The following is a 454,904-nucleotide window of genomic DNA, read 5'->3' as shown; positions in this document are numbered from 1 at the left end:
ATCATCTATATTTTATTGTATACATATCGTCATCTGGTACCCATACATTACATTTTAACTTAAGAAGGAATTAGGTACTTTCTACTTGTATTTTCTACTTGTTTTTATTGAAAAAGATAATTTTAAGTACTTGCAAAAAACAAAAGATAGAAAATGACATCCTTAAAAGTTTTTGTTAAAACACAAGCGCCTAAAGCGGAAACCGCGTAACTCCAAAATTAATAAAATAATTTCACCGTCAGCTGTCATTTCATTGTGTTGTGTTGTGTGGTCTGAATTTGGTGCGTGGCGACACTAGCGATTTTCGAATTTTGGCGTTTCAGATAATAAGTATAATTAATTATGTGTGGTTAGGTTTCGAGTTGTTTTTATTTAAAGATTAGTTATATTACATTGTATTTCAAAAAGTTAAATATATGTTTGTTTTGCTTGTATAAGTTATTTTTCTTTAATATAGGCAAAGTAAGTGATGAAAATCAAGCAATGAAATAATCACCTAGTTCAAGTAATTTGAAATGTTTTTAATTTATTTATTTTTCGTAATTTACTAAAAACAATAAAAACCAGTAGTATAATGACATAATTGTTAACTTTTTTTATAACTTATTAACGTAGAGGCTCCAGCTCCAGTGCCCGACACACCTCCTATAATCAACATTTTCAATCATAATGTCATAGCAATAAAGTTGACAGCAAGGTGTCGAATATTGGGTCTTAACATGTCGATTATTGGGGTGTTTTGTTTTAAAGCATGGTTGAACTATACCAATCTGTTGTCATTATTAGTTCTCCCTATTTACCTCAGTGACCACAGACCGAAGCTAAAGTAAAGCTGGCACTTTAATAAACACCCCGAGGTGTTGGACATTTGGCGGGCGTCGAAGTTTTCGGGGCTTTCTTTAAATTGAAAGTTGTATTTTTTGTATTGTGAAGGTAATTATGGGGTTGTATCGATATAAAACGTGTAATCATACATTTGTGTTATAAATGACAGTTCATGTCGATAAAATTCAGAAGGAATGAGTTAATAATATGTTTAGATTACCTATTATTCAAAACCTCGATTTCAATGGACCGAAACCACACATGGTTAAAAATAATTATATACATCTTTTTTTGTCAGTCGTATGACAAAAAGGATACCTACTGATGTTTTCATATCGAGTGTAATATTAATTTGATATTACATAGTTCCTAATGTCAGTGTGAGCTAATTACTTTGGGAGTAATATTTTTTTTTTTATTGCGTCTCGACTAAAGTCGAGTTTAGTGCTCATTTAAAAGTTTTTCACATTAAGGAATAAGACACCTTTAATATAAAGTACACTATTAGTAGATATACATAACATAACAAATGTGAAATATGTGAATACAAGAAAAACATGTCTCTATAACAATCATGTTTTTTTTTATCGTAACGACTACCAAAAAACACGAGTGATAAATCTACACAAAAAAATTAAACCAAAAATAAAACGCAATCGCAACCTAACCGTCCAATCTCCTAACCTAACGACCAAAAAAACAAATCGGCATGACACATTAACAGCTCATTTGTGTCAGATTATGCACGGTGACCCAACACCTTCCATCAATTAAAAATAACTTAAACTGCCAAGATTATTATTTATTTATTTTTTGTTACACAACTGTTGTAATAAATTTACCCATTTTGGGGTTATGTCTTTTTGTTTTAGCCGCCTTTTGTCACGGTGCCGTTATGGGTCACGGTTACGTAATTCGAATTTGAAATCCGCGATTCTAACGGCATTTTTTATAATCCGAATAAGATTAACCAAATGGGCGACCGTTTTTATTCCATTTGGAAATAGCATTCAAAACATTTTATCGGTATGAATGTGTTACTTAGGGTAAAAACTCAAAGATAAGTGTGGTGTACACGAAGAGAGGCTTCGGACATTCTTAAAAAAATATGTCTGCGGTCTAATTGCCGCCACCAATACAAAATGTATGAAAATCGTTGTGGCAATTAGAGGCAATCGCAGACATATTATCAGAGAATGACCCGCCTATGCTATGCTCAGCAGTAGGGGACAGGAGGCTAAAATGAGGATGAGTAGGTATTTCTGTATACCTAATATTAGGCCACCTCTAATATTTGTAAGGTTGGTTTTATCTCTTTCTTTTATGTGTTGGTAACACTCAAATTAAGTTCAAATACTTGCCATCCACGGCATTCACTAATACATGGCTTGATTTTTATTTTGTTGTCTTTGTTTTTTCGTCAGATTCTGATAAAATCTGGTAAATATAGTTCCCTACTCTGTACAATGTAAGCTCAATTTCACCATATGTCCCAAAGTCTCTTCCTCTGAGAAAACACTATGACATTGACGTAACTCGACGGAAAATTAGATAATTTTGTTACCGATACGTTGTGATTTCGTATTTATTCGTAAAAAGGCAACAATAATAAAATTAAAATCAGCCTACCTACGTTTGAGATTGATTAATACTAACTACGAGTACTTAATTAAATTTTAAGCAAATTACCTAGCAGGTATATTTAGCTCATCTCAATCTTGCTATGTACACTACATTTAATTACGTACGTATTTGAGTATTCAATACTAATTACGTTATTGTTCTGACAAAGGCACTCATTAACGCAAGATAGGTATGTCTATATACATGTAATATAATATTGTCTTCGGTTACCGCGATAGTTACTCATGAAATAAAACTATGAAAACGGATTATATCGCGTATATTGAATTTATAATTCATCCCGACGTTTCGAACTCTTTACAGCGTTCGTGGTCAACGGGTGACTGAGGAAAAATTACAAAATGCAAAAATACCCACATACTAAAATAATGAACAATCATAGACTACAAACTTTAAGGCTGGTTGTACATGCAAAATCGGTTCATAAGGCTAGTTATACACTATAATTATTTTTCAAGTAAAGATATATATTATATACGCGATAAAAAAAACTATGCCGGCTCCAACCCTACACCACGGACCCGAGAAGATTTAATTCCCTCCTAAATTGTAGGAGGGTATCCCAATATGGGACCGGCAACAAACTCGGCGGGACACATCTTTTCAAAACATCAGAATGAACATTTCTTGCCAAGGAGAAGCGTTACATACCCAGAATGCTGCGCGAGGCCATTGAGATTAAGAAATATCCAAACTTTAATAGGGAAGATGGCTTTTCTCTACCACCAGCTTGGGATCCTGTAGTCCACCTGATAAAGGAGCAAGCGAGACATAGACTGTGAGACCGTAGTGTTGGATGATGCTGGACATTCTGATGTTTTGAAAAGATGTGTCCCGCCGAGTTTGTTGCCGGTCCCATATTGGGATACCCTCCTACAATTTAGGAGGGAATTAAATCTTCTCGGGTCCGTGGTGTAGGGTTGGAGCCGGCATAGTTTTTTATCGCGTATATAATATATATCTTTACTTGAAAAATAATTATAGTGTATAACTAGCCTTATGAACCGATTTTGCATGTACAACCAGCCTTAAAGTTTGTAGTCTATGATTGTTCATTATTTTAGTATGTGGGTATTTTTGCATTTTGTAATTTTTCCTCAGTCACCCGTTGACCACGAACGCTGTAAAGAGTTCGAAACGTCGGGATGAATTATAAATTCAATATACGCGATATAATCCGTTTTCATAGTTTTATTTTACATGTAATATGTTAAATACAACATGCAAGTATCATATTTGTAGGTACTTACGTGACGTAAGTAAGGTAGTTTGGGGTTGGCTAGACTTACAATAGTTATTTGTTATACAAGGGTGCAAAGTTGTATTTTACCCGCGAGTGTGGAATTGAAATACGAGCAAGCGAAAGGATTCTATAGTTGAACCACGAGCGAAGCGAGTGGTTCTAAAATAGAATCCTGAGCGTAGCGTTAGCGTTTAGGTAAAGAGTAATATATTACCAGAAAAATCTTCAAACAAAATTTACTTGTATATTTACTTTAATATAATTTATAATTTTAGGTGTTCGCTGCTCTTAGAAAAAATATTGTGTGCAACAGTACCTACCTACATATTTTTTAGGTCTTCAAATTGTCGGGCCTGCTTTTACAAAACTCGACACCGTCTCGTTTGGAACTTCGGCCCTTGTATTTGAAGAGCCCTTGTACCTGTTGCGCAACATACTATTCTGTAGTCGTGTAAAACTGCCCAAAAAAGGGTGTATTGTTTTTAGTAATTGATAATTGAAATTACGCTTATTATACTAGACAGTTTATACTTACCTACCTAAATCAGCTAAATCCTCCAGGGCGTGCCACAGATAAGATAATATAGAATAGTTATTTGTAATACAAGGGTGCAAAGTTGTATTTTACCCGCGAGTGTGGAATTGAAACACGAGCAAGCGAAAGGATTCTATAGTAAAATAGAATCCTGAGCGTAGCGAGTGTTTTAACACACGAGAAGTAAAATACATTTGCACCCGTGTGTAACACAAAACTTTTCCCCTCACTATAGCGAGGAAAGTGCAACATCCATAGGCGTTAGATCATCTTCATCAACTGGAATCACTCATTTTTGTACGATATTATAACAAAAACTCTGGAAATTGTGTACTTTTACGTGAGAAGTTTTTAAGTAAAATTTTTGTTGACAATGTTGACATTTCTGACGTATGAAATGTCAATGATGCGTTTTGAAATTGCATCGACTTAACTTGTGCGTTCAGAATTATATTTAACATAATTATTAAAAAGCAAACGTTTATTATAGAATTTTAAGGTTTATGACTTCAAAACTTTAAATAAAGCTAAATCTGGTATTTTTTATTAGATTCTCAAACCATTTATTTAATGATAATTAATATCGAACGAACCATTATTATGAGCGTTTTACGTTTTGTTATCTGTCAAGCTACTTAAACACGCCCCATCCAAGGTCAATTTACTTTCCCCACTAGTGGATAAAATGCTTTTTTCCCCGCTTGTTTTGAAGGATAAAAGACGGCTTTCCGAGCTAGTGAAGGGAAAATGTTATTTATTTGTCGTTCGTTTATTAATGTAAGTAATACTTACCTAGATCACTTTTCATAAAAAAAGTTGTATTTAAAATACATATTTTATAGCTTTCAGATACTATGCGCCACAACGTGCCCTCTCTCTGAGATGTTCTGTAGTAAGACCAAATTTTAGTTTGATGTCATCATCTAACATTCTTAAAATTTACTAAAAAACCACACCCAAACTGCCAATAACACTGGCCAATACCAAGAATTCTAAATCCGAAAACAACGCGACAAACTACAGAAAAAAACAAACGAAATTCTCCTCAAATTTAGGGTTTAATCAAATTCCTGCGCTAGTATATAATTTACGAAATATTCTAACAATTTTATTCTCAAAGTAATGTCTATGACAATTACTGAGGTATGTTGCCATGTGAAATAAAAAGGCGTAACTTAGTTGGGTATTTTGAGCGTTTTATGATCTTTTGGCTCGCGGCGACGTATGAGACACGCGAGTATGTCGTATGACTCGTACGTTGTAGGCAATTTAGGCGTCAATCTTTACCTGTGGCTCGGTATTATGGTGGTTAGGGTAGTCTTACAATTTGTGAAGTATGGCGCTATTACGGTGTAACTACCTTGTGCTTCATGTTATGGCGGAAGATTAATATAAATTGTTTGAGTATAGTATCTACCTGAGTCGAAGGTGTAGAGCTATAGGTAGATCCAGATTTTCAGTAATTTTTATGTGCATACTGTTGTGATAATTTTACAAGCTTTTATTTCAATTGCAATGTTTGTATCTACATACCTATATATATATGTTCGAGTCAAATCGCGCAAGCTAAATTAGGGCCAACACACATATACACGATACGACGTCGTGTCACGTTGCGACGTGAAACATTGCGACGTCGTGTCGTAGAAAACTACGACGTCGTATCGTGGGCACTATACGACGTCGTAACGTTACACGACGTCGCAATGTGACACGACGTCGCAATGTGACACGACGTCGTGTCGTGTAATTGTGTGTTAGCCCTTAGACCCACTTTCCATTAATCGATTGAGCTGAAAGTTCACAGCATAATATGTACCTAAGAAGGGTGACAATAATAGTAATAATAGTTCATTGGTGACAATATTTTGGAATTCTGAAATAAAACAACACAACCTAATTGTATTGTGCTTGGGTTTGTTAGAATTGGTTAGAACAAGTATTAGTTGTAGTAGTAAAACACTTTATTGTACAAAAAAAGAAAACAAAACTGGAAAAAAAACCGACCAAGTGCGAGTCGGACTCGCGCACCGAGGGTTCCGTACTTTTTAGTATTTGTTGTTATAGCGGCAACAGAAATACATCATCTGTGAAAATTTCAACTGTCTAGCTATCACGGTTCATGAGATACAGCCTGGTGACAGACAGCCGGACAGACGGACAGACGGACAGCGGAGTCTTAGTAATAGGGTCCCGTTTTTACCCTTTGGGTACGGAACCCTAAAAACACTCGTTATTAGTACAAAGGCTTTTAAGGGATCTCTTCCAGTTAACCTTTGACCAATTTGTACCTATGTTTCGTGTCAGACAGACACAGTTGAACCTATTGTACTTATTTCTTCATTTTGTCCAAATGTCAGCGATATATTAGTGCCTCCCATAAATCAGTAATTATTTAAGATAACAACTTGTAACAAAGCTAATATTATGTATAAGTAACATTTTTATACAAATAATGATACATTTGCGGTGGGTTCACAAAACGGTTTATAATTCCGGGGTCCGACCCTAATTAGCCCTCTCGAGGTCTCCTCGCAGAGCAGAGCTACATACTACATACTAGCGACCCGCCCCGTCTTTGCACGGGTTACACAAAACCTTAACAAATTCAAATTATACACCTAAACCTCAAGAATTACTCTGTTGATAGGTGAAAGCCCATGAAAATCCGTTCAGTAGTTTTTGAGTTTATCGCGAACATATTACAGACATACAGACGCGGCGGGGGACTTTGATTTAAAAGGTGTAGTGTAATGGTATCTAGAGCTTAGAGTGCTTACTCCATATTACATACATTGAAAAAATTCTGATTTAAACTTTCACGATTTTTACTCATTATTATTTACAACGACGGGACTAAGCGGGAGGGGTTTTACGCGATTAAGTCCCGTCGTTGTAAATAATAATTAAAAAAAAATTCATTAACAATACGTTTTAAGCGAGCTTTCCGAAAACTTATTTGTAATAAAATTAAAGCTTAATAAGTATTATCTAATAATTTTTAAGCGAGTTTTAAACTTATTAATAATATATTCTACCATACCTCCCATACAATTTATTACTTAATAAGTAAGGACACTGATATATGGAGTGAGCACTCCAATGATCATAACGACCAAAGATTGTCACTCAATCCTAATAATGTATGTAAAAATCTAATGTCAATAAAAAAACAGTGAGGCGCATTTATTCATTATAATATTTTTTTTTCCTTTTTATTAATATGAGTAACGCATGAGTGTATTGGCGCCAACAGTAGGTAAACTTATATGTGTATGACATAACATATTTATAATTTTTTATAGAAAATAATAAATAAAATAAAAATCGTACCTAATAAAAATCTTACCTAAGTTGCATAAAGTTACACTACTTTTGTAATATGTACATAATTATATGTTAAAATTCTACTAAAGTACGGTACCTAAGTCAAAGTAAATCTAAAACCGATAGAGATCCAACCATAGATAATATTAATGTATTTTCTAAAACTAAGTAGATATCTAAACTGAGATTATGAGCGTCAATAACGACCCAAAATACTGAGAACATGATTTTATCAGCATCATTATGCAAAGCGTCATAGCGTCACAACCCATACTTAAGCGGAACAAGCATTAAACTTGCGCTCTTTAGTAAAAAGTTGGGTTACCTCACTTCGGTGGGGTATGGGTTTGGGTAACGTTTTCTATTTAAAGCATTTCTATTTAAAGTTTGAATGAAACATGAATTTTAGAGTTTGGAATTTTTATATTATTTCCACTCAGAATCACGAGCTCTTTCGATCTTTAATACGAAAAAAGTGGCCCCAAAATGTCATACACTTTTTTTTATCCGTTCCGTTACAGTCATAGAAAGTTGTATTGAAAAACAAATGAACCAAAAAAATTGGGGAATTTTTTTTCTCTGTAAAAATGTAAAAAAGCTCGTTCTGAGTGGAAATAATATAAAAATGCCCAATTCTAACACAAAAGTTGGAAGTATAACTTAAAATAGAAATGCCCGTATGCGGGAGAAAGCGTTCACTTAGATTATGGAAAATAAAATGAATTTTAAATAACATTAATCCAAGTGAAAAATGTATAAGTGCGTACAGTCAGAGTCAAAAGTAGGGTACCAATTTAATTAGGTACGCGTATCTCCCATTATCTCAACAAAAAGGAATAATGTCTCTACATGTAGAACAATTAGACTGTGGCAGATACTTTTGAGCGCAATTTGTAGGGATATGGATAATTAGTAGCTGACTGTACTAGACTTCATTGGGCGACAGAAATTAAAGTTCCTCTACCTTATCATCATAACCCTCCTAGCACTCTCCCTACATTTTGTCACGGATCACTTGGAAAGCCTGGAGTCCGCTAGGCACCCTTATCCTAAAGCGAGGGACTAGCAAGAACATGCATGCAATTTACGTTACATTGCTGACTACTAAGGTAAACTGCATTCAAAATGTTTATCAGATACCGCAATGTAATGAAAATTGCATGCAAGTTCTTGCTAGTCTAAACCTCGCTTAATAATTGGCACATGCATTAGTTTTTACGAAAGCGATTGTCATCCTACTTTCCCAGAGGGAAATATAGGCTTCATTGGGATTAGGTTGGTTTCCTCACAATGTTTTCCATCACTGAGAAAAAAAAACCTGTTATTTAGTCATTAAAATGGTCATCTACAGAAACACACTTAGTCTTTTATTTGACAAATTCAATGTTCCTTAATTCTCATTATATCAAATGTAAATTTATTTGAGCAATGAAAGCGGTATCTATATGTACCTACATTATATATCTTACCTACACAAAACGACCTGTTTGACTACACAAAATTACTTAAATAAGTGTAGTTTAGTTTCACGAAAGCATTCACGTTTCCGAATCACGGCCAGTTTCGACTGATATCAATCATAACTGCGGTTTTATACGTTTTGTAAACATCACAAATTATTATAATTCGGTTAAACTGCTGCCCCACTAATCCGATAATGATCGATCCGGGTTTTTGTGTTGTTACATCGATTTTTTGATCGAAATTATAATTTTTGAGATGAAATGGAGACAGGGTGACGGCGCTTTTTAAGACACATTGTAAAAACTTTAATTGTGATAACACTATCGCTTAACCTTTCATATGCGATGGTCAATGATCGTGAGATCAAACCTCGGTTAGATCAGAGAAAAATCGTTCGGAAATGCAAACAGCTGACTAAAAACGTGGTCAAGATCCTCAGATTCAGGATCACAAAAAATGATTTTAAATAGTTCCCTACAACTTGGTGTCTTTTCTGGGTGGTACCTAAATGGTTATGAAATTTGCTGCCAGATGACTCAGATTTCGCAAATGACCGACTTGTGACCGAAAAAAAATTTTTTTTTCAACTACATAGCCTTTTTTTATAGGTGCTAAATGATTTAACATATTTATAGGACGTATTGGAATTAATTGTTCTTAAATTAAATTAATACATGTATAAATGGCTCCACTTTCTTCTAGATCGTGCTCTACATTAAATTCAAAAACTGAATTTACACCAATTTAAAACATATCCACGTCACATCGGCCCGATCGTGGACAATTTGGACCAATCTCTAAGACAATATAATTTGGCTGATTGATCGCTCTGGTCCGCACGCGAGGGAACGGAATTCAAATTTAGAATAGGTTAACTTTTGTTTTTAAATTGGCCCAATTTCAGGTTGTTTCCAGCCAGATGGGGTCAGACGTGTGAAGATCTTAATGCGTGTGAGTTACAAAGTGTACACAACAAAGAGTTGAACAGAACAAAGTAAGGAAGTGTCATTATTACAGGTATATATTTATAGAAATTGTAGGTACATTCAATGATAACATTGCCATACTTTGTCATTACTCATGCAGAGTTAGATTGGTCTGACTCAAAAATACATGTGCTTAAAGGGGCCCACTGACTAACAGTCCGCCGGCCGATATCGGCCTGTCAGTTGTTCGGAACTGTCAAATTTTTGTTCTAACTGACAGGCCGATATCGTCCGGCGGACTGATAGTCAGTGGGCCCCTTAAGAGGTTTTGATGAGAATTTTTATTTTTTCACGACTTCAAAGAGAGAGGCGTTCTCAATTCTTTTTTTTTATCGAGGAAAGCTTTTCTTTGAAAGGGATTTCCAGTTAGCTCCATTGTCATCACATCAAGAGCTGATCCTAGAATTCTAAAGAAATTGTGTACTCTAAGAAAACACCGCTAAATAGAACTGCTGATGACAATACCATTACTTTCACTGGTTTGTAGTCAGTAGGTACTTTTTTGTATGAATGGTAACGGCCCGATTCGAACAATGCTTATAAGAAGTCACAGCTTTTGACACTGACAGATCGGTATCGTACCGCTGTGACTTGTTATAAGCATTGTTCGAATCGGGCCGTAAGTTTATTGTGTGAACGGCACGTTTAACAACCAATTAGTAAGGTGAGGGGCGACGGCGTCCCGCGGTGCGCCTACGCCGCACGCTCAGGGGGGGGACCTACCGGACGCAAAGATCTGGAACCGCGGATCTAATGATATTCATTGGGTGCAGTGTGGGGGGGGGGGGGGGGGGTATGGTATTCATTGGGTGCAATGGGGTTAAAGAATTCTTCCACTACAAAGACGATCTGCCTGGCCTAGTGGGTAGTGAGTAGTGACTGTAGTGAGTAGAGACCCTGCCAATGAAGCCTACCGATGGTCCCGGGCTCGAATCCCGGTAAGGGCATTTATTTGTGTGCTGAGCATAGGTAATTAATTGTTCCTGAGGGTCGACAACGCGCATGTAATATCTCTGGTGTTGCAGGCGTCCATAGGCTACGGTGACTGCTTACCATCAGGCGGGCCGTACGCTTGTTTGCCACCGTCGTAGTATATAAAAAAGTCACTTTCTATGTATCTAAGTATTCTAAGAATGTATTTATCTATTTAAGTATGTCGCCTAGTACGTTTTTCTTAAATTATAAATCTTTACACAATTTTATTTAGCTTCACGGCGTATATTTGTATATGCTACCGTCAAACCCCCATTACGTATTTTCCGCATTATTCAGAGCTATACCATAAGCTTGTTTACCACCATCATGGTATAAAAAAATACAATCGAAGCAAACAATTTGAAGCCATGCCATCGAAATATCAATCACATGTCTGTCACACATCGAAACGAGACGTCGCGAGAAAGTACCGACTTATAAATAAAAAAATATGATAAGACATTCTTACACAAATTGACTAAGCCCGGCCCACAGTAAACTTAAGAAGGCTTGTGTTGTGGGTACTCAGACGACGATGTATAATATATAAATACTAAAAATACATAGGAAACACCCTTGACTCAGGAACAAATATCTGTGCTCATCTCACAAATAAAGGTTCCATAGGCAGGGCCACTACCAACTAAGCCAGATCGGTCGCCGGACTTATGATTCGTGTTCAAGTGGCAAAAGTAGTATTAAAGAGATTCTCTTTAGTAATATTAGCGTCCGACCTAAGTTTTGGTTTCGGTTTCGGCATAAAGAACATGTTTCTGCCGATGCTTCGTTTTCTGCGAAATAACTGAACCTTTTGGCCGCGCTACTGTACTTTCGGTACTTTCGGTAGTGTCCAGCACATGTTTCGGTTTTGATTTCGGTATAAAATCATGCTTCGGCCAAAGGTTCGGTTTCGGTCGAAACTAGAACAAAATCGAACCTGCAAAAAAAAACCCGGTTCCGGTCGGACTCTAGTGTCTAGTATAGCTATATCATTTTATAGGTTAGTTATAGGATTTGCTTAACAAAGACGGATGTAGACAAGTCCAACACTTTCATCCAGCCGTACCGACAATTATCTGAAGTTAGCCCAAATAATGATTTATAGCAACATTACGTCTCGCGAAACTAAACGGACAGATTTCGATATTCCCATCGCGTAACAAATCCAGTACAGTCGATTCTGGGCAACCAGGGTAAATGTGACCTCGAGGCCCATAGGTAGGGAATGCAATACCGGGATACCAGGATTCCGAAATACCGGGATCCCGCATGAAACTTGCGGGATTAATCCCGAAAGTTCTTTACGGAACCTAGATGCATCTGTAGAGAAAGGGGGTAGGGACACGAAAGAGAATTTCGCCTGAATTTGTCTATTTCTTGCTACCTTGTGCATCAATTGAGTAATATTATGAATAAATATTTTTGCTTGTAAATACTGTTAAGTATGTTGGAGACGGTGTATAAAGAGTTTCCAAGTACTTGCAACAGTACCTAGTAGGAAGCTTACGATGTGTGTGGAAGTACTTTTTGAAGGCGGAAGATTCTCAGAGTGCTAGATGCAAGTTGTGTAAAGCAATAATAAGACTGATATAAAATACGTCCCACGTATTTTATATCAGTAATGTTTAATTAATTGTTCTTTAAGAAGTTAAATAAATAACTACTCATCACACTTGCTCGTAAAAGGTGTTATTACACGTAGGCGATGCGGTCCGTAAATCGTAAATTTCGACCCAGGGTTGTAATACATTTTTTCGGTACACTTGCTAGGCGATGCGGTCCATAAATCCTAAATTTAGACCCAGGGCTGTAATGTTAATGTACGTCCGAAATTTGGCAGAAGTTATGTTTTTTTCCCTCTTTTTTCCTCACAAGTGTGATGAAAAGCTAATAGTGTGTGCCACGGTACAGAAATTACGAATTATAAACTGAAATAAATGTCATATACTAAGAAAAAATGACCAAGGCCTCCAGTGCCCCAGGCTGGAATCGAACCAGCGTCCTCTGCTATCGCGGCAGGTGCCTGTGCCATTAAAGTAATTAAAGTATTTTCTGTAAATAATTTAATTTGTTCTAATACTTCTAACAGTGTAGAAATTACGTACTCGTGTTAATTAAGCCTTCGATCATTTCACACTCGTTCGTAAATTATTGTTTACCGCCCTTAACACCATTTGTAAATTTTGTTTTCTTTTTGTTAATACCTTCAAATTTAGTACCAATTCGTAAAATTGTATACTAACTTGCGGGATCCCGCAAATACCGGGATCCCGCGGGACTGAGACTGACAATCCCGCTAAATACCGGGATTGAATTTTTCATACGGGAATGCATTCCCTACCCATAGGCATTGAACTATTATTACTAACGGATAGAACCGATACAGAGACCCCATATTTAGCGCTATGAGTTGCTGCCGTTTTGGCATCAAACCATAGAAGCGGAGCGTAAATCTCGCGACCTAAACGCGTTTACGACGTTTTGGTTGCGTGGTACAGGTTGTGATTGCGACAATTTCATTGTTTAGTATGTCGTCTCTATAGTAATAATAACTCAGTGCCCATAGGGTAGCTTGATATATAGGTACAGTAAAATAATTTAATTTCCTACCCATTTTGGACTTTGTCACAGTGACAATAGTATGAGGTCTATAGCGACTTAGCGACTTTCCTATTGATTGTCACTGTGACAAGGTACAAAATGGGTTGGAAATTAAATAATAGCTTTTTGCTGCTTCTGTGTGCTTTTTGATGTGAGTGATGTGACAGACAGGACAGACAAAGTTACTTTCGCATTTATAATAGGTACCTATTAGGATTACTAACGTGCACAAGGTATATGTAGTAAGGACCCCAACCATTTCCTTCATTCACTTGTCTATTTGCCTCGAATACGCACGAGCGAGGCAGATGACGAAATTTCGGTTTTTGCTGTAGGCCCTCAAGTTTGACTTAAGAGTTGGACTCGCCAAAACTCTGCAAGCAACTGCAACAAAACTTGCGTGCCCGTAATGGGTGCATTAGTACTTGATTTATTGACACGGCTAATATTCGGGATTACCTAACTTTGGTTATTTTGTAAGGGTCGCTCTTTACTCTACTGTTCTGGGCTATAATCGCGAAAATCGAAGTTCGCAAATTGCGGGCATTTTTCTCTGCCACTCAAATTACACCTTCATTCTACTTGATTAAATGAAATTCTATTCTATTCTATTGGAGTAAAAGAGAAAGATCCCCGCAATTTGCGAATTTCGGTTTTCGCGGTAGCCCCTCTGTATTGCGGATTTTTAATGGTACAGTCGCCATCAGCTATATCGTAGCGGCCGAGGTGCTCAAAATATCTGAACACACACACTCTAATGCCTTGACAATAGAGGCGTGTTCAGATATTTGTGAGCACCATGGCCGCTCCGATATATCTGATGGCAAATGTACCAATTTTTGACAACAGACGTTGAAAGTCAACAAATGTCCTCGATGTTAACAGAAGAAAAGATTTTGCAATTATAAACGATTTTAGTACTAGTAGTAGTAGTAATCAATTTATTGTACACAACACAGGTTTACAAAAATAAATTATAGTAATGGAAGTACAAAGGCGAACTTATCCCTATAAGGGATCTCTTCCAGCTAACCTTCGAGTAGATGAGTGGAAAACTATAGCCAGGTCAGATAGAACCACAAAAATGTCAAAAAAATGTTAGAGAAAAATATTTTTATCAATAAAAGGACGAAGGATTGCTTAGCAAAAACAATAACGAATATGATGGAAAAACGCATGATTATAGAGTAAGCTTTGAAAGCTCAGTTGGTCAGTAAAGCGAGCAGGAGGCCAATTGTGATTCAACAACTTGTAACAGTTTTGATTTAGATTTGATACGACCTTGCAGATCACTCAAGCTGATTAATTCACGCGAAATAAAATGAAAGTCGTGCGTGAGATGCGCACCTATCACCAAGACAATCATCAAACTCGTATCAAAACAAGATCAAAATTACGACAAATTGTTAAATCAGAATCCAGCGGCCAGTCGATGTCCTAGAGCAGGGGTCGGCAAACCGCGGCTCGCGAGCCGCATACAGCTCTTTGGACGTACAATTGCGGTTTAAAAAGTCACCCATAAAATTAACTCTTGAGAGTTCTAACACCACTGAAAACAACATTTGCGGCTCTTTGAGCTCCCTAAAACTGGTGATTTCTACTGCATTTGGCTCTTCTTCTCAAAAGTTTGCCGACCCTGTTCTAAAACCATCAGCAAAGAAAAAAAATACTACTTTTTTTTCTTTGTTTCAAATGTTTCAATGAATATAATTTAATTAACGTGCCATTTTACTAAATGCACAAATAATCTTAAACAGCAGTTGGGTTTAACATTATTTAAAGTTATGTAGAAACGAACATGACCCGAATTGACCAATTATTTAGGTTATTTAATAATAAAGATGATTTATTCGGCAGACGCATTATGGCGGATCAAATTACAAATTGGATTAAACCAAACTATTCAGTATTGCAGTTTCGACGAGTAATAAACCACAATCTTAGTCATAACAGAGTATGATTATTAAAAAAATAAGTCAATTAATTATTTCTTGACCTAGCAAAGAATAATAACAAAGGTATTCATTAATATTTGAGTAAATTCTAATATTCATTATTTTTGAGAATATGCAACATGCAACAACCTTCCCACCCTTCAAACCTTCACGAATAGAGTGTACTCCCATCTTAAAATCCGGCAACGCACTTACAAGTTACAACCCCTCTGGTGTTGCGGGTGTCCATGGGCGACGGTAATCGCTTACCATCAGGCGATCTGTCTGCTCGTTTGCCTCCTATATCATAAAAAAAAATTGCAATGTAATATAAGATTTAATATGAAAAAAAAAAAATTACTAAGCTTTTTCAATTGTATCACCGAAAACATCGCATTTTCATTTACTCCATTTTCAAAGTGCAATTCCATAAAAAAATCATTATTTGACATTTTCCCGCCGCCCACTTGCCATCTGCCACTTAAATTTTGAATTTTGATTTGCAACAAAATTTGAGGGGGCGCAATGGAGCGGCCACGCGAGGAATTACATTCGATATTCGAATGTTTAACATTCAAATTCCATATTTTTTTTCACACTGTTTATGAATATGAACTCTATTACGTTTTGCCCAAAGTTGCATTTTCATCTAAATAATTATATAAGATATGAGGTTCCGAAAGTAGGCGTTCGATATACAATTTGCACCGATTTCGCCGGAATCTTTGATGTTTTCGAACGATATTGGGTGTTGTGTTTTAAAAAAGCAAAGGTTGTTTATCGGGTCGGATCGGAGAAAGATTTTTATTGATACTACTTTGTGATAGAGCAGAGTAGGTAAGGTACTTACAACTTCGATTTTAAATGAAGATTTTAGATAGATACCTAACCGGAATGTAAACGAGCGACAATGGCGGCAGATAAACCGTACGCGGTTTTCGTTCGCTGTTTCCAATATTTGTACATAGTATTTTAAGATTGTTTTGGATAAATAAAAAAAAAAAAAAAAAAAAAACGAGCATGAAGGCATAATAGGTAGGTATATGTATTACTTCATGCTCTTTTATACCTATATACACACAGGCGTATAGTTACAGGCGTATTCTGATTTTAATAATTGATTTAAAATTAGATCTGGATTAGATGTGGATCTGATCTGTTAGTGTCAAAAGTGACATTTCTTCAACCAAAAATGTCATATTTGATACTGACAGATCAGATCCATCTCTAACCCAGATCTAATTCTTAAATCTTAACCTATTATTTTTTAAATTTGCCGCTTTTTTTCTACTGACGGTAATGGCTTGACACTTTCACTGTTTCGCACTCTGTTGCTGTAAGCTTAGTCTAAGTCTAAATGACACTATAGCATGCTTAAAAAACAAGTTTTGCCCCTTTCGGAGGGAGAGCTTTATTGCTACAACTCGCCCAAGGAGAAAATAACAAAACTTCTCTAGAAAAAGTAATTGTCCTATGACTTTTAAATTCAGAATGGAACTAAGCCTTGTTTTGATCCGGTTTGCTCAAGTTGCCGTTGTTTTCCATCACTTTCGGGTTTCACAGAGATCAACATAATCCAACTAACCAATTACATTGCTACTCTTAATTAATAAACACAACAAAACATTTTTTACCTATCACATTGCACGAGGCACAGACAATACCTCTTCAGCAGCCACGCGCCAGCCATTAGGGTTGCCAGAGTAAAAAACATTTCGACGCGTGGCGACACTCGATATTCATTTTAGTATGTTGGTAGGTGCCGAATTGGCTTGTTAGTTAACGTGGTACATTTGATATGTTTCAGGTCACACAGAAATGGGATACATTTAATTACGTAGGGGTAGGTTGAAGTGGATAAGTGATCCCTAACATAATAATCTTCAAAAGTTGCGCGCTTTCCGTAACAACAATATTTTAAACATTTTTAAATTATTAAACTTGTTCAGAAAAAAAATCAACCCGCTAAAAGAATTTCCAAATTAAAAAAATAATTAACTACGTACCTAAGTAGATATCTGACGTTATTTATGTGATGATATGGATATTCTTATCAGTAAATTTATCTTTAATAATACGAGATACATGAATCCCCGTAAGTAAGTTTATAAAAGCAACGCGCTTTTGACCCCGTCATAAACGTCCATAGTCTGCGTTATCCATTCGACTCAGTCATCAATTCATCATACACATATTTGTCAACAGTTTATGAAATAAAGCTTATACAGATATAAAAAAACCGGCGTCTCGCTCACACTAACACTTGTGCGGACATGTCTGAGCGGAATGAACGCGCGAATGACAGCTAACTGATATGATTCCAATATCATTCTAATATCGGTTTGATCTCAGTGCACGTCTCTATACCTAAGCTGGTCCTGACAATCTTCTCTATGTTAAGTTGTAATAGTGAACGAATAGTAGCTTTATATTGTTGTTAAATTAATTTATAAAATAAATTAACGCTACGAATAATTGTATTGGTATTTGATATCAGACTTGTGAGCTTTTTTAAACAGGCTTTAGATTCGTCCAGAGACTTTTTATACGACCTCTCCGGCCTCGGCACTGCGCGCGCGCAACCTCTCATTACGCTGATTGATCATCGCTCTGATGAGCGCGGCTAAACACACACATTTACACATCATGTCAATACCAATTAGATGTGTTGTAAGTGACCATCGTTTTAAAATTTTAATACTTGCAGATTTTGCACATTACTATGATTACAATGCATTATTTTATGCATTGTAATCATTATTTACTTTAAATTATTTACAAACTTCTATTTATTTGTTAACTTGTAATGTATACTCTGGCAAGCCAGCTTTGTCAGTAGAAAAAGGTGCCAAATTTGATAAACGTAAGCGCGCAGGATAGATTTTCCATACAATATTTCAAAAAACTCGCCATCAAGAAATAGGGCAGAGACAAAAGAAAAACAAAAATCCCTCGTTGTCCACATCCCTAAATTATGCGTCTGTGCCTATAATTACCCATCCCTAGCGAGGTTTTTTACCGCGCCGTATCGCCAGATCTAATACAACTAATGACAGGATTGGACTGTAAAGTACCTATTAGTTTATGGTGCACCATAGACCACGATTTATTAGGTAATGATAATATTTAGGTTTGATATCGAGTATTTTTTGGGGTGAACACGAAGAGGATTTATTCTTGGTACAAGATTTATGCAAATCATGATTTACTGTCTCAGATTTAAAATAAAAATTTATTATGTATGTACAAAAAATAGGTCCTACCTATTTTTAAAACGATTCAATGCCTCAGATTGTTTTTAATAAAGCCGCTAACCATCTGCTTTAAGCATACATTATGTTTTGTGGCTTAAACAGAACAGATTTAATAATACCTATGTACAGTGAATACGACCATAACTTTAAAACAGGTTCCATACAACTGAAAACCATAGCATCAACGCAACACGGAAAGGCCACAGATAATAACAGAGCGTAAAGAAAACATTATTAATAAAACTCATAGGCCGCCACAGACTAAAAAGACTTGAAAAAAAAGCATGAAAAGAATAAAAGGTCTTTTCATGAGCACCATTCCGGTGAAATTGTGTATGGGCGGCGGGCTGGGTCGTTTATCGTGACGGCCTGAGGGCGCAGCTTACGTTCTGCCGTTCTGCCACTCGCAGCGCCATTAGCCCCGCAATGCAATGATACCGCGTGATGTAAACTATGCAAGTGTGATCGAGATTTGAGTGAATTGTTTAAGGCGTATTGAAATATTTGTGTTTAGAAGTATTTGTTTTATATAAATAAATTTACACAGATCGACGTAGTTCCACAGTAAGCTCAATATGATGGCCTCCTGACCGATTTCGGCCACAGCGACTGTGTGCTGTGGAGTAGGCAATTTTAATTCGCGTTATTGGAGTGTAGCTGATCCACTCTCTGGTGCGCCCTTAGGTGGCTCACGTACCCTTTCTTCTTGCTAAATACTCGAGCACATTTTGGGATTTTTGGGCACGTCAGCGCACCACCTACATAGTTGTAGGGAATTGAGGTTGGCGGCCGAGCCTTAAGGGGCCCACTGACTATCAGTCCGCCGAACGATATCTGACAGGCCGATATCGTCCGGCGGACTGATGTTCAGTGGGCCCTTTAAAGCTCATCTCGTTTTATGTCGAGTTCACTGCGAGCTCAATAATGCTTGTATTGTGTTGTCGGTACTAGAGTAGGGCGCAGTGGAGGAGGAGAATAGGTAGGTTATAGTTATATATAAATACTTATATATCTACGTATATATAGAGAATATTCATAACTCTGGAACATATATTTGAGATAAACAAAACACACAAATACGTTTATTCACAGCCCTGTTTAGATATAATCCTGGTAAGGACGTTTCCTCACCAGGATTCGAAACCTGGACCTCCTGCACAGTGGCCCCGTAGTAGGCCATAAGTCTAGGAAACCCATAGTGACTGGGGTAAAGATTATCTATGGCAAATTATTAGCTAATGGCCATACCACCTGATACTTTATATAGTTTCTAAATTATTTAAGTAGATCTAGTAGATCATTAATTTTCGAACCCTCGGAGTGAGCACATCGACCACGAGTAATTAGCGTTATCAGTGAGACGGTCAAGTGAAAGTTTATTTACGGCACATATTTCGAAATTCTTTAATTGTTATCAATTGCATTTTAGTAGCATGGTATTTATTTAATAAAATCAAATAGCTTGGGGTCTACGTGACCTCTTAATGTTATTAGTACTGAGTATTCACGGTAGCTTTAAAAAGTACGGGGCCATGTGGGGCCAATGACATTATATACATCGTATTGCCCATAAAGCGTAGTTATGGGATCATTGTATTTTGTTTGCACAGTCGTGCCCTACTGGAGGTTATAACCCCTCTACGAATTTCGTAGCACCCTCTACGAAATTTAGTTGTGTTTTTACCAATCTTGAATTATACTTTTTAACGATTTTTGTTTCTTTCCAGGTACTTTGTGCATGTTTTCGAAAATGTTTATATTTGAATTATCGTGCAATGTAACTGGTTTTTGGTCTGAAAAGAAACGCCAGATTCTCCAATCACTTCTACAACTGTTGTCAGACCACGCTGAAAACATCAATGTTGGAAATCTACAAAATGCATAGATAATTTATGCAAACAACTATCAAGATATTGGAAAAATATATCAGATCTCGCAAATATGTCATTGCTAACCATAGTGAATTTATTGATAGATAGTACAATTTTAAAGTGATATAATTCTGGGAATAGAATAAATTCCAAGAAATATAATGATTATGCGTTAGAAACGGCCCGGCAGCTTAAAGTAGAATATGGATGGTATTACATATATGCCAGCTTCTGTTCATAAAGTTAGTTTGTTAGATGTTTGAAATTACTTTTTGAATAATTTTAAGTATTAGTTGATCTAAGTTATTTTATTAAGGTGACAGACGGGGAATATTTTGCGTTGCATAATTTGTACGATATTAGCATCTCTGCAAATATATGTTTTAATTTTAAATATAAATTTTTACATTATGATTGATAAAAACTATTTGTTTTAATATATTGTTGAAGAATATGTTGGAAAACTATTCTTTAATCGTATTTTTATAGCGCTTAAAATTGTATGTATTTCGAATATTTTTTTGTTATCAGCTTGATTTTTTTATGATAAATTAAATCTATTTAATACTGTTTTTTGATTATATCTTAAAACAACAAATACGAACATATTTTTATTTTGAGTGCCGAGAAATCGAGTTTTGACACTTTCTCCATACAAGCCGAACCACCGTGTTTTGCTTCTTAGACAGACCGTCAGGTTTTGTTTGGAAATATTTTTTTACAATCAGCTTGTCCTTAACTGTTTGTAAATACCTAGGTACGAAAATGTTTAATTATATAGGTAATCCCGCATTTTGTAAGTTTTCACAAAAAAATTATATAAATTAGAAAGGTATGTAACTACAAAATCTACAAATGCAAATCCTTTAAAGAACAACACAACCCGTCGGATGGTAAACGATTTCTGTTACCGACCCTTTAAAAGCCTGTTAATTCCCTTTTTGAAGAAACCAAATACGTATTGAGAAAATCTTGGCAAGGAGTTTTTCAGTCTTGATAAAATTAGGTATTTAGAATCCGACTTACTCCTAAGATCGTCCGTTTAAAATTAATACTCAGACCTGTCAGTAGGTATCTGTATTACTGCCTCGACAATCATCATTATATCAGCCCTTTATCGCCCATTGCTGAACACAGGCCTCTCTTCTAGTCCGCCGCTTGTCCCGGTCCTGAGCTAATCTCTTCCATAACAACAATAATGTAAGGTTCTCGACATAATATACTATTAATACATAAAATGGACTCACATACAAGTAAATTTCTCGAACAGTTTCTAGCTGGAGGATAAAATTTTACGACTCAAACGGCAGTAAATAAAATCCAACTGATAGACTCAATGACTAATTATTTAAAAGCTCGTGCCTCGTAACTGCCCGCGCTGCTGCTGCTCGTGCTCTTTCGTGAATGCATTGTACTGTACATAATACCATCCGTCACTGTTCAGACGTAAACCTTATTGCAGTGATATAAGATCCACGGGTCAATAGTCAGTTAATAATTTTACTGTTATTTGTATATTATGTATAGTATAGGGTGTCCAGCGGCCGTTACCATTATTCATACACTTTGGATGACGATAGGAAATAGGAATGAACGAAAAATATAGGTAAATAATAATCGTAAACTTATGCCTGCAGTACTACGTGAAAAGCTTTGGTATAAATTGATATAATTCAATAAAATAGCACGCTGCTCTGCTAAACTACTGTCACTAATCAATCCGCAACGCACAACACTAAAACATCACATCTTCAACTTCATGTAAAAAAAAATTGAAGTTGAGGTTTTTACTTTTGGGTATAGGATAAATAATTAGATTCAATCTGTGCACTGGTAAATTAATCTTTATTTATCCAAATATCGGTCGCACATATTAAGAGGTTGTAAAATGACACTGAAAAATCCATAACTATTTAGTTAATTATAGCGCAAGCTGGAGTATTAGTATTACATTACACAAGTTACACGAGTCCAAACAAGACCATTGGCTAGATAAATTCTGGCTAAGTAGGTGCAATTAAATCAAAGGATCGATCAAATGCCGCAATGTAACGCAAATCGCATGCAACTCTCGGCGAGGTGAGTAGAGGCCCTTCCTGGTAAAGAATCAACTTATTATATATTATATATACGAATGCACAGGCAGCTTAAAATAGCTGATACGTGCATATCAATGTCCTGCACTTGTGTTTTGTCCATTCGTAAAATGTTTTTCTAATCTGTTTTTAAAGGAGTTCACTGAAGGCGCACTGATTACGGATTCGGGCAAACTGTTTCACACTTTCACTACGCGGTTAGACAGGAAGTGTCGTCTTGGGTTGCTACTCTGTGTCCGTGCCCGCTTCAGAGAATGTCCTCTCAGTCTGTCATTCATAATCCGAGTGAAAATGTCACTTAACCCGGGTACTTGTAGTGTCCTGTGAGTATTTTGTATGTTTCTATTAAGTCACCGCGTTGCCTTCGCTGCAATGTCAGATTTGTCCAAATCTATCTCAATTTAAACAGCAATCAGCACCCGACAGCCACAGTCAATAAACACATGTGATTGTGGTGAGGGTGGTGACATCCCTGGCTCCACTTCAAAGGGCGCCGCTTCAATATGCCAGTGCAGTCAGGCATCAGTAGGGCTGTTTGTTTGTAGTGATGTGTCCTATGGTATGAAAAAATTATCGATTTTGATTTTTGGGGAAGTTCTTTTATGATCTCTCCGTGTTGAGTCTTATAGCGTTAGTGTAAGATAACTTTGCACAGACATAAATAGAAGGAAGTCAAGTCACTTAGCAATAAAGTCCAAATCTGACATAAGCGTCATATTTTCATAGAAATTTGACAATAATAAAGACATTGGCATACTATGTTATTGCAAATGCCATGCTCTCTGTAAACCTAAATTCTTACGCCATCAAAGAAAAGATTTGAGAAAAAAAATAGATATATTTTATCTTCATAGTCTAACTAAAACATCGACAATAGATTTCTACTAAGATTATCTCTATCTTCTACATATCTCCTGCCCGAAAATATAATAAGAATCAACAATACAAATAATACAATATTTTCGACACTCTTGTCACTGTTTTCTAAAACATCGACAAAACATTGCTAGGGTTGTCACTCGGCTGTAATTGGGCGCGAAATGAGCCCCAGCCCTTGGTGCATGCTGCAATTAAACAGGCCAAATTGAAAATTAAAATATTTCGAGTGTTGTCGCTAAACCAACTCAAGCAAATCTGCAATTCCAAAATCAATTGAAAAGTTTTAGTATATAGATAAAAACATATTTCAGCGTTTTTTATCCGAACAAAATAATTGATCTAACAAAAATGTTTTTTTATAATATGTACCTACTTATATGCGATAAATATTAAAGTAAGTACCTTTTTTATACTACGTCGGTGGCATACAAACATACGGCCCGCCTGATGGTCAGCAGTCTCCTTAGCCTATGGACGCCTGCAACTCCAGAGGTGGTACATGCGCGTTGCCGACCCTATAACACCTTGACCTCGTTGAGCTTTTATTTTTAATAATATCTAGAATCTGCTATCAGTGACATGTGATTTGTCCTTTAGATAATGGTTAATTGGTAGAGCATTAAGCTTGGTTGCATTCAGTTCGCCGTAAGTTTCAAATATAAGTAATAGGTGAGCTATGAATACCTGAAAAGAATTTGCAGTTTCTGTACTTTGTGACTGGATTTCTAATAATATTGAATATTACTGATGTTGTTTAGGTACAATTTGATATTATAAATGCATGATTTACTATACTAATTATTTTTCACCTACAATTATGTTAGTAAAATAAGAACTTTTAAAGCGGTTTTTTGGAAAATGAATACTAACTGTTTGAATTGTCGAGGGCGCCATCTACTTTTCCTTATTTTGATTAGCTTCTACCCGCCTTCCTTCCCTTTTTTTAACTGATCCATAATCACCCATCTATCTACGCTCCCCTCGGCAGTTCCTAAAAAATCCGTAAAATTAGGTACAAAAATCAAACGCAAAGAATAAAGACATACCAATTCTAATTACATTTCTTTCCCTCTAGAATGTGATAGCTCCATTATATTACCCGACCATTTTAAAAGGTCGTAAGAAGTCATGAAAACCAACGATAGATACGACTTTTTAAATAAATAGAGCAGACTGACCGTAACACTAACGCGACATTTGTTATATTCAGCCAGTTATAGAAACGACTACAATAATCTTGCTGTTCAAAAAACATCTAAGAACCGTTAAGTCAATAATCTAAGGTCGAAAATCGAATGTCTGCGCGTTAATTAAACGCAAAACTCGTTGCCAAAAAAAGGTTTTTTATCGTCCAATTTCGTGGTTAATACGGCGTGTAAATGGGTCCTTTATCGTGCCGTGTTTTAAACATTGTTTGCGTACTACAAGTTTGGGGTGAATACATTAAACAGAATTGATATTCGTGAAATGATACGATAATTAAAATGGGAAAAGTTTAAATTGCAATTGTTTAAGCCTTTGGTGCGTGCTTTTGATGTTTTCGTTGTGTAATTAAATAATGAGGTGTTTTATTTGTGGATAATATTTTAAGCTTTTTGTCACTTGTATACGTATAGAAGCGCTTTATAGCCATAGAAGTGGTTCGATCAATAAGAACCATAAAGTTTTGTTTTCTGTCGCTAAAAGCATGGCGCTGTCAACCCTCGAAGGTCGAAGGCGAGAAACTTTTGTGACAATAGAGTCAATTTGGAATTCTTCTTCCGTGTAGCTTGTTCTGCTGACTGTAGTATATTAAAACTAACCTAGTTCTCATTATCATGTACAGTCAGCAACAGAAGTTGCTAAGCAGGCGAGGTGTTCAAAATGATCTTGACACGATTTTATTGTTAAGAGAATAAGAGCGTGTCAAGGTAATTTTGAACACCTCGCCCGCTTAGCAACTACTGCTGCTGACTATTCCATTTTCTGCTATTAGTCTAATATAAGCCTCTTCCTATCTTTCAACTCTGTGGTAAGTATATCGTTTGTATGTAGGTGTCCAAATCACGCACGTGATAGATGAATGTCGCGGTGGTCTGGACAGCCGAGGGGGACAGGACACTCAGCTCCGTTATAATAATTTTATGAAAGAAATCTAATGAATATTATCCTCACAATTGTATTTTTTTTAATATATTTTAGTACACAACCTAATCATCATCTTCCTCGCGTTGTCCCGGCATTTTTGCCACGGCTCATGGGAGCCTCGGGTCCGCTTGGCAACTAATCCCAAGAATTGGCGTAGGCACTATTTTTTACGAAAGCGACTGCCATCAGACTTTCCAACCAAGAGGGGAAACTAGGCATTGTTGGGATTAGTCCGGTTTCCTCACGATGTTTTCCTTCACCAAAAACCGACTCGTATTTGATGATATTTCGTACATAAGTTCCGAAAACCTCATTGGTACGAGCCGGGGTTTGAACCCGCGACCTCCGGATTGCAAGTCGCACGCTCTTACCGCTAGGCCATCAGCGCTTCCTTAAGTACACAACCTAAATTGTAAAAAAATGAAATTGTAACTTAATTTATCTAATTTAATTTAAATGTTGACGTGGAATATGTATATAATTATATATTATTAATAAATGAGTATGAGTGATACCATTACTTTTTGTATGTCAGAGGTACGTCTACTCTACCTGTCTTTCAACTCTGTCAGTTTGTCTCTATATCTATTTGTAAGTTATCCAAATCACACACGTGACAGATGAATGCTGCTATGGCGCAGACAGCCGAGGGGGACAGGAGACTTATTCGCGAAACATTTCCCGACCGTCTACTTGTCGAAATTTAAGAAATGAACTGTTCAATATAACACTTTAAATTCTCGCGTAATGTACACATATTTTGTGTATAACGGGTCTTACACAATATGATTTAATTATTTTTACCATTCTCCACGTTTCAGCTGGGTTGCATCAGCTGTGGTTACGGATGTGATACGGTGTGTGGCTGGTGTAATCTCGCTAAAACGTCAGAAGGTATTTTTTTTTATATCGCATTAAAACCATTTTAATTGCTTAATAAATGATTCGTCAATTTAAAGACATAAAGACGTCTTATTGAAATTTCCTATTTTTGCAGGTGCTGGTGTTAGTGGCTGATGGTGGCGCTGGAACGGGGTATTTTCTTAAAAGCCTACCGAGTGACTTGCAAGAGAAACACAACTGCAGAAAAAACGTAAGTAGTTCGATAGTATGTAAATATGATAGAAAATAAGTTCAAAAATTTATAAAAGACACTTTAAAAATGAAAGGCTAGACGATTACGATTATAAAACAGACATGTATGGTCGGATGCCTTATGTACAGTCACCATCAGATATATCGGAGCGCCCGAGGTGCTCACAAATATCTGAACACGCCTCTATTGTCAAGGCGTTAGAGTGCGTGTTCAGATATTTTGAGCACCTCGGGCGCTCTGATATATCTGATGCCGACTGTACAGTTAAGTCTGACTTTAAAATTATAATTTAATGTACCTTAATAAAGTGAATAAAAATCTTAGATTTTTGACATGTATGATCTGACTCTATTATTATGTTTTAATCCTATTCAAACGAGCCATATCGGTTTTCGGCCGCTAAAATTCACCATGTGTACATAGATGGCGCTAGTCAGGCGCATGCGCAAGTCGTGATCACCGCGGGCGCTGCTTACGAGCGGCAACCGTGCCGACCAAAGAATATATACCAATATGCAGAATGTCCACTGTCGGGCATCGAATTGAGTTTATTGATATAGGAACTCCTTACCTGTCATTTAATTTTGCCCCCAGAAATCCAGTGTCTGGCCATCTCGTGTGGTACGCGAGGATCGGGAGATCACGGAGGTAAGAGTGGTGTTTGACGCACCTGCAAAGGACATAACGGAGTATTTTGTACTGTAGGTATTAGGTACCCTATACGTGTCGGGCATGCATAGTTTTGCTGCAACTGAAGATGTGGTGGAATACATTCATAAGAAGATTCTCTACGAGCTGAGGGTGTTACAGCCGTCATCGCACAATTCGTGCACTTCAGCTCGTATATGGTGCGCGTACTATGCTTGAATGCAGACTTCTGGCCAAAGGGTGTCTCACTGGGCCCAATCCTACACTGGAACCCCGATGCAGACAATTTATATAATGATTACATTAATACTACTAGCATACTTTAGATTTAAGACTATTGCTGTGCCCTACCAGGGTCCATGTGAAATCTACTATGTATGTACCACCAAATGTAAACCATGGATGCAATAAATAAATTATGAATTATGAATCAGTACGGAACGTTACTTTGAATTACGGTGGATACTATAGTTATTATCCTTGACCTTTTTGGAACAACATGCTTCAGCCACGATAGAAGGTGCAAGAGAATTCGCTTGTTGGTAATGTTCAAAACACCGATTGCTATATATATATATTAAATAGCTTTGAACGAATTCACTCGAAAGGCCAAAACTTGTTTTTTGGAATTCAGATGACAGTTACAAATATAGTGCTAGTTTTAGTACGTATCAAACCATCAGGACCTATTTCGCCTCTACAATAATTTCTACTCTATACCACTCTTTTTCCTACAACACCAACCGCTCCAATACCGTCCAATAATAACCTTTCACTCCTTATCCCATTACCATAAATACCATAATCACTTAACAACTTTTTCATCAATTACCTTCTTTAACTTTGTAATTTCGGATATTGTAGGCGTAATTTGAATGGCAGGTGTATGATGGAGCTGCAAATTGTATGTGGCTACTATGTACTGTATATAGTACATAATGTAATGGGTTCTTGGGAGGAGTTAGCTATGAAAGGTAGTACTTATTGGAACCTGTTCCTAGATCATGTTGAAAGGCTGAAGGTCTGGAAGGGATACTCTTACGAATTAACTATTCTACTATAATTAGTAAATACGCCTACGATCTAGCCCCTTTTTAATAGATTGGCGAAAAAAGAGAGGTGGAGCGTGTCCAGCGGCAGATTTCCGATTTAGATTAAAAAGCGAAAACATAATATCAAAACTATTTATTTTTATGAAAAGGAGATGTAAGGGAATTTAATTTTATGAAGCTCACATTGAAAAAGTTGAACAGCGCGTACAAGCACGACAAGCGGCGACGCGACACAGCGACAGCTGGTTCCGTTCAGGGGTTCGAATTCGAATCTCATCCGAATCTACGGAGGCACCTCACTAGTTAGGTTAGGCAGAATCTGCCATATTATTTCTATACCTAAACTATAAGGTATGCCCCTAAAAATATATCACTCAAGGCGCTCTGCTATACCAAACAAGTCTAACGGCACGAGTAATTCAACCACGTCTAAATCATATACTACGGACCACCCATTATAAAATCTCCCAACACTATCCATCGATAACTAGAGTTTAACCAAATTTTATCAACAAACTTATCGTAAAGCGATTGCACACCCGCTGGGCCGCTAGATGACGCTAACAGGTGTAACTAACCTTAACTCGTGCCTTTCAAAAGTAAAAAGTCGTAACTAACTGTGAATTTCAACAAAATCTGGCCTTCTCGCAAACACAACAAGCTCCCGAGAACTCGTTGACTGCAGAAAGATCATAAGCGAGTGTAGATTTCAAGCAAGTTCTGCCATTTTGAACTAGAGGGCGCTGTGCAAATTGATTCAGTCTCCTTTGAGTCCCCGCAAGTCTATTTAAGTTATCGTAAGTCATTAACTTCAAAGGATGCTTTTATTTAAGGGAGGTTCGAGTGAAATAAAATGATAAACTGATAAACTACATGAAACACTATTACGAGGCCTGAGTGTAACCCCAGCCCGGGGCACTGGAGGCCTTGGTCACTTTTTCTTTCGTATGTGACATCTATTTCATAAGAGAGATAGTTACAATAGATTATACTATCTGAAACAGCCTTAGTTATAGCTAGCTTCGCCATGTAAGATCTTTCAGTAGTAGTAGACGACAGTTTATACTGAAAAATCTAGTTGTAAAATCTAGTCTCCTCGTCAATACATCCTAAAAGATTAGAAAGAAGGACTTTACCCACTCTAGCCATGTTAAGTATGTACCTGTTTTTACGAAAGGGATCGTCATCTAATCAAATTTTTTAACCAAAAGGAGAACCAGGTGTTGTTGGAAATATTACAAAATAGATTCTAAATTAAAAGACGGTGAATAAAAACTTTGAAAGACCTTTAAAATGCAGTTATCATCCAAACGTGACCTATTACCAACAGGCAGAATCCCACGCATCCAAACCAAAAATTAACGTCAACATTGCACTCGTAATGTTGGTATGATTGGTCTCCGCTGCCGTCTTCTACCGAATGTACTAATTGGTGTTTTCATTGTCTTGCGGCTATCATGCCCTAGCCGCACAGCACACGACTACCCCGCGGCATGCTTTAGGTTAAAACGCTCTGGAAAATTGTACGACTTTAACACATTACAATAAAGTCCAAATTTGATTGATAAGGATCTTTAATTCGAAAGTGCGTAGTGCATCAAATTTGTTTATGCGAGCGGATAAACATTTTTAATATGTTGCTTCGTGCAGAGTTTGCCTTAAGGAGCAGCAAAAATAAGTTTGTATTTTTAAATTAGGAACAATTTTGATGAACTCGCGAATTCCATGAGTTTTGAGATGTTTTGCGTTCCATACCACGCAATTGCTGCGTACTTTAAGCGTGCCGTTTCTTTCTTTCTTTTGTTGTTTTCAAGTAATGGGGAGAGAAGATTTCGAGTGTTTTTTTCGGAAATGCCTTAGGGCGGGCGTGCACGAACCTAAGGCTCTGTAATTAGACGGTTTATTAGGTTGTTTGGTTAAACGTGTGAATGTAGCCTAATGTATGTCGTGACGTCAAGATCTGAATTAATGTCGGGGTTTGTTGATTCCCGCCTACGTCTTGCTTTATAACTCCAGTAATAAATGATTAACTGAAGTAAAATTCATGTTAAACAGATCAAATAAGACCTTAGTTCTTATTCATACAATATTCTAATTCCGATCTACCAAAATAAAATTAGGTATGCTTGAGGTGTTTAAAGTTTTCAAATAGTTTTTGTGACATTTTCATGTTTAAGGTTTTTCATTGGTTGCTTCAAAGCAGGCCGTACGCTTTTGTGCGACCATTGTGGTGCCTAATTGTTTGTATTTTGGTAGGAAAATTACCTAAAGATTGATACATATAACAAATCTGGTAGGTATTATTTTATTATATACATAAATATAGGTAGGCACGTAGGGCACGTACATAAAGCGTATACCTATTGAACAAAACTCAATCGAGTCAAAATGCGATTTAGATAAAAATCCTACCAATGATGCCTCTGAGGCATACAACAAAAAAATCTTGGTAGTTTATATTTTGTGAGACAAAAGCAACATGAAAATTCCTTTAAGTTTCCAGTGTGCCCCAGTTTTGCTACTGAGTACTGACCTTATTAAAATATTGCCTTAAATTTTAATAACAAATCTTCCGTGAGACACAGACATATTAAATATATTAATAACGGGTCAAACACGTATTTTAAGTCGAAAAACGTTCGACATGTTTCACTCCGTACCGAGGAGTGTCATCAGGAGCTTGCGTTGACGGTGACGGAGTGAAATATGTCGAGCGTTTTTCGACTTAAAATACGTGAGTGACCCGTTGTTAATATATTTAATTATGCCTTAAATTTCAAAAATGATTATACAACATATTAATTATCAAAAATAAGTACAATAAAAGCAAGATACAAGAAAAGCTAAATAAGAATATGTATTACACATGAATAAACTAAACATAAATTATTATGCAGGACCAATCTCAACATTTGTCGCATCGCAAGCCCTTGAACTTGATAAAATTATTAAAACTTATCTATGTATTTTCGATAATCAACCAAACAGAAAACACCTTCAAGCTCGAACACTATAAATAAATTCAACAAACTAAATTTAGTGTACCTAATTCCATCCCACCTTAAGAAACCCAATTTTCCTCGCAAAATAAACTTAAGCGCAAACCTCGTTTCCGGCTCCGCCGGGCGCGCAAATTGTTATTTCCGGTCGGTCCGTTTCCGCTTCCGCCAATACAGGTGGCGCCACTATTTAGTTTGCGCCGCCACTTCCGGGAGAATGGCGAGTTTACAGGTTGCAGGTTTATATTCGAAGAGTATTGGAACTTTTCTAGAATTGAAGAATTTTCTGGTGTTTTGTAGATTTGTTTTATACGTGGTGGACCAAAAATATGTTGTTTTTTTCTGCGGCAAATGATTGATAATTGAAAATGAAAATAAAAAAAGTGTGAGGCAAAAAACATTACATCAAAAAAGTGACAGTGGTCCCCAAACTAAGCCTGTATCTCGGGAACCATGATGAACCAACTTTGACATACGTTTGTGTATCAAAGCTATAGGAGTATATTTTGGAAATAATGCGTTTGTTTAAATGAAATGTGTAGTTTTAATTACATTTTTGTAAAAGATTGTTGAGGCACCCTGTACAAAAATTCGGTTTCTGGTCGGTGAGAATTTTAATATAAAGATATTACAGAGAGTAGAAGTCTTGTACGTTCTTTGAATAACAATTTTTAGAAACGAAAACTAGAAGCAGAGATATATAGTTGGTCAAACCAAATTGGCAGTAAATAAGAACAAAAAAAAACTATACTCATCCTTTTCTTTTGGGTGCTAGTACTAGTGTAAGTAAGACAAAGGTAGTATGATTCTCTCTGTCTTTGTTTGAAATGAGACAGTCCTTTGACAAACTATATGTATACATATAGGTTACGTAAATGTCCATGTCAAGTTTATAAGCATGTAATTTAAAATTAGAAATTCGATTGTATGGGAGTGGCTTTTTGGCGGCGGGTTCGTGTAACTCTTAATTAGTTTTCGTTAATACCCTTCCTGTACGGTATGGAACCCTAAAAAACAATGAAAATTGGATAACAATCCATAAACCTGAAGTAATCGTAAAAAAAGACTGACTGTCACTCATAGACTCCTTAATATGCAACAATTCAATCCGTAATATGCGTACAAGGTGGCGCAAAAATACGTTACCAATTTTTTTTTTATAATTTTCTTACAAAATGTAATAACTTTGTAAAATTATCAACAATATGCACTTTAAGTACGCGTTAGCGTTACGCACCTACAAAAGCTGCGACGTCACCAGTCATATTCAAATTGTAAACACAAAATTGCGCTTTTTATGTACAAAATATATCTATCCACCAAAGAAAAAAATCTACAACATAACAAAAATCGGCCTAATATTTTGATTTATTTAGTTATTTAGTAGGTAAAGTGATCCGTGGATAAAGATACCTGTAATTCCATTTAGGGCAGAATATTTTAAGAAAATGTACAAAGGTCCCGTGGGGCGGTATTGTAATTATTTTCCCTGAAAAAGTTTCGCGTTACGATTTGTTTTGGGGTCGACAGAATAATATGGATAAGATCATAGAAAAATAAGTACTTAATATTTAAGTGCTCACTCCATACATGTATTTTCTTATTTAATAATAATAATTTGTTTGGGAGGTTCAGTTAAATTTATGATTGATAAGTTTTTAACTTGCTTAAAATTTATACCTACTTATTAAGCTTGAATCTTATAATATGAATAAGTTTTCGCTAAGATTATAGTATAAAATTTTATATAAATGATTTTTTATCTATGTATGGAGAAACCACTCTAAAGCAGCGTACCTATTTGAACTCTTATTTCTAAATCTATCTTATCCTTGTATATCTTTCCTAATCAACTTCCTGTCGTTACCAAAACTTTCCATGTATCCGCCCAACCTTTCGGTCCGAATCTCCGTACTTATAATAACATTTTTTACATTTATGAGAACGCCCATGGACTTTCATATTTTTCATCACAATATAAAGTTAAGGTAGAAGTCCGAGTGATCGGCAGTGTTCCAGTATATTTCATCTCGTCACTACTTTGAAAAAAAAATCGTATCTTGTTCTGTCAGTCAAAAGAAAAATGTCTATATAAAGGATGCATACAGATTTTACGAGTATTAACTGCTTAATAAAATTTTGTTTATGAAGAAGGGAGATCATGTTTTGCGATAGTATGTTTAATAAATATTGTTTATTGTTTTCTATATTATCTTATCTGTGGCACGCCCTGGAGGATTTAGCTGATTTAGGTAGGTAAGTAATAACTGTCTAGCATAATAAGCGTAATTTGAATTATCAATTACCAAAGATTACTAAAAACAATACACCCTTTTCTTGGGCAGTCGTGTATAAACTACAATAGTATGCAGTTGCGCAACACAAGGGCAGAAGTTAAGAAGCAAAAGCAGGCCCGACAATTTGAAGACCTAAAAAATATGTAGGTAGGTACTGTTTCACACAATATTTTTTCTAAGAGCAGCGAACACCTAAAATTATAAATTATATTAAAGCAAATATACAAGTAAATTTTGTATGAAGATTTTTCTGGTAACAAATTACTCTTTACCTAAGCCAAAACTTGGAAACCTATTATGAAGTCCCTTTGTCACTTACATTCGTTATTTTAATGTAAAATTTTGATTAAACTAAGTTTAGTGGTAACGAATTTTATACATATACATAATACAAAACCGCGTATTTTGTGTACAGTAGAGAAAAAAATTGGAAAGCCCTGATACCAATATTGTATTATAACTTTATCATCCCTACATTACACATGCATGTAACCATTAGTATAACCTAATGACCATTAGTCATATTAACGCCATGGACTAATTACCCTAACCACCAGATCAATATCTCCCCTCTCTATTAGCCCTCCTTGTCTAAACAGCATGACGGAAAGGCTAAACGACATGAACATGCAACCATTTGATGAAGGTCCCGATTTTGGAGATAATACTCATAATAGGCATACATTATGAGATTTGCATATTTCTGCAGTACCTACCTTAGGTTAAAATTTGTTAGGGGAAATTTGTTTGACCTGTTTGTTTGATATTTTTTCTTGAAAGTTGCGATTTTGGAGAAAATGAGATTGAGGAAGACAACCAGCAGCAAAAGTTGATGGGTCGGATGTTCAAAATGATCTGCACACGCTTTTACTTTACAGATTTGGTAGGTTCAGCGTTTTAGGACCACCCCACAGCGTCTACCGAGCGTCGGCGTGTGATGAGTTATGTTTTGTGGATGTTGCTAATAATGTAAGTATAAATAGGTAACGCTTTTCTAAATAAAAGTCAGTATCTACGCAATACTTGTGTTGTTTACTTGCTGCCCTACTTCCCGCTCCACAGGCGTCAAGTCAACTCTATGGCTGCTGATCGACGCAACATTGGCACAATTGCGCAGCGACGCCATTTTCCATAGCGCTGACTAGACGCTGACGCTCAACAGACGCTGGTGGCGCTCTTAAGGTTAGAATTTGTATGGAGATGACACCTGTCACCGTTCCCTTCGTGTTTGAAAAATACTATAAATGTGTGTTTAGATTTAGATAATTTCTACACTCGGTCCACTAAGCCACTTTTAAGTTTATGCTAAGGTACCACAGAACTTTACCTACATTTAAACTATATCTTATACGGAGTTATCATACGGGGGACTTTAAGAGATAACAAAAGCATAGTTCTGGGACATACCCACGGAATTAATGCTGGCAGATGTCTTGACAAAACCACTGCCCAGCATAAAACATAACAAATGTATAACTGGTCTGGGATTGACAGGTGTGATTTTCTTGCTTATTATAAAAATTGTATTTACTTACGTGATGATTTATTATTTATGTGCAACCTAAACGCCGGACCCCTATGCGCTGCTCTGCCGTAACCCGGACAAGTTACATATATCTTTGGTATACCTAATCAAATGATTCAAGTGTATGCAACTCTCAAGCTGTACCCAACCTCCAGGCGTCGTTGTCTATGCTTCCATCTGCCTCGCCCCGGGACCATAGCCACTCACATATCGCCAGTGCATGTATTCTTAACGTATGCGAGTGTTGGACTCGGAATTATCAGTGTATTATAATCTCTGGTTCGATTAATAACTAATAGTGGGTCTCTAATCGAAACTACTATATTCAATTAGAATCAGAAAAATATATAAATAAAAATACTATTTCGTACCGTACGCTCACTTAAAAAATGGCATCTGCATCTGTCCAACCCTACTGTTCAATGGGACAATTTAGCTAGTATCAAGATAGGGAGAGCAAAATATGTCGATTTGGCCAATATCAAAAGTGGCCAATATATAGTGGCTATTTATAAAGTCCAATAGCAAAGCGATAGTTGGATATAAACAGCCAAGACGGACTGCCGGGTGCTAAACTTCCAAAAAATGTTACATATAACTGAAACACACCCAACTTGTCAGTATAGAATAAAGAGCGAAATTCAAATTTTCTATGGGACGTCAACTCTTTGCGCCTACATATTTAAAATTTGCCGCTTTTTTCTACTGACGGAAATAGCTTGACAGACTTTATATTTTAATATTAAAAGTGTCGTAGGGTACAATCATTTGACGAGAGAGGAAAGTTTAATTTTAAGCTGGCCCACAAGAGTCGATCGTTCAATTTATTCATCCAGCCAGTACGGCACCCGCGGGCGTGCCGTGCGTGCCGGCTTTATAATTTGTAATTTACTGCTCGTTATGTTGGTAACAGTGGTATCCAGATTTAAGAATCTGTAGCGTGGTGGTTTTTTTTAAAGGACACGAAAGGAGCTTCGTATAGAGTGACAGGTGGAACAAGATTTTTTTAGGAAAAGCAAAGAAAATATTTTTTGAAATTCTCCCTGCTTACGTCGTATTCCTCATTGCTGAGGAACGTGATTCCCTCGACGGGAGATCAAATCCTTTTTGATGATTCTCCTCCATCATTGTTTATCCTTGGCGTTGTGGAGCATCATGTAGCTTGGTGTCAAGAGTTGGGCGCATTCGGTCAGACCGTCTGGTTGGACTGCGACCTCTCGGTCTCTTTCCATCGACCCTCCAAGTAATCATCGTTCGAGGTTATGTCCGTCTTTCCGGGCAAACCCCTAAGTATAATAAAATCACAGAGAGACATAATATATCTATACATACAAAGTGATATAGACACCAGACAGAAAACAAAAGTGCACTATATGCCTCCGAATCTGGCATCTCGAATAAAAGGACGGCCATTATTTGTGGCGGGCCCGCGGCGCGGATATTTTCAAAATAATAATTAAACGGATACATTTATTATGCGCCGCATATGTAATGCATGTACAGGATGGTCCACTATGTTTTTATTAAAATGTGGTAGCATAAAAAGGGAAACGTCATAATAGCGTTTTAGAGAAGTAAGACGCAACTAAGTGTTGCACATTGCACATAGTCTAACCAACTAAATTTTCATTAAAAAAGTGAATTTGAAGTGAACGGAAATTTGTACCGATTAGAATAAGCTTTTCCAGCAAATTGGCTACGTACAGAGATCAAGTAATTTAGATCACATTTGCATTGGACAAAATTCATAACAACAACAACAAAATTAATATTCAGTGGGCACCAGGACCTCAGCGAACTAAGTAAGGGACCAAGTACCTTTAGGATCATTTTCAGATAGGTATTACCTAGTTATCTGAAAATGTGCCTGAAGCTTAGTGGGTAATGTAAAGTACCTACCTGAGTAACGTTTTTGACACAAAATATGTTGAAATGGCCCTATTTTGTAAAGTCTAACTGTGTCGAAATTGGTATATTACATCTAACAAATTGAACGTTTATAAAATTTCTAGCAGGTTAATTCTAACGTACATTTAGCTATCGTGCGTCTCGCCCGCATCAATACATGTACGGACAGGTACGAGCGAAATGCACGATGTCTGAATTACATCATTCAGATCAGACCAGTGTAAATACGTTCGAATTGGCCTGTTAGGCTCAAAGTTGACTTTTTAGCAGCGACTAACAATAATGTAATGCTGCGATCCTCAGTAAATAATTTACAAGTTAACAAGTCTCTGCAGACGAGGATTGTATACTGCAGTTACATTAGGGCGCACGAGCGAGCGGGCGGACCAGCTCAGTTCCCGCTCCTAGGCATATAATGCAGTCGCTGTGGCAGAAATTGGTCAAGAGAGGAGAGAAAGAGAGACAAGTTAGTCTGGTTTAAGACTTATCTAAAGTTAGAAACCCCCTGTAGACGGATTTCCTCATCAGCGCGGCAGCTGAGCGCGCGGCCCGCGGCGCATACGCAAAAAAAACGCAGCCGCATACGCTTATACGGCCGTGTGCAGTATGGCTTTGCGTTGGTAGAGACGTAGAGAAGCTACATATATACAAAGTGTTGGGAGATTATAAGTGACGAAGCAAGGCATGGGAAACGTGTCATGTTTTGAGCTCAATTATGAAGTTTTCGAGGCTTTTGAAATATAAAATTTATATGAAAATATAATGACACTCCCTCACTTTGTTCTGCTCAAGTAGGTGCAAAGTTAGTCCGTCTAACTCTATTATTTTACTTTCCCTCGAGAACCGACCGATATGGCCTAAGAACAAACTTTTATGACGGTGAACGCATATCGTCGCTATACTTACTCAATCTCATATATGCAACAACATTTGATGGAAATGTCGCTTTTCTTTCATTCGGAATACGGGTGTTTTTGTCATCAAATAAGTGTTGCAGATACGAGGTTGAGTACGAGTAAGTATAGCGGCGATATATTATATACGTTGCTGGCAAGTAGCAGTGTATGTATCAGTCACTCTACCCTAAAAAACTTGTAATAAACTGTCTCCCTTTCCCAGTTTTAGCTGGTTTATGAACAACTGCCGCTTAGACAAAGATACTCGTAGTAACATCGCATCGCATGATGAAAGCGAAAGGGGCGCTTACCCTTCCACTGTAGAGTTACGAGGTTATAGAGATAACTTATTGTTTTTGTCGAGGATGTAGAGATTACTTATCATTACTAAGATTAATAAAAGGTGCATCACCTTATTGCTTATTCATATAGGTTTTTGGGCAAGTTTAGAGTTAGAGCGTTTTTACTTTGTGCAATTGATATCGGATCCGGTCCCTTGGAGAAAAACAGCTGCCAGAGTTTAATAAATGAATAAATACCTAATTATTTTCATTGTAATTTTACGTGAAGCCCGTGAAGGGGTTCGTAATTTTTTTGGAGTTTTCATTTCACCACTTCGTCGCCATGCATGATTTAGTCTCCATGCCAGCTTGCCAGCATGCAGCTTTCTAGCAATAACGATCAGTCGATCACGGAGCAAAGCCGCGAACGGACAGACAGATGGACATGGTGAAACTCTAAAGGTCCTCGTTCACTACGGAATTCTAAAAAAAGTACCTATAAAATAAAACTATGAAAACGGATTATATCGTGTATATTCACCCGTTGACTACGAACGCTGTAAAGGGTTCGAAACGTCGGGATGTATTATAAATTCAATATACGCGGTATAATCCGTTTTCATAGTTTTTATTTTATGAGTAACTATCGCGGTAACCGAAGACAGTATTAAAAGTACCTATACTTTTTAATTATAACACTTAGCATTACCCGGAATATGATAGTGGTAAAATCGCTGTTGGCCACTTCTATGCTTGCATAGGTCTCCTCGGTAGGTGCAGGGCTTTGTTACGGATCAATAGAAGGCTTAAATAACAACCCATTCACATTGTGCCGCGTATTGAACAGTCGCTCGAAAATTACTTTCATGGTGGTTCGAGATAGAAAGAGAGAGAGACTCGCCGTGACTCGTAACTCGGGCGGCCGATCGGTAGAGGCATCTGGCATTGGTAGAGGCTGAGTTACAGATGTAGTGCATAATTATTTTCCATCGTATTTTCACGGAAACGTTACGAAAATGTCTTGCTGTTTCTGTCAGTGTCGGTACAAAGAGTACTGAGGTTGACTCAAGTAGCATGACAAATACGAACGTTTCCGAGAAAATACGATGGAAAAGAACTATGCACTACATCTGAGAGCAACTGCGTTTACAAAGTAGTGATGATCTAAACTTACGTCAATAGCATTAGAGGCTTTAGGGTGTCAGAAATCGGGCATTAGAAAAGTATCGGCCGCGTTAAGCGCAAGGAAGACGACGCCATGGTGAGATTTGTCTTTCAGGGCAGTGGATGGTTAGTTAGTTAGTTAGTTAGTTTTGCTGGGCATTTTCCGCAACTCGACATCCAATGTACCTATTTTGCGTGAAACGAGGTAGCGCTACTCTAACCACCCCAGCTCCTCCACGAAGCCTAGCAAGGTCTTCAGGTTGCTAGTTGCTTCCTTTAGTGTGCATGGATTCCCTAGGTATTTGCTCCTTTATACTTCTAAATGGTACTAGATTGTCCCTCAATGCGATGGACAGACCATTCACGGTTCTCATTGGGTCACCCTTAAGTACTCGGGAAAAGTATTAAATAGAGAAGCATGGCGGAAAACGGTCAAAAAGTTTCTACAACGATTTCAATGACCACGAATGTAAGTACACGACTAAGAAGAAGAAAGTATCTACGAAGTTATACCTCCCTACTACTTATATGTAGATCGTGTCATTCATAATAACGCGTAAATTTGTCAAATGTAATCTTTTATAGCATGACAATAGTTACGAGCCAATGCACGCGTTTTCGTAAATGAAACGATCTCTAGTTATCTAGAAATAATCGTGTCAAATTAAAGCGCCGTATTTGTAGGATCTGAAATGTTTTACACCAGGCCAATAACAGAGACACTCAGCTAAGACGGAATATCAGCAGTCTAATTAAAAACAAGGATTGTCCTTAATTTATTTCGCTTCATGTAAACACTGTTTAAAAAAAACGAACTAAAATTCGTATTAACTCTTTGTCCATATTAAACCACAAGTTTTTGGAAGAGCCACTATAAAATGGCCTCTATTTTCGATGGTATTTATTTAACGTGAATTCTTCACGCTTTCGCTGTAAATCCTAATAGCGTTTTATACAGCGCACGTGTTTGTGATTATGGACATCAAAATGTAGAGAACAAACTTAGGACTTCATTCCGAAATAAATAACTTGGCTTAAGACAGTTGAGATGTTTAAATAACATTTCGTTTGAAGTTATGAAACACAGTAAATTCCATTTTCATATTTTACTTGAATAAACGTTGACATTTGTAATTTATACAAAATATTAATCAAAATAACATCGTGGAACGAAACGTACCTAACGTATTTGTAGTTATCTAAAAATATGCCGACGTAGCTATACGCGTAGAGATTCGAAATTCGAAAAACGCATGTGTGCGTGGAACGCTCCGTGTTTTGTTTGTAGTGCGAATGTGTGCGTGAGTTTTCCTCGTGTTGACGTGTTTGTGTGTGTGTGTGTGCCCCGCCCCGAGCGACCAAGACGGCGCCCTCGGTGTAGCCGCGGGGGTTGACACTGGAAAAGGGTGAAAGTGACATTTTTGAAAATGGTTTTTGTAATTTCTTGTAATTTACTTGCAAATAGAGACTTATTATTTTTATAGTTTTTTTTATAATCAAATTGAAGTAGGTACTCGATCTTTACTAAGCTAGGTACGTAAAGTAGGTACTAATACTAATACTTATCTCGTATTTGTTTCCAACACATATGTGTATCCATATCTCATAGGAAAACTTGCTAGGCAGATAGTGTACTAAAATGTAGCTATAGGTAGATAGTGCGATGTTGATTAGGTTAATAGGTACCCTGATCTGACAGTGTTCGGCCAAACTTCAGCCACTGTATGACAGTATATTTTGACTTCTAACTGTTATTATTAATGTTAGTTCTTCTCATTGGTGTGATTGTATGTGGCTTCATATTCCCGGTTTTGATTACTAAACAGTTCAATCTTGTCTTGCATAATAGTCGTTAATCAGTCTCCGAAATAGTTCCGACATTCCGACAGTCCCATACTGATTAAAAATACTTTTTCTGACATTATTTGTCTTCACTCTTCATGCATGCATGGTATGAGACTTTTAAGGGTCCCCGACAAGCTCGGTTCTGCATACAAACGTAGTTACGCTCTGAAACTTGGTACTTACAATATGATAAGGTAAATCTATGTCTATAATTCACGTTCAAGCGTATGCTGCGCAAGTATTTGTCTGAAAGATGTAAGTAATGTTTCACAGTAGGTACATGTATAAGTATATATGTAGATATGTATGTAAGTGTATCATACAAAGTATATGTTTAAGTTTATGATTTAAATATAATAGGTATACTATAATTAGTATTTAATTTGTAAATAGTAGGTATTAATTATTTTCAAATACAGTACAAAGCCTGCACCAACAAACGTCTCTTTTTGGCCCAGTGGTTGACTGGTAGAGAATGCCTTAAGGCATTAAGTCCACCATTTGTACTTATTTTATGTGCAATAAAGTATAAATAAATAAATAAATAATTAGTTTATGTAACTTCCGATACCATAGTAAAAAAAATATAGCGAATTCATACAAAATTTGTTTTAACTCTATTTCGTTTGTTTTATAAACTGGAGCTATATTTATAAACTAATTATAGATATACCTCATGTCATTGTATGTGCAGTTTCATTACAATCCAACACGTAGTTTTATTTAAAATGAGAACGAAACTCCGTTTGTATGGGAAGGTGAAATTCTGCCGAGCTTGCCGGGGACTCTTAAAAGTGGAAACTGTGTACAAACAGACGAGATACAACTATGTACTAACACAAAATCTAAGCTAGAGCAATGTCACTTCTCTTGACTAGAGTACGACACTTGAAAATGGATATAGTAAAATTTTCAGCATCCCAGCTACGTGCTTCTGCGGAAAGCGCGTCACCGTTTACAGTAGACATAGGGCGGGCTACTGTTCACAGCCTGCGGCCTTCCTGACCAATCACAGCGCTTCGAGCCATATCGCTGTCCCTTGCTCGCGCACCTAAAATCCCATCCGGTCATCTTTTTCACTCCCCCCGGCGAAAATCCTAAGAACAAGCACTTGTCATACGATAATTAACTTTTGAACATGACAATAAAGTTCAATTTTCAGTGTCAATGCCCTAGTCACTTCAGGCGTTATGTAATCGCAGTAATGTTTATTTGATATCGAGCGTCAGGCGACGATTTTCAAGTTCAGATTTCGCTTTCATACGACTTTGAACCCTATGATTCCATTTTCAAAGTTGAATATTAAAAATGTAGCTTAGAAACGTATTTACGTGTGCAATGCTGGCATTTTCATTGTTACAATTTCGAACACGGTTGCCGCGCATTCTAACATAAACCCAATTTCGTTAAATTTAAAGTTGATTTTAGATTATATTGGGCGGTACGTGTAGCTTTTTAATTTCAGCTAGGGTTGTGCCTCGGGGCAAAGCTATTTGCGATGACAATTCGCGAGCGCCGAACGAAATATGCCTTTTATTCGTACTGGGTACGGATTACGCTCTAAAACGGAATTGGTGTCGCTGTTGGAATTTGCAACTAAACCTATTTGCAGACGCTTTTATGCTTTAGATCCTACCTAACTTCATCTCTACCTATAAAATACCTACAGGAACTTTTTACTTAGTGAACTTGGGTTGTATAAAAACTTAGTTCACGATAGAGTTCATATCTAAATCCAATGTAAGTTTTTATTCATACGCAGAGATTTGATGTTTACCCAGTGGCGTAGCTAGGTATGGGCGAAGTGGGCCTTCGCCCACGGCCTCGCGCCGCAAGGGGGCCACGCGCGAGGCCCCTTCAGGACAGTGAAAGGGTCTCGCAGATGCCATTTCGCCCACGGCTAGATTAGTTCACGCTACGCCACTACTTTTACCAATGTTTGCTACTTATGCCTACTTAGGCAAACGAGCAGACGAATCGCCGTAGGTATTTTAAGCGATTACCGTCGCCCATTGACACTCGTAGCACCAGATGGGTTGTAAGTGCGTTACCGGATTTTAATATGGGAGTACGCTCTTTTCTTAAAGGTTTAAAAGTCGTATCGATCCGAAAATACCGCGGCCAATAGTTCATTCTTCAGCTATAGCTGCAGCGCGAGGCAGGAAGTTTCTGGAGAAACGAACAGTTGAGGACTGCCAACCATCTAGTTGTGAAGATGATGATAGTTGTGTATTTAGTTCAAATTCTTCAGATATTCCTTGCTGCTTGCTTTCATAAAACTCCATGGCTAAAACTTCATCAAAACCCGAAAGCTTGAGGTTTTATAGGGTCATTAATTAGATACAACCACTATCTCTTTATGGCCACTGATTTGGACTTGAATTAGGTTAGGTACAATCGTACATCAGTCACTCCCAGTGAGTGCTTTGATTAACATCCTTTACGAGCAAATGTCATGATAAAACTGAATCAACATACAAATTCGGCCTTTTTTTTCGCAAGGTCTTGAATCTTTGAAGCTGAATTTCGACGTCCTACGTCCATCCGTCAACATTCTACGAACCAGCCTCCGCCGTTCGCAAGGCTTAGAAGGTCATGACGGAAGCTGAATATTTATTGTTGAGGAATCGAAATGAATTAAATAAGTACCTGCACACTGCAGCCGATTGTGAATTTACTTCTGACTGTGTCACCTGCATAACCTGCATTCATGGCTGGTATACTTAGTAGGTAGGTAGGTAGGTGTTTGGGCACTATATTTGCATCTTGATATATAAATTTATTGGAACAAATTAAATAAAAATATAGTAACAAAACTTATAAACTAAACGTAACTAAAATATACTACCTATCCTAAACCTTAACTAAAATAAAAATTCACCCCTCGGTAAGGTGCCGTAGATGCTGGCAGCATTACCCCGCTGAATTGCAATACTAATGCGCTGTGCGAGGAAGCTGCCAGCCCTACGATCCCCAGTCACATCCACCAGCCTCTTTGATAATGCTCCGAAAAATTTCAGGGCACCGGGACCCCACGGGCCGAGTGTTTCCACACCAAAAGGGGTAAAAAGATATTCTTGGCCGACACAGCTGTACATGGCCCTTTTTCTCCGCTCAGCCGCATCCGCAGCCGCACCCGATAAGACGGAAGTGCCATGAAGATGGGACGGGGCTAGTGTATCCACGCAAGTAGCGTCCCACACCAACACCCGCCCCATCTCCCACGGAATCAATGACATTCCGTCCGGCCTCTTACCATCGTCCCTGAGGACGCCGGAAGGCTCCAGCAAAGCCGGCACGTTAGCGCTGACGAGCGCGCGTCGCAAGATGTCGTTGAGAGACGAGTGCCTGGAGAAACGCCCCGCACTCTTCTGGCACGAAAGCCCGTGGTGGCCTTGCATATCGACATCAGCACCACAAGGGCACCGGTGAGGAGCACAGACACGGACACCCAGCCGCAAACAGGTTGCCACGCGCATGGTGTTGGGTTCCAAAAAAGTACCGGTGTGCACCGAAGGAAAAGCGTGCAACCAGGCCCCGGCCTCTTTAGTCCCCACCGCCAAGAGTCTGGCACGTTCTGAACCAGTGCTGTGGCTAAGAAGGTCGTCGTACAGAATTTTGGACTGGACGTCATCCCAGGCCCTCTGTGATTCCAGATTCTCGGGCAATTCTTTGCCCGGGCAGGCAATAGACCAGGCGTTCTTGGCCTCCGCTAAGCCAACAGTCTCATAGTTTGATGGGAAATCCCGTAGTATCTTACCTATGAGAACTGCCGTGCTATAAACAGAAGACAAAAACGCCGGTGCGGAGACGCTCGAAATCTTGCGTACCCCTAGCCCACCGTATCGAATTGGAAGAGACGCTTGGGTCCACGATTCTTCGGCCAGCTGTAAATTCAAAACTGATTCCAAAGTTGCTTTAATCATGCTATCCACTGGTGTCAATAAACTTTGGAATTTAGTTAAAGGACAGCAGCGGAGCACATACGTCAATTTGGGTACAAAGAGACAGAACCTCATTATGGTAATAGCGAAATGAGGGCTAATTTCAAGAAGATGACTCTCATACCTTTGAAATTTAAGGACGGTATCCGAAATAAATCCCTGAAAAGACTCTTCAAAAATTGGGTATCCCAATAGGTGAAGTGAGCTTCTGTCAACTACCTTAATACCCGGCATCATGTCGTCGAACTTTTGCTTCACATCTTCCGAACGTAAAGATTCATTCCGAGTAAAAAGTTCGCACTTAGCAAAGTTAAGATCTAATCCAATGGAATGAAACTTAGAAACTACGTCCGACAGATCCGAGAGCACGGTCTCTAAGTCACCGCCTAAGGTTCCATCGTCCAAATACCACACATTGAATTTGGATTTCAAATTTTGAATTATGCGGTTCACGGCCAAACTGAAAATTGCTGGACCGAGTGGGTCGCCTTGTTGGCAACCGACCTCTGAGGATAAAACTTTTTCATGGTAAAGCAATTTTGTAGGGACTGCATAACAAAGGAGAAGATAATTGAAAATTTCCGGGACATTATTCTTAACCTCCGCAAGCAAAGCGTCTCTATTAACTGCATTAAACGCATTCCTAACGTCAATTTTGACCAGAACATCGCAGGGCCCGCAGGAAAGGTATGTGCGCAAAGCATGGACGGCAGCTTCACAGCCTCCCCTCACACCGAAACCAAGCTGGACTGGCTCAAAAAGAGGCCGTAACTTGGACGTTACATGTCTTACAGCAATTTTCGAGGCTAGACGTCTAAGTGTAGTACCAACGGCAATTGGTCTAACCCCACCATCCTTTTTTGTTAAGGCGATTAGGTTTGCCCCGTATAAAATCGGAACTATGTCGGGGTTTACCTTACCGAGATACATGAAATTGATTAATTTAGTAATTGAATCGATTAAACGCTCCCCCGCGTCACCCACGTAATGAGTCGTGAGATCTTTTAAATGCTGGGGTGAAAGCCCGTCCAGACCTGCCGCAGAACCTGCTTTGAAAGATGAAATTCCGTCTATGACATCCTTATTTTTTATTTGCAAGCAGGCTTGGTCTGCCAAGGGAAGGTCAAAAAAATAAGGTGTAGTGGGACCTGCGGGATGTTTTTCTTGTAATGACACAAGGGTGTCTGGGGTGTCTGGAGATAGTACATCACTCGAGAATAGAAGACGAGCAGCACCCTTCAGGTCACCGTCGCTAATCTTAGCCTCAACATTTTTTTTACGGTTGAACGCCGAGAAGGTTTTATTATTGCTTTCAGGTAGAGATGGCTGGTTAGAACAGTTGTTCTTAATCTTCTGTGTAAGCGATATCTTAGTACCATCATCCCGAACATGGAGGGTATGATACACAAAAAGCAAAAGGTGATGCCAGTCCTCCGTAGAGTTATTTTCGGTGCACTGATCTATTAAACGAGATAAGTGCGAGGCGACGGAAATTCGAGCCCCACGGGGTATTCTCTTTACAACTCTAGTGCTCGACTTTAACTGACTAAGGAGAACGTGAAGAGGAGTGACCACCTGACAAGACGGGGAAATGGAGGACGGCGTGGTGGATGAACTGTTATCAAGAGGCGCTGCATTTTGACTGAGGCACTGTCTGTGGACTTTAGTGATGTGTATATTAAGGCCTTTAATAGTTTTAAAAGATTTTTGGCATAAATAACAATTGTGGTTTTCCTGTGAGCTAGCAACGGGCTGTGTTGCAGCCTGCATTCCAAGAATAGGTAAAACAAAATGCACTGAACACTACAGTACAAGCTAGAAATATAAAACAATTCTAAAAATACCTGGATCTACTAAAAACTAAAACGTACGTGATGTCAAAGTATCTAACGCATATAGGTAACATATATATAGTTTAAAACAATACCAAAGATCTGCAGTTGTAGAGGTATCTACCTAATTCCAATCATTAACGGTAAGAAAACCTACTTCTCAAAACCGTTAAATTAAATTATTTACAACCGTGTACATTAGACGTTAAAAAAGAAACACTAAGTACAACACGAGATGATAATAGACTTATTCAGTGGATCTATTAATAAAAGTGCTTGTTGTCTTCCACACAAAGTACCAATAGTAACCTAATTTATTCACTGGACACTGTCCTAATGCTGCACGGCGGGGTACGTTGGCACGCTAGATATTTAGTTTCTCACACGTTTCTCATAAACTGTGGTCAGTAGCAAGGCCAAATTCATAAGTAAACATTACAAATTTTTGGTTTTACTGTTTGTTTATTTTCTGTATGACAAAACTGATTAACTGACATTTCTTGTGTCAAACGGGCCATGCAGCGGCGCTCCTTTTAGGCTAGGCCTGCACTCTGCAGCCTGCGGCCTCCGCGTAGAAATTGTAGCCGCTATGCAATGACTATAAATTTTCCAATTTATTTAACAAAAGATTTGTAGTTATATATTAAATTAAATATTTTTCTCGATGAAACTGATTTCAGTATCGTGTTTACCCGTTGCTGATATTATATTATATTATATTATATTATTTGCATCTTAGATATAAATACATAAGTACCATAATAACTGTACCTTGTCTTACATTCGGTTTTGCGTTACGACTTATTTTAAAGAAGTTTGTCATAAAAAAAACTTTCGTGCATGGCCGCCTTCAGTATCAATTCGCAACGCTCTTTCATTACGCGTCACCATCACAATACTACAAAAACTTTTTCCCAACACTACAATACCAAAACCATCCGAAGTGGCGCTGTTTGCTAAATGCTAATATACGATTTTGAAAATATATGAGACATCATTAGTTCCAAAATTTGCCACCAGCACGTTTAACATTGTGGAGTTTTGAAAAAACACACCGATCGAGTTGTAAATACGTTTTTTTTAATAAATACTCCCACACACTGCCAATACTTTTTTTGTATTGAAAATGTTTGTTCAACCAGCATCAATAGATACAAAAGATGAAATCGAGTGCAGAATCAATCGATTCTCTGAAGGGTTGTTTTGGCAGATTTTTTTAATGGATGAATCCATCTTTTAAAGATACGGTTCAAGTGGTTGGCAAACTTTTTCTTTGTTAGTTTTTATAAGACTTATGGAGGTTAAAATATTTCGCGGATAAACAAGTTATCCAGTGTACAGTGAAATTATTATAAAAGGGGTTTTAATGCCCTTGCCGGGATTTGAACTCAGGACCATCGGCTTCATAGGCAGAGCATACGTTTAAGTAGTAAAATAACCTACTCCCTTAAAATAGCCTACTACCTGAAGTAATTTTAATAGACTCTTTTATGTGTGAGACCAAAAGCTAATATGGAGTGTAACTATTATTAGATCAAAATATTATTTTGGCGGTTTTCATTAACTTCTGTCAAATCTATCAAACATTGATAATCGTTTGTCCCAATCTGTCATTTTGACATTTCTATTTGTTAGAAAAAATCAAATTTTACGGGGTATGTAAGAGGTTGTTTTATGTATGTATACCTAAGGGGGTTTGAAAACGTTCTCTTGAAGAACGTTAAAATTTAAAATACCTATATGCTAAGAGATCTCCGAGTCTGGTATTACTCAGTTATTTATCGCCCATATAAACCATCAAAGCACCCTCGACCACCCCCGACCCCCGAAATCAGACCACGTTGTTATTCCAAATTACATTTTTGCCAACTTTTTACTTCTTTGGGGGAGCTTGTTTGCCGATTCTATAATAGAAACGAAACATTGGAATGAAAAGAAAGCCAACTTCCTTTAATCTCTTAAACAAGGCAAAACAAACCCTAAAGTCTTAAACATAAAGTGGTTATGACGGTAAATATAAGATGGTCCGTATTATGTTATTCCGAAAAGTGGAGTTTTGAATCTGACAGGTTTATTAATTTTCGTATTTTTTCTGGTTAAGGAATTGTACTTTTTTCATTACTGGACTTGTAATGTTTCCGCGGGTATTTGTGGAGGTATTTAACTTTGGATTTGTTATCAAATATGTTGGAGTTGGTTTGAATTAAGGTTCCGTAGTTTTAGGTTAGTGGAATATAAGTTAGTTCTAGGGAATCAATACCTACTTAACTAAATGCTGGAAGTGCTGGAATTTTGACTTTGTTTAAAAGTTTGACTTTGTCTCTGTTGAAAAAACTACACAATTTGCTAAGAAAAGAAACTTAAAAATAAAAACCATCTTACGTTTTTTCGGTGGAATACTTTCGATCTTCCTACTTCATAGATGTATAATTGAATTGTTCGCAATCGTGAAATCTCAATCCCCGTGGTAAAGCACTGAGCTTCATACTCGTTCCTTATCCATTTTAAACAAGATCTCTAACTTCATATATTTGTTAATAATATAAGGGTCAACATATGCTAGGAACGTACCTACAGTCAAAACGTTTTTGAGGTAGCAGGTTGTCAAATAAATACCTGAAGTGTGACGAATACCGTAACGAAGTCGTGACGAAAAAGGTTTTGAAGTTTGTAAGCAATGAAGAAAGTTGCAAAAAATATGAGCTTTTATTCGATTGACCTGTAGTTTTGTAACCAAATAATGAATGCACGTGTTTTTTTATACAAACAAACATACTTAAAGGGATTTGTCTCGCTGAAATTCACGACATCATTTGAGGAGTGTCTTTTCAAAAGGATTTATTTCTCTATGAAAACCATACAAAAATAAGCCTTGTGAAAAGACATAAAAGCCTTATTGTGCAAAAGGTGGGTTTTTTCGATAGCGAATGTATGAAAATTGTAAGGGGGAAATTCAAAGGGCTAGTGAGGGTAACGGCACTTTTCAGCCCGGCAAGGCGGCAACATCGGGTTTCTAGTCTAGGAGCGTAGGAACAGGAACCCCACTACAAGGATCAGAAGTCAAACTGCGGTTCGCAATTTTTGTAAACGGAACTTCACTGAGAGACAGACTGTGCTCAAATAATTAAACATGTTTGAGGACAAACCGTTTCACACTCCTTCTTAAGGAAGCGTAAACCTTGACCTTCCGATGTTCACACCGGTAGCGTGCGCGCAGTATGGTGTCGCCACCCGGCGCGCACGCAGCTTATCGTAATAAAAGGTCGCATGTTTATAATTATGGATTTTAAAGCCTTAGTTTAGACCATTCAGTTTTAAAGTAATCTCTCTCTCGGTTTATGTAAAGAATATAGATGATGCAAGAATGTTTCGTATGTTAAAGTGTTTAGCATAGAGACACAAGGTTCAATTTTGTCTGATTGCCACACATTAATGTCTTTTTTTGTTTCAAGCTGTTAAACAGGCTCTGCACGAGCAGACAAGCTGCTGTACTGTATGGAATGTGGGGTAAGATGATATACATACAATACATACTCGTACCATTCAGATATTAAAGATCATTTAGAATTTAGAATCGAACGCTCGCTGTCTAGTCTAAAGATTTGATTGAAACAAGTACCTAAAATATACTTTTTTTAAATCAAATAGATATGTTTCATTTGGGGTCCCTTTGTTTGACATAATTATTTAAAATCATAATGTAATGATTGTCATATTATCATTAGTCATAATTCTGAAACCGTTAACTTTTCAGGATTTTCCTCGGGTTATCCTATAGATAGGTTAGGTTAGGTTAGGTTTGTTTTATGGCAATCCTGAAAAGTTACGCGTTTCTGAGAAAAACCAAATTATGACTAATGATTATATGACAATCATTACATTATGACTTTCAATAATTATGTCAAACAATAGAGACCCGTTTCATTTCTATACATAAATTACTATAATTACATTGTATGGAAATCTCCACATATTATGATTCGTCCTTGCACAGTAACATGTGTTTTAACAACTTGACACCGAACCCTCAAATCAGAAACCGTTTAAAGAACAAACACTCCTGTTAATTGCCCGCCATGTTTAACGCGCCGTTTGACAGCTAATTTCAGCAAATAACGCCATCTGTTTCGAGCCGTAAAAAACTAGTGCATGCATAATTTATTGGGGGTAGTGACGCGCGGTAATGTCGATAAGTGTTGCGTCTAGTGCTTAGCTCGTAGTATTTTGTGAAGCCAGGAGTTTTAGCCTGCTGAATAAATCGGTAGCGGACTGTAAAGACTATTTTAATTACTGTAGTTACAAAGATAATCTAAGAGTTTTGAATGATTCACGGTTAGTTTCACTAGACTTATATTTTACCTTGACACCCACCCACTATTTTCAGTCACCCGTGAACATGATGCATGTAACTGCGTCAAAATATCGGGAGCTCATAAATAATACAAAAGGTAATCACGGTATAAACCCCGGTCAATATAAGTCTAAAGATATTTTTTTTTTTACTGAAAACACATTTACATGACCTTACAGTATAAAACTAATGCGCCATGAAAGTTAATTAAATTTAAATTACAACTAGTACTATGGTATATTTACAACACTAAATTACTACAGTTGAGCACCTATCATCCATCCTCTCACAAAACCTCAGACATTCACTGCACACAGCCGTCCATCGCCACGCAAACATATCGCAGTCAGTAGCTGATGTCAGGAGCGCATTCAATAGTGTGAGAGCACGAAGAAGTGGCGAGTTCTTACGCAAGACAGTGCGAGCCACCGGCACTGCCAACAAGTCGCGTCGGCGGGGCCTGAGAGCCATCCTGGGAACGTCAGGGACAAAAAGTCGTACCAGGCGGCACACCAGCTCTGGGCAGTCTGACTCGCCACGCAGGACCCGTAAAGCCGTAGTCAATAAAGAAAAGTTTCGCCTGACCTCTAACGTATACCTCTAAAATAATCTTAATCTATTTCGACGCGACCCGATATGTGTGCGTTCCGCGAGCCGTTATTTTCGATTCTGACGTCCCCCCGTGGACCGGCCCCCGGGCCCGTTGACGGCTAACCGGTCCGGTGACGTGACGGTGGACGTCATCGCTGTTGCTGTGGAGTTAATTTGATGCGGCGGCGGGTTTGTCGCCAACAATAAGCTTGTTTATAACGACAAGCACTCACTTTAGTGATCCTTACTTCGCTTTGGTCGGTGTATAAAAATTGTAGTTAGTATAATCGTACTTTCACAAACATTTGAAGAATATAATTACGCGATAAGACCGCCTGTTGTTACCTCAATCCAATTGTCTTTATTTGTTTCTGTTCTTGTTCTGTAAACTGTATGAGGTGTGCAATAAAGTATATTGTATTGTATTGTAAGCGTGAAATGGGTACAAGATTATCCTAGTTCAGGCGTATGTAACCGGATGCGTCTTCCTTACATTCTAGGAAATTTGAAATTTCTGTGCAGTAGTTATACTCATATTTGAATGAAATGTATTAATTTCGTTCGCGCTCGATTTCGTTTAGATCTTCACACAATACAATTATTTGCTGTTTCGCATACTTAACTTTGATTTTCAATAAAAGGTCTTAGAACGATGCGATTAATTTCTTGCGGTTTCAGTCTAATTTCTTGTGGTTTCAGTCTTGCAAGTGCGTGCGCTTATGAAGCATATCGTGCGTTACACTTTTTGCAGTTCTGAAACCGCAAGAAATTAATCGCAGTGCGTTCTAAGCCTAACTCATTGCCGACTCGATAAGACTATTTGTTGTCCCATCCCTACCGATCTTCTATAACTTCTTGAAACAGTGACAGATGTCCGCCGGCGGCGCGCTGAATGAGATATTCATGCATGGCACCATACATTACATACATACATCAAGGCTATACTTCATACACGCATGCATACATTTCAGATTTTACGTGGTTTCCAATATTTCCTATAACTATAGGGGTTAACTTGAATTTTTGCGTGACTATGTAATAACATAATAATTTAGTATAACCATTGACAGTCAAGTTAAGTTGCAGTATTGTTATATACCTATAGAGTAGAATTTTTATTTTAATATTTATTTAAGATCTATCGACAGTTCGACACACGATTAAAAATAAAAATATAATATGTATATGGAGAAATGATTTTTTTATTTGTATTTATTATTTTTATATAAATTATTAATTTTTTATACTACGTCGGTGGCAAACAAGCATACGGCCCGCCTGATGTTAAGCAGTCTCCGTAGCCTATGTACGCCTGCAACTCCAGAGGATAAATTTTCAGAGGAGAATTCCAGAGAAGGAATTTTTTTTTAATATGATTTTGACCCATGTTCTTTAACTGATATGTGATAAAATTGTTAAATAACAAACGAAACCGTCAACGCCATCTAGCCGAGAATAGGCCAAAGGTTGGTATTGGAGGTAGCGCCATCCGTGTGAGAATCAAATTTTCTTGATATCCGAGGCACGTTTTTTCCTTAGACTATTCATACGGAGTTATATAGATAGGTCTTTGACTATACGCACGTATAGTGTCAATTATAAACATAATTCATATAAGAATATTTTTCAAACCCACCCTGCTTCCTCACCAGCACATTAATATTATATCAGTAGGATTTCGCAAATTGCCAACGCATACCTGCCCCTTGCCCGGTCGGTTCGGGTAGGGTTGATCAAATGATCACTGTGATTAAACGTGTTCGGACCGCGTTATGCAATACTGGACAATCCATACGCAATCAATAGTTAAATTTGATTAGATTTGGACTCCCAATCCCATGTATATGTAATGGTCGGAAAGTCTTACAACCTCCTGTTTTGGACGGACAGAGGCTGACTCGTGAAGCAGTAAGTAGAATATATTTTTTTAAAGTTGTGCTTAAATAAAAAAATAAAATAAAATAAAAATTATTTATTCAGTATCTTAATTAAATTACATTGTCTGATGGTGCCTCTTTTTAAGTAATATAAATACTTGTGTTAAGAGAACAACGCTCTTGTACATGTTGTAACTTAAAGTAAACGTTATATAATAAAAGGTTGGTTTATATAAATTTAAAACATTTGGATTAGACGCGCTGAAGGCGTCAATAAAAGGTTTACGACATAAAATAATAAGTAGAGGTAGATTAATGTATAAGTTCCATCACAATGCATTCTCAATGCATCCACATCCACAACCACAATGTATGCAGTGTTAACAACTACCAAGTCTACCTGAATGGGCTGAATAAAGAACACAAACTCAGTAGAAAAAGGCGCGACATTCAAATTGTCTATGGGAAGTCAACTCTTTGCGCCTACATTTTTTTTAATTTGCCGCCTTTTTCTACTGACTGATGTGACTACTATAAAAACACAAACCAAAATATTTGATAGTTAATAATTATTCCCAAAAAGGTGTAAAATGTATTGATAGGCGCAATATTACATACCGCGATCCCCAATAACTTATTCACGACGTTTTTAATCGGCGCGGCATTATTCTTTCGCTCGTCGCTTTGACATATTGTTGATTGGGGTTGGGAAGTGACAGCTTTCCTATTGCGGTCAAAAGGGTGCTCATAAGTACTAAGGGCTGATATGAACTCCCATAGAACCGCAGAATTCTAAAGAAAGTGAAATTGAAATCATGTTCGGGAGAAGTATCATCCTCATAAGTAAAGTTATTTAATCGAATTTAACCCATTATTATTTATTTGACGTGGTATAAAATAAAATACGTACCGGCCAACAACATCATTAATGTCTCTACCATGTTTATTTTCGATATTATTGTGAGCCTACAACTAATTAAATGGCTCTATGTAGCAAGAATATAATAATATAATACTTTACTGCGTTGAATTGTTATACAGCGAATTCATAATAGCCTTAAGTGCAGTGCCATAAACCCTATTGGGCACTGGCGCTTAAGTCCTTTAGGCGAATTGCCGCCATTTTTAAAAAAAATACAAAAAACGAAACGACAGAAAAATTGTTTCTTACTACTCAAAAAATTTCACGACATTTGTTAAGAAATGTGACCTGCAGAGGAGAACATCCGGACATAAGAAAACATTTTTGTCCAAGCTGAAACGGAGACCTTCGCTAACGCTCGGTCAATGTGATATGGACGTTATACCACCTCGTATCTCGTAGGAATATTACTAGAAATTCCATTTAACTAACCATTACAAAAAGATAAAGTGCCTAACATATCGCATGCCACGCGTATCTTAACGTACACTGTAAATCGTATAAAATAGACATTACAAAATGCCAGTACACTGTGTTGCAACAAATTGTGTACACGTGTCGCTCCGAGCTTACACGCTACCGACGCATGCTGTGAACGTTTTTTTGCAAGCAAGTGTAATAATTAATTTCGAGATTGCAGTTATTTTGAGCAGATGTTCTCGTTCTTGGATATTTAATTTGTGAATTAAACCGGATTTTTCTTTGCAAAAGAGTCTTAATCGGTTTGTCTCTATTTGACAACCCTCAGGTCACAAGGTTTTACTCACTTTCTTGGCTCCATTGACCATTTACATATAATACATATAGGGACCAAAATAGGTAAGGTCAGAAAAAAAAATATGAAAGCTATGTTTAAGTTCAAATTAATCTGTCTACTGAAATCGACTTAGGACCTTAGAGCTGAGCTTGACGTCGATATCGACATGCGTGAATGGGGTTGGCAACTGTCAAAGGTTTGCATAGATGGCGCCATCATAGCTTGCCCCTTCTTCTATGAGATTTGGCTTAAAGGGCTGGCATCCAGGGCATTAAATTCCATTTAAAAAACCAAAACTTGACACAATTGTGGGAATTGACAGGGCAAGCTATGCTGGCGCCATCTGCTAAATAATTCGACCGGCCCCCCATTGCAAACAGTTGCGTGACAGAGCTAGAACTATATTACTATATTAGACACTGCTATTTTGTTTACAATCACAACATTCTCAAACAAAAATAAGGCCACGCAAGACCAGAACAGACAATTTAACTTATTTTAAAGTAATATTGATTTAAATGAACTTTTTACGATGTAGGAGGCAAACGAGCAGACTAATCTCCTGATGGTAAGCGATTACCGTAGCCCATGGACACCTACACCACCAGAGGAGATGGAATTTGCCGGACTTTAAGATGGGAATACGCCCGCTTCTCCGTCGTCGGTAAAATTGCGTGCTACAAGGGTATTGGAAGGTAGGTAGGTGACATCTTTATGATTATCTGTGAGTAATTGAATTACAAGATGGCGTCCCGTTAAACCGCTCTGCGTGCTACGGTACGCAGCAAGAGATCAGATGCATAGTATTTATACATATAATTACTTGCTTTTTGCCTACGACTTCGTCCGTCTAGAATTTGCCAACCTCTAGTATAGAACTTGTCTCTAGAAACCATTTCAATTACATTTAAAATGCCCCAAATGACACTACCCTTCACAGTCAAGTATAATGACAATTGAAAAAATCTTCAACTTAATATGAAAACAAATCGCGCGTCACGTCTGCCAACGCAACGGACGTAGGGCCATAATCCCACAAAGCTTGTCGTCTGCACTTGCACGCTTTTGATCTCTACTCTGTGGCACTTTCGATAACCGAACGACGTAAATGTCACAATTTTCACTACAATATACGACGTTTTTCTTTTCTACTCCGTGGCATGCTCTCCATGCCAGAACGACGTAACTGCCATGCGTTTTAGTACGAGATATGACGTTTTGAAAGACAGGAAAGAGTGCTTTTAAATTAATTTCAAATTCAAACTTGTGTAATGCCAGTCACATTTAGATTATTGTTTATATTAGGTTTGTCTTCGGATTTCAAACTTGCATATGTCTACTTAAATAAGACTTCAATCAAATAACAATGTTCAAATATAGGTAGCTAAATTGAAATCGCGAAGCGTCTGGTTGACGTAACTGGTGACCGAAGAGCTGGCGGCTTTCTCGCACAACGTATCAGCATTGCGATACAGCGGGGAAATGCCGCCAGCATCCTTGGTACAATGCCTCAAGGGCCTATTTTAGATTTAAGCTAGTTATTAATTTCGTTTACGTAGTACCACTGTATATATCTTGTATGTAATTAAATGTTTATTTAAAGGTTCTTTTCTGGAGTGTTGGAAAGTAGCTGCAGTGGTTCCCGTTCATAAAGGAGGTGACAAGAGCTGCCCCGGGAATTATCGCCCTATTTCTCTTCTCAGCAGTCTATCTAAAATGCTGGAAAAGATTATTAATAATCAACTAATCAATTTCCTTGAATCAGAACACCTGCTCTCCCAAAGACAATATGGTTTTCGAAAAAACAGATCTTCTGAACAAGCCGCCACCTTACTAGTTAACCTTGTTTCTTCCTATCTTGACAGAGGAGAAACCTGCGTGGGAATTTTCCTAGATCTGGCTAAGGCATTTGATACTGTCTCAATACCGATATTGCTAAGGAAGCTTGAACTGTTAGGCATTCGCGGTATCGCATGGAACTGGTTCAAAAGCTACCTTACAAACCGGCAGCAGTGTGTAAGACTTGGCACTTTAGTCAGTGACTCAGCTCCGATAACCTTCGGTGTCCCGCAGGGAAGCATCCTCGGTCCCACTCTTTTTCTGATCTACCTCAATGACTTAATTTCTCTGCCCGTCAATCAGGCAGAAATTATCTGCTACGCAGACGATACTGCTCTGCTGTTTCACGATGTGTCCTGGGAACGATGTTTTGCGGTAGCTGAGACAGGTTTGTCTGTGATTACCAAATGGCTCGCTAACAACCTGCTCTCACTTAATATTTCAAAAACAAAATACTTATGCTTTCATAAAACGGCTTCTTCTGCCCCCAGCTCCCGGCCAGATCTCAAGTTTTCTCGTGCCAATGCAGACGTCGATTCAGCCAGTCACTCGAGTAGAGTTTTCGGTGTTGTTAGTAATTGTACCACCATAAAGTATCTGGGCGTTACGCTTGATGAAAATCTTAATTTCAAAAAACACATCGAAATAATGTCTACTAGAGTCAGAAAGGTGATATTTATTATGAAGCTGCTACGAAATTCTGCTACGAGGGAATTGCTTAAGATTGTATACACTTCGATATGCGAATCCATCCTGTCTTACTGCATTGGCGTGTGGGGTGGCTCCACTAGCTCTGCACTACTGCCTCTCGAAAGGGCCCAAAGGTTTGTGCTCAAGGTCATGCTTGGGAAGCCTCGGTGGTTTTCAACGGTCACCCTTTATAAAGACGCGGATGTTCTTAGTGTGAGACAATTATTGATCCTACGAGTTGCAACTCACGTGCATCGAAAAACTATAAATTCCGAAGAATATCTTACCCTAATCCGTAATCGAATCTTCAAAGTTCCTACTCCCATCACAAAATCCGCATTCGCGAGGCGTTTGCCTAACTCCCTGCATCCTTATATTTACAATACAGTAGTAAAGGCCTGCAACATATCTAAAAAGTCTCCTCTTGAAGCAAAATTCGTAATTAAGAACTGGTTGAAAGGTCTTAACTATAGTCAAACTGAAATGCTGCTGAAGGTCGTCACCTAATCACTTACGTATGCTAACAATCTCTGTAGCCTTAATACATGCGCAACCCAACACACACTCACACACATACACACACACACACACACACACTTACACACACACACACACACACACAGAGAGAGACAAAGTTTTTTCTTTAATTTTCTTTCTTTAAATTACTTAATTTCTTTAATTATTACTTCTATTAATGTCACCTAGTTTTTTACTTAACCTTTGGTTGTTTAATGCGAACCCGGCTACCACGTGACAGGCATTGCCTAGTGTGGGGCCACTGGATATTGTCGAATATTATTAAGGTTTTTTCTTTTAAATAAATATATTCTTCTTCTTATTCTTATTCTAGGTAGCTAATTAAAAAATCATACACCTAAATTGCAACTTACGACCCCTTTTCAATGTTAGTCAAAAATACAAATATACTTCTTACTTCAGTTGCTCTCTTTAGTGTGCCTCGCCAAGATGCCAATCGTTTGCGTCGTAGCGAACGAAACTGTAATCTCTCCACCACTCTTTCATATTAATGCGACAGAAACAATAGCGTTTCGTTCGCTACTGAGCGTAAACGGTTGGCATCTTGGCTCGGCACCCTGAAATACTAGTTCGTTATCATATTTACCCGTACTGAGATTTGAGATTTTTGCAGATTTCCGCAACCCGACGACTGGCGCCTATTTTGCGTGAAAGCGTACAACTGAAATCTTGTTTCTACATCTACACTTTTCCGTAAAAAAGAGGAAAAGAAGGTACTCCGTGCTTAGTCTTGGTCTGTCCTTAAGAGTTACGCCGCGCAATGTCCGGCTAAAATATTCAGGGGCCATTAGACAGGTTGCGCATTGTTCCTGCAAGTCTAGTGCTTGTGACACAGATTATATAATATCTTAACAGATATGTTACTCTGAAACGAAAGGCCACGTAAAACTTACGTCATTACCAAATTATAACTATTAAATTCAAAATTTAAAAATCTCCTACATTATATGCTAGCATTTTATGCCAAAGTTGCCTTTCATAATTTTGGAAAAGAGCTATTTCAAACTGCTGGTTCGATTTCTATGTATGAAACATAGATAAGAATATCCGCAAGAAAACTCGCTTTCACGTAAAAAAATCGCATCGAAATCGGCCCATCTGTTGGAGAGCTACGATGCCACAGACAGACAGACATTGGAGTCAAACATATAACACCCTTGTTCTTGCTTCTGGGGTTAAAAATGGAGTTGGGGGCATATGTTGCTACTGTTTCCAGGCAGAATGATGGAATGGAATGGTGGACAAAAATGTCGGCTGACGCCTGGCGTCCGTTGGCTCATTGGGTGGACGACATTTGGAAGATTGCGGGTCACTTCTGGATAAGATTAGCTGGACCGATGTAGGTACTAGAAGAGAGGCCTATGCCCACCAATGGGCGTTAAATGGCTGATGTGATCATGAAACAAAATGGTAATTCTAAAGATCTGTTAGAAGACTATCAATGGCGATGCGATGCAGTTAAAACACACAAAAGTGCAACTAGAATTTAAACTGCACAATTGAAGCGAATAAGTAAATTTTAAAGGTGTAATATGTGACGTCCTCAACTTGTATATTGAGCCACTTTTGGGACTAGGTAGGCATCTCGCGTATATGGGGGACGCCGGAGCGGAGTCCTGTAGTGGGATTTATATAGGCCGAATTATTTTTATTTTTTAGACAAATTAGGGCCGGCTCGATGTCTGCTGTGTCGCCTCTGATGGATGCTTACGTAATCTACGCTCGCGAGCAAACAGATCTTTCAAAAGCTCGCTGCAGAAAAGCGAACAGTAGTCGTAAGTAAACATGACATGTTGCATATTGTGCGCCGTGTGTAAGCTTTTTGTGTATAAGAAATATACCTATAGATGGGTTGAAAAAGAATAGAAAAGTTTTTTAAAACAAAAAAGTGAAGAAGGTAACTATTTGATATTATTTGCTTAGCTACCAACTTCTGCTGGTGGGCATTTTCCTCACGATCTTACAAGTTTTATAGTCTTGTTACACTGCTTTTCTGAGTTTATTAACCAATAGGTAACCTAAGAAGATAATAAACACCTGTAAAACACACGTACACTAGTAACTGCCCTGTCCAAACACAGCTTCCTCAGTGTTGCCATCATTAAAATTAAAACATCCAAATAACATTAATACGTTCGCTCTGCGCCGTCTGAGCGCAGCATGGCGCCATTTAAAAAAAAGTTTACCCTAAGATCCTTTACAAACCCAAGCAGATATATACTTTATGCTATTACAACAAGGTTTAATTTTCAATGGATTCTTTATTGTGATTACGTTGTCTATGTTAAGTAAGGTAAACGCAGCATGGTGTCGCCGCTCGGTGCGAAAATTATAACCATCGGACCGCACAAATCAATATAACCTTAACACTCTGTCACAGAGGTTTTTGTTAGGTTTATTTACGTTGTAAAGTTCGAGTAGTCTGATGGGGTAGTCAACGCGTGATTTATGTGCCAGCGTAAGTAACACTGAAAATAAAATGAGTGCTTTAACGGAGAGGAGTGAGAGGACTTCATGGTTATTGGCGTGTCAACATTATGACTTCTGTGTTGTGTTACAATAATTAAGCGAAATGAGTCATGGTGTTGACTGATTTGACTAAGACAATTTGCATTTGATATCACTATTCGACTACCTACTTGACCGACTCAGTAATAAATTTACTTATTTTTACGATAGGTACATACGATAATCGTTTATGATTACTGATTAGATTAGAGAGATCGCATTTCACCTCTGTAGATCTATGAAAATAAAACATTTCAAACATTATTTCATTTAAAAATTGTTTTAGATTGATTATGATGACAGATCCCATACAACGCTGCTCCACCAATTATTTCCCGAAGGATCTGTATAACAAGCTCAACTTTTCACAAACGCTCATTTACCGCCCTCTGGTCGACAAATAATTCAATAATGGTCGATTGCCAAAATGACTGTCCCCGTCCGCACCCTAAAGAATTAACGCCAACTTTATGCTAATGGCATATAAGAGCGATTTTTTTAAAGGTTGTGGTGTGATCAGACTGTGAAGGTGATGTTTGGATTTAGATTGCACCATCATTATTATACTGCTGCAATTTTGAAGAGCGATATTACTGCCGACTGCATTGCTGCCGATAGTATCAAAAATCCGGGCAACTACATCGATTTTGACATTTGCGGCAGTAATGCACTCGGCAGCAATGTCGCGCTGCAATACTGTTGCAGTTGACTACATTACCTACTGCAGGAAATGTTAAAATTTTCATTTTATCGATAAATTTATATCTCTATATAAACCTTACTCTCTTACTCTATTTATACCTCTGTATATTAAGATCCCTGGGTGCCTACTGCCTAGCCAAGGTGACAACCTGCGCTACGATAAAGAAATGCTTTGTCTCTCTATCACTCTTCCATATTAGAGCAACAGTGACAGTTGCGTTTCCTTCGCTACGGTAGTACTATTAGTTATTCTGTGCTACTTCGGAGCGTAAATGGTCTGAAAACCAGCGCCGGGCATCTCGGCCCGGCACACGCTGAGACTGGAAACCCTTTGCCCAATTGATTGTACTTACTTATAAATTAATAATTGTTTTTTCTTGTTTTTGTTTTATGTAACTTTATTTTATTTTCTTTTGTACTTTTATTTCATTTTCTTTTGTACTTGATAATGTGGCAATAAACAATTCTTATTCTTATTCTAAATGATTGGCATCATGTTGACTACGAAGCCAGGTCTGCCTGAGATGTCTCGGGGTTAGGGCCGGCGTAGCTTTATTTGACGTTCATAAGCGCATTGTAATATGCCTACTTGAATAATAAACTATCTTCATCTTTGTCAACTAGTCCATTTTCAATAAGCAATTATAATCACGTCCCAATATCAAAGGTTGAATAAAACAAGGTTGTAAGTGCCCATACAATTCATAGTAGGTACCTAACTTGAGACCTTTTTATAGCAAGTGTGGTGTAATGAGCAAACCATTGTTATCACCCTTGTGGCTAGGGTAGATGCGACTGTTTTAAGTACAAATCTATAACGAATTCGTTTTTTGTTCGATAAGTATGGGTGCTGATTTAGTTCGAGGGTGTTTTGAACTATTTAACGGCGATAAATAACTAGGTAGGCATGACCCTCGTGCCATGGAAGATGGGACGGCCGACGGTTTGGGACGCAACCTGTGCCGATACCCTAGCGCTATCCCATCTCCATGGCACCGCAGTGAAGGCTGGTTCGGCTGCCAATTCGGCCGAGCTCCTCAAGCGGCGCAAGTATGCAACCATAAATAGTGGTTGCATATTTGAGCCGTTTGGGGTTGAAACTATGGGGCCTTGGGAGCAAAGCGCCCTTAGGGTTTTTAAGGAATGTAGCCGCAGGTTAATAGAGTTGACGCGTGACCAGAGGGCTGGGTCATATCTAGCACAGCGGATCAGCATTGCCATACAACGTGGCAATGCTGCCAGCCTTCTGGGCACGCTGCCAATAGACGGTGATTTGGGGCAAATTTTCTATTTATAGTTTATTTTTAAGTTTACTTTTTAATTTAGTTTGTTATTTTGATTTTAATTCTTTTTAGAAAAACAATATATGTAATAAATTTTACAATAAATAAATAAATAGTACTAGGTAGGTACTAAGTATATGGACTTTTGTGAATTAATAAAATTATTAGAAGACAAAAGATCGACCTAGTCCTACAGAAGGCTTAGATAGGCTTGTTATGTAGGTACTAGACGACGATACCTAATATAAAATAGTTTATGTTATATTCTAATTACTTAAAAATAAAAAATTAAGAACTAAAAATTTTAAAAATGCATATGTATGACTCTTCATTAACAGTTGGATAAGACAAGAGCTCCAAGACTCGTTATTTTTAAATATGGCTCTTAACAAACAATGACTCAGACAGGAGCAGGCCTGTATCGGCTCACTTGGAACCAAATAACTACACTTGATTAGGGAACCCGCCCTCACGTCACCAGGGGGAGAGTAGGGATGCGCTATATCGATAAAAATAATTTAAAACACCGAACGAGAGTACATGGCTAAGTTGTAGCCACTACTACCTACTTGATTAGAAACCCTCACGTCACACAGGGGAGAGCACGGATGCGCTATATCGATAAATATATTCAAAAAAGCAAAAACTAACAACTCGTTCACGACACTTCAGAGAAAAATAAGGGAAATCTATATCGATAAAAATAACTCAAAAGAGGTTGACGATACTTAGCTAAGTGGTAAAATCCCTTACGTCACACCATAAATAAAACTCAAAGCCTCTAGACAGAATTCGAAGGACTCCAGACTAAAATGAGAATAGCTGGCTCGCGTCTCGCGTCACAGAGAGAATCGGAATATGGATGAGCTAGGTTTTGTTTGTACCTATCGATTTTTGTTATTGCTTTGTATAATGTTTTTTTTTTATATTACGTCGGTGGCAAACAAGCATACGGCCCGCCTGATGTTAAGCAGTCTCCATAGCCTATGTACGCCTGCAACTCCAGAGGAGTTACATGCGCGTTGCCGACCCTAACACTCCTCTCCCTCGAGCTCTGGCAACCTTACTCACCGGCAGGAACACAACACTATTAGTAGGGTCTAGTGTTATTTGGCTGCGGTTTTCTGTAAGGTCTGCTCTAGATCTGGAATGACATCCGCTGTCCTGTGCCCTACCACACAAAGCGAGATGTCATTCACAGTGCTCATACCTCTCTTTTGGACGTAGTTTAAGGACATACCCGGGATAAGGATATGTCCTGTGCCTATGCCCACTAAGTATTAAATATACTCATGGAGCTATTTAGTTTTATGTAGCGTTTATATATTAAACTTATTGTTACAATACAATGTATTACTTATTTAAATAGTGTAAGTACATAGTTGCGTTTAAATTAGACAAATTAACTAAATGTGTCCCATCACTAACACTGGACAATTGCTTGTCTAAAATATTATTTAGACATTATTTAATGTTCTTTGATCATCAAAGAGCTTCATTTATTTTATGAAACGCTAAAGTGTATTTTTCTAAGCCATTAAGTAAGATAATTAGCTTTTTATTTAGATATAGTTAGCTAACAGTTACTGTGGAATGACCCCTTAAATGGTTTAATAATACCTAGAATTAGCTATTGTTTGCGACGGCAAAATTTTCCTATTGTGTTAAAATCCTGGTGCGAAATAGTTATTTGTTTTACAAGGGTGCAAAGTTGTATTTTACCCGCGAGTGTGGAATTGAAACACGAGCAAGCGAAAGGATTCGATAGTTGAACCACGAGCGAAGCGAGTGGTTCTAAAATAGAATCCTGAGCGTAGCAAGTGTTTCAACACACGAGAAGTAAAATACATTTGCGCCCGTGTGTAACACAAAACTTTTCACCTCACTATAGCGAGGAAAGTGCAACATCCACAGGCGTTATATCATCTTCATCACTGAAATCACTCATTTTTTACGATATTATATAAAGTGGGTTGAAGTACTTTGCAATCTATGAATGGTATTGAAGTTTGCGAGGCAAGTTCCTGTTTTTTGAGTAAAAAAGATGCAACGCATTGTGTAGTTATGTCTCTTAAGCCATATTATATGCATGGGATAAGTTTAAGTAAAAATAGTAGATTGTTAAGCCAAGGGACGAAAGGCACTCATTCCTGCCAAGGTAACTTGGCGCTCGAACGCAGTGAGAGCGCCAATAGTCCGAGGCTGAATGATACTTGTTACTCGAGGTAAACACTCGAGGAAAGTAAAGTACGTGTTTTTTTTAGAAACATGACTAGTATAATTTTTATAGCATTTCTTGAGGGTACTTTCAATTAACCATTTAGGTAAAAGTATCTTTATTTATGGAATGGGGCGTTATATATCAGAATGGAAATTGTATGTACAATAATAATTTTGTGTAATTGTACAAATCCATTTAAAACCAAAATTTCAATTCCTTATCGTAAAAAAATAAAAAAATCGTATTTGGAAAGTAAAATGCTCTAGTGCAGAAACGTATCACTTTCTGCACACCTTTTAGAACAACAATGACCCTCTTTCAGGCATGAGAAATGAACATAAATGAAATAATTTATCTTGAAAAGTGTATGCGATTAGAAATGTACGAGACATCTGTAACAATTAAGTAATCCCTGATATTCGAAACAACTTTCCAAAAATAGTTATTTGTTATACAAGGGTGCAAAGTTGTATTTTACCCGCGAGTGTTTCAACACACGAGAAGTAAAATACATTGGCACCCGTGTGTAACACAAAACTTTTCACCTCACTATAGCGAGGAAAGTGCAACATCCACAGGCGTTAGATCATCTTCATCACTGAAATCACTCATTTTTTTACGATATTATAACAAAAAACTCTGGAAATTCTGTATTTTTACGTGAGAAGTTTTTAAGTAAAATTTTTGTTGACAATGTTGACATTTCTGACGTATGAAATGTCAATGATGCGTTTTGAAATTGCATCGACTCAACTTGTGCGTTCAGAATTATATTTAACATCATTATTAAAAAACAAACGTTTCTTATGGAACTTTAAGGTTTATGAAATTATGACATAAAATCATTAAATAAAGCTAAATTTGGTATTTTTTATTAGATTCTCAAACCATTTGTTTAATGATAATTAATATCAAACGAATCATTATTATAAGCGTTTTACGTTTTGTTATCTGTCAAGCTACTTAAACACGCTCCATCCAAGGTCAAATTACTTTCCCCACTAGTGGATAAAATGCGTTTTTCCCCGCTTGTTTTAAAGGATAAAAACAACTTTCCGAGCTAGTGAGGGGAAAAATATATTCATACATTCAGATCTATGGCATAACTCACTCAATATTGTGATTTTGTGTGTTAGCCACGTCAAATTAACCCAAATATGGGCAATCAGGGGAAATAATTCATGTAGTTTTGTAAATTGGTACAATTATACCTCGTGGTGTCCAGATGAACATACTAAGTCTTCGGGGGTGGGGGGTGTGCTGAGGGTGAAGGATGGTAGAAGGTACTTTTCTTGAGATTTTTGCTCATATTTGGAATATCTGTACGAATAGCATTATAATTACTTCGGACAAAAGTCTCAACATAACATTGTCTACAAATTAGGTCATTTTTTAGGGTTCCGTACCCAAAGGGTAAAAACGGGACCCTATTTATATTATGAGAATAAATATCTAAATCTAAAAAATCTAAATCTATTACTAAGACTCCGCTGTCCGTCTGTCGGTCTGTCTGTCCGTCTGTCTGTCACCAGGCTGTATCTCATGAACCGTGGTAGTTAGACAGTTGAAATTTTTACAGATGATGTATTTCTGTTGCCGCTATAACAACAAATACTAAAAACAGAATAATATAAATATTTAAATGGGGCTCCCATACAACAAACGTGATTTTTTTTGCTGTTTTTTTCCGTAATGGTACGGAACCCTTCGTGCGCGAGTCCGACTCGCACTTGGCCGGTTTTTTTATTATTTTTACTCTACGATCAATACTTTAGGAGCTACAGGCTGTTTAAGTTAACAAAGTGATAAAAAAATAGACTATTTAAGAAAACGTCGTTTTTTCGTAGTTGTTCATCATAACTCAAATTTTTTGTTTAGAATAAGCAAGCGTAGTCACCTGCTGATCAAAAATAAAAATAAACGGGCCAAGAGCATGTCGGACATGCTCAGATTGCTCAGTGTAGGGTTCCGTAGTTACCCGTCCTCCGTCAAAATATACTTTTTGCAAACTCAAAAATGGCTTAACAGATCAAGTTCGCTATAGTCTTCCTTGATAGTCTTTAATAAGCTTTACTTTTACTACTTTTTCCATATTTTTTGGACCCATGCACGACACGTAATTATAATGCTATTCGTACAGATATTAGAGATGTAAGCAAAATCTGAAAAAGGTACCTTCAACCCCCTCTACACCCTCGTCACACCCCCCACCCCCAAGGACTTTTAGTATTTTCATCTGGACACCATAAGGTACGAACAATTTACAAAACTACACGAATCTCCTGATTTTATTAATTTTCTTGAACTATGTGTAATATCGTATAGGTTGAAAGTTTTTGCTGGACATAGAATGATGAAATGAAAACGTTCGAAACTAAAGATACGCTAGAACGTATAATTACCCATATAATCTATAAATTGTATATACAGATGTCAATCACAATGAAAAAATCAACGATGATCAACTCTGGTCAACGTGGGACTCGAACCCACATCCTTGGATTGCCGGTCCAATGCGCAATTGGTAACGCATTGGACCGGCAATCCAAGGATGTGGGTTCGAGTCCCACGTTGACCAGAGTTGATCATCGTTGATTTTTTCATTGTGATTGACATCTGTATATACAATTTATAGATTGTAATAATGTGGTACGTCCCACAATAAAAAAAAGGAAAAATTTATTACCCATATACTCGTGTTCGATGTCATCGGTTAGCACACAAAATATTAGTTATTAATGCATCGAAAGAGCAAACTTTTTGTTTATGTTGCGAGATCTTCGAGTGAACATTTTTGCTAACCAAAAATTCTAAAATAGAAATTAACACGATCCAAACACGAAAACAAACTTCTCATATGGAAGATAGTCGGACATAGATAGGTAACTCTGCATGGCATTTGAAAAGACAAAGTGTGGAATGTCATAACTATCGTGTAGGTACTAGGTAGGTACTGTGTGCTCATGCTCACTAAGGTGCACACGAGAAACCCGAAAGATTTTAACCACGCATTTCTGAGGCCAAAATAAGGAAAAAATATATATGAGATTAGGTTAATTTTGCCAAAAAAAATTTTTTTCTTCACTGAGTAACAATAAAAAATTGTTTTTATGAATTAGTATTATACTTCAACACACCCGACTTGTCAGTTTCAAAAGTCGCGAAATTCAAATTGTCTATTGGAGATCAACTTCACTCTAAATATTTTTTTTATTAACTGCCTATTTCTACTGACAAATTTGCTGTGCCTAAGTATGGATAACAGGGTTACAAAGGGTTGTTTGACATTAATTATTGAAAGTCATAATGTAATGATTGTCAGATTATCATTACATTAGTCATAATTCTGAAACCTTACTTTACCTAAATTTTCAGGATTTTCGTAAGGTTATCCTAAAGATAGGTTAGGCTTGTTTTATAGCAATCTCGAATAGTTACGTGTTTCTGAGAAGAACCAAATTATGACTAAAGAAAATGCGGAAAAACAATACATTATTACTTATTGGCTGGGCCATGGTGCGCCGAGGCCAAAAAGCTGGTCAGGGAGATCGGGCGTCGGTTGAGGGACAGAGGCTGTGACCCCCGTGCTGGATCTTACCTGGTCCAACAAATATCCTTAGCCATTCAGCGTGGCAACGCAGCGGGCATATTTGGAACATTTGGGCCAGGTAGGGAACAGTTCGGGACTTAAAAGGAAATTTTTGACGGGACTAGTTTGTGATTAATAAGTTTTTATATACTAAGTGTTTAGTTTAGGTTTAATAGGTTAGTTTTAATTTTATAATATTGTAATTTTATTTATTATAATAATAAACTTGACCAATTATTACTTAAAACTTTATGGGAAACAATAGAGACCCTTGGATAAATCTGAAACTAGGCGAATTCCAGAACCATTAAAAAGGACATTTTAGTCTATAATAATTATGACCAGGAATCAGGAATACACTGATAAATCTTTCGGGTTCCTCGTAAACACGTTGTATGAAAGTTCGTGTTTAAGTTACTAAGGTATAAGTATATAGGTATTTATGGAGGTTAACCTTAGAAGGTTGTTAGAAACTCGGCTGTTGTTCCAAAAGTCTGAGATTGCGAACTCCACCAACTTTTAATGATAACAACGACCTGATGAATTAATATTTGTTGGAACAATATACGAAACCATTTTGGTTATTAAACATATTATGTAACGTTAAAGTTTATTGTTATCTATCTTCTGCCCGCGGCTTTGTCTGCATAGAATTAGTATTTCCATATACCACTTACAGAGTAAATCCTCAAATTCCCCACTTTTATGCATGCAAAACAATATTTTGATGCGCAAAAACCTCATGATCATCATGCCATTAAGATCCGCGTATACCACACCACAGAAAACAAAACCTGCCCGGCGAAATGCCTGAAATTTCCGAACGCGCCCAAATTGCCTGGCCGTATGCATGGAATGCCTTGAACAGAAAAAAAAGTATTTGGAGCGAAAAAGTCGTGATAGTTATTCGAAAAAAGAACGCGCGGTTATTACTGGCACGCGAGCTCAGTCGCGCGCCGGCCGGGGCGTCGTTCACACCGTATATTTAATTTATATTTAATTTAATTTATAATTTCTTTATTAAGATAACTAGGATCCATTGGGGTTAGGTACATGGTGACTTAAAATCTATTGTTAATATTTAAAATACTAATTAAATTAAATTAATTAAAAAATTTACAGTAAATTAAATGAATGGAATTTTTTTTACATGTATATGCATGTAATTTTATGTCAATTGGTATATGCAGTTTCAGTGACGTAATATGGGGTGACCGTTCATTTTGAACATGAAAGGTATTGAAGCGCTTTGGACGACCTCGTCGTCGATCGTCGAAAAAACTTGTTATTTAAAGTACATAGGTACCTATGAAATGAGGGTTGATTTTTCACAAAGCTTCTTTGTGAGTGCGTGAAAACTCGGATCTCAGGTACCTTGCTAGATCGGTTGTTCGTATTTGTAAGCCTATATGTTGTACACGTCATCTAAATTTGTAGAGCAGGGTTGTGAGAGAAAACAGATTTCCGAAAACTCCGATTCAGTTTGGGCAAAAATGCCCGGATGTTCTTCTCTATAATCCGCATTTATCTACCGATTCTCGTGAAATTCTGTAAGCAAGTTCAATAAAAATTACAATTATTTCGACTCATGCCACCGTGACCGGATGGCCGAGCGGTCTAGGCATCTGTCGCGTAAACAGGGGACGCTGATTCTATTCCAGCTCTAGCCACTGGAGGCCTTGGTCATTTTTTCGTTCGTATATGACAATTATCTCGTTTTATTAATATATAGCTTTTCGTCGATTCAGTTTGACATTTTTCAAAAGTTTCTTGTTGTCGTGTTCGGCACGGTGTAACGGTCCCGTCGTGACCGCCTCGAGCTGATGACAGCCGAGTACCTGCGCCACTTGCTTTACCGCTCCAGAGGGCATTGGATAGACTAAGCTTCGACAGATCGACTAGGCTGGCTTTGTTACCTAATAATAGTGGCAAAAGTGACGTTTTTGGTTTGCTTGTAAAAATGACACTTGACACTGACATATCAGTATCGTATCGATGTGGCATCTTATAAGCATTGTTCGAATCAGGCCGTTTGTCTGTTTAAAAACAACCTGTACAAGCCATGCCCCGTGTGGCAGCACTTCGTGATGGCCGCGAGCCGCCACGCCTTCGGCTCCGGATCGCCAAATTACATACGACTTATGGTGATAGTGAATAACATACGATACCTTCCTAAGCCATAGGGGGCATAAGGAGTCAGCAAGTTCAAAGTGCCATTCACATTATGCATTATTTTTTTACTTTTCTCGATACAGAAATGAGCCATAGGGACTTAAGAAGCAAGGAAACAGGATTATAATATACGTCGCAGACCGTCTATTATGAATTTATGACGGCTGTGTTTGATGTAATGTCAAGTATTGAAATAGTCTATGCTTGAGTGTGTTTGGCTGCGATACAGTCACTTTTATTTGAATGACCCGAACAGCTGCTTTAATGGATTGGTTCCTGGCTGATTCTGATGACAGCCCGAAAGGGGCTGGCACGCTGAGAGGAACCGTCAGTCAGATTTTAATTGGAAACTGTGACAGTCAACCTCACTACATTCCTATAATTTATATTTTTCTGAATTGTAACGTTTTAGCTATAGCATTCATCGAGTATCATTAGTCTACGTGACCGTTCATCTATCTCTGATGAAAATAGATAATAATTTATGACTTTTTCCCTGTAAAAAGTTTTTTTTTTTATTGAAAATTTAACAAAAATTATAACATTATAAGTACCTTAATCTAATGTTCGCCAAACTGTGAAACAGTTTGTTGGCGGTGCGCTCTAAAATAATCTTAAACTAAATAGGTACACTAAAATTAAGTAATCAGTTAAGTAGTTAGGTATAGCATTAGGAACATACTTATACGTAGGTATCTTAAATCTATCATGCGAGACGGTATTAACTGTCCATGCGTAGATCCTATCTCGTCCACGTTCAGTAACAATTATATAAAACTTTATTTACTTATTTAGCAACCGAAAAATAGAATCAATAGTAAGTAGGATATGTATATATTGCACAAACATTTGGTTGGAGTCGCATAAAAAAGGTTTTCCCCTCACTAGCTCGGAAAGTTATCTTTTGTCCTTTAAAACAAGTGGGGAAAAACGCATTTTATCCACTAGTGGGGAAAGTAATTTGACCTTGGATGGAGCGTGTTTAAGTAGCTTGACAGATAACAAAACGTAAAACACTCATAATAATGATTCGTTTGATATTAATTATCATTAAACAAATGGTTTGAGAATCTAATAAAAAATACCAAATTTAGTTTTATTTAATGATTTTATGTCATAAACCTTAAAGTTCCATAAGAAACGTTTGTTTTTTAATAATGATGTTAAATATAATTCTGAACGCACAAGTTGAGTCGATGCAATTTCAAAACGCATCATTGACATTTCATACGTCAGAAATGTCAACATTGTCAACAAAATTTTTACTTAAAAACTTCTCACGTAAAAATACAGAATTTCCAGAGTTTTTTGTTATAATATCGTAAAAAAATGAGTGATTTCAGTGATGAAGATGATCTAACGCCTGTGGATGTTGCACTTTCCTCGCTATAGTGAGGTGAAAAGTTTTGTGTTACACACGGGTGCAAATGTATTTTACTTCTCGTGTGTTGAAACACTCGCGCGTAAAATACAACTTTGCACCCTTGTATAACAAATAACTATTTTTGGAAAGTTGTTTCGTATATCAGGAATTACTTAATCGTTACAGATGTCTCGTACATTTCTATTCGCATACACTTTTCAAGATAAATTATTTTATTTATTTTCATTTCTCATGCCTCATGCCTGAAAGAGGGTCATTGTTGTTCTAAAAGGTGTGCAGAAAGTGATACGTTTCTGCACTAGAGCATTTTACTTTCCAAATACGATTTTTTTATTTTTTTAACGATAAAGAATTGAAATTTTGGTTTTAAATGGATTTGTACAATTACACAAAATTATTATTGTACATACAATTTCCATTCTGATATATAACGCCCCATTCCATAAATAAAGATACTTTTACCTAAATGGTTAATTGAAAGTACCCTCAAGAAATGCTATAGAAATTATACTAGTCATGTTTCTAAAAAAAAACACGTATTTTACTTTCCTCGAGTGTTTAACTCGAGTGACAAGCATCATTCAGCCTCGGACTATTGGCGCTCTCACTGCGTTCGAGCGCCAAGTTACCTTGGCAGGAATGAGTGCCTTTCATCCCTTGGCTTAACAATCTACTATTTTTACTTAAACTTATCCCATGCATATAATATGGCTTAAGAGACATAACTACACAATGCGTAGAATCTTTTTTACTCAAAAAACAGGAACTTGCCTCGCAAACTTCAATACCATTCATAGATTGCAAAGTACTTCAACCCACTCTGAACTATATCGTCTCAACCGTCTTCAAACCACCTTCAAACATAATACCTATACGCCTTTTCAAAATTAGACCAGCCATAGAGTTCATTGTAACCCAAATTATTATAGGGGGTGAGATTGTCTTCCAATATGCGTTCTCTGCCAAACCAAATACCTCGAGGCGACGTCGCCCCAACCGCTACCCTATAAAAAACCCAATGCTGGCTGGAATATGTTCCAATTAAAAATATAGAACTCCTTTTTTGAATTCGACGGTTGCGCTGCGGGTGGCGAAAACTGAAAACAATGGTTTTGAGGGTTTCCGTGCGTGTTCTTGAGATTTTCTGCTAATTTTGAGTGTTTTAAGGGTTGTCGGTATTTTAAAACTATTATGTAATGCCCTCTGTATTGTCGATCGATGTAGTAGGTACTTCAAAAGGATTTGCAAGGAAACCAGATTTTATTGGCTATTTGTTGGCTAACACTGCTGAATACTGTTTTTTATTAATCTGGTATCGTCTCCATACTACGGTTAAAAGATAGACTATTCTTGTGGTTATTTATTTCAATAGAAAAAGGTAATACTTATACATTGGCCTATAAAATCCTAGTCTTATTTCTTAAATTACTTGCATATTCCTATTTTTAATTTTTAGTCAGAAGATTCTATTAGGTAATCTTTAAATACTTTTTACGGTATTATCAAACTATAATTATAAAAACAACGATACAACGATGCTCTTACCTGATATGATTTAACGAAATACATTACCTTCCAATACCAACCCCATCGAAATTCAAATTTCGATTGAAAACTAAATCCATAGACAAAAAAAAACAAGATACCAAATTCAAAATCCCCTTGCACTCAATTGGCCCCGGGATATTTGCTCTGGAAACACAGAGGATTACTACGAATGTTCATTACCTAATGGAGGGCTAGTTTTGGATTATTTCTTACATTTATTTATTACACATGCGATGGGGATCGTTTTGTTACGATGAAAGGTTTAATACGAACTGTGATGGCAAAATTCAGTAACTAATTATTTGAGCCACTCACATGATTCTGGCAGGTAGTTCCAACATTACGCACCTCAATAATGAACTAAAATATGTCATAAAATTCAACTAATCCAATAATAATGATCTTGGGACTACCAATGTAAATAAGCTAAGACTATAGGCCTACCAATGTAAATAACCTACGTTATAACATATAATTTTTTGCACGATTTATGACTTTAACTATAAAACTCCCGTGAGACTCAAACATATTAGATTATTTTAAACCGGGTCACTCACGTATTATTAAGTCGAATAGCTCGACATGTTTCGGCGCCTTCGACCAATGAAGACGTGTCGTGTCTCCGTGAAGACGGTCCTCGTAAATTGGACCGAAACATGTCGAGCTATTCGACTTAATAATACGTGAGTGACCTGGTTTAAAATAATCTAATAGATTTATGACTTAGCTGATTATTCATTGACATAGAAATAACAGTAATTGAATATGACACATGTACTTACACGACTCAATAATAAATATGTCAAACATGTCTTCAATAGATTATCATGTAAACGACTTTATATTAAACGTGCGTCATGTAAGTATACGTGGTTGTGTGCCTACATCAACAGGCAAATTCGAGTTTTAGTTATTAGATCTGTTTCCAATATGATACTGATATGATACTGATCTCTCAGTGTCAAAAGGGAAGTTTTTAGTTGAAGAAATGTCAGTTTTGACATCTGTCGATCAGTATCATATTGGAAATATATCTAATAACTAAAACTCGCATTGGCCTTTATCCTGTTGTTATAATCGATCGATGTTCGACTTTGTTTATTTCCAAGATAGTGACACAACGAACATTGCTATTTACTTTAACACTAACTAGGTGTATTTTTATTACAATGCGTTTTGAGTGCGGAAAACTAGTTAATTTACGTTACGTTTTGGGCCGATTTATATTTCGTTGTCATTTTTCGTCAAATCCTTAGAAGATCCTTTCTTACGGCCCAACTCGAACAATGCGTATAAGAAGTCGCAGCGCTACAATACCGATCTGTCAGTGTCAAAACACTCAAAAGTGTCATTTCTTCAACCAAAAAACGTCACTTGACACTGACAGATCGGTATCGAACCGCTGTGACTTTTTATAAGCATAGTTCGGATCGGGCTTTTAGAAGACCTTGTCGAACTCGGCGCCGACGACTGGACAGAAACGGCTTTGGATAGAGAAGCATGGCGGATTTTCGTGTCGGAGGCCAAAATCAGCAATAAATTTTCGTCAGATTTCTATAAGATTTGGTGAATAAATAGAGTATTTTGTACAATTATAAGGGCAATTTCATCGTGAGTTTAAAAATATTCCCTTGAGTTACAAAAAATATGGAATTTTCGCAACTCAACCAAAAATTATACATTCACTTGTTTTAGCGCCACTTGCACCATCCCACTAACCCGGGGTTAACCCGTTAAAATAAGAAAAACTATGATTTTATTATACCCATTACTGAACCTAAGTGTGAGTGAGTATGTTTATAGCGTTGAAAATACTAAACCAGTCTCGAAAAACGAGGTGTCAACCAATTTAAGTTTGTTACCGGGTGCGAGTAGTGAGACGTATCACTTTAACCGACTTTCAAAGAGGGGGTTCTGAGCGCAAAAAAAAACGTAGGCGCGGGTTATGCTCTTAAGTTCTTGTTATTGATTAATATTCACTGTTGTATGATGATCTATGATTATATAAATTGTAAAATTATACTGCATAGATTGCAGGTTAGATGCATAATTTTGTAATTATTTTAACATCGATAGCATCTTGGTATCTTAAGCATCTATTACATTACGTGTCATTATGTGCTTTAAGTAGGTATCATGTTATAGTTATATATAGTATAGGTATGTCTATTATATATTGAGGCCAGTAGAGACCACATTCTACATCATACTTCTCATGCAATTCGATGATAAATAAAATAAAACCATTTGTAGATAAATAGAGCATTTACAAAAAAAAACCCTAAACATCATTAAATGCCATAACATTATTTTTCATCAGCAGTTCGAATTTACAAATTTTGTCCGAGAACGGCGAGAACAAATGCACGAATTAGATAAAAAAAACTGGCCATGTGCGACTCGCGCAAAAGGGTTCCGTAACATTACGCAAACAACGGCAAAAAAATCACGTGCGTTGTATGGGAGCCCCACTTAAATATTTATTTTATTCTGTTTTTAGTATTTGTTTGTTGTTATAGCGGCAACAGAAATACATCATCTGTGAAAATTTCAACTGTCTAGCTATCACGGTTCATGAGATACAATACAGCTAGGGGACAGACAGACGGACGGACGGACGGAGTCTTAGTAATAGAGTCCCGTTTTTACCCTTTGGGTACGGAACCCTAAAAACAAAGATACCGAAAAAATCTACTTTTTGAAATCGGGTTAAAATTATGTAATGCCGGCTGTAGAAGGGAGCAGCATGTACACACTCGTTCTCGGTCTGTCTCGGGGTCTCTCGACGAGTGTGTACAGCCCGCCTCATTATTTGTAGAATAGGTTCTATCAATTCTGACCGCAGATATAGGTACGTAGTTACGTACTCATACAGTCATAACTGCCTTTCTGACTATACAATTTTCAAATCAGCAAAAAACCCCCACGAAATTAAAGTCCACTTAAATTCGATTTAACCCCAGACCTAGGTCATAATCATTGAACTGTCTAATGACTTTAATGACAGCTAATGACGGAACTTAGCCGATGACAGGTTGCGGCCATACAGCATGTCATTTTTGCGTTAAAAATGCAAAATGACAGGTTGTGTTGAGTGTGGGGGTATTCGTAGGAAGTATATGCTCCATTTTTTAAACATTGTAAAAGGTGCTAATTTCGTGACTTACTTGAACACGATGAATAAAATTTCAGGTTTCTTTAAAAGTTAGCTAAAGTGCTAGCGGTAAATATTTGTTCATTGTTTTATACACAATTATTTATTGTATGCATAACTCGTTCGCATCTTTCCTGTCGAAATCGCAAAGTTAAGAGAATCTGAAGCTGTTATCTAAAGGTATTTTTATATAAGTACATTTATAGATATTTTAACGATTTCTTCATGAAGATCTTTAAAGCTTAGATGACGTAAGGCGTAGTTCATTTTTATCGATCCCGCCCCGAAGCCCACGCTTATTGCCGATAGATGGCGCGATTAGATTAGCTATGATTTATCTCAGGCTTTCACTGGATCCGTTAGATTTTGCTCGTTCAAAATTATTTTCACGTTGCTATATCCTACATAGGATTCGTATAAATATAAAAGGCATTTCGGCATTGGTGACAATCACAACAAAGAGAAACAGAACATTAAATGCGCATCACGACATGGTCTATCCAACTCAGCACGATGCGATGTTGTATAGCATCATATGAAACCAGCACTGGTTTTCGCCAGGGACATATATTATATCTAGTTCCTACCAGTAAATAAAGAAAGTTGGCAGGCTCGGGAAGATGAGCAATATTTTTCTACTGATCGGAAATCGCAAGAAAAAAGGGAAATCTTCTTTAGAACAGCAATTTGACTTCGTTGTAGGTTGCAGAAAGATCAGGGATCGCCTGCCTCACATTATTAAATGGCCGCTTGTGTCACACTCAGATGACAACCCCTTGTTCCCAGGCCCTTGTCAACTGTTGCTACTAGATTATTATTTTTAATACAGTTGCTCAAAAAGTGCTACTTTTCGTGGCTGTTTAGCGTGCGGAAAGTTGGTTTTCGCGAACTAATGCTTTTTACTTTTTTAATTTTTTAAAATTTTTACTTGTTCCAATTCATGACTACTTATTGATGAGTGTTAATATTAGTTTCCTTTAAACGTCGTAATCAACATAAAAACCAACTGTTAATGTAAGAATACGAAAAATATGCATATTTCATATTTTATTACTCACCTCTTCATCATTATAAGTATTATAACACGTTTATTTTTTAATGTTGAAAAACCGTGAATGGAACGGAACGCCTGTCAAAGAAGAGGTGTATTTTCTTACTGCAAGAATGTTTTAAGTTTCCAAAGGCAACATTAGATATTGTTTTTATAAATATACGATACACAAATAATCATAAATAACGATATTTAGCTAATAATAGTACAATGTTTTAATATTTACAATTGTTTTTGTCTTATAGAACATGCATTTGAAAAAAAAAAACTTTCATTGAAGTGGGTTCAATAATAATAACAAAATCTATTCTAGTCGAATAAAAGCTAGAAAAACACTTCTTCATAATGTCAATGTCAATGATGTCACAGAATTAATAATATAAAAGTTTCGAATTCTGTTCCTTACTTGTTTTTCTTATTTTTTCGCAACTGTATTAAAAAACGTCGTTCGATACACGTGCGGAAATGTCATTACTTCACGAGTACCGAGATATCTTGCCACGAGCCATTTCCGCACTAGCATCGAAATGTACTATTATGCAATGATTCCAAATAAGCTTTACGCCCAAAGCTAATACAAAGTTTCAGCCGTGCAAGTATCTGTATCTATATTGTATCCAGACTAGCAATGCGTAAGTTGCATAACATTCTCAAATTTATCCAAAATTTCTTGAAACTCATGAGAAAATTTTCATGCAAGTTTCCACTTAGAAAGTTCCCGATCAGAATTGGGATTATTATTCTTAACTCTGATGGTGGTTTCATTAACATTTACGTCACTCATTTACTCTCATTAGCGTCATCATATTTCAAGTGTCATAGAATCGAATCGCAACTGTAATAATAACAAGATTTGGCAATAAACGGCAGAAAATTTACCGAGAATATTTCATGGAAACTTAGCAAAATTATCTTTGGCACATTCCTAATAGAAAGATAAATAGAAGATTACATGTCTGAAGCCAACGCTAAGCTAGGTTTACATAATGTGTTTATACCGCATGTAATTTGATTATGGTAACTGAGGTATAATTTACCCAAATTAGATCAACAATTAACTGATATTAAATACTAAATTACATCTTAACATTAGTACAAACCATCAATAAACTAATTTCAATTTTATATAAAGATAATTGTAAGTATAATAATTGCAATGTGTAGAAATGGCATAATTTCTTCAATAGTTCATTGCCTATACAACCTTTTGCCAGTTTTAGTGCTAACTTGCGTAATGACGTAAGTACATTTGAATGTCTACGCAATACTAGGCCGTAAAGACACTAGCAAAGAGTACAATCGTGTAAATGTATAAGTGGACTTGGTCGTTGGCGTCCACGTAACTATTTTCAAGTGCGTGTAATGCGCTCAATATGTTAATACGAACGTACGGTGTCATTAAAATTGATAGATAATGTACAGTCTATGACAGAAGTGGTTTATATAACACTAGTGTTATTCCTCGACTTTCATTTATTTATTTTGTTTGACAATCGATGCCTTCAAATCTAGTACCTACATGTACCAAAAATCAACGGTGTGCAAAAAATCAAACCTACTGTAAAGGTCCCATCCAGGATCCAACCTGCACTGATATAGCAGGGGTAAAAGAAGGGACCTAAATGTAAGTGCCTATATTAACGAAACAGATCAGAGTCCAACTGGGGAAGTACCTCCAGACCTCCACCTTACAGATCACCGCAGCCATATAACACTAGACCCTACTCATAAGTGTTGTGTTTCTGCCGGTGAGTAAGGTTGCCAGAGCTCAACGAGGGTGCGGAGTGTTAGGGTCGGCAACGCGCATGTAGTTGCCTGGAGTTGCAGGCGTCCATAGGCTACGATGACCGCTTACGTGCCGTATCGTATACTTGTTTGCCACCGATGTAGTATAAAAAAATCTGAGTGCATAGATATGAAATCACAAACAACTTTTAAAATTGCATTTTTGTCAGTGACATTACCAAATTGTTTACACATATTTTAGTGGACTGTACGCCCACTGCGGTACCACAGTCTATAAAACAATACAGTGATTCGACGAAGCCGTCTAGACAGGGCAATCGTGCGGGGTGCGAGGGGCGAGGGGTGTACCGCGCGCACCCGAGCTGCATACATTCGCCATTGTTACTATTGTTAATTTGTTAGTAGCTCGGTACACGTCAAAGTCATCGGTCCACTGTATGCTTTTTACACTGTGACGGTACTGATAGACATACCTGTATGAACGGTTACACCACGTATACTGTGAAGCTAAACGACTACTTTTAAATAGGTTAACTGGCATTTTATTACAGAAATATAGGAGCTCAGTAGCTCAATAATTTCCCTAAAGATTTTCTATACGGAGAAAAAGGTGGTAAAAGATTTTCCTCTAAAAAGTGTTAAAGCTAACAATACAACTTGGTTATGCAGATTGCACTTAAAAGAAGAGGCTTTTAAAAAAGGAGTAAATATATAAAAAAATCGCAACCATACACTTGACACGAATCGTAAACAAAGAATAGTTGTCAAAGGCGTTATTTGTTTAAACCTTATTCCCGAAATTGTATTATTAGAACTATTTCAATAGACACCTCTGACACCTGAAAAATGATTCCAACTTCAAAAAACAACAGACAAGAACCCAGTACAAGTAGTCGCGCATGCGCCTCGAGCGGGCGCGCGCGCCGATATCAGCTAATAATCGACCGGCGACCGTTACACATGTCAACTGTTAACCTGTCGTAAACCTTATTGCAACGGTTTAAGGTCCATCGATAGGCAGCTGTGTTAGTATGTAGTATGTAGCTATCAATGCTGACATCTTTGTTTCGAATTTAGAAAGTTTCATGGGAAAATTTAGGCCTATATTTTAACTATGGGGACAAGATGTTATGAACACAGTCTTCATCTTATACTTTATCGTGAACGAGCTTAACGTCCGCTCGGCAACCTAATCCTAAGAGCTTAGAAGGAATACATAAAACGGTTTTTTTTTTCGTGGTCGTTTTCGTTAATTTTGTTCTTTGACGTCAGTTAAAAATACGATACAAACACTGAAAGGAATGATTGCATAACAGTATTAACAAAATATTTTGTTACTAGGTACTGTTTATCCAAAAATTCTGACTGACCAGCCAACAGGTTGGTTTGTTACACAACGAAATCAGTTTTTTAGATATTGATCAAAATTATTTTTTTCATTATTTAAGTTCAGTTATTTTCTGAATACCTCAACGAGTTCGGCAATTTTTTTTTCTGTGTGATGTGTTTATCTTAAGAGGCCGTAGTCGATTTTGGAGCAAAAATGTAAAATTGATAGATTTAGTCGTTCAAATTATACACGTTATGTTACGTAATATCTAAATAACAAGTATTGATTTCTATTAGCACGTCTTCTCATCTTGCCTTTTAATAATGAGGTCGCGAACGTGCGTCACCGGTAATGCATGAAGAAAAGAGGCAGTTTTTAAAAATTCATCAAAAAATCATGGTGGTAAATTATACAAATTGATGAGCTTAACGTCCGCTCGGCAACCTAATCCTAAGAGCTTAGAAGGAATACATAAAACGGTTTTTTTTTTCGTGGTCGTTTTCGTTAATTTTGTTCTTTGACGTCAGTTAAAAATACGATACAAACACTGAAAGGAATGATTGCATAACAGTATTAACAAAATATTTTGTTACTAGGTACTGTTTATCCAAAAATTCTGACTGACCAGCCAACAGGTTGGTTTGTTACACAACGAAATCAGTTTTTTAGATATTGATCAAAATTATTTTTTTCATTATTTAAGTTCAGTTATTTTCTGAATACCTCAACGAGTTCGGCAATTTTTTTTTCTGTGTGATGTGTTTATCTTAAGAGGCCGTAGTCGATTTTGGAGCAAAAATGTAAAATTGATAGATTTAGTCGTTCAAATTATACACGTTATGTTACGTAATATCTAAATAACAAGTATTGATTTCTATTAGCACGTCTTCTCATCTTGCCTTTTAATAATGAGGTCGCGAACGTGCGTCACCGGTAATGCATGAAGAAAAGAGGCAGTTTTTAAAAATTCATCAAAAAATCATGGTGGTAAATTATACAAATTGATGTATAAGAATAGGTTCAGCAAATGTTGTAGTTTGTTTAAGTATCAAAATTACGTTGAAAATAAGTCGATTTTCAGAGAAATTGTCACTTGTTTTGAAGTAATTTCTGGATAAAATTGATTTCGTCTAACTTTCATTTACACTACTTCAAAGTCATAATAATAAAAATGTAGTCTGATAAACGTCAAGTACAGGATATGTGTAATACAAAATTACCATGTTTAGCCGTCCAAACTTTACGTAATTTACAAATAAGAGCGAAAAATCCAGTGCTTTACGCGCGTTTACCTAAACGTCTATCAGAAAAGCAAACATTACTAATTTTGTGAGTCTGTTTTCAAAAAATTGATCTGATAAAAGGTAAGATAAGAAGACGTGCTAATAGAAACCAGTACTTGTTATTTCAATTAGGTAACAAAAGATGTAAAATTTCACGGACTAAATCTATCAATTTTACATTTTTGCGACTAAAATCGACACCGTTTAAAAAAATACGTTAAAGCAAAATAGATCCAAGAAATAAAACAGATTTACCAGGCTCCACCAACCCCTAGAAATCCTCTTTCAAATAAGATTTTAATTAACAATCTGCAAATACTTTTGTTTCTCGAACAAGGGTAAATTTATTTGTAGATTTTCCTTAAAAAAGCTTAACTTTTCAGCAGATTAAACAATTACATTAAGAGAGATTTACAGCTGACCCAAGTTTTTTAGGAATAGATGGCATTAAATGATAAAGCTGCCTGCTCTAGCAGAAATTTTGTATCGACTTTTTTTCCTGTGCAGTGATACAAGGACCCCAGGCCCGATTCGAACTCTGAGATACCTCAAATATTACATCTAGATACGATATGGACTAGATATGTCAGTGTTTCATAAAGTTAGGCAGTTGAAAGAGTTGAAACGCTTCGATTGACGATAACCTAGATTTCTAGAGTTCCGTACCCAAAGGGTAAACAGTGTAAACACGGGACCCTATTACTAAGACTCCTCTGTCCGTCTGTCTGTCTGTCTGTACCAGGCTGTATCTCATGAACCGTGGTAGCTAGACAGTTGAAATTTTCACAGATGATGTAATACTGTTGCCGCTATAACAACAAATACAAAAAAATACGGAACCCTCGGCGGGCGAGTCAGCCTTGCACTTGTGGTTTTATAATTTAGTAAATAGATTAAGTTAGCCTTTTAGTACTAAAACGAAGGTTATTTATTACGACGGGAAGATGTGGATAAAGTATTATGGAAATACATAATGGCTCCTAGAGCCCGATTCAGATAAAACAACTTATTATGGTTTTGACACGACCTTGAAGATAAGCTCTTGGATATAAGCTATAGGATAGAGCAGCATAGTTAATATTGTAACTACAGTAAATTCATCTATCGACACACTTTAAAACTAAAAATGAAGATTTATAAAAATACGATAAAATGTATTTTGGACAATTTTTTTTTTATTTGCATTAATTTTTTTTATGATTGTGACCCATGTTCTTTCACTGATATGCGTTAAAAATTGTTAAATAACAAACGAAACCGAAACGAAACGGTTTCGTTGCGCCATCTGATCGAGAATCAAATTTTCGTGATTTTCGAGGCACGTTTTTTCCTTAGACTGTATTCACTGTATCCATCTATTACGGAGTTATATCTATCTTTGCTCTTGGTGATTGGCGCGCAACTCACTAATTTTTCACTTCATGTCGCAGCGTGAGCTAACTTCAAGGTCGTATTGAAAAATGAAAATGAATAAAATATTTATTTGCGCATACATAAATGGGTTTTAGAGTATTGAATATACATGAAGGCGAGGTTGCATGCATACAGCGGTACTTTTATATAGAACAGTATAAAGAGGGATCCCCAAACTAGGCACAGCCTGTATCTTGGGCGATTAATAAAAAAACTGGATTAAAAAAGTATGCCTAAAGATAAAGATAGGTGCTAATATTTAACCTTAGCTACAGGGATTTACGTTAGTTAGTCTGTCAGTCAAGTTTCTTATGATTAAGTGTAAGTATACAGGTGACCTTAGCCATTGGACAAACCCTGAAATCCCACGTAGGGTTACTTCTCAGGAATGCTCTAACGTAAATATTATTATTTTTATTAGAACAAAAGATAAAAAAATAAATTTTCAAAAAAAAAAATCCAATGATCGACAACAAAAGAAACACAGTGTATTAATCATTGGCAGTGTTTTTGACAACTTGTTACAAATTTTGCGGCAATGATGACATTTGTCTAAACTTCTAAAGTCAGAATCTTACTAATGTCATACATCAAAAAAATCTTCGTAACCGCTACACCGGTTGTTATGATACTTGGTACTCGTATACTGATTCTAAATACCTTAATGCATATGTACATTTCGGCTTTACCCAATGGCTAAGGACACCCTGTATACAACGGGTAGTTATGTAACATAGAGTACTACTTCATATGGGCAGAAATTGAGACTTGTGGCCGTGATGAGTATTTAAATAAGATTAAAACCATAACGAGTTGCTGAAGCTGAACTGGGCACATAGAATGGAAAGTTGTGGCCTGTAACCCGCAGTGTGACCCTTGTGGCCTAGGCAATAGCTTTGGTTCTGGAAACTACTATTATAATATTTATCAGTGATTACTATGTTTACCTAAGTACAGAATTATCGATTGGCAAAGGTACTTTAAAAGGGTGCTGTAGGTATTTTACAAGCTTTTTATTAATTTGCAATGTACCCTATGTAAGTATGTAACTATGTTTGTCCGGGTCAAATCTTGCAAGTTAGATTTGACCCACTTCCCGGTATCTAATGAAGCTGAAAATTTGCATACATATGTAAGTCGGGTGACAATGCAATATTATGGTACCATCGAGCTGGTCCGATGATGATGGAGAGGAGGTGGCCATAGGAACTCTGTGATAAACTGATAAAACAACGCAACCTAATCATGTTTGGGGTTTTTAGAATTGTCTCGATGAGCATTAGTTGCGTGTGGAAAGAAAAGTACAATCAGCACAGTGTACCAAAAATGAAATTTTTGCCAAAAACTTATTGCCTTTTCGTTTATTGACAACGGAAAAATAAAATTTACTAAGTATAGGAAAAAAATTGGGCCAAACGGCCGTCACCACAACATGTTAATTAATTTAGATAATAATTAATTTCCAACATCTCTTTATTATTAAATTGGTATTATCTTGTGGATCCTGCATGTTTGGGTGCTTGTGTTATTGACCGTGCGTTAGCGAAGGTCTCCGTTTCAGCTTGGACAATAGTTATTTGTTATACAAGGGTGCAAAGTTGTATTTTACCCGCGAGTGTGGAATTGAAACACGAGCAAGCGAAAGGATTCTATAGTTGAACCACGAGCGAAGCGAGTGGTTCTAAAATAGAATCCGGAGCGTAGCGAGTGTTTCAACACACGAGAAGTAAAATACATTTGCACCCGTGTGTAACACAAAACTTTTCCCGTCACTATAGCGAGGAACGTGCAACATCCACAGACGTTAGATCATCTTCATCACTGGAATCACTTATTTTTTTACGATATTATAACAGAAAACACTGGAAATTCTGATTTTTACGTGAGTCTTCTTCTTCTTTTAAAATTATGGCTTCAGCCCAGTGGGACTATTTCGCCAGTATCAAGGTATTAAGAGGTTTAAAAACTACAAAAATGTGAGAAAAATTTTGTTGACAATGTTGACATTTTTGTTCTGACGTATGAAATGTCACGCATGCGTTTTGAAATTGCATCGACTTAACTTGTGCGTTCAGATTATATTTAACATAATTATTAAAAAACAAACGTTTATTATGGAATTTTAAGGTTTATGACTTAAAATCATTAAATAAAGCTAAATTTGGTATTTTTTATTAGATTCTCAAACCATTTTTTTAATGATAATTAATATCGAACGAACCATTATTATGAGCGTTTTACGTTTTGTTATCTGTCAAGCTACTTAAACACGCTCCATCCAAGGTCAAATTACTTTCCCCACTAGTGGATAAAATGCGTTTTTCCCCGCTTGTTTTAAAGGATAAAAGACGGCTTTCCGAGCTAGTGAGGGGAAAAAATGTTTTCGTATGTCCGGATGTTTTCGTCTACAGATCGCGTTTCTCAACCGATTCTCGTGAAATTTTGTGAGCAGGCTCAAGAATTAAATGTTTTTTTTTTTATTCAGTTTCCGGAAATTTTACAAAATGACAAAGCCATAGGGGTTCGCGAGGTCTACAGCTCAGGAGACCCATTAGTTGTATATTTTTTATAAGAATATAACAAGGTCAAATATTAGTAATTTGCTAATTTAAAATGTCCATGATTGTACTATAAAAAGAAAACAGTTAATTAATTACCGTGTGAATCCCACGCACCTTAAAATCAGTGCTGTCAACATAAAAAACAAATAAACAAGAACGTTACAAATCCAAAGTTTTGAAAAACGCGTGAATCGTGATGGGCGGTGCTATTTCTTTTAATAACCACAGAGCGGTACTATTAATGACAGGGACAGCGTTTGGAGCTTTTTCTGGCCATTTCTCTTTTGTTTATGGTTAATGATGAAAACAGTGTTTTGTTTATTAGAGTCTGTGCGGAAACAGAAGAGTCGTGAAATGTATGGGCCCAGTACGTTCCACGACTCTTCTGCTTCCGCACAGACTAAGCATTTGAAATCATAGTACTGACAATATTTTAATAGAGCTACCTTCGCATGGAATATTTTAACCATATTATATAATCGCAGAAGTTGGAATGAACTGATATCTTTATTATTTTGCCTATACATTAAAGTTATATCTATTATACTAGCTACATATCACTTCTAAAACTAAACTAGTGCTTGTAAATTTTTTTAAACATAACGTCATATAAACTAATAGCAACAGAATCGGGACAAGCTAACTCTACATAACATTTGCAATGAAAAAGTGTGGCATTGTCATCATTCATGTCAAATTTCTATGAAAATATACCGTTTATAATGACACTCGCACATGCACATTGTTCTGTTCAAAGTCGGTGCAAACTTTGCACCGCAAAGTTAGCCTACATACTCTACCTATATGACACGCTATTTGTATTTGTAGGATATGTCAAGGTTTTAGGCTTACAAAGATAAAATTGTGAATTAAAATCGAAACGTATCTCTACCTATATTTTTTTGCTGCTTTACGTAAAAATGAATTACCGAACGTAAAATCTTGATAATACAATAAAATAAAAAAGTCATTAAGATACACTTGCACATCGTGAATTGATTAACAGTATTGACCTTAAAAAAACGAATTGTTTCTAAGAAGCTCTGTCCGCAAATCAACACTTACGTAAAATAAATATTAAAAGAAACACTTTGGCGCCACAACAGCGCCAACATGCCGACAAGGGGCAGGATTCGAAATTTAAAGATCCCATCTTAATCCATTATTAATCATTCTAATAACAAAACTTCAGTATTTTTTATATAACTACAAAATTAATTAACGAGACGACCGTAGGAACGTTTTTATTTTACGAAACGATTTTGCAAGGAAAGTTTAATTTAATCTCTTAGTACCAGAGCATATATTAATTAATTTATTTTTGTTTTTATGTAAGTATCGTATCATTACAGTAGTAGCATTGTATCGTGTTCTTAGTAATTACTTGTGTTTACTTGTATGGTGTTACATTACTTGCTGAATTAGTTTTTATAATTTTAAAACTAACACGAGACTTATTAAACATATTAATAACGGGTCACTCACGTATTTCAAGTCGAAAACGCTCGACATGTTTCACTCCGTACCAAGGAGCGTCATCAGGAGCTTGCGTCGAAACATGTCGAGCGTTTTCGACTTAAAATACGTGAGTGACCCGTTATTAATATGTTTAATATGTCTGCGTCTCACACAAGTTTTGTTAACACGGGACTTAATCACGTACAAACTTACGTTTATTTATGGCCTGACGTTTCGAACGTGACGTTACGTTCGTGGTCACAGGCAGACTGGCGAGGAATTAGTTTTTATAAGCGAGATGCAAACACAACAATAACACATGAAGACCCTTTTTTCGCCCGAATTGACTTCAAGGCAGCGTTCCACTGCTGAACGAAAATGCATCAACAGAAATTACAAATTGAGATAATATTTATAAGTTTCGAACAGGCCTCAAGGCGGCGTTCCTCTACGTTTTTGTTCCGAATGCGCGTTTCTGAACGCACCCCATAAATTATTTCACCTAATCGTCCCTAATTGGGACGTGTCGTAGTCGTGACCCAACTTAACCTCAGGTCGAACTGTAGACTTCAGAACGCACGATCACATTTCAAAAAATTTGGGGCTTTTGGTTAAAAGGGTATAAGCCAAGTTTGAACATTGTTTTAAACAAACATGGTGGAATTTCTATGTTTAAATATGATAAGGAATTTAATCAAGTGATTTTACTGAAAAAGTATAGCTAAATAATATTCATGAATCGTTTCTCTACTTAAAATTAACTTACTTGCATTCAAATGAGGTATTTAATTTCATCAACATTAACAATAAAAAACTGGCCAACTGCGAGTGGGACTCTTCCACCGAGGGTTCCGTACTTTTTAGTATTTGTTGTTATAGCGGCAACAGAAATACATCATCTGTCAAAATTTTAACTGTCTAGCTATCACGGTTCATGAGATACAGCCTGCTGACAGACAGACGGACATAGCGGAGTCTTAGTAATAGGGTCCCGTTTTTACCCTTTAAGTACGGAACCCTAAATACTATCAAAACTCGCAACAGCCTATTCAGTTTTATTTTTTCATTTTTTTTTCTGGTCGTCACTCGTTTCTACCTACTACATATCCACTTCCTTTTCCCAATTTTTTATAAGGTAGTTTTCTGGATATTATAACACTTCTCTACTCTATGGTTGTTCCAAAATAAGAACACAATAATGCAAACATAATGATACGTGGCGCGAGACCGAACTTTTAATTTTGGAACGTTAACGTAAACCGTAATTATCGTTTAAATATAAGGATAAAGTTATAAATGCCGCTTTTTTCTCCATTTAGCTTTATAGATTTGGAAATTAGTGGTTTTATAGTTTTTGTGACGTGTTTAATGGTCTCAAAGTCAAGTTTGTTTTAGATTTAGCTTGTGTGTGGTAAAGTTACACGTGTAATCTATCATTGGTAATTAGCATACCGTCCATGAATTGAAAATAAAAGATTTCAGAGTTATTATTATTAGATCTGCTAATTTTACTTTCGACAGTTTTGCTAACAGTTTCTGTTTTATTAAGAGCTTTATAATCAAGTTCTGTTTTATTGTTATTTTGATCATAGGTATTATCATGGTAATGAATGTCATGATGGGTAGGTATTATAATATAAAGCTAGTTTTATGGTATTTATTTATGCCTGAATATTAATATGATTCATTTAATTTCTAGTCTTTCATACTCAGCCTTGAACTTAGATATATCTACATACCCACTAAAATGACTAAAACGTGATCATGTTCACAGACGATAAACGCGCGACCATCATAGGCCCACTAGAGAAGCCACATTCGACAAGTTTTAATCACAGTTCGTCAAATGACTTACTGCCAACCAGTAACCACCGCCGATAGGATATACCTAACCATGAAACTTTTACTGGACCTATAAGTGTATTTTTTTAATACAGTTGCTCAAAAAGTGCTACTTTACGTAGCTGTTTAGCGTGTGGAAAGTTGTTTTTCGCAAACTAGTGCTTTTTACTTTTCCAATTTTTTTAAATTTATTCTTGTTCCAATTCATGACTACTTAATGATGAGTGTTAATATTAGTTTCCTTTAAACGTCGTAATTAACATAAAAACCTACTATTAATGAAAGAATACGAAAATATACATATTTTATATTTTATTACTTACCTCTTCATCATTAACACGTCAATTTTTTATATATATTGAATATTGAAAAACCGTTCTTAATAAGTTGTCTGAATGGAACGGAACGCCTGTCAAAGAAGAGGCGTTTTTTCTTTCTGCTTTAAGTTACCAAAGGCAACATTCGATAGTTTTTATAAATGTACGATACACAAATAATCGTAATTAACGATATTTGGGTAATAATAGTACAATGTTTTATATTTACATTTGTTTCTGTCTTATAGAACATGCATTTAAAAAAAACTTTCATTGAAGTGGGTTCAATAATAATAACACCCAGCTATAAAAACACCTCTTCATAATGTCAATGTCAATGGTGACATCATTACAGAATTAATAATATGAAAGTTTTGAATACCTTACTTGTTGTTTTTCTTATTTTTTCGCAACTGTATTGAAAAACGTCGTTTGATACACGTGCGGAAATGTCATTCTTCACTCGTCCCGAGCCTTGCCACTCGCCTGCGGCTCGTGGCAAGATATCTCGGTACTCGTGGAGTAATGACATACTTTCCGCACTAGCATCGAAATGTACTATTCTGGACCAGCCTAAGGTGCTGTCGATGGTTAGAAGGTTATCAATTAATAACTGGGCACCCTGTATACCAGTTTATATATTCATTATACCTACTTTAAGAGTTAGCCATAATTATAAGAAAAATAACGATACCCTGTTTAAAAATTTAGGTCCTTAGTTACAGTATTTTTTGGAAAAATTTCTACCTGCTACGACAGTATTAATATGACATTTATTCTTTCTAAATGTCACCCTATCTCAAACTGAAGGGAACATTCAAATACCCTCATTTAACTAAATCAGGCGATCAAAAACACCGCATCAAACGCTATCGGTCATCAACGAATAATCTGCATAACTGCATTCCGCGCTGTCGCGGGTTCGAATCCCGTGGGGGTCCTATCGAACCATTCCGTACAACCATTAAAAAAATATTATGACACTTGAGTAATACACTTAAATATCAACCTTATTTTATTGAGATAGAGTTGAGTTTACGTGGACTGACTGGTGGTTATAGTAGGGTGAAGTCACGTATAACGGACCCCAAAGTTATTATATGCAAATAATAGGAATAATGTAGGGTTTTGCCCTATTCCGTGTTTTATCTACTTATCTGTGAAATGGCTCAATTAGCAACGCGCACGGTCCCGGGTTCGACTCCGGAATATTCATTATTATTTAAATAGGACTTATGTCGCATTGTTACAGTTTAAAAAAGTCGTAAATCATCAAATCATTTGATGACTTAGGTTTATTTTGTTTTGTTATAGTAAAATTATTGCTCGTTTTATAGTAAAAGTTAAAATTGCGGTTTTATCGGCATTGGTATGGAATATGCTAAATGATTTATCGCGGTATAATAAGTAGCGATAAGGTAAAGGGTAAGTTTGAGTATATTTAGATTTTTGATATGAACAGAAATGCATTTTTAATACAAATCTTGTTAGCATATATTACAGATAAAAAAGTTAAGTACTGTGTTTAATTTATATGTATTTAACTAGCTATACGATCACTTGATCTTCAATTTTTTTCCTCCAAATTGAAATACAGATGATATTTAAATGTCTGTCTGTGGCACTGTAGCTCTTAAACCTTCTTAAACTGAACCGAAGCGCTGGTTTTTAGACACATTTTATCAAAAATTATTCATGCGTTTCATTGCACTGGGGTTCTTTATTACTTTCATTTATTGGAGGCTAAGAGTAAGAAGAGTGTACTTAATTAAGTAAAATAATAAATATGAATTCATTCTAATAATTAGTTATACTACCTAGTGATTTCTTACATTTGTACGCCCAACGCCTAAGGTCTAAAAAACCTATGCTAATATACCTATATAACTCCAAATTGGCGTAAGCTCAGTACTTATTTCTCAAAATAAAAATCACGATTTACGAAATTTAAAATTACTAAATTCCGATCACAAAAATAAAAACTCAAGTTCCAAGACTCTATTGAGGTATCCCTTTACAGTTTTCCACTAGTTTACCCGTTCACACACAACTGACCGCCATTTTAATTTAGTGACATCAAAAAGCTCGAAGAGCATAGACAATTTATCGCGCGAGCGATCTCTGCTCTGTGGTCGTATTGCTTGCGAGTGTCGTTTACAGGAAAGGAAACCCAGTGAATCTTGACCTCGAGGCACATTGCATATGCTCTGGACGGACATTGTCTTTATAAGTAGCAAAGATAGATATAACTCCGTAATAGATGGATACAGTCTAAGGAAAAAACGTGCCTCGAAAATCACGAAAATTTGATTCTCGATCAGATGGCGCCACTAGTTTTGGCCTACTCTCGTATAGAGGGCGTTGACGGTTTCGTTTGTTATTTATAATTTCATCGCATATCAGTGAAAGAACATGGGTCAAAATCATATAAAAATAATTAATGCAAATAAAAAAATCATTTATCCATATTTAAATACATTTTATCGTATTTTTATAAATCTTCATTTTTAGTTTTAAAGTGTGTCGACAGATGGCAGTGAATTTACTGGGGTTACAAAATTTACTATGACAGTACCGCTCTAGTATAAGTTACTCTATGTAAGTAGGTACACTGACGGCGCGATTCGGAAAATGAATTAGAGATTCACTAGATATGAAATAGTAAAAGATATGTGACATTCCACGGCAAAAGGTACCTTATGGCGGCTAGCGCTTACGTAGCATAGCGCCGCAATAATTTGATTGGAGCGGCGTTAATAATAGCGTAAGCGCCAACCGCCATAAGGTACCTTTACCCGTGGGACGTCACATATCTTTATTATTTCATATCTAGTGAATCTGTAATTCATTTCCCGAATCGTGCCATGAGGGTATAAATATGAAATCTATGTCAAAATCAAGATCATATTTTAAAATAGAGTATGCTCATAAAAAGTTTGTGTATCAAGCTTACAGGCTCAATAAAAATTTACGCGACTAAAATTCAGCAGTCATTATTTTCAAATTAAAAGAAGTTTATATTAGATATGTAGGTACATATTAATACAAAGGGGCAAAGTTGTTGTTCGAAATATGGAATCTTGAGCGTTGCGAGGGTTTCAAGGCACGACGGTTAAACAAATTTTGCCACCAAGTGAAACAAAACTTTTCACCACACCAATACAAGGAAAATACTAACTGTAAAATATCAAACAAAAACAAAGGAAATCGATTCAAAATGAATGTGTGAAATATTAATCATTCAAAATCATCATTTAAAACTAAAAGTAAATTAGGACTAACCTCGAAATCTCTAGAACAGTCCTGAAATTAAGTATGTATGTTAATTAAAGGTTTTTTCATGTCCACAATATTTGACATTTGGGAACCTCGAGTAATCGCAGCCATCCTGGAGAAATTAGCGTTTTACTCTAAACTACGTACGTTCTACGTTCTCTGTAAAAATATGATGTAAGGCAACATTATATTATAGCTTATTAAATTCTACACAAAAAAGTGCTAGATATCTTTGCGGAAAAAACACATCTTGTTAAAGAAAATAATTGCAGAATCCAAATTTAGCGCTTATACCCTTTCAGGGGATATCCTCTTAATAGGAAACTTGGAGGAATATGAATTTCACTTTTGTCTATACATTTGCGACTTAAACAGAAAGTACTTTAAATACTGATAATCAGTACACCCTGTAGCTCAGGATACTGGACGGATTTTTTAAAATGACGTTTCAGTAGATTCCTCTTGCCCTTCACAACTTGTTTACACTTGTTTTATTAAAGAAAAATCAATACACTCCTCCTAGAGGTTCCCTATTATGTCACATTACATATTTTATTTACCTACAGGTGTGAATGTAGCCAATCTTTGAGAAAAACCATCAAAGTTCATCTGGCTAGCCCGAATCCTTCTTATTCTTTAAAAAAATGGTTTTCATTGATGATCTTGCCAACGTAAAAAGTGTGCTTGTTGTTCGGTAGTTGCTTTTACTAAAGTGATAGCTATACTTTACAAAACAGCCAAGATGGATTACAGGTTTATTTATAACAAGTTACCGGATCGTTTTAAAGACATGGATCTTAAACTATTCAAGTCAAACACAAAAATGTGGCTTATAGAAAAATGTTTTTACTGTGTTAATGATTATTTAAGTTAGTCATAAGTATGTGTAGTATTTAGATAAATATGTAAATATATGTGTTGCAAATGTATGTACACCTGAAAAGGTAAAGTCTCAGTGTAACTGAACATGTAATTGTATATTCGACCTGCAATGTAACCTGATTCTTATATACAATAAAAACTAACTAACTAACTAACAGGGTGTTGACTAAAACATTGTTAACCGCGCTTTAAGACTAATTCTTCATTAGCTGCACACTTCTGTTAGTTCATTGCATAAAAAGCTATCAAAATCGAGACAAGTTCGCCTTTTTGAAGTTCAGCCGGATATCCCGCCCGTGTTTTGTAAGTTATCGGAATGACAGTTTATTATCTGCTCTGTGGTCACGTGACAGCCGGCGGAGGCACGCGGCCATGTTTGCCCAGTGATGCCCTTTATTAAAGCAGTCAAGGATCGGCTTCGGGAACTAGCAATAATAGGCGGTAGGTAGACTGAGTGTTGCTGCTGCCCCATTTCCATTCCCCGGCTGCAACCATAGATACAAGTAGTTATAGACATGAAACCGAGTGACCAGGGGTAAGAGAAAGACATATTGTATGATTGACAGTTTCATGTATGGCAGCATAATCCTATTGCGGGATTTTTTCTCTTTCACTCTTATAAATTTCGGTATTTCGCCATAGTTTCCTTGCTGATGCCATAACCCGACCATGAAAAAATGCCCGGTCGGTGATAAAGACAAAGCATGGCACTATTTTCTCTTTCCTCTTATAGCTTCCCAAATTAACATCTCAAAAATAAGAAAATGAAAACACTACCTATAGTTATAGGGCCCCGTACTAATCAAACTATCATGGGAATAAAATTACCAAACGAAATTGGCCAAAAATAAGCTCCTGCCGAGTAAATAATACGTAAAGTGAATAGTAATCTCGATACATATTCATGGCGTAATCCTCTCTGTCAACATGCCGCCAATTTTGAGTGACACTTGACATTTGACAAAGAGCCAGAGGGAATGGATGCGGCAGTTTTTCTATGGCGGGGGCGGGGGCGAACATTATGTATTCTTTGCATCAAGTGCGGCGCGCCGCGTTTCGGATCGAGCAACGGCACTAGTAAGTATATACATACAGCAACACTCTCAACTGTCCATCAGTGGACCTTATGCCTTTTGTAATAAGGTTTACGAACTGTCAGTTAACAGTGTGGAAGATGGTACCTAAGCTTCATTGGGGTAACTTCGAAAGCGGAATAAAGTTTGAAAAAGAAATTTATATTTTAGCCATACTTACGCTACTGGCACGCTTATCATGGCATCTTGCTTAATGTTGCTACAAGAAAGTAACGTGTTTCTGGTTAAGTAGTAATTAGCTCTTTTTAAACTATTAACCCGCTTTCAAAGTTACCTCAATGCACTCTACGGCTAACCACGGCTACTAATAACAATAGCAAACGGATGAAAGGTCACATACTAAATAACGGCAACAGCTGACGTTACAGATTCACGTCAAACAAATGGTATGTATGGAAACGTACACTCAGGTAAATGCACTCCTATGCTAAAAGTATGGTTCAATTTTTAACGTTGATTATTGACGAGGCTATTTTAACTATACTTGTTACATTTATTTTCGATCTTAGATAATATATTAATGCTTTTTCTATAACAGATCATTCATCTTCTTCGCGTTGTATCGGCTTTTTTCCACGGCTAATAGGAGCTTGAGGTCCGCTCGACAACTAATCCCAAGAATTGGCGTTGTTAGTTGCCAAAGCGGACCCCAGGCTCCCATGAGCCGTGTCAAACAACAGGGGCAACGCTAGAAATATGATAAATACGGCCTGATTCGAAATTTCTTCAACCAAAAAACGTCACTTTTGACAATGACAGATCGGTATCATACCGCTACGACTTCTCAGAAACATTGTTCGAATCGGGCCGATAGCCAGTTGCCGCATCCACCCCACACACATCCCCCAAATGAGCAAGGGCTCTCGAGTGTTGATTTTTGTTCTCAGCGCCATATGAATTTCTCCCGGGACTCGTAAGCCGGTTACCGTGGTGGGAAATTAGCTGCCCCTTGTGTCGGATGATCGGGCTGCTCCGATCATCTAGGATGCAGTAGATAAGTTCTTATGGACAGACTTTTATGCAGACCAAGATGTGGGCGTATACTAGTGATTAACACAATTATTATTAATTATTAATAGCCGATATAATGTCCCACTGCTGGGCAAAGGCCCCCTTCAATCCATCCGGCTCGATTTTGAGCAATCTCCGGCCAGCCCTTAAGATATACATCCAGATCACCCCGCCTCTCCGCCGAGCAGGCGGCGATTAATACAATATTGTTAAAAAATAATCGACAATCTCATTTTTATTCACAACGACGAGACTTAATCGCGTAAAATAAGTTTTAAATTTACCTCCGACGTTTCGAGGACGGCGTTGTCCCCGTGGCCTCGGAAAATCTTTAAACAAATGTCATAATCATTTTAGTAAGAATCAAAACGGTCATACCTAACCCAAAACCTACTTCTCGTCAGTATCCTACAATCTCTAGGGTGACTATTAGGTGTATGCTGTCGGCATGCACTTTACTTATATCGCCTCGGCAACCATAATGAAATTAACGATACTTTTTTTTTATAATGATTATACTGTTTGGCCTCACCTGGGGCCAGTTACAGCTTGCGGTATGAGTGATCAGCGTCGCGGTCTGAAGGGCGGCGACACTGCCAAGAAAGAAGGAGAGAGAGAGAAAGTATGGAATACGACCTTCAAGAATAGAGCGTAACCTACTCCCATTTGACTCCCATAAAGTCCTGCAACATATTTATGGCCCCTCTGGTATTGAAGGTGATCATGGGCGACAGTAGGTAAATGCTTTCCATCTGGTGAATCATTCTGTTCGTTTGCCATATCATAAAAAAAATGTATTCAATGAAATCTCAATCCAAACTCGATTAATAGACGAAACGTACAATTAACTTTTAATCGTCCCGATTGTTACATTATTATACCTATAGTTGACAGCAGCCTAGGGCCAAATACTAAGTGCCTCGATGAAATGATTGAATTATTAAACTTATAATTCTATAGTTTCCTCATAATATGGTGATTGATGTTGTGAAATTGACCTCAAATTTATAAATGAATGAAAGTTTCATTCATGCATAATTATTAATTCACTTTAGTAGATGTGCGTAAACCGAAATCAGCGTGTAATGACGTTACAGTTTTGTCTTAAGACTGTCTAAGTAGTGACTCTACCCTCTGCCTTTCTTTCAACTCTGTATTGAAAATGTGCTTAACCCTTTTCTTAACCTAGCAGAGCAAAAATAATGCTCTTAGAAAAAACTAAAAAGAGGGTATACAATAATATAGGTATCTTGTACGATAAATTGCCAAGAAATGGGTTAAAATATGAAGAATACAATAAAATTATGGTTGTAGGTACTAATTAATGGTTTCCCGAGCTTTAGACCAGTATAATAGAGGAAAAAGCTAAGCGATTTGAAAACGCAAGACTTAGGGACTTATGGACTTACTTTGATGCACTATTGTCTTCATGAAGAAACCATGTAAAAAATAAACATATGTTCAGTTCACTTGATCACAAAAACACTAAGCACACTCACTGACACATGACACTTAATATTCTCGGTTTTTATAACAAAATCCGATAGTCCCTAAAAACGATAATTTGAAACAAAATTATAACACAATGAATACGAAATAATTAGATATTATTAGCAAATCACAAATTCTAATAACTGACATTCTTTTTAAAGTCAAGGCGGCAGATGGCATATGATATTTTTCACCCCTAAGGCGGCCGAGCAAAGAGTATAAATAGTAAGTATAGTTTGTCAAAGGACTGTCTCATTTCATAGACATAGAATCATACTATCTTTGTCTTACACTAGTACTAGCTCCCAAAAAAGGGATGTGAATAATTTTCCTGGTTGTTACTAACTGACAAATTGGTTTGACCAACTATATATAGAAACGGCCGAGTCACGTCACGTAGTCAGTACAAGCTTTACAGGCGACACTAGCGACAGTGTGAAAGCACCATTATGTCATTATACTCAGTGTATTGTGAAAATATGATGTTTACAGATATAACAATGGCATTTCCATACTTTGTCGGCGCAAAGTCATTACGCGAAACTCTGCGTGTGGGGCGCCACTACCACAATCTGAGGGTCTATCGAAATTTCGTTATCTAACATCTCTGTCACTCTTGCATATTCGAGCGATAAAGAGGCAGATAGCGAAATTTTGAATTTGCGTTTCCCGGTAGGTCCTCTGTAAACAAACCGCCTTGATGCATCAATGTCATATTTTATTATCTCTGAAAATTTGTCAAAAACCTGTTAAAGGTGCAGTATGTATAAGTTACTCTATGGTTTACTAAAAAGGCTAGTGCTGAACTCTGATGGCAGAACATTGCAGTAATATCCCCTATTAGATGAACTATCACTTAGGTTAATTCGTTCAGTAGTTAAATTTCCAATTTAGTTATACGGCCCGATTCGAACAATGATTATAAGAAGTCACAGCGGTCAGATACCGATAACAAATGTGACTTTTAACACTGACTTCTTATTACAGCATTGTTCGAATCGAACCGATAGTTACTACAAATTAATAACCGCATGCCTTAAAAGCGGTTTTCCTATACCTGCGTAAAATATAGTATTACGCGGTACCTAACCTATCGTAAACAACGCACGCCTGCAGCGTGTACAGATTACCTCAGTAATAATATACAAATTACAGAATAAATAACATACTACCACAACTACATAAGTAATAGTGGTAATACTGACATGTTAACAGCTGTTGGATCTCCGAATAAATAAACAAATAAATAAATACTACTGCACTTTATCAATTTACGACGCTGATAATGTGAAACATCTTCCAGATCTTCTAGTGAATCTAGGTTCCTAAGTTACGAGTGTTACGACAAATGGAACGTGTCAAGTTCCCTAAAAGTGGCAGCAACATTCGACTAGAATAGTCTCCACATCTTAGTCTCATACCGAAGGTACTAACTAGCGTCAGGCTAACCTAACTAAGCTGACTGCACCGTGCTAGATAGTAATGATAACAGATATTAAACGTTATAATTTCATAGCAGTTTGCCGATTATGATAACACTTCCACACTCTGTTATTAATCAAGATGCAGAGTAAGCTTAGCCTTTACATGATCGTTGAATCTAAACATGAACCTATCCGACACGGCCATTCATACGTACAAGCTGCACAAGAAAACCTGCTACCATACATATATCTCGGATAACATAAAATTCAGAGCATAAAACTCACCAATCTACCATCTTACAGCAACGATCGTCATTATACAACTTTTGAACATTAGAGCAGCACCGACATACGGATTAGCAATATGAAAGAATGAGAGAAAAGATGTGAAATACGGGGTAATGCTGCACGCGGCTTATTAATATTCCGAAATGAATGTTGCCAGTCGCCTGAGGGGATTTTGGTTTATATTTTTATATTAGGGCTTGATAGTCGATAAAAATGTTAATTATCGACAGTCGATACATGGCACTAACTAAAGGGTCTAGAGTTTTTTACTTAAAAAACTGTTGAAATAAATTGTTGAAAAGAGAAAGTCTGAGGAAGAATTTAGGTAGGTTTGTAAAAATATTATTAGAAATGACAAGTACCGGTAAGATCCTATAGTATCTACCTATTATACAAGCACTTTTGAAAACTGCGATTGTTATTGGCGTTTAATTTTGCTTAGTCTTTTTTAAATTGATTTTTAATGTACTATAAACGCTCGTTCGTGCTAACGATATTATCTGCCACAAAACAAATATTGATACGAATTCTTTTTCAGAATAACTAGACGGAACACGAAAATTATTTCAGATGAAAATGGACGTGTAATTCTTGCAGTTTATGTACAATACATAAACTGCTGAGTACACACACATTTGCATTACATGTTCTACTGACTTGTAACTTTGAAACTACTGAGCCTGTTTATGAAGTCAATCAATTCCTATTAATAGTTCGGGTTTTAATTATGTACTTACCTCCTTCATATAGAACCGACTCTCATTCCCAAAATAAGTTAAAAGATCTATACAAAAACTAACAGTCAGTAATTGAATCAATTGTTACACTTGGCTAAAAAAGTATTAGAATAGGTACCTACTATCGACACTAGTACCGATAGCGCTCGTCCCTAGGCCGGTGGCTGCGCGCGCGCCGCGGGCGCGTCCGTTTTCTTATTACACTGGCAACACCGGCTCGTCTCGTGCCATACACCACCACCGAGCTATTACTGTACACACTTTATTTATTCCAAATAATAATAATTCAGCCTATATATGTCACACGGCAAAACACAGGCGTCCTTTCATACTCGAGCGAGAGGGATTGGGCTGTAATGCCCACGCTGGCCCAAAGCGGGTTGAAAGCTTCTCAATCTTTACATCATTCTTCGAATTTCTTCGCGAAAAGTAAGTCAATCAATTGCCTCAATTTAGGATGAATTTCAAAAACTAACCCCCCGAAAAATACATGCGCAAGAAACTCGGAGGGACATTGAAAAAGAATATATAGATAAAATCTTACAAATACGTAGCGTGCGGATGTATGCGGGATTCTACACTGCCGAATTGCGATTGCAAATGGTAAATATATATGTGTGGTAGGGCTCAGCACAGCGGATGTCATTCCAGATCTAGAGCAGAGCCCAACTGGGGAAGTACCTCCATCTTACAGAAAACCGCAGCCAAGTAACACTAGACCTAGTGTTGTGTTCCTGCCGGTGAGTAAGGTTGCCAGAGCTTAACGAGGGAGAGGGGTGTTAGGGTCAGCAACGCGCATGTAGCTTCTCTGGAGTTGCAGGCGTACAATAGGCTAAGGAGACTGCTTAACACCAGGCGGGCCGTATGCTTGTTTGCCACCGACGTAGTTGTAAACTCATTGGTAAGATAATGGTAGATTTATCTATAGTGTAGCCTTTCCCATTACAATAAATGTATTATCGGACAAAGCACCGGAAATGGGGTTTTATTGCGCGGATGCAGAAATGGCAGATATAAATCAATGCTCAGTTAATCACATACACTGGAATATAAACAAATAAACTTGCATAAGTAATTAATTCAATACATAAGGGTACGAGAATATATACAAACATATATGTAAGCTGCAATAAAAATTACCCGTGATAAAAACTATTTATCTTATGTTCATCCCCCGTGAGTCAAAAATATCTCCCCATCAAATTTCATCTAAATCGATTCAGTTATATGGTAATAACTAATAACTAAGATAACAAACAAACATTCTGAATTGACATTTATTTAAAATATTAAGATAAGAAGGGATACTTTAATAGTAACCCGGGCTCGTTGAATGCCTGCAACCGTCTTGAAAATTAAGACCCATAAATACGACCAGCAGGCAGGAACGTTTTCGCATAAGGCTCGTTTTGGCCGCCCTCCACGATCTCTTGGTACATGCAAGTGGTAGTGTCTTGTCCAATAAGAATTTGAGGTTTCCGATTTTCAGCACGCAAATAGTTTTTTTATACGGTCTAGGTACTTGTGGTTACTGCACTTAACAAGTCCTAGATTTTGTACAGGTAAGTCCAGATTGCTTGCACTACGCGCAGTTAAGTTGTGTTCAGCGGTGAGGTGGAATGGCTGGTTCAGTAAGGCGAGGAAGGAAAGCCCGTCTTGTGGTCACAATTTATTATATTTAAGGCACAATATTTTAAGCACTTGTAAGGTGAATGTGAAGTATAGATACAACTGTTATCCGTTTACATGGAAACAGGAAAAAGTAAAATAACAGTGTAAAAAGGAGTTAATACATAATATTACGAGTATGTTCTGTTGGACTTGCCAACAAGTTGCATATTCTCCCGTCACTATTAGATAGCGAACAGTCGATCATTTGTGTTTCGCACTTTACTTCTGAATTGACCCAAGCGCCGTGCACATTAAAACACTGTCGGCGCCCGCGCAGCCCCGAGCGCTCCGCGAGTACCGCGCTTATAAAAGACACGCTGCTTCTATCATCAAGCATACAGGTCGTTTTTATTTTACCGTTTAAATACATTTATTTACATACAAGATATATACAGTGGTACTACGTAAACGAAATTAATAACTAGCTTAAATCTAAAATAGGCCCTTGAGGCATTGTACCAAGGATACCGTTAGGTCCATGAAGTGTCCGACACTTCTACGACGTTATTAGGAGTCGAGCGCGAACTTTGACCCGATATACCTACCAGAGAATCATACTCGTACGACCGTTGTGTTGCCTACCGTGTGGATACAGGGACCTGCATTTTTGCAAAAAAGTGAGAATGAGTACCCACAAAATATTTTGAACGCCGACGTAAACGTTACGTATAAAATATACTCAAGCGCAGACGTTCTCCGAAGAAATCCTGAAACTGAAAAATGGATTAAGTATAGGTACTTACCTAAAACAAGTAGATTACTTATAGGTACCTTATCGCCTACCTTATATTATATTATACCTCGACGAACACGAAGTCCTACGCCTCGGAGGCCGCATCGACGCGCGACGCCGCTGCTGAAGTCCGACCTGAAATAAAAGATTAGAACCGACATTTAAAAATGTTACAAAAAAAAATGCAATCTATGTAGAATAAGGAAATGTAAACAAGAAATCCCACGAATGGGAGACTTAGCGATTGCCCGCGTTGCTCATCATCAGCGCGCCTTTACCTAAACTGGCGCTGACCTCTTCGGGCCTCTAGAAGTAACTGTGGGAAGAGGAAGACAAAAGAGGTACGGAGTTTTGTTTACATGTTTAACAGTTAGGGCAGTGCACATCGAAATAGTCAACTCACTTACCTCCGACTCTACTCCTTACCTCATTTTTGGCCGCTGCAGTACCTATACTCAGATAATGGTACCAATATTCGAATATGTACTGTGTATTGTTCTTTATAGCTTAAATAAAACCATTAATTTAACCATTTTTATTGGATAAAACCACTATAAACTAAAACAAAGCTGTGCCGTCACATCTCAGACTAGGTGTCCGCTTACCATCAGACGACACAGCAAGCCTCCTTGGTAGAAAAGATATTAAAATCCGTTGGCGCCGTAAACGTAAAAATCCGCCCACTCGGGCCGTCAGTCGTGGCGAAAGTCACGACAGCCCAAACCTAACCTAGCGCCGAAATGATAGCCCGGCCCGCCAAATTAGTCAGCTAATTTGAGCCTCAACTCACACCGAATATATATTGCTTGTCTCTTTATCAGTTTTATCACATCAAGCTTTGCGTTCGGAGCAGAGAGCCTTTCGCGAACACCGAAATTCGCAAATTGCGGGCATCTTTCACTTTTACTCTAACTAAGGCGTAATTAGTTTGACAAAAAAAATGCCCGCAATTTTCGAACTTAGGTGCTCGCACTCACGGATCAGCAGGTTGTAACCCGGAAAGAAATGCCGTAAGTGAAACTTAGAGTGATGCCAGTCAAGAGGAAGGTTTATATTATATGTATAATTTGTAAAGGTTTTGTATAAATTAGTTGAACTACCCGTGCGGCCGGAGTGGGTCGCTAGTGTACTATAAGAGATCCTATTTAACAGTAATCCTATACACAACTTTGGGAACAAATCAAATCAAATCAATTTTAAATAGTCACACTACTACATATAAATAAAACTGAAATAGATGTCATACCTATATTAAAGAAAAAGTGACTAAGCCCTCCAGTGGTGAAGGCCGGATATTCCAACCGGCGTCTTTACCATTTTACCTTTTGGCCTTTACCACTGGAGGGCTTTGTCACTTTTTATATGACATCTATTTCATAGTACGTCATAGTACGACCATAGTACGTCAAAGTTAAAATTGTTGTTATTAGATAGGTTCTTCATATTTAAATGCCTGCTACAGGTAAGCATCTATGACCTTATTTCAATGATGGGGCGACATATTCGTTCACTCGAAAAAGCCCTTTAATAAAGATAAAAAAAAAAAAAAAAAAAACAATGATAGCCTAAATTGCGGCCTTACATATTTTTTCTTTTATGTTATAAAGGCACGACTTGGTTATATTACTTAAATAGAAAATCGACTCGCAATACTCGCAATCAATGGAATAATTATCTTCTAGGTATTAAATTTTTGTACAGATAATTAATGTCGTTACCGGGTCTAAATTTCATTAAGTATTTTACCTTGTTTCCGACGTTTCTGCTAGGTTGGTTGCACTAGCTGTGGACACGGAAGACTGACGTCCCAGCAATATGTCAATTGAGATATTGACCGCTATTATTAAATTCACTTCCCAAGACTGACTGGCCTTATTCGGTGTGAGGACGGTCGCATTTAAGACATTCCTCCAGATTTAGGCGCTATTCCGCAGTTCCCATAGGACCGGCATGTCACGCGATTGTTGGTATTTGTACGGTGACCACATTTTACGTAGACTTATATTGACCGGGATATAGACCGTGATTATCATTTGTATTATTTGTGAGCTCCCGATATTTCGACGCAGTTACATGCATCATGTTCACGGGTGACTGAAGATAGCGGGTGGGTGTCAAAGTTGTGTAGACAGCGCTCGGTCTACCCTCATTCTTGCGCGTCGGCTGCGTTCGCTTTCAACGTTCGCATTCACACTTGTTGGTCTATATCCCGGTCAATATAAGTCTAGTGAAACTAACCGTGAATCATTCAAAACTCACATTTTACGTGTTGTGTACAAGTGTACCTATTCCCTATACTACTAAAAAGGCTAGCGCTGCACTCTGGTGGCAGAACATTGCAGTAATATCCCCTATAAGCTGCAGATAATTGCGTTGTAAGTTGTAACAAGCCAATGGGTTTAATCTATAAAAAAATATTTTTTCAGATTTTCTATTAGTCATTAGTCTATAGTTGGTCAAACCAAATTGTCAGTAAATAAGAACAAAAGAAACTATACTCATCCTTTGTTCTTGGGTGCTAGTACTAGTGTAAGACAAAGATAGTATGATTCTCTCTGTTTTTGAAATGAGACAGTCCCTTGACAAACTATAGTTACATACTTAACTATAATCAATAAAATCAATTCCCAATAAATAAAAAATGGTCACTGGCACTCGAATCCGCTGGACTTAAAATTAGTCGAAACAAAACCGAGTACATGCAGTGCTCCTATTCGGTAGCCAACCAACACCAAACTGTCAGTTTACAGGACCAGCCACTAAGCAAAGTCGACCATTTTAAATACCTGGGATCTGTTGTTTCAAACGACGGAACAATCGACGCTGATATCAGTAATAACATATACTAATCTATGGCTGATATAACCCACCGAATTAACACTGGCTGGATGAAGTGGCGGGAATTATCGAGCGTACTATGTGACAACAGAATGCCAGTGCGCATAAAGGGAAAAATATATAAAACGGCTGTGAGCCCCGCCCTTACATACGGTGCTGAATGCTGGCCAGTGAAAAAAGTCCATACCACTAAAGTGCATACGACGGAGATGAAGATGCTGAGATGGGCGGGAGGTGTCACCTTGTTAGACAGGGTCAGAAATGAGTTCATCCGTGGCAGTTTTAAAGTCAGACCCATTGAGGAGAAACTCGCCTAAACCCGTCTAAGGTGGTATGGACACGTAATGAGGAGACCCGAGGATCATATGACCAGAAAGGTCCTCAGTATAAACACCGGTCCGAGGAATCCCGGTAGACCCCTTCAAACTTGGATGTCTGTCATCAACAATGACCTAAAGAAAGCCCAAATCAACGACACGACGACCCAGAACCGAAGAGTGTGGCGAAGATTGACGAGGAGAGCCGACCCCAAATGAAATGGGACGTGGCTAGGCAAAGAGAGAGAGAATAAATAAAAAATGGTATTATATTTTGTTTATCCCGATGTTGTTTACCTCATGGCAGCAGCAGTGTCGTGTGCGTATGTTAATAAGGCATGTGTCGTGGCCTTAATAACATGATTACATATTATTGCTTGTCACAGATTGATGCGGGATTAGGTTCGTCATGTACTTAAGGTGAAATTCCAAATGCGACTGCATTGCACCGATTACTGTTTTAGAGCTATTATGTATTTAAAATTTAATGCCTTTTATCGCAATTCAAAACTGGGGCTAAGTAATGTTGGTAATGTCAACACGGAACTGACTTTATTTAGGTACCTACTCGTAAATATTGATGGGAAGGTGTCGAACTATAATTATAAATGCATTTAATTACCGTCGTAATTACCATATAATTTTATAGTATTCAAACTCGATGGGTAGGTGGGTGGATGTCATTTCAATACAGTTTTGCGAAATTTGGTGTTTTTAAGTTATAAATTATGGCAAAGATAGATATAACTACGTAATAGATGTTTACAGTCTAAGGAAAAAACGTGCCTCGAAAATCAAGAAAATTTGATTCTCGTTCAGAGGGCGCCACTAGTTTTGGCCCACTGTCGTATAGATGGCGTTGACTGTTTCGTTTGTTATTTAACAATTTTAACGCATATCAGTAAAAGAACATGGGTCAAAATCATAAAAATAATTAATCCATTTAAAAAAAACATTTATCCATATTTAAATACATATTATCGTATTTTTATAAATCTTAATTTTTAGTTTTAAAGTGTGTCGACAGATGGCAGTGAATTTACTGGGGTTACAAAATTTACTATGACAGTAACGCTCTAGTTTATGGAGATGACACCTGCCACCCAACCAGTTTGAAAAATAATATAGGGAGGCAATAACCTAGTTCTCAAATTTCATCAATTCTCAATAGTCCTTAGTGTTCTTACACCCTAGCGGGTGCGTACCATCAAATGGCAAGGCATACGGGCAAGAGCAGCATTCGCTACGTGGACCACGTATTATAAGGGCCTTATATCTTAAGTAAAGTGTCAAAAGGCCCTCTACGTGTTGGCTTCGGCTCTGCGCACGCGTCCGTGTCGGCCGACAAGCACCAACACACCACCTACCACCTCGACGGCTGAGTTGGAGCCATAGCCGCCCGCCGTCGCCCCCTACTCCTCTTCAGCGCTGCCGAGTGGCACCCACCTGCTCCGGACCCTCGACCAGCCAGGGCAGTACCGGATCTCGGGTGCAAATTTAGACGGGCCTTGACCATTCTTAAATTTAGTTTTTTTTTTATAAATATTTAATTTTGTTGACGAGTTGGTAGTACTTTATTTACTTTCGCTACCAACATTGAGACTTAACTTCCTAAAACGTTACATTGGATGAGAAAACGACAACAAAATTAATAATGGCCCAAGAAATAACTCAAATAACCGTCTGCCGCAGCAGCAGCCGCCGCAGCGCCAGTCAGCCGTCAGTCAGTATTTATTGTAAATGCAATTTCATAAAAATGTCTAATGATCATGTATCATGTGTGTGTGTGTGTACCTAAATAAATGTCTATTATTTACGAACAGCATTGTTAATTGGGGATTTAAGTAACATATAAAACCACTAACGACAACTTGTAAGAATGTAAACTTAATGTTCAACTTTTGGTTCAACTAACGAATAAGTTATAGAGATATTTTTATCAGACCCGATATAATAAACTACGGTCTATCGGACATCTACGATGCCTATAATGACAGAGTTTAGCCCGTTCCGAATCAAACCGGCCAATAAGATTATATCGGTTTATTCTGACTCATAGCGTAATGATAGGTTGTAACCACCATTATTAGATATATACTTTGTATTCATTTTATTGCTCTCAAACGATTTCTCGAAAATGGTCTAATTTTTGCCGTGGAAACAAGCGATCACGTTTATGGGTTTAATGTGGCTGTAACGCCTTATTGTTTTGTGGGAATCGATTTACAACTTGTAATTTGGTAACATTTGGCGCCTGGTTGAGTTTTTTAAAAAAAGATCATCAATTTTATTTAGACAATCTGGTTTGGGTTTACACTTATTTACGCCATCTGTTGTTGAATAGCGGAGTGAATGAGTGACTTATAAAATACCTACTATTAGAGCCATCTACTGTTGAGTAGCGTAATAAAATTTAAGACAAATATTACCATAGATGGCGCTATCACAGTAGGATGTTGTAATTCATATATATTTTATTTATATTTTAGAATTTACTGATAAAATTATTGAGTTGTTTAATTGTAACAGACTATCGGATTGTTTTATTAATATACCCTTAAATAATTATATAAATTGCTCCTGTATTTTAACTGGCACGTTTTGTTCTTTGTTTTTACTTTTAAATTGACACTGAGGGTGCAAGCTGCAATCTGTCAATGTCAAACTAACGCAAAAGCAGTTTTCGCTTGTCATCATCAATAGTTTACTTTATTACAATAAATTTACAATGGCTCTCGAATCATTATGCCGTTTGGGTGACAAAATCAATTTGAGGCCCGCTGACTCGCTCGCTTCCTTCCAAAACGATGTTATTGGATACACAAGCAACTTCTTCGCCAGCGCTCAGCTCGCAGCCCCGCCGTTCTCTAACGTAAGGTTATCTTGCCGAAAATCGTGTATTTATGTTATTATTATGTACTTCACAACTAAAACTTTAATTATAATGTTTTCAGCCTGCACAGACGCTAGCTAGCTTCAACCGGAAAGATGAGACTGGACGTGAAATCAAAATCAACTTTGACCACGGCACCACCACTCTGGGTTTCCGCTACAAGGTGAGATTTTAAAACTTTCCTGTAATATTTATCTATTTTTTAGGTTTTTATCAAATCCTACAAGTTTCATGTTACCCCTATGTTCCAATTTAGCTGTCATGATGTGTAGGACAAAGAATGAAATATTTTTGCATTTTAATCCGGTCTAGTGATGGACACAAGTAGTAGTAAAATCAGCAATAAAACAATCCCGTCCCATTAAGTTTCCTCATTAGTGTTATCTAGATGAATTGACACTTTTTTGGTCAGAGTATAGCAAAAGGGGCCCCATTTTAGGACATAGAAATTTTTCATAAAAAAATTTTTTTTTCTCATTTTTGCAACTTTTTTTGATTAGAACTTTAAAGAACACATTAAAATAAGCATCTTTTATTGATTACAATTTTTTGATTAACTTGCCCGTTTAAGAACTACAGCGGTCCAAAGGGGGCGCATATGTCCCAGACGCTTTTTTCCCCAAAGAGTAATATTTCCGAGAACAAGCCCTTCTTACCCTGAGCCGACGGAGCCCCGCTACGCGGGGCTCCTATTTCTGGGCGGTTTGCCCTTCGGGCATCTGAAGCTACCTAACGAACCTAACCTACCTATCTATCGACTTAGTGTGACTATCGTGAAAACATTACTCTTTGGGGAAAAAAGCGACTGTGACATACGCGTGTGATTAAATTAACTACTGAAAAAATTAACGCCTGGTTAAAAAGCAGAATGGAGAAAAACGTTATTTTTTTTCATCGTAAATTTTCTAAGTGTCTGGCTCCTTAGTAATCCCATGGCCGAACTCGCAACTTCAGATCGCTCTAGTTCCTAAATGATCAAGTTTATAAAAAAACTTCTCTCAATAAGAGGCTTATTTTAATGATTACTTGAAAATAAAAAAATAAAAAGGAGCAAAAATGCAAAAAAAAATTTTGCTCGTAAATTTTCTAAGTCCTAAAATCGGGCCCCTTTTGCTATACCCCAACCACTTTTTTAATAAAAAAAAACTCAAAAAATCATCAATTGTCTTTTTTACTAAGGGACAAAATATGCTTAAATATGTCTTTTGGTAAAAAATCTGGTTTGTTCTATTTGTAGCAATATTACCCTGTCGTCTGACTTTGACTTTAGACCCCAGTCGAAAGCAGTTTTATTAAAATCTAAAGAAAGCTGCTTTTCGACTGTGAATTAGTTCGGGTGGCAAAAAAAATCGTCAACTAATCTGGGGTGGCCCACATGGGTGGGGAGCGAGAGACAAGGGCAACAAATAATTGGCTGGAGATATCAGTTCTGGGTAGATGACAAGTTAATGATACATGTGATGAATACTACATATTTTAATTTGGCCATACTAAAGCCAAAAGAACAGTCTATTTTGGTTGGCAGCACATTAAAAGTATAAAACAACCTACATTTTTTTACAAACCATAGAACTCAAATTCAAAAACCGGCCAAGTGCGAGTCGGACTCGCCCACTGAGGGTTCCGTACTTTTTAGTATTTGTTATAGCGGCAACAGAAATACATCATATGTGAATATTTCAACTGTCTATTTCGGTTCATGAGATACAGCCTGGTGACAGTCAGACTGACAGTGGAGGCTTAGTAATAGGGTCCCGTTTTTACCCTTTGGGTACGGAACCCTAAAAATGTAGCCATTACTGAAGCTAACAATTTTGATACATCTTTTTAAAACTTACTGTAGAACTTTAAAAGAAGTAGGTTAGGTTGCCTTTTATTATTATTATAGCATCTTTGTTTCCATACTCTTTTCAATTATTTAGTTTCTACTTTTAGTTTTTAAATTTGGTTAAAATATGTTTTGTTTCTGTTGTTGATGAACTGATGATGTAACTGATGTATATTAATAGGGTGGAGTGCTGCTGGCCGTAGACTCCCGAGCCACCGGTGGCCAGTTCATTGGCTCTCAGACTATGAAGAAGATTGTGGAGATCAATGACTACTTGCTAGGTAAATATTTTTTTGTATTTTTGATAGCTACCATTAACGTTCTAACCGCCCAAGATGTCACTGACGCGTGCGGCTACAATAGCAACCTTTGTGCATTCGGACAAAGATCACAATGAAGCACTGCATTCATACGGTTAAGGGCATCCCACTATAATGTTGCTTACGAAATGCTTTCGCATTTTTGGCAATTACAGCTTTTGCGTGTTTATCACAAATATTTGTACCGAGTTATGGATGTTATCTATTAGGGCCATGGTACACTGCGTTTTTCATTCCACAACTCTGTTTATCCTGAAAGTAGGTCATTGTTGTTCTACGAAGTGTGCAGAAATGTATGTTTCTTCACTAGAGCATTTTACATTCCAAGTTTTTTTATAAATAGCAATTAAACTTGGTTTTAAATGGATTTGTTGTACAATTTCAATTCTGATATTTAACTCGCCATTCCATAAATAACAATACTTTTAACTAAATTCTATTACTTCCAGAAATACTAGAAAGGGTGAAAGGTTAGGTAGGATGTGAGGGCGCCAATAATCCGAGACTGAAATGAGTGCCTTTTACCCCTTGGTTAACAATCTACTATTATGTCAGGTACCCTGGCCGGAGGCGCCGCCGACTGCGTGTACTGGGACCGAGTGCTCGCCAAGCAATGCCGTCTGTACGAGCTGCGCAACCGAGAGCGAATCTCCGTGGCCGCCGCCAGCAAACTCATGGCCAACATGGTGTACAACTATAAAGGCATGGGGCTCAGCATGGGCATGATGCTGGCCGGATACGACAAGAGGGTAAGTCTCACTGAACACTCCATCGCAGCAAACTTTTTTTTTTACATGGTTATCAGAGTCGGCCGGACGAAATCCGTCCCCCGGCCCTATTTCTCTTTACCCTAAAGAAGTTTACAGACTGCACCTTCTTGGAGGTACTATTTAATACTATTTACGATACAAGTGCGGAAAGTAGGAAATTCGCAACGAGTGGTGATAAATTAAAACACGACCGAATGTAGTGTTTTAAATCGGCACTAGTTGCTAATTACCTATTCGCACGTGTATCGTACAACGTTTTACAGTAAATATGGCCCTTTAAATTTTCGACATAGGCGCGGAAAGTGCTTATTCCCGCACTAGTACGGGAAAGTAGCACCATATGTACTACAAAAAGCAGCAGACCCTATTTTGAGGAACACGGGATACTGCCATTGCCGTGCCAGTATATCCTATCATTAGCCATATATGCGTGGAAATATAAATATTTATTTAAGGAACCAAATAGTGTCCGGAGAAAATATCAGCTTGTTATCCCCCCTTCCAAAACAAAAATGCTATCCAATAGCCCACAATATACAGCAATCCGGATATACAATAAACTGCCAAACAAAATCAAGTCGCACAATAATTATAAATTATTTTATAAGGCAATCAAGGAATTTTTGTTACACAAATGCTATTATTCTTTAAATGATTTCTTAAATGATAATTTGGAATAAATTGAATTTCATAATAATAATGTAAAAATTTGTAATTGTAAAAATATTAATATTGGGATAATTTTATGATAAATTATAATTTAATATAATTTAAGCTGGTGAATAATGTATAGCTGTTAAAATATAATTTAGACTAAGTATTATTTAAGTAACTATGTTGCTATGCCCTAACGGGTGCATGTTGTAACCTAAGATATAAATAAGACCTAATGTAAACACATGTATGCAATAAATGATATGACTATGACTATGACTAAAATCAGATTATGTTTAAAATGGCCGCCGTCTTGAATTTCCAAATTTTTTTTTTTCAATCGTTTACATACATACAAAGTAGCAATTCTATTATGGCTCTAAGGCTATCGTCTTCTGCAAGATGCTTGCTAAACCTCTAACTTTTTATATTTCCACAGGGCCCCCAACTGTACTATGTAGACAGCGAAGGCACCCGCACCACAGGCAAGGTGTTCTCCGTGGGCTCAGGGTCCGTCTACGCGTTCGGTGTGCTGGACTCGGGGTACCATTGGGACCTCAGTGACGTGGAGGCGCAAGGTATTTCCACAGGACCCAGATTATATGTGCCTTTCCTTCAGAGAAGGGTCCTTACGCACATAGAGCATTAGGACCCTTTTCTTATCATACTCATAAATCATCGGCTAAGCTCGTTGCCCGTAGCTCGCGATAACATACGTTTTATAGCAAGTTTTTTCTTCTATTTAGGGATCAGTTTTATCACGTTCCCTGTCCGGGTGCCCCCAATTTGTGACTTTGTCATATCATTTGGTATGGGTACAGTAAACGTGTTAACCTTTGAAATAAAAAATAATATTTCCTCAGAGCTCGGTCGGCGTTCGATCTACCACGCGACGCACCGCGACGCGTACTCGGGCGGCATCATCCGCGTGTACCACATGAACCAGGACGGCTGGGTCAACATCTCCAACGAGGACTGCTCCGAGCTTCACTACAAGTATCAGGCCGAGAAGGGGCTTAAGGAATAATAAATTGTGCTTTTTAATTATATTGTTAGTTTTATTCAGTCCCCCAATACAGTTTAAAAGGCGGGTCCGCAAAGAGTGACGCGGACGGGACGGCGGAGACGTAGTGCCTCGCGCGAGGCACGTTTCCATCACAGGCCGAGTTCGTTTCGAGGCGGCTCGTTCTGTATGGACGCCTATTAGACATGCCAATGCAATCCAAGAAGCAAACCAGGCTACAGTCTATACAGGGCTAAAAAATAAGTGCATTCTAGTTGCCAGGGAGGTTTTGTAATTATACTGAGCAACTTTTATTATGGGACCAGCCACGAAATCGCGAAAAAAAAATTACCCTCCCATAGAAAATGGACCAGCCAAAATGTATGAAACAGCCAAATTTTTTTTCGCGATTTCGGGGTTGGTCCCATAATAAAAGTTGCTCAGTATAATCATCCACAAACCTCCCTGTCAACGGGAATGCACTTATTTTTTTGCCACGTTGTATAATCAAGGTTTATTTTATCTCATTTAATTTATCAAGTGGATTCTGTTTTATCAGAAATAAGGTAAGCGATCTTGACGTGTCCTTTTATTAAAAATCACTTGAAAAATAAGTCCCAGCAAAATATGTTACAATGGGGTTGGCCGGTCGAAGTGTTTAGCAGATGGCGCCAGCATAGCTTGCCCTGTCAATCCCAAGAATTGTCAAATTTTTGTTTTTTTTAATGCTCTGGATGCCAGCCCTTTGAGCCAAATCTCATAGAAAAAGGGGCAAGCTATGATGGCGCCATCTCTGCAAAGCTTTGACAGTTGCCAACTCAAAGAGTAGTATAATTGTGCCAACTCCATTATAAATCATATACGACCTTATACATTGTTTTGCGTTCATAATGAATATAAACCAATTTTTGAAGCGTTTTTCAATAAAAAGACACGTCAAGATTGTTTACCTTTTTTCTATTGCGAAATAAAGCGAACTATAGACGGACCTGTGTCCGTCTTAGTAATAGGGTCCCGTTTTTACCCTTTGGATACGGAACCCTAAAAAGGAGCAAGGTACAACAAAACCAAAAGTACTTAGAATAAGTATTTATTTAGACCATTTTCCTCAAGAGTTCATTGATCTTGTCCTCCCGGTTGCCGAAGTCGCCGCCGTCCACGTAATGGATGGTCTTCTTGCGCCAGCCGCCCGTCGGGTTGTTCAGCTTGAAGGGCCACAGGAAGTTGCTGGCGTACTGTGGAACACAAACTAATTTAGTACAGGATAAAAAAATATTACTAGGTTCTACATTAAAGCTCTCCAAACGGACTCTACGTGTTGGATCTATATCCCCAATTTATAGGCCCGTGAAATCCAAAATGGAGAAACAAAACGATAATACTAGTCTCCTACCATAGCCCAACATCCAGTCCATCCAACTTGCAAATCAATAACCTTAGTTCCCATTGCAGCAGAAAAGTGCTGCACTGAATAGTCTTTGCACCTGTCGGGGACCATCTCCGGATGTTGCATATTATGCGCTCTGGGATGGTATCCGCAACGTGTATCCCTTGCTTTTAGATTAAATTGTCTTAAAGGGCCTCTGCGCTGTTGGCTTCGGCCCCACGCACGCCTCCCAAAGGTCCCGAGATATGGAAGACATACAAATAATCATAATAAACATCGTGAGGAACCCGGACCCCGAAAAGGCCTAGTTTACCCTCTGGGTTGGAAGTTCAGATGGCAGTCGCTATCGTTAAAACTAGTACCTGCGCCAATTCTTGGGATTAGCTGCAAAGCGGACCCTAGGCTCCCATGAGCCGTGGCAAAATGCCGGGACAATGCGAGGAAGATGAAGATGAGCAGTCCAGTGCGAAGGACCTCAGTTTTTTCTATGTTTCAACTCAATGTTCAAAATTATGAATGTTCGAACGCTAGGAAAGTAGACTCCGCATGTGGCGGGGCTCCATAGGGGCGCTCGGGTGCTCTGCGCTCCAAAATGCCAAGCTACATACTGATGTAGGCGGCTCGAGCGGAGCGCATACTCTAAGGAAAGGGGACGACCGTATTCTCCATACAAACGTTCCCCAAATTTCCTCTTTGAATTTTTTCGATTTATTATTTCATTGTAAGAATTAGGAGCGAAAAAATTGAAAATGCTCCTAACTTTAATGATAATTAAAAATTCGGAAGAAAAAACAACCGAAGGGGTATAGTAAATATTTTCAATGATATTGATACCTAGAGAGGAAAATAAGGACTATGTTTGTATGGAAAGGCGATTTCGCCCAGTCGTCCATTTCCGTTTTAGGGCCACCCCACACTAGCGTCTCCCGAGTGTCGTCGTCTAGTTAACTCTATGGCTGCTGCTCGACGCAACGTTGGCGCAACTGCGCAGCGACGCCATTTTCCACAGCACGTTCAAAAGTCGCTAGCGTGGGGTGGTGGCCCTTGAGGAAGAAACTGGCGACCAATGGCTTCAGTGGTCGGTTACCTTGAACTTGTCACCGACGGTGAAGATCTCGTGGATGAGGTCCTCTACGCAGATGATGTTGTTGTTTTTGCCGAGCTTGTCCTCGATGATCTTGTTGCTGGTGATGGGCACGCGCTGGCCGTTGATCTTGGCGAACCCGCGCTTGTAGATCAGCTGATGACAACATTTTATAGTGAGAATGAGTAAGAGTACCTTGACAGTATTTAAAAAGTATTGTCAGATATGGACTATTTTAACCTCGCTAGGTCCACATAGACCGAGCTACCTCGCGAGGAGAATGCCGCGCGAAGCAGCTCGGTCGGTGGAGACGTGCCTCGCTCGAGGCAATGCGTTTACTCGGCCCGAGGCACGCCTACACAAACCGAGCTGCTGCGCGGGAATTTCCTCCAGCTCGTTTTGTGCGGACATTTAAATTTGTTTTTTGTTTGATTCATTTACGCTTTATTCTTATTAATTTGAATATGAGAATAGATTATTAGGAAGCTCAACCAATTGAAGATAATTTTACCTCTCGGACACTCTTGAGGTTGGGGTATCCCCAGGTGATGTAGGGCTCGGCGATGCGCATCATGTTGACGGTGGCCTTGTTGAGGCGCACGAACACGCCGTTGTTGATCTGCCTCAGTCTGAACAGCTGCAGGACTTTGCGGACCTGTGTACAGTTCAAAAATTGGTTGCTTACATTCCATGTCATGTTAAACTCCATAGACATAGATTAAATTGCCAATCCAAAGATGGCACGGATACAAGGGGACAACCAATTTTAGATGGAGAACAGCTTACAGACAAGTTACTGTCAAAAATATTTTTTTGATACATGCTTTTATTGCCGACTACTTTGTCTCCTATGCATGTCTATCAAAAGATACTTCTCGAGATCTTTCTAATGAGCCTAAACTCAATGTGCTTATGTTTTTCTATCGTAGAGTTCCTTTGGCCACGATCAGCTCAATTTAACTTGAAGCACATATATGCGGTGAAGCTAAATAAATGTGTGTAATAATAACAAACGAATTAGCGATCTATTGCTTGATATGAATTGTCGGTCACAGTTGAATCAATCTAGCTAGGTCAACTGATATCCTTATAATTCAATTCAATGGTCGAAACTCGTCAACCTGTTGAAAAATTGTATCGTCTGGACGAGATATTACAGACTGAAGAAACCATTCTTACAAATAATGAGTTATTCCAATTCCAATTAGTAACATGCTTTATTATATTGATCAACAATCTTCATAACATATTTCTGATAAGTAAAATAACAGTTAAATAAGAATAGAAAATGTTTGAGTGCTAGGAAAGTTGTCACCGCATGTTGCAGGACACCATAGGGGCACTCGAATCACTCTGCGCTGCCAATGTGCCACCTCCACACAGAATGGAGGAGGCTCGTGCGGAGCGCATTTTGAAAAGCTATGACTATATATTATATAAGATAAAAATATGACAGAACAAAATGAAACTTTGACTGGCCAAAGGAGAAGACGAGTAACAACTAACCATTGATGATAATGAATTAATGATGCTCTCAAAGACACATTCTTTTCTATGGAATTTAACCAATCTTGTCATTTTGACCAAAAGCAGGATGAATGGGACATTGGGACATTAAACTGTAATTTTAGCATCTGGGATAGCATTATGGTGTTTTTTTTTTTTGATGAGTCAAAAGTAGAGTTCATTTACGTCAATACTGGAGCGAATTTGAAAGTTGGGAGTAAAGATACTGTACTGACCTTGGGGGAAACCTGGTTGATACCGCGGATACGGATGACGAAGGCGAGCTTGGCTTCGCCGGGCACGTAGTAGTTGCCGCGGTTGCGCGCCTGGAACACGAACAGTTTATCATCTACTTCCCGATACGAATAAATATATAGATTATAGACAGAAATAAGATGCGTAAAGTAGTGATAGGGATGGTGACAAATGTTGGATGTAATAGAAAATGAAAAATAAATCACAATAAATTAAATATTATGAGCAATTCTTGTATATTTATATATTTCGGAAATCTTGGAAACGGCTCTAACGATTTCGATGAAATTTGCTATATGGGGGTTTTCGGGGGCGAAAAATCAATCAATCTAGGTTTAATCTTTGGGTAAACGTTTTGCTCCGTCTCCCAAATATTATGGAATAAAGGCTTATTTAATTTTAGTATAAACTATGTACGAGCGCTAGGAAAGTTGACACCGCATGGCGCGGGGCACCATAGGGGCGCTCAAATCACTGTGTGCTCCAAAATGCCAAACTACACACAAGTGCAGCCGGCTCGTGCGGAGCAAAATTGTAAAAGGTCAAAACAAAAAAAAATCTTACAATAAAATTTGAACTTGCTTTTAAAATGAAGTCATTTGTTTTAATTACAAATTTTTGAGGATGAATTATTATAAATTAGTTATACTATACAAAATAATTCCATTTTACCAAGCATTAGTAAAGGTCTCCATTTCGGCTTTGGCAAAATATGCTTTTATGTTCAGATTTTCTCTGCATTTTGCATTTCTTAACCAATTCTCATGAAATTTTGTGAAGTTTGATAGATCGGTTTTTTATAAAATGTTCAAAACGGCAGCCCTAAAGCCAACCAACCAGCAACAGCTTCTATTTAGACAAAGTTGTGGGCACAGGTGAGTATTTTTTTAAATATTATACATACCTGTCTGACTAGCCTGATCTCATCACGCTCCCTGATGCGGTATTCCTTAACATACTGTTCTGCCCTTTTGAAGATCTCCTTCTTCTTCTTGATGGCTGCTGAACGCCTCTTGATCGTGACCTGCATACAAATTTGAGACTTAGGATTGTATGATTAAGGTAAGGTTTGGTATGAATATGGGTAGGAATCAGATTAGAAGATTGACAGCATCATTATCAGATGAACTATGCCTTTAAATTGTGTATCATCATGTAAACAATATTATTCAATACATCTGTAATATCAAATCAAAAGAACTAATATGTTCTTCTTTAAACTACACAAACACAGTAAGTAATCAAAATAAATCCACAACACACATACTAATGTGTGTACACTTGTAAAAAAATTGTCTAAACAAGAATGACCTATAGTCCGCCGAAATGATATAGGTTAACCTTTCGTATGTGCATGTCAAAAAATTGCCATATAAATAGCAATTGTGACAACTTCATGTTTAAATTGAATATTCAACTGGACATATGGAGCAGATCTGCTCCTAAGCAAACGAAAGGTTAAATTACAATATGTGTTATTTGTATGTACCTGTACGCGTCTAGCGCGTTGAGCATCCCTCCTCTTGCGGTGCTTTAGCACAGACTCAGGGACGGCAGGCAGCTTCTTGCTGTCTTCCTTGCCCTTCACGGGCTTCTTCTCGGCCACAGCCTTCTTCTGTGTCGTGGCAACCATCGTGCTGAAAACATTATGGGACTTGTGAGATTTAATGGGATGATGTGTTTATAGAATGAAAACTGTTGACAAAAATACTGATAAGTACTAGGCTAGACGTGGCTGCCAGACACAGTAACGTTTGAAACGGCTAATAGAAAATAATCGTAGCAGTTTAAAATTTAGTTTGGAGTCATTTAGAAGCATGGAACTGAGGGTGTTTTTATAGTAAAATCGATGAAACATCCTTAATAAATTTGACTTTCAGAATCTAAACAAGAACTGTGTTAACATTTTACGATAGTTTTCGTAATATTTCTGCAATGATAGTTCGATAAAGTATTATCGTGCTATTGGCGTGACAACATTGTTTTTAGGTTAGGTTAAATTATGTGGTGCATTTCATGATAGCATCCAAGGTATGCAATTAAATATTACTAGAATATAAAATATCACAGGCAGCTGATAAAAGTAAGAAAGGCATAAATTTCAAAAACAAAAATCTTAAAAAATAAGTTTTTCAGAGGCGGCATGTCATCCATCCGCATAATCCGACGAAGTTTTAGGGCACTTTTCAACGATTACACATTATTTATTGCATAAACAGGCACTGGTGATTACATTCTAACGGTTATAGGATTATAATTTACTCGATTAATTACAAAATTAATAAATATTTAACAACCTGCGAAGTAAAACTCCACGCGGCACGTGTGTCAAATTATCAAAAGAAAGACAGATCAGAAATCATAGACAAGATAGATTTCCTGCGTCGGCCATTTTGAAACTATTGTTTTGTATGGCAATATTATAAAGAAGTTAGTGCTGCGAACGCGAGTGTGGAGTCGATTTCGCTGATTAGCGAACTAGACTCCACACTCGCGTTCGCGGCTTGGCGCCGCGATTCGCACACGAGTGTGGAGGGCCCTTTAAAATAAATAGATAAACCTTTAATTAAAAAATAAAACAAAACCAAAATACCTAACTTAATTTCATTTCTTTTTAAAAGAAGGGGAACCGCCATCTAAAACCTGACCCACTGAAAAGCACAAACTAATTTTTATATACTGGGGTAGCGACATCTGGTGTGAAGTAGGGGTACTGATAATTCCACTACTCGGCGGTAGATGTCGACTACGAAATAACTCGTTTTGGGTAATAAAACTAATGTATAAGTTACCACCGTTACCACTTTCTTTACTTATTTCTCTATGGCGCCATTTAGTTCGCGCGTAAGTGTTTTATTTGTAAATATAGGTAGAATTACATTGGTGGTCAATTTACATATGTACAGTTTCACTATATTTTACCAATTGGCGTACAAAAACATTGAACTTAACTTGTGAATAAATCTACACATAAAAAAAACTAGAGTATCGGTTTTTTTGGTTTTTATTTGAACTTAGACCTAGGGATTAGCTCGAAGACTTGAGGTAGTCTTTGAGTACGTCAAGCGCTGGCGTCTCCTCACCGAAGTCCTGCAATCAAATAAAAAAGTTTGAGCAAACAAGTTTTTCAACATACCATTGGATGAGACGAAGAAAGAGATACTAATTGATCATGAATCAGACAAGATCTTTTTAACTTTGGTGTAGGTTGAGCTCACATTTTTGCAAGTGGCAACATAACCATACGCTGTTAAGCCTTGGTCTCCGGTTTACGTTGAATGCTCCAAACGTCACATTGTCAGAAAATTACTTTCTACGCAGCATAAGGCGTGACACAGAGACCAAAACCTAGCAGCCCCAATTTCATACTTATTACAAGAAACCATACAGGAAATGTTGCTGTATTCTCGTACGGCATCAACGGCATACGGCGTTCCTTCATTGGGCGTTTTTATGTCATAAAAGGCTTGTACGAGCGACTGGAAAGTACGCAATGCAAAAGCAAGCCACTATAGTGATCGCTCGCTTGATTTCGCGCTAAGAATCGGCACTAAAGACGAGCTGACGTCAATAGCGCTCGCGCTTAGCGCATTTTCGTCTTATACACTATCAAGTGTACACAACTGTACTCTTCTGTAGCCTAATTTAGGGTCGGTTGCACCACACAGCCTGTCACCGTTAAAGGAATTTTCATAGTCCTCTGCTGAGTGATGTTGATCAGTCTGACAAGTGTGGTTGGTGCAATTGGCCCTTAGTCTCAGGTGGCGTTTTCGATTTAATTTTTTTTTTTCAAAGGATAAGGATATTTATACCTTTATAGAAAATACTGCCAAAATAAAGTTTTGAGCTAACCACATTATTTATGATTTTTGTTAAAACGAACCGAAAAATCCAGCATGGACATCATACATTTGTTACTAAGTGTTTTATACCAATTGTACTTCATTTGCGATAATAATTGCTAGAAGCAGAAAAAGCCGCCCCCCCGTGAGGAATTTGCTGCGTGAAGCAGGCTCGAACTGTGTAGACGTGACTCGCGCGTCCCATAGAATCGCATGAGTCAATTCTACAACTCCAGACTGACTTTCTACGCGCACATATATTTTTGTGAAGCGACTCGTTCTATATGGATCTGCCTAATGGCGTTCGACCCGGGCGGCTAAAACGCTTGAAGATTCGCTCGCTCACCTTGATGACGACGCACGAGCAGCCGACGATCTTCCTGGCCTTGCCGTCCTTGTCGATCTTGCACAGACCCGCCCACTCTCCCAGCTTCTTGTTGTTGTCCACCTACAACACCAAAACGTGTATTTGTTAAGTGTTAAGTAATTGTTTTTAATAAAATTGCAAAATCGTTTAGCATTTTATAGACCAGCCAGACCAAAGCGTCACTCCAGTTCCCTGAGTGTAGATATGCGAGCCGCGCCGGCTAGCCGCCGCCATGAAGAGGTGGCGCGCCGCCGCCGCCGCCGGCCTTTTCGAAATTCGCGCCGCGACAGCATTATCAAACTCACCCGCGATTGGCCAGCGCAAAATTTTTTTAAAGCCGTACGGTACCGTTTACCAGATTTAGAAAAAGAAGCCGATTCCCAAGTGCAATACTTTCGTTTACTTGAAAAGCCAGCGCGCACTTTCGAAGATGATAAAAATGACCCTATTTCTGATGAAGAAAAGGAACAGGATTTATTTACCCAAAACGATGGACAGCATCGGGTTGGCGGGTTGGATAATCCAATCCAATTAAACTTGGATCACGTTCCAAGTATTAAATTAGCAACACCAACACGTTGGCATAGCGTACTTGAAATGCTCAAGAGCATGATCCACTGCTGCAATCGCAGAAAGCTTGCACCTTGAATGTGGCATTGGTTTTCAAGTCCGAAATAAAGGATGTGTTGAATTCTATCCCAGAAGACGAAACCTTTATCATAATGCTGTCCTTGAAAAGCAATATGATGAAGCAAGTTGACAAGAGGTTCCCTACAACAAAAGCAACCATAGCAACAGCTCTGCTAGACTACGGGTTCATGGGACTGACGGAGATAGACGTGTATCTTGAAAAGCATAATATGACTCGTGCATCATTTCTGGCTGGGTATTTTAAGGATATTGTGGAAACCAGTGACAGCGAGACTACTCAAGCAGTAGTTCCTAGCACTAGTACTGTCCCTGTCCGTAAAACAAAGGACACAAGCTCTTCTCAGCTGTTGTTAAAGTTAGCCAAGAAGCATTGCTCTTACAACAGTATTGGCTTTCAAAACGAAGATGCTATTGATTAAGAAACTCGGAAATATCTAGCAGCTGACGGTCCCACTGAACTTGATGATGTCGACCTGCTATCTTTTTGAAAATAAAAAAGAACAACCTCTTTTCCGTTGCTGTCAACTTTGGCTAGAGCGATGCTTTGTGTCCCTGCCACAAGCTCACCGAGAGATCGGGTATTTTCTGTTGCGGGACTAGTGCTCACGGCAAAAAGATCACGCCTGATGCCCCAGCGTGTCAATAAAATTATATTTATCCACGATAATTATCGTGTGTGCAAAGACTGCTGCAGTGTGTGCAGACGCAGACGACTAAATAATTTAAAAACGTATAATTGATTCATGTATTCTTTTATTTTTACAACAATGATCAATCGTTAAGTCATCAACATCATTCGAATATTCTTTATCATAGTCAGATTGTCTAAACTGTTAGTATGGCTTGATTTCAGCCTAAAAGTTAGATTAGGGTAGAAATCAACAACGAGCCGCCGGCTAGACGCCGCCGCCGCGAAAATTTTGCCGGCGCGCCGCCGCCGACTGTTTCGCACCCGGCTCGCATGTCTACCCGAGTGTTAAATTGCTTGCGTTGCGAAACGAAACATTTTCTGAATTATTTACTTAAAACAATGTAGAGTAGAATTCATCATTTTCTCCTTTTCTATAATCAGTCTCACAATATCATATCAACACACCTTTGAAAAGACTCCTTAAAATTAATCTTTTTCAACAAACACATCCTAACGTATTTAGAGACATTCAAAAGAATGCCATAGCGTAATAGAATAAAAAAGAATTTTACTTTTTGTTATTGAATTAGATAAGACCAAGTTCTAATCTACTGGTAAGGTGCATTTAAAAAAAAACCGGCCAAGTGCGAGTCGGAGTCGCGGTCCAAGGGTTCCGACATTACACAATTTAAACAATGTATTTTTTATGCGAAATGTCTTTAAAAAACCCGTAGGGGTCGGATCCGAAACTAAGTAATTGAGTGATTGACTGCACTTTTCTAATAGGTTTTCCGGTGATCTATAGGTAAAGCTCTATTTTGTGTATTTTTTTCAAATTTTTTGAGCTAGTAGTTTCGGAGATAAAGGGGGGGGGGGGGGGGAATGGTAATATTTTGCCTATTTTCTTGAATAACTTCTAAACTATTTATCTTAAAATTATAAAAAAATATACTTGAGATTCTTACAATGAGCTCTTTCATTTGATATGTAACACGATATAGTTTGACAATTTTTTTTTTTTTCTCATTTACCCCCCAAAAGTGGCCCCGGTGTTTTAAATTAATTTGTTTGTCCATCTTTGGGTCACAAACTTACATATGTGTACCAAATTTCAACTTAATTGGTCCAGTAGTTTCGGAGAAAATAGACTGTGACAGACGGACGGACAGACAGACAGACAGACAGACAGATGCGCGAGTGATCCTATAAGGGTTCCGTTTTTTCCTTTTGAGGTACGGAACCCTAAAAATGATGAAATACTACGCGCATGTTTGAGTGCTAGGAAAGTTGACACCGCATATGCGGGGCACCATAGGGGCACTCAGTTTGCTCTGCGCTCCAAAAAGCCGAACCCTGCAAGTGACAGGGCTGACTCGTGCGGAGCGCATATATTACTTATGATTCTAAGTTCCAACACATTATGATATATTTTATGGGAAATGTGCAAGTTCCTAAGATTTTCAATCTACAAAATAAGATATGACCTGATAGTAGTATAGTTTTCTTTATATTAATTTTATTACCTCTTGAAGAAAAACGCCAAATATTTGATTTAATTTAATCAGTGCAAGATGCATACCCACAAAATTTTATAATACTCTGGCTAGTTATTATAAATCACGGAGTAATAATAAATAATAGATAGAGATAGTAATAAATTGCTGGTACCTAGGTTTACGAATTACTTTGGCCAAAGATGTAGAAAATATTTAATCCCTATGATCTGTAACGAGTTGCCGTCGGATTTAAAGACCACAAGGATGACAAAACAAACATTTAAAAAGAAATTAAGTTACTTTTTATTAAATAAAATAAAGGGTCAAATACATTACAATACATAACCCTTATAATACATTACATTTGTAAACTGTACGCTCAGATTGGAAAGTTAACCCCTTACTTCATGTCAAAAATAAAATAAGTATTTGGTTAAAAGTAAACTTTAATAGCTAAAAACATAACAACCATATAAGGCTGCGCATGCAGTAAAGGGTTAAGTAGGTAAGTTTAGGTTTAAGATAAAGTTAAGTTGCATATCAACTGCTAACACAAACGCAAAGGAGCCTCGTCTGCCAACAAACCACTGTGTGGTTTGGCAGAAGAAAATATGTATTTAGTTGTAAGTAAGATCTTTGAATAAACGTTTATTTATTTATTTATTTTTTTTATAAAGACAATTGTTCTAGAGAATATAGAGTATGAATTAAAAAATGAAGAAAAAAGTTCTAGCTCTGAGGATTTTCAAACTAATTATACAGGATGTCCCAGAAGTACCAAGTCACAGTGACACAGGAGGTAGGTCAACTTAAGAGAAACCTAACCAGCCTAACATGACCCCAGTAAAAGTTGCACGGTTTTCGAGTTATTACCGAAAAAAAATTGAGAATTTTTCCATTTGTTTAAACATCTTTAGTACAGCATTGATAACTCGAAAACCATGCAACTTTTACTGGGGTCATGTTCGGCTGGGCGGCATGCCTAACTGCATTACTCCACGTAAAAAAAAATGTTCTGGGACACCTGTATATGAATATATACAGTCAATAGAGGGTTGTTTCGTTTTTAAATTTGCAAAACCTTTCAGATACTTCCCGCCTTCCAGGGACCACCAGTTGTCCCACAAAGTGCTAAGACCCACTGATCTGATAATACATAGAACATAGTTACCTTGACAAGTGGGATCTGGTGCTCATTGCACAGAGCCTGCACCAGCTTCTTGTAAGCAGCCTCGTCACAGTTCTCGGCCAGCACGCATAGGACAGCTTGCCTCCTGTCAATAGATAATGATAATTCATTTATTAGTTTGGCCTGAAAATTTTTTTCCCAATTTTGACTAGTCCCTACATGATTCACAATCATGGATAGTTTGGTTCTGTGTCAAACAACCCACGCATTCCCTAGAGATTGCACACGATGGTCCAGTCGATACCTCACTAATCAATAATAGTTCGTATAGTCCATTGGAGCATAGCCTGAAGAGGTCCAGATGGTAAAAGAAAACAAAGACAGCCATCGGCACGCTGGGCTGACGACATAGTTAAGGGGGTGGGGGCCAACTGGGTATGGGAGGCCCAAAATCAAGAGAGGTGGAAGATTCTGGAAGAGGCCTATACCTCATAAGAGGGTTCTGGTGAGATTTTTTCATATCCCAGAGACTAAAGTATTGCAAATAAGTTTATATTCATATTTACCCAGAAATAAAAGTCAAGTATTTTTTTTTTGTAAACTGTAGCACAATTGGGAGGCCACAACCTTGCAGGACACAAGAACTGTGGTACTATGTATGTGCGTTAATGTTGGCAACGGAATGGACCAGTAACCACTGATGTAGTCACTGATATTTCCACACAGTGTGAAACTAAAACAGCACCACACTGAGTGAATGTTTAGGAGGCTTCCAATGCCATGAATTTCTTCAATCTATTTTTTATCTATCAGCTAATTTCTTTTGTTTTACAAATATTTATATGGATACTTTTTCACATTGCATCCTTTTATTGCACATACTTCTTCACATTGCATCCATATTCTTGCACCTAAAGCTTTGGTTTCCTAGGAAAGCGGTGTCATCATTGTGCGACCAAAATATACCATTGTATGAATGGATCCACAAGTTAACATATAATGTAAATGAAATTAAATACTATTCAAAAATACCATATTGTCCACCCAAAAAAGTAATAAAGAAAGACAAAAGGGCACAGGTAAACCTCCGGCTTTCCACTAATACAATATCAGCAAAGAATCAATATATTCAATTCTAAACTAAACAATGTTATATTCTGTCATTTTTAGATCCCTGAGAGTAGAGGGGTTAACTATAAGTAAGGCTCGGAACCGGTTATTTTGAAAAACCCAAAATAGCCGAATAATTTTAATTATTTTATGCTATTTACGTAGGACTGAATCGTATATTTAGGTAACAACTTCGTATTATTCAATTGTCCCATTAAAAATGAAATAATAAACCAAAGAACGAAAAAGAACATAATAATACCGGTATTTTTGTATAAAAAACCGGTTCCGAGCCTTGACTATAAGTACCATAACTCAATGTCACTTACTTGTCAAGGGCCTTAGCAGCCTCATGGAGGCCGTGGACGAGGCCTCCGTGGATGAGGGCAGTCTTCAGCACCTCCTGAAGGGCGGTGTTCACGTCCATGGCGCCGCCGCTCAGGACGGGGTTATTGGGTACCTCACTGGAATATAGTTGTTGTTATAGGTTGATAATGTAATCGTTTTCAATCACTAGGTAGGAAAGGGGAAAAGGAAGAATTAGGTAGCTTTAGCCTTAAAACATTACAGAAAGTAATTGAGAAATGATATTAGTATAGGGTTTTTTTTTACTATGAAAGGATTAGCCTACTCCTGAAAGTAGTTTTAATGAATCTAAGTACATAAACAAAAATGTAGTTATAGGATTAAGCAATGAAATTCTGAGTGATACATGCAATCAGATGAAACTTTTGAAACATGAAACGGCGTTGAGCATTAAGGTTATCCTAAAAATTTTAGGTTATGTTGATGTACTGTTTATTAAAGAAATATGTCGAATTATGCCCGAAATTTTAAAGCTGAAGATGGATAAAGGGTTTTTATTCCCTTGAAAGGGTATAATTAATGGAAAGAAAGTAAATAAAAGTCAAAACAATGGGTACTTACACTTCAACATCAGCCATGGTTTATGACGATTAAACGACCTGAAATATGAAACGTATTGGATAGAATAGCGTTGTAACATTTCTAGATTATATTCACACTCACTTTAAATCAAATGATCACAATAATAATCCTCGATATGAAAAATAGCACAGCGAAACGTTTGACACTTTACCTTTCGTACCGGAAAAGACTTCAAAAGACGCCCTCTGGCGTTGACAAACCGAAACTAATTTGACGTTTCTGACGTTTATTATACACACTAACGCCTAAGGCCAGGATTACACTTGTAAGTTTTACTTACGTAAGTAGGGACTGGTAGGGACACAGCTGTACTACAGAATGAGATATGAATATCGTTCAACAAATCATCATCAGCATCATTCGTTGCTCATTCTAGCAAATAGCTTTGTCCCTACTTACGTAAGTAAAACTTATAAGTGTAATCCTGGCCTAAGGGTGCGGCGCATCGTGACCTTGGTGCGGTGCGGTAGTGTGTTAGCTTTAAAACGTTCCATTTCTCGGCAACTATAAGTATAATCTTTCACAAAACCACGAAAGAGGTCAAATAATAGACCTATGCTACATACTTCACTCAGTTAAGTTAAAAATTGAGTCCTAAAACATCTAGTTTGCTCTGAATATTATTATGAAGTGTTGGAAACAAGAATTTTTCGAATGGAAAAGTTTCCAGTGTCGATAATTGCGTTCCGTTTCAGACTTTCATTGAGGCTGATTGCTGGCTATAATTATGACATATACATTAAGAAAAAATAATAATGTTAAATTGAAAATCAAAGAGCATATAATCACTACGTTGAAAATATAACCTCGAAATCGGGAAATGTTTATAAGATTTAACTTACTTATTTTAACGAAATAATTACTTCATGTAAACGTTTTTATTATTAAGTGTTTTGTTCTATTGCCGCCTGAGATGGGTGCTTTAGCGACAAAAGCCCTACGTCCCTTAAAATCATTCAACATTGAAAATCGAGCACATCGGGTAATATCGAAAGAAAAACCAACACCGGCCCCGAGATATGCGGCTAACCTGGAGGATCTAAAGCGGGCTATGGAGTCTGACCCTAATCTAGATGAGAAACTTGACAAAAAAGATCCAGGGCTCGACACAAGATTGAAGAATGTTTATGTAACTTCTCATGGGAAGCCAGAAGACGACGTTACTCGAGAAAAACAGAACCCGACCAGGCCATTACCCCAAGACCGTGGCCTAGTTGAAGACTTCGATTATGGCTTCAAAGAACCAGAGAGAGTTAAATATGGATGCACAACACTCAGAAACGCTGTAGAGTTCATTTCAGCGCATCAAATTGACCCTAAAGAAGTGACAGCAGCTAAAATAGCGCTCCAATACAAACTGAAGGAGGAAGATGTAGAAAATATACTTAAATATTTTAAAACTTATGAAGTTTATCTACCAGAAACAAAGAAATCAGCGGCCATGTTTGCTGGACCTGCTACCTTAAGGAAACAGTTGTATAAAGAAGATATAAAAGAAATTGAAGGAGAGGTTCAGAAGAAACCTGATAAAGAGAGCAGCTTCTTTAAATATGAGATAAAAAATGAAAACAAGGGCAGATAATTTACATAGAATAGGTAATTAATTCATTTTGTTGTTACAATTATTTTTGCAGGTCACATAAGAAAAAAAATCCACTTGTTACCACTAAGTTGGTTTGGCGCTGTTGCAGCAAATTTAAATAAATATTAAGCATATGCGGCACGCAGCTATCGTGAACGCTACTCATGCACTGTTAGTGCTTGAAAATGGGGACCTAGGCTCTCCGAAACATATCCCGTGAGTGACTCATGAGTTCAACTGTAAAATAAGCTTAATTCCACACGAGATTACCAAATTCAAGGCAAATTATCCTATTCTGTAGTTATCCAGTACTATACTTTATTCTGTGAATATATTGGGCTCTTGTATTAGAACAAAGAGTTTTAGATCCTTGTAAATGACTCATATTTATTTGTTGCTACTTGCAAAATAATTTCTATAAAATAATTTATAAAACTAATGTGATTTAGATTTAGTCAAATAATTAAAAAAAATTGTTTTCCAAAGATATTTATTTTATTATAAACTAAGACCCTTAGTTTCTAAGTTTTACTAATTATAAATATTATAATTACGTGGAAGTCTGTAACCCAGGCCAAGGGTGATACGCCACCGACATAGTATATATTTTATCATAGTCAGGGGTTAGTTCCAAATCACAAAACATTATATTGATCCCTGAAAATCACTGAATTATCTCTATCCCAAACAATTCACAACACACTTCTAAATCCATGTTTCTTTGGCATTGAATTCAAATGACCAGTAATTCTGCGACCGTCTAGCACATACGCTTTGACATGATGAAAACAGAAAACTTAGTGGGTCAAAATTCTTTTCTTTGTCTTTAGTTTTTTTTTTGTCTGTTGTAATAAATTCCCTTTGAACATATATTTCATATTTTTAGTGGAAACTGTATTATTCATTTTAATGTATACTATGCACAATAATGTGGGCTACCGTTTTTGTGCTCACCAGTTGGCGCCACTGTAGATGTAGGTCCAGAAAAACAGATTTCAAAATTCTTCTATGCTTTATTTTATAAAATCAATACGTTCTAATATACACAAAGGTATTTTAACGTCTAAATGTGGTATTTTTTCAACCTGTTTAATTTTGCATATATTTTAGTTGGCACTTTTTTTAACCACTAACATTTATTGAGCTATATCTATTGTTTACCATGATTAATCAAATATGGACAAAGATTTACCATAATTATGAATAAGGTGTGAAAATTCCCAATAAAAAAGCTTGAAACCCCCAAAACAATCTACACTAGCGCCCCTAGCGGCGAAATTAAACGCGGTAGCCCTCATTGTAAGCTGTTTGTTTCCCAAATGAAGAAAAATAAAATGTCATATAAAAAAATCGGTGAATGTATTGGCATACGTTGTGCTGTGATGCTGTGTAAATATATTTAATTAATTATTTTAATTCATTACGTGTCCATGCAATTTTAAAAGCTCTGTAGGAATATTCAATTCAATTCAAATATTTAATTCAGGCGAATGCCCATATAATTTGTTAGTAATACAATTAAATATGCTAATGTTAGTAAATACACATTAAATTACAAATAAAAATATACACATAACATTTAACTATTTACATAATGAAGACTGCCACATTCCAAGCACTACCGCTGTACATGCAACAGCATCCAGTGGTGCTGGAACGGGCAGTCTAGCCTCTCGGCCAGCACACGCAACAAACTGTTGGAGCTACCGCGCAACCGCCGCATCAGTGAGGCAGTACGCTTACGCATTATGGCGTGGAATCCATCTGTTCGAGCCTCCGCAAACATACCTGATGCACTGCAGAAGCGCGGCAGACCCAACAGTATCCTAAACCCATTATTATATTGTACTCTCAAGGTGTTGAGAGTACTCTGCGTATATCTTACCCACAGGCTGCACGTGTAGAAGCTCTGGCAGTAAGCCTTAAACAATGTTATTTTGACTTCTTTTGTACACCGTGCAAACCTGCGGGCAAGCATATTACAACGCACAGCCATGGAGCGTCTCTCCCTTTCCACGTCTATGCCATCTGAGAGGTCCGCAGTCACCCAATGGCCCAAGTATTTGAACTCTGAAACTTGTTTGAGTTCACTGCCGTACAAGTAGACGGGGGGTACTGTCAGATATGCTATCTGTGGATATATACTCTTTGACAGCTAAGTCATGGCGGCTAAGCTTGTACTTAATTATATCTTTAATAATTAATACAAACGTGTTTACTATCAAGAACTGTTTTATTTAAAATATAAAATATATAACATTGTGGTTATGTATTGTGACTGCCGCCGGCGCCGCCGCCGCCGCCGCCCCCGCCTCCGCCGCCGGCGCCGCCGCCTCCGCCTCAAGCCGGGCCCTTAAGCGGCGGCGCCTAAACCAGCCGGACACCTAATATTTCTATTATTATTATTCAGGTATCCGGCTGGTTTAGGCGCCGCCGCTTAAGGGCGCCGCCGCCTCCGCCGGCGCCGCCGCCTCCGCCGCCGGCGCTGCCGCCTCCGCCTCAAGCCGGGCCCTTAAGCGGCGGCGCCTAAACCAGCCTGACACCTAATATTTCTATTACAGGTGTCAGGCTGGTTTAGGCGCCGCCGCCGCCTCAAGCCGGGCCCTTAAGCGGCGGCGCCTAAACCAGCCTGACACCTGTAATAGAAATATTAGAAATAAGACCATACTTAGCATACAATCTATTAGAGTGTAGATTAGGCTAAGTCTGTAAATAGTTTTTGTAATATCTTTTTTGAAATAAACAGTTTAAATTTTAATTTTTTTTTTACCTGAAATCGAACATCAATCATCGGCTCGTGGCAAGATATCTCGGTACTTTCCGCACTAGCATCGAAATGTACTATTTACACCTTGGATTAACACACAGGCTACTTCTTAACCGCGGGTAACACCGCGGAGCGCAGCTAGTATATTAAAAAGAAGTAAGACAAGGGTAAAGAGAGAAAAATACATTTGTTTTACTTAATAATAAATAAATGAATTATGACCGCCCTTGGCCCGCAGGATTTTATAAGGATTGAGCGAGGAATCTCTCAGGGCGACAGTTCGAGTCCTTTGTGGGTTCTGCCTAGCTCCAAATGGCATTGCTGTATGATACGAATGTCATACTGTTTCCCCATAGCAAACGGACTAATTATAGAGCCTACAATTAGAAGGTATAATACCTGGGTACATGGGCGTAGGCACGGTGGGGCAAGGTGGGGCAGTTGCCCCACCCTGTTCTCGGAACCCAAGGTAAGAATTTTTAAGCAAAAAACGCCACATACACCTCACCAACCATTCAAAATGAAATAATTGGTTTGTGCGGGGATGTCATTAGAGATGATATCACAGTCGACGTAAAGAACGCACGCGCCTATAGTATCCTAGCAGACGAGAGCAGCGACATATCAGGGAAAGAGCAACTTTCAATTGGTATCCGATTCTTTGATGAAGAAAAGATGCTTGTTCGTGAAGAATTTTTAGGTTTTGTGGAATTGACGGCCAAAAATCTATAGCTTCTGCTATCGATAAATTTCATAACAAATATAGATCTAAGTCCAAAAAAGTGCGTAGGACAAGGGTATGACAGCTGTTCCACTATGGCAGGAAAGGATGGTGGTGTTCAGAAAACTACAAGAAAAATATACAAAGGCACAGTATTTGCACTGCTCCAGTCACAAATTGATTTAGTTGTGCACGACTTAAACCAAGTAGTAGGAATACGAAATACTGTCACCACAATAAAATAAATAATAAGATTCTTTCGAGAATCACCCCTTTGTCGAAAATGCATACCCAATATACCAATGTTCTGTGAAACCCGTTGGTCCCAGAAATATAAAAGTATTGCCATTTTCAAGGAGCACTATGTAGGTGGTCAGGGCACTTTTAATACTGTCAAAAGAGGGTAACAATGCAACCAGAAAATCTGCTTTTCAATTGCATTGTGCAGCTATACAAATACTGAGTTTATTATTAGTGTTTGCCTAATTGCAAAATATTCCGCAATGCTGCAACCGGTGGTAAATACTCTGCAGTCAAAAAGTATAAACTTGTTTCAGTGTGCAAACCATACCAAAAAAATAACTGACAACATGAAAAAACACCGTGAAAATGCCGAAGTTCAAAGCCAAAGTTTAATAGCCGAAGCAGAATCAATCGCCGACGATCTTGATATAGATTTTAGAACGCCACCGCCACGGATTGCAAATAGGCAGACACATCGTGCTAATCCTCCGGCACAGACACCTAGCGAGTTTTGGCACAGATCATTGATGATTCCTTACCTAGATTCTTTAATTATGTCTCTAGAGCAGCGTTTTTCTGAGAGCAATTCACCAGCGTATTCACTACTAACATTACACCCGCACCTAATGCTTCAAAAGCCTTATGAATAATTAAAAAAAAAATGGAATGTGCTTGTAATTATTACAACAAGTGGGTTTCTTGGTGAAGCTGAACTTTGGAATGACACGTGGAAGCAAAAAAAATTGGCACAGAGTGAACTGAAGGAAATTGATTTAGTTGCGCTAATTGAAGAGACATAGCTGTTCTTTTCCACCATAAGACAAACGCTTACTATATTAATTGCACAACCCTGCACAACATGCACTATCGAAAGGTCATTTAGTACTTAACGAAGGGTAAAAACTTGGTGTAGATCAACAATGACAGAAAACCGTCTTGTCGGCCTCTGCATGATGAGTGTGCATGGAAAGGGTTCAGGAAGCAAAAAATAAATTTTAAATAAATTTGAAATCGAAATTATAGCTAGATTTAGTATAAACTCTCGCAGGTTATAATTAAAATAAGGTGTAGTGTAGTAAATAAAAAGCCTATGGTCGGAAACCACCACTTAGTTTATTTACTTCTGCCCCACCCTTTAAAAAAGTCTGGCTACGCCCATGCCTGGGTAGGTGTCAGCCCGGTACGGCGGGCCGCGGCGGCGACCTCGCCGCGGTCCGGCCTTTCTTTGATTTGGTATGCCCTGGAAACAAAAACACAATTTAAAGGGGCCCACTGACTACCAGTCCGCCTGCAGTCTCAGATCGTATCGGGCGGCCTGCAGTCCTAGACCAATAACGTCCACACACATAAAGGTGGCCACTGACTATCAGTCCGCCGGACGATATTGGCCTGTCAGTTAGAACAAAAATTTGACAGTTCCGAACAACTGACAGGCCATATCGTCCAGCCACCGTCCGGCGGACTGATAGTCAGTGGGCACCTTTAGCGATTATTGCCTGCCGGCAATGGCCTGCTGTAACCTCTGCGACTACAGACTATCAGTTGAGAGTCGTCAGTTTTCCGCCGTACGGCCGCCCACCGGCAATCGTCTGATATAAGTTTGACAGGTCCCTACAAATTGACAGTTCGCCAGACGATATCGATTGTCAGTTAATCGCAACAGGCCACACATTAACAGTTCTATTTTAGATTTCGGACTGACGATGGACTGACGACTCTTACATTCCGGTCAGCATCAACAGATATCTGCCGGACAGTCCGTGGCCTGCAAGCCAGTTAAACACACACTATCAGATAGCCGGCCGGCGGCCTGTTGACCGTCATCTCGTGTCAGTCGAGCGCCTTCAGTTTTATGTTTTTCAACTTGTTTAATTTTTTCAGCAAAATGGACAACAAACCTAATTGTCTGCTACAGTGAAACCTGGTTAATTGGTTACCTCGATAAATGGAAAACCTCAATTTTAGTTACATGAAATTTTATTTTATTTTTTATATTATTTTCGTCTCCGTACGCATAAAATCCATAATAATATTATCAATACGAAAGTGTGTCTATGTGTCTGTCTGTCTGTCTGTCTGTTACCTCTTCACGCTTAAACCGCTGAACCGATTTTGTTGAAATTTGGTATAGGGGTAGTTGGAGTCCCGGGGAAGGGCATTGGATACTTTTTATTCCAGAACTCACCCCTTAAAGGGTGAAAGGGGGTGGAAATTTGTATGGGGAATCAATAACCGCTGTACCGATTAAGATGAAATTAGGTATGGACATAGTTGGAGTCCTAGGGAATTGGAAAGGAAAGCCTCATCGCAGTTATTTGTTATACAAGGGTGCAAAGTTGTATTTTACCCGCGAGTGTGGAATTGAAACACGAGTAAGTTCGCTCGTGGTTCAACTATAGAATCCTGAGCGTAGCGAGTGTTTCGACACACGAGAAGTAAAATACATTTGCACCCGTGTGTAACACAAAACTTTTCCCCTCACTATAGCGAGGAAAGTGCAACATCCACAGGCGTTAGATCATCTTCATCACTGGAATCACTCATTTTTGTACGATATTATAACAAAAACTGGAAATTCGGTATTTTTACGTGAGTTTTTAAGTAAAAATTTTGTTGACAATGTTGACATTTCTGACGTATGAAATGTCAATGATGCGTTTTGAAATTGCATCGACTCAACTCGTGCGTTCAGAATTATATTTAACATCATTATTAAAAAACAAACGTTTCTTATGGAACTTTAAGGTTTATGACATAAAATAATTAAATAAAGCTAAATTTGGTATTTTTTATTAGAGCTTGAGAAGCCATTTGTTTAATGATAATTAATATCGAATGAACCATTATTATGAGCGTTTTACGTTTTGTTATCTGTCAAGCTACTTAAACACGCTCCATCCAAGGTCAAATTACTTTCCCCACTAGTGGATAAAATGCGTGACTTCCGGTTCGAGCGCCATCTTGATAGTTAGCATCGTGATTAATTACTTTGTTTTTTGCTCATTAATATTGTTTAAAGTGTAATATCGATAGCTTATTATACAGTAAACTAATGTGGTAGTGTGCAGTGAATGGAGAATTAATTTTGAAGCGCGTTAACCACCATCTTGGAGTCAACGGCCGGTAGTCCACGTGCTTCTTGTAAAGTCTAGCTATCGATTTACAAGAGCTAACAAATCACCGTACACTGTCTTGTACAACCGTACAATTTTTGTCGTTTTTAAACCTCTTAATACCTTGATACTGGCGAAATAGCCCCACTGGGCTGAAGCCATAATTTGAAAAGAAGAAGAAGAAGAAGAGCCTTGTGAAGAATAGGCTTGAGTGGATCTTGGAATCTAGAGGAATCATATCTTCCTCCCAGTTTGGGTTTCGTAGAGGCATGGGTACTATGGATAGCCTGAGTATACTTACTTCTGTTATTCGTACTGCATTTTCTAGGCGTGAATACGTTGTAGGTGTATTCCTTGATGTAACGTCTGCATACGACAATGTTCAGCTATCGATACTCAGGCAGAAAATGCTACAACTGAGTCTGCCGATTCTTCAACCGATCAAGCATCTACACGGACTGGATCAAGTTCTGATACTGAAATTCTGCTCCCACAACCTTGATGCTGGCAAAATTGTCCCAATGGACAGATGCCATAAGAACCAAAAACTGAACTGAACTGGATAAAATGCGTTTTTCCCCGCTTGTTTTAAAGGATAAAAGACAACTTTCCGAGCTAGTGAGGGGAAAAATTAGTTCTAATGAAATTCCGCACCATGGCGCGTGTTTATAGTCAAATTTGAACACTTACAGTTCTAACTGCGCTACGGCGAGCGCCGGTAGTCGCGGCGGCATTTCGTCTGAAATGGGAAGAACATACAACTTTTTTAGAAATTTGTAAGGCGCCATCCTTAAAAATTAAAAAGTTAAAACATTGCAGTCTCGATTTCGGGACTGCAATGTTGCATACAAATTCCATTATTTGTCGAGTTCCAAACTTTTTAAAGTTGAAATGGTCATATCAAATGAAGGCATAGGTCCATTAAACAGCCACACAGATGATCAGTATTATTATTCTAATGTTGGTACTGCGACTATTTACCTGTCTCAAATAGGTTGGCGCATTTTCGGCAGAAAAATACACTTCGTTTTTTCTGTGAAAATATATACGTAAGAACGTAGCTTCTGTAAAATATTTCTATTATATTTGTATTTATTGCGCCATTTTTGAGAAAAGCACTATATATGACTCGGCAGGAAGGCTACTTGCTGGCTTCGGATTCAATTAAACGGACTCCCAAGGTCGTCCATTTAAAACGAATCCTCAGCCAGCAACGAATTATCAGGCACTTACCGTATCAATAAGCTGTCCTTTCACGGGATTTCTTGGCAAATCAGAACAATACAAATACACTTATCAGTTACTTACGCCTGTCAATCGGCAGTAATTAATTATTGTATTATAATTAACAGTATGAGATCATATGAGATGAGCGCTGCGGCGACCATATGATTTCGTTCATTTGTTTCTTGACGGTTTGAAAATCGATTTTTTTGCTTTTTTGTTGCATTTGACCTCTACGTAGGATGTAATCCATAAAAATGAAGACAAGAAACTCCTTCCGGTATCAAATTCGTGTTGTTTCTGTATTTACTAAATTTTAAAAAGAGAGGTGTATATATATAGAGACAGACAGACATTGGCGTCATATTATTTTCCAAAATGATGTAAACATGAATCTAGTATAACTGGATCGGTCATGAGGGGTGGGGGAAAATGACCGAACGGGATAGTCTTATCTATCTTTCAGTAGGAGTAGCAGAGAAAGCGCTGTTATTGTTTGTCCTTGTCATAGTTTCACTTTTCCACCGCTGCCACAACCGAGGTTGTGGCAAACAAATAAGTACGTGACATGTCATGTTTGTTCGTTGCTTGTTTAATTATCGTTGTTTTGTATGAAATTGTGCTTTCTCTTATGAAATATAGTGATGGTTAGCATTTTGAATGCTTGAACTTTGATAAAATACTGGTGAATTGTTCTATAATCGTAATAAATAGCCGCTCTGAGCAAAAATATGAGATCATAACCTTTCACACGTAAGTACGGTATTTTACACCTTCCTCTTAACGCAATATGTGAGAATAACATCGTAAAATTACGTTACACTCAAAGCAATGTAGAATCAAAGGATTTCAATAAAAATATCACAATTATTTACGCAAATTAACAAAACATTATTTGTAAAATTATCCGCCCAAATTACGTAGGTAGGTAGGAGTCTGAGGTCAGCCATTTTTAAACTTCTTCTTAATTTAGCTGCATAACAATCATGTTAGGGATACCAGATGAAAATATCATAATTTTATGGGTAATTTTGACCTCGAAGTTTTTTCGTACTTCTAATTCCAAAAAATAAATAAACAAATGTTGTGAAGATTAAATGTGGTGTACATTAATTGGTGTGATTGCGATTTGTGATTTCTTTAAATTAGAAGCCATAATACATTTTATTTTACGTTTTATTTACTAAACATGTTTAGTTTTGTACCACCTGCGCGAATTATAGGAGGTATTTCATTGTTTATACGCCTAAAAAGGTCGGCCCATTGACATTTTATTTAACAATTTTTTAATACCGTCAAACAAGCTAACTTTGCCTCCAGGGTAATCGCCCCAACGTGATATCAAATATTGGGGTAATTTTTACCAATATGGTATCCCCACGTTTATGACGTCATCTATGTCTATCCCTTACGGGCGCACGCGTATAGCTGGTCTATGTAATGCTAGGTCTATGGATGTAAACCATTTTTGGCATAAAATTTTGTTGGCATATAGCGTATATTAGGGCGTTTTTAAAAACTCTAAGAACAAGTTAAACTACTTTCTATGAAAAGATTTTAATTTGAGTTTTTAGGGTTCCGTACGTAACGGGCAAAAACGGGACCCTATTACTAAGACTCCGCTGTTTGTCTGTCTGTCTGTCACCAGGCTGTATCACATGAACCGTGATAGCTCTACTAGAGACCGTTGAAATTTTCACAGATGACGTATTTTTGTTGCCGCTATAACAACAAGTACTAAAAACAGAATAAAATAAATATTTAAGCTACCATACAACATACAACAAACGTGATTTTTTTGCCGTTTTTTGCGTAATGGTACGGAACCCTTTGTGCGCGAGTCCGACTCGCACTTGGCCGGTTTTTTACATGTAGACAAGACACTACGAAATAAATGTCATATACAAAGAAAAAAATGACTAAGACCTCCAGTGGCCAGGGCCGGCTGGAAACGACCCACCGTCAGTAATAACATATACTTATCTATCACTTATGTGCCTGGAGGCCTTGGTAATATTTGTTTCGTTTATCGTTTAAAAAAATTTAATTGAATAATCATAGTTATGTACATAGTTATGTAATATATAGTTATATTATTAATGTAAGCCATGTTCAAAAGCGGAATAAACTGCACGAAATACTTTGATAAGTATATTGTAGTAAAGTAAAACAAGAATCGTAAATAATGTCCTTTATTCTTTGATTTTAAAAGCTTGTAAACAACAACTAATAAGAAAAATATTTATTTCAGAGTTGGGTCATAAGTTATAAGCAAGAAATTTTGGGATATTTATAATATTTACAGTACAAAATGTCTTTAAAAGCTTTGCAACATTTGTTTCCTAAGGAACACATTTTTTTCAACAATCATTTGACTCATCTGCTGACGTATAACAAACATAAATTAAAGCCAGATATTGATACCTCTACTCTACCGCCCCGTAAACAATAAAATAACCCACACGGTGTGGGTGTGGGTTATTTTATTGTGGTGTGGGTTGTGGGCTGTGGGCCACACCTAAATATATCATAAATAAACATTCGTGAATTCGAACAAGTGCATTGATAGCTTCTTTTATAGAGCGGAGCGTCCGGCTTGAAGTGTTCCAAGTCTTGTGTTCAAATCCCGTTCGCATTTCATACTCGTATATTAACTTTAATATATAGAAATTGGGTAATTGGCCATCTGGCCAATATCCTACTAACCCGGAGTTTAAACGGTTAAACCTCCCTGTGCCTAATTGTACTGGTAACTTTGGTTATTCCAGGTTTAACCGGTTAAACCGGAGTGAAGAGCGGAGTGAAACAATTTTTGTTTTAGATGGCAGACAATTACATCTCAAATTGCATTAGGGTATGCCCAATATAGTGTTAACAGTAGTTTACAGTGAGTTTACAAATTTAACAAAAGTTTTAAAATAAAAGAGGCTATAATATAAATAATGATTTCCTGTTGTTTACATTTGATATCATTTGTAAGAGTTTATAAATTTACAAATGACGAAGAAAGGTGAAAATTTCAGTAAGTAAGGTTGCGTGTAAGGAAATACGGTAATCCCAATCGTGTTTATGCGTTTACAAATACTACTATCATATTAGTAACAGTTTCCAAAAGATTTACGAGTTATTAAGAGTAATTAGTATTCTCAATTAGCTATTAACCATATATATGCGACTCAGTATATGTTCCTCCCTTGTTGCACAAATAATTATGACATTATTTGTAGTCATTCGATTGCGAACCGTTATTGTTATTGTTGAGATGCGCTTTTGTTTGAAGTATGATGATAATGTTGCCGCTAAGGATGTCGTGTTAAGGGTTAAGCGAGGGTCTCCGGAGGCGGCGGCGCCATGCAGTTCCCGTCGGGGTACCGCTTCTTGAAGGCCGCGATCAGCTCGGGGTCCACCAGCCTCACGCCGTCCACTTGGTTGCCTAGTGTTATCCTGCACAGACAAGTTTTTATTACGTTACTTTGTAAAATAAAAAACTTATTGTTGAAATTGGAAATTATTGAGACTGTACACATTGGACGTCGACATCTTATGGGCTAAATCATGAAGTTAAACATGACACTACGCCAATAAGTAGGTGCTGCCCTCTACATATTAGGCACACTCCCTTGGGCGCGGTATGCCAACTTTTGGCCTAAATGGTAAAGTTAAAGTTGACTTACCAGTTAGGTTGCACATTGTGTGGTCGGCCGAACAGCTCCATTTTCCTCGTACCGGGACTTAGCCTCTCTGTAACACACACAAGTAAACATTTTAATTAAAAACGATTCATTTTTTATAACACACTTTTAGTTTCACTGAGTATATTTGTATATTTATGAGTGCTTCAAATCTTGTAACTTGGTTGAAATTTAGAGTTTTTCCGTTATAAGGATGATAAAGCAATAATATGCTGACATTGAGCTGATCTGATGATGCAGGAAAGTAACCAAAGGAACTCCTCAGTGGAAAAATACAAACTAATCGAGTTTAGGCTCATTAGAAACGCATCGAGAAGTACTTGATGGAAATTCAAATGAAAATAAGTACAGTCAGAAACGCGCATGTGACACCCTTAAGTTAGCAATATCCATAGACTACGAAGACCGCTTAGCGTTGCTTGTTAGTCTCCATAGGCTACTGTGGCCAAAACAGATAAAAAAAAATTGTCCTAAAACTGAATTTAGCAAGGAGAAGGTACCAGGGCCTCATGAGTTACGAGGAGGTGTTGTTGACCGGCTTAAGACACAATGTGCTATTTGGTTGGGGTGTCAAATGTATACATTTTGTGAGCTCACCAATAATGCCGTATATCTCGTCTGGCTTGTGGCTAGTGGCTCTGACTTCGGCGACGATGACGTCACAGTCCAGCCCGCGATTCAGGTTGTCCGGATCGCCTTTCATTCCAACCTACAATAAAAAAAGGTAAATAAGTTTAAATAAAAATAAATCACTCATCTTGACGATTCGCGTTAGCCTCGGCGGTCTCGGTGCGAGCCGAGAAGCGAGAAAGAGATATCGCTTTCTCGCTCTTACTTAAGGGTGCGTCGCACAATGATCTTGGTGCGGTGCGCTGTGCGCTGGTGTGTTACGGCCTTAAATGGTCCTTATTAAGTGATCACACTCACTAGACAGTGCTCCTTGCCGTGGTTGAGCCAGTGTCCTGTGCGTCCCGTTCGTATGATCCTCTGTAGCTGGTTAGTCTTCACCCAGATCAGTTCGTCTACGCGTTCGTAGCCCCACAATTTAAGACATTCGCGACCCAGCTCCATAGCTCTGAAAAGACAGAACACTGATACAATTCTAGACCCCTTAATATGATTAATATTAGGGATAGGCCCCATAATTATGTTAACAACGGCCGCCATGTTTTAAATCTTTTTTTTCTTAAGTTATTGACACCAGGTTCATACACTATAAATACATACAAATTTGGTTTAGTTACATAATAACACGCTAGATGGCGCTGTACATTTACATGTACTAAAAATCTTGAATCACGCTCACGATGTAAAGATTTTCGATTGGTATATTATTCAGACTTATTTAAACCAAAGAGGATATAATAAGATAGAGCGGTACTGTCATAGTAAATTTTGTAACCACTGTAAATTCACTGCCATCTATCGACATACTTTAAACCTAAAATGAAGATTTATAAAAATACGTTAAAATGTATTTAAATATGGATAAATGATTTTTTTTATTTGCATTAATAATTTTTATATGATTTTGACCCATTTTCTTACACTGATATGCGTTAAAATTATAAATTACAAACGAAACCGTCAACGCCCTCTATACGAGAGCAGGCCAATACTAGTGGCGTCATCTGATCGAGAATCAAATTTTCGTGATTTTCGGGGCACGTTTTTTCCTTAGGCTGTATCCATCTATTACGGAGTTATATCTATCTTTGTTTAAACTTATGATGATGACAGTGATTGTGATGGGATATTAAATACGCTTTCGTTCTGACGAACCTGCCAGTGACCCATAAGAATATAAGCCCCTTATCTTGTAGCTGGGGCACCCCGAGGCATCGCATCTCGTCGTCAGACATGGTGCCGTAAGGCAACTCCATGTGGATGTCCCACGGTGGGTCCGCCATTATCACTGCGAATTTTCCTGCGACAAATGACATTTGTTATAGCTTCCTGCGGGGTTGGAAAATCAGATAGCAGTAGTTTTTGCAATAGTGCGGCTATTATTAAAAATAGGTTGTCATGCGGACTCAAGATCCCTTAGGAAGATGTATTACCTAAAAACGTCATGTCTAGATACCGCAAATCGCACTGTAGCCACTGTGGGGGCGTCAATGTTAAAACACCATCTGGTTTGGGCGCCACCTGCACTCCTGAAAAATAAAATAAAAATACATTGAAATAGAGAAATCCAATAAAAAACTCGTCGTAAAACTTCTCTTTTACATTAACGTGATCGTTGTAATATTAAATTAAAAATAACGACAATGCATAGATTTTTATATTACCCAATCTAATGACACATTAATTACGACACATATGTCCCAACAATAAAATAATATCAACACAATGGTGCGGGCGTCAGGGCTATGCCAAGTTTCATTATGAAAAGTCCTGTTACTTTTAGTTTGTAGTCATACCATTTGGTGAATTCTTCTGTAGCGCGTCGGTGGTTTTGGTCGCCGTAACGTTTGGGTCGCTGTTGTCAACCTCGTAATGAACATATCTGAAACCATAAACAGAAAATTGAAGTGTAAATTTACTTGCCAACTTATGTTCATAGTTGATCAAATAAGGACTTAGTGTTATCTTTTTTTAGAGCGTTTTTAGGGTTCCGTACCCAAAGGGTAAAAACGGGACCGTATTACTAACAACAAGTTCAAGAGTCAAGGAGGTAACTATTATTACGTTAGCCAGTCTTTCTCAGAGACCACGGGGAAAATGCCATCCTCTAAACTGCAGAGGAAGTAATTTTAAAACTTAATTATACGCGATTAAGTCCCGTTTTGTAGTTAATAAAGTTGTTTTTGACCAACAAGTAACTGGTAAATATAATTTTTTTCCGGGCAACTAATTGGAAAGTCTGATAAAAGCCGAAGTTTGATTCCATAAACAACGCACCAGCGTGCCAGCACGTTATAACAGCGTTTTTTAGGGTTCCGTACCCAAAGGGTAAAACGGGACCCTATTACTAAGACTCCGCTGTCCGTCTGTCTGTCTGTCACCAGGCTGTATCTCATAAACCGTTATAGCTAGATAGTTGAAATTTTCACAGATGATGTATTTCTGTTGCCGCTATAACAACAAATACTAAAAAGTACGGAACCCTCGGTGCGCGAGTCCGACTCGCACTTGGCCGGTTTTTTTTTACTGTCATCCATTAATAACATCACACGTTTAGGGGGAAGGAGGGGGTCCAGAAAACGTGACATGTTGTGACAAGGGGAATCCACAAACTTAGTGACGTCACTAACTTCATCTGTAACCAAAATTTTGATTATATTTTTTTATTCGCCGTACAGTTATAAATTATAAATAACGAGTTTTTTGATAATCGTTTCTATTTTTGTAATTTTTCTTATAATCGGATTTGTGTTATAAAATTTCTAATATTTCTTTTTCCGAAATATTTTTAATTAAAATAATAATACCTACTTAATTAGAATTGCCGACTTCGTTAAAAAACAAAATTGCCAAAGTGACGTCACACTAGGGGGGAGGGGTTTGGCTAATGTAACCAAGTGTGACAAGGAGGGGGGAGGGGTCTAAAAACCTAGAAATTGATGTGACGTAATTAATGGATGAGCCTTTGGTTTACAGTAAGGGTCAACAAATTCAAAAAGTACACGGATCAAGCTATCCTCATTGGTAATATGATTAATTAGTCATTATTTCTGATTTAATAAAATCATGTGCCAGGCATAACATTATGAAATGATACTGGGTTTAGGGTTCGTTTTTTATTCTTTTGGGTATGGATATAAGTGTTAAGGGGCAGAGAGACCATAGTCGCGTTTAAAGAACATATCTTTCTACCAATAAACGCGTCAATTATATGCCTGCAGTTAGCCATCTGGCCTACCTATTTGGCACAGTCGAAATCAACGCTACATTGTAAGACTATCTGTGGACTTACAGCTGTTAGCTGAGCTGATCATTAACCCACTTAATTTTGTGGTTTTTTTTACTGACTTGCAGCTGTCCATACGGAAGCAGGTATTGAGAAAGGAACAGTCGCGGAGAGCCTCGTCGGTGTGTTCTTGTATGATCTTCTTAAAGTGCAACTTCTTGCAGGCGCCATCTTGTTATACTCTAGCTATGTTACAACATTATGTTTGTCCTATCATGTCGATATACAATACGCATCCATCATACGCTTGCAAGCAATCTTGTTGTACCTATCTAATTAGCGCAGTCGGTAGGATCTAATATGAAACAGTGTGTTCCGTAACGGATGAACTAATTTGAGTGCGTTTGTCAATATAAATTATTGTCTGTCGAGATGGTTCTTAGGTTTTAAACCACTAAGTACACGGCGCTGATGAAATTTTTTTGGGGTTTTTTTACTTACTTGCAACTGTCCATGTGGAAGCAGGTATTTAGAAAGGAGCAGTCTCCGAGCGACTCGTCTGTGTGTGCTTGTATGATCTTCTTGAAGTGCAGTTTCTTGCAGGCGCCATCTTGTCGTTGGGAGGTGGCGCGCGCGCACTCGGCCCGGGTGCCGTGCGGGCAGAATTCCATTACTTGAGCGCCTAAATCATAAAAAATACTAAAACCGGCCAAGTGCGAGTCGGACTCGCGCAAAATTACGCAAAAAACGGCAAAAAATCAGTTTTCTTGTATAGGAGCCCCACTTAAATATTTATTTTATTCTGTTTTTAGTATTTGTTGTTATAGCGGCAACAGATATACATCATTTGTGAAAATTTCAACTGTCTAGCTATCACGGTTTGTGAGATACAGCCTGGTGACAGACGGACAGACAGACAGCGGAGTCTTAGTAATAGGGTCCCGTTTTACCCTTTGGGTACGGAACCCTAAAAAACGCTGTTATAACGTGCTGGCACGCTGGTGCGTTGTTTATGGAATCAAACTTCGGCTTTTATCAGACGTTCCAATTAGTTGCCCGGAAAAAAATTATATTTACCAGTTACTTGTTGGTCAAAAACAACTTTATTAACTACAAAACGGGACTTAATCGCGTATAATTAAGTTTTAAAATTACTTCCTCCGCAGTTTAGAGGATGGCATTTTTCCCGTGGTCTCTGAGAAAGACTGGCTAACGTAATAATAGTTACCTCCTTGACTCTTGAACTTGTCGGCCAAAGATTTCTCCTTAGCTGTAGGTTTGCTGAGTAGATCCATGATCTCCTCTCCCACTCGCTTCACGGCTTTCTCTCGGCTTGACGGCATAGCCAGTAATGACTGTAACAAACAGTTGTATAATGTCACAGAATAAGTATATAATAATACTACCGTACAGAAGGGAGACTTCCTACAAACCCGAAGTTTGACAGCGGTTCAGGGTCGAATCATGCTGTCCCTCTCTAATATATTGCTCTATCCCTTTCGGCTATTTAGGGTTGTCAAAATTCAAGTCATTACTTTATCTGTTGCCGTGCACGCAAAGGGACGTCAAGTTTTGCCAACCCTAATAATTGCTCGGAGCAATGCTGAACCGAGCGGAGCCGAGTTTTCCCGAAAGGAGGAGTGTCCCCCCACTGATAATGTGTCGCGTAGCGAGTCATTTTACAAGCTTTTATTTAACTTGCCCTGTAGTATGTAAGTTAGTTAGTCGGTCAAATCAAGCTAAATTTGACCCACTTCCCGATTTCCGATTGAGCTGCAAATTTGCCTACATTAAGTCGGGTAACAGTGCTATATTATGGTACCATCGAGTTGATTTGGTGATGGAGACAGAAGGTGGCCATAGGAACTCTGTGATAAAACAACACAACCTAATTGTGTTTGGGGTTTTTTAGAATTGTCTCAATGTGTATTCGTTGCCTGTGGTAAGAGAAGTACAGTCAGCGACAAAAGCTTGTACAAAAAATGAAATTTTTGCCAAAAACATTATATTTTAAATCTTTCTTACTTGTTGGCAGAACGAATGGCCAGCTAACTAGTAATATTTCGTCTATTTTATTAAAACGAGATCTGTATCCATATCCACAGGTACGTTTCTTGCGCGACAAAATTGTGGATCGCTATGTTATTTTCGTCGGTTCACTTTATCTCCACAAGGGCCTAGCGAAGATGACAATCGTTGATAGAATACGACCATAGAAAATTAATTAATGTATGGAAATAGTCACGTGACGTGATTCGTAGGATGTCATTCCAATATATTCATTATTTCTTTTCGTTCGGCGTATGTCCCTAGCCACTATGCGACATCGCCAATTTTTTATTTCAGTTTAAAATAGTTCGGGCTACTTAGTGTTTTTTAGGTTACACATCAGGGCTCGGAACCGGTATTTTTTAAAAACCCCGAAACAGCCGATTATTTTGAATTTTTTTATGCTCATTACGTAGGACTGAATCATGTATTTAGGAAACAATTTTGCATTATTAAAACTTCCCATTAAAAATGAAATTATAAACAAAAGAACGAAAAAGAACGTAATAATACCGGTATTTTTGTATGGAGCAAATACCGGTTTCCGACCTCTGTTACACATTTTAGGTTTCCGTACCCAAAGGGTAAAAACGGGACCCTAATACTAAGACTCCGCTGTCTGTCTGTCTGTCATTAGGCGTGATTTTTTTGCCTTTTTTGCGTAATGGTACGGAACCCTTCGGGCGCGAGTCCGACTCGCACTTGGCCGGTTTTTTAATGGATACTGTGCGAGTGAAACCACCTCATACCATCAAATCTGTGTCTTTCTTTGCAGCCTTCTTTTCTTCTGTAGTATTCTTTGCCTGTTTTGCTTTAGTGCCCTCCTCGGGGGCGTCTTCACCTGCAATAATAACGAAAGGTTAGTTAAAAAAACTATAGGCTAATATCAAATAATTTTAGTTCAATTTCCTTTTGCAAAAGACCCTTTTGGTATTCATCCCATATCAGTAAAACATCTATTTCGATATTATTTTTCTCTGAATGTTGCAACAAAATTGAAGAGGAATAAGAGATTTTTGCGAGAGAGATTTAGCTCATAAAAGTAATTTTAAGAAAGCACATTTTTTTGTACATTTTATACAGGACAATTCGCAATAGGGCCCGGCACGTATTTATTTATTCCAGGGTTATGGCCACAATCCACAGCGGTGGGCTGCAAGAAGTGGCGTAATCTGAATCTCGTGTTCGAATTGGGTTATTGAGGTGGCAACCTTTAAAAGTCTATGCCGCCAAATTTTACAAAACGCGCTACTGAGGGGAACATATAGAGAAAGCATGTAATAATAATAATAATAACCCGCGGGGGCAGCTTGTGACGGTGAGTGGCGACACCGCGGACCTCTATTCCGGAGGGCCCTATCATCTGGCCCTCGCCTCTGTGCTTGGCTTGACTGGCCAGCCAGAGTGGAGTCGCAACAGCGGGACCTATGCTCCAGGTTGGAAGTGTAAAATGTCATAACGCCGGCGGCCTGCTGAACGGATCACCGGGATCTGGCTACCGCAGACTCACCTCTCGACAACCTCGCAACCGCTCTGAAGTGTTGCCCTATTGTCGCACTGTGCGTGCGGCCGTTGTAGGGCCCACTAAATGAGTTGGCGAGTCACCAACTATCTTACACAATTTTGAGACTGATTGTCACGGCAGGTGTCCGCTAGTCTCACCCCATAGCCCATCATCCAGTCCATCCAACATTCAAATCAATAGCCTATGACCTTAGTTCCCATCGCAGCACAAAAGTGCTGCACTGCAATAGTCTTTGCACCTGGCGGGGACCATCTCCGGATGTATCACATTGTGCTTTCGGGGATGGTCTCCGCCACGTGTATCCCTTGCTTTTAGACTAAAGTGTCTTAAAGGGACTCTGTGCTGTTGGCTTCGGCCCCACGTACGCCTTCCAAAGGTCCGGGACCCCATGGTCCCGTGATATGGTAAAGACATACAAATAATAATAATATGATAATAATAATATAATATAAGCCTTTTATTATTATTATTATTATTTAAGCTTTGTTTCTCGCACATCTATTATAAAATTGACTTTTTTTTTGTTATGTTTTTATGATGTGTGATCCCTTGAGGGTAAAAGCCTCCTCCATCTTTTTCCATTTCTCTTTGTCTGTAGCATTGTTCTCCCAAGTATTTCCTGCAATTGCTATGATGTCATCGACCCATCTTTTTCTTTGTTTTCCTGAGTTACGTTTGCCCAGTGGGCCTTTCCATTTGGTTGTTTGTATGGTCCATCTCTTGTCCTTGTATCTAGCCAAATGTCCAGCCCATCTCCATTTTTGTCTTAAACTAAACTGTAGTGCGTCTGTCAGTTTTGTTCTCATCCGGATATCTATGTTTTTTACTTTGTTTATTCTTCTTAGTTTCAATAGGCTTCTTTCCATTGCATGTTGGCATGATAAAATTTTTTCTTTAACTTTCTCGGTGAAGACCCATGTCTGGCATCCGTAGGTTAAACTGGGGAGAATGCAGGAATCCATAACTATTTTCTTTATTTTTAAACTATAGTTTCCTTTTAGGATTTCTTTATGTGACCAGTATTTTCTCCAAGCTATTTTTATCCTTCTTTCCACCTCGTTTATGTTGCTATTGGGGTCAAAGGAAATCATTTTACCTAGGTATACATAGTTATCCACGTATTCTATTTGTTTTCCTTCTACAGTTATACTTTTTTTGTGACTGTTCGTCATAACTTTGGTTTTAGACGCGTTCATGTGTAGGCCCATATAAGCCTTTTATTCAGACAATTTTTTTTTACAATTTGAGAGTTTAAATATTATTGTACATAACTTATCCAGGTATATAATTTAACATAATATTACTGTTTCAGACAACATCGGTTTCGGTTTGGTTTGTATGCTGTTTGGCAAAGGCCTCTTCCATCCCTTTCCATTTTTCCCTGTCTCTCGCCAGTCTGGTCCAATTACATTACATTACAATTAATAACAAAGAACATTCTGTAAGTGGAATATTGTGCCCTAACCACAATCCAAATGATTACCTTTCCTCTTATTAGAGTTCTCCTCCATCAGCGCCGCCAGGACAGCTGCCAGGCGGACCGACTCGGCGCTGACCACTTCAATGCCCACATCGGTACTGCCTTCTGGTCTTTCTCGGATACTGTAAAAATGCAATCGCGAATTTATTTTGTTACCTTTATTTACCGACGTTTTGACACAGGTTTCACTGGTTGTGGTCGCGGCCTGTGTCGAAACGTCGGTAAACTAAATAAATTCGCGATAGACCCGATTATAAATGTGATTAATATGTGTTCTAAACGCGAGAGTTTTAAATGTTATAATAATAATATCATTATTAACCAGACATTTAAATTTTAAAAACCTGCCATATAGTAAATTACTTATTAATACAATCTCTTATGACATTTTACACTAGTGCCCACAATTGTTTTTTACATTTTTCACAGTCAATCAGAACCTGTAAGTGAGTTTTACTGTAATTCAAATCCTACCTAAATGTGTATCACAAAAAACTTTTGTGTATGGGCATTAAAGACAACAGGAGATGAACTGTACACACCTGCTTTATTTAGTCTGTTCACACCCTTATTAAGCGTGAACTCTTTCTTGAACTTCGATATTGTATAACACAGTCCATCTCTAGATGTAGACTAGTTGAAGATGATTAGTGTTAACTTACGTGATAAGTTTCTGTGTGGCAAACTTCTGCAGCAAGCTGGCGACAATCTCAGTGTCAACATCTCCGAGGCCAGGCAAGAGGGCGCTGGCTGTTGCGGGCAGCTGCAGCTGTATGTCTGAGAGCACTTGCAGCAGACGCACCTCCAGGGAAGCTGACGGGACTACAGCTTTCGGCTTGTCTGGAATATTAAAATACTTCTATTTTTTTTATCCTAGTTGAGAAAAAAAAAAGAGTTTTATTGCACGCATTTTAAGTCTCTTAGTAGTTTTCTATGCCTATAGTACTGATAGGTCCAACAGGTAAGGAAATGCCGCGAAGACAGGCCTGCTTGCAATATCGTCGCGAGGCAGCTCTTTGTGTGGACTAGAATAGAATAGAATAGAAATGTTTATTTGCCAGAATACGTTACAATGGGTTAATGGGGCCTAATGGGTTAAAAAATTTGGGAATACAATAAACGTACCTTCATTTTTAGTCGTAACAGCCGCGCCGGCAATCGGCTTCTCTTTTCCCCCCGGCGACCCTTCCGCCTTGTCACCACTCACTAGCGAAGACCCCAGGATATTTTGCCGCTCCTTCTTACGCTTCTCCAACTTCTCCCGTAAGCTGTTCCTCTTGCTTTTCACGGCTTGAATCTCTTCCCAGGCATCAGACATTTTTAATGGGTACAGGTTATGTTGGGAAAAGGAATTAAATTCTGTATAAAATGCGTCAATTTCGGTTAGTTTGATGTTAAACACGGAAATACTTAATTGAAATCGTATGAGATAAGAAAAAACCATTCAATATTAATCATTTTCCTAATTTTATTTTATGACTTTCTTAAATACAAATAAACAAATTCTGACACGGCTTTGGAATAATGTACGGCCATGTGCACCTATGCGGACCAAGTGGTACACGTACACACTGTACACAGAGACGGACCTAGAAAAATACAGTACAGTACAGATTTCACTTCGACTACATGTTAAGGACCCTCCACACTCGTGCGCGAATCGCGGCGCGAAGCCGCGAAGGCGAGTGTGGAGTCTAGTTCGCTAATCAGCGAAATCGACTCCACACTCGCGTTCGCGGCTTCGCGCCGCGTAGTCTGGGACGGCCTTTATTTGTTATCGCGAATATCGCGTTATACTATAGGCACTATAGCTGCGTCGCTTTCGTTCCTAATACCAGGAGACAGATGTAAGTCGAATCTTTGAGCAATTATCATTATAAATAAATAAATCCTGAGGTAAAACCATATTATACTACTCTCTGGGTAAAACCCGGATACAGTTGGTTTGAAATCTGTGGTTTTAGATAAAACAAGAATGAAATGTAGGTTTAAATGAATTAATAGACTTGATTGTTAACGAACACAGAACATAACGTGCTGCCTAGCAGCGCCATGACACACAGAGATATAGAGTGAGAAGCTAATATACCTATCTCACATAGAACATATACAACCTTATTACATTGTTTACAACAGTTTTAGATTCCAAAAAAATAATTAATAAATCTGTATGTCAAATTACAAACGTCTTTAAAATTTTCTTTCATGTAAACTTATTTTATTCGTGTAATTATTTTTCTGTAATAATATATTTAGCTTATTAATTACAAACATGCCTTTTGCGCCGGAATTACGCACTCATTCTCAAAAAGTGAAAACTCTGTATAAAACAGCTATGCGGTTACTTGAGTCGTATCACGTGGCAAAGTATGTCAGCTCGTATTATATATTAGAGTCTGTGCGGATGGTACGGAAAGAGAAGTCATATAATTAATGTATTGGTTTCCTTATATTTCATAACTCTCCTTCCGCACAGACTCCGCTTTTGACCCGCCAACCCGCCTACGACGCTATGACAATACAAGGCTTAAATAATTTAAGTTGTGATTTTACAAGTCTGTATGCATACCCCCTTTAATTTGCTTACTGTTACTACTGTTAAGTACTTCATAATAGTATATTAGTAGTTTATTTATATAATCCATACTAATCCATACTAATATTATAAATACGAAAGTCTGTCTGTCTGTCTGTCTGTCTTTCTGTCTGTGTGTTCCCTCTTCACGCTTAAACCGCTGAACCGATTTAGATGAAATTTGGCATAGAGATAGGTTGAGTCCCTGAGAAGGACATAGGATAGTTTTTATCCCGAAAATCATCCCTTAAGAAAGTAAAAAGCGGGGTGGAATTGAGATAATTAACGAAGTGCCTGCTAATTTGTGTGCATAATATGCTCAAATTTAGATTGTTATGAGATTTTTTCCAGGCGCTATTCTTACTCTAGCTGCAGTTACTAAGTCCACGCAGACGAAGTCGCGGACAAAAGCTAGGATTATAAATGCGAAAGTCTGTCTGTCTGTCTTTCTGTCTGTGTGTTCCCTCTTCACGCTTAAACTGCTGAACCGATTTAGATGAAATTTGGCATAGAGATAGGTTGAGTCCCTGAGAAGGACATAGGATAGTTTTTATCCCGAAAATCATCCCTGAAGAAAGTAAAAAGCGGGGTGGAAATGAGATAATTAACGAAGTGCCTGCTAATTTGTGTGCATAATATGCTCAAACTTAGATTGCTATGAGATATTTTCCAGGCGCTATTCTTACTCTAGCTGCGGTTACTAAGTCCACGCAGACGAAGTCGCGGGCAAAAGCTAGTAATCCATATCTCCCTTGTTGCACGTTTTCAGATTTGTCATACGATATCATCAGGTTATTCTGAGAGCAGAGTTTGATAAGAACCGGGCTGTATGTGACCCGAAAGAGCAACGGCGCTTATTGTGGGTGGGAGAGCATGAAGTATTTCAGAAGAAAAATCCTTTACCACCGGCTCGATGTAAGCTGACTTTGGTATCTTAGTGCAAACATAAATAAAATTGTACTTATTCATTTTGGTAGATGTATGTAGTTTCGTCCGTTGCAGGGCCTACCAGTTTCGTAATTTAAATTGCAGTTTATAGTGTATATTCTTCAATAAGGTGTTAAATATAATATGAACAAACGAAATTGTAGCTTAGATTATAGATACACCAAAAACACCTAGCCTAGGCTGAATAACCTAGCCTAGTCATGTGATTTCAATTTGTTTAAATAAATAAGTAGGCCAATAATAAATATTATAAGGCAATCCCAAATAAAACCCCACCCACAGAGCCCCACGGTAAACTCATAAAGGCTTGTGTTGTGTGAGGCTTATGCCGTTCTTCTGTCAAATAAGGCTTCTGAAACAGTTATTAGCTTCCGCTCGATCATTTAAAAAAATATGAGAGAGCAATTCGATATTATGTCTACATTAGACCTATATATTTTTTTTTTATATTTTAAAACTAAGAGCTGGGGGCAGCGCACATGGATTACAGAATAAACTTGTTGTTCATTTTTTTAGTTCCATACTCTCAGGGGATAGCAGCAGGAGTAGCATACGGGCGTGAAATAGAACCTCCCGACTGGGTCCTGGACTACTGGCATCCATTGGAAAAGGCGCAATATCCTGAATATTTCAATAAACGCGAATGTAGAAAAAAGGAGTATATTAAGTACTGGGAGAAAGGAGTGATACGTTAAATGTTATTAGATTTTCGCATGAATACATGTTGTGTTAGTTTATCTGTTTATTTATTTCATGGATTTGATTAACAATGATTAGTTGGTATTTGTATATTATTAGGGAAGGTACCCAGAAACCCAGAGGTACTTTGTAGAGCCTATACACACTATAGTCTGGCAAACACAACTTGTCAGTAGGAACCAGGAAAACTATACTCATCCCTTTCTTTTCGGTGCTAGCGTAAGACAAAGACAGCATGAATCTCTCCATTTATTTTTGAAATGAGACAATCTTAGGCCAAACTATACATAATTATAGTTTGTCAAAGGACTGTCTCGTTTCAAACATAAACAAAGAGAATCATACTGTCTTTGTCTTACACTAGCACCCAAAAGAAAAAGATGAGTATAAATTAAAAACTGTAATAGATGTCATATATTAAAGAAAAAGTGACGAAGCCCTCCAGTGGTGAAGGCCGGATTCGAACCGGCGTCTTTACCTATCGCGGCTAACGCCATGAACCCCTAGGCCACCCCGCCACGGCGGTGCCCGTCCGAATTTCTCGACTATATGCCATCTTAGTAAGATGAGTATAGTTTTTTTTGTTCTTATTTACTGACAATTTGGTTTGACCAACTATATTAATTTGACTAATGTAAATGTACGATCAAGTATTGTTATGGTCGTGCATTATTAACTGACAACCGAGCTGTCAAGTTTCTGTCAGTGCGCTGTCAATGTCATGTTCACGTTGATTTTCATTCCATTTTACTGTGCCGTGTACATTTTCGCGTGACTTTATCAAGGATTTATCAGTGCCATACGCTACAGTGCATTTTCAATCAATACATCACAAATTAAAACAGTAAATAAAAATAAGCTTCCCCGGAACTAAGGAGCTGCCCCCGTAAGTGCGCTGTAACTAAGTTTCAAATTGAAAAAAGTTTTTGGTTAACACTAAAGTTCATGTTTTTCTCAGTTTTAACTGGTGAAAAGAGAGTCATAGCTGTTAAAAATGGCTGAAGGAAGTTCTCAAGAGCCGAAGGAGCCTATGACGGACGAGGAGAGGCTGGCTTTGTGCCAGAAAATGGACCAGGAGCTTGACGATTTCATCAACAGTCTGGAGCGAAAGAGATACACCGATGGATGGTCCGAGGACACGTGGGAGGTACGTTATTTACCGCGAAATAGTTGTAGTAATTACTTTAGGGTTCCTACTATATACAAAAGTTTTCGTTTTTATAGTCAGGGGAAATATGTTGATTTGCATTTGATTTATATTCTCGTATTTTGGTGTTTTTAACTCATTATATTACTTTTATATATTTATCTTTGACTTGGTTTGCTTATCAATAACAGGTTTGTTGATATATCATTTTGTCAATCTCTTGTTTATGCTAGGTAAAGCCCTAGGTCTAATGATAACCCATCGTGTTGGTGGCCTTTGCAAAATAACATTGTCCTAAGTACGCTCAACATCTGCCTTCTTCAATAATACAGGAAGAAATGGACAAACATCCATTCTTCATGAAGACCTTACCAGAGAACGGTGAGATGTCTGCTCTGGCTGAGGGCCTAGCCAAACTGAAGTACGATCCGCAGGAGAACACTGCGCTGGAACTGGCTGCTAACTATAAGGAGGACGGGAACTTCAACTTCCGTCATAAGAACTACCGCTTGGCTGTACTTGGGTATGTAATTTTTTTTTTTTAATAATTATTAAAGAAATGTTTATTATGCCTATTCAAAGTCACCCTTTGAGTTACAAGTGTCCATAGTGTGTGTATAGTGTGTAGTTCAGTGTGTGGTCAAAGTCTGGTTCTGTTGGTAGTAGTAGTTGGTGTTTGTGTTGTTTTTTTTGTGAAACGTTTGATTTGTGTTTTTTTGGTTGCAGCAACTAATGTGTACGGATTTTATTTAGTGTCACTATGTTAATTCTTAAGAATTTTTGATAATTTTAATTATACCTATATATATATATTTTTTTTAATTATTATTAAATGAAGTCAGTAATCAATTATTAATATTTTACCAATTAACTTATTATTTACACCCATGAGGCTGACATGTTCACCTAGAGTGTCCAAAGCCTCCATAAAAACCAGATTAAAAAGAAAAAAAAATAATTATTTAAATCAATTATTTATTTTCCTTACTATTCGTTTAGTTTGGTAACTAGATTGCACCTTTTGGTTTTCTCTGTTGTGCGATACTCTATGTTGTTTACTTCGATGGTACACTAAGCAACACAAGTTTTAGTAAAATTTCGGTGATATTTATGAATTATAATTTAACGAATTGAATTAATTGTAGCTGTAGAACTCTAGTCCAGTTGTGAAGTAATTTCAGATTATTATTTATGTATATGGGTTTTAATTTTAGTTGTATATTTTGACTTATTTTCGTGCAATAATAATTTACATTTTTCTCTTCAACATTGTAGTCGTATACAAAACGACGGGACTTAATCGCGTAAAATAAGTTTTAAATTTACCTCCGACGTTTCGAGGACGGCGTTGTCCCCGTGGTCTCGGAGAAGAGTGGCTAAAGTTGACATCAAAACTTTCTAGGCGCGCGAGTTGAAAAATCGAATATCGTTAGTGTTGTGTGTCGATCCTTGTGCGAAAAACGTTCAAGTTAATAAACAAGACCAAGTGCGGGTAGTTTGAAAAAATCGCGCGCCTAGAAGATGTTGATGTCAACTTTAGCCAGTCTTCTCCGAGACCACGGGGACAAGCCGTTCTCGAAACGTCGGAGGTAAATTTAAAACTTTTTTTACGCGATTAAGTCCCGTCGTTGTGAATAATAATGAGTAAAATTCGTTAGTTTAAATTAGTGTATTGTAGTAGTATTTTGTTATATAATAAATAAAATAAAATAGCCTTTTTTTACTCTTTTTACTCTAGCGGTCTTTGGGTTCGGTACACGAAACGAGCCTACAACGCCCTTCGCATTCAATACAACAACGCTTTCAGAATGCTGCTGAGACTTCCAAAATGGTGCAGTGCATCAGGAATGTTCGCCCAAGCGCACACGGACGATTTTCACGCAATTATGCGTAAAAAAATCACGTCGCTAATGGGTCGCGTAAGGGAAAGTCGAAACAGCATTCTGAAGGTGATTGCTAACAGATTTAGCTGCCCCATAATGTGGCACTGGATGGAGCAGGTTAGGTCTACTTTGACCTATATCAAGTGACCTAATAGGTGTATAAAAAAAAATGTAATTAAAAAATACTTAGTGTAGGTAACTAACATAGCTTTTAAGTTAATGTAACTAACCATATATGGACTTGTGGGTCTGAAATAAAGATATATTTAATTTAATTTTTTTAATATTGTCTTCGGTTACCGCGATAGTTACTCATGAAATAAAACTATGAAAACCCCCGCCACCCGTTCCCCCCCTCCCCCCCCTCCGTTGACCACGAACGCTGTAAAGAGTTCGAAACGTCGGGATGTATTATAAATTCAATATACGCGATATAACCCGTTTTCATAGTTTTATTTCATTAATTTTTTTAATTTAATTTATTTGCAGAACAAATAGTTGCACATTATCTCTCTATTATCTCCCATCTTTTGAATTCCCTGCCAGCTTGCCCTTCGGCAAAGGCCTCCCCCAACCTTCTCCACTCTCTCCGGTCCGTTACCACTCTGCTCCAGGTACGGCCAGCTACCTGCGCGATGTCGTCGCCCCATCTCATTATAGGTTTTTTCGCCTTTCTTTTACCTTCTCTTGGGTACCATTGGGTGACTCGCTTGCTCGATTTTGTTATATAATAGTTTGTAATGCAACGTAAAAGAAACCACCGCGCGTAGTAATAATATGAGTCATGCGCGCTACTTGCTGCGCCCGGTATCGTAGGAACCCGCCTTACCCCGCGCGCGCGCAGCCCGCACAGTCGCCCGCGCCAGGCCTTTATAAGCCACCGCGCGACTCCGGCTCGCTCAGTTTGTCTCGCGCAGCGATCCGATCACATTGAGATGGGACGGAGTAGCTGACTTGACGAGCAAAGCATCGCGACCGCCCGGTATTGCTTCCGTAGCACGGTTCATGCCGGTCAGCCGTGACGTATTTTTCTAAGTGCTAGGACGTACACTTTGTACTTAGGAGTAGTTGCGCTAATCGATACTTCCGTAACACGGGATATCTATTTGGCATTGCACTACGATTCGTATGCATGTTAAATTAAGTAAACCGTAAGGTGTAATAATTAGTTAAAGTCTTTTTTGTTATGTTGTGCCTTTAAATATTTTTATACGCTAAGTCCTATTAGCTTGCCGCTTAATTGTTAGAATCTTAGCTTAGACTCTGTTGCCTTGTTTTCGCATATATTTAATTTTCTAAACGCTTAGCATTATTTTAGTTTAGCCTGCTTTGCAAAATTATATTTGCCTTGTAAACTTTTACTTTGATATTTTCTTCTTCGCTAGCATTGTTTAATGTTAATGTTTGCACAATAATAATTTACGCTTGTTGTATATTGTTTAATTTCGTCAGTTCTCATTGTTAGTACTAGCTTGCCGTACTGTTTTGTTAAAGTTTACTGTGATACATTCGCATCACTACTTTTAGTTTTGTAATTTCTTAGTTTTAGCCAACGCTTGTCATACTGTTCCTATAATATTTACTGTGGTGCGATTTCTTTGACAATAAACGTCTTGAACTCTGCCGTGGTGGTTTCTATATTCGAACCTGCATTATACAATATTATTATTGTTGCTGTTGTTTCAATATTATTATTTTTTAGGTACACGGAAGGCATTAAAGTCAGATGCGATGACGCCGAAATGAACGCATTTTTATACAACAACCGGGCGGCCGCGCAATACTACCTCAAGAACTACCGTTCAGCCCTCGCCGACAGCGAACGAGCCCTATCTTTCAAACTGGACCACGCTAAGGCCCGCCTCAGAGCCGCTAAATGCGCCTTTGAGATTGCTAACTACGAAAAATGCCTTGAACATTGCAATGAACTCCTAAAAGACAACCCTAGCGACACAGACGCTACAGAACTCGTAGCTAAAACTAAAAAAAAAATTGTTATCCAAGCAAGAGATAAACGAAAGCAAGAAAAGCTAGAACAGGTCAAGCGGCAACAAAAAGATGAGGTTGTCAAAGCCATTTTGAAGCGAGGCATTCGCATTGCCAACTGCGATGCAGAAGATGACCTAGATTTGTCCAAGTTAGAGCCTAATATGCCTGGAGCTCATGATAATATGGTGCATTTGGAGAATGGGAAGCTACAGTGGCCGGTGCTGCTTTTTTACCTAGAGCATCTCCTAACGGATTTCATTGTTGATTGCCCGGAGGATGTTCCTTTAGAAACTCAGTTGGCTAAAGTTTTTCCTGCTCCATGGGACACTCAAAACAAATATGGCGTAGATAAAGTAAATGTGTACTCAGAAGGTTATAATAAGCTTCCACATATCATAGATATTTCCATGGATTTAGGAGATATATTGAAAATGAAATATTTTGTGGTGAAAGGTGGGACTCCGGCCTTCATAGTGGTGCCTCGAGGTAGCCAAGTTGAGAAAAAGTTCCTTTCGGGATATTTCCCTTAATCACAGAGTTCGAAGACCAATGTCTTTGATTTGGGCAACTCTTGTTAAAATGGGCCTAAAAGTCGACGTTTATTGGCGTTTAGTGTAGACATGCCTTAAGGCACGTATTCAGTAAAAAAATATTTTTGTTTATAAATGTTTATAAACTTCAAACTTCAACATTTGTTCAGCAAATAGACCACTTTTACACGTCAACATTGTATTTACCACAAAAAAAATCATACATCAACAATTATAACAACTAACTGCATTATGATTACTTTAGAGATGTATAAGGTTTCTTAATGTCGAGTTACATAAAAAAACTGTAATAATAATGTTATAAGAGAGAGTAGACACTATATTTCTAAGATTTTATTTATATATTTACAGTCTATTTGTAATATGTTTATCCATGGATGCGCCATTATTTATCTTGACATAAATATGTTTTTCAATGTGTTTTGACAGCATTCCAAATATATTTAGTAGACCCTGAATCATCAATAAGTAGCTGAATATTTACCTGTTGGTAATAAATAAAACGTTTATTCATATCAAATAATGTTTTGTTATATAATATTGATTTTCATGTTATTAGTAAACATAAAAATGTATAGGTTAAGACGCTCTTACGCACTTGGCAATAAAGTTTGTGATTATATATTTTTGTCTTTTTTAACCGGCTTCAAAAAAGGAGGAGGTACCTCCCTCCATTGAGGCTCCGTCCATTGAGGGTACCAGTACAAAATGTGTGTTTAAAATACAGAATAAAATTAAAATGTATTTTTCTTTAATTTATATTTAAAAAAGTAGATTAGTTACAGGGGTTAGAAGAAAACCAAGAAATGAAGATCATAGATGATAGATGTATATGTTTTTTATCGGAATCGAGAATTTTCGTAACTGAGAATTCTTTATTTATAACTTCTTTAGTTTATTCTATTTGATGCTTGATTTAAAAAGCCCTATTCTAGTCTAGATCGGCAAGTTCCTCCCGCTCGTAATCCTGTTGATGTGGATACACGACTGAACCGGGTGGCACGGCCGCCGCATTGTTGTCCATGTGTATTGAAGTGTACGGGTGGTGTGGCACGGCGCCCATCCATTGAGGATACCAGTATAGACCCTGTGGAAGCGAAATATTGAGTTACTGGAAATTTCAAAGGTGACTAAAATTAAATATTTTATAGACAAGGTTTATATTTAAAATTGTAGAGAGACAAGTCGTATAACATTTTTATAGAAAATGACTCATTTTCATTGTTCTGGAGTGTACTTCTGATCTTAAATTAGAAGCAGAAAAGCAATTATATTTAACGCGATTATGTAAACATCTCCCATAAACTTCAGTTATACAAAAGATGACAATCTTTTGTAAAACCTGTATAGGTACATTCTCACACTCATATACCTACCAATACCTACTCACTACTCATGATAGTCATAATCTTTATAGCAATATCATACCGAATTGTCTGATATCTCAGTGTCACAAAAGACAGCTGTCTCTTGTCAGTGATCTTATTTTGAAATCTACTAGATTTTTCCCGCGATTTCGTCTGCGTGAAATGGTGATGAATGTGAAGATGATAATTGATCGAAAACAGAAACTAAATTACGATAATAAAACTTGCCCATAAATTAAGTACTTTATAGGCTTTTTAACCCTTTTCTAAGCCGCACCTTTTTCCGAAAAATCCAAATATATTCCAATTAATCTAGCTTCGAAGTCACATTTCCCGAAAGTGCAGTCTAATTTGAACTTAAAATCGGAATGTTAAAGTTTAAATTCGATTAATCGTACTATGCCTGGAAAAGGGTCAACATCTGAAAATATACAGCACCTTGTTTCCCGCAGCGTTGCAAGTGAATCGGTCTTCGTGCATGTCCACAGGGTCCAGATAACTCTTGCCGGCGATAGACCCGTAGTTGGGCGGGTACATGAACAGGCAGCCTTCTAGGATATCTGAGACAACATCCAGATCTTAAGTAGGTAAGTGTCACTGAATAGATAGATGTTTGACGAAAGGTCTGGCCTAGTGGGTAGTGACCCTGCCTATGAAGCCGATGGTCCTGGGTTCGAATCCCGGTGAGGACATTTATATGTATGATGAGCACAGATATTTTTGTTCCTGAGTCTTGGGTGTTTTCTATTTATAAACTGAAATAAATGCCATATACTAAGAAAAACGCCTAATTTTTCCTCTGGGTTGAAAGGTCAGATGGCAGTCGCTTTCGTAAAAACTAGTGCCTACATCAATTCTTGGGATTGCTTGTCAAGCGGACCCTAGGTTCCCATGAGCCGTGGCAAAATGCCGGGATAACGCGAGGAAGAAGAGAGATAGAAATGTAGCGGTTTACCATGTAACTAGATAACTTAATGTTATTAAGACAGACTTATGAAGTAAGTCTTCGATTCGCATAACTCTTATAACGATCTCGGAATCGCACTGTTCAAATCTCGGGTTCTTTAAGTCTCGGAATTGACATACCATATCATATTGTAGTTGAAAGAAATCTCAGTTATAATTATACCTTTAGATCTGGATCAGATTGATCTGATTTATGGAAGAATAACATTTTCACCTCAGCAGCTCGAACAAGCCTACTTTCGTCACTCCCTGGAGTGAGGAAAGTGCGACTTTCCTCACTCCAGGGAGTGAAACAATGTAGCTTTTTAATTTAGTGAAGGCCATGAACTTCATACTTTTATTACATTTTTTTTATGGTACGGTACGGTACGGTACGGTACGTTCCGGTACGGTCCGGTCCGGTCCGGTCCGGTCCGGTCCGGTCCGGTCCGGTCCGGTCTCGTCTCGTATCGTATCGTATCGTACATACTATAATACTTTTTTTTTGTTTATTCTGTGTAATTCGAAATACATTTTAACCTTTAATATGTTCTCACTACTGAGGTGAAAAATTATGTGTGCAACACGAGAGCAAAGTTATTTTACATCTCGTGTTTTTGAGTCCCTCGCTACGCTCAAGATTCTACCTTAAAATCACTCGCTTCGCTCGTGATCCAATTATAGAATCTTTCGCTTTCTTGGGACTCAAAATAAACACTCGCAAGAAAAACCAACTTTCCTCTCTTGTTGCACAAATAACTATTTCAGTTCAGTTGAAACAAAACTCCGTATCATAAATATGAAACACTACGACAAATAGAAAATCATTACCTACTTATTTCCAGACTAGTAAAGATTTCGTTTCGTAAGCGTTGTTCTGTAGGTATAGTAAAAATACTGAATCGTTAGTTTTGATACCGCACGAAAGATGACGCTGGTAAATCGTACTTGGTCAACTTACACGGTACAGTGATATTCTCCGGCTCCTCGACTTCTGTGGGTTTGGTGGAGGCCTCCACGTAGGGGGGTACGGGGTCGATACCGCTTCCGGGGTCACCGGGGATCAGGAATGGACCTGAGGGATTTGTGAACATTTTATAGCATCGTCCATAATGTTAACTGACAATAAACCTTATTGTTAAGGATATACAGCCCTTCAAACGTCAATTTAGTGTTGTTATTAGTAATATCCGCAGTAGGTATTTATCAAGTAAGCAACACAGTAATCTTGACGGCGCACGACTTTTGAAGACATAATCACATCTTCGCATTGGATGAAGATTCGCACTCTGCTTCGGTGTGTGAGCGGAGTATCACCATAGTACGTTTTTGTACGTTTTACCTCCATGATGGTTTATGTACCTAATAGTTCCACTCGGGTGGTGGTTGTTGACGTAGACAAGCGGTGTCCCCGCGCGCTCCTTGGTGTAGTATGAGACGCCATTTTTATTGATAATGTACCTAACTTATTAGTTTTACCTCCATAATGGTTGGTATAGTTCCACTCGCAAACGTGGTGGTTGCAGACAAGGGGCGTCCCACGCTCTTTGGTGTAGTATGAGCCTCCATTTGGTATTGTCTGCAAGGCAAATTATACTTAGTTTAAATTGACTTGGAAAACGAGTTTATCATTTGGCACTTATTTAACACTTGGTGAATTAATTTAGTATGAATCGGAAAATAAATTTTGCCTTTCTGTTGCACTTACGTACGGATTTACAAGTTCAACAGAGAGGCAAAACATTGTTCGTGGTTCGCGGAAAGCCCTCTTATTTCCTTTGGAGTCGGATCCTACCGACTGCGCCAAATAGGGCGATATAAAAGACACGATTAGTCTTCTATGGCGGTTTATTCACAACTAAAACAGTAGTCAAACGCAAGCGCCATAATCACATATTTATTAACTTATTAGTCATGCCATAGAGAAAGAAGTAAGCATAGAGTGCTCACACCATTCATCAGTTTTGTTACCAAAACGACTATTATTTTCGTAGTCGACATTTGGCATCGAGTAGCGGAATTATCAGTATAGCTACTTGATACTAGATGTCCCGTGTGTCGCGACTGACGAAACGTGTATTGCTCAACAATTTACAACTAATATTACAAACAGAAGGACCCAGTTGAGAAAGAGGCTGGCTCAACTGGACTCGACTGGAAAGAGCTGGAAGTAGCCGCTCAAGATCGTGATAAATGGAGGATTCTTCTGCGAGCCCTATGTCCCTAATAAGGGATAACAGGAATACATCATCATCATCATTACAAACAGAAGGAGTTGAAAATAGAGTTCCGGTTAATCCAGTTATAATATTAGCTGAAAATTGTTGAGCATATTAGACTTTCCGTTCGTCGCGACATCTATTGTCGAGTGACTACTGATAATTCCGCTACTTGACACTAGATGTTGACTACGAAAATAATAGTACATCAGACCTACACTATAGGTACTACACTACATAATAGTTACAGGTTTTGGCTACACCTATACGAAAATCTTACCAGCAAAAAATCATGATGTCTATACCGCAGGCCCTGTACGTTGAAGTCCAGTATGAACGACCCAGACGCGATGATACAGGACGCTGCCGACAACGGCGGCAGCTTGTACATGACCAGACCGCATTTGACGATGGCTTTCGGGAGTGTGACTACGTCACGCTCTTTTTGAAGGATTTTCTTAAAGGGAAACCTGTTGGGAGAAAGAATTGGGTAAGTATTTCAGACTTCATAGCAAATCTTAGACAAGACAGGTCACTTTCGTTTGGGACAAAATTTAATTTCACCAGAAGGCCTACCAATTTTGTATTTACATGTCTATTGCTCTTGCATATTCGAGCGATAGAGTCCGATAACGAAAATTAGATTTTCGACGTTCTCGGTAGGATATCAGGGATTACGTTTGGGATTTTGGGCCTTGGTACTTATACTAAATTAGTAGATAACTATGTACTGAGGTAGGTATGTTTTATGCAAATTAAGACCAGTTATTTTGTGGCAAGATCCTCTAGCTCTACCAAAAAACTTTGATAGCGAAATGCAGCCAATCTATCAGCATTAATATTGACCATAGCACCAAAGATAGATCCTCCGTAATAGATGGATACAGTCTAAGGAAAAAACGTGCCCAAAAAATCAAGAAATTTTTATTCTCGTTCAGACGGCGCTACTAGCTTTGGCCTACTGTCGTATAGATAGCGTTGACGGTTTCGTTTGTTATTTAACAATTTTAACGCATATCAGTGAAAGCACATGGGTCAAAATCATAAAAATAATTAATGCAAATAAAAAAAATCATTTATCCATATTTGAAATACATTTTATCGTATTTTTATAAATATTTATTTTTAGTTTTAAAGTGTGTCGACAGATGGCAGTGAATTTACTGGGGTTACAAAATTTATTATGACAGTACCGCTCTATGGTTACTCTATGATAGCACCATTATATTAGTTGCTAAGTGAACAAGTTAAATCTTCGTAACCGATAGATGTCGGTAGTGCATAGTGGTTACAAATTTACCTAAAGATACAGATGCCGATGTGGCACTCAAGCCCATGCAAGAAGTTGTCAGTAGGAAACGTGATGCTCGGGTCGTCGATCAGGTAGTATTTCTGCTCATCGTGGTAGTGTAGAAAGCCAAGAAACACGAAGGAGCGATCTTTGCAAAATGGCGCCGGCCCGCGTCCCATGTTATAGATGTCACTGTATAGCTCTGATACGAATATGTACACGTTTTTGCCACAACGGTATTCTGTAAGGAGAATAAAGATTGAATAGAGAAATTGCAGCCCTAAAATTGAAATATAATATGTTTGCAATTAAATAATTAAAGATATAGACCTGTATTTTTTCCAAATTATCGTGTTAAATCGTTGGCCAGTTGGTATAGTAATTATTATTAAATAAACGACATGTTGTTCAATGAATAACATAATGTTTATTATTAATAGAGAATTAAAAAAAACATAGAAAACGTATATAAACGGATAACAGTACCTTGACTCAGGTAGAACTCCATAGGCACCGGGCCGCCCGAGTACGTCGCCTTTCTCTCCGCCGCTATGGAGTTGTGGTTCTCGTACATGCTCAGCATGTTGTCTATGACGTCGTCCAGGGTTATCAAAAGCACCTGTTAATAAATAACTGTAAATAAAGAAAATGAAACCCCCTACGCTATATGCCAATAAAATCAGTCATATTCCGAAAATGACTCACATCATTTTGGAAAAAAACTGATACTCTTCAAACTGCTGGATAATAATGCTGCGTCGGGGTTAAAAAAAGTAGAAACCTTGTAAAAAAACTTTAGGTGTAGACAAAGGTCAGATTGTTAATTAGGAAACGCAAAGTTCCGCAGGTAGATAAGGTAATTTAGGGTTACAACGATAGGGTAGTAATTCAAAGACCTTCTATCTCCAATTTTATCGCTCTTTCTATATTGGTCAGAGAGATATCCATTTGGATAGAGGGTGGAGATGATGATACTTGACAGAGATGATTATTTTTATAGCCGCTAGGAATAGAATAGAATAATATAATTTCATTTAATCAAGTAGGATTTTACAATCTCTTTTGAATCGTCAAAAGTACATTAAAACTAAATTAAAAAATCAATAACATCTTACAAAGTACAACAATTAAAATTTACTACCAATACAAATACATTTCATAATTCATTCATTTACTTATAGAAGGCCATGAATCTTTATCATTAATATACTTTTCGACTGTGTAATATGCCTTATGCAGTAGACCAGATTTAACATATTTTTTAAGTCCAGGAAATGGTAAATCTAGTGCCTCTTGGTAACTTATTATTAGAATTCATTTAATCAACACGTAAGTCTTGTCCTACAGTTATCCATGCGTATACAATTAAACATATTTTACAAACTATTGTGACCGTGTTCTACCAAACACCCTTAAAGGTTACACAAGCACGGTTTTTAAATTAAATACTTAGTGCATATAAATTTAGTACGTATTAACTTGCCTTTAATTCCTTCACATGTAGCTGAATGAAGCGACCCAGATGATCTGTGGCGACGTGCACATGCTCGTTGATTATGTACTAGAAATGGTTAATTTTATTATTATTTATTAAACAGTCAGGCAACAGAACCCTGAAGGAAATAAGGTCGTGAATCAAAACAGTCCCATCAGATTAGTAGAGCGTCTACAGCGCGTGGTTGTTTTATGTGATAAACGCGATGCATTTGACGCACATCATTTTACACCGGATAATCTAATTACCAAACATTGTTTTACGCGGTGATCGCAGCGGTAACCGCAGCGTGAGAAGCAGTGCGTTAAGCGCACGTATCTTCATAGTATGTGACGACGTCTTTTTCACTCTTATTGCGTAGACGTTTTTCGGTTACGGGTTCTGTTTTAGCCGAAATGGCAAAATCGCTACCCTACTATTCAGTATTTGTAAACTTTTTTGGTGACTTATATAGATCCACAGATTGAAAATCACCGGTCTATGGTATGGAGTCAGTACCTGATCTTCAGCAGTCTTGACCTTCATCATCTCCTCCTGATACAGCCACAGATTGTCCAACTTGTCCGTAGGGTCGTGGCCGTAGATTTCGAATGCGTCTATGATCATGGCCAGGGTGAGGTTCTCGCTTATGTCTTGACAGCAGGGGTGGTTGCGGATGTTGTATGGGATCTGGTGGAAAATAAAGGTTAGCTCCATCATGACACTCCTCTTTCCTACTTTTTTAGGGTTCCGTACCCAAAGGGTAAAAACGGGACCCTATTACTAAGACTTCGCTGTCCGTCTGTCTGTCACCAGGCTGTATCTCATGAACCGTGATAACTAGACAGTTGAAATTTTCACAGATGATGTATTTCTGTTGCCGCTATAACGACAAATACTAAAAAAAACCGGCCAAGTGCGAGTCCGACTCGCGTTCCAAGGGTTCCGTACATTAATTTAAACAAGGTATTTTTTATGTGAAATGTAAGTGAAATGTCTTTAAAAAACCCGTAAGGGTCGGATCAAAAACTAAGTAATTAAGTCCGACTCACGTTTGACTACCCATTTCTAATAGGTTTTCCTGTGATCTATAGGTAAAGAACTATTTTGTGTATTTTTTTCAAAATTTTAGACCCAGTAGTTTCGGAGATAAAAGGTAATTTTTGTATATTTTCTTGAATAACTTCTCGGATCTAAAATGTTTATCCTAAAATTATAAAAAATATATATTTGAGTTTCTCACAATGAGCTCTTTCATTTGATATGTAACACGATATAGTTTGAAAAACTTTATTCTTTAATTTTCCCATTTACCCCCCAAAAGTGGTCCCCATGATTAAATTTTATTTGTTTATGTTACATGTCCATCTTTGGGTCACAAACTTACATATGTATACCAAATTTCAACTTAATTGGTCCAGTAGTGTTGCGAACTCCTTTTTGATATGTGTCAAATATTTGAATTTATATTTTTTATGATTTTTACAATCAATGTCACTCTGAAATAAATGGCGAAACGTTTACTGCGTGTTTTCATTAGGGCTATATTTCTGGTAATTTCCAACATCTGGCGACCGTGTTTCAAAATGGAAATGTTACGAAAAGAAAGGAGTATAGCCAGGAGGCTCTTTACAACCGCGAGAAACGAAATAGAATCTCATTTAGAGTCAACCAATATCGACAATATCACCGCGGCCTTTAACAAGCTCCAGCTTCGAGCCGATTCCTTGTTCAACGTTGACCAACGTATAAAAGAACAATGGCTAAAAACGGACGAGATGACTGAAGATGAAATTTATGAAGATTGCATGACCAGCGATAAGTATCAAAGCGACTGGGAGCGTATAAAAGTAATGTACGACAACGTTTCCCGGAAGAACGAACGCAAGAGGAGGTCTCGCAAGTCTAGTGGCAGCGATGTGTCGAATAATACAGACAAATCTCAACCATGTTGTGAGAAGTCAGCATGCAGTTCTGCATGTCATTCAAGACGATTCCGTCTACCGAAATTTGAGTTACGGAAGTTCGACGGCAATACGAAAAATTGGATTGGTTTTGGGTGTCAATTTCAGAAAATCAACGACGACGAATCAATAGACGACGGAGATAAGTTTCAGTACCTATACCAGTGCACTGTTCCAGATACTCCAGCGCGAGAGATCGTCGAGAGCTTTCCGCCGTTGGGAGCTAACTATAAGAAGGCTCTTGAGCAATTGAAGTCCAGGTTTGCACGTGACGAAATGCTAATCGACATTTATGTGCGTGAACTGCTTAATATTGTATTAGCACAGGCAAAAGGTAATACTTCCTATAAATTAGGCCACTTAAACGATAAATTAAATACGCAATTACAAGCACTACAAAGCTTAGGTGTCACTATAGATAAATACGCTGCTTTACTTTTCCCTTTAGTTGAGTCCGCCTTGCCCGAATCTGTTTTACGAGCATGGCAAAGGTCACATGTACTCGAGGAGAAGAGCGACGATAATCTGAACCGGCTTATGCAGTTTCTGAAACGCGAAGTGGAGTCTGAGGAGCGGATCCAGCTCGCGCGCAGCGGTATAGCATCGGGTGACAGTTTGCATCTTAGCGTTTCTACTCAACCCACCGCGGCATGCTTGGTGTCAACGGAAGACGCAGGTAAGAAGATTTGTTGCGTTTGGTGTGAAAAGGCATCGCATAGCAGCTTCGAGTGCTACAAAGCTAACAAGATGTCGTACAAAGCTAGGAAGGATGTGCTAAATAAAAAAGGAGCATGCTTTATTTGTTTAAAAACGGGACATAATTCAAAAAGATGCAAAAATTTTACAAAATGCCTTTTCTGCTCCAAACGTCATTCTGTATTGATGTGCCCTGACATTGAAACGTCAAGTCAAACTGAAAATGAAAAAACTTCAAATGTTGGAACGTCAAACTTAAATAATAACGTAACTCAATATAAGGCTAGTACTACACTGTTGCAAACGTTTATGGCGAATATTATAAGCGATAAGAAATGTATACCGGTACGATGCTTTATTGATTCGGGCGCACAGAAGACTTATTTACGTCGCGATATAATAGAAAGTTTAAATTTGAAGCCTGTTGGCAAAGAAATCGTGTCGAATTGTCTTTTTGGCGGGATCGAAACTAAAAAGGAACTGTTTCATACCTATGAGTTCACTGTAGCAAGCTTGGATAAGAAGTTTCAATGTACAATGAACGCGCGAGACAAGTCTAAGCTCTGCGGGTACGTTCCTCGTTTAAATGTAGATCATGAGATGTTCAAAGAGTTACAGAAACATAATATCACACTGAGCGACGTCGGCGATGCGGCCTCACCTGATATCGGGCTGTTGATCGGCGCAGACCACGCAGGCGTGTTGCTCACGGAGAGTTTCGTGAAACTGAACAATAACCTCGTGGCAATAAAAACTAAATTTGGATAGACGCTTCAAGGACCTATCATGAACGCATGCAGTGTCTTAATGAACGTTATATTGGATAATGAATCCAACTTAAAAGTTGATGAACGAGAAGTTAACATAGAAACTAAGAAAGTAGTGCTCGCTAACAACACTGCATATTATAGTATTTTTCTACGAGTATTTACCCTTATTTACTTCTCTAAATACATTATAGATCTAGCCGGTGCTCTTTTTCTGCGGTCCGGAGGGACGATATGGAAAATTTTAGTCACGTGTTCAGTTTACCGAGCCGTGCATCTGATCAAATCACTGAAGACTGAAGTTTTACTCATGACCCTAAGAAGACTTATCGCAAGACGTGGAAGACTTGACACAATACACACGGATAATGATACTGACTTCCACGGAGCTTATATTAACCTTCTGAAGACTTTCAACGTGAGGAACATTAAGTGGGAATTCAGTCCTCCTGCAGCGCCATGGTGGGAGCGCTTCATACGCTCTATGAAGGACCTTATGAAACAAAACTTACCTTACCAGTGCAACCGTAATTCTCTCAGCAGACGCCGTGGGTATCTTCGTAAGTCGATAGAATATTTAAAAAGGTTCAGAAACGAGTACTACATGGAGATGCTCATACAGAAGGGCAAGGAGAGGGACTCGCATTTAAGGGTAGGTAATGTAGCTTTAATAGATACAGACTCCAAGCTTATTAAGTGGCCTTTAGGGAGGATTATAGGAACTTTTCCAGGCGAGATCTATGAATGTTGCGAACTCCTTTTTGATATGTGTCAAATATTTGAATTTATATTTTTTATGATTTTTACAATCAATGTCACTCTGAAATAAATGGCTAAACGTTTAGGGCGTGTTTTCATTCCGGCTATATCTCTAGTCATTTCCAACAAGTAGTTTCGGAGAATATAGGCTGTGACAGACGGACAGACAGACAGACAAATGCACGAGTGATCCTATAAGGGTTCCGTTTTTTTACCTTTTGAAGTACGGAACCCTAAAAGTACGGAACCCTTGGTGCGCGAGTCCGACTCGCACTTGGCCGGTTTTTTAAACTACGACGATGGTAAACAGTCTCATCTACGTGCCGCCTGATCCCTAGACCTTATATCATAGATGGGGGCGAGATACCTCTTGAATTGCAAGCGTCCAAAGCAGCCATACTCAACCTTTTTTAGGGTTCCGTATTCCGTACCAAAAGGAAAAAACGGAACCCTTATAGGATCACTATATTGTCCGTCCGTCTGTCTATCAAGACCCTTTATCTCGGGAACGCGTAGAGGTATCGTGTTGAAAATAAAACCATATACTCAGGTCTACAGCCCCCTGAAGCTGTGAAAAAATCAAACTTCTATGTTAACGTGAAAATAACGTAAAAAAAAGATACGGCCGTTTATGCCGCAAAAAAGGTATATTTCGAGCCTCAAGGGAATCAAATTTCAAAATTCATAGGGTACTTCCCGTTGACCTACAACAATGAAAGGCAAGTTATATCGTCTTATACTACAAGTAGACGGAAAAATCAGAAAACTATATATTTGTAAACCGATACTACGCACGTACGTAGCACATGCTACGTACGTTTCACACATGCCGTCCACAAAGACGGTTTTTCCTAAGTAGCACCGGGCCGCAAGATGAATTTGTTTAAAGGTGCCGTTCGGATGGCAAGGTTATGTATATGTATACCAGGATCACATGGCGGGCCACCTGAAAAAGCTCCGCAGGTTGAGTATGGTTAGTCCAAAGGCTACTGTGCCTGCTTAACATTATGCAGATTGTATACCCGTTTGCGAACGTGTAAGTAGCTATAAGATTCTTTACCAAAAAAACGGGATTCTAAAAATTGTCTCAGATTTTAAGGCAGCAGTTTCGTTTCACAAAATATTGCATTAGCAAGTCTCATTGCTCTTGGAACGCCCTTTCCAAACCGACCACCCCCTAATTCCCTCGATTTCTCCTAGTTACCATCATCAAATGATGACATTGACACCAATTGTGAAGTATCCAAGAAGTATCAATGATACCTGTCCAGACTGGCCCATTGGCCCATAGTCCCATAGTTGTTAGTCACAATGCAAAAAAAACAAATGTTACCGCCATCTCCATCCAGGTCAGCCATATTACCAGCAGCGCGCACGCGCGAATGCGAGCGTCCATTTTGCCCTCATCTTGAAGAAACTACTGCGCGCGAACATAAAATAATTGGCAATTATTTTACAGCCTTGACCATAACTTTTTATACGTAGATGTAAAATGTCCTTATTTATAATTATTTTAAAATACCTACGTATAATATTTGATTTAACCTTTGGTGTTTTTTATCTTGCCGGATTTTTTACCGACTTCAATAAGGAAGAGGTTTTCAATTTATGTCTTTGTTTTTAGGGTTCCGTACCCAAAGGGTAAAAACGGGACCCTATTACTAAGATTCCGCTGTCCGTCTGTCTGTCTGTCCGTCTGTCTGTCACCAGGCTGTATCTCATGAACCGTGATAGCTAGACAGTTGAAATATTCACAGATGATGTATTTCTGTTGCCGCTATAACAACAAATACTAAAAACTACGGTACGGAACCCTCGGTGCGCGAGTCCGACTCGCACTTTTCCGGTTTTTAGGGTTCCGTACCTCAAAAGGAAAAAACGGAACCCTTATAGGATCACTCGTGCGTCTGTCTGTCTGTCCGTCTGTCACAGCCTATTTTCTCCGAAACTACTGGACCAATTAAGTTGAATTTTGGTACACATATGTAAGTTTGTGACCAAAAGATGGACATGTAACGTAAACATATTAATTTTAAACACGGGGGCCACTTTTGGGGGGTAAATGAGAAAATTAAAAAATAAAGTTTGTCAAATTATATCGTGTTACATATCAAATGAAAGAGCTCATTGTGAGAATCTCAAATATATTTTTTTTTATAATTTTAAAATAAATAGTTTAGAAGTTATTCAAGAGAATAGGCAAAAAATGACCATTCCCCCCCATTATCTCCGAAACTACTGGGTCAAAAATTTTGAAAAAAATACACAAAATAGATCTTTACCTATAGATCATCGGAAAACCTATTAGAAATGTGCAGTCAAGCGTGAGTCGGACTTAATTACTTAGGTTTTGATCCGACCCCTACGGGTTTTTTAAAGACATTTCACATAAAAAATACATTGTTTAAATTGTGTAATATACGGAACCCTTGGAACGCGAGTCCGACTCGCACTTGGCCGGTTTTTTTAATATAATATATGCGCCGTTTCCCCCCGTTTTCGAAGACTTCTAGATCGATTTGGGAAATTATTTTATTTTATTTTTTGATACTAGCTATGTACCTATATAGGTACATGGTGTGGGTGTGGCCTGCAACAGGGGAAATATCACGTTTGTAATAATAGTATTTTATACAATCGTGATATAATAGAGAGCTTTTCAAAAGTTTCGTTGCCTAAGTGAGGTACGAGATTGAAAAGCTTTATTATATCACTATTGTATACAATACTTTTTCTACGAGTCATCTAAAACTTTTTTTTCCTATAAAACCTAAATATCTCAGTAGACAAAATAGTCGCGCGTTTATGTCTTTTCTATGGGAGCGCGGCGGCACGTGATTGGTCAAATTATTTATTGTTGAATACAGCGTATCGAAATATAATATTATAGTTGAGTTGGGAGTCCATACATGAAAAGGATGCAATTATAGTTTGGTATACGAAATCTTAATTCAACCATTACAGTCGACGAGTAGAAAAAGTACGTTTTTAATTTCCTTTTTTGTATGGACTGTTATATTTTTTTTGTAATGTATCTAATTCTAATTTAACATGCTTAATTTTAAGGATTTTCGGGGGAAATGAGAAAGAAAAAAACCGAAGTCGATTAACACTTTATATTTATATTCTTTAAAATACACATTTAGACTTGTAGATTTCATCACAATACATGTATTTAAGTATATTTATACAACATTATTGCACTTGGTTACATTTCTAAATATTCTTGAATTACCTAAAGCGTTGTGGTAACTGTGAACAAATTAAGTATAAGTACAAACGTTTTTTAACGAACTACAAAAAAGATGAGTATAAAATATATACCTACATAATACAGCTTTAATCTTCTGTTGTTTAAATAAATTTATAAATCTTTACCATAGTATCGTAAAGGTTATTCATTTTCGAAAATAAATTAGGAACAAGATATGTTTATAATTTCTCTTGTATGAATCGTCTCCTATGATTTAAATATATGCAGGTAAATTATATTATAAATAAAATAAGCAAAAGATTTTTATTACAACAAAAAAATAAAATCTATTATAACATCAATTTTTTTGTATAAAACAAAAATTCATATGACATTTCATAGAATTTTAGATATTATTGAAAAATCTTTGGATGATGTTTTAATTACAGTTAAATGCAAACTTAAATTACCTATAAAAATAATGATACGACGTATTTAACTTGTTATTTGTTCAGAAGGATAAAAGTGCTCGAGTATTTATGGAAATTACGAATAACCAATTAACCCTCCTCACTGGCCACTACTGCCTTGCTTTTCAAAGTTATAAGGGGCCTATTCAATGGGTATTTACCCTTTATAGGGCACACTTAGATATTATACGGCAAAAATGACCATCATCATCTTTATGGTTTTTTGACTAAATACTACACAAAAATTCAAATCGTCGTATTGATGCAGGTACCTGCATGCATTAGATACGTTGTAACTGCACATGGTAGGGCAAGTTCAATAGAATATGAGTATCATAATGAATATAATGATGGTCAGGTGTCAAAGTGGTTGGTGGCCCCTTTAGGGTATCACCGCATTTTCCAACATCAAATCGGTGTGGTGGTCGTTGTCATCCGTCGAACCGAATGAAGTATTCATCGCTGTTACGGCATGGATATAAGGTATTTTTTGACCGATTTAAACCGTCGATAAATGCTGTGACACCCTTAAAATACCAACCCAACCTTTGGATAAAACCGATGACTGCTATTGCTGCTTTCATCACGGTTATCAACGCTATGTATGTATATCTTTTAAGTCTAGCATCGCAGAATGCGTGTCTAGGCTAGAGACAAGCAACCTTATTCTATTTAGTTATTTATACAAAACGCCAATTTGGAAGCCCTTGGGTTTAATTTTAGGTAAACAGATTGCTTTAATATCTGTTGTGTATTAAAATATCATTGATTTTTCATTATTTTATTGTCTATGTTCTAAAATATAATGAAACTACTCTAAATGTTCAGTAGGCAGTAGGTAGCTAAACATACAAGGTCTCGCCTGCAGTATACATAATACAAGGTCTCGCATGCAACACAAAACTACCTAGTTATAATTTCTCTTTCAACTTTTCTTTATATCGTGTATAAATCAAAATCGATAGATGTGTTTCGGTCAGGCAATAGATTAATAACACGACTTTTGTAGAAAGTTGAAACACAATATTATGTATTTCTATAATACCTAACTATCTGTCCACCTAAAATTGTATTAAGATTTTTCACATACCTCCTCCATTCAAAGTACATAGGTATATAACGTAGCTAACATGTATAATAATTATATTTTCTATAATATAATCAACAACAGTTACTTATAATGGTATGTTGTCATTGGAAGACACGTTACATAATTAAAATTAATAAATTGTATACGTAGCGTTTTTTTAAATCCATTCCAATTTAAATTTGTGTATAATAATATAATGTATAATGTAAATGTGTTTTCTATAATTGATTAAAACTAATCTTTTAAAATAACACTAGGTACCAGTAATAGTGCATTCTTAAAAATAAATCTGGGTATATACCTACTATGTTATTTTTACAAACGTTTGGTTTCGTTTCTGAGATATCTCGAATAAAATGTTCATATATATTTTGTCTGTTCTCATGATTCACTAATATATATTTCGAAATCATAATAGTATTTATATGTTTTTATGTAATAGGTAGTTTACTAATGTAGTTTTATAAGTGTCTTGTAACTAACAATTTATGGATCTCAGCTATCTAAAAATAAATAATTTATTTATTTTTTTATTTTATTTATTTATAATATCAGTAAGGTTTGACACCTTGTATATTTTTGGACAGTGCTCAAAGGTGGACCTATAATCACATCGTTTAGAATGTAAAATGGCCCAAAATGGTCCCGCCAGAAGATCAGCGCTGACTTTCGGGTCAGCATTATGCCGAAGCGAGACCATTTTCGTGGTAAACTTCAACTCCTACCTATTTTATAAATTCCTATAGTTTTAGTTATACTTTTGTATGTAATTTTAGTTTTAAGTTTATCACGAATAAAAAAACATTTGATTCTGATTCTGATTCTGAAAATGTATAAAATTAAATATTAGACTTTCAGATTCAAGTATTGTCGTTGATAATACATTTATGTAAATTTACGTTAATTTACTAGCTGATTCATCTTATTTATTACTAGGAATATACCCATAAATAGGTAGGTATTTCAGTGCCGTGGAGTTCTTTCGTTAATTTCGGTAAATACCGTTTGTTGAATTATGTCTTTAATTCTAATTATATATTGTATAAATGCTGTGAACTTAGTTGTTTTTGGCATTTGGTTCCAAGATATCTCAGTACGTGTATGAAATCGGCGAGAATTCTACGTTTACCTTTTGGCTGCTAGATAAGGAATTCTTGAAGCCAATAAAAATTAGGTAGTACAGTTCCGAAGTCGTTTTAAATATTATCAATATAATTATGTATAATAATATTAATCTGCCTCAAATATCATATAAGCAATTATCAGCTAGTCAGTTTACCAATAATTGGAAGACTTCGTTGTTAAATAACATCGAAATTCAAGCATTTTGGAAGACATTGGATTAGTTAAATATTAACTTCTATTACTTTAATTCCTAACCTTTTAACCATATAATTAATTGGAAGACAACGTGAACAACTTTTGATTACATAAAAATTAGCTTTGCATTCTTAAACACTAAACAGATCTAGAATACAAACATTATCCATCACATCTCTAAATGATTACTCGTTTAAACATTATGAATTATGAACCTTTTCTGCGACAAAACCGTATTTACGAAGTCTGCGATTATCTAAAAATAGTTCAACAATTATCTAAAACTACTTACTCAAAATTAGAACGGAAGACCGATCTGGAAAGCCTTAATCAAAGCTGAACCTGAGTCGTACATGCCGATAACTCCAAAAAGAACTCCTAAACATATGATGAAGTAGTTGTAGGCAACGGTCTGGCTATCCAGGTATGGGCCTTTCAGTTTCAAGTGGAAATAAGCCGGCCATATGAAGCTCAACATCGTACCAGTGAAGCTTCCAATAAAGCCCATCAGAATAGCGAAGTGTGGAATGAATATCGCCATCAAGACTGTGAACATCACAACACCCAGCCGCCAAGCGAGCCCCCACACTTTTAACTCTCCATCCAAAGCGTAAATCACAGGGAAAAGTGTCTTAGGCTTACCCCTAAACAGTGCACGTTCCAACAGATCGCAGGCAGCATAGTACGGTAATGGGTAACTTAGAACGGCTTTGACCACTAGGAAAAAGTTTACAAGTCCCTTAAATCCAGAAGAGCGGAGATTGTTAGTTATAACCTGTTGAGTATCGTTTTGGAAAGTCAGGAAGCACACGTATCCGAACACGGACTTGAAAGCGGCAGCCGCGATGTGTGACCACTTCAACATCCACTCAAACTTGCCCGGATCTTCCATGTTGCCTTCTAGAGTAGGGAGGAATATCTGAGATGTGTAAGAGAACACGATCACACCCAGACTTATCGGGAAGTTCTCAAAATCTAGACTCCATTTGACTTTACCCCAGCCCCAATCTCCGATGTACAAGACACAGTACCCAAGCACAATAGCGTTGATAATTAAGTGGCTCATGGTACACCAGAATGACAGCATACTGACGCTTTGAAGAGATTTCAAGAAACCCAAAGGTAAAAGGAAGATGCCAGTGAGCATCATCCAAGATCGAGTGTCGATGGAGCCATCAGGGAAGGTTCCTATCATCAAATCGCCGCAGACAACGACGTACAGAATGCAGGTCATGACAAGTTCAATAATTTGAGCAATGTTAACGATCCTAGCACCATATTTGCGGCCGAAGCACTCCTTGGCGATGCCGACGTAGGAGTCGCGGACGCGGACGCGTCGTCCCGTGGCCGGGTCGTCTTCGTACAGGCACTCAACGAGGATGCGGCCAGTGTAGCAGCAGATGTGGGCGATGCCGATCATGGCCGCGATGGCCCAGTAGCCGCCTTGGAGAACGGCAAACGGTAGGGATACTACGAACATGCCCTGTGGAAGAAAATAACAATATTAAGTTGGTGTCAATCAGGTCGCTACAAAAGATCTCGGTAATTTGTTTTTCGTGATTAACTTCATTTAAAGAAAGTAAGAAATGTCTACGTTTATTAAAGCTGCAAATTATTCGACAGACCTATTTTCGCGAACTCATTATATGTTCGCGAGTTCAGAGTACCATTTGTCTGTTCTTGCTTTCGAAAAAAAAAATACAATTTTAACTTATTTTAATAATGTTTGTCTGAGTAGATAGTTGTTCCAGTCTATACTTTGTTCCAGAGTTTAAAATTGTCCACTTTATTAAATCACCCAAGTGTTCAATAATATATAGTATCATAAAAGTCCAGGCTGGAACTTTGATGATGATCAGCAATAAAGACAAATTCTGGCAGTGTTTAGTGTGAGTAGATACAGATCCAATAAAGGATAATTTGAAACCCAAACAATAAAAATCAGGAAATATAGTCTTCAACATATATCATTTCCAGACCTACAGCTTGTTGATTTCGAGGAGCGAAGAAAAGTAGACCTTGACAATAAGCGAGATGCCCTGAAGGCCCTGAAGGCAGTAGGTAGTCCCTACAGCCTTAACCTATCACTACGTAGACGGAGTCTTCTCATGTCCTCAGTGCAGAAAAGTACTGCAGACGAAGATTGGCTACTGCAGTCACATGCGGGCGGACCAGCTTAATTCCTACACCTAAGGAATATAATGCAGTCGCTGTGATCGAATTCGGCTAGGATAAAAGACAGAGAGAGGGAGATACCTGAATAGCGTTGGTGACGTTCCAGGCAGCTTGGAACTCGTTGATCTTGCAACCCGGCTTGCCACCGCCTTCTTCAAAACCACCCTCTTCTGATGAAGCATAAAAGTCAACGCTCTGCATACTTTGAGTCCTGAAATTATCAAATTATCAATTTTGTAAGTATACCTAAGGTACTGCTGTAGAAGTCGTTAAACTCCCCATACGGGCTGTTAACATTGTTACAAGACTTGTAGTTGTTGTCCCCAATCCCCATTTGGGAATGTTTGCCATTTTTACTACGTATCAGGAAAACACTGCTAGGAGCTAAGACGTAGCAACTAGAAAAATAGCGTTTTAACGCATTGCACGACAATTATCGTTTTAATATAGATGGCGCTTTTGTAACAAGAGGGCCACGATCAGGTATCCGCTTCCTTTTCGAGGGTTGGACTAGGTAGCCTGTCAAAACTTTTAGCCTAAAGCTATCATGTTAACAAAGCTATCTTCATCTTTCTCGATACGGTAATATAGTAACTAAAATACAAGTGTTAAGGAGAGACTCCTTAGACTTAAAGATTCAATGCCGCTTCTGAGTTTGTGATCGTCGACGATTTGTACAGCGCGCCTTTGGACTGAGTCGAAGGGTCCAAGCTGGCATCCAGGTGCTCCTGCCCAAAGGTGACAGTAGTAGGTTCTGACTTGCGACAAAGAGTGTGGGTGAGAGAAGATATATACCTTGGTGCCTCCTGTTGCGGGTAGGTGTTCTGATAGCTGGTGAATGAGTCCTCAGCCTGCAGTTCTCCGCTGAGAAACGGATTGGTAGGATTCGTCGATTGATACGACGGCGATGTAGTTTCATTCATTGTTGATAGCTCGCAGCTTTCGCCCATATCTGGTAATACAACAAATGTTCATTATAAGAAGAAACAGGTGTTGTCCCTTTAAAAAAAAAAATCTGTGTGTAGGAGGCATAACTAGCCCATGCGCGAATTTCTGGGATTAGATAGCCAAACCGAGATTTTAAACGAGCTTCTTTAAAATCAAATCAAATGAAAATACATTTATATCATTTTACCAGAAGTCCATACATGTTAAAATAAAATAACAATTAAATTCAAATTTCTTTGTAGTTTTAAATGTATGTAAAATGTATAATTTTGGTGCAATAAAGAATATTTACTTACTTACTTACTTACAATTTAAAATAGCACAATAATAATTATTCGAACAACATCAATTCACAAAAATTAAAATGAATGTATTAAAACAGCCACCAAAACAAAAATTTAAATCGCAGTCATTACATTAATTAAACTATTTAGTGTCTACTTACTGTCTTTGTATATGACAGTAATGTTACACATCTTTTCAGCAATGACTTTAAGATGCAACCGGGAAAACTAAAGAAGAGGATGGAAATAGCATAATGCCTACAAGTTAATGCAGGTCAAAATTACGTCGGTCGCACTATAAATAATAGCCCTCATTTACCAGTCGGCTAAAAAAATAAAAACAATGTGAAGTAATTAAATTACATAATTAAGCATGTTTTAATATGAATCTGAAAAACAGTAGTTCTACCGACTGCGCCAGTATAGGTACAGCACACACACTTAAATAACCTTCGGTATACATTTATACCTTTAGCTACACCACCTACACCATGTCATAAGCCCTCTGATGATGCGTTTAAATACTGTAAATTACGACCACCATAAAGATTAAACTGTTTTGTTGCAACAAATTTGACTAAGATGCAACCGGGAAAACTCTAACTAAACTTAAGAGAGGTATGGGCACTGCGAATGACATCTCGCTTTGTGTGGTAGGGCACAGGACAGCGGATGTCATTCCAGATCTAGAGCAGAGCCCAACTGGGGAAGTACCTCCACCTTACAGAAAACCGCAGCCAAATAACACTAGACCCTACTCATAGTGTTGTGTTCCTGCCGGTGAGTAAGGTTGCCAGAGCTCAACGAGGGAGAGGAGTGTTAGGGTCGGCAACGCGCATGTAACTTCTCTGGAGTTGCAGGCGTACATAGGCTACGGAGACTGCTAAAAAAACTCTAGGAAGAAAAGGATGGAAATAACAAACACCTACAAGTTAATGCAGGCCAAAATTACGTCTTCGCACTATGTATACTTACTTAAGGCATTCAGCGTTTCGAAAGTTAAGGGACGTTTTTGCATAATACCGGGTGTTTCCTGTAACAGGAGCAATAAGTTAAGCTGTAGGCTGTACTCCTCAAACTGACCAACATTAGTTCAGCAACTTTTAAAAAAAACCTTGTGTTTTGATTTTTATTACACTTTAAAGTTTATTCTAAGACGCAATGTATTGCAAAATTTGTTATGTTTAAAGGGTGACAAGCAACGTCAAACACACAGATGGCAGCGTACATTGAAAATAATATTTAATTAGTATGAAAAAGGTATAATCTAAAAATTTCATAGTTTTAAAAAGTTGCTGAACAAATGTTGGTCAGTTTGAGGCGCACAGCCTCCATTTTAATTTATTGCTCCTGTTACAGGAAACACCGTGTATAAGACGTCTCCTATTTAATTACGCTATATTTTAATCAAACATGTAGATATCTAATACCTAAGGAATCTAATATCTAGTACCTAAATGCAATCATCTATACAGGGTAGGCATTCCTGCCTGATTAAAAATATCGTGAATCGTCGGATAAAAAGGCTCTTATTATAATGAATTTTTGGACGATTTTCATCTGACATACGAATATGTATTACACGAATACACCTTATATCAATTATCAACATAGATTGGATTTGGATATTTCAACTTGCTTACTACTTCTCGAAACCAAATATCTAATAAAAAATCATTTAGTAGTTTTTTGTTAATAAAGCTTTGGGTCCGCTATTGTACATAATACTTAATGACGTTGTATGACATTCGATTGATTAAGATGAATTTGACTTGATTTATTAATTAATTAAACAAGGAATACCTATTTCGTAACTTAAGCGCTTGTCGCCTCTACGTTACATAATATTTCTTACTCGTATTAAGCTGAACTTGATTACGGTTAATATCATTTGGTTTACTCGGGCTCACGTAGTATAAGTACAAATATGCTGTGTCTTATGTATCTTTAGGTCGCTTCACGAATGATATTCGAAAATTTTGACAGTTCATTACAAATCTCGCTCTAACTTTCATCGATAAGGGCTGGCATGATGTTTATTAACTTTTATTAACAATTACTTTAAGATTTAATGAGTACTCCCTGGATATTAAAGTACTAAGTAGCTTACTAAACTTTGGTTCCGCGGGCATATTTTTAGCTAGCTCAGAATAAAGCACAAATAAATGCCATTACCAGGATTCGAACCCGGGCATCCAGCTTTTCAAGCAAGGCCACAACTCACTTATGTTGTTCGTTACCTATCAAGAGCAAAATGGGACTGTGCAGTAAATACTAATCGAAACATTAAATAAATATCCTAAAACTGTTCTTTCTGTCCGTCTTGTACATTTGTCCATGCTTTTTTAATGGACAATTAGGACAAATTATTTTCTCTCCAGGGAAAAATGGACGGTTTTATGGTAATTAAGTCGATAATGTCACTACCAACAAATTGCAACGACAAATTGGTACCTAATCAGATTGCTTTATCTTATATCAAAATCATACCTTGATTAGCGAATCTAACGGCCTGCGGTGGACGCGGCGGTGGTCCAGCTTTATCAGGCATCTGCTGCCTCACCGTCTGCATTGCCACCTCCAACGCATTCTTGATCGGGGGCAACTTAAACCGACCCAAATTCATCTTGGCTAACTTGGAAGACTGATCAACACTTATATTTTACACTTAATCTAATGGAAGACTTCTTTACTACTCTAACTCTAAGTTTATCCTACCCCGACCGAACGGCCATTTTAGAATTTTCGAACGTTCATTCTTAAACACACTTTACGTTGCCTTCTTAATTCTAACACTTTTATAAATCACTGTGTTTTGTTTTTTTGGGGGTTTTTAAAGGGTTTAGGGTTATTTTTGATTGGGTTTAATCATTTTTTAGGTATTTTACGTGGGTTTAGGCCGCTCGGCAAAGATACTAGGGGCGGAGACTGCGCGATGCTGCGCGCTGGACCGATCGATATCTGCACGTTTTAGGGTGAGATTTAAAAATAACTACACGATTTTGCACTTTATCTCTTTAGACATACGTTTCAGTGTGTAGATATTAATAAACGTGCCTGCACCCGGATTTGAGGGAAAAAGTCAACGTAGTATTAAGCTGACATGCATATACTTGTGCCGTTTTTCTTATGAAGCGAAGGCGTACGTGTGAATTGTGTGATACTCATTGCCTAATGATTTTGCGATTGTTTTCTTGATAGAGCGAATAGGTACAATTGATGTTCAGAAATAAGATTTTTGTCATTAATTTTATTTTTGATAGGTACTAGCTTTTAATCGCTGACTGTACTTTTCTTGCAACAGGCAACTAATATTCATCAAGACAATTCTAACAAACCCAAACGCAATTAGATTGCGTTGTTTTATCACAGAATTCCTATGGCTACCTCCTGTGTCCATCATCAGATGTGTTCGATGCCATAATATTGCATTGTCACCCAACTTACAGTGAAGTTTCAGCTCAATCGAATAGGTAATAAGAAGTGGGTTGACAACTTGCAACACCGAACATACATACATTGCAAATTAAATAAAAGCTTGAAAAAAGAATTGACACATCCGTTTCTTGAAATAAGATTTATTAACTATAGTTACTTTACCTACTTAAGTTAAAAAAAAATACGAACACTAAATAAATAAGTGTTTCAGCATCACTATCACCATCTTTAAAAACAACTCTAACAATATACCTATGTTGGACCCGGGTATGTCCTTAAACTACGTCCAAAAGAGAGGTATGGGCACTGTGAATGACATCTCGCTTTGTGTGGTAGGGCACAGGACAGCTGATGTCATTCCAGATCTAGAGCAGAGCCCAACTGGGGAGGTACCTCCACCTTACAGAAAACCGCAGCCAAATAACACTAGACCCTACTTATAGTGTTGTGTTCCTGCCGGTAAGTAAGGTTGCCAGAGCTCGAGGGAGAGGAGTGTTAGGGTCGGCAACGCGCATGTAACTCCTCTGGAGTTGCAGGCGTACATAGGCTACGGAGCTACAGCTTAACATCAGGCGGTATGCTTGTTTGCCACCGACGTAGTATAAAAAAAATCATAAATTTAGGTTAATTCATACAATTTATTCAATTTATTGTATTCGTAAGTAAGGTAATCTACACTCAATAACTATATGTATAAACAGAATCTTTGCATTTAACTTTCTATACAAAGTGTCCCATAGTCATTGCTCTTGACTGTATGTATACCGCGGTTGTGTAAGTTCGTTAAAAATACACCTTTATTTAATTGATTGACTTTTTTATTGATTGGTCGTTATTGTTAACAAATAGGTGGAAATATTAACGATGATGGAATGATTGCATTCGGCCGCGATATGGCCGAAATCGGCAGAGTGTGGGCCTTTTCCTCTTCTTTACTTTTACTATATTTTGTAAATGTGGTAAGTCCCAAATTACGTATGAGTACTTATAGACAAGGTCATAATAGTAGATTGTGTCACAAGGGAGCAAAATGACATATTTACGGCGAGGGCGTACATTGAATCCTAAACGAAGCGAAAGATTCTATAATAGAATACCGAGAGTAACGAGGGATTCTAAAGTAGAATCCTGAGCGTAGTGAGGGATTCAAGTGTGTTACGCCCAAGATGGAAATAATTTTGCTACCATGTGACACATACTGCTTTTCACATCATCTATGAGGTCACCATGATGTTTAAAAATATTATTTAAACAAAAAATAATGTGCACAAGAATGTAAAAATAGGATCCCTTTGATCCCTCCTAGCAGGGAAGAAAAACCTCTATTTCGAATTGGTGATGTGAAAATATATATACATTCCCCAAGTTTCAAAAATATGTGTACACCCTTACACCTTAGACAATAAAGTCGTGTTCATATATTTTGAGCCATTTGTCTGGATCGATATTTTTGCCTTCAACTGTACAAAATATTATCTGATAGCCTATTTTTCTATTTTTTTCTAACAATAATTTAATGTTAGCACCTATTACGGTTTCTAAAACAGTCAATTTAATTTTAAGTTCAATTTTACGGACATTTCGTTTTCTATGACGGCCTGTCGGGTGATAGGACTGATAGGTGGTCACGTGATGTTTTCTATAGAAAACTAAAGTGTTGGACGCCCTGGCCCGGTCCCGGACCGTTCTAGCGTGTCATCCTTAAGGCAATGTCAACTGATACATTTACGTGTGAACGGCTGACCAACTTGTTGTATTTTAGCACGCATACAATCCAAAGTACCACCCATGCTGTCAAGAACCCGGCGATAATGTGACCCTGGCCATGATAATCGACGCCTTCGAGATCTACGGACATGATCCTACGGACAAGTTGGACCATTTTGCCCATTATCAGCTTCAGATGATGAAGATCAAACGCGCGCCTGATCAGGTGAGAATACAATGAATACAAACTGCCGTGAAGGGGAAGTTACCTATCTACACAGAAAGAAAAACAAAAAAAACCGGACAAGTGCGAGTCGGACTCGCCCACCGAGGGTTCCGTACTAATTTACTAACAGCAAAAACTAATGAGAACACTAAATCTGTGCATCACCGTATATCTTTGAGCTCATTGCTCTCGCTACGCTCGAAATTCTAATTACCTATAGATGCTTTCGCTTGCTCGGGACTCAAACACTCAAAGTTGGAACTAGCAGCAAAATCTGACTTTGCTCTCTTGTTCCAATAATGAATCTGTCTTAATTTATTGGTTGCAGTACATGATCAATGAGTACGTGCACATCGCGGTGGACCACCTTGCCAGGTTCATTCATATGCACGTCAAGGAGCTGAAGGTACCTATCTTTTAATATCCTTCACCATCGACTAATAAAATGAAAAGATCGAGGATGTCTTTACAAAATCCATTCATTTCATTTTAATAGGTATAACCTACCTACTAATATACCTGCCTTGGCTGCCTTGCACCACTAATCCATAAAACTTGCAGGTGCTCCTGATAGCTTTAGAAGACGCGGTAGATAACATGCTAACGATGTACGACAACCACAATGCCATCAAGACGGAGCGCGTTGCCACCTACAATGCGGGTGCAGGTGGCGCTGTGCCTTCAGAGTTCTACCTCAGTCAAGGTAGCAAGACAAACACATTAGGAGCTTAACATAAATTTGACGGGAATATCAAATCCCTATGCTTATCAGACCTGCAAGATCGCATTATTTAAGGAACATGGTCGTCTTCACAAAATACTGTCCATTCGCGGAGTTAATAAAAATACCTAGAAACTTATTTGCAGAATACTACTGCGGCCGCAACGTGTACATCTTCGTGTCGGAGCTGTACAGCGACATATACAACATGGGGCGCGGGCCGGCGCCCTACTGCAAGGGCCGCGGCTTCCACTTCCTCGGCTTCGTACACTTCATGGACGACAACAAGTATTACCTCGAGGAGGACCCGAACATATCCTTTGCAACGGATAATTATTTGCATGGACTCGAGTGCCACCTTGACGTGTGTATCTACAGGTGAGGTCAATACTTAGTTAACAAGATTCCAAAACTTCCTGTAAAGTTTCTGTAGACAGTTCTTAGAAATTTTAAGGGAAAGGTTTCCTTTAAAAAGTGTCCTTTATCCCACCTTTATAAGTAGAGTTTGACAAGCCCGAAATACAGCCTACCTAGATTATGTAATTAACGGCGCTGTCATACTATAATGTCACATAATTAAGAGAACGCTCACAAGGGTGCATCCTCAGCGTCTTTATACTACCAAGTCACTATAAAGAATGATCCACGTTGGAACGGTACCAGTCCGACCCAAGGCACCCTACGCTACAGTTCATCGAAATCCTCGGCCCAGACCTAGACCGTTCCTAGCGTGATTCATCGTTAAAGTGTAATTTATTAAGCAAAGGTTAAACTCTTATTTTAAAAGGATTTAGAGCTCTATTAATAGCAGGCGCAATCGCGCATTCCTATCCTACGCTTCTACAAAGGACGCTTTCTGTTCCACACTATAAATTCTGGCGATCAAGGTGACTTTGTAAAGTACCTACGAGTAATGATCCTCGACAGTAAGCGATAGAGCGAGAATATGATATTTCACTATGCCCTCTCTAACTAATATGCCGAAGGTTTCCGTTCAAGAAAGGCTTGCAGCACGTCCGCGACGTGGTGACGCTACCGAAGGCGCTGGTGAAGTGTGGCACGGAGGTGTACAAGCTGCCGCCGCTCACCGCCGCCTCCTGCATCATCACCTCCGGCTCCTTCATCCTCGACTTCAACATACAGGGCATGCGGTTCCGTCACTTTGATTACATTCTAGTAAGTGAATAGTTTCCCCCTCTCATTGGCCTCGGCATCTTTGCTGATGATAGTTGCTGCGTCTAAGGAGCAATTTAGCAGAGGACAATGGATAAATTTTTCCACTTTTAAATTTATACTATACATTCACCTCGTAGAGTAGTAGAGTTAAAAAACGACATGCATGTCTGCAGTAGGTACCTACCTACATGTTTCATTTTTTTACCTAATTACCTGACACAATTTTCAGATCCTACCCAACGGGCACATATTCTACACGAAGGAAAAGCAAACACCTCTCTTCTGTGACCATCACGTTTGCGAGTGGAACAATACTAATTTCTACGGAGGTCAATGAACTTTTTAAGCCTTTTTCAGTATTCTATATTTATTAACTATAGTTTTACTAAGTATGCAAGTCGTAAGTAGTAAAGGGGAAACATTAGAAGCTCCCGTTTTAAACCGACTCCAAAACTTGAAAGTAGAGATTTTCATTTTGTCGTGCTATTTAAATGTAAATTATTATTCCCGATTTCTTGCTAGGCCAATATGATTTATTTAAATACTTCACCGTTGTCCATTGTCATCAGGGTAAGATCTGATGATGAGATCTTGAAAAAATCGAGGGAATTCTCCAGAGGTACGAGGTACAACTATCGTGATTTTGGGTATTGTTAAAAAGCCTAATTTTGAATTTTGTTTCCGTTACAGGTCCCTTCGCCATCCCAGGTGATCCTGGGACTGGCCTGATGCCGATCCCCCCCTTCTTTGAGCAGACCACATCCCCACCCTTTGCGGACCAGTCCACACCACCATCCGGTGGCCCCTTCGAGAACGTTACCTGTAAGTATTTAAATAAATGTGACGTTCCAAAGGGTAAGGTACCTTATGGCGGCCATAACGTACCTTTACCCGTGGAACGCTACAAATATTTCAAGAATTTTGAGAGATGCTATGAAAAGGAAGTAAGTGAATGATGAGATGACGCCCTTTTTTGGCTTTATTCCATCAGTACTGTTATTGTTTGACCAATTACCTTCTTATCAACGTATGGTACCATCTTTCACACTGTTACTGCTACTGTTACAATTCATACGCAAAGATGAAATTTACTTTTAAGTAGTTCACCGATTGCCAGTAAGTTTTACTGTTAGCAGCCTATGCTCTTCATCACCATCTAAACTCGGCTACCCTTGCAGACTCTCTAGACGGATGCTGGTTCATGTTCCCCCCGAACTACGGGTCCATCGCGGGTATCAGCTACCTGGACCCGCTCACCATCAACGAGTACAGATTCACGTGCCAGGGATCCGGCAACAAGGTACATACTTGTTCATGTGTTGGTTACGACAGTGAGAAGATCAGATGATAAAGCTGGAAGGAAGGTGGATGTCTGTGACGCGTTGAACAACATAAAGTTACTTAAGTTTTTGTACCCGTGTAGGTACATGAGCTAGCTTCAGCAGTAGTAGTTAGTAGTGAAATGGGGTCTCTATTGTTTCCCATATAATTTTAAGTCATAATGTATTGTTTGTCCACATATTCGTTAGTAATAATTTGGTTTGTCTCAGAAACGCGTAACTTTTCAGGATTGCCATAAAACAAACCTAACCTAACCTATTTATACGATAATCTGAGGAAAATCCTGAAAAGTTTCAGAAGTATGACTCATGATAATATGACAATCATTACATTATGACTTTCGATAATTATGTCAAACAAAGGGACCCCAGTGAAATGCTATGAATCCGCTAATGCCGCTAACATTAGGGTTGTCAGAGTTTTACTGTAAGTCATATTTAATAGGTCTTGTCTATTAAAACAATGAGTAATGGTTTGACGATAACGCTGCTGGCAGGTGATTATCACGATCCTCGAAAACAGTTTATTTTTATCTTTTGGTTTCTTTATCAAGCGAATATTTTAAGAGCGATAGACAGGCAAAAAGATGAACTAATGAAGAGGTTGGATGGAGGTAGGTCTACAATGAAATAAATTATCGTAACTGATGTAAAATTTCTTGGAACATCTTCATAGGCATTTTCACCAGGATACAATGTTTCGCAATGACGAACTGTGGTTTAATTCCAGGGCTTATACTGGTACCCGCAATGGATGGGTGCGCCGCCGCACCACCCGTACCCGCAGGCGGGCGATATGCCCAAGCACGAGGAGGGCGGCGGAGACGCCTTCTACCCTCACCAGCAGGGGCCGCAGCCCCCGCCACTTATTGTGCCAAGACTCGCAGATTAGATATAGATGTACAAATTTTTCAACGTCTTGTTTTATTTACTTATTCTTTCATATGGAAAAAAAAAGTGGTGCGTAGCCAACATGCCAATCTTCTACGCTCCGTTGCGAACGAAACGCAACTGTCACTGTCGCAATAATATGGAAGAGTGATATTGAGAGATGACTACCGCTGTGCTACGGAGCGTTAACGATTGGCATGTTGACGAAGCACCCTAAAGTGACCTGAACAATCAAAGAAAAGTTGATGTTTATAAAAGTGGAAGTAAAAATCGTCGCTACATAACGTCGACGACGACGAGGACTACGAGAATATAGCAATCGTTACAGAGATATTGACCTAAATATGGCCTAAAATACGACTTTATGATAAGTACGTGGTATTTAGCATAATGAATGAATGAATGAATGAATATTTTTATTTCGTGTAACACATGGACACATATTTTTATTAGTAGAACCATAGAGTAACTTATACTAGAGCGGTACTGTCATAGTAAATTTTGTAACCCCAGTAAATTCACTGCCATCTGTCGACACACTTTAAAACTAAAAATGAAGATTTATTAAAATACGATAGAATGTATTTAAATATAGATAAATGATTTTTTTTATTTGCATTAATTATTTTTATGATTTTGACCCATGTTCTTTTACTGATATGCGTTAAAATTGTTAAATAACAAACGAAACCGTCAACGCCATCTATACGACTGTAGGCCAAAACTAGTAGCGCCCTCTGAACGAGAATCAAATTTTCTTGATTTTCGAGGCACGTTTTTTCCTTAGACTGTATCCATCTATTACGGAGTTATATCTATCTTTGGTAGAACTTACAAACTAAGGGGTTAATATGTACAACGAACTTAGATTTAAAATAATACCATGCAGATGGGGGAATGCAATCCCTCACAGTGCGACAAGTAGAGACAGTCTACCCTGTCCGCTATCATTCGTAGGATGCTGTTGGGACTGCCACGCACCCGGCGCACCAGGGATGCTGCGCGTGCACGTATAATGCATTTAAAAAAAAGATTATGTCAGACCATGAAATCCATATTCTATTTAGATTAGGCAAGATGCATTATAAGTATGAAATACCTTTTGGACTAACGGCGATGTGTCGGCGATGATAATAGTCCGATCTGGCAGTCCTCACATTTAAGTGCTTATCTAACGTTGATTTTTAAATATGCCTAGTACACATATTTAGTAACATAGGCTTTTGCCCCAAGATTACTTGTTGATGCTGTTATGTTTACGTTAAAGCAAAGTTACGGAGCAAGCGATCTCTCTAGGCATCAAGATCTTTTCTGGATGAGAGATCGCTTTGAATAACCAAGAATACTCGTTAGTTAGTAACTAAATGAGCGCCACACATCCCACTGCCTTTTGGGAGCCACGCTAAAGAATTAACTTCCGATTATTCGCTAGCCCAGGTACAGCCCACGAGACCTTCCGATCTGGCACGCTGAAAGGAAGCGGTAGAGCCGAAAGTCTGGTTCGCGAAAGCCACAGCAGAAACCTAATTTTGGTTTACGCTTTACACGAAATCGGTAAAGGTGCGGCAAGCGGTAGCAGCCGATAAATCGAGATTGCTGAGGTAATCGGAGGATTAAGGATGACTTACGTTAGACCGGGCCGTGACCGGGCCGGAGCTTCGTTTTCTATGGAAAGCATCACGTGATCACCTGTCATGTCATAGAAAAGTAAGCGCTGGAAGCTCCGGCCCGGTCTAACGTGAGTCATCCTTTATAAAATAAAACAAGTTATATTCAAAAATACTCGTATTAAGTCTGCAAGCACAATAAGCGGAGGGGCATAAGTATTGCACAAAGAAACGCGAATCGAATGACTACAAGATAAGGCTTGTGGACCGCGAAGGTTTTTATATTTGAAAAAAAAAAACATTAAAAAAAAAAACAATCTATATTTAGTCTGCTAGCCGTGGTACAATAAGCGGCGGGGGCTGCGGCCCCTGCTGGTGTGGGTAGAAGGTGTCTCCACCGCCCTCCTGGTGCTTGGGCATATCGCCCGCCTGCGGGTACGGGTGGTGCGGCGGCGCGCCCATCCATTGCGGGTACCAGTATAGACCCTGGATTTAAACAGTAGTTAAAGGGGCTGGTCAACTCGCGGGGAAAATACGTGTTAAGGAGCAAGGAGAAGAATATAACCACTAATAAGGAGCTATATCTGTGTTCATGTTCCTTACCCAAAGCATTTCGGCTGTGTGTGTGTTTGTCTAGGGCGACACAAATAGATCGAGCCGCTTCACCTGGCAATTTCCTCGCGAAGTGGCTTATTCTGAATAGACTCATCTAATCATCGTCAATGATTCATGATTAAAATGCTTCCAAAGACAGTTTTAAGCTTTAAGTAACAATTACGATAAGTTGTTGCATTGTATTACAGATTCACCTTCTTTATCCAGTTTTATTAGGTATCAGACAGTTTATCACAACTGATCTTCTCAGTCCTAAGGAACAGAAAACAAGTACATATAATTACCTTGTTGCCGGTGCCCTGGCACGTGAATCTGTACTCGTTGATAGTGAGCGGGTCCAGATAGCTGATGCCCGCGATGGACCCGTAGTTCGGGGGGAACATGAACCAGCATCCGTCTAGAGAATCTGCATAAAACCATAAACCAGTGGCACTTGAATAATCCAATTAAAAAGAAAATCATATAAACTTACAATGTGTCTGAATTGATATTGTTTTTTTGGCCGCAAGCTTAATAAGTTACCAAAACTCCTGACATGTCAGGGAAATTTCTGTCTAGTTAGCCCTATTTTCTGAACTAACACCATTAGTATCATATAATGGTTTTAACTTTTACTATGCTTTTACGGATGCAGCTTCCTTGACTACCAAATTCCAAGAGAAAAACCGGTGTTTAACGGATGCACCGACTTGCAGGTGAAGTTGGCTTGGACCCTAGGATGGTAGGGTAGCCAAGCTAGAGTAGGGCATATATACCCACTGAAATTCCTGAACCCTGGGTTCTAAAGGACTTACTAGGATAAACACTAATATGAGAGATATATGATGGTGGACTTACAGGTAACGTTGCTGGTGTCAAAAGCGTTGTTACCACTTGGAGTGGTATAGGCGTTGGGGGGTAGAGTGCTGGACTCCAACCATGGTGGTATGGGTGATAGACCAGTGCCAGGGTCGCCAGGGATTGTGAAAGGACCTAGTTTTGAAAAGATAATACTATTAATTAAAACAATCAAAAATCAATCAATTAAAATGTCCATGGGGGGTCCCAGCGCGCACAAGTTGTTTGCAGAAATCGCGAAGCGTTTGGTTGACGTAACTGGTGACCGAAGGGCTGGCGGCTTCCTCGCACAACGTATCAACATTACGATACAGCGAGGAAATGCCGCCAGCATCCTTGGTACAATGCCTCAAGGGCCTATTTTAGATTTAAGCTCGTTATTAATTTCGTTTACTTAGTACCACTGTATGTAAAGAAATATATGTTACGTTACCTCCATAAAAGTTGGTGCTGTTCCATTCGCACACGTGGTGGTCGCAGAAGAGAGGGCTATACTTCTCCTTCGTGTAGTATGCCTGCCCGTTCGGTAGGAACTGAACAAATCAACAAGATCAATGTATAGTGGTCCTTTGAACCGGATAGTCCAATATTTAAAGGAGGTAGAAGTTGACTCCATCCAACTAGAACCCTGAAGTACAACTGGGTAGTAAGTAGACAGAGACAAAACTTATTTCCTCTTGTGCCCGAAAGTTAAGGATACTGTAGGTTACATTCTAGTTGTGACTTACATCGTCCAAAATCATTCCACATTCCCAACTTAGTTTTAGGAAGGATCAAAGATTATAGGAATAAAATAAACACACAACTATACATAGAACAACTACTAGTGATTGTCTATGTGTTAATTCCATTAAAAATACCATAGTCGAGAGCGCCATCTACGTTTAGTTTTTATCTGCCTTACCCCGTTCGTGACCGCTTACCAACCATTATGACTTAACTATCAAACTCTCCAAAATAATCAAATTTAACAAACAAAGCTATTGTCCATATCCTTGGATATCCTGGTCAACAACTTACTAGCATGTAGTCGTAGTGGCGGAACCGTATGCCCTGTACGTTGAAGTCGAGGATGAAGGAGCCGGAGGTGATGATGCAGGAGGCGGCGGTGAGCGGCGGCAGCTTGTACACCTCTGTGCCGCACTTCACCAGCGCCTTCGGCAGCGTCACCACGTCGCGGACGTGCTGCAAGCCTTTCTTGAATGGGAACCTGACAAGTTTAAACATTGTTATATTTTACCTACTCAGTCAATCACTGTTGAGGAGCGCGTAAAGTCCACCAAATCAAGTTTACAGTGAGTATATTATATTCGCCCGCGGCCCGATGTTAAAGTGGGACAGAGTCAGTGGCGTTCGGAATTGGAGTGTGCGGAACTGCGGATGCATACCGAAAGTTAAATGGATTGGACTGAATGTAATGAGAATGACGCTAGCTGTGATCGACGATCGTCTATAGGAGTCCAAGTATTGACTTTGAGTAAGGTAGCCGTCAGCACAGCAGGCAGTCATCAATTGGGCATTAGCATGGCAAATCACTAGGACTCGTTTACCTTAGTGGAGATTAATCCAAAGACATACCACGACATACCATAGACCATAGGGTATGTTAAGGCTGGTTAAGGCTTCGGTGGATTTATGAACTACATTTGAAGTAGGTACGGTGCTGCTTCATTATATATGTATAGCATCGCGCATCGCAATTTGCATGTCAGGCTCGTTAGACTCTAATGGGACATAACTGCTGTCTACGTTTTTCTAATCATTTTCTGGTGCTTTATTTCGTGCATAGTGCGTTATCGATCTCACCTGTATATGCAGACTTGAAGATGGCACTCGAGCCCATGCAAATAATTATCAGTAGCAAAGGTCAAGCTCGGGTCTTCCTCGAGATAATACTTGTTGTCATCCATAAAGTGCACGAAGCCGAGGAAATGGAAGCCGCGGCCCTTGCAGTAGGGCGCCGGCCCGCGCCCCATGTTGTAAATGTCGCTGTACAGCTCCGACACGAAGATGTACACGTTGCGACCGCAGTAGTATTCTGCAACCAAGTTCTTATAAAACGAAATGGCGACTAATGACCTATATTATAAAAATATTGTTGCGATGAGTTACGCAAACCCGCAGTGTCAGGGCTGGGAGCCGGCCGCGGAACCGCCGGAACTTGACACGCTTCGGCCAAAACTCTTCCTTGGTGATAAGGTGCGTGATTGTAGGTAAATGCTGCCCATCGTACCAATACTAACCCGGGAACCATCCGCAAACAGACGCATTCGTCAGATGTTGACGCACCTTTAGACATTATTATGCATATGCTGCGTTGTAGGTGGCAACGTGTTCCGTCGTGATGGCGTTGTGGTTGTCGTATATCGTTAGCATGTTGTCTTATCGCGTTGTTGACTATGTGGTAGTATATCAGGCACCTTGACTGAGGTAGAACTCTGAAGGCACGGCGCCGCCTGCACCCGCGTTGTAGGTGGCAACGCGCTCCGTCTTGATGGCGTTGTGGTTGTCATACATCGTTAGCATGTTGTCTATCGCATCTTCCAGTGCTATTAGGAGCACCTGCAAACAATGTTAGTACTTCACCGAGCAGAAAATAAACTTTAATACTCCCAAGTAAGTATTGGTCTATTAATGGCCAGTTCTACCTTCAGCTCCTTGACGTGCATGTGGATGAACCTGCCGAGATGATCCACCGCGATGTGCACGTACTCATTGATCATGTACTGCAACCAATAAACAAAGTTAGTATACACGGTGTGTGTGTGTGTGTGTGTGTGTGTGTGTGTGTGTGTGTGTGTGTGTGTGTGTGTGTGTGTGTGTGTGTGTGTGTGTGTGTGTGTGTGTGTGTGTGTGTGTGTGTGTGTGTGTGTGTGTGTGTGTGTGTGTGTGTGTGTGTGTGTGTGTGTGTGTGTGTGTGTGTGTGCGCGCGCGCGTGTGTGTGTGTATGGTTTTGAGTGAATGTCAAGTTGTATGGTATTAACTGAAGCTTCTTAAGTGCTGATTGCAAAATAAACAATGTCCTGACTGAAAGGAGATCCCTCTATAATACCCATTTCTGGAAATTTTAAATGTCTTCCAATTAAGATTCCTGATACAGGTACAATCCGCTAATTAAATTCGCCATTGATAAGCAGATGACGCCAGCAAAATTCTTGTTTATTTAATGGAATTTTATGCACTGGATGGCAGCCCTTTAAAGCCAAATCTCATAGAACTCAACTAGAGAAAGGGGCGTAACTTCAATGTTCGCGGTAGGCCCTCGAGTATGTACAAAATTAACAAAACACAACCTGATCAGGCGCCTTTTTGATCTTCATCATCTGAAGCTGGTAGTGCGCTAAATGATCCAACTTGTCCGTAGGATCATGTCCGTAGATCTCGAAGGCATCGATTATCATGGCCAAGGTGACGTTCTGGCCTGGTTCTTGGCAACATGGGTGGTTTTTTGGGTCGTATCCCAACTGAAATACAATTACAATACTTAAGTTCATGTTTCGGACTTTTACGGAGGGTAAGACTAAAGTGAGCTATTAGAGTCGATATAATTAACATTACGACCAACCCGAGTAAGACTTTAATTTAAATAACAACTTAACCCCCTCGTAAAACAAATACCATTTTTTTCATTTAAAGATTTAATTACTTCGCGTGTTCATAAAAGCAATTGGTGAAATTACTGAATGAGAATGTGGATGAGTATCTATAACTTAACAACGCGTCTGGCTCCTGTTGAAGCTCCACGTCATAGAGTGAAACTTCATGTAATTTTTAAGTTAAGAAATGTGAATGACCCGTTTTAAAATAAGTATTTACGATTACAACATTTACAACAAAATATTTAAAATCGCTTACTTACCACATTCATAAAACATTGGAAAAGTAAAATAAAGTTAAACACTCTGCCAGTCTCGGCCATAGTCCGCCAAACTGAGAATAAAAGTAAATTGCTCTTTTTATTTTTAATTGCCATTTTAACAACCTATCAAGAAATCAGTTATTTCTTTTAACTAATTGCAACAAGTTGTATTGGTTTTTACCCAAATGATGAAAGGAGGGTAATGCTTTTTGTTCGTATTTTGTGGTAAAGCTTGAACTCGCCAAAATTTGGGCACGTACGATAAAGACAAATATACATTTGTATTTCTCATTAAAAGTATTATCAAGTGTCAGGGTTGTATCGAACAGGGATCAAAAATTGCTCTCTAGTGTGCTACAGGGTCCTACAAGAAATACCGTGTGTACTAAAAGAAAAAAAATAACGATTTTTTATTTTATTTGACGGGTAGGAATATAACAGATGTCAAAAGGGCTATTACGGATGACTCACGTTAGACCGGGCCGTGTCCGGCCCGGAGCTTCCGGCGCTTCGTTTTCTATGGAAAGCATCACGTGATCACCTGTCATGTCATAGAAAAGTAAGCGCCGGAAGCCCCGGGCCGGAGACGGCCCGGTCTAACGTGAGTCATCTTTACTAGGGAAAGTAACACGGCTCTACCAATGTACTGACAAATTTAGTTTCGAGCCCATGCATGCAGCAGTGCTATAGAAGACAATATGATTTGGAGAACGTTTTTGAAAAGTAAATTTTTTTGACAATAAGAGTCTCATGCAATTTTATTATAAGAAAATAAACTACCTATAGATTAAACATTACTATTACGGTTCCCATTACTGGGTCATTTTATCTTCATGTGTAAAATTTATTAGAATAAACAAAATTGTTGTGTGGAACTAGACGAACTAATGAGGGCTACCGCGTTTAATTTCACCGCTAGGGGCGCTAGTGTAGATGAAGGTCATTCAAAATGTCAAATGCATAGAAGTTTTGGGGGTTTCAAGCTTTTTTATCGGGAATTTTCACTCCTTATGGTAAATTTTTGTCCATCTTTGATTAATCATGGTAAACAATAGATATAGTTCAATAAATGTTAGTGATTTAAAAAAGTGCAATCTAAAATATATGCAAAATTAAACATGTTGAAAAAGGAAATTGGAAGGAAGTTGTATATATAGCAACTGGCATTTAGAACTCCGTAAGCGCGATGTAAGTTTCTAACTAATTGCGTTGCATAGAAACCGTGAAAAAATAAGAGGTTGGTAAAATGTATCACAACACAGTATTACTTTATTTACTTTCAGTACAAAGATAATTAAGAAGACATCTTAGAATGCTCACTCCATAGATCGGTTTCGTTACCAAAAAGCTATTACTTTCGTCGTCTACATCTAACGTCAAGTAGCGGAACTCTCAGTACTGCTACTCGACAATAGATGACGCGGCTTGTTCCGTTACGGAGTTGTTGACAGGGCGGGGCGTAGGCAGTGTGGCCAAAAAATAAGTGACGCTGTTACTCGCCACCCGACCGCACTTCAAGGTGCGGTATTGGGTGCTTTGGTTAATCATGAATATGCTCATACAGTGAAAAGTTTTCAATATAAATTTCAGATCTTAAGGGTCTCCGGCAAGCTCGGTTCTCCATACAAACGTAGTTCCGCTCTCATTTTAAAGGGCCCTCCACACTCGTGCGCGAATCGCGGCGCGAAGCCGCGAACGTGAGTGTAGAGTCTAGTTCGCTAATCAGCGAAATCGACTTCACACTCGGGTTCGCGGCATCGCGCCGCGTAGTCTGGAGCGCCCTTAAAACGACTCGCTAGATTGCTCTGAAACTTTGTACTTATAATATATATATATATATATATATATATATCAATAAGGTATATGTATGTCTGTAATTAGTTTATGTAGCTTCAGATACCATAGTTAAAAATTTACAGGGAATTTAAGTTTTTTATACAAAATTAGTTTTTGCTTTATTTCGTTTGTTTTATAAACTGGAGCTATAATAAACTAATTTCAGACCTAGATATACCTCATGTCATTGTATGGTGCAAAGTTTCATTACAATCCAACAAGAAGTTTTAAAATGAGAACGGAACTACGTTTGTATGGGAAGGTGCAATTCGACCAAGCTTGCAGGGCACTAAATTCAGATCCATAAACATTTGGATGATCTGTTGGCAATCGTTAAGGCGGTTCCCTGAGCCAGAAGTCGAAAAATCTCCTTATATGATCATGTTTTTCTAAGAGGCGTTGATATACGTAGACGTGGAAAAAATATATGTAGTTCTTGAGTATATTATCTTTAATAACATAGCTTCCGATACACGAATCATAATCACTTCGCTCAATACAATTAATTACCAAACTAACCTCTAACTCGGTCTTTTCAGTTTTAATCAAACTTTACGCGGTTATTTATTAAGTGATACTATAAACAAAAAAACCGGCCAAGTGCGAGTCGGACTCCCGCACTAAGGGTTCCGTACCATTACACAAAAACGAATACGGCATAAAATCACGTTTGTTGTATGGGAGCCCCACTTAAATATGTCTATGAAATTAAATGTTTTTTTATTTATTTTTTATATTTGAGTTGATTGAATGAAAGGTTTATTATAATTGTGGTTTACGATTTATGACGTATTAAAAAAACTACTTACTAGATCTCGTTCAAGCCAATTTTCGGTGGAAGTTTGCATGGTAATGTACATCATTTTTTTTTTAGTTTTATCATTCTCTAAGTTAAAAGTTACAGGGGGGGGGGGGGGGGCACATTTTACCATTTTGGAAGTGTCTCTCGCGCAAACTATTCAGTTTAGAAAAAAGTGATATTAGAAGCCTCAATATGTGTATGGTCTTACAAAATGATATTGAGGTTTGATGAAAAAAATTTTTTTTGAGTTTCAGTTTTAAGTATGGGAAACCCCCAAAATTATTTGTTTTTTTTTTCTATCTTTGTGTGAAAATCTTAATGCGGTTCACATAATACATCTACTTACCAAGTTTCAACAGTATATAGTTCTTATAGTTTTGGAAAAAAGTGGCTGTGACATACGGACGGACAGACAGACAGACGAATCCATAAGGGTTCCGTTTTTTGCCATTTGGCTACGGAACCCTAAAAATAAGAAAAAACAATTTTAGCTTAAATAGTAATTTGAAAGCTTTCGAATTTCGATATTGTAAGGTAAATAAAAATCGACAAAATTCGATCAAAATGGACACTTGGCTCATATATATATATATATATATATATATATATATGATCTTTCCCGTTATTTCTCCCGAAATGTGACAGTGACAGCGGCAAACCGATGGAACGGCCTTAACGCTCCGTAGTCCGTAGCGTATCGAAGTCATCTCTCTCTATCACTCTTCTATATTAGTGCGACAGTGACAGTTGCGTTTCGTTCGCTACGGAGCGTAAACGTTTACGTTGGCTACGCACTGGAATAGTTCTGTCCTCAGAATAATGACTAAAGCAAAGAAGCCGGGCAAAAATAAAAGCTTGGTAAAAGATATCGTATTCACAACACGTTATTACTTTTTGTCTATGAGTGAGTGAGACAACAATCCGCAAGTTCTTTCGTTTTTTTCAGTATTGTCATAAGATAAACTGAGGGAAATGTCAAATGGTCCTATGTGGTTCTATAATATAATCTAGCCAAATAAAATATATGTTCGTTATTTCACAGGTAGGTGTCAACTGTAACAACTTGACATAGTCGTATTATTTTAGTTGAAATATTTCGGGATGTTTCAGCGGTCATCTTGGTTTATTTTAATTATATTTTTGCTATTCCTGACAGATTGTTGGAAAACGTGCTGAGTTTTTATTTGTAATGGTTTGAAGTTCCCTTTGTGATAATGTCTTGTGTGATCGAGGGCTGTAAATCGCATACAGGAAGAAAAGAAAATACGCACGAACCGATAACCTTTAATCGGTGAGTTTTGTTCAATTTAGAAGAAATTTATTTATAGGACCTGACCCTAAACATAGAAATCGATATGTTGTTTATGTAATTATTACTTGCATTCAAGTCTATATAGATTTTTGCATATATTTTCGAACTTTTCTGCTAAGTATGAAAGGTTATATTTTTGGCATAGTGATGTATCGACCTCAGATCAATAACCTATCGACATTTACAGCTTTCTTATAGTTTGGCCCAGGACTGTCTCATTTTAATTGATGAGTACAGTCAAGGGCATAAATATATATACATTCCCAAAGTCTCAAAAATATGTGTACGCTCAGACAATAAAATCGTGTTCACATATTTTAAGCCATTTGTCTGGATCGATATTTTTGCCTTCGACTGTACCTATAGTTTTCTTTGTTCTTACTTACTGACAGATTGTGTTTGCCAGACTATAGTTTAATACTAAAAACCGGTCAAGTACCGGGTACAGGGACCGTACTTTTTAGTATTTGTTGTTATAGCGGCAACAGAAATACATCATCTGCGAAAATTTCAACTGTCTAGCTATCACGGTTCATGAGATACAGCCTGGTGACAGACAGACGGACAGCGAAGTATTAGTAGTAGGGTCCCGTTTTTACCCTTTGGGTACGGAACCCTAATAAAAAAGACATTAATGATCATTGATGAATGTTCCTTTTATTAATATTGTTGGTCACAAAACTCAACTTTTTATTTCAGATTTCCAAAGGACGAGGAATAGGGGATATTACTGCAATGTTCTGCCACCAGAGTGCAGCACTAGCTTTTTTTAGTGCACCGTAGAGTAACTTATTCATACTCTACCTTTAACAGGTTTTTGACAAGTTTTCAGGGGACCTACCGGAAAACTCGAATCCGAAATTTCGTTATCTAGCTGCCTCTTTATCACTCGAATACGCAAGAGTGACAGAGATGTTAGATAACGAAAGTTCGATTTTCTTGTTTCGCGATAGACCCTCAGATTGTGATAGTGGCGCCACCTACGCCGAGTTTCGCGTAATATTCCCTATTATTAAATAAAAAAAAATATTACACGAACGTTTTTTTTTATTATTTCCTATTTGATACAGTCAGCTGCAGAGAAAAGGTACCTCACGTCCATACTAATTTACAGAACTTTGTATGCAGGGGGGTGCCTTTTCTCTGCAGCTGACTGTACATGACTAGAAACTATACTTAGTCTTTTAGCATTAGAAAAAACGGTAAACTATTTCCACGTGTCTTTTTATTGACAAGTTTTTTTTATAAATATAACAATATTTTACTTATGAAAGCAAAAGTATGTAAATGATCGTATATTATATTTGTTGTGACTTATTTTCAAAGTGTTTTTCGATAAAACGACACGTTAAGATCGCTCGCCTTCTTTCTAATGATAGAAAAACGAGAGGTATAGTTAGACGGTTCTGAGTGGTAGACTGCAAATGAGATAAAAGCTATATTAGGTACATGCATTAATCCTCATATCAGGCGGCTCTTTGATTCCAAGGATTGCATAATTTTTATACTTTTTAATGATTTTTAGAATATGAAAATTATAAAAGTGTAAAAGTTATGCAATCCTTGTATTCCACGCATTTCATTTCATTTCAACGAGCCGCCTGCTACAGATTTCTTGAAATTGCCGCGTTTTTTTCAGGTTCAACTTTCATTAGCCAGACTATTATCAATTTGCCAATTTCGTGATTATTCTTTTACACGGCACATAAACTTATGCATAATTTATCGATATAAAAAGTCGACACAGTTACATCCCTAGCAAATTATCAAACTTATGACACCGTACGTAAATGAGAAATAACAAGCATATATGCATCTCTTTTCGGCACATTATCTAATTCGTAAGGAAGTAAAGTACGGGTATACATATTTGCGAAGCATTTTTGCCTTACTTCTATGCTTTAGTCATTATTCTGAGGTTCTGTCCGTGGTGGCTTTAATGTTGCCAGGCATAAAATCTAGCTGTCAGCGCCACACTACTTTTTAACGAAGAAAAAAAGTTGCCTTAATGTCAACGCAAACAAAACTATGTCAAATTTGTTGTAAATTTCGTGTAACAAAACATACAAAATCAGACCAAATTTAATGTGCAGAAACCCATGTGCCCCTTTTATTTTCATTTTAAGTGAACCTGCTTCATGATGGCTGAAAAGTAAGTATTGCGGAAAATGTTACAAACAAACTATTGTTGATGTCAACATGCTTTTTCTTATCATAAATGCATATTTCTCAGTTTTTAATTGGTTTACTATAATTTATTTTGTAAACAATACCTCAACACATGGTTATTACGAAATTATTAATGATTATGCTGCTTATATTCTAATGTAAGGCCATAAGATTGTATAAATTATCTCAGTCATATCAGTTCATTTTATTATTTACGCTTATTTGTTGTCGAGATAATTTCAACGCTACGGTCAAATGTGATTGTAAATCGCAAAACATAATCATTATCCTTAAGGATAATGATTATGTTAAGAATGCCATTAAGTTTTATTGTTGTTTGTAAGTGGGAAATGTTGTTTGTGAAGTTAAATAGGTCACATATTACTGTAACTAGCTTACGAACTACAGTCTACAGATCAGGATAAAACTAGTACACTGTGCGTATTGCCACGGAGTTTCTTTACTGTTGGTATATAACCTATAATGTTTTTAGTTATTATCAAAATCTATGTTTATTTATTTACTTAAATTAATTATGTTATGGAGAAGCAATAGCTATGTAACTATTTGTAGGAGTCAAGGACTTTTTTTACTGACAAACATGCACAACTACCAAATATTAGATGCTGCTTTATTGTTTTATGTTTAACAGACTACACAACACTGTTTGAAGATTTTAATACTATTATTTTGTTATGTTCTTTCTTTTAATCTTAATGATATTCATTAATTAAAGAAACAACTTTGGCTTTTTCATTGATGCACAAAAATTTTTTTGCATGTTGTTAGTAATTTTCTTATAGCTAGTAGTTAGTGTTAAGTTTGTGTATGTTATTTACTAATTTAATTTAATTTGGACCCCTCTTTGAGTGGAGGCCTCCTCCAATTCTCTCCATTTTTCTTTCCCTGCAGTTTCATGTCATTTTGTAGTGTTTTTCTTCACACAGCACACAGGTTCTTCATTTGTTTTGAAATTGTTTTTTTGTTCAGGTTTCTGTTGTGTAGTTTTTTGTTGTTTAGTTTCGCTGGGATTACTGGTTAGAGTTTTGTTGCGCATGATTTGTTTGTGGTTCTTTCGTTGGAGGGTTGCGGTGGCATAGGCCACACTTTTATTTACTTATTGATAATAACGATACAGCTATCATAACAGTTGCCTGATGCGATAGTGTAGCAAAGTGTAAACTAGAGACATATATTTACGTATATACACCTTCACTGTAACAATTAGGGAAATCATGAATTAACCATATGTGTACTGGGTCAAACTTGGAGGATATAACCAACGGAGGCGCCTTGTCTCTAATTTGTTGTACAAAAAGTGTGCCAATTTTTGCGGGGGAGGGGAACGTCAAATGTATGCGTAACGTCAAAACAGCCATGTCAGATAAACGTCAGTCCATACATTGCGTATGACCATTGGCCGACTATTTTCGACAGAGGGGAATGCCTGTTAACGGCTACTCTGTTTGGTTATATCCTCTAAGCGGTCAAATTGTTATCTTGTGAATGCATTAATAAACTTTATTTCTTTTACTAATTTTTACCATTTTACTTGTCATTGAAAAACCTTTGTGTTGTTCGGCAGGTCTCCTGATGTGCAGGCGAGTGAGCCCGGTACTCCACAAGTAGAGCAGCCGTCTGGTAACTGGTGGGACTCTTGGATCACATCAGCTAAGACCAAGGTTTGTCTCATTTTGTCTTTTAAGGCTCCACATCTTAGACTCCCATAGACTATCGCGTAAGTAACGCAATTTTCGAAGATCTTTGACCCACCCTCACCCCCGTGTACCCCCCTCACCTCAAAGTTACGTAACACCCAAGTTACCGTAAAGTCACAATTATGTTCAGCAAAGTATAATCATAAGATTCATGAAATGAGCGAGCGTGTATGAGGAATGTTATAATGAAAGTGAAGGAAGCGAAAGAGGTAAGTCAGGATCGTAGCAAGTGAAAATCCGTGGTCTCTGCCTACCTCTCCAGGAAATAGGCGTGATTATATGTATCTATGTATTTTATTTAATTTATTTATTATTATTATTAACAATATATTTACCCGGCATTACAGACAAGCCAATACACCGAGAAATTAAACATTGCAGATTACACAGTATACAAACACATGAAATATATATAAGAGACAATTAATGTAAGTGACATTAAACATAAGTGCTGGACAGCCTGTCATCCATCAACTCGCAGAACTTTAAACATTCACGGCACACAGTCGCCCATCTCCAAGCAAACAAGTCACATTCAGGTGCCGATGTCAGGAGCGCATTGAGCAGCGTCAGTGCACGATAGAGCGGCGAATTCCTATGCGACTTAATAAAAAAAACATTGTTACGTAACGCCTTGTTCCATATATTGAGTGAAAAATTCACTTCTTAGTGGAGCTATACAACATTACAAGTAGGTATATAACTATTCTTTATTTACATACAAGATATATACAGTGGTACTACGTAAACGAAATTAATAACTAGCTTAAATCTAAAATAGGCCCTTGAGGCATTGTACCAAGGATGCTGGCGGCATTTCCTCGCTGTATCGCAATGCTGATACGTTGTGCGAGGAAGCCGCCAGCTCTTCGGTCACCAGTTACGTCAACCAGACGCTTCGCGATTTCTGCAAACAACTTATGTGCGCTGGGACCCCATGGACCTAGAGTTTCAACTCCAAATGGTACGAAATGGTACTCTCTACCGAAGCTCTTATATTTATTACGTTTACGCTTAGTAGGTATTATGTTTTAAATTTCAAGGTCGGTCTTTAATAGTTTAGGTGACAACTCACCGTCTACGTCTATAACTATTAATTGGTCAGTAAGTTGTTACTCTGATAGTGACTGGTTGAACTGTAAAAATATGTAAATTACCTATTATAATGTATGTAATATGATTTATTTGTCATTGTTTGTTTCTGTATACAACATATAATTAGTGGCAATATAATCTAATAATACTGTGTAGTATGTAACGATTTGTCTTTGACATTGCTTATTTAGATTTATTTAGTTATTTAATAATCTATTTTATAACGTGAACAAGGTTTAATGCTGAGAAATTTTACATATGAAATTAAATATACCTTAAAGGAAATACAATAGGTAACAAGACTTATAAACGATCATTGAAATTAAGTATAAACTAAGTAAATTAAAAGTAAAAAAATAAATAAATATTTAAATAAAACTTACCCACCTATCTTAAGTCCCCTAAATCTGTCCCTTGCGGAAGGGTGCCGGTAACCTACATAATATAAGGCTGGCTACATTCTTACGCTTAATATAGTTTGTCAAAGGGCTGTCTCATTTCAAACATAGACAGAGAGACTCATACTATCTTTGTCTTACACTAGTACTAGCACCCAAAAGAAAAGGATGAGTATAGTTTTTTCTGTTCTTATTTACTGCCAATTTGGTTTGACCAACTATTGCTATGCTTATTCTTTGGCCATTTATATATCTCTCTCACTCTCATCTTAAAGTTTATCCCAGTTGAATCCTCCATACATGCATGTTGGGCTTTGGAGCCCAATGTCCGGTAAAAATACCTATCATATGTATTAGTTATTAGACTTATTAGTAAATTATCTCTTGCAAATAATACAGGCTGGCAAATAATGTTGCAAACATTCTTGAGTCTATGCTAATTATAATACTGTTCACTTGTTCAAATATGTATTTTTTTTATAACTACTACCTACATATGAGTCATATTGAGTGCATCAAAAAAACGAATTCGGTTTTCCGTGCTCGGCTAGCAACTAGCTAATAACGAAATTAAACGACCACTCAAGGATCAAAAGGAGAGTCCACATAATTGCTTGATGCTTCACTAGACACTGCATTTTAATGGACGTTGCAGGCCGGTGCGCTTGCGCAAATGGCTCGTGATCAAATGTAATTGACAATTTGCGATACGCTTGTCTGAATGTTTATTTATACATATAGTGACTTACTCTAGCAAGGGTTGGGGTGTAGCAAAGGGTCCTAGGACTTGGAAAAAAAATCGTCGCTGTGATGTCAAATTGACACTACTTTTTAGGATTCCGTACCCAAAGGGTAAAAACGGGACCCTATTACTATGACTTCGCTGTCTGTCTGTCTGTCCGTCTGTCACCACTCATGAACCGTGATAGCTAGACAGATTAAATTTTCACAGATAATGTATTTCTGTTGCCGCTATAACAACAAATACTAAAAGTGCAATTAATATTATGCAATAAGAAATTCTGCAAAGTAATATTATGCGAAAAGCAGTATGCCAATAGTATTTCTGCCAAACGATATTGCTACCAAGTAACGTTATGTTATACAAAAATATGTCAAAAAACTTTCTACAACACAATAGGGAACCGTACATTAAAAAAGCGAAGCCTTACTAGGATTGATATCCCTTACATTTCTACATATATTCATGTCATCATTCATTCTGTAAGTATATCATATAAAGAATATGTATAAGTTTATGATTTCGTAGTATTATTATTATTATAGCCCTTTATTCCATAAGAAGTTTTATATGGTTTTTGTATTTGTAATTTAAATGTTATCTTCTATATGGATCCCTCTTTGGGTGTAGGCCTCCTCCAATTTTATCCAATCATCTCTCTGCTTCGCTTTCTCCATCCATTGTTTTCCAGCTGTATGGACTATGTCATCTGCCCACCGTTTTTTTGGTCTTCCTATGGACCGTTTGCCTGCTGGTGCTTTCCATTTAGTGTATGGAATGGATTTCGTAGTAATATAATAATAAAAATAATAATAAATAATAATAATAATTAATTAATATTTAATACTGGGATAATTAGTATTTATTTTGTAAGTACTTATTTTGTAAATAGTAGGTAGCAATTGTCGTTTGAATTTTTCTAGTATTAATCCTGCACCTAACAACCATCTCTTTTTAGCCCAGTGGTTGACTGGTAGAGAATGCCTTATGGCATTAAGTCCGCCATTTGTATTTGTACTTATAATTTTATGTGCAATAAAGTTTAAATAAATAAAATAAATAAATAAATGTATTCCTACTTAAACTGAATGTGTAATATCATCCACCGCTATAAAAATTTCGTAAACGTTAATTTAAAACATATTGAGTCCACTAATGGACAGTTAAGGGTGGTGCAATTAGTAAGTCTTACAGTAAGCAAGGTTATAAGCTAAGTATCTCCGCATACAAATAGGTATGCAGGTGTGTTAAACTAATAGTTTTGCTGTTTCGTTTTTGGTTTGCCGTTCGTATTATATCAATTATATGTCGTAAATCTATCTACTTTTCTTAGGTGTATACAGTCTAGACCTTTGTCCTATCGGAGGTCACAGAATCGTTCAATACGTTCTTAGAAGATTTGGCGAATTGCCAATGTATGTATAATGCCGGCATCAATTCAATAACTTAAGATTTCGCTACGGGGGCCCTTTGTTTGACATAATTATTGAAAGTCATAATGTAATGATTGTCAGATTATCATTAGTCTTAATTCTGAAAGCGTTACCTTATCAGGATTTTCCTAAGGTTATCCTATAGATAGGTTAGTTTAGGTTTGTTTTATGGCAATCCTGAAAAGTTATGACTAACGAAAATATGGATAAACAGTACATTATGACTGCAAACTTTATGGGAAACAATAGAGACCCTTTCGCTACATCTGCCCCATCAATTTTATCCTCCTAAGCTATACAAATGAAAGTCCAAAGAAGTGTGCTATTGAAATTTAAACCTATATAATCTAGAAAATAAAGTTGGCTTTGTTTAGTTTGAAATTTGAATGAAAGAAAACAAATAGAATTCTATTCTATTGGAATATGATTTATATTTCATCAAACTGGATAAGTAATATATACTATTTCCGTGGTTTCTGCCAAAAAATTCATTTCATTTCATTTTCTAGGGTTTCGTACCCAAAGGGTAAAAACGGGACCCTATTACTAAGACTCCTCTGTCCGTCTATCTGTCAACAGGTTGTATCTCATGAACCGTGATAGACAGTTGAAAATTTCACAGATTATGTATTTCTGTGGCCGCTATAACAACAAATACTATAAAGTACGGAACCCTCGGTAGGCGAATCCGACTCGCACTTGTCCGGTTTTTTCAAGTAATGCCGTCATTGTTGCCCCCTGGTACCAGAATAGTATTATGTCATCAGGTATAAATTTTAAACTTGCTTAAAAGAAAGTTCGATATTCAAAAGCACAAAAATTGCCTTGGGTCTTACGAGGTAGAATTAAGGGCGTCGTGTGGACGGCGCGGACGCACGCTGGTGCCATTGTAAGTAAAATCAAGCAATTTAAAAGTGCTTGTTGCTAAGCCTATTTGAATAAAGATTATATTGACTTTGACTTTGAATCCGTCGCACGCGTCCGCGCCATATGAAAAGATTTGTCCCGCCCAGTTTGTTGCCTGTCCCATATTGGGATACCCTCCTCCAATTGAAGGCATGTTTACAAAAACAACATTTTTTGCGGATTTGAGTTTTTGGTATCATAGCATTCGTTTAAGCAGGATCTACACGTAGAGCAAAAGATAGTGTCCAAAAATGACCCCAATTGTCCAAAATCAGTCCCGTAATCAGTTAAGTAAGATAAATCTGTACTTCTCTGATAGAATACAAAACATAATTTCTATTGAAACTTGTTTTATTATATTATAACTAACAAAATTTAACAAAAACAGCATAAGGGACGAACTTATTTTTCAATTTTTTTCCAAAAATACTGGTCTTTGAAATGTGTAATCGTATATTTCAGAACTATTGGCCACTTACTAAAATCACCTACACAATGTTTATGTCCAATAACTAATATATAAGAAGACATTTAGTTTTTTTCGTTTCCTGTAAATTCATGTCTAGTGTAGTTATGTTGTTTTTGTAAACATGCCTTCAATTGAGGGCGGATTTAAATCTTGAGGCAGAGGTGTAGTGTTAGAGCCGGCGTAGCTTTATTTGACGTTCATAAGCGCATTGTAATATGACAAGTTGATTAATAAACTATATTTATCTTTAACCCGCTCACCCGCTCCGTGCAACCGCGTCAACTAGTGGACGCCCTAATTGTGTTAGAAAATTAGGCATCCTGTCCTGCTCCAGAATTGAAATTATTTACTCTTTTTTTATACCACGTCGGTGGCAATCAAGCATACGGCCCGCCTGATGGTAAGCAGTTACCGTAGCCTATGGACGCCTGCAACACCGGAGATATTACACGCGCGTTGCCGACCCTAACACTCCTCTCCCTCGTTGAGCTCTGGCAACCTTACTTACCGGCAGGAACACAACACTATGAGTAGGGTCTAGTGTTACTTTTACCTTTTGTCTTTTAGTTCAGTTCAGCGATGTAAGCATGAATAGGTAACAGACAGAATTAGTTAAGCATGAATAAATTTATAGGCCTGTAATACAAGCAATAATGTAACTAGACTGTACTCCTCATACTGACCAACATTTGTCCAGCGACTTTTAAAAATAACTTGTGTTTTGATTTTTAATACACTAAAGTTTAATAATAAGGCAATGTTTATGTTTAAGGCGTGACAAGCAACGTCAATCACAATGATAATGGCGTACATTGAAGATAATATTTAATTTGTATGAAAAAGAGAAAGTCAGACTTCATAATTTTTAGGGTTCCGTACCCAAAGGGTAAAAACGGGTCCTATTACTAAGACTTCGCTGTCTGTCTGTCTGTCCGTCTGTCAGGCTGTATCTCATAAACCGTCTCATATCTCATATATCTCATAAATAGCTAGACAGTTGAAATGTTCACAGATAATGTATTTCTGGTGCCGCTATAACAAATACTAAAAACAGAATAAAATAGGTACATTGTATGTTGTAGCTTGTAATAAATATTTAAGGGGGGCTCCCATACAACAAACGTGATTTGCCGTTTTTATAGATAATGGTACGGAACCCTTCGTGCGCGAGTCCGACTCGCACTTGGCCGGTTTTTAAAAGTTATTGAACAAAAGTGTCCCCTTTGAGGAGTACAATCTATGTTTTAATTATTTGCTCGTGTCAAAGGCCACACCCGGTATGGACGTATGCACCAATGTTTTTATATCTTAATAATCTTTTTTATGAGCTATATCAAACGATAACGGCTTTATCTTATTTAAACCGTACAATAATATTTACATTGCTATATTGCAGACCCGAAAACAAATTCTCATGATAACAGGAAACACAATCGATTCCTTTAAATAAAAAATCTTAACCTTGGGTGTGTATGGTCTACGCTTAACTAGAAATGTAAAAAGGTGATTAAGCTAAGCTTAAGAAAACCTGTATGATTAAGAGTCCCCGGCAAGCTCGGCTCTCCATACAAACGCAGTTCCGCTCTCATTTTAAAACGACAAGCTAGATTGCTCTGAAACTTTGTAATTACAATAGGATAAGGTATATCTATGTCTGTAATTAGTTTATGTAGCTTCAGATACATTAGTTAAAAAAATACAGCGAATTGAAGATTTCATACAAAAATTTGTTTTTGCTCTATTTCGTTTGTTTTATAAACTGGAGCTATATAAACTAATTTCAGACCTTGTCATTGTATGTGCAAAGTTTCATTACATCTACTAGTTTTAAAATGAGAGCGGAACTACGTTTGTATAGGAAGGTGCAATTTGGCCGAGCTTGCCGGGGCTTCTTAAGACGCTCCGATGTTTGAGTGAGACAGAACGTTATGCGCGTATTATAGCGACATCCCGCTCGCACGTCGCAGCGACGTGCGAGTTGTATGCAGTATGCCATGCGCCTTAAGTTTGCGTTGCGACCTGTACGGCTACCACGACTTTCACACTGACATATGCGCTAATGCCTGTGTAACTTACTTTCTATATAAATCTCGCTCGCACTAATATTTTAGTACGAGCGAGATGCATAGAAAGTAAGTTACGCACACGCTAGCGAATATGTCAGTGTCAAGTCAATGTCAAGCTTGTGGTAAGGCTACAGGTTTTATTTCGCTTCCTCGAACTTCGTACGCGTGTGAACGTAATTTTGACACAATCCGCCCTAAACCAAGGGATGCAGCGGCAATTTATATAGAATCTTCCAAAAAGTTTCGTTTCAAATATGAAGTAGGTAACGTTTTTTGCTGATGTATACTTGATGAAATTAGAAACTACCTCATAATCAGGCATCGTAAACTGCGAGCGAAATCCATTGAAGTACTAGGGTTTGTTAACTTGTTACTTAGTCAAGTCCAAGTACGTCATTTCAATGGATTTCGCTCGCAGTTTACGATGCCTGCTCATAATAGTATTTAATCCTATATTTTTAGGAGATCCTTTAATACCTACTCATTGTTATTTTAACACACAATAACTGACTAAGATTGTATCCCAGGTAGCTTGTCAGTGAGTGGTGTCCGTCGGACATCACTATCACTACATAGTATAAAACTAAGTCGCTTACTGCTGTCTGGATGGATGTCTGTCCCTATGTATGCTTACATCTTTAAAACTACGCAACGGATTTCAATGCGGTTTTTTAATAGATAGAGTGATTCAAGAGGAAGGTTTATACGTATAATAAACCACATCATACATCAGCATTGCACCTGTGCGAAGCCGGGGCGGGTCGCTAGTATCTTATAACCATTCTTCTATTGTATTCCAGTCAGCGGAGGTATACTCTATGGTGAAAAAGGACCTGGACGAGATCGGCTGTGCAGTGAAGAGCGAAGCAAGTCATGTATTCAGCACAACGTCTACGGCACTCGGGAAGACGCTTAAGGTATTATCTAAAACAAGTTTACGTATGAAATATTATTTTAGATTTTTTTCTTCAAACCATTTATCACGTTCGCCACAATACTTTTTTTTCATAATGACAAATAACTTCTGATATATAATTCTTTGTTTCAGCTGGATGAACCTGAATCACCCGCAAATGTGATGAAGAAAAGTCTCAGCACTTTTATTGGTAAGCGTTTTTTTCATAAATAATGTTAAACCACCGGCTATATCAGGAAGCGGCATTAGCAGAGAGGCGTTCACAAAATACAAATAGCTTATTCGCAGTAATATGGTTACATAATGGACTTAAAGTAGGTGTACAAAATTATTCTGCATATCACACCTTTTCTGGCGTGCGAATATTAAATGAAGAACTTAAAATTAAAGGACTAAAACTATCATGCCACTAACTTAACTAATCTTCTTTATGAGCAAATAACTCTTTTATTGAGTAAAATACTCTATGAGTAAGCCATAAGCAACAAAACATTGTCCCTTATTACTACGGTGAAGTGGAATACATATATAAGTGAACGAAAATAAAAATAAATCAGGAGAAATTATGATTATTATTAATACTAATATTTTTCTAGCAAAATGGTTGAATACATCGATAAACCATAAATTTATTGTTATTCAGGACAAGTGAGCACAGTTCTCAACCCTGAACCAGACGACGAAGATGACACGGAGGTCATCTTGTCTTCTGGAGACACCACTATGCTGTCCACGTACAAGGTCAGTTCCACTTTTAGCCGTTATCAACCCCCATGTTTAAAATGAAAAGCAAAAAAAACTTGGAACTTCAAATAGGTGTATTCGGGTACCTACTTCTGAATCAAATCCAAATGTCAGGTAATTCCGAAAGTAACCAAATATTAAATATTATAATGCGAATGAATATGCCGTGTGTATATCAATAGCTCGATAGCTTAACTGTCGAAGTAAAAGTCGGCACTGGGTGCCGTTTGTTTGTTGTTTAATTTCGAGCGCTCGATTTCGTGTGGCTCCCTTCAATATATCTCTACTACTAGGCATTTTAATTCTACTAATAGAATTGAAAATGAGTGTTCAATACCACTAGATTCCCAATTTCTGTTGCTCGTATTTGAAAAATATCAATTCGCCGTTTTTCACAGGTTTTCGAGTGGCGAAATCGAGCGCCCCTTGGTAGAGCTTTTTTTTAAAGTTAATATAATTCGTAGTAACGTTTCTACTTTAGAACCAAATTGAAAACAAATTTCACATTTCAGAAAGAGCTAGAAGCCCTCCAACGTGTAGACGCGACATATCTCGTCCCAGCTTCAAGCCCTGAGCTAGACGCATGGCGTGCCTCCCTCGAGCTGGGTTCGGAGCTGATCTCGCCCGTCTCGGCCGCCAAGCGTCTCGCCGCCAGCCCACTGCTGCGCTCGATGTATGACAAGCTTGTGCCTGATGCCGTCTCTCATGAAGATTTTTGGGAGAGGTAGGTTTGTCTCCGAGTAAGTAGTATGTACTTGTGTGTGCGCGCGTGTGTGTGTGTGTGTTTGCATATGCGGATTGCGCAGCTGCAGCTACATTTATGTTTAACTTTGAACATAATTCATATTGTGCTGTTTTTAAGTAGCTGAAAGAATATTAAAATGTTTATTTTTTGTCAGGTACCTGTTCCGTGTAGCGTTACTGCAGGACCGTTTGGCGGCCGCTGCGCGTCGTCTGCCGGCTACAGATACTGATCCTGTATTGGCGCATTTACCCCGACAACAGACCGACCCTATACAACAGTAAGTAACACTATAACATTTAAAACTTTCGCATTTTGAACACATATGAAAACAATGGGGTTGGCAACTGTCAAAGGTTTGCAGATTTGGCGCCATCATAGCTTGCCCCTTTTTCTATGAGATTTGACTTAAAGAGCTGGCATCCAGGGCATTAAAAAAACAAAAAATTGGCACAATTCTAGGGATTGACAGGGCAAGCTATGCTGGCGCCATCTGCTAATTATTTCGACCGGCCAACCCCATTGTATCGGGGCTATCGCGAATTTATGTTGTTACCTTTATTTCCGACGTTTCGACATTTCTGATTTGACATTTTGCTGGGACTGGGACATCAGATACGCGAATACACCTGCGCCATCACTACATAGTACAAAGTCGCTTTCCGCTGTCTGTCCGTATGTCCCTATGTATGGTTAGATCTTTAAAAGTACTCAACGGATTTAGATGCGGTTTTTTTTAGTAGATCTAGTGATTCAATAGGAAGGTTTATATGTATAATTTGTAAAGGTTTTGTGTAAATTAGTTGAACTACTCGTGCGAAGCCGGGGCGTGTCGCTAGTTTTGAATAATTTCCAAAAAACTTATTCGACAAAAATTCTAAATAATTATTGGACTCGCTCACAAAATTTCACGAGAATCGGTTGAAAACCTGGCAGGAGACCTTCGCTTCCCTCGGTCAATTATAAAAATATGTAGTAATCTCAATTATTATATTTCAGGAGCCCCAAGAAAGTACTATCCGGTGTCGAAACCGAAGTAGAGGACGAACCAAGCGAGCAAACCGAGCCAACCGAGCCTTTGGTACTAGCGGACACTGTGGCTTGGGAGGATGGTGAGTAAGTTATTATCGATGATTTGTTTCGACTAATTATTGATATCAACTAACCGAAGGCCGACATTTCTTCGACGATATCCATGGACATGGCCGTACTGCAACATCATCACCCTGGACTCGGTACCAATTATTAATTATTTCCTCCCAGGAGATAAATCGTAAGGGCGGTGTATCATGAAGCGTTGTGAAGGTTAGCTGCTGCTCCGCTGGTTTTCAGGGACTTTTCTTCTCGTCATGTTGAAACTGATATATTGCTTGAGAGGAAATTAGTCAAAAAACTTTCTGTTGCTGGCTTGTGTTCCACAAGGTTCAAATTTGAATGGCTAATAGTATATTTGGTACGCACTGGCCAATAGGAAAAAACCGGCCAAGTGCGGAAATAAACAGGCAAAAAAATCACGTTTGTTGTTTGGAAGCCCCATTTAAATATTTATATTATTCTGTTTTTAGTATTTGTTGTTATAGCGGCAACAGAAATACATCATCTGTGAAAATTTCAACTGTCTAGCTATCACGGTTCATGAGATACAGCCTGGTGACAGACAGACGGACAGACGGACGGACAGCGGAGTCTTAGTAACCCTTTGGGTACGGAACCCTAAAAAGGACATGAGTACGTTTTTACGTGTAACCTAAAGTTGTACATTCTGTTTCTCACAGAAGACTTCGCGAATGACGTGGAACTGACCGAAGAACAACAAACCCTACTTCTAGAAGAATACGAGAAGGAAATATCCAGCAAGAAGACAAAACAAACCTCGTCCCGCGACCTGGCCAACAACAACGTCAAAAACAACAAGAAAAACACTGGCAACACTAAACAGAAAAATAAAAATGGCGTCAAAGGTAAATCTGACGTTTGTGGAAACGATTTGGTAGAAGACTATTTTGGGGAAAAGGAGGTAAAAGATGATGCTAGCGCCAATTCGGATGAGAGTTGGGAGAAATTTGACATTGACGAGGAAAAAGCTTAATCCGGCCATAGATTAGAATAAATGTGACGTTCCACGGAAAAAGGTACCTTATGGCGGCTGGCGCTTACGTCACAGCACCGCAATAGTATTGTAGCGGCGTTAATAATAGCGTAAATAAGGTACCTTTACCCGGGGGACGTCACAAATATCTTAGCTTTGAATGCCTTGTAAGGTTATTATAGTTGGGTCAAACACTCGCTGCATGCGGATACGTAGTGTGCTCTCTGTCACACCTACCTGAGGCGGGCGGCGTCCTGTCTCTTTTTTAATTGCTTCGTGTGTAACGAGTGTTTAACACAACTATACATGGTTTTACATAAGTTTCAAATGTATTTGAAGATGCCCCTGAACTAGCTATGACAAAAATACAATCATTTTTGTTCACTAATATTCACAGGCTCCGCCATTTTTGAAACTGCAAAAACTGAATTAACAAAAAACACTCTTTTACGGATTTCGCGATTATACTGCCTCACAACCTATAACAACCGTAAGTTATATCGGAAAACTAGTTTGTTATGGATTTTTTCATTAGCGAGAATACGGTAATTAAATATTTTGTAATATATTACAAAATTATATTATGTAGTTTTCGAATTTTACTGACGGCTAATACGGCTATTCTGCGTCGTGGCGCAATATAGCCCTGAAGCGAAGATTCATCAATGCCATTAATAGACTGAGCTAGTTTCGGAAAATGGTACATGATAATAAGCAAGAGCAACGGAAAAAAAATGCTGCCCTGTCATTCTGACCTCCACCTATCAACTGCTGCCAGACGCTTGGATCCAGTGATTAGGATAGTATAGTAAACTAGTGGCTATATGTGACGTTTTCAACCAAAAGGTACCACGTTGTTGGTTGTCGATAAGGTTGATTTCAAATTGAATCTATATGGAAATACCGCCTTATTGACAACGGACAATAAGTACCCTTTTGATTGATAATGACACATATGAGCTGTAGACCTTGCGTTAAGCTTAGAAAGTGTAAAAGTAAAAAATAGTTCGTTGAGTCGTTATAACAGTGAACTCACAATGGTCTTAAGCGCCATAGACGATATTGGCCCTTAAGTCCTTCATGTCAATTGGATCGACAACTTGATTTTATTGAATCATAGAATCTTGTCACAAAATATCATGAGAATCGGTTAAGAATTGCGACCTGTAGAGGAGAACATCCGGACATACGAAAGCAATATGCCCGAGTCAGAACGGAGACCTTCGCTACAACCTTCGCTCTCGACGTCATCACAGAGCGGACACGCCATACATCAAAAATCATTTGCGCTTCTATGTGTGAACGGCACGTCTGTACACACGTCATGCAGCATTGTGTGAGTAAGTTGCTTAAAAACAGTACTGAGCGGCCGGCAAACGGTCGTCAATCTGCTGTCGCGGGGGAGGTAATTCGAATCGGGGCGGGGCGGTGCGTGGCCGTTCTGTATGATAATACTATTACTTATTCTGTAACGTCATGAACCGTTTTCCGAGGTTAGCTCTATATAAAAAAATATAGTTTTTCGATTTCAAACGGGCCCCGAACGGCTTATCCTTTGTCAATTGTTAAGTAAAACGGCGCGTGCTACTACCTGTATAAAAAAATGGTTGGATCGCTTTAACCGGTTAATGAATTACGACTCTATTGTAATTGGAATAAGATTCAAAATGAACTAATGGAAAATGGAATGGCCGTATGGGGCCCGTTTGAAATCGAAAGACCATCACATCCTCTCTCCCTGTTGCATTTATTTTTGCCTGAATTTAAACTTCTTGGTTTAGGCGGTCTTCATGCTGCATACGGATCCGCCCGCCGCTTCGGTGTGCGAGCGGGACGTCGCTACTTGAATCACTGTCTCGCTCACGCACCGAAGCGGCGGGCGCGTCCGCATTAGTAATGTCCGCTTTAGTTAGTAGCCTGCTCTTTCGAATAAATATGTACATACGCAAGTGCGAGTGAGACGAGTATAACAACTATTTGATGCCATTTCTCGTTTTAAGATTTTTGCCCCAAAAATGTAAATGATAGCATAGATGCGTTATTCAAGAATTTATCAATATATATATATATATATTCATAAAGCTTAGCATATCTATGTTAAATTTTTGTCTCTTTCTAATACAAAAATGTTAAAATGACAGATAATTATCCAAATACCCAAGATAGGTTTGAAAGAAATCTGTTATAATTTAAGATTAAATCATGCTTTTGTACCAGCTAAAAACTGTCCTAAATGTAATGCAAATATGCAAAGCAAATTTCTGAAGTGTAAATAATTCTAGGAATTATCGAGTGATGTATTTGTAAAAATCTGCGTCCAAAACCATACTATGTAAATGTAGTAATCGCTATCAATATATCTAATCGGCTAAGGTGCTCATAAATATCTGAATACGTATGTAACATCAAGGGTGCTCAGATGTTTTTGAGCATATTGACTGCATAGGTATATATGAAGGTGATATTGACATGTAAAAGTGTGATAACCGAGTAACTTATCCTTTAGCCGCCCACGAATCAAAATTGAGCCCAATTCGAACGTACATTTTGATATTAAAACGATATCAAAACTAATGGTTCTGTGAGCTGTAGACCTCGCGATAAGTATAGAAAATGTTAAAGTGAAAAATACTTAGTTCATATATACAATTATTGATTGATCATAAACCCTAATTTGATATTCAAGATAATGCATATCTGTAAGTTATAGAAAAAAATCGTAGTTTTTCGCGACATCCTTTCCCACGGCCGACGTGTTGGATTTGCATAGTTCATTGAGTCATTGGTCAGTGAACTCACAATGGTCTTAAGCGCCATAGACGCTAGTGGTGCTTAAACCCTTTATGCCAATGGGGTTGGCAACTGTCAAAGGTTTTCACAGATGGCGCCATCATAGCTTGCCCCTTTTTCTATGAGATTTGGCTTAAAGGGCTGGCATTCAGGGCATTAAAAAAACAAAAATTTGACACAATTCTAAGGGATTGACAGGGCAAGCTATGCTGGCGCCATCTGCTAATTACTTCGACCGGCCAACCCCATTAACGCATCTTGAAAAGTTTCAAATACTGCGGTGTCAGCATGGTTGCATTTTTATCACCTGTCACTATGCCTGTCACTTTCGCACTTACCTATTTGTTAAAACGTGACAGGCGTGGTGACAGGCGATAAAAATGCTACCGTGCTAAGGCCGCTGGATAGACAGAAAAAAAATCTATTTTAATCATAGAATCTGGTTATAAAATTTCACGAGAATCGGTTGAGAATTGCGACCTGTAGAGAACATAAGGACATACGAAAGCAAATTGCCCTAGTTAAAAGGGACACCTTCGCTAACGCATCGGTCAATTATGCCATATCGTTGTCATTCGCGCCTGCATTTCGCTCGTACTTGTCCGTACATGTATTAGCGCGCGCGAGACGTACGGGCGAATCTAGATACCATTTTGATGTTTAAATGTAAGTATGAATTGGCCTTCTTTCCAAGACAATTCCAATTATGAATTGTCACTCAAGATTCAAAATACAATCGAACGGGAGGCCTTTTTAAAGGACTCTGGGCCGCTAGAGGATTGAAATAATTATAAATTATGATATATAAATTATGATATAGATAGTAGTAAGTAGTCTAATAGTAGTATTTCAGCTTTTCTATACGTTCGGTAAGGCAAAGATGCATTGATTGTATAAGATGTATATAATTCAAGAAAATTTCGTGCTTCGAATATGATGGCTGATGTAGATGGCGCTGTACGTCTCCGTACATTATGCAGTAATTTTTGTAGGACTCCTAAGAGCCGCGAAAAACGAAAATCGTGATTTCGTTATCTGCCTCTATCGCACGAACATGAAGAGTGATAGAGAGGCAGATAGGGAAATTCCGGTTTTCGTTTTTCGCATTAAACCCTCTTCCGCCATATTGGTGGGAGTAGGTACAGTCGAAGGCAAAAATATCGATCCAGACAAATGGCTCTAAAATATGTGAACACGACTTTATTGTCTGAGGTGTAAGAGCGTACACATATTTTTTAAACTTTGGGAATGTATATATATTTATGCCCTTGACTGTACATCGCGACGCGCCAGGCGGGTTCTCTGTTCTTAATCGCTTTTCGGTCCTGTGCTGCCCCCTATAGCGTGCACGCTTCCTCGTCGTGCATTGAATTGAATGCGATAACTGGTTGTCAAAAGTTGACGTTTGGCAATCCAGGAACCACTAGGGAAGTCAAACCGGTTTTTAATTGTATGAAAACCGGTTATTAACCGAAATTACATACAAATAAAAACCGGTTTGCATTCCCTAGTATCCACAAAACATGGCGCCATCTATTTAAGCTGAACTCAGGGCCACGATTTTTTCTTAATCATTTACACATCTTATATACTTAATATATATTTGATTAAGGTCTTAGCTAGAAGTCACAATGTAGAATACATAATGTATTTTCGCAGACAATACGTATTTTAAGTTTTTTGGCACCATTAAATTTCAGTGCAATAATTTGGTTTGAAATATCTTTAAATTGTTTAATACATAGATGTAATCAACCGATTGTATGAGTTGACATTAGATTTCGTTATGTTTGTGTAAATTATAATTATTAATATGAATTAAAGTTATTAAAAATCGTATTTTTCATTTTATTTTCTCCTCATAGTGCCATTAATCATCCATATATACAAAGAGGATATATAGAGGAGTTCTGTCATAGTAAATGTTGTAGCAACAGTAAATTCACTGCCATCTATCGACACACGACTGACAGACAGTTTTAAAGGAAACTCAAAATTAATCTGTGAATTAAAAAAAAAAATTTTTCGTTGTTAACGGTTATTTTTCGCCAGATGTAAAAAGAATTACCGGGTCGTGTGCACACTTTTTTTTTGCCAAATTTGACCAAAAGGCCTTCATTTTTTGCTCCATATGACCTCAGGAATGCTGGAGCACATTACATGTAACCAGAGATTTCTTTGCCAGAGATTCCCTCGGTTCAAACTGCCCCACACAGCGCCACCTAGCGGGCGGGGCGCTGCACGACGAGTGACGTCACAGCCGCGAGCGCGCTGATTGAGCGATGAACTTTGCGCGTCGATTTGCCGTATTATTATTAGCTGGATTATCCATTCAGATTTTTTGGTATAGGATGTTTTGAATGGTTGAAATGTTTTTGAACAGTACCACCCTATGGTATTTACTCACATTAAGAGGCCCCGGCAAGCTCGGCCGAATTTCACCTTCCCATATACAAACGAAGTTTCGTTCTCATTTTAGAACTACGGGTTAGATTGTAATGAAACTTTGCACATACAATGGCATGAGGTATATTTAGGTCTGTAATTGGTTTATATAGCTTAAGTTTGTGAAATAAACGAAATAGATCAAAAACAATTTTTGTATGAAAAACAAATTCGGTGTATTTTTTAAACTATGGTATCTGAACCTACATAAACTAATTACAGACATAGATATACCTTATCCTATTGTAAGTACAAAGTTTCAGAGCAAACTAGCTACTCGTTTTAAAAGAGCGTAACTACGTTTGTATGCAGAACCGAGCTTGCCGGGGACCCTTAAAATAGACCGAGCATTAAATGAAGGTTAAGGTACCTACTGTATTTGAGTATGTATTAAGTATATATAACTAGGTCTCGAGCTATTCGAGCAAGTGAATGATTCCAAAATTGAACCACGAGAGTAGCGAGTATTTCGAAAAATGGGATCTTAAGTTGTACGTACGAGGGTTGAGCAAAATGCCTGAGTGAACCACACTTTTTTTCTCCACACAAACTCAAGGAAAATATTAACTGTAAATCATTACAAATCAAATGCAAATTAGTAAATATTTATCATTCAAAATCATCATCACTTAGCTTCTATTTAGTCTAGTTCATCATCATATATAAATTGGCAGTTATAATATTGAACTTTATTGGCATGTATTAAAGTTCAAATTTAAACAAATATTTTTTATGAGCCACCATGAGGAAACAACTCAAACTTTGCATCAGATTATTTTGCCACTCTTGTAGATATAAAATGCAATTTTCTCATTAATTTGTGATGAATAAATTAGCCGAGCTGGTGAAGTGTTTTATTTCACGGGAGTTATTTATTTCGCTCATATAGGCAAAGATAATATATATATAGGTATTTGATATAAGTAGAACCTGTTGTGGTTTTGTTTTTCGCACAGTCAAAGGAACTATCTAAGCCTAAACAGCCAGTATTATGTATTCCAGACATCACCCTGTGCATGCCGGCCGTTATGGCTCGCTCCGTACTTATTAATAACGTGAAGAAAGCACAAAATCTGATCGGCCCGTGCTGTGGGAGTGCTCGGCTTCGTACGGTGGGCGACATTGCACATTTTGTACATTTTATAGTAATCCCTACTAATATTATATATGGGAAAATAACTGTCTATTCGTCTGTCTGTTACCTCATCACACTTTACCAATTTAGATGAAATTTGATAGATAGTTAGAGGCATCATCGTCATTCCACGCAGACAAAGTACTAGTGGGTAATATGAACATGAAATAAATTCGTAGTGTACAGTCGAAGGCAAACATATCGATACAGACAAATGGCTCAAAAATAGGTGAACACGACTTTATTGTCTAAGGTGTACACATATCTTTGAAACTTTGGGAATGTATATATATTTATGCCCTTGACTGTACAAGTGTGTCTTGATGTTAGGTAGGTTAAAAAAGATGGTTGTATTTAGAACTACTTACATGAATATGTCTCATTCGCGTGCCTATTGCACAGAATAACTAATAGTACTACCGTGGGGTCCCGGACCTTTGGGAGGCATGCGTGGGTGCCTAAAAAAATTGAGCCAACAGAATGGAGTGAATTCATGAAACAGATGAGAGGAGTCTGGACGAGACCACAGTAGGTGATAGATGGTTACATATAGACAGTAGGTAAAAACTAACTTTTCGCACTTTTAAAAAGCCTTAAACGCAACGTAAAGTTAAAAAAGCGTAAAATCGTAGTGTGAAACAAATGGCAAGTTATAGTTAAACATACCATAACATACTGAAGAAAACAAAAAAGATTGAAAAAACCGGATCATATCATTAAGTACTTTTATAAACATACATATAATAATAATCTTCTTGGGGTTCTTTTTCTTTGTAATAATTGTAATAATAATGTAGGTATTTATGTTTTGACATCCATCTTGCATACCTATGTACCTAATTGTAACACTGACAATGTATGAAATAAATATGAATATAGTCTGACAAGAAATTGTAGAAAATTGTTGAGGGCCGCCACCTACGTAACTCACATTTTCGACGTAAAATATGCTTAACCATGGCAACAATTTAATTTAGTATGGACTTTTTTTAGTTCCATTTTGTTTAATTTCTACTGTTTTATGTCGTACTATAGTTATCTCCGAAAAAATACCTACTGTAACCCTCAAAATATCCTCAAAAGCTTCAACTTATTTTTTCTAAAAACTTCAGTAAATGTTTACAACAGCACTTGCGCCGCCCACCGTACGCCTTAAACAAACACAGACTATATCGTAGCACCGACATCTCTGTTAAACCTACAACATGATATATTTATAAAAATCCCTCAATACCTTATTGAATTACCCACGCCGAGCGATGGCTCGATAGCGTCTGACGTAAATTAATATTTTGTATGGGGAATTAATGTAATTACTGGAGGGTTTTGCCAAATGAAACGGTTTTTGGGCTGAGAAAGTTCATCGTGGGACCGGGAAGGGATTTTTTCTCCTTATTCCGTAGGTATACCTAATGGTGCGGCAAATTAAAACAATAATAAACAAAACAATAAATGGTTGTGAATTGTAATTTATACTTAAATGTTTAAAGGATCGCGCTAGTGTCGTCAACGCCATCTAGCCGAGCATAGGCCAAAGGTGTGGCGCCATCTATCCGAGAATGACTTTTTCTTGATTTCCGAGGCACGTTTTTTCTTTAGACTGTATTATCTTAAGAACCCATCAACGTGCACAACTAGCGCCGCTGCTAAATAATTGTGATTATTTAAAATTAACGATAGATATTCAACAGGGGGGGCCGCTACGTACTGTATTTTGTATTTAGGTACCTTTTGAATACATTATCATAAATTAATTTTTAACAAGCAGAAACGTCTGCGATCGATGCTATTAAGCTTAGAATAAATTTAAAAGTGGAAAAATTACTGCCTTGGGTGAGACTTGAACTCACGGCCTCTGGATCGATACTCCAGCGCTCTGCCAACTGAGCCACCAAGACCTCACCCATAGTCCCCTAGACCCATATAGTGGGAAGATTTGCTGACTATGGATGAGGTCTTGGTGGCTCAGTTGGCAGAGCGCCGGAGTATCGATCCAGAGGCCGTGAGTTCAAGTCTCACCCAAGGCAGTAATTTTTCCACTTTTAAATTTACATTATCATAGTTTTTACGTTGCTGGATTCGTCGATCTATGAACTCAAAACAAAAACGGCCATTTTAACTTTGGACGCATAGATTGACGAAAAATAAGTGCATTCCCGTTGCCAGGGAGGTTTTGGGATTATACTGAGCAACTTTTACTATGGGACCAACCACGAAAACGCGAAAAAAAAATTCAACCTCCCATAGAAAATGGAACAGCCAAAATGTATGAAACAGCCAAATTTTTCTTCGCGATTTCGGGGTTGGTCCCAACCAAAAACCCTAGTCCGATTGTGAAAGTTACTCAGTATAATCCCAAAACAAATTTTTTTTGGCCACCGAGTACATATATTGAATCTGTGGTCAAGTACGTAGCTTCCGGGGAACATAGTGGGCATAGGCGTGTTGCGAAGTCTGCTTAGCTTAATGGCAATGTCCTTCCTAAACATCACCGACAATCGCATGCGATTTGCAATACATTGCAGCATTTGATTGGTCGATTGAATTCGTTGCTCCTACTTAGCCAGCAATTATGTAAAATTGCATGCTATTTTGTTGCAGGGTCTGTAGAAGCCTTAAGGCAAGGTTCACAACCATCCTCCTTGTACAACTACATTACAAGTATTAATGAACATGTCGGCATTTACTTCCATTTCGCAATTCATTTAAACCTGATTGTGGAAGGTCACGCTTTAAAATATCGTAACGATTGTTTCGGAGTGATCGTTTGGGGCGATTGTAAAAACGTGCGCTATTGCTCGGGTGGGTGTCGGTTAGGGTTTTGAATGGATAAGTTTCTTCTTCTGTAGGTATCCTCGACTCCCGCAAAAAAGCTTACTGGGAACATCGAAAATCAAAATTTTGTTAGGTATCTGCCACTATTACCTATTCTTACGTAGGTATTTGGTGGTAGTCGACTTTTGTTACCTGGATACGCCATACTTTGCTGAAAAAATGTGTATGTATTTTTACTTAGGTAACTATCTACAAGTCTCATCCAACCTCCTACTTTCCGTAGTACCTTGTCCCATCAGATAAAAAAACAAATTCCGAAATGATGGGCGTACGTCGTAGGCGAAGTGTGGGCGCGGGCGCATCCACATGATCCCACCTGATCGCATTGCAACCTGCGGAAGATTCATAAATTTCATAATAGAAACTATTAAGTACATATTAAAATGATTTCGATTTATTACTACACTAAATATTAATATCGTGACTAAAAGTTAGGATTCAGGTTGGCATTTGGTTTGAAGATCGTTAAAATGTTTGAATGATTTAGGTTACTTACCTGATTTTATTGAATGTAGGTACTAAAAGTATGAGGATCGTTTAAATCTATTTAGCCACATTCGCTTTAAATTCATCGCTGTTGTAAACTTAGAATTTATTGAGCTAACTATTTGGCAGCTATAAATATAAACTAATACTTTGCTAATTGCTCCTCAGGATTAATTAACTAGGAATATCTGCAATGCCGACTTTAGCTTTGTGTTTTCGACGTTCTCGAAAACGGTTGCAGTCTTGGGTGTTTTCTATGTATTTATGTATTTGTATATTATATGTATCGTTGTCTGAGTACCCGCAACACAAGCCTTCTTGAGCTTACTGTGGGAGTCAATCTGTGTAAGAATGTCCTGTAATATTTATTTATTTAGTTCGTCTCTGAGGCCGTTAAGCGAGAAACAAAAATTAAATTTCATTATTTGCCCCTCTATCGCTCTTGCAAATTCGAGCGATATAGAGGCAGATGAACAATATGTGATTTTCGTTGTTGTGGCAGTTTGCTTTCCCGAAATAAGATAATAAGACATTATTATTATTAGTTTTTATGGTGCTTTATAAAAAAAAGTTATGCTTAGCCCATATATGCCCATAACTAGTATTTGGTCTGGACTCCTTGAGGTTCTAGGCTCATATCACTCTCCTACTAATTAGCTTCATGCATGATTTTATTTTTATTTTTGGATTCATAATTTATATCGTTGGAACACCGGAAATGATAAAAATACTTTTGTAAACCTTAACATTATTTTATTAAAAAATATTTAAAATGTTGAAAATTTTTGAGCGGTTGTAACGCTCATAATTTTTGGTGCGAATTCGACAGAGCGTGATGACGTCACACGTTGGGCGGCCCAACTGACGTTTGCTACTAATGACACTAATCTGTCGAACGCGTGACGTCACGTGGCGTTTCGAGCGTTTCGCTCACTAGCTTTACGCGGGCAAATTTTTGTACTTTTTATTTATAATTTTAAGTGATTAAATGGTAATTTAAAAACGGAAATGCATTTGTAACATGATATAACGGTAACAAACATCCGAATAAAACACATTTCGTTCAAATATAAACTTCATGCATGAGGCTAATTTTAATGTTAGGAGCGAGTTTTATTCAGTGGGTCAAAAACGATCCAATGGGCATATATGGGTTAACATTAAATTTTTCTAAAAAAAATACATTACATGTTCCTAATCGAATTAATTTGGATTCAACAGTAACATGTTGTCCCTAATGCATTAGGCACGCCTCAAATACATACACTAGGTGCCATATGCGCGATTAACTGTTTTTATTTCTCGACAGAAATTCAAATCACTCATTGCTTGATACGTCACCTTGTGACGGATCGTATCTTTTAAAGCTTACTTTCATTTACTCGAAGCTGTTTACTCATTCATCCAGATTTTATCCAAGGACCAGGGGCATTTTTAAAAACGACACTCATTTCCTCCCGCACACCTATCCATCAACTGGCCAAGTGGCCACTACAAATAGAAGAAAAGTAAAAAGCCAGTTAAGGCCTCTACAGACCAGCAAATTGAGATGGAGATTGAAGAGTTAGAATAGGACAACGTGTCGCTGTCGGAAGGGATATATTGAATAAATGTGACCGACATTATTTTGATTTTTTCACGGATTTTACCAATATATACGTAACGAACGGACGAAACGTTTTGCCTCCTCCTTTTTGGTACGGACGGCTAAGGAATGGAATGTGCTTCCGCCATCTGTATTCCCTGATCAATATGACCTCGGTCTCTTTAAAACAAGAGTGAACAGGCTGTTACTGAACCGGTGTGCTCCATCTTAGGCCCTGTCTTCACTTTCCATCAGGTGTGACTAGGGCCAATCGCCGGTCTGTTTATAATAGAAAGAAAAAAAAAATGTCAAAAGTTTAGAAAATAAAATTATATGTAGGTAAATCTTAATTAAGGAATTAATTTAGAATATAGGTACTTTGAAAAGACATATTTTTGACATACTTTTTAGAAGGTTTAATTTAGAATTGTCTCGATGAGTATTAGTTACACGTGGAAAGAAAAGCACAGTCAGCGGTAAAAGCTTGCAAAAAAAATGAATTTTTTGCCAAAAACATACTTCTTAATTAGATTAGTATATAGTATAAAAACATAGTTGGTTGAAAACCTAATTATCTTTATTTAATTATAATGTAAAAACCGAAATTTATTTATTAAGTCCACAATACATACATACATGTCATGCAAAATAAAACATTACAAAATTTTTAACCTAAACTAGAAACTAACAAACACAAAAACTGTTCACAAAATTTGCCCCGCGCCCCTCCAGACGCAAAGGAGCCCATCACGCTCGCCGTGTTGCCACGTTGAACAGCGATGGACAACCTTTGCAAAAGAAACGACCCGGAGCGAGGGTCATGACCACTCTCCCGCAACCGTCTGCCCACTTCTTGGCCTCAGCACACCAACAGCCAGTGGTTTCCACGGCAAGAGGGACAAATAGGTTGGTTGAAAATGTCGTGGAATCTTCAATTTATGTCCATGTGGAGGTCAGAGCATGGAGGCGAGGCGTAAAATCGCAAGCTAAATTGTATGATGTATAGAGACCCTAACAAATAAAAAGTTCCATATTCAAATCGTGGCTCGCGACGATTAGCATCCAAGATGGCCCCCGATTTTCGGCCAGTGATACTGATTTCAATTTCCTGTGTCGGTTATCGTGAGCCTGTCATCTTAGTTTGACAAATAAGTTCATTTTGATGGGACCCGTGATGGGTGCATGTCATATTTTATTTTATTTGGTACTCGGTAAGGGTTTTTAGCTTTGGTGTTACTTTGAAAACATGTATTTTTATATGCGTTTGAGTCAGACCAAGCTAAGTTGGCAGCGATTTTAATGACACAGACTGTGAAAGTGTTATTTTAAACGTCAAACTTCTATGAAATGATGACGTATAAATAACCCTTGCACAGTCTGTGCTATTAACATTGCTGTCAACAGTATTTGTTTAGTGTGATGGCGCTTACCGTGTATACACGGTACACACATTGTTACAGAGTTACGGTAGCTTCTATAGTATCTGTCAAGCCGTTTCCGTCATTAAAAAAAAGCGGTAATAAAAAAAAAATAGGCGCGAAGGTTTATCGTCCCATAGAAAATTTTAATTTCGCGTCTTTTTTTACTGACAAAGTTGTTTAACCGGCTATACTTGTCAAGTAATTACTTATTTGTTGTACGTTATATAGAGTTAAATGAATCACGATTATTTTGTTGAACAGGTCTCTAAGTGAAATAAAACTATGAAAACGGATTATACGAACGCTGTAAAGAGTTCGAAACGTCGGGATGTATTATAAATTCAATATACGCGATATAATCCGTTTTCATAGTTTTATTTCATGAGTAACTATCGCGGTAACCGAAGACAATATTAGGTCTCTAAGTCATACGAATCAAGGACAGGTTACAAGGCGAATATTCCACAGCTACCTACCTATATTTTGTTTTGTAATTTCGTAGACACCATAAACATAACCTAATGAAGAGGCACATAAAAAAAGATTAAGCCAAGAATTATTAGACAACCGATATTCCTTAAAACTCAAGCTTTCAACCGTGAAACAGTGGCATCATTTCCTATCAAAGTTTTACTACGCATAGGCCGTATCTGCATTAGAAAACCTGTTCAATTATGTGTCTCAACGCATAGGCTTAAGGTTGAAATTAGAATAAGTTTTGAAATTGAGTTACGATAGGTATGTTAAGTGCGGTTAGCTCGCGCGGTTGGCAGCGCCGTATTTACGCTAAAAGGCACCGCTCTTTAATAAACAAATGACGCGCGCGCGGATTTAAGACCGCACGGTGCAATTATTTCTGTTCCTTAGTTCTGTTGTTGTGAACGCACGAATCGTACTGAACCAGTCTGTAAGCGTCCGGAGCTCCGGACGGTTTGTTATTGACAACTTTGACAAGCTTGCTTGAAATTGTATTTGTGCAATTTTAGGCTATAAAAATTCAGTCTGCAGTTGCTGTGCATTTGCTAGAGTCAGAACAAACCAATTGAGCTGCATAATCTTAAAATCCTTTCTAGGGATCACCGTTTCTATAGTAAAAAAGAAAAACATCGCAATTTCAATCAGGACTGGTTTTAAAATCTCATCCACTTGGAATCCAGTCATTCCCTGTTAAATGTAAGCGGAAATGAATATCGCTGGTTAAAAAACCCAATATCGTGTGTTACGTGTCGACCGAGTTCCTTAGTATGCGTTAAAACGTTCAAGTTGATCGTACAGTCCCTCAGATCATAAGGACAATGCTAGTTTTCGAATCGTCGAAGGTAATTTTAAAGCTTAATTATACGCGATTAAGTCCCGTTAAAGTAAATAATACCTAATCAGGAGTCCAATTCAGATTTAAGAACTTGTTAGGGTTTTGATCTTATTTTGATACGATCTTGAAGATCGCCATGCTGATTGGTGCAGGCGAAATGAAATGAAAGTCGTGCGTGAGATGCGGGCCAATCACCAAGACGACCGTTAAGGTCGTATCAAAACCAGTGTCATAATAACTATTACTTAAAATTTATAAAAACCCCTACGCTATACGCCAAAAAAATTAGTTTTATGCCAAAAATGCCTCACATCATTTTGGAAAGAGTTGATAACTACTAATGGATCGATTTCTATTTTTCACGTAAAAAAAACCGCATCGAGATCGGTCCATCCGTTGGAGAGCTACGACGAAACAGTCAGTCAGACAGGCAGACAGACACATTGGCGTCAAATATATAACATATAACACCCCTCTTTTTGCGACGGGGGTTAAAAAAGTTGTTGATCTAAATTATGGCGCCCCCTGACTATCATTTCGCCGGACGATATCGACCTGTCAGTTGTTTGGAACTGTCAAATTTTTGTTCTAACTGACAGGCCGATATCGTCCGGCGGACTGATAGTCAGTGGACCCCTTGCGACTGCTACCTGCCCAGACGAATGCTCGGGTAGCGATGACAAGAATGGCTGATGGCGGCTTCGCTTTCTTCCAATTTTAAGTAGCGAAACATTGACGGTAATAGCCGTTAAAAGTTTCAAGAGACCATAGATCTATAATAAAACTTTTTAAATGGTTGATGCCTAAATAATGATACGTAGATGGAGATGGGCATAAAGTCTGTCACCGAAAAGGGATGAGGAGAAATAGTAAACAAATAAAATATTATAGGACATTATTACACAAATTGAGTAACGGCGCGATTCGGGAAATGAATTAGAGATTCACTAGATATGAAATAGTAAAGATATGTGACGCCCACGGGTAAAGGTACTTTATGGCGGTTGGAGCTTACGCTATTATTAACGCCGCTCCAATTAATATTGGATGGTGCTTACATCGCAAAGCGCCGCAATGATTTGCGACGCTATGCGACGTAAGCGCCAGCCGCCATAAGGTACCTTTTGCCGTGAAATGTCACATATCTTTACTATTTCATATCAAGTGAATCTCTAATCCATTTCACGAATCGCGCCGTAAACCTCACAGTAAGCTCAATAGGGCCTGAACTGTACTTAGACAAGGATATGTACAATAATAAGTATAAATATTTACAAGTACATACTTATATACCTAATACATAGAAAACACCCATGACTCTGAAACAAATATCCGTGCTCGTCACACAAATAAATGCCCTTACCGGGATTTGAACCCAAGACCATCGGCTTCATAGGCAGGGTCACTACCGACGTACCAACTAGACCAGACAGGTCGTCATATATAGGTAGATAAGTAGATACATTAGTACAGTTAACACACAATTGATAAATATTAAATAAAAAATAAAAAAACCCCTACGCTATGATAAGATTTTAAATCATTTTACGACAAAACTGCCTTACAAAATTTTGGAAAAGAGCTCTTCAAACTGCTGGATCGGTTTTTATCAAACATAACTAAGAAACATCGCAAGGAAACTTGCTTTCACGTAAAAAATCCGCATCGAAATCGGTCAATCCGTTTAAGAGCTACGATGCCATAGACATTGACGCCAAACGTATAACAATAACACCCCTCTTTACGGATGGGAAAATCTTAACATGCTATAGGTAATAATGTTTCACGAACAATTAATTAAACAGTAAAACGTACAGATATGTAATATAATTTCTGAATTTACAATATAATTATTATAATTCACGTAAGCACCGACCCCTCAATTAAGCCAAGTCTGAATTTATTTACTCGCCCGGCCCATACGTTCATTAGTTTAGGGCGCTCTGATTTTATTCAAAGATTAGACTCAGTATTTATTTTTCGGGCAAATTACGAATTAATATCAGCGTTATTAATTATACATTTTTGTAAATTGTTATTACCTTAAGCCTTAAACCCGAAATATCCGATTAAAACAACTGCTAAAGGCACTCATAATAATTTAATCTAAGAAATTAAAAAGCTTTAGCGCGGATTTTGTCCTTCTTTCTAAAAGATGGTTCAGAGGGAGGTCTATATTTAGTATTAATTGTTATATCAACAGTGGTACCTTATCCTTGTAAATCGTTTAAGTATAGCGTAATAAGGGATACAAATGTAAACCGTACATACGTAAGTACTTTAACTGCCAAAATGCCTTGCTTTTTATTTTGTTGTAATCAGGTAAAGATATAAAAGAGGTGTGAAACGTTTTGACGTGCGCCGTATGTAATTTTAATGCTTGTTATTATCAACATAATAATCATAGTCGGCGCGCGCCATATTAAATAAATTATATCCATTATACAACAATATAAAAAATGTAATATTTAATCATTATTCAACACTTACTGAAGAAACATCAACGCGTCTCTGAGAAATGTTGAGATGCTCTTTGAAAGAACGAAACGATAAACAATGATTAAAGTAGTAAAATTACCTAGTTACCTTAAATTTTTCGCTATTAAATGTCACAAATTCGCCGCCAAAAAGCCGCTCTCATACAATTAAACTTACGCTCTCATTTTAAACCGATATTAAATCGACATGAACATTTACGTAAACATGTATCTGAGAGTTTCTTTTTTTTTGCCGTTTTTTTTATGAGATCTTTTTTGTCACTTTTGTTTTATTTCTAGTCAGGACTCAGGAGCTAAGGCTGTTTTCGTCGTGTCGTAATTTTTGTGGTAAAACCGTTTATAATTGCGAAATCTTTTCTTGTTTACATCGATGACATTCGACGATTTTCATAGTCTATTGCATAGTCTTGCCCGTAAAATTAATTAGTATCACTGAATATCCGCATCATGGCGAAGGCCAAATAAAATCTTGTCAGTGTATAACTACTAAACCAACAGGCAGAGGCAAGTGTATCTAAGTGGATATAAATCAGGAATAGTTGAAACCGCGTCGTGAGCTACGTAAATAATTAGCGATAGGACTAATTAAACGTAGCTGGCGAGCCGGTGGCACGCGCTAACGGGAGCTTAGTAAACGTTGGTTATTGATGACTCACGGTAGAATGTGACATAATTATATGTTCATTTGTTTAGTGTTAGAGGCAAAGCTAGAGACCGCGTAGTACCACGCACTATCGTCTATCCGGTCGCGCTAAAAACCGAAAACTACTTGATCCCAAACGTCAAACAATGCCACCAGCCTACTGGACAGTTGGACACTACCATCTAGCGCTAAGGTAGCCCTCATTTGCTACCTGTTAATATATACACATATATATTTTTCTTTAATTTGGTGGTGTTTTCATGTTTTTATTTTTTGTTACATTTAATAAATAATATACTCAGGCATGTATATAAATAAACACGTATTGAAGATGAGGACCATAATTGTAGTATTGGACTATATAGTAGAGTAAGACAAAGATAGTATGATTCTCTCTGTCTATGCCTGAAATGAGACAGTCCTTTGACAAACTATAGTTGGTTTTGCGGTATTTAACTGAGGGTACAGCTGGCGCGTGTCACCGGGCGCGCCGAATGCGGCGGTAATGTCCGCGCCGCTTTGCGCGCAGCGAATTTGCCGAGCTGTGCGCCGGACTTTGCTTTACCCCCTTAAGGTTATTTAAAAAGTTTTAAGAGCAATCGCAATGAAAACTATAGTGTAGTCAACCTAATGGTTATGGATATTAATATATCACTAGAAATCAGCGCAAATTTTAAAACTGGAACATCAAAAAGTTGCTGCCCTTGTGCGACAGTAATATAATTTTAATTATCAGTAGATATAAGTAGGTTAAGTTTGTATCTTCAACATAAAACAACAATATATTATACATACGAAGCACGAAAATATGTGCCACCTAAAACTACAACTACAAATAGTTACTAGTACTATAGAATCCATCATCTTTATCGCACTTTTCAAGCCTTTTGGAAAATACATATAGAGTCAGACAATGATACGTTTGCAACGATATTTGATAGCACACGCATTGCGTTATTTTAAACGTCAAACTTTTCTATAGTACTAGTAACTATTAATAGTAGTAGTTTTAGGTGGCACATATTTTAGTGCCATAATCATAATTTCTTAGAAGTTTGACGATTAAAATAACACTTGCACTGCGTGTGCTATCAAAATCGTTGCAGACTTATCTTAGTCTAACTCTAGTAATCTTACTACGCATGTGCTAAAAACTGATCATCGTCGGGCATAGTAATCATAGTATTGAGACTATTGAGAATCAATTACTTACTCACTATTTACCTCTCCATCGCTCTTATGGGTCAAAAACTTTTATAGTATACTCAACTCGTTCCTGTAGATAACACAAAATTTAGGGATTCTAAAGCAATTTTTTACGCTGCACCATTACAGGCGGAATAAATTTTTTTCAGTACTTGGGACTCCAAATAAGAAAAACGGGATATACGTACCAGAGTCGTTAGCTTTTATTGTATTGTCCACAGAAGTTACCTTTTTCTTAAATGTTTTTGACCCAATCATAGACCATAACGTGCTTGCTTTTGTTAAATTTAAAGACAAGGGAAGGGAGCGACTTTGTTAGGATTTCTATAAACTTTACAAAAACGGCGCAGTGTCCGCTCAATACAGTAAGTTAAACAAATGTAACATTCGACTGCAAAACGTAGATTCCCTTAAACCAAACCCACAAGATCCCAAACGCCATACAAAGCCACACTAAAACCATTTTGAATACTTGATAATAAGACCGTAAATAAAACGCGAGCAGATTCAGATCACAGTACTAATACGGATCATTTAATTTTGTGTTATCTCTTAGAGCGCTAAAGTAGTTTTTCGTTTGAGACCCAGAAATGAACTTAAAGGATAAGATTAGATAAGTCTGGACCGTATAAGGGCTGCCAATGGCTCGCTATGTCGTCTATGCTTCTACGCGTTCCATATGTGAAATAATAATGAGATGCATGAAACGCAAGGTTATCTGCCGGTGGGTGAAAATGGAACTAAAGTGGCCTAATCTTGAATATTACTGGGATAGCGAAAGTAGCGCCACTATTGACTAATGATTAGAAACTAATTTTACTACTGACCAGTTGTAATGTCCCTATAGAATCTTTTAATCCTTAATCTTATAAAATTTTGGTCTAAGATTTTTGTAGAGTACCTACTTGATTCTTTTGTGCAAACAAAGACTGAAAACCTCCATACAACAACGAAGCATGCCTCATCATTGATCGAAAAATGTCTAATAACTTATTTACAAGTCAAGTCGTCTTCGACGCTACGGTGGAACACACGCACTACGTAACTATTAAGATACATATAGACTTCTAAATACATATATCAACAAGTGGACATCTTCGCTGATCATTGGCCTAGGCTAACGTCCAGGTGCCTCGCCTACTGTGAGAGTGAATGTATGACCGTACGATAGTGTATATGACTGGGTAACCAATAACGTATTAACAAATTAACTACATTTTGCTAATGTAGCAATTAATTAGCATAGTAGCAAAGTAATTAGCATAGTAGCAAGTGTAATTGGTGTAAACCGTTCCTGTGAATATAAATATAAACAAATATAAAAATAATCAGATTCCGAGAGCCCGATTCCGATTTAACTATTTGTTATGGCTTTGAACTGGTTTTGATACGAGCTTTACGGTTGTCTTGGTGATTGGCGCGCATCTCACTCACGATTTTTACTTCATTTGGCATGCACTAATCAGCGTGAGCGATGTTCAAGTTCGTATCTAAACAAGATCAAAACCATAACAAATTGTTAAATCTGCATTATCATTGAATCGGTTGTTAATCGTTGCCATAGAAAAAAAATATTAATTGAATCGACATCGACATTTTTATTTTACGCTGGTCAATCTGCTCAAATACACTTTACTGACAATTTTTTAATACCTAGGCCGCGAATAAATTGAATTTGCTGCCTTTTTCTACAGACAAGTTCGCTGTGCCACTATTTTGTTTTGCTGTGCTATACCTATTTTTTTTATTTGTTACAAATAAAACTCCTTTTTTATTACATTTATAATGAAAACCTTTAACGACGCATTAGCTGGATGCCTTCCTTGGTATTTTCTATACTAATGCGTACTAGAGCAATTACGCGAGGCTTTTAGGCAGAAATCCTGCGCGCATGTTAATGGCGACGCAGGCGCAAGTTTAAAAGGCGGCGCGCACACGCAGACAGGGCATTGGCTTTTTAATTACCACAGAATAAATAATAGTACTACTGTACAGTAAGGAAGCTTCCTACAAAACCGACGTTTGACAGCGAGTCAGGGACGAATCATGTTGTCTCTTTCTAATGTATGGATCTATCTATTTCGGCTATTTAGGGTTGTCAGAATTCATCTCATTATCTTATCTGTGGTTGTACACGCAAAAGAACGTCAAGTTTTCCAACCTTACTAATTGCTCGTAGCAATGCTGAACCGAACGGAGCCGAAAACGCCCAAACGCTCTAGGTTCCACCCACTGCTATTACTTACTAAATACTAATCAATGTGGTAACAGACCATAGGCTTCACTCCGTATATTTCTATCACATATGGTGTCGTAGAGGACCTTAAGTCCTACTTATATTTATTTATTGGAGAAAAAACAGAACTACGTTTTTATATAAATATATTATTGTAGTAATACATTCTTATATTAAACGGACTTAAATACGAGGATGATGGACAAGTATTTTTACATACAAACAAGCAATATAATCATTTGGTACAATGGGAGTACGATAATAGTGTTGATGACGACTTGACGACACATTACTGCCACTCGCTACTTTTTTTTGATAAGGGGCGATGTTGCAGACAAATTACCCAATTATGCAATCAATATGTTCCCTTATAGGTCGTTTACGAACTTCCTTAGTAACCTCCGCCCCCTGCGAGTGTACACGTCAATATTTTATTTATCGGCGCGCGGTATCTGGCGATATCTCGGGAGCGATACGCGATGGCCACTGGCCAAGTAAATGAGGCCTGGGGACACTGCCGCGGCGAGGTGTACCCTTACAACATAAGACGTATAATGCTGAGAAAACTTAGTTGGTTGCAACCTTTTGAAGTTAAAATATTCACATATTGTGATTTATTTGCTTCTTTATAAGAGATAAAAATAGATAAGTTGACGTAAAACTGCAAAGTTACAGCGTCAAAAGGTAAATTGTGTATAACATGACATCTTTATTTCGCTGTTGTAAGATTATTTTTTTGGGAGCATTCCACAAAAGTGTTGGTTACGAACTCTTGATGCTTTTGAAAATGGTAGGTAGACATACAAAACCAATACCTTAGGGCTCTATGTTTAGTAAGTAACACTGTTTTTAGGGTTCCGTACCCAAAGGGTAAAAACGGGACCCTATTACTAAGACTCCTCTGTCCGTCTGTCCGTCTGTCCGTCTGTGCGTCTGTCCGTCTGTCCGTCTGTCCGTCTGTCTGTCTGTCTGTCGGTCTGTCTGTCACCAGGCTGTATCCCATCAACCGTGATAGCTAGACAGTTGAAATTTTCACAGATGATGTATTTCTGTTACCGCTATAACAACAAATACTAAAATCACAATTAATTGTTAATTAACCCACACGCCCAGATTGCTGACGTTATGAAAAAATTGCAAAAGTAAAACAAATGTTTCATTTCTTACAAAATTTGTGACAGTACTTATGGCGCGACTAGTTAATTCCATGAGAATACCGTTTACGTAAAGCTTAAACCTCGTATGGTAGATACCTTAATCAAATGCGTAAAGCTCGAAAATATACAGCCAATTTGTTAGCCGAGTCAGGCCCAATATAATTTTTCTCAGGATTTTCAGAAGCATTCGCATTGAACGCCCCTACTGTATTTATTTATTTACTCAAGAAACAAACAGTCGTTTATAAACAAATTTACAAAAATATTTCTTAAATTAAGACCTGGAGTTTCCTTATTTTATTTTATTTTATTTATTTGAAAAGCAAACAGAAATAGGTGAGCAGGAGATGAGTTTACAAATACACATTAAGGACATTCACTTATTTCCTTAACAGCTCTCACTAAAAAATGTAATAGAAATATACTACACTTAGACTACTACTAGGGTACTAAATACAGTTATTAATTTACTAACACTAGATTTTGTATATAAATATATTTTATTTGATTGTGTAGTGATGAGTCTGGCGAGTAAGACAGTCTGTAAGCTATTTATCCACATTTCCTGTCGATGTAGATGCGCGGGAGTCGATTTATTGCGTAATTGACTTCCGGCGCATCGCCCGGTGGAGATGTCGCGTAGCTGAAATATTTCATCTGTGTCTCTTTTGAACGCTACTTTTTTACTTAGCTTTTATTTAACTTGCGATGTTTGTATGAATGTAAGTTCGGGCATGTTCGGGTTAAATCTTGCAGGTTAAATTAGACGCACTTCCCCCATTATTCGATTGAGCTGAAACCCTCACAATCACATACATATGTAAATTGCGTGATTGCGTGACCATAGGAGATCTGATATAAAACAGGACAACCTAATTGTTCTTTGGGTTTGTTAGAATTGCTTCCATGAGTATAAGTTAGTTGCCTATTGAAAGAAAAGTACAGTCACTGACAAAAGTACTTCTAAAAATGCTAGGAATCAATTTAAGTTTCATTATATCCCATAGTATAATCATACTGTGTCTGTAGAACACGGCCTCGTTGTAATTTCAGACAGTTGAAATTTTCACAGATGATGTATTTTTGTTGCCGCTATAACAGCAAATACTAAAAACAGAGTAAAATAAAAAAAATAAGTGTGGCTCCCATATAACAAACGTGATTTTTTGCCGTTTTTGCGTAATGGTACGGAACCCTTCGTGCGCGAACCCGACTCGCACTTGGCCGCTTTTTTCTCCTCCATTTGGATCGAAAGATTCGAAAGAGCTGGTGATCCTTAGTAGAAATAACAAACGAATTCCACACCTAAAAAAAGTATAGTGTACAACTTAAAACAAACTGGCCCATGAATGTTATTACCTTATTACATGAAATGAAGGAATTAGTTTCATATCGTTGCGGTTATATAATCAATTTCCATATTATATATCGTATTACCGACTACCAAAACAATTGTCAAGCGTTTTCTTTATCCCGAAATCTATACCCACAGAAACATTATCCTCACAGAATTCAAAATGTACTCTTTATACACACGTATTAAGTCCAAAAAATACACAATTCCTTGTCACCTTTTACTATTGAAGCATCCATCGCGCGTTTTATTCAAAAACGTCATAAGTACACGAACACAAACATTCTATTTTGAAATATAACGCGTTTAAATAAAAATCAAAATAGCGTGTTTTGTGTTGTTATTTCGTTGTTTTATTTGGTGTGACATGTTGCTACTTACCGGAGACATCGGTCCGCGCGCAGCGGGATGCTCAAAGCGCATGCGCGGAGTATTCCCATTCATGCAGTGCGTGCGCGTTCAATACTTAAGAAGAGTGGTCATTTCTCCATACAAACGTACTCTACTCTTTCTTCCGTGGTTTTTGAAACTAGCGTATTGCTTCAGCTAGAATAACGTTTTTTTTTCAAAACATTGCAGTTAATGTAATTGAAGCATTTTTAAATATAGATAGATGAACCGTATAATTTGGCCAAATATTCGGTTCGCATATGATAAAGTCTACGCTCCGCCCGGCACCGGCCCAGCTCCAAAACCCCGAGAGCTTTCAGCTCGAACTTCAAAACCGGTTCGAATGCCTAGCTAGCGACCTGGACGATTACAACGACGGGTTTGTGGAAGCTGTTCATACGGTCGGGTCCAAGTTCTTCAAGACTCGTCGTACAAGAACCAAGAAACTCTCGGACTCCACTCTCAAGCTCATGGAGGTGAGGCGTGAGATGATTCTGCAGTCGTCAGGTGACGTTTGTCGTTATAGGCAGCTCAACAGACGGATCTCGAAGTCTCTGAAGCGAGATATACGCCGATTCAATACTAACAGTATTGAAGAGGCTATCAAGCGCAACAGAGGCTCGAAGGTGTTTGCCAGAGATCTGTCTATTGGCCAAAGCCAACTGACAAAACTGAAGACCGACGACGGCAGGATCATCTCATCCAAACCTGAGCTCTTGGGAGAAGTCGAGAAGTTCTATGGACAGTTATACACAACAACCCGAGCACCCGTCGTGGATCTAGCTAGAGACCCTAGAGCTAGACTAACTCGACACTATACCGAAGATATCCCGGACGTCAGCCTGTACGAGATTAGTATGGCTCTCAAACAACTTAAGAATGGCAAAGCCCCAGGTGATGACGGAATTACGGCCGAACTCCTGAAGGCGGGTGGTAAACCAGTCCTTAAGGCCCTTCAGACGCTGTTTAGTTCCGTCATGCGCGAAGGAAAAACGCCGCAAGCGTGGAACAGAAGTGTGGTGGTGCTCTTCTTCAAAAAAGGTGATAACACCTTGCTGAAGAATTATAGACCCATCTCACTTCTGAGCCATGTCTACAAGCTGTTTTCGAGAGTCATCACGAACCGTCTCGCACGCAGGTTTGACGACTTCCAGCCTCCCGAACAAGCAGGTTTCCGTAAAGGCTATAGTACCGTAGACCACATACATGCGTTGCGGCAGGTTATACAGAAGACTGAGGAATATAACCTCCCCCTTTGCCTTGCATTTGTGGACTACGAGAAAGCCTTCGATTCGATCGAGACTTGGGCTGTGCTGCAGTCTCTCCAAAGGTGCCAAATCGACTACCGGTATATCGAAGTGCTGAAGTGTCTGTACGAAAACGCCACCATGTCCGTCCGACTACAGGGCCAGAGCTCGAAGCCTATTCCGTTGCAGCGGGGAGTCAGACAAGGAGATGTAATCTCCCCAAAGCTGTTCACCGCTGCATTGGAGGATGCCTTTAAGGTTCTGGACTGGAAAGGACGAGGCATCAATGTAAATGGCGAGTACATCACTCACCTTCGGTTTGCCGATGATATCGTAGTCATGGCTGAGACCATGGAGGACCTCAGTGCGATGCTCGCTGATCTCAGCAGAGTATCTGAACGAGTTGGTCTGAAAATGAACATGGACAAGACGAAGATCATGTCTAACGTCCATGTTGTGCCAACTCCCGTATTAATCGGAGGCTCTGCGCTCGAAGTTGTTGACGATTATGTATACCTAGGACAAACAGTCCAGTTAGGTAGGTCCAACTTCGAGAAAGAGGTCACTCGTCGAATCCGACTCGGTTGGGCAGCGTTCGGGAAGCTCCACAGTATCTTTTCGTCCAAATTGCCGCAGTGTCTTAAGTCAAAAGTCTTTGACCAGTGTGTGTTGCCAGTGATGACATACGGATCTGAGACGTGGGCGCTAACGATGGGCCTCATAAGAAGGCTCAAGGTCACGCAAAGGGCAATGGAGAGAGCTATGCTCGGGGTTTCTCTGCGTGATAGAGTCAGAAATGATGATATCCGCAGTAGAACTAGGGTCACCGATATAGCTCGCAGAATTGCAAACCTTAAGTGGCAGTGGGCGGGGCACATTGCTCGCAGAACTGATGGCCGGTGGGGCCGGAAGGTTCTGGAGTGGCGTCCGCGTACCGGAAGACGAACTGCCGGTAGGCCTCCAACGAGATGGAGCGACGACCTGGTGAAAGTCGCGGGAATTCGGTGGTTGCGAGCGGCACAGGATCGGTCGGAGTGGCGAGCCTTGGGGGAGGCCTATGTCCAGCAGTGGACGTCTATCGGCTGACATGATGATGATGATGATGATTCGGTTCGCAAGACCTGAACCGAACATTCGGCCGAATATTCGTATTCGGCATACTCCATATTCGGCCCATCTCTATTTTTAGATATATTGGTAACGGTGTCCTGACACTATGCTGTGGAACGGAAAACTGCTGTTAGGATGCTAACTAAATACGGCCTCCCTACAAAAAGTGTCCGGCGACCGTATTAATGTAATAAGGTAAGATAAGACTTGCCATCGCTCGGTGCTTGGTTAGCTATTGCAATAACACCGCGCGCAGGACACAGTACAAGCTACCGCGATGCGTCTGTCTACCCTACCTACCTACTTATTGATGTATACGTTATACGCCTAATACGCCTATATTTGAGTTTAATATTACTAATGGCTCTGTGAGCTCGCGACTTAGCGAGCATAGCTTAAAATTCAATAAATTTAGCCAGCTGGTGTGGTGAAATAGTAGATTGTTAAGCAAGGGATGAAAGGCACTCATCTTTGCCGAGGTATTTGTCCGAGGCTGAAATGATGCCTTTCACCCGAGTTAAACACTCTACTTTTCATTTCGAATACGAGGAAAATATTTTTTTTAAACATGACTAAGTATAATTTTTTACAGTATTTCTTGAGGGTACTTCCAATTGACAATGTAGGCAAAAGTATCGTTATTAATGGAATGGGGAGTCAAATATCAGAATGGAAATTTTATAACAAATCCATTTAAACTCAAAATTATATTGCTTATTGTAAAAAAAAATACAAAATCGTACTTTGAACGTAAAATGCTCTAGTGCAGACACGTATCATTTTCTGCACACCTTTTAGAACAACAATGACCCTCTTTCAGAGCATGAGAAATGAAATAGTAGATTGTTAACCAAGGGATGAAAGGCAGTCATTTCTGCTGAGGTATTTTTGGCGCTCGAACGCAGTGAGAGCGCCAATAGTCCGAGGCTGAAATGATGCCTTTCACCCGAGTTAAACACTCTACTTTTCATTTCGAATACGAGGAAAGTAAAATGCATGTCTTTTTTAAAACATGACCAAGTATAATTTTTTATAGTATTTTTAGGTACCCTACCTTCGGTTAACAATTTAGGCAAAAGTGTCTCTATTTATAGAATGGAGAGTCAAATATCAGAATGGAAATTGTATAACAAATACATTTAAATTAAAATTTCAATTGCTTATCGTAAAAAAATTCAAAAAATCGTACTTCGAACGTAAAATGCTCTAGTGCAGACACGTATCATTTTCTGCACACCTTTTAGAACAACAATGACCCTCTTTCAGAGCATGAGAAATGAAAAATATATTTATCATCGAACCTGCTCACAAAACGTCACGAGCACATCACAAAGCATTTTTGCCCAAGCTGAAACGGAGACCTTCGCTAACGCTCGGTTAGTTACGGAATTATTCTTAATATTGTGCCGAATGCCTGTCGGGATTATTTTGCGTTGTATAAAGTTCCAAAACGTTAAAAAAAGTATGAAATTAAATAATCGTGCACTTATAGGTATGTATGGAACAATACCTACAGAATCAGCCTTCCGAATGAGGTATGTTTATAAAGTCACATTATATTTACTTTAAAAAAATATGCCTTTTAAAACCAATAAGCACTATGTAGGTATACGTAGATCTCAAAACTTTAGTTTAAAATTTTCATTGAGCTTATTATGACAACCATGTTTGGTATAAAAAACTTACATATCTCAAGCAAACCGTTTTGACAAACACTCCACTGGGCATAAATCAATCGACTTAAATTTATCGATTCAATCGACAACGTAATACCTCTTCAATCCCGGGACAATCGATATCGATAGTATCAATCGGTATCGGTATCGAGTCGATATCGATAGCATCTTGACGGGTACAATCAAAGTACAATTAATTAGGGATATATAGCGGACAATAAGAGATCGACATGTTCAATGATGGGCTTCTATTTGACATGCACGAAAGATATGGCGAAAGGTACTAGCGGTACAAGGTGCAATGTATTGTTTTCTTTGAGGCCTTCTATTAGTTCGTAATGGCGCTCTTTATTATTCGAAAACTGATAAAGAAAGTTGCATTTAATCCACAAGTGGCAAAGTAACTTCGTGAAAATTTAAAGTTTCTACATTCATCTCTGCTACCTATAGTGTACTGTCTACCGATTTCCATATGCGCAGTATAAAGGTAAAACAAGGTATTCTCTGAATATGCGTTTCCTACAGCGTGTGCTACCGTGACACTAAATAACAGTGTCGCCTTCCTTTGCCGACACCGCCGGAGACTTGCTGCGAAAGAGAACCAAGCTTTCCAAATAAGTACCATAAAACACTTGACTATAGTCCAGTACTTCAACTATGGTGTACAAGTTCGACTACAGTTAAGTAGTAGTAGTAGTAAATCACTTTATTGTACAAAACAAAAATTGTTAACATGAAATTCATATAAATTTAGGTACAAGGGCGAGCTTATCTGGGAGGGATTTCTTCCAGCTAACCTTAGACTGAATGAGTGGAAAATTCGAATTAGATAGACAAACTTACAGAACGTACAATAATATTTAAAAAGGAAAACTACAATATTAACGTCTAGGAATAACTAAAATACATCAATAGCATTATGCAATAAAATAAATATGTACTAGCATACATAAATATATAGTACTAAATAAATATATATATATATATATATATATATATATATATATATAATATATAAATAAAATATATATATTAGCACTCAACCAAATCACAGTTCGTGGGAAAGCCAAAGCTTTTTCAGATTAACTACTAGGAGAGATTAAGAGATTAAGTACTAGGAGAGAGCTCGAAATAACGCGCGTTTGAACCCGCACTGTTGCGAGCTCGCTAATAGTTAATAGGTTCCAAAAAATCGACAATGTCACAACTCTCCTCTGTCACAAGTCATTAATTCAACACGTAATTAATTACCGATGGCTTACTGGTAGAGAATGCTATTAGGCATTAAGCCCGCCATTTGTACATTATTTTTGTATTTTGCGCAATAAATAAATGATATTCGAAACCTCAGTGAATAAATAAATATTATAACTAGACTAAGCCTTAAATTAAGCTCAAGAAGACTTGTGTTCGTGGGTACTCGAGTACTCAGATAACGACATAAATTTAATATATTTTTAAGTATCTATATCGTTGTCTGGATACCCTCAACACAAGCCTTCTTGAGCTGACTGTGTGACTAAGTCAATCTGTATAAGAATGTCCTATAATTTAATATTTATTTATAACTATGTAAATATGGGTTTTTAATGAAATGCGATTGCTGGCTCTCCACAGCATACCGCGGTCCATGCTCGCGTCTTTTTGCTCGTGCGTATTTTGGCTCGCATTTATCTCGGCCTATCGGTATCGGCGCGGGCGCATCGCTCTACAGATACCGCTGATTAGCCGATAGCATTTGATAACGTGGCCTTTTTGCTGTCAAAACTTTTAAAAAGTTAGAGCGGTGTAGAGTCAGACCAAGTTAACTCTGCATTTTTTTATACTACGTCGGTGACAAACAAGCATACGGCCCGCCTGGATGGCAAGCAGTCACCGTAGCCTATGGACGCGTGCAACTCCAGAAGTAGAGGCAGAGGTAGTGCGGAATATAAACCCGGATCTTTAGAACTGTTTCGTATTCATAATTATTAGAACCGCAGTTCGACTTCTGATCCTTGTAGTAAGACCAAGCTAAGTCGGCAGCGATTTTAATAGCCCAGACTGTGCAAGTGTTATTTAAACGTCATTATTTCATAGAAGTTTAACGTTTAAAATAACACTTGCACAGTCTGGGCTATCAAAATCGCTGCCAACTTAGCTTGGTGTAACTAGTACGTCGGGTCCCTAAGCTTCAAGAAACCCGATGTTGCCAGGCTGAAAAATGGTGCCGTTACCCCGTTTTATTATGATTTAAAAATCTTATTTTACATCATTTTGATTGCTTTTAGCTCTTGAGCTGTATATTTTAGAACACAATGTATGAACTAATTATACTTAGTATATTATATTTAATCTACTTTTATTTGATACCCCGCACCACATGTATATGTGAAATGCGTAGTTTGGGTGCAATATGCAGTATTTATTTTGCAATATTCGACCGTTTTCCTTAAGTAAAGTAATTTAATTTTAGTACCATTTCGTACCTTGTCACAGTGACAATAGTATGGGGTCCCTAGCGACTTTTATATTGGTTGTCACTGTGACAAGGTACCAAACGCACGGAAATTAAATTATTTGACTGTATCTGTTTTGTCTGTGCTACGAAGGTATGCAAAACGTGTGACCCTGACCTCCTAGCAGGTATACCGGCATATATATATATAGGTATCTACTGAGACAAACTATAGAATAGCGACCACCGTATTCGGTAAAGCTACAACCTTTATTTTCCCATAAAACTTATCGAGACAAACTAAATGTTACCTCCAAGTTCATACCGTACACGACAAAAGAATTGATCTTCATTTGAAAATATATCCTATTTCAAAAGAAGGAAGGTTCGTTTTTGGTTGTTTTTCAAAAGAAGATACAATCTTCCGTTGCCAATGAGTTTACAAATTAAGGACACTAATGGGGTATTTAAAAAATTGTTTAATTGTGTTCGTAGGGCATAGTGTGGATTTCTAAGTGGTTTATAAACTTAATATCGTCTTTGTAAAATTCCAGGACGACATTATCTTATTGGTTTTACCTATGACTTGCAAGGTCAGGGTTTTTCTAACAGTTGGCAAAGTACCACGGGAATAGCTTCAATGTTTACAACTTGAAATCATGGTTATATTGCTTTACAAGGGGGCAAAGATGTTGTTTAACCACTCGTGCTATTTTAATTGATGTCCGAGCAAACAAAGCGAGCGTTGCGAGGGTTTCAAGGTACGAGGGTTAAATAATTTTGCCTCCGAGTGAAACAGAAGTTTTCACCTCACCATCAACGCAAGGAAAATACTAACTGTAAAATATTAAAAAAAAAAACCAAATCGATTCCAAATGAATGTTATTAAATATTTGCCATTCTAAATCATTTACAATTTAATAGTCAATTGTACCAACAAACATAAGAAAACAACTCAAAAAGTGCATTTGATTACTTTGTCTCACATTTAAATAAAATGCAACTTTCTTATCAGTTTTTGAACAATCAAGTCTTTACCAGCTGTTGTGGTGAAAAAGCATATCCACATGTTGACACCGTCTCGCCGAAGAGTCCGAAGACGCTACAGGAAGCGAGGCGACGCGATGCGATCTTACTCGTATTTGTGCGCTGGACTAATGCCGATGCCAGTTATTCACGGCGCCTTCTGTTCACGACCTTAAAAATGCTACGCTATTGTTTTAAAACTAATGATTCTTAGATTCTATCCTTAATCTTAGCGCTTTCTCGGTTGCATCCTGAAAGAATCTGGGATTCGCTCTTGGAAACCTAATGCCAAATTATGGCGCAGGCACTACCGTAAAATTTGCCCACTGCACCAGAATTTGCTCTATAGTTCGAAATAGAAAATTACACTATACTATTAGTTGTGATAGACATAGACACGTCACTTTCTTGTGTTAAATTAGGCCACTATTAACTTAAAACTTGTGACTATAAAATATTTTTCATTTCTCATGCTCTGAAAGAGGGTCATTGTTGTTCTAAAAGGTGTGCAGAAAATGATACGTGTCTGCACTAGAGCATTTTACGTTCCAAGTACGATTTTTTCTATTTTTTCACAATAAGCAATTGAAATTTTGGGTTTAAATTAATTAGTTATAAAATTTCCATTCTGATATAAATATCCATATTCCATAAATAACGATACTTTTGCCTAAATTGTTATTTGAAAGTACCCTCAAGAAATACTATAAAAATGTATACTTAGTCATGTTTTTAAAATAACACATGCATTTTACTTACCTCGTATTCGAAATGAAAAGTAGAGTGTTTAACTCGGGTGAAAGGCATCATTTCAGCCTCGGGCTATTGGCGCTCTCACTGCGTTCGAGCACCAAACAACCTCGGCAGAAATGGGTGCCTTTCATCCCTTGGTTAACAATCTACTATTGGTCTAGTCTATATGTAGACTTAACTACACCACACCACCAACGACCGTATAGCCGTTTTAACAGTTTTATTTTAATGCCGGCCAGCAAATACTGCGCAAATACCTACCATCTTCAAACAAAACGTTCTAAGTAACATGTATTTTGTATTAAGAACTGCCGTTTCGTTGAAAACGAGTAAATTCTTGAATGAACCTTATCAAGAATTATCGTGATCTTTTCTTTTGCGCCTGAGCAGTTATTTTCATCGCTTTTTGAGGGCAAACCAACCATTATAAGTTGGAATCGAGATCTGTCATAGCTATTCGTAACTGGACCTATGTTTATGCTGGTTTTTCAGTAAATGTGTGTATGTTAGGAATAACATCTATGTTTGGAAATATTAAACACAATGGGCGATTAGCTGCTGTTTTGGTTTCATAAAGGTAAAAAGGACATTGGTCTAAGCACGTGTTGTAAATGTACCGATTAGCCTACATTGATACGGTTAGATCTTTTAATTGTGGAAAATTTGCGTAGATTTTATGATAGTTTTAGACATAGATGTAGGTAACTTACATCCATGGTTTTAGAAGTCTATGCCATTTATTTAAATAAAAAGCTGACCATTTTTCACTAATGACCGTATTGATTGATTGATTCATACTTCCTTAGTGCCGTTACCCGTATAGCGTTATGTTTATTCCGGTTTTCGGGGCAAAAACGTACCAGTGTTAGTGATTAATTAAATATCGACTTAAGTGGTATCGATGTCCTTGAACTAAACAATATGAATTAAGAGTGTTAGTTCTATTATTAGATATCTTTCCCATCACGGAACAATGGTGTTCCGGACCTTTGGGAGGCGTTGCGCGGAGCCGAAGCTAACACGTAGAGTTCCTTTTGACACTAATGAAATTTAAGGGGTAAACCGAGCGGATGCTGCCCTTGCCTGTGTCATGGGACGTACGCAGACGCAGGCAGACACCAGGGTGTAAGGACTATTGAGAGTTTATGGAATCTAAAATGAACTAGATTATTGGGTGAAAGCGATGGACTAAGTACTGAGCTATGGGATACAAAACCATTATTAGTATTAGTACTTATTTGCAAACTTCTTTGATCATTTCTTATTGCAACTATAAATACCTAACATCTGACATTGTCAGTCATTCAAATAATAATTAGAATGATATCGAAAAAGTGATTATAATATTTTAAAATTACATAATGGTACTGTCTTACGTCATAATTTTATCGCCATCGACTTAGCAAGTTTCACTTGTCTTCGCACTTTTTAAACGTCAAAAAATGGCACCCGTCAAACCGGGGTATGTTTATTTGTCAAATTTACTGGAGATGTACTAAAAAGTATGGTTTTAACTGTTTTTTGTGAAGTCAGTTTTTATGTGAGGAAAAGATTTCAAAATTTAAAAGAGGTGACACGGCACGAGGGTTAAACAAACTATACCTCACCAATGCGAGAAAAATAAACCAATTAAACGCTATTAAATAACTCACAATTTGCATCAACTACTTACCGCTCTTGTGGATAAAATGTTTCTCACGAGTTTTTATTATAAAGCTAGCGTTTACGTGCTGGTGTAGTGAAAAAACTTGTGTTAACGATAATATTTTGTTAGTTTTTTAGCTATGTACCGCGGAAAATACACATATTATGAGGCCCCTTGCATAATAAAATAGTCCAAGACTACCAGAGAACAGTTTTGCTAGCGACAAAAAAGTGTTTAAAGCACTTTCTGGCCAGTCATTTCCTTTCGATTAGGTGTCTTGTCGCACCAGGGAATTACCATAAGTCCATATTCTTTTTTTCTTTTGACTATTGAATGGATTATTTAAAAAGTTAGAGCGGTTTGACTTTATTTTCATTTCTGAATTTTGAGGCGTACTTATAAATACATAGTTTACGGAGTTCTAAATCGACAAACTAGATCACAAAATTTTGAAACATGTTAAATTAAATAATGTCAACAGACCATACGAGTAAAGTAGTAATAATACTTTATTCTCAAATGTCACATCGCACGACAGGAAACCAGGATATTAATTTCAACCATTATCATATTAGAGTAATTTTCATCAAGACATGTTTTGACGAGCATGATTCATATGAATCACTTAAGTGTTTCAATCATCAAAAATCATCTAGCATCATCACGTACCTGCACACTCATAAATTACATTAAAAATTCCTAAAAAAAGTCCAAAGGACCACCCCTAGCTGTACAAGGATTTTACTCATACTCATCACGAATAAACGTACCATGATAACTTTGCTACTCATAAAATCAATATTAAACTAAAACAGGCTTTAGTCATTCGTAGTAAAGACTAAATATTGCGTTTTGGGCGGTAAATAAAAGTTGGGCATAGACAAAATTCTTCATTTTTATTTTTTTAAATCGAAAGTTTGTCTGGATACGCAGCACGTGCCGAGTCGATTCCCGTTCTTGTCTAAAGCATTTCCTATCGATTTGCATGGAGATATTATTCGGAAGTTAGTAGTTCTGTTTTCTAGTTAGAATAAAATTTTATTGGGCATTCTTATAGGTTTCTGTTTAAAGTGGACTTATGCGTAGATTTATGCATTATCAGATTATTTATTTGAATTTCGTTGTATGCGTATTTATTAGCATTAACTTTTTTTTATTCGTCGACTTTGATGTACGCGATACACGGCTGTCGTGAACGCTGCTCGCACTGTTAGTGCTTGAGAAAGGAGACCTAGGCTCTCCGAAACATATCGCGCGAGTGACTTAAACAATTGAATTTTGTATAGGTACCCAACTAATCGCATAGGTACTTTTCACGATGGGCTCCCAAATCAACTATAATGACTTCTTACAAAACTGTTCGACCAATTACGTGTCGCCAAAGAATATAGAACAAAATACATGTCACTTAACTTCAAACGGGTAAATCCATGTGTCCGATTATGCGATTTTGGTATTATGTTGGTATTAAGAAAAGGTAATAGGGTAGATATTTGCTGAGAGGGCCGAATGGATATACCCGAGTTTGAAGATAAGCGATACACATCAACGCGCTATTATTAAAAGAATAAGAAGTGCGTTGATGTCTTTTGTTCTAATTTTTTATCCACTGAGATACTTACCTAATATTGTTTAATTATTTCACGCAGCGCAAGCCTTCTTGTGCTTACTGTTTGGCTTAGTCAATTAAGGAAGGATGTCCTTAAATATTTATTATTGATATTTATTTAGGTTTTATAGTAGAAAAAGTATTGTATACAATAGAGATATAAAGCAAGCTTCGTGGCCTAAACACGGTACTCGACTGAAAAGGAAAGGTCTCTATATTATATCACGATTGTATAAAACACTATTGTAAGTAGGTACATAATACATTCTTCTAGTCGTCGTTCCCTCAATGCCGAGGATCGTGACATCATCTCCTTCTGTTAAAGACCAGCAGTGGTATCATGGTCGCGTTTTTATCAGTTGTCATGTCATGCGTCACTTTGGCACTTATATACTTGTTAGAACGTGACAAGCATGGTGACAAATGATAAAGAGCCGGCCATCTTAGCCCTTTTGGTTCCTTCATATGCATCTGTTCCTCGCCAAGCGAATGACCACGTGCAATTTTAATTGCATAAGTGCAGTAATTTGAGCACACCATCAAGCAGGCTTTATGTAATATAAGCATGGCGTTTTAAAATGAGAGCGTAACTTCGATTGTATGGCGGCGGCTATGTTCGAGATGAGAGAAATATATAATAATTATATACTTAAAGCTCACAATTCAGTGTATATAAGATGCAAGCACATAAACAGTGGAGCGTGCACTGAAATAAAAATGGCGGCCGCAGTCGTAATGGTCACTAGTGAAACGATAAATATTGAGCTGACCATTGGGTTAGGATCGGACGTAGTAGAAGCTAAGCTAAGATATGCTTAAATTAGCTAACAAATTCGTGTTGATTGTGACATAAGGTCAATGTATAATGTCGGTTACTATGTAATTTTCATTATACATTATGTATAAATACAGAAAAAAAAATGTGGCGAAGACCGGTATATAACATTTTTGGCTGGGTTGGGATTGTTGGGAAGAGTCAAAGGGCAAGAAATTTCGTATTTGTATAAGTACTTCGTATTCGTATTTGTAAAGGTAGAGCTTCGCTCCTTCTGCTGAACTGATCTTCTGTTAGATGTGTCGACGTCAAAAATATGTTTACACTTTTGCACCTTATCCCTTAGTAATAAGGCGAAAAATGTAAACATATCTTTGACGTCGACGTATAAGGGCAAGAGTAAGAAGCGACGAAAGAGCTTGTAGATGGTCATCTCCACATTCCACAAACCAATCTTTATTTATTTTAAACTTTATTGGACTTCAAAAAAGGTACAAATGGCGGACTTAATGCCTCATAGCTTTTTACTAGACATAAAAATATTTTTATTTTATGTGTTTGGGTGGCTACTCCTCAATCGATCAACGGAGCAGCAGCTAACATTAACTAGTGGTCACGATACATCTTCCTTAACCAGTTTGCAAGATATGACCTGGGACCCCGAAAGGAATTGACTACGCAAATTATACCTTGCCCGAGTCTTATTGTGGAGGCTTATTCATTATACTAATACAGTAGAGCGGGCTTAACAAAATAACTGTTTCACAGTTCACAGCTGCAGATCATAGATGAGATGGGTGACAATGCAATATTATGGTACCATCGAGCCGATCTGATGATTGACACAGGAGGTGGTCATAGGAACTCTGTAATAAAACAACGCAACCTAATTGTATTTCGGTTTGTTAGAATTGTCTCGATGAGTATTAGTTGCCTGTTGAAAGAAAAATACAGTTAGCAATAAAAACTTGTATATATAGAAAATGATTTTTTTTAAGAAACTAATTTAAATGTATAATGTGTATGTGTGTTGTTTATGTGTATGTATGCATATCGTTTAGTGTTTCTCCAACTTAACAGCGACAGGAGCGCGGACTGCGCTATAAAGAGATGCGCCTTTGAAGATAGCGCCGATACATTTATAACTCGCCTTTTGCATACCGCGATTCCGTCCTAAAAGACTTTAAACACAAAGACCTAAGCCTTTCGTGCCAACCTTAAAGATATATAATCAGTTTGGACCTTATTTCTTGGTAATACGGGGAAAATTGTGTATATATCTTTGATCCGACTGGTGGCTCTTGAGGCGTTTACTTTGGAGTAAGATGGAAGTTCTATTAGGCTCGTATTGCGTTTACCGGTAGTTAAGATTGCCTGAATTTTCGCATCAATCGTGATGCCTTACGATCTGTAAAGGGTAATAGAATGGTTAGGCTTAGCATTAGTATAGTTTTGTGGTTGTTGTTAAACTTATACATATAAACGTGTTATAACGATAGCGAAATGATACAGAGCAAACTTTTCACTAGATTCCTCATGACATAAATACCCTAATTTCAAATTTATATTTCAAATCTTTATCTCTCTCAAATTATCTCAGCGTTTATCACTTGCTGCTTCGGAGACCTTAGTTTTCCGACTTTTTCTCTCACACTTCACCCGATTTTCGGGATTTTCACTAACCTCCTAAGGCTCATGCTCACTTAAGGCGGTTCCCTGAGCCAGAAGGCGAAAAATCTCCTTATATGATCCTGTTTTTCTAAGAGTTGATATTCGTAGACGTGGAAAAAATATATGTAGTTATTGACTATATTATCTTTAATATCATAGCTTCCGATACACGAATTATGACACTTCGATCGATACAATTAATTCCCAAAGTAACATCTAACTCGGACTTTTAATCCAACTTTACTCGGTTATTTATTATGTGATACCATAAACAAAAAAAGAAGAAAAAACAATCTTAACTTAAATAGTAATTTCATAGCTTTCGAATTTCGATATTGTAGGGTAACGTTTTTAAAATAAATAAAAATCGACAAAATTCGATCAAAATTGCCACTTGGCGCGCATGATCTTTCCCGTTCTTCTTGCGAAATGTGACAGAGACAGCGGCAAACCGATGGAACGGCCTTAATAAATTCGATAATCATATTTAATAATACAATTTTCAATGGGGTTGGCAACTGTCAAAGGTTTGCATAGATAGCGCCATCATAGCTTGCCCTTTTTCTTGGGACACATTTTTTCATATATGAGGCGTGAATGTAAAAATGATTTTGAATAAAATGAGCCCAAGAAGTCATATTTTGAAGACATGAATGAAATTTATATTTTTTTTGGATAACGCTGTTACAACCATACCATAGTTTTACGTTGCCAATCTACCCATGCCGTAAAAGGTGCCTATGTTTTCCTCCGAATTGACTCCAAAATTCGAATTTTAAAATAAGTTTTTATAATTATTATATTGTGGTATGTTGATATATATATACAGGATGGAAAAAATAATGGGCCCTGGAAGGAAAGTGCCTTAAAACCTTAAGTTAGCTTATTTTACTTAAAGGAAACATTCTTTTATTTTTGTAAAGAAACAAATTTGCATTAACATTAACTGTATCGACTTGTAGAATAAAATAGCGTGTTTACTTTTTGGGATTTTTAGTCGGTTCGATTCCCGGGCGAGACAAGCGAATTTAAAAAAATCGTCTAATGCAGTTTTGTTTCTTTTTAAAAATAAAGTAATGTTCTCTTTAAATAAAATGAGCTAACTTAAGGTTTTAAGGCACTTTACCTCCAGGGCCCATAATTTTTTTCCACACTCAATTCAATTCAATTCAATTCAATATATTCTTTATTCAAATAGGCCTAGCAACAAGCACTTTTAAATTGTCAAGTTTTAAATATTACCTTAATCTAAATATCAGAGCAATTTATTGATGCAGTTATTATTATTCTCAAAAACATTGAATTATTATAGATATGTCAAACTTAATAATAAGAATTCACAAAAGGATCGTCAAACACCAAAATTGTATAAAAAATACTAGTCTAGAAACTTTCTAGAATAAAAATCTAAATGTCAAAAAATACAGATTACCTATTATAGGTATTCATTGAATTATCAATTTCATCATTATTAACACTGGATATTATGCCGATTTAAAGTAGACCGTCTACTATCATGATGTAATACATAAATGAGGCTGTGATATAGTTTTACCTCCTTAGTCGTAATACTTTACTAACGCGAATAATGTATAAAAACTGTTGGAACACAATTATCCAGTTGGGAGCAAAGTAGTCACATTTTATTACAGTACTTTTCAGTCCATCCATCCATATTTGTCTGTCTCACTCTACCGTCCGAATAAATTTAATAGTCATTGCACCGTATAAAAAGCACAAATGACAATTTCATTGTCCACCTGTCCGGCTTAATAAAATTTAAATAAGTAAATAAACAGTGCTGCCCCCTACCGACCTTTTGGTGCACCGACACTGCGAATGTCAAAAGTAGTATCCACCATTTTGTGTATATGTAGATATGACTTTATGGTTCCAAGATGGCGGCCAGCGCCAGCGTCGGCTGTCGCATTGTTTTTAGTGGCCATTCATATTTAACTCAAGTCTGAAATAGTTTATTTAAGTGATTTCAATACCAAAGTGCCGCGTTTTCAAGTAGGACTAGATCGGGAACGTTGGAGGGTCTTGAATAATTAGTAATCAAGTTGTCTCAGTGGCAGTAGCATATGGACGCAACATGTGTCTCCATTAACTTGTATCTCTATCTCTATCACTTAAAACTTAAAAGGTTTAATTAAGAATCTATCGGAAACATTCCAAAGATAAGAAGCCGATATTTAGCATGATAGCGTTTGATAACTTCAACGGTATGAAATATGAAATACAGATTTCTGCAATTTAGTAATAGTAGAAATTTTTGTGTAATGCCCTATCGCATTAAGGTAATATATACCTATAGGCCAATTGATGGTATTTTAATTTAGATTTTCTTCCATACGAACTTCCATGAAACCATTTGTCATCTCCGTAGTTCTGAATTTCTGTTATTATACTTACATACCTCGACGCAAGAGCGGTGTTAACCCAGCTAGACTACCACCATGCTGACTCGGGACCATTTCGTGGCTACTAATGTGTTATGTGTTGTTAATTTGCTGCTTCTACTTTTATCCTGTTTTTCATTTACTTGTTGCATTTATAATCTTTGCCACGAACCACGAACAAATAGTTTTCTATTTCTACCTTATCTTCAGAAGAAGATCCGCTGAAGAACCAAGGAAATGCTTGTAGCTTGAAGTTGCCAGCCGATTGCACATAGAACTGATGGCCATTGGGGGTTCCCGTAGAATACCAACTGATTTGTTGCAAGTCGGTGCCAAGCCAAATCATACAAGCATCAACACAGTGTCGAACCGAATGCAGACCCTGATGAGGTTCGTTAAGAAGTTGTCCATTACTTGTTTGGGGGTAGTCAGTAATACTTTTCGCTTAGCACCTTTGCATACAAACTTCTATGCAGGGGGGGGGGGGTAACCTTTTCTCTGCAGCTGACTGTGCCTATTATTGACCGGTATTGTAACTAATTTGCTTGGCACTGACTTCTAACATATAAGTTGCTAGCGCATATAAAAGAGATAATATTTTATTTATTATAATTTTTGGAGTCGTTTTCTTATTTTTAAAAGTATTATTTTTTTATATACGGGTATAACTTTATCTGTAAAGTTCTTTGTAAATAAAAAAGTATTTCAGTATAAGAATAATCAGCTAAGTATTTGTTACATTAATACTTATTATTGACACCAAAATTCCGTTTGCACGCAGCCTGAGGAAATAAAATTAAAAGTGAAATAATTTGCGGGCGGCGCGCCGTAATTATGGGCCTGCCCCGCCCCGCGCATGATGTATGAGCGCGGTTTAGAATCGTAAGTTGTAAGGACACAGGTTTGTTTTTTAGCTGGGGACTAATTTTTATTTGTTGTGATTTGTAAAACACAATCAGGAATTAGAAAATTAGGGCAAGATTTAAAAGTAACTAAGACAAAAAGGCATACAAGTACGAACTAAAAGGATGCCGAATTTGGCTTTATGCTGTCGACATACTATCAGACGAATTCGAACGTAAACTGACATCAGAGTGATATTTTAATCATATTATTTAGTTATCGTTCGTCTCGCCTGCTGCCAATTCATGTACGGACAAGTACGAGTAAAATACACGATGACTAGATGACATCAGTGGTAGATACCTACGTTCGAATTTGGCCTGTTAGAATCGTAAGTTGTAAGGGACACTGGTTTTATTTTTTAGCTGGGGACTAATTTGTAATGATTCGTTTAACACAAAAGGGGCATTCCAGAAAAGTGTCGGGTATGTGACGCTATTGTTTTACACTTCTGATAAAGCTACGAAGCCGATATTAGGCGTGATAACATTTGATAGCTTAGCTTGAAATTCAACTGTATAAAATACAGATTTCTGCACGTTATTAGGATCGCGTCACGTCCCAAATGCCCCAAAACATGAATTAATTAGAAAATTAGGGCAAGTTATAAAAGTAAGACAAGCTAGGCAAAAAAAATCGAACTATAGGGGTCTCGTGTACTGTCATCATCAGTCATGTATGTACTGGTAAATTATAGTTAAATGAACATCCTGTAATCACCATGGTTGCATAAAAAAAAGAAAGAAGTCTTACTATTCGCAGCGTGCAAAGCGTGTGGTGGGGGAAGCCGAAACGATCACAGCGCTCGCTACGGCTAAAAATGAAACCATACGGGCTGAAGGCCTACCGCGAAAAACGAAATTACGCTATCTGCCTCTCTATAGAGTGCGTACATGAACTATAGGAGGCAGCATATTTAGGAGCCGTCAGATTTTTGGCGCGAGGCGTAAATCTGAAGTTTATGTTTCCGATGTAGCCCACAAGATGGCAGAACCTCCTGTGCACAAGAAAACCTACGGGAACGATAGATTGTAGCACTTGCTTTGGCAATGTACATGTTTCCGTTTCCGATTCAGGCCTCAAGATGGCAGACACGCACACGGTCCCTCTTGCATATTCGAGCGATAAACATGCCAAGTCTGTTTCGAATAGGTATTCGATTGGATTCAATTTCACACTAACGCTTACGTCTATCTCGGGTATTGTCCATTGCACTTTATTAAAAGCCTTAAACCAAATAAATGAATTGAGACTATAATTATTTCTCAATCGTTTCTGTCCGCCGGCGTGGGGGCGTCAATACTTTGCGGTACGTGTGAGGTATGGATTCGCAATTTATTGCATAATTGTATGAATTAAGCTGTTTAGCGGAATAAATTTGTTTCTTTATTTTATAATGAGGTAAATGTGCGATTTGATTATTAATATTGATGATAAAATCTTAATTTTATTTTAATATTCATGATGACAACATTAAAACCCAGAATCGCAAACAAGTTTTTCGTTTTTTTTTTACTTAGTTACTTACTTTTTTTAGGTACCTGCTTACCTAAACTTTAGGTACCTAAACTTTCGTTGTCAGATCTGACCTATAGGATATAGTACAACTAGAAAATATTCTATGTTTAGAAAATATTAGTGACGCGAGAGAACTATAACTAGGTATTAAATTAAAAACATTAAAAAACCCCTACGCTATGCCAAAAAAAAAACATTTAATGTCAAAAATGCCTTACACTGTTTTGGTAAAGAGCTAACACTCTTCAAACTGCTGGATCAATTTCTATCAATCATAGCTAAGAATTACCGCGAGGAAACTCGCTTACACGTTAAAAAAACCGGCCATTACACGAAAAAACGGCAAAAAACCACATTTGTTGTATGGGAGCCCCACTTTTTCAGGTACGATTCGTGGCGGTTATTCTATTTAACTAAGGTTATTATTTAAACAAAAAAAATGACGAGGTCTGTTGCGGATATCATCATTGGTATTTTTGGGACGAAGCATGTTGCTGATTTGCATTTGTAGCCACCAGACGAAGCCTGCGTTGCGGATTTTTTACATGTAACTAGATTATTTTCTCAATTTTTGTATTTTTTTTATGTAGTGGGCATAGACGATAATAAAATTAATTTATTACCCACAAATATTTATTTTATTCTGTTTTTAGTATTAGTTGTGCGGCAACACAAAAACAACATCTGTGAAAATTTCAACTGTCTAGCTATCACGGTAAAATTTCAACTGTCTAGCTATCACGGTTCATGAGACATAGCCTGGTGACAGACGGACAGACGAACGGACAGACAGACGGACAGCGAAGTCTTAGTAATAGGGTCCCGTTGCGGTCATCATCGGATGGTGACGAGCTTCACAACAATCACAACACGACGCCATTCGTCTCTGTTGGCTGCCTTCCTGGCACATTTGTGTGCCAACCCATCCACTGCAGCTTTGACCTGGTCTGTCCATCTCATTGGTGGTTTTGTTCGTGGCCTGGTACCATCCACTCTCCCCTGGACCACACGTCGCTCAATAGCCGCATCCCCCAGGCGGCATACATGGCCAAAGGTACATGCGAGATTGCAGATGTGACAGGCGCTGATGATGCCGTGTATTGTATGTACTTATTGTCCGTTTTATCCGAAATGATTTTCAGTTTTTTAATAATACTCGTACCTACTTAGATATTGCTTCAAGAGATGAAGGTCAGCATGGAAAATTTTAAAATAAATGGAAAAGTTAACTTCAAGCAATAATATTAAGCTTAAATAATATGTTTTTATAAAATATTGATGTTTCTCGAGTACGTCAACATATTTGTTCAGTGTTCTTTATGTTAACCTTAGACACCAATAGTTCAGTGACCTGTACGTACATACAGATATTATTATTTCAATATGAATTTTGTTTTTTTTGGAAGCAAATACAAGTATTTTTATTTCTGAAATAATACTATGAAAATGGATTATATCGCGTATATTGAATTTATTATACAATCCGACGTTTCGAACCCTTTACAGCGTTCGTGGTCAACAGGTGACGAACGCTGTAAAGGGTTCGAAACGTCGGGATGTATTATAAATTCAATATAAGCGATATAATCCGTTTTCATAGTTTTATTTCATGAGTAACTGTCGCGGTGACCGAAGACAATATTATATTTTTATTTCTGTTAGACGCGAATTAAATAGTTCTTTTTTAGGGTTCCGTACCCAAAGGGTAAAAACGGGACCTTATTACTATGACTCCGCTGTCCGTCTGTCTGTCTGTCACCAGGCTGTATCTCATGAACCGTGATAGCTAGACAGTTGAAATTTTCACAGATGATGTATTTCTGTTGCCGCTATAACAAATACTAAAAAGTACGGAACCCTCGGTGCGCGAGTCCGCCTCGCACTTGGCCGGTTTTTTATTTTCGACTTTTTTTGTAACTGTGCTAAGAATTATTTAATTTGAATGCTGCAAAAAAATGTATTTTACTAAGATTTCAATATTTTGTTAAATATTGGTTATATTATATATTGTAAACCAGGAGAGCTAATTTAGTACATAAAAAAATATAGGTACCTAAGGTAAACTACCTAAGATTGGCCGTTTAAAGTACTGTCATATGCCATTTTTTTCACTAATTACTGCTTTCTTTAAAAAAAGTTCCAGTGGTTTAAAGACCCAGTCTTAAATAAGTGACTAACTCATACAAAGAGCCCGGTTCAGATTTAACAACTTGTTACGGTTTGGAACTGGTTTTGATACGACTCACGCACGACTTACACTTCATTTCGCATGCACTAATCAGCGTAAGCGATCTTTAAGGTCGTATCAAAATAAGATCAAAGTCGTAACAAGTTGTTGATCTGAGTTGGGATCCAGGACTCGGGTATAAATAAAAGCGACGTAATAAATAAGACAATATTGTAGAATATAAATTTTATTGCTCCTTATAAATTTTCTTAAAAATAGGAAAAACTTAATTTCGCAGTGCGAGTGTCTTTTGTTAAAATTACAATATTAACTAACAAGTTCTAATATTTTAGTACAATATGAGATATTTTAGATCTTACAATTTATACAGATATTCAAACTAATTAAGCTAAAATAAATGATATAAAAATATGCCTTACGAACTAGTATCTACAAGCATATGCTACAAAACCACACTTGAGAAAAAAAAGTACCTACGTAAAAGAAAATAAAGGCAAAAAGGTAAATTTTAATGTGCATCGGGGTAGATTCCAAAAATGTGTAGGTACCTAATTTAGAAAATAATTTGTAACAAGACACAATAATTATACTTAGTCGTATTGGTATATTATATTAATGTATTTTTTTTTAATTTTCAGGTTTTTCAAATTTATCCTAATGCAAAATTCGCAAAGAAAAATTTATAATGTGTGGCTGTAGCATTATTGGAAGAACTGATTTGATTATTCTAGTCAAGTATTTTTTACTACATTTAAAGCAAGAAATCATGGTCAAAAGATTTATTGATTAAGTGATAAAATTAATATACGTCTTTTTTGTTTACCATATTTAAGTATATATATTTCTAACGGGTCACCCTCGCATTTTTGTGAAGTTTGGTCTAAATTTCGTGTGAGACCCATTATAAAAACATAAGATATTAGAATATGTTAAAAAAATGATTATACTTTCGAATTGTCCATATTGAAAGTTTAAAAACTAACTGAATTATGCAATACCTACTATTTAATTTTGAGTTGGAAGTAAATCTTGGCAGACATAAAAAAAATCTGTTAAAAAAATAATCAGTCAAAGAAGTTTTAAAACTAGTAAAAAATACTTTCTCGTCTTAAATTAGAAATTCAACAGAACTCTATTGAGAGTTACATTAATTTAAAAACTAATTTTACCTAAGAAATATACAAAGTGCGACAGCTACAAATAAATAATATTTTACATAGGAATTGCTGTCTCGTAGTGCAAATACAGTTTTAAGGTTATTATGGACATTTTCATAGCACCAATATAATAACCAAGATCACGATTTTAAATCGTTGGCTAACTGCAATATATAGTTTTTCAAAGTTTAAATCAGAATAAAACTTTAGATTACTCGTATTACGGAAGTGTAGTCGTTAAAAAAGTCCATATTTACAAATGCGCTAGGCATTATAGGACCACAAGCCTAATGAGTTTAAATTTATTCCTAAGTGGCCGATTCTCGGCAAAGAATTTTGCGTGAGCGTTGCAAGGTATGCAAGAATTTCTTTTCGGTTCTAGCGAAACAGAATTATAGTTAGACTCAGATTCTATTTCAAATATTTGCACAAATAAATTCTAAATCACTGGTCAACATGCTGCGTCCAACATAAAAAGAAATACTAATTTTATTATAAATATCCAGTATACTTCACGATGGTCGCCTACAACCGGCAATATAATACAAAATCTACATCCTACTTAAATCATACGAAAACTTTATAACGTTTCAGGCATTTACAATTACAAACTAACGCAAGAGTCATAATTCAGAATTTAATTCTTACTAGGAATTTAAACATTGATTCGATCACAAAACTGTGGAAATATACTCTTTGGGCTACTAATAGGAAGGCTGGAGAGGATTAATTGCTGTAGCACGTCTGCCGGACGCCGGCAAGGATGACGCTGAACTCGTCCTCCGTGCGGGCCTCGGCCAGCGCCGCGGCGGGCGCGGGGTACGGGCCCGCGGGCGGCGGCCCGGAGATCACCGACGCGTACGGAGACGGGTACATCCTCTCAGAACAGTATTCAGGCCCTGGCGCCTGCTCCGGGCAGTACGGCGGCCTGTACCCTTGCTGCTGCTGCTCGTATCTATATTGGTGCTGCTCCATCTGCTCTGGAGCATAGTCCAAGTACTTATCGAACTCCCTCGCATCCACATCGGACTCTGGCGAGCCGGTCCTGATCTCAGGCCGCTGGCTCATGAATTGCTCCGATTCCTGATTGGCAGGCGGCTCTTCTGAGAAGTACCCGCCTCCGGTATCGTACTCGGTCTTAGGCTGTTCAGGATAGTGCGATTGCGCGACGTAAGAGTCTTCCGTTTTGTAAATGTGCTCGTACTCGTACGGGTGGTACTGGATGCTGTATTCGGCGTTCATCTGGCCGCTCGGAGCGGACGATACCCTGGGCGTGGACGTGCCTAGCGTCTGCTGGTCTTGGGAGGTTGCCACGGGAGGAAAGAACGTTCCGGTGACGAGAGGCGGCTGCTCCGCTAAAGTCCTTTGCGTGCACATGACGTACATGCCATTAGCCATGCCCATAGCGGCAACAGGAGCCGGGGAGAACGAGCCAGGCGTCCTGTATGTCTTGTAAGGGGAGTAGGAGTCCGACATGGAAGCGTTGATGGCTCTTCGCCGCTCCTCGTACTGGAAGTTCTCTTTCTCATTTTCTACTGGTGACGCGTCAGGGGTAGGGAGCGGGGCTTCGGCCGGGGCGCTCCTCCGTCCTTGGGGTTCCGGTGACCTCGCGGGGGAAGACTCTGGAGTTTGGACGTGGCCGTTGAACTGGTTGGACTGGTAGTCTGACGCAAGGGGGGAGGTTCTGTAAGGCGAGAAGCCGGCGCCCGGGTTGTGGGAGAACCGTGCGTCGGGCGAGTCGGTCGTGGTGGCGTAGGGGGAGCCGAGGGCGGTGGAGGTGGGGGGCGCGCTGGCGGGGGGTGCGGGCTGGTTGGGCCGTGTCTTGTTCTGCTTCCGCCGCCGTGGCCGGTACTTGTAGTTGGGGTGCTCCGTCATGTGAATGACTCGGAGCCTCTCGGCCTCTTCCACGAACGGCCGTCGGTCTTGCGGAGTCAGCGAGCGCCATTTTTTACCTGGAAATAAGAGATTTATTATTAGTGAGGAATACTATCAGCCAAATATACAGGTGCTACGAGATTTAAAATGGACTCTTTTTTCTAAAAGATCTATTATTTATTTTACTACTACCTTCTCAAATATGAATACTATTTGTCTTAATATAATGAGAATAAGAAAGATGTGTTGTATATTTAAGTTTAAACTAGAAATATAATAGAGAACTTTGAGTTTAAACTTTTCTAGCACTTAAATGAATAATTTCTATTGACCGGATACGTCAACACAATATACCGTCAAATGACCTACACTACAGCACTAATCACATATCGTACTTAAAAATAATACTCAGCGTCCGATAAAAATATATCTTCAAATCGATAACATACCAAACGCATCGCGTCTCCAAATGTAAATTGTTTGTTTTGTCAGTAGCCAGCAATGTCCTCTTGATAAATATCCTAAAAGATTGCCCATGATTTTCGATAATTTCTCTATACAACTAACACTTCCATCTCCATTCAATTTTAAGTCTTGTAACTTCAGTATAGAATTGGGATTTGTTTGTTAGAAATATAAGGTTATTTATGATGCGTTCATTGCTGTGTTTCAGAGTTATTTGATAGAACACCACCGTGATTATTTAGCTGCGCCGTGACAGGGCGTCCATTTTATTTTCTATAATATTATTCTCAGTAATCTTGATATGGTGTAATATTCGTAAGCGTGTTATGTTACGTGTTCGCTACTTACATTAATATTGTACGATAGAGCATCTTACAGGTGTTTAGCGGAAAAATGAGTTTAACGGTGATTTGTCGATTAATTGATGGTGTCATTGGTCATATGTCAGAGGTTGAGTTGTAAGAGGTGTTAGAAGTATTTTGCAGGTTTATTAATAATTTTGCGTTGATCTTCGTTATCGACGATTTTGTTAGATAAAATCTATGAGTAATTATGTACAGGGATGGCAAAAAGTATCTAGAATTTGTGTTATTTTTATAGTTATGCGAATCGATTTACACTTATCATCCTTTCACAGCCGTCAAGTTAATTTATCACTCAATTTTTTATATAAAGTTTCAAAATATACATAGTTCCATAGTTTTGCTTTCCAAAACTGTACATTTTTAGATGTTTATACGGAAATATTTAATTTTACGTTGAAATTGCTAAAACTTTATCTAATTCTGAGAAATAAAATTAAATTGGTAATACTCTATTAGGACGCTTTTTAATCTAGGGTAAAGGTCCCTTATCTTGTAGGGAACACTGGCAACTTAGTTAAAGTTAACAGTTTTTGAATAAATACTAAAAGTTGTAATATTGAATGAAAAAGGACGCATTTTGCAAAATACGCTCGTTTGTAGGAATAAGGCCTCTTAAGGAGTCAATGGTTTTTGGGTCGACACTAACTTTATAATAGCGTAGAGAAATATAAGTAAAGAAAGAGTGGTAACTCCATACATCAGTTCTTACCAAAACGCGAGTTATCTAACGTCAAGTAGTGGAATTATCAGTACCGCTACTTGACACCAGATATCACAAGTGTCGCTACTGACGAAAAAAGTACTGCTAAAACAATTTATAACTAATATTACAAGCAGAAAGGTTTAAAAATGGACTAACAGTTAATCCGGTTATAATATTAGCTGAAAATTGTTGAGCATTAGAGTTTTCGTTCATCGCGACATCAATTGTCAACTTGCAGTTCTGATAAATTCCGGTACTTGACGCTAGATGTCGACTATTAATTAACTCGCTTATTGGTAAGAAAACTGATGTATGGAGTTACCACTCTTTCTTTACATATATTTCTCTATGATAATAGTATACTCTGAGCGTGTCAAAACACATGGCATACAGCAAAACACCGACTCCGCGCACCCGGTTTTGCGTACGCGTCTGACAAAAAGTCAGGTAAGTACGCCATTGACTGATGTCAAACGTCATTCTGACAAATGACGGGCCGGCTTCCTGTCGCGCACCCAATGTCCCATTAAAGCCGATGTTTGGTTATCGGCTTGAGCCTTATCAACTATAATTAATGATTTATTAGCTTTATAATTTAACAGATTAAAGGGAGTCGCGTGGGAAATGGGACTTGTTTTTGGGAATTTTAAATATTAAAATAGAATAGAATAGAAATCATTAATTCAGACAACACATCAATACAACACATATATAGCAAATACAAGACAAAGATAAACGAAACAGTAGAAATAGAGATGTGAAGCCGAAATGGTCTCCACTCAGCAATGCAGCTGGCACGACTAGCGTGGTCAACGGCGCTGGTTTTCTGTGGAGCCAGCGGAGTGTGCGGGACAGCATAGTGCGGGACGGGACACGTTGTGGACGACGTGAGATAATAATATTGAGTACTACTAATATAAATATATACATCGAATTTATATATATATATATAGAAGAAACGCTACGCTAAATTTGCAAATACTAGTGATTGACCATAGTCTCACACGGGGGCCTAGCTAAGAGGACAATCGTACATAAACAAAATCCAAACGATAAGAAATGTCACGTGATTATTTTCATTCATTCACGTTTTGTTTGGCGTTTCTATCAATGATTATCACCTTGGCTAGCTAGGACCTCTGATGATTCACCTGACGATGATGAGTTGACACATGATGAGCGGACTTGTGATGTGATGAGTGTTTAGACTAGTAAAATTGTAATTTGTAGCTTTATAAAATCGGGGCCTGTTAATCAATCGGTGATAGAACGGGGAACACCTAGCCTGAGGGTCTACCGCGAACACCTCTGGGTTGCCTGAGGGTCGGCCTCTCTATCGCTTTTGCAAAAATCGAGCGATAGAGAGGCAGGCGCCGATATTTCGATTATCGGTAAGTTCTCTGATTTGTTTTATCATTTTTTTACACCATTCCGCAACTCAACTTGATAGAAGAATTTGATTGATACCTGTCATTTACCAAAGTCGTCCCGAATCCTCGAGCCTGTAGTATGGTTAATGGAGTCAATTTATTTAACGATAACAAACATTCTGACAGTTTGGGTGGTTTTCTACGAATACCTGGGGGTTATGGTGTAACAATAGATTTGAAAAGATATCTGCACTTGGTAAGAATATGAAATAAAACTTTAAAAAAAGTGTGTGCTTGTAATCTTTACGCGCGATTGAAGTAAAACTTCTTTGACGATGACGTTTATCGCTATGTTTGCACTTTGACGTGTGTCCTATTGTGCGTGTGTCACTATTGAGCGTTACTTCCGCAGAAAAAAAATCTGAGTTACCCTCTAGTCGCGCCTAAAGAAGTTTTACTTCAAAAGAAAACCAAATTACCTCGAAAGTGATTAAATATCATATTACCTATTCACATGTGAAAGTCGGTGCAAAGCCAAATAGTTATCAAATATTTAATTACACGAATTAATTTCATAATAATTATGTGTAAAAAACGCGAGAGTTTAAAGTGTTAAATAGTTATCAAGTTAAAAATACCCATATTAAACTGCCAGCACTGCCACCATACTTTTATGTACGTAGTAATATAAATGTACTTCTGAAAGGTTACGAGGCATTAATACTAATGATGTAATAATAGTTATTTACGATACAAGTGCGGAAAAGAGGAAATTCGAAACTAGTGGCGATAAATTAAAACAACCGCAGGGAGTGTTTTAAATCGACACGAGTTGCGAATTACCTTTTCGCACGTGTATCGTACAACGTTTAACAGTACATATGGCCCTTTAAACTTTCGACATATGCAGGAAAAGTGCTCATTCCCGCACTAGTGCGAAAAAGTAGCGCCATATGTACTGTAATATATTTAACTAAACATGTATGTATGTAAACAAGTTTGGGAACAAATCAAATTATTTTATTAAATATTTTGATTTGTGTTTTTTAAATAGTCACACTACTATATATAAATTAAAAACTGTAATAGATGTCATATATTAAAGAAAAAGTGACGAAGCCCTCCAGTGGTCAAAGACGCCTAGTCTTACTAAGATGGCATATAGTCGAGAAATTCGGACGGGCACCGCCGTGGCGGGGTGGCCTAGGGGTTCATGGCGTTAGCCGCGATAGCTAAAGACGCCGGTTCGAATCCGGCCTTCACCACTGGAGGGCTTCGTCACTTTTTCTTTAATATATGACATCTATTACAGATTTTAATGTATGTATGTAAGTTCATTTTTTTTAAGTAGGTAACTCTGTCTGCCTCTGTGTGGGTTTGGGTTGTTACTTGTTACAGTTGTTACCTTTCTACGGCTAAATTACTGGACCTTTACCGGAATCCGAACCCAGGACTTATCAACATTGTGGGCGGGGTATAGTCGAGGTCTTAAATATCAACACGAACAAAGTGCCAAAAGTATGTACACACACACTACCTTAAACCCTCGTATGCTTAGACACGGATCCGGGAATTTAAATGTATTGTTTTAATGTCAAGCTCACTTTTTCAATGATCAAATTAGACAGGCGGCGTACGAGAGGTTATAGTCTTCATCATCTCAAATGACTTTTTCGTCTAAGACGGTAATCTGTTAAAGAAAAGCCATTGTCTCTTTTGTGCTAGCGGCACATTGTGTGTGAGCGCCGTACGCGCCGTGGCATGCGCCTACACACAAATGGCACACAAAGGCCGACGGCTCGCACAAGAGACAATGGCTTTTGTTTAACAGATTAGCGTCTTAGACGAAAAAGTCATTTGAGATAGTGCAGACAGATGCATATATGGGCAATAAAGTGTTACACGAAATATGTATACACGACCCGTGTATACATATTTCTGGCAGTTTGTCCGTGTCGATATTTGATATCTTGACTATACTAGATCCTCAACCACCAATCTAAATAGTCTGTCGTTAGCATAGAATCCAGGAGCCTCCAAAACGAAGAGTTTAATGATAACATTAATGACCCAATCGATCATAATAAAGGGCTCCGTTCCGCTGAGACCCGCCGGATTCGGTCGTTTAAGAAAAGGTTACTTTTTTACATTGTTATCAGTGAATGGAGTTAAAAACTGCCGATTTCTCACTTCAGAGAATTATACCGAAATTATAACTTCAAAAGTTTGACGACATGTCTGGCCTAGTTAAGTGGGCAGTGACCCTGTCTGTGAAGCCGATGGTCCTGGGTTCGAATTCTGGTAAGGGCATTTATTTGTGTGATGAGCACAGATATTTGTTCCTTTGTCATGGGTGTTTTCTATGTATTTAATTTATATTATATATATATATATCGTTGTCTGAGTACCTATAACACAAGCCTCCTTGGGTTTACCGTGGGACAGTCAATCTGTGTAAGAATGTCCTTATAATATTTATGACAGTATAATGTAGTATGTACATACGGGTGCAAAGTGGAACACGATAATATGACACGCGGTGGTCCCGGCTCTCGTTCATCATATCATTAATTAGATCGCAATCTTTATCATTAATTAAATAATGATTAATGATGCGTTCATATTAACAGACTTTTGATATACAAATAGTGATTTAACGTTTTTGTTTAAATTGTTTTAAATCTACTTAGTCCGTTAAATTATATTATAAAATAAATTTTATAATTTTATTCAAACATTATTGCACATAAACTGGTAAAAAGATGGTACAGGTTGATCTTTTTTGCCTTCCAATATTGATCAAATTATCAGTGCCATAACCTATTTTAAAATCTGTCTTGTGGGTGAAACCATTTCTATATTTTAAGCGCTCTATTCTGGACATATTAATTCGTGATATTTATAATAATCTTGTGCAATTGAGGGATGAGAGAAGTGTTTTTGTATATGGTGGAAAAAAACGTACATCTCTATCATAGAATTTAAACCACTGGGTCGATTTTGAATGACTGAGTGAGAATTTGTGCTTTTGTGGCCCGGGTGACATTCCTACAGGCCAATCACCAATTCGAACGTACTAACTGTACTGTACTATCTAACTGATGTCATTCAGTTATCGTTCTTTTACGTACATGTATTGGCGTGGGTGAGACGCACGATAGGTAAATAACATGATTCAAATATCGTTCTGATGTCAGTGTTTTGATAAACCGTATTCCGTAAAGGCTGACTCTAAAAAAATAGTACGGAATTTAATGTCTATGTGAAATAACATCTATTGTAACTCCCTCGTCGACCGCGAGGTGGCGTCGCCGTGGTTTTTCGCCGCAACGGATGCTCCGCGCACGCGCTGCATTCTAAATTCGAACATCCACCGTCCTTCTCCAACTAGAGCGGGCCGTGTAAGGGCATCTCTTTTTAACCATTTTTTTTATTGCATTTCGATTCCGTGTGCGTCATTTATGTCGTTTTTTGTATGATGTAGCGGTTTGTTGCGCTTTTATTGATTTTAAACTAAATCTGTAGCTGTTAAACGGGATTTTGGAATATAAAAGGATTAATACTATTGGTTTCTTATCATAACTTTTCGTAACTGAGTTTGTCTAATCCGTACGAACGAAAAAATAAATTGAAAACCCTTCGTACCTACCTAACTAACCATACATTCATAAGGGCACAGACCATTTCTTTTACAACAGCTATTCTCTAACGCTTAAAATCATTTAACTAAATCAGTTGCAACACAAAATCAATTCCAAGCTTCCCTTTCACATTCACCAGCTATTTTAGTCATCTATAAACAGAAGCAAACTATCTTTTACCGACTGTAAAATAGCTATTTCACGCGTTTCACGTACCAAGGAAAAGGACAGATGCTTTTATGTCACAGATAAAATTTGCTAGAAACATTCAAGGTACAAACTGAAATTACATGTTGGGTCGTAACTATTTTCTTCATCGAAAATGAACTTTACAGTGTAGGTTTTAAGTGCGTTTTTCGCTTGAAAAAAGTGTAGTGCTTAACGCTTTTACTTTGTCTATGGTATTTTTTGTTTCTCGGAACTGCGGACTGCCGAAATGCATAAACCTTTATTCGGTCTTACGCGTATGCTGGCGGAAACGAAAATTTTATATGTTTGACGTGTGGGTTAAGATTCAAGCTTTTTGAGGCTGATTCGTGATATACCTACCTACAGATATAACGTCAGATGACAACCAAAGCTCACTAGTGAATACTACTACGATTTCAGAAACATAGTGAATTTGTACTAGTAATAAAACGAGGTTAATTGTTTATTTATTTTGCAATTAGTGAGTTTTGGTAGTCATCTGACGTAGCTTCAAGATACAATTGAAATAAAATTTTCAATAAACGTGTCTCATTCAGTAAGGATCAAATAGAGCATAGAGCATTTTTTCTCCCGCTGTCCCGCTATCAGCTTCTGCCTAAGCAACCAGTCCTAGTCATATCTTACAACAGATCATCTATAATAAAACTCCATTCATAATTATCACCACACAAGCATTGCATTGTAAGATGCAAATATGACTAATAATTAATTTAAAAACAATAGTACAGTTGACATTATTTAAAAATATCAATTATTATATCAAGTAAAACGTGGTAAAACTAATAAGGCACTATTAAGACGAAAGTGGAGGACCTGTGCTAAATCGAAATCGAGAAAAGTCAAACGTAGGGGCATAGCTATGGTTATATAGCTAATATACATCAAATTATGTAAAAAAAAACAAAATGACAATATCCAGAGAGGAAAATGGGGACTACGTTTGTATGGAGAAGCGGCCGTCCCCTTTCCTCTTAATTGCTAAAACTGATTTCAATCTTTGTTCAAAAGTGCGTGATGTAGTAGAAATAGCATCAAATCTTGGGCAAATGCTTTATCGGCCGGTAATAGTCCGCCTGTGCGGCACCCGCTTTCCGCTCCCGCTTCACCTCCTGCCCTATCCCCCACCAGATCGCCAGTAATAAACCGCCCGCCATAACCGAAGCCCGAGGCATCGCATTGTGATTTTCTTACAACCGTCCCGCCCTTGACGTTTCCACCGGCTTTATAATCTATTTAACGCACGCACTATGCTTTAAAACGCTCAAATATTAAACACGACCTTAGTACAATGTGCACTTACGTCGAAAAGCGTTGCATTTGTATGGGAAAACAGTAATACACGGCTTTAACGCCAATGAGACTAACGTGCCTCCCTGAAAGACACCCATAGTTGAAATTGCTTGATGTGAACGAAAACACAGCTTGTTATTGCAAATTTAATCTTGTTATTACACAATAAGGTTGATATTTAAGCGGATTATTTAGCTAATCTGAAATATTTTCAGCTATACTATAAAGACGTACGTGCCTTTAGTTCCCCGCTGCCATACGCCTTTATGTAGCAGTAAAATGTTATATCATAGTAGAATTTACCGTAAACGTAGAACCTTTGCAAAGTAAAAGTTTAGAAACTGTGGCAAAAAGCCTAAGCTACCTACCGCGTTCTATGCCGTTTTATGGGTTTCGAAGGTTTCGATGGAATGTCCGCAGATTCCTAGGGTGACCATTTATAGGTGATTCAGTGGGGCAAAATTGTAAAGCAAAGTATTTTACGAAGAATGAAGTATTTAAGTCGTTGGTTGTTAAAGGAGTAAAAGTCTTTTAAATTACTAGTGTCACTACCTACTGCATTTTATCTTGTGAGGTAAAGCTATTGTCTGCTGCTTGGTACACGCACGCAGTAATAAATAAATAAATGTACAGTTATAGTTATTAAGGATAGTTATGTATATAGTTCTAATACTTAGATATAGTCATACTTGTTATGAACAAAATGCTGCACTTCATGATAAAAGCAAGCCGCTTTGCACAGTGATAGTAGGGACCAAACTGAGCGATTTGACCCGCAGCAGCGGCAGTTTCACCCCTTAGGAACAGAGATGGCGCCACTTCTTTAAAAAATATTTCAAAAAATTCTACAAGCTAAACCAATGAACCGATTTAAATGTTTAATATCTCAAATAAAAGCGCATTATATACATTACTTTTAAAAAAATACTAAAAAAATATATACTCAATACTTTTGATAAAAACGGGAATTTTAAGTTTGTTTTTTTACTCGATTGATAGTTTTTACTTGATTTCTCAAAAAATTTGTATGGAATATGAATAGTTTAATGCATGTATATATTACTGAATAAATAACAAGTATTATAAAAAAAACCCGACACCGATATCTCTCATACTTCTCGAAATATGAAAGTTTGAATGTGAGTGTAAATTTCTTCAAGATATATTCCAAATAATTCTACAAGCTAAACTATTCGACCGATTTTAATGTTTAATATCTCAAATAAAAGCTCATTATATATACTACTTATAAAAAAATATTCAAATAACATATACTGAATACTTTTGGCAAAAAATGGCATCTTAAGTTTTTTTTCTTACTCGATTGATAGTTTTTAATTGATTTCATAAAAAAAATTTATGGAACATGAATAGTTTAATAAATATATAGTACTGAGTATATAAAAGTATTACAAAAAAACCCGACACCCATACCTTTCATTCTTCACGAAATATTTAAGTTCAATTATGCACGTTCTTACAAATAAATTCTTTAAAAGAAATCTTCAACTGCAGTAAGTGCACTGATTTTAATATGAAATGTGTCATATGAAAATAAATCACCCAATTTATTTTAATAAATAAAAAATAAATAAATAAAAACTTAATAAAGTTTTTTCCTGGTGCTGAATTACAAAAAAATATAACAAATCTAAAATTAGGAATTATTTTTATTTAAAGTGACTACATTTGTAAACAAAAAACTTAAATGTCCTCTTCGGGTTCACCGGTAGATGTAGAACTGAAAAAAAAAGTCGTTTTGAGAAGTACTTGTACCATTTCAATACTACAAAATCACCGATCATACATGAACTGGTTGCTGTAGATTACTGTTGGAAAATTTATGTGCCTGTAGATTTACTGTTGAATTATTTTTGTGCCTAGTTGATTACCATTAAACCTATAATTTTGTGCCAGACCTATAATCAGTGGTCAGCATGCAAAATAACTCTGGATTGAAAATTACATTAACTTACTTTTGATTTGTACAGCCACCTTTGCATGATTTACACTGGGCTGTGCATGGTAAGCTGACGCGACGACACTCACAACGCATAGTTTCGCAGCCAGATTTGCAGCCACAATGGTCCAAGAGGTTTAATTGCGACCAAATCGCTGTAACTGCCGACCATTCCAGAGTCCAACTCTCTTTTTCCTCAGTCCATCCCCAAGAAGATGGACATGGTATGGAAACTTCTGGTTTCATAGCGTTTCCCCATATATGGCCCGCTTGGTAAGCGGCTCGAAGTTCATGTTTATAGAGAGCAGCTGATGTAGGTGGCAGGCTTGACACAAGCTTGTTTTTTGAAGCAAACAAATATTTGTGAACTTCATTTACGTTTATGTGTTCCATTTGGCCAAACAATAACACAAATCTAGGGTTACTTTATACTAAAATTAAAATATGTAGTTACACACCTGACAACCGACAAAATCAAAAACTTAAAAGTTGACATACTCCTATTTTCCCGTCTTTTTATAGTGGCCAGAAAAAGGCAGCTTGATCTGAACGAATTCTTCCAGTACGAAAACCAAATTTGTCCACCTTCGTTGTCAGTCAATGGAGGGCGTCGTTCAGGGAACAAATCTGATTTGGCCGAGAAATTAGAACCTGCCAACCCTGCCACCTACATCAGCTGCTCTCTATAAACATGCACTTCGAGCAGCTTACCAAGAGGGCCATATATGGGGAAACGCTCTGAAACCAGAAGTTTCCATACCATGTACATCTTTTTGGGGATGGACTGAGGAAAAAGAGAGTTGGACTCCGGAATGGTCGGCATTTACAGCGATTTGGTCTCAAGCCTCTTGGACTATTGTGGCTGCAAATCTGGCTGCGAAACTATGCATTGTGGGTGTCGTCGCGTCAGCTGGCCATGCACAGCCCAGTGTAAATCATGCAAGTGTGGCTGTACAAATCAAAAGTAAGTTAATGTAATTTTCAATCCAGGGTTATTTTGCATGCTGACCACTAATTATAGGTCTGGCACAAAATTATAGGTTTAATGGTTATCAACTAGGCACAAAAATAATTCAACAGTAATTTACAGCAACCAGTTCATGTATGATCAGTGATTTTGTAGTATTGGAATGGTACGAGTACTTAACAAAACGACTTTTCTTTTTCAGTTTTACATCTACCGGTGAACTATATAATTTGACATCACCTAATAATAATTATTTGCCCGTTTATTTTTGTATTTAACACACTGACAATTATCTGATTCAATTCGGCTTATATGTATAAAAACTACTAAATTGACCTACTTTTATATTATACACATAGATTTAAGATTATATCCTAAGTATGCATGTAATATTGCTATGCCCCCACGGGGTCCATGTGGAACTACCAAGAATTTGTAATACCTATAAAACCATGGTTGCAATAAATAAATATGAACCCGAAGAGGACATTTAAGTTTTTTGTTTACAAATGTAGTTACTTTAAATAAAAATAATTCCTAATTTTAGATTTGTTATATTTTTTTGTAATTCACCACCAGGAAAAAACTTTATTCAGTTTTTATTTATATTTTTTTTATTTATTAAAATAAATTGGGTGATTTATTTTCATATGACACATTTCATATTAAAGTCAGTGCACTTACTGCGGTTGAAGATTTCTTTTAAAGGATTTATTTGTAAGAACGTGCATAATTGAACTTAAATATTTCGTGAAGAATGAAAGGTATGGGTGTCGGGTTTTTTTGTAATACTTTTATATACTCAGTACTATATATATGTTTATTAAACTATTCATGTTCCATAATATTTTTTTAAAGAAATCAAGTAAAAACTATCAATCGAGTAAGAAAAAAAACTTAAGATGCCGTTTTTTGCCAAAAGGGTTCAGTATATGTTTTATGAGTATTTTTTTATAAGTAATGTATGTAATTAGCTTTTATTTGAGATATTAAAGATTGAAATCGGTCAAATAGTTAAGCTTGTAGAATTTTTTGAATTATATTTTGAAGAAATTTACACTCACATTCAAACTTTTATATTTCGTGAAGTATGAGAGGTATCGGTGTCGGGTTTTTTTTATAATACTTGTTATTTATTCAGTAATATATACATGCATTAAGCTATTCATGTTCCATACATTTTTTTTGAGAAACCAAGTAAAAACAATCAATCGAGTAAAAAAAAAAACTTAAGATGCCGTTTTTTGTCGAAAGTAATCAGTATATATTTTTTGAGTATTTTTTTAAAAGTAATGTATATAATGAGCTTTCATTTGAGATATTAAACATTTAAATCGGTTCATTGGTTTAGCTTGTAGAATTTTTTGAAATATTTTTTAAAGAAGTGGCGCCATCTCTGTTCCTAAGGGGTGAAACTTGCGCTGCTGCGGGTCAAATCACTCAGTTTGGTCCCTACTAGCTCTGTGCAAAGCGGCTTGCTTTTATCATGAAGTGCAGCATCCGGGCAAAAAATGGCCATAACAAGTATGACTAATAAGATTATTTAAATTTAAGATTATTACTAACACAATGATCCTCAATGGTCTTAAATAAAAAAAATCATTTATTTATTTTATTTATTTCTCAATGAAAAGTACAGTTAAGGCGAAATACACCTAACACCTAATCCAATTAAAAATCACTTCACGCCACCGTTGCCACGCGCTTATTTCGAAAACTAAAAAAATCATTATTCCGTACCGTACTTACCGATGCCGATACTTATTTCTCCTAATTTGACTGAATTTCTCGGCTTAAAGCCGTGAGCGTGGATCGTATATTTGCCTCTTTCCCGCTTGCGTTGAATCTATAAATCTATCTTTGTTTCTAAGTTTAAGATGCTCTGCGCGTGCGCTGTGGACGCGCGCGTGCCATAACGTCGTTTCTTTTTTTTATAACAAGAAAATCCATAAAAAGCGGTTGTTAAAAGTTAGTTAGGGATTAGTTTTTGTTAAAGGGAGTAAAGTGTGAATGGGTGAGGGATCGTTAAAAGTTAGCTCGTTAAGTTAAGAGTCCTTTTGTCGAGAGAGCCAAGGATGTTTATTTTACTAATTATGCCATTAAAAATGACCAATAATTAATATAATATTAATGGTAGTAAAATGTCATAGTAACATTATTTTTTGTTACTTTTACGAAAATATGAAATTGTTGCTTTTGTGAATTTTGTATATGGGAGAAATTATTTATCAAATGATTCAATTTAATGTGAAATTGCTTGTCTTAACGTTAACAGTAGGTACAAACTGTTTCAGTGAGAATGACGTGAATTATGTTATTTTATTACAATTATCTATTTCGCGTATAAATAAAAAAAAACAGCATGTTTAAACGAATCTAGGATAAATGCGAAACTAACTCCGTCTTCTTGGCTCTTCACGCTTAAACCGCTTATTTCGTATGGATAGTGTAGGGCCCGGTAATGGACATAGAGTTTTTTAGGGTTCCGTACCCAAAGAGCAAAAACGGGACCCTATTACTAAACTCCACTGTCCGTCTGTCTGTCACCAGGCTGTATCTCATGAACCGTGATAGCGTAGACAGTTGAAATTTTCACAGATGATGTATTTCTGTTGCCGCTGTAACAACAAATACTAAAAAGTACGGAACCCTCGATGGGCGAGTCCGACTTGCACTTGTCCGGTTTTTATCAATCATCATTTCACCCAGACGAAGTCGCGGACAGAGACTAGTAACATTATAATTGTGATAGTAACCGTTTGTTCCCTCTTCACGTTTAAACAGCTGAACCGATTAATATATGGTTGGAAGACAGTTTTAGGCCCAAGGAAGGACATAGGATAGGTTAGACTAAATGGCGGGCAGAATCTAGTAAAGAAATAAATGTAATACTTCAATATTGTCTTCGGTTACCGCGATAGTTACTTATGAAATAAAACTATGAAAAAGGATTATATCGCGTATATTGAATTTATAATACCCGGTGACTCCCGGGGGTCACCCGTTAACCACGAGCGCTGTAAAGGGTTCGAAACGTCGGGATGTATTATAAATTCAATATACGCGATATAATCCGTTTTCATAGTTTTATTAACCGACTTCAATTTTATAGAAGGAGGAGGTTCTGTATTCGGTTGTGGCTATTTTTTTTTTTTTATGTATGTTCACCGATTATTCCGAGACCCGTGGTCCGATTTGAGTAATTCTTTTTTTTAATGTAATACTTTACTTCCAATAAGTCCAACGAAGAAGCATAGCTATATTAGCTATGGTTTATTCCTATACAATAAATTGTGCAAAAATATTTTCTATACAGGGAGGAAATGAGGACTACGTTTGTATGGGCAAGCAATCGTCCACTAATATAGTCTTAAATTATCAGGCCAATTGGAGCATACACTGACATTAGAATGATATCTGAATGATGTTATTTCGTTACTGTCCGTCTCGCCCGCGCCAATACATGTACGGACAAGTATCTGATATCAGTGTACATTCATATTGACTTGTATAATTCCTCATAAGACTTTTTGACTACGTGTACGCGCGCCGCCGCGGTCACGTCCGGCGCACGCGCCGCCGCTCCGTCGTGATGCTTACCGTTTTATAGGTTAGATCAACTACTGAATTAGACGCTGTAGATCTTGGCCGTAGACAATGGAATTGTAAGACGTGTATGTATAAGGATGTAATTTTTTTTGACAGCAAATGTATGAGAATTGTATAGGGGAGATTAAAGGCTAGTGGGGTGAAGGCATCGTTCTACTGTTCAGCCTGGCAACATCAGGTTTCTTGAAGCCTAGGAACACCAGAAGTCAAACTGCGGTCCAATAAATATGCATACGACACAGTTCTATAGATTTTCATTTCATTCATTTATTTATTTCTAATTTCTATAACAATACGATATTGTGTTAGAAAAATCTTACAAACTAATACATGCACATAATTATAATTATAAAGTAAGTAAAATTCCAAAAATACACCAACAAAAAGTACAGATAAAGTAATAAAGATGTCATCATTAAAGTGGAAAGTTACATAAGATAATTTTGTAAAAATCAGTTTAATTTGCAAATATCTCGTCAATACTGTAAAAGCAATAAAAATATCTTCAAGTGCTTACTAAATACTTTATAATCTGTAATTACTTTTAGATTTGTAGGTAGTTGGTTAGAAATTTGGATAGCTTGGTACCTTACTTACAAGCTAACTTACAAGCCTCGCTACTTGTTGTTTAGGACAGAAAGAGTGCTTTACATTTTTTTCGTGTTTGAAAGCGCAACTCCTGCTCCGCAGAAGAGAGTTAGCAATATTTCTCACAATAGTTATTTACGATACAAGTGCGGAAAAGAGGAAATTCGAAACGAGTGGCGATAAATTAAAACACGACCGCAGGGTGTTTTAAATCGACACGAGTTGCGAGTTACCTATTCGCACGTGTATCGTACAACGTTTTACAGTACATATGGCCCTTTAAACTTTCGACGTATGCACGAAAAGTACTCTTTTTCGCACTAGTGCGAGAAAGTAGCGCCATGTGTACTGTAAAGTCAGTTAAACGAGCACGTCACTTAGAAATATATATTTTTGTACTGGTCACACAAATAAATGCCCTTGCCGAGATTCTATTATAGGTACATTTTATTGTATGTATTGTATTGTATGATTGTATTGTAGGTCCTGTACATTTTAGTAGGCAGTGTCACCGCAGATTTTAAGAGCAACATAATATTATTGCAAATATTAGTCAGCTCAAGTAGATGGCGCTGTACGGCGTCATCTAGTAAACTGGATTATCAAACAATGCTTGACTCCCTAGTTACCCTCTGGGAATGGCAGCCGCATTCGTAAAAACTAGTGCCAGAACTATTTCTTAAGATTACCCTGTTCTTATAAAAGTAAATAAATTGAGGAATTTATCATATAAATTTTATACAGGCTGTAACAAAAATAGTGGGGATCCATTTAAGGGCATATTCGGCATCGTGTTTTGATTAGGGAATTTTTTTTACGAAACAATTTTTTTCTATGGGGCAGATCGTTCGAGTCAGGCCCACCTTCCATACAAAGTCCAAAAATTTTTCGCGTCAAAAATTTATTCTTCTACTTTCTTCTAATCAGAACACGATACAGAATATACACTTGAACGGATCCCCACTATTTTTGTTACACTTTGATACCTAAAAGATAATAGTACATTTCGATGCTAGTGCAGAAAGTATGTCAGTACTTCACGAGTAAGTTCCGTTCCATTCAGACAACTTATTAAGAACGGTTTTTCAACATTAAAAAATAAACGTGTTATAATACTTATAATGATGAAGAGGTAAGTAATACAATATGAAATATGCATATTTTTCGTATTCTTACATTAACAGTTTACAGGTTTTTATGTCGATTACGACGTTTAAAGGAAACTAATATTAACACTCATGAATTGGAACAAGTAAAAATTTAAAAAAATTGGAAAAGTAAAAAGCACTAGTTCGCGAAAACCAACTTTCCGCACGCTAAACAGCCACGAAAAGTAGCACTTTTTGAGCAACTGTATTAAAAAACATGTTTTAAGCAAATCGACACTTAACAACGTGCGTTGATGTCTTTTATATGGGCGTCTTTATTTTGACACTGCCGTCAGTTCACGTTTTTTTGTACAAAGTTTTGAGGGTTCCATGGGGCACTTTTAATGACTGTATTTCGATGGGGCTGGCAACTGTCAACGGTTTTCCTAGGTGGCGCCAGCATAGGTTTTACTTATATCTAGTTTTGTTCTACGAGTTTTGGCTTAAAGGGCTCGCAAAAATTCCATAAAATTTCAAAATAAAAACACAACGAATTGGATTGACAGGTGCTGGCGCCATCTGTAAACGACTTGATAAACTTCGATGTAACAAAGTTTCCTAAATGGCATCCTAAAAATACCGAATCTAATTTTATGTAATTTACCGTTTTTACCAGGTATTCTCTATTTTCGTATTAAATTAGCATAGTGAATAGACAAAAAGCGGTGGTTTTGAAGCGGCATTACGATTCAATGACGGTAGCACGTAACGGTCACGAGTGCTCGTACGTTGGCTGGAATATATTGATTTGACAGCTTTAGTGTCGTCGGCTTTGGTAGGTTCCGATAAAAATGAAGAATTTGTTTATTAATAATAGCTACGTGTAGTAGTATCGTGAGTAGTCCTCGCGATAAGTTTAAAAATTGTAAACATAAAGAAAAAAAAACCCTTACTGCGTCGCGTCATTATCGCAGCAAACTAACAATGGTTTTTAGTACGTACCTAAGACCCTACTGGCGCTTAAGTCCTTTGTGCCTATTTCCGCCATTTTGAACATTTTTCTGACAAGATCTGCTTGGCCAACTATAAATCATAGACTACAGTAACAACCAGTCATCATCGTTACTTGTCAATGAAAAGTTTTACCCAAATCGCCCGAATCCGACCTTTTTTATACATATTTGCAACACAAACCTTAATCATAAACTTATTGTATCTCATAGGAACAATACATTGCCCCGTATCTTCCGATTAGTCCATAGACCATACCATAAATCGCTAATCGGCTCGTGACCATAGACTCGGATTGAGACGTCGCCGCTGTTGCATTATATATTAGCTTCTATTCTGATCTGAGCTTTTAGAAACTGGTTATTATTTATAATTTTTCTTTAGGAATTTAATTTTAGTACCAATACGTACCTTGTCACAGTGACAATCAATATGAAAGTCGCTAGGGACCTCATCACTGTCACTGTGACAACGTACGAAATGGTAATGAAATTAAATTCCTTAACCGTACATACGTTCACGGGACAAAAATATGTGATAAACTTTATTCTCAAGTGGGTAAGGCGTATAGATAATTTTGACCTTTTTTGCAACGTATACATATACTTACTTATATCCTTGTTGTACCTCGAAATTTTTATACTTTGATATAATTTTAAACACGTCCGTTTTTGCATTTTGAAAAAATATTCTTTTGACAAAATACCTTGTATATTTCTTTTACCGTATAGCTAAAAAATATCAAATCCACTTTATAATTGTGATCTATCTGGTAAAAATCCAACTATGTGTACTAACACATGAAATCAGTGTTTGCGAAGGCTTCCACTCCTTTTTGACATGTCAAGAAATAAAATTGGCTCTTCCACAAATATTTAAAAAAAAAATTGTGACAATTTAGAAGGGCATCAAGTAATGTCAAGCATCAAAGGTCATTGTCACTTCATTTATCCATCTGTTCCCATACAAGCCGTCCAACGACCCCAAGATTCCACCGTTCCATACAAAATTACAGGGCACCTATCGTCGCCGAAATGACATAATTGTCAAAATAGCGTTGACACGTGACAACATGAAGACAAAGACAGACTTAGCAGAAAGGTATTAGTTGGAGCGAGAAGAAAAATAGCACGTGAGTGTCAATTATAGGCGGGGAAGAGAATTAGAGAGCGCTCGGTTTGAATTTCGAATATTTTGTTCTCAAATCGATAATGCTGCGTGTGGTCGATCCGAAATTGAATATCAATAGTCTATGGTATTATTTTTTTGTGAATGAACACTGATCATTTTCCTGTAGTAAAGTGTGGGCTGGAAATTCTTGGGCATTCGCGGAAGTTCCATGAATGGAAACATTACGTTTTGGTGTACAACCGATAATTTTGTATAAATATAAATTATTATCATTTATGGAAGTGCTTGTTACACTGAGTTCTAACTCTGTAAACGCCGTAGCGGAAATTTAATGCTCATTATACTTTTATGATTTTACTTAATATAAAAGATATTGGTATCAAGACCAAACTGGGAATCAAATCCGAAAAGGAAGGTAGTTCTGAAGACAAGACAAAATAATACCACTAGTGTAAAGGTACCATTTTATTTTGCAGCTCTTTTCATTGACATAAATTGAATCCATAATAGACTTGATACATCAACATCATTTGTCAGATCGATCTGGATCACTCTTGATAGGATTGTGAATATGGGACATTTATATGTGGTCTTCATATCTCGCTAAGTTCGTTCTATCCCATTCGTGGCATTGTGATAATAATCGAACGCGGGTCATTCCCATTGAATGGACTTGATTCAAGACCTAAATAATAAACTCATAGCTCGCAAACGCTTAAATCACAATCGCATATTAACGTATTTATTGCTTGAATATCGTCCACATATAGCACATTCAACAACGACATATAACACATAGGACCCCTAAGTTCATGTGACATTATTCTACTAAGTCATAAACGTGCTCTCACCGCCTTCCTAATTATACCCCTCACTTTTGGCGCGAGGTGGGTGTTCGACAAACTTAAACAACCAACCGGAAAACCCCAGAACTAATATCTCTTAGTACTATTTTCGCACTAATAATTGATTGCAGCGACTCTCCCGACTGCAAATGTATCTTGGTTTTTGTGCATGAAATTATGAGTTGAGAATGCGTGACATTTTCTTTTTTTAAAGCGACCTCTTTGGATTACGGTCATTGTGGTTATTGAGCGGCAAAAGTAAACTGATTTTGCGATATGGGTTTTTGGGTTTTAATTTCTTATTCAACGTGTTTTTGGGATAATAGCTTTATTAGGCCCTTTGTTCAGTACCGTGGGCCAATGTTAGCTAATTTCATGTGATTAGGGTGGAATTCCGAATTTGAATATTAATTGAGGCTTATGCAGAAGAGACGACATTACAAGAAACTCTCTAATATAGCTCTAAATATAAAACAAAAGTGCCCTTGAAAGTACCTATGTTTCTCTTGCGCGACAAAAGTAAGTTAACCTAAGGACACGTCCGTTATCGCCTTTATACTATTGGTAGTTTTCTAAGATTTTGGCACTGTATGCTAACACCAACACCTTGTTTTTATAAAATATATATATTATTATCGATCCGTAAATTATTTAGTCTTGACTTAAAACTTCTCGGTCGGTAAGTTACGCCACATTATATGCTCTTTTCTTTATTAACTATGCTTGTAAGACTTTATCGATAAAAGATTTATCGATGGTTCATTTTGTAAAGCACTCTTTTTGCCACGAAAAGTTCATAAGTCTGGTAATAAAAAGATAATACATTTAATCAAAATATTTAAATAATAAGGATAACTGGACAATATTTACGGTGTTTAAATAAAGCGGAACGGCGACGTCGTGAATACGCGATAATTTTATTTATCGCTTTATAATGAGCTGTTTACACGAGTCGCGTGATAAAGGATGGGTTTCTGCGACACTGCGAAAAAGTGCATTATGCAATAAATATAAACATGTGTAAAGAAATTATGTGAATATTTGAAAGTATTCATGATGAGTGACGAGTACAAGTTAATTGTAGGAAAATTGATGTTACGGATAAAAGATCCGATAAAGTAGTAATGCTTAATGTTAGTAGTAGTGTGCTTGAAAGATAGGTATTGTAGTAGTAATTTAATTAAAGCTATATATTATTTTGAGTCTTAAAATTTATTTATTTTAGTTCTCTTAATTAATAGTACTTTCAGTAAAATGTGAGCACTTAGTATAATATGACATTAACATACAGATGTTGTACCTACTCACAAATCTGTTTTTGCAAATAATTATTTTCTTATGGTGGTCCCACAATGGCTTTTATATAACGTTAATAACACCATGTGACAGATACAACATGATAGTATTGAAAGTGTTTTATTTATTATGTTGCCCCTGTCATATAATGTTATATAACATTTTATAAGCCAGTGTGGGGAAGGGGGCCACTGATTAGTGATTACCAGTCCGCCTGCAGTCTCTGGCCTGTCAGTTGTTCGGAACTGTCAAATTTTTGTTATAACTGACAGGCCGATATCGTCCGGCGGACTGGTAATCAGTGGGCCCCTTTAGGTATCTTTTTATTACATTCCAATTAATTGAACTATTTTTCACAGATTTAATTTTCACACGAGAAAAAAAGTCACGCCAATAATGTAGGAAAATTTCCAGACAACCATTTCACATTTTTTTACCCTAAAAAGTTCCAACTCGCCACATTTTTTACATTTACCCTTTTTATTGCAAGATAATGACGCGCGGCAAGAAAAAAACATGTAATCGATTCATCGAATCACCACAATTAGCATCGATTATTCGATTAAAAACACGGAAGCTGCTCGCAATTATCGATTGAAAAAAAAACTAGATTATGATGTATCAGTTAATAGGTGCTTTCGTCATAAATATGTAGTCGGGTATGGGAAAATGCGCGGGGTCAGCTTTCTTTTCTATTATGCTCTCGCGCATGCAACGTTTTCATAGCTTCCTTATTGGCCGGGTGCATGTATGGTTTTTATTGAGACGATGACCTTATGGTTTGGATATTTTAGCTTTTGTAAATAAGTACGAACAGTTTGCGAGAATCAATATCGAGTAAGAATAAATGATAGTGAATAGTTGGCCCTCAAACGTTGGTATGTATATAGATATTCTTAAAACTTCCTTTCGGATGCCGGCCTCCTAGCCTAGTTGGTGGTGGCCGTGCCTACGAAGCAAGAGGCGCTGGGTTCGAATCCTGGTAGGGGATTTATTTGTGTGCTTAACACAAATATTTGTATGTTTTCTATGTAAGGACTTATAAAAAAATAGATACATACAACTATATAATTATTATATATCATCATCATATTATAGTCATCTAGTATTCAAGTACCCACAAAACAAGTCTTATTGACATAATTAATGTCATTAACGGGTCTAGCACGATTAAATTTCATTATTTTACCTTTTTTCCGACGTTTCACTATGGCACGACGTGCGTATCGTGCCGTGGACAATAAACATTAAACATCAGAAACGGGTGGATAAATTATCATATTTGTTTACCCCGAACATTTATATAAACGAATGTCGGTTTAGTGTTGTTTACCAATATCTTAATTGGCATTTTGCTGGGACGTCAGTCTTCCGTGACTACAGCTAGTACAACCTAGCTTAAACGTCAGAAAAAGGTCGAAAAATAATGTAATTTAATCGCCTTAGACCCGTTAATAATGACATTAATTATGTGTACTAAACCCGAGGGTTTAAAGCCTTAATGAGCTTACTCCAAACGACAAAATCCCGGGATAACCCTAGAAAAATGATCATATAAAGTCACATCACACAATAACATTCCAGATTCCCATCTTTGAGGACATTCCTGCACATTGTTGATACCCCATCATTAACTACATTGTTTCATTAACTAGGACCCTTTATCTAGGGCTTACACAAAAGGGGCGGGGGCTTCCCTCAACTATGCCCTTCCAAGGGGACAATTAAAGGCCTCTTAAGGAGCAATGGTCTTTTATAGTCTTTTGTTTTTGTGCAATCTTGCGGCTTCTGTTTACAATATTTTAAACAATTATTCGACTTTTGGATCGGCAAAAAAGCCCCAAAACAAAAGAGTCAACTATAAATACTATTACTTATTCTGTGACAACGAATTAGAGTAACAACCATAGAAATACTTATACTAGAGCTCAAAAATAACCCCACGTGTAATGTGCCGCGAGTGTCTCAACTGTACTGCGCGCGCGCAGCTTGGCAACGTCAAATATTGTAATTCTGCGCATGATGTTCGGTGTATTGAATCAACACTTTTAGTGACCAATCCAAATAGAACAAAAACAAACAGTATGACTCAAAATACAAAAACTGCAAAAACGAAGAGCGCTTTTTAAGTTTTAAGCCTTCTAGTCATAGACAATAATTGCACCCTTTACAAACAGAACTCATCAAATAAGCAATGGCACCATAATATCCCATACAATTTATTCCCTTTAGTATAAATACAATAATTTAATTTTGTTTTTATTATGATCTGTGTTAATTTAATTTAATTTATTTGACTTAATGTGTGTTGTTTTAATGAATTTGTGATTAATTTATTAAGTTATCTATTTTTAATGATCTTTGTAATTAAGTTATATTATATATATATATAATATGGACTACTTGTTTGAAATAAATGATACAATACAATAAATCGTACAGCAATTAGGTAGCCAGAACTGACCAACTGGCGTAAGAGACATTGTCCATATAATTTACGCCCTTAAGTCGTAACAATTAGGTGCGCGCGCGCCGTGACGCGTGAACTCCCTGCGACCTGCGGGTTCACATGCACGACTAATGACCAGCTAACGGGCTGGATAGTCCACGGATAAGATGCTTGGTGAATTGGTGATGTAGCTGGACTAATCCCTTTGGTGAAGATCATATAAATATTGCAGTAGTGTTTATGCCAATTCTTAAGATGGGCGAGCACCACCGCAGGGGATTAAAGATATTAACAGTGCTTTAATAAAGCACCATTGTACTGTTAAATACCACTATACATATAATAACAGTATTAAAATATATATGACCGAGTCCTTATATGAAATAGTTTGGTGATAGCAATTGTCAAACCTTGGTACATACTAGGCGCGAAAATTGTCTGGCTTGGATCCGAACCCAGGTCCAAGCTTCGCAGGCAGGGTAGCAAATGTACCAACTAGGATAAAAATATCGTGAAAGGTGAATATAAACTGAAATATTCCAGTAGAAGAGAACTTGTGCTTAAAAGAATAGAATGTGTGAACAGCAAAGAAACACTACGTTTTGGCGCCGATTACAGGTCATAGGGAAATATTGACTAAATGGGATTCAGAAGTATTCCGGTGGTCAACTAACTCAAGAAACTTATACTTAGTGAACTGAAATAGATCTGACATACGAAAGAAGAAGTGGCCAAGGTCTCCAGTGCCCAGAATTGGAGTCGAAGCAGCGTCCTCTGCATTTACGGCAGATGCCTACCTACTTAGACCACCCGGGCCATGGGGTCTCTAAAGGGATTTCGGCGTTCCTTTGGCCTCCTAGTGGATTGGCCTAACAAGCAACTATGTACAGTTCAAAATATTTATCAGTACGGTTTTTACTCACTATTATTTTTAGTCGCTTTTGGCGACATGTTTCGGATTCTTTGGGAATCCATCCTCAGGCACGAGTGTCCGCGGCGGTTGTACGTCGTGCACTCCGTACCGTACTGATAAATATTTTGAAATATGTCTCACGATAGTTCAAGTGCGATTATGTACAGTTCGTTTTGAACTCTGTTTTTAACAAAATAAAATAGTCCCAAAAAGCCCAAATCCAATCAAAAATCCGCACGCCGTCCCCAACCCATCAGACCGTTAAATAGAGTCCGATATCCTGTCGGCAATTAGAAAAAACTCCGTACGGGGCTATGGAGCATTTCTTTGGGGTCATAGCACCTAACAGGAAGCTAAGTCACGGGTCGGCGCGCGCGTCTTACGAAAACTGCGCTGGAGTTTGTGTTGGCGGTTCCGTAGAATAAGTGATGTTGTTGCTTTTTTCTGTGCTATGGAGGTAGTTTCCCAAGCTTTTATTTAACTTGCAATGTTTGGTTATTGTTAATTGTTAGGATGGGTTGTTTTACCATACAGTTCCTATGGCCACCTCCTATGTCCATCATCAGATCCGCTCGATGGTAGCATAATATTGCATTGTCACTCAAATTACATATCTATGTGAACTTTCAGCTCAATCGAATAAGGGGAAATGGGTCTAATTTTGCTTGCAAGATTTGACCCAAACATACATGTGTTTGGGTTTGTTAGAATTGTCTCGACATAGTTGCCTGTTGAAAGAAAGTACAGTCAGCGATTAAAGCTTGTATCAAACATTAAATTTATGACAAAAACTTTAGGCCCCAGGAACCCCAAAAATAATGATTTTCTAGGTATAACATATAGGCGGTCAGTCGTGTCGCCGCGCAGTGCGTGCCGAGAATACGACGAGAAACACAGGTTTGATTCCCGAAAATAGATTACGTCATTTGATAAGCGGTAAGCCTTTTTGGAGGTTAGCGAAGTGTTGATAATTTTGCAACTTGTCAGGGTGTAAAAGACAATCATATTCTGTTTCTTATGTTGGTGTTGTCATTGTCACCCAAAAACTATACAATTACTGGCAGATATATTATATAAGTTACATACCGTGGGCTCGAGTAACCCGACAGATTTTAACCATGCATTCCTGAAGGTAAATATAAGGGGCAAAAAATTAAGACTTGGTCAAATTAGGCAAAAAGTTATAATATAGTGCGTGAGTGTTTTCTGCGCACGACACGTTATTTCTTTTTACATCTTGGCGAAAAAAAAAAAACATTACAAGGAATGTTTTTTAGTTTTGAATTTTGCGAATTTCGTTTAAATTACTATAAAACTTTAATGTCTGTCAGTAGGTATGTCTAAACCAAGTCACGTAGTGCAGTGTCGGAGCCAAAAAGGCGTTATTCACTGGGTTATTGGTGGTGTTTGGTTTGGTTTAGTGGTTATTACAGAAACAAACTTTCAGAAAAATTGACATTATCTCTTATTATTTCAGAAAACTTTGTACGGTAGTTTATTCTCTAAATACGGTCAAGAATACAAATCTGCCGGGTTATTCGAGTGCACGGTGTATGTAAAAGTAAATCATATTCTCTCGGTTTCTCATTACATTCCACCTATTTTGACGAATTAAAATTGCATTTATTATGGCAAGTATTGATTTGTGGGCTAGAGGATAAAACAGTCCTTAAATGTCCTTTGAGTAAAGAACACACTCGTTTAGCACCGAAATTTGTGTAATTGTGTTATTATGCACAGTCACGGTTACTGATTCGTTTGATAATCAAGGGTGGCCTAATATTACAAGTTTACAATCATTTCCATTAGCTATCTACCGCTTTTTTATTCATTAAATTTTAGATATTGACGACTATACTGTACCAGACTATACTGTATAAAAGGGCTTAGATTAATCTACCTTAGTATAACCTATATTTTTCTTACGATACACATTTTATAAGATTTTAATCATAAAGCTTAAATGATAATTTAAGCCTAATACACCCATCCACCAGATTTCACTATAATAAACATCTTAGGCTCTTATTATTTTGTCTTTATCGAATTGTTTGTTTTTACTTGCACCAACTTTAAAAATTGTTTCTGTTTAGCCCTAATGGCAGACTGGTAGAGCATGCCTTTTGGCAAATTTGTACATAATTTTACAATAGAGTTTAAATAGAACTTTGCGCAATAAAGCTTTTAATTAATTAAATAAATATTCATTTGTTTTATATTCAGCATGATACAAAATTCCCTGATCTAGTACCAAGACGATTTCGAATGGCATATTCTGCTTTGTCATTTTACTTATGATTATAACCGAGTCCTTCAAACACACCGAAGCTGTTTAGTTTTAGAAAACCCATCTAATTAACTCCGGCTATAACCTCTCTTCTTTACACCTCTGTAAAATTTCCGCATCATTGCTACAGATTTATGACTATTTTAAGCAAACTCAATCTTCGGTACAGTTAGGTGGTCATGGGAAGCGCGCTTGCGTACTGCTTCTTTCTGCATTACTACGAATAATTACTCAGACACATGTAACTATGTAGCCATGTTAGGCGCACAGTCATGCGTGTAAATTTTGTATTGGTTTCTGGGGTCACCGAGTGTTTTCATGATATTGGTGTGACTCAGATAACTTTTCGTTAACCATAGGTGTGTATGTAGTATGAAGTAGTATCCGAGTCCGACCGAAGTTTCGGTTTCGGTTTCGGCATAAAAATCATGTTTCCGCCGAAGGTCCGGTCCTTTCGGCCGCGGGCCGCGTCGAAACTTACAACATTGTACTTTGAGAAACCTTTGATTGCATAACACTCTGTACTCTATAAGTGACTTCATGGAATTGAATTTGTAATGATATATGTAATTTTATTTATGATTCAAATGATTTATTGTATTTTAAAAATGACATTTACTTTTGTGATATTTTATTTTGTTTGACATTTAATGATGATTCTAAATTGCTAAGATTGACATCTATTTTTGACATGTTTTTGTTTATACATACTTATAATGACGATCCTTATTGAGAGAGAAAATTATTTTAATTTATTTTGTATTTTTTAGTATGTAATATTTGACGATCATGATAAGAAGATAAGCATGACTTTGACATTGATGCAAAATTATAGTGTAATTTTTATCCTGAAATAAATAAATCTAAAATCTATCTTTCCGATCGCGTTCGGCTAGTTTTCTTTAAAACTTCTAATGAGAATATATATTTTTTATATCTAAAAAGACAGACCACCGACATTCATTTCAACGATTTTAACACGTCTGTAAGTTTCGGTTTCGAAAAAAAAACTGAGCTTTTTCAGGTCATCAATCTCATCCTATGTGGCTGTAATTTCGAATCATTTATAAATTCCAATATTTCTTCATCAGCTGCTCAACCATGTAAGAAAAGCGCGTAAAAAACTAGTGCAATATGCATGAGAATTCACTCCCATGACCAGCTAACTGTATGCCGTGATTGAGTTTCATATTTATAATGGTTTTAGCATTAATTGCTTCAGGTCAGCGCTCGCGCACTCTATTTACAATGTATATTAAAAAGTCGTAAGGACCTTGGAGAGGTGAATACTTTAGATCTTTTTGAAATGCTTTAAACGTTTTGCATAGAGTTGAAATGGTGTATGTGTGTAGGAAAGGCGATTTTTAAAAGACATTAGGAGTAAAGGTGGTGGATTTATGCTTGTTCTGACTTGCTTGAACTGGCAGAGTTCATTATTAGGTGCGTTTTTTATTTATTTATTTTAAACTTAATTTGCACAATTAAAATTAGGTACAATTGGCGGACTTAATGCCTTAAGGCATTCTCTACCAGTCAACCATAGGGCAAAACAGAAAATCTCGAATGTGGGTGCAGTGCGAAAAATAATTTTAGTGTTATTTTAGGATACTATTGACACCCAAAATGCCAGTAATTAGCATCCATTTGGCAGAATATTTCCTTGATACGGGTTCTTTACAAAATGCGCCTATAGTTGTAGATTTTTTTCTAGCAATTAATTATACAAACAACAAATATAAAGGTTATAAGTTTAGAAAGATTCCTCGTACATATAATTTAGTCTAATTAACCTGAAATGTATTTGCTAAGAAACTCTGCTAAGTATATAAAACATAATTATCCTTCCTTAGTCAGTAGAATAAGACACTTTTGTTAAACTATACATTGAAACTAGGACCAATTTTTCACAAGGTAATGAACGATTATTTTCGATAATGCCCACATATTCGATGAAGCCGTTTAAGGCATGCTTTAATAAGTTCAAAATCCTTTAAAAAGCGGTCTTTCCCAAACGTCTCAAACCATTACGCGCATAACTGCCCTTAACTCATAAAACATCTGGTGCATTACTATCCACAATTTTTTATTCAAATTCTACACATTTCTTGCTATAATTAAATAGTACATGTAGCTGGTCATTTAACGCTACTATGGAAGGGGATAGTCAGTAATATCTGTATAAGAAAGTAATTTAAACTTTACTTCATTAAACTAAAGTTCAAATTGTATTGAATACACGGTGCTATATGGGCTTGACTGGTCTATTCAATTATTAATGTAAAACTAACTTTATTTTAAGGCAATTATGATAGATTTTCGAATGGGTTCTTCATAAATGGGCAGTCTTATGGAAATTAAAAGGTGGTTATGGTCAGTTTAATTAATTGATGTAATTTAAAAAAAAGTGTGAACCACTTGTTGATGGTAGGATCTGTTTGTTTTTCTAATTTGTTATGATAGCAGATAGATATCATAATGTTTAATGTTAGTACAAGTGGGAGGTAGTTTATAGTTGGTTAGATAAACTAAAGTGAAGTCATCTCGACTTGGTAAAATCGTAAAAGTGGTTTGACTAAACTGTGTGTGTGTGAGTAGTTTTGAAGCAGATTTCTTATTGGACTATAGTAACAAACCAGTAGAAAAACTGACTAGGTTTAGTAGACTTCGTAAGGACTTTTCGTATGCCCAATGTCAGTCCCACAACTGTCAATATAATGACACCTCATACAGTGCGTCCAGCGGAAGATTTCCGATTTCAAATTCAAATAATTTTGAACATGAAATGTGAGGGAGACGTATGTATGTAGTACAGGAGTGTTTTAATTTCGTCAGTGTTACAAATTGATTAGTGACAACTAATTGTTGTCCAGCAGAGCAGCGTGCATAATTATGTAGTAGGTAACAATCTAACAATGCGTAAGTTTTGCATTCATTTCGGAATATGCGGATTAGAGAGATTAGATTTAGGAAATGAAATTGACAAAACATTAAATAGGCATCCATTTTCATTTAATAAAATAATTTATATGATTTAGTTTTTTTTGTATCCTTCAGCAGTCGGGTAAAATTAGATGTATATTATGGTCTTAGTGTTTCAGAAAACCGATAAGTTTTTCCAACGCCATCTAAGAGCAAATTCGAGCACTAATCTCATTAACCAGATGATAAGGTGTTACTGGGTCCCCGCGTGGGACCCATTGTGCCAACTTTCTCGGTGTCTCCGTTCGCTTAATTATTTATAAGCGAGAGCTTTAGCTAATGTTACTTTTTAAAGTTTTTAATTGCTATTTACAGTTGTGACACGGTTCTTTTGGGGGGCGACGCAATTTTAAAGGTTTTGTTCGTAATTGTATTCAAACGTGAACGAACTTGAAACTAGGCACACCATAGATTATACCAAATACATAGATAGATACATAAAAATAAAGCAAGCAAATAAAATTTTGAACAGGTACGTATTTCTTAAGAGTGCCCTTTCTTTATAATTTTCTTTGAATAGTATCAAGCGATAGATAACAATTGAATGTAATTTTATAAACGGAAACCAACCCCACAATAAAAAAAAATTGATTAGTGTTGAAACACAAAGCAGGTAAAAATTTTAACGGAGATTTAGTGTGGGTTGGTTCTTGTCTGCAGAACTACGTCAAATTATACCTACAGGCAAAATAAATACATTCACGAATACGATAGGTACTTTTCACGGTGTCAGTATACGGCCTCATTATACAAGCATAAATAATTAACTAAGTCGTAAACATTCCATGATAGCGAAAAATCCCAACTCTATCCTCATTAAAATTCAGGCGGAAGTAGTAATTTACTGGCTATCTCGGCAATTTGGTATCTGGGGTGCATTCTGGTAGCAAACCGAGTTTGTAGTCTCACATGAACCAGTAAATCTTTTTTTACGAGCTTTTATTTAAATTAAACCCATTTCCCATTATTTTCCCATTTTCATTGATCTGAAACTTCACATACATATGTAAGTTGGGTGACAATGTAATATTATGGTACTGTCGAACTGATCTGATGATGGACACCGGAGGTGGCCATGGGAAGTGGGAACTCTGTGATAAAACAACGCAACCTAATTATGATTGGGTTAGTTAGAATTGTCTCGATTATTATTTGCCTGTTGAAAGAAAAGAACACTTAGCGATCAAAAGCTTGTATCAATAACAAAAAGTTTCAATCTCCCGTCCACGCATAGTAGGTTTTCGAGGTCATGTTACCCCGGTTCGTGCGAGATCTCGCCTCGCTTGCGCCTACGCAACAAATATGTGCTCACCCCCAGTACTGACGCGATGGTGCGTTCAGTCACGGGTGGCCGCTCATACAACTGGAGCAAAGGTGAAAGAACATTCCATATACCGTCAGTACACGGCAAAAACAATCTTATTATCGAGCGTTAACTGCTATTAAAACAGCAGATGCGATGTGGTGAATGATAGCTAAGCTTGATGCGGTAAAAATGAAGAAATCACAACCTTGTTATAAAGCATTAAAGGTGTCTTTAATCGCATTCGGTGCAAAGGTGAAAGACGACCAGGTCGTATTCTCACAACGTAGACAAGTAGAACACTGTTTAGTCCAGTGTAATCGTGATTTTGATATCTTATAAACTCAGTTATTACGGAGTGCATTTAATACTGGTTTATCTTAGCGTTCGACTCGTTTGGTGGTTAAGAGACACGGTTTAATTGTTGAAAAATCAACCTTATTCCAATGTAGCAACGACCACAACTGATGAGGTACAAAGTTGAAAGGATAATTGCAACGGTATTAATACGGCTGAGACGTTGGAAAATAGTCTATAAGTGATAGTGATAAGGCAGTGGTATAAAGAGAAACTCGATGCATGCACTTTTTTGCTGCAACGCACTTGAAAGTAGTCTAAAATGTATCAATTATCACCGCGATATCACATACTTGTGATATACAGTGGTTTAGTTTCTCTAATAAATCACAAACAGCTGATAATGATGAGAGGTCTGAGAGGTAGGTAAGGTCCGAAACTAAAAAAACTTTAGCTAGGTATGTTACATATACGATTAATATCAGTACCTATATACTTAAAGTAGAATTTGTCCATGTAGAAGTCTTGAAAAATATTCAACATGGCGTTATTTATCGTTTATTAGTAATGACGATTTATTAAATGCATATATAAATACAGATGAACACATATATCAATATTTTACTTTCTTCCGACATCCGATATCAGATCGGACAATGTGAAAACGCTCTCAGGGTTTGAAATTTATTTTCGGTATAGAGCTTCAACCAGACTTTGCTTTAATACATCTGATCTCAATAAAATATTAAGTTGAAAACGGTAATTCCCAGTGATTTTAGCGCTTTGACACTATTTGTATGTAAATTCTGTGTAAATGGGACCAACTGCACATAATTCTTGTACATAAATTATACTTCAGAATGATTATTTTATTTTAAGGCCACGAATTCTCGTGGTTCAGTAAATATAATAAATTTTAATATTGTTCTACAAGTTTATTAGGTATTTATATAAAATATGTAAATTAATATCAAAAGTTATACAATTCCATACCTGAAATACTTCACACACATTCAGTACTTATAATTCCAAATGAATATTCCCTAAACGTTTAAATAATTTAAGTTTAAAGCAATTTACTGTTACGACCTTTCGTCTTTAAGCAGAATATCGAACAGTGACACAACGAAATGGTCAAGCTATTTACACGTCATTTCATACTCGACTGTAAGCTCATATCCAGTATAACTGAGCCCGAAGCCCAAAAATGGTTCATTTACACCGCAGTTAGCTTTTGGAGAAAATGTGGAGCAGCACTGTGCAACAACAAGTAACTTAGTATGATACATAATGTTACGGTCTTGCAAAGTGTTGATCCACAAAAGTTAACTACGATGTGGATGCACCTAACCGAAGACGTTGTTCTTCGCTAAGCACTAGTGCAAACTGCAGGCTTATTACAGATGGCTTTATTAACATGATAAAATAATTGTCACTTTATAACACCACATAACACACATTGACATTGTAAACGAATGTTTCGACCACACCGTAGCTTTCGTATGACACCTCATTTGACTGATTTGTCTAAATTTGTTTGGTATTCATTGAATTAGGCGAAAATGTTTGATACTACAATACTAGTTGCTGGTTGTATACTTTTCAAAAAATACATAAAAAATCGTAGCCTTTACCTCTTTCAAAATAGATCGCAAAGTGCCAGTTATATTGGTTCACAATTACCTCCCCAGGTGTACAAGGAATTGGACAGGTAATTGGTAAACGTTTGAATACTTTACCCAAACAGGTCGGGTCGGGACCTATGGAAATCGCTTGCCCAATTGAATACCGGCCTCGATGCACTGTTTACATTCATTATCGGTGAAGACCTTTAATTTACTGAAAATCAGATCAGCTTAATTTTAGATTAAAGGAAATAAGTTTTCTTGTCAACAAAATCATTTTTGAAACAAGCTTTCATTGCTGACTAGACTTTTCCTTCAGCAGGCAACTAATACTCATAGAAATAAACCCAAACACAATTAGGTTGCGTTGTTTTACCACAGAGTTGCTATGCCCACCTCAGGTGTCAATCATCAGATCAGCTCGATGGTACCATAACATTGCATTGTCACCCAACTTACATAATTATGTTTGTGAAGTTACAGCTCCAGTGAAAAATGGGAAGTGGGTCAAATTTAGCTTGCATAGTCATAGTCATTTATTCATATAACAATATACATTGCGTTTGAATTTTACATTATATCACAATAACAATTTTATAAATAACAATTAAAAATTAAAGTATTAAAACTATCTAACATAATAAGATCTTACAGAAAAATATTACAAACAAACATTGCAAGTTCAATAAAAGCTTTTAAAATGGAAACACGGCTCGGCCATTGTAAAATGAAGTGACCATGTTCGCTTAAAATCGTATACCTACTGGGGTAACCTCTTCCCATTCCTTTTTCATTTTCTCTACTTTTTTTGTTTGTGAAAACTACAGCTCATAATTTTAATGCATTTCAAGTTACCTTAAAAAACTTTATTTCTTTATATTCGCACCTTCCCACTGGATATGTAAGTTTTTAAGGCACGTCCTCACCGGAAATTGCGTCAGGTGTGTCCCCGCTTTATATTCCACGCGTGTGTGGATACGGCTTTACTTTGATGGCGATTTAGCTCCTGTTATATGGAATGTAATTGTATGCGTGCCTTGTCGGCCGCGTTCGCGCGTTTTACTAAAATGCATAGACTAAAAATAGAATGTTGACTAGTGGATAGTTGTGATAAAATAAACGATGACGAAGTTATTACAGGATGGCCCAAAATACGTTGACAAACAATTTTAGGAATTTTTTTCTTACAAAATATTAAAGAAATATCTGGCTTTTCTCTACCACCAGCTTGGGATCCAGTAGTCCATCTAATAAAGAAACAAGCGAGATATAGGACAGTGAGACTATAATGTTGAATGGTGTGGACGTGGTGTGGACATATCAGTACTCTAGTACCTTTCCTTAGTTCCTTCAAAAAATGGTAGCCTTAAAATTTATAGTTTTTGTCCATTATTTCTGTACATGGGTAGTTTTGCACATTGTGATTTAACAGAGCCTGACAAAGGTGAATATCCTCAGTCACCCGTTGACAACGAACGCTGTAAAGAGCTCAAAACGTCGGGATGTATTTTAAAATTCATTATACGCGATATATTTAAACGTTTACATAGTTTTATTAAGAATTGTTGTATAAAATGGTCGAATGGATTAGCCTACAAGCCAAATTCTAGTGCATACACTAGCTATATATTAGTGTTGCCTAATTAGATTGTAGCGGGGCAGATGGTCGAGTCAAGGCCGGTGTTGCAACGGTTGCAATAGGCGTGGAGTAAACTCGTTAATTGGGAGGCTGGACTACAGGGGGATTATATTTTACATGTATGAGTTAACGTCGGCACAGTTAACTAATCATGCGTGAATGCTTATTACGATCTTTTGATGGGTACTTCTTTGTTTGTATAGTCAGTTCCTTATACGTACATTAGTGTACATATCCATCGTACTACACAGCGGGTATGGCGACATTGGCGACGTGGGCACTAAAGTTGGGGCACTTATGGTATCTTAAGAAAGATAGGAGTGGTAAAACTTACCTATCTCATCTCCGAAAATTTTAAACACGATCGAGCAAACATATTTTGAAGTTGAGACATGTTACCGGTAAAAGTACCTGTTTCATTAGAACCAGTGTGCTTTTTTTCATTGAGACTTTAAGCCCACAACGGAGCAAGCAGAGTTGAATATATTGTGTACAATGTACAGTTAAAGGCGTTGATGCTTGGTTAAAGTCTAATTCATATCCTCTTCATATCCATATAATGTTTTCAATACTCTTCATAACTCTTAAATGAATTTCTTTTCAAAGTATCATGGAACATGTTGAAAACCTACATCGTTTAATAAATTATTACTTTATTTATTTATAGTAAATGACTCATTTGTGAAAGGCGCGTAACCTTCCACAATTTACAATTTGACACCGTATTAGGAACACCCTATTCATAGGAACAGTTAAAACCGTGCGAAAATCTGATACCACGTTTTATGTATGTAAGAATATTTTTTCTCGGAACAATGGGTCGGCCATATGTACCGACTTTTGGCTTAATTGAGCTCTTAATTTAGTTTTCTAATTCTTAAAATGCAGTAATCTAATTAGGATTGAGAAACTGTACGCGGGTTTTTAATGGCAATTTTTTTTTTGTAACAGTAGTTTCTATTTTACTATTAGGAAACAAATTTGGTAAGTAGTTATTTATGAAAATATTTAATTTGTGTTATTTCAAGTAATAAAACCGTACCATATAAAAAACAAATGAAATTTAATAAAATAAAGAAATTTTGTAAAAGTTGTTTTTGAAATGAATTTGTCGCAAAACTTGGCACTACTAGTCATTCAATATAACCATTGATTAAGCTGCTGGTCATTGATTGGTCCATCCGGGCGTAGTTGTGACCGCTGGTCTGCGATTGGTCCGCGCGGAAAAGTGCGACGTCATTGAGGCGACTGTGCGTGGTTCAGTAATTACCGTGGAAATGTACGGTTAAAGATGTGTAGACGTTTTTCACCTTGTTACCAATGAATAAGGTGCAAAACATAAGAGTACATGCATATATAAATAATTTGAACGTCAGCTGTTCTTAGCAATTCTTTGATTTAGATTTAGATTTCTTTATTTCACGATGAAAATTACACTATAAATTTGCTACATTTGTCAAAAGTATGACGAATTATTTATAAGTAAGTAAGTTTGATGAATAATAATATATTAGATATGGATCACCCTAAGAATCTAATTTGGAGATTTTAGAGGATGGTTTTTGCGAGCATTTCAACCGATCTTATTTTAGAAGGTGCCACGAGAAAACCTATCAGTTAAAAAACTTAACTTTTCTGGACATTTATTTATTTATCATATCATAACAGTCACGCAATGCGACAGTATAGCAGATATTATTTTAAAAGTACCTAGATGTATTTTTTTTATAGAGCCGTCTTACAACGGCCAGTTACCTACCTATTAGAGGTGTCAAAACTACACCAAATTTTGATTTTAAGAGTCTCCGGCAAGCTTGGCCGAATTTACCTTCCCATACAAACGGTTTCGTTCTCATTTTAAAACTGCGTATCGGATTGTAATGAAACTTTGCACATACAATGACATGAGGTAGTATATCTAGGTCTGAAATTAGTTTTGTATGAAAAACGTAAATTCGCTGTATTTTTTTTACTATGGTATCTAAAGCTACATAAACTTTTCAGAAAAGTTTCAGACATAGATATACCTTATCCTATTGTAAGTACAAAGTTTCAGAGCAATCTAGCTACTCGTTTTAAAATGAGAGCAGAACTACGTTTGTATGGAGACCCTTAAAGCGTCAGACTTGAAGTTTTCATCCATCTTTTGCATTAAGCCTAAATAGTGACTAGCTGCAAAGGTGGTTTTACTCGGCTTCAAATCCAAGTAATGTGATTTATTTGTATGATATAGTACCTACTACCTACTCAATACTCATTAAGACTAGGCTGTATTAGTCATATAAAATTCCTAAATTTTAGGGCCGATTTACACATTGATTAGGTAGTGTTGTGCGAGTTCACACATTTGCTAATCAGACCATAGTACACATTGATTAGTGTTTAGTGCGAGTTCATTCAGCAGCCACTCGCGCTATGTTTAAAATCTATCTACTCGCACTAAACACTAATCAAAGTAGGTATAAACAGGCCCTAAGCACAAGTTATAGACAAAACCACTCTGATATGTCCAACGTTCTCCTAGAGGAATTCCGTCTAATTCGAGGCCAAAGGGCCGCAAAAACCTATTCCGCAACACATAATGATATTGGACAAAAGATGCATAAAAACGTCCACATAGACAATGTCCGCCCTTCGGGTTTTCGCAACAGTTTGCGCAAACTATGCGTGCAAGCCCGTGCGAAAAGTTTTCTTATTAAAACGGTTTTCATTGTCATGTGGGTAGATTGGGCTTATGAGATAATTGGCTGGTTAATTCTGTTTAGTGTTTTAGGTTTGGAGTACGGTTGGCAGTAGATATAAGATAGAGGCGAACTATTATACAGCGTGTATTTTTGATACGGCCCTCAGAGCATTACGGCCGCATAATATTAATAGGGTAGTTCGTTTAGGCCCTAATGTACACCCTTTCATAAGGTTTTAAATGTACGAGTTTTATTTTTTTCCTTATAAAATAATTCAGCAGGTAATGCATCACTACCTACTTTGTTTCAACTCAAAGCGTTGCATTTTTTCTAAAATTAATTATGCTACGGTGGTTAAGAGTAAATCAAAACTTCTTTCGGAATCGTTTCATAGCAATTACGACTCGTTTAAGTTTGCGGTTATATAAAAAATACACACAGTACATTTATCATAGAGAGCATAACTGCCACACCAAGCTTAAAAGCCGTAAAAAGTGAATAACAAATAATCGGTAAACAAATTTACAGTTCTCATGAAGCATTTCATGGGCTGTCCCGTACAAAATATGTATAGGTAATACAAATTTAATGTATTATACGGACCCATTTGCATGCTGCCAAAAACAGCTAAAAAGGCTAGACCATGTAACTTGTATAATATCTATGTAAAACCCTTTTTATGTGCAAATAAATGATTATGATTATGATTACAAACATCTTTCATTTCGTGTATTACTCGTAGAATAGATTGTTCAGTGTTTTAAGGCGATGTTTTTTTTTTCTAAGCAATTTTGTGATCGTTTGTCACAAAAAAGGAACAAATCTTAAGAAAATTCGCGACCACAGACATATTTATGAAATGCTCCTATTATTATTTATTATTATTTACAATGACGGGACTTAATCGCGTAAAATAAGTATTAAACCCACCTCCGACGTTTCGAGGACGGCGTTGTCCCCGTGGTCTCGGAGAAGACTGTCTTCTACTCTGTCTCTGTGTCTGTGTCTTGTGTTTGTTGTGAACGTCGGAGGTGGGTTTAATACTTATTTTACGCGATTAAGTCCCGTCATTGTAAATAATAATGAGTAAAAATCGTGAAAGTTTAAATCAATGCTCCTATTATACGTAATGGGGCAGGTATCAGGTACCTACCACTTCTTATGAAGGCGGCGCTAGGTGATAGCGGTAAATAGGTTATATGCCTGTTTAGGTAGTTCCATCCCCTAATCGCGTAAAATGTTAAATTAAGTAAAATAAAAAGTCATGTTTGCCAAATCATTGGACTAACATCTATTCAAGCTGAGAATCTGTCTGTGGTTTTTTAAAAGTTGACACTAACTGTGCAGTTCAACACATTTTCATCTCCAATTGCATACAATTACGAGTACCGTTTTCCCTATTTTCCTTGTATCGAGACGGAAATTAGAAAACGTCTGCTGCAGCTCGTGGTGTAGCTTAGGCAAAATAGTGGAATTAAGTCCAACATTTATGATACAAATATATATTGCTAAATCCTGGTGCCTCTCGGTCGTAGCTTGGCAGGTGATCATCGACCGATCGAGCGAAATTGAAATATATAAGCGTCATTTCCAACAGTGCACCAAGTTTCTTGACCCTTCATTTAACAAATCAGCAGTAAACATATTTAATTCCAACATGCAATTACTCTATACACCGTTAATACGATAACATCGTGCGAACCAACATATATGCTCACCGAACCAATCAAATTTCACACTTATGCTGTTGTCATAAGGTGATTGTAAACGGCAGTTTAAGGTATGTAATTTTCTATACAGACCATGCATTGTGTTGGCAGTGAAAACGTTAGTATTTTCTCACGAAAAAAGGAAAACTTACGGTACGCCGTGTCGAAACCTCTTGCGACACTCGTGTTATACTCGTGTGGTGAATGGAGGTAATTGACCGAGCGGCGAAAAAATGGCGGATACATAGAATAATATGAGAACATATGATAGCTGTGACCTTTGGCCTAGATGACTCTAATATTTGAGATTCCCTTGTAATTTAGTGCTAACCTTAACGGATACACGGAGTTTGAACAATAAATGTTTCTGATTTCTGATTTCTGATTTTTGATGAACAGAATTTGCTAGCGCCCGTCTAACTTTGCACCGACTAATATGCAGTGAAAAAGTGTGGAAGTGTCATAAATGAGTATTCTCCACCCTACCAAAGAGGATATAATAGAATAGAGCGGTACTGTCATAGTAAATTTTGTAACCGCAGTAAATTCACTGCCATTCTATCGACACACTTTAAAACTAAAAATGAAGATTTATAAAAATACGATAAAATGGGTTTTTTTATACTACGTCGGTGGCAAACAAGCATACGGCCCGCCTGATGTTAAGCAGTCTCCGTAGCCTATGTACGCCTGCAACTCCAAAGGAGTTACATGCGCGTTGCCGACCCTAACACTCCTCTCCCTCGTTGAGCTCTGGCAACCTTACTCACCGGCAGGAACACAACACTATGAGTAGGGTCTACCTAGTGTTATTTGGCTGCGGTTTTCTGTAAGGTGGAGGTACTTCCCCAGTTGGGCTCTGCTCTAGATCTGGAATGACATCCGCTGTCCTAAAATATGGATACATGTTTTTTTTTATTTGCATTAATTATTTGTATGATTTTGACCCATGTTCTTTAACTGATATGCGTTAAAATTGTTAAATAACAAACAAAACCGTCAACGCCCTCTATACGAGAGTAGGCCAAAGGTAGTGGCGCCATTTGATCGAGAATCAAATTTTCGTGATATTCGAGGCACGTTTTTTCCTTAGACTGTATCCATCTATTACGGAGTTATATCTATCTTTGACCCTACTCTTCTACTTTCGGTGGAATTTGGGAAGCACCTGTCAAATTCGGCTAAATGCCACCCAAAGTAAATTGTGGGTATTGCTAGTCTGACGTGAACAAGTTATTTTCCCAAATTGAGTCGGTTCTAAACTCCAGATCTCTTACTCCTTTCTCCCTAGACCCAACTGATGTTCCCGCTCCGACTCCAGGACATTTTCTGGTGGGGCGGCCTTCAGTTATTTACCTTTTGGTAAGGATCTCTAATATATATATTATATAAAAATAGTACCTAACGTGTGCGGTGCTGACAGTTTTATCTCTATAATGTGTTGTTAAATGCGTGACCTCTACTTGTAGGCAGTGATACCTAACTACGTAAAATTAATTCTAAAATATTGATTAACCCATTACTTGAAATGGCCAATCAAACCCACGTCTAACTAAACATTCAAAATATTGCTAATAAACATAGTTGACCTTTCCCTCCCACACAAATAGCAAATCTTACTATTACTCATACATTTGATGAATACTAGTTATAAAACAATAAAATACAAGGAGCCTAGCTTAAGATTAATGATAGACAGACGGACGTATTCGTATTAAGTCAGTTATGGACAAAAGGGCTTAAGAACATAATGGTTATCTTTGGTAATAAAACGTTGTTTGCAACCATGGTGAACATATGCGCATATGTATGCGCCACAGACATATATTTACGTACACCAACCAAATGCAGCGATTTTTTAAGCTTAAGATCATGATCCATGAAGTGACACACTATTTTTTTAAATATATTTTGTTTGGAGATTGAATTACTTGTTTAAGAACTTCATTGATCTGACTGTTACGTATTCATGTATCCATAGATTTTTCTTTGAGATTTCCTTCAACTAGGCCAAATTAGCACTCTATTCTCAGGCGTGTTCTGTTTTTAATAACAGATTACGAATTAGATCTGGATTAGTTAGGATCTGATCTGTCAGTGTCAAAAGTGACGTTTTTGGTTGGAGAAATGTCACTTTCGACACTGACAGATCAGATACATAACTAATACAGATCTAATTCATAACCTGTTATTAAAATCGGAACACAAATATTAAGCTCCGACTTACCTTCGATATTCCTCTTTCGGTATCATAATACCTCGTGAAATATATATGTCTGTGGCATGCGCCTACGCATTTCATAGTATTCCGAAAGAGTTAAGCAACGAATTTTAAGCTCAATTTGTCTGGTTGATAGCATCTTGACGTTTTAAGGGGTGAAATGTTTTCTGAATTAATTAGAATCGAGTCACTTGAGCGTTAAGACAATTGCAAATTGGTTTGATGATTGGGAAGTTTCTATGATACTGATTGTTGCGTAACTCAGTTATGAATGAATGAGTGAATAAATGCATTCGAAACACACGAGCACATCAACATTAATATAGGCTGCCAGAAAAGGATAACACTCAGCATATGTCGCAGCACATGAGTAGCTATGACGCAAATTTTCCCATTGACACCGTAAAACAAACACAAAACAACACAGAACAGAAGCAGAATATAACAGAATTAGGTATTATTAGACCGACTTTGTGAGGGCAGTTACTAATTAGATTTTTGAAAATTTCTTAAAATACGTGTATTCGGGTCGGTCTCGTGAAAGATATTCAATAAGACCTCGTAGAATATGGCAAGTTTAAAAACCGTCATGTATTTTTTATTCCAAGTTAGCAAACAAGCATACGGCCAGCCTGATAGTAAGCGGTCACCGTAGCCTATGGACGTCTGCAACTCGCGTTCCCAAGCTTTTAAAAACCTTAACACCCCTTTTTGAAGAGCCCCATACTGTAGTCCCTCAAGAAAACCTTTGGCAAGGAGCTCACTCCACAGCCGAAGCGCGCATCTTTATACAGATGACTTGTAGGTGTGCCAAAGCAATTCTGCGACAATTTCATTTAATGCAACTTCTTGCGCTGAAATTGCTTTAACTTTTTTTCGCACAATCGCAGTAAGGAAATGTCTAAATGCTATAAGAAAATGCAAATCCTAGATGTAACATTATTTAATTATATGTATTTACACCAGTCATAAATTCAATCATTAATTGAATCATTAGCCAACCTTGGATCAGGAAAACCGTATTATCGCAGTTTTTACACCTTTCAGGAGGCTGATTGTCATTAAGCAATTTATTACTGTTTTTATATGACCTTGACACGACTAAGTGCGAACGAGATGCCTAATGACACGGCTAGTACATTTCGTACAAACCAATCAGCGTAGGTGATAGTCAAGGTCATCACAATATAAAACCGTAATAAAAAAACAACCGGCCAAGTGCGAGTCGGACTCGCCCACCGAGGGTTCCGTACTTTTTAGTATTTGTTGTTATAGCGGCAACAAAAATACATCATCTGTGAAAAATTTTACTGTCTAGCTATCACGGCTCATGAGATACAGCCTGGTGACAGACAAACAGACAGACGGACAGCGGAGTCTTAGTAATAGGGTCCCGTTTTTACCCTTTCGGTACGGAACCCATGGTGCATGCGAAATGAAGCGAAAGTCGTGCGTGAGATGCGCATGCGCGCCAATCACCAAATGATCGTCGAGGTCGTATCAAAACCAGTTCAAACCCGTTACAAGTTTGTTGAATCTGAATCGTCTTCCAGGGCCGTAATGAAGCTGCCGTGACAAGGCGACATTATACTAGTAGATCTGGATATATTTTATAGATAGTTTATGTTGATTCACTATGCTTATTATAATTACTGTTGGAACTTGTTTGCAGCTATAATAGCGTATTTACCTGACTGTAAGATGGGTGGATAATGGTTTTCGAGTGCCTTGCATACTTTTAAATTAAAGGAATAATTTAAAAATTTACACCGGCAGGACTCAAACCTGCTACCATTGGAACACCGGTCCAATCGCAATTAAAATTTTGGAGTAACGCTAGCAGACGTTTCTGCTTCATAAAAAAATTGTTTATGCCTTGCACATCTAATATTTTCGCCTGAAGAGAGTAGAAGTTTTCCAAGAGGCTTTCAACGATATGTCGCGAGGTTTTGAAATTCTTTGGGCTTATTACCCACGTGCTATAGCCAGTACCATACGACATGGCCCATTCTTCTTCCTAATCGCTTTTAGTACAAGTGTACAACCTTTAGCAATATAGTAGTTCTGTCTACACACATTAATTAGCTCATGGGTAAATTGCAGCAGATTTTTGAAAAATGATAGCGCTTTTTTAGATCATAATACGGTTGGCTAAAAATATTAATAGCAATCTTGAGACCTTTCTCTAGTAACTGCTTCGATTCGAAACCCGATTTCGAAAACGCACCATTAAAAATTTGTAACATTTTTTGCACGAAAGCTAAAAATATGAAATTTGCTTCTATACATGCGCAATTTTATTTTTGATCAAACTCATTAGTTCAAAGTTACTAAAAATAACATTTCAAATACATCCGCGATCCCGGGTAGCAGGGTAGGTACCCACAGCCGTCTCGCTCACGGTTACGCTAAGTAATAGTGAGATAAGAACCTGAACCCACGGCGCCTTAAGGATTTCCAAAAACTTTTCTAGAGTAAATAGTAGGAAGGTGCTACCACAATGCAGGTACCAAGTACCACGGTAAGTATTAGTACCACAGTACCACAGCACCGATGCGTGGCGACGCAACAGCGGATCTTGCCTCAGCCTCATTCGAGATTCTAGGTCGCAATCGTTAATTAGCTGAGATAAGTGTATTAATTGTACGCCATTGGAGCCCGTTATCGCGCCATCTGGCGAGAACATCGCGGGTTATTTCGTACTTGAACGGTCGCGAGTTTTCAGTTAGAGGGTTAATTTATATTGGGAAATACTTGACTATCGTTTTAATTTACTGCAGTTTGCAGTGTACATCAGCATTCTCTAATAGCTTTGGTACGGAACCCTAAAAACAAACTTACCACCTTATAGTGATTGATAAAGTTACCATCCTGGAGCATAGAGGTTCTCTGCAACTTACCTGAAAAGAAATAACATTCTTTTTTAAATATACGATGTCCACATCAGTTTTAAGTATTTAAGCCTCAATGTTTCGAAGCACGGTTGACAGCCCACATAATGCTGCTTTGATTCCCGGCCAAATTAAAACTAAATTACAGTCGCATATCAGGCTTGTTGGGAAATTGTAATATTTCCCTTTTCCCACGGAGTACCTAAATGAGTTGAAACAATCAATTTATGGTCATAACATTTTCTACATTATTGTTTTCTATAGAATTATTGCTATTGGTTGCGTAGTCATAGTTTACAAAACGATAACGCAACACATCGCATTGTTTTCATTTAATTTGATTTGAGAACCACTAAAATGAAAAAGAGTACCTAATACAAGTTTAGTTTGTGCACATTTGCAAAAGTTGCAAAATTAACTAAGCGTCCAAAAGCCCAATATCTTAACGGTTACCCAACAGAAACAAAGCTACCGGAAGCAGCCAGTTAACCGGCAAAATTCAAATTTCGAACAGAATGGCGGCGAGAGGAACGAGCAATATCCGTTCCATTTGCGCAACCGAATTCAACTGATACATCCGAGAGGCGTTGGTGCGTTACATTCGAAATCCAAAGGATCTATGGTTTGAAATTCCAACGGTTCATGGTCTCATTTGTTTTTTTTTTTAGAGTTCACTATATGTGGCCAATGTGCCGTCATCCACAATTGGTGAGTGATTTTCCACCCAATTTTATTAAATCTGGACTCTTTTCAGCGTAAAACTGAATAATTCAGTTGCTTCTAGCTTTCCTCAAAAAATGATGATTCCTCAATAATTCCTCAAAACCTCACTCTCACTCAAAATTACCCGATTCATGGCAAGAATGAGTGTGCTCTGTGTGTAAAAATATCTGACATGTTTGTTATAGGGCTATAAGAGCGATATTTTTGCGCACTTCCTCGATTAAGTATTACTTTATTGCTGGTGCCTGTTACTATACAAATTCAAAGGAGTGTATCTCTGGCCCCTTGGTCAATCACCTTATAGAACTTTTTTCCAAGAATTCCAAGATGGTCAATATAGTCATTTCTCTATATTAATTTGTGGGACCGAGTAACTGTCGTCACTGATCTTAATAAAAATCTCAGGGGACTCAATATTTACCCACCGCAGCCGTACTGTGTTTGTACGTGTGAGCCATAAAAGCATATGAATTGTTTGCGCTTTTCAAAATATTGCTACTGGAAGTGGTACTAGTGTAAGTAATGGAGCGTACTTTGTTCAGTTCTCTGATCAATCACCTAATGTCCAGCTGTTCTCCGAGATGGTCAGTGTTTCTCCATATTAATTAGTGGGCCATCTTGAGCGAATGGGAGGCGATCGGGCGGACCTAGGTAACGATGGGCGGATGTGGTGGACGCTGATCTGCGCGAGATCCAGGATCAAGATTGGCGAGAAACTGCACAGGACCGGGATTAGTGGAGAGCAGTCGTGTTGGAGGCCAAGACACACTTTGGGTCGCTGCGCCAGAGGAGTAAGTGAGTAAATAAGTAAGTAATTAGTGGGGCCGAGTAACTATCGTCACGGATCTCAGTAATAACTCAGAAGACTTAAAAACCTCCGCGGCTGCACTGTGTGAGCCATACAATATTTTTGTGCTCTTCTTCAAGTACGTATGATTTTATTTCTGGTGACTTGCTATACAAGTGTATATTTAGGTCCTTGGTCAATCACCTCATGGAGCTTTCCTCCAAGATGGTCATTTCTCCATATTAATTAGTGGGGCCGAGTAACTGTCGTCACGGGTCGCGGCGCGCCATCACCTCGCGCACCCACCCGCGACGACACGAGGTTGACGCTCACCTCTGTTCCTGTGTTGTGACTTTTAGGGTCTTGAGATCAGTATAGGGATAGGGATCTAGGGTATCAATTTCTCCAAGTTTAAAATGTTAGTTGGACTTTTAGACTTGACGTCAAAACGCTGTGTAAATTTATATAATATTTTGTCTTGCCTAGGCGGCAATTAATTTGTGTTTTTTGTTGGTAAAGGGGTGTGCCAGGGTGTGTTAAATAAAATCGTCAAAATCGACAAAGAGGGACTAGCTCATCCTGAAGGCTAACTATGCAAGCTAGTGCTAATTCTGCTGCGCCAAATACGATACAATATGCTCTACAATACGAGTACTTATACAAAACATAGATTTAGATTTAGATTTATTTATTTCAAGATAAAAATTACACTATAAATTTGCATCAATGTCAAAATTATGCTTATCTTCTTATCATGATCGTCAAACATTACAATACATATTAAAAAATACAAAATACATATTAGAATTAATAATCTAATATTTTGACGTTTGCTTAGGGTGCAGGTAAGTACTAAGTACATAGATACTTATAAGTTTTATGAATCGTTTCCCACCAACTTTTCCTCTGATTTCTGCTCAATTAATGGATGAAATATATAGTACGATGATGAAAAACTATCCTATGTTCTTCCCTGCCTCAAACTATTTCAATACCAAAATTCATCTCAATCGGTTCAGCGTTTTTAGCGTGAAGAGATAAAAGACAGAAAGTTACTTTCGCATTTATAATATTAGTAGGGATTTTATTGGCAGAAGCAGTTTCAACTCATTTGAAATCAGCATCAACATTCACCTCGTGCTCAAAGTTCAAAGTTTGACATTGGAACTCAAACGAGTGTAAACTTCATCGAGATGTTTTATAGTATTTGGAGGTGCCACGCTCCGCCGCCGGCGCGCCCGCGCCCTGCCCCACCCATCAACTACAGCATGTTTCATATATCACTTTAGTTTCATTTGTTGGACCTTTTCTGAGAGCTGCTAAAGGCTAAATGTCTTCTTTATTAATGCCATTGCGTACAGTCAAAGATAGATATAACTCCGTAATAGATAGATACAGTCTAAGGAAAAAATGTGCCTCGAAAATCAAGAAAATTTGATTCTCGTTTAGAGGGCGCTACTAGTTTTGGCCTACAGTCGAATAGATGGCGTTGACGGTTTCGTTTGTTATTTAACAATTTTAACGCATATCAGTGAAAGAACATGGGTCAAAATCATAAAAATAATTAATGCAAATAAAAAAAATCATTTATCTATATTTAAATACATTCTATCGTATTTTTATAAATCTTCATTTTTAGTTTTAAGGTGTGTCGACAGATGGCAGTGAATTTACTGGGGTTACAAAATTTACTATGACAGTACCGCTCTAGTATAAGTTACTCTATGGTACAGTGATTTCATGTTTTAGCTCACTTTAATTTCATTTAACAGTTCATTTTTACAGACTTATATTACTAACTAATTAAATATGTAATAAAATATTGTTAGTAGATGTTATCCAGTTAGTTAACAGTCGTGTCAATTTTGAACTTTGGAGGTAGGTATATATACCTATATTTTATTAGAGACCGAATTAGGTATCTAACTTAATAAAGGAATAAATGCTCTGTCACATCAACCTGTACCAGGTTTTGATATAATGTCGGGCAATGTGTGAAATCAACCGTGAACGCGGAGGACATCCAATTTATGGTTATTTATAGTATAATGAGTTGCTTTTTATAGACCGGACGTTAATATCGGTAAGTAATATTATAGGTAATCTAATTTTCGAAAATCAATATTTTTCTGCTATAAGTTAAAAACGAAAGTTTACTACCAAACAAACGTAGTCCTCATATTCATCTCTGGATATTAACATTATTGAAAATATTTTGACACAATTCGATGTTTATCAACCACAGCTATGCCCCTTCGTTTGATTATTTTATTATTTTAAGAGTTAGTATTTCAAAATTAGTACAATCTGTTTTTCGCTCTTCGTATGACAACCAAATATCTAAATCAAATAAATAAATGGTTAATATACCTACATAATAATAATAATAATTCTTTATTTGCATAATATAATATACAGAGGTAAACTAAACTAAACTTTTGCAGAAATCGCGAAGCGTCTGGTTGACGTAACTGGTGACCGAAGAGCTGGCGGCTTTCTCGCACAACGTATCAGCATTGCGATACAGCGGGGAAATGCCGCCAGCATCCTTGGTACAAAGCCTCAAGGACCTATTTTAGATTTAAGCTAGTTATTAATTTCGTTTACGTAGTACCACTGTATATATCATTGAGATTAAAAACTAAATACTAAACAACGTAATACGTCAATAGGAAATACAATTTGAAAATCTAAAAATCTACTTACAAAAACTACATAAATCTTAACATAAACTAATAAAAATTAACAAACATATAAACTATTTACAAAATTCGCCCCGCGCCCCTCCAGATGCAAAGCCCATCACGCTCGCCGCGTTGCCATATCCAGAGAGGTAAATGGGGACTAAGTTTGTATGAAGAAGGAGTCGCCCCCCTTCCTCTTTATGATCGGCAAAGGTAGGATCGCTAAGACAACTGTGATTTTATAACATGCCGCTTCTCTTCTCGTGGTTATGCGCGACACGCACACATTCACAGGTAACTCTATTGCTGTAAGGAGAAATCAGACCCGATAACATGTGTGCATAATGTCATAACTTGACAGTTTTTTCGTAATTGTATCTATATGTCACCTTTGTTGATTTCAGCGACTCTTTTCACTACCTGACTAAACAGTATAGTCAGCAACCAAAACATCTAAGGTTAATAAAAAAAACGATTTTCGTTAAAACAACATGATTAAAACGTGTCAAAGACAACTCTTCATAATAATTTCTGATCCAATTTTCTGTATGTAAATGCGCCCGACACGGTCTGGCCATGTATTCCAAGGCGCCAGCGAGTCGTGGTCTCCAATAAACCAGGCTAAGAACAACTGTTCGTGATCAAAATAACCCTAATAGTCTAAATTTGAAAGACTCGAATCACTTCCATGAGTTCTTTTTCAAATCTTATTAAATCGTGGCTCGAATAAAGAAAATGAGTCCTACATGTACTTATGTTTGTATGTACCTATGTACAACTTCGTTTCTTAAATATGTGGCCTCTTTACCAACACTAAACTAAAGACATAATTGTAGTAAGTATATTAATATTATCCACATACCTAAAGTATGTAAGATATGTCATCTGAGACAGAAACGTGATCTGAGGTTTTCTTAATTGGTGGCCGAGGTGTGTATACAATTTTTCTGCTCGCTGGAGCCTGCAAACGGCAACTTTGTTTAGTGCAGCGGGCCGAAAGTTGACGCTTTCCGGCCAAGGGTCAGAAAATATATTAAAACGGGTCACTTAAGTCGTAATTTAAGTCGAAGATTGGTCGACATATTAACGACTAAACTAAAAATCTTAATTATATTGGTCCTTCTTGAACTGTCAACCCGTTCGTTCTCTATAGCTATTGGAATGAAACCCCGTCTCGCCCACAACGATGACTCGTGACTTCGTCCCACCCCGGAAATCGAACAACGGTTAACTAATTCGTTTAACATATTATACCTACAACAGACGTGTTAAGAAATAACTGTACTTAGTTGTCGCTGTCAGTCATCGCGAGGCTAGTTTGACAGACGAGATCTGCTACTTTTTAGGGCGTACGCTAGCTGGCGCTGGTGCCGGAGCAAGCGCACGCACGCGGGTGCCATTGTAGGTAAAATCCTCCGCACGCGTCCGCTCATACTATTTTCGTTAACCCGCTCACCCGCTACGTGCAACCGCGCCAGCTAGCGGAGGCCCGTATACTGGTGAATAAGTAGGTACGACATTTTAAAGACGTTAAGTTTTTGGTTTTAAATACAAAACTTCTACTGGCTCAATTTTCTTTATATAACAATTTTTAGCGACGAAAACTATTCGACATAGATACATGTTACATGAATGTTCATGTCAAATATGCTATTCCAGAATGTCTTAAAATGAGAGCGTAACTTGGATCGTACGAGTATGGCGGCAGCTTAAGTTTCGTAAGTGTCCTAAGTGTTGGCATTGTTAGCAACATGTTCCCTGGCCAGAACCAGAAGCCGTAAGGCCAGTTCGAGATGTCGCTACCTCAAATACCGATTACAGATAACGACATAGATATGAAGGGCATCATATCACGATGCCGACATAGGTTCGCGTTTATAGAAAGTTTGACAGTGTTTTCATAACACGATTGTTTGGTGAGAACGGTAAAGATAAAACTGTGGAGCAGGATTTGCTAATTAAAAAATCTTAGACAGGGGCGCTAGTTAGTGTTGGTAGGAACTATAGTCTTTTGAGTCTAAATTTGAAGTGACTCGTTTTTACAAGACTGTGCTCAAAAAAACTTTCGAGTCTTTTAAGATTTAAGTCCTCTTCAAAGAACTTAAATTTGATTCAAAAAGAGAGAGAAGAGAGAGAGAGAGGTAAATCCTACAAAATTGTTGATGGAGTCTTTATTCGGAAGCTTAAATTGAATCCTATTATGTTGCGCTTAAAAAGACTCAATATAGGACACGATTCAAAGCTTCAAAGACTTGGAATTCACTCAAAAGACTAGTTCCTACCAACACTAACTAGCGACCGTGTCTAAGATTTTTTAATAATCAAATCCGAGTTACTACCACCATAATATACAAATAGGTTGTACCTAGTCTATTAGCATATTAAGAAAGCAACCTGATTTCGTTTTGTTTTCTTCAAAATAACGGCAATCGGTTTTACGCCTTCATGTTTCTGTAGGTCGTAATAAAGCTACTGGGATTACTCAGTGATTATAGGACCTCAATGTATTCTATCAATGGACCACAGTCAATGCCCGCTGCAAATTAAATTGGAACATTATGCCTACGACAAAAAAAATGGTGAATGAACCTGCGTAACATTTGACTTTTTGCTAGCGACAACCAATCCGTTCAGCTTTGACATTAAACCATTTATCATTTATATCGGTGATCGACTAGTACACACAATTATAATATTTATTTACGAAAAGGTTGTATCTTCCTTTTAAAATGTAGTGTGTTACGTCTTTTTCTCAATAGCTTCCCAAACAACAGTTATTTGCGGTCTTGAAAATAATTCCTAAACTTTATTATATAAGTCGTAAGGCGGGTTTTTGATTAAGTTTTTGATTTCCGAAGGTGTTCGAGATTAGTTTGGGCAGTACCAGTTTTCATTCACAGTAACATAACTTACATAACTTGTTTTGATGGAACGTGTATGCGTTAGATGAATGTTGTTTCCGGTTTGATTCCTGTGCTGAAATACTTTAGCATTACCACGTATAGGATAGGACCAAACATTATTTACATTTGACCGAAAAATTATGATTATCATGACTAATCTCTACCGAACTGACCATTTCAACGAATCAAAAATACTTCTCGTTTATTAAACAAGAAGTCTACAAGATTTCACCAATAATATGTTGTAAATGTATACGTTGAACCTACCTGAAACTATCTAAACCAAGAGACACGAAGAGAAGAGATCGCTCTTGAGCCATAAGACCGCGTTGCTAATCGTGAACTGATATTTGTTCAAGTTTCAGTCAAATTACCGCCACGGGATTAGGTAATAACATTCAGGGCGGAGAGTTCCGTACCCAAAGGGTAAAAACGGGACCCTATTACTAAGACTACATCTATCCGTCTGTCTGTCACCAGGCTGTATCTCATAAAATGAACCGTGATAGCTAGACAGTTGAAATTTTCACAGATGATAACAGCAAATACATATAATAAATATGGGGCTCCCATACAACAAACGTGATTTCTTTGCCATTTTTGCGTAATAGTACGGAACCCTTCGTGCGCGTGTCCGACTCGCACTTGGCCGGTTTTTTTATAGTATTCCTTTGTATTTAAAGAGTTTTATACTTTCCCCAGAACACCGTGATACTTTCGAAAAAGTAAGTTAGCGTGCATAAAATGGTAGCTTACATCAACTCCCGCGCCGCCGCTCGGAGGCGAATCGGCGCGGCGGCGGTCGGAAAATCGTTAAGCCGCGCCGTAACCGCGCGCGGTACACGTAGGTAGCGACGGCAACAAAGAAACCTGGATCCCAATTAACCAAGTTTTACTGTAATACTAAAGGTACGAATAATATGAAATACACATAAGTCTAACGGTCTTATATCTAAGTTCTCTTCCAGACTTTTGGGTGTTAGTGACGAAGTAACGATTCATATAAGTTTTGACAATAAGGTCTCATTGTCCTATATACTGCTGAAACAAGTTTTCTTTAATGAGAAGAACTACTGCCCAAACCTCTTGTAATGGTACATAGTAAGATTTTTTTAAAGATTTCTTTCTGGTCTTTCGCTCTCGTTCTCATTAATTTTAACTATATTTTTCAGCGCCCTACATGGGTATGTACGACTACGGGGCTCTTGCATGGGTATGCAAGAGCCCCGTAGTCGTTATGAGAACGAAATTTGACTTGGATCTGTCATGGTAGTACATGAAATCTATAGACATCCGACATTACTTGTAAATCTTGCAATCACACAGTTTAAAAATAACTTTTTTGCCATCCGTACCCCGAGGTTCCTTGGCAATAAAGCGTAGTGAAGTCGCATAAAACCTTTGTATGATTTAGTATGTATTTAATACGTCTGTACTCGATATACACGTACACGTCAAGTTTCTTGGGGAATTTGCCTCAAGATCTTCAACAAGAACCTGGGGATATAAAGACATTTTCCAACAGATTTCTTAGTCATTGACGCTAGTGTAGGTATTGGCTAACTGCCCTAACTGGCCAAGTAGTAGTAGTAGCACCAAATGGATACTGACGGATAAAGTGGCGAAGTACATATATAAATAAGTATGGTATTTAAGCTTTGTTACCATAGAAATAAGAATGTGTCCCAATATATTTGGCCACTTTGGTCATAACCCATTTAATGACTGTAATGGTTAAATTAAGATTTCGTATACCGAACTATAATTGCGTGCTTTTCATGTATGGAATCCCAAACTATAATATTCATTTCGATACGCTGTAGTCAACTATAAAAGAATTTGCCCAATCACGTGCCGCCGCACTCCCATAGAAAAGACATAAACGCGCGGCTATTTTTATCTACAGAGATACTTACCAATTTTCATTAATTATTTAGGCTTTATAGTAAAAAAAGTATTATACTGAAAAAGCTCTCTACTATATCACGATTGTATAAAATACTATTTGAAACCCTGTAATCTTAGCTGCCTACTTAAAATAACAAATTCATCTAACCCGTCTCCTAATAATCTAATGCATATTCCGACCTCAATTAGCCATAAAAATCTTACGAAGACCTTACAAAGTAAAACGCGGCTTATCAATTAGAGATTACTGTTCCTATTTGCATTCTGATGATGGTTTTTTTCTGACGCGTGACAAGGCAGGCTAGAGCTGTCTATCCTTGTTATAAATTATGTTAAGCTGATTTTTTGAGCGTCTAAATGACTAGGTAAGAAATTAAGAATTGAGTTTCAGTTGCGGATTGTAAAACGAGACGCTTTTGAGATACGTTGTTCGACGAATCGTTTGATGGTAAGCTATTATCGGCGCATATCTGCAACACACAAGCGGGTTAACGGTATTTAAGATGGGAGTACGCTCTTTTATTGAAGGTCTGAAGGTCGCATACACTGTACTACAGACGGTCATTGGCTTATTAAAAATGTATTTATGCGAAAGTGTCAACCCATCATTTTTTCCCCACTAATTTCTGATTAGTCAGACACCAATCGATAAATCAATAAAAAAAATTCTCCTTAAAATGTTTTCAAACATAAAGAGGTGGCTTTTATTAGCATTTTATCCAATTATTTCCATATAAAAGGTTCATACAAAAAATCGATACGTCATTCAGGGGTTATATTAATACTCTTTAAAGTCGAAGGGGGTCTCGATATTGAAAGTCACGGTCAGGTGTAAGACGATTACTTGTTTTTTGGTTTTGATATCGTTTATAAAGATTACTGTGTCTTAAAATAATATCTCTCGCAAATATGGCTCATAGTTTTATCGGTTAAAATAACTGTTTTCATCTGTCAAGTTATTTTATTTGTGTATAACAAAACACTGATGTATGAGGCAAAGAATCTCCTTATCACTGTTTGAGAATTTATGAGGTAAGGCTTTTTTTGGATTTTATCGGCTGGTTACGAGACCTTTAAGCCAATCTAACGGCCCGGCCACGACATTGCGCGACCGGCGGCGGCGACTGCGGCAACCATAGATGGGAACGAAAGGTCCGATCGCAGTGTCTTGCTCCAGCCTATGGTTGCCGCCGCCGCCGCCGCCGGTCGCGCAATGTCGTGGCCGGGCTGTTAAGTAAGGTCAATACGGATAAGTGTGGCATACGTATGAACTCGCGATAAACACTAATCAATGTGTAATCAGGCCCCAATGTGAAGGCTAGCCACACTTATCCCGCAGCCACACTTATCCGTAGGTATTGACTTATTTTAATAATTAGTTCTGTAGAAAGCGACCAACTTTTTATTTTTGTCAAAGTACTCAGTGGATTTGGTCGCTTTCTGCATTTATAAGAAAATGGAGTTGGTCGTTTTCTGCATAACTAGGGTCTTTTAGGGTTCTGTGCCTTAAAAGTAATCTTAGCGTAGCCCTTTATCTCAGGAACGCGTGGAGGTATCAAGTTGAAATTTAAACCATATAGTATGTATGTACATATACTCAGGTCTACGGTCCCTTGGAGCTGTGAAAAAAATTAAACTTCTAGGTTAACGTTCTAGGTTTATTTCGCAAAAACGAATATTTCGACACTCTCAAAGGAATCAAAATTAATACGGTACTTCCCGTTGACCTATAACTATGGAATTTGGCAAGTAATATCGTCTTACACTACAGATACAGAGAACAATCTGAAAAATGTGAATTTATAAAAAAAAAGTTAAATTTGTACGGAACCCTCGGAGGGCGAGTCCGACTCGCGCCAGGCCGGTTTTTGCTATGTTATGTTTGTTATTTAATAATGACACGTAGTTTTGTCAATATAGGTAACTACGATCAATATAGGTAAGTAGTAGTCTATTCGTAATTTGCGCTACCTAAAAAGTTTAAGACGAATTACAATTCTACATGGCTACGTAATCTAGGTAATTAATGTAGAACAAAAAATCCTCCTAATCACATTATAAAGGCTCATTTAGACGGTGCGAGAACTCGCATGCCAGTTTCATTACATTAAGGTATTTGATCGGTCGGCTGAATTGGATGTAACCTCAATATTTAGTGCCCAATGTAACTTAAATCGCATGCGAGTTCGTGCGCCGTCTAAATGAGCTTTTATGACGTTTCAAAAGCGAGATTTAGGCCCAAATGAATAGTGTACAGTTCTTTCGCGGTAGCAGCGGACGCAGCAGTTAATAAGGGCACTATCTCAACAGTGATGGATCCGCGCGCGCCCGATACCGTCGACAAATAATGCTAGGGAGGTGAAAATAACGATAAATACTAATAACGACCAAAAAGCCTAGCCAAGCTGACAATCATACATCGACAAACGCAATACGAAAAATATGTTAACTAGGATGACAAATGCTACGAAAAGTCAAGTGACCAAATTTCATACAGTATTTAAGTTCCGATTGGCGATTTCTATCAACAATTGTCATTTTGGCTAGACCCCCAGCTCAATTTAAAATGACACTATGGTAATGTTAAAAAGTGGAGGAAAAGTTCTAGCGTAGGTAACAACTACCTAATATGTTAAAAGTGTAATTTTTTTTTATTACTTGAGTGTTACTAAACATTTTTTATGTACAAAGGCGATTTGTAAGGCACTTGTTCAAAAACAGTGAAAAGTGTTTACGTAGCTAATTTGTATAAGTTTGCTTTGTAACTAGTAATAGGAATAGGTAACTGAATTATTCTGCTCTGCAACCTACAGTTAGCAGCAATCTACTTCGCTTTGAACATATAACAACACGTAATAATATCAATGAATAAATCTAAAAACATTCCTCACTTTCCTTGCATTATCTGAAGCCAAAGTTATAATGGCATCGATAAGAAACCGTTTTACCGACATGTCGATAAAAATGACGTATCGATTTGGCAGATCAGTCGATAACAGTCGGTAGTCGCGAGTCGATGCTCCGTAATCCGTCAAAGGTACCTGCGGTCCGATATCGATAAGATCTAGAGTGTGAGCTTATGCGTACAAGTAAGCAATGGAAGTAGGTATGTTGTTGAAATGAGTACTTGTTACAATATCCAATAATAATTTAAATGACTTGAAATTGAAGATTTGTTAGGTTAGGACGTTAATATAATAAAAGTTTTAGAGGTTCGCCTACTACTTTAAAGCAAATTCTGGCGATAGGTACAAGGAGCATTAAAGAAAGAGGTACAAAGCTTTCACCGCGAACTATTGATCTTACTTGGCCAAAGTGTGTTATGAGTTATGAGTACAAATTCTTGTACCCTTATGAGTATTTCTACATTTGCATGCTCCTCAGCTGCAATAATTGTGCCCTTACAGTACTTACACTATGATATTTTAACGATAAACTACATAGTTATATGTGGTATTTTAACGATAAACTATAAGTTGTTTTTATCGATATAATGACATCACTATTGGAGGCACATACCGATACAATTAGTCGATAGCGCTCGCCGGCCGCGCTAACTCGACATTCACTACATTTGTCATAGCTGCAGTTGGAAAGTATGGAGACTACTTGTATGTTTTATTATTTATTTTAATAAAAAACCTGAACATAGTGAAGTATTCTATCTAAATACCAGCGCTAGTAAAGCAGCGAAATTAAATGGATTTTCAAGTTACTTTTCAAGTATAGCGTTTTCAGTCAACATTTTACGACGTATTTTTATATAACTGAAAGCGCCTATTCATCCCGTGGGAATATACAGTTTAAATAAACCATATTTAGATGATTCGCGCCGATGGTGTTTGTTAGAAAGGAATAACGTTTAACAGAGGTTTCCAAAGATTTTTTTTATTCTATGAATATTTTTTTTGTTTTATGAATAAGGGATCTTTGTTGAATTAAAGCAAGTCTAACATTTTTAACAAATTCGAAACCTGTGGACAATTAATGAATTATAATTCAGGGAATACTAGTGCAGCGGGGAAATACTGCCAGCGTCCTTGGCACGTTGCCTACGAACCCTATTTTTTTTTAAATGAGGCAAAACCTAGTTAAGACGAGTCCCTTGATAGTAAGCGACTGCCGTCGCCCATGGACACCTGCATCACCAGTGAGGATGTGCGTTGCTAGCCTTTAATATAGGAAGTACGGTCTTTTCTTGAAGGTTTAAAGGTCGTAACGGTCCGGAACACCGCAGGCGACAGTTCATTCCACAGTTTATTTTAGTCTTAATGTATATTCATAGATTTTTTTTAGAAAAAATAAATCATAGTAAACCAAACAGTCGCCTCCACGCATCATAATATCATAAAACCCATTACCCAGAAGCGTTATCTAGCAGCACGGACCATCTCTCATTTTCGGACCGCACGGGAGGCCGCGATAACGCCGGATTAACAACAACTATTTATCATTCACTCACTCTTTATACGACCTCCTTGTTTGGCTGTATTACTATGGTTAAAAAACACGCGGTTCTGTAAACCAGACTATTCGTGACTTTGTCGATTGGCAATACCTACCATCCCCTTTTTAGAAACCAAACGAAAATATATGGCCGACGACGCAAATTGGCTTAAGGGACTCGCATCCAGAGCGTAATATTGGATTTAAAAACAAAACGCATAAGCGTGACAATCGAAAACTTCTTCAACTGCTTACGATATCATCGCGCAAACTTTTTTTTAACAATTAATTAAACTAAATTAAAGAATCAGATGCAAATTTTCTAATAGACACTCTTCGCTAGTGAATGATGGTCAACTGACAATAACTTATAGTGGTCAGTCAAGCGAATGCTCGCTTGGTCAGAGAGCAATGGGACGAGCAGACCTGGCGACAGAATTGATTGCTGGCCAGCGAGAAAATAAAAGTTTCGAATTTCGAATTGATTGGGATTGATAGTTCGAATTAGATTCGAAATTTGAAAAGTTTCGGGCTTCTGTGACGGGTATGTAGCTAGTTTAACGAACAAGGAATAGTTATTTGTTATACAAGGGTGCAAAGTTGTATTTTACCCGCGAGTGTTTCAACACACGAGAAGTAAAATACATTTGCACCCGTGCGTAACACAAAACTTTTCTCCTCACTATAGCGAGGAAAGTGCAACATCCACAGGCGTTAGATCATCTTCATCACTGGAATCACTAATTTCTTTACGATAATACGATATTATAACAGAAAACTCTGAAAGTTGTGTATTTTTACGTGTCGGAGTCGGTGAGAAAATTTTTGTTGACAATGTTGACATTTCTGACGATGCGTTTTGAAATTGTATCAACTCAACTTGTGCGTTCAGAATTACAATCAACATCATTTAAAAAAAAACAAATGTTTCTTATGGAATTTAAGGTTTATGACTTAAAATCATTACATAAAGCTAAATTTGGTATTTTTTATTAAATTCTCAAACCATTTATTTAATGATTATTAATATCGAACGAACCATTGTTATGAGCGTTTTACGTTTTGTTATCTGTCAAAAGCTACTTAAACACGATCCATCCAAGGTCAAATTACTTTCCCCACTAGTGGATAAAATGCGTTTTCCCCGCATGTTTTAAAGGATAAAAGACGGCTTTCCGAGCTAGTGAGGGGAAAAATTATTATTTATAAAAATAAATATTTTCAGAAGCTACAAAAATGGAAACATCTCGATGTCAAAATGTTTGCGCTTATAGAAAGTCCCACTTTATCAGGTTTAACCTCAAATTATCAGGTGAACCAGAATCATTTTCAAAACTCCTTACATTCAAAAATTCAAATTAACGGAAACACGAAACACAATCGACTAACGTTTGTCGGAAGCTGTCACAAGGACGCGCCTAGGTGTCAGATAAGAACAATTGGTAAACAACCAACCACGTGGCCATAATTGCTCGGAACAATGCTATTGTGTTGCGACGAAGAAATTGTGGCGCGAAAACTCGAAATTCCCGAGAATCTTTTGGCTTAATTGGGCGATATGAGGGTTTGGGAGAGCGAGAAGAATATTAATTGGTCTGCTGGTGTGATTGTTGCAATTAATGGGAGTTTTATGCGTTTTTTGAAGGCGATTGTTTGAATTTTATCTGAATCGAGACTGAAATGTGACCGTTTTACGTGTGGTGAGAAAAAAGTGATTTAGTGTTATTAAAGGGCATTTTATCGGTCGATTTGGTGCTAAAGTGCCACTTGCAGTTTAAGCCAATTTTCTGCCGACGCTTTTTAGTAATTCTAAACCAGCGTTGAACTGTGATTTCTTCAGTTTAGAAGTAAAATTATACCTACCGAAGTGTAAGTTTAAGATTGCTCGACTTGTACTGTAAGGAATGAAATTCATTCATGAATACATACACACTCACACACACACTTTTGCAGCTCTGTGTATACTCCATTTACAACAAAATCATAAGATTGTAAGTATTAAAAAAACCTATATCGGAGCGGCAACGGTGTTCACAAATATCTGAACAAAGCCTCTTTTATCAAGATGTTAAATTGCATGTTCCGATATTTTTTAGCACTTTGGCTGCTCCGATAATTATATCTGATGTCATGTAGCAAGGCAAAGGAATTTTCAAAAATACTTTTGTGAAACGGACCACTTTAAGGGATATTTACCGTGTCTGCATCATGGTCAATTATCAGGAGATGAGAGGAGATGTTCATTTGTCTATAACGCATAAAAAACGTGAAACTTTTCGCGCAAAAACTCGCGCATTAAACCGAGATCATAATCACCTCAACAAAGGAGCACCATCAGCTGTTATTCGGGCTTCTGACCTATATCCGTGACGTCACCAACAATAGGGCATTGTTTCCAAGGAGCGGGTCATTCACATCAACTTAAATAGGTTTCGTTTGTTTGTATCCAGATGATCTGATAGAAAGAGAATGTGGTAGTGAACTTTGCATTGTCTTTGTCAGGTATTATATTGTTTTGTCTTAAGTGAATGGTTGTAGTACTACGGCTTTGGTGTCTGGTCGCGGCGTCCGACGGAACTGATTTTGTCACAGAACTACAATAACGCTTATTTTGTGAGTGCGAAAGAGGTAGACTACAAATTAAAAAAGTGACCACTTTTGAGTTTCTTAGCGGTTCCTATTAGCGGCCGTCTTGAATGTTCAAAACGTAAAGTTAGTGGACTCGATTATACGAAAAGCTGTGTTAGAGTTACGAACCAGACCCAGAACCGAGGAAGACCCAAAACATCATGGTGTGATAATATAAGGAGTTGGACCGGTTGTGTTGCGGACGCTACCACTCTGGGCAGAGTGGCGAAACACAGAGAGGACTTTCGCATGGTGATCGCCGACATCTTGGAACTGTTACAACAGAGAATAATTTACGCAATCACATATTATTTTTGAATTTAATACTTAAAATGGCATTTAACATCGATTCGTTAGTCGCACTTTTGATATTAGACGGGCAATCTTTTTCATTGTAGATCTACACATTTTGACACTTGAAGACCCTCTATACAGACCTCCACATCGTATTAGTATTTTATCTGACATTGGACTTGTGAGATTCAGACATATTAAATAATAAATATATTTGGTGTCTTGTAACCGCATCCGACGGAACTAATTTCGAGAGCCTGTTACACCTAGGCTCTCGAAATGAGTTCCGTCGGATGCGGTTACGAGACACCAAATATATTACTATTAATACTAATAAGATTTGGAGGTCCAAATCTTATTCATTTAGACGGCGCGCGAACTCGAATGCGATTTTAGTTACATTGCTCGGACAATTAAGGTTACATCCAATTCAGCCGACCGATAAAATTTTGTGATATAATGAAAATGAAACTCGCATGCGGGTTCTCGCACCGTCTAACGCTTGAAAATGGCACATATCTTAAACTCAACAAACTCCAATGCGAACTGTACTTCAACATAAAGTGAGACTCATGTAAAATTCCCACATTATCCGCCGACACCTCCGCTCGTCAACAACGGTAAACTCATAATATATGACCTGAGCGTAAATTTGCCGGTTTACGTCGCCTTGAAGTTTCTAGAATATCTGTAATTACTGAATAATACACCAGCTGTTTTCATATATGTGTAAAAATGTGGCTTTCCACCAGAGAAGGGCCCTTATGCACACTAACGGTAAACTCACATTTGACCTGAGCGTAAACTTGCCGGTTTACGGCGTCGCCTTGAAGTTTCTAGAATATCTGTAATTACTGAACGTTTGCGTGATTTCATTATGATTTGAGTTTGACAGGGAAGGCTAAGAAGATTAGTTTGTATAAGGTGAAGGATAAGTTGATTCATCTTCACAAACATAAGTTTAGGTCTTAGTTACTTATCGTATGTATCCTTTAAAAAAATCAACGTTTAGAATTTCCAGAAAATCATTCATTGGAACTACAACATGCGAAGAACATAATACGTTTTGGAAGGTATTACCTTCATTAGACTTACGAAAACTTTAAAACAAGCAATTACCGACTACATTTTTGTATGCAAGCAGAGACGGAATAATTATAGACGAAGCTCTCATTACATTTTTGACTTCTATAAACGGTCCATATGACTGACACAATGATTAAGTGACTAAACTTATTTGGCAATATCACCGTCAGTTTTCAAATATACCCCGCGGCCCGCCCGCTAATAAAAAAAGATGTTATACATGTATAAGCATGTATTTATTTATATAAGTATGTTCGTCGTCGACTAAATACCCGTAGTACCTAGGTATGTACAAGCTTTGCTTAGTTTGGGGCTAAGTCGATCTGTGTAAGATTGTCCCCAAAGACTCATTTATTTTATTTATTATATTGTACAAGAGATTTAGGTCGTTAAACAAACTTAGGGAAATGGCATTATTGTAAATGGTTTCGGGTTCTATGTGTTTGTGGTTCATATTTCTAGAATTGCTATCATGTTAGCATAATACCAGAAATTCGTAATAAATTTCTGGGAATAGGAAACCACAATAAATTGTCAGGTCCTATATTGAAGCGGCATATTGCTTGGATGTTGTTTTCGTTATTTATTTAAATAATTTATTACTAAATATGTTTTAAGTATTTCCTAGCTAGTGATTTAATGTTTAGGTACTGCCACTACTAGCTATTTTAAGAAAATCGTTATTTGTGCAACCAGAGAGCAAAGTTCGTTTATTCTTCATGTGCTAATTTTGAGTCCTGAGCGCAGCGACGTACTCTTGCGTAATTTGGTAAGGTTTTAAATTAGGGAAAACAAATATTAATAACTGCTGAGATGACAACTTTTTAAAATCTATATTATATACAGTTTTGTATTTACTTAAATAAAACATTGTTATAGTTTTGAAACTTGCTGAGTGCCCTAAACATCAACCTTTATGTATCCTAACCTAGGAATATACTTAATGATAATTGTATGTGCCCACGTTAAAAATATTTAAGGATAAATCAAAATAATTTTATTATATATTTTGTTTTATTTATAAGTACCTATTTATAGCCGATATAGCCTGACAAGTCACGTATTTTGATATGATACCTGGGTTACCTGCAGAAAATAGGCAAACTATTCGACGAAATCAAATAAACTAAAATAAAAGTAACTAATCATTTTTGCATAATAAACAATTTATAAAAATAAATAAAACTGTTCTGTTATAAATGTAGCTACTGACAGACATTGCACCGCAAATTAAAAAAATAAATGATGTAGAGCTTATACCAATAAATGAGTTTATTGAAAATCAACCCGAAACAGTTGAGAAAATGGAGTTATTAAATGATTTCCTGATAAATGTTCAATTCTAAGAATAAATGACATGGGCTAATGGCCAACAAAAATGGAAACTGGCAAATGTAAACCGTTATTTCATGAAAATGGAGTTATTTAATGATTTCCTGATAAATGTTCAAACCTAAGAATAAATTATATGGGCTAATGGCCAACAAAAATGGAAACTGGCAAATGTAAACCGTTATTTCAAGAAAATGGAGTTATTAAATGATTTCCTGATAAATGTTCAATTCTAAGATTAAATGATATGGGCTAATGGCCAACAAAAATGGAAACTGGCAAATGTAAACCATTATTTCATGAAAATGGAGTTATTTAATGATTTCCTGATAAATGTTCAATTCTAAGAATAAATGATATGGGCTAATGGCCAACTAAAATGGAAACTGGCAAATGTAAACCGTTATTTCAAGAAAATGGAGTTATTAAATGATTTCCTGATAAATGTTCAATTCTAATATTAAATGATATGGGCTAATGGCCAACAAAAATGGAAACTGGCAAATGTAAACCGTTATTTCAAGAAAAGATATTAAAGTAACACTTTCTTAAGTAGTCAAATATCTTACTTTATTGTTAAACCACCTGGCATTGACGTCATGCCAGACGTAAATTTTGATATATTGACAGATACCAACCCCAAATACTAAACTGCCACTCTTTTACGATGGTGTTGGTGTTGGAAGTATAATTATGAGTTTGGGACTGTTAAAATTATTGTAAAAAAGTCGGTTAAATATAAACAAACGGACTTTGTTATGATTTTATGTTATTAAGCAATTATCACACTTTTGTGGATTGTTATATTTGTAGATCGAAAAATGCTCATTTGTCTACGTTTCATGATTTTAAGTTTCATTGATTGTTATTTGTATTATTGAGTATTTTTAACCAAACATCAAATTTTGGAGGCTGATAGTATACTTACATGTTATACCTTTAAACTTAATTATTTGTATATATATTTCTATATTTTAGGGATCTCGGAAACGGCTCTAACGATTCTAATTAAATTTCCTTTATGGGGGTTTTCGGGGGCGAAAAATCGATCTAGCTAGGTCTTATCTTTAAGAAAACGCGCATTTGTGAGTTTTTATATGTTATCCGAGGAAAGATTTTAAGCTGATATAAGAGAAGGATCGACCTAGGAGTAAAGGAAAAAGAGAGATCATCGTGTATGAGTTGCGAGGTCTCTGTTCGAACTAAATTACTTAAAGGAAATACAAATAAAGCCTATGCTTACACCACAAAACACCCACTGAAACTAAAAAAAATTACATTGACGGTGAATGTATTTAAACCAGTAACAAAAATATTTTAGCATTTCTTGTGCTGCATAATCAATGATTTAAGGCAAAGGAGCTAAAGTGTGCAAAGCTCTGACTTTAATGTCAAACTTGACAGCTTGAACATCATACATCCTCTGTCAAAACTAATCCATTTTTACCGAAACCCGTTCAAGGAACCGATCGAATTATCTCCTGAATAATTTTATGTGTGCTTTTACGAGTACAACAATGTTGCCATACGCGTAGTGTGATTTATAGCGAGCCGTGCAATGAAATGGCAATACTGAGTGCGTTCGGATACTTTGTAGGCGAATTTCTTTGATTGATGTTGAAGTGTAATAAGTTGGGTTTATTCGTTGTTTTATTACGGTGGCAGTCATTTAAAACTAATTAGTTGTTATTACTTGGGTTGGGTGTTCTTTGTTGCGTGCGATAACCACTTAACTTTAGTAAAGTTTTCGAGAAATTGTTAAAGAAAAAATATGAAGGTAACACTTGAGATACCAAAATACGGGTAGGTAAGTAAATTTTGGTTTGAAAAGGGCTTTGGCTTTATTATCAAAATACATATTCTCTCAAGTTCTCCGTCTTCGAGATCATTTTCTTTTTAAATAAAAACTGATACCAATTTCCATTTTTAGTTTTAACCATCAAAACTACCAAAGTACCTTTTTTAAGACGATTCTCGCTGATTTGGCCTTGAGCGTCTCAGCGTCTCTGTACCCGCACCCCGCTCACTGCGATCGTACGTGAATTTCGTCTCGGTGCGGCGACTGCGGCGGAACGAGGTTCAAAGAATAACCTACAGCCCAGAGGCGCGCGGCATTTGGCGCTATACCTCGTATTTGTGTATCTTTTGCAGATATTTTGTTGTTTGAGTATGAGTAGATCATGCGTGTAGTGAAGGTCGTAAATTATAATAAAAATATATTCCCTTATGCATTATACTTTACAAGCCTCAGTTAGTTAATTTGTGTTTTATCTGTTTCTTACAAATAAATACCTAAGTCAAATCGACGGATTAAGATTTATAGCTAAAGCTTGGTATGTACTAAATTGAGGCGTACAGTGCGTTTATTTTATACAGTTTTTTTTTATCCGTAATAAATAAATATAAATAATGCCATTAATAGTTAACTTATAAAATTAAAGTACCTACTAGCTTCATATACTACTACAAATTTGTTATTTTTCGAAGTTCGAAGTTTTCTCAATCATTACGTGGGAATATCATCATTATTAGGGTTCCGTACCTCAAAAGGAAAAAACGGAACCCTTATAGGATCACTCGTGCGTCTGTCTGTCCGTCTGTCACAGCCTATTTTCTCGGAAACCAATTAAGTTGAAATTTGGTGTATATATGTAAGTTTGTGACCCAAAGACGGACATGTAACGTAAACAAATTAATTTTAAACACGGGGGCCACTTTTGGGGGGTAAAAGAGAAAATTAAAAAAAAAAGTTTTTCAAACTATATCGTGTTACATATCAAATGAAAGAGCTCATTGTGAGAATGTCAAATGTATATTTTTTATAATTTTAGGATAAACAGTCAATTCAATTCAATTAAATATATTCTTTATTCAAATAGGCCTAGCAACAAGCATTTTTAAATTGTTTAGAAGTTATTCACGAAAATAGGCAAAAAATGAACATTCCCCCCCTTTATCTCCGAAACTACTGGGTATAAAATTTTGAAAAAAATACACATAATAGATCTTTACCTATAGATCACAGGAAAACTTATTAGAAATGAGCAGTCAAGCGTGAGTCGGACTTAATAATTTAGTTTTTGATCCAACCCCTACGGGTTTATTAAAGACATTTCACGCACGTTTCACATAAAAAATAAATTGTTTAATTTGAGTTATGTACGGAACCCTTGGAACGCGACTCCGACTCGCACTTGGCCGGTTTTTATTACAAGCGCGCCACAACCAAATCAACGCTTTGCAGTCATCTATTTTTTTAGTGGTTAACATTATAATATGTCGGTTAGAAAACATTTATTTATTTATTTTAAATGAAGTTTTCTCAAACATACGTATATTATAGTATAATATATACGGATATTATCATTACATTCATTGTAATAGACCGCAAAATACCGTGTTGCGCTCGCTAATGCGCGTCGCAACCAAATCAGCGCTCTGCAGTTATTTATTCTTTGGCCACAATAACTCCGATATTATAGCACTTTGCTTGTGCATAAGCGAACATAGTGCAAGGAAGGCACGGAGAGACGAGCGACACAGCCTCCTCGTCTCAAAGCTGGCACACGACTGCCGGCCACGCCATTTTCAGGCTGCATACGCATGAAATGTGGAAAAACGTTCGATTTCTTAAGAAAATATTTTTTGATTAAGAAAAGCTATGTTGCATTTGTAGAACCTGTTAAAACATTTTTGTTAGTTTAAAAATAATTTTAATCGATTAAGCCGTTTAGAAGTTATAAGCAAAGTTAGCCGCAAAATGGCCTGTCGTGTTATTTTTTTTTCGGTGAAACTACAAATTTCAGGAAAAAAGTCAAATGTTGAGATTGTTGTCCATAGAGTGAAGATGCATATATATTTTTTTCATAATTTTTGGTTGACTCATTTAGAAGTTATAAGCTCTAAAAAGTAACAGTTTTTGGCCAAAAACTGCGCGAAGCGCCTTAAGCTTTCTAGCCACGGAACTCTAAAGCCTCTCGAAAACGGGCGTGCATAAGTATTTTAATAAATCCACCTCACTCGGCCGTAACCTCGGCTTTCCGTTAATACAGTAAAGCTCCCACTAGCGGCTAGGGGTGAACATTTAATCATATTTGCAGTGCATATTATTATGTACTAATAGCATCGCTCTTAACTAACCTGACCTGTTATGCCAGGAAACTGACTGTACTTTTGTTTCCATAGCCAACTAATACTCATCGAGACAATTTTAAAAACCCCAAACACAGTACGGTTGCGTTATTTTACCACAGAGTCTCCATCATCAGATCAGCTCTATGGTACCATATCCATTGTCACCCGAGTTACATATGTATGCAAATTTTCAGCTTCATTGGAAGACGGGAAGTGGGTTAAACTTGCAAGATTTGACCTTTAAAGCTAGCTATGCTAGGTATGCTACGCTAGCTTGTAATAAAAATAGATATTTGGTGATTTTTTTACTATCGAGCCAACTTTAACCTTTTAAAGTTTTGGTTGGAGTCTGCCCTTACATACCTAATCAGAAAAAAAAGTATATAGTATAGTTTAGTGTATGTAGTGTCGATTTTCATGACATGCCTTTGATTAAAATGTGTAAAAATTCAATTAAAAACTATAGAAACTTCAATTTTGCTTTAGCCTCCTTAAAGTAGGATAGGATCGTAGTAAGGATAGAAATGAATGTCGAAGGCCGGGTAGTGTTTGTCTTGTTTTCATAGCTTTGTGTTTGTAACTATAACAATTGCTCTTTTTTACTAACCTGTCATTTGCAGACGTCAGAAAATCTGCAAGTGACATCCCTATTAGGCACGGCAGGAATGACGGAAATACTGCCTTATAAAATATCACACGGCCACCTCGCTCCGCCAATCATTGCAAAATCGGCCTTCACTGTGACCAGTTTCGGTTGATTATCGATTGACTGACTTTGCGGTATAAAAACGTCAAATGGAAAGAGGGCATGGAGTGGTTTTGAAGTAATTTCTTGCGAAAAGGCGACGGGTCCGTACCTAATCCGTTCGTAAGAAAGGTGAGCGTTCACTTAGTTATTGGTTATACATACAGAGACGTAAACTAGAGAACATTTTGAAACACTATCTATTGTAGGCAATTGTATCATCGTCGACAGTGTCTACCAATAGTCAAGAAAGTGCGTCTCTCTTGGTAGGTACATTATTTAGTGGTACATTATTCTTTGGCCAACATTTATCTGGGATCTGGTATCCTTATAAATTTGCGCAGGAGACCGCTGTTCTAGGTTGTCGGAGTAGTTAGGCAGCACTACTTCATCTCTTTCTACACTAGTCAACCAAGTGAGGATCTAAGTGTTGACTTGCATTCAAGGTGGTTAAGAATGGAAATATAGGTACCTACTCTCAAGCGTCCTTAGCGATTTTAAAAAGGAAAGTTACCACTGTAATTGCCTTAAATGGACGTACATAGTTAGGAAAAAGGATCCATCCTTTAAAATTTTTCACTATGAATGACTTTTCCTTTTGACAGAAAGTTGAAATTTTAATGAGAGATTTTTGTGAAATGGATCCTTCTCCCTAAATTACGTGCAAATAAGGTTTTAGGAGTCAATTTTTAGAGACAATCATAAGTATACATTACCCAATGTTAGAGGTTTTATAGTAGGTTTCTGATCAATTAATATTAATGAGAGTTAAAAAAAGTTAATTATTAATTTTATAAGCAAGCCCACCATTCTCCGCGCCCGTGTGTCCCGGCAGTAAACACAGCGCAACCCGACGCCTGCCGCCATTTTTCAGCAAAATACTGCACGTTAATTTAACACCGCGGCGCGGTCATTTGCGCTCCTTTTGCCCCTTTTTGCCCCTTTGCTCTCTCCAGGCACGTTTGGACGTTTCACATATAATTATGAGAAATTTTATTAGGTTTATTAGAATATTTAAATAGTTATCGTTTAATTTTATTAGACGCCTGTGACAAATACACACTCATAAGTATTTTTGGTACTTGGCAAAGTTTGTTATAGATATCACCGGCAATGTTAAACTTCGCTAATATGTACGGACAAGTACGAGCGAAATGCACGATACGATGTCATTCTGATACCTACGAGTGTACAATCGAATTGGCCTGTAAGTTTAAAATTATGTGTGGCATCATCTTGCAGTACTGAGAGTCCCAAGAGTGACTAACGTAATTAATATAATCATTCATTCACTTCCTATAAATTTAAACCGTCACATGGTTATTTAAATATCGAACGAATGTTTATACATACAGAAACTGTGTTTAGACTGATCTCAAATGAATGAGCGAAACCTGAGCGGCGTTGCGTGTCAGTATGGGAGTGAATGAAAAATGTTAACGGATATTAAAATTAACTGAAGGGTATTTAGAAGGCGAAAGGTATTTTAAGCATAGTACGTGGATAAGTATCAAAAATCATTGCAATCAAACATTGTATGAAAATTTACCTGCGCAAATTTTTGCTGGCGTATTTGCGAAATAATTCTGCATTTACTATTTAATTGTTTCTATCGCAATATCTATCAGATCATTCGTTTTTTAATGGTTTGTGTAATTTATTACCGACCTACCTATACTGGCTGTGTAGATGTTAGATTGTTTCTTAATTTTTTTCCACAGAAAATATTATTGTATTCTGCGAGTTCATACCATTCTGACATCTTAAGTTTTTTTTTAAATTAAAAGTACTTACCTAGAGTCTGTGCAGAAAGAGAAGAGTCGTGGATAGAATGTATGGGGCCATTCCACGACTTCTCTTTCCGAACAGACTACGAATTAACTTCTAAAAACCTGAACTTAAGCCATATACCAATATTTAAAAAAACCTCGAGTAGGCATGTTCCAAATTCAAACTTTCCACATGAAACCCAACGAGCAGTTGACAGATCCCACAAAAGTTAACCTCCAACCTTTGTTAAGGCGACCCATTCATTAGAAAACACCGCGCAAGCGTAACAGCGATATGTGCGTTTGAAAACTTATTCGAATATGCACCTTACTGTTTCAGCGTAAAGAAGAAAATTGAATGAGTTTTCAAATGGAGTTATGATTGTTATGTCATAACTGCGGCATAACGAGTGACGCGTGTCTGTCATGAATGGCTTTTGTTGCTGTCTTTAGATATTATAAGGGTTTTTTAATCGATTTAAGATGAATAAGTATGCGTTCATATAAGTATTCTTCTAAGTGCAGGAAATCAAATGGCTGATAGGCCAAAGGAAATAAATTCATTGTAATTTCTCCTTAAACACTCATTAATTATTCTTAATTCTCGTACTTTGTGCATCTATTTAATAACAGTAAGTTTCGTTTATTATTACTTCTTTACATATTAAGACACTTATTTTAGTTGTTTTTATCTATTTCTCATAACTCTGCCGTAAAAGAACTGAAAACAAATAAAATGCAAATTATGTTTTTTTTTTTCTATTTGAACGTTTGCGTAATAATTACCTACCTAATAAATATAAAATACCATAAAGGATAATAATGATGATGCATAAGTATAAGTACCTAATAATATCATCATTCCTCTTGAATCTATGTTTGAAGCGTAATTTCATGGTACACCAATATTTTAGTTTTTTCTTGGTAAATCATCTAATCAAATTAGAACAGTCCAGATGTCAGAAACGGTCCGATGATTTAATTCAGACGTTATCACAGCGATTTAGCTGATTGAGCGAGTGGCCTTGGCTCGACCTCGCACGCGAACTTATTTGCACGTCTATGGAAAGTTTTATGATGAGACAAACTTGTACTCGGCCTGAACGGACACTTGAGCGTAGCGTGCAGCGGGGCGGGCAGCGTTCAAATGAAACACATGCGAACGCTCGCAAGTGGCCTAAATGCTCCGCTGGACGCTTGCCGCTCCGCTCGTCATGTTGTTGATATCGTACGCTGCATATAGAATCATGTTCTATTAAAACGTTGCGTTGACTTGAAAATGTGACGCTTGACGCTATATGCAAAGTGCGATATCCATTAAAGTAGTATAAGACATGAACATTTTTAGCTAGACATTCTTTTATGTTATAACTTACAAAGTAGCGGAGCCTTGGAGAAAGCAATCACTTACCTGAAATAAACAAAGGTAATAATTAATACAAGTAGGTAAATTAAGTCATATACTTATTGCGTATAATACTTTTATTTTTGGTATAGGTAATTGAGGTAATTTTATCCCGACCAAATTAAATATTGCCACATATACCTCCTGTTTCTCAATTTCATCATAGAGTTAACAAGAAAACGTCCATAACAAAATATCCAAGGAACTATTAACACTGAAGATAGTTCAAAGAGAACTAATTTAAAGCAAGTTAGTTCAATGAACACGACCCGCGCGTGTATATCTAGTATCTACGTCATAATCAATTCACTGGGAAACAATGGACGGCAGCCCGATTTGTCTGCACCTTTATAGACCATCTGACAATCTGACACTTGACAGCTGTTAGCTGACAGTAGTGACAGTCGTCTGTGTCAAGTATTCACACCTTTGTTAGATATTGAGCTTAGAGGTGTGGTGCGGAGAAATTAACAATAACATGTCTAATTCTAGGAATTAAGGTAAGTAATACTTATACTGAGTTTTCATACAAAACCATTACATTTACGGAGGAGATAGAGTTGTTAAAGCAATCAATGTACAGCGTTAAAGAGTACATGACCAATGATTATTCCGAATTTGATATTATTTTAAACAATAAAATATTATGTAACCACAGTAGTTGAGCTGACCAATATATAATATTAGTAGTGTTTGACGAAACTTAATTTTTCACTGTATAGAAATAATCTTAATAAAAATTGTAATATACTGTACTATAATAATAATAATACAAAATTGTATTCCTATGAACATAATCTCTGACGATCATTATAGTTATGCGTTTTAGGTTTGATTGAAGGCAAATTTATAATGTATTTTATAATGAAATAAAGATATCTTATCTTATCTTAAAGTTAGACTAAGAAAATACCTAATTATATCCAATTTTAATAAGTAGCTCCTTGAAGCGTTCAACAATAAATAATTATTACTAGTAATGTATGTGTGTATTAAGTAAAATATTAATTAATGGCTGTTGATTTTTAATAATTAAAAGGAATTGGTTATTTTAGAATTAAATAAGTTTTTGGCAAAAATTTCATTTTTGGTACAAGATTTTATCGCTGACTGTACTTTTCTATCCACAGGCAACTAATATTCATTGAAACAATTCTAGCAACCCCTAACACTATTAGTTTGCGTTGTTTTGTCACAGAGTTCCCATGGCCACCTCCTATCTTCATCAGCTCCATGTCATCATAATGTTGCCTTGTCATCCGATTTACATATGTGTAGAAAATTTCAGCTCAATCGGAAATAGAGAAGTTTGTTAAATTTAGCTTCCAAGATTTGACCAACACATACATACTATAGTTCTTATACATACCTAGTACCTACTAACAGCGCAAGTTAAGACTTAGCAATTCGAACCACGTAAGCATATTAGCCTGAATCTAAATTACACTTTAATGTAATTTAATGGTAAAAAAGAAAACTGAATTACCAAATACCGAAAATAAAATCAGGAATGAATATTTATTGTCATTATAAGCGCATTTTGTATGCATCCCTTGTACTTAATTAAGCTCCGTTAGCTTTGGATATTGTTAGAATTTATAACCGTGTAATGTAATGTTCTCCGAAGACCAAAGCCGAGACCATACATAAGTCTTAGAAATATATATCAGAGTTCAGACAGATGCCTTAGCTTATACATAAAAAAAGTTTTTTTTAATACTTTGTATGTGGAAAGAATGCAGTTAATATTTTGTGCTTCTAAAGTAGGTAGAGTTAGACCAAGCTAAGTTGGCAGCTATTTTGAGAGCCCAGACGGTGCAAGTGATATTTTAAATGTCAAACTTCTATGAGATTATGACGTTTAAATAACACTTGCTTCGCCTGGACTGTCAAAATCGCTGCCAACTTATCTTGGTCTAACTCTAATGTTATTTAATTATTTATCACATTAAAATGCATTTACTGTACGTAGTTAGCGTATAACGTTCTCCTACAGATCAAGCAAAAACTGGCACACGCGCATATCTCCAATAAAATCGACCAATTGGATCCCCCCTCCCACCTCCCACTCTGTAACGGTACTTTTTCATACACGTTTTGACATACACCCACGCACACTTAATATGCGAACATTTGCATATTTTATTTCGTTTAAACATATAGTTTTCGTGTGTGGTAATGTATGCGTGGAGTCAATGGCACGAAAGCAATATGGCGGGTGTTATTTGAGACGCTGTGGAGAAAATGTAGTAATTATATGTACGAGTATGGGTCTGAAAGTGTAGTTTAAAAATATGGAGTAAAAGTAAGATCTCTTTTCGCTTGTAATTAGCGAGGTGATGACGAGAAATTTCATAGAAAAAAAAAAGATATACATACATACATTATAATTAGGTAGGTAAGTATGTTAAAAGCAAGTAAAAAGTAGTTCATATCATTATGAACCAGGGGCCTACCCAAGGTGACAACATTAAAAATAATGTATAGCTATAGTCACGTGATTTTTCGTAGCATCTGTCATCCCGATACATTTTTTATTTTCTTTTAGCGTTTGTCGATGTACGATTGTCATCGTGGTTAGATCTCCAGGTACTAACGTAAAAATATATAATTCATAATATTATAGTTATGATTAGGCAGGTATTTATTTAACCGGTTTGAAACCATGGTGAATGTTATGATGAAATCCAAGAACCCACTAAGTATGTACATAAATATTTTGTTTTGTAAATTTTTGAAACATGATCTCACATCCTTACCTCTTTTAACTATTCTTTAATTCTTAAAATCATTGTTTTAGTATAATTACCTTTTAATACTTCAACAATGTTTATATAATTATAATATGTTATGTAAATGGCAAGGCAATAGAATTCGTTATACAAATACCTACTTACTACAATATATTAAATAAATAGTTAACCAAAAACTTCAGCAGTGAGTACATATACATATTATAAGTATGTATGTACTTATTTTAACTTAGTCCATCGACCGCCATATTATATGGCGTAAAATATAAAACAAAAAATGTAACTAGTTAAGTCCATATATTTAAAACATCTCAAAAATGACCTTAGAACCGTCAAAAGCATATTTTTAATTTCTCGACACGGCTGGTGGCATGCGCTCGAGTCACGAAAAAAAAGTCATACACGCCCACGCAAGAGGCGTTCGAAATTTCAAAATCTGAACACATTTGCAATTCAAAACGGTCAGGTGACATAGCAGGAAATCGAGTTGCGCGCGCAAGGGTTTATGGAAGTTCTTTGGGATGTTATTTTAAATTAAATTTTTATTAAAATTAGATTTTAATCAGCTGGTTTCTCAGGACATTTACCCCCTTATTTATAAAAGCCTCAATTAGTTGATTTTTTATCCCCTTAGATTTTATCCCTTTCTTACACGTACGTAAATCAAAATGACTGATTAAGACCAACGATTAGGTTAACCTAATAACATTAATGTTTCGTACTCAATCATGAAATCAGACAAAAAATACACTGAAAAATAAAGTTCGAAATGTACTTTCAATTATTTTTAAATTATAAAAAAATAAGAAGGAAGTGGCATCACGCCGTGAGTATATAGATATTCGCTACATGCACGACAGTAACGCCACCTAGTAGGTACTATTTTTAGAGAAATTTGTCTGAAGGATCCATAAGAAAAATGGTCATATTATTATAAAAATCGGTTTTAAAGTGAAACACACAATACATATAACTTTGAAACTGAATCTGTATCGGAGGCAAACTATTTCCCTACTAATTTTGTCGTGAGGTTTTAGAGATAATGGCGATCCATCAAAACTCAAATAATTAATCTAATCATGTGTATAGTGGTGACTGAAAATCTGGCTAAAGCATCTCTCAGCTTTACTGATGGTCACTGCGTAGATTCAGGGTTTAAACAAGGTGCCCAGTACACAGTATAAATTATCTAAAAAGGCGTCATATAGACGTTTTGTAACGCGGCGTTTACAGTACTATGCATATCTTTTAAGCGGTTTAAGCTACCCAAATAAACATATCAAAACCATTACCCTCACTCAATATGACTATCAAGAAATTGCGCTTAATGCCCGCTTGCATCCATATTCATAGTGGCCAGTGACAGTCGGACACTCCCTGCCTTTGATGCCGCGCGCGGCGCGCGCCAATGGCGGCGCGCGCGCACGCCCAATGGCCGACAGGGATGCTGCAGGGTATTGCAGTTATATGGGAGTAATTGGGTGTTTAAATCGAAAACAACCGTATACTGTATACACAATTAGGATTTAGGAGGCCCTCGTTTTCGTTAGTGGATGACGCGTATTTTTATTTAGTTAAAAATATGTTACATCAGAAAATTCATCTCGTTTAACGAGCAAGACTGAAAAAAATCCTTAATTCAAGCCTCACCGCCAAACTATAGTCCTAAAAATTCTGTACAATAGAAAAAAATACAAGATGATGTTACAGGATGGTCATTCTCATTATTTTTGAGATCTTTTCCCTATAAAGGGTTGGAAGTTACACTTAAAATTATTTTTTTCATGAACACTTTATTTTTGTATACTTATAAACAAGTACGAAATAGATAATGGAATATGTTACGACAGGTAACGTAAATACGAAAAAAAAAACAGGTAATGTTTTGATATTAATTATTCCACAAAACAGTTGGCGACGGACATGTTTTTTTGCAGTTTTCTTTATTTTTGGACTGTCTTAAATTCTTAAGGTACCGATTGGATTCAGACTGCACCAGCGTTACTGCTGCATTATTGCAGCGCGACATTGATGTCGCAAATGTCTGAAATCCGGACAGCAACATCGATTTTGACATTGGCGGCAGCAGTAATGCTCGTTAGTGTGAATTCAAACGGGACATACCTTTAGCGGTTGAAGATTAAACTGTGCTAATATAGCACAGCCTAGATGGCTAGGGCGGTGTATGACAGAGTTTTTATCGTTTTATAATGTAAAATAAATAGGGTCTTGACGTTCACGACATCGCACCGTTAAAAAACCTAAAAAAAGCCGTGACCTTTACGGCAAAAATCCAGTGTCAATTACACACAATATTAAAAAGCCTCAGATATGTATCGTTAAACGACAGCCCTGACGATACGATCGTGTTTTGTCTTCACATGTCGGCTTTTATCTTAGCCTGGCGTTGTATTCCGGTCGCTTACACTTTATAGAAACCAGTTTAACCCGAGAGCTACGAAACTTACGCTACGCGCTTGCTCGATGCTGACGCCGATAGTCATAAATTTGTTTTTCTACTCATCGACTGTAATGTCTGTAATGGTTGAATTAAGATTTTATATACCAAACTGTAATGCGGTACTTTTCATGTATGGGCTGCCAACTCAACTATAATATTCATTTCGAAACGGTTTAGCCAACTATAATAAATTTGACCAATCACGTGGCGCCGCGGTCCAGTGGAAAAGACACCAACGCGCGACTATTTCATGAGTAATACCTATTCATATATTATGCACGCGTTGATGGTTTTTGTACTACTGAGATACTTACCTAATTTTCTTTAATTATTATAGTAGAAAAAGTATTATTTTAGATGGCTCGTAGAAAAAGTATTGTATACAATAGTGATATAATCAAGCTTTTAAATCTCATACCTTCATTAGGCCACTCAGCAAGCTTCGTGGTCTAAACACGGTACTCGACTGAAAAGCTCTCTATTATATCACGATTGTATAAAATACTATTTAAGAGCTAAAACCAAAATGTAGTTTTTATATAATTTTAACACATTTTAATCAAGGGTAAATGCCATGAAAAAATCACACGAAAAATAATAATTGCAAGGGCAGACCAACCAAAACCTTAAAGTTGGCTCGATATATAAAAATCACGAATTACCTATGTCAAAATTTTCATTTATTTTCAATATACTTATAATTTTATGAAAATAAATAAATTAATAAAATGAAAATTACAATTTTGAAATAAAACGTTAAAACCTGCGGAATGGCCATATATTCAACAGCGCATATATTTGGTCACTTTTTAATTTCCTGGATTTACGCCCCGTCCTAACCAATGTACAGTCAGCTGCAGAGATAGATGACCCCCCAGCAAATTTCTATGCAGGACCTGACCCCCCAGTTACCTCTGCAGCTGACTGTAGGTACGTTGAGCACGCTGGGAGCGTACGTTTCGTGGCCGAAGCGTACGTTTTCAATATCCTTAACCAAGAGATCATACTATACTGGTTGTTTTAAATGGCTTGCTAGGTATGTGGTCGGAATTTACCCCTTTATCTGTGCCTGGCTGCGGTCTAATTGTGTATTATCGGATGGAGTGTCGACGCGGCTCTCTTTGGCCCCTTTATTGTGTGTTATATAGAATAATGTACTGTAAATAAGAAGCTGGTTAAGTTCTGTAGAAATGCTTTATAAAGGCCGACAGTTAATTTCGTTGACCAAAATGTAATTTATCGTATGTAACTAGGTAGTCCTTGACACACGCGATCGATTATGAATTGAATAGCAATTAATACTTATCGATCAATCAAATAATCTTAATTTGATGAAAAAAGCATTATCTTGACTAATTTCATCATTGCTGCATTGATATGCTTCGTGGATTTTAAGGTTAAATATAAATATCTGGGAGACCGAGCTTTGCTTGGAAAACATATAAAAACTCAAAAATGCGCGTTTTCGAAGAGATAAGACCTAACTAGATCGATTTTTCGCCCGCGAAAACCCCCATATAGCAAATTTCATCGACATCGTTAGAGCCCTTTCCGAGATTTCTAAATATATAAATAACAAGTATTGCTCGTTTAAAGGTAGGTATAAGATAGCTTTAACTTAGGACGCTTTAGGTCAGACTAACTTTAGCTTAGGTAAAAATAGCACTACTATTAAACTACCCAACTAGCAAAAGCTACCAACTATGGTTTGATTGATTGATTGATAATTCAAAATGATGATTGATGGTTCAAAATTAACTCGAACATTTTCGTTCAGACGTGACTATTATTTGACTGTTGTAATTCTATGGCAACATAGTCAAAGTCAAAGTCAAAGTCAATATAATCTTTATTCAAATAGGCCTAGCAACAAGCACTTTTAAATTGTCAAGTTTTAAATATTACCTTAATCTAAATATCTGAGCAATTTATTGATGCAGTTATTATTATTCTTAAAAACATTAAATTATTATAGATATGTCAAACTTAATAATAAGAATTCACAAAAGGATCGTCAAACACCGAAACTGTATTAAAAATACTAGTCTAGAAACTTTCTAGAATAAAAATCTAAATGTCAAAAAATACGGATTACCTGATATAGGTATTCATTGAATTATCAATTTCATCATTATTAACACAATAATAAATAATTAATTATTTTCAATCACAATCCCACGGTGTTTCATCATTCATGTAGTCTTGTGTGCTATAATAGGCTTTAGAGATAAGTTTACGTTTTACATATTTTTTAAATTTAATTACAGATAATTCAGTGATGATATTTGGAAGTTTATTATAAATGGAAGGGAATTATAAATGGATATGTTTAAAAATGGAAGAAACAACTTCAAAAAAGTAACATAGGTATTTATACTTAATTACGTATTGAACTTGTAGACTATAGTTGTATTACTTGACTATAACTTTTACGGTACCTCTTTTCACGCTAATGGAGACTTACAAAATACCCAGGAAAACTATGTAACTAACAGTGCATTTAGTCCAAAAATGGGGTAATTGCTCTTGCAATATAGCATGGGACAATTTAGATCGAAACACTTATCATTGCATCATCGTTTCTCCAATGAGTAATATCGAAGGCTGCAATCTTATAGTAAGTATAAGTACTAATATATATGGACATAGTTATATCAATATGAAACACCAAAGTGCACTTTACGTTGAAATTACTATTTATTGCAGCGTTTAGCTTATTAACTTCATAAGGAGCTCAGCGATTAGGTCCGCGTGGGTTAAAATTCCTTACTTTCCCTTTGTACATTTCCAAGCATTTACATTAGTTAGTGAAGCACTAACAGTAAAACATAGGTGTTACTTAGTAAAGTACCTATTATTATAAGTCGTTAACGACAAAACCATATTTTAAACTATATATTTTGGAGGAAATTCAACCTCTAACTTTCTGAAATTCTTAGTGGAGCTCATCTACAAGTAAGGTTGCCATGCGCCAGGACTTGCTCTGACATGTCATGACATTTTTGGTCTTTAGTCAGGATTGCGGGGGGACCTCTAGAATCTAGATACAAGTTTGAAGTTGGGCAGAGGACGTTTTTAGGAGAAACAACCATCCAAGAAATGTCAGGATTATTAGCGTGACATCCAGACTTTTGTAAGAATATTCCATATTTTCATATCGCAAACCTATGTACAAATATACAAGAGAGACGAGGAGTGAAAAAGGGAAAGTTTTTGCCCGGCAGTGGGACACTACGTGGGCCACGAAAGGTTCCATTCCAACACAATTTTCGTAAGTATATCAATAACAATGAAAAGGAAAACCTTAATAACCGACTCACATATCAATGCAAAGGTCCTAGGAAATCATAAAACGCGAGAGAACTCCTAAAGGATATGATACGTCCTAGCTGTGACTCAGGTCATTCGGTAAAACGACAGCTACCTACCTAAATATATTATGCAGTAGGTACATGGGCAGTATAGACTATGTTTTTGCATCAGGTGCCGTAAACTTCGTAAAAAAAATTACCGTTCCAAACCTACCCCCTCTCCTCTCGCCAAGTCCCCCTGCAATCCTGACAAAAATTATGACGGGAAATCCTGAATGGCAACCTTAGTCACACCAATCACTCTAGAGGTAGGTAGCTCAGTTGTGTGTGTTGCTAAGTATGAAACACGAGCCTTATCGCAAATATTTTGAAGTGTATCACAAGATCACAGCTATTAAATTACCAGGATCTCATAACCGTAAAGAAAATCATACATCACTAGCATGAGTCACGAGCCATGTCTGGTTGACGTGGGCTAATGTAAATATCGATGTTAAAAGTCAAGCGAAGCTGAATGTTTTCGGTATATGTAACTGTATATTATACATATAATATGTACTTATATCCATTTCATAACACTGGTGTGTAATACGTTAATTATTGAAGAACAGGGCGCCTAGCCAACATGCAAATCGTTAACGCTCCGTGGCGTTGCGTAGTCATCTCTCTCTATCGGTCGTCCTTACTAGTGCGATGGAGACAGTTGCGTTTCGTTCGCTACGGAGCGTAAGCGATTTGCACGTTGGCTACGCGGCCAGCCAAGATAATCTATGAATTTAACAATTAAATTTTTCAGGAACCCTAATGTTTGATTTCAGTACTAAAAACCAATTCATTATGGTATATATATGATTGATCATTATTAACAATCAGGCCAATTGAGAAGCATAATTAAGGAACCCTTTTTAATAAAAAATACAAAAAAAAAAGGCGAAAAAACACTGATTTAAACTTTCACGATTTTTGCTCATTATTATTCACAACGACGGGACTACTTGGAGTTATTTTACGCGATTAAGTCCCGTCGTTGTGAATCATGTCGTCTTATTACTAATTTTATTAGAATTAGACATTTTGTTTTATGGTGCATTGGGGTAACTTCGAAAGCGGGATAATATTGAAAAATCCATTTTATGCCAAAAATGCCTTACATCGTTTTACAAAAGAGCTGATACTCTTGAAACTGCTGGGTCGATTTCTATCAAACTTAGCTATGAACCACCGCAAAGAAACTCGCTTTCACCTAAAAAAAACAGCATCGAAATCGGTCCATCCGTTAGCGAGCTACAATGCCACAGACAGACATTGGCGTCAGACATATAACACCCCTCTTTTTGGGTCGGGCTTAAAAATAGCTTACACGACTTAAACCGCTAAATAATCAGCAAGTCAAGTGCGTGCGCCAATACAAAGTACCCAGGCCACTTATGAATTAATTCATGCTAATCACCATGTTTATTAATCTCAGCCCGGCAAGGACTGCGCGCGGTGACGTCAGAGATGAGTTTTACAACCAGGCTAAGGTTGACAGTAATAGATCGCAGATACTATCTGCAAAAATTACAAGACAAAACTTAATTAACGAGTACGAATATAAATAACCTCTTTTCCTTTCAAATAACGAATCGACTGGCACCAAAATCCCTCTGTACCCTGTACTAGTGTTAACGCTATGGCGGAACACACAAACATACGAAAAGACTGCTAAAATCACAACTCTTCCCGTAGTATGGTAAAAAATAAGGTTGCAAAACTTATACGAATATCAGGAGTAGAATGGAATCAGGAATCTTGTGGTCTTTTAGATCTTATTCATTATAGACTTAGATGTCAAATCTTATAGAGGTATTCTGTTTTAGGTACCTAATTGGAAATTTTCTATTTTTGTATGTTTCAATTTCAAAAGATAAACTAGCAATATTGATGCCATTGACACATTCTAGCCTATTGTCGAGAACCATTGTAGTCATTTAAAAATTGATCAATTTAGACCGCGTAGTACCTATACAACATTTAATTAAGTGCTTATTCTGTTGAAGTGGTTACGAGAAAAACATTCTCAAGAATATTTTCTTCGAGCTATTGTACTCCAAACTACCCGTTTATAGTTCTTTAGCACCTCATTAATGTAAATGGTATAACGCTTCCAAATAAGCAAAGCGCCCCTCGGTGGTCACAAGTCACCAACACCGTATAAATTTGCATAAAATGTCTCATCATTTCGCTGTACATTAAATTAACAATCTTCCTCGAAATCTATAGCAACACTGACACAACATACGTCAAACGTCACCAAAACGGCGGCCACAGAAGCCGACGACGTCCGAATAAAGCCGAACGGATTCAAATATGGCCGCACGCATTCCGATTGCATCTAATAACCTCAAAATCAAATGCAAAATGGCGTATTGTAATGACGCGGCTCCGTTTAGCATTCCGACGTGCCATAACAGAGTACGCATTTTCATTTGGGTCCATTGTTTTCAGATATTAGTATTGATTTCAATAAATAAATTAATCGTATGCCATCGCGAATAGCATTGGTTTGGCACGCGACGAAGCACTGCCTTTGAATTGATAAGTTGGAGTGCTTGTATGGCTTGTCTGGTTCGCGTTTGACTCATGTTACTACGTGAGTTAGGGCATTAACTTCTGTGTAATTTCTATTGTTTGCTAGACATGTGTTCGTGTGAGGTTAAGTTGTGTTAAAATAATGTTCACCGCTGTAACTAGATATTTATAACGCGGGCATTTTTATTGAATATAGTAGTGGTGACCTTCAACTATTACATTTCTGCCGTCATATAAAATACGTAATATCTTCAAAATGATATCACATGTGAATGGGGGACGGATTTACGCCAAACTAATGGAGATATTTTAACATAACATAACGTAAAACAACGATGACAATATTCCTAAACACGGTATTTTTTTAAATCGTAGATTTCAAACGTTTCAAAGATTGTGGTACATCATAGATCATCTATGATCTACTAGTGTTACTAACTCTAGCTAGTAGCACTCCATTCAGGTAGTTTATGCGAACAAAAAAAAACGGTTCTTTAGATCGGGAGCAAAAATAGTCTAAATACAATCCGTAAAACAAAGTATATTATCAGTACCTACAAATAAATATAAATGTTCCCATAATTATTAGATCAAGCTGTATCTAAAATCGAAACCCACAAACAACCTCGATAAAACTCAATCGAGTCGAGTTGATAATACGCGAAAGTTACAATAATCGATATTTAATAATAGTTTCGTCCCGAGCCGGTGATAAGCACGATTTGTCAGCGCCTACGCGGATAATAATATTGTGATTTGCAGTTTCAACTGGTATTATCTGTACAGTGCAAACATGAATATACCGTTTTGTTCATTTATCTTTTTTTTCTTGTTTCGTCTTTGCTTTTTTGGTATGGCAACATTACTAAAATGTGGACAGGGATAAACTTGGAAACTACTGCCATCTACATAATTATTTTCCAATCGTATTTTCACGGAAACGTGTCTTGCTATTTCAATCAGTCTCGGTACAAAAGGTACTGACGTTGACTAAAGTAGCATGACAAATACGAACGTTTCCGAGAAAATACGATGGAAAACAATTATGCACTACATCTGTATCCACGGTAGAGAAATGTTCTTACAATTTCGGTGTTACCTTAAGGCGGGATTCCACCAGTGTGTGGCACTGTGCGGCACAAGCATATCATATCATATCATTTATTTAGTAATAATCATACATTATCATTGGTATATACATTTCACTTAAAGAAAAGTTAAGAACAAAAAAACAAAAACAACTAGGATATACTCGTATAAGGATATTCAGTACAAAAATGCTTGTGCCGCACAGTGCCGCACACTGGTGGAATCCCGCCTTTACTTTTTACTGTCAATTACTGTCATTTTCTGTGTACAAATAGTACAATCGTCTATTTGCCGGGTATATGAATTAGTCTCTAAAATGGCTGACTAATTGTGTTGTGATACGTTCGTGTCGTCGGTCTACATTAAAGCGAATTTTGAAACAACGCAAGTCAATTGATTATAATTTGTACAATTTCTAATAATTGTAATTAGTTGTAAATAAATCTCTGGGTGTAATGTAATTAGCTACACCATTTACATATTATGAACATGACATTATTTATTTTGTATGCTATATTTTGTTCACCATTAAGGTTAACTACTACTCACTTACATTAGGCATAAAAAAGTAACATCAATCTTATCATATAGGCAATATTCAATTCAATTAACCACCACCACCAGTAAATACGATAATTACCAATCATAAAGCTAAAATGCTTTACACTTTAAGTTTGTGACTTTAGGCTCCAATCCTATTACTGGAAAAACTGTTGCTCATACCACAGGTCATCTGTAGTTTGATGGCAGTGACACACATGCCAAAATAAATAACATACACGAAACATAATTTATGCAAAACACATTCAGAACCTGCACAGAGGCCAAACCAAAAATCTTAATTCTCCAAAAGCACTGCCACTATAGACCACACAGTGCGTTTTTTCAAGAAACAAAAATTTTAAAAGTTGTTTTGTATTCAGTCCTCGGTGACAGCTGTCAGTTTCGTTTTATTTTTTAAAAGATTGTCACTTGGTATGCGGAAATTTGTGGGTGCATTGCATATCGGTTTTTCCGTTTGTGAATTTGTGAAAGCATTGGATGATAATTTTTTGATCTTATCAGGATACGATGGATGAATGTTTAAACGGTTGAAGATATCTAATGTTTTGACAATGACGTTTACATCTGAAAAGCTTTGTCCGTCTGTCTGTCTAATCGTCTGGTACTTGTGCGATCGTACTTAACAAAGAGAATTGTTTTTGAGTATTAAACACTAGAGGTTGCACGTAGAACAAAAAAATTAGGCAAGGAAACAAGACTTATTACGTCACAATTCACGCTTTTTACGAGCTTTTATTTAACTTGCAATGTTTGTAGGTAGGTATCGTTGGGTCCAATCCTGAAAGCTAAATTAGACCCACTTCCCATTAATCGATTAGGTTAAAACTTAACATACATAAGTATTATGTAAGTTGGGTGACAATGCAATATTATAGTACCATCGTGCTGATCTGGTGATGGACACAGGAGGTGGCCATAGGAACTATGATAAAATAACGTTACATAATTGTGTTTGGTAGAATTGTCTTGATATGTATTAGTTGCCTGTTGAAAGAAAAGTAGTCAGCGATAAAAGCTTGGTATCAAAAATGAAACTTTGTCAAAAACCTTATTTCCCTTATTTTTTAGCCTAGAGGAATTCAAGTGCGTAAAATACGTCAAAAACGTTGGATCGAACGCGGATTCAAAATTTAAAACGTTCGCCGGTTGGCGGTTGCGCACGCGCTACATGACTCACACGCAATAGGGTCACGACACGGGCACAGCGCCATGGCTGCAGTCTTCTGGCTATTCAAACTGCTTCCAACATAGACCAGTGTAAGTGAGCTCTTTATAATATATAGTCTGGATAATCAAATTTGTCAGTAAATAAGAACCAAAAAACAGTAGGTACCTACAAAATGTCTACAAACATTTAACGTGCAGCTACTCCATATAAAAATGAACTGTCATTCAACGCAAGAGGTATATTAGAGCCTACTTGTAGGGATGTAGAGGTTATATTACACTGGTGAGTTTCGCTCGTTTTTTGAAGCCATGTGAATACACAGGCGAAGCCTAGTTGAAAACTTATGTAAGTGTACGCGGATTGACAGGTTTTGATGATTCTGTTGTTGGTCCTTATTTCTGCCTCGATCTGAACATTTTAAGTTAAATTACAAATGATAGAATTTAAACAACGAATCGATAATCGAATGCGTTTAACTCATCTATCGTAACTGTGTTTCCTGTGATATATAGTGGCCGCAAAACGTACTGGCTTAAGAGTCCCCGGCAAGCTCGGCAGAATTTCACCTTCCCATACAAACGGAGTTTTGTTATCATTTTAAAACTACGTGTTGGATTGTTTTTCACTTTGGAACCCTTACACAATAAAAGTTCAAGTAGATTATGGAATATATACAAACATTGATCTTAGGAGGATAACACACTGAAAATCCTTATAAATCGTGAACAGCCTGAGGAATTGTATAGGCTACGAAAACCACAATTTTTATTCCTGACCAGTTTACCGCAAGTCACACTAGATGAAGATATATCAGAGCAAAATATGGGTTTTAGTGTTAAGTATCCTAGTTACTATATAAGGAAATAAAGACAACAAGATCGGTCTTTTTAGTAACAATACTCCCAACTTAAAATATGTGAGTGACCCGTATTAATATATAATAAGATCGATCTCGATAATAGAATGGAACCCTACTTCCATTCTTTACCATCCTGCATTTAAAAAAAACTTACAATTTAGCGTGACTGCATGCCACCGTTGTAAAAAAAGAAGAGATCGGCTGTCAGCCATCTTAGCTGTCTTCAAGTATCAAGATGACTCCGTCGTAGTAACGTGCGCCTACGCCGCACGTAGGCCCGAATACATTCATATTGTAAGTAGGACTCGATAGATATGACGCCGACGACAAATTGTTATTGCGAATTAATCGATAAAGTAATCGATAGTTATATCGATTGATGTTTTGTTGTCGCCCCTTTATGCGAGACCTTTGAAGGGATCTTGAAATAGGTTAGTTCTATTAGTGTGATTATTGCAATATATTGGGTAAGTAGGTTACGTAGACTTCGAGTTTACGTAGACTAGAAATAAATTGGTAAAGTAAAAATTTATAATACAACCATGTCACATTTCTGAGGAACTGGTATTGATTTAATATCATTAAAGTTTGAATGATTAGTCGCTTTTTGAGGTGTCAGTTGCGATACTGGCCAGAAACACAGATTTATCATGCTGGATTCCCCTCTGTATAGTTTTATTTATTTATTTAAACTTTATTGCAAAAAATACAAAAACGAACGACGTAATGGCCAATGGAATTCTCCACCAGTCAACCATGGGATTAAACAGAGGCACATATACACTGTACAAATGGTACGGAGTTGAGAGACTTGAGACTCGTGAGAGTGAAAAGTTGTGCTATTTTTCTGTACTTATTGAGAATCACACAAACCTCGTCGCTCTATTTTCTTTGTATAATAATTTAGGGACGAACCAGACATATACACCTATATCGTTTTAAAATAAGAGCGTAATTTCGATTGTATAGGAGCGGCTTTTTAGCGGCACGTTCATGTGACTCTTAAAGTAAAATAAATTTGTTTCGGCTGATATGATGGATAACCCATTGATAGTTAATGTAACCGGAATGCAAACTGGGCTCAAATATTAAATAATTACGTCACTGTTCAATATGCAAACTGCGATCAATTAAGCCGCCGTTAAATGGTGCTTGCAGACGCGTGGCCCACGCACACACCTAGTTAATTATGTTGACAGGCCCATAGTTTGTGGGTTCGTCAGTTACCTATTACCTATTAGTGCATCTTGCAATCTGTAATATTACATATTTTGGAAAACCATTCCATCCGGGCCAGAAGTGTTATTCACACCTCTATTACCCCTTATTAATAAAACTTGGCAATCTCTTACAAACCTTTATTAAGTAAGTTTTGTATGTAAAACTTCTACTAAGAGCTAGCTCTAATTTCTTAGTATATTACCATTTCTAGCAACGAAAACTAGTATCAGATTATACATGTCAAATTTCATCTTTTTTCGAACTATCTTTTTAAAATGAAAGCATAACGTCGATTGTAAGGAAGCGGCTAGGTTCGTGTGACTCTTGATATAATATTGTCTCTTAGTAGTTGCAATGTGTAAATAGCTTTATCAGATGATGTAAAGTTGTAAACATTAATTTGGATGTGATTCGTTCTGCAAGATGTAATTTTGACACAGTAATATTTTTCACACTACCCGCTGACGAAAAGCGCTATAAAAGGGCTTGAAACGTCGAGATGCATTTTAAATCCATTAGATGCAATATAATCCGTTTAAATTGTTTTATTTCAAGAATCATTTTTGAATGCATTCTTCATAATTATTTATTTCCAAACAGTTGCTAGTTTGGCAAAAAAGCGAGAAAGTAGGGTAAACTCGCACTATTTGGTGACACGCCTAATTCGGTGATACAAGTTTTGATTTGAAGCATGATACCGAGGAATGCTAGTGAATTAGGGCCTTTTAAATGGGCCTCACGGCAAAGCCGTCGAAGCCGTGAAGCCGTGAGGTCCTATTTAAAAGGTCCTAATTCACTAGCTTTGCTGGGTGTCATGCTTCAAAACTCGTATCACCGAATTACGCGTGTCACTAAATACTGAGAGTTTACCCTATCTTTGTATGTTGACTGTCGACCCACAAAAACTGACACTCGGAACATTTTCATAGTAAAGTTCTATGATTCACTGGTTTGGGAAACAGGACCGAGACATATCCCCACGCGTGCCTTATCATACCGCTACGGTATTTCGCTAATAACAGGGATTTTCGCTATACGTGTAAAGGCCCCTGGTTTTTAGGGTTCCGTACCCAAAGGATAAAAACGGGACCCTATTACTAAGACTCCACTGTCCGTCTGTCTGTCACCAAGCTGTATCTCATAAACCGTGATAGCTAGACATTAGAAATTTTCACAGATGATGTATTTCTGTTGCCGCTATAACAACAAATACTGAAAAGTACGGAACCCTCGGTGGGCAAGTCCGACTCGCACTTGTTCGGTTTTTTCTAACCACTAAGATATTTCCGATGAAAGATGGCTTATTCGAAGTTTGTAAACTTCGAACCGAAATCGAATTTTCAATCTGGAATAATTTGCAGGGCATCTCATTTGCATCAATAAATAAGTAAGCCTAGCTCAGCGAAAGTTGTTGCAAACATCGCGTTTTAGCGATAACACCGCTTGTTGTTTACCTTTATTTGAGTTTCTGTATTCATTGTATTGGTTTCTATAATATTAAGGTGTGCAATAAAGAGTATTTGTATTTGTTGTGAGATGAACATAGACTACTTCATTTTTAAAGCCGCGTTAATCTACTTTCAAGTGAACCAACCTCTAAAAAATATACAAAATGAGTGTTTCATTTTAACGTCCCAACGGAATGGCCTAGCTAGACGTAACATCCAGCTTAAATGTAGGTATTAAACTGAACATCTTAATTATTGCTTTTATGAAAATATCATAACTACCTTTAGATGAACTAAATAAAAAGTGACCAAGGCTTCCAGCCCAGAGCTGGAATCAAACCAGCATGCTCCGCATTCGCGGCAGATGCCTAGACCACTCGGCATGATGCAATCTATTAAAGACTTATGACGCCCTAATCTATAACTTAAATTAATCATCTAAATAATTTAATTTATTCCGTAATAATAGACCTCAATGACCTTCTTATCAGGGAAGCTACTACTATATCAAATTTTCCTTAGGGAATACCTCCCATGTCGCTCCCAACCTATATAGATTTTCTTTTATAGACACAACCATCTTATGCGCACACGCATCCATTGGATTTTCGACTCTAAGTGTATTAGAATAGAGTCATTAGTGATGGTAAGGATAACGTTGTGTTTGTTGATATCTGATACGACGAACGGAATTAATTGTATTATTAAAGGTAGCGTGTGTAGAATTTTAAGTCGTCTGTCGGTCTGTGTGTAGAGTTCGTAGAAGCGTTTTTGTTTCGTTCTTGCTATTGGTACGGAAATCGAACCTAGGTGATATGTATTCACGGATAGTTTTCTGTCCAAAATTCTTAGATACAGATTTCTAGAGAAATATCTGTATGTAACGTTATTCAATGTCACTTTGATATCTAGACAAAATCTCTTCCTGAGGCGTAAAAATGAAAAGTATTCAAATCATTTGTTGTTTATGATATGGACAGAAAAACCACCTTTTATAATCTTCGGATACGATGGCTTAGCAACGCGCTAGTGACACCTGTGGCATTGCAAACACCCAAACACTACGGTGACCACGTAATACGCGAGTTGTATTACGCTTGTTGGCTACATATTTCACTCCTGGCACCACTTCCTGCTGGCCCCCATTAAAAAAAAAAAAGGAATAAAATTGTCTGCTTTTGACAGCATTATACACTCCACAGTGACTGAAGAGTAAGTTTTTCTTCGTTATAAACGCCTAAAAACCTTTGGATGGTAAAAGTCTACGAATAAACCAATCCCAAAAAAACTAGGTCTCATATCCGTTGCAGCAACTCAGATATTTCAACAACGATAAACCAAAACGCTACTAGTGACGACTAATGTGCCTTATCAAGATTAATTTCATTTAAGCCACAGCCTTACAAGGCGAGTAAAAACGGGTTCCCCAAAATGGGTAGTTTGTGAGATAACGCCTAAATAGTAGTAGCTCGAGATGTTTAGAAGTAATTGGTAGTAAGTTCTAGGGAATTACTACAAAGATACGACCTTTTTATCAAGTGATATGGAAGTAGGTTTAATATTAATTGCAAGTTCTCATTACGAGTTAAGGAAAAGATATATCATGTGCGATTTGTGCTAAACTAAATGCAGTGAAGCAAATTTAACGAATTTCTTAATGTTTAAATATCGTCAATAGCTACTAAAACTGTAAATATTACTATACAATATTAATAGCGACATTAAATGCACTAGATGTCGGTATACTGGATCTCAAAACTGTCGGTAGATATAGTATAGTCTCTATAGTGTCAGTATCCTCAACTCAAGCCACCTAGATATCAAAACTTGCCAAGTCAAATGTAATTTTGATTTGTAAAATTAAGTTACATTAAAATTATAAATTTTTGTAAAATAAAGATTTAAATTAGAATGAAACAGAATAATTTTTTTAAGACTGGGTGGCTAGAGGGTACGGTTGCCGTTGCCACTGATATTAAAACATCTGCAGTTATCTTCTTTTTAAAGTAACCGCGCAACCGAGCGAGGCGCAAATTTCGTCAGTCATCGCCTCCCGGGCGAAAACTCGTATAGCGGTTAACGGAGCGGCAGCTGACGTTCACGAGGGTTCATCATACATAGCTGCTAACCACTATACGAGTTTTTGCCCGGGAGGCGATTGGTCATGGAAATCTGTTCCTGGCCCGCCGCGGTCTATATGATTCAATATTGATTCATATGGCTACGAAAAGAGGATAAATTTTATTGGCATAAGTAAACATCCTCTTTGTGAATGAACTTATGACGCATATGAAGGAAGGAAGAATTATATAATAACTTAATTGACTTGAATAATTCACACAGTTTATTATGATACCTATAAGGCATCATACTTAATTTATACTTTATTCTCGGGTAGGTTGGGGTGAACAGGTTAAAATTAATATGAAAAAATATGGAATATTCAAACGAAATAAGATAAATGATTTTCAATTGAAGAAAAAGGAAGTAAATTATTTGGTAAGGTATATTGGGGTAATTTCGAAAGGAACCAATGGGTTAACTTCGGAAGAAAGTAAGCGTTGCATTAGCGTAATAAGTGTTGCTAAAGTATGAAGTGCTTCTGGTTTTATAGCTATTTGCCGCTTTCGAAGTTACCCCAATGCACCTTATCAAAATTAAGATATTATTAATGATCTTTCTTCAACTGACTTTGCTGGGATTATACCGGAGTGCGGCACTGTGCGCCACAAGCATTTTTGTACTGAGTATGCTTTTGTGCCGCACACTGGTGGTGGCCTTTACATATTAAAAGAAAAAGAGGCTAATTTACGTAACTGTTACAAATTTACAATATAACGTAATGCCTCAACTCTCAATTAAGTATAAGAGTCAGTGGACATAAAGATTGGAGAAAGTCCCATTTCATGAATGAATATATGTAGAATTGCGTACTTAAAGGTACTGCCGAAGAGAAAACGGGAGAAAGGAAGATTTCCAATAAGTTTTCCTTTGTGTAAAACATCATAAATCACAGAACCCTAAGAATTATAAATGACACAATTACAAGCATGAATGTTGTTATAAGTAATTTCTCGTTGCTTCTCTGTCGACAATAAATAAAAGCTCTCTTAATACGGCCGGCAGCGATTTAAATTATGTCTTTATATAGTGCGTCCACTTACATACATCGGGACGGTTAGTTTTTATCATATGTTATTCATGCTATGATTTATGGCTTGATAATGATAAATACCTATAGCGTAAGACGGAAATATTTTGTAAAGTTGACCATGTTGAGCGCACGCCATTTTTATCCAAACCGCTCCTGCCTACACAAATATTGTCTGTATAAGATTTTAGCCAATTTTTTATTTATTTTTGCAGCCTCTAGCCGCCCTAAGGCTTATAAAAAACCTTCCATTCTATATTTGACGACCTGTCTGGCCAAGTGGGTAGTGACCCTGCCTGTGAAGCCTATGGTTCTGGGTTCGTATCCCGGTAGGTGAGGGCATTTATTTGTTCGATGAACACAGATATTTGTTCCTGTGTCATGAGTATTTTCTACGTATTTTGTACGTATTTGTCTATATAAGTATGTATATCGTCGCCTAGCACTCATAATACAAGCTTTGCTTAGTTTGGGGCTAGGTGGATCTGTGTAAGATTGTCCTCAGAATATTTGTTTGTCCCTAGAATATTTTATATACATTTATAGTCTTTTTAATATTTATACTTTGTATTAACATATCAAAATTGCATTTCTTGGAAGAATTGATATGTGTGTGGCAGAGCATAGACATGGAACGCAAAATACATAGAGTTAGACCATAGTGTAATTTATACGTCATAATTTTATAGAAGTTTGAAGTTTAAAATAACACTTGCACTGCGTATGCTTTCAAAATCGCTGCAAACTTTTCTTGGTCTAACTCTACGAGCCTAATTCCAAGATGGTCGATAGCCTAGCCAGCAATAGTACATCAACAAACGCCAAATTTAAAAATTATCGGGATGACATATTAGATGCTACGAAAAGTTAAGGCGGGATTCCACCAGTGTGCGGCACTGTGCGGCACAAGCATTTCTGTACTGAATTTGCTTGTGGCGCACAGTGCCGCACACTGGTGGAATCCCGCCTTTACGTGACTAATTCCATACATTATTTAAGTTTCTTATTCTTGGTGTTTTCTGTTGATTGTTTGGCTAGGCCTGCAGAGCGGCTTGCACGTGACATCAAAAAGGTGGACATAGACCTTGCAACCTCTGATACTGATTACCTGATTGCTCACCCATTTAATTAAACACTGCGTATGTACGGCGAGCAGCACGCCACAAGGATGTCATTATAGAGTGTGGTGCCGCCTTAAAAGGCGTGCAATTTAACCAATTAATGTGGAGGATGGCTCAAGGTCGAGGCTTGTTATTGAAGGGACGTGGTGTTACGCGAGTGAATATTAAGAATATCTTCAATGAAACATCTCAGCTCTGATAGGGTGACTGGTGACTGCTATAGTTATTAGCCCCTCCATAGTAATTGGCCACTCCATAGTAAGGCGGAAAAAAACAAGGCAATAGAGGTCTTATTGTTTTGATAAATTAGAGAGTAAACCTACCCTCGTCCTATTGAAGAATATTTATGGGAAGTTTTTTATTGCGGAAGTTCTGGAAAGATGCCTACTAATAAGTACTTTAATAAATGGTAAACTAACTCTGTTTATCTGTTATCTCTTCACGATTTAACTAGTAACGCTTGGTATTGGTATGGATAGTTTGAGTACTGGAGAAGGAAAAGTTTTAATCCTGGATATGGAGGGATGAAAGTCATGTGTCAAGAAAGTATGAATGGGAAAGACTGTAAGAGGACAGTCATATCTAAGAAAAAGAGGATGGACTGCGTGAGAAACGTTATGACAAAGAAATTATATAAATGATGAGATAACAGACGATATAAATGATGAGATAACAGACGATACAAGCAGTGCCGGCCCGAGTCCTTGATTAGGGTAGAGCGAAATCGGGTTTTGGCGCCCTTCGTTGAAGCTTTTTACCCAAAAGCAAAACGAACCGTATTTTGGGCCCGCGTCACACTCGCGTCTTTTAAAACTTTTTTTTTCTTATTTGCCATTTTGGCGCCCCCCTTGCCATCCGGCGCCTAGAGCGGCCGCTCCACTCGCTCAACCCTAGATCTGGCCCTGGATACAAGTGTGAAATTAATATACCTATGCTACGCCATCCACATTTAGCAAAAATCCTGACATGTCAGGGGAATCCTATTCGCGCTTGCATTGTAGATTATTTACTACAGTCGTCCTAAAAATAACTGTCTTGAGGATAAACTCGAGAGAAACAGAAGTACGTCAAGCTGAAAAGGGAAACAACAGGATTCATTCATAAACTAGTACACCTGATACATAATTATCCTTACACGCGTCATTCATAATGCACAAACAAGCTTAAAACAAAAACAAATAAGGCAGGTATATTATAACCAACTTTACTGATTAAAAAAAGAAAACAGGTTAGTTAATGACAATAAAAAAAAACTACTGTAATAAAGAGATGATTTGGTTGGCCATGATGGTATCAGGTTAGATTGCACCCATCTTGCACCACTGTTGCATAAAATACTACTGAAGCCTCGTCTATGCCCACTTTTTTGTTAGAGTAACGGCAAATTTATTGAATTATAAGGCTTTTTTTTATAATTTCATCAAAATAATTCATTATTTTCTTATAAATTCGGTACTTGCCTATTAAGCGCAAAAACAAGAGCGGAACGTTCAAAATCTTCAAAAAACGCCCGTTTTACCCACAATTTCTGTTAATTTAATACACAGTGGCTATTATTTTACAATAATAATCTCAACTAGGCTCCGTACAAGCCATGCCTAGCATTTTTTATAGTACTTTTATTTCATTAAGACTGATAAGATCAGCCACCCACGCGGCGTAATGACTTGCCATAACAGAGGCAGGAGAGTCGCGGACGAAAGCTACATGGATTTTATAATTAATAAGAATTAGGATTATATCAATATGATTTCCGTGGTAGATAAAAACTATCCTATGTTCTCTGGGACTCAAAATATTTCCGTACCAATTATTAATATTAGTTTATTCCGCTGTTTAGCATCGTCGACAGACAGGAAAGTGGCCTATCTGTTGACGATGCTAAACAGCGGAATAGATGGCGCCTCAAAATCAATAAAGCCGACCCCGCGTAACGGGATAAGGCGAGGACCAAGAAGAACTCAATTGCAAAAAACTTAAAATAAGTCATTTATGAACAAGATGCATGTACCTGCGTCGAAATATCGGGAACTCATAAACAATACAAAAGGTAATCACGGTATATATCCCGGTCAATATAAGTCTAGTGAAACTAACCGTGAATCATTCAAAACGTAAGTCATTCATATTCTCCTTTGTTTACATTTTAAAATATCAGGCAATCCCCGCGTCACATTATAACCGCAAATAAGCATTATAATTATAAAATCATTACATATTTAACTAACGCGTCAAAAACACGTAATTGACAACACAAGAATAACACAAATAAATTGGCTAATTGTAAAAGTTTAACTATGGTGAGTGAACTAAGTGCGTCTTTCGTTTAACATTTCTAGACCAGAATTGACGTACTAAGTAAATAACAAATGCAATCACCTATATTAACGTTCACACGGCTGTCCTAAGATGACCTAGGGTAGGATATGGCATATTGACGGCTTCTTGACGGAGTAAAACAAAGGACTAGTATGAAATACTATCTAGTTAGCTCAAATACTATAAGAATATTGATCTATGCAAAAGGTTACCATTGAAATTACATTTTTTAATTAGTCTAAATTGAAAGAGGGAATTACCCGCCAAGTGTGATATTAAAAGGGCGAGAGAAGCGAAGCCGTTTAGTAACACGAGGCTGGTAGTCCCTATTTCCGGCATATAGTGATATACTATGTAGTTACGTACAGTGCTTTTACTAACCGTAATTGTGCTTCAATAGTTTTTAGATACGAAAACTATATCACAGTCTCATTTAAGTGTTACAACATGATAGTAGTGAAGTCTACTTCAAAATGGAATATACATTAACATACCTACCACAATATATTTTTACATTACAATTTTGGAGCAAATTAGGCACATTTTACGGTAGACCACTTTTGAGCGCGCCAGTACGGTGTTATACTACACTGGGGCTTATCGGAGAAAGTTAATTAGAACAATAAAACGTAATGTCTGCTGTCATATGACATGTCACGGTCAACTCGTGTAGCTTTACATTTACAACTGTTTTGCTTATTGACATTTGGTAGTCCGTATTCACTAGACAGCTAAGAAAATCACGTAGCATAATTATTTGAGCAGTTTAATGAGATCTACAAACCTAAAATCAGGGTTTTCATAAAAATAAAAAAAAGAGGAGGCAAATCAGGGAATTAGAAGATCGTACAAAAGATATGGAGAGCCACGCGAAACTTGCGGAGAATGAAATTACCACAGCTTTAATATTCAATAAATCTAAAATAATAATAAAGAAAAAGTGACGGATTCCTCCAGTGGTGAACACTTTTTCTTTAATATATGACGTCTATTTCAGTTTACAATTTATAAATAGTAGTGTGACTCCAAATAGTCGAAATCAAAATATTTGACAAAATAATATGATTTGTTCCCAAAGTCATCAACAGAGTAAAATAAAGACAGCAGTTATTTCTTGTCTATAGACTGCAATTTTATCGGCATGCCATTTCATGAGAAATACCGATCTACAACCAGCAAAGACGAATATCTTCTACACCAGACATTCAATTTGGCTCACCTGGGCCGGAGCTAAAATGACAATTTATCGACAAACGCCAATCGAAAAGTAAACGTATTACATTCGGGATGACAGAAGCATATAACTTGGCTAGATTGGCGATTTTTATAAACTAACCCCTAGTGAACTCAGCTAAGCTACATGACATCACAGACTGATAAGGAACTTAAATTTCGTACTAAATTATAAATTTCAATAGGTACACACCGACGGATCCTAGCGCTCCGGTTACCACAGGCGTCCGTTACAGATTATCAGTCTACGGGTTGTCAGAAATGTACGATGTTGAGACATAAATTTGACAGTCTATTATTTACTAGTCTCTAGAACTTCTAGACTTTAATGAAACTGGCACCCAGACGTTTTTAATGAAGTTGTTAGCGCGCTATTTGTAGCTCCAGAATGCGACTCGGAGCGCCTCCCAAATAAGGGTGCAATGATAAGGTTTTACTTTTAATTAACGGTTTTATGGTTCCCTGAGAGCGAAAACCTTCTGTACAGACTTTCTATATCTATCTCTGTGAGCTGTAGACATCGCGATAAAAAATGTAAAAATTAAAAATACTTACCTACTTCGTTGTGTCATTGTCACAGCGAACTCATAATGGTCTGACTGCGATAGACCCAATTTCCGTCATTTTTAACTTTTTTCCGAAAAACTAAACGACAGGAAGATTATATCTAACTACCGAAGCTGCTCACAAAATTTCACTAATTACGAAAATAGTGACTTGAACAGAAAAACAACTGGAAATACAAAAGCATTTTTGCCCAAGCTGTAACGGAGACATTCGCTAATGTTTGGTCAATAAGGTGTAAAACAGTTTAAAATAGGCAAGCCGGTAGGAAAGTTATATGAACGCCCTGTTACTTTGCTTTTTTACTATTTTTTTTTCTACCAACAACCTATCATGCAGCGCTTATGACTGAATGTAAATTTATGTGTCTTTAAATTTTAAAAGACAAAATTAAAAATGTAATAAAAAAGGGTTCAAATTTAACATTTAAATCTAACCGACGGTGTTCAGTTGATTTGAATTACAAATATGTTCCAAAGAAGATTGCCACTTTATGCCGACTCATGGTATTAGGGTTTTTTTGTACAGTCCTTGTTTTATCTTTATTTTTTAAATGTAAGCGAATGAAGTAAATGTCAAAGGCAATTTTTTGTTATATTTTAACCTTTCAGGAAAATAGTGAAAATATAAAAGTAACTGTGAATACTATGATGGGTGATCGGTGATTACGTGATGCTTTTTATAGAAAACGAAGTGTTTGACGCTTATATTCACCTCAAAGCAATAAAATACTCAAAATCGTAAAACCAATAGCAATAAAAATATGTATGAAAATATGCCGTGTCTAATGACACTCCCTCACTTCATTATATTCAAGTCGGTCAGTTAGCTTAGACAAATAATAAAAAAATAAAAACTCACCTAGCATTTTACTCAAATCCGCATTATGCAGGTCCGGATTCTCATCAGCCAGTTTCTTCCTCTCAACCTTCGCCCACACCATGAATGCATTCATAGGTCTCCGTATCCTGGCCTCCTTAAGCGCTTTCGACTGTCCCATCTTCGTCGCAAATGGCGCCCGAACGTATTGCTGCGGGGAATAGTCTCTCGTCTCATAAGGCCTGTAGTCGTACTGAGTTCTATAGTCTAAGCCGTAGGGTAAAGTAGACCAGACGACTAGTTCAGGGCTGGTTTGTTCTTGGGTGGAGTCGGTGCTGTTCTCGACGCCGCCCTGGACGTATTGCTCGTAGCTCCGGTGGTAGGTTGGGGGGGAGTCGATGGCGCCGCCGGAGTCCATCATGCTGGAAAAGGGGGTAGTTTTAATGTCAGAGAAAAATGACTGTAGAAATATGTGGAGGTCAAAAAATATGATTTCTGTGTCACTTCGTAAAATAAAATTTATTGACGTATGTAACCTATTTAGAAGTACATAGTCTTAAGAGTTCGCAGCAAGCTCAGCCGAATTTCACCTTCCCATACAAACGGAGTTTCGTTCTCATTTTAATACCGTATAAATAACCACCCAACTAATGTCCAATACAACAAGTATGGTCTGCAAGTTCAATGCGTAATTAAGTATCCACTATTGTTTTCAGTTTTGTCTGCTCTCTCATTTACGAAAAGATTTCGCCTTAGAATTGGCAAATTCAAATAAGTCACCTAACATTAAAATATTCGGTTTAGCTTTGGATCATATAGTTGAGAGATTTTGGACGTTGGGTGATTTTACGGTACAAAATTGTACTATCATTCATTTTACTATTGAGATATACATACAAACACAGCTTAGTAAAATATAACTGAAAGAACTCAGATTCAGAATACGAAGAGGGCCCTAATTAATTTGGATAGATATTTTCTGCAATAAATAATGATTTAATTTAAACTGAAATAGATATCATATATTAAAGAAATAGTGACGAAGCCCTCCAGTGGTAAAGGACGGAATTTAATTTTAATTTAATTTAGTTTGAGGGAAAACTACAAGATTGTAGGTAACACAAGAGGGCCTTTACTGAAGTGTTTTTACCTAGGTATACACGCTTTAAATATCATTAGACTAGAGGCGCCTGCCACCCGCGGTCCCGCAGGTCCAGCGTTAGGTGACGGTCTCCCGTTACCTTCCTGCGATCCGCCACGTTCGCGTTAACTGGCGCACTCGACACCCCATTTGGACATTTCAGATTCCGTGTACCGATTCCCTTGGACGGAAGGTCGTATGTGACGATTAGTGATAAGCGGATATTGATATCTGGCAGTGCAATGTATATGTGTCGCCACCAGGGTTGAGTTCACGCATACAAAAGCACCAACGGATTACATTTAACATTTGGTGTTCTTTACTCGTACCGATGTCAAGTTTAACAGCGAACTGACTACAATATTGACTATTTTAACCAGTAATATTGCTTTGCTAATCCGCGGTACAATAACGTAATACTTAGGTTAATATACAAAGATGCCGAGATGGCGATTCTGGTCTAACTAAATGTTCAAGTCAGGCTTTTTCAAAAGAAGACAACTGTTTTTAGTTTTACCCTTTGGTACCTACCATTTCATTCATAGACACAAGGTATGGGGAGGTCGTAGGCTTGCTAGGTGGTGTTTGAAAGCGCCTTTATTACGAAAAAAACTTTGAAAGTAGGTAAATATTCATTATGGTACCAATAATAATACATTTTACATGTAAAACTACAAAGAAATTTTAAAGGAAAATAGAACTAAGCAGTCTTATGTTAAGGCTTTGGTTAAGGTTATATATTTTGTTATTAAGTTGGTATAGCTACATTTCAGACCGACCATTTAAGAAACTATGGACTCAAACTGAAAATATTTATTTCAAATGACTGGCACGTGCCGTGGAACACAAGAAATAATAGGGCAATACCGCCATGTCATAAGATACACGTGAAATAGGAGCCAACTTTGGGTGGCAGTATCATTTAATACGTCTTATGTTACTTCAAACGATGCCGTGACCGATTTAACTACTAGCTAATGAAATATTTATGTGTTTTCAACGGAAATTCCTTGTATTTATAAGAAAATATTTTTTATGTTGGAATAAGAGAAAAACCGTAGTAGGTTTTAAATACGAGTAGAGATTTAAATGGCACCCATTAAAATTGAGATATTTTGGCGCTCGAATACAATCAGAGCGTCAATAGTCAGAGACTGGAATGGTGCCTTGCCATCTAAGTTATATCAATTTCGAGAAAAGCATGTATAGTTGGTCAAGCAAATCTTGTCAGTAGAAAAAGGCGCGAAATTCAAGTTTTCTATGTGACGATATCCCTTCGCGCCTACATTTTTTAAATTTGCCACCTTTTTCTACTGACAAGATTTGCTTGACCAACTATATATATTCATATTCATATTATTTATTTGTGTTGATCACATTGTCATAAATGCGATATATTAATTATTGTCAATTTCCTTATTAAAATAAGTGACAGATTGAACGTTCTAATCGCGGCACGAACGACACTCATTTTATCAAGGAAATTGACAGTGACTGCGCCCGTGTCAATGCAATGCCATTATGCCACAGCAACTGCCAATTTTACCCTAACGCGTAATCCAGGTGTACAGTCGCCATCAGATATATCGGAGCGGCCAAGGTGCTCACAATTATCTGAACACGCCTCTATTGTCAAGGCGCTAGAGTGCGTGTTCAGATATCTTTGAGCACCTTGACCGCTCCGATATATCTGATGGCGACTGTACAGTTATGTTTAGACTCCGGCAGACAGTGTATGAAACACAATCTGACTGCCGTGTTTCAGATAGATTTTGTTAAAGCCCCGTCTATTAATTAGTAAATTCTATTTACAAAATCAACTACCTACCAGATGAGTAATTCCTTAATTACTGCTAACAGTAATGGAACTTGAGTCGAGCCGTTCCGCGAAGGCGCCACGGTGGGAACGGATAATCATAAAGACGCCTTTTTACTCGACTGACGAAGTGGATGGTAATGATTTTTTTCACCACACCAGCTAGTAAAGGCTCTCTTGATTGTTGATAAAGTGATAAGAAAGTTGCATTTTACCCACATGTGAGGCAAAGTAAATGCAAATGTTGAGTTGTTTCCTTATGTTGGCTAGTAGAATTGACTTTTAAACGATGATTTTGAATGATAAATATTTAACAACGTTCATTTGGATTTGATTTGGTTTGATATTGTTTGATATTTTATAGTCAGTATTTCCCTCACATTCGTGTAAACCCTCGCAACGCTCAAGATTCCACTTTTCGAACTCGCTACGCTTGTGCTTCTATTTTGGAATATTTCGCTTGCTGGGGTATCAATATTAGCACGAACGGTTAGACAACAACTATGCCCCCTTCCCCCCTTGTAAAACAAATAACTATTGAATTGAATGTTTTATCAATTAACTTCTTGTCGGCGTATAAGGATCCTTACCGAATTTTTTGTCATCTTTAAAAAAAAAATCGAGAACGTTTTTTCCTGCTCTACAAGTACATATACAGCACAACCGAGGTTTAAACCGACGATTTTTGATCACCACACACTATGAAATGTTTGCATTCATATTTAATTTATCTACAATCTAACTTTCTTTTTGTAAAGAAAAATAAGGCGTCCTTAAAAAGATATGTCAACAATTTTGAAGGTTTTTTTAAGCAAAAGAATTTGTCGCTATTAAAACACGTCTTAAATCTATTATGAACCATTAGCGGTTTTGAAATAACGATTAGGGTCAAAAACCGAGTAGAAACCTAAAAGATGAGGAATCGTAAAATACCCACACCCTTTATGGGGTATACTTAAGAGGGAGCTAACGCATATTGTAGTTTTTATTTTTATACATTTTAATCAAGAAGAAATGCCATGAAAAAATTTACACGAAAACTAGACTATAATTTACAAAACAGGCAGGCTTCAATCAAAACCTTAAAAGATTAGTTGGCTCGATAGAATATAAAAATTTCACGGATACTATATGTATAGTCCCGTGGGTTTTTTTCATGGTGTTTGCCCTTTATTATAACTTGTATTCAATAAAGTCAATATAAAAACTATAATTCACAGCGGTTGATCATCATTATCATCAACCACAGAAGCTGAATAATAACTTTAAACAACTACGAAGTTAATTTAAAACAATGGAGGTTTAAACGACAACTAGCTAACTACTACAACATATTAAAGTACAGTGTTAGACAATTAGCAGCAAGAAATTAACGGACTTTACCACATGCAGTTGAAATTATTGTGCAATAAAAACTATACTTTACCACTTGAGGAACATTTGATATTATTTGAGTTGACCGTCTATTTGCGAGAATCCTTATTACGATCGCTATCTTATGTCTTTGACGACAAAGTCGCTATTAATTTAAATAGTGATTTTAATAAAACTTCAGCCATACTAAAAGTTAAGGCCTCTACCAACGTCACAGATAATCGCATGCGATTTGCAATACATTGCGGCATTTGATCGATCGATTAAATTTTTTGCTCCTACTTAGCCGGCAATTATCTAAAATCGCATGCCATTTGTTGCAAGGTCTGCAGACGCCTTTAGCTTCTACAGATTTATATTTAGTCATTATAAGCTTTATCTGAGAATTGAATGGGCGTAAGTAAATGTTACTGGGCACACAATTTTATTTCTTACAGCGATATATTCTTAGGTCAAACATTTACGCAGATTTAAATAGATAAGTATCTATGACATTATACTGAGGTATTTCGTTTCAAGTCGTTTCGTTCAGTTGACCTTTTCATACTACATAGTAGCAACTTTAGTTATAGGCACGTGTTGTCTATGTATATTAAAAATGTTAATCCCAAGCAAGCAAGCTCCTGATAACACTGCTCGGTACGGAGTGAAACATGTCGAGCGTTTTTCGACGTAAAATACGTGAGTGACCCGTTATCAACATATTTAATATGTCTGTGTCTCACGGAAGTTTTGTTATTAAAATTTATATGTATGTTAAATATTTTGGTAAAGGTACACGTATGTATTTTCATTATTCTATGTAATGAAATAAATCTATGTACGGTTTATAGCGCGTTTAATGAATTTAAAATGAAATAAATCTATGTACGGTTTATAGCGCGTTTAATGAATTTAAAATGAAATAAATCTATGTACGGTTTATAGCGCGTTTAATGAATTTAAAATACATCCCAACGTTTCAAGCTCTGTATAGAGTTCGTGGTCAACGGGTGACTGACTTTTTTTTGTAATTTGTATGTTGTTACTGTACCTTAAATAAATAAAATAAAACAATATAAATGAATAAAATAGCAGCGTCACTTAAAATAGTTGTAGGTAATGTATATGTATTTGCCCCATTACCTTTACACGCGTATTTCATTTAATATAAAAGGTACTAAAGACTAGGTAGATACAACATATCATGATTATATATCTAATATAGTTACTCGTAGTATATTTTCATCTCGAGTTATTTTAAACACCCATGAGATAATAAAATATGTTGTTATATAAAATTCTTGTTTAGACATTACGGAATGCGAGTTTTCTAATGAGTAAACTATCGTGTTGACTTATTATTGATGTTTATGTGTAAATAGAATAATACAATAGCCGTTGTTTACAATAACTGGGAAAATAAAGACTATGACGGAATTATTATTTCATTTTGCCAAAGATAGATATAACTCCGTAATAGATGGATACAGTCTAAGGAAAAAACGTGCCTCGAAAATCAAGAAAATTTGATTCTCGTTCAGAGGGCGCTACTAGTTTTGGCCTACAGTCGTATAGATGGCGTTGACGGTTTCGTTTGGTTTTTAACAATTTTAACGCATATCAGTGAAAGAACATGGGTCAAAATCATAAAAATAATTAATGCAAATAAAAAAAATCATTTATCTATATTTAAATACATTCTATCGTATTTTTATAAATCTTCATTTTTAGTTTTAAAGTGTGTCGACAGATGGCAGTGAATTTACTGGGGTTACAAAATTTACTATGACAGTACCGCTCTAGTATAAGTTACTCTATGATTTTGCTAAACTATGCTAACTTGTTATACCTAATTGTAGAATACAGTCAAGAACAGCTAAATCAGGTTAATTTGTATGGCAATTCTATACAAACTGACCGACTTTCATAGCCCTTGAATGTAATTTCGTGTCTCCCGAAATTTCAGCCCATACTGTTTTCCAATAACTTGATATATAAAAAATGGGCTCATCGTGTAAATCACAAATAAGTATATAAATATACATAAACCTATTATATAATTTTAAGTAAGCAATTTAAGAAAATAGTCAACAATTAACCATTCTTTCTCCCTTTGTCTTTTAAACTACTGGGAAACTAAATTTGGAAAAAACACATAACATAGTACCTAAGAAAAAAAACTACGTTGAAAAATGTGCGAAGTACGGATCCCTTTGGGGCGTGAGTTCGACTCGCACTAAGCCCGTTTTTATTACAATCTTTTATTTAGCTTACCCTGTTTATTTGGGTCAGATTTTGCAAACTGTTAGCTGGGTGACAATACAATATCGAGCTGATCTGATGATGGACAGGTGGCCATTAGGATCTCTGTGATAAAATAACGAAACCTATTCATGTTTGGGTCTGTTATTACAATTGTCTCTATGAGTATTTGTTGCCTGTTGAAACAAAAGTACAGTCAGCGATAAAAGCTTTTATCAAAAATGTTTTTTTTTGTATAAAAATATTTATTGTGAAGAAAAATAATGTAGTGATCAATCTACTTAGATATTCGCAAGATAAAATTTGCTTTCCGCTAATCTCAATGCAAAAACCAGCGCAGCAAAAGATCAATCAAATTAAAAAGCAACGTGGATGGGTGCGTGTTTTCAAACACGGATTACATCGAGACAATGGTCTTTGTTGACGGCGCCGTGTCAGCATCGCGCACAATCAGAGAACAGACGAGCAGATTCCGGAAGATTGGTACATCACTGGTCGAGTAACGTGTGTCTTTTAATACCTAAAGTACGGCCATACCATAGAGCACATCATCGAACGATGCCTCTGCACTCATAGGGTTCATCCATTAATTACGTCACATGCATTTTGAGGTTTTTTGACCTCTCCCCTCCCCTCCTTGTCACACTTGGTCACATTAGGCAAACCCCTCCCCCCCTGGTGTGACGTCACATTTTTTCAATGAAATCGGCAAATCGAATTAAGTATTATTAATATTTTATCAAAATATTTTTGACAAAAGAAATATTAGTAATTTTATCCAAAACTGATTAGGAAAGAAAATTAAACGATTAAAAACGATTATCGTTCCAAAAACTTGTTATTTAACTGTACAGCGAATAAAATAATTTAAATAAGTTAATGTGACGACACAAAGTTTGTGACTCCCCCCTCCCCCTTGTCACAACATGTCACATTTTATTGACCCCCTTCCCCCCCTAAACGTGTGATGTAATTAATGGATGACCCCATACACTGGAGCAAGAGAAGACCCGCTGCAACTCACACCCGACACGGCAGCGTGGCTCAACTGTTTAAATATTGATTTATAACCTTTAAGAATTACAGGGTGGCTAAAAAATAAGTGCATTCCCGTTGCCAGGGAGGTTTTGGTATTATACTGAGCAACTTTTACTATGGGACCAAACTCCCCTCCGCTAGGCCTTCGGCGATATCAACGTACCGATATTTTTAGAATCTATCATGATGTCCGAATGTTGTTTTTAGGGTTCCGTACCCAAAGGGTAAAAACGGGACCCTATTACTAAGACTTCCTCTGTCTGTCTGTCCGTCTGTCACCAGGCTGTATCTCATGAACCGTGACAGCTAGACAGTTGAAATTTTCACAGATGATGTATTTCTGTTGCCGCTATAACAACAAACAAATACTAAAAACAGAATAAAATAAATATTTAAGTGGGGCTCCCATACAACAAACGTGATTTTTTTGCCATTTTTTTTGCGTAATGGTACGGAACCCTTCGTGCGCTAGTCCGACTCGCACTTAGCCGGTTTTTTTTAAATTTTGTCTCTTTCTAAGAAACAGGGGTTAATATACTCTAGGTTAATGTTTAAATAGTTAACCCTTTAATTTAACAGTCAGGCCTTATGTAATAGAATATACACTTAATAAATATAACTCTCAATCTGGTACATAGTTATATCTAAATCCTATCCTACAGCTATTTCACTGAAGTTTATTTAATAGATATTACGCCTCCGATTAAATTGCTTCTGTGTATTAACTTTACAACTACTTTAATACAAAATAAATTGCATTCGTAATAATATATTATTCAGATTCCCGATAAAGGTAATGTAATGGAAATACCCAGAAATTAATAACCTACTTTCTTACGTTAAATATAGTATATTTAATTTAATAAAATTAATCTTTTAAAAAAGTACAATCGGCTTCAAACAGGATAAAATAAAATATTATCCCGTTTTAAATGCGCTAGCAACTGATATGTTTGAAGTCGGTGTCGAGCCTGAATAGAAAGACGGAGTACTGAGGTAACATACATCTTACATACGGTCCAATTAATAACCTCCTTTTTGAAGTCGGTTATATTAATACACTTTCATTTTGCGCGGAAAGTTGCAGAAAGTTGCAAAAATTCTCAGAAAATGTCAAAGAAAATAAGGGGAACTTTCACTAAGTAAATGGAAAATTTCAATGCCCATACAAAAATATGAGAAGTTTCTGAAATATATGTAAAAATTTCGTAAATTTGAAACTTTTTAAAGGCACATAATATACAAATTTATTTATAATTGACTGTACTAAACTTTGATTGTTAACAATTTAGCTGACACTCACTACGTGTGATGACTCAATTTGAGATCTCTTGAAATTCGAGAGCTTAAAATGAGTCATCCAGTCATGAAATTATTGTAGGTAAATCACCTTCCAAGACTTCTTACTTAATGCGCTGGTTCCCTGGATAATCTCTGTTTTTGTAAAGTTAAAGTTTTTGTTTTTACTAGCGACCTGCCCCAGCTTCTCACGGGTAAACCTTAACAAATTGTACACTTAAACGTTCCTCAAGAATCACTATTGATAGGTGGAAACCGCATGAAAATCCGTTCCGCAGTTTTTGAGTTTATAGTGAACAAACAGACAGACAGACGCGGTGAGGGGCTTTGTTTTATAAGATGTAGTGATACTTGGACTCGATAGGGGATATTACTGCAATGTTCTGCCACCAGAGTGCAGGACTAGCCTTTTTAGTAAACCATAGAGTAACTTGTACATACTACAAGTTTTCCGAGAATATGACATTGATGCATCAAGGCGGTTTGTTTACAGAGGACCTACCGGGAAACGCGAATCCGAAATTTCGCTATCTGCCTCTTTATCGCTCGAATATGCAAGAGTGACAGAGATGTTAGATAACGAAATTTAGATTTTTTTGTTTCTCGATAGACCCTCAGATTGTGGTGGTTGCGCCCCCTACGCAGAGTTTCGCGTAATATTCGCTATTGAACTGGGATATGGGTTCTCATAGTTATTTCAGTTATTTGTTCGCTACAGAGTGAAACCCAAAAATTTTCACCACACCAAAATGAAGAAAATACTAACTGTAAAACATTACAAATCAAACTCAAATTAACTCAATGAACTGAAATATGTATCATTTAAAATCACTTCAAAGTCAATTCCGCCAGCCATGAGGAAACAACTCAAAATTTTGCATCAAATTACTTTGCCACTCTTGTGGATAAAATGCAATGTCTTCCGTGACCTAGCAACCTAGCAGAAACGTCGGAATGTTGAATTAAAGGTAAAAACAATGACATTAAATCGCGTTAGACCCGTTCGTGTAATTAAATATGCAACTATCAGTTTTTGATAATTAAGAGAGCTAGAGTGAATGGAATATTACTTCTACAATCTAGGTTCATTGAAACTTAAATATAATATACGTCATACACTAGGCCACCCAGCATTGTGTCGGGTGGTCTAGTTGGCGTGTCGGGTGGACGTTAGCCGCGTAAGCTGAAGACGCGGGTTCGATTCCCGCCTCGGCCACCGGTGGACTTGGTCACTTTTTCTTTAGTGTATGACATCTATTTCAGTTTATAATTTATATAAAGTATACCCCGTTTTGTTCAGATTTTATAACCTTCAAATTAGTGGTAACTTTTTTCGTCCAAAATTTAATCTGACTGCACTGAATTATAGTGTCGTTTACATATTATTGTACCGCAATATTAGATATCATAGGAACCCTAGTATTTCGGAAGAAAAAGTTAATTACCACTACGTTTGAGGTTAGAAAAATTCTAATCTTAAAAAAACGAGGTATAGTGTGACTACTTAACCCCTCACACACGGCCGGCACCCTGACACTGCGGGGTTGCGAACTGCATCGCAGCCATAATTGTGTGTTTTTGGTTTTAGATTTAATATATATTTTATAATAATATGTATGCTAGTTTTAAGGTATTTATCTATGAGCCAATAGTTGCCTGAAAATAAAGATATTCATTTTACTTCATTTAACCCCTCGTATTTATGCGACCTGTCAAATTTGATAATTGACAAAGTGACCTTGACATTTAAAACAATAGATTTAAATTCACACGCATGGATCCGTGTCTAAGCATACGAGGGGTTAAAAAACCCAAATAAAATAAATAAATAGTGATTTGATTTGTTCCTTAATTAATCTAGGTGCATATTATATTATAGTAGGTATAGGTAATACCATTTAAACATGACCATCACCCGCTGTCTAAACTATACGTCGTGCTCCGCTGCATCCCTGATAACAGATGCTTATCTCGCTGATACCTTATCAGTTGCACATTGCACTCGCCATACTTAACCATTGTATATCACTTGATATTATAATTCCACCATATATTTTCCTTCAAACGTAATAACGTGGAGAATTAAACTCCTAAGCTAAAATAGATGACACAGGGTCAGGTTGGATAAGAGAAACACCGGGTCAAAAGAAACACTTGTAGGGAATCTTTAGAATTAGACCACGCTAAGTTTTCATACCCAGAGTGGTAGTACATCAAGTTTGGAGCTTATAGGGATATGTATATCTTACTGCCAATTTTGTGCAAGCTTGCAAAGCGTGGTCAGTCTACTGTTTCCCTTGCCCCGAGCAAAATCAACTATGTTTCTCTAACCCCGCCTGACGAAACGCTTATACGAAAGAAAAAAATATTAAGGCCTCCAGTGCCTAGGGCTTAGATCAACATAACGTATGTAGATTTCGCGGCTGATGACATAACCCTTAGACCGACCGGGTCACAAACGATAAGTTTATTTAAAACTAGCTTTTGCGTGCGACTTCGTCTGCGTGGAGTTAGTAATTTGAGTAGCTTATTTTTTATCCAATCGATTCCCCATACAAAATTCCACCCCCCCCCCTTTCACCCCCTTAAACGATGATTTCTGGGATAAAAACTACCCTATGTCCTTTCCCGGAACTCAAACTATCTCTATACCAAATCTCAACTAAATTGGTTCACCGGTAAAAGCATGAAGAGGTAACAGATAGACAGACAGATACAATTTCGCATTTATAATATTAGTAAGGTTGTACCTTATGTATGTTTATGTAATCTTGTAACTAGGCGTCTATATTGGCAATTCTGGTTGAAAATGCCTAATTCTGGTTTAAGTATAGCGAGAGATAATTAAAATATTCAATCTATAATTTTTAAGAAAAAAAAACGACTTCAATGGGGGATGCCGTTGAAAGGTTACTTATTGTTGATGGTGCACTCCAAGAAAAGACAGCATCTTTTGCCTAACTAAAATGAGGTAAAACCACCCACGTTTCTAGTAGCATTTCGTTTCTGTAAGGGTCATAGTTCTAACCTAACCTAACCCAATGTTCTGATAGCATTTCGTTTCTGTAAGGGTCACAGTTCTAACCTAACCCACTTTTCTGATAGCAGTTCGGTTCTGTGAGGATCGCAGTTCAAAAAAAAGTCCAGGTGCAAGTTTGGGTCTGGGTCCATAACGAAGAGAATAAATCGCCAAACGTGAACTATGTGTCGTTGAAGAGTTCCATTCTGATCATCATCAGCAGTTCCACTTCATCAAATGTCACTTTTTTATGTAAAAGCTGGATTTGTTGATGAAAGTACAAAAATCACTATATGTATGCCTTTCTCATTTGAGGAGTTCCCTCGATTCCTCATGGATCCCATCATCAGAACTCGAGCTTGACAAAAATGTGTCTTGAAAACCTAACTTGCTTACCAATCATAACGAAGAGGACAAATCGCCAAACGTGAACTATGCGTCGTTAAAGAGTTCCATTCTGATATTTCTGATCATCATCAGCAGCTGCACTTCATCAAATGTCAATTTTTTTAAATTGAAATGCTAGATTTGTTGATGAAAATACAAAAATCACTAAATGTATGCCTTTCACATTTGAGGAGTTTCCTCGATTCCTCATGGATCCCATCATCAGAACTCGAGCTTGACAAAAATGTGTCTTGAAAACCTAACTTGCTTACCAATCATAACGAAGAGGACAAATCGCCAAACGTGAACTATGCTTCATTGAAGAGTTCCGTTTTGATCATCATCAGGAGTTCCACTTCATCAAATGTCACTTTTTTAAATGTAAATGCTTGATTTGTTGATGAAAATACTAAAATCACTATATGTATGCCTTTGACATTTGAGGAGTTTCCTCGATTCCTCATGGATCCCATCATCAGAACTGCGTTTTGACCAAAATCGGACCAATCTGTATGTATATACTTACAACCAAAAAAATAATTTTCAAAATCGGTCCCGAAATGACGGAGTTATGGAGTAACAAACATTAAAAAAAAAAACAACAACCGAATTGATAACCTCCTCCTTTTGAAATCTTGAAGTCGGTTAAAAATAACTTTATTTGAAGATGTGGCTAGGGACAGTGATTCACAGAAGTGAATTGCGACTATTGAAGTACCTAGTTAAATATTAATACTTCTATAAATATTGTTACGTCTCTTGATTTCTTAATAAGCTTTCCAATGAAAAACATAAAATTTTCCCATAAAATTCATTCCTAGATTGGATTTACAAAAATATTTTCTCAAACTTTTCCATAATCGAATATCAATTAAATTATAATATACCTGTATTTTGTTTCCCACGTTACACATCGTTTGGTTTTGATTCTACATGCTGTCAAAGTTTATATTAAACTTACTGTAATATAAATATTATTTTAAAGCGCTATACGGATATGCAACGATTAAAACCTTATTAAAGAGATGAATATGTAACGTTTAAAGACATTTATATTTATAAATGGTTGGCCACAGTCCGTGCTTCCACTATGGTTCACAACTTCAAAGTAAAAGCACACTTGGACGTGTGACTTTGTTATATCATTTTGTATGGGGACAGTGAATGTGTTAAAAAAACAACATTCACGCAGAGAAAACCACTAAGTCCAGTTTTAGACATTAGGCAAATTCGTATAAAATGATCTCAGAGATGTCAATCTTAAAATTAACCTTCTTTACTAGAAAAGTATAGGAAGATCTTTTCTCCCTCCATTTCTCCAAGACCTTGTCATCAGATCCTGACCTACTAACAATACGACCAACTATGTATAAAACCTTTTCAAGCTAAAAATCCTTAAATTAGTCAAGCCGTCTTAGAGATATCACAAAACATACACAATAAAGAACCCAACGACACTAAGGCTGCCTTCCCTATTAGGCGATTGTTTGTAATCCAAAGGAGCGGAGAAGAGATGTGGATTTCAGCTAATGCTATTTGGTCGATTCCCGTACGTAGGAGACGGTCCACCTTAGTGGAAAAGCCTATGGCTAACGATCTCCTTCGTTTTAAAAGTCGGTTAAAACAGGCCGTGATACCCAGCAACAGTTGACGCGCAATATAGATTATCATTCACGTATATTAAAGAAATACAGTTTACTCCGCGAAGAGAAACATCATTGTTGCGCGATCATAACATGCGTTACTGGGAGACGGAGTGTCAACAACTTCTTCGCGGAACGCCGTGGAATCCAAGCATTCATAGAGAATTCTGACAAATATCAGCATGCTTGGTGTTTAATGTGGTAGTTTAGTTTTGGTTGCCCAATATCACACTAGATGTCATAATCATAATCATTTATTTGCACATAAAAAGGGTTTTACATAGACCACACATACAGGATACAGGGTTGTCGCTGTTCTATCGGCTACTTCACGTTCCTGCCCCTTATAAAGTAAAAGTTTGTTTAACCCTCGTGCTTTTGCTGGTATTGATACCCGAGTAAGCGAAAGATTCCAAAATTTAACCACTAGCGTAGCGAGTGGATCGAAAAGTGTAATCATGAGCGTTGCGAGGGTTTTAAGACACGATACGAGGATTTTATACAAACTTTGCTACAAAGTGAAACACACCAACGCGTGGAAAATACTATACTGTATATAAAATATGCAAAAAACGGCAAAAAAAACACATTTGTTGTATGGGAGCCCCACTTAAATATTTACTTTATTCTGTTTTTTAGGGTTCCGTACCCAAAAGGTAAAAACGCGTACTAAGACTCCGCTGTCCGTCTGTCTGTCTGTCACCAGGCTGTATCTCATGAACCGTGATAGCTAGACAGTTGAAATTTTCACAGGTGATGTATTTCTGTTGCCGCTATAACAACAAATACTAAAAACAGAACAATATAAATATTTAAATGGGGCTCCCATACAACAAACGTGATTTTTTTTGCTGTTTTTTTCCGTTATGGTACGGAACCCTTCGTGCGCAAGTCCGACTCGCACTTGGCCGGTTTTTAGTATTTGTTGTTATAGCGGTAACAGAAATACATCATCTGTGAAAATTTCAACTGTCTAACTGTCACGGTTCATGAGATACAGCCTGGTGACAGACGGACGGACGGAATATTATTTGCCCGAATGCATTTTTTAAGTTACGACTACTTACTCCTATGAAACTTTGGCAATTGAAACATTAAATGAAAATTTTTCGGAAGTAAAACAGCCCATTAGGTTATTTCCTCATTACTCCAAGTCAGATTGCCAAAAGGTCCACATTCCTTATCGGACGGTATTGACATAGCTTGTGTAACGTTATCACTGCACTTGTTAGGGCAAACACTCTTTGTCCTTCCTATATGCAGTATATCATCGTTTATCTATATCTATACTGTGCTATAGTACATATAACAGGTAAGGAAGTTGCTAAGAAAATTACACAATTTATTGTTGTGATGGCCGCGCAGAGGTTCATGAGATACAGCCTGGTGACAGACGGACAGCGGAGTCTTAGTAATAGGGTCCCGTTTTTACCCTTTGGGTACGGAACCCTAAAAATGACCAAGGCCTCAAGGCCTCTGCACTGCACTGAACTTCACTGTGCTGCGGGCACTGGAGGCTCTGGTCATTATATCCTTTGTATATCCTATAACGCCATTCTTAAGCTTTGTGACTTAAGGAACAGCACTGTAAACGAGGCCAAAAATATTACTTTTAAATTACTTCAATCACTGAATTACACAGAGACAGAAGCTATTATACAGTGTCACCTAACCCTAGTATATTTAAGTTTTTAGTTTTAAGTATTAAATTCAAATTTTAGATTTATATTATATGATAAAGTATGACTTGCATACGAAACGAAATTCTGTTGTACAAATGTAACTGGTTCCCCGCGATACAGGTGCAACCTAGTGCCCCCTAGGGGCCCCCCCTGGTAACTATGGTTTGGAAATCTGTTTGTGAAATAAACTATTCTATTCTATTCTATTCTATATGATATTAATTTCGTTTATAGTTTAAAATAGTAGTGTGACTACTTGTAAAAACACAAATTAAAATATTTTCATAAGAAATTAATTTAATTTGTTCTTAGAGTAAGTTATCAAACGCCATCATGTCAAATATCGGTTTCTTAGCTTTCTCGGATGTCTTAAAAAAAATACGTCAGGACACGACATTTTTCTGGAACAACATGAATGATTGAAAGTGTCTAATGGGGCAGTGTCAAGCACTGGGGCGTTTACCTTACCGTGTAAATTCCCTTCACTGTCTGGTTGATCTAAATCTGTCCGTGTAATGGCATAATGATGCCGTTTAGACGCAATTAAAAAAGAATTACTTTCTCTTCACCAGTGTGGTTGCCATTACAGGCAAGATACGAAAAAATCTACATTTAGATATGTTACAATTCACTATATTGTTTGTACAGTCGCCATCAGAATTATCGGAGCGGCCGTGGCGCTCGAAAATATCTGAACACACACTCTAACGCCTTGACAATATAGAGGCGTGTTCAGATATTTGTGAGCACCTTGGCCATGCATATGTTTAGATAAAAAAACTGTTTAAGCCTAATGCTAATTTAGTATCATTTTATACGGAAATATTCTACAAAAAAAATTACAAGATATACCAATTGTAGATAGAAAAAAAAACGGACAAGTGTGACTCGGACTCGCCCACCGAGGGTTCCGTACCTTTTAGTATTTGTTGTTATAGCGGCAACAGAAAGACATCATCTGTGAAAATTTCAAATGTCTAGCTATCACGGTTCGTGAGATAGAGACTGGTGACAGACAGACTGACAAACGGACAGACGGAGTCTCAGTAATAGGGTCCCGTTTACCTTTTGGGTACGGAAACCTAAAAACGTTTTTTTTTTTTATTATTATTTTGGGTAAGAATTTAACTGTAGAAAGGGCAAAAATTACTAAGGATACCATCACGGTTCTGCCAATTTACGTATATTTTTGCTTCGAGCCAATACATGCAGAAGTGCAGTAAGAGAGGGCAATATGATTTGGACGTTTTTCAAGGTTTTATTTAACTTGCCCTGTTAGTTAGTGTGGGTCTTGGAAGCTAAATTTAACCTTCTTCCCGATTTCCTATTAAGCTGAAATTTTACATACACATGTAAATCGGATGACAATACAATACTATGATGACATGAAGCTGATTTGATGATGGAGACAGGGAGTGGTAGTGGGAACTGTGATAAAAAAATGCAAACTACTTGTGTTTGGGGTTGTTAGAATTGTCTCGATGAGCATTAGTGACCTGTGGAAAGAAAAGTACAGTCAACGACAAAATCTTGTAGCAAATATAAAATTTTTGCCAAAAACTTATTTAAAAGTCAATTAATTCAACAATGAGTATTCGGTATCATGTATGTTTGTATGGCCATTTCTTTGGTACACTCTACAATCAAAAAATATTTCAACAGGTGCCGTTTGTTATATTTCAGACGTGAAAGTGGTATAGTTAATAAATATTTAAGTTAGCAGTGAAATTAAAAAAAAAACACGTTGGTTATTTGCCGGAATTTTAATCAGAGGATTCTACCTAAAACGCTATTAAATTACTTCAGTACCTACCTACCTAACATTGATATGATAGTACATTATGTTACAATTGCGAAGAGTAGAAAATCCACACCTGTATCGTACAGTCAGCTGCAGAGAAAAGGCACCCCCCTGCATACAAAGTTCTGTAAATGGGTACAACGTTTTACAGTACATAATAATATGGCAGTTTAAATTTTCGACATGGGCACGTAGAGTGCTAATTACCACAATTAGTGCGGTAAAGTAGAGCCATATGTACTGTAATAGTAGATTGTTAACCAAGGGATGAAAGGCACTCATTTCTGCCGAGGTATAAATGATGCCTTTCACCCGAGTTAAACACTCTACTTTTCATTTCGAATACGAGAAAAGTATAATGAATGGTTTTTTTTATATGACTAAGAATCCATTTTTATAGTATTTCTTGAGGGTACATTTAGGCAAAATTATCGTTATTTATGGAATGGAGAGTCAAATATCAGAATGGAAATTGTATAACAAATTCATTTAAACTCAAATTTCAATTGCTTATCGTAATAAAATTAAAAAAAATCGTACTTCGAACGTAAAATGCTCTAGTGCAGACACGTATCATTTTCTGCACACCTTTTAAAACAAAAATGACCCTCTTTCAGAGCATGAGAAATGAAAAGTAACTTAGATGCTTGATCGAGATGCTTTGCTAATATAAGTACTATGCTGTATTCGAAACTTAACTTCAAACCAAAAGGAAGATGATAAAACGAACGGAAGGCACCTACGTGTCCTGCATTTAAAAAATAAAACCACCTTTTAAAAAGACATACTTCAGTGTCTGGCGCTACGTAAAGATAGATCCACTAAGTAAATTTTCTGCAAAAAACTTAATTACTTATTTTTGTGATGTCTAAAATACACTGACAAGTAGGTATTAAATGTTAAAGATACGATAATTACTGACAATTATTTCGCAACGGCGGCGGATGTCAGTGTTGCCACGACAAAATAAAATGTTGCCAAGTTAAAAATAACTTTACTACTAATATCGGCGACTCGTGCTGACCGCTCCCGACCATAACTCCACTTTGCGACAAAACAAAAAACAAATTTGCAAACGTATAAAGAAATTGAAAGGTACCGGCGAGCGCGATGCTATCGCAAAATTATTTCCAATTTCACCGTTTTGCGTCTCCGTTCGGAAACGTAACGTTCTTTTTTTGAATTTGTGTTTATTTTTTATTTTTCTGCGGACCATCGCGGGTCCCCTCCCATAAATTATAGTTCGGTAGCTCTCTTAAAGGGGTTTCTGTGATTTTTTTATTTTTGTTTAGCCCTTTGAAGAATTTATGTCCCGTCTTACTTAGTAACGGCGGTCAGTGGGCCTGTCGGGTGCCCGACTCGCAGAAATGTTTCGCTCGCTGGCTGGATTGTCTACACTCACTACAGGGGATTATTTGCGGCTCCGGGCAGCTTGACAAACTTATCTGATCGCGCTAGCGCGTCTTTTTGCTAATCTGTGCTGGCCACTGAAATCGTTAGGAATACATTAAGAAAATACGCATGTGTGTAGGAGGCACGATTACTAACTTACATGAAAATGGCAAGATGGATTTATGCTCTGTGAGTATTACTCTAAGATTTTCCTACTGTTTGAGACGGAAATATAACATTAATTTTTGTATTAAGTAGGGACGACAGCAAGCCAATATTGGTCAAGGAGGTAAATTTTCTCATTTTTCCTTTAATTTAAGAAAATATGTTTATAGTCTGACAAACCAATTTGTCAGCAGAAAAAACGTAAATTTGAAATTATAGGAACTTGATCTTTCACGTAAACAGTTTTCATAGATTACGCCGCCTTGTCACCTTTTTACTGACAAAGTTGGCTTGCTAGACTATTTTCTAGTCAAGTCTAGTTCAAGGAAAGTTCCTTTAAAAAGTTTCAAAGCTAAGAAGTTTTTAGTCAAGTTTATGCCATTAAATAACATCATATTGTAAAGTTTTCGTTTTTTTCTATACCATAAAATTTATTTTGCACCTGAAACTGTATCACGATCAAAACTATAATCAAAACATTTCTAAAAATCTCTTTGGCAGACAAAACGGATTCCGAATACTGGCAATTGGAATAGTTTTAAGTTTTTTAAATCTTTTTAAGTTTGGAAGGCATCCTAACGGTATTCACCAAGAGACATAACTCTGGGACGGTCCGCGAACAAACTTTTTATATTATTTTGCTGTTGACCTCAACTCTCGGCTGCGTTCGATTTTTGAAATCTATCTTTTTAATCGTCGTCAACTTGGCTCAGTTTTAAAACATAAAATATGAGTGCTGAAATATCGCTAACTGACGCTCAATAATAAGTTGATCCATATGACCTCATTTTTAACTGGCAATCTTTATATACATATTCTGGCTTACATTAAAAAAACTTTAAATTTTAAATAATTCCAGAATGAATTTAGTTTAATTCTACACGTAATTTGTGGTTTTAAAACCGATATTATTTGTAATAATTTTTGAAATCTCAATACATTTTCAAACATTGTTTCTTTGTTAATTATTATTATAAATATATACATATATATTTTGTTTAAATTTGTATTTTTGTAGGCAATTCAGGTTAAAAAATACACCACATGTCAAAAATGCATATTGCATACCCACTTGCATAGGTCTATGTAATTATTGATACATACATATTCCAATCTCGTTATGGATCATTAGAAGTGTATACTTTCCTAGTTAAAATCGAGAGCTAGAAGTTGTTATGTTCCTCGCTGCATTTTGCAAAAAATGGTCATAACTTCCGCAAACCTTGTAAGATGCCAAACTGGATATCAAATGATGAATCACAACGCAAACTGACAATGGAAACGCGAGAAACAAGCTGGTAAGCGAGATTGCCTTATTAATTAGGTATGTTAAACAGCGCTTATAACGACTTTTACAGCCACAAGGGGACGCCAAAAAAGTATACTGGCTGGTCTAATTGCGCTCAACGCTGGCCGAAATTAAAAAGAAAAGTCCCACAGCAAGAATCCCGCCTATTTTTAAAAATGGAACCCGCCGATGATTCGTCTAATTAATAAACCAATCACGTACGGTCGCGCCGTGGCGCGGCGCGGCGGGCGCGGGTGCCGGGGGATGAACGGTCGGAAATTCGAATACTATATTTTTTCTGCACTCAAAGCACTGCATTACGATGATACTTGTATTTGGCTTGACGACCAATTTAGCTCGAAATTAATTTTTAGTGTGATTTTTAAAGCATAAACTAGCTTTAATAAAACAGCTAATCATCAACACACCCATATCTGATCTTTAGTAAAATATAAATTGACACTTCGAATCAGTAAACCATTTATCTTATCGAATCAATCTGTTTAAAATTAAAACTCTGATAAAAATCACAGTATGTTATGAGAGCGGCAGATTATTATGACACGGCATAATGTTTCCTTTCTGATTGAATGGACATGAATGAAGCTATTATTAACAGCACGCCCAATATTGACACCGAAAAATTACGGAAAAAAAAATACTCGAAGCCTGTGTGCCGGGAAAAAATAATCATTTATCAAATAAATGCATTCCCTGTTATGTCCTTGCGCTGCGTGACTGCAAAAACTAGTTGAATAATAAACGCTGAGGCTGGCAACACTGGGAGCCGAAGACGTCCGAAGAGCGGCGAAAGCGGGCGAAGATTAGCGAGCGTGAGTTTTTGTTTGCATCAATTGATGCGCTCGCGCTGCGCATTCGCACAATGAATAATTCAAAAATTGACATGAAATGGCGTATGGTTCTTTTTTTAAATGAAAGGTGCCCGATTGAGGACTGTAACCGTCTGACGAATTCATCGGGCAACGGCTTTTTGCTGGCCGTAATTACTGTATTACTTTTATAGATTATGAAATTGATGTGGGAGCGTGATAGACTCCCGAAAACGGCTGTCATCTGAGTTTGCTGATTTAACCACTTTAAATCGCCATCAAATTCTCAGAGCAAAAATTTCAAAATGAACACAAACTTCCAAGCAAAGTATCAAATAAACTTTGCTAAAACACTCGGAATATTTTATTAATTTCAGTGTGTAGCGCCCACACACACTCAAAAACGGCAAAATAATCACGTTTGTTGTATGGGAGCCCCACTTAAATATTTATTTTATTCTGTTTTTAGTATTTGTTGTTATCGCGGCAACAGAAATACATCATCTGTGAAAATTTCAGCTGTCTAGCTATCACGGTTTATGAGAGCCTGGTGACAGACGGAGAGACAGACAGACAGCGGAGTCTTAGTAATAGGGTCCCGTTTTTACCCTTTGGGTACGGAACCCTAAAAACGTTCAAATATATAAAGTAACTCCAATTATTGCAACTGGCGAGTATAATTATTAAGCGACTTAAAAATACTAGTGAGTGTAGCCGTAGTGATCTAAATATCTTGAGTATGTATGTTTACGTTCATTATTGTAGGTGAATGAACACTCATCATGTCATAACTAAGAAGTGAGAATCATACGTTTACCCCTAAGTTGCACAATAAACGCAATCTTATACGTAACCAGCATCTTTGTCTGATAAGTTGAAGCTAACTCAAACTAGGAGCATCGATGTACAGGGTATTGTACATCGATGAATAGGAGCAATAACATATTTGTTCACATTCTATCCCGCTAATGTCCGATAACAAAATGTTTTTACACTTTAGTCTTTTAGTGTTACTAACAGTAGATTACTCACAGTATAAGTTACTTCTAATGAGTTATTTTTTATTTGTAAGTTTATAATTTTTTATCTATCACAACCACATGTTTATTGTAATATGGTACCTATACATATAAATGTCACTAAGCTGCTACATAGATATCTTCGTGTAGGTGCGTATAAAACATCAAGGATGATTACAAGAACCTCGAAGCTAAGCATTTATATAGCCAGCTATAAACATGAATTTATTGGCTAACCGCAAATAAAATCTCGTCTCTTATGACTGAAAATATAACATCCAATGCCATATTAATATTACCAACGTCATCTTACATTTAAAACAACGTAATTAAATTTTAACAAATTTGAAAATGGAATGGGCGTCCGCGTGAAACCGAAGCGCGGGAAATGCCACAGACTCATCAACATAGGACGGCAATGCTGCAATGACAAAAAAATAATTAAATGCGAGTAATGCTGTTAATGATGAACCCAAGCCTGTGACCATTTCCAAGTATAAGTAATCTTGTCATCTGAATTCTGCTTTCGATTGCCCAAAAGGTCCTCGTGTGTTTTTTTGAATAAATGGCTTCATCCCTCACTAGTAAGTAGCCAGTGACTTACGATCACATGATGCCTTTTTTGTAAAGCGACACTGGTTGATTATATCATTAAGAATACAGTTACGATAATGAAAAAATATAATTAAAAAGTTATTCCTGATGAGGAAACGTGATCGGAATGAAGTTGGACCTAAAATGAAGATTCCGAGCGATTTCTGGGGAATCATGGGTACTTTATTGTTTGTCTGAATTGTTTACTCGATTGGACGAAACACAGAAATGCACCATAACGATTAAATTAATTATAAAAACAAATGAAAGTCCTGTATAGGTGGCTAAGTTTATACATTTTTGCCACAGGTAAATACTTATTCAACGCCGGAAGTCAAAACACTGATTTAAACTTTCACGATTTTTACTCATTATTATTTGCCGGAAGTCAAGTTCTTAAATACCTACTTCTTTAACATATCACGCTCACGGTTTACTACGGTACTATGTGAATTTGAATTTCTGAGAGTGTACAAATATTTATGTCGCTTAAAAGGCGGTAAATTTGACAATGTATGGACTAGCTATGTCTACCTTTATTTTTATTTGTTCTGGTTGTCCGAAACAAATGTCCAGTCAGTATATAATCTCATCTTAGTCCTTGTATTGATCAAATATTAATAATAGGCTATTTGACTAATTTTTGAAAATGGTTTTAATTGATTGTTTATGACTTAATAATTACACTACATTGATATTTCCGTGAAATTTCCTGTATTAAATATAAAAAAACAATTTTAAAGTTTATTTATTTTGAACGCGCCTTAAACGCTGTTTTTGCAAAGGGGCTAATCAGGTGACACTTGTGACGTCACACGCGAGTAAACTCAGTCAATGACCTTAGTAAATCTTATGGTTTATGTGCATTGAATTGATTATTTCACTGTAAAATGGTATATAAATGGTGTATAGTGCCGCAATGTTCAAGTACGACTATAAAAAATCCAGATAAATTGTTTGTTTCCGTTCCAACGAATCCCAAAAAAAGAAAAATGTGGTTAAAACTAGCGCGAAGAGACCCAAAGAGCATTTTAGCGCATACAAATGTTTTTATGTGTGAAGACCACTTCGATGTAAGTAATATTTAACTGTAAATAAATGTGGTAGTTAAAGCAGCGGATTTTGTTGTATTTAACGAAACAAGATCTAGGTATTTAATGTATTACTACATAACCTCATAACATAGCTCTTTCAGCATTAGTAGGTAGTAGCATACTTTTTCTTTCAAACTAAAGTGCAGTATGGAGATACTATTCTCGTCATCGTATTCTATAGATATATCGTCGTCGTATTCGTATCATCGAAATCGAAATATTCGTAAATAAACAATTTCTACGTATACTCACACAGCTGTTTTTACATTTAACGTTATATATTTTTAATGTTCAAATACCCTATTCATGCCCTATTAAGTCGTAGTTTTAAGATAGCTCGTGTAAAATTATGCCAACACTGAAAGAAAATTACCGCCGTTATTAATTCATAGAAGCGATTATCCTCTAGATAAATACTAAATAGGTACCTTGATACACGTTAATCGCATCATTCTTGAGGTTTAGACTTGTAAAGTTAAAAAAGTGGAGATGTTCATTTTCTTCGTATTGTTATTACTTAATTAATGTTTAAGGAATGTAAGATTTCTAGTTATGGCAATAAACTTTTTTTTATCTTTATCTTTAAAATAGTTTTAATAACTTTGGAAAGACAGGTCACAACAATATCTCTAAACAAAATAAAAATACGCTGTGTTGACGACGAGCTACGATCACGACATTCAGGCCAATTCGAACGTGCACTGAGATCAAACCGATATTTGAATAATAGGGTAATTGTGCCTGTTTGCCGTCCAGTGCTAGTTTCCGTCCACTTGACGGAGTTGCTACAAAGAATTGCGTAGTTAAGTACAAGTAGTGTACAAGTAGTAAATTAAAAATAAAACATTAGTCGCAGCTTCGCATCCGTGCTTTTCAGAGGTCATAAAACCAAGAAATAAAAGTTTAGGCGGGAAATGTTAATTGTTCTAGCTATTTTAAGTACTATTTTTAGCACGTATGTATACTTAGAAGTATAATTAAAGCAAAAATAATCAGTTTTATAAAGTTTTTTAAAGAAATCTTAGAGAAATTTAGTGGACGAGAACTAACATACCAATTTTGTGAAGTTTTTAATTTTCGTCCACGGACGGAGGGAAACCGAAATAGCTAGGCGAATATTTAATATGGTGATTTTATTTAAATATAATATACTTAAGTATTATTATCTACTTAATACATTTGTTTTTCCTCTTAATATGATCTGTATTATTATGTATCGCCTATTAAAGCCGGCATTTAGTTTACGTCCACTCGTGCACTATCCTTTGTCAACGGTGCGTGAATAAAATGGTATTTTGTAAAATTGATTTTGGACCAATTAAGGATTGTTGAATTTGGTATGAAAATAGCTTGAATCCCAAGGAAGGACATAGGTTAGGTTTATCACGAAAATAATCATTATACGCGGTCGAAGTCACGGGCGGAAGCTATAAAAACCAATAAATGATTTATATATAACATAATAGCTAAAAACGAAAAAGTATAATCTATTTTTAACTCAATAATGCAGTGGTCGGAAACTAGCTCATACGTGGACGAACACTAACACATAGGTGGTCGGAAACTAAAATAACACTACTTTTTCAAATTATATTTTTTATAAAATAAACCGTAAATATTATTTAAGGTCAAGTTATATTAACCTTAAATTGACAATATGAGCAATACAAACAAATATAACACAACACTGATTTAAACTTTCACGATTTTTACTCATTATTATTTACAACGACGGGACTTAATCGCGTAAAATAAGTATTAAACCCACCTCCGACGTTTCGAGGACGGCGTTGTTGTTGAGTCTTCTCCGAGACCACGGGGACAACGCCGTCCTCGAAACGTCGGAGGTGGGTTTAATACTTATTTTACGCGATTAAGTCCCGTCGTTGTAAATAATAATGAAATATAACACATTTAAGTAAGAGTACTTCAAGATTTTTTTACGCATTTCAGACGCAGTTGGCATCTCCTATAATTGGACATAATCTGACACACCCTATCTATTAGAATCATATCAGTTAGCTGTCATTCGGGCGTTAATTTCGCTCTGACTTGTCCGTACATGTATTAGTATTAGTACTATTAGTGCGAGCGAGACGCCTGCATCAATGACAGGTAACTGATATTATTCCAATACGATTCGAATATCGGTTTGATGTCAGGTGCATATTCGAACTGCCCTGAATCTTGATTAAATAAAAATACGGACAGAAGTACTCACTTGTATGATGAAAATGACATGTTGCTGTCCAAAGGCTGATCGTCTACCGATCCAGTTGTTGTCAGCATTAGTGTGTTCATTCGTGGTATAACCTGACGTATCGATGGAGCACTACACTAGTTCGACGGTCGATAACTGCGTCACGGAAACGCGTAGCATCGCGTATATCACGTCACTAGCGGCCGTCCCATGTCTGAAAAAAAGTGTAGATTTATTTCTTTCTGGATTTTAAAAATGTCTCGAATTTGGTGGAAGGTTTTTCAAGGGCATGTTTAAGCCGTATATATGTATAGAAAAACAAGAACACACAATGCTATATGTACTGAGTTTACTGCTACTGCAGTGAGAGGAGAAATGATACTGTCCTCTTCGATAGTGACTTTTTAAAGAATAACATTCTCTGAGAGCAATTATATAAATACAATCTCGTTATGAGTTGTGCCGTGAAAAACCGTTTGTTGAATATCGCTCGTCACAACCCTAGATGAAAATTAAATGTCGGATGATTTACGATTAATATCTAAAAAGCAGCCGAATTTTATTTGTTTCCTTATTGGTTAAGAATTTTAGTTTTTATGTAGGCCAGTAGGGATTTAAAACTGTTAGCATAAAAACAATAACTAATTTCGGCGAGGTTTAATTATAGTTATGTATGAATGGTGAAACATACGATACGACGAACGGTAGACGTTATTTTTAAACCGATACAATATGCTCAAATACATATGAAATTATTTTCCGTAGCTACAAAAACAGTAACTGTGGAAAATGTAAATATATACTTCTTCAGCAATACTAAAGTTATAGGGTTTATAGTTCGTGTTAATGCACGTCGGTAAGAGTACATATTATGTAGGTGCAATGTCCCTCGTAAGTAAACAAGTACTACATTTTTTTTTAAATCCATTATTAGGGTAATTATTTACCGCGTTTGAAGTTACAATAGGTAGCATATTCTTTAATTTTATGCACACTCCAAGTGCTATTCTCGAGTTATAAGCTGTATAAACATAATAATCTACGTGTTTATTTGTTAAAATGGTCTTTTAGACTCGAAATACATGGCGTGTTCGCAAGTCATGGCCAAGCGCTTATTACATCAGCAATCCATAACTAGTTCCATGAAAGTCGCAGTTTTTCCTTCAATCTTGTCAACTAAGAAAAAATACATCTAACATAGCACGGACCAGTATCAGATTTGAGATACCGGCCCGTGTAACCGGCCGAGCGGCCATATTGAATCTGATTGACAGCTGTCAATGTCGGCGGCCCTGTGACGCGTCGCCGCGCCTGCGCGCAGCGCTACAAAGCGCGCGTATAGAAAAAATGCTTTTTGTCGATGGTCTAAACTTTTTCTAAGTTTTTTACGGCGTTGTGATGGTCACGTCACACTGTCAAGTTTGCGCTGGTGTAAATGAGATTTATTTTTTAAATGTTTTTTTACCTAGACGTTTGTTAAATTAAGCGAAGTTGTGTTTCGTTATGTTAAAATTTATAAAATAAGGATGATAAAATTTAGTTTTAGGACAAGATAACTACGCAACATCAAGACTTAGTTTAGCCAATTTATTTCCCTAACAAAATTTAATTCAGTTATGAAACTGAATTTGTTCCGTACAAGGAAAACCTGTTTAACACCCCATTTACTTATTTTTACCTACGTAATAGCCATACACAGATTTTTCACATATGATATAATTCAGAGCTGCGATTTATTGGCAAGGAAATAAATAATTAATAAACATAGAGGAAAACCACTAGATAAATTACCGTTTTATTACTATTAATAAATAATACTATATTGCTGGAGTGATGTCACTGTCGCACGTGCTGCGGGGAGTTTCTGTTTTTGTCACGCTAAAACCCAAAAAAATACCTACAGTCTTGCGTAATTTCCCCTATAATCCTCTTATACCTCTTGCAATTAATGCTGGTCCCTATGACAGTTCCCTCCAGTCTCTTTTGTAGTGCCCAAAGATAGATATAACTCCGTAATAGATGGATACAGTCTAAGGAAAAAACGTGCCTCGAAAATCACGAAAATTTTATTCTCGATCAGATGGCGCCACTAGTTTTGGCCTACTCTCGTATAGAGGGCGTTGACGGTTTCGTTTGTTATTTATAATTTTAACGCATATCAGTGAAAGAACATGGGTCAAAATCATATAAAAATAATTAATGCAAATAAAAAAATATTTATCCATATTTAAATACATTTTAACGTATTTTTATAAATCTTCATTTTGAGTTTTAAAGTATGTCGATAGATGGCAGTGAATTTACAGTGGTTACAAAATTTACTATGACAGTACCGCTCTATCTTATTATATCCTCTTTGGTAGTGCCTAATTTAAAAAAATATCGTATTTTTATTACTTAGCTTAGTCAATTACTTAATTAATTAGTCTTAATTTAATTTAATTTAATCATATATTATTATGTAATTCGTTTTAAATGTTTTAACCTCATATGGAAATATTTTCTGGATTAAATAATTTCATTCATTCATCATTCAATTTAATTTTGTATCAAACAAAAACGTCTGCAAAATTCACTGTCTTGGGTGAGACTTGAACCCACGACCACTGGATCACTAGTACAGTGCTCTACCATCTGAGCTTAGCTTAGTCAATGATATTATTATTTTTTATTAAGGAACTTCTAAAAGCGTCCGAAAGCTGTAAATAAAGGTTTAGACCAATATGTTAATCTTTTGGGAGCCATTGAAGATCAGGATGTAATTGAAGCTTTGATTTTTTAGGTAAACATGCTCCATCCTAGACCATATCGGCACTTACACTTACTATCAGAAGAGGTTGTGGTCGAATGTTTACATTTAACCAGTAAAAAAAAGAGTTTTTATTAAGCCAAAGGGCTGAGGACAAACGAAGAACGCCGAAGAATACAACGAAGATCAGAGTACTGTGGATAGGCTTCAGTTACACTCCATTGTCTAAAGAATGAATCAATACTATGCCTCAATCGGTGTCAATGACCTCATGTATAGGTAGTATAATTCATAAAGTCTATTGAATTCCTTAAATTTGCAATATGCCTAGTTAGGTATACTTTTGTCTACCAATTATTAAAAGAACACAATGACTACACAAAGCATTTTTTGAAATACTTTTTACGTACCTAATATACGTATATAATGTAATAGTCGCCATCAGATATATCAGAGCGCCCGAGGTACTCAAAATATCTGTACACGCACTCTATCGCCTTGACAATAGAGGCGTGTTCAGATATTTGTGAGCACCTCGGGCGCTCTGATATATCTGATGGCGACTGTACATAGATAATTTTGTAAACATTCTTTTCTAAATTAACTAAATAACGTTTAAAACATATTTTTTTTAATGTGTTAAATATAATACATATTTTGTACCTACTATATTCGAAGTCAATTTAAAATAACTAGGTATAATAGCCCTTCAGATATTTTTAATAACATGAAAACAAGTAATTAAAAACAAGTAATCAAGACAGTCAATTTTGGCAAGGTTTGTATACCTTAATAACAGAGCCACGCCTTCGTCTTTCCTAAAACCCAACTTTTTAGATATTCAAAGTCAATGACGCCTTGGCAAAAAATTGGCACTCAAAAAAGAAATTTTGCATAACGGTAAACATGTCAATTACTTTTCTGTTAGTGTGTTTAACTGTTAAATGTAGCCTGAAAACTAAGGGGTGTTTCTGAAGACGTTTAAAAAAGTATTAAGATTTAATTTCGTAGATGTAACAAAATTATTTATTTTTAGCTTAAACTCAACAGACTGATGTACTGTATATCAGTATATAGAAAGTTTATATTTTGATCATCTTTTCAATCATTTTAAATCTTAGGGCCACCCAACACTAGCGTCTTTCGAGCGTCGTCGTCTTGCCAGCGCCCGCGCAACGCGCAACTTTTGCGTTGCGTCGACGCAACGTCGGCAGCGTTTATCGAGCGCCAGCGTCTTACCAGTGTCCACGCAGCGACGACGCGACGTCTCTAACGTCTTTCGAATGTCGGCGTCTTGCCGGCGTCTTCCCATCAGCGTCTTGTCAGCGCCTACACAGATAAATAGACGCTGGCAAGACGCTGAAAAGACGTTCTTTCGAAAAACGATCTGACGTCGCGTCGTCGCTGCGTGGACGCTGGTAAGACGCTGGCGCTCGACATACGCTGCTGACGTCGCGCCGGCGCGCAACGAAAGGTTGCGTTGCCGTTGCGGAGGTACCCTAAAAATTTTTTTTTTATAGTTTCTCTTTTGCCGTTCTGTCGCAATACATGATTTATATATCAATGCCAAATTGCAGCGTTTGCAGCTTTCTAGTACTAACGATCACGGAGCAAAGCCTCGGACAGACATGGCGAAACTATAAGGGTTTCTAGGCGACTACGAAACCTTAAAAATGTGCATAACAAACCTACCATAGTTCAATCCGTTCATATCTCACAGCTGCGGCCCACTTTCGGTTTCATCACCTCACTGGTCACTACATCGATAAAATCTGACTTATCGACAACCCGTCACAGCACTACGCTACCTCAGATAACATCTAGACAACTTGTAACTAGAATTCGTATTAAACCTTTTTTACGCGGGAAAAAATTGCAGCGTTTTTTGTCTATTTTACGCTATATAATGAGACGTTCAATACGTCAGCAGATGTTCGTGAATAAACTAGAATAAACTATTAATTAAGTGTGTTTTAAACAATACAATTTTATGGCCTAGTTATGGCATACATAATATGTAATTACTTACGTACAACAGGGGCACATCTATACCTGCACTAAATAATGCTTTCGAGTGTATTTTTTTATGGCCTGTTTACGAGACCTTTAGAAGCCAAAATGTAATTATCGTAATATACTTAATATATATATTAGGGTTGCGATACAAACATACTCGTTACATAGAAATAGGATTAAGGTCTTCGTTTAATGATAATAATGATCTAAGAAGTAAAATATATTATCTAGGTAAGAGGTAGTTGCAAGATTTGTCACATTGTGTTTATTTTAACAAAATATCCGAAAATGAAGAAATAATTAAGAAAGAAAGCGCAAATTGTGTAAGGTAGTTGAGCGATTTCAAAAATTTGTGCACTATTTTTATTAACTCGGAGCTCTTTTCCTTGATTCTCTTACTAAGAAACGTTGCCGCTTTTAAAGTTAAAATAAATAAAAAGATAGGTCAAACCAAATTGTTAGTAAGTAAAATAAGAACAAAAAACTATACTCATCATTTTCTTTTGGGTGCTAGTACTAGTGTAAGACAAAGATAGTATGATTCTCTCTGTCTATTTTGGACATGAGACAGTCCTTTGACAAACTATAATTAGGAGTCAAAACTGCTATGTACAAAAATTTGGAAATTGATAGAATCAGATCAAGCTAACTCTGTATGGGATTTGCAATGAAATGACAAAGTGTGGCAATGTCAACAACATCATTACTCATTAGGCATTAAAATACTCGTGTGATCCTTTTATGAAACTCATTTCATTCGTTACATAAACCCACACTCGTATTTTAATGCCTTTCATTATATAGCAGCCACATAAACTATACTATTAAAACCCGCTTAGCCTTTAATGCCAAAAAAATATATTTTATGCCAAAAATGCCTTACATAATTTTAGAAAATAACTGATATTTACTCTTCAAACTGTTGGATCGATTTCTGTCAAACATATCTAAGAACCTCCGCAAGGATACTCGGTTTCACGTAAGAAAAAATACATCGAAATACGTACAGTGGAAGGCAAAAATATCGATCCAGACAAATTGCTCAAAAATATGTGAACACGACTTTACTGTCTAAGGTGTAAGAGCGTACACATATTTTTGAAACATTGGGAATGTATATATATTTATTATTTATTCCCTTCACTGTACATCCGTTGGAGAGCTACGACGCCACAGACAGACAGACATTGGCGTGGAACATGTGTGTGGTCCGTCATGAGTGAGCTACGAGCGGTCGGGTTGAGCTGGAGCGAGGCCAGAAGGGTCGCTGAAGATAGGAAGGAGTGGCGCGAGCTTGTGAAGGCCCTTAGCACCTTTGGGGTGCCGGACAACAACAACAACAACATATGTATAACACCCCTCTTTTTGCACCGGGGGGTTAGAAACAACAACACAATGTATCTGATCATTCCTTGTACCTACATGTAGATGTCAAATTATTAATCACGGCGTCATGGCAGACATTCGTGTTTTGATAAGCGAATACAAGGAAATTAAAAACATCCGCGTAGGGCGGGGATGTATAATGTATCATTTTAAAACTGTAAGCCACGAACGGTGATGAAAAACTTCTGAACGGTAACGTTAGATACCTATTTATACGTAAAAAATGTAAAATGCATTGGGATAAATTCAAAAGCGGGGTAACTTTGAAAATCAGTAATATCTACAATGGTTTGTAACATTTTGTCAGTTGATGACAGTTTGATGTCTGTAGGTACATAGGTCATGGTTAGTCTTTCCCGGTATCTAGCAGCCTAGCAATCTTTGAAAATAGCAGTGTGTATAAGATGTTTAAAAGTCCAATACATGATTGTATTATATGAGCTTTTAAAGGCCTGTGCACACCAGATGCGTAGACGAGAACCTGCATGTGCGCGTTGCAATATGCAGATCCTTATGAGAGACGGCACACCGCTACGCACATGAAGCCGGTGTGCTCTGGGCCTCTGGTCTTTTTACCTACACCAGAGGCACTAGGCACTAACCCAAGCGCAATCTTGGTTGCACTCTAAACAGCCTATTATTCGGTTGTCTAACTAATCCCAATAATAAATGTGGCGTGGACACGTACGAAAGTCATGATTAAAAATAATATGTCAAGATGACAAACTTATATAATATTAAACGTACATATTTATGAAAAACGTCTATTTTTAGCACCACTTCTAATGTTTGACACCATGTCGCGTCGTGTCAATTTGATACTTTAGGTCGTGGCTAAAATGGCCGATGAGCGCTCAAAACCGCGATTAAGCGTCAAATGTCGGAGTTTCGACGCTACATTGAGTCACAAGACACTTATTGTTCTCATGTCAATGACTCCATGCATGCCCTATGTATGTTTACAACTAGGTATGCCCCGTGATCTTTTTTCTGCAAGATATTCCCTCATTCAAGATTTCAAGCTCCTATTAAGCAGTTTAGACCATATTTCACGACGTAAGGTGCACAGCTATCTGACTGACTCCGTGCACTACGCGATAATGCTCTTCGGATACCTTCCCTATCTTTAAAGTTAAACGAATCGACATTTACAAATTACGAAAAATTTACAGTGCGCGACAAAATCGACAGGAGACGGATGGAGAGTATATAAAAACCAGGCTTCTGGCAAGATATTCCATTTCGCATATGGCAACCCTATCTGAAATCTCAATTGAAACAGTTGTCAGCAGACATCGGCGTTTTCCTGCTGTTTTGCAGTTCATGGTCGTCACTCAAGAACCTTTTTGCCCCAGCGGCCATGGTTCTATGAGCAATATCCTGCCTATGGCTACTTAAGTCTGGCAACTCTCTGAGCCACATTTTGTAATTAGATTTTGTACTTTATTACATTGAAGTACGGTAAAAATACGTATATTCCCTATATCTGCCATAAGCAGCACAAGAAACGCATTATAGCTTTTTCGCTGTATAACTTGTTCAGATATCAATCTTATTAAAATTGTCGATGCAAAAAATCAAGGTGCATCAGATAGCAATGCAATTTACCTGAGGTTCTGAATACATTAGGCAAAAACCTAGTTTTTATTCAGTATCTATCGTTAGCCAAGGTTGTGCCTAATTATGTTTTGTCCTGCTTTTATCACATAAATCTGTGCAAATGGACAAGAATGTCAAAGTAATTATTTTCCATAATTTCTAAGCTACACGAATGAAGGCGATATTTACATATTTTTTATAGAGTCCACTACACCGACTTGACTAGAATAAAGTGAGAGTGTCATTATAACGACATATTCTCGTAGAAATATGACATTAATGACGACATTGCCACACTTTGTCGTTGCAAAATCCATGCAGAGGTAGATTGGTCCGACTAGCTTAAATTTGAACCAATTCCCCGGTGTCTGATTGGCTTTCCGTATTTCCGATGCAATAATAATTATGCTAGCATGGGGCTAATCGGGTCGGAAGTAAGTCAAAGGAACTAGATGAAAAAAAAACACCTTCAGTTTAGGCTTATTTGAAGGGTCTCGGGAAGTACTTGATAGAACTGCAAAGGAGATAAGGTACTGTCAGCAATAAAAGTATGTATCATTTTTTTTTATTGACGGTACCCTGTTATTTATTTAACTTGTACATCGAAATTTTAATTACATGATACATACCTATTGATAGTGAGGTTACTTATATTGAAAGTAAATCTATTTTAACGGATTATATCGCGTATATGAATTTAAAATAAATCCCACAGTTCGTTCGTGGTCAACGGACAACGCACAAAGACAATAACATGTTAAAAGTGTTAATTTAAACTACGCAAATCAGCCATATTTATTTTTACCACACCAGCTGGTAAAGGCTCTCTTGATTGTTCAAAAACTGATGAGAAAAGAAAGAAATAAGGGAAGAAATTTTTTTGAGTTTTTTCCTTATGTCGGCTGGTAGGATTGACTTTTAAATGATGATTTTGAATGGTAATATATGTAGGTTTGATTTGATTTAATTTAATTTTGTTAGATGTTTTACAGTTAGTATGTTCATTACGTTGGTGTGGTGAAAAATTTTGTGTTTCACTCGGTGGCAAAATTTGTTTAACCCTCGTGCCTTGAAACTTTCGCGACGCTCAAGATTCCACTTTTCGAACCACTTCAATTTTGGAATCTTTCGCTTGTTCGGGTATCAATATTAGCACGAGCGATTAAGATTTTTTTTTTTTTTTAAGCAACAAATTTGCCCAACATATGTGTCAAACACAAAAGCTGTCACTCGGACGCCACGTCACCGAAGTGCCAAAACTGAAATTGAACTTTATGTACATACACATAGGTCTATGTTGCTCTGTGGTCTGTAACCGATTAATCGGTCCTTGGCGTTGGACCTGCGGTGCCGATATATCCGTCATTGGCGTCCAAAAGGTCAATGTAGCTGATAGTAGCTATAGATGTTGGTCAAATGTTTTGTCGGATATTTTTATTACGATTCTATATAATAATATGTTATTATTAGTTACGAGTATCCTTACGCCATAACTTAGTTAGGTACAGTCAGCAAAAATATTAGCTTAGCACCTAGTAAGAACCACCTGGCACCACCTAGAAGAAGCACCTAGTAGCTAAGCTAATTGATTGATTGATTTGCATGGTAGGTTTTAATTAATTGTACTGTTTAACATTAGTATTTAAGTTTTTTGTTACTAACACTTCTATGGGCCATGCCTGAAAATAAATGATTATTTAATTTAATTTAATTTAATTTAATTTAATTTAATTTAATTTAATTTGAGTAGAAACATTATAAACAAAATTCGGCGTTGCGCGTTGATGTCTTTTGACACACTGTATTTTGGATCTCATTTCACATGAGACATGACATGACACGATTTCATATAACACCAACAAATAATGAGGATTTTTAAATAAACTACATACATTATTATTATTAAAGGAAATTAGGAAGGTGCTAGAGTGTGTGGAAAAGCCGAAAAAGAGTGGACGACCCCGACTTACATGGATGTCCGTAGTTAAGAAAGACCTAGAGAATAAGAATATAGACCCAACGACGACCCGGAACAGATACAACTGGAGAAAATTGATTAGGAGAGCCGACCCCAAATAAAAATGGGATAAGGCCTGAGGAAGAAGAAGAAGACATTATTATTATTAAAATAATCTAATTATATATTTATGTATTAGGTCAGGTAAGTTGGTAGTTATTTTAACAAATACCGCTGTTTTATAAGATTGTGAATGATTTTGTGGTGAATAGGTGAAATACTTTCCACTTTTTCATAATCGTATATTTTGTATGGCCAAAGCAATGTTAAATACCTATTATTAAAGATGACAAAGATTTAATGATAGGTACAACTGTGACAAATTCGTGCTTCGTATTTGACTGGTAATGTAGGTAAATACTGTAAATAGCGCGATTTTAAGTAGTTATAGTTGTCAAAAGTTGACATTTGACACGTACACGTACAGCGCCATCTACTTCAGCTGTCAAACAACTAAAGCTGTCAACTGTGTTGTTATAAATTATATATATATATTTATAGGTATATGTTTGTGTTTATATGAATTTATATGTTTTAATTATTTACGTTTTTAATAATTGACCTATTTTTTTTCTGTTCATAGTGTTCGTTTGTCTTTCTTGATTTATTTATTGTTTCACTATCAATTGCTCAAAGGTTGGCTGGAAGAGATCCCTTATAGGGATAAGTTCGCCGTTGTACATTGTATATATTTTATTGTGTTTGTAATCTGTCTTATGTACAATAAAGTGTTACATAAATACATACATACAAACTGTTACATATTTTTTAGATTTTAAATCAGTAACTAAATTAAATTAAATACGATTTTGCTGGTCCATAGAAAAGCAGGTTTTAACATATTTTTATTAATTATTCATTGACCAATATGTATAACTAAGTATGTAGGTACAGAACATGAAAGTTTATTCACTCGTGGCGTCACAAAACGTACTTACAAAGTAACGTTTATTTTTATTCATTATTCAAATATAGGTGAGGGGTCGATACACGGACCTACCACGCTCATCCTATATGTCAATTTCACTACACTTTGCATAATGTACGTAAGTAATATTAGTTATTTAAACTTTATTGCACAGTAAAAATTGTACAGAAGGTGAATGAACCTAATACCAGAAGGCATTCTCTACCAATTAACCCTCGGGCCAAACAGAAATCAAGCAGCATTTTCAATGTACGAGAAATTTTATATTAAGTAAATATACCTATAAATAAGTATGTAATTATGTAATATAATATGTCATATTATTTTATTTAGCGCCTATTTACCACGCTGACAATTAGCACCTGACAGTGACAAATTTCTGTACATTGCCAGGTCTATAGGTCATTACAGTAGGTACAGCAATGTAAGGCGATATGTCATTGTCAGATGACAATGTGAAGCAGGGGCCGGGGGCCTGTTTCACCAAGCTGACAATTGACATTCGACACTGACAATTTCCTGTCCATTTCCGGGTAAATAAGTAACGACGGTACCTACCGCCAATATTTACTTATTGGACCAGCAATGTACAGGTAATTGTCAATTTCGGGCGACAATTGTCAGCATGGTGAAACAGGGGCCTGGCCCCTATTTCACCGCGGTGACAGGTGCGATAATTGTCGACATCACTGTCGCTGACGTCACAGGCCTCCATGGGCTCCGCTTACCATCGGGCGGGCCGTATTCCTGTTTGCCAGCATCATTGTATTATTTAAAAATACTTTATTATATCGGCAAAAAATGGGTTAGTTTATAATGATGATGATGACAATTGTCATATATTTAAAAGAATTTTCGGTAATTCTTGACAGGAAATGAGTTCTGTGTCGGAATTTCGTGACAATTGTCGTGTTTCTTGTGACAATTGTCATTAGCTTCGCAAAATAAGTACTTATTTATTGGCGATATAATGAAGTTTTTTTAAATTAAAATGTTGGTGCGATGGTAAGCGGTTACCGTAGCCTATGGAGGCCTGTGACGTCAGTAATAGTGATTTCGACAATTGTTACACCTGTCAGCATGGTTTAATAGGGGCCTGGTGGCTATGACACAATAGTTATTTGACAATTACCTAACGCCCGTCAAATAGTATGAAAATTGGAGCCCACGAGAATTTATTTTTAACCCCCGAAGCAAAAAGTGAGGTGTTATACCTATGTTTGACTCCGATGTCTGTCTGTCTGTGGCATTGTAACTCCAATCTCCAATCATAGCTATCAAATCGGTCCGTCCGACCGATTTCGATGCCTTTTTTTCACGTGCATGAAAGTGAGTTTCCTTGCGGTGCTTCTTAGCTATGTTTGATAGAAACCAATCAAGCAGTTTGAAGTGTATCAGCTCTTCCAAAATGATGTAAGGCATTTTTGTCATAAAATGGATTTTTTTGGCATACAGCGTAGGGTTTCTTTAAATATGAATTTAATAGTTATTTCCCTAAGCCGTACTTTTAGTTCCACCAGACTGTGATGTGTCATTTTACATATAGCCAATACCTACCTACTTTCAAGGAAAAACATACCTATTTAAACAGCCGTAATTCTCTGTCGAGTGCCTAATTTACGGAGCATGAAATTTAAGATTAATTGTGTAACAAACCATATGATTTGATTGTAATTATAAATCGATGATTTTAGTCTTTATTTGAAAGTAGGTAGGCAATCTCTAACCTTTATTTTTTAATTGAGAGTAACCCGATTGTGGCGCCCTCTAATACAACTACCGTTAAGCTTTCAGGTTAGCTAAAACGCATCGAAATCGGTCCGTCCGTTGCAGGGCTAAGATGCCACAGACAGACACACAGACATTGGCGTCAAACATAATAACACACTTCTTTTTAAATCGTTTAAAAATGATATTGTAAAAGTCCACGTAACAAAACATGAACTCATTCAAAGATGTCGCCACTAATTTTGTTTTATACATAGGCACCAGTTCGTACCTTGTCACAGTGACAATGGTATGCGGACTAGCGACTTTCATATTCATTGTCACTGTGGCAAGGTACGAAACGGACGGTACGGAAATTTAATTCTTAGAGAGTACAAAAAATGGGTTAACAAGCTCATCTGATGGTAAGAAGACACCGTAGTTTATAGGTAAATGCTTCAAAACTCTAAATATGTCACAAGCGAGCTGACGACATTCATTGTTAATGACAGCTAACAGTTGGGGGGTTATTCCTGTTATCGCCGGACTCGCAAACTCCTTAGGTACTTAGGTAATATTTTGTGTATTTTTTTCAATTTTTTTTTAATTATTAAAAAAATATAAGTATGTAAGATTCTCATAAAAAAATATATTTAAGATTCTCACAATGAGTTCTTTCATTTAATATGTAACACGATATAGTTCGAAAAACTTTTTTTTTTAATTTTCTTATTTATTTAAAAGTGGCCCCCTTCTTTAAAATTCATTTGTTTACGTTACATGTCCGTCTTTGGGTCACAAACTTACATATGTATAATATTTAAATTTCAACTTAAATTGCCCATTAGTTTCGGAGAAAATAGGCTGTGACAGACGGACAGACAGACAGACAGACGCATGAGTGATCCTATAAGGGTTCCGTTTTTTCCTTTTGAGGTACGGAACCCTAAAAGTAGGTAACTCTGTCTGTCTGTCTGTGTGTTACCTCTTTACGATTAAACCGCTAGAGCTACTTAGATGAAATTTGGTGTGAAGATAGTTTGAGGCTCGGGAATGGACATGGGATAGTTTTTAACCATCATCATCATCATTCCAGGCAGATTAAGTTGACACTTTCTGCGATCTTGCTCAGATGGACAAGGAAACAACATATCTTTGTCCCTCTCAAAGTTTCATGAGAAAGGTTAGATTTAGGATGCGTATTGGCCTCTCCAACTCCGATAATCGCATGCGATTTGAAATACATTGCAGCATTTGGTCGATCGATTGAATTCGTTGCGCCTACTTAGCCAGCAATTATCTAAATAAAATATCTAAAATCCCATGCCATTTGTTGCAACGTCTATAGACGCCTCATACAGAATTTTTGTTTCGTTTCACACAAGTTTTTGGACGAGTGCCGTCGGCAGATGAAACGCAGACGTCTGTGATGAATCTTAGTTTACATAATAGATAGTTAACTATGTTCAATATTTACTTTAAGCATATTGCTTATCTTTAAATCTTGAATCCTCTAATGATGTCGTATTAAGATTTTATCGACAACCTATTGGTTGCGCTATTTATTACTAGTGTGAACGCGACGCACTGATATAAGCCAATAATTTTAAGTAAATTATAATTATTGTAATTTTTTTGTTTAAAATATAGTAAAGTATCTGAAATAGTATAAATACTTGTTTAAATACGTGTGATTATGTTATTACTAAATCAGACATTAACATTTATATTGTAATCTATAATTTTACGCTTAAATAGGCGGAAAAGGGCAATAAGAAAATTTAACTTTATCAAATGGCGTTACGAAAATTATTAAAATTAAACACAATGAGGTTTCCTAATTAGAACACTTGTGTTTAATTGATATTGAGAAATTCATTTTTATCCATTAATTGTTTTTAAGCAATAATTGGGCTTATCTCATGTGGTCGCAAGGCTGTACTCCCTTTTTGGCGAAAATTATATTGCCGAATTTCACTTAGCAACCAACTTTTCGCCAAAGTTTCATTTGACAAACCAATCTTTACCAAATAATTACTTCGCAACCATGTCATTTCCCAACCCCATAGTTGGGAAATGAAAATGACGTACTAGGTTGGAAGGTTAGGTTGGATTATGTAAAGTTGGGAAATGAAATTCGGCCAAATGAAACTTTGGCGAAAAGTTGGTTGCCAAGTGAAATTCTGCAATACAATTTTCGGCGAAAAGGCAGTAAACCAAGTGGGGCTTCCATACAACAACCGTAATTTTTTGCCGTTTTTTGCGTAATGGTACGGAACCCTTCGTGCGCGAGTCCCACTCTCACTTGGCCGGTTTTATTTATAATGAATGATATAGGGCACCTAATTAGTGCACTTATTTTAATTTAGTTATTTGTCTATTTATTATTGCATTATAATTAATTAGTACAAACCTGTCCAAACACTATAATGAGCAAGTCACTTTAGTCTCAAACACACACAATGCACTTAAAATGTAAAATCACAGTTTCATAAAATCTAAATATCCATTTAACCCAAAGGTGAACGCGAATTGAACTTTAACCACTTCAGATGTCAACTTGTCACAATAAATTTCAGACTGACTATCACAAATCACAAAAACGGTCTTATTCTAATCATAACACACACGAGAGTCTGAATACGAATATAACGGATTCGAAGTGTCCGGAGTTCGAAATTTGAAATTTGAATTCGAATTTCGAACGTTGCGCGGCGCTGCGCGGGACACGAGCGACTGGCGGCGCACGCGGCTCAGACGGGGGCTTGCGCTGAATGCAGGTGTCGCCAACCTTTTCCTGATGCGCAGTTTTAGCGACACTAGTGTGAGACTGTTTTATTGCAGCTAATTGAATTTCAGTCGCATTGCGCATCGTATATTCATGCATTTTATTTATTTATTTATCGTTATAGGGAAGTGCATGAGCGGTAGAATTATTCACTTAAATTAAAAAGTCTACCAGTCACGCACAGTAGGTAATGTAGATAAGTATCAATTTTTTTTTCTTAAATAACGCTATTCATTTTATACCATTTGTTGATTTATTTTATAAAAAAAAAATACTTATTCGTTTTATTTATTACTTTTTTTATCCTAATATTTTATGCGGCTCTAAGAATAAATGAAAAGGTTAAAATAAATCAAAATCTTATATTGCATACTATTTATTATTTAAACATTAAATCTATACGGTTTCGCCAGTTATGGGTGTTACTATAATAGTAAGAGAAATTTCAAAATTGTTGGTAGGCGTAAAATATAATATATCAAGCATTCTTTTAGCCTCATTTTCATTAAATTATATGATATATGATAAGTATGTACCTAAGTTATTAGAAATAGCTATATGACCATGAAAGTTCTGACCGCAAATGTAGCTATTTGCGGTCAGAACTTTACCATTAAAGAGTAACTTATTCTTTAAGTGATTAAATTTATAGTTAATCAAAATAAACGACACCTTTTACCATAAATAAATAATTAAAATATTAATGAATCTACAGTTTATTACCCCTGTAAAAACCTGTTAAGTCAGCAAATGTACGCACCAAGAGTATAAAGCACAAATACAAAAATATAGCCATCCACCTCACTAGTACCACAAGCAATACCAGTTTAGAAAGGGACAGCAGTACTGTTACAGGTGATTTCATACTGATCTTACTTATTCCAAGCATCATCAAAACATCCTAAGTCCAATCACCTTGACGCAAACAATTTTAAACCGTATTTTAAACAAGGTAGAGCTTATTTTATGTTACGCTCATCTCTACTTTACGAGCTGAGAGCAACAGATAGTTAAACACTAAGATACTATTGGAAAGTAGTCTAAAATCTTTTAAATCTGCCTTAAACTCCTTTCTTAAGCCAAACAAATACAGAAAATCCAATTTGCAGTTGAAATATCGAATTAGATTTATAAATCCGTATAAGATGCGCACGCGGCGGACAGTGGACACGTCTGATTAGCTATGAAACTGCATCTTCGCTTCGTCTCGCTTGTTCACGTCATTTAAGCCCGCGTTAGAGCGAAATAACACTACGTTTACCGTGGACCAGTGAAGGGACGTTCCCAATAATTTCGGTAGGAGGAAATTGTAGTTTACGTAAGTACATAGCGGTCAGTTTTTATGTTATTTATCGGTCCGGCTATCTTATTTGCCGGCCGGGTTTTTTATGGTAATAAATAGTGTGTGTTAATTGCTCTATTGCTTGAATAGTACTTAATAAGATGATCCAGTTTATTAATAACGAGCTCCTAAGCTTTTATTATATGTTTAAAACGTCTTTTTAAATGTGTGCTATTTGCATTTTATTATATATACTTTTTCTTGAATACCTACGATGAATAATTAATTTGAATTTTAATTTGTTTAATGTGTTTAATATATGTGATGTTATTTTATTATAATTTTAATTAATTTTTATGGTGGTATGTATGATTATTATTGTTACTTATTTGTAATATTATCTTAATTTATCATGGTATCTATTATGGATCCTGGTTATCTGAAATAAATGTATTTTGATTTGATTTTGATAACATATTTATATGACCATTTTATAATTTATACGAGATGCGTTTGATCATCATAGTTATATGTATTATAAATGTTTAATTTAGTTTGTTTTGTTACTAAATCACACATAAACGGTTCATCAGATTTAAGTGAAAATACGCATAGCATTAAGTTTTAGGTATAGCCATGATTTTTTGACCGAGCATTAGCTAAGGTCTTCGTCTCAGCTTGAGCAAAAACGATTTCGTATATCCGGAATCCGTATGTTCTCCTACAGGTCGCAATTTCCAACCGATTATCGTGAAATAGCGTATTTGACTACTAGTCAAATCTGTTGCTTTTTTCGAACTGTCAAAACGATTTTGCTGCTATGGAATTTATATGAAACACTAGCATGTGACGTCACAATCAAATTACCTGCTCTTTATAGTTTTATACGGGTTTTAAAATAGAAATTATGTGTAAAAATAACTGCTGTCTACGTTTCTCTATTAATCTTCTGGTGCTTTATTTCATGCATAGTGTAAAATAATTTATTTTAAATAAAGTCAAATTTTCACTCATTTTCACATTCATATTGTATGGACCGATACAAAACTGACACCCAAAATTTGTATGAAAAACTGGGGACACTTTTTTCTTTGTCTCATTAAATAGTACTCGTGATTCTGAGTATAAATAACTCAAAAGTGGATGGAATTTCGAAAAAAAGTAAATGATACCATTTTTTCTGAAAACCCCCTTATATCAAAAATACTTTTCATCATTTTGGAAAACTGATACTCTTCAAACTGCTGGATCGATTTTTATCAAAGATAGATATAACTCCGTAATAGATGGATACAGTCTAAGGAAAAAACGTGCCTCGAAAAAGAAAATTTGATTCTCGATCAGATGGCGCCACTAGTTTTGGCCTACTCTCGTATAGAGGGCGTTGATGGTTTCGTTTGTTATTTATAATTTTAACGCATATCAGTAAAAGAACATGGGTCTAAATAATATAAAAATAACTAATGCAAATCAAAAAATCATTTCTCCATATTTAAATACATTTTAACGTATTTTTATAAATCTTAATTTTTAGTTTTAAAGTATGTCGATAGATGGCAGTGAATTTACAGTAGTAACAAAATTTACTATGACAGTACCGCTCTATCTTATTATATCCTCTTTGATCATAGACCTAGCATTACATAGACCAGCTATACGCGTGCGCCCGTAAGGGATAGACATAGATGACGTCATAAACGTGGGGATACCATATTGGTAAAAATTACCCCAATATTTGATATCACGTTGGGGCGATTACCCTGGAGGCAAAGTTAGCTTGTTTCACGGTATTAAAAAATTGTTAAATAAAATGTCAATGGGCCGTTCTTTTTAGGCGTATAAACAATGAAATACCTCCTATAATTCGCGCAGGTGGTACAAAACTAAACATGTTTAGTAAATAAACGTAAAATAAAATGTATTATGGGTTTTAATTTACAGAAATCACAAATGGAAATCACACCAATTAATGTACACCACATTTAATCTTCACAACATTTGTTTATTTATTTTTTGGAATTAGAAGTACGAAAAAACTTCGAGGTCAAAATTACCCATAAAATTATGATATTTTCATCTGGTATCCCTAACATGATTGTTATGCAGCTAAATTAAGAAGAAGTTTAAAAATGGCTGACCTCAGACTCTTACCTACCTACGTAATTTGGGCGGATCATTTTACAAATAATGTTTTGTTAATTTGCGTAAATAATTGCGATATTTTTATTGAAATCGTTTGATTCTACATTGCTTTGAGTGTAACGTAATTTTACGATGTTATTCTCACATATTGCGTTAAGAGAAAGGTGTAAAATACCGTACTTACGTGTGAAAGGTTATGATCTCATATTTTTGCTCAGAGCGACTATTACAGCCGATTACAGAACAATTCACCAGTATTTTATCAAAGTTCAAGCATTCAAAACGCTAACCATCACTATATTTCATAAGAGAAAGCACAATTTCATACAAAACAACGATAATTAAACAAGCAACGAACAAACATGATATGTCACGTACTTATTTGTTTGCCACAACCTCGGTTGTGGCAGCGGTGGAAAAGTGAAACTATGACAAGGACAAACAATAACAGCGCTTTCTCTGCTACTCCTACTGAAAGACACATAAGACTATCCCGTTCGGTCATTTTCCCCCACTCCTCATGACCGATCCAGTTATACTAGATTCATGTCTTTGATTTTTATCAAACACAGCTAAACCACCGCAAGGAAAATCGGTGTCACATTAAAAAAACCGCATCGAAACCGGTCAGTTTGAGAGCTACGACGCCACAGACAGACATTGGCGTCATACATAAAACCGGACAAGTGCGAGTCGGACTCGCCCACCGAGGGTTCCGTACTTTTAAGTATTTGATGTTATAGCGGCAACAGAAATAAATCATCTGTGAAAATTTAAACTGTCTAGCTATCACGATTGATGAGATACAGCCTGGTGACAGACAGACGGACAGACAGACAGACTGACGGACAGAGGAGTCTTAGTAATTTCTTCTTCCTCTGTCCCTCATTGCTGAGGATCGCGACCATGTATGCTCCGTCTCCATAGTCTTAGTAATAGGGTCCCGTTCTTACCCTTTGGGTACGGATCCCTAATAACACCCCTCTTTATTGCGTCAAAATGCTTCCGTGTGTCTGTCCTGCTGTTCTCTTCTACATGTCGAATTTCTCAACTGATTCTCGTGAAATTTTGAGAGCAGGTATAAGTACCTGATTATTTTTTTTTCTACTCAAATTTTGATTTTTTTTCTAAATGGAGCCTAGGGTTTACGAGGTCTACAGCTCACAGATCCGCTAGTACTTATATTTCTGTTTGTATAATATGTAGGTATTCATAGTAAAGGTATTTATATATCTACATATAAGCATCTGCGATCTCACTCACGCATTTACTGGTGCTTTTCCAAACTTATAATTTGCCTAGGCGTATTCGAATTTTAGTTATTCGACTTGTTTCCGATATGATACTGATCTCTCAGTGCCAGTGACGTTTTTGGTTGAATAAATGTCACTTTTGACACTGACAGATCAATGTCGTATCGGAAATAGATCGAGTACCTAACTAAAATTCGAATACGTCTTCCGGTTCGAGCGCCATCTTGATAGTTAGCATCGTGATTAATTACTTTGTTTTTTGCTTATTAATATTGTTTAAAGTGTAATATCGATAGCTTATTATACAGTAAACTAATGTGGTAGTGTGCAGTGAATGGAGAATTAATTTTGAAGCGCGTTTAACCACCATCTTGGAGTCAACGGCCGGTAGTCCACGTGCTTCTTGTAAAGACTAGCTATCGATTTACAAGAGCTAACAAATCACCGTACACTGTCTTGTACAACCGTACAATTTTTGTCGTTTGTAAACCTCTCAATACCTTGATACTGGCGAAATAGTCCCACTGGGCTGAAGCCATAATTTTAAAAGAAGAAGAAGAAAATTCGAATACGTCTGTAAGTAGTTATGATTGTTTCATTAGGTAGGTATATTTATATCTATATATGTATAATATATTCATATGTATGCATAGTAAGGTATTTATATAAACATCTGCGATGTCACTCGCGCATTATGGGTGATTTTCCACTTTCTCGAGCCCTGAGCACGCGCACGCATTACTGCACACCCGCAAGCTGATGTGGTTAAACCGTTAAAAGTAAGAACCTCAGTGCTTTGTTTGTTATACACTTCACATTTTTTTAAGTAGGTACTTGGATATTTTATGTTATAAATATCTACGCAGAATCACGAGCTCTTACGATCCTAATACTTAAGATAAAAAAGCGTTCCAAAGATTTTTACATTTTCTATTCTGTAACAATTTTTCATATCTACACTTTGTATTAAATGAATCATTTGTCTCATGAATGTATGTGCTGAAACGGATAAGACTACTTTCTTACTAGGTCATTTATAAATTATAAAAAAATAATGAAAATACACGAATTTGAATTTGAATTTGAATGGTAACGAAATGGAAGGACGAAAAAAGTATGGAAAATTAGGGGCAATATTTTTATCCCATTACGAATCAAAAGAACTCGTGATTCTGAGTAGAAACAACATAATAATTCCTAAATCTGAATATCAAAAAAGGGTAGTGTACAACATAACTGTAACTGTAAACTTGCATATTTGGAAATAAATAAAATAAATAAATAAATAAAATGTCTCATATAAATCGAAAACTTTTATAAAAAACTAAATTGTAATATATGCATGCTTAGGTATATTTACGTTCCGTGTCCCGGTTAAAGTTCGAATCTTAAATAGTAGCAAAGACAGATATAACTCCGTAATAGATGGATACAGTCTAAGGAAAAAACGTGCCTCGAAAATCAAGAAAATTTGATTCTCGTTCAGAGGGCGCTACTAGCTTTGGCCAACTGTCGTATAGATGGCGTTGACGGTTTCGTTTGTTATTTAACAATGTTAACGCATATCAGTGAAATAACATGGGTCAAAATCATAAAAATAATTAATGCAAATAAAATAAAAAAATTATACATATCTAAATACATTTTATCGTATTTTTAAAAATATTTATTTTTAGTTTTAAAGTGTGTCGACAGATGGCAGTGAATTTACTGGGGTTACAAAATTTACTATGACAGTACCGCTCTAGTATAAGTTACTCTATGATAGTAGCCTGAAATGTAAATGTAGGCGGTATAGTATTTTTTCGTTGTATGCCTTTTGGAAGTGAATAAAATCGACTTTAGAAATTAGATTACCTATGCGTGGTATCATAGAAATTCTGTTATTTACAAGCAAAGCTAGAATACTTAGGTATACCTATACCTACTTATTGTTAGGTTACCTGACCCATCAAGCTCAGTAGTTTTGGAACTGATATTGATATGATACGTTCATCTATGAAGGGATTAAAAGAACTTACGACACCACATGGTTTTTCCGGAATTTAAACTTTAATAAAGCAAAAAATAAATACTGTTAGATACTCACATGTAGGTATACTGCCTCTAAACGCAACATGTTTCATAGATCAGGTCTGCATTTCCAACGAATGAGGGCTATCGTTTTTTTGCTCACCAGTTGGCGCCTCTGTTGATGGTGGTCCAAAAGACTAAAGAACAGCTGTCAGTCATTGAAGTGACAAGTGACATTTCGAACTATGGAAAAGACCACCATCTACACTAGCGCCCCTAGCGGCGAATTCATACGCGTTAGCCCTCATTGCCAATGCATCGTGGCAATGTGCCCAACATAACACAATCAAGATGTTATCTAGGGCGTGGACGACAAGTCGAATTTTCACACTCGTCTTCACCCGATACGTCCCGCGGATATGAAATCGAAAGATGGTTTCATCTGAGAAAGTTGACATGCGATGACAGATCTTAAGTATGTACTTACTTACATAAACGGGTCTGGTAGAATTCTCCACTCTACAAAATATTCCACCAACCACTACATAGACAATATAGACACTAAGTTCCTCCTTAAGCTCCTCTTATGTTCTGGACTAGTTAAAAGTTATTCCTTCACTTAGTGAGTTACATTGCACAGCTTTTTCTATGTTTCTTCTTCTATGTTTCTATGTTATTTTTTTCTATGTTTCTTATGTTTATCCTCGTGCACCGCGATGTTTCAGCACTTGGTATCTGAACAATCTGTCATCAGTTTGAGGTCAGTCCATCTCGTCGTCGGCAACCCGCGGGATTTCTTACCTTACCTACCCTTGCCCAGTATTAAACTCTTATATGTGTTCCTGACCGAATTTTTAGTCAGCTTTTAGCAGTTTCTGAGAACGATTTTTTCTGCTCAAGCACAAGACCACAATCAAGGTTTGAACCCACGATTTTTGACCACGACACACACACATATGAAATGTTAACGGATGTTCCATTGAATTTTGTCGTGCCTTAATAAATTTAACATTATCAATCGCTGTTAATGCTATTTTTATTAAGTTGTAAAGATTAATTGATACAATTTTAGCTTATTTGTATAATGTTTGTAAACAACTTTGACAGCACGTCAGATAATTGTCAACCAAGATTATCGACAGCCAGGTTTCTACCTATTCTATATACTTATGGCGCTTCTATTCATAAATTCAGAAAAATTTTACTCGGGAAGGACCGAAGCTCTACAATGGTTTACCAATTGAAATACGTAACTCAGCATCATTGAATATCTTTAAAAAAAAGCTTAAGTGTCATATTTGCAACACTCTATTAATATAAAATATTACTTTTCCTTAGGATAATAACACGCCAGCTTGCGACCCCCCTGTTAGTAATTGGCTGCTGTATTTTGTGGGCGCCTGCAACTCCAGAGGTGTCGCATGCGCGTTGCCATTCTTTCTTTTAAAAAACCTATACTATAGGCCAACATGTTAATTTAAGCATGCATAATTTATTGATCTTTTTTATGTAAATCTTTCTCATTTAAGTGAAGTTTTTGTTATATCTTCTTGAGAAATAAAGATTCTTAAATCTGAAACGCAATACTGGCCTGAATTAGCTATGTTTTTTTTGTCTTTATCTGTAATTGTGACTTATGTATTTGTAAGAAAGGGATAAAACAAAATTTTACCGTACATATGGTGCTAATTTACCGCCCTAGTGCGGTAGCTAGCACTATAATAATAAAAGACATACAAATAATAATTAAGTTCTTTATTAAGACAACCAAGATCCACATATTCTTAGTTACATATTTTATGTTTTACTTATAACTAAGGTTAGTAGGTTTATAATGAAATAAAATAAAAATTAAATTGCAAGTTAAATTAAATTACATCGTGTTAAATTAAATGGAATTACATATATGTGCATATGTGGAAAATTTTAAGGGCAATATGTACTGTAAAACGTTCTACAATACGCGTGCGAAAAGGTTATTCGCAACTCGTGTCGATTTAAAACAGTCCCTTTGGTCATGTTTTAATTTATCGCCATTCGATTCGAATTTCCTACTTTTCGCACTTGTATCGTTAAACACTATTAACTAAATTAGGCCTGTAAATTTTAATGAATAAGGGGGTTACGATTTTGGAAAGGACTAAGGATTTTGAAGGAGGATTTTGAAATAGCCCAATTCCAAAAAGTCCCTTATATCTGTCTGATTTGCAAAATGTCCCTTTCGAAAATGTTGGTATGGTTATATGGAAAGGACATTGGACAGCATTCTAGGCACACACAGTTGCAGGCATAAGCTATTTATTTTTCAATAACACCCAATCAGGACACAATAACTTACTGGCACCAATGAGGATATAATAAAATAGAGCGGTACTGTCATAGTAAATTTTGTAACAACTTTAAATTCACTGCCATCTATCGACATACTTTAAAACTAAAAACGAAGATTTATAAAAATACGTTAAAATGTATGTAAATATGGATAAATGTTTTTTTTATTTGCATTAATTATTTTTATATGATTTTGACCCATGTTCTTTCACTGGTATGCGTTAAAATTATAAATAACAAACGAAAAAGTCAACGTCCTCTATACGAGAGTAGGACAAAACTAGTGGCGCCATCTGATCGAGAATCAAATTTTCGTGGATTTTCGAGGCACGTTTTTTCCTTAGACTGTAGCCATCTATTACGGAGTTATATCTATCTTTGCTGGCACTTTTTTCCAATGTCCAGATTCACTGCACTTTTTTCAATGTCAATTCCAGACATGTTTTGTTTATTAGATAAGGATAACGTTAACAAACGTTAATAACGCGATATTATGTTATCGCAGATCAAAACGGGCAATGGCGAGGTGGCGTTAACCTGCCGTTCCTTTACCTTTGTGGGTAAACGAGACTGCATAAGATTATAAGGAAACTACTTATTAGTTACATTTTTTAGGGTTCCGTATCGCAAAAGGAAAAAACGGAACCCTTATAGGATCATTCGTGCGTCTGTCTGTCCGTCTGTCACAGTCCATTTTCTCCATAACTACTAGACCAATTAAGTTGAAATTTGGTACACATATATGTAATTTTGTAACCCAAAGATGGTCATGTAACGTAAATAAATGAATTTTATACATGAGGGCCACTTTTGTGGGGTAAAATTGAATATATATCGTATATATCGTAATATATCGTGTTACATATCAAATGAAAGAGCTCATTTTGAGAATCTCAAATATGTTTTTATTTTTATTTTAAAATAAATAGTTAAATAAATAAATTTTAAAATAAATAAATAAAGCGCCGGCCGCATGTATCGCCACGGCACTATCAACGATTTGGTCCGTCGCGCACTTGCCACCGTCTCTGTGCCTGCAGTTTTAGAACCAGTGGGCATGGCTAGAGACGACGGCAAGCGTCCCGACGGAGCCACGTTGGTGCCGTAGAAATTAGGAAGAGCCCTGGTGTGGGACGCGACGTGCGTTGACACCCTTGCACAGTCCTACATCGGGGCGACCCGCATCCAGGCTGGCGCTGCGGCTGACCAGGCCCAGATTCTCAAGCGCCGCAAATACTCGACCTTAGTTAACGACTATGAGTTTGCGGCGCTCGCAATAGAGACTCTGGGTCCTTGGTCATCCGACATGAAGACATTTATGAGAGCTTTGTCGGCACGGCTGGTCGATTCCACAGGGGACCGTAGGGCCGGTGCGTACCTCTCTCAGCGTATCGCCCTAGCGGTACTGAGAGGTAACGCCGCCGGCGTAATATGGACGCAGGCCGACCTGTTGGACGGGGCATTTTTGTTAATGATTGGGTTTCATGTTTTAGGTTAGTTTAATTTTTATACTCTATGTTTAGGTAGTTATTTATTTAATTTTAAATTGTATTTCAATAAAATTTAGGTAATTAATTATTAATAAAACATAGTACCTATGTACTTAGGTATTAGCTAAATATATGTTTAGATGTTATTAAAAATAGAAAAAAAGACCATTCCCCCTTTCCCCCTTTATTTCCGAAACCACAGGGTCTAAAATTAAAAAAAAATACTCAAAATAGTTCTTTACCTATAGATGACAGGAAAACCTATTAGAAATGTGCAGTCAAGGGTGAGTCGAACTTTATTACTTATTTTTTGATCTGACCCCTACGGGTTTTTTGAAGACATTTCACTCACGTTTCACATAATAAAAATACATTGTTAAAAATTGTGTACCTAATGTACGGAACCCTTGGAATGCGAGTCCGACTCGCACTTGGCCGGTTTTATTACTTGCCATTTTTCCTGAGACCCAAAAGCAGTTATGTTTGTAACCCCCGACGCAAAAAGGAGGTTAACCTAACAATTGTTACATATACGTTTGACGCCAATGTCTGTCTGTATGTCTCTCAAACGAATGGACCGATTTCGATGCGGTTTTTTTGCATTTTCTTGCGGTGATTCTTAGCTATGTTTTCATAAGCATCGAACCAACAGTTTCAAAAGTGTCAGCTATCAGCAGTAAGAGTATAATTTTATGCCAAAATGATGTAAGGCCAGACATAAAATGGTTTAAATTTTTGAAGTAAAACTTCTTTAGGCGCGACTAGAAGGTAACTCAGATTTTTTTCTGATGGAAGTAACGCTCAGTGGTGACACGCGCACAATAGGACACACATCAAACTCAAAAAAGTTTTACTTCAATCGCGCGTAAAGATTACACGCACGCACTTTTTTTTAAATTTAATAGTTCTCAAAGCGGAATGCGTTTTAAGCCTAGTTATCTAAGTGTGTGGTTAAAATCTAATCAAATCTTAAAAGCAGGCTTTGAACAGTTTGAACCAGTTTTCAATAACTGAGCATTTGGTAGGTATATAATACTTGCGTAAGGTAACTTTTAACCGCCGTAGACTAATTTATAATCCACACGATATCCATGCAGCTCATTTAGCCGCAGTCTGATAAATAAGACAAAACTTCGTATAACTTCGTTCAATCTTGACATCAGATTCGTGTTAAAGGGCCTCTCGGGTCCTCAGATATCAATTTTCATGGTCAAAAGTAAAGAACTTCAAGATAGCGACCGTTCCGTTCAAATTTAACTTCAGATACGTGTTAAGGGGCCTCTCGAGTCTTCAGATATTGAGTTTCATCAAGATCGGGTCAAAAATAAAGAAATTCAAGATGGCGACAGTTCCGTTCAAATTCGACTTCAGATGCGTTTTAGGGGCCTCTCGGGTCCTCAGATATCGATTTTCATCAAGATCGGGTCGAAAATAAAGAAAATCAAGATGGCGACCGTTCCGTCCAATTTCGACTTCAGATTCGTGTTAAGAGGCCTCTCGGGTCCTCAGATATCGATTTTCATCTAGATCGGGTCGAAAATAAAGAAATTCAAGATGGCGACCGTTCCGTCCAAATTCGACTTCAGATTCGTGTTAAGATGCCTCTCGGGTCCTCAGATATCGATTTTCATCAAGATCGGGTCGAAAATAAAGAAAGTTCCGGTCGAGTGCCGCTGGCGTATGCCAGTTTGTATAAACGAAATTATACACAATAAAAGATAGCGTGCTGGCGCCGCCCTTCACAGTAAAAGGTCGGGCACAGCCCGACATTTAGCGCGCTTTGCGCGCTCTTACATACAGGGCGCCTGCAGGCGCCCTTTATACTTAAAAGTCGGACGAAGCCCGACATTCAGCGCGCTTCGCGCGCTCTTACATACAGGGCGCCTTCACACTTAAAGGTCGGGCGAAGCCCGACATTCAGCGCGCTTCGCGCGCTCTTACATAGGGAGCGCCTGCGGCGCCCTTCACACTTAAAGGTCGGGCGAAGCCCGACATTCAGCGCGCTTCGCGCACTCTTACATACGGGGCGCCTGCGGCGCCCTTCACACTTAAAGGTCGGGCCAAGTCCGACATTCAGCGCGCTTCGCGCGTTCTTACATACAGGGCGCCTACGGCGCCCTTCACACTTAAGAGCCAACAGGAGCTGAGCGAATTCTCAATTTTGAGATTTCAAACTGATTATCTCCGTCGCGCTGACGGGGGCGGCGCCGCCATATCCCCGTGTGTGTGGTGCACGCACACAGACGCGCACGTCATTTGCGCTCACGGACCTTATGCCTGCAAGTCGCGTCGCGGTCGCGGCCCGCTATATAGGCATATCATAGGCTATAGCTAGTTCTTACAAACTTTTTCTGTTAGCTTAGCTCGCTACCACCACTGAGCGTTTACTTATTTCCTGTTATTGTGATTTAACTTCTTGATTTTAGGTAGCTGAATTCAATATCCTTCTACAACCTGCAATCCAAATAACATTTTGACTTTTACAGGAGAGTAAAAAAACAATCATTTCTTTTCTCGTTTCCGTGCGGAAAGTATCAACTTTCGACACGCTGTGCTATTAGTACCTACATTGTGCAACGAGGGGGGTAAGTGAGATTTTGTAAAGGAGGAGTTTACAATATTCTTACCCCCGGAGTTACACACAATGGTTTTCGTTACACTTGTGATGAAAAACTAAATTTTCAGGGAAATAATTATAAAATACGGTGACATTTCAAATATTCGTCCGCCATATTGTCATTTCTTGACAATTTAGGCATCTAAGGCACAGACCTTCGGCATTCAGCCACGATTGAAAATTTTGTGTAAAAATATTTTAAACGGCTATTAAATTAATCCAATTAAATATTATAAACAAAAATACTAAATTATAATTGTCAGTATTTTAGAAGTAAAACTCCCTTACACACCCTTATACTTTAAACAAAGTATTTTACTTATAACTTACTTGGTTCGTACTTCGTATGAATTAGTGACATATCTAATTAAAAAAAGAAAGCTATAACTCCCGCGGGAACAATATAGGCCTTTTGTTTTCCCTTCAGTACACCTGCATGAAATAAGATCTTTTCGAGCAAGTGTAATGAAAAACAAATTTGTCGCTCTCCGGCTTCGTTGATTAGAAAAAAAGAAAGCCTCAGGTTATATAAAATTATCATAACAAAGAAACATGTGACATGAGATATTTCTTACGTTGATGTAATTATACAGTTTTATTAATGGTCCGTTTTTTATTTATGAGTCAGATTTTGATTAAAATAGGTATTAAATATATTAATGACGGGTCACTCACGTGTTTTAAGTCGAAAACGCTCGACATGTTTCACTCCGTACCGAGGAGCGTCATCAGGAGCTTGCGTCGACGGTGACGGACCGGCGCAGACTGCGGGCCGCAGCCCTCCGCGCCCGATGACTCGGCGCGAGACGGCGAGAAACTACCCTCGTTTACGGCATTATTGTCAAATGATGGGTTGCACACAACACTCACTACGTCATTCGCTAATGGTTCGTCCACACTGTCCACCGACGTAGTACCCAAAACATATTTAATATGTCTATGTCTCACGGAAGTTTTGTTATTAAAATAGGTATGTTTGAAGAGCTCCTAATCCTGGTCGGAATGAATAAGAAACCCCAATTTGGGACAATAGTCTAGTCTACAAAACGTTCAAGGTGGTTAAAAATATAGTGTAAGCTGTTCGCATTAAAAAACCGCAAATCGATGTACAGGTTAGCCGTTTGGTACACGTATACTAGAGGTCAAAACAAAATTATTGACCCGCAGTTCCTAAAAAAAAATCCCTTGGGAGGGGAGTGCTGAAACTTTTTTTTGTATAAAAAATCTTTTTTTTTTTTATAAAAAAACTTTTTTTTTTAAACCTATCGTATTCTTCTCTTATCTATCATACGAAAGGGCTTTTTGAAGCGATTCTGAAAATATATCACATCATTACATTTTAGCCATTATTCTTAAATTGAAACAAAAAGAATTTTCAAAACATACCAAGTTTGGGCTCCTCCAGATACGATATGGCTGATTTTTTTTTGTACAATATACCAAAAATGATACGTGATTTCCTCATATCTAACCCAAAAAAAGGAATTTTAAAAATATTTTTTTTTTTTTTTTTTTTTTATACAAAGTGACACAGTTAGGTTTAAAGATCTTTATTTTCTCATAAGAATACATAATATTCACTTACACGAGAATTAATTGTTTTTTCACGCAAAATACATTTTATCAGTGAGCGCACACTTAACCTATAACAAATAACTTAATACTGTAGGTATTAACATATATGACTTAAACTAAAAGTATACAAATTAAACTAAATTAAACAAAAAACACTTTTTTTTGTTTTTTTTTTTGTCGGGTATATCAATAACTTATAAACAGAACAATTAGCAATGGAATGCGAGCGTAGTTGCTACGGCCCGGACCGGCCGTTCTACTTCAATACCTATTTTACGAGACTTATGGAACTGTACTGCAGATACGGTACATATTAATCATACAAGGATACGTAATATCCATATATCCAACGGGAAATACCTCTTTAACCCTTTAACTTGACCCCAAACTTGGTATGTTTTGAAAATTCTATTTGTTTTAATTTACAAAAAAAAATGGCTAAAATGTAATGATTTGGTATACTTTTAGAATCGCCTCAAAAAGCCCTTTTGTATGATACCACACACGATAGGTTTTTGAAAAAAAAAAAATGTTTTTTCCATACAAAAAAAAAATGTTGTAGCACACCCTTCCTAAGCGATTTTTTTAGGAACTGCGGGTCAAAAATTTTGTTTTGACCTCAGTATGCGTGTGCCAAACGGCTAACTTGTACATCCATTTGCGGTTTTTCTTTGAAATTGGGCTTGTACGGCTGCCACTAATAGAGATACTAACTCCTAAAAATACGTATGATACCTCATTAGATTCGGAATGATGTCTAGAAAAATGTATTCGAAGCATTCCCACATAAAAAAAGTTCAAAAGCTATTAACAAAAAACGCAAACGTACCATTACGCAAAAAACAGCAAAAAATCACGTTTGTTGTTTGGGGAGCCCCACTTAAATATTTATTTTATTCTGTTTTTAGTATTTCTTGTTATAGCGGCAACAGAAATACATCATCTGTAAAAATTGCAACTGTCTAGCTATCACGGTTCATGAGATACAGCCTGGTGACAGACTGACAGATAGATTGACAGACAGTCAGACAGACAGACAGATATTATTTTAAAGGTATTAAATATTCTTTTAAAAATTAGAAAAAATCAACAAGTTAGGCAATTATTAAGTAACCACATTTTTCTCGAACTTTCGTCTTTGTTGTAAATAAAAAAAAAAAAATTATTGGCGTAAAAAGTATTTCGCCTCGTGGAGCCCTTTTCATATACATACTTAATAAGATCACGTCATAAACGATTTAATAAAAGTAATACTTTATTTAAAATAAATTTTAGAATAATAGTGAAAATTGTAAAATATAAAACAATATTTTAACCAAAGTATTACTAATTCTTTTTACAATCAAATGTATGAATACGTACTTAAAACTGATACTTTTCTAAATAACGAATAAATGGACTAAATTGTGTAATTAATTTTTAGTGCAAATCACCACAATTTGCTTCTAAAGAGCAAATCAGTGACCAAAAATTATATATGATTTTAATGTTTCGTTCATATATTCAGATTTGTGTATGAAAATGTGAAACTATTATTTCTAAAATAAATTATTCGTCCCTAATTTACACAATAATTATACCAAATTTGATCTCATAGCAACAGATATGTAGAAATAGAGGCAAACTGGACCGCAGAAGCCGACTTTTCCCCTCCCTTTTTGGGGGGTAGCCAGGACTTAATCTCGTAGCTAGTGCGTCAGCTCAGCTTTGTATGAACCAAGGAATAATAAATAGTGTTAAACGATATCCCCTGAGGCCAAAGTGCATACTCACTTTACTTACTTCGCCTACTAAGAGGCAAATCGCGACTTTGAAAAGGTTTATCGATCTTATCACATCACTAGATTATCGACATTTAATGTCGACTATTGCCCATCACTTTTCTGTCTGTGTACGTATTTAGAAACTTGACCCCGCCCCTAAAATTAGTGCGATAAGAACAACTGCAGCTTAGGCGAAAAATCCTGCGTAAAAATCTCAAAAATCGAGGTTTTGTACTCGACTGTTTCCTCCTCCAAAACTTAACCAATCGTAACCAAATTTGGAAATCTAAATGATTATGAAATTGTCTGTGTCGGACTGTTTTGATTTTTTGGCTAATTGATACCAGTTTTGAATACCACGCCTCTCATTGCGGCATAGTCAGTGAGGCCATTTTTGGCCATGTGTGAAGGGCTCTAGCGCCTTAAAAAACAAAAATATCAAAAAAAGCAAAACACACCGACACAGATATTGACAATATTAATCTGTGTTGAAAAAATCATTGCTCTAGCTTCAAAAACCACGGAGGAAACAGTCGAGTACGTTTGTATGGAGAAATGACTTCGCGCGCTCTTAACACACAACCGTTTGATTTTGCAGTGGCCCTGTGTCCTAAAGTCGCTAGTTGGACTGCTGGCCGAGTGTCGCCCAAGGCGGTAAGTTTTACTATTTTTCCCTTATATTGAAAAGTTCTATAAAATTACAATTCGCAACTGAACTAACTAATATAATTATTGCTCCAATTTCTGGAGGCTTGTGTAATCGAATTACTTGCGTTACGCAAGCTACACAATATGGAAAGCCGCGGGAAATTGAGCGGGGACAATTTTGGCGAGATCTGCGCGCGCATGCGGCACCTCCAGTAGCGTCGGCAGAAAGGACTGGCGAAATACATTTTCTCAAACATGCAATGAAATGTCGTTCATGCAAAGTAATGTAATATACTTTTTTTTTATGTAAACATGGCGTCTGAGTTTATGAACAGGCTAAACAACAAAGTTTTTTTTTTTCATCTTTATAGGGCTGTATCTCCTAAACCGTGCGTCGTAGCGCAAAATAATGAAATTTTCGTTTCCCCGTTAAGGAACCCCTATATCTATTTAAAAAAAAACACGAAAAAGAAAAAAACTTTATAGGGCTGGACTGTATCTCCTAAACCGTGGTAGCGCAATAATAATCAAATTTTCGTTCCCCTTTAATACCCCAGCACGCACGCACTGAATAACCTATCACATCTCTCTGTGTCTGTGTGTGTGTGTCGACTGAATACTGTGTCTAACTATATTATAAGATCTGATTGTTACGTAATATTCAAGCAAATAAATATTTACTATTCTATTCTGTCTCTCTAGTAATGTACTATATCTATAGTAATGTATCTCTTTAGTAATGTACTATTTTCATGCTCAAGAAGTTGTCAGCATATTGTCACAAATCATGTGAGCGCTGGCGTGACTATATCATCATATCAGCTACTTATATGTCGTCCACGGTAAAAGTGACCTAAAATCTTCCGAATGTCGTCCACCCAACGACCATTCCACTGCGGACCAAGTGTAAACACTCAATTGCTGATTCCGGTGCTTATTCTGACGCTGCGAGCCCGAAAAACCGCATCTGACGGCAACCTCAGCCAGCGTCAGCAACATTCGTACTGCTCCCTAAGTCCCTACTCTACTTAGAGCAGTAAAGTATAAACTATCCACCTATATTAGCCAAATATGGTTTTGCGCAGAATGCATCAAACAACGCATAAGGATATGGATAAGTCCGCCTTTGTACATTGTATATATTTTTGTTCTTTTATTGTGTTTGTAATCTGTCTTATGTACAATAAAGTGTTTACATACAACGGCTTCCAGTCTAATGAGATCGTCAGTCCTTGTCAAGGGTCTTCTTGTGCAACTGTCTGCTTATGGGTTCCCGGCAGTGTTGGCTGGGTGTAATTTATTTAAAATTTAAATCAGGCAACAAGGCTAATATAACAAATACCTTAAATATATAAACTTAAAACTAAACACTATGCGACAAAACGGCGTGGCTCCGTTGAATAGGCTGCTCATGTGTCGGATTCGGCAGTTTGTCCCGGAAGCGGAACTCCGAACACTAAAGGGGCCCACTGACTATCAGTTCGCCGGACGATATCGGCCTGTCAGTTAGAACAAAAATTTGACAGTTCCGAACAACTGACAGGCCGATATCGTCCGGCGGACTAAGTCTGTGGGCCCCTTAATGACTAGTGTGGGGTGTCTCCTATACCGGCTATACCTAAATATAAGAGATACCCCACACTAACATCTCCCGAGCGTCGGCGCGTCTAGTCAACTCTATGGCTGCTGCTCGAAGCAACGCTGGCGCAACTGCGCAGCGACACCATTTTCCATACCGCTGACTAGACGTCTACGCTCAAAAGACGATAGTTTATATACCATGATATTAGAGAGACCATCTATATGGTCTCTCTAACAAAGTAAAAACGTATATTATACTTGTATTGTTCTGCTATCCGTACACATTAGCTCAAGTTCAGCACGCGCGTCTGTCACCGTGAACACTCTTACTTTCTGATGGATTGCGATATGCGTCCTTTCGCTTGGTGGGTTGTTCACACCGTTGACATGGCTGCATAACTATGTTATGCTAGCCAAACGTAGGTAAACCACAAATATCAGATAGTAGCTACTTTGTCTGCGTGGAATGATGATGATTGATAAAAACTATCCTATGTCCATCCCTGGCCCTCAAATTATTTCCATACCAAATTTTATCTAAATCGATTCAGCGGCTTAATAACGTGTCACATTTACAGTGAAAAAACGACATACCAGACCGGACAATCAAATAGACAATTCGATGAGAAATTTAATTGGCGTCAATCTCACCTATACGTCCATACGTAGGTACAAAATTTAAGAGCCCTTATTCCCTGGAGCGTTCATCGATTTCACGAAATAACACTCAATAGATGGCGTTGACGCGCGGTACGCGAACGCCGGCAACTATAACGCGTTTTGAACGCAGAGAAGAATAATCTTGATCGTTGTCGATTTCAGCAAGTAACATTATTTTTATTATTATAGCCACTCTTTTATTTTATTTTATATGCATGGTAGTAGTAATTTCAGTTTATTATGTTAAGAAAATATACATACTTGTACCCAGAGATGACCAGGGTGCCTAGCCAAGATGCCAACCGTTTAGGCACTTATAGTTTACATTAAAACCAAATCTGCAGCTGGCCTCTGAAATGGGTAATAGAAACGCGATCCGTATGTCTTTCGCTTTCCAAATGACCAGGGTGCCTAGCCAAGATGCCAACCGTTTACGCTCCGTAGCAAACGAAACGTAACTGTCTCTGTCGCACTAATATTAAAGAGTGATAGAGAGAGATAACGCTATTGTTCGCTTCGGAACGAACGACTGGAATCTTGGCTAGGCACTCATAAATTTTAGATTTTTGGTGACACGCGACACTTGAGCTCTCGAAATTAATTGCCCCCAAACCCACTAGCGTCGCAAATTGGCATTTTTGCGCTCGCGCCCCCTAATTCAATTGATCACAATTTTACAATAGAATCAAGTGGAATAGGACGTAGTATCTTCTTAGTAGTTTGTGGGAATAGGCTAATAAGTACTAACGTTACCTATAGACCTGGGAATCTACCCATAGGTAATTGTGTATTAAAATAGGCACCAGGTAAGGTTTTAAACTAGAAACCAATCCATACTCCATACTAATATTATAAATGCGAAAGTTTGTCTGTCTGTCTGTGTGTTACCTCTTCACGCTTAAACCGCTGAACCGATTTAGTTGAAATTTGGTATACAGATAGTTTGAGTCCCGGGGAAGGACATAGGATACTTATTATCCCAGAACTCACCCCTCAAGACGGTGAAAAGGGGGGTGGAAATTTGTATGGAGAATCAATAACCGCTGAACCGATTTAGATGAAACTTGGTATGGGGATAGTTTGAGCTGTGGGAAATGATACAGAATAACTTTTATCCCCGAAATCATCCCTTAAGGGTGTAAAAAATGGGGTGGAAAATGTATAGTGTGGACCAATTTGGGGGTGAAAAAGGATGGATTAAACAGCAGATTTGTTTAAGAATTAAGGTACCCAAATTACTAATTCCACGCAGACGAAGTCGCGGGCAAAAGCTAGTCCATACTAATATTATAAATGCGAAAGTCTGTCTGTGTGTTACCTCTTCACGCTTAAACCGCTGAACCGATTTAGTAGAAATTTGGTATACAGATAGTTTGAGTCCCGGGGAAGGACATAGGATACTTTTTATCCCAGAACTCACCCCTCAAGAGGGTGAAAAGGGGGGTGGAAATTTGTATGGAGAATCAATAACCGCTGAACCGATTTAGATGAAACTTAGTATGGGGATAGTTTGAGCTGTGGGAAATGATACAGAATAACTTTTATCCCCGAAATCATCCCTTAAGGGTGTAAAAAATGGGGTGGAAATGTATAGTGTGGACCAATTTGGGGGTGAAAAAGGATGGATTAAACAGCAGATTTGTTTAAGAATTAAGGTACCCAAATTACTAATTCCACGCAGACGAAGTCGCGGGCAAAAGCTAGTCCATACTAATATTATAAATGCGAAAGTCTGTCTGTGTGTTACCTCTTCACGCTTAAACCGCTGAACCGATTTAGTTGAAATTTGGTATACAGATAGTTTGAGTCCCGGGGAAGGACATAGGATACTTTTTATCCCAGAACTCACCCCTCAAGAGGGTGAAAAGGGGGGTGGAAATTTGTATGGAGAATCAATAACCGCTGAACCGATTTAGATGAAACTTAGTATGGGGATAGTTTGAGCTGTGGGAAATGATACAGAATAACTTTTATCCCCGAAATCATCCCTTAAGGGTGTAAAAAATGGGGTGGAAATGTATAGTGTGGACCAATTTGGGGGTGAAAAAGGATGGATTAAACAGCAGATATTTTTAAGAATTAAGGTACCCAAATTACTAATTCCACGCAGACGAAGTCGCGGGCAAAAGCTAGTGCTAAATAAAAGTCTAACTACAACAGTCCGTTAAGAAATCGCCACAACGGAAGCCGAGGTCGGAAGGTAATATCCGGTATGAACCCTTTTTTTTTATATTTGAATTTGTTATTCTGTCTCGGATGATTCGGTATCGGGGTGTTGAATTTAAATCGACTAATAAGGTGAGGGTGGTCGGTTTGGGCTCGTATTTTAAAATCGAAAGTATCGAAACCTATTTTTAGGGTTTCGTAGTCACCTACGCTTATACAGGTGACTTCAAATTGGTAAATACAAAACACTTGATTGTTAACCCCGTTGTTAAAATTAGCTGTATTTAATAGTCGCTATCGTATACGTTTAGGGAGCGTGCATTATTAGTCGCCATCAGATATATCGGAGCGGCCAATGTGCTCACAAATATATGAACACGCCTCTATTTTCAAGCCGTTAGAGTGAGCGTTCAGTATTTTATTGCTTTCATAGGTGCATACATAACATAAGATGGTATATCAACAGCAAGATCAGCTATGAGCCCTGCAAGGGCACTGTAGTTGTTTTCGTAAAAACTAGCGCCTACGCAAATTCTTTGAGTTAGTTGCCAAGCGAAGAACGTGAGGAAGATAAGTAGTGAGATGATGCAGAACTAGGTCTAAAATACCTACACAAAAAACCGGCCAAGTGCGACTCGCGCACAAAGAGTTCCGTACCATTACACAAAAAACGGCACAAAAATCACGTTGTTTTGTATGGGAGCCCCAATTAAATATTTATTTTATTCTGTTTTTAGTATTTGTTGTTACAGCGGCAACAGAAATACATCATCTGTGAAAATTTCAACTGTCTAGCTATCACGGTTCATGAGATACAGCCTGGTGACAGACGGACAGTGGAGTCTTAGTAATAGGGTCCCGTTTTTACCCTTCGGGTACGGAACCCTCTGTTTATCACCAGGCTGTATCTCATGAACCGTGATAGCTAGACAGTTGAAATTTTCACAGATGATGTATTTCTGTTGCCGCTATAACAACAAACACTAAAAAGTACGAAACCCTCGGTGCGCGAGTCCGACTGGCACTTGTCCGGTTTTTTTTATTTTTTTTTTCCTTTTAATAAGGTGCTCTCACGAAGGTAAATAAAACAAAGCCCATGCTGTACAATAAATATATTATCTTTAATTTAAACATAACTTATTTTAAATAATGTTTAAGCATAAGTGCACGTAGGTATATTGTTTCTCCGTGAAGTATTTTTTCACGAAAATTATACAATATTAAATAATAATATGTTGGTTTGCCATTTCTCAAATAAAGTTGTAGGATATCATACTTCACTTCAACTATAAATGTTCTTTAAAATTCGAAACAGCCAAATTTCCTTACAGTTGGTTTTTTGTGTATTTAATATTTTTATAAAAAAACAGTATTGTAAAAAATTGCAAAATTTCAAAAGAAATGCGCATTTAATTATTATTAAAAACATTTGTACGGAAATTGCTCTGTAAGAACTCTAGAGTTAGATCAAGAAAAGTCTGCAGCGATTTTGATAGCACACGCAGTGCAAGTTTTATTTATACGTCATAATTTCATAGAAGTTTGACGTTTAAAATAACACTTGCACTGCATATGCTATCAATATCACTGCAGACTTTTCTAGGTCTAACTCTAACAGCCTCAGTTATTATCTTACTCGTTCTGCTTTGTCCGTTAATTTTTTGTGACTTTTTTTCTTACACAATCAAAAATAGCCAGTATTTTGAAATTGATACCAGTAGTTAAAATATTGGAACTAAAGAAGTTCAAATGCATAACCGACGGCATGTTATGTATCCATTACTGGTACACGATCATTGTATGTTATTACGTCATCTACAATATGTGTCCATTACTGGTACACAATCATTCATTCGTTCTAAAGATTATTGGGTCAACCAATGGTATTATAATACAATGTTTTTATGTAACTATTACCTATATGGTATATTACTATGTTCAACCAGAAAACGTATGGTCAAGTGTATCACTTTGTTTAACCCATTGAATCCTACCGAATCGTTATGGGGTTAGCTGAACTACAAAATTAAATACATCAAGGTCGTTTTTTGGCTGGGGGTTCCAAGGGTTAAACAACTTTTGAAGTAACCATAATATATGTCAACATTGTCAACACACAGGCGTCTTTATTTCCATAGCGCTAATATATCATTTTCCCAAAAAATATATTGTCAATGGAGCTATAAGTCTGTACGCACTTTAAGTACCATTGACTTTCAGAGGGTTAAGTATTAGTTGGTATTAGTCAATGAAAAGTAATGTAACTACATATTAAAATACTGTAAAAAATAATTACATCATTAAGTACTCGTACTTAAGTATTCTTCGGCGTATAATTTACAATCGTCATTTACCTTATAATAAAATATAAAACTAGCAAATTGCAAGTTTATCATAAAAAGAGCATTTCATTAGGAATCCTCTAAATGAGATTACATTTGTAAAGAAAATTAGGATCCATCTAAGTACAAATATTAATTTGAACTAAAATTAATACTTACTAGTAATTTATAATAACTTTAAATTAAAATTATCATATAATATATGCTGGCAGGCACTTTAATGTATTAACAAAACAAACTACAAAACTGTTGCTAAATTTTGTCGATTAAAACAACATTTTAGTTTTTTTGTGCATTTTGTAAGTTTTTTTGTAAATTCATAACTTATATCACAATAATAAAGCAAATTCAAGCTTTATTTTAATCACAACTTTATTTTATTTTATTTGGGTGTATTAACGTACTTATTTGACAAGCTAGTGTACAATAAGCAGTCAGCAATAATAGGGGTTGAAACAACGCGCCAAAATTATCGGCCACCCTGGAATATTGTTCCAAATAGACATATATTATTATTATTTTTTTATGAAATAGGAGGCAAACGAGCAGACGGATCACCTGATGGTAAGCGATTACCGCCGCCCATGGATACCCGCAACACCAGAGGGGTTGTAAGTGCGTTGCCGGACTTTAAGATGGGTATATTTCTACAGTTCGCGTCCAAAAGTATCTTTCGTCTAATTGTTCTACATGTGTAGACATCTCTTTTTATAAGTTATTTAGTATTAGTCTGATGCTGATACTTTTGATGCTGACTATACCTAAATAATGGCAATTTTATGAATAAAATGAAATAATTTAAATCGTTGACCAACTAAGAAGTTGATAGTAGATTCGTACATTTAAAATCAAAACGAGAAAACGATTTAAAATTCGATACATCACGTAAAAGTGATTTACGTTCAGTTTAATATAAGTTGCATTTTTAGTTTACTTCATCTTGAAATTAGATAAAAAACAGGGTTGTGGAACAAACTTGGAATTAAGATTGTAGGTGTCCATTATTGGGACAGTGTCCAGCACTGGGGCATTAACGTTACATGACTATACTATTCCATACCAATACTAACAACATACAATTTAATGATTATACGTTTGTTTAAGGATTATCTCCGTTCTCCGTTTATATCGGAAATGGATTCGTATTAGAAGTGGGCATTTACTTCCATGCAAATTGTTTTTTGATACAGTAGGTCCAAAAAAAGTCCAATTCCTACATATATAACCGGCCGTTTTCTTAGCTATATTGCATTGCTTTTGTTTTAGTCATAGACAAAGACACGTAAAAGTAAAGTAAATATTGTATACATTCCCAAATTTATCAGCCGTACAGTGCAATATGTTTTGTGGTAAATGGGGTATCTTTATCAAAGTAGAGCGCAACAACATAGTTACCGCATAATATACCCTATATACTATCTAAGGTAACGGCACCAATATTGGACACTAAGTTTATAAGCACCAGTGATGGACACTTCATTTTTAATTAATCTATCATAGGGTCATAATATTACAAATAATAGCCAAATAAACGCACAGTTCCATCATTGGGCCCTCGTCTTTTACTGGTGCCGTAAACCCACCCCGGGTTTAAAATGCAGGAGTGACTTTGAAATTGCAGGGTTTAAGCCTTTAATAATAAAAAAACGCAGCATTTTTGGGTGCAGGTAAAAATTAAGTCACTAATAATTTTACTATGTAGTTAAATGATTTTTTTTTAGTAAAAACAGATTATTGCATTGTAAAACTATTAAAGTAACCCCATTTTTTCCTTAAGTATCATTTTACCGGCGACATTATTCATCAGCTATCAAATTTACAGTTACAATATTTTACATTTCACGCGTCTCAGTATACTTTTGTCTATTTTTTTTATCACTTCAGTCAATATCGTGTAATTGTTATTTTAAAATAATATAACCTATTTGACCTTCTTGTCCAGCGTGGCCTTACACACGTAGCCCTTCAAGGCGAGCACGCCCCGACACTTGATATGCACCTGGTAGCGCGCGCACCAGTCCAGGTTGTCGCAGCCCACGCCGGCTTCTGACAGCGTCTTCACGGCAGCTAGCGAGAGGAGATCTGGAATACATATGACAATAGTTATGAAATAGGGAATATTACGCGAAACTCTGCGTAGGTGGCGCCAGTACCACAATTCGAGGGTCTATCGCGAAACAAGAAAATCGAAATTTCGTTATCTAACATCTGTCACTCTTGCATATTCGAGCGATAAAGAGGCAGATAGTAAAATTTCGGATTCGCGTTTCCCGGTAGGTCCTCTGTAAACAAACCGCCTTGATGCATCAATGTCATATTTTATCTCTGAAAACTTGTCAAAAACCTGTTAGAGGATCAGTTACTCTATGGTTTACTAGTGGCTAGTGCTGCACTCTGGTGGCAGAACCTTGCAGTAATATCACCTCTAGAGGTGGAAGTTCATATGCTCAATGACGTATGATTGACTTAACCTCCTAAGGCCCAAGGTCTTACCTATAATACCTCTTCAGTTCGATGAAATATAAACCCTATTCAATTGCAACAGTCGCTTTTGCTTTGTTTAATTTTCCAACAACGCAAAATCAACTCTTATTTCCTACACTGTGGGTTCAAATTTCAGTGGCAAATTTTAGATATTTCATTTGTATGGCAGGGCCTTAGGATATCCCTGTATAGAGCAACTTTAGATATTATACGGCAAATACCCCCAACCCACCCTACAACATAGGCTCCGGTAACTGCTTACCATCAGGCGGGCCGTATGCTTGATTGCCACAGACGTGGTATAAAAAAAAATACATCGTCAGGTTTATTTGGTCTATAGTTGCTATCACTTTCTCCCAGGATATAAACATAGGTTGGACAAGGAGCCAATAATGAACATTCATATCGTAAAAACTAATGGCGTTATTCATAAACGCGTTACTAGCCTGAATTAGCTGTAAATCGTTTGTCTTTATCTATCATTTTGACTTATGTATTTATTTATTTATCGTATGGCAATCAATCTCCTCTTCAACTCGCCTCTTCAACCAATGTGTCCTGCCCACCATGACATACGGTGCCGAGACATGGACGCTCACTAAGGAGGCTGTGCATTAAATCCGCGTAGCACAGAGAGCCATGGAGCGCGCCATGCTCGGTATCAAGCTTTAAGATCGAGTAAGGAATGTCGAGATCCGTCGACGCACCAAGGTGCAAGACGTTGGTTTCGCCATTACCAAACTAAAATGGAGTTGGGCGGGACATGTTGCTAGGCAGTGATGGCAGGTGGACTAAAATGTTAACGGAATGGTGGCCGCTTTCGAATGAAAGAAGCCCCTGGCGTCCATCGGCTCGTTGGGTGGACGACATCCGGAAGGTTGCGGGTCACTTCTGGATGAGGTTAGCTCAGGACCGGGACAAGTGGCGTACTGGAAGAGAGGCCTATGCTCAGCAGTGGGCGATAAAGGGCTGATATGATGATGATGATGAATCAATACACACACTTCTTAATTAAACTTAACATCAAAATTTACAATTCCGCAGATACAAACTCGCGCTTTCTGTCAGATTTTTAAAATCCTGAACTGGGCCATTATATCTGGTAACAGGGCACTGAAATACCATATGATGTATGGTCTGTTCCTCCACACTCGCACGCCGCCGACTCGCTCCACCCCCACTTGTGCCAGAGGTACGCACAGTTGCCGATACCAGCCCTTAGACGGTTTAATCCACCATATTTGTCGGCTTTCGTTGAATCCTTTGGGCCGTTCCTGTGTGATAAACTCAAAGATGGTGTTGTCTACATGCTGCTGCTGGGATTCCCATTCTTTTTCCCACGGTTGTTTATCATTCCATGCCAGGCTTTGGCTGGTGGATTTCGCGACTTAAGTCGGCTAATTTTGAGGCTGTCCAGGTCTTGATGGATAGACAGCAATAAGTTTCCAGACATTTTGGTGATCTCCCGTGATAGGCATTTTTGTCTGCGAATTCCTGGTGGCGTTATGCTGCTTAGAGCCGGTAACCAGCAAGTAGGCGTAGGCATGATGCAGCCCGAGATGATCCTCATCGTATGGTTGAGCTCGACGTCAACTCTGGCCACGTGTGCATTGTTCATCCATACAGGTGCACAGTATTCTGCCGTCGAATAGACGAGGGCCATAGCAGTGGTTTTTAGGCAGGCAGCGCTGGCGCCCCATGACGTTCCTGTGAGCTTCTGGATGATGTTGTTCCTGGTCTTCAGCTTTCCAGACAACTTATCAAGGTGGTGCTTATATGTTAGGTTCCTATCAAGGGTTACGCCGAGGTATTTTTGGCAGAAGTTATGACGTAGGACTGTACCTCTGAACTTAACTTCCAGTTGCTTTTTCGCTAGCCTATTTGACAGATGAAACAACAGACTTCTGTCTTGCTGGAATTCGGGCACAGGCGCCAGCGCTGGAAGTATTCGTCCATCACCTCTAGGTCTCTTTGCAAGATGACTTCTGCTGTTTCTAGACGCTTTGTCTGAGTTACTAGGGCCAGGTCGTCAGCGTAGCCAAACTTTCGCGAGGTCGTGGCAGGCACTTATGTATTTATAAAAAACGGATAGAACATAATTTAACTAAATCAGGCCCGTAAAGTTTTATGAATAAGGGGGTAAAAATGTATCTATGCATTAATTGTTCAACGATCAATTAATAACCGTAGAATTTAAGATAAATGTCCATAATTGGTGTCCTTAGTGTCCAATACTAATTACTACTTATTTTTCATTTCTCATGCTCTGAAAGAGGGTCATTGTTGTTCTAAAAGGTGTGCAGAAAATGATACGTGTCTGCACTAAAGCATTTTACGTTAGAAGTACGATTTTTTTTTACTATAAGCAATTTTAATTTGAGTTTAAATGGATTTGTTATACAATTCCCATTCTGATATTTGACTCTCCATTCCATTAGTAACGATACCTTTGCCTGAATTGTTAGTTGAAAGTACCCTCAAGAAATACTATAAAAATATATACTTAGTCATGTTTTAAAAAAAACACATGTATTTTACTTTCCTCATATTCGAAATGAAAAGTGTCCTTTCCTCATATTCGAAATGAGTGAGTGAGTGAGAGAACTCGGGTGAAAGGGCATCATTTCTGCCTCGGACTATCACTGCGTTCGAGCGCTAAAATGCCCCGACGATGCAACGTGTCCCGTCCCGCACTATGCTGTCCCGCACACTCCGCTGTCTCCACAGAAAACCAGCGCCGTTGACCACGCTAGTCGTGCCAGCTGCATTGCTGAGTGGAGACCATTTCGGCTTCACATCTCTATTTCTACTGTTTTGTTTATCTTTGTCTTGTATTTGCTATATATGTGTTGTATTGATGTGTTGTCTGAATAAATGATTTCTATTCTATTCAATTCTATTCAAAGCATATAATTTTTTTTTTTTATTACTTCACTGTAAAAAAATATTATTTACTTAGTCTTATTCTATTCTATTCTAAAAATACCTCGGCAGTGATGAGTGCCTTTCATCACTTGATTAACAATCTACTTTTACAAACCTGGGGGGTCAGCATGTGTCAGCAACTGCACGTCATTGTTGCGACAGAAGGCGTGCAGACAAGGCGGCACCACGCAGCAGGAGGCGAGGTTTATTTGTGCGATGGTCGGCTTCACCTTGGCCCACGCGTGCAGCTTGTACAGGCAGCCGCCGCCCACGTCGGCTACGCCGAGCAGGTTCACTCGCCCTACAGATTGTACCATTTTGTTATAACAAGATGATTTAGAAGTGAGAGAAGCCTACGAGAAGCCCTTCTTCACACTTACGGCATTTTGACTTTAGAAAGGTATTAAAAGGTTAAGGTAAGGTAAGGTAAGGTTCTTGTTAATATTCTCCAGATAAGGAAGGGCGGTACCTCCTGGCACAACCTATATTTAAAGCTTAAAAGGAGGTCCCAACCACTAACTTTAAGATGATGACTGTTAAAATTAAATAAACACTGTTTTTTTTTTTTTTTAAGTACCTTCGCTAGTCGAATCGAACTTGGATTCGGTGTTCGGGAATATATGTAAGTGTAGAAATATGGGTACATAAATCATCTCAAAAATATGTCCCATGTCAGCGAATTAGGAACTGGGACATATTTTTGGATAAGTTGTCTACACCCATATTTTTACACCTTACTTCGAGAATACGTGATTTCGAGAATTAAAAAAAGAAATATAAAACAAAAAAACAGACTGTGAGACAGTAGCACAGAATAAGTTATAGTACTACCGTACAGAAAGGAAACTTCCTACAAAACCGAAGTTTGACAGCGTTTCAGGGTCGAATCATGCTATCCCTTTCTAATATATCTAATATATATGTCTTTTTCGGACATTAAGAATCATAACCATTCCAGGTCTTTATATATTAGAAGTGGCAAAAGTTGTTCGTAGGAATCTCGGAGGAATTCAGAATGCGTGGTCCAAACTATCGTCATGGATATAATATTCTACCAGTCACAGACTGAAAAAATCGGAGCAATGTGTGTGGTATATAGGTCCCAAAATTTACAACCGATCGCCCAATGACTTAAAACTAGTTGAAATGTCCGACACCATATTTATAACCAAGCTCAAGGAGTACTTAACAGAGAAAGCTTTTTACTCGGTAGATGAATTTATAAATCGAATAGACTAACATAAAATTCTAAATGCCTGTGACATACTGTTATATTTTATAATTTAATGATGTCTAATAAATTCCGGTTCCGGTTCCGGTGTTAAAGAAGTAAGACGCTTGTCAAACGCTCCCGTGAAATAGTGAGAAATCAGTGCATAAACAAGAAAAATCAGTCCGAAAGTGTTGATAAGAACGTTAATTAATCGTGTGTGAACTAGATAAACAATAAATAACAACACAGAACGCGATATCTTTAGTGAAATCAGTCGGCAAAAAAAATACAAAAAGATTTGAGGTTATCTGTCACCGAAACATCCATTCCGCATATCCGCTACAATACTGCCAACCTAAACGTCGAAGGCACGTTCAGAAATCTGTCAAAAATTACGTGTCTCACGTCTCACCACAAAATGGCTGCCGAGCTGTCACCTGAGATGTCACTTTTGTTGACAAAACTCGATGAGAAACTAAAATTACAAACAGCTGAATTGACAGAAAACATAACGGCAATTGCTCTACAACGTGTCGATGAAAAACTAAAACCTATTCTTGAAGAGAACGCAAAACTTAACCTAGAAATTAACACACTTAGAAACAGAGTAAACAAATTGGAAAAATTAACAAAGAAGCATAATTTCTTACTACATGGTATTATGGAGAAGGAGAAAGACCCCTCCGAACTCGTGGAACTAGTGCTAAACATTCTAAACCAACAAAGTGAAAGTGCCAAAACTGATAACTGGGACAAATGGGAAATTAGTAGTGTCCAAAGACTAGGAAGAAAATCCGAAGAAAGAAGCCGACCCATCCTAGTTAGCGTAACATTGGAATGGCGTAAACTGATGGTGCTTAAAAACAATAAAAAGCTCCCAGCCAAAACTTACGCTACTGATGATTACCCTAAGGACGTGCTGGAAAAAAGGAGGGAGCTTAAAATCAAAGCAAAAGAAGAAATAAGCAAAGGAAAAATTGCATATTTGCGCTATGACAAACTAATTGTACGGGACAATCCAAATCCAAATGAAAAACGGAGGAGATCTCCAACTAACTCACCCTCCACTGTGCCAAGCACAGACAAAGGCTCTACAAGAAACCCTAATAAAGTAATAAAAACAAATGCATTTTCACAATGGAGATCTAACAATGACTTGGAAGACGACAAAATCCTATAGCAACCAAAGAACCAATACCACCGGAACGACCCAACAACAAATACTGCATTAACACCCAAATTAAGATCAAAAAACCTAAGCACCCCAACCCGGCTTGTCACCGTGGGGGAAGACGACTATTACCCTCCATCCAACAAAAAATCAACAAAAATTAATTCTAAACACCAAAAGAACACCATCAACACTAACCGCATCAAATCACAAGAGAAAACAATATCAAAAAAGGATAACTATCTTAAAGTGTGCACTTATAATGTAAGGTCATTATCAACAAAACAAAGAATGTTAGACCTAAACCAAGCATTAGAAAAAATCAAATGGGACATCATAGGACTCGCAGAAACGAGAAAACTGGGATGTGCTATTGAAGAACATACAGAATATATACTGTGCTATAAGGGTGAAACTAAGGGCCTCTATGGAGTGGGTTTCATCATTCAAAAATCATTAAAGAACAATATTTTAAGCTTTAAGGGAATATCAGAAAGAGTCGCATTACTACGAATGAAATTTGAAGATGGACCCCTCTCAATAATACAAGTTTACTCCCCTACTGAGAGCTCAAGTGAAGAAGACATCACAAAATTTTACAAGGACTTATCGGAAGCACAAAGCTCAGCTGATAAAAACATAATAATCATCGGGGACTTCAATGCTAAAATTGGACATTCCAAACCAGAAGAAAACACCATAATGGGAAAACATGGATATGGGGAAAGAAATGCCAGGGGCGAACGCCTAATACAGTATGCATATGAGAACAACCTATCTATAATGAATACATACTTTAAAAAGAAAGCATCTCGAAGATGGACATGGGTCTCACCTGATAACAACACAAAAAACGAAATCGACTTTATTCTCAGCCCTAAACCAAATACTATAAAAAACATAGAGGTGTTGAACAATGTAAGCTTTCCCTCGGATCATAGACTAGTAAGATGTACTCTTAATACAGAAAAACCTAAAGTCAGTCGAAGAGTGTTTAATACAGTCCCCAACAAGCTGAAGAGTGTAATAGAACGAAGTAACTATATTAAAAATCTAGAAAAATATGTAACAACATCAGAAAATTCACTGATCGAGTCCGAAGATGTCCAATCCCTAAGTAATAAATTGGAAATAATAATAGCAAAAAGTCTACAATCTACTAAAAAACCTAGCACTACCCAACACAGAGTTCTTACCAATCAAACACTTAGTCTAATTTCTAGACGACATGAACTATTGACCATGAAGCCAAGAACCAGAGAAATTAAAGAAGAATTAAAGGTGATATTCAAACAAACAAATAAGGCAATCCGAAAAGACTATGATAGCCATAGACAATCAGTAATAGAAAGGAACATGTCAAAGTTCAGAAGCTCAAAGAGAGCTTTTAAAGAACTTGCTACTTGCAAAAATTGGATACAATCTTTGAATGATGAAAAGGGAGAAACTAGGGATAGAGATGATATAGTGAAACATGCCACAACTTTCTATGCTGGACTTTACAAAAAACCATTACAGGAGGAAGAAATTAACTATAACTGTAATAAAGAAAATACTTCAGAAACAATCCCAGAGCAAATAACTATAAATGAGATCCTAAAACATATAAAAAAATTAAAACCTGAGAAAAGCCCAGGAGCAGACAGCATCTCGAATGAAGCCCTAAAAATAGGTGCTCCAATTTTAATAACATATCTAGTAAAACTGTTCAACCTAGTTTTGAAAAACAAGGAAGTACCAAACCAGTGGTGTGAATCCAACATAACACTACTCTACAAGAAAGGGAACCCGCTTGACATTAGCAACTACAGACCTATAAGCCTACTATCAACAATATATAAACTCTTCTCATCAATAATTCTGAGTAGAATAGCTCCAAACATCGACAGAAATCAACCGGTTGAACAGGCAGGATTCAGATCACACTATTCTACAACCGACCACATCCACACCATGGAACAGGTTATTGAAAAATATAAAGAATTTAATAGGCCACTATATATAGCTTTTGTGGACTACTCGAAAGCTTTCGATAGTATAACACAGTCATCTATATTGCTTGCCCTAAAAAACAATAATATCAACAACACATATATAGACATAATAAAGAATATTTATTCAAAAAGCACAAGCAGAGTTAAACTAGAAAGGCAAGGCGAACCATTCACAATTGGGAGAGGAGTGAGACAAGGCGACCCACTCTCTCCAAAACTATTTATAGCGGTTCTGGAGGATATTTTCAAGAAAATGGACTGGAATCGAAAAGGAATATGGATATCAAACAAAAAACTAACGCATTTAAGATTTGCTGATGACATAGCCATCTTTAGTGAATCAGCAAAAGACATGGAAAAAATGCTACAAGAACTGGACTTTGAAAGCAAAAAAATCGGCCTGCACATGAATGCATCTAAAACTAAAATCATGTCAAACTACAACAAGAAGACTATCAAAATAGAGGAAAAACCCATAGATTATGTGGAAGACTATGTATATCTGGGAAAATTAGTATCTTTCGCAACAACCAGTAATGAAAATGAAATTGATAGAAGAATAAACACAACCTGGAAGAAATACTGGGCACAAAAAGAAATTCTCAAAGGCAATTACAATCTTAACATGAAAAAGATCATAATGGACTCCTGCATTCTTCCTAGCTTGACATATGCATGCCAAACATGGGTTTACACGGAAAGAGCGAAGAACAAAATTCTATCTTGCCAGCATGCAATGGAAAGAAGTATTTTAAATTTAAGAAGAATACAAAAAACAAGAAATATAGACATCCGCAAGAGAACAAAGATAACAGATGCCCTGCAGTTTAGTCTGAAACAAAAGTGGAGGTGGGCAGGTCATGTAGCAAGATATCAGGATCAAAGGTGGACAAATCTTGTAACAAAATGGCCAGGCCCAGCTGGAAAGAGAAGAGCGGGAAGGCAAAGAAAAAGATGGGCAGATGACATTGTACAGGCTGCGGGAAAAAAATGGATGGATGTTGCCACCGACAAAGAGAGGTGGAGACAGATGGAGGAGGCTTATACCCTTGGGGACCACTAATGTGGGATAAAGCTAAATAATAATAATAATAAATTTAATTGAATAAGTCTAATGTAATCTTATTTCTACATGAATAATGACATATTTATAATTAAGCTTAGAATAAATTTAAAAGTGGAAAAATTACTGCCTTGGGTGAGACTTGAACTCACGGCCTCTGAGTTCAAGTCTCACCCAAGGCAGTAATTTTTCCACTTTTAAATTTATTCTAAGCTTAATAGCATCGATCGCAGACGTTTCTGCTTGTTAAAAATTAATATTTATAATTGTATGTAAAGTGTGCTAAACAGAAAATGTTAAATGACGTGTAACGCTTGTTATCAATAAACGATTGATTGATTGATTGATTGATAATATATAACACTATCCCTTTCGGCTATTTAGGGTTGTCAAAATTCAAGTCATTATCTTATCTGTGGTCATGCACGCAAAGGGACGTCAAGTTGTGCCAACCCTAATAATTGCTCGGAGCAATGCTGAGCCGAACGGAGCCGAGTTTGCCCGAAGCGAGGAGTTTCGCGCGCCTGACAGTAGTATGTGGATTGTTAATCTGGTCAAGATCGCAGGGAACCATCACGCTGTGTGATAGCATAGGTTACATCACTTACGTCCTCTATTGGCAACGGTAACAACCCACCACTCCCACCAGTTCAGTCAGTGTGAGAAGGGTCTTAGAACGCAGGAAACGTACCGTTTTTGACATAGTCTTCTAGCACGCCCCATAACACCTTGATCCCTGGAAGTATGGCTTCACACTTGCGAGCGTCGGCTTCGCTGTCTGCATCGGTCTCCGATGGGATTTTTGCTCCTGGAAAATGACAGTTTTAACAGCTTAAAAATAGAGTTCTAAATTAAACGAGAGTTTGGGAAACCACTTCGGCGAATTGATGTGGTTATTACATTGAAATAATGGCGTCGCCTTTAAATTAACTGCTTTACGCCAAAGACAAACAAACAGAATACATTTAAAAGTGGAATAATTACTGCCTAGGGTGAGACCTGGGTGGGTCTCAACCAGGGCAGTAATTTTTCCTTTTAAGTTTATTCTAAGCTTAATAGCATCGTTCGCAGACGTTTCTGCTTGTTATAAATTAATTTACAAACAAACGGTTTGATGTATGAATTATATAATAATGACTAAGTGCCAGCTGCACCATCCGCACGTGACAGACTGATCAACGTCACCCGGCGCGCCGCGGCGGTTTACTATGAAACTTTCCATACAATAAAATTTAGCGAACTCTTTAACGATGACAAACAGTTTGTTGCAACCGACCCTTAGGGTTGTATAAGAAGTATACATTTTAATAAAAGTCGTGCCTCCGAGTTTCATGACTGAACTAGATGGTACGGCGCCAGGTTTTGACGTCAAGTTTAGACCTAACACATATTGCGCTGTACCGTGACATCTACTTTACCTGCTAATTCGGGGCAGGAATTTTTCTTACACTTTATACCTCTTCTAATATTAATCATTCTTTGTTCACATAAGGTATAACCTCACAGGGCGACCCTGCCATAATTATCAACATTATTACTAAGCGAAATAAGCGACGCCTTGTTGGAATATGCTGTCATGCGCTCGGTCTGATCTTTAGGAGGTGTGCCCGGGTTATAACCCGACAACATATATGTTAGTATCACGTTATATATACCTTACAGGGTGACCCTGCCATACTTACCAACGTTATTGCTCAGCGATATAGGCGACGCCTTGTTGGAGTATGCTGTCATGGGCTCAGTCTGATCTTTAGGAGGTGTGCCCGGGTTATAACCCGACAACATATATATTAGTATCACGTTATATATACCTTACAGGGCGACCCTGCCATACTTACTAATGTTATTGCTCAACGAAATAAGCGACGCCTTGTTGGAATATGCTGTCATGGGCTCGGGTCTGATCTTAAGAGGGTGTGCCCGGGTTATAACCCGACAACATATATGTTAGTATTACGTTATCTATACCTCACAGGGGGACCCTGCCATACTTACCAACGTTATTGCTCAGCGATATAGGCGACGCTTTGTTGGAATATGCTGTCATGGGCTCGGTCTGCTCTTTAGGAGGTGTGCCCGGGTTATAACCCAACAACATATATGTTAGTATCACGTTATATATACCTTACAGGAAGACCCTGCCATACTTACCAACGTTATTGCTCAGCGATATAGGCGACGCCTTGTTGGAATATGCTGTCATGGGCTCGGTCTGCTCTTTAGGAGGTGTGCCCGGGTTATAACCCGACAACATATATGTTAGTATCACGTTATATATACCTTACAGGAAGACCCTGCCATACTTACCAACGTTATTGCTCAGCGATATAGGCGACGCCTTGTTGGAATATGCTGTCATGGGCTCGGTCTGCTCTTTAGGAGGTGTGTCCGGGTTATATGCTAGTATCACGTTGTCTATCACTGTTATGTGTAGCGCCGTGAACACTGGAATATGAAAGTGTTGAGTTAGACAGAAATCTACATACACATGAAAGCATTTTTTAGCGCCCCTCGGCCGAGAAATGATAGACTATCGGTATCTTTCCAACAGTATACTTACTTATTAGAAAAAGATTAATAATTAATCTCATGCGCTGATAGAAGATACTGTCGCGGCGGTATACTGCTAGGTGTGCAGATATGTTACCCATGTACAAATACATATTTTGCATTGTTTTTGCATTTTGTAGCCAAGATGTTCTTTCTCGATATTCGACCGTTACATTTATTAACGTTTGTTTTTATAGACGCTACGCGTTGTAGTATTAAATTCCGGTAGGTAGTACCTCTTCGGGAGTCTGAAAATTTTAGCCCCACTTAACATAAAATCGTGGTACAATACAGTCACAACTATATAACTCAAATTAAAAACCGTAAGGGGAGCTTATAAACCAGAGGAGATTATTCTAAGCCTGAACCGGGGTCAAAATAATTGGAATTTCTTTGTGTCAGCAATGTATTAATTTATAAGGAGCATCGAGATAACTTCTACTGCAACGCTTATCACGGCATCTTGCTTACTATTGCTACAATATGAAGTGCTTCTATTAGTAATAGTTTAGCAGATTTTAGCAATTTTCTAAATTATCCGGGTTTCGAAGTTGCCCTAATGCACCTTATTATTTTCTCTCTCTTCATTCGTAATACCCCACACGAATACATCATAGCTTCACTATTATTATAAGATTTTAAGAGAAAGGAATAGAGCATAGTTTTATTTGAAAAGTAAATTGTCATATTTTATCAATTGATCCAAACGATAAGCTAACTGTTTACTACATTGATAACAGTTGAAGAGGAAAAAATAAGTTACATTATCTATAATACATGTGACTATAATAAATATCGCAGGAGTAAAATATCAAGATATAATTAATGAAATGTGTGCGTATAGGTGAAACACTTCAGTAGAGTAAATATGTAATGGTGTGTTCTTATGGGCTTTTCGTATATAAAATTTGTAAAAAGATGGGAAAATCATTATTACCTTAATTAAGAAGTTTTATTAATCCTGTCTACTTGTAATTTTAATATCGTTATATTCATGATAAGATTAGGCATACAATTAAATACTCGTAGGTATCATGAAATTGATTGACACGCTTTTTTTTTATTTTTTTATTTATTGATAATGGGAAACAAACAGCGAAAGATGACACATATAGATAATTGCACTTAAATACATACATAAGCCAAAACAGTTTCCACTACTGAAATGAGATAATTATGGTTGCTCAGACAAGACTTGTTTGTACAATTCAATTAAACTATTATTAAACTATTATTTATTAGGGTTCCGTACCCAAACGGTAAAAACGGGACCCTACTACTAAGACACTGCTGTCTGTCTGTCTGTCTCCCCACCTGTCCGACTGTCCGCCTGTCACCAGGCTGTATCTCATGAACCGTGATAGCTAGACAGTTGAAATTTTCACAGATGATGTATTTCTGTTGCCGCTATAACAACAAATATTAAAAACAGAATAAAATAAATATTTAAGTGTACGGAACCTTTAGTGCGCGAGTCCGACTCGCACTTGGCCGGTTTTTGTAAACTGTTCACACGCAAGAGGGGGTTCCCAAAAATATGAGTCAGTTTTATTGGTAACATACCCTACCGATGACATCGATTTATGAATCAGTGTGTATGTACACTATATACCTACATACCTACAGTATCGGCCAATAATATATCACCTTTGAGTGTTTTTGTATGAGCTTGTATAGAGTAAAGAATATAGGTTAGTTTGTAGATTGCATATTTTACTAGTCATTTTATACAAATATATATGATGAATATTGCAATGAAATACTGTGAATTACAATAGGATACTAAGCATATTACTATAAAACCTCCAGTAAAAAAATGAAGTTACGTACATAAAAAAAAACCTCTATGAAAAACCATTACATGAGACCAATTTTTCTCATCGCCCGTACAAAGGAATACTACTAGACTACCTTACAGTAATAACATATACTAATCTATGAGACTACCTAAAGCAGTGAGGTGGAAGTCACTCACAAATATAAAAAAAATGTTATACCGTCAAAACATGGAGGTGATATATTATTGGCCGGTACTGTACTTATATCATAAAACAATTATGTATGAGCGACTTTTAATCGAATTCAATTCATAAGATTGGGTAAGTAGATATGTCAGATAAAATGCATGCAAAGTCCTGTGCATATAACTAGGGGTGTCATATTTCTAAAACAAAGTAATAAACAGTACCTATGAGTGTATTTAGACTAAGAAAATTACGACACACGGACAATGTGTAGGTATCGAATTACCGATAAAATAATAAATTAATGTGAAGTCCCATTAAAAGGTAATTTTCAAAATAAATTCATAACCGAGACACGTATAAATATATTTTTGTATTTGATAATTATATTAGGAACTTTAATCAAAACAACTCTCGAAACTAGCGCGAGAGACGAGTGACAGCGGGAAGAATTGTATCACGACAGAATGTTCTCGTGCTGTCCCCGTTTTAAAATATTTACATTTTTAAATTATTCGTCTCTTCTTTAGCCAATAAAAACCCCAAACCTCTAAATGTAGGTTTATATTCAGGAAGAAAAAAATATTTACCAGCTCAGTCCTAAGTTATTAGACATCGAGATCTTATTCAAATAGTAATTTCTTGTACTTGAATAAACGGTTATGCATAATACGGTCAACAGTGACATTATCTTCAACCAGGTTTGATAGGTTTCCTCGAGGAGCTGGGCTGGCAGGACTAGCCCACCCCCATGTCACGCAAAATAGGCGCCAGTCGTCGAGTTGCGGAAAAACGCCCGAACTACAATACAATACAATCTTCAACCAGAAATCATTATCCATAACCGATTGATAACAAGAAATTACTGTTTCAATAGGCTTCTTATATAGGGATATTTTTGCACTTTTATCATCTCATGGCTGGTTTGGTTGCACAATTATATCATGTGTCATGGTGTCGCTTAGATACTTGTTAGAAAGTGTAAGTCACGCTGACAGACATAAAAGCGACCATGGCGTGAGTGGCGAGGCGTGCAGCGTGACGGGCAGCGTGGCGAACAGCCACAGTTGTCATTACAGCGTGCACTAAGGCCGCTCGCATACGTTTGCATATGTTTAATATGAACGCCGCACGCCCCACCCCGCTACACGCCCCGTTTCCATTCATAGTATGGTACACTTACTCGAGGGTCACGGAACGCACGCTTTCCGCTGACGCCGACCGCCATTCATTGATTAAAACGAATGTATGGCGGTCGGCGTAAGCGTCAAACGTGCAAGTGCGTTTCGTGGCCGAGGCGTGCCAGCTGCTTAGACGCGGACTGCCAATGTCCAGTCTTTATGGATATTCAGGGTTTTGTCTCGAACATGGCGTTTAGCAAAAATTTCTATCATAAGTAACTTACCATTCTCCAAACATTCACCAAGCGCTGCCGTACTATCCTCATTAATAAATATCTTCACACCAATCTTCAGATTCTTTCTTTCCTCTTCAGCCATCTTCATCTGCACATCGTCGTGCGGCCTGGTGATGTTGACTACGACTTCGGAGCTGGTGCCGGTGACTACGGAGGATTGGACCGCGTAGTCGGAGTCGTGAGAGGCGTCCGGGTCTTCTGTGCCGTTTTGGAGCTTGACGCCGTTTTGGGAGCCCCATTCTGAGAGGGTTAGCTTGATGCTTTCTGAGAGCTGAAAAGAGATTTAGAAATGTTGAATGTTTAAAGCTAGAATTTCGTAAAAGCGAGTGAATTTGCTTAAGGCGGTCTGCACATTAGAATGCAGATCCGCTGTGCGATCGGGACATAGCTTGTATTACGTGTATTGCGTTGTCTTTTTCACACACCGGAGCGGCGATATCCGCACGTACTGGAACCAAGGGGATCTTTTACCAAATTTCCTACATGGCGCGGACGCGTGCGACGGATTTTACCTACAATGGCATCCGCTTAATAGGTATAAATAAAGTAAGGTAGCACATCTAGATGAACATTAAAGGTACTGATCCGCCGGAAAAAAGCCGTTATATACAGGCAGGATGAGCCAAAATGGGTTAGTATGGAAAAATTGAAACTATGAGAGCTACGATGAGTTAATGAATACTGTATAATTTGATAAATTTAGACCCTCGGCCCGTGGTTTCAGTACTAGGAACCGCACCAGTGTAATAAAAACTGCGTAAGTGTGTATCTGGACGCGGCTTTAGACAAAACAGACATGTTCATTTTCATTTCTCATGCTCTGAAAGAGGGTCATTGTTGTTCTAAAAGGTGTGCAGAAAATGATACGTGTCTGCACTAGAGCATTTTACGTTCGAAGTACGATTTTTTTAATTTTTTTACGATACGCAATTGAAATTTGAGTTTAAATGGATTTGTTATACAATTTCCATTCTAATATTTGACTCTCCATTCCATAAATAACGATACTTTTGCCTGAATTGTTAATTGAAAGTACCCTCAAAAAAATACTATAAAAATGTATACTTGTCATGTTTTAAAAAAAACACATGCATTTTACTTTCCTCGTATTCGAAATGAAAAGTAGAGTGTTTAACTCGGGTGAAAGGCATCATTTCTGCCTCGGACTATTGGCGCTCTCACTGCGTTCGAGCACCAAAATACCTCGGCAGAAATGAGTGCCTTTCATCCCTTGGTTAACAATCTACTATTGTAATACAGCGCCAAACAAGCGCTGAAATGTTATGTTTTGTCAACAGTCATTGTCAACTCAGTGTGTTAACACAGTAGTTGATAGGTACTATAGGAAGTATGTGGTAACAGATTACGAACTGGCCAAGATTTCTAGTCTGTAATTTAATAAAGGCTGACTACGCTAACTTTGCACAAACTTGGTAGTAAATAGTAATGCATACATATTCCTGTAACTCCTATAAGCTTCGTACTGGACGTTGCTACGTCCAGGACCATAAAATGATGGCAAGTTAAACTATATCGTGAAATCGATACTTTTTTTTCAAGATTTTTTTAAATGTAAGTAATCACTGTGGTCATGTCTGTCCGTCTATGTTGGTGGGTGGCTATGTTTGTACTTACTTATTTCGTATTTTTCAATTTATTCCATTCACATAAGCTACAGTGAATCGATCTGAATATTTTTTAATTAAATAAATTAATAAATATTATAGGACATTCTTACACAGATTGACTAAGTCCCAAGGTAAGCCCAAGGAGGCTTGTGTTATGGGTACTCCGACAACGATATATATAATATATAAATACTTAAATACATAGAAAACACCCATGACTCAGGAACAAATATCTGTGCTCATCACACAAATAAATGCCCTTACCGGGATTCGAACCCAGGACCGGCTTCACAGGCAGAGCCACTACCCACTTGGCCAGACCGGTCGTTAATTACCAAGTACTATAGCATTGTGAAAGTTATAGCTCAATAAAAAAAACATGTTTTACAATCAATTAAATACCAAATAGTATAATAAATAATACTAAATGTACCTACTCACTCATTCACTACACAATTTACACATTTCGTCTGTTACCTACCTATCTTCTTCCACATTATTAGATAAGTAACAAAGTTTTAAACCTTATTACAAAGACATAAGGTCCACCAATGGTCAAAACCAAGGACATATTTAAACTATAAGTTTTATACTCTAAATCCTTGACATAGAGTTCAAATTTGGTTAATAATGTGCTTTTTCCGTAGTCGTAGGAATAACTAGGTAGATAATAAGCACTGTCATTATCGTCAGGCTCAGGCACGTATACTATGACTAAATGTAGACCTTATTGTGATTATTATAAGGCTTACGAAGGAATGGTTAATTGTCACAGCGCTGGTCTACAATGCATAGTAACAATTAATAGGAGGTAAATGTTTCTGAACACAGGCAATTATTCATTCGTTAGTACGTCTGTTCATTTTATATAAAGTAGTATTTTGCTATTAGCTGTTTTGTGCGTCATTGGCGCCCGCCTGGCGGCTATGGTGCCTATGGTACAGATACACATTAGATGTTTAGGATAGTTACTTAAATATAAATAACATATATTGTTGTGTGATAAGAACAAAAACTAATGTGCCATTCTCAATCAAAAGGGTACTTATTGTCGGTTGTCAAATCAACCTTATTGACAAGCGACAATGTGGTACCTTTTGGTTGAAAATGTCACAAATGCACAGGATTCGAACCCGGGACCCTCAGTTTCGTAGGCCACTACCGACTAGGCTTCATACAATACAGTCAGTAAAAAAGGTGTCGAAAATGTAGTTTACATTTTTTAATAAAAAAATATATATCTTTTTTGCTTTGACATAAGTTTGACTACGAATATGGCCGAGTAGAGAATGCCTTAAGCTTGCTTTAAGTTCTCCTTTTGCACATAAAGTTTTTCTTTTGTGAAATAAATTACAAATAAATAAAATATATTCTAAAAACGACCACTCCTAAATTTAATTACTCATTCTGTATAGAGTATTGAGTGTATTGAATGTACTGGGAAACACTTGGGGAATTCTGACCATACATTATCTACTTACAACCAAATAGAATAGATATTACAGAGGGTTATATTGTCATAGTAAATTTTGTAGTCACAGTAAATTTACTGCCATCTATCAAAAATAATGAAAATTAACAAACGGACATATAAAGTAGGGGTCTGAAAACGAGGGCCATCCGGTTCAAGAGTTAGAGTGAGGCAGGGACCGGTCAACCCTTTCCGCGATAAAACCCTTTCAATGGGCGACACTTAAACACGGCTTGCAGACCGTGTTACTTTGCATTGGTGCACGCACACCTGCAGTACGGAGTCGAGCTTTGGGCACGAGCCGCAGATTGAGAGTGTGCGTTTCAGTTGCAGAAGCGCGCCGTACGGGCTATAGTCCGATTCGTTTAAACCCAATAGGCGAAACTGCACTTCAAAGTGATCTGCGCTGTGCTCCGTCGGTTTGGGCAGGCCTTTACCATCAGTGAACATGTTAATTACTAAACACTTCTGTTTTTAATTTATATTTGTAGAAATTAAGTTTAAGATTATTAGCCCTTTTTTGTATTAAGTAATATGATGTCCCATTAAAAATTAATTGAGGAATGAAAGATTTAATAACTCTAAAATTAGAAGAATTACTTATATCAGTACTGCCATTCATTGAAACTGTGCCATTTTGTCACAGAAAAAATCTGCAATATTTATTGCTCTTAAAAAGTAAAAATAAACACACATGTCCAGAATTAATAACGTAAACAGACAACTATTTGAATTTTTGATTCAATTATCATGCCACCCAATATAATACTTTTTTCCTACTTTTATGATTGGTCTGAATGAATGACCACCGACACCACCGTACGGTTTTGTAATGAGCTATTTGACCGTCTTTCCTTTTTAGCATTAAATTAATCATTACACATTCATTGCATACTAATTCTGTATGTTCATCTTATATTTGAAGGATATTTTATAAGCCATTAGTTACTAAGTTTAAATTTTATTTGATAAATTAAGTATTGTAGGATATATTTCCTCCTACGGCATGGAACTCAAAATAATGCCAGCATTTCTTTAAATCACAAATTATGTGACATGTTGTCTATTTAAAACTTAAATACGTAGTATGGTAAGCAATTATCGATGTTAGTGGTTAACTTAGTGGATACTATTTAAAGTGATAAAGTAATGGTAACTTAAGGTAACTATAATCCTGACGATTAATACTAACCTCCTCTGTTACATTTTGCCCAGCCTTTTTCTTGATATCAATTAAGTTTAACACGTTACCAGTGTTTATTGTCACCTTCGAGGCACTTTTCAACATCTTGGCCGAATAGATTACACACTAATTATGAAAAACTCGCGGCCTTCCTACACCAAGGTTATCGGGCTTAAACACTAAGAAAAAAAAACTGAAATAAGTTCGGACGTTTTTTGTTTTAAATGCAAAGCGACCGAGCACTCTCAGCAACACCGGATAACTAAACGATGGCCTTGCCGAGTGAAACACACACAACTTTAAGTCGTGAAAGAAATAGGAATGACGTAGGTATAATATTGATAAGAAATTATGATGAAATTTTGTGATAGTGCTTATATTATCAAGAAGGAATTTACGTAGCAATGGTCAATAAAGACGCGTGCATTAGATGCGGGATTTTGTAACTGATAAGCATGGGTTTGGTGAAGGAATAAGGAATTTTTGCAGGAACAGTGTTGCCAACTCGGAATTTGAAAAGATGCCAGACTTATGTCTAAATTATGCCAGAAAGATGCCAAATAATTTTGACATGTGCTAAAAAAGATGCTAAAATATTATAGGTAACTAAAAACCGGTCAAGTGCGAGTCGGACTCGCGCACCGAGGGTTCCGTACTTTTGTGAAAATTTCAACTGTCTAGCTATCACGGTTCATGAGATACAGCCTGGTGACAGACAGACAGACGGACAGCGGAGTCTTAGTAATAGGGTCCCGTTTTTACCCTTTGGGTACGGAACCCTAAAAATGAGGGTCTTCCACATAAATCAAACAATGTCAGAGTCAGACCAAGCTAACTTCGCACCGACTTGGTTAGCTAATACCAAATTGCTGTGAAACGTTACGTTTATAGTGGCTCTCCATAGTTTGTAGCTGTCGATGCAGAGAAGGCCTAGCCTGATTCTCTTGATTTAATTGTGACAAGAATCGCATATATTGGAAACAATAAGAAATCAATTTAAAACAAGCCTTTGTTTGTGCTGTCAAATGTTATATGACTAATATAAAATAGGCTCAACAAAAATATACATACATAGTTACACTCTGGCTGGCACACCCACTTTGCAAGTAGAAAAGGCGCGATATTCAATTTTTTTTGGGGATCAACCTTAGGCGCAACATTTTTTTAATTTGCCTTTTTCTACTGACAAAGTGGGTGTGCATACATAGAATAAAAACAATCACCAGATAGAACAATCATTTTTCGCACAATCTGATTGACAATTTAATTGGTAACGTGGAAAAAAAGGTCGCGGTGCGGTGCGGTAGTCTGTTACGGCTTATCCTTTGACGGTTGTGCCCTGGATTGTCTATCACTGCCAAGTAGATTTCAAACTTGGCTTAGGGACATAAGCTTGTCACTTGATTCACTAAATTATGCTAAAAAAGATGCCAGATGCTAAATGGAAATTTTCGATGCCATAGAGTGTGAAATTATGCCAGATATGGCACCAATTATGCCAAGTTGGCAACACTGTGCAGGAATTTAAAAACTGTAGACTGGAATTTTGACGTTTGGTTTGGTTGGATTCAAAGAGCATATAATCACTACGGTTGGATTCATTCCATTCTGACTTAAGTGCTTTAAAACCTCAAATGCTTACTCACTTACCTCCTATTTCAAGGGTTTAAAGTCTTGGTTAGAGGAATAAATTCATACTACTATCTCCGCCACAAAATGAGTAAATTATAATTATACAAGTAGTTATAGACTGTTATAGACATGAAACCGAGCGACCAGAGGTAAGAGAAAGACAAGACATATTCGTGTTTTGACAGTTTCATGCATAATCCTTTTTCTCTTTCACTTATAAATTTCGGTAGTATTTCGCCATCACCTCCTTGCCTTGCTATGTAATGATGCCATAACCCGACCATCTAATTTGCATTGAATCTCCTTAAACAAGAAATATTTTATCGAAATGTATGAAATTCTATTTTCAAAATTTTTACAATTGACTAAACCGTATCCATAAAATCATGGAGACTGTATAAAGGAGCCAAATCTCTATGTATGAAAAGTGTCCATCAAAAAACAGTAATTAGGCGGCGCCACCATACACCGAAATACTACCAAAAACAACCTACGTAATTTGGTCGGGTTATTTGTTGCCTTATATGGTTCATGTTATACTCATGTCCCAGAGCCTAACTAGCGCCACCGGAGAGATTAGGAACTATTATTTAAAGCTTAACGCGGTCACTTTTGCAACAATTCTGCCATAAGAGATTGGCATCCTTTCTATACCATCCATAGCAATTTGACTTGACGTTCGAAGAACGCGCTAAGCGGGAAAAAAAAAACATTTTTTGGTTCGATGTACATTGCTGCTTTTCTTAGCGCAATACTGCATGAATACTTTTTTTTTTTTTTTTTTAATTTATTTCATGACCATGGATACAAGTCCTTCAGTCGCATTCATAAAAAAATACACAAAAACCCATAAAAATACACATAGCCATTACAAAATGAGATAAACTAGGACACAGAAGAATAACAAATTATCAATTAGAAAAACACTTATTTAACTTTAACTCATACACTTACAAGCAATTTATGTCAGATATGACAATGGAATATATACATTCAAATTAAATTAAATTTCTTTCGTAGTGTTTGAAATAAAATTAAATACTGGTATAAAATAAACAGGATTAGACAGTAAATCTTGAACGCGGCGGGGAACACTTAACGAGTTCTCTTCTGCAACATCACTAATGACACTGACAAGTAACAGCCTTTGCATGGCAAACGATACACAATCAAACATAACGTGTTTTATATCTGCATTTTCTTTAAAACAATAAGTACACTTATCATCAGTAATAATATTCTTCCTCTTGAGATGTGCTGGGACCAAACAATGACCAAAACGTAGACGGTTTATGCACGTTATGAATTTCCTGCTGGTATATTTAAAGCCATAATACCACGGTGTTGTTGGTAAGTCTTGCTGTATATCTGCGTACCATCTTCCTTTATCCTGTACTTCTGTGTTATGTTTCCAATATTCTTTCCACATTCTCTTAGAAATACTTTTGAAGTAATGGTAATAGTCAGTAAACGGTACTTTAAACGATTCTGTGAGGTCCTGGTCATGGTCCCGACGAGTCGCCTGATCCACAACCTCGTTTCCTATTATGCCACTGTGGGAGGGCACCCATACAAATTCTACATTTTTGTCTAACTTACATAACATATCCTTAATCTTGTATATAATATAATTTTGCTTATATTCTAATGAACTATTACACAAGGCAGTTAAAACACTCTTAGAATCAGATACAATAAGAATATTTACATTATTTACATTACTACTTACATATGTTAAAGCTTCTAGTATTGCCCAAGCTTCAGCCGTGAAAATACTACAGTTGCTATCTATTTTAATACATTTTGTTACTTTCAATTGTGGGTCATAATATGCAGCTTTAACATGTTCACTTTTAGAGCCATCAGTATACATGGTATAGAAGTCATATTTTTCATTTAAAAATTCAAAAAAGTCAAATTTGTTTTTTACAGAGTCTAAATGAGATTTAACATCAAAATAACTTAGTATAGTATTATATGAGTACTTATAAATTGGCCACTGATTATTGATGTTCATATTTTTTGTCACATTTTTGGTGTTCATCATTATTGTGGATATTTCAGGCAAAGAACCTGTAATGAGAGTATTAGCCGAGATGATAGCTGACTGAGCAATTTCTACTGGGTATAGAACTTTATCCAAGACAACATGGTTCTCGCAAGACAACTCCTTTAAACAAAATCTCTCAGCCAGCTGTAAACGACGCAAGGACAAGGGAGGTATACAATTTTCAATTTCCATTGAGTTAATGGGAGTGGTGCGCATGGCTCCACTTATAACTCTCAAACCAATGTTTTGTAAGACATCCAGCTTTCTTAAAAATGTGCTACTTGCATTCATGTATGCTAGGGAACTATAGTCAAAATGGCTCCTGACTATACTCTTGTAAAGCATGTTTAGCGTTTTTGGGTCAGAACCCCAGAATGTTCCTGCTAAACTTCTCATAATATTTATGCTTTTCATAGCATTTTGACTTATGTAATCTATATGTTTATCAAATTTCAATTTATCATCTATAACAACACCTAGAAATTTGTGATGACTGGCAATAGGAATTACATTATTATTATAACTAATATTTACAATGGACTGTGCAAATGGGTCTCTACTGATTACTAAGACTTTACTTTTATCAGGACTAACTTCTAATTTCAAAATGTTGCTGTAGTACCTTCCTAATTGGGTTAAAGCAGTGTTCATATTATCAACAGCCATATTTAGATTTTGGTTTTCACTGTACAAAAGCAAGTCATCAGCAAATTGCAATATTTTAACTTGGGATGTATTTACAAAACTAAGGATTTGAGATGTGTATAGGTTGTATAATAAGGGTGATAAGGTTGCACCTTGCATTGTTCCTTTGTTAGCTATTGTGGGGCCATACAGCTTATTGTTGAATTTTACATATACAGTCCTATTGTATAAAAAACCAAAAATCCAATTCAAAATTTTTGCAGGGAGATCTAATTGATGTAATACGTAAATTAAGCTTTCAATATTAACATTATCAAAGGCACCTTTTACATCCAGAAAAACACATATAACATTTGTATGACAAAGTTTAGCCTTTTTGAGATCACTAATAAATGAAACAAAACTTTCAGAGCAGCTTTTGCCTTTTCTGAATCCAAACTGAACATCTGGTAGCTTTCCTTGAGTTTCCGCATAGTAATCTAAACGTAGCTTTAACATATTTTCAAAAAGTTTGCCTAAGCATGATGATAAAGAAATTGGTCTATATGATGAAGGACTATTTACTGGTTTATTTGGCTTTAAGATGGGAATGACACATTGTGTTTTCCATGACTCAGGAATGACTAAATTATCCCATAATTTATTATAAATATGCAAAAGTACTTCTATAGCATTAAGATGCAACTTTTTTATTAACATATATGGTATATTGTCTAACCCTGGTGTTGTGTCTTTTCTACTTTTAAGTGATATAAACAGTTCATTAAGTGTAAACGGTCTATTCAGAAAAGTGTTCTTTGGAGTTTCGTGTGACTGATTAATGATGTTATTTAAATGATTTTTGTTTAATGGAGATGAGTCTGATAATTTATCTAAAAAACTTGGCACCCATTCATCATTTAAATATCTATTGTGAGAAGAGCCAATTCTTTTAAACTTTTTCATGTATCCCCATATCCTAGAAACCGGTGTCATCCTATTAAAACTACTGCATAACTCATGCCAAGACTTTACACGTTCTTCTTTTAATGTTCGTTTTTTCTGAGCATCAACCTTTTTGTAGTTTATAAAGTTTGCAATGCTGGGTGATGTTCTATACTGAGTTAAAGCTTCTTTAGACTTTTTAACAGCCTCAAGGCATGTTTGGTTCCACCAGGGAACGGGTTTCCTCATGACCTTCATGGATTGTTTGGACTCTACTTTTGGAACTGTTTCTGAACGAATATCATATAAAATATTTACAAAATTATTATATAAATTAATAGGTTCTGTATTATCAATGTCTAAATGAGAAAAACAAGTTTCTGATAAATTATAATACTTGGACCAGTCTGCTCTATTATAAATATATTTTTCTTCCACAGGTCGGGCTTCATATATCGATGGCTTCACATTTAGATCAACCAGAGTTGGATAGTGGTAACTGCCCATTGGGTCATCATGAACTCGCCATTCACAAAGTGGAGCTAACGTGGGACTTACAAGAGTTATATCAATTGCAGATGGATTCCTATTTGGATATTGCACTGTTGTTGGACTACCATCATTTAAAATACATAAATCAAATTCATCAATAATATTATATAAACTATTGCCTCTACTGTTATTTGAATGACAGCCAAATAATATGTGATGAGCATTAAAATCGCCCATGATTAGACATGGCTTGGGGGTTTCAAGAAACACCTTTTTCATTTTACGAACATCAAACCTGCTACCATTGGGTGGGCAATAAACACAAAGAATGTATAATTTACCAATTGATGTTTCTATAGCTACACAGATATTCTGAATGGATTCATAAAAAGTTGTGTTTATGATATTATATTGTAAGTTTTGTTTAATAAGTATACCTACTCCGTTTTTGGCATTTTTTGAAATTTTATATACAAAGTTGTATGGGGCAAAGTTAGGAATTGTGTTTGTACTTTTAAGCCATGTTTCATTTAGTAAACAAATGTCTATCTGTTGCTCTGCAAGAAATGTATTTAATAGGGCTTTCTTATGTAATAAACTTTGAATGTTAAACTGTGCTAAATGTAAAAAAGTGTCCATGATTTAATTTAATAAATTTTGTTTGAGTATTTCTTTAATTCTTTTATTATTAATCGGAGTATCACTACCGTCATTTCCCAGCATAACCAAAGATTTGATCAAAGCATTAATGATGGTCTCGTTATTCAGTAGTTGCTCAATATTCAGGGAAGTTTGGCTTACGCCTACAGTATTATTTGGTTTGGTTATGGTTGGAAAAACTTTTGGATTAGTAGTAGGTACAGGGGCTGATGGTGCAGTATTACTCACCACAGTGGCAAAACTTCGGTTGAGGTTTTCATACTTAGCTTTCTTTTCTTCCATTTTCTTTTGTTTCACAGGGCAATCTCTGGAGATCGCCAAATGATTGCCTTTGCAATTAATGCAAGTGAGTTGGTCTACATCACATTCTTTATATGAATGCTGTCCGGAACAAGCTGAACACATTTGTTCGCCTCTACAAATTCTTGCTGAGTGATTGAATTTTAAACATTTGTAGCATTGCAGCAGTGGTGGTATATACATGTGTATCGGGTATCTATACATTTGCATGTATGCATATTGGGGTAACGTCGTAGCCGCAAAAGTAACGGCAATCGTACCTATGGGTACCAATTTGCCGTCCACTTTTCTCATAAATCTCTTAACCGAGATCACCTCCGTGTCACAGGTAATGTTTTTATAGATCTCTTCATTGCTCATCTCCTTAGGTACGTAACGTAACACGCCTGTTGTCTCTGTAAGGTGCGCTGGTACAAAAGCTTTCAACTTATGTTTGCCCAAAAAATTGTCCATTTTGAGAAAGTTATTGGCCGGTGCAGGTTTTTTAAAAGTGACGCCTACTTTATACGCGTTCACTCGATGCACGCCAACTATTCCTTTAACATTGTCCGTGAATAGTTTAGTCAAAGTGATGGGATTCCTATTGCCTAACTTATCGTTTTCCTGCGATTCCACGTACACGACGCACTCTGCACTGTGATTGTCTGGGAATTGTCGCTTGTAATTAGGTTTAAC

General features: G+C 37.1%; 15 protein-coding genes across 17 annotated transcripts; 7 read left to right on the top strand and 8 right to left on the bottom strand.

Annotated features, from left to right (window-relative positions):
* Positions 1-108,785: 108,785 nt before the first annotated feature.
* On the top strand, positions 108,786-113,648 carry LOC134750833 (proteasome subunit beta type-5). Its single transcript, XM_063686067.1, has 6 exons — positions 108,786-109,008; positions 109,091-109,192; positions 111,039-111,138; positions 111,733-111,926; positions 113,041-113,179; positions 113,465-113,648. The coding sequence occupies exons 1-6, from the start codon at positions 108,865-108,867 to the stop codon at positions 113,626-113,628; spliced, it is 843 nt and encodes a 280-aa protein (XP_063542137.1). The 5' UTR covers positions 108,786-108,864; the 3' UTR covers positions 113,629-113,648.
* A 1,030-nt stretch (positions 113,649-114,678) lies between these two features.
* LOC134751142 (large ribosomal subunit protein uL30) lies at positions 114,679-120,236 on the bottom strand. Its single transcript, XM_063686501.1, has 7 exons — positions 120,134-120,236; positions 119,326-119,473; positions 118,741-118,860; positions 117,818-117,907; positions 116,587-116,730; positions 116,079-116,231; positions 114,679-114,839 (listed from the first exon to the last, which is right to left on the bottom strand). Exons 2-7 carry the CDS (start codon positions 119,467-119,469, stop codon positions 114,699-114,701), a joined length of 792 nt encoding a protein of 263 aa, XP_063542571.1. The 5' UTR covers positions 119,470-119,473; positions 120,134-120,236; the 3' UTR covers positions 114,679-114,698.
* A 588-nt stretch (positions 120,237-120,824) lies between these two features.
* LOC134751143 (small ribosomal subunit protein eS12) lies at positions 120,825-128,140 on the bottom strand. Its single transcript, XM_063686502.1, has 5 exons — positions 127,990-128,140; positions 127,392-127,526; positions 125,995-126,097; positions 122,025-122,126; positions 120,825-120,926 (listed from the first exon to the last, which is right to left on the bottom strand). The coding sequence occupies exons 1-5, from the start codon at positions 128,004-128,006 to the stop codon at positions 120,864-120,866; spliced, it is 420 nt and encodes a 139-aa protein (XP_063542572.1). The 5' UTR covers positions 128,007-128,140; the 3' UTR covers positions 120,825-120,863.
* Positions 128,141-128,767: 627 nt separating this feature from the next.
* On the top strand, positions 128,768-129,605 carry LOC134750840 (protein NDUFAF4 homolog). Its single transcript, XM_063686074.1, has one exon. It carries the CDS (start codon positions 128,924-128,926, stop codon positions 129,590-129,592), a length of 669 nt encoding a protein of 222 aa, XP_063542144.1. The 5' UTR covers positions 128,768-128,923; the 3' UTR covers positions 129,593-129,605.
* Positions 129,606-139,836: 10,231 nt separating this feature from the next.
* Positions 139,837-151,800, bottom strand: LOC134751007 (N6-adenosine-methyltransferase subunit METTL3). Its single transcript, XM_063686322.1, has 13 exons — positions 151,385-151,800; positions 150,922-151,099; positions 150,263-150,381; positions 148,004-148,095; positions 146,434-146,560; positions 145,707-145,887; positions 143,776-143,861; positions 143,413-143,508; positions 143,135-143,279; positions 142,280-142,427; positions 141,950-142,061; positions 141,335-141,401; positions 139,837-141,104 (listed from the first exon to the last, which is right to left on the bottom strand). The coding sequence occupies exons 1-13, from the start codon at positions 151,701-151,703 to the stop codon at positions 140,981-140,983; spliced, it is 1,794 nt and encodes a 597-aa protein (XP_063542392.1). The 5' UTR covers positions 151,704-151,800; the 3' UTR covers positions 139,837-140,980.
* Positions 151,801-152,432: 632 nt separating this feature from the next.
* On the top strand, positions 152,433-154,521 carry LOC134751138 (NADH dehydrogenase [ubiquinone] 1 beta subcomplex subunit 9-like). Its single transcript, XM_063686498.1, has 3 exons — positions 152,433-152,626; positions 153,604-153,749; positions 154,299-154,521. The coding sequence occupies exons 1-3, from the start codon at positions 152,532-152,534 to the stop codon at positions 154,475-154,477; spliced, it is 420 nt and encodes a 139-aa protein (XP_063542568.1). The 5' UTR covers positions 152,433-152,531; the 3' UTR covers positions 154,478-154,521.
* Positions 154,522-155,213: 692 nt separating this feature from the next.
* On the top strand, positions 155,214-315,721 carry LOC134751023 (DNA polymerase interacting tetratricopeptide repeat-containing, protein of 47 kDa). 2 transcript variants are annotated; one of them, XM_063686351.1, is made up of 5 exons: positions 155,214-155,367; positions 155,440-155,628; positions 155,961-156,151; positions 159,214-160,037; positions 315,712-315,721. In XM_063686351.1, exons 2-4 carry the CDS (start codon positions 155,476-155,478, stop codon positions 160,028-160,030), a joined length of 1,161 nt encoding a protein of 386 aa, XP_063542421.1. In that variant the 5' UTR covers positions 155,214-155,367; positions 155,440-155,475; the 3' UTR covers positions 160,031-160,037; positions 315,712-315,721. The 2 variants fall into 2 exon arrangements, with proteins under 2 accessions (XP_063542421.1, XP_063542420.1); XM_063686350.1 differs by lacking the exon at positions 315,712-315,721 and having other exon boundaries at positions 159,214-160,661.
* Positions 160,907-172,963, bottom strand: LOC134751017 (uncharacterized). The gene is made up of 10 exons (XM_063686336.1): positions 172,867-172,963; positions 167,867-168,037; positions 167,357-167,434; positions 166,360-166,492; positions 165,883-166,114; positions 164,863-165,052; positions 163,843-163,942; positions 163,325-163,438; positions 161,857-161,978; positions 160,907-161,138 (listed from the first exon to the last, which is right to left on the bottom strand). Exons 1-10 carry the CDS (start codon positions 172,927-172,929, stop codon positions 160,983-160,985), a joined length of 1,359 nt encoding a protein of 452 aa, XP_063542406.1. The 5' UTR covers positions 172,930-172,963; the 3' UTR covers positions 160,907-160,982.
* LOC134750927 (vesicular inhibitory amino acid transporter) lies at positions 175,018-183,890 on the bottom strand. Its single transcript, XM_063686180.1, has 4 exons — positions 183,504-183,890; positions 180,577-180,733; positions 179,863-179,992; positions 175,018-179,089 (listed from the first exon to the last, which is right to left on the bottom strand). The coding sequence occupies exons 1-4, from the start codon at positions 183,637-183,639 to the stop codon at positions 177,905-177,907; spliced, it is 1,608 nt and encodes a 535-aa protein (XP_063542250.1). The 5' UTR covers positions 183,640-183,890; the 3' UTR covers positions 175,018-177,904.
* On the top strand, positions 186,210-190,515 carry LOC134750877 (uncharacterized). Its single transcript, XM_063686115.1, has 9 exons — positions 186,210-186,384; positions 186,713-186,790; positions 186,946-187,087; positions 187,252-187,483; positions 188,092-188,281; positions 188,511-188,610; positions 188,972-189,103; positions 189,460-189,581; positions 190,352-190,515. The coding sequence occupies exons 1-9, from the start codon at positions 186,277-186,279 to the stop codon at positions 190,511-190,513; spliced, it is 1,266 nt and encodes a 421-aa protein (XP_063542185.1). The 5' UTR covers positions 186,210-186,276; the 3' UTR covers positions 190,514-190,515.
* LOC134750844 (uncharacterized) lies at positions 192,428-202,361 on the bottom strand. The gene is made up of 11 exons (XM_063686078.1): positions 202,358-202,361; positions 197,431-197,492; positions 196,865-197,035; positions 196,220-196,297; positions 195,992-196,133; positions 195,378-195,609; positions 194,592-194,781; positions 194,005-194,104; positions 193,572-193,706; positions 193,019-193,140; positions 192,428-192,605 (listed from the first exon to the last, which is right to left on the bottom strand). Exons 2-11 carry the CDS (start codon positions 197,488-197,490, stop codon positions 192,444-192,446), a joined length of 1,392 nt encoding a protein of 463 aa, XP_063542148.1. The 5' UTR covers positions 197,491-197,492; positions 202,358-202,361; the 3' UTR covers positions 192,428-192,443.
* Positions 203,362-221,496, top strand: LOC134751230 (BSD domain-containing protein 1-like). Of its 2 annotated transcripts, XR_010128612.1 has the most exons (10): positions 203,362-203,532; positions 205,135-205,231; positions 213,177-213,293; positions 213,425-213,482; positions 213,936-214,033; positions 214,549-214,760; positions 214,936-215,058; positions 215,778-215,890; positions 216,554-219,948; positions 220,144-221,496. XR_010128612.1 is itself a non-coding variant. In XM_063686614.1 (9 exons), the coding sequence occupies exons 1-9, from the start codon at positions 203,519-203,521 to the stop codon at positions 216,865-216,867; spliced, it is 1,146 nt and encodes a 381-aa protein (XP_063542684.1). In that variant the 5' UTR covers positions 203,362-203,518; the 3' UTR covers positions 216,868-221,496. The 2 variants fall into 2 exon arrangements, 1 of the variants encoding a protein (XP_063542684.1); XM_063686614.1 differs by having other exon boundaries at positions 216,554-221,496.
* LOC134751210 (uncharacterized) lies at positions 240,621-241,730 on the top strand (the record flags this gene model as incomplete). The annotated part of the gene is made up of 2 exons (XM_063686592.1): positions 240,621-241,200; positions 241,348-241,730. Coding segments are annotated over exons 1-2 (963 nt in total), but the record flags the coding sequence as incomplete, so codon positions are not given.
* LOC134751009 (transcription factor Sox-17-beta.3) lies at positions 261,529-402,549 on the bottom strand. The gene is made up of 4 exons (XM_063686324.1): positions 402,226-402,549; positions 387,432-387,624; positions 361,427-361,806; positions 261,529-264,429 (listed from the first exon to the last, which is right to left on the bottom strand). The coding sequence occupies exons 2-4, from the start codon at positions 387,509-387,511 to the stop codon at positions 263,204-263,206; spliced, it is 1,686 nt and encodes a 561-aa protein (XP_063542394.1). The 5' UTR covers positions 387,512-387,624; positions 402,226-402,549; the 3' UTR covers positions 261,529-263,203.
* A 24,560-nt stretch (positions 402,550-427,109) lies between these two features.
* On the bottom strand, positions 427,110-448,007 carry LOC134750824 (glutamate--cysteine ligase regulatory subunit). Its single transcript, XM_063686055.1, has 6 exons — positions 447,536-448,007; positions 443,233-443,515; positions 439,621-439,758; positions 438,005-438,121; positions 431,988-432,173; positions 427,110-428,545 (listed from the first exon to the last, which is right to left on the bottom strand). Exons 1-6 carry the CDS (start codon positions 447,629-447,631, stop codon positions 428,385-428,387), a joined length of 981 nt encoding a protein of 326 aa, XP_063542125.1. The 5' UTR covers positions 447,632-448,007; the 3' UTR covers positions 427,110-428,384.
* Positions 448,008-454,904: the final 6,897 nt, after the last annotated feature.

Source organism: Cydia strobilella, chromosome 21 (genome assembly GCF_947568885.1).
Source record: "Cydia strobilella chromosome 21, ilCydStro3.1, whole genome shotgun sequence".
NCBI lineage: Eukaryota > Metazoa > Arthropoda > Insecta > Lepidoptera > Tortricidae > Cydia > Cydia strobilella.
The sequence above is the reverse complement of the archived record's forward strand: the minus strand, read 5'-3'. Positions and strand labels throughout refer to the sequence as shown.

Excerpts from the sequence above, each read along its gene's own strand:
- LOC134751007 (XM_063686322.1), bottom strand. The coding sequence starts at position 151,703 with ATGGTTTTTTCTTATCTCATACGATTTCAATTAAGTATTTCCGTGTTT. Across the intron at positions 146,561-148,003 it reads AGAAAGACACAGATTTGATG|TCATTACTGGCTATGCCGTC; the intron begins GTATGAGGTGGT and ends TGTTTGTTACAG. Across the intron at positions 143,862-145,706 it reads TTCCACATGGACAGTTGCAA|ATATGTTCATTACGAGGTTG; the intron begins GTAAGTAAAAAA and ends TTATGGTTTCAG.
- LOC134751017 (XM_063686336.1), bottom strand. The coding sequence starts at position 172,929 with ATGGACGCTCGCATTCGCGCGTGCGCGCTGCTGGTAATATGGCTGACC. Across the intron at positions 168,038-172,866 it reads TGACCTGGATGGAGATGGCG|ATCCCATACAACATCCGCAA; the intron begins GTAACATTTGTT and ends ATTTTCCACCAG. Across the intron at positions 163,943-164,862 it reads GACATCATGATTTTTTGCTG|ACAATACCAAATGGAGGCTC; the intron begins GTAAGATTTTCG and ends TTTGCCTTGCAG.
- LOC134751009 (XM_063686324.1), bottom strand. The coding sequence starts at position 387,511 with ATGAACACACTAATGCTGACAACAACTGGATCGGTAGACGATCAGCCT. Across the intron at positions 361,807-387,431 it reads ATGTCATTTTCATCATACAA|CATGATGGACTCCGGCGGCG; the intron begins GTGAGTACTTCT and ends CCCCTTTTCCAG. Across the intron at positions 264,430-361,426 it reads GGATTTGAGTAAAATGCTAG|GTAAAAAATGGCGCTCGCTG; the intron begins GTGAGTTTTTAT and ends TCTTATTTCCAG.
- LOC134751143 (XM_063686502.1), bottom strand. Across the intron at positions 126,098-127,391 it reads GCTGCTAAGGCCCTTGACAA|GAGGCAAGCTGTCCTATGCG; the intron begins GTAAGTGACATT and ends ATCTATTGACAG. Across the intron at positions 122,127-125,994 it reads ACCAGATCCCACTTGTCAAG|GTGGACAACAACAAGAAGCT; the intron begins GTAACTATGTTC and ends TTGGTGTTGTAG.
- LOC134750877 (XM_063686115.1), top strand. The coding sequence starts at position 186,277 with ATGATAATCGACGCCTTCGAGATCTACGGACATGATCCTACGGACAAG. Across the intron at positions 186,385-186,712 it reads TCAAACGCGCGCCTGATCAG|TACATGATCAATGAGTACGT; the intron begins GTGAGAATACAA and ends TATTGGTTGCAG. Across the intron at positions 189,582-190,351 it reads GCCAGGGATCCGGCAACAAG|GGCTTATACTGGTACCCGCA; the intron begins GTACATACTTGT and ends GTTTAATTCCAG.
- LOC134750844 (XM_063686078.1), bottom strand. The coding sequence starts at position 197,490 with ATGGCCGAGACTGGCAGAGTGTTTAACTTTATTTTACTTTTCCAATGT. Across the intron at positions 196,134-196,219 it reads TGCACGTCAAGGAGCTGAAG|GTGCTCCTAATAGCACTGGA; the intron begins GTAGAACTGGCC and ends CATTGTTTGCAG. Across the intron at positions 194,105-194,591 it reads GCCACTACGACTACATGCTA|TTCCTACCGAACGGGCAGGC; the intron begins GTAAGTTGTTGA and ends TGATTTGTTCAG.
- LOC134750833 (XM_063686067.1), top strand. The coding sequence starts at position 108,865 with ATGGCTCTCGAATCATTATGCCGTTTGGGTGACAAAATCAATTTGAGG. Across the intron at positions 111,139-111,732 it reads GATCAATGACTACTTGCTAG|GTACCCTGGCCGGAGGCGCC; the intron begins GTAAATATTTTT and ends CTATTATGTCAG. Across the intron at positions 111,927-113,040 it reads TGGCCGGATACGACAAGAGG|GGCCCCCAACTGTACTATGT; the intron begins GTAAGTCTCACT and ends ATATTTCCACAG.
- LOC134751023 (XM_063686351.1), top strand. The coding sequence starts at position 155,476 with ATGGCTGAAGGAAGTTCTCAAGAGCCGAAGGAGCCTATGACGGACGAG. Across the intron at positions 155,629-155,960 it reads GGTCCGAGGACACGTGGGAG|GAAGAAATGGACAAACATCC; the intron begins GTACGTTATTTA and ends TCAATAATACAG. Across the intron at positions 156,152-159,213 it reads TACCGCTTGGCTGTACTTGG|GTACACGGAAGGCATTAAAG; the intron begins GTATGTAATTTT and ends ATTATTTTTTAG.
- LOC134750824 (XM_063686055.1), bottom strand. The coding sequence starts at position 447,631 with ATGTTGAAAAGTGCCTCGAAGGTGACAATAAACACTGGTAACGTGTTA. Across the intron at positions 438,122-439,620 it reads ATCGCTGAGCAATAACGTTG|GAGCAAAAATCCCATCGGAG; the intron begins GTAAGTATGGCA and ends GTCATTTTCCAG. Across the intron at positions 432,174-438,004 it reads AGAAGACTATGTCAAAAACG|GGCGAGTGAACCTGCTCGGC; the intron begins GTACGTTTCCTG and ends TACAATCTGTAG.
- LOC134751142 (XM_063686501.1), bottom strand. The coding sequence starts at position 119,469 with ATGGTTGCCACGACACAGAAGAAGGCTGTGGCCGAGAAGAAGCCCGTG. Across the intron at positions 118,861-119,325 it reads AACGCGCTAGACGCGTACAG|GTCACGATCAAGAGGCGTTC; the intron begins GTACATACAAAT and ends ATTTGTATGCAG. Across the intron at positions 114,840-116,078 it reads CCGTCGGTGACAAGTTCAAG|TACGCCAGCAACTTCCTGTG; the intron begins GTAACCGACCAC and ends TGTGTTCCACAG.
- LOC134750927 (XM_063686180.1), bottom strand. The coding sequence starts at position 183,639 with ATGAATTTGGGTCGGTTTAAGTTGCCCCCGATCAAGAATGCGTTGGAG. Across the intron at positions 180,734-183,503 it reads CGTTAGATTCGCTAATCAAG|ATATGGGCGAAAGCTGCGAG; the intron begins GTATGATTTTGA and ends TTGTATTACCAG. Across the intron at positions 179,090-179,862 it reads ACGTCACCAACGCTATTCAG|GGCATGTTCGTAGTATCCCT; the intron begins GTATCTCCCTCT and ends TTTCTTCCACAG.
- LOC134750840 (XM_063686074.1), top strand. The coding sequence starts at position 128,924 with ATGGGTGCTTTAGCGACAAAAGCCCTACGTCCCTTAAAATCATTCAAC.
- LOC134751230 (XM_063686614.1), top strand. Across the intron at positions 213,483-213,935 it reads AAGTCTCAGCACTTTTATTG|GACAAGTGAGCACAGTTCTC; the intron begins GTAAGCGTTTTT and ends ATTGTTATTCAG. Across the intron at positions 215,891-216,553 it reads CACTGTGGCTTGGGAGGATG|AAGACTTCGCGAATGACGTG; the intron begins GTGAGTAAGTTA and ends TGTTTCTCACAG.
- LOC134751138 (XM_063686498.1), top strand. The coding sequence starts at position 152,532 with ATGCCTTTTGCGCCGGAATTACGCACTCATTCTCAAAAAGTGAAAACT. Across the intron at positions 152,627-153,603 it reads GAGTCGTATCACGTGGCAAA|ATTTGTCATACGATATCATC; the intron begins GTATGTCAGCTC and ends GCACGTTTTCAG. Across the intron at positions 153,750-154,298 it reads TCCTTTACCACCGGCTCGAT|TTCCATACTCTCAGGGGATA; the intron begins GTAAGCTGACTT and ends TCATTTTTTTAG.